The 485,973-nt window shown below is 35.7% G+C and overlaps 15 protein-coding genes, 5 long non-coding RNA genes and 1 other non-coding gene across 43 annotated transcripts in view; 9 read left to right on the forward strand and 12 right to left on the reverse strand.

Moving 5' to 3' along the window:
- Window positions 1-11,400, reverse strand: part of LOC127832464 (leucine-rich repeat and guanylate kinase domain-containing protein-like) — a 30,248-nt gene extending 18,848 nt beyond the window's left edge. Inside the window, exons 1-7 of the mRNA XM_052357949.1 lie at window positions 11,149-11,400; window positions 8,523-8,630; window positions 7,915-7,996; window positions 6,391-6,573; window positions 5,184-5,308; window positions 1,679-1,732; window positions 782-871 (exon numbers count right to left, since the gene is read on the reverse strand). Coding sequence (XP_052213909.1) covers window positions 782-871; window positions 1,679-1,732; window positions 5,184-5,308; window positions 6,391-6,573; window positions 7,915-7,996; window positions 8,523-8,630; window positions 11,149-11,364 — 858 coding nt within the window. The 5' untranslated portion in view covers window positions 11,365-11,400. The remainder of the gene's footprint in view (window positions 1-781; window positions 872-1,678; window positions 1,733-5,183; window positions 5,309-6,390; window positions 6,574-7,914; window positions 7,997-8,522; window positions 8,631-11,148) is intronic.
- LOC127832469 (uncharacterized) lies at window positions 11,280-27,276 on the forward strand. 2 transcript variants are annotated; one of them, XM_052357967.1, is made up of 9 exons: window positions 11,280-11,509; window positions 17,329-17,448; window positions 17,655-17,804; window positions 18,894-19,037; window positions 19,522-19,685; window positions 22,246-22,399; window positions 24,085-24,243; window positions 25,578-25,708; window positions 26,490-27,276. In XM_052357967.1, exons 1-9 carry the CDS (start codon window positions 11,432-11,434, stop codon window positions 26,539-26,541), a joined length of 1,152 nt encoding a protein of 383 aa, XP_052213927.1. In that variant the 5' UTR covers window positions 11,280-11,431; the 3' UTR covers window positions 26,542-27,276. The 2 variants fall into 2 exon arrangements, with proteins under 2 accessions (XP_052213927.1, XP_052213929.1); XM_052357969.1 differs by having other exon boundaries at window positions 11,282-11,509; window positions 19,522-19,676.
- Window positions 19,832-19,913, forward strand: Trnas-uga (transfer RNA serine (anticodon UGA)). Its single transcript has one exon. It is a non-coding gene; the product is annotated as a tRNA-Ser (tRNA).
- Window positions 27,277-34,081: 6,805 nt separating the features above from the next.
- On the reverse strand, window positions 34,082-36,986 carry LOC127832470 (mitochondrial potassium channel-like). 2 transcript variants are annotated; one of them, XM_052357970.1, is made up of 2 exons: window positions 36,622-36,986; window positions 34,082-34,978 (listed from the first exon to the last, which is right to left on the reverse strand). In XM_052357970.1, the coding sequence occupies exons 1-2, from the start codon at window positions 36,892-36,894 to the stop codon at window positions 34,136-34,138; spliced, it is 1,116 nt and encodes a 371-aa protein (XP_052213930.1). In that variant the 5' UTR covers window positions 36,895-36,986; the 3' UTR covers window positions 34,082-34,135. The 2 variants fall into 2 exon arrangements, with proteins under 2 accessions (XP_052213930.1, XP_052213931.1); XM_052357971.1 differs by having other exon boundaries at window positions 36,682-36,985.
- A 32,768-nt stretch (window positions 36,987-69,754) lies between these two features.
- Window positions 69,755-77,541, forward strand: LOC127832482 (uncharacterized). Of its 2 annotated transcripts, none has more exons than XR_008026912.1 (4): window positions 69,755-70,718; window positions 71,095-71,165; window positions 73,180-73,313; window positions 76,419-77,541. It is a non-coding gene; the product is annotated as an uncharacterized LOC127832482 (long non-coding RNA). The 2 variants fall into 2 exon arrangements; XR_008026913.1 differs by having other exon boundaries at window positions 69,755-70,634; window positions 70,933-71,165.
- Window positions 77,542-99,541: 22,000 nt separating this feature from the next.
- LOC127832477 (uncharacterized) lies at window positions 99,542-110,746 on the reverse strand. Its single transcript, XM_052357982.1, has 2 exons — window positions 110,632-110,746; window positions 99,542-100,740 (listed from the first exon to the last, which is right to left on the reverse strand). The coding sequence occupies exons 1-2, from the start codon at window positions 110,652-110,654 to the stop codon at window positions 100,260-100,262; spliced, it is 504 nt and encodes a 167-aa protein (XP_052213942.1). The 5' UTR covers window positions 110,655-110,746; the 3' UTR covers window positions 99,542-100,259.
- Window positions 110,747-110,919: 173 nt separating this feature from the next.
- LOC127832472 (uncharacterized) lies at window positions 110,920-141,125 on the forward strand. The gene is made up of 2 exons (XM_052357973.1): window positions 110,920-111,442; window positions 139,851-141,125. The coding sequence occupies exons 1-2, from the start codon at window positions 111,210-111,212 to the stop codon at window positions 140,530-140,532; spliced, it is 915 nt and encodes a 304-aa protein (XP_052213933.1). The 5' UTR covers window positions 110,920-111,209; the 3' UTR covers window positions 140,533-141,125.
- On the reverse strand, window positions 124,752-213,786 carry LOC127832467 (thioredoxin reductase 1, cytoplasmic-like). 7 transcript variants are annotated; one of them, XM_052357960.1, is made up of 19 exons: window positions 213,425-213,561; window positions 195,662-195,816; window positions 188,280-188,340; window positions 181,230-181,316; window positions 172,596-172,726; window positions 171,473-171,545; window positions 170,285-170,353; window positions 169,143-169,193; window positions 168,738-168,775; window positions 166,845-166,949; window positions 165,673-165,788; window positions 164,896-165,121; window positions 163,151-163,249; window positions 161,446-161,519; window positions 160,338-160,494; window positions 159,535-159,642; window positions 155,894-155,989; window positions 126,085-126,198; window positions 124,752-125,579 (listed from the first exon to the last, which is right to left on the reverse strand). In XM_052357960.1, exons 1-19 carry the CDS (start codon window positions 213,504-213,506, stop codon window positions 125,529-125,531), a joined length of 1,893 nt encoding a protein of 630 aa, XP_052213920.1. In that variant the 5' UTR covers window positions 213,507-213,561; the 3' UTR covers window positions 124,752-125,528. The 7 variants fall into 7 exon arrangements, with proteins under 7 accessions (XP_052213920.1, XP_052213924.1, XP_052213922.1 ...); XM_052357962.1 differs by lacking the exons at window positions 124,752-125,579; window positions 126,085-126,198; window positions 213,425-213,561 and adding exons at window positions 152,395-153,393; window positions 154,218-154,352; window positions 213,642-213,786; XM_052357959.1 differs by lacking the exons at window positions 124,752-125,579; window positions 126,085-126,198 and adding exons at window positions 152,395-153,393; window positions 154,218-154,352.
- LOC127832465 (DCC-interacting protein 13-alpha-like) lies at window positions 213,758-282,962 on the forward strand. Of its 3 annotated transcripts, none has more exons than XM_052357950.1 (23): window positions 213,758-213,906; window positions 215,216-215,374; window positions 215,545-215,616; window positions 216,424-216,511; window positions 219,350-219,391; window positions 222,166-222,272; window positions 226,266-226,444; window positions 233,338-233,502; window positions 236,329-236,410; window positions 243,085-243,194; window positions 243,627-243,669; window positions 244,484-244,564; window positions 248,106-248,176; window positions 253,684-253,845; window positions 256,807-256,937; window positions 257,343-257,451; window positions 259,226-259,312; window positions 259,647-259,728; window positions 261,529-261,579; window positions 262,333-262,380; window positions 263,678-263,695; window positions 273,250-273,435; window positions 277,528-282,962. In XM_052357950.1, exons 1-23 carry the CDS (start codon window positions 213,853-213,855, stop codon window positions 277,600-277,602), a joined length of 2,202 nt encoding a protein of 733 aa, XP_052213910.1. In that variant the 5' UTR covers window positions 213,758-213,852; the 3' UTR covers window positions 277,603-282,962. The 3 variants fall into 3 exon arrangements, with proteins under 3 accessions (XP_052213910.1, XP_052213911.1, XP_052213912.1); XM_052357952.1 differs by lacking the exon at window positions 213,758-213,906 and adding an exon at window positions 213,969-214,017; XM_052357951.1 differs by lacking the exon at window positions 263,678-263,695.
- A 2,112-nt stretch (window positions 282,963-285,074) lies between these two features.
- On the forward strand, window positions 285,075-301,332 carry LOC127832468 (transmembrane protein 43-like). Its single transcript, XM_052357966.1, has 11 exons — window positions 285,075-285,445; window positions 286,296-286,430; window positions 287,065-287,159; window positions 288,034-288,086; window positions 290,044-290,113; window positions 290,583-290,650; window positions 291,205-291,329; window positions 292,332-292,406; window positions 293,566-293,667; window positions 293,931-294,048; window positions 298,798-301,332. The coding sequence occupies exons 1-11, from the start codon at window positions 285,311-285,313 to the stop codon at window positions 299,004-299,006; spliced, it is 1,185 nt and encodes a 394-aa protein (XP_052213926.1). The 5' UTR covers window positions 285,075-285,310; the 3' UTR covers window positions 299,007-301,332.
- A 3,116-nt stretch (window positions 301,333-304,448) lies between these two features.
- Window positions 304,449-339,223, reverse strand: LOC127832474 (F-actin-capping protein subunit alpha-like). The gene is made up of 10 exons (XM_052357975.1): window positions 339,146-339,223; window positions 331,825-331,888; window positions 330,988-331,036; window positions 330,398-330,461; window positions 329,823-329,893; window positions 327,291-327,506; window positions 311,179-311,263; window positions 309,915-309,986; window positions 308,675-308,737; window positions 304,449-306,362 (listed from the first exon to the last, which is right to left on the reverse strand). The coding sequence occupies exons 1-10, from the start codon at window positions 339,176-339,178 to the stop codon at window positions 306,213-306,215; spliced, it is 867 nt and encodes a 288-aa protein (XP_052213935.1). The 5' UTR covers window positions 339,179-339,223; the 3' UTR covers window positions 304,449-306,212.
- Window positions 339,224-344,201: 4,978 nt separating this feature from the next.
- On the reverse strand, window positions 344,202-348,650 carry LOC127832483 (uncharacterized). The gene is made up of 7 exons (XR_008026914.1): window positions 348,348-348,650; window positions 347,708-347,770; window positions 346,752-346,931; window positions 345,858-345,938; window positions 345,176-345,385; window positions 344,778-344,883; window positions 344,202-344,549 (listed from the first exon to the last, which is right to left on the reverse strand). It is a non-coding gene; the product is annotated as an uncharacterized LOC127832483 (long non-coding RNA).
- Window positions 348,651-351,506: 2,856 nt separating this feature from the next.
- On the reverse strand, window positions 351,507-366,455 carry LOC127882423 (uncharacterized). 2 transcript variants are annotated; one of them, XM_052431054.1, is made up of 12 exons: window positions 366,391-366,455; window positions 363,920-364,208; window positions 362,989-363,090; window positions 360,881-360,919; window positions 359,802-360,040; window positions 358,882-359,546; window positions 357,704-357,905; window positions 355,219-355,426; window positions 354,617-354,782; window positions 353,951-354,231; window positions 353,247-353,435; window positions 351,507-352,042 (listed from the first exon to the last, which is right to left on the reverse strand). In XM_052431054.1, the coding sequence occupies exons 2-12, from the start codon at window positions 364,193-364,195 to the stop codon at window positions 351,875-351,877; spliced, it is 2,535 nt and encodes an 844-aa protein (XP_052287014.1). In that variant the 5' UTR covers window positions 364,196-364,208; window positions 366,391-366,455; the 3' UTR covers window positions 351,507-351,874. The 2 variants fall into 2 exon arrangements, with proteins under 2 accessions (XP_052287014.1, XP_052287015.1); XM_052431055.1 differs by lacking the exon at window positions 360,881-360,919.
- Window positions 366,456-368,983: 2,528 nt separating this feature from the next.
- Window positions 368,984-402,942, reverse strand: LOC127881927 (glutamine--tRNA ligase-like). Of its 7 annotated transcripts, XM_052430147.1 has the most exons (18): window positions 402,796-402,942; window positions 399,179-399,329; window positions 398,338-398,523; window positions 396,445-396,569; window positions 395,481-395,556; window positions 389,979-390,136; window positions 388,450-388,536; window positions 388,048-388,147; window positions 385,902-386,089; window positions 384,954-385,084; window positions 383,123-383,353; window positions 379,765-379,938; window positions 378,715-378,877; window positions 375,059-375,151; window positions 373,341-373,468; window positions 372,275-372,341; window positions 370,513-370,638; window positions 368,984-369,397 (listed from the first exon to the last, which is right to left on the reverse strand). In XM_052430147.1, exons 1-18 carry the CDS (start codon window positions 402,907-402,909, stop codon window positions 369,347-369,349), a joined length of 2,349 nt encoding a protein of 782 aa, XP_052286107.1. In that variant the 5' UTR covers window positions 402,910-402,942; the 3' UTR covers window positions 368,984-369,346. The 7 variants fall into 7 exon arrangements, with proteins under 7 accessions (XP_052286107.1, XP_052286113.1, XP_052286112.1 ...); XM_052430153.1 differs by lacking the exons at window positions 396,445-396,569; window positions 398,338-398,523; window positions 399,179-399,329; window positions 402,796-402,942 and adding an exon at window positions 396,365-396,378; XM_052430152.1 differs by lacking the exons at window positions 396,445-396,569; window positions 398,338-398,523; window positions 399,179-399,329; window positions 402,796-402,942 and adding an exon at window positions 396,325-396,338.
- LOC127881928 (uncharacterized) lies at window positions 380,964-382,767 on the reverse strand. The gene is made up of 2 exons (XR_008050336.1): window positions 381,491-382,767; window positions 380,964-381,197 (listed from the first exon to the last, which is right to left on the reverse strand). It is a non-coding gene; the product is annotated as an uncharacterized LOC127881928 (long non-coding RNA).
- Window positions 402,943-406,215: 3,273 nt separating the features above from the next.
- Window positions 406,216-408,460, forward strand: LOC127831910 (uncharacterized). 2 transcript variants are annotated; one of them, XM_052356998.1, is made up of 5 exons: window positions 406,216-406,381; window positions 406,612-406,816; window positions 407,041-407,177; window positions 407,867-408,026; window positions 408,196-408,460. In XM_052356998.1, the coding sequence occupies exons 1-5, from the start codon at window positions 406,343-406,345 to the stop codon at window positions 408,327-408,329; spliced, it is 675 nt and encodes a 224-aa protein (XP_052212958.1). In that variant the 5' UTR covers window positions 406,216-406,342; the 3' UTR covers window positions 408,330-408,460. The 2 variants fall into 2 exon arrangements, with proteins under 2 accessions (XP_052212958.1, XP_052212959.1); XM_052356999.1 differs by having other exon boundaries at window positions 406,304-406,405.
- A 3,926-nt stretch (window positions 408,461-412,386) lies between these two features.
- LOC127831912 (uncharacterized) lies at window positions 412,387-418,762 on the reverse strand. Of its 4 annotated transcripts, none has more exons than XR_008026543.1 (5): window positions 418,688-418,762; window positions 417,117-417,206; window positions 416,453-416,489; window positions 416,123-416,166; window positions 412,387-414,490 (listed from the first exon to the last, which is right to left on the reverse strand). It is a non-coding gene; the product is annotated as an uncharacterized LOC127831912 (long non-coding RNA). The 4 variants fall into 4 exon arrangements; XR_008026544.1 differs by having other exon boundaries at window positions 418,707-418,751; XR_008026546.1 differs by lacking the exon at window positions 418,688-418,762 and adding an exon at window positions 418,290-418,629.
- Window positions 418,763-427,659: 8,897 nt separating this feature from the next.
- LOC127831905 (uncharacterized) lies at window positions 427,660-461,544 on the forward strand. Its single transcript, XM_052356993.1, has 6 exons — window positions 427,660-427,693; window positions 456,698-456,823; window positions 458,086-458,183; window positions 459,089-459,251; window positions 460,035-460,197; window positions 460,640-461,544. Exons 2-6 carry the CDS (start codon window positions 456,709-456,711, stop codon window positions 460,908-460,910), a joined length of 810 nt encoding a protein of 269 aa, XP_052212953.1. The 5' UTR covers window positions 427,660-427,693; window positions 456,698-456,708; the 3' UTR covers window positions 460,911-461,544.
- On the reverse strand, window positions 429,596-431,879 carry LOC127831908 (uncharacterized). The gene is made up of 5 exons (XM_052356996.1): window positions 431,715-431,879; window positions 431,266-431,470; window positions 430,914-431,050; window positions 430,052-430,223; window positions 429,596-429,881 (listed from the first exon to the last, which is right to left on the reverse strand). Exons 1-5 carry the CDS (start codon window positions 431,751-431,753, stop codon window positions 429,748-429,750), a joined length of 687 nt encoding a protein of 228 aa, XP_052212956.1. The 5' UTR covers window positions 431,754-431,879; the 3' UTR covers window positions 429,596-429,747.
- LOC127831917 (uncharacterized) lies at window positions 444,560-455,352 on the forward strand. The gene is made up of 3 exons (XR_008026553.1): window positions 444,560-444,592; window positions 454,542-454,602; window positions 455,126-455,352. It is a non-coding gene; the product is annotated as an uncharacterized LOC127831917 (long non-coding RNA).
- Window positions 461,545-462,868: 1,324 nt separating the features above from the next.
- Window positions 462,869-481,241, reverse strand: LOC127831900 (receptor-type tyrosine-protein phosphatase alpha-like). Its single transcript, XM_052356977.1, has 22 exons — window positions 481,141-481,241; window positions 476,507-476,579; window positions 474,957-476,354; window positions 474,565-474,685; window positions 474,338-474,429; window positions 473,937-474,089; window positions 473,467-473,630; window positions 472,310-472,397; window positions 471,860-471,924; window positions 471,621-471,657; window positions 471,382-471,485; window positions 471,029-471,154; window positions 470,664-470,812; window positions 470,145-470,280; window positions 469,713-469,841; window positions 469,505-469,607; window positions 468,709-468,785; window positions 467,879-468,013; window positions 467,477-467,608; window positions 467,049-467,206; window positions 466,576-466,711; window positions 462,869-465,679 (listed from the first exon to the last, which is right to left on the reverse strand). The coding sequence occupies exons 2-22, from the start codon at window positions 476,553-476,555 to the stop codon at window positions 465,587-465,589; spliced, it is 3,645 nt and encodes a 1,214-aa protein (XP_052212937.1). The 5' UTR covers window positions 476,556-476,579; window positions 481,141-481,241; the 3' UTR covers window positions 462,869-465,586.
- Window positions 481,242-485,973: the final 4,732 nt, after the last annotated feature.

Genomic DNA, 485,973 nt, shown 5'->3' on the forward strand with positions numbered 1-485,973 from the left:
GCAGAAGCAATAGGATGTATGGTTTTGTTTTGATTGTACACCTTGTACTGTATCTCAATGTTGTCTATAAACTTATGCATTAGATGGAATATGTTAGTTTTGATTGTACACCATGCTAAATGGTATTCCTAGGCATAAGATGTATGTGCTTGCGTTGATTTTACACTGTGTTTAATGGTATTTTCAGTCATATATTAGTGCTCAGTAAACTTGCTCACACTTTCCCTGTGCAAGCTTAGCTGGTTCAAAAACAAAAACAAACATATTTTATGCTTCTTGATGATAACTCTAAGTACTTTTTTACAATTCAACAGTTCTAATGCTAAAATAACTTAATTCCTTTAGTCTGGTCTCTTTAGATCAGTGTGTGGTTGATCACCTCAGAGTGAAACATGCGGTGGGAGTTTGTTTTGATTTTACACCACGTTCATAGATGGTATTTTCTGTCATATTTTAGTGGTCAGTTTACCCAATCTCACTTTTCACTTTTCCTGTGAAGCTAACATGCAGCTCTTTTAAGAACAAAATTATTATGTGGGTGTGTTGATAGGCTTAAAGACATAATTGATGCAAGTATCAAAGCTTTGTAGGAAGCATTATTGATGTAAGGCAAAACATGTCACTTTTGGTTAAACAAGCAAGACAGACCATTTACAAACACCTCCCAGCATACGAGATACAAGTGACATAAAACATAAAACAGCAGACATAACTATGATCAAACTTATCATATGACAATCAGCCAAGGCAATGCATATTCTGGCATGTTTGAACCACTCACTTCATTGTCCTCCAAATCCAGGCTCTCCAACAGATCATGATTCTGCAAACCTTTCAAACTTCGGATCTTGTTTCCAGAAAAGTTGATGCGCTGTAAGTATAGGCTCCAAAATAACAGGCAACAAAAAGTATCATTTAACCCTCTTCCACTAAGATACACATTTGTAGTCCTTTACAAAGTTACATTTAATTAACCCTTTCCTACTTAGATACGTATTTTGACACATTTGTAGTCCCTTAGAAAGTTACATTTAATTAAATACCTTTCTCACTAAATTCAAGTTTTAAAGGCTTCGTTTCCAACCCTTAGATACTGATGAGGAGCAAACAGCATAAAACCTGAACAGGCTGCTAGTTACGCGCAGGCTGCTCTGGTTTAATGCTGGTCGAAAAAGCCATTTTCACTCTGCTTACTATGGAGGAAAGGGTAAAGAAGCATGAGAGATAATACGTATTACAAGCAGGCTTTGAAAAGCTATACAATTATACTAACCAGTATGAGACATATGAGCCTCCTTTTGGGGAAACAGGGCTTAATGCTTGTTCATTAAGTATTGTCCAACATTAGCCTGCACAGTCTGCACAGGCTAATCAGGACGACACTTTCTGGATTAACGGAATTGTTTGTGTCACGAAAGTCACTTCTAAAAAAAATCCAGTCTAAGAAAAATGTTACATCCTTGATTAGTCTGTGCAGACACGATACTTTAAGTTCATGTATTAAGCCCTGTTTTACCAAAACAAGACTCATTTATTGATCTGTTTGCATATTTCCTCCTATTCATTATAATAACATAAAGGTCATATCCAATAAATACACCATGCTTCACTTATATTTCATTAAGAACAATAATATAACTGAAGAAATATTCAACAACAAATTACCAATACAAATTACCTGAATGTTCTTTAGGGTTTCAAGGCTTTCTACTTTTGTAAGCTTGTTGTGGCACTGGAAAAAACAATTTATTCCATAAAAGATTACTGACCGGTAAAGCATAATGAGATACTGAAATAATGATAATTAAAAAAAAATCTCATAATCATACAATATTTTTAAAGACAACTGTCCAATAACTGTCCAATAAATATTGAATTATACCAGTAATTTATATTTCAGAATTCCCATTTACACATTTAAAAACATCTTAACAGCAACAGTTAACTATAAATTGACCTTTGCTAATTAAACATTAAAAAAATCTTGTTCATAACACTGAAGCATTCACCAGATGTTTTATAGCACGTATAATTCGAAAACAAGTTTATATACCTGTCCAGCTAACTGCAGATTAGTATATGGCTACCTGAGCACTTTCAAATAATTATGGTAAAAGGGCATATTGACGGTATTTCCCCAAAATATGGATATGATAAAGAAAAATATATAAATGTATACCATATAAACAATGCCAAAAATGTCTGACAAATGGCTCTAGTAAGATACGAATATTATGCACTCCAATAAGAAATATTTAACATTATAGTATGCTTATCAATGGAGTGCATGAGTTTAGATGTACTTTATAAAGATTTTATTCATAAGTTTTTGGGCACATGTGGCCCATTTAGTGCTTTATAGTTAATGCAGTATAAGTCATTTACAAGCCCATTCTATCCAATAATAGTAATAAATAATTTCAGCGCCCCAGCTAGGCCTAAACAGAAGGGCGCAGCACAATACCTACCCAAGGTCCAACCTAGTGCACTTAAACCACCTCAATGCCGCTCTTTCTATCTGATCCCATTATTGTAGAGGAAATGTTATTTGAAGCTTCAATAAATTATGCTGCGTTTACACTATGTTCCCGGCGACCACGGCAATCATGTTTTGGGCCACCATGGAGGAAACGGGATGAACGTGCGGCAACGTATGGGAACGGGATAGCCAAACGTGACACAACGGGGTTGCAGTGGTTGCCGTGCCACAATTTTAAACTGTCAAAAAATTTGCCACGGCAGCAACAGCGGAAATGAGAAACGTGATAGAACTTATTAAACTCAACAAAACTTGACAGTACGTAGCAGGACGTAACAGAACCCGAAAAGGATCCGTACTCTGACGGGAATCCTATTCATTCCCCGACATGTTAAGTTTCGATCAAGTTTGGTTACATTTTGTCAAGATTACCACGGCAAGATAGGATAATTGACAGCCGTTTTGCTACGTGTTACGGTGTGTTGCGTTTTGCAGGCAGATGCGTTACGGCCAGTTGAGTTGTTGTACGGTCTGACACGATTCGCGCGGTCTGAAGATGAGTTTATAAAAGCCGTGCTATTCAGGAAACTTTCTTCAGTCTGGAAACTCCATCAGTATAATGCTACCAAGAAAGAGCCGAACAAAGGCTTCCCGTGCTGCAAAGGACGCTCAAGTTGAGGAGCAAGCTGAAAGTCCATGCCTACCGTCGCACGATCAAGATGAACCCACTGCTCCTGTTGATCCGCCCCATATAAATGAGGAAGAAGAAGCAGAAGGGGGTGCATGTGCTAGGAAAAGAACAACCCCTAGGGTCATAACAAATTTTACTGAAGAAGAAAAAGAGCTCATAATTGACTCATAGGCGCTCGATGTCAATGACAATGTTGATTTTATTTATTTATTAATTTTTTAGTTACCTGTTGTTTATTATAATGCATACACATACTAAATGTACATAGTCGAACTATCTTTTTTTTTAAGAAGACGTTTTGTCGGAAGATTTTTATTAATTTAGTATGTGTATGCATAATAATAAACAACGGGTAACTAAAAAATAAATAATTAAAAAAAACAACATTGCCATTGACTTTGAGCGCCTATGAATTAACTTCCTCCAGCAAAAACCAATTATCTACTCAAAGAGGCTGACAGGTTACAAAGACGCCGCGGCAAAAGACAGGCTCTAAGTTGAGCAGGCCACAAAGATGAAACGCAGCCTAAGTTAATTGAAGACGTGGTATCCGAGCATGCGCACTAAACTTGGTAAACTGAAGAAATCATCCACCAAGTCAGGGCAAGCTATGGACCAACCCATAGGGACCTTGGCCTCCTTCTTCGTCTTTTCCCAGACTTTTGTGCTTCTTTCAGCTCTTTACAGTGCAAAGATTTTATTAATGCTGCAAATAAGCAGGCAAACACAAAATGATCATCGTCGTTCACATCCATGTCACTGGAATTTTTTTTTTATAATAAATACTGTTGCTTGAGAGTTTTTATACCAAGAGCACAATCGTGCCCGAAACCTCTCGGATGTCCACGTTTGATCCGAACGGTACCTTGACAAAACGTGAAAAATGAATGACAAACGTGTACAATGTATCAGACCTGCATGCCAAACGCAAACAGCGTGCGGAAACTTAACAGAATGCATCGTACCTTGAAGCAACATTTATACATCCGTGGCAGACAGTGGATGAAAACTTAGCGCACGGTTGCAGGGCCGCATTTTCGCTTCGACGGTACGTCACGGATACCTTGATAAACCGTGAGGAAACTTAGCACAACCTAACAAACCTTTGATTAAAGGTAAAAACTTGCAACAGTCACACGGCGCGATACATTTCGGACAAACGGAACTGCCCTGGCTGCCGGGAACATAATGTAAACGCAGCATTACTCCAATTCAGTGAAATTAGTTTTATAAATGTAGAATCAATGTAACAAATGTTTAATGAAATACATACTACTATAGCATATGCTTTATTGAAAATATGCCAATTTTATCAAGTAACTGCACGCGCTTAAGAGCCCTTTTGACCAATTAGCACCCAACCCTTTTCAAATCCTAACTGCAGCACTGAAGGTATAAATGCTAACTTGCACGCGCTAAAGAGCCCTTTTGACCAATTAGCATCCATCCTTTTTCAAATCCTAGCTGAAGAACTGAAGGTATAAGTGCTAACTTGCACGCGCTAAAGAGCCCTTTAGACCAATTAGCACCCTGCATTTTTCAAATCCTAGATGGAGCACTGAAGGTGTAAGTGCAAACTTGCACGCTCTTAAGAGCCCTTTTAACCAATAAGCATCCATCCTTTTTCAAATCCTAGATGGAGCACTGAAGGTATAAGTGCTAACTTGCACGCGCTAAAGAGCCCTTTTGACCAATTAGCAACCGTCCTTTTTCAAATCCTAGCTGAAGAACTGAAGGTATAAGTGCTAACTTGCACGCTCTTAAGGGCCCTTTTGACCAATAGGCATCCATCTTTTTTCAAATCCTAGATGGAGCACTGAAGGTTTAAGTGCTAACTTGCACGCGCTAAAGAGCCCTTGTGACCAATTAGCACCCGACCCTTTTCAAATCCTAGCTGAAGCACTGAAGGTATAAGTGCTAACTTGCACGCGCTTATGAGCCCTTAAGACAAACTAGCACTGTCCCTTTTCAAATCCTAGCCGGAGCACTGAAGGTATCAATGCAAACTCTTACCAAGTTGAGGTACTGCAGAGGTAGATGATCCAGGCCCCGGATACTTGCTATCTTGTTATGGGCAATGCTCAGGTGCTTGAGGCGGGAACATTTGTCCAGACCTGTAATCTGCTGTATTTGATTGTCTGATTTCATTGTTATGGGTGTACAAAAGAATTCAGTTTTGCAACGAAAAAGATAAGTTTCTGGCATTACTTTAAACTACTTTTCTACCTGGCATTCATTTATATTTAGGACTACATGTACTGACTCATCAGAACAAATAAAATTAAGGGGTTTGTAACTAGGTTGAAGCATGGTATATGTATAAAAACATGGCACAAAGAATTAACGTATCAATTGAACAGCAATTCTGGAAAGCGTAACAGGATTGACCTGGCACTCCATTAGCATACATTGGATGCATGGTCAGTTCCCTATATTTGCATTCGTTTTTTATTGTACATGTTTTGCACAATGTAAATGAGATGATACCCATATATTGGGGTACACTATAAGTCATCAAAATCGTTTCCAGTATGGAAATGAATGTATTTTTTATAACTTTACTTTAAAGGGGCCTTTTCACATTTTGGTAAATTGACAAAATTCTAAAAAGTTGTTTCAGATTCCCACATTTTTGTTTTAGTTATGATATTTGTGAGGAAACAGTAATACTGAACATTTACCATGCTCTAAAATATCCAATATATGCATCTTTTGACGACTTAAAATCCTGAAAATTATAAAGCGTTGCAACGCCAAACGATTGAATAATTTGGAGAGTTCTGTTGTTGTCGTTATATTTTGTGACACTACAAGGATTGATTATATAAAGTATAAAATACACTTTTTATGGTATGAGCACAGATGGCCGAGTGGTCTAAGCGGTAGACTTTTATCCCAGGACTCCAGGGGTCAGTAGTTCAAGCCCAGTCGAGGGTTACTTTTTGTTCTTTTTTTTAAATTTTATTCTTGTTTATTTTTACATGGAGCTTTTTAGATCAAACGTTTCCATTTATCAATATAAAGCATTTAATGACAAACTTCAATACATTACAAAATCTGTGAAAAGGCCCCTTTAATGTATTTATGCATAAAGGTCAGTGCCAGGTTTAGATTGGGGAGCTAAAGAGCAGAATAAATGTTCACATAATATTGATAACAATATTTTTATAATTACTGGATACATTTAGGTAAATGGCATAGCTTTCGTTGTCAAGGATACAGTCCAGGTTGAGCTTGGCGAGAGAGTGGTGGGCGGAGAGGTCAGCCATGACCGCTATGGAGTTGTAGGAGAGGTCCACCTCCTTCAGGTTGCGGGGCGGCGTGAAGTCCAGCACGGTGGTCAGCTTGTTGTGCGACGCGTTGAGGATCAGCAGGTAGGGGAGACTACTCAGGGGCTGCAAATCTGGACATGGAAAGGGTTTTATAGTAAATTTGTTGTTGTTCTTTAACCCTTTCCCACTCAGATATACTTTATGAGGTGTTTGTCGTCGGTTAGAAAAAGAAAAGGAAATTAAAGGCCTTTTTACTTGATTAAATTTTTAAAGGCTTCACTTTCAACTTTAAGATACTGGTGAGCAGAAAACAGCATAAAACCTGAACAGACTGCAAGTTATTTGCAGACTGTTCTGGTTTTATTCTGGTTGCAAATAGCCATTTTCACTTAACTTCTGAGTGGGACAGGGTAATTGGGTGCAGAAATGTAGTATGAAAACAGTGATACATGATTCATATTGAATGATTTATCAATGAATGTATCCAGAATTCCAAATATTGTATCATTCATGAATACGATATATTAATATCATTTTAATGGTTAAATAAATTTAAATGGGTAAACATCTTTTCCAAATTTTGAAAATGCACACAATAATCCAGTGATTTTTTTTTGCTAAAAATAACCGCCGATTTCAGCTGCTTCCCAATCGCAAAAATCAAAGTTTTTTCCCAAAAAGCTGACCAAAATTTCCCCCAAAAAGCCCAATTTCCAAAATAATAAATAAATAATAGAAAAACCCCTGAACATGCACTTACAAACAATTTAAATTCTGTTACTTATATTCATATTTATAATGCTTAATTTTTCCCAATTTCATGGTTTATCGCACTATTTTTCCCAATTTCATGGTTTATCGCGCTAATTTTCCCAATTCAAATGCCACAGGCTGTAACAAATAAAAGCAAAAAAATCACTGTATTAATCCATCTTAATTCATACTTTCAACTGAAATAAATCGTGCTATTTTTATAATTTGTTATTGTCTGATCAGATTCTTTTGATGTAATTTTGAAGATTGACCAAAATATATAGTTCCAACAGAGACTTTCCAAAAAGGAAAATATTGCAACTGTCTGTTCACAGCTCACAATTACAATACTTATGCAGTTTAACCTTAAACTACAACAGTAAATTATCTCATATGTTTAATGCAAAACAAAGAAACAATCACAGTCGGTTTTACAAACCTAACCTGTAGTCCTGTGTTGAAATTTCATTTAATTTATGTTCAAAATATTTCAGATTATTTAGCAGCATGCTAAACACTTTAAACTTAGTCATGGAAAACAGTGATTATTACAACACACAAATAATTATACATATTTATGAAAGGTGAAAATATTTTGATATTTATTCTTATATGCTGTCTTCATCAAAAGCTACAAATAAATTCTCTCTCAACAGAATTCTGCTATTCTTCATTAACTACATTAAAATGATACAACAAAAAAAGACTAGCTAACAAACCTGTCAATTGATTGTATGGAATTTCAACTTTCTGCAATTCAGTGTAGGTGGCCAAAGCCTTTATATCAATCAGGTTGTAACCCTGTAAATGAAAAAGGGTACATGATAATCAAAATATAAATGTTAATTATTGTAAACATCGAAAATACAAGTGGAGCATGATGGCTGGTAGAGTGCTCTCCCTGGTTAAAGTTACACAAACTGTCAAAGACTTGACCCGGTGACCAATTCATTGAACCCACTTGACCTAGATTTTATTGATATTGTCATATTGTCAAAATAAATATCCTCAACAAGTATCATCAAGATTGAGTTATAAATGTGGCTTCTTGAGTGGAAATAATGATTTTGTTTAGAATGGAAATGTTGACCTAGTTTTTTGGAAACATGTGACACATCAAAATTAAACATACTCATCTAATTCACCGAAATAATTTGTGTCAAACTAAAATCTAATGTTAACTGTGACAATAAATATTGCAAGAAATAGATAAGTTGCATAAAATATATTGTAAGTGCATAATCTTAAAAATTGGTTTAATTTTTTTTTATGTTAGTTAATTTGAAACATTCAATCAGTTTGTTCACAAAACATCAGTAGTACTTACCGGTATTGTGCAGTGCAAGTACACTTGTTTCTTGCCGTCTGCAGATCTTCCAAGATTTGAAAGTGCGATTCCGATGGTGTTCTCATCCAAAATGCCTCCCGGAGAAAGCTGATTTGTGATAAATTCATAAGATTTTATCATAATTTATCAATTTAGATACATTTGCATAAATATTCATGTACTTGCAAAGCATAATGTTATTTTGAATTTTACAGTTAATAGCCGAAATCATGTAGTTAATTATAATAATTAATTAAAGGGAAATATAAAGTTTCAGGCAGGCCATTACAATCTCACATCACTACATCAATCAAACAGATGAATTTGGCCATACCTCAGTCTAATGAACCAGGTGAAAATAACCAGTGTGCAGGATCACGTGAATTTGCTGCATGGGTTCCCAATTAACCGCTAATGGATATAAACACACAGGTAAGGGCTGCTTTTTTCCTAATTACTTTTTAAAACAATTTTTCTTAAGAATTTCAACTAGTGCATAAAAGACAGATTTTTATGCTGCTTATGGCAATGTGAAATACATCAGAATTACTTTATTTAATAAGCCTGTGTTCTTGTTAAAAAAATTGCATGTTTACTGAACGATTATGCTTCATGCTTGAACGTGAAATTTTGTCACTGATTTGAGATGTATTCAAGGATTTATTTTTATAACTTAAGATATCAGAACAAACTGCAAGAAAAACTTGTTCATGCGCTAAAAAATCTTGCAAATGTATTACGGTTTCCAGTCAACTCGTACCTAAGTCAACATGTACCTAAGTCAACTCGTACCCGATTGGGTTAACTCGTACTTTAGTCATTTTTCCGGTTGGTCAACTCGTACCTTTTTAATTTTGTGTTCTTAATGAAAAAAAATTGCGATGGGTGTTTTTATGTTTGTTGCTGGTACAAGTTTACCAAATAAAGTTATATTTTGGCATAGACTAACATAACAGGTTGTCTTTAGGATTAAGTAAGATAACATTAACTAAAATGTAAAAAAAACAAGAGTAACGATATGATTTTTTTAATGAAATTAAAGAAAAGCCTAAAACACAACATACATACAAAATACTTAAATATTAACAAATTTTGCATCGAATTATGATTCGTCAGAAACTCGAGTAGTAGATGAATAAATCAATTAATTGGTTATGGCTTCATGCGGTGCTTTCAATCAAACATATCATCAAAGAAAATGCCGACAACTGCCGCGCGTGTCATTTTAGATGCACGACAAATAATTTGTTTAATAAATCGCCGATGGTCATGTTATCATAAAGGTGTTATTAGTTAACATTTTATCAAACAAAACGCCGACAGTTACATCACGTATCCATTGTAGGCAAGATCATGTCGTTTATAATTATACACGTGTGAAAAATAATGAACTTGCCTACTTTGGAAAAAAAATCACCAAAAAAACAAGAAACAATTATAACCTATATTCATATAAAAACATAAAAAACCCACATATTTCACGTCTTTGATATATATAAATAATTTTGAGGAGGGTACGTGTTGACCAAATCGGGTACGAGTTGACTAGTGGGGGTACGTGTTGACCAAAAATCGGGTATGAGTTAACCAAATCGGGTACGAGTTGACCGAAGGTTAGTGTTGACTTAGGTACGAGTTGACTAGCTTTGTGTATTACAATAACTTATTTGCAAAAATAAAGTTCTTAACGGTGTGTTTACATTCTGTCCACCCTGTATGTAAATCCCAGCAAACCCTGTTGATTTTGCACCCTGATAAAAGCACAGCTGCTATTTACAGATGAGTTTATACCTGATATTGAATTCAATGGTACAACAGAAAAAGTACTTAACATTTAAACATGCCTTTTGTATATTATGATATATTAAACAAAGGTGCTGTGCACACAGGTCTTCAAACTGGGTACTTAAAGACTCAGGGTCTCTTGTTTTGATTCTTGCATCTCCAATAGCCCAAGTGTGTTCTTGGAGTGAATGATGGTATAAACAAAATTTAAATGCTCTACACATGCCAAAATAGACCGCAGAAAACATGTCCAGTATAATGCGATGACCTATTATCTAGTGGGACTAAATATTGACGATTTTTTTTTAATTAAGAACGAGACTCGTTATGACTTCACTACCATTAATACAATTGAAAATAAAGACAAGTACAACAACAATTTGGAAAAAAACAGGTATAATTGACCAAAAAAATTGAATTGAATAGGGATAAATTTTCATTATGTTAGCTAAAATAAGATTTTGAAATGAAATTATACTTTTTTTCTCTATCTAGTTGTGTCTGTATTAATTAATTATTTTTAAGCGTAGTGATGTACGTGAACAAAATACTCCAAGCGCATACGTATGACGTCATCACGAGAGCTGCGTTCTTAATTTAAACATAGTGATCGAAATTAGGCTACGCTGGATATAAGGGAATCGTACGATATATAATGTACACTATTGACTTGAGTATGAGTGTCCGTCTACTATTCAGGTACCTTGCTTAAATTGTTGATGGTGCTCACAATCAGTCTATTATAACTAATAATATTTAGATATTCAATTAGCACGATTTTTTTAACAGTAAACATAAAATAAATAATTAATTTTATTATTAAAAAGTAAATCCTTTCTACCTCAACATCCTCTTCAGTTTCTGAATCCGAGTCGGTGCCCGTAGTGACCGGAACATCATTTTCAGCGTCAACATCCACACCTGGCGATACATCTCTGTTTTCCTCCAAGTTTAATATGTTGGTATCGTAGTTTAACACATGGGTCTCTCCACTTAAACGCACCAAACCATCATCAATAATAGAAGGATCCATAATCAACTGACCCTTGGCCGCCATATTGTTTACTTGGATACAATGTTGTCTAAAAAGCGGCGTATTTGTTGGGGCTCCGTTCTTTAGACGTATGACAATGGCGTACAGCGGGAAAGTCAAAAATAATACGCTTCATAATTCAAGAAAACATCCATACAGGGTTTCTCGTGTATGTATATTGTGTATGATCGGTGTTAATGTTTTATCAATTTGCTTATTCATTTACATTTTGTCATACTTTTTTGTGGGCCACGACCCACGTTAGTATAATTAGATGTTCAAAGTTTTATTTGTCTGACAATTTTGACATTTAAATGAGGTTACATTTCACTAATATGATTATAGGTGCTATCTAATTTGCGGGCAAAAGCTTAAAAGATGTCTATTTTAGTTCGCATATTGATTAGAAATAAAAGCCTGCACATTTTAATGGAAAAACCCAGCTCCCAAAAGGTAATTCGTATTAAGAGAAATGAACCAAAACATTTTTTAAGATTTATACAATGGATATAGCAACCACTAGTCTTGTTTACAAACATTTTAATATCAAGTTTAATGGTTGTTCACTTTTTAAATAAACAATATTTAAATTTTCTATCTTAAAAACTCTTGAATAGATGAAAGAAACAGCGTTTAAAGTAAAATTAATGTTTACATATCAGGATAAATTTTATTATAAATTGTTGGGCATCTTTAAATCACTTGCATAACAACATATATTTTTTATCTATCTTTACATGTGTCTATTTACAGCCGTCTGACATCCATGATTTAATATATATACCCTGCTTGAAACGAATAACTGAATGACATATTTTGACAAACATGCATATGCGGAGTTGTTGTCCACCGAAAAACAAAATTATTTCTAAACAGTCAAAATATAAATAATGTATTTTATTATTAAAATTGTGCTTTATGTTTCTTGAACATATGCAGGGATTTCAATAAGTTGAAGACGGAAGATAAAGTAGAAGGGGGAAATGATCATTTTTTTACTTAAAGCGAGTATATTATATGATGTCAACATTGTATTATTTCTTCCTAACCCAACAAGGGATGGAAACTAACGTTTTACAATTGGTTGCCCACACGGGCAACCATCTTTAGTATTTTGGTTGCCCAGCTAAAAACTAACAAGCCCACAGTGATCTTTTTTTGCTTTTATTAGTACCAGCCTGTGCCATTTGTATTGGGAAATTAGCGTGATAAACCATGAAATTGGGAAAAAAATGCGCGATAAACCATCAAATTGGGAAAAAATAAGCATTATAAATATGATTAAAAGAAACACACTTGTTTTTAAGTGCATGTTCAGGGGGTTTTCTAGCCTTTTTGGGAAAAGGAGTCTGGTCAAATACGTATTTTTTAATCGATAAGTGGCAAATTTGGGAATTATTTATCAACAAAAAGGACTCAATTAAAGTTATATATTTTGTAAGATGTTATAAGAGACTTCTGTCTTTAAAAAAATAATAAAAAAATGGTTGAAATTGGGCTTTTTTGGAGGGAAATTTTGGTCAGATTTTTGGAAGAAAATGTTGATTTTTGTGATTGCCAAATTTCGGCTTTAATTTTGAGCAAAAAAAGTCACTGGCCCAGTACGATGTACATGTAGGGTTGTGTGTATATAAGAATTTCTATAAATAAAATAAAAGATAAGTAAACAACAACATTGCTGACAAACTGTCTGTGTATTATGTCATAATATTAGTCTGAGTTAAATCATTTCATTGGCTTTGATAAATGAATTTTATTAAACTAATTATTAACTCACAGTCGCCAATTTCATTAAATGTTTAAATGCACTTAGTCCAAATAATTAGACGTAATCTGTCGACGTAAATCAACCTCATATTTATAGGAGTTAAATGCACTGAATTGTTTCAAGCTTAAAAAGCAAGTTGCCCAGCCAGACTACTAACTTTTGAATTTGAGTTGCCCAGGCCAAAATGTACTGGCCCCGGGCTCACGGGCAACCACTAATTTCCATCCCTGCCAACATATTAATATGACTGTAGAATGTTTAATTAAATTAATTCTCAATCTTCATATGGTACCATAAATCAAATAGTGTTTACTACAGTGAAACAAACAAGTAAACACGCATACGGAAGGAGTTTTTTCTGTACAGCAGAAATTTATTTAGTACTATTGAATACACCTTTTTTTTCAATTATTTTTTGGTGCTACTTCTTCTGAACTTTTTTTGGGGTATTCACTTAAGGACAGAAAAGTATACACAACAATGATTCCTGGGTTGTTTGCATTGAGCTTGAAAGTGGTCTTTTTCTTTACCCTAAGGTGTATCGATGCTCCATGCACTTTATGGGAAGAAGTAGAAGAAGGAATTTAAAGCGATTGCTCATGGCATCGCAAATTTTCGTTTTCGTTATGATATTTGTGAGGAAACAGTAATACTGAACATTTAAAATGCTCTGAAATAGCCATTATATGCATCTTTTGACAATTTTAAACCCCAAAATTTTTAAGCATTGCAACGCGAAACGAATTAATAATTTGGAGAGTTCTGTTGTTGTCGTTATATTTTGGGAAAGTACGATGATTGCTTATATGAAGTATAAAATACGCTTGGTAATCTATCTGGAAGGATGGTCGAGTGGTCCAAATCACAGACTTTTTACTCCAGGGGCAGGGGTTTTTTTTACTAAGAAAGTGACGCCGATATTCGGCGTCTTCCCCTACCAGAATTTTTCCCCTCAAAATACAATTTCCCCACCAAAAATATCATTTTTGCACCAAAATATAATATTTTCTCTCAAAGAATTAGATATGTTTATTTTTCCTTTGGGCATTCGGCAATTATCCAATTTGCACCATGTACAACGATCTCGCTCTCTCTCTCCAGACGAACACAAAAAATCTGGGAATCCCAGTTATTCTAAATATAGCTCTTAAATAACGTCATGTAAACTGGGTAACTAATCGTAATAATCATGTGACTATCTTACTGGATACCGCTCTTGCGCGAGAAGGGTGTTTCGTCAATTAATTACCGGAAACCAGTCGAATTTTCATCCGGGCAATGTGCAAGCCCAGATATAAACGTGAAAACAGAAAAAAATGTCTCACAATTGGCGTTCTTACACAAACAAAATAAAACATTCGGACTCGGAAGATACTGAACGCTTCGAGGTATTTTTTAAGAAAGAATCATCGAAAACCGTTATGACCCGGATTCTGAGGTAATCAACATCAAACATTGTGAAAGTGAAAGTAGAAAATGGGCAGCTGCCGCTCCTTTCCCTTCCAATACTGTAGCAGATCAAGATCGTCAACCTATTCATCATGAAATTGAAATCACAAAATTGACATCGTCCCCCGGACCCAGTACAGAAATATAGTTGAAAACATTTCCCATAATTAGATCTACACCTGCAACTTTATTAAGGACTTTGACTTTAATACATGTTAAATGTGTTTAAGAACAAAAAGGACAGAGACATGCCTCTTTTGATGAGTTATAGACATTGAAATGAACAGTTTTTATTTTTTTCCCCTAATATGTTTCTTTCGCACTCTTTTTTCCCCCTTTCACCCAGCGTCCAGCGTCTTCCCCTTTCTCTAAAAAAAAACCCTGAGGGGTCAGTGGTTCGAGTCCTGCTGAGGGTTACCTTTTTTTCTTTTTTAAATTTTATTCTTGATTTTTTACTGGAGCTTTTTATATCCAATGTTTATATTTATCAATATAAAGCATTTAATGACAAACTTCAAAATATGTGAAAAGGCCCCTTTAACTGATGAAACATAAAAAACATAAACTTAAAAAAACAGCATGAAATGTATAATTATTATTTATGCAAGAATAAAAAAGATATATATCTAAGATCAACAGGCATTTTTGCAATTAAAATATTCACAATTTTGCCACTATATCATGTCCCTCATGGGACAGAAAAATTAACATTCAATAACACAATATATATCAAATTCAGTAGTAAAACATGCTAGTTAATATTTTTTACATGTTAAATGTCTTGCTAGAAGTCTTTAAAACACAATGATCCCAAAACTGAGTGCGCTTCTTTGCTTGTGGCTTGCTTTTTATTAACTACTAGACTATCATACAAAATTACATAAATGCATGGACACTATAAGTATAAACATAAATTTAACATTTTTGCTATGTCAGTTTTTTTTTTGGCCCGATTTTACAGCCGAAATTCAGCTATGTTCCCAATCCCAAAAAGTATACTTTTTTCCCAAGTTATATCAAATTAAGTACATGTATTTCCATAATCAGTGGACTTTTTGTTTGGAATAAAAAGGCTAGTGAATTTATTTTCCCAATTTCATGAAAATGCCGATAAAATTCCCAATTCCAAAGCCATGGACTATCTTCCCAAAAAGTGGGGAAAAAAACCTGTATCTGCTAGTTGTTTATTTAACTTCTCTTTTACTATTGTTTGTACATCTTATATTTGTTATGCTGATACTGCTTTTTGATGACATACAGACACTCTTTATAATAACTGCAGTTTCTTTACAGTCTACTTATGTTACATAACAATAACCCAACAGAACTTGTGAATATTTCAAGGCCACAATTGCATAATTTCCATCACTGGCAAGTTTGATAGATCCAGAATGGCATCGTTGTTGAGTATTTAGCATCCAGTCAGTTTTGCTGCGCAGAATAATGTATGGAGTGTGTGACGCCCAGTGCTTGACAGACCATCTTCTTAAATATTAAACAACAAAAAATCAATAAAATACACATATTTTATACATTGATATTTTATGTAACCAAATACAATAATTACAAAAATGTACCAACCGATTTTTAATCAATAAAGTGGTTGAGGCCTAATCTTTATATAGTGATGTGTGACCTTTTGTATGAAAATAAATGAGAATTGAGAAAGTGAGTGCAGACGAAGTTAAAACCAGTTAAAATAAGCTAAAATGCTGAAAAGTTTCATCAAAATCACGTTAAATTTGGTAAATAAACCTGTTCCTCGTGGATAACAACCGCAACTTACACGTACCCAACTATTGCTCATGATCACGGGTAAAACTGCTTTCTGAGAGCGAATGGTAAATGCGTCACGAATTCTGACAAGTAAACAGTAGGGTGTCGTTATTTACCGGACGCTGTGTGCGCAGGGGTTAGCTCCCCATTTAACATTTGAGAGCTCGAAATCAACACCAATGTTCATGAATTCAGCGAATCAATTTTTTAACAGTTTTATTTATTGATTTGTGAGGATAATAATAACATAAAGATATTGAATGAATTGGATCAAATAAATTCGCAACTAAACAAACTGAGGCAGAACATGGACAAGATTAGTATTCAAGGGAGATAATTGCATCGCAAAAATAAATGTCGCGTGACGAAAAATTTTGAGATGCATCCCTTGTCTTTTTATGTCTAAATTTCCATATGTATGGACGGTAAGTGCCCGCTACGGGGGCTTTTGCCCGTATTACCTGTTTTGATTTTCACTGTTGTCGGCGCATACATGTATATGAATATTTCTCCATCTCCGAAGTAAAATTACAGTGAAGGGTGTATAAACAATATCTTGTTACCTTGATAAATATTTGTTTAAAATTACTTAAATTTTATAAATGTCCGGAAAATACCCCTGTACAGTGGAAAATTACCTACCTTTATTAATGACCCCATAATACATAGGCAATGGCATGCACAAATCACATCTCCTTATAGATAATGAACCCAGAATATTACAGAAAATTTGTCATTCAATATTTCTTATTATTAAGGAAGTAATTCAAGAAAAACCCAGTATTTCGTGCGAGAAATAATCGGTAACCAATCATAGAATATGCAGTTTCAAAGTTGCAGCATTCAACTCCTCTAAATGTTTGACGGATTTTGCTAAAACTTTCGCATCTGATTCTTATTGCCTGGATGCTCGTTATAGGAGTGTCAACCCTGTTTTAAGTTTATGATATTTGTTCTGATTTTTTTTTTTTAACCCAGTCAACTTTTTTTAACAGTTGATGAGGCGTGAGGTTCACAGGACATATGATAAAATATATGCAACACTTTATGGACAATGTGTGGGGGATGCACTTGGACTGCTCACAGAAGGTTTGACAAAAGACGAAATCAAGAAGGTATCTTAAATAGTAGTTTACCACTCACTGTCGAATAGCTTATTAATTAAGTTTCATTTGTAAATTATACATGAATTATTAAATAGCTATTGATTTTACTGCTGTATGCAATGTTTTGGTAAAAACTGTAATATATTAAATGTTGGCACATTGGTTAAGCTGACATCAATAGAAATATAACTGTTGAATGTACCATAAATGCTTAGCATTACAAGGAGGTGATGGGGAAGTTGGAGCTGGTCCACAAGAAGATGTTGCGGGATGCTCACCGACAGAAGTGGAGGGAGTGTGACTGGACAGACGAGACTGATCAGCTGCTACTGGTCTTGCAGTCACTCATACACTGTAGATCTGAGGTACACCACCCAGAGTTTTTTTCATTCAAAATTGGCCCCATTCCCAATAGAAAAAGGTATATCGCGCCATTGGTTCAAAAAGGTACCACGTGTCATTGAAAAAAGAAGGCACATGGTACTTTTTTGCACCAATTGGGTGATATCTTTTTCCCAAATGGGAGCTAAAAAATAATTTTTTTTGGATCTCAATATTAGTTCAACCTTAGTAGATATAATACTGAAAACACCCATATTCTCAATATTGAAGCATTTTTTAGCAAAACAATAACAACACTAATTTCCCAATATTAGTCAAAACGTCGCAACTTTTCCCAATCCAAAGGGGCACGGCCCCATTCCCAAAATGGTGAAAAAATACTGCCGCGTTTTCTGTAAACAAATTGTACATATTTCTTGTTCCGATGTTTTTGCGCTATCAGAAGCCAAAAGCGCTAGTGTTTATTTACCTATTTCGTTATGAAAATGAGTTATATATTCTATAGTCAAGTGTTAGGAAATGTAACTTAGCTGATATTTAGCATGTTTCGGAGTCATTAATGGAGTAATGTCTTTTTTTATGCTTCATCAATCCAAACATGTTCAACATAAAATTTTGGAGGGTTATAAGTTGCATCTCTATGCTACAGTAGTTCAATATTGATAGGTAAAAGGTAATTGGTAAAGTATTTGGCACATACATTTAAGCCCATGAAGAAAAACAAAGAGGAAAAACCCTTCCAGTCTTCCATGCCACAACTTGTGTCTCATGTTCCTTAAGGAAAGTAATGATGTTGTTTTGAACAAGACTACACAAAATTGTGGTATACATGTACAAGCCTTTCAAGAAATTTCAATAACATAATTATGACATTGCAGTTTACATTGCGATAGGTTTCTTTGGTCAAATTTGGCGCCAAAGTCAGCCTCATTTCCAATCTCAAAAGTTTATATTTTTCGGAATGACTGCCTTAAATTCCGAATAGAAGGTTTCACTTTTTTTATATTAAATCTAAACATTTTGTTCAACTCTAATGCAGCTTTGTAAGTTTAACCTTAGTATATTAACCGGTAATATTGAAAACACATCTTTAACCATTCTATGAACGGTAGGTTGAGCCTGTGGACTTCGCGAAGCGGCTGATGGGGTGGTCTGAGCAGGGCTTCCCGGAGCTGGGCGACGATGCAAGCCCTGGGCTGTGCTCACATGTGAGAAATGTCATCACACACCCACAGTTCTCCGAGGAACCACTGAAGGTACTGAGCATGGCTGAGTTTGAGCTCACGTTAGCACAAAATTATTCTGGTGAACTTTTGTTCTTGCCTTTTGCCACTTCTTTTCGAGTGTCTCAACATTTACCTTGTTAACATTGTAGAGGAAGTTTCATGTAAAGTTACGGATGTAGCAAAATGATAGTTCTAGGGGTCTGTTTGATTTTGGGGTAAACGCTATGAATTAAAAGAAATTTTCTGATGGATGAAGTCACAGCTAAATTAAAAAAAAAACAGAATTTTTTATGTATCATACTGCTGTACAGGTAGACACAGTAATTTAACCTGATTACATCTTGTTAGACTTTAATTTCAAAGGAATTTATTAAAAGTTTCATTCAGGATGGGTATGAAAGTTTATTTTCCTAAAGCTTCAAAAAGAAGCTTAACATTTTGTCAAAATAGATGGGTTATTCCTGCTTCAGATATCTAAATGAACCCCCATTTATACTGTGATGTTAACTTGTAGGCCTCGGAGATAGTATGGCGTGACTCCGCGAGGTTTGTGGCCAGTAACAGTGCGGTCGCCAGGACTGCAATCATGGGTGTCCATCAACACGAGGTCCTGGGTCAAGTGATCAAGAACACCCTGGAGGTGTGTCACGTCACGCACTTTGACCCCAGGTATCATGGGTGGTTAATATGTTTGAGCCCCGATTAGCGGAATTTGGGCTTAAGGTAGCGCACCTGTAATGATTTCCCGCGATTTCTTCGAAGATCAAGGAGCCTTTTTACCTGTTTACTTATGTATATCTAATTTAAGCAGGTACTAATGTGAAGTTGTCGTGGCTGAGTGGTTAAGGCGATAGGCTTGAAATCTTTTGGGATCTTTCCGCGCAGGTTCGAATCCTGCCGACAACGCATACTTTTTGCGACGCTTTTAATTTATTTTCTAACGTAATTTGATTAAATATAGCATATAAGCTATGTTAATTGTTAAATATGTTGCAATTTTTATGCACATTCTTCAATTTTTAAAATTAAAACGTTATGGCTAAATTGGGTGATTTACTGCTGAAAATATGAATCATGCATGTTGCATTTTTATTTTTTTTATTTAAAAAAGTAAACGTTAAATCTGTCTATTTCTTGGTATTTTTGCTGTATATAGTGTATCTATAAAAACTAAGTTAAAAATATTACTAAAATGATTTTTATGACACTTTGTTTTTAACCATCCCAATTTCTACTTGGCTGCAATCACTTACATTTCATGGCGCTCTTCCATAGAAAACAAGTTATAAAAAATAAATGTCTGTAAAAGAATACTTATTTCATCATGTTTAAACTTTAAACACCTTTACTGCATCTGTACACACCAACCGCATGCCGATATTTGGAAATCTGGATGAATTATGGATCTTTCATATACCCCAGGGGCGCAAATAAACTGTACAAAAGCCGAGGGTGGGATGGTTTTGAAAAAATCAGTATATTTTTTTTTAAAGCATGGAAAGCCTACCTAAAAATTTGCATGTAGTTCAGTGAAATGATGCTGATTAAGAAAATAATACGTTAGATTATATTTGGAAAGTTGCCCATTACAGTTGCGCTACCTAAATGCATGTGCGTAAAGTGCCATCCTGGTAGGTCTGCACAGGCTAATCAGGGGCGCCACTTTTTGCCTAAACTTGATTTTCACAAAGAAGAGACTTCCTTAAAACAAAAATCCCTTAAAAATGGGAAAGTGTTGTACCTGAGTGAGTTACCTGTGGAACTTTTCACACATGCATTAAGCCCTGTTTTCTCAGATCATGGCTTGTTTTGTTTTGTTTTAAGTTGGTTTACCTAGTTTGTAAGAGAAGTTTAACTTGAAGTAGTTTTTTTACTAGGACACCTATTAATCATAAACATATATTTGCATTGTGTTGTTTTATGAAAATATTCTGTTAAACAAGTGTTTACACAGGGATAGTGATTTAGTTGCCGTTTTGTAATCACATATTTTTGTCAGATAAGACATTGACCTCCTAGATTGTATTTAAAAAGAGGGTATAGTAGTTTCCCATCTTTCCTGAACATAGATTCATTCATTGTGACACTAAATTAATAAAGAAGTTAATGTTTGCTCTTTTCACTTAAAAACAATCCTAAAATTTATGAAAATTTAAAAACAAATTTATTGGTACCATACTTTACCATGTATTACGTGCAATTATGTATAACGTGCACATGATGTTATTATCACCTGCCATAGGCGGAGGGATATTGTTTTGGCGTTGTGCGCCTTTCGTCCGTCCTTCCGTCTTTTCGTCCGTCTTTCCGTCCGTCCGGAGCCATATCTTGGAAGTGCTTTGGCGGATTTCATTGAAACTTAGTATGAGTATATATATAGATAGGGGGAAGATGCACGCCAAATGGCATTGTACACCGTCTGTTAATAACCGAGTTATGGCCCTTTTTATCTTGAAAAATACTTTTTTGTGTGTCCGGAGCCATATCTTGGAAGTGCTTTGGCCGATTTCATTGAAACATGGTATGAGTATATATATGAATAAGAGGATGATGCACGCCAAATGGCATTGTACACCATCTGTTAATAACGGAGTTATGGCCCTTTTTATCTTGAAAAAATACTTTTTTTGTGTGTCCGGAGCTATATCTTGGAAGTGCTTTGGCCGATTTCATTGAAACATGGTATGAGTATATATATGAATAAGAGGATGATGCACGCCAAATGGCATTGTACACCATCTGTTAATAACGGAGTTATAGCCCTTTTTATCTTGAAAAAATACCTTTTTCTGTGTGTCCGGAGCTTTATCTTGGAAGTGCTTTGGCCGATTTCATTGAAACTTGGTATGAGTATATATATGAATAAGAGGATGATGCACGCCAAATGGCATTGTACACCATCTGTTAATAACGGAGTTATGGCCCTTTGTATCTTGAAAAAATGCTTTTTTGAGTCTCAAATATAACACTTATGTGTCCAGAAGCATATTGGCGGGGGATATCAATTCAACGAATTTGCTTGTTATGCTAAACATGGGGTCTATTATGGATATTAAATATAGCTCAATGATTTTTTGTTCACATTGCAAATTAGCACTCAGAATAGTATTGTTTCAATGTATGCTGTGCACCAACTTGTTAATTTGGAATTGGGTGGGTGGGGGGATGGTGGATAAACTTTGCGTTCTACATGGTGAAGTATGGTATGCACAAATGTACATGTGTCTGTTCTTTGCAGGTGTGAGGCCTCGTGCGTGGCAGTCTCTGTGGCTATAGCTCTGATGATCCAGCAAAATGAACGACACTTGAAGAAAAATGGCAAATACGATATTGATGCGATTATAAATGAGGCATTCGTCTATGCCTCCAGGCTGTTGAAAAGTGATAAAGAGGTACATGTAATGTGCTTAAACTTTGTAACCTTCTTCATGCAACATTCAAATTTGTTCATCATGTGTTTATATCTAACGTTTCAAGACCTATAACTATGGCTAGCATTGTAGCAGAATTATTCCCCTTGATTTATTAAAAGATTTTGTGTGTCTGTTTAAAATGGCCAATCTTCAAAAATTGTGATTTATTCTTCATTTAGCAAAAAGGAGTTAAAATTGTAAAGTGATGATACCACAAAGTGGTGTTTTGAGTTGGCTTAAAACTTATGGAAACTTCTCCACTTATAATGATAAGGTATTAGATTAGCTCAGTAACGCAACAGGTTTTCAATCCAGGGTTCATGAGTTGGAATCCCAACCAGGTCCCGTTTTCACAAACCCATTCTTAAACTAAAGAATAAAGAACAAATAAAAAAGTGTCAAGCATATACAGGCTTCCACTGGTGATAATGTCCTTAACAGAATGATCTACATGAAGAATGACATAGTTAGAGGCAGTTTGACTCATAATTTAGGCAATTCTTGAATATTCCAATTTAATGAATATTCTTTATTCTTAGACTTAAGTCTAAAAAAAACTGGGCTTAAAGCTAGTATTCCATCTATCCGTATCCGCAAAATCATAATACGGACGCTATATTCCATTTATCCGCATACGTCGAAGGTATCTTTTTTTGGGGGAAAAAAATAAATATATAAATCTGAAAATTATAATTTAGATACTTTTATGAAGGACAAGCGTGAATTTAAGTAGATATAAGGTACAAATCATCATTCTGCCTGTAAAAGAATACAAATGGTAAATACCTGAAACATCTTCTAGTGCCTTGGGTATGCTTTTCCTAACATTTGAAGTGAAATCAGAGTCCCGATATGCAGAACTGCGTTGGTTGTATAATTCCAGGGTAATTTTCCACGAATTCGATTAGTTTTTCAGTTGATTTTTGCAATGACAGCTTCCCTCATCGTGCTAAATGCCGTCCGTATCTTGTCCGCATCCACATTAGAATGCTCACTTGAGCGTTCTTTTGCGGACGCCTATTGCGGATGTGGTTGAATGGAATAAGCGCAGTGCATTTCAACTGGTTCTATTTTTTTGCGGATATGCAAATGCGGATACGGACAGATGGAATAGTAGCCTAATGCATGCACGTAAAGTGTCTTCCCAGATTACTCGTTCAATCAGCGCAGGCTAATCAGGGACAACACTTTCTGTCTTCACTGCATTTTCATTTAGAATTTACATCCTTTAAATGCAAAATTCCCTTAAATGGAAAGTGTTGTCTCAGATAAGCCTGTGTGGACTGCACAGGCTTATCTGGGATGACACTTAACCCTTACCCACATAGTTACGTTTTTTTGAAGCATTTGTAGTCCCTCAGAAAGTTAATTTAATTAAAGACCATTCTTAATTTATTCAAATTTTACAGGGTTCATTTCCAACCCTTAGAAACTGACGAGCAGCACACAGCATAAAACCTGAACAGACTGCAAGTTACTGGCAGGCTGTTCTGGTTTTATGCTGGTTGCAAAAGCCATTTTCACTTTGCTTCTTATGAGGGAAAGGGTTAATGCACATGCATTAAGCTCAGTTTTCCAAGAATGCAGCGGTAATCATCATAGCTTATCTATGATTTTGTTAAAAACTGCCCAAAAGTACACACTCATTGTTTTACATTTCACAGGTGAAGGAGCTTAAAGCCTACATGTTCTGCACCTCCCTAAAGGACCTAAGACTGGATGACCCGGGGCGGCCCAGCTACACGTACAAGGCCCTTGGCTCGGGCTTCTGGGCTCTCAAACAGAAGGACTTCAGGCAGGCCATACAGGATATAGTGCTGGAGGTACCGGGCAATCTGGCCCTTAACATGTCACATGCAGTGTGGCCTTTATTATTCTGATTTGTAGTCTAAAATTCTGTCAATTTCCAGACTTTCTTACTTTGATTTATTAAATTGCTATTTCTTTGATCAGCTTGAGAATGTTCTTTTATTGTTTTGTGATAACAAAAATATTTTCTTTGGTCACAATACATATGACGCCTTGACCCTTTTCCTCTCAGAAGCCCATTTTCCCCTGTTTGCATTCCCTTGGAAATTCAAATCAAATTTCAAACTTTTCTGACATGTTTCTCACACCCTTTATTTGTTGTTGTCTGTAGACAAGTAGAAAGGAATAGTTTCTTGTCAGATAGTTAACATTGCTGGCATCTGACAAGTCTAGCATAGGATATATACAACCCCACCAGTATTGTTTTTTTGTTTAAATTCGAGGCCGGTATTCGGCCCCATTCCCAATGGGAAAAAGTATATAATTTTCCAAAATGGGACCTAAAAATTCCCAATTGAATGTTTAAAAAAAGAACGATTTTTTATACCCCCACAAACGAAGTTAAGGGGGGTATATAGGAGTGAGCTTGTTTGTCTGTCGGTCGGACCGTATTAAGTGTCCGCTCTCTATTTCAAGTTGTTTTCATCCGATCTTCACCAAACTTGGTCAGATGTTGTATCTAAATGATGTCTAGGTCAAGTTCGAATATAGGTCATTTCGGGTCAAAAACTAGGTCACAGGGTCATTTAGTGCGTTTTAAACATGTCTGCTGTTTTTTGTGAAGACAACATGCAATATATTTTGTGTTTTATTCTTTAAGATCTCAGCATATAGTTCCCATCCAACTCTATAAGTTGAACCTAAGTAAATAAAATATCAAAAACACTTTTATACTCAATTTTGAATAATTTGTTAGCAAACAATCAACAACACTTATTTCCCAATTTTAGTCAAAGCACCGTGAATTTTCCCAATGCAAAGGGACCTGGATCCATTCCCAAAATGGTGAAAATGACATGGGGCATTATACTGTTATGCAAATACTTATCAGCATTGTCCTTGATCATTATGAATCTGTTATAACAGGGTTTGATTCATATGCGTAAAGTGCAGGTCTGCGAAGGCTAACCTGGGTGTACACTTTCCCTCTAGACTGGATTTTGGTTTAGAAGAGACTTTATTTAAAGGACAAATTCCATTAAAGCAGGAAGTGTTGTCCCTGATAAGTCTGTGAACACTGGGACTAAACTAGGCACGTGCATTAAAGCCCGTTTTACCATGGGCGAGGTTTATATGGAAGAAAACAAACCACTTGTAATGTATACAGTGAATGAATGGTTGAATCCAGGGAGGAGACGCTGATGCCAACGCAGCAGTGGGTGGGGCGTTGCTGGGGTGTAAACTGGGGCTGGATGCCATACCCAAGTCCTGGACAGAACCCCTCCTACATCGGGCCTGGCTGGACGACCTTGTAGATAGGTGAGCTAATTATTTTGAGTTTATTTCATAGGGTTATTTTGCAGCACAAGGGATTTTGTTGTTTTAATTAAGGTGCCCACCCGAGACCAGAAGGAACAAAACTATTCTGCGAAGGTGGCGTTAAGAATTATAAAAGTACTTAATGAAAAATAAGAATCTAATTTCTGGGCACATTTCTATCTTTGAAACAGCTGAGCCATTTAGAACTTTATTATCATATCATGAGAACAAATGATCTGACCAAGTTTCATGAAGATTGAACAATAAATGTCTTCTAGAGTGTTCACAAGCTTTTTCTTTAATTTGACCTATTGACCTTATTTTTGACCTCATGTGACCCAGTTTGGATCTCGCTCTAGATATCATTTGGACATAAGCTCTCACCAAGTAATTGAAGATTGGACAATAAGTGTGGTCTCTTGAGTGTTTACGTAAAACAAGGGCAAGAGAGAAACTCAAAAGCTTACCATGAGCACTTTACGCTCAGGTGAGCTAAAAATATAGATTGTCAATTTTTGATAATAAGAAAAAATTAGTAATCAGGCATTTTTTCAAATGGCTTCTTGATCACTGATAGCTGTTGTCGGATATCCTCAATTTTTTTTTATCTTGGCCTGGTTTAGTGTGATGATGAGTTTTTTGCCCAAACGAAAATTATTTGCAATTAATTTGTGTGTTTTTTTAGTGATTATTTTTTTGTTAAAATAATTATATTCCCCTATGTTACCAACCTATAGAGTATAGAGAACTCTTATGTAAAGAACAGTATTATTTACTCTAGGTACTTTGACATGGTTGAGAGTAAGAAGAAGCAGAAGGAGACAGTAGTATGAGTCAATGGTACCAAGATGTGGTCATTATGAAACATCATCAATTTCCCTCCACCGGATTGGCTGTAGTGGGGGGGGATGAGGGAAGAAGACACCTTTTCTTCTGATGGCCTCGATGGCGAGATCCCTCATTAAACATAATTGATTTTAAAGGCACTCCTTGAAATGTGCTTTTGAAGGCCTAGAAGTCCTTACAAATTGCTTATACCAACCCAAAAAATGCATCAAATGCTTGAAACATGCTCAACAATTCTTATGTCTGATGAAAGAAATGAAGATGTCTGAGTGATAAAATTATATTCTATTGCCTTCCTAATAACAAAAGAACATCCAATAGTAAAGCCTATTATAGTCAACAACAAACAAATGTTTTTGAGTCCATCTCTTCACTCTTAAAGTGAGTGATTTTTTATGCTCCGGTAGGACGGCATATAACAGTTCAACTGTCAGTCCGTCTGTTTGTCTGTCAGTTTGTGCGTCTGTTCGAAACTTTTAACATCGGCCATAACTTTTGCAATATTGGAGATAGCAACTTGATATTTGCCATGCATGTGTCTCATGGAGCTGCACATTTTGAGTGGTGAAAGGTCAAGGTCATCCTTCAAGATCAAAAGTCAAAAAACAAAATCCAAGGGAAGTAACAAGCCTTAAAGGGAGATAATATCTATTTTATATCATTTGGCAGGTACAGATCATTTTCACAAGGGAAGTAATATTTCTTAAAGGGATATAATAAAATTTTTTTTTTTTAATTCAAAGCAGTGCAGTTGGGGGCATTGTGTTTCTGACAAACCCATCTCTTGGTTTTTAAGTATCGACAAGTGTTTTAAAACTGTTAGAGAATAAGATACCTGTGTACGCGTACACAATGTTGGAGGTACATGTGATCAAAGCTGCAATATTGGATTTTGGAGATTTGTGCTTAGCACAGGCAATATTGTTAATGTTTTGTTGTAGCATAGCACAGGCAATATTGTTAATGTTTTGTTGTAGCATTTTATTTTGTATTTTGCATTTTATGCTTATACATATCAGAAAGATTGTTGACACATTCAAATTGTTAGTTTTGGGCAATTATAGTATATGCTGCACATCAACTTAAATCTGCATGGACTGATATTATTTTCAATTTTTGCATTTGATATGTTTAAATCAAGGTGTTTAGCCAAACATGAAACAGAAAAAAAACTACCCTTTCATTTTCACCTTTGAAAATCCCATTCAAATTGTGATTTCCTAAATATTTTAATGTGCAAAGGAAATTTGTTACAGTGTACGTTTGCTATATATGATTAATACTGAACCAAGAAGTTCAAGCAGTTTAATGGGGTTTTTTGCTGCTATTTTGCAAGTTTTATACATATGATGCAATTTCACAGTGCCAGACAGATCTAATTTTATCACATGCCATATCCTGTTTCCCATGTAATATAACGATTACGAATATTTTTATCTTACACGTGTGTAATATACTTTTTAAGCATTTTCATTGGCTTAGTTTTCTGTCGATTGACCAATCCCATTTTGTTATTTTGCTGAAATGACTTTGCAACGTCAAATGACTTCACAAAATGTAAACAACATTCGGTATTTATCATAATGTTTGCGTAAATATTTATTTAATTTGCTCATTTAAAAGCATGTGATAAAAAAGATCTGACACTCGTCATTTCATACCATATTTTATTAAACTCGTCCAGTAAATTCGTTAGTAAGCTCACCAAAGGCTTGCTTACTAACAAAATTCCTGAACTCGTTTAATAAAATATGGTATGATATGATAACTCGTGCCAGATCCTATATATGTTGTCCAGATATGATAAATCGTGCCAGATCCTATATATGTTGTCCAAATAGTTTATCTTTCCCTGGTATTTTGATTCAAGACATTGAGCAATTGTCCTGGGGTCGTATTCCAGAAACATCTTAAGTAATTTCTTAAATATTTTCACTTAAGTTCAAAATTACAATGTTTTGTATTTCTTTATTAAATAAAGACATGCATGTTGTTTTGGTATTCTTCAAATCACACTGACATAATGATGTTATTTTGATGTAATTTTCAATGCCTCACTATTGCAGTATGAAATGAAACACTTAAGAAAAATTCCCAATTTAAGGATAAAAATAAAATTTAACTTAAGATGCTTCTGGAATACGACCCCTGCCCATCTTACCGTCCTTGACATCTTGAGCAAATTTGAGCCACATTCTGGGAACATGGGCACAAGCTAATTAGGTACGACATTTTCAGATTTTACGTTATTTCGAGTTTACATGAAGTAGTTCTTCTTGTCAAAAATCCAGTTTAGACCGAAAGTGTTTTCCCAGGTTAGCCTGTGCGGTCTGCACTGGTTATTCTGGGACTACACTTTACACACATGCATTAAGCCCTGTTTTTCAAGAGTGAGGCACATTTCATTGAGCACTTACACAACTTGCTACTACACTTAGATACTTTCAAACATGTGGGTTTTGATCATTCCCTATCCACCTTATAACCTTTATATATTATATCAGATTTTTTTTGTCAAAGTGATGAAAATTTGTTTTATGACATATTAATAGTGTTTCAGTAAATTTGGCCAATCGTCCAACACCTGTGATAACCCCACTTCACTTTGACCTTGAATTAATTTGGTATTAAGAAAACTAAATGTTGCTGTTTCGTCTAGTAGCAGAAACACTGCTTGCTACAATACTTGATTACTCACACAGTTGTTGTGTTTAACCATTCACAATCTTCCCATGGCATCACGTCTCACTTTGACCATCATCACATTCTGACTTATACACTTTCAAAACGACTGTCCTGACCTGCCTGTCTTAATACATTATTATACGAGTCTCGTTTTGGGAGACATGAATGTGCATTGTCAACCCTGATAAGCCTGTGCAGTCTGCACAGGCTTATCAGGGACGACACATTCTTTTAGTATGGCAATCTTCATGTAAAGAAATTCTCTTCTATAATAAAATCCAGTTTAGGCCGAAAGTGTCATCCAGGATTAGCCTGAGCGGACTGCATATGCTAGTCTGGGACGACACTTATTGCACATGCATTTAGCCCAGTTTTTCCAGGCTCATTATTATTATTATGACCTGGCACCAACTAGTGTATGTGTGTTTTATCAATCTCAGATTCTATCTTGCTTTTATCACTGTTACTGTATGTTGTTGTGGGTATTTGGTTTCATTCAATTGTTTTTGCACATTAAAATGTTTGTTATTTAATTTTGTGTTTTGTTTTATGGGTAACATATCTAGTTTTAATTTTTTCGGGGACCCCAAATCTACATAATTATACTCCATAACTACTACTGATCTTCAACATCAAATATTATCGATAAAAATCGGTACTAAAACTATTTTCCTTGATTTTGAATGATGATTATGAATAAATTAACATAAATGTTACATTTTATTTTATCTGACAGGAAACTACATTTTCTGTATAATATTGGCATCTGTTTACATTACATAATGAAGGTAAAATGAAAGTTCAAAGATAAATGTTTTGTGCACAGTAATTTCGCATTATCGCAATAACACTGAAGTTCAGCAACTGCTATTGAATGAATATCTATTATAAATAACTTGTAAGCAATTATTGGCCTAATATTTCATGTTAGTTTATGACATGTTTTGGAAACAATTCCAAATATGTATTTTCGTGTATTTTTGTTACACGTTTGTTGTTATTTGGACGTAAATATTGTTATATCAGGTTGTAGATACTGGCCACCAGTATACGATTTTGTAATTCTTTTTATAATTTGCTAGTATTTAATTGGTGCTATTTTAGTCAGGGATAGAAATTAATAGTTGCACGTGGTGAGTAGATTTAGGCCATGGCTAGTAAATTTCAATAGTTTGTCGCCAAAATTCGCTTCTAGCTTTTTAAGAAAGCTTGAATCATTTCCCCACAGTTTCTCACTTATTTTTAAAAAGAATGAAAAGTCTGGCTCATAAATGGCATTTTGCATCAAGTCATATTAGCACTTTTGGATTTTTTGATCTTGTTGTTTAAAAGTAAGTACATTAATGAAATAATAATGAATTGTACTTGCATGGTTCTATACTCGTTTTTCTCTGCGTGGGCAACAAAAGCATTACATATATTTTCCTGTCTGGGCAACCTGCCGTAAAAAGTTAGTTTATTGAGGAATGCAACCATTTCTTTTCCATCCCTGTTAATACTAATTAAAGTAACATTACTACTCAAAATCAACGAAAATTTCGTACAATATTTCTTAAAATAAAGCTAAACAATTAAAAATCATTGTTCCTTATGGCAATTTCCGAAATTTCAACGCCAGATGTGGTCTGGTAAAATAGATAATTGTGTATACAAAATGCTCGTTTTTATTACGGTTTTAACATGGTAACATTTTAGTGTTCGTGTGTGGTATGAATAGATAGTGTGTGGTATGAATGCAGGAAATTAGCATGGAATTTATTGTGTCACAAATAAATAAAAACGAGCATTTTGTATCTACAAAAAACTATGTAATCATACCACATCTGGCATTGAATTTGTGGCTATTGCTATAAGGAACACTGATTGTTTAGGTGTTAACTTTATTTTACAAAATACTTTACGAAATTTTCGTTGATTTTGAGCATTATAGAGACTTTAAGGAATGCAACCAAGTCATGAAGCCAACTTTTTTATTTCCCACACAACAAAAATCCTATGTTTTAGCAATGTACAGCTGATTTTTACAGCATTTAACATACTATGATTTTTGTATTTTGGTGTTTGCATAGGATGTCATTATGGTTAACCGTAAATATAAAACGCTGTTTTTTATCAAATAGTTTTTAGGTACATGTATTTTGTAACATTGTTTGTAACATATATGCTTTGTTTTAAAAAAACAATTTTTAGTTTAGTGTGACATTTTTTATATGTGTATTTTGACTTTAAAAAATATGTTGAAACGGTTTTGACCCATTTTGTTTGGATGTGATGTTCTCAATGTTTCATATGTTGTGTTTTCTTGCTGTAACTCATTACAGATAAATGCTTGTGATACTATACATATATCTAGAGTATTCGATACAATTATGTACATGCTTATCTACATAGTCTATTAAAGCATTGAAATATATTGATTTTGTAGTTCTTTAACAAAATAAATATTCACAATGCTTTCATAATTTTATTATTCATTACATATTAAGTGTAAAAAAAAAGGTGTTAATAAAAAAAAATTATGTTGATATAAGTGCTGTGTAAATGCTTATGTGGACCAGTACAAAACTTTATAAGCTGGCCAATCATTTGTCGAAAAAAATGTTGATTGTTAGAACCTTACATTAGTGTCTCATCACCATAATCAAATGAAAGCAAACAGAAATACAGAGACCAGTTGGTTTCAATAAGGAAGTATTTGAATAGATTTTTTATACAATCACACGTCAGACATACAAGACTTTATTGAGCAATAAATTGCAGCCATTTTTTTCCTTCTTTATAAAGTTCTAATAAACGACAAAAAAAATCCCAATCTTCCCGGAAAAATAACTTTAAAAAAATATATTTGTTTCCAAAATATTGGCTGCCTTATGAGCAAGTCAACAAGTAAATCTGATAAGTTGTGCAGAACCACAATACCTTACAACACATGTGCTTACAGAGTGTCTCGCCTTATGTTTGAACAACAACAGGCTTATTATATTGGATCGCAAATGTAGTTGGAAATATACTTTTTTACGTTGCTTTGCACACGTTGCATTTTGCCATTCAATTGAAATTGTGAAAATGACAAATAACACTTGATTTAACAAGGGACATTATATTATTAATATGAAATAATGAAATGTGTGCGTCCATCGAATATAGAAAATATGTTTAAGACACATACAACAAATATTTATTTGAAATTTACACAGGGAATGTAAGTCACAGAAACGAGTGTTAGTTAATTGGAGTTAAGTCTTCTTGCAAAGACAAAACATTTTACAAGATTATCGTTTGAATATGGAAAAAGACAAACTTGGTTTAATTTATATGAAAATTTATAGTGGATCTGTGTATAATCAAATTCATATTCTTCTTGATTATATTTGTCACTCTCCACAATTTACTGTAATAGCATAAAAGTATAATGGGATATATTGACAGTTTATCACATTAAATATATTATTATATCAAAAACTAGAAATGGCGCGGCAGAGGCCGACGCGTATCCCCACGCCGAATGTTTGACCTAGGTGTGCCCCAGGGTTGGTAATGGGGCCATGCATAGCTGAGATTGACCGTATTGTCATAAGAGAAGTTCATCATCAATTAGAAGTGAATTGGTGTAGAAATGAAGAAGTTATAGTAAAAGGCAATTTTGGGTGGGTGTGACATATGTGGGCAGGGCGCCCCAGGGTTGGTAATGGGGCCATGCATAGTTGAGATTGACCGTATTGTCATAAGAGAGGTTCAGTATCAATTTGAAGTGAATCGGTGTAGAAATGAAGAAATTATAGTAAAAGGCAATTTTGGGTGGGTGTGGTCTATGTGGGCGGGGCGCCCCAGGGTTGGTAATGGGGCCATGCATAGTTGAGATTGACTGTATTGTCATAAGAGAAGTTCAATATCAATTTGAAGTGTATCGGTGTAGAAATGAAGAAATTATAGTAAAGGCAATTTTGGGTGGGTGTGGTCTATGTGGGCGGGGCCCCAGGGTTGGTTATGGGAACATGCATAGTTGAGATTGACCCTAATGTCATAAGAGAAGTTCAGTATCAATTTGAAGTGAATCCGTGTAGAAATGAAAAAATTATAGTAAATGGAATTTTTTGGTGGGTGTGGCCTATGTGGGCGGGCGCCCCAGGGTTGGGATTGGGGCCATGCATAGTTGAGATTGACCCTAATGTCATAACAAAAGTTCAGTATCAATTTGAAGTGAATCCGTGTAGAAATGAAAAAATTATAGTAAATGGAAATTTTTGGTGGGTGTGGCCTATGTGGGCGGGGCGCCCCAGGGTTGGGAATGGGGCCATGCATGGTTGAGATTGACCGTATTGTCATAGGTGAGGTCCAGTATCAATTTGAAGTGAATCGGTGTAGAAATAAAGAAGTAAATGTAAAATAACCTAAAAAAATGAGTGATAATTTCTGACGCGGCCCCACCCCAACCCCTATAACTTTTGACCCAGGGGTCAGATCAAAATTCCAAATAGTGCAGGGTCGCACATATGCTCATAGCTACCATGTGTGTAAATTTCAAGGTTCTAGTGCTTTTAGTGTAGGAGGAGATAGTGGCCAGGACGGACGGACAGACGGACGGACAGACGGATGGACGAACGGCGGAGATCACCACAATATCCCCACCTTTTTTTCAAAAAGCGTGGGGATAAAGACATGTTCCAAGCCTGAAAAAAAAAACATAATTGATTAATTCCCAATTTGAAAATTTTAAGACCCAAACTTTCACCATGTCATGTTTTTCCCGCTAATTGGGCTGGTAAATGAACTTTTCCAAATTGGGCAAAAAGAACATGCGCTGAGTTGGCATGCTGAGAATCAAATAATGTACAAATGACATTGACAAATCTTTGGTTTATTTGATTACCTTAACATTTAAAATATCCAAAATCATCAACTGCCAGAAAATATCTTCAACAATATTGGCACAGACACTGCAGCTAAGACATAAACACAAGTCTGGACAACCAGCTTTTTCTCAATGCTTTTCTCAGTTGTGTGAAGCAAGGACTGCATTTCTGGCCCTACATAAACAACTGTTTCTTTCCCTTCACTGTCTCCTCTGCCTTGCTTCACTAACAGGATTTCACCAAGTTTGTTTATTTCTTCTCGAAACATCACTTCATTCTGTTTCAGGGTAGAAATAAGCTCCTCCAAATTTGATTCAGAGGCTGTTGTATCATTATTACTTATTTTCGCAGGTGTTTGTTTAGCAGGAGGCGTTATTCCGGTAGCAGAACGTATATCTGCCAGAAACTGATAAATTTTCCCATATTGTTCATTAACACTCATAATGAGCTCCATCATTTTTTCACGGTGGATTTGACCAGATTCTGCAGCTGTAGTTACAAGATTTCTTAGTTCTTTCATACGCATGTAGCTGTTCACTGTTGACCCAAATATTCCTATCACAGCTCCGATTATCGACCCCATGATGCCCCAATATTTCATTCGTTCAGCCCTGGCTCTTTCCTTTTCATGACTTTCTCTGAGGGCTGATGACAGCAGTGTGAAAGACTGTTTTTCACTTTCCTCTAGAACTGTTACTTGTTCAAGCACTTCTTTTTCCTCTTTGATTATTTCATTTTCCTTCGTAACAAGTCCTAGATAGGCATCAGTACCACGCTTAGTCTTTTCTATCTCTGTTGCAATGGCTTTTATTTTGGCTTGGATTTTTGTAAGTTGCTGTTGTGTTGATCGACGCTGCTCTTGAATGGATCTGTAGCTACTTTCCGCCTGGAAAACATTAATTGATATATTAAGATGACTTGGTTATTCAATATTGTAGTACCAGTTATAAGACAATAATTATGGATTCTGAAACATTATTGGACGAAAAAGAATCGACAAAACAATTAATGGGTTGGTTATTTAATATTGTAGTCTGAGTAATAAGACAATATTGTTGGGTTCTGAAACATTATTTGTACAGAAAAGAATTGAGAAAATACTAAATAGTAAATGCCGATATTTCTGTAGCAAAGTAATTTTAGATGAAAATATAATTATTCTGGTCATACATTATAACATCAATAACAGCACTTCAGGCATATACATTTGTAACTTTATTGTAGAGGAAACAAAGCAGAAAATGTTTGATAAAATATTGAAAGGATTATATTACTGGTATAGAAATGGATGACAGATAAAATTAGATATCTTTTTTTGTATTTGCCTATATGTCAGGCCTCAGTACACTGGAACTTCCCGACATTCCCAAAAGTATTTAAAGTCCATGGCATCCATGGTATTTAAAGTCCAGAGGACATCCATTCCAGAAATATTATACAGGTATGCTAATTGCTATTAAAACAAATGTTTCCAGGAACTAATAGTTAAGTGTGAAGAATGACATTAATATTTACACAAAACACACATTAATACTGGTTAGAAAGTACCTCGAAAAAACAGAACACAGTCATGTAAGATATCAATTATTTAATGCAACAGACTCGGGGTTTTAAAAGCATAAAGAAATTATCAGAATTTAGAAACATTTAATGAAAAATAATTGTGGCTCGCAGAATTATATGACAAATTAAAATATAAAGACAAATGTAAACGAACTGGCCAAAATTATAAACAAATAAATTAACGGGCACTTTCAAACATAAATTTGAATGGAAACTAACAGTTCATGCCCTGATGACAACGATCTGAGATTAATGTTTTTGTCAAACTGATAAAAACACTATTGACCAAGACTGGCATTGAAGCAAATGTTCAGGTGCGCATGCGCATAACGATCATGAATCTTAACAAAAATATGTAATCATGAATTTAATTTTTAGCTAGCTTTTTATTTTCAGGTTTAAATACTTTACAGTGTGTTTTTTCACCATTTTGGGAATGTGGCTGGGTCCCTTTCGATTGGGAAAATAAGGGGCGTTTTGACTAAATTTGGGAAATTAGTGTTGTCATTATGCTATAAAATGCTTCAAAATTGAGAAAACGAGTGTTTCCAGTATTATATTTACTATTAAAAGGTTGAACTTATATGGATGGGAGTTGAACAAAATATTGAGATCGAAAAAAACGTTTTTTTTGTTTTTTTTAAACATTCCATTGAGATTTTTAGCTCCCTTTTGCAGTGTTTTGGGAAAAATGTATACTTTTTTCCATTGGGAATGGGGCTGATTACGGGACCTGATTTTTAATGAAAAGAAACACTGCTTTAAAATAAATAAACTTTTCCTCTTGAATTATTTCACAAACATTCAGACCCGCAACATGGCTTTTCAATGGGACCTGTCTTTAAAACGTCAGTCAGGTCCGACACTTTTGGGAATGACTGAACTTCTGAAAATCCGTCCGTTTGGTGTTCACTATGAAGTTAGATCACTGCATTTCAAATTAGTAACGCTTTGAAAAAAACTTACGCAGCGGGCCTGTACATTTGTATTGCCATAGAAGCGTATGTGAAATCCTTCCATAGATACCTGGGTCACTTGATCCTGAGCCTGTCGAACTTCTGTCAGCCCAACAAGATCTTCATAAGCGTCTAGCCACCGGTTGATGCGACCTCCTGTGACCGCTTGGAGCGCATTGTCAGCGGACTCGTAGCCTGTTATTGGCTTTGCATATCTTCTGACCACGAAACGACAATGTTTTGCGTGTATTGAGAGTCTTAAAATCCTTCTGCACAATGCCATTTAGAAAAGTATATGGACTTTAGTTATATGTCATCATGCCGGTCAATGCGCTTCAGTGATACAGATGTATAGAGTAAAACTGGTCGAACATAGTTTGTGCATAAGTCAAACCGGTGTCAAATATGTTTTGTCATCGTTCGTCTTACAGTAATTAATACACAAGGCTCATTCCGGCACTATTTGTCGTTTTTGGCTCAGGTATAACCTAAAAGTAACACGGATTCACTTTATTATACTACAAAGTGCCCCGGGTACGGAAAATATACTAAAAATTATCATCGAAGTAATGTCCGCGGCATTTTAGCATATTTTCAGTACCAGGGCTTGATTGTATAATTCTTAAAGGGATCTTTTCACGTTTTGGTAAATTGACAAAATTGAAAAAAGTTGTTTCAGATTCGCAAATTTTCGTTTTAGTTATGATATTTGTGACGAAACAGTAATACTGAACATTTACAATGGTCTAATATAGCCATTATATGCATCTTTTGACGATTTAAAAAACTGAAAATTATAAAGCGTTGCAACGCGAAACGATTGAATTTTTTGGAGAGTTCTGTTATTGTCGTTTAAATTTCGTGAAACTACGAAGATTGCTTATATTAAGTATAAAATACGTTCAATTTGTAAACTTGGCAGGATGGCCGAGTGGTCTAGTTGGTTTTTACTCCAGGACTCCGGGGGTCACTGGTTCGAGTCCTGCTGCGGGCTATTTTTTTTCCTTTTTTAATTTTATTTTTTACTGGAGCTTTTTAGATCCAATGTTTACATTTAACAATATAAAGCATTTAATAACAAACTTCAAAACATGCCAAAATCTGTGAAAAGGCTCCTTTAAGATTACCCGTAGTAATTTTCAGTATAACCTGAGCCGACAATAACCAATGGAGCCAGCACGTTTGGTCAATATCGGCTCTGATCAGTACCCCGGGTACTAACATACTCACATCAGCAAAAAACAGAGCCCATACCAGCGAGTATTCACACCGAACACCTCACCGCTACACGCAGCTCTGATTGCGGAGGAAGTCCTATACTATCATTGGCTGATTTATTATATGGACTGAAAACGGCATTTATATGTTTATAATATAATAATGGGTATACATTTACACATCCAGCATCGACTCTTCATTGCGCAATCAGTTAACATCGAGCAACCGTTTATGAAGCATTCTGCTAAGTAACGCGTAATGTTTATTCTTGTACCAGCACATGACTACATTTATGCCTATCAGCTGCCAGAGGCTTTGGAGTAATTGGCAATTGTCTAATTGTACGAAAAGATTGTGCCTCGCCTAAGGAAGTGATTTTAAAAATGTAAATAACTTCATTTAATGAAAAATAACTTTACTCTATGAACAAGAGGCATTCCAATTTTAATACTGAAACACAAAACAGCCAATAAACGTAACCCGCATTAAAAAATCAACTGGATTTCTATTAACATCGAACGAGATTAGTAGCCAATGTTTTGTTGGGATTCACTAAAATAAGCCAGTGCAATTTTCGGAATCATTCATTCGGACGGGAAATTTCTCCAACATTGTTCTGGCTGTTAATAAAGGTCAAAACCTGTTTTCGACAGCTAAAGTGATTCTTGTGAAAAATCCACGAGTTATGGAAAATTGAAGTGAAAGTTAAATGGCGCACTTCTCACGATTGTCTCCGCACTTGCACAGGTTCGCTCGTTTTTTACGACCCCCCCCCACCCCACGAATTCTTGAAGGTGATTAAAATGGGTGGGAGTCAAAAAGTTAACAAAATATCATTTCCCGCTCCTCGCGCGCTGCGCTGCTTTAATGGCCTCTCTAGACGCAACAAGCTGTAAACCTTAACCCCAGAACGGTTTCCCCAGCACGCTGAGCGTACTTAGTGCCGCCGTCCTGGGACACTTCCATTATCTTCATAGGGCCACCACCTCAAAATACTGGGCTGTATCTCTGCTCATGGTCCATCCTCTACGCTGCAACCTCTGCTGCTCCCGTCGCTCTTCAGGCGATGAAGTGAAACAACTATCAACCTATGAACATTTACCATTCCGCTTGGCGATCTTTCCAAGTTCTGGAAGTCAGCGAAATCAGCGGGAGAGGACGTCTGGGTCGAGGGATGACGGTACTCGCTTGATTAACAGAGCCGCTCGCAGAAGTTCGCATATCCGACCCTCCTCCGAAGATGCAGTGTACGGATAAGTACCATTCCGCTTGGCGATTCTTCGGAGTCTTCAAGAAAATCTGCTGGTGACTCTCGGCCCGGTCGCGACTTGCACGCTCCAGCTGCTGACCGAGGACATTTAAACTAGGGAATACTATTACATTTATAGAGTAACCTTGTTATCCCCCGCCATAGGCGGAGGGATATTGTTTTGGCGTTGTCCGTCCATCCGTCTGTCTTTCCGTCCGTCCGTCCGGCACTTTTGTGTCCGGAGCCATATCTTGAAAGTGCTTAGGCGGATTTCATTGAAACTTGGTATGAGTATATATATGGATAAGAGGATGATGCACGCCAAATGGCATTGTACACCACCTGTTAATAACGTAGTTATGGCCCTTTGTATATTGAAAAAATGCTTGTTTAAGTATCAAATATAACACTTTTGTGTCCAGAAGCATATTGGCGGGGGATATTAATTCAACGAATTTGCTTTTTTTTGGCACTAGCCCTTTTCTTTTTAATTTTCAACTTTAATCGCCAGCTGACAGACTCAATCGCCATTGGCGATTTTGTCGATCAGGCACGCTGTAATATAAAATCCGGACTTTAAAATAAAGTTAGAAAAGTACGACGTTTAAAATAATTGAATTAAACAAAAAGGTTTAAATTGTTGTTGCATTTTTTTGTCAATTGTTCGTCGAATATTCACCAAATGAAATGTGTGCTAATAATTGCAATTGTATTTAAACCACACGTATATGTTCGTAAATAAAAACTATACTACGGGAGATCACATCATTTGTGTCCTCACATTGCTTATTATGAGTTTTTTTTTCAACATTGAAATAAATGTTATTCTAATATTTGATTGACACGCAGGTTTCTTTCGACACATTAAAATCATACTTTAAGAGCCGCGTCATGCGAAAACGGGTCTTATGGCGCATTTGCTAGCGTAGCTAAAGCCGTGTCTGCGTAGTTGCGCAGTCTGTTCAGGAGCTGCACTGTCCGCTATAAATCACGCAATGTTTCGTGGTCTCATAAGGCATCTCCTGATCATAGAGATGCGCAGGCTGGACGATATCTACTCTAGCCGCATTTGGCATAAGGCCCATTTTCGCATGAAGCGGTCTAAAAATATATCTGTGTTTCTTATAAATGGAACATCTAAGCACATTACTTTTCAATAGAAAATTGAAGTCAAGCTGTGTTATTGATAGAAAACTGGCAAAGTTCGGTAGACTTTAAGTCTTTCAAGAAGGATTTCTATACCGATTGAATAGTACGGCAAACATTTGTGATAAGATAATGAAACGATGTCCGTCTTATCACGATACTTGATTATTTCGGTAGTTTCTGTTTCCTCATCTTGATAGCAATAATGTGTTATCAACTTTTATCGATTGTCAAGTTCCGTCTTCCCCGGACGATTGAGTATCAAGTCAAAATGCGAAGTATTATTTAAACATATATCACAAACAATACTATCGAAAATGATTAAACCAAACAGTTTTGTTGTTTTCTGTTGAGTTTTAGAGAAAATGGATACATTATTTGCAATGTCACGAATTTTCCCAATAAACTGCATTTTACTTTTCATTATAAAACAATAATGAAATTGAATTTATATGAATATTCAAATAAAACATATTTCTTTCAATATTATTTTGTTTTCCACAATGAAATAAGGATTTTATTGATCATTTAACAGAGTGGTATTGGATTTTTACGTTTTTTCCCGTTGATCTGATAAAGAATCGACTGTTATTAAGGCTCGATTGGTCATTGTCGACTCGGGTACATGTACGCATACTTAAGAGTACCCGGGGTACATGTAGTACCCGAGCCGACAATGACAAATCGAGCGTTATTAAGGTTGATAACTAATAGCCTCATCTGCGCACGTGTATGTTTGTTTTTCAACGTTCATTTAGAAGTCCTGCTTGAGATTTCCCAGCCATATAAGTCATGATAGTGTATTACACCCATTGTTGATCAGCAGTCGTTTGATTTTTCCTGATCTATTAATAGCCTCAGATTTGGAATGACAAGTGCTTCGCAAAAATACCACTACTGGCGTATCCATAGTGGACTATTTTAATAATTCGTAAACCTACTCCTCCGCGACACGTTTAGTCAGTGACGTAGATATCGTTATCTACGTCTCTGGTATAGTTAAAAAAAATATCTTTTGACTTTTTCTATAAATGATCCGTTCAAAGTTATTCTATTTTACACGATATTCATATTATGTGTCAATTTGTAAATTATGGTAGTTCAAGAACTGAAATCGGATGCGGCAGTTATCAGGTTTTGGGTCTCTAACAAATATGGCTATCAAAACTTGCCATTAACCTTAGTTTTTCGCTAGCGAAAAAGAAAACAACGAAAGAAAAGTTGTGTAAAAGTTCCAAATGAAAAACCGCAAATAAACTATCAATAAACTTGGATACCGGCTGATAATTAAAGGAAGGAAAAGAAAACTTAAGGGAAGAATAATGCAATTAAAGTTCCTTAACAAATGCATGTATCTGTTATTGAAAACATTCGGGATCTTGATTTAAAAAAAAGAAAGATAAAACACACAACACCATGAGAAATAAAAAATAAATGAACACACACTCTTATCAGAATTATTCAATGAATCATAGAATAACGGTGAAATCAAATACATGTAATGAAAATACATATATTCTTGCCGGTCAATATTTCTAGCAAATCATACCCGGATTGAAACACTATAAATGCACGCGTAACACATGAATGCAATATAGGTCTGTATAATTGGGCAACAAACCCCTACTCTTTACTCTTTCTCATGTACGTATCCGATCATCTTTTATCTTCTGTTTTGCGTTTAAATATTGACATGTGTGCGGTAAGCAACACGAATACATTTGTATCACGTGATACGTGCATACTGAGCAAATACCTGTTCTGATAACGATGAAATTGGGTCACCTAGAAATGCGGGATCCCATGCCTGGCAATAAACCAAAGCCTCACAAAATGATAAAGTTGCATGTTTTGTACTTCATATATTATAAAATTTTAAACACACTATCCGATATAACAATTTTTTTCCGATTAAAACAAACTGCTGTCTTTGCATAAGTGTCTGTTCACTCTCCTTGGTAGGTCATTAATAATTCCATATTGTTTTATGACTTGTTTGTATATTGTTAGATGGCAAAGTCGCTTAACAGTATTGATATGACATTGTGTGCGTATGCTGCAACTACTTGTATCTAAATATAACGATGAAATAATGGTTATTCCCCCAAACGATGCATACACGCCCGTTATAATAAAATATCGATGTAGTTATTCAAAAGGGTGATGCGATTGAATATACATGTGTACTTGGATTGTTACTTCGATCATGGACGCCATAACACAATATTCTGCGACAATCGCGGAAGAGAAAATATATGGTTACGGAGAAATCAGCGCATTGTTAGTACTGGGTGATTTTGTTTTGATAATCAATAGGGAAAGACACCGTCTTGTGATACTAAACAAGGAAATGGAAGAGAAAGCGGCAGTCACTTTCTCGCTGACGCAAAGAGGACTGTTTGGTTCACTGGATGATATGGCAAAAGTATCGCCATCAAGGTTTGCAGTGCTGTGTACTTGAAGTTTTAGCGCCAGCAAGTGCTGGATATACGACCTGACGGATGACCAAGGATCACGACAATGTCAATGGTCGACAAAATATTGCTGGAGAAGAGATGCACGAGTATTTCTTTTCAGCGGGAATCGTTTTTCGCTTCGTTTTCACCAATCGTTGGCAGTCATGGTTTTATCAGGCAAAAAAATCTTCATGGATCGAACGTCAGAAAATTTATGAATGATGTAGACAATGAAAGTCTCTTCGTCAAAAATGTGCTGATTCTCCATGTGGACTCTGAGTTCATCATGTATGTCTGCGACGTGGAACGGAAAGAATTACAAGTGTTAAAAAAGGACAATGAATGTGAACTTCTTACAAAAGAAACAAGTCATAGATACAGAGTACTCGATATCGCTGTCAGTAATAGAGGGCCCTTTTATCTCTTAACAGACTCAAGAGACGGAATTGTTCTTCTCCATCGTGATCGGAAATAGACATTTAATAATTTCCTTCCAAAATCAGAACTCAGGGGTACCCCGACCGCAGTGGCCTATGTCAAGTCCCCAAAGCCACGACTAATGGTTGCAGTTTCTTACGGCTCCATATGCAAGAAAACGAAGCTGCTATTTTTCGATTTAATCGAAACTACTTCCGGCGCAGACGCGAGTGACTTCAAGCCATGAATTAACAGAAACTTTTTCACAATGTATAATCATTGTTTACTGCATAATAATATCAAAATATTCAAACATCATTGTCTCAATATTAAATCGTGTTAATTCAATGCTAATGCTATTGATATTAAAACCGTTTTACATAGTTAAATATATGTTTAATTTACACATGACCTGCTATTATATAATGTGTTCTTACTTCACTGTGGCTATGAATTTCTTTACAATGGCGTTGATATAGGTATATACGCTATGCAATGCATACAATATACATTCACACCATTAATTAACAATGTAAGGTCCAACAGTCCTAAACATGTGTTCATTTAAGTTGCATATGTGTTTGTTATATGATATGGTTGAATCAAAATTACTTTAGCAATATTTTTGTCTACCACTCAGCAAACCAACTGTTTGGTCTTCGGTTAGATGGCCATTAACACACGCGAGTTAACGCCATAGTAGTTGAATCTGATTTTATATAGAATCATGTTTTTATGATTGTATTGTAATGCGTATGTTAGCATACGGTCATGCTCCAGGTAAAATGCAATTATGCATGGTACTTTCCATGTTAAATAGTAGTGTTCTATAAAACTTATAATGTTTACGCAATAAATACATGATTTGGTTTCGTTAGTCAATTATCAATGACAAATCGAAATCGAGAAAGGATGAATAAATGTGAAACAGCAGTTCAGTGACAGAGGAGTAAGTGACAGGGAAAGGATAGTGAAAGAACGCATTTAGATGAGTAAGAAAACGGTTAACATAGAGAGAGAGAGAGAGAGAGAGAGAGAGAGAGAGAGAGAGAGAGAGAGAGAGAGAGAGAGAGAGAGAGAGAGAGAGAGAGAGAGAGAGAGATAGAGAGAGAGAGAGAGAGAGAGAGAGAGAGAGAGATCTCTAGAGAGAGAGAGAGATCTCAGAGAGAGAGAGAGAGATCTACTCTCTCTCTCTCGCTCTCTCTCTCTCTCGAGCTCGCTTCTCGAGAGCTCTCTCTCCTCTTCTCTCTCTCCTCTCTTCTCTAGAGAGAGCTCTCTCTCTCTCTCTCTCTCTCTCTCTCTCGCTCTCTCTCTCTTTCTGTTTTCTGTTTTTTTTTTGGGTTTTTTTTCTTTTCTTTTTTTTTTTGCTGGGTTTTTTTTCAGGAGAGAGCTTGTTTTCTTTTTTTTTTTGTGAGTTTTTTTTTTTTTTTTGGGGGGGGGGGGGTAAATGAGAGAGAGGAGAAATATGGGAGATGGGAGATCGAAAGGAAGAGATTGTTGAATCAAGAGTTGAGAGAAGGGGGAGTGAATGAGAGTCAATATATAGAAAGGAAAAGGGACAGAAGGAACAGGAAGAAGTGTGTAATGGAAATGGAAATAATGTAAAGGATAAAGAAACACAGGACACAGTGAAGAAGCAGTGTTAGAGATGATGACTGGTTGAAATGGTAATATTAGATAAGGTTATTGTCCAAGAAAACAGCGATGATTTACTGAAAATCAAATATAGGTGATTAGAATGAAAACGGGATAAAGACAGAGTTAAGAGATTGCTTCAGAGAGAAACATCTGTAGAGGATATAGAGGATATACATCGGGCTACCACGTCCAGAGCCTGAAGACCGGTTAATCCCGTCCGAAGGAAAAGGATTGGAAATAACCGATATTGCTGATGCTACTTTAGTGGAGCTACTTCTATGTTATGTTTTTTTACAGTCCATATTTATACTGATACAGTATATTTTAACGGGTTAAAGTCAACAAACCGGAAAAGAAACGAAGATAAAAGTGTATGAGATATCCGTAATTATTAATAAGGACCGTTCGGACCTGTACGTTCACTCTGTACAGAGTGCGTTTCACTAAGCTGCGTACGCAAATAATTTCCGTTAATATTTGCGTACGCAAATCTTGTTCTCAAAAACGCGTTTCACTAAAAAGCGTAAATTTACGCAGTGCGTAAATTCTGTCGTAAATTTACGCCAGATATGTACTTCGCGTAAATCAGAAAAATTGGCGTAACGCCGATCTGTCTTGGATGACAGTTTGTTTAACCCGACATCGGGCCCGGGAAGGAATCGAGTTGAGATCGAAAAGAGATCGGACGATCAACGAACGGTTATCGGATTCATTGTACGTGTATCATAACGAGCATCGTCCGGCGTCCGTCGGACATCGTGCGGAGGCCCTCCGGCAATCAGACGGTCGCCGGCCGATGTATATGCCTCTGGGAAATACCTTTACTGTTGCCGATACACGTTAATCCGATGTCGGGCGATCGCCGGGCAATAACCGTGCGTTGATCGTCCGATCTTGTTTCGATCTCAACTCGATTCCTTCCCGGGCCCGATGTCGGGTAAAATTTTAAGTGAGACTTAAAAGTAATCCGGACGCCGCCCGATGCTACAAATTGGCCCGGTTTCCGTGCGATCATCGGCCGGTCGCCAGCCCGATGAGCGGAAAAATACGTCGGCCGCTGATCGGACGGTGATCGGTGTCTATTTGTGACTGAGGTATAAGCGAAAAGGAAATCGTTGAAAGGTATCGTCTTTTTTTTTTTTAAATCAGAGTTTATTTACAGGTCCTACCGGCCTTTTCACGAGGTCTTTGAGGTCCGACCTGTGAAAGGTATCGTCTGTCGCCGGAGGGTATTATATAGGTGGTTTTGGCGTGACGTCACAAGAGGGGTTTTCCGTTACTAAAAATAGACTGGCCGTCACACCTCTCGATCGCGGCCATTTACATATTATCAGAGTAAAGGTCGTCGGTAGACTAAATAGGGTCTCACTTAAACGTATGCAGTTTTCAACGTTATCTATATTGTATGCATAATCCGTAAGCGTTTTAGTGACGGCCGACTAAATACTGATAATTTCACAAAACAAAACTAAAAATACCCGTTTTCTTTCTTAAAGTAAAACTTTATAAATGATATTTCAAAAATTATAAAACATTTTGATTATAATTATAAGTGGTGTGGATGCGATAGTGTTATTTTTTATCAGCGATCGAAATTTAGTGTAAAAGGTGCATTGAATCAGTTATAAAACAAAGCCCTAAAAAACGCAATACATTACAATCTTCAAATATATTTTTTATTTTATTTTACATTGAATGAATTTTCGTTTCGTTTACATTGAATGAAAATATTAATACATTTCAACATTCAAATAAAAAAAACGTGCATCCGGGACCTGCATATTTTTTCCAAATTGAACTGTATTTGCATGTACATGAATATTGAAAACTCTTTACTAGTGATACTGATCGATACAAATCAAGCATTTTAGGATACCATAAATCTATACATTTATTTTTTTTACGCAAGTATTTTGATATCCCTATTATGATCAAACGTGATTGCTTGTTTTCATGATGATGTTTCAAAACTGCAGTATACAGAATCGTATTGATACGCAGATTTTTGAGTTGCAAATATATGTTCACTAAAAAATGCAATTTCAGTCTAGCAAAAATTCATCACATGTTATACTTTTACCACCAGCACCAGTTATAAGCTCCAAAAATGAAAAAATACAAACGATAAAGAATAAATACATGTTTTCAGATTTAACACTGTAACTTAAATTTAGCAATGACACTACAAAAAGGGGCTTCAGAAAAATGATCGACCATCTGTTATTAAAAAGTTTATATCTAAATTATTGTCTGAATTTTCTTGTGTTTTTTTATTTTTTTGTTGATATGATTAATCTGGGACTTTGCATGTTCAACCACTAACGTGTCCATTCCATAACGCTTTCCCAGGCTTTTTGTTTGTCCGAACCAGTGAGGGAAACGGACAGATCACCCTCGAGCACGTCAAACTTGTTTTCATACTCGGAAACGAGCGTTTAAAACTCGTTTTTTGACCAATTCGTTTTCTTTTTCTCCGTTTTCACGTCCATTGTAACGATTGTTTACAGCAAGTATATACGATCTTGTCAAATACTTATTAATTAATATAATAAAAATGTGTAAAAAACTTATTAAACATATATTTTTATATAAATTAAAATAAAAGTTGAGAAGAACAAATGTCGAAAAATGCTAAAAAAAAACAGATATTTAATTCTGAAATCGAAAAAGGCTGTGCAGTCGAATTCGAAAAATTTAGTTTAACGGTTTATTTTAAATTCCTGCAACGATATCTATTCATACGACACACGAACACTAACTAAAAAGACGAATGCTTCGGTTATTGAAGGAAAATATGTACGAAATACATTCGTCACAATCGGCTCGTGGCGCTAATTTGTCTTTGCTGCATGTTATGAAATTCGTCTTCAATGTATAATATATTTTTCTATTTTGTGTTATTGTAACATATTTTATCAATATATTACAATTTAACACATGTAAAAATCGTATAATCTCGCTTTACAGTAGATACTGTTGCAGACAATTACTTTCTTACGCGTCCGCGCGCACCTGACAGGCTAAACAACAATTACACGCAGCGTAAATTCTGCGCACATTTTAGTGAAACGGCGTACGTATTAATATACGTTCGGCGTTAATTCTGTGCGTAAACCTAAAGTTGCGTAAATATACGCTATGTTAGTGAAACGCACTCACAGACACTGGCCTTATTGCTAGGCGCCAAGAAGGTGAGAAATGTGAGCGATGTATATGTATTGAGAGTGGATTGTAAAACGACAAATACACCGCGTCGTCTGTGTTTTACAATAACTTTGCTGAATTAACGACCGTTACCAGCATACTATGCATCTAATTTCAAACAACGATTGTTAACTGATTGTTAACTGATTAAATCTACTTGGATTGTGATAGGCATTGCACCACAGGTACTTAAAAACGTTTTTTTTGGTCTTATATATATAATAAGAGTAAAGGTATCCAACGATGATTTCACATGTGTATTGAATAACACAATGCAACAGCATGTAAGATCAATTAATACATACATATGTCGTTGTGGTTGCCAGCAGGAAACGTTCTTCTATGATAAAACGCCTTTTATTTGATGAAAATCCACCAAGTATGTTCAAAACAGCTAAACGTTTCACAAATATGACCCCAAAATCGAAGTGTGTAATTCCGGACGTCCAAGTGTCAGTAATAAATTAAGACGATTTCGGTCGATTTTTCACAATAAAACAAGAACTTTGCTAAAAATTCCACGTATGTTTTTTATTTACTTAGTTTGCCTTCGAGATAAATATTCCTCATCTACATCAGGAAAGGATGAGCGTATTAGACGCCCTACAATCACATCAACAGGGACCTGTCGGAGGTGACATATTTTGAGAGCAGGTGGACTGACTACAAAGAAGCCACCAAGATAAAAGACAAGGAACTCATTATTCAGCTCCTTGAATGTTGCGACGAGAAATTGCACAAGGACATCACGCGAACTCAAGGAGGCTCCCTAACTGAAAAGCCGGAAAAGGACGCCTTAGTGGCAATTAGACAATTAGCAGTCAGGCAAGAAAACACAATGGTCGCTCGATTAACCTTGAACAAAATGTCACAAGATCGTGAAGAAACTGTTCGGACATATGGTGCAAGACTTCGTGGAAAGGCTGGGTATGCAAAATTACTTTGGAGTGTGCTCATTGTAACCACATTGTTAATTGACCAGTCGCCAAATTATCGATCGCTCATCCCACACAGTCATGTGGTATAGTGATTGAAAAACTCTGACAAGCAGATCGCAATTATGGCGTATTAGGCGGTTGAAATCGTATATTTTGCAACGATGTATCAGGCTATTTTCTACAATATTAACTGTTCAAGCCGCAAAATAAAATAAACTGCTTTGTAAAACTTTAATACAATTATATATTCTGTAGAGATAAATTGCGTAATCAAAATAAATGAGTAAACGAAAGACTGACTATCAGACACGTTTCAAAAAATAAAGATCCCTTGTAAAAATGAACATTTATTTTATTATAGTCTTGGATATGTATTAACCGACCGTAAAGTTATTTATATATAATTATTTTGATGAATATATTAAGTATCCAATCCAAATGACGCATCTTTATCATTATAAATGAGTTTTTTTTCCGTTTATTAATTTTTTTAGATCTCTGGTTTATTGTGTAATTTTTAAAAAGACACACCGATCCTCTTTATTTAGATATTAATAAAAGAATGCCTAATTTCGTGGTTTCATTTACAGAAAGTCTGATATGCATTTTTATATTATATATTTTATGCGAACCAGTTACAGTTCACTCTCGAAAAATGAAATGTTGGTTTTCAAGTGCTTTTCACGAATATTCGAATGTAATTTATTAAGTATATAATGCATTTGTTTATAACTAGATCACCTTTATATGTTCATTGCACATTTACATTTCTTCCCGTATAAATATAATGTATTATACACTTTACACATAAAGTCATTATAGCTAGCTAAGCCGCGTTGAAAACACATTTTGCTGTTGTTGTTTTTTTACTTAAGTTAAAAACAATATTTAAGTTAATAATTTATGAATGTTTCCGTTGTTTATAATCCAGAGAAAATAAATATGTTATTGGAAGTAATTAAACAGTTTTCTTTTTCTAATGTACAGTACCTAACAATACCTCAATGTTCCTCAATATTGCGGCGAGGGTGGCGATGGTGTACGAGCCCTTACTTCTGATCACTTAAAGGTATGCTCAGCCTATGGAAAAACATGCATAAAATGCAAACGCTCACACCACCTTGCATCAATGTTCAGATCCTCCTAAAAGAGACAATCTACTGAATATGAAGATGCCGTCTTTGATTCATTGTGCTCAACCACTAATTATGATTCGTGCTACAATGGCAACGTTCTCGTTTTAGACCACCACGTATACGATGACCTCTTCTATAAATGGAAAAGACGTGCATCAAAACCTCAACCCCAAATAAAGCTCTTTGCAGAAAGTGTGCTCGATGACTACACATCGCTTGGATACGAATCAAGAGATTCCCATCTAAACCAAAGAAAGCATTAGTGAATGCCATGGCAGTTACTGGTTGTCAAAGCTACCTTGCTGGAATCAAAGCTGTGAACCGATTGGGCGTGAATAAACACAATCTTATACCTGTAACCATGAAAATTCATGCTGCAAACAATAGGGGTATAAAGATACTCGGCGCTACAATCAAACGTTTTTCGGGTGAATCCATGAATGGCAACGTTCTCCAGACTCGCCAAATTGTGTACATAACTGACAATTCTGACAAGATATTTCTGAGCAGAGAAGCATGTACCGCATTTGGCATAATACCATAGTCGTTCCCAAAGATTGGTGAGACGATAAACAACGCCAGTTTGTCTATAAACTTAGAAGTGGACAGTGAGACAGCTGCCTATAAAAACTAAGAACCAGACTATGCTAACTCCAGCTGCAACACTTGTGGCTGTCCTAAGCGCGAACCCCCACCTCCTATACCAGAGCAGTTACCTTTCCCCGCAACAGAGGAACATAAAATGGATAAACGTCAATACATTCTAAATAGGTACAAATCAAGTACATTTAACACATGTGAACACCAGGCTTTAACACTTAGTACAGGACCACCAATGCAACTGATGGTGGACCCTCAAGCTAAACCCGTAGCTTACCATACCTCTGCTCCTGTCCATCTTCACTGGCAGGAAGAAGTTAGAGCCGTGCTGGATCAAGACGTGAGACTTGGGGTGATCGAGCCAGTACACATTGGGGAACCGGTCACAGGATGGTCATGTGTGCAAAGAAAAATGGCACACCCAGACGCACGGTAGATTTCCAGGCTTTAAATACTCATGCTGTCCGAGAAACCCGCCACACACAGGCTCCATTTCATCAAGCGCGATCAGTCCCACATGGTTTAAAAAAACGATGTTCGATGCCTGGAATGGCTACCACAGTGTACCCCTTCGCCCGGAAGACAAAAATCTCACCCATTCATAACACCGTGGGAAAGGTACCGATATCTCACTGCCCACAGGGTTATATAGCCTCTGATGATGGCTACAAACGGCGATTCGATCAGATTATTAGCGACCTCCATAAGAAAACAAAATGTACTGATGACACCTTACTCTGGTCTGACAGCATCCAAGAAAGCTTCTTTCATGCATGTAGCTGGCTTAACATTTGTGGACAGAACGGTATAACACTTAATCCGGATAAGTTTGTCTTTGCTCAGGATAGCGTGGAATTTACTGGTTTTGAAATCACTTTGGACCGTGTTCGACCATGTTTGAGATAAAATAAAAGCCATTCTCGACTTCCCAACACCCAAGAATGTCACAGATGTACACTCATGGTTCGGTCTTATCAACATGGTTTCCTATGCGTTTAGTATGACAGACCGGATGCTCCCATTCCGTCAACTGTTAAAACCAAGTACACCGTTTACATGGGACTCACATTTAGAGGATATATATTCCAAGAATCAAAGGCAGTGATCATTAACGAGATCGAAAATGGTGTGCGCATATTTGATCCAAGATAACCAACTTGCTTAGCCACTGATTGGACTAAAACTGGTATAGGGTTCTGGCTCTTTCAGAAACATTGTGAATGTGCTAATACTGAACCATTTATCTGTGCTACTGGCTGAAAAACCACTTTAGTGGGGAGAAGATTTACTAGTGCGACCGAATCGCGGTATGCAACGGTTGAGGGAGAATCATAGGCTGCGGCTGATGCTCTTGAAAAAGCTCGCTATTTTGTGCTCGGATACAATAATCTTATTATTGCTGTGGATCATAAGCCCCTTTTAAAACTATTAGGATACCGATTCCTTGAAAGTATCCAAAATGCTCGACTCAGAAACTTAAAAGAGAAGACTCTTCGTTACAAATTTAAAATGCTGTAGATACCAGGTGCGAAACATCGAGCACCAGACGCCATATCACGCGACCTAACTGGAGAAGCGAAGACTATGGTACTTATTGATGACGTGTCTGCAGTCTGTTTGGGCAATGAATCTTACCTCTAATCTTCAGCCGTCACCTCGGTTGAAAACTTAAAATATGTTACATGGGACAAAGTATGCATGGCTACATCAATGACGGGAACACGCATCAGTTAGTAGAGATCATCGAGGCAGGTGTCCCAGATACTCGTTCTGATCTCCCACCTTCCCAACAGAGCTTCTATGGGATTAGAGACTGGTAATTCCCCCTTCTCTGAGACAGACTATATTAGCATCGCTTCATTCTGCACACCAAGGTGTCAAATCGATGATATCCAGGGCGGTTCAATCCGTATTCTGGCCAGGAATCACAGCAGAGATAATTGATATGAGGAACAATTGTATACACTGAAATAGAATGGCACCATCTCAACCGAAAACATTCTCCACCGACACCATTGGTGTACACTGAATACCCGTTTCAATGCATATGTTCTGACTTCTTTCGTCATAAGGGTGTAAACTATCTTGTGATTATCGACAGATATTCGAACTGGCCGATCGTAGAAAAATCCACAAATGGATCAACAGGTATCATTGGCAGTTTGAGAAAAACGTTTGTCACTTACGGAATACCAGATGAACTGGCGTCAGATGGCGGCCCGGAATTCATCTCTCTGTCAACTCGGAATTTCTTAAAATCTTGGGGAGTACACCATAGACTGTCATCTGTAGCATACCCTCGCAGTAATTGTAGAGCGGAGGTTGGTGTTAAAACAGTCAAACGGATGCTCACTGAAAACACTGGACCAAATGGTGAGTTCAACACTGATGCTTTTCAACGCGCTATCCTACAGTACAGGAACACCCACGACCGTGATACAAAACTTTTACCAGCTATGTGAGTTTTCGGGCGTACCGTCAAGGACTTTATGCCCATTTTCACTGGCCGCTACTTACCTCATGAAACATGGCAAGACACATAAAACCTGCGAGAAGCTGCTCTTAGAAATAGACATATGAAGGTCCGGGAACGCCTATCTGAACATTCCCGCGCTTGCCACCCCTTAAAATTGGCGACTTTATTAGGATTCAAAATCAGACTGGCCGTTACCCATTAAAATGGGACAAAACAGGACAGGTAATCTAAGTGTGTCAATGCGACCAATATTCAAAACAAGTAGACGGCTCAGGACGAGTTTCACTTCGCAACTGGAAGTTCCTGCGCAGTAATACACCTGTGTATCCACCACAGCTCGACATATGATTCCCACTGTTATACAGGGCGTATCCACACCTGCCCATCAGTCCAATACTTCTCTGTTGCCTCTTCAGCCAATTCCTGCCCTTAACACGTATCTATGGACATTGGCGATACTGGACCCCTGGATGTAAATGCCACGCTTCCATATGACATGGCTATTGATCCTCAGGACATCCCGTGTGAAATCAATATCTCCCATCGACCGCTCCTACTCCAGTGGCTCCAAAATCACTCACAGTAGGCCCGCCTCAACCAGTACCTCAACACGTGTATCATCAACAGCGGAACCACCTACAGTTGCGATGCCAACTCCCACACCACCCCGACCTAATAAAGATCGCGTGAACCAATGTGGTTAAAGTATTATGTGCAGTTAATAACGGGGCATAATAATCCCGAGAGTTTTGGTTAGTTTGACTCACCATGAGTTTTCATTTGTCTTGTTGTTCAATATGTATAAACCTGTGTATATAACATATACATTTTAAGTGTACAAGTATACCACAGTTTGCAGGTAGCAAAACACTTTGTCATGTGTTCAATTGACATCAGTGATTTTGATTCTATTAACTTTGAACTCACAACTTAACCAGCAATCGATAAACCATCGATGACCCACCATGAGTGTTCACTTGTCTTGTTTTTCAATATGTATAAACCTGTGTATTTAACATATACATTTTAAGTGTACAAGTATATCACAGTTTGCAGGTAGCAAAACACTTTGTCATGTGTTCAAGTGACATCAGTTATTTTGATTATATAAACTTTGAACTCACAACTTAACCAGCCCTCGATAAAGGACTATACCATGACTCATCAGGGGATAGAGGAATATGACTATATGACTATCTCATTATCTGTATGTTGTATTGCGCATTAAAATATCATTCTGCTTTCATTTAATTCATACCAAGGTTTCAGTCATCTCCATCATTCTGGATGAAAGATAAAGATTATAGAAACAGTAGTCAATACTCATTAAAGTGTGACAGTGACTGAAGAATATCAATCAATATTTACACAAAACACACACATTAACAAGGGCTGTTTGTAAAACATGCATGCCCCCCATATGGGCTGTCCGTTGTACTGGCAGCCATTGTGTGAATACGACTTTTGTCACTGTGACCTTGACCTTTGACCTAGTGACCTGAAAATCAATAGGGTCATCTGCAAGTCACGATCAATGTACCTATGAAATGTCATGATCCTAGGCGTATGCGTTCTTGAGTTATCATCCGAAAATCATTTTACTATTTCGGGTCACCGTGACCTTGACCTTTGACCTTGTGACCTCAAAATTAATAGGGGTCATCTGCGAGTCATGATCAATCTACCTATGAAGTTTCATGATCCTAGGCATATGCGTTCTTGAGTTATCATCCGAAAACCATTTTACTATTTCGGGTCACCGTGACCTTGACCTTTGACCTAGTGACCTAAAAATCAATAGGGGTCATCTGCGAGTCATGATCAATCTACCTATAAAGTTTCATGATCCTAGGCATATGCGTTCTTGAATTATCATCCGAAAATCATTTTACTATTTCGGGTCACCGTGACCTTAACCTTTGACCTAGTGACCTAAAAATCAATAGGGGTCATCTGCGAGTCATGATCAATCTACCCATGAAGTTTCATGATCCTAGGCGTATGCGTTCTTGAGTTATCATCTGGAAACCATTTTACTATTTTGGGTCACCGTGACCTTGACCTTTGACCTAGTGACCTCAAAATCAATAGGAGTCATCAGCGAGTCATGATCAATCTACCCATGAAGTTTCATGATCCTAGGCGTATGCGTTCTTGAGTTATCATCCGGAAACCATTTTTCTATTTCGGATCACCGTGACCTTGACCTTTGACCTAGTGACCTCAAAATCAATAGGGGTCATCTGCGAGTCATGATCAATCTACCCATGAAGTTTCATGATCCTAGGCGTATGCGTTCTTGAGTTATCATCCGGAAACCATTTTACTATTTCGGGTCACCGTGACCTTGACCTTTGACCTATTGACCTCAAAATCAATAGGGGTCATCTGCAAGTCATGATCAATGTACCTATGAAGTTTCATGATCTTAGGCCCAAGCATTATTGAGTTATCGTCTGACAACCACCTGGTGGACGGACGTACCGACCGACCTACCGACATGAGCAAAGCAATATACCCCCTATTCTTCGAAGGGGGGCATAATAATTGTTAGAAATCAATGAAGAACCTTGAAAAACAGAACACATGTAAGAATCAATTAATAAATGCAACACACCCATGAGTTTTAAATGTATAAAGCAATTATCAAACTGTAGAAACATTCAATTAAAAATATTTCTGGGTAGCGAAATTATATTACAAATCAGAATGTAAAAGCAAATGTCAACACACTGGCCAAAATGGTACACAAACAATGAACGGGCACTTTTAAACATAAATTCGAATGGAAACTAATAACAACGATCTGAGATTAATGTTTTAGTAAAACACTATTGATAAAGACTTGCTCGCATTGAAGGATGTGTTCAGGTGCACATGGGCATAATGTATCATGAATGTAAACAAAAATATGTAATCGTGTATTTAATTTTTAGCTCGCTTTTCTTTTCAAGTTTAAATAATATAAAATAAATCATCTTTTCATCTTGAATTATTTCCTTAACATTCGGACCTACATAATGGCTTTTTCAATGGGACCTGTTTTTAAAACGTCGGTCAGGTCCGACGGTCCGGTACTTTTGGGAATGTCTGAAATTCCTGAAAATCTATCCGTTTGGTGTTCGCTATGGAGTTAGTCCATATAAACGTTATCCCAGAGCCTTTGATAATTTTTGCTATGGCGGTTCTGGGAGTATATATGCACCCCTTCATAAACACAATCGCAGTTTTACGCACAGATTTGTGAGCATCACTTAACAGACGTCGTTCTTTACCAATTAAGGAAAACGATGAATAAACTTCAAAAACACATTCAATCTACCTTAATGGCAGCCTACTGACGTTATCTTTTGCATGCAACCTAAAAACACGACAATATTTCAACACACCATTCTTGCTGACAGTTTCATTATGAAATTGGGAACAGTGTAAATGTTCGACATCTGTTCGACATCGCTATCGACTTAGGCTACATCAAATATCACGATGAGCAAAAGATTGGTGTACTGCGCCCTAACCGACAGCGACCCTTTTTATTGGCAATATTACAACAGTTTCCAAATATGGTGGATAGAGCAAACGAAAGAATTAATGAAAAACAATTATTTCTCGCTTTAATGGTACCATTTGCAGGAGTTTGTGCTTAAGAAAGGTAAACGTTTATAAGTTTTTGCAGTATCAGTGTTCCTTAGTATTTTCAGTGGGGATCAAATTTTGCCCCTTTGGACAAAAGACGGCGCATTGCAACTCTCAGCAACGCTTTGCGTTATAAAGATGAGAGTTGAATTATTGCATTTAACAATGGACTAATATAGCAACTAACACTGCTGTTGTGGCTGACCTGAGTGCTGAAGCTGGCCTGCCAGAGGAGTTACGGCGCATGCGGAGTAACGAGACGCAGAGAGCTAGACGAACAGTGAACGAACTATAATTGCAATTAGTTTTGTTATGATTATTAATAAATTGTGGTTAAATACAAGCAAGAGTTGAGTTATACGGGGAAAGAAGATAGTACACGACATTGGCGACGAGGTAAATTTGGAAATCAGCAGGATTTAGAGTAAATAGCAGTTCGTTCGTCGGTGCAGATCGACCAGCACAGAGTAGTTTACAACAAAGTCGAGCCAGTTTGGCATTATTAATTTGTTTAAGAAGTGTTTCTCTTGACAAGAAAATTGTTGCTGTAACGTCACGAGTTTATGAGCACACAGATTCACATGGACTAGTCGCTTTCGCAGTTTGCGGAGGTGCACAGGGGTACGTCGCAGTTTGCGCACAGGAACTTCTCGCAATCGCAGTTTTCGGGGGCGCACAGAGGGGTGTTGCAGTTTGCAAACAGGGACTCTGCTGCAGTTGCAGTTGCTGCAGTTGTTAAGACCGAGGGAGGTGAACTTGGCTGTTCGTATACTTCTGACCAGTTTGGTTGGTAAGTATAGTATTGTCGGCTACGTTTATAGCCAGGGGGTGGAGCGACAAAGCGGTTTACGGTACAAAATACAAGAAAACTTGACTAAGATGATAATCACCGGTGCAAGTGGAAACTCGGCGAAAGGGTTATCATTCCAAGACTTCTGGACATTTAAGGCGTCGTCGGTCATATGATTGGGTTTTACAAGACGACTATGATAGTAACTCAGGAAAGGAAAGCAATGGCAGACGGTCAGTCTGCAAACAATTGGGAAAGCGGTGCAAGGGTGACCAATCCAGGACCTCTGGTCATTTAAGGCGTCGTCGGTCATATGATAGGGTATCACAGGAAGACGACGACAGTAGCTCAGGAAATGAACGTCATAACAGACGGTCAGTCCGCCAACATTCGCGCTACAGCCATGCTCCACCTAATGGGAGGTAATCACATAAGGAAAAGCACAGGAATCACTCCAGCGACTCCAGTTCAAGATCTGGGTCAATACAAGTGGTGAATCAAGGAGGAGGAATCATCATTGACACGGTCGTCGTGGGTCAGGGTTATCACAATCAAGGTTCTATTACCGTTCCAGTTCAGAATCTGGGATCAGAATCTTTATTAGAGAATGAATATCACTCTAGAGTCCACGGTGATACAAGGAGGCAGCCAGAGAACCTACCGTATGATAGACTTACTGGTTGGTTTTCATTTTAACAAAGGTTCAACAGCTATAGGAAAGTCTACAAATGGTCTGATCATGAATGCCGCGATTACCTTAACTGGAAGAGAAAAGAGCTTCTTAGCATTATACGGTTCTCTAGGCAGTTCAGATATTACCTGTTAGGTAAAGTCTTTACTGTCCGAAGTGATCATTCAAGTCTTGCATGGCTACTGCGCTTCAAAGAGCCACACGGACAATTGGCCCGTTGGCTGGAAGAATTGGCACAATACCACATGATTGTGCAACACCGACCTGGATGAAATCATGGGAATTCCGACACATTGCCACGTCTCCCAGACACATTGAGTCCATGTCCCTCGTATGCGACAGGAATAAAACCCGCAGACTTGCCTTTTGGTGGTTGTCACTACTGTTCCCATGCACATGATCAGTGGACTGCATTCTCAGAAGAAGTCGACGACGCCATTGACTTAGTAGACCAGGGCAGTTTCCAAACGAGGGGAGACCAAAGAACGTCAGAGCATCGAAGTTGCAGTTTGCTCCAGTACACAGAAGTGGAAAACGGTCAGTTAGTTCATGGTGTTTCCAATCGACTGGAATCGGCTGGTAAGTTGGAATCACATCCCTGAGATCCTGGGTGGGGGGGGGGGGGTAGGGCGAGATGTTCACTAAATGGTGACAGATGGTGTTAGCAAGAATTCAGCACAAGACCGTAACCAGGGCGATGTGGTTCCAAACCATTACTCTCCCAAATGTCAGTTTGACATCGATTATTCTAGAATTATGGAGATAGGGCAAAGTAATGCGGCTTTCCAGATTTGTGCAAACACACCTGAAGTGACTTTCTGTGCTAGTGTAAGATAATCTGAAGAGTCACAGGGCGATAATTCATGTTGTTGGGGATTCACATTCAAGGAATTGGAGGAAAAACAAGCGGAAGATAACAATTGGCAATGTCATTCGCCTTTCTGAGGGACAAAACCGAACCAGACGAGGGTAAACTGTTTCTTTCCAGTTCGGATGCAAAATATTACTGTATTAACAGAGATATGTTAAAAATGGTGGAGGGTGTTATTTCTCGCATACAACATAACTCGAAAGACTTGGAATGGTGGTACCTACTGAGTTACAAGCCTAAGCTGTTGAATGGCACCATGACAAATCATCTGCTGGGCACCAGGGCGTGGCAAGGACCAAGGCGAAGATCAAGGAAAAATTGTTCTGGCGGCATATTTCCAAAGATGAAGAGCGATACGTATTGACCTGCGATGTGTGTAATCGCAATAAGAAAAGTAAATGCTATGGTAACGCTCCATTGACAGAATACCAGGCTGGGGCTCCGATGGAGATGGTTCACATAGATTTCTTAGGACCGTTGCCACGTACATCTAATGGGAATGAGCATTGTTTAATGATGGTGGACCAATTTACCAAATGGGTCGAGTGTGTGCCATTGCCATCCCAAAAAGCAGAGGTTGCAGCAAAAGCAGCTATATACACATTCTTTACTCGGTTCGGGTGTCCTTTCCAGTTGTTTTCTGACGAAGGACGGAATTTTTAAAGTAAGGTCTTTGAAGCAGTTTGCAAGGCCTTACAAATTCACAAAGCGAGGGCCACACCTTATAGACCATCTTCCAATGGACAAGTTGAGAGGTTTAATCGGACATTATTGGATGAGGTTCGGTGTTTCATTGGTTAAACACATAATAAAAGGGATGAGAAAGTGCAGCAAATAGCGGGGGCTATAAGGGCATCTGTAAACCGCAGCACCGGATATACGCCCAAAAGATTGATGTTAGGACATGAATTTAACACTCCAGCTCAACTGATGTTCCCACTGGCAACAGATAAACATGAAGATGCGGACTAATTTGTCAGTGACCTTCTGGGGACCATAAGCCTAGCTCATGAAACAGCGAGGGCCAATCTCGGGAAAGCATCGAAACGCATGAAACGAGATTACGAAGTAAGGGTGTTGCTTCGTCCCTACCAGGAGGGTGATGTGGTTATTTCATGGACACCGCAGTTCTGAAGAGGAAGTGCAGGAAACTCTGCTCACCATGGAAGGGTCCAGGTGTTATATCGAAGAAACTCTCCGCATACTGGTACAAGGTGCAACTGCGGAACTCTGTTTTTGTGGTGAATCACAACAGAATGCTGGGATAGGAAGTTGCCTGCTTGGATTGTGCAAAATCGCAGTCTAGATCAGGTTGATCCGTCCAATATTGAAGATGAGGAACTGCACTGTGTCTGCAAAAAACCGTGGCAGGGACGTTTCAGGATCCATGTGACTTTTGTTACAAATGGTACCATGGGTATTGTGTTAACATTTCTCACTCTGATGCGCTAGATATAGACAAGTACGGGTGGGGGATATGTCGCAAAAACATTTCTAAGTTTTGTTTGCCTGTTTCAAAACCTATGGAGCAGTTTGCGCTATTGTTTTGTTTGTCTGTTTCAGATCCAATGGCATCTTTCGTTAAGGAAGCTGAGGCGTTGCTAAGCCAGGGGGTGCTCTACAAAAGCCCTGACATGTTCGCTCTGGGAGTTTGACTGGCTATAGCTCAGGATAGGGATGGTGCCCTTCACCTTCTAGAGAGGATGGTCAGTTTGGTCAAAACCAAAAAAACGATGACAAAGGGAAAGGAGGACTGGCTGAAGAATTTGGCAAGATCGTTGAATGCGTACCAGATAGTGGAAAGGGAATAGATCCACGTACATGTCTTCCCACTTCCGCAGCGGCCAAAGAAAGCGGAGCAAGTGTGTAATACGGGGCGGGGCAGAGGGATATTCACTTGGGGCAGGCTGGATCTTGTTTAGGTCAGGCTTGTTTCCTGGGAGACGAATTGCTGGACGAAGAAAAGCTTCTTCAGTCACAAAGTCTAAGCAACACTGTCACTCACTCATAGCCGCAGCGATGACAGGTCAGGATCCGGATATCCTGTTGGGAACGCCGAGTCCGAGAAAGGGTCATACAAAGCCATCGAAGGCAGTTTGCCCGATGGATCTAAGTTCCTTAAAGGATGTCAGGGAAGAAGCTACTGTTGGGATCCAAATCTGTCACTCTTCGGATAAGAAGGCAGGAAGTCACACCGCGTCGGAGGCTGTTGGAGGTCTACCATTGGTAGAGGTAATGGCGATCGGTCTGAGGATATGAGTCCTGTTCCGGAGGGTGGGTCGGATAAAAATCTCACGACCACAAGAGGAGGAGACGGGTTGTTCGTCCACGTGAAAAACAAGGCAGTAGCTCCAGGAGTTATCAGGAAGAAAGTGCAAGGGTTCAGGGGAGCGGGCAGGAGACTGGGAATGGAGTCAGGCGACGAAAAGAGGTGTCGGGTCGGAACCTTACCGGAAAGTGCGCCAGATTCCAGGTGCAAGTTCTGGGGGCAATCTCCAAGTGTCTGTCAAGGTACCTTAGACGATGAGGCTGACAAGGGACAGTTTTTCACAGGTCCAGAAGAGATTGAAGAGCCAGCGCCATGTGGAGAAGCGTATCAGAAACCGAACCTACTGTGTCCCTGGTTTTGACAGCGTGGGCGGAATTTAGAAGTGTCCATGCGATGACTAGGCATGTGCCAACAGTTTTAGATGGACGGTTGGAGGACCCTAGCGCACAGTCCAGGGTATGCGGTTTCGAGCAATGTTGCAGGTTGCAACATGGTTACTCGGTACACCGGGGACGCATCATGACTTTCTGGACCTGGTGAACTCCCAACATTGACTGGAGTCCTACAAGACGGTTCGCCCGAGGTCATCCTCTTTGCTTTTCTTGGAAGGTTTTTGCAAATACCTGCAGGAACCAGTTCCAGCGGAGTTTACACTAGCGCCCGTAAACAGTGTCGCAGGACTATATCATTCGAGAGTCCTGTACATGTTGACGACCTTGCTGAAGCCCAGAGATCGTATCTATTGGATTAAACAGTTTGCTTATCCCCCGACCGTGGTTGAGTTGCTCCCAGAAGCAGTGGATAGTCACTTCCACCCTGATCGGCTAAGACGTGTCGCTAATATTCATGGTACCATAGAGGACGTTCTGGCTTTGGGAGTAGAACAGCAGGTGGTGAGACTCATGCTCAAACACGCGGTGGCTAGTTTCTGCGACCCAGAGACTTACCCATTTTCAAGCAATGTTGACAGCTTCCCACCTTAGGTCATCGTTGCGATTGGAATTCAGCCTAAGCATGCAGCAAGCTTGAGGAGGTTCCTCACGGACGCTTTGGAGAGGTTGAGCAGTTTGCTTGCCAATCCGAGGGTGGTTGCTGTTGGTGAAGTGGGGTTGGACCACTCGCTGGACCCGGCGGACTGGTAGTACCGGATGAGACTGCTGCAGAAAATCCTGCCCCTCATCCCAAAAAGTAAAGTGCTGGGGCTTCATTGTCGAGGAATGAAAGGCGACAGTGGTATGGAGACACATCTGTTGCTATTTCATCTTTTAAAGCCCCTTCCGAGGCAACAGAGGATCCAGCTCCACGCTTTCAAAGGAAACCATCTGGTGGTCGGGTGGTGGCTGAAGTTTTTCCCAACACCCACTTTAGTTTTAACAGGAGTGTGGAACACTTTAACCAGGAGCAAGTGGCCGTTAAAGTGGGCATAAGGGAGGAACAACTCCTCATTTAGACAGACGCCCCGTACTTCAGTAGACCCCATCAGAGATTTTTGGTGCGCCAGCGGCAGCGGAAGTTGGGGATGTGGCTGCGATGTTGGCGGAACTTCGGGGGTTGACAACGCTGCACATCTTTGAGGTCACCACGAGGAACGCCATGACCTGTTCGGTGTGGTTCCCATGGGGCAGGTTGCCCCGTAGATCAACCTTGGCGATGGATGGCCCCAAACGTATGCCAGTTTGGCAACCCAGGATAGGCATTATTATTCTTTCGGGCGGTGATGCATGGTTCCGGGAAATGGTGATCAACAAAAAAGACGGGGGGACTGTTGTGGCTGACCTGAGTGGTGTGGCAGACATGCCGAAAGCGTTGCGGCGCATGCGGAGTGACGAGACGCGGAGAGCGACCTCCAGTGACCGCTTGGAGCGGATTGTCAGCCGACTCATAGCCTGCTATTGGCTTTGCATGTCTTCAAACTACGAAATGACAATGTTTTGCGTGTATTGTGAGTCTTAAAACCCGTCTGCACAATTTCATTTAGAAAAGTATATGGACTTAAGTCATATGTCATCATGCCGGCCAATGCGCTTCAGTGATACAGATGTAAGGAGTCAAACTGGTTCAAATTAGATTGGGCACAAGTCAAACCGGTGACAAACACGTTTTGAAATCGTTCGGCTTACAGTCATTAATATACAAGGCTTATTTCGGCACTATTCTTTTTCCGGCTCAGGTACAATTTAAAAGTACACCTGGTTCTCTATATTATACTACAAAGGACCCGGAATACGAAAACAGTACTAAAAAGTACCCCGGAGTATTGCCGGTGCATTTAAGAATATTTTCCGTACACGGGGCTCTTAATGGAATTCTTAAGGGTATCTGTAGTACTTTTAAGAAGTACCTGAGCCGACAACAACTTATGGAGCCTGCATGATTGGTCAATATCGGCTGTGATCTGTACTACTGGAAGTGACCTTTTCACAGAATTTGGCATGTATTGAAGTTTGTCATTAACTGCTTTATATTGATAAATGTAAACATTGGATCTAAAGAGCTCCAGTAAAAAACAAGAATTTTTAAAAAATTAAAAAGTAACCCTCAACTGGGCTCGAATCACTGATTCCTGGAGTAAAAGTCTATCGCTTAGACCAATCGGCCATCCGTGCTCATACAATAAGTGGTGTATTTTATACTTTATATAAGCAATCCTCGTAGTATCACAAAATATAACGACAAAAACAGGACTCTCCTAATTATTCAATCGTTTCGCGTTGCAACGCTTTATAATTTTAGGGTTTTAAAATCGTCAAAAGATGCATATAATTGATATTTTAGAGCATGGTAAATGTTCAGTATTACTGTTTGCTAACAAATATCATAACTACAACGAAAATTTGCGTTTTTTTTAAATTTTGTCAATTTACCAAAACGTGAAAAGGCCCCTTTAAAAGTACCCCGGACACTCGTTACAGGACACGCAAACATACTAACCTAAGCAAAAAACAGAGGAACACCTCACCGGTTCACGCTGCTCTGATTGTGGAACAAGTGACAAGAGAATGTAAGGACAGCGGTGAGCATTTTAACATGATCTTCTTTGATCTCAAAGCGGCATTTGATGTTGTTGCACATAGCCAACCACTTCGAATGGTATACCATGCTGGAATAACTGACAGGCATTGGTCAATCATACAGAGTATCCATACAGATGCAAGAAGCGTGGTCCGATGGAACAGTAAGAACCTTTCAACAAAAATTAAGGAATGCGTAAGGAGGGCTGCTCAGTACGGAGCTATATAAAGTCTTAATGAACCCACTTTTACAACGTTTGGAATCCTCAGATCTCGGGTGCTCGATAGCAACAATTAAGGGCAATTCAAGTGCTTGTGCAAATGATATTACTATTCATGCTAAGTGCCTAGCAGACGCCGCAATTTTTATAAGTATGGCTGATGATTTTTCAAACTGCTAAAGATATATACTAAGCCAAAGAAAACTAAAGCTCTTTAAGTACTGCCATCTGGAAAAAAAATAAGATAATGAGTTCTTTATTTATAACAATAAAGTCACAAAGTCTTTCTCTCTGATAGGCGTTTCTTTTTTAATTTAATTATTATTAATTTAATTTTTAGCAGTCACATAAACAACCAAGCAATGTAATATGGAATTTTTACACCCATTATTGCTGCTTCTTCCTGTATTTGCGCGATGATTATCTGAAATATTAACTTAATGACGCTATATTCTTAAATCTTTTTCTATAAAGAAGGAATGTAGTTGACACTTGTTTGTAGTTTCATTTTATCGTTCGTCAACAAGTTGTAACTCTGTTGCTCTGGTATCTTCAATACCATTGAGTAATTAAATTGTAATTGAATTGAATGCGTTTTAATTCCCTTTTATTATTGTTTGATTTGAGTTACAATGCTATGACGTTAAATTTTATTTACACTTAAATGTATTATGAATATTGCTGGGCCAAGTGTGAGGTTGAGCGCTTTATTACCGGTTTAAACCCCCAATGCTTTGCATTGACCGTTCCAAGGCGGTGACCCCAGCTTTATTAATATTTTGTGTTTATGTTGGTTTGTATTGTGCTGTATTGTGCTGTTTTGTACTGTCTGGGCAATCGGTCACTTGCCTTAAATAAAGGACCAACTTATTGTTTTTAATGAGAATACAATACTGCTCCAGCAGCTGGAGTCTCACTTCTTTATATTTCTGTAGCACACATCTTGTACTTTTGTGAGTAACTACATTGAAAGGAACTGCTGAGCATAATGTCAATAACAACATTCAAAAGGCAAACAAGAGATGTGTACAGTTTCGTTTCAAGTGGACTCCTTGGTGTGGGAGGGGAGGACTAGATGCACGATCAGCTCTACATACTATCAAAATGTTTGTCAGTCCCATCTTGCTGTATGGGCTGGAAGCTGTGCTGCCAAGGCGTAGTCTCATAGACAAGTTAGAGCTTGCGCAGAAACGATTACTTAAACAATTGTATATGCTTCACATAAGTACCCATCATGCAGCCATCTATTTGTTGAGTGGATTTCTGAAAGTTGAATCTATGATCCATAAAAGCGCCATTGTTACATTCAACTCAGTATGTCCGCAGAAAGTCGATGCGGTTAAAAGGCGTCTAGCCCCACTCAAAGGTAGTGTAAAGACTGAAAAAATGCAAGCTTATTTTTTGACGTACACAAACTGTTTAAAAATATGATCCTGGGGACCCATATGGCAAGATGTGCTACTCGCAAAAGCATTTGACACGAGTAAATTACGAGATCTAAATCTACAACACATAGCCATTGGAAGACCTCACCCTTGGCTACAGATACCTGCAAGATCATACGAGACGCCAATAGAGTTATGGTAAAGCTAAAATTGATGACAGGAACTAAACATTCTTTAGAGTTCAAGAGCACGTTCAACAACAGTGAGGTCGATCCAACTTGTCGTATATGCAGCTATGGAGAGGAGACGATGTCACACTTTCTTCTCGAATTCACTGTCCTGGGGTTTGTTTGAAAACCAATCATGAGTGATATTAAACATGATTTTAATTTCTTAATATCATGTCAAGCTATAAAGCTATTGGATGAACATGTCAAGCTATAAAGCTATGGGATGAACACTCCTTAGAAGAACAGGTTAACATAATCATTGATTGTACTTATATAGTGATAGAATTCAGGCAAAGAGGATAGAAAGTATTGAGTTTCCATGTAAACGACTGATATTCTCCATACATATAATAAACGTTATAAACATCTAAAGCTGTCTAATAAATTTTTTAAAACAATCTCCCATATCAAATCAACTGACGAGAAACTGCATTCAAGACCCTCCGTAACAAAATAAGCGTGTGAAAAAAGTGTAAAGATATACCGGTATGAGTAAATTTGTAGATTAGCTATCCTTAACATTTGGTTTTGGAAAAGCTACAAAAGAGATAACAGATTACGACTAACAAGTATACCTGAGTATGACCGGGTGCCTTTCAGCGTATTTTGCGTACCCGTGATATATTGTAGAATTCTTGAGAGTGCCCAGGGCATATACATTAGTAAATCAGCCGACAACGACCATGAGAAAAAACGAACACAAACACACGAACACTCTTATCAGAATTATTAAACGGATCCTAGTAAAACGGGGAAATTAAATTACAAACAAATACCGGTCAATATATCTAGAATATCACACTCTGAAACATTCATACGTTTAACTTTTCTATGAAGATAAATGCATGCATAATACATGAATGCGATATAGGTCTGTATAGCTGAATACCATACTCTTTCGATTTATTCTCTCCAATGTACGTATCCGATCATCTTTTCTTTCCTGCTTTTATGTGCGTTTAAATAATGGTATGTGTGTGGTAAGAAACACGAGTACATATGTATCATAGGTTAAAAAGTTGTTATGATAACGATAAAATTGGGTCACCTAGAAATGCGGGATCCCATGCCTGGCAATAAACCAAAACCTGACAAAATAATAAAGCTGCATATGTTTTGGTTTTCTTTTATAAAAAAAGGTATAAACATTTTCGAATATGAAAACGAATCGTCCGCTGAAAAATGCACAATTTGGTGTCGTTGCATAATTGTCTGTTTCCTCTTCCTGGTGCAATTTATTTTTCATATTCTTTTATGAGAGTGGTATGAATATTTTTGTATGACCATGTCGCTAAAATATTGATATGACATTGCGTGCGTATGTTGCAACTTCTGGTTTCTAAAAATAACGTTGACAAAATGGTTACCGGTATTCCCATAAAAGCTCGTTATATTAACAGATCTACGCAGTTATTGAAAAAGGTGATGTGATTGAATATACTTGCATTGTTACTTCGATCATGGACACCAAAACACAGTTAAGTGCCAAATTCGCGGAAGAGAAAGGATTTGTTAAGGGAGAAATCAGTGCTTTGTTAGTACTTGGTGACTTTGTTCTGATAACCAATAGGAAGACACATCGTCTTTTGATACTAAGCAAGGAAATGGACGCGAAGAAGAATATATATTTTTCGCGAAAGCAAAGGGGACTTTTAGGTACACTGGATGATATGGCAAAAGTCTCGCCATCGAGGTTTGCAGTGCTGTGTACTGGACGCTTTAGTGCCAGTAAGTGCTGGATATACGATCTGACAGATGACCAAGGATCTACCGCATTGTCAATGGTTGAAGAAATATCGCTGGAACAAGGATGCACGAGTATTTGTTTCCAGCGGGAATCGTTTTTCGCTTCGTTTTCACCACTCGTTGGCAGTCATGGTTATATCAGGCAAAAGAATCTTCATGGATCGAACATCAGAAAATTTGTGAATGATGAAGCCAATGAAAGTCTCTTCGGCAAAAATGTGCTGATTCTTCATGTGGACTCTGAGTTCATCATGCACGTCTCCGACGTAGAACGGAAAGAATTGCAAGTGTTAAAAAAGGACAATGAATGTGAATTTCTTACAAAAGAAACATGTCATAGATACAGAGTAATCGATATCGCTGTAAGTAACAGGGGGCCGTTTTATCTCTTAACAGACTCAAGCGACGGAATCGTTCTTCTCAATCGTGACCGAAAATGGACATTTAATAGTTTCCTGCCAAAATCAAAACTTGGGGGAACCCCGACCGCAGTGGTCTGTGTTAAGTACCCAAAGCCACGACTAGTAGTTGCAGTTTCTAACGGCTCCATATTCAAGAAATCGAAGCTTCTATTTTTCGATTTAATCGAAACTACTTCGGGCGCAGACGCGAGCGACTTCGAGCCATGAATTATCAGAATATAACATTATTGTTTACTGCATAACAATAACAAAATATTAAAATATTATTGTCTTAATATGAAATCGTATTAATTCAATGCTAATGCTATTGACTGTGCTGTTACAAAGTTAAATATATGTTAAATGTACACATGAACTGTTATTACATAATGTGCTCAAATGTCACTGTGACTATGAATGTCTTTACAGTGGAGCTGATATAGGCATATACAGTATGCAATGCGAACAATTGACATTGACACCATTAATTAACCATGTACGGTACCAATAGTCATAATCATGTGTTCATTTAAGTTGCATATGTGTTTGTTATATGATATGGTTGAATCAAAATTACTTTAGCAATATTGTTTTTAACACTCAACAAACCAACTGTTTGGTCTTCGGTGGTTAGAAGCTTATTAACACACGCGAGTTAACGCCTTAGTGGTTGAATCTGATTTTATATAGATACATGTTTTTATGATTGTATTGTAATGCGTACGTTAGCATACGCTCATGCTCCTGGTAAAATGCAATATGTGTATGGTACTTTCCATGTTAAATAGTTGTGTTCTATAACACTTACAATATTTAAGCAATAAATACATTATTTGGTTTCATTAGTCGATTATAAATGGCGAATCGAAATTGAGAAAGGACGAATACATGTGAAAGAACAGTTCAGTGACAGAGGAGTAAGCGAGAAGGAAAGGATAGTAAAAGATAAGGAAAGAAAACGGTTAACATAGAGACCGGAAGAAAAGAGGAGAAGAGAGAGAGAGAGAGAGAGAGAGAAGAGAGAGAGAGAGAGAGAGAGAGAGAGAGTATAGTAGAGGATAGAGAGATAGAGAGATAGAGAGAGATAGAGAGTAGCAGAGAGACATAGAACAGAGAGACAGAGAGAGACAAGAGAGGAGAGAGAGAGAGATAGGAGATAGAGAGAGAGAGAGAGAAGAGAAGAGAGCTAGAAGATATACGAATACAAGAGAAAGAGACAGGCTATACAGATAGAGAGAGAGAGTCTATTCGAGATAGATATCAAGAGCGAGATCAGGCAGATAGAGATTATAGATAAGAAGCTCTCTATCTCTCTCTCTCCTCTCTCTCTCTCTTCTCTGCTCTCTTCTGGTATCTCTCTCTGTCTCTTCTCTCTCTCTCTCTCTCTCTCTCTCTCTCTCTCGAGAGAGAGAGAGAGAGAGTTTAACAATACATTTGCTGAATAAAGGACCATTACCAGCATACTATGCATCTAATCAGCGAAAACGCATGGTCTTTAATAACTAATATTGTATTAAGTTGTGTAATCATAATCAATTAAAAATATAGTTTTGTTCCATGCAATTGTATGTGTGCCCATCAATTCTGTTTTGAGATCACACACTTTCAGCTCACTTGGACACGTACTGGAAGCTCTGTGTGCGCCTACATCTTATATATCATATTCATGTGCACTAGATTGACCAAAAGCACATGTGCAAACATTTCTTCACGACAAAAAACAATACCGTCATAAAAATAAAACTGCCTTGCGAAGCTTTCTCCAGTAACACAAATTTTGAAGGACGTCCGTGAGCAAACTTCAGTCCTAAAAACACTTTCTGCATCTGTAAGGTTTTTCTTTTAAAAAAATCACCCTTTGAACAATATTTTATCATTCATATATGTTGTGTTTAAAATGGTTTTCAACCAGATGTAATGTATATTAAGCATTATATCGGTATATTTTAAACAACGATTATTAACTGAATACATCTACTTGAATTGTGATAGACATTGCACAAGTACACCCACTCTCACGTCAAACATGGCCTTTGTATTCAATGTTACAGTATGAATTGATGTGTGATTATACTGATGTAAATACTGATGCATTATCTATAAACATGAGCATGTAAATAGTAATCATCTCGCTATTAGATGATAAATAGCACTCTGTCCAGGTCCAGTGTTTTTTATCTCGTGGCCCCGACTTATTAACTTGTGGCCACGAGTAAGCTATGTCGTGGCCTCGAGTTACTGATCGAGGCCACGACATAGAAAAAAGAGGAGTGCAAAACTTAATTAAATAGAATGTGCAATTAAAAAAGGGCGGTGCAGTAAATAAAGAAAGGGTGCATTGAACAAAAGAGGAGATAATTTAATAGCACTCTGTCCAGGTCTGTTTATTACTTACACTTATCGAGTCTGTAAAGTACGGTGGCACAGAAGTGACATTCACTCCTCTTTTTTTTAATAGCACTCCTCTGTTTTTATCTCGTGGCCCCGACTTACTAACTTTTTGCCACGAGTAAGCTATGTCGTGGCCTCGAGTAACTAAGTCGAGGCCACGATATAGAAAAAAGAGGAGTGCAAAACTTAATAAAATAGAAGTGCAATTAAAAAAGGGCGGTGCAGTAAATAAAGAAAGGGTGCATTGAACAAAAGAGGAGATAATTTAATAGCTACGGAAACCCTGGAGGGACATTTTTGTTACTTTTTATGAGTTATTTGTTATTAGTTATTACTTATTAGTTATTACTTATTACTTAATAGCTACGAGTTTATACGCGCGAAAAAACAGAAGCATGGAGATGGAGGACAGCTCTAGTGACGGCGATTCTACGGTATATTATGTACTTATTTATTTGATTTATTCATAAATTGATGAACTGATACACAAGAGCTGTCACACTTGAAACATGTGAAACGTTCTGTAAATAAACATGTTAATAGATATCTGTATATAAAATGTTGGCTTGATGTACTATTCATTCTGCAGCCATTTATTGTGTTTAAGAGAGCTTCAAAATTATTATGTCAGGAGTGACTCAATCTGAATGTAGGAAGATATCTCAAGTGAGGAAGAAAGAATTTCAGTGTTCGTTAACCGGTAGTGTTGTCGGTTGTTTATTTCACGCCCTTTGGACTAGTACACATCGTAAACTTGGATAGAATTCTTTTATTTTTCATGTTGTATTTTTTTCCTTAACATTGTTGTTATTATTATTATTATTATTATTGCTATAATAATCTTATGTCCTGGAAGTACTGTACATCTATTGCCCTTGAGAGTCTGAGTACTTTTCAAAAACACATATCGCAATTTTAACAAGCTAAACACTGCTAGACTTTGTAAAATTAAAAAAAACACCGAAAAAAGCTTACCTATGTAGCTTGTTTTCAGTTGTATTTATAAGGAGTTGTGATGTACTGTATGGAATACGAACAGGACCTACTTTAGAGGTTCTCAGAGCAACGAATATATTTCATTTGAAAGTGACCTTTAGGTTTTGGAATTTGAGGTAACATATTTCTTTTGAAATTGTACCGTGCAGGGGATCTAGTGCACGCCAAGTATTAACATGAGCCAATAATACTACATATAAATTGTCCTTGGGGCTACCTGCCTGATGATTAGACAAATGATTGAACAATAATAACAAAACGAAACTTGATCAACCTAATATCCGAGATGGGATCTACAAATAAGATTGGATGGGCAACTCAAATCAGGGAATGGTTATCACTGAGATCTAGAAGACGGGCGCAAGGAACACTGGCCTGAGGATGTAATACACTAGCTCTTTGTGTAATAAGCCTGGTCAGCATATCACAATATCCTTGTCGCTTTATATATCGCAGCAAACGCAATTCTTGTGCAATAATAATCCAAGGACAAGGAATAGCGAGTCTTTCTAATGTCTCGCTTCTGCTGGTTTCCCATAGCCCAAACAAGACTGGTACGAGGTATTCGCAAGGAGTTAATGCAGAATTAGCTATCACCAGCTTAATTTCCTTTACTATTACCGGACCGATGTTTCTTGACCGACGGCGCGAGCAGTTCTGCCTAATTCCCCATAAGCTGCTGATTATATAGTCACAGGTCACGTGACTTTATGAATTAGCCCGGTTTATACCATTTTAATAAGCAGATGTTTAATTGGGTGGAGATCAACTTGAATAACTGCTAAATTTAATTACTTAATACATTTATTTTCCGATGCATTCATGTGAAACATAATTCCTAACAATTATTAAATCATTGCCATCCGATTTACCAATTATAAACTTAACTGTCATATTTTGTAATTTTATATTTCTAACTAACTATGCCATCAGGCATACATGTTGTACAAAGGAAACCCGAGAGACTGGGCAATTGTCGTTACAAAATAAATAATAAAAAGTACTGTAGGCAGATAATCAATAATCAAGTAAGCCGAGAACACTGCATTCAAAGACTTTGAATGTTTTGACTGTTTTCAATTAAATATCCTAATTGATTTTCCCCTACAAGAATAAAAAATATCTTTTTCCAGGTCGTCCAACTTTGACAATTATTTATTTGTTGGGGGATGGTCCGAATCAAAATTATTAGATCTTTCCTTGCTATGTATACAAATTCAGGTATTTTTATCCCTTCTGGTCATTTTCTGAGTGGGTCAAACAAATTCCATGAGGTGGGGATCCGGCCCTAATTGAAAGCATGAGAGAGGCATCTGAAGTATAGAAGGTGGATCAGACCCCGCCCTGATGCTGGATAACCCAATTCATTGTGTTTTGGTTAGGGATCAAGGGTCATCATGGCCCTCTTGCTTGTTTAAAATATTTTAACAATTCACTGTACTTTATTTTCAGGCTGACGAATCTGCAATAATAACACAAAGAATTGAAGAACTTGTTCACAAAATATAGTCAGGAAGGATGAATATAAGCAAGGAAACCAATAAGAAAAAGTCTACACCAGTTCCTAAGGTTTCATAACCAGCCAGGTTTGAAAATAATTTCACAAAATTGATCCTTGGAATGTCTTCGACTGTTATTTCTCAAATAATTGAAATCATATCGAAGTCTGCATGCCATAGCTGTACCAATTAAAATATTATGATAAAAAAACATGACAAATCAAACACTAGCCTATTTGGAAACTAATTTCACAGAAATGATATTTGAGTAGTCCTCTGCCAAATTGCTCAAGGAATATAAGTCTGCACGGAGCTCTCATCGGCATAGCAACCAATCGGAAAATATTAATATATATCTTTTTGACTCAACTGTGTTAAGCACTCAGCCAAACTACCACCTGAGTTGTAAATAATTTCACAATAAAAGTCCTTTTGTACGAAGATTACTCAAGGAATTGAAATCCATATGGACCTCTAGTTATGCCCCACTTCGCAGCAGTTTGGATCTATTGCTTTGCAAATGTCGGTCGGTTGGTCCGAGACCAAACAGTTTTAGGATGATAACTCAAGAATGTTTTGACCTAGGACATGAAACTTGATAGGTAGGTTGGCCTTGACCAGCAGATGGATGACCCCTATTTATTGTTAGTGCAGTATGTTTAAGGTCAATGTCACAGTGAACCAGAATAGTGAAACGGTTTCCGGATAATATCTCAAGAACAGTTCGGCCTAGGATCATGAAATTTTAGAGGGAGGTTGACCATGACCAGCAAAATACCCCTTTTGATTTTTTGCAAGTATAGCCAGAGGTCAAGGAAACAGTGACCTGGATCGGGTAAAGCGGTATCCAGATTTTAACTCTATAATGCTTGTAATTGTAGGTTGTAATCAGGAAATTATAGCCCCCTGCGTGAAAAGAGTTCGCACAGTCTTAAAAGTTCTTAATTCGGGTCTCATTCTTGAAAATAGCTTAAAATTAACAGCCCAACGTTACTGAATGCATCAAGGGGTGGTGGGGCATTTTGTGTTCGACAAGCTCTTGATACCATAGCAACTAATAGGAGGTTTCATTAAAAATTATGAGCCACTGGTTTGATTAAAAATCATTTTATAACGCTTATCCTTTAAGTGTATATGGAAACAAAAATCCAAATGGAACTATGGTTGTCTGGTTAAAAATTAAAAGCTGACAAAGGTACTTTTGTAGCTCTTTGACTCCGGTTAGCGATACAGAGCCGTCTTTGCCTTCTTGTTTTCCTTATTACAGTACATCATATTTACTATAAGCTCTTATAGTTTGTTGGTGGGTTTATTTCAGATTTTACAGTATGTTCAAAATTCACATGGTTATTTTTCATTCAGTTGGGTATCATAACATGGTTTAGCAATGTAAGACATCAGTATTACCTGATACTAGGACACTTAATCCTGGGGCAAGAAATTATGTTTATAGGTAAATGCTGAACCTTATTTGTAATTTTTAATGCTATAGAGAACTGAAGTTTGGTCCAACCTTGATGATTTATGGTCAAAATGCTTGTCGTCTTGGTCAATTTCAAACTGGGTCTCATTTGTAAAATAATTATGGTAAAAAACTGCATGTCAATTTGTCAGTTGAGATGTTAATGGCAATCATGTCCCTCTTGTCGTATTTACTGAACCATCAATATTTGTAAATATTGAAATATTGACCCGGTATATTTTTAATTAATAAGAAATACCTAATAAGCAATAAGAAATAACGTATAAGTAATAAGAAATAAGTAATAACTAATAAAAAATAAGTTACAATTAATAACTAGTAAGAAATAACTAGTTTTAATAAGAAATAACAAATAAGAAATAAGTTATAAGAAATAACAAAAAATAAAGATTAAGAAATAACAAAAAAGTAACAATTAACTTGTCAATACAAGACAAGCTTGATTTTTGGTAACATTTACAAAATGTTCCGTGTTGACATGATTTATTATGCCCTCCATCAGAGATGCCAGGTTATATTAGTTCGCAAATGTCGGCCTGGCTGTCTATCTGTACACCAGAGTCTTGTGCCCTTTATAACTTAACACGTTTTAATCCGAACTTCATTAAACTTATCTAGGTGAAGAAGTCCTTTGACATATTACTTTTAATACATTACCAACATACCACCAACCTGTAGACAGGAGCAACAACTTCACAAACATTTCTCAAAATAACTGCTTTTTTATACATACTTAATAGTAAAGCATTAACTTTCCTTGTTCATATATGACTAAAACATATCTGTCTGTCTCTGTTTATCTTTGTTCATCAGCCTCTGTCGCTATCTGTCGGTCGGTCTGTCTGTCTGTTCTGTCTGTCTGTCTGTCTGTCTGTCTGTCTGTCTGTCTGTCTGTCTGTCTGTCTCTCTCCCCTCTGATAGCACCTGTTTACCTTGTTTGTTTTCTTAGGAACCTTAAATGGAGACATTCCTATCTCAAATTGGACTCTCTAAGGTAGGCATACTTGTTTTACAAACGAGGTCATTCATTGAAACTGTCCCAATTTTAATGCCCACGCCCCCCCCCCCCTTACGAAAAAGAGAGGGTATATTGTTTTGCTGGATGTCGGCGACGGTCGGTCGGTCTGTCTGTCTGTCTGTCGTCTGTCGGTCGACCAGTTCGTTTTCCGATCAATAACTCGTCAACCAATTGACGAATTGGCTTGATATTTCCCATGTGCATCGGTCTTGGAAAGTAGATGACCCCTATTGAAATTGGGGTCACTAGGTCAAAGAAAAAGGTCAATATCACACTTAATGTAAAAATGGTTTCCAATCAATAACTTGTCAATAAATGTTGTCAATAATGCACCGATTGTCTTGATACTTCCCATGTGTATTGGCTTTGTACAGTAGATGACCCCTATTGAAATTGGGTCACTAGGTCAAAGGTGTCTGTCACATAAAATGTGAAAATTGATTCCTGTCAATAACTTGTCTACGAACTTGTCTGCGAATCGACTGATTGGCCTTATCATTTCCATGTGCATTGCCTTGGACAATAGATGACCCCTATTTCAGTAGCTAAGTCACATCATTATGATAAGATTAACTCTTGTGGTTAGTTTTGTTGCATAAAATACTGCCCTGTTTGCGGGGCATCAGCCTCCGACCGTGCAGCTCTTGTCATTTTCTTATATTTTGGCTCATGTTGTCTTTTTGTTTTTCAGAAGAAACAAGATATTAGTCAAGGCAAAATGGGAAGTGGAAAACACACTATATACAAATTATACATTGGATGGCAGGCACTTTTCAAATGAAAAATAAAGAGTCGTTACTAAGGCAAAAGGAGTAGGTGTACAAAGAATGGATTACAATGCAGATGAAGATCTAACTGTGGAAACAATTATTGAAAGACGTGTAAAGAAATATTTCCTAGAGGAAAGAGTCAGTTAGGTTAAATATTTGCTTAAAGATATCCCAAGCTGATGCATATCTGCATGCACAAAACCCCATGATCATACATAGGGACATCAAGCCTGAAAATGTACTTGTTGCAAACGAGTTTCATATGTTGAAATAATGTGATATGGGTCTCAGGAAAATAAAGACAACAAACACTATTATGACAACTGTGGCTGGGATTTGTTTACAGCCTAGAACCTCTGCATATCAGGCACCAGAGATCCTTCTTGAAAGACAAAGTTCAAATGAAATGACAGACATTTGGAGCCTTGCATGAACTGTAGTGGAAGTATTTACTGAAATGCCCGTCTGGAACAGCTCTGATGATCCAGTGCAGTACATAATGAGTAGAACTAAACTGAAGGCCACACCAGTTGCTTTAGAGTTACTTGCCTAATTCGCAGATACTGACTCTGAAAACGTTGAGAGTAAAATCCACAGGATCTTAGATGAGGGACTGAGCAACAGTAATGGTGGTAGACCTCATGCTCTCCAAATAGTTAGCTATTTTCATGACCTGTTAGACGACAAGGTCATTGGGCAATAAACTGAACTCTGACGTGCCCTTCAGCTAAACGTTGAGAGTAAAATCTAAAGGATCTTATATAAGGGAGTGAGCTACAGTAATGGTTGTAGACCTAAAGCTCTCCAAACTGAACTCTGACGTGCCCTTCAGCTGAAATATGCCTTTTTTTTCAAATAACCATTACTTGGTCGGTTGATAATTGCACACATTTTACTGAGCTGAACATGCTATCAGTATGACAAATCTGTTGTTTGTAAATCTATTTTTTTCATTTATTTTACCATGTTATACATTTACATAGACTTCATTTACATGTTAATGCATAACACATTGGTAATATAATATAACATATATGAATCACTCGTTCAGAATTGTATTTATATTTTTCAAAAGAGTAAAAAAATACAGTTTATTCTTTCTCAATAGTTCACACACATACAACATATATTGTCAGTATAAATCATTTAATAGAAGAGTCAAATAAAAAAGCATGCACTCAGGCGGATTCACACTCGCTGTCACAAACCAAAACACACACACACACGCACTATACACAGACGCACACACACGCGCGCACCCACGCACACACACAAGTGCACACACGAACGCACAAACACCTGCTTGTATAGATACCTTTCCGGGGACCAGGACTTTAACATAGCTTTTGAGGACATCATTAAAACGTTGTCCTTTCGCTGTTGCAAAATAAATGAAAACGCAGATATAGGTAGGAATGAAAACTTTCTAAAAAAAAAAATACACGCAGTAGTTACCACAGAAAACACTTCAAGGACCTCTCTTGCTAAGCTACACTTACGAGGACATTAAAGCGAGGACGTTCATTTGCATATTTCACACACACTGGACATCTACATACAACACGAGGACCTTCATTTGCATATACCACACACTGCAAAAGTTCGTACAAATTAAGGACTTCCAACGCGAGGACCTTTATACATTCAACGTGCAGATTTTAAATGACAACAATTACACAAATTCACCGACACCTGGATCAAAGTTTCCAATTAATTAATCGATATTATTTAACAGTGTGCTTAGTCTGTTACATCGTCAGTGATGCTTGACATCAGTCCCATAATCAAGCTTTAAAATAATATTGCTCAAATCAGTCTTTTACCTCAAGGTTTCTATGGGTTCAACCATTCTTATCCCGAAAGAAATTAAAATTGTTGCTGTAAGCGAATCACAATATCATCAATAGTGTGTCAATACGTGCGTAAAACTGCATGTCATGTGACTAAGGCAATAACGAGCAGAAGTGGTTTGAACCATAAATAGATATTCAAAACGCACTTTTATAGGTGGTTAGAAATAGTCAGGTTCGCTTACAACTGTGGACACATCGGAAATCATAATCTACTCCTTTAACCAACAAAATAACTTACAAAGTCACAAAAAGTTTCTGATTTTTATTTTCTCTACTATTCTTAAGTACAAATAAAGTAAAATAGTGAACATGTTTGTCATAAAGTAACTAACAGAGGTTTAAATTAAAGATAGCTTAGTTTTTGTTTAAAGAATTTGATATAAATATAAACACAGCCAAGTTAATCAATTTGATAAGAAAAACTCGCAGTTGTTCTTAAATTCTTTTATAGCCAAATAATTAAATATTGAAAAATCTTGCTCGAATGACAATATTTTATAAACATATTGTAAATGATGCATCAACAATATCGACACCAGACTTACGTCGTTATTCAATTACATTGTAGAAGGAACAGGTATCTAACGCAAACACAACTTGCTATTCCGCGTCCATAATTTCAAATAACAAAAAGGATCTTAACAAACCGCTAAATACGGGAGGGGGAGGAGGGGAGGTCAAATAAGCCTTAGGCTTTCGATGCAATGGAACTAAAATAGATAGGTATAAACTAACAGATGAGGCAACTTTACGAGCTTTTTTTACGATATATAACAAGAGTGTTCGGTTATTTAGTATCGCAGCAATCATAACGTTGACCGTTTCCGGAAAAAGTTGTAAAGTTGTATTATTTCAGAAAATGTACCAGGAATTTGTTTGTAAAATAAAAAACAGGGTAACCGACTTATGTACGTTAAGTGTTGAGATTTTCTAAATATTGCGTATTTTTTTCAATATGTATGTCTTAAGGGTTGATTATACTAATGTGTATTTTTCCAGATGCAACCTTTATTAAAAAAAAGAAATACATCAGGTAATATTAGATCTTTAAGTTTGTTTACAGATTTAAATGTATACTTTATAATTGTAGCATTTAGTATTAAACACATTTCATTAATGTAAAACCGGGGTATTACTCATTGTATTATGAGTTAAGGCATGAAATATTAACTAATCACAATAATTATTTTTAAGAAGTTCATCATTTGCAATGTATGACGGCACGTGCTTTGAGACATCATCATAAATGAACACTTGAATACGTATTCCATTACATTACTTGATGACTCAAGTCATGATTTGAAGATTACTGTTATTCATTTCCTTGTTCTTGATCAAGAGCGCTGTATTTGTTCAGTTAAAATCAGTATGTATATAATGCACAATTTTTACTTGCTCAAGTATTCAAATATTGCATTACTTAAAAGCCTTGGTCTGATTTGTCCAAGCCTCTTACGTATGTTAGTGGACAATAAGACTGCTCACAAATATATCAGACTGAAGGAATGTCTATTTAATTCTTTACTTCCTGATGATTCACGTACAAGTATGTAAAAACTTCGTATGGGTGAAGGCTTAAACATGTCTAGTTTTGTATGGCATGCTTGTTCAGACCGATTGAATGTTTGAGATAAGGTGTTAAGATCTCTATCGCGCGAAGCTTTGCAATAGACACATCAGAATCATATTGTGTTTTTTGTGTTTGTTTTTTTGGTTTTTAATAATAACTTCCCTGTGGTGGTTTTTTGTTACATTATTTTGAAGTAAAATTAACTTTCTCTTCACAACATGCTATCAGAGTAGCGTGTGTCATAAAACAATACTTTACCGAATTCATTGCAATTGTTAACGTCCGATTTAAATAAAAGATACAATAATAATTGTTAGTTTAGTTTACGTAATTTTTCAGGTGATAACACACACACACTCACGCGCACACGCGCGCACGCACATGCTCGCACGCACGCATGCACGTACGTACTCACATACATACAAACAATACACATTTTGTTTAAATGGTTCAAGAAAAATATCTAGCAATTTAAGAGCATATACAAAACATAGTAAAATATGTCTTGATTCTGTAATTGTTAGAACTTTGCGGTTGGCACTTTAAACATAAACGAGTTCTTATGGTTGAGAGCATGGGCACTTATATAAAATTTTATACGTACTTGAAGAGAAGTTCTGTTGGTTTAAAAATATTGTATGAAGTGGATCAATTTTTTATTATTTGTTTCATATTTGTTTTAAATAAGGGCAATTTCTGCTTCTATCTGTACTTTTATCTTGAGATAATTTAGAAAAGTATTGAAATTTGGGATGCATTTCTTTATTTTCATGTTAAATATAAAAGTTTTCAATATAATAGAATTCAGAAAATTAGTGTATACTTTTTGTCTATAATATGAAGGAAGGCCAATTCTTTGCTTAATTTTATTTCAATGTTTACGTCTTTAAGAATGTGTTGCAGAAGTGGATCCGTTTTTGATTATTTGTTTCATATTAGTTTTGAATAAGGGCAATTTCTGCTGCTGTCTGTACTTTTATCTTGAGATAATTTAGAAAAATATTGAAGTATGAGATGCATTTCTTTATTTTCATGTTAAATAAAAAAGTTTTCATTATAGTATAGAATTTAGAACATGATTGTATACTTTTATGTCAATAATACCAAGGAAGGCTATTTCTTTGCTTAATTTTATTTCAATGTCCACGTATTTTAGAAAGTGTTGCAGATTTGTCCACAATTCTTGAATAAGGTGCATTCCCAAAATAAATTGTCAATTCTTTCAATATTTGATTGGCAAAACTCACACAAGCTATATGTTTTCAGTCCACATTTACAGTCTTACCATCAAAGTACAATTTCTTTTGCAATTCAATATTATTTTGGGGTTTTATTCAGTTAAATCAACTGTTATATTTAAGAACGCACATTTGTTTGTCTTGTTTCTTTTTTTAAAGACATGTATGCATATACGTGTATATAATAATACATAATCCATGATGTAACAATAGTTTCACAAATGTTTAAAAAATATCTCAACTGGATCGGACGTGCATACATTGCAAAGTTCGAGAAAAAGTATGCATACCATTGGACAAGCCTCCTTTTCAAAACTTATAATTAAACACAATTTAATCATATTTAAATGGTTGCTTTACATCTGAAATGATAACACTTATTTAGTAACCATATTTTTAATTTTCAAACTAATGATTTAACCGTAGTATTAAAAGTTTTATCAATATTTAATTTCTGCACTTTGATGTCACAATAGATAAAAAAGGCTTTTCCAATGATGCGTCATTTTGAAATATTTTAATATTCAATAGTAATGCTTCAATTCACATTTGTTCACAGTTGAGTTCCACTAAACAAGGTCTGTACTATAAAGTCTCATAATTCTTTGACTGCTTTTTTTTATTGGCTTCCTTATTTACAACAAATATTCTAGTATTTCATATCTTATCATGATTAAGAAATTTAATATCATATGCATTATGTAAAATCTAAGAATTTTGCCTAAATGCCTTATGAATAAGCAATTTTTCTTGAACGCCTTACTTACTCAATATGTTGAAAATGTGTTCTAATTCTTTAAAATATAGGAAACCTTAGACCGCTGTCATAATGACAACCGATTTCGAAAGGTATTGGTAAGTTATTACCCCCTATTAGTTGAACTTCAACATTTGAAGGTTTAATTGGTACTAGATATCATTTTATGACCTATTTAGTGCTGTTGATCATAATCTGAAAGCAGGTGCTAGATGCGGATGCAAGCAATATCCATCCAATAATAGGCAACATATCTTGAAATTTTTAATGCACAAAGTCAACTTCACTTCAATATGTGATATTTTCAGAGAGTTTGCCTATTTTTCTTAAGATTTTTGTGTCGCTTTGGAAATGGGACATATTTTTATTACTTTTGTCGGTGGCGTCAGTGTGGGTGTCCCCTGGAGCTTGTACAGAGCATAACTCAGTTAATATTTTATAACTAGGATTGGCTCCAAATCTGGTATACATCTTTATGTCAATGTCCCTGACTGCAATGCGCAATAATTGTAACTCTGCACTTCTTATTAGCTTGACTGTTCGAAGAATAGTGGGGCTATCCTACGTGTCATTGCGTGGGTGTCTGCGTAGCACTTTCAAAGTTAAAGTTTTGCATGTAACATGTATATAACATAATATCTCAGAAACTACTGAATATTTTTGTTTGTAACTTCATACATGTCTTTACTATTCTCATAGGACTACTATCCAAGGCCCATAATTCTAGCATGGTTTTTGACATAAGTATAACCTTTTTGGTAAAAGTTGTGCGTGCAACATCAATCTTCAAAACTTCTAAAGGTACCCATTTGAAACGTATTAAACATCTATGGGATCATAATCGATGACCACTTTCCAAGGCATATAACTCTTGTATGGATTTTGACTGAATTATAGCCCTTTTTGTACTTCAAAATTTCCAAGTTAAAGTTTTGTGTGAAACATCAGTCTTGAAACATACTGAAAGTATTCATTTGAAACTTAATACACATTTACAGGATCATAATTGATGACAACCTATCCAAGGCCCATAGCTCTAGTATGGAGTTTGACTGAATGATGGCCCTTTTTGTACTTAAATAAATCCAGGTTTAAGTATTTCGTGCATCATCAATCTTCAAAATTATTGAAGGTATCCATTTGAAACTTAATACATGTCTAGGGAATAATAATAAATGATCTCTATCCAAGGCTCATAACTTAAGTATGGATTTAGACTGAATCATGACCCTTTCTGTACTTGGGCAAATTGTGCAATTGCTTCCTAAAGTTTTAGGTGCAATTGACATCAATCTTTAAAACTCTGTTAGTAGGTATTTAATTGAAAGCTAATACATGTCTGCAAAATCATTGGAGGTTTCTGTCAAATGCCCATAATACTGATATCTGAAATGAATTTTAATTTAATGATGGCCTTTTTTTATTCTCAAGTACTGAGAAAAGTCATACTGACAGCTCTTGTTTAAGTTATTGCCTTTTGTAATTTTCATACTTTATTTTTGTCCGGGCTATTTCTCCTATGCTATAGAAGCTAGAGACTTGAAAAAACTTCATATATGACGAAGCAATTTAGATGAAGTGCAGTGTGCATAAAATGTTACTCTGCATCTGTTATTATTTTAGTTATTGCCCTTTTTAATATAATCGTCCGGGCTCATTCTCATAAAATTTAGGTTATTGCCCTTAATTTACTTTCATACTTTACTATTGTTAAGGCCATATTTCTTTTACTTTGCATGCTATGTACTTGGAAGTTATTATATGGTAGATTTTATTGGGAAGATGTGCACTGTCAAGAACTGTAAATCTGCACATAATCTTCATTTAATTTTGATAAGTTTAACTTCTAAAACACCGTTAGCTTCAGTTCAAATGCATCCTCACCTGAAAGATCATAACTGTTGACAAATAGTATAACAATCTTACGCTGGCTTCCGGTACATACCAGACAAATCTAGCTCGAGGGATACTGTGTAAGGCGGTAACGAGGCTCTCCCGAGAGCTAGATTGTCCTGGTTTGTATCGCAAAGTAGTGTTGGCTTGCTTTTCTTGCATATCGTTAAAAAACGCATTCATTCATAAGTGTTAATTTGACGTCATTCACGTGACGTCATTAGAATATTTATGAATAAATGAATAACGTCATTTAACACACAATAGTATTCTTACAACAGCGGGTTGTAAGATGGGGTTTTCTAGCACTGGTGAAAACGGCAGATAACCCGGTCTGGCATGCACGAAATGTTTATTAGTTGGTTTCAGGTCACCCGGTCACATGCATCATCCATCGGTAATCCAGGGTTAATAAAAAGAGAATAATACTTAATAGGTTGGTGAATTGATGGATAATGGTTATCTGACAAGTCGGATAAATTTATCGGGTGAGCCTCCGACGAGCAAGATAACCATTTTCTATTTACGTCACCAACCTATTATTCTTTTTATCATGTCATTCCACCGAATCCAACAAATGTTTCTTTTTATTTTATGCCTTTTTTCCATCTTTCCTAACAAAACAAATGATGTGATACAACGTTTACTGTAGATTAATATTAGGTGAAGAGATTTCATCCGGGTAGATTTTGACACTAATTTTTATTTTAAAACATAACTAAGATGAAATACACTAGAATCGTATCAAACTAAAATACGGACTGAACAATTGTCCATCGATGTAGCAAGTGCCCGTAATTCGAAACATTGTTTTACATATAAACAATGCATCAGACGTATTATTTAGCCATAAACGGTCTCATCGTAAAGAATATAATTGTATTTATTTGTTTTATACCAAGATGGTCACGTATTTGCGAAATGTTCATTAAGTTTCCCTTATTTTTGAATGGGTACGATGAGGGTTTGAACGCTTTTTGTGCCATAGAGTGGTTCGTACCATAATTGAACAAGTAATCAAATCGTGGTTTTTAATATGTTTAACATATTTTTAGGTAAGAATCGATGTGATTACAATAAAAATGGACCATCCGGACCTAAAATGTCAGGAATTTGATGTAACAAGAGAAAATATCTGAAGAAAATTCTTTTAAAAAAATGGAACAAATAACAAATGAATTTCTTTCGACATCAATTTCTGGCGCGCGGCCGACTCGGGTACGTTGAAGTATATCGGGGTACTCAAAAGTATTATTTGAGAATTGGGGTACGGTGAAGTATACTTCAAAGTACCCGGGTTACGGGGAAGAAGTACCCGGGGGGAACTTGACCCATTCAGCAAAAATAACAGTATATAAATATGGGTATTTTTCCGAAAGTTGACAAATTTACTGTCAGACATGCAATTTTTATTTTATTATACCAAAAAAACTATTCAAACATGAACAATGTGCGCTGCGTGTAACTCACTGGATCTTGATAAGCCATTTTTTTGACAATTTAGGTCAGATTGGCAGATTTGGTCGTCTGTTTACAACGGAAATGCAAAACAGCGTACTGCGCATGCGCGAATGGGACAGTATATATATATGTTTTACCATTCGTACGGACCCGGCTAGAATCTATGTCGGCCAAAAGTTTATATTCGTTGTATATTTAAATAGAATTTGTATTGTGTTGCAGTCTAGCCGTACGGGATTGCCGTAGTCCTAGACTATTCAATGGCGACTGTCTGGCCGTACGGGAGTGCCGTAGTCCTAAACTATTGAATGGGGACTGTCTGGCCGTACGGGATTCATATATAAACCAGTTATTAAGATCAATTATTTTTTGTATTCACGCCGGAGCTGACAAATAATTTCATTTATTTACGAGTTTCAATCGATTATCAAACAAAATAGCTTCTTTTGATTGACTTTCAATCATACCGCGCGTAGAGCTAATATATAATCTTGTTTGTAAAAGGATTTGTTCAAAAAATAAAAAAGCAACAAATGGATAAAAATTAAGGCGCTGCTGTCTTCAGAATTTAGGTGAACACAAGCTTTATCCTTTAAGTTATTTTATTATTAAATGCTTATTGACAACGTCCTTAAAATATTTCAATAAAGATTTATAACGCTATTCTGTTCATAATAATTCCTAGAACTTATGAATAAATAATGCCAAATCATGTAAAATACAACATTCCTTCGTCAGGCATTCGTACATTAGGCCCGCAAGTAGTGGGATGAATGTTATTTTCAACTTGGCAAGTAAACGTAGTCATATGCTTTTAAAGTTTGTACGTACTTGATGAAAAACTAATTTTTAGACAAATACAATATTTCTTGAAGCTTCCCTTTGCTTTAATTAGTGATTTTATATTATCAGGGCTAAATAATACGGCAGTCGTAAAATTTATAGTTAAGCACGGGCGCTTTCACAAAAGGTTGGCATTTTGAATATTTCATCTGCAGTGTTGTCAATTAAGAAGATAAACTAATTACGCAATTTTACTGTACAGCAACGGATTCCTATTTTTTACTGAATAGAAATAAAATTCCTTGAAAAAGCATTCATAACATTTGCATACTGGTTGCGTTCTTTTCGTAGGATTGTTAAACGCTACCCATGGACGATGCTCCAAGTTTGTGAAATGGTTGGGTATACATGTAGAAACATTTACCCGACTTTATTTAGATGAAATTCAACGTTTTATATGACGGTGCTACTAAGTTATATCAACACAACAACATACTAGTAGCATCGTGAACAAAGCAAAAACATATATGAAATCCAAACGTAACGGTACTAACAAATTAACAAATGCTAATAAAGTTTCTAAAATGCATAGCCTTCAAGAATATCGTTTAGCTGAATGAATAATCACAATGCTTCCTAGGGATGGACAGGAATTGGAACACCAGGTTTTATAATGTTGACTATCTCATTACATTCTTTTCTGCAAGCTTCTTTTTCTTTTCCATATAAATGAATGCACAGGTTTACATCTTCAGGATTCACACATGTCTTAGCCATTTGTCAGTTCAGGAACAAAATACATGACATCTGGTCTTCCCGAAGGCAGTTCAGCGTACCGTTTCTGGAACCGGATATTGTGAGAATTCCAATTATGAGCAATTCTATCCAAATCCGTTGGTAAAGCATCCATGAAACAAAATCTCAAACAGTCTTGTATCACTGGGTTCTGGATATGAAACAGTCCTGAATCTCTTTGACAAAATTGATTCACCAATGAATTCCAAGCTTCTGAAGTGTCCCCACCATGCTTTCATTCTATGGTTTGCCGAGCTCTTTCCAGAAATGAAACTCTTAATGCCGGCCATATTGTACATCGAATTATATCTAAAGAGTGGTTGTAGAAAACTCAGCCTGCTGTTCTCTGTTCCGTTATCTGCCCTTTAAATTCGCGGAGCAAGTTTAAAATGTTTTAAACAGTCTAGGTAGTATTTTGCGACAATTGCTGGATTGTTATTGCTATATGCTACTTCAAGCCACATTATCCTGCGACTGTAACCGTCGATGCATCCATGGATACAGAAGCCAAACCGCTTTAGCTTATCATACCCGTCAACATGCCACAACTAATAAGGCCCCTTGACCGTATATACTAACTTACAACCACCTTCACAATATAAATGAAAACTCACGTCCTACGTCGATGATCAAATTGGCCGATTGCCGCGTAAGACAGTAGCTCATAACAAATAAGTAATAACTAATAAGTAATAACAAAAAACTCGTAACTAGTAACAAAAAATGTCCTTCCAGGGCTTTCGTAAATAGCACTGTCCAGGTCTGTTTATGACGTACACTTATCGAGTCTGTAAAGTACGGTGGCATAGAAGTGACATTCACCCCTCTTTTTTTAAATTGCACTCCTCTGTTTTTATCTCGTGACCTCGACTTACTAACTTGTGGCCACGAGTAAGCTATGTCGTGGCCTCGAGTTACTAAGTCGAGGCCACGATATAGAATAAAGAGGAGTGCAAAACTTAAAAAAATAGAAGTGTAATTAAAAAAGGGCAGTGCAGTAAATAAAGGAAGGGTGCATTGAACAAAAGAGAAGATAATTTTAGCTATCTCGAAAGAACGACTAAGATAACTCGGGGCCACGAGCAAGTCAGCCGATAGCCAATTAAATTGTTTGTTATTTCAATTTAGCTTTTTCGCCGAAGTATTTCCAGTTCCATATGGTCGTTCACGGTGATCTTTATACAAAGGGAAGTGATAATCACAGTAAAAGCCTTCTTTGGCCAGCTATATATATGCGTACAGAATATTTGCAAATGTTACTCAAAATTTTACTAACTCGTTCCCTCGAGATAGCCAAAATTCTGTCCTCTTTTTTTTAATGCACCCCTCCTTTATTTACCGCACCGCGCTTGTTTTTTAAACTGCACACCTCTTTTACTTAGTTTTATACACTCATTTTTTTCTACCTTGTGGCCTCGACTGAGAAACTCGAGGCCACCACATAGCTAAATCGTGGCCACGAGTTAGTAAGTCGTGACCTCGAGTTACTAAGTCGAGGCCACGAGATAGAAAAAAGAGGAGTGCAATTTAAAGTTACATTAGACCGTCTAACAGTATATGCTATGTTTATAGGTGTCTATCGCAACCGTTGTTTATTTTTGGTGTTTTCACTTCATATACACTTATATTTGTTAATACAGCATCAACATGCTAAAACAATATCCCGGAAAGAGAACAATAATGCCTTTGAATATCAAGAGTCGAATTCGCCAGCATGTATATCATGCATGTACGATGTGAATATAAATTTAGTTTAAGTGCAGATTCGTTTATACGACACAAAGACACGATTTTGTTTTACGGATCATTTTAATTTCCTGCAACGATATCTATTCATACGACACACGAACACTAACTTCGATCCTAATAAAAAGACAGTTCCGCTCGGCTTAGAGGACTGGGACAGTTATGTAAAATATCGAAAATAATATATATTTTTATAAACAAATGGTAGCAAGAGGAGTTGCAGATAATTGGTCAGTTACCACATTACAACTATTTCTTTTGACCTGTTAATTCTTTTCAGCTCAATTCAACAGTGAAAAATGCCCATAATTTCACTTTAAAAATAGAGGAGTGAATGTCACCTCTATGCCACCGCAGTAAAGCGTGAGGTAAGCATTTTAATCCTAATAATAAACTAAAACCCTATCCCTAACCCAAGCACATGCAACTTTTGCCTGTAAAAGAGTTATCATTTTGTTGGAATGATTGAAACAAAATCATTATATCGTTTAAATGTATAGGTTTATGTCAGCTCATCATCGCGTCAAATGCTTATGGTTTTGTGGTGAAAATTTGCACTTTCAGGATTGAAATTGATATCTTTACGTCGACTTATATATCGAACATTTTATAAGAATATGCGCACAATAGTATACATGTAATATCGTAATAATTTTGGTTATATAAAGACAATCATTAATGTATTAACACATTTGAATGCCAACTGTTTAAATCAATAAACAATGCCTGTAATAATTAATGTTTATATGTATTACCCACTAAAGTAGAAAATTATTTGTCATACATTTACTATTTTCTTCTTAAAAGTGCAACAATCTTTAAAAGAACGGAAATAATATACAAAAATACTAAAAGTACTATAATTTTTATGTTACAATTTAACACTAAAGAAGTCATATCACTAAGAATTCCCACACTGAGGCGTTATCTTAATCTCAAGTAACATTACGTTGTCAACGACTTCTCAAGTTTGCGCTGCACTAAATCGAACACTACAATCTTTGTTTTCTTCCATTTACACCAACCGGATGTAACTGCAACCACTAATCGCGGACTTGGAGCTTCAATTAATGCAACTGCGGTCGGGGTCCCACCGATTTTTGACTTCGGTAAAAAATTGTTGAAGGTCCATTGGCGATTCTTGTGGAGCACAACGACTCCATTACTCGAGTCTGTCGCCATGTACGTCGTTCCTTCAGCGCTTCTTGCGATGTCCATTACTCTGTATCTGTGAGTTGTTTCGTCGGAAATCATCAGAGAATCAGAGAAAGTGTCCTTACCAAATATATACAAAAGCTTGCGTTCTTGTCACAAACATATATTACAAAATCCGGATCAACAGCTAATATCCGGATGCTTTTGCACAGCAGACTGTCTTTGTACTTGCGTTTTGCAGTCTTCTGAGACGTTGGTCCGTTTTCCTCCCCTTCTACTAGCGTCTGTCGAATATAGCTCGTTCTTGCAAAACGCGTCACTGCGGCGAAAATGAAATTACGCTGGTAACATATACAAGATGAATTCTGTGCAAGGGGAAGTTTATCGACCAGTCGAAACCCAAGTGGATCCTCATTAAATTCCATAATCCACAAAATGCCATTCGACATCAGAACTGCGAACCTAGACGTTGATGTTTTCGCCATATCCTAAACGGTACCAAAGATACCAATCTCGTACTCTGTTGTGAAAACGCGTCTCAAAATTTCCTCCGACATATTGCACAGTACAAGCGTTTTTGTGGTTCTGTTAGAAGTCAGTAGATATTCACCAAGCTCGATTACGTCGTTCATTGTACCTGTGTCCGCTATTTGCTGGCCTGCTCCTACGGCAAAGTATTTCTCGTTTTCCATCTTGAGCAGCACAATAAAATAGTGTTATATGTATTTTAAATAGTTTTTAATGAAACGATGTTCATTTGTAACAATTAACTATTATACATGTATATTTCATCTGTAACTACGAATTGTGTTAACGGTAACTCGTTGTATAAACAACTTAATTAGGTTTTCCACCTTTTCACACATTTATATATAACGACTGTAATTGTGAATGTCTATTTTCAATCTAATTATTAGCTCATCTATTTTTTGAAAAAAAATTATGAGCTATTGTCATCACCTTGGCGTCGGCGTTGGCGTTGGCGTCCGGTTAAGTTTTGCGTTTAGGTCCACTTTTCTCAGAAAGTATCAATGCTATTGCATTCAAACTTGGTACAATTACTAACTATCATTAGGGGACTGGGCAGGCAAAGTTAAAAACTCTGGCGTCAATTTGACAGAATTATGTGCCCTTTTTATACTTAGAAAGTTGAAAATTTGGGTTAAGTTTTGCGTTTAGGTCCACTTTTCTCAGAAAGTATCAATGCTATGGCATTCAAACTTGGTACACTTACTTACTATCATTAGGGGACTGGGCAGGCAAAGTTAGATAACTCTGGCGTGCATTTTGACAGAATTATGTGCCCTTTTTATACTTAAAAAATTGAAAATTTGGTTAAGTTTTGTGTTTAGGTCCACTTTATTCCTACAGTATCAAAGCTATTGCTTTCATACTTGTAACACTTATGAACTATCATAAGGGGATTGTGCAGGCAAAGTAATGTAACTCTGACCGGCATTTTGACAGAATTATGTGCCCTTTTTATACTTAGAAAATTGAAAATTTGGTTAAGTTTTGTGTTTTGGTCCACTTTACCCCTAAAGTATCATAGATATTGCTTTCATACTTGGAACACTCGCAAACTATCATAAGGGTACAGTAAAAGGACAAGTTGCATAACTCTGGTTGTCATTTTTACGGGATTATGGCCCTGTTTTGACTTAGTAACTTTGAATAAATGGTTAAATTTTATGTTTCGATCCACTTTACTTCTTAAGTATCAAGGCTATTGCTTTCAAACTTCAAATACTTTTATGCTATCATGAGGTTACTGTACCTGGCAAGTTGAATTTTACCTTGACCTTTGAATGACCTTGACTCTCAAGGTCAAATGATTAAATTTTGCTAAAATTGTCATAACTTCTTTATTTATGATTAGATTTGATTGATACTTTGACAAAACTACTCTTACCTGACATACCACAATAGACTCCACCCAAACCATCCCCTGTGCCCTCCCCCCCTCCCCCCCTTCCCCCCCCCTATTTTTTTTAAATCATCTCACAAATGACCACCACACCCTCACACTATACCCCCCCAGCACCTCCCAATTTTTTTTGAAACGGTTAAAAAACACGAATATTTATATTTATTATTTTATGTTTGAAATACCGTCCAACCATCGCACTCAAGAATCCCCCCCACCTCCCCCTCCCCCACCCGAATCCCCCCCCTTTTTTTTTAAGATCATCTCACAAATTTCCACCACACCCTCACACTTTACCCCGCCCCCACCCCATCCCCTCAATTTTTTTTTTTGAAACGATTAAAAAACACAAATATTTATTTTTATTATTTTATGTTTGAAATACCGTCCAACCATCGCACCCAACCCCCCCCCACTCCCCCCCATCCCCCCCCCCCCAGATTTTTTTAATTTTTTTTGCGTTTATTTTCGCACTTTTGGAAGATAATGTAATAAATTCCACACCCCCACACTATACACCCCTCTTCACTACGCCCCTCCCTCCTTTGTGATTCAAAATGAGAGTCCCTTCACCTTTAAAAAGAAAATAGATGAGCGGTCTGCACCCGCAAGGCGGTGCTCTTGTTTTGGAAAATATTGTAGTCATTATCAGTTTGTAAATTGCATAGGTCTGGTCCTTTCAAGTGGACTTTAAAATTGTAGTGATAGGATCCCGGTTCACGCGTTATCCTTATTGTATAGGATACTTTATATGTAATGAAACAATGATTGCATATTTTTGCATGATGAAAAGTTTGACATTGATATAACAATGTCTAAAATCAAAGGGAATTATCGAGGAAAGATTATAATGTTTAATCAAATCATTGGCCGCTTGTCAAAACAACAAATTTCGACATTCTTTTTGAAACATGTGTTGCGCTGTACACTTGGTATCTCGGTCTTATAACTATGTGTTTTCTGTTTTAGCGGTGTTTCGTTACGCACAAACTTGACACACCGGTACCGTGATATTTATTTCATATCTGGATATGTACTTCTCTTTGAAAATAACAAGATCCGTACCTGTTTCAAATGATATGGCACCTATTCATCTATGTTGAAAACCATATTTTTATCGATCTTGGTCATTTGAAAAAATATTGGATCAATATCACACATGGTAGTCAGATATATCATATTACGTCTCTTGATTTATCTTTATTATACATGTTTATGTGATAGATATATAAAATTTCTTACATGCAAAGCAAAAATGATAATGTAAAGATTATATATACATTCACGAAAATGTATGTGCTCGCTCCAAAATTGAAACAAAAATCTTGCTCGTTTGCTCCAATTTTTGTTGATGACTAAGTCATCAATATGGCATGGCGTCCGATAAACATGGTTTTCAACAAAGTTGAATGAAGGCCATATCCATTCGATAACGTACGGAACTTATCATTTTGATAATATCAAAGATAATTACTTCTCTAACTGCCTAATAATTACATTTCGTGGTATCGGTGTGTCAAATTTGTGCGTAACGAAATAGCCTTAAAACAGAAAACTTGTAGTTATAAGAACGACTCAAGAAGTGTTAATCGTGACACATGTTTCAACCAGAAAGTTTTTGCTTTGACAAGTGACCAATGATTTGATTAAAAATAAAGACGTTTTGTGATAATTCCATATAATAATACATGTGTACAGCGTTTTCTCAATGTCATACTTTTCCTCATGCAAAAAAATGAAACATTGTTTAAATTAAAGATAAAGTATATAAAATTAGGACAACACGTGCATCGGGATCCTATCACTGACATCAGAGCTCCAGATAAGAGGCGTATCTGCGTATTTACGTATTGAAAAAATAAATAAAACGCATTAAAAATCGGCCCAGTACGTAACAAAACGCAATACAAATCTTGGTACGTATTTTAAATTGATCAAAGTGCGTAACCGGTTTAACCAATAACCCAGTTGAGTTTTAGTGTAAGTTGAACTTTGAATCAAAAGTAAGTCTAGTCTGGTTCCCAGCTTCTATTGTAAACAAATAGAAAGGGGCAGGTAATCCAGACTAAAGTAAGTCAATCAAAATAAGCTTGTAATAAAAATGGCGGCCCATCATGTTTGTGGATCAAAAAAGGAACGTTTTTACAGGACCAGCGGCTCCTGCGGGAATATTTTTTAAAGAAAGTCTGTTCACATCGTCATTTTAAATTCATTCTGTTTGCATTTAATAATATAAATAACAAATAGTAATATTTCTAGATTAAACACGCCATTTACTTTGTCAGTTTTCTATGGAAATGGTAAATACTCCTTAATATTCCTAAATACCATTTATGGCTGAAACAAAGGAGTAAAATACGCTTTAACAATAATATCAGGGAGTGAAATACCCTTTAATCTAAAGCCTTATCTGGAGCTCTGCTACACTACCATTTAAAACTCCACATGATAGGACCATACCTATGTAATTTACAATCGATACTGATAAGAGTATTTTCTGAAAATCTTTAGATTGTAAATAGACATGCACAATTACAGTTGTGATTAAAAAGTGTGTGAAAAGTGGGAAAGCCAAATGGTGTTGTATACTCAACGAGTTACAAATGAAAAGAATTTTTTTTAATTCAACATACTTGCAGTGAACACAGATTACAACATTATTAAAACTTTTTTATGGTTATGTCCACGATGGAAAACGAGAAATGCGTTGCCATAAAAGCACGACAGCAAATAGCGGTCACAGGTGAAATTAACGCCATGATCGAGCTTGGTGAATATCTACTGACTTCTAACAGAACCACAAACACGCTGGTACTGTACAATATGTCGTTGGAGGAAATCTCGAGACGCGTTTTCACACCAGGTGAGTTTGGAACTGTGAAGGATATGACGAAAATATCTTCTTCTAGGTTTGCAGTTCTATGGTCGATGTCTTTGTGGTGCGCATTGAGGAATATAGGGAATACAGGATGGTGCGAATTGTATCTTATGGAATTGAAGGACGATCTTTGTGGGTTTATAGTGGTCAATAAACTTCGCTTGGCAAGAACACTCCCCTCAAGTATATGTTACCAGCGTAATTTTGTATTCGCCGCAGTCACACCTTTTCTAGGGGAGAGCTATATTCAAATGACGTCAATAGAAGAGGTGGAACACGGACCATATATTGTGAAGCCTGCAAAACGAGAGTACACACATATTCTACTTAGCAAAAGCATTCGGATATTAGACGTTTATCCGGATTTTGTGATGTATGTTTGTGACATGAAACACAAGCATTTGTATATATTTGGTAAGGATACTTTCTCTGATTCTCTGATGATTTCCGAAGGAACAATTCACAGATACAGAGTGTTGGATATCGCAAGAAGCGCTGAATGAACGACGTACATGGCGACAGACTCGAGTGATGGAGTGGTTCTTCTCAGCAAAAACCGCGAATGGACGTTCAACAACTTTTTACCAAAGTCTAAACTCGGCGGGACCCCGACCGCAGTAGCGCTTATTGAGGCTCCGCGTCCGCGATTAGTAGTTGCAGTTACATCCGGTTGGTGGAAATGGAAGAAAACAAAGATTGTAGTGTTCAATTTAGTTGAGCGACTACTCTTTAGTTGAAAACGCAATGTAACTATACGTGAGCAGAAATCACGTCTCGGTGAGGCATTCTTAGTGCCATATGGCTGTTAACATAAACAATAAAGTACTTTAAGTATATTGCGTCTCTTGTTTTTAGGGATGGGACCGAATATTCGAATATTCGAATTATCAAACATAGGCCGAATATTCGAATCAAAAATCATATTCGAATATTCTATTTTTAAGCAAGGATACTTCTAAAAAAATGTATAAGAACATGTACTCGCAGTTTGGGTTTAGTGCAGACAACATTCCTGTATAAGTCATTGTTAAACATAACAGCTGCCATCAATGAACGAGATGCTAATTCGCAAACGGAAGGATATTAGGAGAGGGACCAGTCGCCAATTTACTTAAGGTGTGTTGCGGCAGTTTATTTAACCGATGATATATTTATAGCGACACCGATGATGCTATTATCACAACTCAATACTTTTGTTATCAGTATATTAGAAATGACCGAGTTGGCTCATAATACAATTGTCAGTGGTTCGATCCCAGGTGGGGTTAACTTTTTTTTTACTTGTTTTTTCTTTCTTTAATTTCATTCTTGTTTTATACTGGAGCTCTTTAGTCCTGTTGTTTACAATTATCAATTTGAAGCATTTAATCGCAAACATCAAAACATGCCGAAATCTGTGAACAAGTACATGTAAGTTATTAATGATTAAGGTCGAGTTTGATACTGTATGGTCTTATGTTTGTGATTAAAATTGTTTTTATTAATGCCTTTTGTAAGCTGTTGTGATCCCAGTTAAGATTGTAAACATTTTCTAATGTTTATGCATATTTCTGACAATCTATGTACCGGTACTTGGGTTTTGCCTAATTGTCTGTATTTTATGAAATTTTACGTAGACGGTAGGGATTGTTAAAACAAAAAATCTCTGTTAAAAATGCGGTGACCATGGTTTTTTTTTATTTGTGTTTTATGATTACAATACGTAGATGAACATATTTGAGCAGATTTCTATTAGACAGAAAAAAAATCAATTTATGTGGTTACAAGAGTAAAAAAATTACGTTTTTTTTTGGGGTGACATAACAAAATTTAAATATAAATTTCTTAAAATTTAACCTGTGTACTCCATTTTATTGGTAGTGTGTGGTTTAATTACATGCAATATGATGTATCTTAGCTTATATAATATCTACATGTTGCCAATTTCATAGTTTATTAATTATTTTTACGCAATTAGAGATTTTTCAGTTTTATCGAGAAAGTACATGTTATATAATGATGAATAAAATCAAAACAAGGTCGGTTACCTTATGTTTTTATTTCATTTTTCATATAGTATTTGTATATATATTTTAAATATAAATTTTGGACAAAATCTATTAGATGGAAAAAAACAGCAAAACTGCAGCAACACCCCTTAAAATTTATATTGATGCAAACTATTTTCTGATAATCAGTCGAAAATGAAAATTAATTTATGTGAAACATCAATGTGTATCGACAAGCATTCGATTTGTTTGATAAAAAAAACAATCTGTGTTTTGACAGGTCTTTTAACCTCAGGTGGTATAATACGCAGTATCTTTGGACTTGATTGGGCCGCAGTTGGCTTTTATTTCAGTGCGACATATCTATCAATAGCAATAAGCGACCCATATCATAAAACACCATGGTGTGAATGCCTGATAAAATCAATAATTTGCAGATAATTGCTGATAAGGTAGTCAAAAACTACACTGGTGCATTAAAGAAGTAGACGAAGATGGTAATAAGGGGCAATAAAGGGATTAGTGATTGCAAGTTTTACCAAGACAGACATTTAATAGCGAATTTTATTGTTAATTTATAGCACGCACGTCGTGTTTTACGAATGTCGGGCGAAATTGTCTTTTATCAGGACATCGGGCCAAATACCCCAAAAGCGGGACTGTCCCACCAAGATCGGGGCGTATTGCATGTTTTTTTTGAATGCCTTATCCATATATTAAATCAATGTTTATTTAATTAGAATTTAGGTACTCAAATATAAACTAATTAAAGGGACTGTCCACCACGATGACGAAGAAAAGAAAAGTTGTAAAATACCGTATTTTTACAATTATTAGTTTATATTGATTAAAATATCACGACTGGTATATTACATTACTTGAAAAAAAGTTATTAAGTTTTCATATTTTCAGTATATTTAGTAATTAATTTTACTGGGTATGTCTACCACTTAACTATAAATAATGCCAGTAGATTGATCATCATCGCCACGTGGTAAACCCAGGAATGCAAATTGTGCATACGTAGTGAATTGTATATATCTAATATATAAAATGATCAATCTACTTGCGTTACTTAAAGTGTGTATATCGTTATGTCACCTATATTCGCGATGTACTTTCGATTTCACATCACGAAATGTTATTACCGAATATACTGAAAATATGAAATTTTTTCAAGTAATGTAATATACCAGTCGTGATATTTTAATCAATATAAACTAATAATTGTATTTAAAAAAAATACGGTATTTTAGAATTTTCATTTTTTTCGTCATTCGTGGTTGACAGTCTCTTTAAATCGTCGTGGTTCTTAATTCCAGAAAAAAAGTAACGAAAAATATATTATCGGTGGGAAGTTATCCGAATCAATTTGAAGTATTGAAATACATTAGAATTACGGTAATGTGTTTTCCGGAAATATCTTATATGTTATGAAAATAAACAGAGTTAATTTAAAAAGAACATAATAATCTATATTATTTTTTCTAAAATTATTACTCTATCAAGTTTTTCAAAGCCGCACTTATGATACGATTTATCGTGGTATTAGTGGCAATATGAAATAGTACGTTGCTCCGGACGGTCATAAGTTCTGACATGTTTATATATTGTTTAAAAATCGAATATTCGAATATATTCGAAAAATGACAAACGCATATTCGAATATTATTTTCAGCATTCGTTCCCATCCCTACTTGTTTTAGAGATTGTTGTATTTTTATCAGTTACAATTCAGTAGGAGGGGGGGGGGGGCATGCTTTTGTGGAAGCTGACTGCGTTAAAGTGAGGCAAGTTGGAACTGACTTACAAAATGGCGTCGTTTTCATAATTTTTGCTAGCGTGTATTTTCACCCGGTAAGCCTGTTAATATGAATATTTCTTTTACATAGAAACGCCCTTTCGGCTGTACAGTGTTTGTGCTTCCCTCTTTTTTTCGTGTCCGGATCGAATACGTCGGAATATAAAAGTTATTGAGGGAAACCCGTCCAAAAATGTTTTGTTCACTTACTGGACCTTCGAGATTTTGGATGTGCGAAGATCATTTTCTCTTATAATAAACATATTTTGCGCATGCTGGCGGCAAAAAAATAACATGAATCACGATTATAGTATTTTCCCGAATATACATAATGAATTTATTGACTTTCTTTTCAGCACATTTTCGGGCCCTGACTTTCAAACGACAAACACAGTTCACACCTTTGTTATATTGTTTTACACGAAATAACTGTCGTGAATGAATTCCGCATTGATACGAATTATTTGAAGAACGTTTTCTTATTAGAAGTCAAGCGTTAACATTTTTATTATTTTGCAGTTGATCAAGTATTTAATAGATGATGAATTGTGTAGTTTTAAGTCATTAGCTCGAATGTGACATATATCGCTACATGTATATTGATTTCAATGTTTTTTCGTATACTTAACGCTAACATCTGGCCTACGTAATTTAAGCCATGTGACGGTATTATTTACATATAATACATACCTTACTATATATAGTTACAAATTTGTACAGTTGTTCATGCCATTATCTCCATTGCGGGGTCATTAGATCTATAAATATTCGGCCCTAGAGCCGATTATTTAGATATTCGGCCCTCAGAATGTGTGCGCGTGACGTACCACTGGAAAAAAAATGGCGTCCACATCCAGTCTTAGCCATAAAAAAGTAAAACATCTAGGTTATTGTTCTACTCACCGAAGTTGTGTAATAACCATGTTTATTTTCGTAAAGTTTAATTTGCTTCCATGACGAGTTAAATTTTGGACACATTTCTTCATCGCCATCCACCTTTTCTATTTTAAAGCACTGGATGTAAGCAGGCAGTTCTTTGTGGATAGACATTCTTTGATCGACTGACAAAGGAACGACTTATTTATCATAGAAATTACCCTTTTAATTCAACATTCGAACAGTTAAAGAACAATTCACTTACACTTTTCTTAAATTGAATCCATAAATTATTCAACAAAACATCGCTTTATTCGACATTTAAACGAAATCGAAAATGCAGTCTCACCAGTTTCATTCGAGATTTAGCTCTATATCCCAACACTGTTATTCACATTCATTATATTATAATAATCCATCGTAAATACACACACTAATCGTTAAATGCTTAAAAAATATTTAATTGTTAAATAAAAACACTCCAAGTCCGATTTGTTGTTGTCCTTAAATCCAAAGCGTCTAGCTAGTTTCGTCATTTAAATTACGTCACATGAGATACGTCATAAATTGCGTAATCAATTCAATGAAAATATGAGTACGGAAAGCTGGTTATTCATAAATGTGTCACAGTTTGACATTTTCTTTATGTCCGTTTTCACCTATATTGAATTTGCATGCGTCGTTTCATAGTTAAAGTGCACGCGAACGTATAATTGTAATCGCGCATGCGCCGACTTTTCCGTTTGTCCTCGTTTGTCATTGTCAAGGTGATTTGTCATTGTGTCGTCTGCTGTTGTTGGGTGAATCGGAATACTTCGGATTTATACATTTAACAATGTATATCTACGAAGTCGGCCGAGGCTATCCAACTGCTGCACGTGCTTTCGTGTGAACACTGTTTACCGTAACCGTCCAATTGTTCTTTATGTTTTATGTTTGAATGAAAGATTGATTGAGAGAAAGGTTCCTATTGGGTTGTTCGTTCACCCTTTTCTTCCTTCCCCGCCAAATTCCTTCGTCCCACACAACTCTTCAGAACTTTCACAAGTTAAGAGGTTTAGAACACTCTCTTACACTGCGGTTCATTGCATTCACTGTCCTGTCAATCACATATTCATTCTGTCCTGAGCAGATTGCACTGTTCAAAGCAGTATCAATGCTTGTGGGTTGAAAAATACTATTTAAGTACATAAGAACTTGGCTCATATAGTACACTTGGAGAAATAACATTGTGACCGGAAACTTTTCCCTTTCCTGAAACAGCCTGTCACATATTCCATGGGTAACTGCTTCATATTCACCTTCCACATCACACGAACTTCCCTTGTCAAACTTCTCTAAGAAAAGATTTGGCTTATCCGGACTGCTTTCGATGACGGTGTAGTTACTTAAACATAGTTGCTTTGGTAAGTTTTTCTTCTGTTCAGATGTAAGTGTTCCACTTAGTGCAACAAATGGTACAGAAGGAAAGCATGCCTTTAATGTTTTTAGTTCCTTGAAAGCAGTTCGAAACTCGTCTCCCCTGAAAATACAGATGTGTATTTGTATCATTTGAATAGTTATTAACAATATTGATAAATATATTTTATTATTCTTGTAAGGAAATAAATGTTTGTTAAAACAATAAACAGTTGACATGATAAGCAATTTTTAAAAGCTATTCATTTGATAAAAGGAATCACTGGTATAACATTTTTGGTACAAGTTGTAGATGTATTGGCTGATTTTTTGGAACATTTACTCTTGGTGAAATAAGCTGAAAACATAACTTAACAAACAATTCCTTAAAAGTATTTTAAATTAATGGTAGTGAAGTTATTTTTTTGACAAAACCTACATTAACCTTCTAAGGAAATAAAAAGGGAAACGTCATCTAAGATTATAGTATTTTTATCTGGTAACTTTTATCAGCATACCAGTTGCATTGTAGCTTCACAAATTATTATAGTCAGTATTTCATTGTTATGTTTTATTTTATGGCTGCAAAAAAATATTACCAGTCACCATATTTTGTTGTGTATAATAATAATGCGTGTGTTAATGTTGGTTTGTATTGTGCTGTATTGTGCTGTTTTGTACTGTTTGGGCAATCGGTCACTTGCCTTAAATAAAGGACCAACTAATTGTTTTTAATGAAAATTCAATACTGCTCCAGCAGCTGGAGTTTCACTTCTTTATATTGAATAAATAGTATAAATAGTAAACGCATGACTTTATTTCCTGCATTGTTTTATTTATTCAAGGGATATAAATTAGCACGAGCCCAGTAGCCATAGCCTCTGAAATGTGTACTCCAGGGCTCATGGAATTTCGTAGAAAACTCTTACATGTACATAAAAAAAATATTGAAAGGAAAGTATGCCATTGGACTAATGGGTTCAAAATATTAGTTTATATAACCCCGTATTTAAGTGTTATGTGTCCTGTATTTATGTCTAATGTGTATCAACAGTTGGCCCAAATCAATAATTCAAGACAAATCACAATTTGCTTCATCTTCTAAGCCTCTGCTTGGATATGAACCCAGACCTCTTTCCAGTTAAATGGAAAGTATTCTCCATTCAAATACAAAGGCAGATCTTAAGATTTCAGCAATTAAAATTGCACATGCCATTTAATTATGTAGTACACTTTAACAATTAAAAAATTATAAAACAAGAGCAACGCATAACAGGCTCCTCGCTCGGCTTCGAAAGCTGGTCAGAATTATTTTTTTAAAGGTCACAGTGACCTTGACCTTTGGCCTAGTGACCCAAAATGGGTGTGGCATGAAATGATTATACATGAAATGGAAGACATAAAATGAGGTTACGTCTGTATGTTTAAAATATATTTTAATTCAGTTATGTGCAAGTAAATAACCGAAATGAATGTAATATGGAGATATAACAGTTATTAAATCTTTGATTTAATGTACATGTAATGTCAACTACATTTTAAAAGATAAATTATTTTAGTTTTTTATATAAGCAAAAATCATATACTAAATGATAAAACACTGCAATTAACGTGTTCAACTGATGTTCATTATCTGGACAATATCCATGTAAACAGATTCACTGATCTGTTACCCTTTGGGTTATAAAGCTGAGAGTTGAATTACTGCAACTACTCTATTATAGTAATTCAGCAAGAAATATACAGTTAGGTCACTGGTATAGGGACTTAAAAACTTAAATGAGCTTCAAATAGGTTTAACTAGAAAATAATTTAAATTACAGTCTTGCATAGAGTGCTGTAACAGTTTTGTCTATTGAATTAAAGAAGCACATAAGCCATGTTGTATTACCACGTGAAACACACCATTTATCCAGAATATGACATTCATCAATGACAACTGCTACAACATGCTGTTGAAGCTGACTTTTCAGTATTTCTCGACCTTTGTGTGTGTTTAGTAGAGCTTCAGGATGGAACAATATAACTTAAAAATCACCCTGTATCAGATGGTCGATGTTTGCATCTGTCTTGCATTTGTACAAATGCCGGTTAATGTCCCCATCTTGTTCAAACTCACGACGATCATCTACATTAGCACTAATGTCAAGTCTACATGATGAAATGTTATGTTTTTATAATGACACACACTGGTTTTTCTGAATAACATTCAATGGAGAAACAACCAAAACAACAGGTTTGTTGACATTTTCACCAAGAACTTTGGGTAGTAAATGATAGATTATACTCTTTCCATAGCCAACTGGAAGATTGACGATAATGTCTCCTTTTCTGTTTGCTAAATGCATTAAAGCTTCACGCTGTTTGTCTTTCAAAATCAGTTTCTCGTCGTAACAACGCACGACAGCATCCAATTTCTCCATTTTGTTTACATATGGCGGAATAATTTTAGCTGCGTAAAAAGGCAGGGAAATAGTTCCCATATTTTTAATGAAACGAATTGATATAATTTCAATATAAAGGATTTTAAAGTTAGATATGCATATAAGTTTATGCAGGAATACTATAAATAAACTTAAAAATAAGAAAAAATATTTCTTAAAGTTTCGCCAAGTTTCCTGGCGTTGTGGCCCATGCAGAGATGTATGGTGAGGAACGAACGACACCTTTGCTAGGAGTATGACGTTTTGTAATGGTTCGTCTTACAGTAATTAATATACAGGGCTCATTCAGGCACTATTCTTTGTTTTCGGCTCAGGTACAACCTAAAAGTAATCCGGGTTCTCTTTATCATACTACAAAGTGCCCGGGGTACGGAAAATGAACTAAAAGTACCCCCGGAGTATTGTCGGCGGCATTTAAGCATATTTTCAGTACCAGGGTTTGATTGTAGAATTCTGAAGAGTACCCGTAGTAAATTTCAGTAGAACCTGAGCCGATAATAACCAATGGAGACAGCACGTTTGGTCAATATCGGCCCTGATCTGTACCCCGGATACTAACATACTCCATTGCGAGAATACTCTAGTTAGAGGGATGCAATTACTGAAGATGATGATGAGGATGATTCTCACCTCAGCAAAAAACAGAGCCCATACCAGCTAGTATCTAGTATTTACACCGAACAACTCACCGCTACACGCAGCTCTGATTGTGGAGGAAGTGCTGTATTATCTTTGGCTGATTTATTAAATAGACTGAAAACGGTGTTTATATGTTTATAACATAACAATTGGTATAAAGTTACACATCCAGCATCGAGCATCCGTTTATCATGTTTATAGAGCATTCTGCTAAGTAATGCGTACTGTTTATACTTGAACCAGCATATGACCGAATTGAGGCCTATCTGCCAGAGACATTGGAGTAATTGGTAATTGGCGGAGAGTATGTTAAGTGCAATATTTACATTGTACATAATTAAGCACTGAAATTGTGTAGGATTTTCGCACAGATTTCATCAAAATACGAGCTACAATTTAATACTGTTAATTCGTATTTAACATTGACAAATGCATTGCTTAATTTCGTGTTCATATTTCTGTGGAAATAACATTTGTTACATAGTGTTACTAGATACAGACTATAGATAGCTGCATGCTTGAATAACCTTACTATTACATTGTACAGTGAGCTGATAAGCCAGTCTCACTTGAGCCACCATTGTAGTAACATCATTAAATAGTATAGCGCACATTTGTGTTTGTTATTACTAAGACTATTAACATGAGTAAAAGAACAAATACGCATAACATCAACATATGAAACATGGTGTCAGAAGTATTTGAGTGATTTATCCACATCACATAAGTTTAAAAAATGGATTTAAGTGGCATCCAAGCTCCGCGAATGAACTGGAACTCGTCCAATTTACCCGAAGCATTTGATAAATTTGAACGTTACGTGAAACTCATGTTTAGTGGACCTTTGAAGAACAAATCAGAGGAAGAACATGTTTCATATTTCTTATTGTGGATTGGTGACAGAGGACGTGACATTCATAGCACGTGGAAAGACATTTCACCAGAAAATGCAAAGAAGATAAAAACATATTATGAACGTTTCAGAAATTACGTGCAGCCAAAGTTAATTCCGATCTTTGCCCGGTACAAGTTTTACAAACAGATGCAGGACAACGACTCCATTGATGCATATATTACGCGCCTTGCAACGTTGTGCACAAGACTGCAACTTTGCCGAAAAGACGGACAAAATGATTCGAGATAGGATCGTGTTTGGCACAAATTCGCCAAAGTGACGCGAGAAGCTTATCAATATCGGTGCAAGGTTGACACTCGATGTAGCCGTACTGACAGCGCAAAGTCTGGAGTACTCAAGGGAGCAGCTGCGCTCCATGAACAACGAAGTAGACGCGTGCCGATCCAGGCCAGTGCACCAGAGACCGATGCAACCGCATCGCCAACGACAACAACGTCGGACAACAGCTACTGATGCAGGTCCAAGTCTACCTACTAAACACAAGCCGTGTTTCAACTGTTATACATTTCACAACTTTGGACAATGTCCGGCAAAAGGAAAGCAGTGCCGCAAGTGCAACAAACTTAACCATTTCGCAAAGTGTTGCCGTTCTAAAAACTATAATATACACACTGTGGACTTTGACACAACAAGGTCATGATGTAATAGCGGATGTAGGTGGATTCAATATTGACACGGTAAGCACATTTTTTTCTACCGATCGTGCAATGGTCCGTCTCCCCATTGGCCCTAATCAATTTCCCATTAGTTTTAAAATTGATACTGGAAGTTCAGTAAACATTCTGCCGAAGAAAGAGTTTAATGGTTCCCCATTGGAACCCCCTACTGACATTTTGACTGCCTATACGGGTAACAGACTTCCAGTTGTAGGGAAAATCAAATTGCGATGTTCACACAAAGACAAAACTGTGAACACGTGGTTTCGTGTTTAAGATTCCCCGTCGGTACCTCCCTTAAGCCTGAGAACATCAACCGATCTAGGATTAATTCAGCTGACGTGTACTGTTGATAGCCCATCCCAAGAGTTAAATAAAGAAAGTGTGTTATCAGATTACAAAGACCTCTTTGAAGCTATCGGGGTCATCCCTGGCACTTGAAAGGTTCATTTGAAAGCCAGATGCTATACCAGTCGTTAATCCTCCTAGGAGAGTTCCGGAAGCATTACGCAATAGACTACAAGAAGAGCTTGACAGAATGGAAAACAATGACATAATTGCTAAGGTCAATAGACCCACAGACTGGGTAAATTCACTTGTAGTGGTTGAAAAGCTGAGCACTGGACAGTTAAGAATATGTCTTGACCCAAAAGCACTGAATGACGCTATTCGAAGACCACATTATCCTATGCCAACACTTGACGACGTGACAACACAGTTAGCTAAATGCAAATATTTCAGTCTATTAGACATTACACATGCTTACTGGAGTGTAAGGCTTGACGAAGAGTCATCCAACCTGACAACATTCAGTACTCCATTGGGTAGATATCGTTATCTCCGACTTCCTTTTGGGATAAAATCATCTCATGACATTTTTGTACAGAAAATTGATGAGATATTCAGGGTACTGACAGGTGTACGCACAATAGTTGAGGACATATTAATAAGTGGATGTACAAGAATTGAGCATGCCAGAAATCTCACTGCTACGCTTCAACGTGCACGTAAAAATGGCATAAAATATAATCCCGACAAACGTCGTATTGGATTGTCCGAAGCACCATTCTTTGGTCACGTGATCACGTCATCTGGACTGAAACCAGACAGTACTAAGATTGAGACATGTGTCAATGTAGAAGCGCCAAAGACACGCGGCGAACTTGAAACATGTTTGGGTATGGTAACTTACCTGCAGAAATTTGCCCCAAATTTGGCTGAAATAACAAGCCCATTGAGAATGCTTCTGAAAAAAGACGTTGAATTTGTATGGGATCAGCCACAATCAGATGCCTTTTCTAAAGTTAAGCAGGTCATAACACAAAGCCCAGTGCTAGCTTACTTTGACCCCAAGAAGCCGGTTTACATTGAATGTGACGCTTCAATGAACGGTGTAGGTGCAGCGATCATGCAAGATGGTCAGCCAGTTGCATATGCATCTAAGACATTGAACATTATGCAAACATTGAACGTGAAATGCTAGCTATAGTGTTCGCATGCCAGCGTTTTCACCAGGACATATATGGCAGACATGTAATTGTTCATTCTGACCATAAGCCCTTATCTGCGATCATGAAGAAGCCATTACATGCATCACCACCTCGTTTGCAAAGGATGATGCTTAGTTTGCAAAAATATGACCTTGATGTTAGACATGTGAGCGGGAAAAAAGTTTCCATCGGGGATTTTCTGTCACGACAGCCAATGTCAGACTGTTCTGAAATCGAAGGTCTTGACCTTCACGTTCACACGGTGCTCTCGAGCATGACCTATACTGACCGAAGTCTTGAAAACGTGAGAAACGAGACAAGAACTGACCTACAGATGATAGCCCTGAAACAGACTATAGACGCGAGTATTTCAATCACAGGGACGATCTTTCGACAGCCGATGACTTAATTTTTAGAAGGCAGACACTGGTCATTCCCAAGCGACTCCGACCACACATGTTAGAACAAGTTCATTTAGGTCACATGGGCATTGAAAAAAGCACATAAAGAGCCAAAGACGTTATGTTCTGGCCAGGAATGTGCAAGCAAATTACTGAGTACATAATGAGCTGTACAATTTGCTTATCGCATAGAAACTCAAACCAAAAAGAACCGTTAACACCCCATGAAATTCCACAGTGTCCATGGCAGGAGGTTGCTACAGACATATTCCATTTTGATGGAAATGACTATTTGCTCGTAGTTGACTACTACAGCAGATACTTTGAAATAGACAAACTTCCGGACATGCTGTCCACAACAGTTGTCATAAAACTGAAGTCACGATTCAGTACCCATGGCATTCCGATGCGTATTTTCAGTGACAACGGACCTCAGTATACATCGGACGTATTTCGGAATTTTGTCAAATCATGGCATATTGAGCATGTCACATCTAGTCCACATCATCCAAAGTCAAACGGACTTGCTGAACGGACAGTACAGACTGTAAAAAGACTGTTACAGAAAGCAAAAGACAGTGGCCATGAACCATACTTAGCCTTGCTAGAGTATAAGAACACTCCACTCCCAGATTTCAATCAGTCACCCGTGCAGTTCTGATGAGTAGGAGAACTAGGTCAATTATGCCTACAACGATTACCCAGCTTCTGCCCAAAGTCGTTAACCCAGACTTTGTCCGATCTGCAATTCAAACTTCCAAAAATAAACAGAAAAACAATTATGACAAAACCGCAAAACCGCTCCCAAAATTACATTTGAATGAATCTGTGAGGTTCCAGATAGGAAAACTCTGGAAACCAGCTAAGGTTATCGAAATACACAATGCTAACTCCTACATAATACAAACACCTTCTGGTCAGGTTTACAGGAGAAATCGCCGCTATCTCATCAGAACCAATGAGGATTTCCCAGAGATATCAGATTTTACACCTGATGTTTTGGCAAGAAATCATTCAAGCACTGATAAACAGGTCAAACAACCGACAAACAATAGTGCATTGAATATTCAACATCCCTCTGTACCTGCAGATAAGCCCATTTCCCCTTATCAGACACGATCAGTTAGTCGAGGTAGAATAGTGCAGCCGAGTCAGCGATACGCAGAAAATGAATGGAATAAATAAATGTTCAGAATGCTGTTGATGTTTATGTTTATGTTACATTGATCAAAACATCAAATTATTAGTATTAACAAGTTCAATATATGTGTTTTATTGCTGGTCGATTTATGTGCTTATTAATATTAACATAAATATAATTAATTGTAAATATGTTATAACAAACGTTTATTGAAGACAAATTTCCATCTTAACAAAACAAAGAGGATGTTGCATAGTGTAACTACAGTAGACTCTCTGTAAACCGGATGGTCTCGGGACCGGTCTGATCGTCCGGTTCTCAGAGAGTTCCGGTTTACCAAGAGTTTTCATATTGCCGAAATATACATGGTATGCATTGTGTACAGAATCACCTAAAAATAAAACAAACCATATACATTTACATGTACCATGTGATAACCGTACGCAGGTACTGATGATGTTAATTGCATTCTTAAAAAATGTGTTTTTAATTCGATTAAAAGCAAAAAAAATCCATACCGACTTGTTTTTATTAGCCAAAGGTGAGCGTGGTGCTTTATACATGTACGTAGGTGGCATTTGTCATATAGGGGAGTGACGACACAAATAAGATTGTTGTAGATACACGATTTATTATTCAATACATACATGTACCACATTTCATTAAACATACACACAAGCAAAAAACAGCGTCATAATTATTTTTTAAGATATTCATAATCTCAAAACCTACTAATTCTTGAAGTTTACGATTTCACGAAAAAGTCAAAGATCACTCTCTGCTTGAAAGCACATTTCTCCTTTACGATCTAATTTTCTGCTCCTGGTAGACGTTCTTTTTCTTCAAGATGTCGCCGACCGTTGACTTCCCGATCTTGAAGCGCTCGCCGATTGCCTTCAGAGATGGTTTTGGTTGAGCAGTTGATTCCATGATGAGCTTTATCTTATCCTCTAACGTAAGCTCTACGCGTCTGCGTTTAGCTGAAGGCTGCGACATTTTAGATGCGTTCGAAATTAGTTAACGGCAATGTATGAATTTGCATACAGATGGATGGATATTTAACAGTCATATTTCTAACAGTTATCTGACAAACAAACAAACAACCATTTCAGCGTTAAAAACATGGCTATAAGATCTTTTAAAATACCCGAGAAGATCACAAGAAAGTGATCGTCGCAACGGCATGCATTAATTTTTTAATTAAATTGTTTATCATAGGCGATAATAAATAATTAATAAACCGATCGAGTCAATCACTTTTTTGTGTTACCGCACGTCTATTATAGACATTCACAGTTTGTTTTACAATACTAAATCGGACTCCCATAGCGCGGTAACGACTTGACACCTTTATGGTATGTTTAATCCGATTATCGATAATTGCGCGAGCAAAATGTGTGACACCGCACTCGCTGTGCTGACTAGGTATAGTTATTTTCACGCCTCGGGCATCTTGAGAATTTAGACCGTCCGGTATACTCAATGTATTTTACGTTGAAAATGACCAAATTTACGGAGATACCCGTCCGGTTTCCGGTTTTCAGAGAGTTCGGTTTATTCAACATTTTTTAACAAAGAAATAGAAGGAGAAAATACGGGACTGGACCGACAGTCCGGAATCGGGAGAGTTCCGGTATTCAGAGAGTCCGGTATTGGCAGAGTCTACTGTATATACAGACTATAGATAGCTGCATGCTTGAATAACCTTACTATTACATTGTACAGTGAGCTGCTAAGCCAGTCTCACTTGAGCCACAAACGTAGTAACATCATTAAATAATATAGCGCACATTTGTGTTTGTTATTACTAAACCTATTCACATGAGTGAAAGAACAACTACGCATAACATCAACATATGAAACAACATTTATATGCCTTCTAACGAAATTCAAAAAAGGAAATAACGAAAGAAAAGTTTTTCTAAAATTTCCAAATGAAAAACCTCAAACAGCTATAAATAAACTTCGATACCATCTGATAATTAAAGGAAGGAAAAACAACTTAAGGGAAGAATATTGCAATTTAAGTTAATTCACCAATACACACGAACTATCTTATCAGAACTATTCAACGTCTTCGATAATGACGGGGAAATAAAATTACAATAAATACATATTCATGCCGGTCAATATTTGTAGCAAATCACACTCGAATTGAAACATGCATACGTAAATATTTTCCATAAAGACAAATGCACGCGTAACAATATTTGTAGCAAATATCACTCGGATTGAAACATTCATACGTAAATATTTTATATGAAGATAAATGCACGCGTATCACATTAATGCAATATAGGTCTGTATAATTGGACAACAAAACCTTACTCCACATATTTACTCAATCCCATGTACGTAACCGATCCTGTTTTTTCTTCAGTTTTATTTGCGTTTAAATATTGGTATGTGTGTGGTTAGAAACAAGTATACATTTGTATCACCTAATACGTTCCTACTGCATGAGCTGTTCTGATAACGATGAAATTAGGTCAGCCAAATATGCGGGATCCCATGCCTGCCCATAAACCAAAGCCTTACAAAATAATAAAGCCGCATGTTTTATTCTCCATTCATTACAAAATGATATACACATACTCCGATTTACCAAAGCATCTTCTTATTAAAAACTGCTGTCTTTCCGTAAGTGTCTGTTTACTCTTCTTGGTAAGGACATTAATTATTCCATATTGTTTTATATCAGTGGTATTTATAATTTTGGATGATCAAGTCGCTAAACATTATTGATATGATATTGTGTGCGTATGCTGCAACTACTTGTATCTAAAAATAACGATGAAATAATGGTTATTCCCCAAACGATGCATAAAAGCCCGTTATAATTAAAGATCGACGTAGTTATTCAAAAGGGTGATGAGATTGAACATACTTGGATTGTTACTTCGATCATGGACACCAAAACACAATATTCTGCGAAATTCGCGGAAGAGAAAAGATTTGGTAATGGAGAAATCAGCGCCTTGTTATTACTGTGTGATTTTGTTTTGATAATCAATAGGAAAAGACACCGTCTTGTGATACTAAGCAAGGAAATGGAAGAGAAAGCGGAATTCACTTTCTCGCTGACGCAAAGAGGACTGTTTGGTTCACTGGATGATATGGCAAAAGTGTCGCAATCAAGGTTTGCAGTGCTGTGTACTGGACGTTTTAGTGCCAGCAAGTGCTGGATATACGAACTGAAGGATGACCAAGGATCAACGACAATATCAATGGTCGAAGAAATATTGCTGGAGAAGAGATGCACGAGTATTTGTTTTCAGCGAGAATCGTTTTTCGCTTCGTTTTCACCACTCGTTGGCAGTCATGGTTTTATCAGGCAGAAAAATCTCCATGGATCGAACGTCAGAAAATTTGTGAATGATGTAGACAATGAAAGTCTCTTCGGCAAAAATGTGCTGATTCTTCATGTGGACTCTGAGTTCATCATGTTTGTCGGCGACGTGAAACGGAAAGAATTACAAGTGTTAAAAAAGGATAATGAATGTGAACTTCTTACAAAAGAAACAAGTCATAGATACAGAGTACTCGATATCGCTGTCAGTAATAGAGGGCCGTCTTATCTCTTAACAGACTCAAGCGACGGAATTGTTCTTCTCCATCGTGATCGGAAATGGACATTTAATAATTTCCTTCCAAAATCAGAAATCAGGGGTACCCCGACCGCAGTGGCCTATGTCAAGTCCCCAAAGCCACGACTAGTGGTTGCAGTTTCTTCCGGCTCCATATGCAAGAAAACAAAACTGCTATTTTTCGATTTAATCGAAACTACTTCGGGCGCAGACGCGAGTGACTTCGAGCCATGAATTTACAGAAATTTGTTCATAATGTATAATCATTGTAAACTGTATAACAATATCAAAATAGTTCAATATATGTTTAATGTACACATGACCTGCTATTATATAATGTGTTTTTACTTCACTGTGGCTATGAATTTCTTTACACTATGCAATGCGAACAATATACATTCACACCATTAATTAACAATGTAAGGTACCAATAGTCCTAAACATGTGTTCATTTAAGTTGCATATGTGTTTGTTATATCATATGGTTAAAACAAAATTAATTTAGCAATATTGTTGTCTACCACTAAGCAAATCAACTGTTTGGTCTTCGGTTAGATGGCCATTAACACACGCGAGTTAACGCCATAGTGGTTGAATCTGATTTTATATATATACATGTTTTTATGATTGTATTGTAATGCGTATGTTAGCATACGCTCGTGCTCCAGGTAAAATGCAATATGTGCATGGTACTTTCCATGTTAAATAGTTGTGTTCTATAAAACTTATAATGTTTACGCAATAAATACATGGTTTGGTAACATAAGTCGATTATCAATGACAAATCGAAATCGAGAAAGGATAGATAAATGTTAAAGAACAGTTCAGTGAAGGAGGAGTAAGTGAGAGGAAAGGATAGTGAAGAAACGACTATAGATGAGGAAAGAAATATGCATAGAACCGGAAGAGAGAGCGAGAGAGAGAGGGGGGGGAGAGAGAGAGAGAGAGAGATAGAAGAATGAGAGAGAGTAGTGAGAGAGAATATAGATCGAGATAGAGACAAAGAGCAGAGCATATAACAAGAAAATAGACCTAGAATAGAGCGAGAGATAGAGAGATATGCAATATAAGATATATACAGACTCCAGACATGACATATATCAGATTCCACAGCTATAACATACTCATATATAGAGAATAGATAGAGATAGATAGAAGACATAATATATATACTCGAGAATAGAGTATAATATATATATAATCTAGATATCTATCTGCTAAGAGAGAGAGGAGAAATATGGAAGATGGGAGATTGAAAGGAAATATATTGTTGAATCAAGAGTTGAGGGAAGGGGGAGGGAAGGGGGAGATAATAAGCGTCAATATAGAGAAAGGAAATGGGACAGAAGGAACAGGAAGAAGTGTGTAATGGAAATAATGTAAAATAAAAAAAAGACAGGAGACAGTGAAAAAGCAGAGTTAGAGGTGATGGATGATTGAAATGGTAATATTAGATTAGGTTATTTTCCAAGAAAACTGAAAATCAAATATAGGTTAGAATGAAAACGGGAACAGAGTTTAGAGAGTGGTAAAGAGAGAAACATCTGTAGAGGATACAGCGATGCATCGGGCTATCGCGTTCAGAGCCTGAAAACTGAGGCCGGTTCATCCCGTCCGAAGGAAAAGGATTCGAAATAACCGATATTGCTGATGCTACGTTAGTGGAGCTACTTCTATATTATGTATTTTTTACAGTCCATATTTATACTGAAACGAAAATAAGTGTAAGAGGTATCCCTTATTATTAATAAGGACGTTCGGGTCTGTACGTTCACAGACACTTGCTTTATTGCTAGGCACCAAGAAGGTGAGAAATGTGAGTGATGTACTGAGAGTGTATTGTAAAACGACAAATACACCACGTCTACTGTGTTTTACAACAAATTTGCTGAATAAACGACCATAACCAGCATACTATGCAGCTAATCAGCGAAAACGCATGGTCTATTCATAACTAATATGGTATTAAGTTGTGTAATCATACTTTAAAATACATAGTTTTGTTCCATGCCATTTGATATGTACCCATCAATTCTGTTTTGAGAACACACACGTTCAGCTCACTTGTACACCTACTGGACGATCTGTGTTCCTAACCATTACATATCAGATTCACGTGCACTAGATTTAACAAAAGCACAGACATTTCTTCACGACAAAAAATAATACCGCCATAAAATAAAACCGCCTTGCGAAGCTTTCGCCAGGAATACAACTTTTGAAGGACGTCCGAGAGCAAACGTCATACCTAAAAACATTTTTCTGCGTGTGTCAAGATTTTCTTTTAAAAAAAGACACCATTTGACCAATATTTTATCATTCGGATATGTTGTGTTAAAAATGGTTTTCAACAAGATGTTATGTATATTAAGCATTATATTTTAAACAACAATTGCTGAATGAATACATCTACTTGAATTGTGTTCGGCATTGCACAAGTCCATCCACTCTCACGTCAATCATGTACTTTGTATTCAATGTTTCAGTAGGATATGTGTGATTAAACTGATGTAAATACTGATGTATTTCACACGCATAAAAACGTACATATACATGTGCATATCTATAATCATGAGCATGTAAATGGTTATCATCTATCTGTTATATGTTTAATAGCACTCATCTGTTTAGTTCTGTTTATTACGTACACTTATCGAGTCTGTAAAGCGTGAGGTAAGGATTGTAAACCTAATAATAAACTAATAACATATTCCAAAAGGGACATTTTCACAGATTTTGGCATGTTTGTCATAAAATTCTTTGTATTGATAAATGTAAACATTGGATCTGAAAAGCTCCAGTAAAAAAAGACAATAATAAAATTAAAAAAAGAAAAAACTAACCATCAACTGGGCTCGAACCACTGACCCCTGGGGTAAAAGTCTATCGCTGAGACCACTCAGCCACCCGTGCTCATACATTGAGTGATGTGTTTTATACTTTATTTAAGCAATCCTCGTAGTGTAACAAAATACAACGACAACAACAGAACTCTCCAAATTATTCAGTCGTTTCGCGTTGCAATGCTTTATAATTCTCAGGTTTATAACTCGTTAAAAGATGCATATAATGGATATTTTAGAGCATGGTAAATGTTCAGTATTGCTGTTTCCTCACAAATATCATAAATACAACGAAAACTTGATAATCCGGAACATTTTTTTTATAATTTTGTCAATTTACCAAAACGTGAAAAGGCCCCTTCAACCCGAGCACATAAAACTTTTGGCCGTGAAAGAGTTATTATTCGGTTTGATTGAATGAACAAATAATCATATTGTTTAAATGTATACGTTAATGTCATCATCATCATCATCATCATCATCATCATCATCATCATCATCATCATCATCATCATCATCATCATCATCATCATCATCATCATCATCATCATTCCCTTGACCGGTTTGGCCGTTTGGGGGAAATGAGGGACAACGATCCAAAAATCCTCCATTCTGGTCTGTTGTGAGCTGCGGAGAGTAATTCATCCATGGGAAGGACCGTCCACTCTTTGTCATTATCCATCCAGCTTTTCGTCTGACGGCCTCGACGTCAACCTCCCCATAGCGTGCCATGAAGTCTTGCACAGAAAGTCGTGCCTGCAGACGTGCCCAAACAAAGCCAGTTTTTGTCGTTTGACGGTCGCCAGTAGGGGCTCTTGTGGACCAACAAGTGTTGCAGTCATGTTTCTGGCGCACTCGTTGATCTTGTGTTTCTAGAAGGAGATGCGGAGCAGTCTTCGAAGACATTTGTTTTAAAATGCCAGTATCATGCGTTTTTTGTCCCCGTGAAGCGTCCAGGTCTCGCAGCCGTAGAGTAAAATGGAGACCACGAGGGACTTGTAGAGCCTGTTCGTGGTTGTTAAGCTAATGGAACTGCTTGTTCAACACCTGCTCAGTCTTGCCATCGCTGCGGTCGCCATGACAATTCTTATTCGGATCTCAGCGGAACTGGTACCATAATTGGACACGGTTGCGCCCAAGTACTTGAAGCTGGTCACTTCTATACTAGCTTCTCGCCGCCCATGGTTATGCCTGCACCGGTGTTGGTCATGCTGTTCACCATGATCTTCGACTTCTTCGTGCTGACCTCCATCCCGTATGCTCTTGTTGTTTCATAGAGTGAATTAGTGAGATCTTGAAGTTCACTGCCGGTGCCACCCATGAGGTCAATGTCATCAGCATTCTCAAGTTGGAGATGGGTCTTCCACCGATGGCTGTAGAGGTTTGGTGGTCACGAAGAGTCTCTTAATTTTTTTTGCATTATCTTCCCAATGAAAAGGTTTAACAGGACCGGAGACAGCAGACATCCCTGGCGGACGCCCACTGATGTCCTGAAGAAGTTCCTCTGCTCTGCTGTCTGTTGAGAAGAACTGCGCTTCTGGCGTTTCCGTAAAGTTCTTGAATGTCTTGCACCAGCCCTTCGTAAATGTTGAATACTCTCATAATATGTCATATGCCATCATGCCACACGCGGTCGAAAGCTTTCTTCAAGTCACTGAAGCTGTGGAAGAGCTCACGTTGGTATTGCAGGTATTTCCAAATGATGATTCTGCAGTTGAAGATCTGTTCCACTGTGCTCCGCCCAGCTCTGAATCTACCCTGCACTTCGACCAGCAGTTCACCGGCTATACTTTTCAATAGATTAAGGATGATGAGAAGCATTACTTTGCTTGGATGACTGATGAGGCCTATTGTGCGGTAATTCTCGCATAACTTGGGGATGCCTGTTTCGGATTGGGTATGACCAGTGACAGGGTCCAATCTTTGGGCCACTTCTTCTCCTCCTAGATCATTTGACATAAAGACGTAGTTGCTGCAGTCTTTCCTTTTTCTTCGTTCTTTATTAGCACGGAAGGGACGTTGTCCATTCCCGAAGATTGTCCTGCCTTAAGATTACGCTCTGCCTCCTCATCTGCCTTAAATATGGACGGACTGTCGTCGTCCATTTCTTGTCAGGGATCGTTCTGAAGGAGACTGGAGTCTGGTTAAAGCGGGTAGTTGTAGAGGTCATTACAGTATTCAGTCCACCTGTTTAGGGCTGCGGCACTCTCGGTAAGGAGATTCCGGTCAGCGTCTGACATAACACTGGCCTTGGGCTGACTGGTCTTCTTGAGGGTCCTGAGAGTGCTGTAGGCTTTCTTACTGTTGTCTGCGGTTATCTCTTTGTCGATGATGATACATATCCTCAATCCATTCCTCGTTGGCCTCTTTCACCTTCTTCCTTATCTCCCTGTTCGCTTTCTGGTAATATGTCCATGAGTATATGCTGTTGAACGTTTCATGCCTCAGCTACCTTCTGTTGTCGCATAGGTCCATGATTTCGGTCGTCACCCATGGCTTGTTCTTCCTTCTCTCTCTCCCAAGCACTTCTTCGGCCGGTGAAAATAGGATTACAACAGGACATCCTTGATGTTGTTGGATATGATGTCGATGTCATTGTTAACGATGTTCATGGCTGCGAACTTGCCACATATCTGTGCTTGAAATACCTCTGCTATCACTGGATCTTTCAATTTCTCCAAGTCAATTCTAACGCGACGATTCTTCGTGATGCGCTTGCTTGAACTTGAACTTGATGGTGGTGAGTACCAAGTCATGGTCACTGCCAATGTCTGCGCCAGGCAACGTTCTTGTGTTCGCCTTGTTGATGCTGGACTTGAACCGTTGCGGCGCCAGTATGAAAACGATCTGGTTGTGTACTTGCCCGTTTGGAACATGCCAGGTCGCTGTTCTGGACGGTTTGTGTGGGTGCAGCGTGTTGGCAAGGGTGAGTTGGTGGCTTCTGGCGAACTTAAGCAGTCTCAAACCTATGTCGTTGGTCTCTTCTAAGCCAAATTGACCTACTGTCCCTGACCAGTCTTGGTATGCGGCTGGTCAAACCTTGACGTTCTAATCGCCTATGACAATGAGTTTTTTTTTGGAACCTTTACTATGATGTGTTCTAATTCTTCATAGAACTGTTCAAACTCCTTCTCTTTGTAGTGAGCTGTTGGTGCGTAGACCTGGATGATTGTGACGTTGTGAGGTTTCGCTGATATAAAGATGGAAATTAGCCTGCTGGTGCCTGAGGTGCAATTGATGACGATGTTTACTACCTCCTTCCTAACGATGAAAGCAACCCCATGGCGATGTATAGAATCCTCACCACTGAACCATATCTTATGCTCTTCATCTGCTAATGGCAGCTCGCATATCTTTTTTGGTCGACGTTCATCTTTCACATCCGAACAATCCGCGTCAATGGGCTCAAATGCCGTCCTTGAACGTAACGTAACGTGTGCGTCATATTTTACCATTACAAGTATTTGTGATTTTAATAAATATGTATTTGTTCTGAACTTAAATCAATCTTAATATCAATATTTATGAATTTTAAATAACGCCTGACTACGTACCTTAAAATAGAAGGTATTCATCGTGCTTAAAAGAAACTTACCACTAAAGAACACAATGGGAAATTGGGTCGTCACGGCTACCATCTCTCTCCCTAAATAAAAGGTCAAGGTCACTATTAGCGATCAATAATCAATTTTTGTTATAGAAAGCTTGTTCAACTTCAGCATTTTCGATAGCATATGTCATCTGATAGTGACAGTTCATGTTTGTCTCTGTTTGTATCTTGGAGTGTTCCAGATAAAGCTTAAATGTATACCGCGTTTAAGGCTGTTCTATTCAGAACGTGTAAATTTGCTTTTTCAGGATTGGTATTAATATATTTACGTCAAATAATATATCGTATATTGTATAAGAATATGTGCAAAATACTATAATAATTATATTTGTGTCTATATTTAGACTATAATGAACGATAAAGTATGAACACATTTCAATGCTTAATGTTTAAATCAATACATTATGCCTGTAATAATTAATGTTTATAATCAACTAAAATATACAAATATTTATTAATACATTAACTATTTTCTGCTTAAACAATACAGAAATCTTTAAAAGAACGGACATAATATACAAACAATATTGAAAGTACTATAGTTTCAAGTTTAAAATTATACGCCAAAGCAGTCATATTGCACTAAGAATGCCCGTATTGAGGCGTAATCTCAACTCTCGTAAAGTAACATTACGTTTTCAACGACTTCTCCCGTTTGCGCTGCACTAAATCGAACACTACAATCTTTGTTTTCTTCCATATCCAACAACAAGATGTAACTGCAACCACTAATCGTGGACTTGGAGCCTCAATTAACGCAACTGCGGTCGGGGTCCCGCCGAGTTTTTACTTTGGTAAAAAATTGTTGAACGTCCATTCGCGATTCTTGTGGAGTACAACCACTCCATCACTCGAGTCTGTCGCCATGTACGTCTCTCCTTCAGCGCTTCTTGCGATGTCCATTACTCTGTATCTGTGAGTTGTTTCTTCGGAAGTCATCAGAGAATCAGAGAAAGTGTCCTTACCAAATATATACAAAAGCTTGCGTTTCTTGTCACAAACATACATTACAAAATCCGGATCAACGGTTAATACCCGGATGCTTTTGCACAGCAGACTATGTTTGTACTTGCGTTTTGAAGACTTCTCAGACGTTGGTCCGTGTTCTTCCCCTTCTATTAGCGTCTGTTGAATATAGCTCGTTCTTGCAAAACGCGTCACTGCGGCGAAAATGTAATTTTGCTGGTAACATATACTAGATGAATTCTCTGCCAGGGGAAGTTTAACGACCAGTCGAAACTCAAGAGGATCCTTATTCAATTCCATAATCCACAAATTGCCATTCGACATCAGAACTGCGAACCTAGACGGTGATGTTTTCGCCATATCCTTAACTGTACCAAAGATGCCATTCTCATCCTTTGTGAAAACGCGCCTCAAGATTTCCTCCAACGACATACTGTACAGTACTAGCGTTTTTGTGGTTCTGTTAGAAGTCAGTAGATATTCCCCAAGCTCGATCATGGCGTTAATTTCACCTGTGACCGCTATTTACTGGCCTGCTCCTACGGCGGCGTATTTCTCGTTTTCCATCTTGGGCAGAACAATAAAATAGTGTTATTTGTAGTGTAAATAGTTTTTAATGAAACAATGTTCAATTGTAACACTTAACTATTATACATGTATATTTCATCTGTAACTCCGAACTGTGTTAACTCGCTGTATAAACAACTTAATCAGGCTTTTCCACCTTTTCACACACTTATATATAACAACTGTAATTGTGCATGTCTATTTTCAATCTAATGATTTTGGAAAATACTGTTATCATTATCAGTTTGTTAATTGCATAGGTCTGGTCCTATCAAGTGGACTTCAAAATTGTAGTGATAGGATCCCGGTGCACGCGGTGTTCTTATTTTATAGGATACTTTATATGTAATGAAACAATGATTGCATATTTTCGCATGATGAAAAGTTTGGCATTGAGATAACGATATATTATTAAAGGGAGTTATCAAAGATTTTTTTAAATCTGTAATCAAATCATTGGCCACTTGTCAAAACAACAACCTTCAACATTCTGGTTGAAATAGGTGTCGCGCTGTACACTTGGTATCTCGGTCTTATAACTACGTGTTTCTGTTTTAACGGTGTTTCGTTACGCACAAACTTGACACACCGGTACCGCAATATTTATTTCATATTTGGACATGTAATTCTCTTTGAAATTAACAAGATCCGTACCTGTTTCAATGGATATGCCTCTATGCATCTATGTTGAAAACCATATTTTTTATCAATCTCGGTCATCAGAAAATATTGAATCAATATCACGCATGGTAGTCAGATATATCATATTACGTCTCATGATTTATCTTATTATTTATTATACATGTTTATGTGATAAATATATCAAACATTCTTACATGCAAAGCAAAAATGCGAACGTTAAGATTATCTACACATTCACGAAAATGTATGTGCTCGCTCCAAATTTAAAAAAAAATCTTGCTCGTTTGCTTCAATATTTATTGATGACTAAGTCATCAATATGGCATGGCATCCGATAAACATGGTTTTCAACAAAGTTGAATGAAGGCCATATCCATTGATAACGTACGGAACTTATTATTTTGATAATATCAACGATAAGTACATGTCTAACTGCCAAATAATTACATTTCGCAGTATCGGTATGTCAATTTTTTGCGTTTCAAGAAGCGTTAAAACAGAAAACATGTAGTTATAAGAACGAAGTGTTGATCGCGACACATGTTTTAACCAGACCTTCGAAGTTCTTTGCTATGACAAGTGACCAATGATTTGATTAAAAATAACGACGTTTTATGATTATTCCTTATAATAATACAATGTACAGCGTTTTCTCAACTTGTCCTCATGCAAAAAAATGAAACATTGTTTTCATTAAAGATAAAGTAGTCTACAAAATTAGTACAACACGTGCAACGGGATTCTATCACTACCATTTTAAACACCACATGATATGACCAGACCTATGTAATTTACAAACTGATACTGATAAGAGTATTTTCTGAAAATCTTTAGATTGTAAATAGACATGCACAATTACAGTTGTGATTAATAAGTGTGTGAAAAGTGGAAAAGCCAAATGGTACTGTATATTCAACGAGTTACAAATGAAAAAAAGTAACAATTGAACACACATGCAGTAAACACAATTACAATATTATTAAAACGATTTTATGGTAATGTCCACGATGGAAAAAAGAAATACGTTGCCATAGAAGAACGACTGCAAATAGCGGTCACAGGTGAAATTAACGCCATGATCGAGCTTGGTGAATATCTACTGACTTCTAATAGAACCACAAACACGCTGGTACTGTACGATATGTCGTTTGTGGAAATCACGAGACGCGTTTTCACAACAGATGAGTTTGGAACTGTGAAGGATATGGCGAAAATAGCTTCTTCTAGGTTTGCAGTTCTATGGTCAATGTCTTTGTGGTGCGAATTTTGGAATATAGGATGGTGCGAATTGTATCTTATGAAATTGAAGGACGATCTTTGTGGGTTTCTAGTGGTCAATCAACTTCGCTTGTCAATTCCACACCCCTCAAGTATATGTTACAAGCGAAATTTCATATTCGTCGCAGTAACACATTTTCTATGGGAGAGCTTTATTCAACAGACGCCAATAGAAGGGGTGGAACACGAACCTAAGTATGAAAAGTCTGCAAAACGCAAGTACACACACAGTCTGCTTAGCAAAAGCATCCGGATATTAGACGTTGATCCGGATTTTGTAATGTATGTTTGTGACAAGAAACGCAAGCATTTTTATATTTTTGGTAAGGACACTTTCTCTGATTCTCTGATGATTTCCGAAGAAACAACTCACTGATACAGAGTAATGGACATCGCAAGAAGCGCTGAAGGAGCGACGTACATGGCGACAGACTCGAGTGATGGAGTGGTTCTGCTCAGGGAAAAACCGCGAATGAACGTTCAACAATTTTTTACCAAAGTCAAAACTCGGCGGGACCCCGACCGCAGTAGCGCCTATTTAGGCTCTGCGTCCGCAATTAGTGGTTGCAGTTACATCCGGTTGGTGGAAATGGAAGAAAACAAAGATTGAAGTGTTCAATTTAGTTGAGCGCCAACGTGACTACTCTTAAGTTGAAAATGTAATGTTTCTATACGTGAGCAGAAATCACGCCTCGGTGGAGGCATTCTTAGTGCCATATGGCTGTTATCATAAACAATAAAGTACTTAATTTGTGCGTCCATTGTTTTAGAGATTGTTTTATTTTTTTCAGTTACAATACAGGAGGAGGGGGAGGGGGCATGCTTATATGGAAGCTGACTGCGTTCAAGTGAGGCAAGTTGGAACTGACTTACAAAATGGCATCGTTTTCGTGATTCTACATTTAAACTCATATGGTCCACGAATGGGAAATGGTATATCAGTCCTCCTCTATTTTAAAAATCCCAATAACGTATACTGCCATAATTATTGTCCCTGAGACCTGCATCATCTGAAAAGACGGTAAAAAGAATGGTTAAACAAATGGTCATATCAAAATAAGGTCGAAACGAAATAAAATATCTGTAATTTCTTAAAAATTGACTGACAAGGGATGATACACATTCTATTATCTCGTATATATCAGCCACCCTACAACCAACAACCCATCCACTTGAAAAAAGATGAATGATTAAGTTGGTCGGCAGGTTTTTTTTGTAATGGATTATTATAATTAAACAGTAAGTAACGTGATTAATATTGCACCGCGTAACATGCTATAAATCTATAATATTGATGTACCCACATAAACTTTATTAAAGATGCGTAGGTATTTCGTGTCAAGCCCTTTAACATAACAATCAGCTGTTTGTCATTTTAAAGTCAGATCCCAAAATGTGCGTGAAAGAAAGTCGGTTCCAAAAAGGCCAATGCATTAATTTTTAGAGATAAAAAAACATCGGGAAAATAAAAGAAGAGTTCTTTGTGTTATAATTTACTACACATATGCGCAAATATTGTGTATAATAACACTTTATGATATAAGTATATCTCATTTCTTGGAGTAAGTAAACACAATCTTTGTGGACGGATTTCTTGCAACAACTTTGTTATTCCGACGTCTGCGATCTGGAAACATAAACCCGAAGGAAGAACAAACGCCGTAAAGCGGAAAGGGCGTATTCATTTTGAAGAAATATAAAGTGGCTTACCGAGTCAATACACGATATTCTCCTTTACGAAAAGCATCAAAACGAAACCATTTTGTAAATCAGTTCCAACTCACCTCATTTAAACGCACTCAGCTCCCGTAAACGCATACCCCCCCCCCCCTTGCAATTTAATGCATGAAAACTTATTTTTGTATTTCAATTTGTCATGAACATTATTTATTACAGGCCTTTAGAGTACATTTCAAATGTTAAGTAGTTCAGCAATACTTTTTTTTAAATATTTTGTACAAGTAGCTGTAGGCATTCAAATTTAATTTGTTCATATGGTATTAATTATAATTACCTTATTATCCAAACATTGTGATAAACAGTGTGGTATAGTGTTTGATGAAACATATACTAATACTTATCATGAAAATATAAATTAATTCTTACACCTTGTGATGTGAACAAAGAATATTTACAAGCTACGCCCTGGGAAATCATTGCTTAATGCATGTGCGTAAAGTGTTGTCCAAGATTAGCCTGTGCAGTCGAGCTGTTTTATGACCTTGACTATTGAGGTAGGGAGAAAGGTGTTGCTTGCGACGCATTGTTAATGGTTCACAGTTGGGTTGCCAAGTTATATCGAACTTCATCATCATAGACAGAATTATTGCTGAAACAGTAAGGTTTAATCCGTTTTAAATTGAGACTTTGACCTCAGTCACATTGATCTTTTGGCGCAGGGAGACGTGTATTAAAAAAATCAAGACGTCTTAGGACGGTTCATATTTTCTGCCAAGTTATGGCCAGATTTGACCATTAACTTCTATGTGTGAACTTGATCTTTGAGGAAGGGAGCTGTGTGTTACATGCTACATGTCATCTTTTGATGGCAAGGTTTTGGCGTAGACAGGAATGTTATAGCTGTCATATGGCCAACATTTGACTTCTTATCATGACCTTCACCTTGGACTTAGATTAATGGTTGTTTAACTAATAGATGATAAAAGTTATAACTAAAACATATATATTCTAACAAATGCACACACTGACTTATTGTTATATGCTACCTTGTTCAAGTGGGAAGGAGATGCAAACTTTGTTTGGTCAAAAAGTAATACACACAAAACAAATAGCCCAATAGAAACAGTTAAATCAATTAACATTTAAGTCCCAAATATATTTAAATACATTAGGCAAGTTCACGGTCTCAGATCATGCATTTAAACAATTTTAAAAAGTTTAATAGCACAGAAAAGCGTTATTATAAATACAGTGAATTACAGTAAACAAAATTAATGTTGGTCATCAATCTTTATTAAAGAACATATTATAGGAAAACTCATTCTACTTGTAGTAGATATTCTATTTTTTCATACTTGTCATTAGGTCTACCAAAATGAATTAAAAATATTTATATATAACTTTTACAGGGAAATTTAATTACATAATAAACATACGAATAGCACAATAATAATACAATGTGTATCACAATTGTTCTTGTTAGGTTGTAAATCAGTCTAGGTTACATCAGAACCAGTCTGGCTCCATTTGGAGTTTGCAGACCAGTCCATCATAATAACAGCACACAGGCTGTAAAACCTAGGCTGATTCACAAATTGTAGGTGCAAAGCCCTGCTGCTGAAACCACTGAATTTTGAAATATTCACATAACTGCAAATTCCGAACAAACCTGTAGACATTTCTTAGTGTCTCTTATTACACATATTATACTAGATACTGTCCGACACAGGTGGTCACTCATTTTATTGTCCATAATTAAAATAAGAAAGTCAGATTAAAACTGAACTTTTATTTCTTAAAATCACTTCACGTCACTTCATTATATTAAAATCTTCATTTTTTCCCATAACTGATTGAACTATTACTGTGTATTTCCATGTTATATCTTGAGGGGTTTCCCACTTCTTGTTGTTTTGGGGCATAAGGGGGATATACAATGTAACACTGCGAGAAACTCCACAGTTGCTAGGGAACTGTTGCCAGGTTACAGTCGACTGGTTACAGATTTACAGTGCTAGGGGTCAGCAGCAGGGATTGACCACAGCAACCAGACTAGCTGATGTCGCCACCACTACGCTTGGTCACGTTCAACACTATGAACACCTGCAAGAAAGGTTGACCATTTAAATTACAACTGATTTCTGCAAACATGATTTTCTGTGAACATTGCTAAATGTCATTCAGAATATATTGTGAGTTTATGATTTGGTGAGTTTATGTTTTGAAAATAATAGTCTGCTTTAGAAATTTATAAAATAGTGTTTATATCTAAAGTAATTAAATGTGTTATTTTATATTGGTACTTCATTTTATTTTGGGCAGGACAATATTAAATAATTCTTTTTTTTTTCAAATGTGTCTGAACTGTTTTCCCAGATTAGCATGTGCAGTCAGTAAAGGCTGATCAGCCACGACACTTTTTACCTAGTCTGGCTTTTTGTTTAGAACAGTATTCCTTTAAAAAACCCAGAAAAGCTCAATGTTTCGTCTCTGCATAGCCTGTGTAACTGCACAGGTTAATATGGGACAACACTGAATGCGCATGCATTAAGCCTGGTTTTCACAGAACAAGGCTCATATAAACAAGCTTTCAGTGACACAGTCTTACCTCCGAGCATGTAGGGTGTATACCGATAGTACCGTCGAGCCTCATGGCCACTGCATATCCCTGAGTTATCACTCCTGCATTCGGTCCCAGAACGTGCAGACCAATCACCCTCATCTGATGGGAAAGTAACATAATGTAAGAACATTCAAACCAATTACCCTCATCTGATGGGAAAGTAACATTATGTAAGAACATGCAAACCAATCACCCTAATCTGATGGGAAATAACATAATGTAAGAACGTGTAGACCAATCACCCTCATCTGATGGGAAAGTAATAGAATGTTAGAACGTGTAGACCAATCATCCTCATCTGGTGGGAAAGTAACATAACGTAAGAGCATGCAGACCAATCACCCTCATCTGATGGGAAAGCAACATAATGTAAGAACATGTAGACCAATCACCCTCATCTGATGGGAAAGTAATAGAATGTTAGAACGTGTAGACCAATCATCCTCATCTGTTGGGAAAGTAACATAATGTAAGAGCATGCAGACCAATTACCCTCATCTGATGGGAAAGTTATATAATGTAAGAACATGAAAACCAACAAACCTCATCTTATGGGAAAGTAACATATTAATGTAAGAACATGAAAACAAATCACCATCATCTAATGGGAAAGTAACATAATGTAAGAACATGAAAACAAATCACCCTCATCTGATGGGAAAGTAACATAATGTAAAAACATGCAAACTAATCATCCTCATCTGATGGGAAAGTAACATAATGTGAGAACACGCAAACCAATCAACCTCATCTGATAGGAAAGTAACATAATGTAAGACCATGAAAACAAATCACCTCATCTGATGGGAAAGTAACATAATGTAAGAACATTATTGAGCATTGATTAATTGCATTTTTTTCAATATAATTATAATTTTCGGATACCTTAATTGTTTTGTCTAAATTTTCGGACAACTGTAATTTTTGAATATTTTTCTGACCTAAATTTTCTGACACGAATTTTTATTTTTAAGTGTCCAAAAACTTAGAGCAATTACGGTAATCTGGGGTGACACTTTACGCACCTGGATTAAGCCCGGTTTTCTCAGAATGCGGCTGATTGTATTTACCTTTCAATATTTTAGAGATTTGATGAAAATGTGCTTTACCATCAACCCACAGAGACCCGTCAATCAATGTCTGTATTTAACCAATCATTTCTTTAAATTTTTAAAGGTTAACAAAAGCATCAGGCTGCATGAAAAAGTTGATTAACTACAAACCTTTCTGTAAGCAACCCAAAGGAATGGCCTTAAATATCAAGTGTTTTTTTTCACCATTTTGGGAAAGGGCCTGGTCGCTCTGGATTGGGAAAAATCGTGGCATTATGAACAAAATTGGGAAATTTGTGTTGTTGTTTCTTTGCAAACAAATGCTTCAAAAAATAGAAATAAAGTGTTTTAAATATTTTATTTAATAAAGTGTAACTTAAAGAGCCGGATGGGAGATTACAAAAATGTTCACCTAAAAAAAAAATTATTTTTTTAAACCTTCATTTTTTGGGAATTTTTAGGTCCCAATTGGGAAAAATATATACAGTTTTCCATTGGGAATGGGGCCAGATACCGACACAAAAAAAAACACTTGTTTGGCAGACATTCCTCAGGAATAGTTGAGCTGACAACTAACCTAAAGAAGACCTGTGTTTGTGAAACACAATGCCCTCCAACTGGGCTTTGAAACTGTACCACAGCTATTTTAGAGAATATTTTTAAGACCAAGGCCCATAACTTCGATAAAAATCAATGGACTGGAAAAAACCCACATGGCTTACTTGAGAGTACCCGTAGTACTTTTAAGTAGTTCCTGAGCCGACAACAACTAATGGAGCCTGTACGATTGGTCAATATCGGCTCTTTTCTGTACTAATTAAAAGAACCCTGGTTACTCGTACCGGGGTACGGAAAAATACTAACCTCAGCAAAAACAGAGCCCTTACCAGCGATGATTTTGAACACCTCGCCGCTACGCCTGCTCTGATCGAGGAGAAAATGACACGAGATTGTAAGTATAGCAGTGAGCATTTGAACCCGATATTCCGTGATGCAAAAACGGCATTTGTCGTTGTTGATCATAGCCACCCTCTGCACAGGCTATAAAATGCTTTGATAACTGGCAGGCACTGGTCAATCATACATGGTATCCATACAGATGCAAGAAGCGTGGTCAAATGGGACGGCGAGTTGTCAGAAACTTTCTATATAAATCAAAAGTGCGTAAGGGAGGTGCGATCAGTACAGAACTAAACAAGGGACAAAATTGTCACAAAACCAGGTTTTCATTGTGAAAAAAAAATCTGATAAAGGGAGAAAACTCAAACTGAACTTTTGAAATGACCAAAAAAAATTAACCCCCTTTGTAAGTTTTTTTTTTTTTTTTAAATCTATTTTTAGTCGTGGCGACCTTGACATTGGAGATATTGACGTGATTCTTTCGTGGGACACACCGTCCCATGATGGTGAACAAATGTGCCAAATGATTTTAAAATCTCACAATGAATGACATAGTTATGGCCAGGACAAGCTCATTTATGGCCATTTTTGACCTTTGAACTCAAAGTGTGACCTTGACCTTGGAGATATCGACGTAATTATTTCGCGCGACACACCGTCCAATGATGGTGAACAAATGTGCCAAATGATTTTAAAATCTGACGATGAACGACATAGTTATGGCTCGGACAAGCTCAGTTATGGCCATTTTTGACCTTTGAACTCAAAGTGTGACCTTGACCTTGGAGATATCGACGTAATTATTTCGCGCGACACACCGTCCAATGATGGTGAACAAATGTGCCAAATGATTTTAAAATCTGACAATGAACGACATAGTTATGGCCCGGACAAGCTTATTCCGCCAGCCCGCCAGCCCGCCAGCCAGCCCGCCAGCCAGCCAGCCAGCCAGCCCGCCCGCATTCGCCAATCTAATAACCAGTTTTTTCCTTCGGAAAACCTGGTTAATAATGTCTACATATACCCAAATTTACAACGTTTAGAATCCGCAGATCTCGGGTGCGCGATAGGAACTATTAAGGGAAATGCAAGCGTTTGTGCAGCTGATATTACTATTCATTATATGTCCCCAGCAGACGCCGAAGTTCGTATAAGCACGGCTGAGGATTTTTAAACTGCGAACAATATATACTACAGCCAAAGAAAACTGAAGCTCTTTTAGTACTGCCATCTGGAAAAAAACACATAAAGATAATTAGTTCTTAATTTATGACAATAACGTAAAAAGGTCTTCCTGTAGCACACATTGTGTACTTTTGCGAGCAACTAAATTGAATAGAAAATAATGCCAATAACCTCACTCAAAAGGCAAAAAAAGAGCTGTGTACAGTTTTGTGTCAAGTTGATTCCTTGGTGTGGGAGACTTAGATGCGCGATAAGCTCTACACGCCATCTACATTTTGGTCAGTCCCATTTTGCTGTACGGCTTGGAAGTTGTGCTGCCAAGTCGAAGTCTCCTAGACAAGTAATAGCTGGCACAGAAACGATTAATTTAACAATTCTTTATGCTTAACATAAAAATGCTTAACATAAATACCCATGATGCAGCAATCTATTTGTTGGGTGGACTTCTTCCAATTGAATTCATGATCCATAAAACCGCCATTGTTACATTCAACTCAGTATGTCTACGAAATATATATAGAAAGACTATGTGGATAAAAAGCGTCTAGCCCTACGCCAAGTCAGTGTTAAGACTGAAATATGCAAACTTGTTTATCGAGTACAAAAACTGTTTAAAAATAAGATCTGGAGGACCCATAAGAAATATTATAAACCTCTGTTAAAAAACCGATCTAGACAAAAAAGTTAAAACCGCCATCTATAGTAACTGGCTAGATGTGCTATTCGCAAAACCATTGAACACGAGTAAATTACGAGATATAAATCTACAACACATAGCCATAGGAAAACCTCACCCTTATAGATACCTACAAGATCATCATGGGACGCCAACAGAGGTCTGGTTAAGCTTAAATTGATGACAGGAGCCTACATTCTTCAGAGTTCAAGAGCACGTTACAACAAAAGTGAGGTCGATCAAACTTGTCGCATATGCAACTATGCACAGGAGACGATGGCGCACTTTCTGCTTGAGTGCACTGTCCTGGATATAGTGCGAAAACAAATCCTGAGTGATATTAAACATGATGTTAACTTCTTAATATCACGTCAAGCTATAAAGCTTTGGCATGAACAATCTTAAGATGAACAGGTCAACCTAAGTATTGATTGTACTTCTATACTTCCAAGACAACAAAATAAGCGTGTGAAAAAAAGTGTAAAGAAATATACCTATATGTGTAAATGTGTAAATTAGTTATTATAAACAATGTTGTTGGAAAAGCTACAAAAGATACAACAGATGACGACTAAAAAGTACCCGGAGTATGGCCGGGTGCCTTTCAGCGTACAGTATTTTTCAGACACTTAAAAATATTTTTTTTTAATCGTGTCCGAAATTTAAATACAAACAAAAAAAAAATCAAAAAGTGCGAGTGTCCGTAAATTAAGAGACATATATGTAATGTTTTTGTGTCAATTATTATATTGAAATAAGACCAATTAATAAATTTTCACTAATTTTATTGTGTTTTACCCTTTATTCCCTGCTTTAAATAAAATACACTAGGAGACTTTTCTAACGCAACACGTATTCAAATCAATATAGCTCCCTTATTTTTGAACGGATTTTGTTGAAATTTGGACTCAGTCTTATTCAACACATATCTAATAATCCAAGTACATTCGCAAATCGTACATTTAAAAATAATAATGTGAAATGTAAAACGCATTACCTTACACGTCTTAATGACCGACCGGCTAGTAACATTGTGCTCATACAAGCCATATTGTTTTTCTAATGAATGTTATGTTTTCCTAGTGTAAAAAACCCACCTTGAATGATGAAATTGATATTAAATTGGAATTATATAGCGCGCTGTCCTACATTTGATGACTTATGAGAAAAATATTTTGATTTGTACATGTGATCATTTGACTAAAATGTGTACTAGCAAACGATGAAATCATTCATCCGTGACGATCGGATGCTCTAGCAAGAGGGGAAGGTAGCCTGCAAAATGCCGATTGCGTTGTTGCACTCCTGAAATTTAATACGAGACATATTGATTTTTAAATTACTTTTATATCTTCCTGGTGTATCAACCCACCTAAAATGAAGAAATTGAAATAACATTAGAATCATATCGCGTTTCACCATTTTCAGTAAATAAATAAAACCACACCTACTCCACGTGCAAAAGCGCCTGATTGTCACGGATAAACGATTTATCGTAATCTTGCACAGAACATAGTCAAATGATCCCATGTGAAATTTTAAATAAAAATCTTAACTCATTACTGAGATATGCAAGTTTGAAAAGTGTTGCGTTAGAAAAGTCTCCAAGTGTACAACTTCACTTATGATTTGAACTTTAAACACGGCTTTAATGTAAATACATTCTCTCAAAATATCGGAAAGCTTAAGCTTAGGTAGAATATTTTAAATAAATATTTGACATAGCTTTGTCTGTTTACAGTTCGTTCGAAAACCACTTATGCATTTATTGCTATCAAATTTCACGCCGGGTGTTGTCAATGAAATCGCCATAATTTCACATAACAAGAGTGAGTCTTCGTTTACTAACAGTGCTTTTGGATAACAATTTTGGATTACATATTTTGTAACAGTGAATTGGTAGTGTATTTTCATTATATATACATCTTCTATTTAGTAATAATATTTGCATGTTGTAATATCTGCAACTTTTAGTGTTGTTGTTTTTTCACGTTGCACACTCAATACCACGTACCCGTGCCGATCGTTCCCTAAAGACTTCATTTAACAAATGAAAACATATCTAAAATTATCGTGAAGAAAATAGATTTACTCATAGTTATGAGTAAATTTAGTATTCTCTATTCACAAAATACTATTAAATACTCCTAACCTTATTCAACCATATCATCATCAGCCTATGAACATCATTATCATTATCATACAAATAATAACCCAAAGACAAAATAGGAGTGAGTGCTTGTATTTGACAGGACTTTCGAATAAAACAAAGAGAGAATACAAATAATTTAAAGAATAAAATGAATACCTAAATATTCTCCACCACGTTATATACCTCTCGAACTGTCATTTAACTGAAAAGATACAATTACAAACATTTGTAAAAGCAATAAAATAAATGATTCAATAGAAAATGTCACACTATGGCCTTCAAAACGGTCAACTGACCACACAAGCCAACTGGCTAATCAACATCTAGAACACACTGGCCTTCACAAACGGTCAAATGACCACACAAGCCAACTGGCTAATCAACATCACGCACAATATGGCCTTCACAAACGGTCAAATGATCACACAAGCCTACCGGCTTATACTCATCGGACAAATTATGGCCTTAAACAAACTGTCAACTGACCACTCAGATAATATACAAGAGAATAACTCAGATATAATGAATCAATATTTACAAAAATAATGAAAATCATTTAAACAAAAACATCATAATCATAGTAATAATAATAATAACATACTGAAGATAAAATTTCAAACATTTTTAAAAACAATAAAGATGTGCGTTTCGACAAAAATTCGGTCAACTGACCACGCAATCTAACTGGCTTATCCACATCAGGCACACTGGCCTTCATCAAAACGATCAACTGACCACACAAGCCAACTGGCTAATCAACATCAGGCACAACTGGCCTTCACAAACGGTCAACTGACCACACACGCCAACTGTTGGGCTATTCCAAATCGGGACACTGACCTTCATCAAAAATGTCAACTGACCACAAGCCAACACAAGCTCATCACAATACTAATAGAAGTAATCCTAACAAAACTTAAAAAAAAACATGATTTTAATATTCTTTATTATACCTTTCGAACTATACAGTTACAGACAAATTAAACTTGCAAACATTGTTAATTCAATCTCGACGTGCTTTTAACAAAAATATCAGTCAACTGACCAAATAATTAATCTAAATTTCATACATCAGGCAAATTGGCTTTAAGAAACAGTCAACTGACCACACAACCCGACTGCTTTAACACATCAGTTCAAACTGCCTTCAAAAGAACGGGTCAACTGACCACCCAAGCAAATTGGCTTTCCACATAAAGCAAACTGACCACAAAACCCAAAAAAACAAACAGCTTAAAACAAATCAAACAAATTTCCTATTCATTTAATAATAATAAACAATGTCTTTTCAACAGTCTACAAACCGCACATGATTCAAATCAATGTAATACTACATAATTACTTTCCGGACATTTATAAATTCAGTGAAACCGATAATATGTGCTTCAAAAAATCTTAGACGTCTTCAGTGGAAATACTTTCTATCTACCATGTCTTTGCCACAGTCTATACACAGTATTGATTACATTATTACTTTCCTCACAATTATAAATTCAGTGAAACCGATAATATGTGCTTCAAAAACTCTTAGACGTCTTAAGTGAAAATACGTTCCATCTACCATGTCTTTTCCACAGTCTATACACAGTCTTGTTATTAGCACGTAATTAAGCAACACCAGCATTACAGGAATAAAGTCCATGTTTAGAAGAAACATAATCCAGAATACATAACTTCCTTAAAACTATCATTAATATTAGATTAACTTATATGCTTACCATTAGTAATCAATTTGAAAACATGTTTTTCTTCACAAACCAATCAACTGGTCTAAAAATATAGTAGATTAAAAAGCACTATCTGCAACAAACACATTACTTTAAAACTAATTATCAGTACAAGTCTCTTTATTTGTATTCACTATGGATACGTATTTTCTGCTCTTAAGATAAATACTAGCGACTTGACAATTCTTTCTTTATTTTTTGTTGTTGTTGTTGATGTTGTTCAATTCACTCATAAAAACATACTTTAAGCTACTGATCGAAACATGGATTAAATTTCCTTGGAAATAGCATGAGCGCGATTTATATAATAGATCACCCATTAATTTGATCAACTAATTTGAAAATAACAAAATGCTTAATACTGTCAAATAGAAAGCTGTAGGCACTTGGTCGGCTGGAAAACTCGTTAAATTATGCAATTTTAACCAATCAAACAAATCTCAAAGAAAACGTGTATTGATGCAAAGTTTAATTTATGTGACTCCAAAAGGAATGCCTTTGCCTTCTGTGAATAATCCCTGTTGGTGAATCGTTTTTTATGTTCATTTAAACGCAAAAACAAGAGACCCGTGCCAAACCATTACCGTACTCTCACTAAATAATATGTATAAGACCAACACCTTTCCCGTATTAACAAACCTAAAATAATTTCATTCACTCATAGTTCGTAAATGCGGTATTGTCCATTCTCAATACACGGTCATATACTCCTCCTCATCATCAATAACATAATCATCATCATCATCATAAATAAGATCATCAATAAAATCATCGTTATTAATCTTAACAAGTTATTTTCTAAAACACAATTACACACACACAAACAAAAACAAATCATACCTTTCGAGCTGCCCTATCACTTTAATGATATACTATACGTTATTTATCCTTCCAACTGTCCAGCTACTTTGATCGGAGTTTCAGCTCCCCATTCCGCTTCTAACAGAGAATCTGCCCTATCATATAGAATCTTTTCATTCCACATACCATTTATTTCGCCAATCAACGCCTAAACTACGTTATAACCCTTTCGTATTCCTGTTCCATTATGTTTGCCTGTCAAATACACCCTTGAATGGCGACTCAATAGATTTGCACACTATATACCCAAAAACGAAAAACTCGTGCGCTTTCGCGCTAAAACTTGCACACAAGACCCGTGCATTATTCGCGCTAAACCATTACCATAATCTCTCTTCTAAATAGCATGTATAAAACCATACTATACCGCATTTATCAAACTGAGAATAATTTCATGTAAAACGAGAATGGGCTGAATACTAGTCATACGCATAAGCAAGCCTATCTATGCCTTGCCTACGTACCCCGAACCATATACCTCTCAATAATCTCAACAATTCTCTGACTATAATCAGCACTAAACAAGACAGTGATGACGGGCTTAAAGGGAATATCCATAAGCCCAGTTATCTATGTCTGTTAAACACTAAATACCTCTAAGGATTACAACTAAGCAGGGCACCGATGACGGTCTGAAGGGGATTACCCATATGCCCTTATGTCGTTGCACTGCTAACAAACCAATCGCAATGGCCGGGGGCAGGCTGATATAACGCATAGCAAAACCCACACACTTAAACGACGGAAGGGTACCCACAATACACATATCATTAGGCCGAATGACCACTATGGTCAAACTCACTTTCCCTCTCCTAAGCTGTAACCAGCTACCGACTACGCGAAAGGAGACAAGCGCGCGTATAACACAATTCCACCCTTGGGTGTAAGATGCAATACGAGCGAAAATGGTCCACCTCATCTACCCACAGTGCTCCCCTTAAAAATAGTACGCACTCATAAAGTGTAAATAGTGTTTTATCTGAATATGACTGCTATATGTTAGATTCCAAATGTAGATTGGTAGAGCATGTCAGCGGCGCTAGCGGCGCGCACCTGGCGAATTTCCATCACGCCCGAGCGCTTTGGTCCTGATTACATGAACCACTTAATATTACTTAAAAATGGTGGCGGTTTACTCTTGTCTATCGCATGCTCTCTCGCATTTTTCTCTTTAGTATTTGGTTTACAGTGCATGATATTTGTTTAATGAGCGACGAATAAGCAGAAAAATTTAGGAAAGAAACGGTATAACCGCCCTGCAATTTAATTTTCTCTCAAAAGACATAAAGCGAGACTAGTGTAATATCATATCATGTCTGCATATTACAGGTACAATTTCCCTCTTGAATTATTTAATTGCATATTTGTATCCGTGTTCGAGTATTGATGTATATTGAGGGGCAACAGTAATACTCAATTAAATCCCATCCGCTAACTACTCAGAAACTATTAATAACTACTAACTAATAATTCCTTAGTCTCATCATGCAAGTATTTATTACTAGGTTTTCATTGACTGCTCATATATATGGATTTTATTTTGTGTGTGCATTGGTTTCACTTATACTGTAAATACTAGTACTATATTAACCTATATTAACTGACTAATCATGCGAAGGACATTAAACGGGGGTGCAGTGTATCGTTGCTCTACACCGGGCACTTAAAAGAACCAGTCACGCCTTTGGAATCGATGGCTCTCAGACAATAACCTACTGTTGGTTTATTCTGTTAAAAGGATTAGGAGATAGGAAATAGATAGCGAGAGAGAGAGAGAGAGAGGATAGTGGTAGGTCTATAAAGATAGAAGATAGAGTAGAGAGTAGAGCGCAGACATCTCTATGCTAGCTCGCGCTCTCTAAGGCGAGCTCTCGTGCTCTCTCAGCTCTCTCTCTCTCTCATATCTATCCTCGATCGAGCTCGAGACTAGATAGAGAGAGACATGTCGTACAGGTAGTTTTTCTCTCGATGGCAAACTTTGTCAACACGCACAAATATGCCATGTTTGTTTAATTAAAGATACAATAACATACACAATTCGGACGACATGCTCAACGGGACTAAATTACTACCATTTTCAAGTCTACTTGATAAGGCCAGACCTACGTTATTTACAAAATGATACTGAAAACATTATTTTCCATAAATCAACACATTGTAGACTGACTAACATGCAAAATTATACTGCATTTATACTATAAATAAGTATGTGACAAGTGAAAAGCTAAATTAAGTTGCATTTATAACGCGTGAACACTGGTCGGAGTTACATATGAAATGCATTATACTTTTGTTTGTTACAATAAAGTTAAGTTGAAGAAAACGCAATTCAACAAAAAATATAATTTGAACAATTTCAGTGTTATGCCCACGATGGAAAACAAGAAATACGTTGCCATAGGACCAGGGCAACTAATAGAGGTCCCAGGTGAAATCAACGCCGTGATCGAGCTTGGAGAATATCTACTGACCTCTAACAAAACTACAAACACCCTGGTACTGTACAATATGTCGTTGAAGGAAATAACAAGGCACGTATTCGAACGAGCTGAGACGGGTCGCTCGAGAACTGTGAAGGATATTGCGAAAATATCTTCTTCAAGCTTTGCAGTTCTGGTGTCTGATTGGTGCGATATGTGGATTTTTGATAGCTGCCAATTGTGGATCTTGGAATTGGATGACGATCTTCGAAGGTTTCGACTGGTCAAGCAAATAGCCGTGGCAATGAGCTCATCGAGTATATGTTATCAGCGTGATTTCATTTTCACCGCAGTGACGCCTTTTATAGGAGAGAGCTATATTCAACAGATACCCATTGATTGGGTGAAACACAGAGAAAAGCGCGATTACAAACACATTCTGTTCCGCAAAAGCATCCAGATATTAGACGTTTATCCGGATTTTGTGATGTATGTTTGTGACAAGAAACAAAAGCTTTTGTATATATTTGGTAAGGATACTTTCTCTGATTCTCTGATGATTTCCGACAAAACTACTCACAGATACAGAGTAATGGACATCGCAAAAAGCGACGGAGGAGCGACGTACATGGCGACGGACTCGAGCGATGGAGTGGTTCTGCTCAGTGAAAACCGCGAATGGACGTTCAACAATTTCTTACCAAAGTCAAAACTCGGCGGGACCCCCGACTGCAGTTACGTGTATTGAAGCTGAAAGTCCGCGATTAGTGGTTGCAGCTACATACGGTTGGTGGAAATGGAACACAAGGATTGTAGTGTTCAATTTAGTTGAGCGCCAACGTGAATATTCTTAAATTGAAAACGTAATGTTACAATACGTGAGCAGAAATCACGTCTCGTTGGGGGCATTCTTAGTGACATATGACTGCTTTGGTGTTGGATGTTAACATAAACACTAAAGTACTATAAGTATTTGGCGTCCCTTCTTTTAGAGGTTGTTGTATTTAAATCAGTTACAATTAAGGATGAAGTGTGGAGGGGGGGGGGGCATGCGTATGTGAAAGCTGACTGCATTTAAGTGAGGTTATTTGGAACTGACTTACAAAATGGCTTTTCACCCGGTAAGCCTGTTAATATATATATTTATTTTAAATAATACTACTCCGTTTCGGCTGTACATTGTTTGTGTTTCCCTCGTTTGTTTCGTGTCCAGATCGGAATAAAAAAGTTATTGAGGGAAATCCGTCCAAATTTTGTTTGTTCAATTACTGGGCCTTCAAGATTTTGGATGTGCGAAGATCATTTTCTCTTATAATAAACAGAATGTGCGCGTGTGGGCAGTAAAATATAACACGAATCACGATTATAGTATTTTCACGACGCATTTCTGTCTCTAATAATGACTTGATTTATTTACTTTCTTTTCAGCACATGTTCGGGGACCTGACTTTCAAACGAAAAACACAGTTCATACTTTTGTTTCAATGTTTTACACGAAAAAACTGTCGTGAATGAATTCCGCATTAATACGAATGATTTGAAGAACGTTTTCTCATTAGAGGTCAAGAGTTAACATTTGTATTCTTTTGCAGTTGTATGTAATACATGATGAATGGTTTAGTTTTAGGTCATTAGCACAAAAGTGACATATACATGTATGGGCCTATTGATTTCAATATTTTCTCATACACTTAACGCTAACATCTGATGTGCGTAATTTAAGGCATTTGACGGTTTTATTTACACAGTGTTATTTTGCATGTTCATTATAACACATTTGACCATACTAAAATTTGCCAAAACATGTCTGCTATTAAAACGTGGAAATCAAACTTCAAACAAATACCGGTCAATATATCTAGCAAATTACACCCTGATTAAAACATTTATACGTTAAACTTTTCTATGAAGATAAACGCAAGCGTAATACATGAATGCTATATAGGTCTGTATAACTGGACAAAGAATACCGTACTCTTTAGACTTGCTCTTTTCAATTTACTTATCTGATCATCTTTTCTCATCTGTTTTTGGTATGTGGGTGGTAAGCATCACGAATACTTTGTATCACATGCTTCGTTCCCACCGAGCAAATAGCTGTTCTGATAACGATGAAATTGTGTCACCTAGAAATGCGGGATCCAATGTTTGGAAATAAACCAAAACCTGACAAAATATTAAAGCTGTATGTTTTTGTTCTCTTTTATTAAAAACGGTCTACACATTTTCGATTTTAACAACGAATCGTCCGCTGAAAAAAGCACAATTTTGTGTCGTTGCATAATTGTTTATTTCCTCTTCCTGGTGCAATTTATTTTTCATATTCTTTTATAAGAGCGGTATGAATATTTTATGGATAACCATGTCGCTAAAATATTGATATGACATTGCGTGCGTATGTTGCAACTATTGGTTTCTAAAAATAACGTTGAAACTATGGTTACCGGTTTTTCCATACTGACGCATTATAGCTCGTTAAAATAAAGATCGACGCAGTTATTGAAAGGTTGATCTCATTGAACAAACTCGGATTTTTACTTCGATCATGGACACCAAAACACAATATTCTGCGAAATTCGCGGAAGAGAAAATATTTGGTAAGGGAGAAATCAGCGCTGTGTTAGTACTGGGTGACTTTGTCCTAATAACCAACAGGAAAACCAACCGTCTTTTGATACTAAGCAAGGAAATGGACGAGAAGAAGAATGTTCATTTCTCGAAGACGCAAAGGGGACGTTCTGGTACACTTGCGGATATGGCAAAAGTGTCGCCATCAAGGTTTGCAGTGCTGTGTACTGGACGTTTTAGTGCCAGTAAGTGCTGGATATACGATCTGACAGATGACCAAGGATCTATCGAATTGCCAATGGTCAAAGAAATATCGCTGGAGAGAGGATGCACGAGTATTTGTTTTCAACGGGAATCGTTTTTCGCTTCGTTTTCACCACTCTTTGGCAGTCATGGTTATATCAGGCAAATGAATCATCATGGATCGAACATCAGAAAATTTAAGAATGATGAAGTCAATGAAAGTCTCTTCGGCAAAAATGTTCTGATTCTACATGTGGACTCGGAGTTAATTATGTATGTTTGCGACGTGGAACGAAAAGAATTACAAGTGTTAAAAAAGGACAATGAATGTGAACTTCTTACAAAAGAAACAAGTCATAGATATCGAGTAATCGATATCGCTGTAAGTAATAGGGGACCGTTTTATCTCTTAACAGACTCTAGCGACGGAATTGTTCTTCTCCATCGTGATCGGAAATGGACATTTAATAGTTTTCTGCCAAAATCAAAACTTGGGGGAACCCCGACCGCAGTGGTCTGTATTAAGTCCCCAAAGCTGCGACTTATGTTTGCAGTTTCTTACGGCTCCATATGCAAGAAAACGAAGCTGCTATTTTTCGATTTAATCGAAAATGCTTCGGGAGCAGACGCGAGCGACTTCGAGCCGTGAATTAACATAAACTTGTTCAGAATGTATAATTATTGTTCATTGCTTAACAACAACAAAATAGTTAAAACATTATTGTCTTTATAATAGATCGTGTTAATTCAAATGCTATTGATATCGAAACCTTTTTACAAAGTTAAATATATGTTTAATGTACACATGACCTGCTATTATATAATGTGTTCTTACTTCACTGTGGCTATGATATAGGTATATACACTATGCAATGCGAACAGTATACATTGACACCATTAATTAACAATGTAAAAGTACCTATAGCCCATTCATTTGAATTGCATGTGTGTGTGTGTTATATCATATGGTTGAATCAAAATTACTTTTGCAGTATTGTTGTCTACCACTCAGTAAACCAACTGTCTGGTCTTCGGTTAGATGGCTATTAACACACGTGAGTTAACACCATAGTGGTTGAATGTGTTTTATATTGATATATGTTTGCATGTTTATATTGTCATGCGTATGATGGCATACGCTCATGCTCCAGGTAAAATGCTATATGTCTATGGTCCTTTCCATGTTAAATAGTTATGTTCTATAAAATGTATAATGTTTACGCAATAAATACATGGTTTGGTTTCATTTGTCGATTATCAACGATTAATCGAAATCGAGAAAGGAGGACTAAATCGTAACGAACAGTTCAGTGATTGAGGAGTAAGAGCGAATGAAAGGATTGTGAACGAACGACTGGGGATGAAAAAGAAAAGTGGATAAACATAATAACCGCGAAGAGAGGTAGAGAGAGAGGGGGAGGGGAGGGAGAAGAGGGTGGAGAGGAGGAGAGAGAGAGAGGAAAAGAGAGAGAGCTTGAGAGAGAGATAGAAGAGAGAGAGAGAGAGAGAGAGAGAGAGAAGTAGAGAGAGGAGGAGAGAGGAGAGGGGGGGGACTCTCGGGGAGAGAGTAGAGAGAGAGACGACAGAGGAGAGAGATCGAAGAGGGTGGAGAGAGAGAGGAGAGAGAGAGAGAGAGAGGAGTAGAGGTTAATGAGGAGAGATGAGAAATAGGGGAGATTGGAGAGAGATAAGTAGTTATGGAATCAAGATTTGAGAGAAGGGGGGATGAGAGAAAATATAGAGAAAAGAAAGGGGACAGAAAGAACTGGAAGAAGTGGTTTAATGGAAATAATGTAAAAGAAAAAGAAAGACAGGACATACACAGTGAAGAAGCAGATTTAGAGATGATGAAGGGTTTAACTGGAAATATTATATTAGGTTATGGTCCAAGAAAACAGCGATGATTTAACTGAAAATCAAATATAGGTGATAGAATGAAAACGGGATAAAGACTGAGTTTAGAGAGTGGTACAGAGAGAATTATCTGTAGAGAATATAGCGATACATCGGGCTACCACGCCAAGAGCATGAAGACTGAGTCCGGTTAATCCCGTCCGAAGGAAAAGGATTGGAAATAACCGATATTGCTGATGATACGTTAGTGGAGCTACTTCTCTATTATTTATTTTAACAGTCTATATTTATATTGATCAAGTATTTTTTAACGGGTTTACGTCAAAAAAAACGGAAAAGAAACGAAAATAAAAGTGTATGAGGTATCCGTTATTATTAATAAGGGCCGTTCGGACCTGTACGTTCACATACACTGGCCTCATTGCTAGGCGCCAAGTAGGTAAGAAATGTGAGCAATGTACGGAGAATGCATTGTAAAACGACAAATACACCGCGTCGTCTGTGTTTTACTATAACTTTGCTGAATTAACGACCGTTACCAGCATACTATGCAGCTTATTTCAAACAACGATTGTTAACTGAATAAATCTACTTGAAGTGTGATAGGCATTGCACAAGTCCATCCACTCTCAAGTCAAACACGGACTTTGTATTCAATGTTGCCCTATAATATGTGTGATTAAACTGATGTAAATACTGATGTATTTCACACGCATGCATACATGCATATACATGTGCATATCTATAAACATGAGCATGTAAATGGTAATCATCTAGCTATTAGATGTTTAATAGCACTTATCTGTTCACGTCTGTTTATTACGTACACTTAGTCTGTAAAGCGTGAGGAAAGCATTTTAAACCTAATCATAAACTAATTACATATCCTTAACCAGAACACATGCAACGTTTGGCTGCGAAAGAGTTATCATTCGGATGGAATCATCACTATAATTCCCTTGACCGGTTTGGCCGTTTGGGGAAAATGAGGGACGACGATACAGAAACCCTCCTCCAGTCAGGTCTTCTGTGTGCTGCTGAGAGTAATATATCCATGAGAATGGATGTCCACTCCTTTACAATATCCATCAAGCTTTTTTTCTGACGGACTCAACGTAAACCTCCCCATAGCGTGCCCTGGAGAACAGTCTTGCACAGAAAGTCGTACTTGCAGACGTGCCCAAACCAAGCCATCTTTCGTCGTTTGACGGTCGCCAGTAGGGGCTCTTGTGGACCAACAAGTGTTGCAGTCATGTTTCGGACGTACTCGTTGATCTTGTGATCCTAGTAGGAGATGCGGAGCAGTCTTCGGATACATTTATGTTAAAAACTTAAAATGCATGTATCATGCGTTTTGTGTCCGAGTGAAGCGTCCAGGTCTCGCAGCCGTATAGTAGGATCGATACTACGAGGGACTTCCAGAGCCTGTACGTGGTAGTTAAGCTGATGGAACTGCTTGTTCACAACCTGCTCAGTCGGGCCATCGCTGCGGTCGCCATGACAAATTGTATTCAGACCTCAGCGGAACTGGTACCATCCTTGGACAGGGTTGCGTCCAACTACTTAAAGCTTGTCATTTCTTCTAGCTTCTCGCCGTTCATGGTTATGTCTCCACTGGTGTTGGTCATGTTGTTCACCATGATCTTCGACTTCTCAGTGCTGGCCTACATCCCGTATATTCCTGATCTTTCATAGAGTCTGTTGGTGAGATCTTGAAGTGCACTGCTGATGCCACCCATGAGGCCAATATTATCAGCGAATCTCAAGTTGGAGATGGGTTTTCATCGATGGAGATAGAGGTCTTGTAACCATGAGAAGTCTCCTGCATTATCTTCTCAAGGAAAATGTTTAACAGGACGGGAGAGAGCAGACATCCCTGACAGACGCCCACTGATGTCCTAAAGAAGTTCTTCTGCTATGATGTCCGTTGAGAAGTACTGCGCGACTGGCGTTTCCGCAGAGTTCTTGAATGACTTGCACCAGCCCTTTGTCAATGTTGAGTCCTCTCATAATATGTCATAGGCCATCATGCCACACGCGGTTAAAAGCTTTCTTCAAGTCAATGCAGTTGTGGAAGAGCTAGCGTTGGTGTTGCAGTTGTTTTTCAATGATGATTCTGCAGTTGAAGATCTGTGCCAATGTGCTCCGCCAAGCTCTGAATCCAGCCTGCTCTTCGGCAAGCAGTTCCTCGGCCTTAATTTTCAATCGATTAAGGCTGATGGGTAGCATGACATTGCTTGGATGACTGATGAGGCTGATGGTGCGGTAATTCTCGCAGAACTTGGGGTTTCCCTTTTTTGGTAGGGGTGTGACCAGTAACTGGGTCCACTCTTTGGGTCACTTTGTTCCCTTCCCAGATCTTTTAGCATAGTGCCGTCATTGCTGCAGTCGTGGCTTCTCCTTATTTAATCAGCTCGGAAGGGACGTTGTCCACTCCCGGAGATTTTCCTGCCTTAAGACTACGTTCTGCCTCCTCGTCCTCCTCTGCCTTAAAAATGAACGGACTTTCGTCGTCCATTTCGTGTAAGGGATCGTTCTGAAGGAGACTGGATTCTGGTTGAAGCGGGTAGTTGTAGAGGTCATTGCAGTATTCAGTCCCCCTGTTTAGGGATGCGGCACTCTCGGTAAGGAGATTCCCGTCAGCGTCTGATATAACACTGGCATTGGGCTGACTGATCTTCGTGAGGGTCCTGCGGGTGTTGTAGGCCTTCTTACTGCTGTCTGTGGTCATCTCTTCGTCGTTCCTCAATCCATTCCTCCTTGGCCTCTTTCATATTCTTCCTTACCTTCCTGTTCGCCTTCTGGTAATTTGCCATAGAGTCTGTGCTGGTGTACTTTTCATGCCTCAGCTCTCTTCTTTTGTCGTATAGGTCCATGATTTCGGTCGTCACCCATGGCTTGTTCTTTCTTCTCTGTCTCTGTCTCTGTCTGTCTGTCTGTTTGTCTATCTGTCTGTCTGTCTGTCTCTCTCCCTCTCTCTCTCTCTCTCTCTCTCTCTCTCTCTCTCTCTCTCTCTCTCTCTCTCTCTCTCTCTCTCTCTCTCTCTCTCTCTCTCTCTCTCTCTCTCAAGCACTTCTTCGGCCGATGACAGTAGGATGACAGTAGGACATCCTTCATGCTGTTGGTTATGATGTCGATGTAATTATTAAAGATGTTCATGGATGCGAACTTGCCACATAAATGTACTTTCAAATACCTCTGCTATCACTGGATCTTTCAATTTCTGCAAGTCAAATCTAATGCGAGGGTTCTTCTTGATGTGCTTGCTCTTTAACTTGAACCTGATGGTGGTGAGCACTAAGACATGGTCACTGCCGATGTCTGCGTCAGGAAACGTTCTTGTTTTCGCCTTGTTGATGCTGGACATGAACCGTTGCGGCGCCAGTATGAAATCGATCTGGTGTTGCACTTGCCCGTTTGGAAGATCGCTGTTATTGACGGTTTGTGTGGGTACAGCATGTTGGCTAGGGTGAGTTGGTGGCTCCTGGCGAAATCAAGAAGTCTCAAACCTCTGTCGTTGGTCTCTCCTAAGCCAAATTTACCTACTGCCCCTGACCAGTCTTGCTATGCATCTGGTCCAACCCTGACGTTCTAATCGCTTTGGACAATGAGGATGTGTTTCTTGGGGACCTTTACTATGATGCGTTCTAATTGTTCATAGAACTGTTCAAACTCCTCGTCTTTGTATTGAGCTGTTGATGCGTAGACCTGGATGATTGTGACGTTGTGAGGTTTCGCTGTTATACGGATGGAAATGAGTCTGCTGGAGACTGGCTAACGATGAAAGCAACCCCATGGCGATGTATAGAATCCTCATCGCTGAACCATATCATATGCGCTTCATCTGTTTATGTCAGCTCGCGTCAAACGCTTATCGTTTTGTGGCGACATTCATTTTGCTCATCCGAACAAACCGCGTCAAGTGCTCAAAAGTCGTCATTGAACGTAACGTATTGTGTGCGTCATCTGTGACCACTACCAGTATTTGCGATTTTAATAAATATGAATTTGTTTTGAACTTTAATCAATCTTAATATCAATATTAATGCATTTTAAATAACGCCTGGCTACGTACCTTAAAGTTGAAGGTACTCATCGTGCTTAAAAGAAACTTACCACAAAAGAACACAATGAGAAATTGGGGAGTCACGGTTACCATCTGTATTCCTAAATAAAAGGTCAAGGTCACGCTTAGAGAGCAATAATCAATGTTCGCCATAAAAAGCTTGTTCAACTTGAGCATTTTATATAGCATATGTCATCTAATAGTGACAAATCATGTTTTTCTTTGTTTGTATCATAGAGTGTTCCAGACAAAATCTTAAATGTGTACCGCACCTTTAAGTCCGTTCAATACAGGACGTGTTGGAGCAAATTCGCACTTTCAGGATTTGTATTAATATATTTACCGTAAATATATTAATACATCAAATAATATATATACTATTACATTATATAAGAATACATGTATGTGAAACATACTAGAATAATATAATAATTATATTTTTGTCTATACGCAGACAATATTGAACGAATTTTTGTTATGTGTGAACATACTTGAATGCCTACTGTTTAAATCAATAAATTATGCCTGCAATAATTAATGTTTATAACGAACAATATTTTTTCCTACATTAAATATTTTCTACTAAACAATACAACAATCTTTAAAACACGACATACTATACAAAAATACTGAAAGTAGTATAGTTTCAATGTTACAATTTAACACTAAAGAAGTCATATCACTAAGAATGCCCGCTCTGAGACGTTATTTCAACTCTCGAAAAGTAACGTTACGTTATCAACGACTTCTAAAGCTTGCGCTGCACTAAATCGAACGCTACAATCTTTGTTGTCTTCCATTTCAACCAACCGGATGTAACTGCAACCACTAATCGCGGACTTGGAGCCTCAATTAACGAAACTGCGGTCGGGGTCCCGCCGAGTTTTGACATTGGTAAAAAATTGTTGAAGGTTCATTGGCGATTCTTGTGGAGCACAACCACTCCATCACTCGAGTCTGTCGCCATGTACGTCGCTCCTTCAGCGCTTCTTGCGATGTCCAGTACTCTGTATCTGTGAGTTGTTTTTTCGGAAATCATCAGAGAATCAGAGAAAGTGTCCTTACCAAATATATACAAAAGCTTGCGTTTCTTGTCACAAACATACATCACAAAATCCGGATCAACAGCTAATATACGGATGCTTTTGCTCAGCAGACTGTGTTTGTACTTGCGTTTTGCAGACTCCTTAGTCGTTGGTTCTTGTACCTCCCCTTTTATTAGCGTCTGTTGAATATAGCTCGTTCTTGCAAAACGCGTTACTGCGGCGAAAATGAAATTACGCTGGTAACATATACTAGATGAATTCTGTGCCAGGGAAAGTTTTTCGACCAGTCGAAACCCAAGAAGATCTTCATTCAATTCCATAATCCACAAATCGCCATTCGACATCAGAACTGCAAACCTAGACGGTGATATTTTCGCCATATCCTTAACAGCACCAAAGCGACCAATCTCGTCTGTTGTGAAAACGCGTCTCAAAATTTCCTCCAACGACATATTGTACAGTGCCAGCGTGTTTGTGGTTCTGCAAAGTCTTTGGGTTCTGTTAGAAGTCAGCAGATATTCACCAAGCTCGATTACGGCGTTAATTTTACCTGTGTCCGCTATTTGCTGGCCTGCTCCTACGGCAACGTATTTCTCGTTTTCCATCTTTGGTATCACAATAAAATAGTGTTATTTGTATTGTAATTAGATTTTAATGAAACTGTGTTCAATTGTAACAATTAACTATTGTAACTAATTATACATGTATAGTTCATCTGTAAATCCGAACTGTGTTAACTCGTTATATACAAATGTATACAACTCAACTTGACTTTTTAACTTTTCACACACTTAAACATAACATCTGTAATTGTGCATGTCTTTGTTCAATCTAATGATTTTGGAAAATACTGTTATCATTATCATTTTGTAAATTGCATAGGTCTTGTCCTGTCAAGTGGACTTTAAAATTAAAGTCATAAGATCCAGTTGCACGTGTTGTCTTAATTTTATATGATACTTTATATGTAATTAAACTTTGATTGCAAATTTGTGCATGATGAAAAGTTTGACATTGAAATAACGATGTATTATTAAAGGTATTTATCAAGGAAAAAAATCTTATTTTTAATCAAATAATTGGCCACTTGTCAAAAAAACAACCTTCGACATTCTGGTTGAAACACGTGTCGCGCTGCATACTTGGTAAGTCGGTTTTAACGCTGTTTCGTTACGCACAAACTTTACGCATCGGTACCGCGATATTTATTTCGTATGATATGTAGTTCTCTTTGATATTTAAAAAATAACAATTTTCGTACCTGTATCAATTGATGTGGCCTGTATTCATCTTCTGTTAAAACCATATTTTAATCGATAACTTGGTTGCAGTTACATCCGGTAGGTTGAAATGGAAGAAAAGGGGTTATAAAGGTTTCGGTAAATGACAAGTTCGGTAAATTGATTTATATAGTAAAAGCCGTGGAGGTTTCGGTAAATTGATTTTATAGAGGAGGTATACCCATTGTGTCATACCCATTGTATACACATTGACGTCACCATCTATGTATAGAATGGAGGTATACCTACAACGAGGTGTTAATGACACCTATTATCGGCTTACAATAACATTAGGGGCATTTATTTGCAAACTGTGGATTAATTTTGATGTACATTAATTGAGTTGTTTGGCACTAATTAATTTATCTGTTTAAATGTACGGACTTGATTTTATCAAATTAGAGATGTTTGCAAAGTGTTATTATTAATTATCCAGGCTTGCAACCTATTGATATTCTAATCGATGGAGGTAAATTATATATTAAAAGTTTATCTTTAGGTCATGATCGTTTTGTATTTTATATATGTTTTTAAACAATTAGTTGATAAAAACCTTAATTAAAGCGTATCAGTTAAAAAAAATATAATAATGTGGCTCTTACAAGAGGTGGCCTCCACGTGGCAAGAGCTGGGCAACATATTCATTATGTTAGCAAACTACCTCATGTTTATATAATGGTTAAGTTTCGGTGGTTTAAAATACTAAGATCAAATATGTTTGTTTCTTATATAAATAAATTTCTTGCTTCTTTTTCCTACAATCAGGTCAGCACATAAGGTATTATTCTTAAAATAATCTAGATATGTATGTTAAGATCGTGAACATGCTTTAACACTGGTGGCCGAGTTTTTACATACACGACCAGTAACTTTCAAACTGTGAAATAAACAAACGTTTTCCTTCTTTAATCATGTTTACCAAAAATACTGGTGGTGACATCAAAGGATGTTTATTTGTGGTAAAAATAACATTATTATGTAATTGGGTAATTATAAAATTATAATGGCCATTGTCAAATAAGAAATGATCATCAGCCACATCAATGCCCTGGGACCATCCACAGCGGTCCACCACATGCTCGACGACGACGAGTCTTGAACGATGAACGACTGATATGGTTGAAATGTAACATTAAATTGAATTGTGTCGTACATGTATCTCATTTGTATTAGAAATGTAATTAAATTAAATCAGCATGCGGAAAATCTGAATGATAATAATGTGTCGTATTAATATTGTAGTGTGTCAAAAATGTATCTTATTAATATGTGATTACTCCCTCATTATTGTTTTAAATGACATGAAATATTCAAATATATATATTGCATCCATGTTTTACTTGTTGCTAAATAAAACGGATTACAAAGAAATCAGTTATTATTTTTTATTGAACCGATTTGTTTAGGCAAAAAATGATATCAGTTATTTTGGCCGTAAAACCCATTGTTCCAGTACAGTAGCCAGGTGCCTGTGTATTAAGTTGATAAGATAATGATCATCACAGCAGCTTGCTATTACACAGTGTATTCATTCTGCTGGCGTTGTGTTAGATGTCATTTTTATCAGTTTTCAATTATGTGTACCTCTTCGCTTAACTCAACGTTCAATGGCACGCGCACTTAACATAATTATAAAACATAACGCGTATCATTATATCACTTTTTATTAATTACGTACACGTATTAAATTTTATATATTGTTTTTTTTTCTTGTGTTTTTCTCAACCAGAAAGAAATAATAAAACATATAAATAAATATAAAATTCAACATAAAATCATTTTTATTAAATCATATTTTACAAGAAACTTTTTAAAATAGCATTAAACTTAATTGAAGAGCTTACATTGATTCCGCCATAAATCATTACTTCTTATTACTATTATGTTATTTAAATAAAAGCACCAATTAAAAAAACAACAGTATTGCGTTATTTAAATCGTAAAATTAACCAAAAATTTCCTAACAGAATTCGTTTTTCAGAGGTAGCTCATTCATTTCCCTTAATTCTTTACCTTAGGCATAGCATTAATTACTCAACTCAAAATTAATCCACAGTTTGCAAATAAATGCCTCTAATGTTATTGTAAGCCGATAATAGGTGTCATTAACACCTCGTTGTAGGTATACCTCCTCTATAAAATCAATTTACCGAAACCTCCACGGCTTTTACTATATAAATCAATTTACCGAACTTGTCATTTACCGAAACCTCCAGCACCCGAAATGGAAGAAAACACAGATTGTAGTGTTCGATTTAGTGGAGCACAAATGAGTACTCGTTAGTTGAAAACGTAACGTTACTTAACGATGGTTGAAATCACGTCTCAGTGAGAACACCCTTCCTGCCATGTGACTGCTTTTGCATTGGATTGTATCACTAAAGTAGAAAGGTATTGTTTTTAGCGCAAGTTGCTATTTTATAAATGAATTCATCCTTAGACGATTGAAAACATCAAAAAAGGTTTGTTTAAACAATCCCCCGATGATTTTTCCCGAAAACGCGCCTGACACAGAGATTCGTCAATTGTTATTCGACACTGGGGCTTGAAAATTTTGCGCTTAACGTCAACGTATTTTGTTTAAGTTTATCATTAAATTTTATTGAAAGCGTGTGTAACAACCGTTTTTTTCTGCAGGAACATCGTTAATCGGCATGACGCAGTGTGTTACATTCGGGTGCATGGAACGTCCTGATGAGGGAAAAAATGGATTTTTTTTTACTTTTCCCGCCAAGGACGATGTTTCTCGTAAGAAATAGATTCAGGCTGTCTTGAAGGAGGGAAATTTATGGGAAAGTGGGTAATTTCAATTCGAGTAAGAATTCTAAAATGTGATTGAAACATTTCGATGACAGTTGTTTTGTTCACCCTCCAAGTGTTATGGCTAGTGGAGTTAAAGCTCATACTCAATGCCGAGGCTGTTAATTACAATAAAGTATAATATGTTTATGGTTTTGTGCGTAATTAGTACTGATATCATTAATAACAAGACTATTGCCAAGCAATAAAAGTCCCCTACCTCACATGAAGCAGTAATATTATTGTCTCCCTTTGTTTTCAAGGGACGTAATTCTTTTAAGTTTTCGTGGTAGATGTTAATAAAAATCGAATCCCCATTTTCAGCAATATTTCTAGTCTATTTGTTGTCATAGCAACTAGAAATCTTGACGTAGAAACAAAATGAAATGCCGTGCATAATCTCCATATTGCCATCTGTCCATGTTTCAAGTTTCATGAAAAAAATGTTAAGAACTTTTAGAGTTATCGCAGGATCCAGAAAAGTGTGACAGACTGACTGACAGACACACAGACTCACGGATACACAGAGCGCAAACCTCCGGTTTCATGAATGAGAATTATTTGGATTGAATTTTTAAGGTCACACAGAGGATTGCTGTCTTACTTTATTAAGTTTCACAAATATATATGGTAACCAGCCATGGTCAGCGTGGTGTAATTGATATGGTGTCCAACTAGCGACCTGGAGGTCACGGGTTGGATCCCCATTGTTGTAGGGTTCTTTTAATTTCCCCGAAAGACACCATGTACTGGTTCTAGGCCCAGGAAACGGACTCAAGAGCGTTTCAAATAAGTAGTTAGTACTTTAAATGCAATGGAGCTAAAATAAATAGGTTAAAACTAATCCGCAAAGGAAGATCTCAAATTGATACCAGTTACCAATGATATGTATGATTCCATACAGATCTGCCAATTGTGTCAAGTGGTTCATGGCTTTTTGGGTGCTGAAATGTTTCTTATCAGTGGATATATCTCAAGTAGATTATGGCAGTCACAGTATGTTATCAGAAAAGAGATAAGCCCTCCCCAAATTAAATGAACTTGGAAGTATTTTCAGTATTTTTTGTATTTTGCGTCCTTTCTTTAAAAGATTGTTGTAGCAATTTAATGTACAAAAAGTTATGTTTGTATTTTATTTGTTATGAACATAGCATGTTGGGAGACTGGTTTTACTTCTGAAACATTTTCTTATGATGATTTACATTTTTTTTAAAGTAATTTCAAAATCCATCAATATACGTCAAAGTTATGGCTTAGACAGGAACGTTAAAGCCGTTGTATGGCAAAATTGACATTGACTTCTTATTGTGACCTTCACTGTGGACGTAGATTAATGGTTGTTTTACCATACCAGATTTGCATACCATGCATGGTTCACATGTCTCCCTAGCTATTTTTTCTTGTTCGGGGGTGGGGGGGGGGGGTATGCAAACTTTTTTGATAAAAACGTAATACAAACATTTCAGTTCAATAAAGACAGTTTAATTAACAAATAGCACAATACAAACAGTTTAATCAATAAACATTTAAGTCCAAGTTCACTGTCTCAGATCATACATTTAAACACTTTTAAACAGTTTAACAAGTCAAGTTTAATAGCACAGAAAAGCGTTATTATAAATACAGTGAATAACAGTTAACACAATTAATGTAGGTAATCAGTCTTTATAAAAGAACATATTCATAGGAAAACTCATGCAAATTGTATATTTTCTTTTTTTTCATGCTGGTCATTAGGTCTACCAAAATGAATTGAAAATATTTATATATAACTTTTACAGGTAAAAATGAATTACATAATAAACCTTATAATAGCACAATAATAATACAATGTGTATCACAATTGTTCTTGCTTGGTTGTGAATCCGTCTAGGTTATATCAGAACCAGTCTGGCTCCATTTGGAGTTTGCAGACCAGTCCATCATTAAAACAGCACACAGGCTGTTAAACCTAGGCTGATTCACAAATTGTAGGTGCAAAGCCCTGCTGCTGAAACCACTGAATTTTGAACCAGTCACATAACTGCAAATTCCGAACAAACCTGTAGACATTTCTAGGTGTTTCTTATTACACATATTTAACTAAATACTTCCCGACACAGGTGGTCACTCATTTTATTGTCCATCATAATGTCAGATAAAAACTGAACTTTTATTTCTCAAAATCACTTCCGATCACTACAGAATATTTAAATCTTTTTTCCCCATTACTAATTGAAATATAACTGTGTATTTCCATGTAAAATCTTGAGAGGTTTCACACTTTCTGTTGTTATTTTTAGGGGTGGGGAATATACAATGTCATATGGCGAGAAACTCCACAGTTGCTAGGGAACCGTTGCTAAGTTACAGTCGACTGGTTACAGATTTACAGTGGTTGGGGTCAGCAGCAGGGATTAACCTCAGCAACCAGACTGGCTGATGTCGCCACCACTACGCTTGGTCACGTTCAACACTGTGAACACCTGCAAGAAAGGTTGACCATTTAAATTACAACTGATTTCTGCAAACATGATTTTCAATGTTCATTGCTAAATGTAATTTAAAATATATTGTGACCTTTATGATTTGGTGAGTTTATGTTTTGAAAATAATAGTCTACTTAAAAATTTAATGAAGAAGTTATATCTAAAATAATAAAATTTGTTTTTTTAAACAGCAGTTGATTTAATTTTAGGCAGGACAATATTAAAAATTGCTTTTTTTTCAAATGTGTCTAAATTGTATTCCTAGGCAAATAAGGGACGACACTTTTCACCTAGTCTAGATTTTTGTTTAGAAGGGTATTCCTTTAAACAAAAATTTCCAGAAAAGCTGAATGTGTCCTCTCTGACGAGCCTGTGCAGACTGCAAACGCTTATCTGGGACAACACTTTATGCACATGCACTAAGCCTAGTGTTCACAGAACATTAGGCTCATAACAAGAGAGGTGTTTGTCAGAAACACAATGCCCCCTATTGCGCCGCTTTGAAATAAAATTTTCAATATATCATTTGGCAGGTTTAGAAATTATCTCCCTTTAAAGTTTATTACTTCCCTTGGATTGTATTTTATGACTTTTGACCTTGAAGGATGACCTTGACCTTTCACCAGTCAAAATGTGCAGCTTCATGAGATACACATGCATGCCAAATATAAAGTTGCTATCTTCAATATTGCAAAAGTTAAGGCCAATGTTAAAGTTTTCAGACAGACGCACAGACTGACAGACAGACTGACGGACAGTTCAACTGCTGTATGCCACCCTACCAGGGGCATAAAAATTAGCTTTCAATAACGCAGTATTACCTCCGAGCATGTAGGGTGTATACCGATGGTAGCGTCGAAGTCAGCCTTGGTAGCGTTGAGCCTCATGGCCACTGCGTATCCCTGAGTTATCTCTCCTGCATTCGGTCCCAGAACGTGCAGACCAATCACCCTCATCTGATGGGAAAGTAACATTATGTAAAAACATGCAAACAAATCACCCTCATCTGATGGGAAAGTGACATGATGTAAAATCATGCAAACAAATCTGCCTCATCTGATGGGAAAGTAATATAATGTAAGAACATGCAGACCAATCACCCTGATCTCATGGAAAAGTAACATAATGTAAGAACATGCAAACAAATCACCCTCATCTGATGGGAAAGTGACATGATGTAAAAATATGCAAACAATTTGCCTTATCTGATGGGAAAGTGACATGATGTAAGAACATGCAAACCAATCCCCCTTATCTGATGGGAAAGTAACATAATGTAAAAATATGCAAACAATTTGCCTTATCTGATGGGAAAGTAACATAATGTAAGAACATGCAAACAAATCTGCCTCATCTAATGGGAAAGTTACATGATGTAAGACCATGCAAACCAATCACCCTCATCTGATGGGAAAGTTACATCATGTAAGAACATGCAAACCAATCAACCACATCTGATTGGAAAGTAACATAACGTAAAAACATGCCAATAAACAAATCTGCCTCATCTGATGGGAAAGTAGTATAATTAAAGAACATGCAGACCAATCACCCTCATCTGATGGGAAAGTAACATTATGTAACAACATGCAAACCAATCACCCTCAACTGATGGGAAAGTAACATTATGTAAGAACATGAATACCAATCACCCACATTTGATGAACAGAAAAGTAACATTATGTAAGTACATGAAAACCAATCAACCTCATCTGATGGACAGAAAAGTAACATTATGTAAGAACATGAAAACCAATCACCTACATTTGATGAACAGAAATGTAACATTATGTAAGAACATGAATACCAATCACCCACATTTGATGAACAGAAAAGTAACATTATGTAAGAACATGAAAACCAATCAACCTCATCTGATGGACAAAAAAAGTAACATTATGTAAGAACATGAAAACCAATCACCCTCATCTGATGGACAAAAAAAGTAACATTATGTAAGAACATGAAAACCAATCAACCTCATCTGATGGACAAAAAAAGTAACATTATGTAAGAACATGAAAACCAATCACCCTCATCTGATGGACGGATAAGTAACATTATGTAAGCCCCATTTTGGTTTAACATATTTCAGCCTCACTCTGGGAAATATGCACAGGCTAATCAGCGGCAAAACTTTCCTCCTATATTGGATTTTTGTTTAGAAAACACTTCCTTTAAACACAAAAATTCCATAAAAGCAGAAATAAATGTCTCAGATTAGTCTGTGCAGACCAGTTTAAGTGTAAGCCACCCCTCTTAGCTATTGAATCTCGACTTTAGGATGGACTGACCTTATTGATAAAGATTTAATGTAATTAATTTACAAATTGTTTAACTTTATGGTCAATGAGTACAAGGTCAGAAAGGAATTAGTTTGCTTTAATATATATTGTACATAAACTGATTTCTGGAAAAAACGAATGAAAACATGCTTCCCAAAATAAAAATGAGCTAAGAAATGATTGATTCTACGTATCTGACGTTGCAATCTTACATCATCGGGTATAAGGCAGACCAGTTTAACGTAGCAGGCGTTGTTCTCTCTGTGGGCCACGGTCCACTCCAAGGGGTGGAAGTTGGTGTGGTACACCTGAAAAATCGGAGGCAGACAAACTATTAACCCTTTCCCACTCAGAAGCAAAGTGAAAATGGCTATGTGCAAACAGCATAAAACCTGTTAAGGTTGTATGCTGTTTGTTGCTCATCAGTATTGAAAATGAAGCCTTTAAAACTTGAATCTAGTAGGAAAGGTCTTTAATAAAATTAAACTTTCTAAGGGACTACAAATTCGTCAAAATACATAGAACTGCACTCTGAGAAAAAGGGGCTTAATGCATGTGCAAAGTGTCATCCCAGATTAGCCTGTGCAGTCTGTGCATGCATTTAGCCCAGTTTTCCCAGAACGCACATAATTTTCACATAGGCACACCCCTCGTATATAGGATTTAGAGCGGCTATAAAAATTTAACAACCAGCCAAAAAATGCATGTGTTAAATTTTGAAAATCGATGATAAATGCAAATAAATAATTAGCTTCTTTGCAACAAAATATGATACAAGGGGGCCATGGGCCTAAGGCGCTCACCTGAGACCCAAAGGAACTAAACTATTCTGGAAAGGTGGAGTTCAAAATAATAAAAGAACTTCATGAAGCATAAATATTATCATAAGGTTCACAAGAAGAAATTCGCTCGCCCCTGGAAACCATGCTCTTCAAAGCACCGGATCCATTTTCAAAGTAAATCAATATATTATAGGAACATATGTTCTCAGCATGTTTCATTAAGATTGAACTTAAATGTGACTTATAGAGAGTTCACAATGTTTCACTATACATGTAGCAATAAAAAGAAATCTGCCACCCACCTCAGGGCCTTGCTTTTAAACAAATTGGAACTATTTTCAGACTCACCCTGCAATGATATTTCCAATTAAAACAACAATCAACCCTATTTTAAACACAAATCTTTGATAATCACACCAAAACTACCGACCTCATCCATAAACTGTGTGCCATAACAATTTTTTTTCCACTCTTATGAGTCTGAAGGTCTTTGATGTGAGTTCCCAGCTGGGGCCTATTTCTAGGGACTAAGGGCATTTAAGCTGCAAGCCTGTTACATCACATTACCATTTTTTCAAAAGGCATCAATAATTACTACTGTACCAGAACAATTCAGGCACAGTCAATAGAGAATTAATTAGTTGCTGATAAGCAGGTGGATGAATGGGATCAATGGAGAAATAAGAGTGCATTCCTGACAAGCCATGCATTCATGATTGGAGGTCAAAAAGAATTCAAGTTATTTACAGTTGTTTCTCCCCTAAGTTATTTTCTGTGAAATCAACATTACTTCTAAAAAATTTGAGAATATTAAATAAAGGGTTTTCAGATGGCATAAATATGTTTGTTGCACTTAATCCCCAACCAATCATCATCATGATAATCCTCTTCAGAAAGGAATAAAAATAAATAAATAAAAAATTGGCAATTTAACTGTATATCTTATCAGCAAAATTAATATTCAGATCACTGCATGGAGATCATGAATAGAATAATATGCATAAATTTCATTCAACATGTACATTTGTAATTTCTTAGTAGAGTGTAAACAAGGTTACACTATAAAGCCATTTATAGCCATGTTTTTCAACAGACCGTAACCATAAAGGAACTCGGCCTAGATATCATAACAAGATATCCATAAAACCAAATTGGCTGAACGGAAAACTGCAGTATCTCCTTTATTTAATATGAGTTACAACAGTCTTCCGTTCAACCCTTGAATGTTTGACCAAGTTTCATGATGATTGGACAACAAATGTGACTTCTAGAGGGTTCACAAGCTTTTTTTACTATATAAATATAAGGAAAAAGACCCCCCCCCCCCCTGGTGGCCATGTTTTTTACCGATCCGAACCATTTTCGAACTCAACCGTCATATCCAAGAAACAAATGTTCTGACCAAATTTTATGATGATCAGACAATAAATGTGGCCTCTAGAGTGTTAACAAGGTTTTACTAAAGCCATATAAGGAAAACTGCCCCGCCCCCGTCGGCCATGTTTTTTCACTGATCTGGACCATTTTTGAACTCATCCGAGATAGCAATGAAACCAATGTTTTGACCAATTTTTATGATGATTGGGCAAAAATTGTGACTTCTAGAGTGTTCACAAGGTTTCTCTATAGCCATATAAGGAATAATGCCCCGCCCCCTGGTGGCCATGTTTTTCAACGGACCGGAACAATTTTTGAATTCAACCAACATATCATTTAAACAAACATTTTGGCAAAGTTACATGAAGATTGGGCATCAAATGTGACTTCTACAGTGTTCACAAGGTTTTTCTTTTTTTTGACCTAGCCACCTAGTTTTTGACCCAGGTATCAATGGGACAAATGTTCTGACCAAATTTCATGAAGATCAGACAATAAATGTGGCCTCTAGAGTGTTCACAAGGCAAAATGTTGATGACGCACGACGGACAAAAAGCGATCACAAAAGCTCACCATGAGCACGTTGTGCTCAGGTGAGCTAAAAATGTATCTTCTAGACTCTTCACATGTTTTCACTATATACATATAGAGAAAACTGCCCCACCCCCTGGCGGCCATGTTTTTCCATCGATCATGACCATTTTGGAACTCGTTCAAGATATCTCTAAAATCAATGTTTAGACAAAATTTCAAGATGATTAGCCAAAAAATGTGCCTTCTAGAGGGTTCACAAGCTCTTTTACTTATAAATATAAGGAAAATGACCCCCTACGCCCCTGGCGGCCATGTTTTTTTTACCGATCCAAACCATTTTCGAACTTAACCATTGTATCCAGGAAACAAATGTTCTGACCAAATTTCATGAAGATTGGACCAAAAATGTGACTTCTAGAGTGTTCACATGTTTTCACTATATACATACAGAGAAAACTGCCCCACCCCCTGGCAGCCATGTTTTTTCACCGATCTAGACCATTTTCGAACTCGTCCAAGATATCAATGAAACCAATGTTTTGACCAAGTTTCATGATGATTGGGCAAAAGTTGTGACTTCTAGAGTGTTCACAAGGTTTCTCTAAAGCCATATAAGGAAAACTGCGCCGCCCCCAGGCGGCCATGTTTTTCACCGGACCGGAACTCTTTTTGCACTCAACCAACATATCATTGAAACAAACATTTTGACAAAGTAACATGAAGATTGGGCATCAAATGTGACTTCTAGAGTGTTCACAAGGTTTTTCCTTTTTTTGACCTAGTGACCTAGTTTTTGACCCAGCATGACCCAGTTTCGAACTCATTCCAGGAATCATTGGGTCAAATGTCCTGACCAAGTTTCGAAGATCGGACGAGAAATGTGGCCTCTAGAGTGTTCACAAGGCAAAATGTTGATGACGAACGACGGACGCACAACACACGACAGACAAAAGGCGATCCCAAAAGCACGTTGTGCTCAGGTGAGCTAAAAAAAGCTTTAAAAGATAATCATGTTGAAATATTTGCAGAGTTTGAAAAGTAAAATTTTAGGCAATGGTGGACAATATTTGCTCTCTCTTATGTACGCTATAGAATTTAAATAATTTAATTATAATTTTTATGATATAAGTTTTAAAAGCATATTTATGAAATTGACACACCTCAATGCTGTCTTCCCCGAACTCCTTGATAGCATCTTCCTCTGCATAGCCAATGCAGCCGTACTCTATGGGTGTGAACACTGTTGTAGCAACTTTCTTGTAATCGGTCTGCAAAAGACAGTCACATTTGTCAAGGAATAGGTGACAATTAGATGTAGACATAAGGGCATCAAAATGCAAAGTGTAAAGTAGTGCTATCTAAAAATATTGTGTAACCTTGAGAAAATTTTAATTGGTATCAGTGTGTTTTTTTCACAAGTTTGTGATTTGGGCACTGTGCCTTTGTTTTGGGAAAAAGTGCATTTGTTTGACATGGATTTGAAAATTAGTGTTTCAGTTTATTTGATAACAAAGACTTTAAATGTTATATTTATAGAGGTTTAGATTATACGGGTGGATGGGAGATGATCTATTTGGGAAAAGTACATACTTTTTTTCCATTGGTAATAGGTCTCTATAATGGCCCCAAATTTGAACAAAAACTACAACAGGTGACATTTAACCCTTTCCTACTAAGAGGCAAAGTGAAAATTGCTATGTGCAAACAGCATAAAAAAAAACAGAACAGCCTGCTAGTAACTCTCAGTCTGTTCAGGTTTTATGCTGTTTGCTGCTCATCAGTATCTAAGGGTTGGAAATGAAGCCTTAAAAACTTGAATTTCGTAAGAAAGGTCTTCAATTAAATATAACTTTCTACGAGACTACAAACTCGTCAAAATACGTCTCTAAGTGGGAAAGGGTTTATAGTTTTCCACCCTGACCTGCTGTTCTAATAAACATCATCCATGCCTGCTCACACTCACCAGTACATTGGAGTTGCCATACAGTCGTTTAGCCAGGAGCATTCCCGCTTCTATAGCAACGGGGGTCAACTCCGGTTTGTCCTCCAGAATGTCTCCGACAGCGTAGATGTTAGGCACGTTGGTTTGCTCACAGTCATTCACTGGGATGAACCCTGTCCTGCAAGAGGGGAAATGGTGTTCCTATAGATAACTGTATACGAGCCTAATTCTGTGAAAACTGGTCTTAATGCATCTGCCTAAAAAGTCGTCAAAGAGTAGCCTGTGCGGACTGGACAGGGACAATACTTTCTGCCTAAACTGGATTTTTACTAAGTAAAGTCGTCCTTTAAGCAAAATAGATCAAACACCATAAAAGCGGAAAGTGTTGTACCTGATTAGACTTTGACACCTACAAAAGTTACAAGGGATGACACTTTCAGCACATGCATAAAGCGAGGTTTTCTCAGAATGCAGCTGATTTGATTTACCTTTCAATATTTGAGAGATTTGATGAAAATGTGCTTAACCATCAATACACAGAGACCTGTCAATCAATGTCTGTGTTCAAACAATTATGGCTTAATATTTGTAAAGGCTTACACAAGCATTGGGCTGCATGAACAAATTGATTGACTAAAAACCTTTCTGAGTTTCTCTAAGCAGCCCAAAGGAAAGCCCATAAATATCTGTTTATTGCTAAATTTAGACATCACACACTTGTTTGACAGACATTACTTGGGAATAGTTGAGCTGAAAACTAACCTAAAGAAGACCTGCGTTTGTGAAACACAATACCCACTACTGTGCTTTGAAACTGTACCACAGCTATTTTAGAGAATGTTTTAAGTCCAAGACCCATAGCTTTGCCAAAAATCAAAGGACAGGAACAAAACTCACACTTCACCTGCAGGTCATGTAGGTAGACTCACATACCAAAAATCAGCTCAATATCTGAAAGCGTTGCGTAAAAACCTCCGAAAAACAAAATCCCGGATGGACAGATGGACGGAGATTGCAACTGCTATATGCCACCCTGCCAGGGACATAACATATTGAGACATTTATTGAGAACTTTGAAACAACAAGTCACCCAACATGATTCTACTGAATCTACCCCATATTGACTCACTTGTTGGTCTTCACTCCGACCTTGTCCAGCCCAATACGACCAGTGCAGGGGTCCCTGCCAATAGCAAAACACACCTGAAAAAAATACACACACACATTGTGATCATCATTAGTGCCTTGCTCTGGGAATGCAGGGCTTAATGCATGTGCGTAGTGTCCTTCCAGATTAGCCTGTGCAGTCTGCATAGGCTAGTCAGAGACTACACTTTCGGCATTAACAGGATTTTCACTAAGAAGAGACTTCTGTGCAAACCTGAGCCCATATGAATAAGTCTTTGCCAAAATTCAGGTCAATGTCAATGTGGTCAATGAAATAAGGTGATGTGAGATTGCTGAGTTTTGGATGGAAGTAACAAATATTTTTTGAAAGAAGCATTGATGTTGCCAAAATTCAGGTCAATGTCAATGTTAAAATGAAATAAGGTGATGTGAGATTGCGGAGTTTTGGATGGAAGTAACAAACCTTTTTTGTAAGTAGTATTGATGTTCATCGTTTAGTAAAATTGTGTTAACCAAGAATGTTGACCTTCTGAAATAGTCTCCGTCAGTCCGAAGCCATAGGAACCAGAATTCTTTACGTAGGAACAAAATGAAATGATGTGCATAATCTCCATATTGCCATCGATCCATGTTTCAAGTTTCATGAAAAATATATGAAGAACTTTCAAAGTTATCGCAGGATCCAGAAAAGTGTGACGAACAGACAGACAGACGGAGCGCAAACCATAAGTCCCCTCCGGTTTCACCGGTAGGGGACAAAAAGGTCAAGTATGAGAGTGAGTTAAGAGTGTTCATAGATAACATCCATTCAAGTATCAATGCCTCATAGGAAGCAATATTGATGTCAGACGAAATGTGTCATTTCAAGTGAACTAAGAATGTTGACCTGCTGATTAATTTTAAATGTAGACCAGTGTCCATGTCAAGTGTCATGGTCAAAATAATGTCAGATGATGTGGGTTTATTGATAGTGCTTGTTCAAAGTCATTTAGTATACATTAGTGATGTGAGCCGAAACACATCGATTTACATTAACCAAGAATAAGGATCTTCTGAATCAGTGCAATTCAAAGGTAGATAAGAGGCAATGTGATGTTGGTGTGTGTTGATAATTTTTATAGATAACATCCATGAAAGTATCAGCTTTGCAACATACAGAATTAATGTTATACCAAACCAGTCATTTTCGTTAACCAACAATTTGAAACAACTCAATTAGTACAAATGTAGAAAAATGTCTGAGTCAATTGAGGTCAATTCATGTGGTTGTGTTAAGAGGGTTCGTAGATAAAATCCATGCAAGTATTTAAGTTTTGTAGCAAGTAGTAATGATCTTATAAAAAACCTTGTGATCTATGGTTAAGCTCATAGACAGAGATTAAAAAAACATCCAAGTCAAATTGCTATCTGGCTATTAAAATCAGTGAAGATTCCGTTTTTTTTAAGCCCTCTTGAAAATGTAAACAAATGTGGAGGTTTCTTTCCTTAAAATATATTTTTTCTATGATCACCTGTGAACAAAATTTATTATGTACTAAACCATTAAATATCTTCTTTCACATACAATCTAAAGTACATATACTATCAAATATAATTAACTTCAAAACTGCTTTTTTCATTACACCTGATGCTTTTTTTTTATATTAAATCCCTTTTACATGTCTCTCATATTCATTCTACAGAACAGATAGAGACCATTAACATACTGTGTTGAACTCGTCTTCAAACGGAGTACCATCGTCATATTTTCCTGTGACCTTCAGACGACCTGGCTTGTCAGCTGTGCGGGGCTCTAGCTCCTCAACCTAAACATACCAGTCAAACCTCAGATAAAACAAATGTCATTAGACACCTCAGATCATACACATGCAACTAAACACATCAGTTACACCTCAGATCACAAAACTGTACATTTCAAACGTTAGATCACAAAATGTACACTTCAAACCTCAGATCACAAAAATGTTCACTTCAAACATCTGATTAAAAAAATGTATGCTACGGACATATTGAGTTTACTGGATATTTTTCGGATATACATTATTCTGATACACAATAAACTTTTCATTAAATATTATTCTATTAAATATCTTTTTAATTTTGTGTAGAAAAAAACAACATAATAAGCATACTTAATGAACTTTATTGATGACTGAAGTGTTAAATGCCAAAGGTTACCATTAAAATACACATTTTTTTATACCATTTCAGATAAAAACAGGCAATCAGGACCTCAGTCTTTTCAAAAATACATGCTCCTTGCAAAAAAGTAATACATAAAATTTAAATATAGGGATAATACACATTTTCGAGGGCATGATCATCTGCGGGCGCTCGAAAAATCCGTTCCTGGCCGAGTGCGCATGATCATGTCCGAGAAAATGTGTATTTTCGCTATTATTGCATAAACAAATCACACATACCAAAATAATTTTTAATAACATTGAAAACAATATATTTTGTTCATTCGACATTGACACAATAATTTGATTATTTCAATACAGTTCAAGGTTGTGTTTTACATATGCCTCACTCGGTCATCATCCGAAATGACGAGGCTTTACCTTAGGATAGGCAGTTTTCGATTTAAAATGTGTTTAAACAGTGGATTAATGCAAAGTTGAAATGCAGCCTCGCAAAGTAAGAAATGAGGAATTATTTTGGAATTCACAGCAGGAACGTTGAAGGTACATAAACACTTACATTTACAGCATAGTCTTTTGAAAGTGTTGAGTAAATAACCTTAACTTTATTGACGTTGCAAAGAAAATAAAGCTGTTATCAAGAGATCGCAGATTGTATAACTTGAAAAGTGGATTAAAAATAGTTATTATCCCTGCATGCATGAGGAAACTGGTGCTTATTCAGTTTCCACTTTATGCTTGGAAAGTCGTCGAAGGCTGGAGAAGGGAAGTCACTGTGTGTGGACCAGATTATAGATATGAAAAACACATAACAGGGACTTGAACGGCACATGAATCGCATTGTTAATACAAAATATTTTTTCTTATCTCCACCATTTTTTTTAACATAAGATTTCACTTAAGTTAAATTCTGGTAGCTTCATAAACTTAATAAAAAATTTTACTCAGTGTATTTTTTCTCATATATTTAAAATTAAGTTAACTTCCTTTAACTCTTTAAGGAATTTCTTAAAGAGAAATACTTAGCGTCTCATGTTTTGTTTTTGACATTTCAAATTTAATTTAAGAAATTTATTTAAGAAATTTCCTTCAGCCCCTGTACATTCAACAATACCCAAATTTGTGGTCCCCTTGGCATAGTAGATATGGTGATGGCACTTTGGGAGCGTTCTTCAGATCTCTCTCAAAGAAACGGAGTACTAGTTCTACCCCAGGAATCAGACTCAAAAGTGTTTCAATTAGCCGATGGCTTCTCATACAATCAAACTTTAAAAAATAGATTTAAATAAAAGTATAGAAATCCTGACCTTAGTTGGTTGACAGGGCCTCACAAAGTTGATGCCATGGTTGCCCATGTACTCCCCGATCTTCTCCGCAATTTCCTGGTCAAAGCCCCTCAGCAGGATCGAGCGCACCATGATGGACACGTTGAGGCCCATCGCCTGCAGGAAGCCCCCGCACTCAAGGGACACGTACGAGGCACCCACCATCAGCGTCTTGCCCGGGCAGTAGGGCAGTGAGAACAGGTCGTCACTGAAATGTGAGGCTGTTAATTTTGGTGACAAATGGGGGGGGGGGGGGAAAGAGGTCAGTTAGTAACAGTAGCCTGGGGGGGGGTTCAGAGAAACAAATAGAGAACAAGCCCTAAATGTAATGTAGGGGCGTAAGGAATAACAACAGTTATTAAAGCAGCAAAATCCACTTGTCTTTGCATAGCCATGTACAAAATGAAATAAATACATGATAATAAGTAAATGGCAACAGTAGCCTGGGGGATAACACATATGAGAGAGAAATAAAAACCATTGAAATTCAAAGATAAGGCATACCCATATGGTAGATTTAAAAAAGGAGACAACTTGTGAACTTAATTATTGTATTTTACATCTAAGACATTTGAAAAGTAAAATTACAAAACTAAAAGAGAGCCTTTCATTTTCTTATTTTTAAAACTTTATTTCACCCATATTTTTTTCAGAAATGTAGTAAAGATTATTATTATATATCTTGGTATTTTCCTGTTAATTATTATTGAATGAGTTTGCTTATACAAAAGCAGCCAAATGCTTAACAAGTTCTCCCACCTGGTTATTCCATATTCTTTGGCCCCGGGGATGTCAGGGTAGCGAGGCCTCTCCCCAGTGGCAATAATGAACTTGTCCGCTGTGTAATTTGTGACCTGGCCCTTCTTGTCCTTAGCCTAAATGGCAAGTTAAAATTAGCCCTATTCATCAGTATCTAAGGTTTGGAGATGAAGCCTTAAAAACTTGAATCTAGTAAGAAAGGTCTTAAATTCAATTGAACTTTCCTAAAGACTACAAATGCGTGAAAATACTTATCTAAGTGGTAAAGGGTTAACCTACTAACTTCTCAGGGTAAGCTGGTTAGTCAGTACTTATTGCATAGAACTATGCCAGTAACTGACAACTGTACTACTTAAATCACATGTATGAGCTGTAAGTTTTAAAAGGCCAAAAAAACGCATTATCCAGTTTAGCACATTAAAGCGATGCTGCTAAAATCTTTACAAGGCCAAACTTTTTTATCCAGTTTAGCAACTTGAAGCCATGCAGCTGAAATCTTTTCAAGGCAAATATCATTGGGTTATTTAACTGTGTTGTGCACAAAAATGAGATACATATTCAGAAAAGTACACAACTTACATTCCAAAACAAAATGGATATCGTGAAATGTAATTTTGTCAAAACTATATTCATGTCTTGTCACAATAGGTATGCTGTGAATGTAACAAACCACAAACTATATTCATGTCTTGTCACAATAGGTATGCCGTGAATGTAACAAACCACAAACTATATTCATGTCTTGTCACAATAGGTATGCCGTGAATGTAACAAACCACAAACTATATTCATGTCTTGTCACAATAGGTATGCCGTGAATGTAACAAACCACAAACTATATTCATGTCTTGTCACAATAGGTATGCCGTGAATGTAACAAACCACAAACTATATTCATGTCTTGTCACAATAGGTATGCTGTGAATGTAACAAACCACAAACTATATTCATGTCTTGTCACAATAGGTATGCTGTGAATGTAACAAACCACAAACTATATTCATGTCTTGTCACAATAGGTATGCTGTGAATGTAACAAACCACAAACTATATTCATGTCTTGTCACAATAGGTATGCTGTGAATGTAACAAACCACAAACTAAATCCATGTCTTGTCACAATAGGTATGCTGTGAATGTAACAAACCACAAACTAATATTTGTGTACTTACTGCCACTTTGTTTTTATCCACAAACTCTGCATAGGCGTTTTTGTATTCCACCTTTTTGTCCCGGAGTTGTACTCTATATCCCCAATTCAGTGAGCCAATGTGGTCCTGAAATAAGTGAGGTCAGATTAGAAAGGATAAACAAGTAGAATTATTAAAGAAATTTAAATTCAAAATGAAATAGGTTAACTGGTTACATTTTTCTAGTAAAGGTCTAGTTAACCTGAAACTTTGTTTAAATAACTTTAATGCATTTTCATGAAATAATCCCTAATTATAATGAAACACACTTTATGAAAAAAGTGGGGGAAAAAAAAGTAATTATTTTGTAAAAATGCTCTGCCGCCCATTCTGTATTTTATAATGTCCTTGGTTGATGCTGGACAGCCTACTAGGGGAGACATAAGTCTAGGGTGGGGTTGGATCAGATGGGAGGATACTCAACAACCATGTTCAGCAAATACTTTAAGTATCCAAGTTCGAAACATGAAATGGCAGAGGGCCAGATAGGGTAATTATTGGCGCCTTGTTCTGGGAAAACTTGGCTTAATGTATGCTGGTAAAAAGTCATACCAGATTAGCCTGTGTAGATCGCACAGGCTAATCAGGGACAACACTTTCAGCTTTCACGGAAGTTTTTGATATAAGGAAGTCTCTTCTTAAGGGAAATCTAGTCTAGGTTTAAAGTGTTGTCACTGATTAGCCTATGCAAACTGGGACGACACTTAATGCACATGAATTAAGCCCTGTTGTCCCAGAATGAGGCTCAGTGTATGTCTGCCTATGTGTATGCCTGCCTCAGTGTATGCCTGCCTCAGTGTATGCCTGCCTCAGTGTATGCCTGCCTCAACAACATGCCAGGATCATAAAAACATTGATGGGTAACAACCAGGGATCATATTTTTTTCGGTTTTGTTGGTCCTAGACCGAATGGGGTCATGAAAGACCGATTGAAAATCCCAAACAGTCGGTCCGATTCTGTTTGATAAAATTCCCATGTCATGAAATCGATTACACAGTGTACATGCTAACACACCCTAATGACACTCTTATCTCGATTAGGTGTGATAAATCATTCGCTGCAGTCTCTAAACCGGTCAGGACTGGTTTATTGCACGTCAGACTAAGAATCAAAAACTTGTGAACAGCGGATTAAAGACGCATCCGAAAAGACGCGTCTGAAAGCACGCGCTGTAACTATACAAAACATGCCGATACATTTTCCACCAGCGTAATAATCCGGTTATATAATTATGAATGAAAGTCACAGATCTGATCGACAGAACAGCCGAAAACTATTTTTATGGGCGGAACATCACATAAAATAGTACACAAGAAAATAATAAACATTGTATAAATCTTTAGTAAAACCATGCTAGAATCGAAATGTTTCGCTCTCGTGATTAATTCCCTACGCATCTTAACTATCGGTCGTGGGTTATTTGACAACAAACTATAATGTACACGAATTATTTCTTAATTATTTGGTGTGTTATTGTCAGTAGCCAACCTACGCGCAGACATTTGTTTGGTTCAGTGCATGTTTGTAAGCTATTATCGAGTCGACAACAATTGAAAACATCGGTATAGACTTATGAAAAAGTCTGATAAAACAGCACACGAAACAACAATAAAATAGCAAATGATAAAACCAGTTGAGAAAACTCGTTCCGTTAAAAAAAATAATGCCCAAGGGAATTTTACTTGTACATTTATTATACCACCTTCATGAATGGCAAATCAATGGTATATATTTTAATGTAATTTGTCATGATTTCGGACATAAATTTTCGGATACTTTTTTCCCATTTATATCCGGACCGATTGATTTTGCGGGAAAATATGATCCCTGGTAACAACCCTACTTCACTGTGGATCAAAGTCACTTAACATTACCTGTATTGCATTTTTCATGGTTGTCCAATTATGTTCCACTGAAAATGTAGAACAAAACAGCATATTAAGTGTATATGCAAAAGTGATAGTACAAACAATTAAATTTCAATAACAAACAGGTGTAATAAAAAAGCGATAACTTGGGTGTTTGCTCTAAACTGAGTCACTGATGATAATGAAACATTGTCCCTATTGAATAATAATAAACGGGTTCGATCCCCATTGTGGGAGCATTCTTTAGATCTCCCCCATAGACACCAAGTATTGGTTCTAGGCCCAGGAAATGGACTCGAGAGCGTTTTAAATAAGAAGTAAGTACTTTAATAGTGCTAAAATAAATAGGTTTACAAAAAACAACAACAATAAAACAGCTTTCAAACAAAAGTATAGAAATCAGTCACTTACCCTTTTCTGGTACCTGCCAACCATAATGTTTGGCATCTTCTATACTGTGGCCTAAAATAAGAACCGAATGGGTACCTTACATATTTGTCTCAAAGAAAATCAGTGCTACATAACAATAATCTGAGCTGTTCAAAGCTTACCGCACTAAACGATTCCCTTTGAGTTAACTTAAATATTGACTTCGAAATAAAAGATGGAAAGCTGATTTCAATATCTGTAGTAGTTTTTGTATCAGTAAATGTACATTTTTACCTGCATTATTTTTAAGTACCGCAAGAAACGTGGCAATGTCACAAAACCAGGTTTTGATCATTTGTGTTATTACTTAAAAGTAATTAAGCAAGGCTAAATCTAGGTCTGCAGGAAAGAAAATTTATATCAGATGGCTCTAGTGCAGAATAGTCCACATAATATTGTGAACAAAATCCCATATGTTCAAAATAAAAATTGTTGCAAATAATTTATGTAGATTTTGTAACATTGAAGTCAAAAATATAAAGCCCTTGTTCTGGTACTGTCCTTTTACCCAAGAAATAAATAAATTTGTGTCAGAGATTATTCATATAATACAGATTTCAAACAGGAAATGCCATCCCCTCATGGTGGCCATTAGTAGTTTTAAAATAGAATGATGGATGATTAAGTGACAGTTCAGACAAGCTGTTACCTTTAAAGGTAAAAACACAAGTGTTACATGCAATATTGTCATAACATGAATTGAATTTGAGACACATTACTTTCAAACCCATCAATATACAGCCAAGTTGTGACCTTGAAAGAAATATTCAAGCTGTTTTATTTCTTTATTTGACCTTTGATCCCTGAGTTTGACCTTCACCTTTGAGGTAGCTAGTGGAGTGCTACAAACAACATGTTGTCTTATCACAGTGGACATTTGTGGCATTCTTTTTTAGAATCCATCAATATATGGCAAAGTTATGGGAACAGGACAGGAAATTTTGCACAGACATACAGACAGACGGACTAAGAATGCGACTGCTGTATTCCACATTCTCCAAAGTGCGGCACAAAAACAAGGGAAGTATTTCTATGTAAACAATATGAATACATTTTAATTATTTTGACAACAAACAATGCAAAATGTGAAGGGCCTTGCCACTCAGGTTGTCATGATAACCTACCAAGTATAGCAGCTTGGTGCATGAGTTTCTTTGGAATGCAGCCTACATTTACACACGTCCCTCCTAGACCTGTAACAAAGTTCCCAAGATCAATAACATGGCCATGACAACCATAAATGCTATGAAATCAGTGTGCAGTCTTTGTACATAATTAAAATAATTGCATGACAGAATAATTTACATGTTTAGTCATTGTTATGTTTTACGAAGGTAAAAATAGTTAGTTTGATTAATGAATCATGTTGAGAAGACGTTATTTATACTGACATTTAAATGATACTGAGTTTCTTGATATACACATTTAAATCTGGAATTGTGTACATTTAGCTAAGTTTAAATCTCAAATATTAAATTTGCATGATTTGTGTTTCAGTATGCTACAGGTAAATAACAACATTTATAGGTTATGAAATTCTCTAACTTGTTCAGAAATTTCAATGTATTTGTTGGGACAGCGATTTTTTTCCTTCTTTATAAAGTACCGGAAGACGGCACTTTTCCAATGGGGAAAAAACTATAAATTTCCCAATTGCTGTCCAAAAAAATCCCAATTGAAGTTCCCCCCATACAAATTTTATTTTTATTTTTTTATAAAACCAACATTTAGTTAATTTCCTGAAGCAGCTCTATGACATAAACATAAGTCAATATAATATTGACAAGTTAACAACACTTAGATATCAACTTTGAAGTATTCATTAGCAACAAATAATATATACCAATTTCCCAATCTGAAGATTCCACAATGCAAATTTTTACAATTTCATTTTTTTCCCGACACTCTTTTTCCCCAATAGGGCTCGTACCGGTATTTTTACCAATAGAAAAAAATCGATGTTGGAAGATGTTTTTGTTTTCTGAGATCTGGATTCTTTTTTTATTTCAAATTTGACATTATAACTGAGCCTCTCACAGGAAAACAGAGCTTAATGCATGTAAGTGAATTGTCCTCCAAGATAAGCCAGTGCAGTCTGCACAGGCTTATCAATGATGACACTTTTTTCTTTTTTTTTCTTTGTCATTTAAAGGAAGTCTCTTCTTAGCAAAAATCCAGCTTGAGCATAAAGTGTCGTCCCTCATGAGCCTGTGCAGTCTGCACAAGCAAACCTTGGACAACACTTCATGAACATGCATTAAACCCTATTTTTCCACAGTGAGGGTTAATAACATTCCTGCAGGTCTACCCACCCCAAGTTGTTCCAATAGGTGTTGGCTCCACATAATCAAACACTGCCACCTTCTTCCCAAGATCAGCTGCAGTCTGCAATCAGAGATACTTGAGTTCTAATGTTTCAACACAATCAGTAGAATGATAACTTAATGTGTAATTAAAAACAGTTCAAATTGGTCCATGAGAACAACACACTTGCTTATATAAGTTGCAATAATGGTAAAATGCTTGATAAAGTTTTCAGACAGACAGAGAGACATAACCCACACCCACTACATTATGGGAATAGAGATATGTAAGTAAATGCATGCAACATATCAATAAGGTCAGAAAATGGTCTACATTTCAAAGACTTAAGTGAGAGGCTACACCTACATTGGACAAAGAGCAAGAAAGTTCATCAGTTTGAACCAGATTATGGCAAAACTTGGCATAATGTATGTGTTTTTCCAGACTTGCCTGTGCAGTCCACACAGGCTTATCAGTGATGTCATGTGCAGTCCACACAGGCTTATCAGTGATGTCATGTGCAGTCCACACAGGCTTATCAGTGATGTCATGTGCAGTCCACACAGGCTTATCAGTGATGTCATGTGCATTCCACACAGGCTTATCAGTGATGTCATATGCAGTCCACACAGGCTTATCAGTGATGTCATGTGCAGTCCACACAGGCTTATCAGTGATGTCATATGCAGTCCACACAGGCTTATCAGTGATGTCATGTGCAGTCCACACAGGCTTATCAGTGATGTCATGTGCAGTCCACACAGGCTTATCAGTTATGTCATATGCAGTCCACACAGGCTTATCAGTGATGTCATGTGCAGTCCACACAGGCTTATCAGTGATGTCATGTGCAGTCCACACAGGCTTATCAGTGATGTCATATGCAGTCCACACAGGCTTATCAGTGATGTCATGTGCAGTCCACACAGGCTTATCAGTGATGACACTTTTCCTTTCCGCTTTCATAGATTTATTTGTTTGAAGAAAGTTTCATCTAAACGAAAACCCAATTTAGGCATTACTTTTTGTTTTTCCAGAAAGCTTGTTTTAACTCTCAAAATGAGCCCCAAGGGGAAATGGAAACACTTTGACCTCAACACCTGCCCCAACAGAAAATGGTTGCCCTCTCACCTTGGAGGCTGCCAGACCACCTGACCCGCCGCCAATCACAATGAGGTCAAAGTCAAAGCTGTGATTGGACGCATTGATCATTGGCAGAAGCTTGTTCTCCGCATGTGCTTTAAACGTGTCGTCACAACCACCTGAAACACAAAACAAACTTTTTATGATCTACAATGGGCATGAACGATAAAGTAACTGTCAGTCCTCGCGTTTGACAAAAATTCAATATGTTAAACTGTCATTTTTTTTTTTTTAACAAATCTAAGAATATGACAAATGTACTGACTGGTTAATGTTTATTTCACTTAAAACTCACATAAAATGTAATTTACCAACCAGTCCAACTTGCTATCTTTGCTGGTGATGTAACAAACTCCAAGTGCGATTCTAATTAAGAATCAGTCAATAATTGCACCTTGTTTCGTGACCTAGGCAACACAACAAGCTTTGGCTTGGTTGAATTGAATTTTACTGATTTTAATCCTTATAATGATCGTAAATTATATATAACAGGGAACCACACAACAGTGGCCTGTTCCCTGTCAAGATTTCATTAAAAAGTTAGCAGTATTAGTGGCTGCTTCAAGAATCGAAAATGTATTAAAACAAAAGCACCGCATAACGGGTGCCAACGCTTGGCTGTGGGTGCATTTTTTAATAAATAAAGCTTGTCAGAATTTTTTTATTTATTTTTTAGAGGTCACAGTGACCTTGACCTTTGACCTAGAGACCCAAAAATGGGTGTGGCATCTTGAACTCATCAAGGTGCCTCTACATATGAAGTTTCAAAGTTGTAGATGGAAGCAGTTTGATTTTAGAGCAAAATGTCAAACTTTAAGCACAAAGCCGACAAACGGCAGACGACACGACGAGCTGGCTATGACAATACCTCGGGTTTTCCCTGAAAACAGCCGAGCTAAAAATCACAAAGCTTTCTTCACTCTAATTTGAGGCTTTACCATATGTTTCAATAGATCATGTTTTTATTGTTTTTAGAATCACTTACAATTGTGAACGTCAAAATAATTAACAAGAGGGCCTGATAGGCCCAAAGTCGCTCACCTGAGATAACAAGATATTGTTGGGACAAATCTTCTGACCAAGTTTCATGAAAATCGGAAAATAAATGTGGCTTCTAGAGTGATAACAAGGTTTAACTACAGCCATATAAGGAAAAATGCCATGCCCCTCTTGCAGCCATGTTTTTCAACCAACCGGCATCTTTTATAAACTCTTCCAAGATATTATCGGGATGAATCTTCTGACCAAGTTTCATGAAGATACGACAGTAAATGTGGCCTCTAGAGTATTAACAAGATTTACTATAGCCATATAAGGGAAAATGCCCCTCCCCTTGGAAGCCGTTTTTTTCAAGCAAACATATTTATTTTCGAACTCATCCAAGATATCATTGAGACCAATCTTCTGACGAAATAGCATTAAGATTGGACAATAAATGTGGCCTCTAGAGTGTTAACAAGGTTTTTCGAACTCATCCAAGTCATATATAGCCGTATACGGAAAAATGCCCCGCCCCTGGAGGACATGTTTTTAAAGCAACCAAAACCATTTTCGAACTCATCTGAGATATCATTGGGACAAATCTTCTGACCAAGTTTCATGATGATCAGAAACAAGAGGGCCATCAGGCCCTAAGGCGCTCACCTGAAAGCCAAAGGAACTAGACTATTCTGAAAAAAATGCAAGCTGATTTATGAAGATTATTTTGGACCAAAAAAGTGACTTTTTACATGTTTTTTTTATATTTAACCTTGTGACTTAGTTTTTGAGCTCATATGACCCAGCTTCAATCTCTGGAAAAAATTTCATTGGGACAAATGTTCTGACCAAGTTTCATGAAGATAGGCCAATAAATGTGGCTAATATAGTGTCAACAAGTTTTCACAAAAACCATATAAGGACAACTGCCCCCCCCCCCCTGGCGGCCATGTTTTTCAACGAACCATAAACATTTTCAAACTCACTCGAGCTATTGTTAGAACAAATGTTCTGATGGTTCTGATGAAGTTTCATAAAGATTGGATAATAAATGTGACTTCTAGAGTGTTAATAAGGTTTTGTAGTAAATAGCCATTTAAGGAAAAATGCCACGCCCCCTTGCGGCCATGTTTTATAACTGATCTCAACCATTTTTGAAGTTAGCCCAGATATAATTAGTTCAAATATTCTGACCAAGTTTCATGAGCATTGGACCACAAATGTGACTTCTAGAGTGTTAATAAGGTTTTAACATACAGTAAAGCCATATAAGGAAAACTGCCCCGCCCCATGGCGGCCATGTTTTTCATTCAACTTAACCATTTTCGAACTCGTCCAAGATATTATTGGGACACATGTTTTGACCAAGTTTCATGAAGATTGGACTTAAAATGTGACTTCTAGAGTGTTAACAAGGTTTTACTATAGCCATATAAGGAAAACTGCCACGCCCCATGGTGGCCATGTTTTTCAACCAACCGGAACTATTTTCGAAATTGTCCAAGATAATATTGGCTCACATGTTCTGACAAAGTTTCATGAAGATGTGACTAAAAATGTGACTTCTAGAGTGTTAACAAGGTTTTACTCTAGCCATATAAGGAAAACTGCCACGCCCCCTGGCAGCCATGTTTTTCAACCAACCGGAACCATTTTCGAACTCGTCCAAGATATTATATGGACACATGTTCTGACAAAGTTTCATGAAGATCGGACTAAAAATGTGACTTCTAGAGTGTTAACAAGGTTTTACTATAGCCATATAAGGAAAACTGCCACGCCCCCTGGCGGCCATGTTTTTCAATCAACCGGAACCATTTTCGAACTTGTCCAAGATTTTATTAGGACACATGTTTCCACCAAGTTTCATGCAGATTGGACTAAAAATGTGACTTCTAGAGTGTTAACAAGGTTTTACTATAGCCATAATAGGAAAACTGCCACGCCCCCTGGCAGCCATGTTTTTCAACCAACCGGAACCATTTTCGAACTCGTCCAAGATATTATTGAGACACGTGTTCTAACCAAGTTTCATGAAGATTGGACAATAAATGTTACCTTTAGAGTGTTAACAAGGTAAATGTTGACGAAGCACGACAGACAAAAGGCGATCACAATAGCTCACCATGAGCACTTTGTGCTCAGGTGAGCTAAAAAAAAATGTGACCTCTAGAGTGTTAACAAGGTTTTACTATAGCCATATAAGGATGCCCCGCCCCTTGGCAGCCATGTTTTTCAAGCAAACGTAACCATTTTCGAACTCATCCAAGATATCAATAAGACAAATCTTCTGACCATATTTCATGAAGATTGGACAATAAATTTGGCCTCTAGAGTGTTAACAAGGTTTTACAAAAGCCATATATAGCCTTTTAAGGAAAAATGCCCCGTCCCCTGGTGGCCATTTTTTAAAGAAACCAAAACCATTTTCTAACTCATCCAAGTTATCACTGGGACAAATCTTCAAACCAAGTTTCATAAAGATTGGAAAATTAATGTGGCCTCTAGAGTGTTAACAAGGTTTTACTATACCCATATAAGGAAAAATGCCCCGTCCCCTGGCAGCCTTTTTTTTTTCAACCAAAGGGCATCATTTTTTAAGTTGTCCAAGATATAATTGGGATGAATCTTCTGACCAAGTTTCATGAAGATTGGACAATAAATGTGGCCTCTAGAGTGTTAACAAGATTTTACTATAGCCATATATAGCCATATAAGGAACAAGAGCACCGCATAACGGGTGCCACGCTCGGCTGCGGGTGCAGTTATGAATAAATAAAAGCTTGCCAGAAATTATTATTTTTTTATATTTTTTTATAAGTCACAGTGACCTTGACCTAGTGACCCAAAATGGGTGTGGCATGTACAACTCATCAAGGTGCAGCTACATATGAAGTTTCAAGGTTTAAGCACTTTGATTTTAGAGCCAATGTTCAAAACCTTGACAAAATGTTAAGGTTTTAGCACGACACGGACGACACGACGATGGACACAACACGACACGACGAGCTGGCTATGACAATACCTCCGGTTTTCTCCGAAAACAGCCAGGCTAAAAATGCCCCGCCCCTCGGCAGCCATGTTTTTCAAGCAAACGTAACGGCTTTTTATAATTCATCTAAGATATCATTGAGACCAATCTTCTGACCAAATTTCATGAAGATTGGACAATATATGTGGCCTCTAGAGAGTTAACAAGGCAAAAGTTGACAGCGCACGACGCACAACGGACAAAAGGCGATCACAAAAGCTCACCATGAACACGTTGTGGTGAGCTAAAAAAAAACAACACCTATACAAGGTATTTCTTATTGTTTGGTAAAAGAAGAAAAGGTCAGGTAAAATCTGGTGAGGTCCAGAAAATTTTTAAAGTGAACGGACCTCATGTCTTGAAAGCTTTTTTTTTCCCTCCCATGGGTTGCTTAAAATTGACTTGTAGAGTGTTAACAAGGTTTCCCTCCCGCCATAGTATAGAAAAACTGCCATGCCCCCTGGTAGCAATGTTTCCCGCAACCCGACACCATTTTTGCTAAGTTGTTTACCTCATTTTACCCATGCCAAGATACCATTGAGACGAATGTTATCACCAAATTTCATGAAGATTAGACAAGAAATGTGGCCTCTAGAGAGTTAACAAGGTCAATGTTGACGATGGACAGAGCACAACAAATGAAGGACAAAGCTCACCATGAACACACTGGTGAAGTAAAAAGTGTTTTTTAATGCGCTGCAAATCATGTGATGAAGCAACTTAAATATTTGAACCACTGTCAAGTGTTAAACCTGTATGATGTTCATTCAATAAGACATATATATATATTATCGACTCATGAAAGCATACCGTCACATACTTACATAAAATAATTTTAAGCATATGTTATATTTCCAATCATCATGTTAAACAGACAAAATATCTTTATTGTTATCTTAATTTTTATAAGCTAAGTTTAAAACCGACTAATACATTCAGTATTTCCAAAGTCAATTTCCAAACAAACAAATCCATTTAGAAAGCCAGCTTTAATTTATTGCTAGAATTGGCAGCCATAAGAACAAATCAATATCATATTTCCCCATTCACAATATAATATTCATCCATTCAGACCTACTGAACTTTTCATGCGCTAAATAAAGCTTCATAGTTCTTCTGCTATCCAATAAATCCATGTCAATTGTCATATGTGTGAATTCCTAGTGTTGCTTTAATGCTAAATCTGTAAATGTAGCTCTGTATGCCTTATTAGGTAAAAATGTCTGTTTTAATTGGTTGTAAAATTGTTTATTTGCAGTTAGTTTTCCAACATTTTTTAAACAAATATTCAGCATATGGACATTGATTTTGCTAATCTTCTCCTGATCAAAACTTGTGCCCAAACTAACATACCGTAATTACTCTATGTTTTCGGACACTTAAAAATAATTATTTATTTTCGTGTCCGAAAACTTAGATACCAAAAATATTCACAAAATACAGGTGTCCGAAAACTTAGAGTAAAAAATTTAAAAAGTGTACGAAAATAGCGTCAATTGTATCAATGACTACCGGTAATAGCACGCTCTTGTAAAATACCATGCTGTATAGTATAAATTACAGATATATATGTTTGCACTGCATTTTAAATAATTTTAAATGCTTAATTTATTTGACAGAAAGTTACTACAAGGTTGTACTTTCACCAACGAGTTCAAAGATGAGCATGTGATGTACCGATACTCGCTAGTATGAACCTGTAATTAACGCAACAAAAAAGCAATGAATTCTTTGTTTGTTCATTTCCGATAGTTGTTGTCTAACACCTTCCATTGTTCGTAAAACTTGCAATAGGGTGTATCACACTTTGAAGCGTTTATTATTTGTCACAGTTATCTTACTGAGAAGGGGTAGTACCATTGCGGTAGATAATTGAACTGTTAATTGGCACTACCCCTGGTCATAACGCTTATGCTATCGGGTGCAACCATTGTTTAATACCGGTTTACAAGGTTATTTACCCAATAACGCAAATGTAATGGTCCGTTGCCCTCAGGCATGCACCTGCCATGTTTTATGATGTTAATCTGGTTGTAAAACCCCATGATCGAAGTGTCATTAGATATCGAAAACAGGACCGATATTTGGTAAAATAGCGCTATAAAATATACTGTCCGAAAACTTAGAGACATTAATTATGGACAAAAACTCGTGTGTCCGAAAATTAAGAGTCATAAAAAATAATTATTTTTGCTAAAAAAAAGGGTGTCCGAAAACTTAGAATGTCCTAAAACATAGAATAATTACAGTACATATCAAGTCATTTGTATTTTTGTTATAAGGATATTGTTTTGTTTATTCAATGTAATTATTTTTTAGAGTTCTACATAAAAATTGTTAGATGCTTTCAGGTTTTTCTTGTTTTTTTGTTGCTTATTTTTATATATAATTATTAAGTGAAACATAAATAGACAATCTTTCTAATAATGTTTGTTTTTATAATAAACAAGAGATGTGTTTGTCAGAAACACAATGCCCCCTATTGCGCCGCTTTGAAGCCATAAATTTGACCTTTGACCTTGAAGAATGACCTTGACCTTCACCTTTAGCCACTCAAAATGTGCAGCTCCATGAGATACACATGCATGCCAAATTTCAAGTTGCTATCTTCAATATTCAAAAAGTTATGGCCCATGTTAAAGTTTTCGGACTGACGAACAGACGCCATATATTTGACATTTGACCTTGAAGGATGACCTTGACCTTCACCTTTCACCACTCAAAATGTTCAGCTCCATGAGATACACATGCATGCCAAATATCAAGTTGCTTTGTTGAATATTGAAAAAGTTATGGCCAATGTTAAAGTTTTCCAAAGGACGGACAGACGCCATATATTTGACATTTGACCTTGAAGGATGACCTTCACCTTTCACTACTCAAAATGTGCAGCTTCATGAGATGCACATGTATGCCAAATATCAAGTTGCTATGTTCAATATTGAAAAAGTTATGGCCATTAAAGTTTTCGAACGGACGGACAGACTGACACACTGACTTACTGACGGACAGTTAAACTGCTATATGCCACCCTACCGGGGGCATAAAAACATCTTAAAATTGTTTTTACTTCTTAAAATATCAAATAATGTTTTCTTTAAAACAATATCATAAACTTGTTAATATTTGTTAAAAAAAGTTTATATTAGTAGAATGTGAATATTTAAAATAAAACGTTATTGGGTTGAAATAAGTTTTTGTTATTCTTTGACTTAGATATTACCGATCATGACATTTTCATATGTGTTAATGTTCATTTACTTAATGGTAATTACATAGCAATACAATTCCAAACATGTGCCATATTAAGTCAACAAATTAACATTTATCATCATCATCATCATCATCATAAATCCCTTTACCGGTTTGGTAGTTGGGGGTAAATGAGGGACGCTGAAATCCTCCTCCAGTCAGGTCTGTTGTGTGCTGCTGAGAGTACTTTATCCATGGGAGGGATGTCTACTCATTTACATTATCCATCCAGCTTTTCTTGACGGCCTCGACGTCATCCTCACTCTAGTGTGCCCTGGAGAACAGTCTTGCACAGAGAGTCGTGCCTAGTGATGTGTCCAAACCAAGCTAATTTTTGTGTTTTGACAGTCGCCAATTGGTGGATCTTGTTGGTCTTGTGCTCCGTATAGGAGATGCGGAGCAGTCTTTGGAACCTTTATGTTCAAATGTCTGTATCCTGCGTTCTGTGTCCGCGTGAAGCATCCAGGTCTCACAGCCATAGAGTAGGATGGTGACTACAAGGGACTTGTAGAACCTGTACTTGGTGGTTAAGCTGATGGAACTGCTTGTATAAAACCAACTCAGTCTGGCAATCGCTGCGATCACTGTGACAATTCTTATTCAGACCTCAGCAGTACTGGTACCATCCTTTGACAGGTTTTTGCCCAAGTACTTTAAGCTGGTCACTTCTAGCTTCTCGCTGTTCATGGTGATGTCTGCACTGGTGTTGGTTGTGCTGTTCACCATATTTGACTTCTACGTACTGACCAACATCTTGTATGCTCTTGCTGGCCTTCATCCTGTATGCTCTTGCTCTTTCATAGAGTCTGTTGGTGAGATCGTAAAGTTCACTGCTGGTGCCACCCATGAGGTCAATGTCATCAATGAATCTCAAGTGGAGATCGGTCTTCCACTGACGAAGATAGAAGTGTGGTGGTCATGGAAAGTCTCCTGTATTATCTTCTCAAGGAAAAGGTTGAACAGGACGGGAGAGAGCAGACCTCTCTGATTGACACCCACTGATGTCCTGTAGAAGTCCACCCTGCTGTCTGTTGAGAAGTACTGCTCTGCTGGTGTTTCCGTAGAGTCCTTGAATGACTTGCACCAGCCCTTCGTCAATGTGGAATCCTCTCATACCATGCCATAGGCCATTATGCCACATGCTGTCAAAAGCTTTCTTAAAGTCAATGAAGTTGCGGAAAAGGTCACGTTAGTGTTGCAGGTGTTTCTCCATGATGATTCTGCAGTTGAAGATCTGTTCCACTGTGAGTAAATTAACATTACAAAGCCTAAAAACAACCCATCATACTTCACACACCTGACAATAAACAAATCATCTAGCCATTTTTTTTCTTTCTAAAAAAAAACATCTGCATACTGACCTAGGTGTTTGCTGTTGATGAAGACATTTGGTACCGTTTTCTGACCTGTCAGCTCAGCCAGACCAGCTTGGATGGCAGAACCATCCGCTGAAATGCACCAATCAAAATGATAAGTCTAATAATATAAAATTGATTAAGGCAATAAAACTTTATTCCCTTTGTTATATTTTACTTGCTAAGTCAATTAACTTACTTATGCCTTAACAAGTTGCAACTACGAGTTGTCTCTTTTTTTTTTATCTTTTTTTTTTTACAAGAACATAATTATATACATGTTAGTTTCTATTTAAGTCTGAATTATACAGAGAGTTAGGATTTCATTTTCAATTATTTTTTGGTGTTTTGGGAGATAAAAGATGAAACTATATGTTAAAATTATTCAAAGCCATTAATCTTGTTCTAAACATAATGGTGTATTTTTTTCTAAAACATTTTGGATTAAAGTCAAGAAAAACTAGAGCTTTGTCACAAACATGACAAATACCCAAACCCAACCACATTTTCACATCATAAAAATGCTTATTTACAATATCAAATAGGTCTAAGTCAAAGGTCTGCCTAGGCAGGTGACTTGGGCAAAAATATTGCGACCAGTTGGGAAGAGGGTAACTTGGGCCGAAATATCGCCCCCAGCCCCACCCCCACCCCCAATTTTCAAGACAATTAAATGCATATAATACCTGTTAAGCAACCTCCCATTTAAATTTCAGCACATGAAATTTATGATATTTATTTCTTCACACACATTTAAAACCAAATGCATACACAACTATACATTTCTGATAGTTTTCACACATCCTATCTTCTATTAAGTTATTTCATTAGATCTCTATCAGTAATTGTATTCTTCCTACAGTACATGCATTCTTCCCATACAGAAGTATTGATTGATGCCTTTTGAATTGGCATGTGGCATTTCCTTTTACATGCTTACAACTAGCTGCAACTCCCTGGATAGTGGTCAAAGACCTTTGATGAAAGACCTACATCATTGATAAGTGTACTTAAAAGCTTGCATCTTTTTGAGGCATAGATTAACTAATGGAAATACTTTTTAACAGGTTTTATTGTTGTTAAAATTGGAAATATTATTGCAAGGTAATGCTATTGTTTTGTTTAAGCAAAAAAAATCACAACAACTTCATATTAAATATGAAATTTACAATTCAAAACAAATAAGGGTCATTGGGCTATTGATGTAAAATATAATGCACTTTCATGTACACTTGAAAGGTTATAGTAAATTGTATGTTAAGTTTGTCGTTTTCTTTTTACTTAACAGGGTTTTTTTTCCACTTTTTGGGAAGATAGCCCATGGCTTTGGAATTGGGAATTTTATCGGCATTTTCATGAAATTGGGAAAATAAATTCATTAGCCTTTTTTTCCACACGAAAAGTCCACTAATTAGGGAAATTTGATTTAACTCTTTACAATCATTCAAATTAAAAGAAAAAAATCATATAAAACTTTGTTAGATGTAATTGAATTAAATTGAGATAAAATACACATAAGACTTCTTTCTAAAAAAAAAAAAAAAAAAAAAAATTTTTTTTTTTTTTTTTTTTGAAATTGGGAATTTTTTGCCACATTTTGGGAAAAAAGTATACTTTTTGGGATTGGGAACATAGCCGAATTTCGGCTATAAAATTGGGCAAAAAAAAACCCTGCTTAATGTTTAATTCAATTAACAAATACGATAAAAATGAATGCACATAATTCCTGATTTTCATTTTGTATGCAATATTTTCAAAATATTAAAAATGAAACTTATTTTAAGATCTATATTAAACAACCCAACAACATGACTTCTCCTTGATTTCTCCTGACTTCTTCTCCCAGCCAAGGGAGAAGTGACATCGGTGTGCAGTATAAATGCCAGAGGGAAATGCCATGTGCATGAATGAGTGAGCAAAAATGCCATGTGTATGAATGAGTGAGCAAAAATGCCATGTGTATGAATGAGTGAGCAAAAATGCCATGTGTATGAATGAGTGAGCAAAAATGCCATGTGTACAATTGAGTGAGCAAAAATGCCATGTGTATGAAAGAATGAGCAAAAATGCCATGTGTATGAAAGAATGAGCAAAAATGCCATGTGTACGAAAGAATGAGCAAAAATGCCATGTGTATGAAAGAATGAGCAAAAATGCCATGAGTATGAACGAGTGAGCAAAAAATGCCAGAGCAAAAAATGCCAGATGTTATATAGTGCAACAGTCTTTTTGTGCAATTATCAATTGGATATTTAGTATTGGATATATTGGATACTTAGAGTAAATAGCATTGACTTATTTGCATACTCTGACTTGATCAGCTTCCAGCAATTTAGGTCCACATTAACATTAGAACCCACAATAGAATGTAATACCTCCAATACTCAATTTAAAACAAAATGTTAAAAACTTTTACATGTAAATTGTTAATGTCATTTTTTTTTAAATGCATTTTTACCTGGGGAATTTTTCATCTGGCATTTTTACCACCATTTGTGACTTCTCCCTTTAATTTGACCCAAAACTGACCACTGTCATTTTTCTTCATAAATAACCATGCTGCATACGACAGTAACTGCTTAAATGACTCAGGATAGAAACCTGCACCGGTTCAAATTTAAAACAAGGGACAAAATTGTCACAAAACCAGGTTTTCATTGTGAAAAAAAATCTGATAAAGGGAGACAACTCAAACTGAACTTTTGAAATGAACAAAGAAAATTAACCCCCTTTGTAAGTTTGTTTTAAAATAAATCTATTTTTAGTCGTGGCGACCTTGACATTGGAGATATGCACATGATTTTTTTTTTTTGACCTTTGACCATGAAGGATGACCTTGACCTTTCACCACTAAAAATGTGCAGCTTCATAAGATACACATGCATGGCAAATATCAAGTTGCTATCTTCAATATTGCAAAAGTTATGAGCAACGTTAAAGTTTGCGGACGGACACACGGACGGACCGACGGACGGTCAAAATTTGTGTGCGTATGGAAAGGCGTTGTCCATATACACATGCATACCAAATATGAAGGTTATATCTCAAGGGACATAGAAGTTAAGAGCATTTTTCGAAACCTAAACGCAGATTTTGAAACCTAAACGCAGACCCCTACTTCAAGGTCAAGGTCACAGGGGTCAAAATTGTTGTGCGTATGGAAAGGCCTTGTCCATATACACATGCATACCAAATATGAAGGTTATATCTCAAGGGACATTTATGGCCATTTTTGACCTTTGAACTCAAAGTGTGACCTTGACCTTGGAGATATCGACGTAATTATTTCGCGCGACACACCGTCCAATGATGGTGAACAAATGTGCCAAATGATTTTAAAATCTGACAATGAACGACATAGTTATGGCTCGGACAAGCTCATTTATGGCCATTTTTGACCTTTGAACTCAAAGTGTGACCTTGACCTTGGAGATATCGACAGTAATTATTTCGCGCGACACACCGTCCAATGATGGTGAACAAATGTGACAAATGATTTTAAAATCTGACAATGAACGACATAGTTATGGCCCGGACAAGCTTGTTCCGCCCGCCCGCCAGCCCGCCAGCCAGCCCGCCAGCCAGCCAGCCAGCCCGCCCGCATTCGCCAATCTAATAACCAGTTTTTTCCTTCGGAAAACCTGGTTAATAAGAAATCTTATAATTAGGAATTTGTGTCTTGAAATCTTTAAACTGGGAATTTTTGAGCATTATTAATTGCTTGGCATTGCTTGCACATCCCTATACAATAATCTTTCTCCCTGTCTTTTTTTCTACCTTAAGAGTGGAAATGGGGCCAAAAGTTTCAAAAAACGGCCAAAGTAAACTGTGAAAAACATCCTTTTGAGCTAAAAACTGTCAAAAAACACCATTTCACAATTCATAAATACTCTTTGTTTCACGGTTCTTCGTTCTAATTTGAAAATGTGTTCGCTAGTAATGTAACTTGCTATGCTTGGTCCAATTGTAAATAATCTTTAAAATTAACAATATGAGTACCACTGATTCAATCATTTAATATTGTAGACCGTTAAAGACCTGCAGACACATCATAATCATAATGAACTGACAAACCAAACATTACTGTAGCAAACAAGATCACCGCATAACGGGTGCCACGCTCGGCTGCGAAAGCTTGTTAGAATTTTTTCTTTTTTATGAGGTCACAGTGACCTTGACCTTTGACCTAGTGACCCAAAATGGGTGTGGCGTGTAGAAGTCATCAAGGTGCATGTACATATGAAGTTTCAAAGTTGTAGGTCGAAGCACTGTGATGTTAGAGGCAAAGTTAAAGTTTTATACTAGAGGTCACAGTGACCTTGACCTTTGACCTAGTGACCCAAAAATGGGTAAGGCGTGTAGAACTCATCAAGGTGCATGTACATATGAAGTTTCAAAGTTGTAGGTGGAAGCACTATGATGTTATAGGCAAATTTAAAGTTTTAAATTAGAGGTCACAGTGACCTTGACCTTTGACCTAGTGACCCAAAAATGGGTGTGGCGTGTAGAACTTATCAAGGTGCATGTATATATGAAGTTTCAAAGTGGTAGGTAGAAGCACTGTGATGTTAGAGGCAAAGTTAAAGTTTTATATTAGAGGTCACAGTGAACTTGACCTTTGACCTAGTGACCCAAAAATGGGTGTGGCATGTAAAACTCATCAAAGTGCATGTACATATGAAGTTTCAAAGTTGTAGGTGGAAGCACTTTAATTTTAGAGCCAATGTAAAGGTTTTAGTACGACGCCGGAAGGCAGACCACGAGGAGGCTATGACAATACCTCGGGTTTTCTCCAAAAACAGCCGAGCTAAACAAGTTAGCACTTTATAATAATTTTCAATAAACTTGATAATACAATTCACAGGTGAACAACATCAAGTCCCTTTGTGACTGTTTAATATCAGGTTTAACCCATTTTTGCCTAGCGTCTAGAAAAAAGGCCTTGGCAAACAGCTTAGACTCAGTTGAGACGCCGCATGATGCAGCATTTCATCAGGGTCTGCACTGTTTGCTTAAAGGAATTTCTGTAAGAAATATTCTAAATATAGATATAAATATACCTGACATCCCTAATTTTGGAAATAAATTGATCCAATTTAGAAGGATGGGAGAGTCCACTAGGAATAAATGGGTTTAATATCAGGTTTTATATCAGTGGCATCACTGCAGACATTAGACAAAGAACAGAAAATCAATGCAACATCATGCACCAACACATGAAGTAAACTCTTTCAGTGCTTGAACCAAATTTTGAAGGCCTTTGCAAACAGTTTGGATCCAGAAGAGGATTCATCAGGATTCAAACTGTTTGCTATTCTGATAGTATTCTTTGAAAAAACTCGAAGAAAATGCTAATTTTAGAAAATCAGCAGACGACATTTAAGCAGACAACAAATTTCCCAGCATGCAAAGGGTTAATTGCTAATTCCAGTTTGCTTTCTGCTGCTATTTTATGGATGTAGGCTTATGTTGTTTATATGTTGCAAATTGAAATATTGCTAGGCCATACCAAATGGATTATTTGTTCCAACGATTTTTCCACAAACAATTGGAGTGAGTGGGTGCAATTAAACACAAGAAGACCAAAATGACCTACCATGGCTTGCAAGTGTTATAGGCTGTGGCAAGTTTGGAAAGAATGGTACGATTTTAACAATCATTGAAAGGGATCTCATCCAATGCAACTTACAAAATTTTAAAACTTTGTAAAACATTTCATCCCCACACCCACAGACAGGGCCTATTTTGGGCCCAGGGGCATAACTTGAATAAACTTATTAGAGAAGCACTTATGATGTAACATGCCAAATATTACGCCCTTTGGCCTTTTTGTTTCTGAAGTTTTTAAAATGTCACTCAAGTCTTCTAAGTAAATTATGTGACCTTGAGGCCAGTTTTGACCCAAGGGACATAATTTGAACAGTATTTGTAGTGGACCCCTGAACCTTGGGGCTTCAAAAATTTATTTCCTATACAGGTGTATATAAATCTTGTGACCACTGGGACGTGGTCAGTCGTGATCCCAGAGCCACAATTTAAACAAACTTTGTACAAGACCTCTGTCTGATGTGTGACACTAAATATTTGGGATGCAACAGGTTACAAAAAACATTAACCGGTTAACCTTTACTAAATACATCAAAGCTCTGGTTTTGGGAAGACTATTTTTTAAGCTGTTTCTATATATGTTAATATAAATCACGTGACCCCTCAACTTTGACCACAAGACCATGATTTAAACAAACTAAGAAGAGGACTTCTAAACAATGTTACATACAAAATATTAATCACCTAATTAGCAATTTGTTTTTAGCGAATAAGACTTTTTAAAGTCATTTACTATATTAGTCTTTACAAATCATGTGACCCCTGGGTTGTGGGCAGTTTTGACCCCAATGGCACGATTCAAACAATCCTAGTAGAGGACCACTAGATGAAGTCACACACCAAATAACCAACCTCTAAGCCAGTCAGACTTATGGAGCTTTAACATACTTTAACATAGATTTATCAATAATATGCATATTCTAAGTATAAAAGGGGCCATAATTCTGTCAAAATGCTTGATACAGTTGTCTGCCCTTGTTGATAGGTTGGGGTCATGATGGTAAACAAGTATGCAAAATATGAAAGCAATATGTCAAGGGACACAGGAAATATTTGGGGTAGTACGCAAACTTTAACATAGATTTATCAATAATATGCATATTCTAAGTATAAAAGGGGCCATAATTCTGTCAAAATGCTTGATACAGTTGTCTGCTCTTGTTAATAGGTTGGGGTCATGATGGTAAACAAGTATGCAAAATATGAAAGCAATATGTCAAGGGACAATGAAAATAATTGGGGTAGTAGGAAAACTTTAACATTTGCACGCTATAACGCTAACGGAAATGGAAACGCCGGGGTGAGTAGGATAGCTCCACTACATATTTCATATATAATAGTCGAGCTAAAAATGTCTATATTATGGGGTGACTTAGTGAATAGTCCCGCTAAAAATGTCTATATATAGGGTGAGTATTGAATAGTCCCGCTAAAAAAGTCTATATTTACCTTCCTTATCCAGCTCAAAGGAATTGAAAGCAACATTAAGTGATGAAAATAAGTTTTTCACCTGAAATAAGAAATAATTATCAGTACAAGTTGGACTTGTCATAACAAAAGCATGTAAGATTCGCACATACATAACATAACATTAAACCCATGAGCAAGTTCAAAGTAATATTAATCATAAAGAGATTTTTAGCCTAAGCAAAGTGGCAGGGGGGAGATCGAGGCCTCATTCTTTTTAATGTCCCATTCTTTATGCCCCACCATTCAATACAGATATACCCAACATGTTTTTATTGGCTATTTAGCAATTTATAGAGCAACATACAGTATTACTTGGTATTAGCATCAATATTATTTGTATAACAAATAACAATTAAATATGACAAATGGATGCTAGACTAAAAGTACTGAAATGCATAAAGCTAACCATACACCTTTTTTTAAAGAAAGAGGTTGTCCTGCATATTTTTGCTACTCTGGCTAAATCTTTGTCATATAATTTATTAATTATCAATGGTAAAACAAATACACTATATGTTCATTGCATTGTTATAATATAACAATGTTAACAGTTGGAAAAAGCCAGACTCACAGGTGGAGAAGGGGATGAAAATGGTTCAACATTTTTAAATTAAACTACCATAATTACTCTAACTTTTCGGACACTAAGTTTTTGGACACCCACTTTTTAAGCCAAAATAATTATTTTTCGTGACTCTATATTTTTGGACATACGGGTTTTCGTCCATAATTAATGCCCAATTTTTCAGACAGTATATTTTACAGCGCTTTTTGACAAGATTTCTGCCCTGTTTTTGCTTATCTGGGACCTTTCGATCATGGAGTTTTACAACTAGATTGAGGTCATAAAACCTGGCCTAGAATGGACCATTACAATTGCGTTATTGGGTAGATTACCATGTACACCAAAAATAAACAATGGTTTCACCCAACAGCATTTGAAAATTGTATCGTATTCAGGAAGAAGTATATTGTTTTTTTTTTAAACTTTTTTATATACCATTTCAGGTATGACATTGCAAATAAGTAAAGTTGTATTTTACATAAAGCAGAGAAAGGAGATTACAACACAATACAATAATTGCACATTTATTAATTGGTTTTATTTCAATATAATAATTGACAAACAAACATAACATACATATCTCTAAATTTTCGGACACTCGTTATTTTTGAATATATTTTCGTATCTAAATTTTCAAAGACACGATAAACAATAAAGAGAACTTATTTTAATGGAAACTCTGTGACAAGTTCAATTTTTGTGAAGGCTATTTGCTTTAATTGCTGAAATGTGGCTGTTAAATGGTACAAATGTACTTTACAGTTTCCATAAAGATACCATGAAGGATTCCATATATAATGAATCACAGGTGGTTAGCATGTGGCTATGATATTAATTAGTGAAAACATCATTTAGAACGATAAATAATCAAATTATAACGAAAAATCAACTTTTCTGAAAAATAAATTTTTCACTATCAAATATATATATATAACAAGGTATCCAACTCATAATCACCAGAAAACAGGGTGCATCACTTTGAACAGCCATTACTTCATCAATTTCGCAGCGATGTTCACGATCTCGGTCTTATTCAACGCAGAAATGAATTTCTTTTCTGGAAATGTACATGTCTTGCAATATTTTTACAAATGCTGGGTCAACTTTTAAGAAATAACACAATACACAACGCCTGTGACCTACTTGACATCGATCAGACCTGATCTAAGACTGAAATCTTCACGGAGTAAAGGGCATTTTCCTTGCAAAGTTCACGTACCTCGATAAAATAATTCAAATAAAACATGAACAAATCCTAATCGGCAGTTATAATGCTTTTTGTGCTAGATTGCCTATGTATGTATTGGAATAAAGCTGTTCAATATAATCAAATAAAAAAAAAAAATATAATGTTTTTCCTTCCTACCTACCCTAATTTTTTTGGCCAGTAACCTGAACCACAACATTATTGTCTTAGCCTTACCACAAGAATTCAAATATGGCGTCTAATATGCATCAGTCAACAGTATGGTGTATTAACTGCTTGACACTTAATATAAACATTATATACTGTGAAACCATTTATTTTCGTCGGCACAAAATTTCGCCCTTTTCATAAAAATGACTATTTCGTCCGCTCTTAAATTCGCCCATTTCTGGTTTTGAAAAAAAAAAACAACGTCCGATTTGTTTGTAATACATGTAAAACGCGGTTGCGAAAAAATCGTGTTGGGGAAAGAGAGGTGACACTTGGTAGTCACTTGCAGGAGGTCGGCCTTGTTTGGCATATGCCAATTAACAAGTCTGTTATTTTAGGTGATAGTAACTGTCCCTTATTATTTTATGTCATTGACACGTTCTTTGTTATGATTAGCGGATAAGTGGGACTGAATAATCGTTAACGAGGGTTTAAACAACGAAGCCAATTGCCAATTAGTCTTTTTCCATTACTATCACGGTCAAACTGATAACAATCTTACCCTTTAAACAATCCCGGTGCACTCGATAAAAAATAATGAAGAAGAAGAACCTTTATCGGCGCCAATTAGAGAAGGTGCGAACATTATGGGTTATATTTAGCGTAAGCAAATTATTTTGGTCATATTTCATTAAAGTTTCAAGCGTTTTGCATCGTAAATATTTGATCATTTTAAGTACAGTAATTTGTCTGCAGTTAAAACCAAACAACCAAACACAAATCAAAATGTTCTTAATTAATGTGTAACAAAGCGCAGAATATATTTCAGTCAGGTGTTGATCACACATCGTCATATTTTAATTGCGTTTTATAGTATTGTCTTTAATCCGGATTCGCCGCGTGTAGGCTGTATAATCTGCAACACCCCTGAAAAACACAATACACTCAATGGGTAATAAAGTTGTATACAATTAGCGCTAATCAAAACTATTATACCTAAACGAAGTCGACGCATTCGATACAGCCTTATTGCATTCGCGTTTTACAGGAAATGTCAGTTGTCAGTACACTGTATAATGAACACCCCTTTGTGTCAAAACCGGATTTAACTTGAGTGTGAATAGTCGACTGTTTCATGTTCTTTGTATCAATACCATCTGTGTATCTGTATTATAAGTATACCAGTCAACAAACAAGGTGCGCGCTTCCGCATATGGGTATTCGGTCGTTCAAAAAATTGACCAACGGTTTAGCGTTCACGCCGTCGAACGCATTAAGCAATATAACTCGTTTTTTTTTTCACTATTTCTTTATTTGCAAAAAATACTAGTGGCTTATAACTTACCTTGCAATCTTTATTTCTCGCATTTTGCGAGTGTGCGAGTGTTAGTTTCGAGCCCTGTGTATATGCGTGGATTACGCTGGATTTAAATGCCTCATGCCTACGGTAATTCAGTCTTATTTGTTTCAAATATGGGACATGATTGTTCGTTAGGATCTTGAATTCGTCCATCGGTCGAAGGACGAAAAAGGCGAAAATTAATGTCGGACGAATAATAATGGTTTCACAGTATATATGAATACAATTAAGATGGATATCAGCGGAAAAGTTGTTTACCTTCACAAAGGAGTACATAAAAAAAATTCAATTAAGTGTTTGTTTAAACTTTAAATTTTATCCCCACGCTTTTTGAAAAGCGTTGGGATATTGTGGTTATCTCCGCTGTCCGTCCGTCCGTCCTGGCCACTATTATCTCCTACACTATTAGTACTAGAACCTTGAAACTTACACACATGGTAGCTATGAGCATATGTGTGACGGTGCACTATTCGGAATTTTGATCTGACCCCTGGGTCAAAAGTTATGGGGATTGGGGTGGGGCCGGGTCAGAGATTTTCACTTATTTTTATGCCCCCGGTATGGTGCATTGGCCATAACTTTTGCAAGATTGAAGATAGCAACTTGATATTTGGCATGCATGTGTATCTCATGGAGCTGCACATTTTGAGTGGTGAAAGGTTAAGGTCAAGGTCATCCTTCAAAGTCAAAGGTCAAAAAAACAAATCCAATGGAAGTAATAAGCTTTAAAGGGAGGTAAGTAAATAACCTGCCAAATGATAAAAAAAAATAATCAAAGCAGCGCAGGAGGGGGCATTGTGTTTGTTAAGGTCAAAGGTATAAAAACAAATCCAAGGGAAGTAACAAGCTTTAAAGGGAGGTAAGTAATGAACCTGCCAAATGATTTTTTTTTTAATAAATCAAAGCGGCGCAGAAGGGGGCATTGTGTTTCTGACAAACACATCTCTTGTTTTATGTTATTTTACATTAACTTCTTCATTTCTACACCGATTCATTTCCAATTGATACTGAACATCTCTTATGATAATATGGTCAATCTTAACTATGCATGGCCCCATTACCAACCGTGGGGTGCCCCCTGGGTCAAACATGCGGCGTAGGGATACGCGTTGGTCTCTGCCGCGCCATTTCAGAATACGAATGACCAGTATAATGACAATCTTGTCTTATTTACAGAGACAAAATCTTATTTTATTTTTAGTGATGTTATTGTAACCAGTAACTAATAACTTTCCAACTACTACTTAAGTTACTTTTCTCTAAATTTAATATATATAAATATATTTTGTGTTTACATACATATATGTTTAAAAATATTATTGTATGCTTCCTTAAGTTTAATGTCAACCATAAAGCCTTAAAGAGAATTTGCACTGCACTTACTTCAAGACAATCATTTGTGTTTTAATCTCATTCTCAAATATAAAACAAAGGTATATGTAAATGATTGCAATACAGATCATTTATTTAATTAATGATGCATACCAAAATAGTCACTCTGTATCTAAACATCCATAAACAGATGTGTACAAACTGTTATAACACTTGACTTTGAATAGTTCTGGCTACCATAACTTTAAATGTCGCTTGTTATGATTTTTGACTGGCGCGACTTTATAGTTATGGACCAACCGCATTAGGAAAGTCAACCAGAAATTCCCGAAAAGTTGACAGTTAACAAAGACCGGTCCAAAACAGCTTTTATATGCAGTTATTGGCCCAAATCAACCACTTCATCGGAAAGATTAACATTTTTCACATTTAACTGATATATTCTTTCATAAAATACTATCTTAAACATATAAAATTTATCTATTCTGCTCTTACATATCGAGAAAAACAGCGATGTGACAGACTTTCTTGAAATGCAAATCTCCCGAGATTTCACGGTCATATGACGTTATTTCTATTTTTAGTAACATACCATGTGCTCATGTGTTTTCAAATTCAGAATGACATTTCCCGGTATTTAAGATTATTCTGGCTTGTTTTGTAAACAAATTGTAGTTTTAATACGAACTCAAAGTAACTATTATTTAAAACTACCTGATTCACACTGAAATCAGTCTTATAGTCCACCATACGTAAGTTGTTAATCACAAATAATAGATTTCAGAAAACGAAAGTAATGTTTACAATTTCAGCAAAAAATGTCAAGGTCGATCCGAAAGTATCCAAATGAAAACTCGTCACGTGACAAAGCGACAATGGCGTCAAAATTGTGAATTTCAGACTGATGAGAGTTATTTTCATCTATTGTAAGATGCATTTGAAATATTTGAACCTTAAAATATTCCCAGATGCAGTAATTTATATTCATTCACTAATATATGTAGAAATGTATGCAAGAAAATGAGCTTTCTTTGATTTATAGCGTGACATAAATATGTTACGACTCTGGTTGACTTTCGATACGGAGTTCGCTTCAGCGTACAGGTCTGTCAATACTATATAAACTGTACGCTGAAGTTTCTTTAGCTAGACTTTGAACAGAAATGTCATGCATATTTATACAAAAGGGGAGTAACTGTTATAGGTTAGACAACAGCTTTTAAGCTATTAAAATGATAAAATTATGTTATTCAAATAATTCAAGATGATTGAGAAAGTTGAATTTGGTTTGCGTATGAAAATATTGATACTATAATGATAAAAAAAACTATAAGAAACTTTCCACAGCAAAAATAATACATTGCATATTAGCTCAACTCATTAAGATATAGATTGAATTACATCTTTACCATGTACTGTCACCATCTTTTCCAAAGAAATGAGTGAACAAATATCTTAAACTATAATTTATTGTACTTTTTGAAAAAAAAGATTAATATATCATTTATATTGCAAAAAAGAAAAGAAAATACAATCATTTGATGTTTGCTCTTATACAAAGCAATTATCAGTGGCCCCACTTATGTACTTTGGAACCACACAATGTTTCATTTTGCAATCTACGAAGCCTAACGTACATTTTCATATGGCAAACCCTCTTTTTATTACTAGAGAATGGTCAGGTGGTACAAAATCTCTTAATTTGAACTACTTTATTATTTATCTACATGTAATGGCTTTCAGCTTTCACCTAGTGGTGTCTAAACAACACACCGTGTCATAGGTAGTGTACTTATCCCTTAACCACTTAGAAACGTATTTTGACGCATTTGTAGTACCTTAGAAAGTTAAATTTAATTTACGACCTTTCTTACTAGTTTCAAGTTTTAAAGGTTTCATTTCCAACCCTTAGATACTGATGAGCAGCAAATTTAACATCTTAAAACCTGAACAGACTGTGAGTTACTCACAGGCTGTTCTGGTTTTATGCTGCTTGCACATTGCCATTGTCACTTTGCCTCTGAGTGGGAAAAGGTTATACAAGGAGGGTCAATGTGTATCACAAGCGATACTCATTCATGTATGTAAGCATTTTTTTGTAATCTCAAGATGTCCTTCATTGTAAAGTGATTTTTGGAAATTCTGCCCCATTCCCTGCTCAAAAAGGTATATTATTTTATTGACCTTAAAATTCTCTCTTAATGTGAACTTTATTTTTAAGGACTAAACTTGGTCCAAAAAAAATCAGAAGTTGGAAGAATTGTTGTCAATAGACCAACCCAACAATTTTAATAAAACCATGTTCAATCACAATCTAATTATGCATTAGTAGCAGAGCTATCTACCAGTGTAATATGCAGAGAGGTTTCGTGGGCTGGGGATTTGGGCTATTTATGAAATACACCCGGGGAATCAGTCGTACCCTCTCCCCCTTTTTTTTAAAGGAATTTCCGCGAATCTCTGAAACAACCACCCAACAACCTTATCCCCGGATATCGCGGAAAAATCACACCCTGTCACGACCAGGGTGATGCTGGTCTTAAAAAAAAAGTAAAAGACTTTTGTCATAAAATAATCGATCCAAAGGCCCCCCACTACATTCAACCTAGACACGAAAAAAAATGTCTACTAAGCCAGGCCCCAGGCATCCAAAGTCAGAGCAAAAGCCTCATCATGTTACTGGGCAGAAACAGTTTTTCTATTTTTAGGTGACCTTGACGTTGACAGGGCCCCAGGCAGGCACTCACCTTGTCACAGAATGGACATGTGGTCTTGCTGAAGACCATGACCTTGTGAGTCTTGGTCAGGTCGGCAATGAGATCCTTGATGTCTTTTGTAGGCGGCATGTTGGTACTTGTGTACTCGATAGGGGAGCCAGCACGCTTAATTTTGTCAAACAGACCTGAAAAATACAAGACAATACATGTATTAATTTACAAATAAGCTTTAAGGCAACATGGAACGCTTTATTTTGGTCACTGTGACCTTGACCTTTGACCTAGTGACCTGAAAATCAATAGGGGTCATCTGCGAGTCACGATCAATGTTACCTATGAAGTGTCATGATCCTAGGCAAAAGCGTTCTTGAGTTATCATCCGAAAATCATTTTACTATTTCTGGTCACCGTGACCTTGACCTTTGACCTTGTGACCTCAAAATCAACAGGGGTCATCTGCGAGTCATGATCAATCTACCTATGAAGTTTCATGATCCTAGGCAAAAGCGTTTTTGAGTTATCATCCGAAAACCATTTTGCTATTTCAGGTCACCGTGACCTAAACCTTTGACCTAGTGACCTCAAAAACAATAGGGGTCATCTGCAAGTCATGATCAATCTACCTATGAAGTTTCATGATCCTAGGCGTATGCGTTCTTGAGTTATCATCCGGTAACCATTTTACTATTTCAGGTCACCGTGACCTTGACCTTTGACCTAGTGACCTCAAAATTGATAGGGGTCATCTGCGAGTCATGATCAATCTACCCATTAAGTTTCATGATCTTAGGCGTATGCGTTCTTGAGTTATCATCCGGAAACCATTTTACTATTTCGGGTCACCGTGACCTTGACCTTTGACCTAGTGACCTCAAAATTGATAGGGGTCATCTGCGAGTCATGATCAATCTACCCATTAAGTTTCATGATCCTAGGCGTATGCGTTCTTGAGTTATCATCCGGAAACCATTTTACTATTTCGGGTCACCGTGACCTTGACCTTTGACCTAGTGACCTCAAAATTGATAGGGGTCATCTGCGAGTCATGATCAATCTACCCATGAAGTTTCATGATCCTATGCGTATGCGTTCTTGAGTTATCATCCGGAAACCATTTTACTATTTCGGGTCACCGTGACCTTGACCTTTGACCTAGTGACCTCAAAATCAATAGGGGTCATCTGCGAGTCATGATCAATCTACCCATAAAGTTTCATGATCCTAAGCGTATGCGTTCTTGAGTTATCATCCGAAAACCATTTTACTATTTTGGGTCACCGTGACCTTGACCTTTGACCTAGTGACCTCAAAATCAATAGGGGTCATCTGCGAGTCATGATCAATCTACCTATGAAGTTTCATGATCCTAGGCGTATGCGTTCTCGAGTTATCATACGACAACCACCTGGTGGACGGACCGACCGACCTACCGACCGACATGAGCAAAGCAATATACCCCCTCTTCTTCGAAGGGGGGCATAAAAATTCTAATAAGTACATTTATGTTAAGAGCAAATTTGTTGACATTTTCTTTCTGTCAAACAATAATGTACATGTAAGGTAACCCACATATCTTTAGAATGTCTATTTCTGTGTAATATCCACACTAATTGGCAGAACCAAACTAAGGCGAAAATGCACGGTAAAGGACCAAACATCATTCTATTAATTTAACATGCGAGGAAAATACAAAATGAGCCAAAGTCAATTACTCAAATGATATTGTAAACCGATGAAAAATAAGGCAATCACAGATTTATCAAATATCTGCCATAAGAGTGTAACTGTTTATGCCGTTAATACATACAAGACGGCCAAGGCTATAAATTTCCATTAAATTAAACTTCCCTGTATGTCCTTAAGTAAAATGGAGCTTAAAAGTAATGAAATATATTGTGTTTTAAAAAACAAATTGGCTTAGCCGAGTAAACAAAAGTTACCTTATCTCACTCAGATTCATTAAAAAATTTCATCAGTTTATATTGTTGCTTAAAGAAAGGTAGCCTGTTTTGTAGCGTGTGCTCAGATATAGCAATGATTTATTTTGTCCAATAGGGAAAAGTACCGGTACCATACCAAAAAATGGGGAAAATGAGCACAACAAAACTGAAATTAAGAGAATACGCGTTGTGAAATATTCAGATTGGGTATAATGGGTCTTTTTAATTACTTAGTATAAATTGCACAAACCAAATTAAATATTCATTTTCATGCATTTTGGCTTGAAATGTTCAGTTTCAGTGCTCATTTTATTTGTTCACTTGCAGATAATGCACTTTGGGAATGAATTGACAAAATGTTTGTTCCTTTTGGGAATTTTTCTAACGGCCATTTGGAATTTTGTAGTTTTTCCTGAATGGGGAAAGTACCTTTATAAAGCAGGGCCTGATAGTAGGCATGGAACAAACCTAAAAAATGTTGGAACACACATGCTTTATTTGCAGTTTATCAATAAAAAAAAACAGGCTGTCATCAAAACATCACAAAGCCTTATTAAAGTAAATATAAAATGAAGCTTATTTTTAACCAGTTCACACTTAAATTCACAAGATCGCAATTGAAGAGTATTCCACTCTAAATTCCTTGGAATTTCCGATAGATTCATGTTTTAAGATTTTTAATTAGTATTTTAATATCGTTTTGCCACACAGTGACAGACACTGTTTATTGAACAATTTATATCAATTTAAAGGCTCTATAAAGGTGACTAATCCAATTATTATGCATATATTCTGGTATAATTTTTACGGGATTTCAGTTACTCTTGCATAATAAATGCTAATAACACAGCTTGACTAAGGTGCAACGTTGTCAAGAATTATGGAAGATATACTTGTTTCATAATTGGAAGAAATGTTTACAACTTTGCAACTAACTTGGTATGTAGCCTCAAAGCGGTGACGTATGCTAAAAATAGCCGAAAGAAATTTCAATTTTAATTCTATTTTAAACAACTTTTTCCCATCAGAAAGTAACTTATTAGATCACTACAAACGTTTTAACCATTTAGAAGAGACCTACTAGTATGTAAGTGATACCGGAAAACGTTGAAAATCAACGATATATTTTTGGTGACCTGAGTCACTTTCACTTTCCCGAGTAAACAGCGATGTAAATAAATTGATTGTTTGTAAACACAATTGACTTGGAGGACACTGTATTTTGAGCTCAAAACAAGTTGTATTGCTCATTTTTTTTATGGAAATGCCCAATAGCGTATATATATTGTTTTTGATAACCTTTATAAATAAAATATGAAAAAAATACTTAAAAATCGGTAAATAATTACGGATCGTAACTTTTATAGAGCCTTTAAGTATTAAACAAATACGGCTAATGTTATGCTAATGTTTCATTCAGTCTGATACTTATATGAATGTATTTTTAAAGCATATCTCTTTCAAATGACAGTTTTAAATCAGAATTTGATAAGAAGTGTTAGCATACAAAAGGCCTTCATAAGAAGAATGAGAAACAAAAAACAAGAACTTCTGAAGAGATAACAAGCCATGAATACATTCAATGTGATCCCCCTCCCAAGTGAATTCCTTCCAGCTAAATGGTCACGCAAGCTTAATCATAGATATATTATACCTTTGAAGTATCAAATAAACGTGCTCCGTACAACGTTTATGAATTATAATTTGAAAAGTAGTGTGCCCTCCAATAGTAGGAGACCATGGTATTCTCATTATTACCAAAATGCATTCACATGATTCTATATTGACAACAGACAACATACATGTACGACTGACAGAGAACAAAAGGCAATCACAAAAGCTCATCAAGATGTTGTGCTCAGGTGAGCTAAAAACCAGTAGACCACGCAATCTTCATGAAAAATCAACTAACTCTATCATTCATAGTTTTGAGAATAAAAAATTGAGTAAAAACTTCTTCCTTTGTATTAAAGGGATCTTTTCACGCTTTGGTAAATTGACAAAATTGAAAAAAGTTGTTTCAGATTCGTAAGTTTTCGTTTTAGTTATGATATTTGTGAGGAAACAGTAATACTGAACATTAACCATGCTCTAATATAGCCATTATATGCATCTTTTGACGATTTTAAAACCTAAAAATTATAAAGCGTTGCAACGCGAAACGATTGAATAATTTGGAGAGTTCTGTTTTTGTCGTTAAATTTTGTAAAACTACGAAGATTGCTTATATAAGGTATAAAATACGTCATGTCTGTATACTCGGCGGAATAGCTCAGTAGGGTAGAGCATTTTTACTTCAGGACTCTGGCAGGACTCCAGGGGTCACTGGTTCGAAACCTGCTCCGGGCAATGTTCTTTTCCTTTTTTTATTTTTTTCTTGATTTTTTACTGGAGCTTTTACGATCCAATGTTTACATTTATCAATATAAAGCATTTAATGAATAAGTTAAAAAAATGCCAAGATCTGTGAAAAGGCCCCTTTAAATGCTGTTCAAGTTTGGTGACTGAAAATTGCGATCATTTTATAACAAAAATAACATACTTTCAGTATACCTCTTGTACATAATGTTCCATAAAATTCAATGAATAAATCCCGCCAAATAATATGTTTTTTTGTGGGCACAACTAAGCAATAAGAGTTAACCTACGTACAGTACACAATAAGGTAACTTAAGCTAGCTTTCTACATTTGTTTATCCTTTAGCCAAATGAGGCATGTGAATTGCATATGAATAGTTCTGAAGAAACCTAAATCCTGTTTAACACTTTCAACATGTAATCTTTTTAATCGGAGCATAAACATGCATTGAGTGTACAATGACAGCATGTTAACAGCAAAATACAAGTATTCCTTCTTTTCAAGCCATTTGAAGTAAAACCCGACAGTTACATGGGAAACAGGATTACACACATGTATAGGCAATGTTGCGAAACACAAGTAAAAAATCCTTCTGACTTTAAAGTATTTAATTTAAACACAATTTTAGACAGTACACCCAACTGTTAAAACTTTCAATAATTATACATGTAGGTTCATGTATTATTGATCAATTTTAGCCAATTGATGTTTATGTAGCCGTGTAAAATATTTACATTTATGACAAATATGTAATTCAGGAGTTGTGCATAGTAGTCAATTTTTGTTTCTTTATACATGACTGTTTTAATTTGAAAACTGAATTCAAAGAAGTATTTCGCCACAAAGGATATTTGTTTTAACTGACTGTTTTATTTAACTTCAGGTACAGCAGTGTACAATTCCCATTTATTCCACTTGCTCTATACACTAGGTCAAAGTCTAGTACTTTTAAATATGAAGGAATAATTGATTAAAATTTCACACTGTGATAGGGAAATCACTTACCTTTCCCAATCATGTACATTTCATGACAAATTACTGACTACAACTGTAATTTTTTTTTTTTAATTTAAAGTGTGTAAGCACACGATGGGCATGTCGATTTACATGTTTTTACTATATACAATCAGGAAAATTCTTAATTAATTATAAATAAAGTTTTCCAAGAAATTCATTCACGGGGACTGAAACCAATGGACTATTCTGGAACTGTTAGTAATCAGCATATTTAAAGCACTATCTAAGTATTATGCGTATTTTTCTGTTTCAGTTTTGGTCAGTGATTGTTCCTTAAGATCTTGAAGACATATGCTACATTTGTAAGTTAAATATTTCAGTATCTGTAGAATTTGTCACCCACATGCAACCCTGACATTGTAAAGTACAAAAGGGCGCATATTTCTGATATATTGCAGATAAGTTTAACTAACACAATACCATTAGTAGAAACATTGATATAGATTTCCAGCGCTTCCACTAGCTTTCAAAAGTTGAACCAGTCATAAACTAAAACTTGGTAGTCCCACTTTTATTTCAGTATTTAAGTAAACCCTACCATATGTGTTGATCACTGGCTACATACATGTGCCAACACTATCCAGTTCCATTTAATCAAGTATAAGTACGATTATTATTTTTAAAACCCAAATATGACCAATATTGAAGAAATCTAAATCCTGTTTAACATTTTTAACATGCAATGTTCTCAATGTAGCATAAACATGTATTGAGTGTACCATGAAAGCATGTAAAAATCAATCTACAAGTATTCCTTCTTTTAAAGCCATTTGTTTTCATAAACAATATTATCTGCCATTTAACACAAGTGCATATACAAAGCGAATTGGGATGGGGTAATTCAGATTCAATATGTATGGTGATTTTTACATTTACACCGTTTTACTTCTGTTTATTTCACTTTAGGTATATTGTTAATTTTAGTTTGTATAGTCATTAAGATTTCCGGTAGTTTGGCCGAGGTATTAAAACTTATGACATAATTATGGAAATGTCCGAGTACCCATCGTGAGTAGATAGTGTAATAGCATGCATTTTCTCTCTGAACAGTCAGTTCTGCTCCCGACCTCGTTGAGTACACATTGCTAAACAAGGGCTGTTTGTAAAACATGCATGCCCCCCATATGGGCTGTCCGTTGTAGTGGCAGCCATTGTGTGAATACGATTTTTGTCACTGTGACCTTGACCTTTGACCTAGTGACCTGAAAATCAATAGGGGTCATCTGCGGGTCACGATCAATGTACCTATGAAGTGTCATGATCCTAGGCAAAAGCGTTCTTTAGTTCTCATCCGAAAATCATTTTACTATTTCGGGTCACCGTGACCTTGACCTTTGACCTTGTGACCTCAAAATCAGTAGGGGTCATCTGCAAGTCATGATCAATCTACCTATGAAGTTTCATTATCCAAGGCGTATGCGTTCTTGAGTCATCATCCGAAAACCATTTTACTATTTCAGGTCACCGTGACCTTGACCTTTGACCTAGTGACCTCAAAATCAATAGGGGTCATCTGCCAGTCATGATTAATCTACCCATGAAGTTTCATGATCCTAGGCGTATGCGTTCTTGAGTTATCATCCGGAAACCATTTTACTATTTTGGGTCACCGTGACCTTGACCTTTGACCTAGTGACCTCAAAATCCATAGGGGTCATCTGCGAGTCATGATTAATGTACCTATGAAGTTTCATGATCCTAGACCCAACCATTCTTGAGTTATCGTCTGACAACCACCTGGTGGACGGACCGACAGACCGACCAACCGACCGACAGACCGACATGAGCAAAGCAATATACCCCCTCTTCTTCGAAGGGGGGCATAATAAGCATTTAAAGGTAATTAAATTATATTATTAACATACATGAAACATTAGGGACTTTAAGCAATAAGAGGCTGGCTATCCTCTTCAAATGCTCTTAAAGCCTTGAAGAAGAATTCTTACCCCTCAGCAGCTCAAGTCGCTAATAGTTGACGATATATAAGTCCTGTACATTTGTAAATAACATTATGAAGCACTTATAGACTCCATAGCTAGGGTGCGAAGTAACACTACAGACATGGAGTCATTTCGACTTGACCTGAGGTCTTGACACAAGGTCTTGTATCGAGGTCTTATTTAACCAATGCAGAGTCGTGTTATTCAATGTACCAGTAATAGTTTGAGGTCCACATACAAATAGGAGAAGACCCGAGGTATTAGTTTTTAGCATATAATGCTTAAGGTCAGGGATTATAGCATTTTAATTATTATTAATTTACTGTTTCAAACCAATTAATTTATTAATAGCTAATCATAAACCCAGGTTAAGGAAAATTATATTTAATTGTGTTTTCAATTTATTGTCTGAGTCATACTAAACATGGAAGCTGGGTCAACCGACATGTTTCACATGCCTGAATCAAGTGACGTGATATGGGATCATCAAGCACTGTCTATATTTAGTAATAACATCCAATCAAGTGAATTTCAATTTAGATTGAATGTAACAAAAAATTGCATCTTTCTATAAATCTTACCAAGTACCAATTAAAAACTTGTCTTTCTATGTATTGAATATTTCCATGTTTAATTTAAGGCTTTTAACGTATTCATATGATTTGCAACAAGATGTGTTTGTGAAACACTATGTCCCCGTATATGACGTTTGACCTTGAAGGATGACCTTGACCTTGACCCTTCACCACTCAAAATGGGCAGCTCCATGAGATACACATGCATGTCAAATATAAAATTGCTAGCTTCAATATTGCAGAAGTGACATTACATGAGCAATTTTGACCCATATATTTGACCTTGAAGGATGACCTTCACCTTGACCTTTCACCCATACATGCCATACGTCCCGGATTGTCCGGGACAGTCCCGGAAATGAAGAACTTGTCCCGCTGTCCCGCAAATCTGTCAAATGTCCCGGAATTTACAAAATCCATATATACATGTACCTTTTCTTAGGCTTAACTGCACCTCGAATCTGTGTATATCTGCAGCGTCTCCATGACAATGCCTACCCGAATAGGCAGACTACGCTACGTGTCAAAATCGATCAATTAACAGGGGTCCTGTTATCATTTCGATTGTCTCACGTTCGCGGTCAAACCGAAAAGGCGGCATTGTTTAATGTGGTTGTTAATTGACTTTAATCTACTACGTCATTATTTCCCGCTGCGCAAGGGCAAAGGATAGTTGTTCACACATATGAAGTCCAACATCGCTGAGTGAATAAAGGCGTATCAACAACTACGCGTTACACACCAGTCTTAATAACAATAACGCAGTGACGTCACCATCTATGTTTAGAACGCTTACACTGAAAACACGTGGCTTGTATCTAGTAACGGAAGTAGTAATGTTTAATTTGACGTTAATAGATCAAGTGTATTTCGGATAGGCTTTCGAACTATTGCAATTAACGATGCGAAACAAAAAAAAACGTATCAAAATGCATACGTCTATAAATATTGCTACATTTTATACATGTCCCGGAAAATCGGCAAAAGTCCCGGACAATTTAACTCAATGTCCCGGAATTGGTCTGAAAAATTATGGCATGTATGAAATTCACCACTCAAAATGTGCAGCTCCATGAGATACACATGCATGCCAAATATCAAGTTGCTATCTTCAATATTGCAAAAGTACTGATAAAATGAGCGATTTCGTCCACATATATTTGACCTTGAAGGATGACCTTGACCTTTCACCACTCAAAATGTGCAGCTCCATGAGATACACATGCATGCAAAATATCAAGTTGCTATCTTGAATATTGAAATATTGCAAAAGTGCACATTAAATGAGCGATTTTGACCCATATATTTGACCTTTGACCTTGAAGTTGCTATCTTCAATATTGCAAAAGTACTGATAAAATGAGCGATTTAGGCCACATATATTTGACCTCTGACCTTGAAGGATGACCTTGACCTTTCACCACTCAAAATGTGCAGCTCCATGAGATACATATGCATGCCAAATATCAAGTTGCTATCTTCAATATTGCAAGTTATTGCAAATGTTAAAGTTGGCGCAAACCAACCAACCAACCAACAGACCAACAGACAGGGCAAAAACAATATGTCCCCCACTACTATAGTGGGGGACATTAAAATAACTACGAAACTTCTTATAAAAATAAAAAGATCTCAATGTTCTATGGGTTTCAAAAGTTGTTATACAAAAATCAATGCACCCACACTTTACATGCTGATAACGTGACGCGTTCATGTTTTGCAATTTTTGCAGGCTTTTAAAGGGCCAAAGGATCAACAAGAAATACATAAGCATTGTTTATTTGAAGCTATACTTTGTACAAATTGTTTTTTTTTTTTAATTTGTGTTTGGGATTACAGGGCTCAGCCTAGATTCAAAATTGAGGAAGAAGTGACTTCTCCCTCTGCTGAAATTATGGATTAGTGAGTCCAATTTAGGGCGAAGTAAGGCCACTTGAAGGAGAAGTGGTTTTTGTTAGGCGTTTAATCAAATCTTCATTTGTTTTATACCCGTAATACCATGGTAGTCGTACAATTTCTGACTGTTTGCTTTTTTAACTTCCAAGACAGATCACCCTTCAACAACGCTGCAAGCAACGTTAATATAGGATGGATATTGGTCGACATGAACAGTGCGAAATCTAGCAACTTAATGATGGGGCATTTGACTTGTGCACCTGTACAATTACAGTACAGCCAAAGCGGAACAAACGTATTTCGCGATCCGCGGAATCAAGGCGAAACGAGTCGATGCCGCCTCAGTTGTTGAAGCCGCGTCAGTATGCGGCGGCAAGTCGCATTTCGCCGCGAGACTTCTCATCTGTCCGCCGAGGCATGCCGCGATCCGCGACGCCGAGTAAATGCGCATCATGAAATAAAAAACCTTTTAAAAATTATTAGTTACATTTAGTTAACAAATTTTGAAAGAACAATTATAATAATAATTAAAATCATAATAAATGTATTGTGCGCGGATTGTATTAGCATATACATATAAGCATAGTTAATGTGTCTGGCCAATTAAGTTTGTTTCTCGCCCGTAGTCAAGGCTAGAAATTAACACTCGCACACTCGCAAAATGCGAGTGAAAAATACTGATTGCGAGTTAAGTTTTAAGCCACTAGTATTGTTTTGCGAGTAAAGAAATAGTGAAAAAAAACTAGTAATATAAATGCACCCGACGTCATGAACGCTAGACCGTTAAGTCAATTTATAGAACGTCTGAATACCTGTATGCAGAAGTGCACACCTTGTATGTAGACTGGTATACTTATAGTACAGATACGCGGATAGTATTGGTACAAAGACTGTGAAACAGTCGACTATTCAAATTTGTTCATTGAACTTGAACAGACATGGCGTCCAAGCCAAACATAAGTAGTTTCTTTTTGCCTACAGACGGAAATAAAAATACGAAAGATAAAGCAAAGTTAACCGTTGATTTGTATTTTGGTGACGTCGCACTCAACACACAATATCATAGCTGATTTTTTTCAATATTTGAAAACCCATTAAAAATATCCCAAACTGACACTTAAACTTTGTTTTCCAAGTGAACACGACACACTTATATTTGAAAACAATACCCTTTTGGTCCAACAAACTGATATCTTTGTATGATTGCAGAAATAAAATGTGTATGTTAAGTACTTTTTATTTTGTTTTAATAGTACTAAATTAATGTCCAAACTTTTTTTATGTTTCCTGTAAAATTTGGGAGACTGTTTTTGATTTTGCGAGTTGGTATTAAAGCTGCTCGCAATGTTTTGCAAGTAGAAAAAAAAGTTAATTTCGAGCCCTGCCGTAGTGTATGTATTTCACACATACAAGTGGTCAAGGCTCCAGCATATGGTGGATTTATAAATTAATTGCATGTTGATTTTTCTATTATGTTTAAGCTGAGAAAATTAGCAGTTTGAAGCCACATCAATAATCAAGACGGTGACGACGTATTTGTTGTTTTGTTAATTATCAGCTTATTATAACTATTGTTTGAATATGCCTATATAAACACGTTTTATTTTGTTCATATTATACAGTTAATATCGCTACTAATTACCCGATAATCCCGTATATTCCAGTTTTAAAGCAAATGCTAGTAAATATTTACGATACACAAACATTCTCGATATTTCCTTAAGTATCAACTACATTTTGGCATTTGTTACTATTTATAGAGATGATGAAATAACATCTAATCGGGGCGTTTTTTCTTTCCAGCGAAACATGCCTGACGTGATGTTCATGTATTTATACAACACAAAATACACCCAAACTTTCCAAACGACGTTCTACATGTCTGCATAATTTTCGCGCGCTTTTTATGAAACAAAGGATATTTTAGCACTGTTTATTTGACGCTAGAATTTGCCAAAGGTCGCGTTAGCATTAAAATTCTGAAGTGTGTTTCGGATTAAAAATTTAATAATGATAATGGAACGAAACATTAACAGTTGCGCATAATTAATTCTACGCTACACATACATGTATGTACATGTAGGTGGATATCTTTTCACTCGATCCGCCGCTTACATATGCGGCGGATTTACTCCGCAAAAATACGCGAGGATAATACAGACTCGGCGTCGTTGCGCGGATCGATGCAGAATGCCACGGCAATGCGCCGCGTGAAAACACTATTCGGCAGCCGCGTACTAATAATCTTGCCGTGGCGTAGCCGCAGATTATGTTTGTGCCGCGTTGGCTGTACTGTAGCAAGTTTAATTATTTAATTCGAAACTTGACACATAGCGTATGTTTTTTACATTTGACAAACAACAACATGTAACAACATGACATTGACAAACTGGCAAATAGCAGCCAATTAGCATCACACATACATGTACCTGCTCAGACTATACCGGTGTAAACGATTTATCCTCGTTGCAAGCTACTTTGCCCTAATTTTTTGGACCAAAATTGGCAAAAATCAAACTGGAAAGGTTGGTAAGAAGTTTGTTATTGTGACGCGTTCTGAGGAAACTGGGCATAATGCATGTTTGTAAAATGTCATCCCAGATTAGCCTGTGAAGTCCGCACAGGCTAATCAGGAACGACACTTTCCGCCTAAACTGGATTTTCGTGTAGAAGAGACTTCCTTTAAACGAAAAATACCATAAAAGCAGGAAAGTGTCGTCCCTGATTAGCCTGTGCGGACTGCCAGGGGTTTTTTAGACAAAGGGAAAGACGCTGGACGCTGGGTGAAAGGGGAAAATAGAGGGCGAAAGAGAAATATTTGGGGAAAAAATAAAAACTGTTTTAATCAATGTCTATAACTCATCTACTCTGATTTCATAGGTTTTTCACCACTGTCTGTGTCTCCGGAAAATGGAGGCATTCCCAAAGCAAAAAAAACGGCCCCATTTCCAATCAAATCTAGATGAAATTTTTCCAAATTACAATAAAGAAGTTTCCTGTCAAAATCATTAAAAAAAACGTTAACAAACACAAATGACATTTAGAGTGACTTCCCTTTATCCATTACGTTATATAGCATGCCTTTAACGACTCAGATGTAAGCACAGTTTAGTTTGATGATTCTTCTACCAACATTGACAGCGATATAGTGCAAAATGTTCCGCATGACTTTGCAAAAATTAACAGCAACCGCAAACTACACATTCTAATCCAACTCCGTAGACGCTTATTTCTATTTAAACGTGTTTTAGCGACCACCGCAAATGAGCTAGTATTAGCGATGGATAATTAAGCAATCAAAATTATCAATAATAGGTTTAAAACTGAAATAAATGCTAAACAACGATATGTTTCAGTGAAAATGATATTATTGGAGGGGAAATTGTATTTTGTGGGGAAAAAATTCTGGTAGGGGAAGACGCCGACTATCGGCGTCACTTTCTTAGTAAAAAAAAACCCTGACTGCACAGGCTAATCTGTGATGACATTTTACGCACATGCATTAAGCCCCATTTTCTCAGAATGTGTCTCAATTTATGGAGCAAACTAAAATACGAAGATGGTTTATACAGGAGACTTAGACATGTTTATTGTTGCCTACACTTCTTAATTTACAGATTATAACAAAATCATGGGGTTTCCTCCAAGGAATTGATTTTACTGACATGTTAAATTTGATTATGTTCTATGAATCACTGAAATATGATAAAACAGATTGTCCAAATAAGGAAAGCAATATAAATGCCCTCTGATGAGAAGGTAGTATTATTATTAACAAGTGATACATTAAATAATTACCATTCATGTTGATTTCTTGATTAACTAAATATTGTTATTGTGATAAAATATGTGCATGAGTCTCTGCTGTTTGATTTTGCTGTCTGTATTATTGCCATAAAATTTCGGATGTTGATTTTGTGTTTCGTTTATTAGGTACTTCTGTTTAGAATATGTATGGATCCAAGACAACTTCTTGAGCCTTTTCTATGATCCAAAATCATCTCGAATGCACTGGAGTGCATTGAGTTGCCAACATAATATTAAGTTTCTAATAAATGCCTTGTTTAACTCCTTGTGCAAATGCACGATAAAATTCTTTTTGCAACTCAACAGACATTAAAGGATTAATTTCCACCATTGCTTTGATTCTTAGGCTGAAGCAAACATGATACATAATAACAAGTATATAAAAAGTACCTTAATATTGTCTATTGTCGACCGTATCCCTTCAAGTAGTAAACATATTGAGGACTCTTTGGAAGTGTTTAAATAGTTATTTTTTTACTATTTTTTTACATATAGGATTTCATTGTAAGATGAATCTTCAACACATTTAGTTGAGAAATAGGGGTACTATAAAGACTAGATTTAGCCAGGCTAATATAATGAAAAAGGGACCTTAAAAGGTGCGGTAAAGGATCTTTCACTCATATTTAATAATCTATTCAGCATAAATTCCATGAGAATTTCCTTATGAAAAATATGATGCTAATACCAAGTATTACTGTATGTTATTAGAGTTATATAAAATTATCAACACTGAACAGCCAATAAAAACATTATAGTTGTGTCAGACTCTCTTAACATACATGTAAGACAACACCAGTATTTTTTTTTGCTTTTTTTTGTTACAGCCTGTGTCATTTGGATTGGGAAAATTAGCGCGATAAGCCATGAAATTGGGAAAAATAGCGCGATAAACCATAAAATTGGGAAACATTAAGCATTATAAATATAATTATAAGAACATAATTAAAATTTTAAAGTGCATGTTTGACTGCATTTTAATATTATAAAGTGCTGCTTTAATGTCTTCTTACAATGAAGACAATGTTTAGTTAATTTCCTTCCACATGCATATTAAACTTGCAATAATCTATAGATTCTTAAATACACCATTTAATCATAACCTCTTTAAGAGTATTAATTCAATTCAGCATTTTTTAAATTATATATCATATGGTGAAAACATTAACAAATATTAACAAACACGCTTTAACGTTTTTGCTGTGTTAATGATGTATTAAATGGAGTTAAAATAATATATTTAATTTGTTTACCTTTCAATATCTTGCACTTGACATCCTCAGTTCAATGCTATTTCAATAAACTGTACAGCGTGACAAACATAATAAAGCAGAATATGCATATGAATCTGATTATACACAGATCCACTTACATATAAATTGAATCATGTTTGTCTCTTTCCATTTTCGAACAATACTCATCTTAAATGCTTTAACTTTGTGAGTAGACTGAACTCCAATTTTCCAACACTGATTTCCGTGACGCACATTCAGTGTGCAGATTTCTAATAAGTATTTGTTGTTTTTTATTTCAAACGAAGTATTTTGCGTGAATTTACACAGGCATTAAATTATTCCCTAATAACCATATGATATCAGTTGTTAATGTGAATGTTATTTATCATTTTTGTCGCTCATTGCAAATTTCTCGTCTGCTTGCCGCCATCTTGGACGTGTGTAAAAACAGGTGTACTCAATCGGGATACATCGACTATCGTCGGTATCCTCCGCAATATACAGAGAGATCTGTGGATAGCAACGTAAAATCGTATTTGGCTACATTCGCGAACAATACGTAAGTCAGTTGTCCTTCGGCGACGACTCGACAAGCTTGATCGGCACTCGTTCTACGAAATTATCACTAAATGACATTGTAATCTTATTGGCTTTATTGGGAAAATATTGTCATTTTTTGGGAAATTTTGGTCAGATTTAGGGGAAAAAACGTCGATTTTTGCAATTGGGAAGCAGCCGAATATTGGCGTTAATTTTTGGTAAAAAAATCACTGAACACTGACAAAAGTTAATGGAAAAAAGGGTAGGACATAATTTCAATGGAGGAGACATTGAATTTGAAGGATGGGCCAAACATTTTAAAATGATGGGTTATACAAATGGAGGGAGGGAGGGGGCACTGCTGCAAATGTGTTTAAGCTAAAACTGCCTGTAATGTTAATGAAATGAAGAAAATAATTCACTAAACTTTAAAGAAAATATTATAACTTAATGGCTGAATATTTTGAATATATATGCTGGTTTTATTTCATTTGCTGAGAACACACAGAACCTGTCTGATAAAATTAGAATGTTCCAGTGCTTAAGGAGTTAGGTTTCCAGTGCTCCAGCCAGCTTTTCAAAATAGAGGGGAGCTTCCCCAAAAAGGGCACATTTCACGCGTAATTTTGGAAAATAGGGCATTTGGTTATAAATAAACTTAAGTATATACTTTGGTTATACTATATACTTATTAATTGTAAACACTAGTGCATTGGATGACTTCACCAATTGTATGCTGTTCCTCATTTTGTATTATGAAATTACAATCAGTGCATGCATACTTTTGGAAAAAAGGGCATTTGGTTATAAATATACTTAAGTATATACTTTGGTTATACTATATACTTATTAATTGTAAACACTAGTGCATTGGATGTATGTGGGGGAGGGGGATTTTGATGTTTTTTGTATCACCTATCATCATTGAACTGCATGTTAATCTTTCAGGTTCCAGTTTCAGCATCAGTGGCCTTTTAGAAGAAAATGAAATGAAGAAAACATGAAATAAATTCAGGGGTTTCACTGGGTCAAAAAAACGTTGTGACTGTCACTACTTAAATTCGTTGCTTTAAATAACTTTGAGCCAATGTTTGGCCACAATAATAATATTAATTAAAACAAAAATCTATATTGACACATTTAGAGTCTAAACAATGAATGATCAATGTCACCATGAAGTAGCATCCAGTCTAGAGATTAAAATGAAACATGAAACATTGTTATTGTTAATAATAGGATATGTTTATTTCACAACACGTTATTTCAACTAATGTCAACAACGTTGACAGTTTTGTTAGGTCGCGAAAATATATGACAATATCAACATTACATTTTACTTGCAGAGTGATAAATCCTCCTTCCAGACAAGTTCTTTATTTGTTGAAATAACAACTGTCTGCCCCTATTCATGTTAAAATTCATCATGATTGAGGACAGACAGTGTTTACAAGTTCAGAAATAAAATCCAAACACAAATATGTTTTCCATGCCGTTATTTCAAACTAAAAATTAACCGCATATTCGCATTAAAAAAAGATGATTAATTTTCAAATGTTAATAGGTATTTTGAATTAAAATCACTATTTTTGCAAACAAAAAATTATAGCCAAAGAATTCAGAAGTTTAAAAAAATCAATAGTGCTGAGTTTGATTTCATTCGAGTGTGATTGTGCCTAACCAAGCGTGACCACAGAGATAATCTTTCACAGCATGTTACTATCGTCTGCAACAAAAGGCATATTAGTGATCTGATAACAAACCATGCCCTTGGGGCTTGTTTGTTCACAATGTGTTGACTTAATACACCCCAGGCAGTCATGTTATCTGTGTATTCATGTCGATGTTTCTGGCGATTTATACGGCCTGAAAGCAGGAATTTAGAGATCAAAAGGGCATTTGACAGAAAAATAGAGGGGCGCTTTTTGAGTGGGCAAATTTTAGAGGGGCGCAGCGCCCCTCTATTTATTGCTAGCTGGAGCACTGGGTTTCTGACACACAAGTCCTATTTTTCTAATAAGTTTTTTTTTATATTATGAGTTTACAGGACCTACTGTCCTGTAAAAACATGACTAGTTTGGTTGAGACTGCAGACATAGTTATTATAGTTAAACTAAAGTTCCGTGTTTGAATTGTTTCTGATTAATAAGACATTCAAATGTTTAATTCATTCAACTGTAATTTTAAGCAAACCAGATGTGAGTCCCATATTAGACTACAGTGTTCTAGAAAATAACCTTAACAAATTATTTCATTAGATGTCAATTAAATATTTTTGACATTTATCATGATTTTTTTAAATCATATGTTTCCTTTAAAAATATTTTATTTTTAATGGTTGGCTTATACATGTTTTTTCGTTGGCTTTCACGTGTAATTTTTACTTTGATACCGTTGTCCGAATAGGATTACCCGAATATATTACCTGTTATCATGATAAGAGAGAAGTGATCAACACAAAGCCGAATTGCATGTCAAAGTATTTACCTGATATAAAACTATAATTTTTTCGTGTTGATACCGAGACACGAATTAATGCCGGTGTCAGGCGCGAAATTAGTCCTACCATAAACTTTCAGATGCGGTAATGTCCTTTCCAAGTGCCGACAAAAATATATTTCGCTGAAATTATCGCAAAAATACAATTTTCATGTTTTTTGTTAAAATTTTATGCAATAAAATACTGACAACAGTACATACTTACCCAAATCAATGCTGCCTAGAGCTGTAAACAGTCTTTTAATGCTTCTGGACGCAAATATTTATTGTTGATATGTCTACTTAATCAATTAATTAAGTCCGACGACCTATTAGGCCCACTTCCTGTTTTGACATATCAGTCCTTTCAGTCTATTTCTTAGTAATACATACTGGTATTTCTGTGATAACTGTTGATCATTTGGGTTTATTTCGAAATGCCTGAGATGCCTAAGTTGCATCTTGAAGATGCACTGGAGGATAGTCCACAGGCAAGTATACTTATTCAGCTACTTTCATATTTGTTTCTTAAAGGGAGGTAACCAAATTATTCTGTACAAAATGCAATGTTTATTAAATTTACTTTAGGGTGATGGGGCACGGTATGGATAGATTATTTAAGATACATGCGTTATTAAATCAACTTTGTAAAATAGTGATTGTAAACATGTGCTTTTCATAGTTTTCTTACCCGCATAGCAAGTCGTAGAGGAACGTTGTTAAAAGATTCAGGCTTTTTCCGCTCCATTTTGGGAAAACGCCACACTGGAATTTTGGGAATTTCGCGTCGTGAAAACCCTAATTTTGGGAAAAAAATTAATCGCAAAATTGGCTCAATTGGGAAAAATTATCGCATGTAAATAGTGTTTCTTATATTTCAAAGAAGCCGTTAACTGGTAAATAACGACTATTTGAATAACTTATCATTAAAAATTTACAAAATATTATGAATATGTGTGATAAGTGCAGGTTTTTTAATCTGAATTTGGGGAAAAGGCTTGGCCTTTTTTGAGGTGGAAAAAATTGCGGGAAGCGCCGGATTTTGAGAAAAATAAGGAAAGTTTTAAATAATTATTAACATATTTTACAGTTTTTAAAACAAATTCAAGGCAACAGATAATTTAATTATGCAATACTTTCTTTTTTCTACACCGGATCAGGTCAATTTATATATTTTTAGGGTAAAAAAAAAAAAAATTTTTTTTTTTTGAATTGGGAATTTTTTTTTTCAATTGGGAAAAAAACAATCAGATTTGCATTGGGAATGGGGCCGAATTTCGGACCCATGGCATAGGGCGGAAAAAGCCTGAGATTGTCGATATATCTTGATCTGGATAGATACATTTAAGATACCTATTTGTCTCTCGGGAGATCACAGTGAATATGGAACCAATTACCTCCAAGTCGCTATGTTGACACCATAATCTACTATGCCAATGCGTAACTTCTTAATTTTATTACTTTTCATTCAAACAGTGAAAGAACACTATTAATCGGGTAGCAAAAAACACATATGTCATTCACCAATACTGAGAATACAATCTCGTTTTTATATAGTCATCATTTGAAAATAATACAATTATAATGCACAATGTGCTCATGGTGAGCTTTTGTGATCACCTTTTGTCTGTTTTGCGTCGTGCGGCGTCAACATTTGTCTTGTTAACACTCTAGTTTATTTTGCAGTATTGAAAAGCTACCTCGTCAGATGGGCTTTTTGTATTTATTTACCTTAATAAGTATTCTTATTCTTATATAATAACATATATTCGAAATTCAGAGTTTTTCTCCTGTTTCTAGACCCGGAGCTTGCTAGGGGTGTTTGAGAAGGATGCCATGGTTCTTAAGAAGTACAGCGTGGGTCTGCACAACTGTTGCCAGCGAGTGATGTCCGCACAGAATGAACTGTGTGCCGCTACACAGAGTCTGTCTCAGCATCTTCGGAACTTTGAACTGCAGGTAGCTGTATCTTAAGATTTTTACTGAAAAACTATCATTCAAAACTGAGTTGCAGTAACATAAGTCATCAAATGTGTGTGTGTCAAATCTTTGTATTGTTTTCTCAGTTTCTGTAATTCATCAAATAGTGTAACAATTAAATCAATAACCAACATAACATTTATTTTCAGAAATTTCCACTCGAACAAGAAGGCAGCATTTTAACTTCCACTTTAGAACAGTTTGCAGCTTATCTTGATAATGTAAGTTGTCCCCTTTTATACCTTTGAAATATATCTATGATATTCATGGATTGATCTTAATTGAAATAAATATATTTGTAAAAAAAATGCATTACAATTCAATGATATGTTTTTCACTTTAACTTTTTCTGTTTTTGTTATTTTGATGAATGTGTATTTATGTTGGCATTATTGCTTTATTGTTCTGTAGGATTAGCTGTAAATTCTTAAGTCTCAAATAAACTTTCTGTTCCTTCCTTATAAAAGACATATTGTGACACACTTACATAAGGAAATAATATAGGCGAACAAGTCTTGTTGAACAGTTGTTATGTGATATCATTAAGACTTTTTCACAGTATAAGAATGCTTAGATTTTATATTGTATGAGTATGTTAAAAAAACTATATTAAAGTGTTGATTTTTCTAGATTAGAAACAAATGCTTTCACCTTGCTCGGGGAAAACGGGGCTTAATGCATCTGCGAAGTGTCATCCCAGCCAGCTTAGACTAATCAGGGATGACAATTTCCATCTAAACTTTTTTTTTTGCTAAATAGAGACTTCCTTCATACAACAATACCATAAAAGCAACACTATAAGCACATGCATTAGGCCCCATTTTCCCAGAATGTGACTCATATTTGTTGATTTGCAGCGTTTTCTCTCAAGTCCTGTCCGCCCATGTATGAACATGGTTTTCTTTCTACAGATAAGTTCACTACAGCTAGTCCTGTCAGCCCATGTATGTCAATGTTTTTTGTTCTACAGATAAGTTCACTACCGCTAGTCCTGTCCGCCCATGTATGTAAATGGTTTCGTTTTACAGATAAGTTCACTACAGCAAGTCCTGTCCGCCCAGTTTTCAGAGTCTATGATGTTTCCAATGAGCAAGGCTTTACAGGCGGACCTTGATGGTATGTTATGAGCGTAAATCTATGTGTTGACCTTCTGTGTTTCCATTCTGTATTCATGTGACCTTGTTGTTTATATGTCACAGGGCTTTTTTCTTGATTTATCGACAAAACTGAGAAAGGGGAATACATTTCCCAAAGTGAGCTTAAAATTTGGGGAAAATTGCTTCATTTTAAAGAAATTCTCTTTGTTGAAGGGGCCTTTCTCTTGGGGGAATGTGTCTTTATAAGGCCCTTTCTGAAGAAGGAAAAAAAGCCCTGTGTCAATCCCTTTTTTCAGCTTGGGTCAAGATGACTGAAACCAATACAACCCTAGTCATAGCAGCCCCAACAAATTGCATTTTAAATCCACAGCAAATATTCATGAAATACAGGAATGTTCATTTTTAGCTCATCTATTTTTTGAAAAAAAATTATGAGCTATTGTCATCACCTTGGCGTTGGCGTCGGCGTTGGCGTTGGCGTCGGCGTCCGGTTAAGTTTTGCGTTTAGGTCCACTTTTCTCAGAAAGTATCAATGCTATTGCATTCAAACTTGGTACACTTACTTACTATCATGAGGGGACTGGGCAGGCAAAGTTAGATAACTCTGGCGTGCATTTTGACAGAATTATGTGCCCTTTTTATACTTAAAAAATTGAAAATTTTGGTTAAGTTTTGCGTTTAGTTCCACTTTTCTCAGTAAGTATCAATGCTATTGCATTCAAACTTGGTACACTTACTTACTATCATGAGGGGACTGGGCAGGCAAAGTTAGATAACTCTGGAATGCATTTTGACAGAATTATGTGCCCTTTTTATACTTAGAAAATTGACAATTCTGGTTAAGTTTTGTGTTTAGGTCCATTTTATTCCTTAAGCATCAAAGCTATTGCTTTCATACTTGCAACACTTACTAACTATCATAAGAGGACTGTGCAGGCAAAGTAATGTAACTCTGACTGGCATCTTGACAGAATTATGTGCCCTTTTTATACTTAGAAAATTGAAAATTTGATTAAGTTTTGTGTTTAGGTCCACTTTATTCCTACAGTATCAAAGCTATTGCTTTCATACTTGCAAGATTTATGAACTATCATAAGGGGACCGTGCAGGCAAAGTTATGTAACTCTGACTGGCATTTGGACGGAATTATGGGCCCTTTATACTTAGAAAATTGAAAATTTGGTTAAGATTTATGTTTTGGTCCACTTTACCCCTAAAGTATCATAGATATTGCTTTCATACTTGGAACACTCACAAACTATCATAAGGGTACAGTAAAAGGACAAGTTGCATAACTCTGGTTGTCATTGTTACGGAATTATGGCCCTTTTTTGACTTAGTAACTTTTAATATATGGTTAAATTTTGTGTTTCGATCCACTTTACTTCTTAAGTATCAAGGCTGTTGCTTTCAAACTTCAAATACTTACATTCTATCATGAGGTTACTGTACCTGGCAACTTGAATTTTACTTTGACCTTTGAATGACCTTGACTCTCAAGGTCAAATTATTAAATTTTGCTAAAATTGCCATAACTTCTTTATTTATGATTAGATTTGATTGATACTTTGATGAAACTACTCTTACCTGACATACCACAATAGACTCCACCCAAACCATCCCCCGTGCCCTCCCCCCCTCCCCCCCCTCCCCCCTCCCCCCCTCCCCCCCCTAATTTTTTTTTTTTTTTTTTTTTTTTTTTTAAAGGGGCCTTTTCACAGATTTTGGCATTTTTTAACTTATTCATTAAATGCTTTATATCGATAAATTTAAACATTGGATCGTAAAAGCTCCAGTAAAAAATCAAGAATAAAATTAAAAAAAGGAAAAGAACATTGCCCGGACCAGGTTTCGAACCAGTGACCCCTGGAGTCCTGCCAGAGTCCTGAAGTAAAAACGCTTTAGCCTACTGAGCTATTCCGCCGAGTACACATGCTGAACGTATTTTATACCTTATATAAGCAATCTTCGTAGTTTCACAAAATTTAACGACAAAAACAGAACTCTCCAAATTATTCAATCGTTTCGCGTTGCAACGCTTTATAATTTTTAGGTTTTAAAATCGTCAAAAGATGCATATAATGGCTCTATTAGACGATGGTAAATGTTTAGTATTACTGTTTCCTCACAAATATCATAACTAAAACGAAAATTTGCGAATCTGAAACAACTTTTTTCAATTTTGTCAATTTACCAAAGCGTGAAAAGATCCCTTTAAGATCATCTCACAAATGACCACCACACCCTCACACTATACACCCCCCCCCCCACCCCCCCCCCATTTTTTTTTTTTTTTTTTTTAAGATCATCTCACAAATTACCACCACACCCTCACCTTCACCTTTAAAAAGAAAATAGATGAGCGGTCTGCACCCGCAAGGCGGTGCTCTTGTTTAACCCAGTTACCACTGTACATATCAATAAGAAAATAGTACACCAATAAAACATCTAAAAAGTTACTAATACAAAAAGAATAAACGAAAGCATCCTATAAAAAGGAACATTTTTACTTTCTCAAATTCTGGGTTATAAATTGAAATTGTGTGTCATTTATGTTATTAAATGTACACATTTTCATTTGTAATTTTTTTTCCCCCATTTTACTGAAGAAAATATTTCATGGTATGACCCCAAAAGCAAAGAAATATACTCTTTATATTTGTATAGGTAAACTGTTGATATTTGTAATACTTGTTTTTAATATCAGCTCGTCCATTTTGGTACGGCAGCTGCGTACTGGTCCTTAATATATCGCCATATTGAGCACAACGCTGTAGCAAAACATACCATAATAATGTAAGACAAGGTTCATAAGATTGTGTTGGATAAGTTACATATGCAACTTTATCTGTTTTAGAAATCTCCACGATGTATGAGATGTTCCAAATAGCAGCACATGGTAGGGTTTGATTTGATTAATCCACTTTTTCACTCTTCAAACTTGTACTTAGAAAAATATGCCTTTTTCCCTATATATATGTACTTTATTTATACCTTTACAAAATATATGCTTTACTTGACTCAATTACTATGTATTTTTTAGCTCATCTATTTTTTGAAAAAAAATTATGAGCTATTGTCATCACCTTGGCGTCGGCGTCGGCATTGGCGTCCGGTTAAGTTTTGCGTTTAGGTCCACTTTTCTCAGAAAGTATCAATGCTATTGCATTCAAACTTGGTACACTTACTTACTATCATGAGGGGACTGGGCAGGCAAAGTAAGATAACTCTGGCATGCATTTTGACTGAATTATGTGCCCTTTTTATACTTAGAAAATTGAAAATTTTGGTTAAGTTTTGCGTTTAGGTCCACTTTTTTCAGAAAGTATCAATGCTATTGCATTCAAACTTGGTACACTTACTGACTATCATGAGGGGATTGGGCAGGCAAAGTTAGATAACTCTGGCTTGCATTTTGACAGAATTATGTGCCCTTTTTATACTTAGAAAATTGAAAATTTTGGTTAAGTTTTGTGTTTAGGTCCATTTTATTCCTCAAGTATCAAAGCTATTGCTTTCATACTTGCAACACTTACTAACTATCATAAGGGGACTGTGCAAGCAAAGTAATGTAACTCTGACTGGCATTTTGACAGAATTATGTGCCCTTTTTATACTTAGAAAATTGAAAATTTGGTTATGTTTTGTGTTTAGGTCCACTTTATTCCTACAGTATCAAAGCTATTGCTTTTATACTTGCAACACTTATTAACTATCGTAAGGGGACTGTGCAGGCAAAGTTATGTAACTCTGACTGGCATTTGGACGGAATTATGGGCCCTTTATACTTAGAAAATTGAAAGTTTGCTTAAGTTTTGTGTTTTGGTCCACTTTACCCCTAAAGTATCATAGATATTGCTTTCATACTTGGAACACTCGCAAACTATCATAAGGGTACAGTAAAAGGACAAGTTGCATAACTCTGGATGTCATTTTTACGGAATTATGGCCCTTTTTGACTTAGTTACTTTGAATATATGGTTAAATTTTGTGTTTCGATCCTCTTTACCTCTTAAGTATCAAGGCTATTGCTTTCAAACTTCAAATACTTTCATGCTATGACATGAGGTTACTGTACCTGGCAAGTTGAATTTTACCTTGACCTTTGAATGACCTTGACTCTCAAGGTCAAATTATTAAATTTTCCTAAAATTGCCATAACTTCTTTATTAATGATTAGATTTGATTGATACTTTGACAAAACTACTCTTACCTGACATACCACAGTAGACTCCACCCAAACCATCGCCCGTGCCCCCCCCCTTCCCCCCCCCTCCCCCCCCCCTGTTTTTTTTTTTTAAAGATCATTTCACAAATGACCACCACACCCTCACACTATACTCCCCCCGCCCCACCCCACCCAATTTTTTTTTTTTAAACGGTTAAAAAACAAATGTTTGAAATACCGTCCAACCATCGCACCCAAGAATCCCCCCCACCCCCCCCTCCCCCCATCTGAATCCCCCCCCCCTATTTTTTATTTTTTTTATTTTATTATTTTTTTATTTTTTTTTAAGATCATCTCACAAATTACCACCACACTCTCACACTATACCCCCCCACCTCACCCCCCCCCCAATTATTTTTTTTTAAACGGCTTAATTCATGTGCGTAAAGTGTTGTCCCAGATTAGCCTGTGCAGTACTCACAGGCTAATCAGGGACGACACTTTCCGCTTTAATGGTATTTTTAGTTTCAAGGAAGTCGCTCCTTACTGAAAATCAAGTTAAGGCGGAAAGTGTCGTCCCTGATTAGCCTGTGAGGACTGCACAGGCTAATCTGGGACGACACTTTACGCACATGAATTAAGCCCAGTTTTATCAGAACAAGACTCAATCGGTAAAGGGTTAAGAGCCATTATAGGATTGTACTGTGTAGAAATTAAGCCGCCCACTGAGAAAACATGGCTTAATACATGTGAATAAAGTGTCGTCCCAGATTAGCCTAGGCAGATTGCGACACTTTACGCACATGAATTAAGCCCAGTTTTCTCAGAACAAGACACAATTAGATAGAGGATATTTGTTGGATTCGGTGGGTTATCGATTTTAATTCACGAGTGATCATAGAAAATAATATTTTCACGATTGGCGCAGCCATGAGTGAAAATATATATTTTATATGATCACGGGTGAATTAAAATCGATAATCCACCGAACCAAACAAGTTTTCTTTTTATTTTATGCTTTTTTTCACAGTTTATATACATTGTTAAAGAGTTTAACTAAAGAATTTCGTTGGGAAAATGACGTCATTTCGTCAAAAAATGACGTCATTTAACATAAGCAGTGAAAATTATCAATAATTTTCAATGATAATTTTCATTGTTTAAAACAGTGAAATTATCAGTTTTAATTCACTGATATTTCTCTAGAAACCACCGGTAAGCATAAAATAAATACATATTTTAATGCATTTGTTTTCCCTTAGAAATTTAAATTTAATTAAAGACCTTTCTTACTAGATTCAAGTTTTAAAGGCTTCATTTCCAACCCTTAGATACTGATGAGCAGCAAACAGCATAAAGCCTGAACAGACTGCGAGTTACTCGCAAGCAGTTCTGGTTTGATGCTGTTTGCACATAGCCATTTTCACTTTGCTTCTGAGTGGGAAAGTTTTAATTGAACAGTGAAAAATATTCCAAGGGTATAACCATGAATTTGTGTTTTGTAGAACATGAACAGGCCATGACCCGGTTCATGAAAGTCTCAAAGAAGAAGGAGAAAGAGGTCCTTGACCTGAATGATGAACTTTACGCCATGAGGAAGAAATACCACCAGGTATGGGCATAGTCATCTGTAAATTAACCTCCCTCTGGAAAACCAGGACTTTTAATGCATGTACCTGAAGTGTTTTCCCAGGTTAGCCTATGTAGTACGCACAGGCTTATAAGGATCAACACTTTTGGCTTTTATTGCGTTTTTCGTTTAAAGGAAGTATATTCTAAATGAAAATCTAAGGTAAGAAGAAAGTGTTGTCCCTGATGAGCCTGTGCGCAACACACAGGCTAGCACCACACAGGCTAGCACCACACAGGCTAGCACCACACAGGCTAAACTGGAATAACACTTAATGCCACGGTATTAAGCCCCATTTTCTCAGAACAAAGCTGAAAAGTTGTTTGTCATTGTTTGAAGCAGGTTTGTCAGAATAATGGTTAATCCATGTAATCACTGAATTTGTTTCTTTAAGTCATTGAGCATTGTGTGTCAGTATTTGTTATAATTATCGTTAATGTTAGCAAAACCAATTTTGGTAATAGGAAGGTAATCTGTTTTGTGTAAATGTTACAGGGCTATAGATAACTTTTGGAGTATATGGGTTAATATTATAAATCCCCCTGTTTTGACAACAATAGGGTTTTTGTAAATTCGATAGAGTTTTAGCAAACAATTTCACCCCCTAATTTTGAGCTTAAGTGGGTTTTTCACCCCCGGTTTTTTAACTCAAATGGGTAATTTAGGGAATGACATATAATATAATAAAAAACTACTAAGGTTACTATATTATTTATACAAATGGAATTCAAAAACGTACCTGTTCATAACAACAAAGAATAATTGAATTTTTGATTAAAGTTTATTCATTTTTGCGTTGAATAAGACCAAGTTTGTGAACTTCGCTGCACAATTGATGAAGTTATGGCTGTTCAAAGCGATGCATCCCATTTTCGGGTCATTTCGAGTTGAATACATTGAAAATCAAAGTAGAAATCGGACAGGTAGACTATTAATTACAATAATACCCCAAAGATTTATAACCGCTAGAAAGACTGCCTTCTTTTCTTCATAGGACAGCATATAAACTATCCGGTACATTTTTGTACGGAAAATAACCAGTCTAAAAAAATAAGCCAAGTGTTCGTAAGAATTGCGTTTCGTGACGCGTGGTTTATTTTTGGGAATTACGTTATTAAATTTGTATTTGGGTTTTTGTATGCTTCATTTTGAATTACATTACGTTTTTGGTTATTTTAATTGCGTAATAACGCAAATATGCTTTTTATCTATAGCCCTGTGTTATCAACTAAGAATAAAATATCTATATCACAATTCTTCTGTATGGATTCAAATATTTGTGCATACCTTGTTAAATAAGTAGCAGTGGGCAAGAAACACATAATAATTTATATTTTTGTTTGAAATCTTCAAAGAATCTATCAAAACATTTTTCTGTTTGTGTATAGAAACTGGTAAGCCTCATTTCTAGTTAAACAAGTTTAAAAGAAATGTTTTTTTGACAAATTTAATTGCAAAATCATTATGTGTTTGCAATTTCAACACAGTTGAATAGATTCAAAAATTTGTTATTTTTAGCAGTCATTTATTAAATCTACATAAATGCAAAATAGATGGTATTTTGTGCTAAATGTACTTAAATTTAAAATTGATAATTATACTGCCAGAGATATAGAGAATACATGGTTGGTACCGAGATGGAGAAAGTTTATCCCTTGAGGCTTAGAAAAAGAAAATAGGGCGAGCTTTAGCCAACCCATTTTTTTCTTTTTCGGGTCGAACCAGATAAACTTTCTCCATCTCGGCACCAACCATGTATTCGATATATCCTGCCTCATGCCATTGACACATTTTTATGCCCCCCTTCGAAGAAGAGGGGGTATATTGTTTTGCACATGTCCGTCGGTCGGTCGGTCCATCCGTCGGTCGGTCCGTCCACCAGATGGTTTCCAGATGATAACTCAAGAACGCTTAGGCCTAGGATAATGAAACTTCATAGGTAAATTGATAGGACGAACAGATGATCCCTATTGATTTTCAGGTCACTAGGTCAAAGGTGAAGGTCACAGTGACTCGAAATAGTAAAATGGTTTCCGGATGATAACTCAAGAATGTTTACGCCTAGGATCATGAAACTTCATAGGTACATTGATCATGACGGGCAGATGACCCCTTTTGATTTTCAGGTTACTAGGTCAAAGGTCAAGGTCACAGTGACTCGAAATAGTAAAATGGTTTACGGATGTAGTTAAATGGTTTCCAGATGATAACTCAAGAATGCTTACGCCTAGGATCATGAAACTTCATGGGTACATTGATCATGACTTGCAAATGACCCTATTGATTTTCAGGTCACTAGGTCAAAGGTCAAGGTCACAGTGACTCGAAACAGTAAAATGGTTTCCGGATGATAACTCAAGAACGCTTACACCTAGGATCATGAAACTTCATAGGTACATTGATTATGACTGGCAGATTACCCCTATTGATTTTAAGGTCACTAGGTCAAAGGTCAAGGTCACAGTGACTCGAAACAGTAAAATGGTTTGATGATAACTCAAGAATGCTTACGCATAGGATCATGAAACTTCATAGGTACATTGATCATGACTGGCAAATGACCCCTATTGATTTTCAGGTCACTAGGTCAAAGGTAAAGGTCACAGTGACTCGAAATAGTAAATTGGTTTCCGGATGATAACTCAAGAATGCTTACGCCTAGGATCATGAAACTTCATAGGTACATTGATCATGACTGGCAGATGACCCCTATTTATTTTCAGGTCACTAGGTCACAGGTCAAGGTCACAGTGACTTGAAACAGTAAAATGGTTTCCTGATGATAACTCAAGAATAATTTGGCCTAGGATCATGAAACTTCATAGGTACATTGATCATGACTGGCAGATGACCCCTTTTGATTTTAAGGTCACTAGGTCAAAGGTCAAGGTCACAGTGACAAAAAACGTATTCACACAATGGCTGCCACTACAACTGACAGCCCATATGGGTGGCATGCATGTTTTACAAACAGCCCTTGTATCAAAGACAAATGATAAATTGACATAACAATATAATTATTCTTGTCGAGCCTCCTAAATGTACACAACATTCCAGACAACCAAATAACTACCGATTGTGTCACGTAAAAAAATAGTTCCACTTTAAACTGTTCCTTTTAATACTTTCCTATTGAAAATATGAGAAGAAATAAAACATAAATCAAGAATGTGATATTTTTCTCTTGGTCTACAATTACGATAGCAGCCGACATTTGTAAAATACTACACCCTTATGTAATGTATTGGAAAGGTTACACTCAATTATAGATAGGAAAATGTATTAGAGAGGTTTATTGCTAGGCATCACCTAATCCCAAACACATTCAAAAGTACCTTAATTGTTCGGTAATAGGTGCTGTCACCAGATCTACATAATAATCTACAGCGCTATGGGAAAATGGGGCTTAATGCAAAGTGTTGTGCCAGTTTAGCCTATGCAGTCCACAGACGACACTTTCTGTTTTTATATGGGGTGGTGCGGTGGTCGAGTGGTAACACTCTGGTCTACCATTACAGAGGTCCCCGGTTCACTGGAAATTTCAGAAATGCTTAAAGTGTTTCCCACCCAACTAGAGATGTACTGGTATGAAACCCAGGTAATTCTCGCGTGTATCGGTGCTATACACTGAGCACGTAAAAGAACCAAGGTATCTATTCCCAAAGAGCTAGGGTATCGCACCCAGATTCCTTGTATCCCAATACTGTCTCTTCTGCTTGCTGTCTCTTCAGCATAAAAAAAAAAAAAGGACCCCATTGGAAATAAGTGCTTGCACTTTCATGGGTTATCCTTGACCGCAAGGTCAAAATAAATACACACATACACATAATGTTTCATTAGATGAAAATCCAGGCAGAAAGTGTCGCCCCATATTGCACAGGCTATTCTCCAAGGACACTAGACACACATGCATTAAGCCCCATTGTCCCCAGAGCGCTGGTCATGTCTATACCCCAGTTTTCTGTCCATCTCCAGACTGCCTTACACTACTACTCGTCCCTGAACGCCATCCAGTACAAGAGGAAGTGTTTCCTGCTGGAGCCCATCATAGGCTATGTGCACGCTCAGAGAGCTTACTTCAGCATGGGCCAGGAGACCCTGTGTAAACCAGACATGGAGACCTTCCTGCAGAACATCAGTGTTAGCATACAGCAGTAAGTATATAAAGAGAATAACAGGTTACAGCCTGATCTTTTTGTAATATATCAGGCAAGGCTTAGAATAATATAACGGCGAGGCTTGCCGAGCAGTTATTTTATTCGTGCCGAACCTGATACATTACAAAAAGATCAGGCATTAACCTGTTTTTCTGTTTATCATGCCTCTACATCCCCGATTTTAAAGAAATAATGACAAAACTTGCTAAAAAGCTGCAGTTTTAGCAGGAAAGAATATGACTTGTGTTCTTTGATGTGTTAATAATGACGTCATGAGGAAGCACGCTTAATATTTGTAAAAAATGTTTTTTGCTGTTTGTGTTGCATTTTGTGTTTAAAATATATTAGATCCTGGTATCAAATTGTTTGTTTTGTTGAATCTGATTCGATTTTACTTACAATGAGTACTTTATAGTTGATTCCGAGTTTATCACCATCCTCCCCACATTACTGATATAAGAACTTCCTGTTGACCATGATATAACAAAATATTATCAGGAAACATTATATCAGGCAGATGTCAATGCGGTGGCATATTGTATGACAGAACATCAGTGTTAGCATACAGCAGTAGGTACATACTGGCATATTGTATGACAGAACATAAGTGTAAGCATACAGCAGTTAGTATATCCTGGCATATTGTACGACAGAACATAAGTGTTAGCATACATCAGTAAGTGCATACTGGCATATTGTATGACAGAACATTAGTATTAGCATACAATGGCAAGTATATACCTGCATAGTGTATGACAGAACATCAGTGTAAGCATATGGCAGTAAGTATATACTGCAATATTGTATGACAGAACATCAGTGTTAGAATACAGAGGTAAGTATATACTAGCATATTGTATGACAGAACATGAGTATTAGCATACAGCAGTTAGTACATACAAGCATATTGTATGACAGAACATCAGTGTAAGCATACAGCAGTAAAAACATACTGGCATATTGTGTATCAGAACATCAGTGTTAGCATACAGCAGCAAGTATATATTAGCATATTGTATGACTCAACATTAGTATTAGCATAAAGCAGTAGGTACTTTATAGCATATTGTATGAAAGAACATCAGTGTGAGCATACATCAGTAAGTATATAGTAGCATATTTTATGACAGAACATCAGTGTTAGCATACAGCAGTTAGTACATACTGACATATTGTATGACAGAACATCAGTGTTCGCATACAGCAGTAAGTATATACTAGCATATTTTATGACAGAACATCTGTGTTAGCATACAGCAGTAAGTACATATTGGCATATTGTATGACAGAACATCAGTGTTCGCATACATCAGTAAGTACATATTGGCATATTGTATGACAGAACATCAGTGTTAGCATACAGCAGTAAGTATATACTAGCATATTTTATGACATAACATCAGTGCTAACATACAGCAGTTAGTATATACTGGCATATTGTATGACAGAACAGCAGTGTTCGCATACAGCAGTAAGTACATACTGGAATATTGTATGACAGAACATCAGTGTTAGCATACAGCAGTAAGTACATATTGGCATATTGTATGAAAGAACATCAGTGTTAGCATACAGCAGTAAGTATATACTGGCATATTGTATGACAGAATATCAGTGTTAGCATACAGCAGTAAGTACATATTGGCATATTGTATGACAGAACATCAGTGTTAGCATACAGCAGTAAGTACATATTGGCATATTGTATGAAAGAACATCAGTGTTAGCATACAGCAGTAAGTATATACTGGCATATTGTATGACAGAATATCAGTGTTAGCATACAGCAGTAAGTACATATTGGCATATTGTATGACAGAACATCAGTGTTAGCATACAGCACGTAACAGCAGTGAGTATATACTAGCATTTTACAGAACATCAGTGTAAGCATACATCCGTAAGTACATACAGGCATATTGTATTTGTGTAAACCACACATTTCCTACAGAACATTAATGTAATCATTCAGCTTACTAGCATCGTCTCATCTTTGACCGGTGGTCCGGTCTAGAACATAGGCTGCCGACCAGTTTCCTATAGGAATCTTGGTTCTGGGCAATTTTCTCCAGGTTCTGGGCAATTCTCTCCAGGTTCTGGACAATTATTTCCAGGTTCTGGGCAATTTTTTCCAGGTTCTTGGCAATTCTCTATATGTTCTGGGTAATTCTCTTCAGGTTCTGGGCAATTCTCTCCAGGTTCTGGGCAATGCTGTCCAGGTTCTGGGTGATTTTCTCAAGGTTCTGGGCAATTCTCTCCAGGTTCTAGGCAATTCTGTCCAGGTTCTGGGTAATTCTCTTTACGTTATAGGTAATTCTCTGCAGGATATGGGCAATCTCTGCAGGTTCTGGGCAATTCTCTGCAGGTTCTGGGCAATTCTCTCCATGTTCTGGGCTATTCTCTCCAGGTTCTGGGCAATTTTGTCCAGGTTCTAGGCAATTTGTCCAGGTTCTAGGCAATTCTCTGCAGGATCTGGACAATTCTCTGCAGGTTCTGGGCAATTCTCTCCAGGTTCTGGGCAATTCTCTGTAGGTTCTTTGCAATTCTCTCCAGGTTCTGGGCGATTTTGTCCAGGTTCTGGGCAATTCTCTGCAGGTTCTGGGCAGTTTTCTACATGTTCTGGGCAATTCTCACCTGGTTCTGGGTAATTCTCTCCAGGTTCTGGGTAATTTTCTCCAGGTTCTGGGCAATTCTCTTTTAGGTTGTGGGCAATTCTCTTCAGGTTCTGGGCAATATCTACAGGTTCTGGGCAATTCTCTCTAGGTTCTGGCTGATTTTCTCAAGGTTCTGGGCAATTCTCTCCCGGTTCTGGGCAACAATCTCCAGGTTCTGTGCAATTCTCTGCATGTTCTGGTTAATTCCTTCCAGGTTCTGGGCAATTCTCTCCAGGTTCTGGGCAATTTTCTGCAGGTTCTGGGCAATTATCACCAGGTTCTTGGAAATTCTCTCAAGGTTCTGGGCAATTCTCTCAAGGTTCTGGGCAATCCTTTCCAGGTTATGGGCCAATCTCTCCAGCTGCCCTCACGTCATGCCCATCTGCATATTGCCTGACAGTGATCGGCAGGGCCAATTTGCCTAAATCTTAAGTGGTTAATTACTCAAATGGCCATTAACTTTTTCTTATTCATGTAAGTTATTTGTAAAGTCTTTAATCTGCATGGAATTGTACATTCATGGAATTCTAAATTAGGTACAAAAGTGAGAAATTTAAGTTTTTTCGTTTTCGAATTTGTTTGTGTTAAATTCGTACATCGGTCAACTATCAAATTCAGCAAAAATAAATATCCCACGATTAGTAATGATGTTGCAATGCTTTGTATAGCCCTTGGATGGAGGGTAGAGGTCCAGTGTCTGACAATGTCTATCTTTATTCGGGACTGTTTTTAGAGTGCAGTCTGAGCTCAATGCCTATCTTTATTTGGGGTATGACTAGATACTGAAAACAGTACTGTTTTCGCGAAAACAGTAACATGTACCGAAAACAGAGAGATTTCCCGCCTCTACATCGTGATAGTGGCGTTAAACTATGATTTTAATGACTGTTGAGTCCAGTATGCGTTTAAATGATGCTTTATATTCATTTTTTCTTTTTTACAAAAAAGCATTTTATTCCTGTTTTAAGATGGAAGCATTATATAATACGAGGACATGATACCGAAAACAGTAAATTTACCGCAAACAGTTTGATTTCCCACCTTTACATCATGATAAATCAGTTAAAATCATGACTTTAATACATGATAACTTCAGTAAGCATTTAAGCGAAGATTAAAATATGTTTAAGACGGTGCTTGTAATTAAGTCAATGGTAATATAAAAGAATACATTGAGTGCTGTTTTCGCGAAAACAGTAACATGTACCGAAAACAGTGAGATTTCCCACCTCTACATCGTTAAACTATGATTTTAATGACTGTTGACTCCAGTACGCGTTTAAATGATGCTTTATATTCATTTTTTCTTTTTTACAAAAAAGCATTTTATTCCTGTTTTAAGATGGAAGCATTATATAATACGAGGACATGATACCGAAAACAGTAAATTTACCGCAAACAGTTTGATTTCCCACCTTTACATCATGATAAATCAGTTAAAATCATGACTTTAATACATGATAACTTCAGTAAGCATTTAAGCGAAGATTAAAATATGTTTAAGACGGTGCTTGTAATTAAGTCAATGGTAATATAAAAGAATACATTGAGTGCTGTTTTCGCGAAAACAGTAACATGTACCGAAAACAGTGAGATTTCCCACCTCTACATCGTTAAACTATGATTTTAATGACTGTTGACTCCAGTACGCGTTTAAATGATGCTTTATATTCATTTTTTTCTTTTTTACAAAAAAGCATTTTATTCCTGTTTTAAGATGGAAGCATTATATAATACAAGGACATGATACCGAAAACAGTAAATTTACCGCAAACAGTTTGATTTCCCACCTTTACATCATGATATTTCAGTTAAATCATGACTTTAATACATGATAACTTCAGTAAGCATTTAAGCGAAGATTAAAATATGTTTAAGACGGTACTTGTAATTAAATCAATGGTAATATAAAAGAATACATCAACAAAATATATATTTTATTCTTTCACACATTTTAGATATTGGTATTTCTGGTAGACAAAATTAAATTAAACGAGCATAAATGTTTTACATAAAGACAATCTGGAAATAAATAACATTTCATAATAAGATGCATAATATGCCGTTCGGTATTGGACCGTGTTTAAAATTGTATACTTTCTTTAAGCAATCCTGTTGTATCACAAAATAAAACGACAACAGAACTCTCCAATAATTGTTCAATCTTTTTTGTTGCATAAAATCCTTTTAACATAGAAATCTATATATGAGTCGCGTTCTGAGAAAACTGAGCATAATGCATGTGCGGCAAGAGTTGTCGCATATTAGTCTGTGCAGTCTTCACGTGCTTATCAGGGATGACACTTTCCGCCTAAATTGGATTTTTGCAAAGAAGAGACTTCATTTTAACGAAACATGCCATAAAAGTGGAAAGTGTTGTCCCTGATTAGCCTGTGCGGACTGAACAGGCTAATCTGGGACGACACGTTACGCACATACATTATGCCCTGTTTTCTCAGAATGCGACTCATATTATCGGCTCTAAGTTGAAATGCTTCAATACAGAAATTGCTTGTTTGTCACATTGCTTAAATAATTTAATGTCCTTTAAAATCAAAATTTTCCATTACAACAATAAAAATACAATAGCTTTTAAAAGGAATGTAACAAGTGTTCTTTAATGAACGATTTATCAAAGAATCTATAAACAGGATGCATAAAGCTTAAAACAACAAAATTACATTCTACAATTATTAGTGCGACAAAGAGAATAAATATAACATTTTTATTTTAAAATAGTATACATATAGTATACAATTATAATATTTCTATTGCAAAAAATATAGGTACATGATAACGTAATATTTATTGCAATTATAAAGCTATGTTGGACATTATGTGGTTATTATGTATAAACAACCATGTGACACTCTCGCCAAAAAAGTTTCATTTCATGTATATTTAAATTGATCTTTGTTTGAAATGATGTATTTTATATTAACTTAAAACGCATGCTTTTATTGTTATATGTTTGTTTATGACGATGAGCTTTATATGCTTAAGTCTAATAATATATTCTGTATATTCTGTGTTATTGCATTTTAAAGCGCTATTTTATATGATTTCTACCCTATTTTCACTTATCTGGTGTCACTTCGATCAATCATTTTTATGGCCGGATTAAGGTAATAAAACCTTGCAGATAAATCCCTTAGGGCAGGCAATGGCCCATAACATTTGCGTAATTGAATGAAAAATCTGTACACATGTAAATCGGTATTAAACAATGGCTTCACACCTGACAGATAACTGCGACAAATACTTAACAGTCCAAAAAGGGTAATGCGCCCCCATAAATTTATGCAAACAATTGAAGGTGTTTGACAACGACTGACGAACAAACAAAAAATTAATAGGTTGCATATTTTGTTTATTTTAAAGTAACTTTCTGTACAAGAATAAATGATGTGAAGTTATTTCTACTAAAATGCAAAAACACTTGTCAATTGCCATTGTAAGCCACTCACACGTTATCACAAGGAATTTAAACAGTATTAAGAAGGATTCAAGACTGAACTTCCAACTTTTTATACCCAGTTAAGTCGGTCTGATTTGAGTAATTCTTTTATGATTGGTTTAATCAATCTACACGGAAAACAACAATGTTTATTGAAACAATTAGAATATGATTATTAAATTGTGAAAACAACGAACAAATTATACCAATCAAGTTCTTTAGTTTATCTCTAATTACAACCCCTTAATGATCACAGTTTGATATTGATAGAAAATGTAACACAAAAGAACACACGAACCGGTACTTGAATAAAAAATTGCCGACGTTAAAAACTAATATATTAAAGCGATCAATTATGACACCCGTTTGCTATGCTGTTTTTGGTTTCTTGGAAAAATAAACTTCATTACAAATGAATAAAATAGTATTGGTTATGTATTATCGATATCTATTTCTTACTTACATATTGAATACATACTGTTTTCGTATATTTGTTCACTGTTTTCGGGCGTACATTTTACTGTTTTCGTATTCGAAAAAAAAACTGAATGTGGATTATTGTTATTAAAATAAATTTTATTTAAAAGTTTTAACATATATGTTGAAATATTTTCAAACTACTTTTCTTTTTTAAACCAGGCATAGGAAAAAGCGATGTTTTCGTCTTAATATTCACTGTTTAATAATGAAACACTGTTTTCGGTACATGTTACTGTTTTCGCGTAAACAGTACTGTTTTCGGTATCTAGTCATACCGCTTTATTTGGGACTGTTTTCAGAGTGCAGTCTGAGCTGCAAGTGGAGACACGTAAGACGGTGGAGCTGATAGACACGCTAGAGGAGCAGAGTCAGCACCTCTACCACGCCGAGCCCCCCATCAACATGCCCTACATACCACCCAACATAGCCCTCGCCCAGAAATCGGGATACCTCTTCCTACGCAGGTTTGATTACTGTTTGTTTAGTTTAGTTAGTTTAGTTTGAACCTATTTATTTTAGCTTGATTGCATTATTGAGACGCTCTCGAGTTCGTTTCCTGGGCCTAGAACCAGTACTTGGTGTCTTTGGGGGAGATCTAAAGAATTCTCCCACAATGGGGATCGAACTCATGACCTCCCGGTCGTAAGGCTGACACAATATCCATTAAACCACGGCGACCTCCTGATAACTGTTACATGTACATCCTAAAGTTGTATAAGTGCCTTCCTGTAGGAAAATGGGCTTTAATGCATTTGCTTAAAAGCATGCTTTAAAAAGACTTCCTTTCAATGAAAAATTCCATAGATGCGGAAATTGTCATCCCTGATTAGCCTGTGCAAACTGCACAGGCTAATCTGTGATGACAATTTATGTGTATGGATTAAGCTCGGTTTTCCCAGAGAGAGGTCCTTATATATTATGCTACAATATGTCAGTGATATACCACTTACTATGCTACAATATGTCAGTGATATACCACTTATTATGCTACAATATGTCAGTGATATACCACTTAATATCACCAAGAAACTGAAATCTGGATTTCTCTTTATACGAAACTATGCAGATAGTATATACCAACTATATTTATAATAAGTCAGTTATTGTGTAAACCATGCAATATGTGCCTGGCACAGGTATCTGGCTATCTTCTATTATGACTTGTGGTCTGATGGATTTACTATAATATATACAGTTTACACTTTGAAATCAGCTTTCAAAATAAATACTGGTTCAGTATTTCTTTAAGATTTTTCTCATTAAGACTTTCATTGAAAACATGCCATTCAGAATTTAGGAAACTTGATTGAGACATTTTTTTGTTGATAATGGCTTCTGTCCACTATGTAAGCCTATGATGGAACTACTCTCAAAGCATCTCAAGAACATAAAATTCCATGAAAACAGTGCAGAAATAACTGTACGTTTAAAATGATGTTGTAATATTCATTGCTAATGAAAGTTTACAATGACATTGGTTGTAATATTCATTGCTAATGAAAGTTTACAATGACATTGGTTGTAATATTCATTGCTAATGAAAGTTTACAATGACATTGGTTGTAATATTCATTGCTAATGAAAGTTTAAAATGACATTGGTTGTAATATTCATTGCTAATGAAAGTTTACAATGACATTGGTTGTAATATTCATTGCTAATGAAAGTTTAAAATGGTAATGCAGTAGGTAAGTAAATAGTATTTTCCAAATAAAAAAAAAAAGATTAAAACTAAAAATACTTATTGGCTTTCATAGGCAAAGGATTGTATCAACCTCTAACGCATACCGGTGAAAATGTTAAGGATATATGAGATTACAGTCTACTCTCGTTATCTCGAAGTGGGCGGGAACAAGAAAAAATATCGAGATAATGAGAGCTCGAGATATGGGATTAGGCGTTTTCAAAGAAAAAGTAAGACAAAAATTTACCTTGTTATTAACATCTTAATACCTGCTAAGTGGAATTTCGCCTTAATCTCGTCCTTTTTCTTGATCCACATCGAGAGTGTATTTTGCGGGTTGCCAAACTCTTCTGCTATCTTCTTCTTGGTCTTAGGCCTTTCTCGACTTCTATGATGGCCGCGTACTTTTCCTTGAACGACTTAACTTCAAGCTTCCGCTTAGTCCCCCTCTTGGCCGATCCAGATATCCCCCCCGGGTTTGATACCGGGTCCTTCTCTGGATTGCTTGACCTACAACTCATAATTGTCTTTCAAGTTAGCAACAATAATGACTGTTCAAGGATAGAACAACATTCTGCAAATTTGCGATGGTTTATATACGCAAAAATATAACTCAATGCATTTAGGAATGTTGTTTGTAAAAACAATTAGTCTTTCGGCCTTTTGTTAGGCTGTGGATTAATTGCATTTAATGGCAGTTAAAGGGACAAGCCTTACTCAATTGTTAATGGCTAATGACATTAGACATGTGTGGTCATGAATGCAATTAACGGATCAATTATCTACCGCACAGAATCGGGAGCAGCCGTACGAAGCGGGACGGTGAAGTATCAAAGAAAAAAATTCTCACCTTTGCCGACACTGGGACAGTTATTCGCACTTCGAGATAAACCACAGTAAATACATGTAAAATTGGGACTCGGGGACAAACTTTTATATCGAGATATCGAATTATGCGAGATAACGAAAATCGAGATATGCGATGTTTATTAATATAGATGAAGAAGGTAAAAAGTTGGAACATTGAGCTTACCTCGACATATCGATAAAATCGAGGTATGCGATGTCGAGATAACGAGAGTAGACTGTATATGATTTTATACAGAGACATGCTTGAGTTCACAGGAAGCATTTGGGCATATTTGGAAGGACCTAAACATGGAAATAGCTTCAGATTTAAGGAACATGTACTTTTCAAATCCCCCCCCCCCTCATATGGTCTGTTGTCATATGATTGTGTTAACAATGAGCAAGTTTTAAATTGCACCTAGAAATAGCTTCATAATTAGCCCTTTCCCACACAGAGGCAAAGTGAAAATGCTTATGTGCAAACAGCATAAAACCAGAACAGCCTGCGAGTAACTCGCAGTCTGTTAAGGTTTTATGCGGTTTGCTGCCCATCAGTATTATAAGGTTTGGAAATTAAGTCTTTAAAAGTTGATTCTAGTAAAGAAGATTTTAAATGTAATCAGATTTTCTAAGAGACTACAAACAATTCATAGTGCGTTTATAAGGAGTAAAGGGTTAAGGAACATTTACTTGCCAAATACTGCCCCTCTAGGATCTTATGACTTATATATCTATAGACATATGTTTGTGTTGACAGTAAGCAGTTGATCGGCAACAAGTGGGAGAGGGTTTTCTTCTTCACGCAGGCTGGCAACCTAATGAGCCAGTGCAGGGATGAGGTAAAATCTGGTGCACACCATCAAAGGCTTAACCCTTTCAGTGCTGGAACTGAATTTTAAAGGCCTTTGCAAACAGTTTGGATCCAGATGAGACGCCACAGAACATGGCGTCTCATCAGGATCCAAACTGTTTGCTATTCTGATAGTATTCTTTGAAAAAGATCGAAGTTAATGCTAATTTTAAAAATTCTGCAGATGACATTTTAGCAGACGACAAATTTCCCAGCATGCAAAGGCTTAAGAATATTGACCTTCAAATTGTGCAGCTCTTTGGGTAAACAGGGGTTAGTGCGTATGCCTAAAGTGTTGTCCTAGATTGGACTGAGCAGTCCTCACAGGCTAATTAGGGATGACACTTTCTGCGTAACCCTTTGCATGCTGGGAAATTTGTCTTCTGATTAAATGTCGCCTACTGAATTTCTAAAATAAGCATTTTCTTCGATTTTTATGTCCCCCACTATAGTAGTGGGGGACATATTGTTTTTGCCCTGTCTGTTGGTCTGTCTGTTGGTCTGTCTGTTGGTCTGTCTGTTGGTCTGTCTGTTTGCGCCAACTTTAACATTTTGCAATAACTTTTGCTATATTGAAGATAGCAACTTTATATTTGGCATGCATGTGTATCTCATGAAGCTGCACATTTTGAGTGGTGAAAGGTCAAGGTCATCCTTCAAGGTCAGAGGTCAAATATATGTGGCCAAAATCTCTCATTTTCTGAATACTTTTGCAATATTGAAGATAGCAACTTGATATTTGGCATGCACGTGTATCTCATGGAGCTGCACATTTTGAGTGGTGAAAGGTCAAGGTCAAGGTCATCCTTCAAGGTCAGAGGTCAAATATATGTGGCCCAAATCGCTTATTTTATAAATACTTTTGCAATATTGAAGATAGCAACTTGATATTTGGCATGCATGTGCATCTCATGGAGCTGCACATTTTCAGTGGTGAAAGGTCAAGGTCATCCTTCAAGGTCAGAAGTCAAATATATGTGTCCCAAATCGCTTATTTTATGAATACTTTTGCAATATTGAAGATAGCAACTTGATATTTGGCATGCATGTGTATCTCATGGAGCTGCACATTTTGAGTGGTGAAAGGTCAAGGTCATCCTTCACAAGGTCAAGGTCATCTTACAAGGTCAAATATCATATAGGGGGACATTGTGTTTCACAAACACATCTTGTTTTTCAAAGAATACTATCAGAATAGCAACAGTTTTGATCCTGATGAGACGCTACGTTCTGTGGCGTCTCATCTGGATCCAAACTGTTTGCAAAGGCCTTCAAAATCCGGTTCCAGCACTCAAAGGGTTAAGATAGAATTTTTTGCTTCAAGGAAGTCTCTTCTTAATGAGGATCCAGTGTAGGCAGAAAGTATCGTCCGAGACAACTCTTTACAAACATCCATTAATCTCAGTTTTCCTGGGCCGCTTCAATTACAATTACGTTATTTTTCTGGCATTTAACAGAGATTCTGCATTTTAATACTAATAACTTTCATCTTTACACTAATATCTCTCTTGAATCACTTAGGTCTATCTTGTAAGCAAAAATCTCTTTTGTTTTAAGCACTGATTTAAGTCTGTAATGTTAGTCAACATTGTTTGAAAAAACTTGATATTACTGTCATTATGATTGAGTACAAGTGCGTGCTTTTGTTATTACGTAAGTCACTCCAAGCTTTTTACTTCGTTATTCATCATGCAATTGTAAAATAACTTACTACAAAAGTTCACCATGAGGATACAGTGTGTTGCGTGTATTACCCTCCTCATACATCTAAGGCCAAGTTATACTTTTAAGTTAAAGGTAAATTTCTAATGGTAACTTCTTCACCCATCATGCAATTGCACATAATGTAGACATGTTCAAATGAAATACATCAGATCAGTTACGTCAGATAATCTTTTCCATTGATGCTTCTGAAAACAAAAGGCGAACTTTGTGCCAATGTAATTCTTTTTCCACGGTTATTGGGCAAACTTTGCCTTTAAATAGTTAATTTGTTTGTGTTTACCTTGCACTACATTTTATGTTTGTACCTCCTCTAATAGGATAGAAGTGGATAGAGGTAAAATTGTTCATCTGGTCATTAAAAGACCTTAATCATGAAAATGACTTTGTTGCTTTAAACACTCGTAAATTCTCAGTCCCGCAAATCTGTTTACTAGCGCTAAACAAGCAGTGTAGGAACAGTATTCCTATTGTATATAAGTGCATGTTTACCTGCATTTAAGAATTTACATTACTAAGGAATTATATTGCTATATAATAAACTCAATTAACCAATTATTTAGTTTATTGGAAAATTTGGGCATTTTTTGGGGGAAATTTTGGTCAGATTTTTAGGGGAAAATGTTACTTTTTTTTCAATTTGGAAACAGCCTGTAAAAGGCTGTTATTTTGGGCCAAAAAAAGACCCCTGCATGAAAAGGGACTGTTTCTTAATTTGCATGTAATAATGAGAATCCACATCCTTTACTTTTAAGGAAAACACCCCCAATGTATTTAATGGGGACAAATATAAACTGTTAGGTAATTAGTTTAAACTAAAATAAACACGGGCAAGATGCAGATTGTTCAATAGTTACAAGTGTTTGTTTCTGAGATCCGGGCCCATATTCAGCAAACGATTTTTAGGTTAAAGTTTAAGAATAAAGAATATTCTTTAGATTATAATTTTCAAGAATTGCTTTTAGTTTGAGTCAAACTTGACATGAACCTGTTTTGTTTCAACTGCTGGACGTATTTTACTCGGTTAACGCTGGACATTTTTTTCTTGGTTTTATGTGTTTTCTTTATTCTTAAGTCTAAGAATGGGTTGGTGAATACGGGCCCTTTTATTTGTCACTCAAGTGATGGTGAAAGCACATATACTGTGGAAGGTATGGGAAAGCTAAAGTCAAATGCTATTAAGAATAAAAAGCTAAACACCTTTCTTAATAATCCTGGTAAACATCTTGTTAATTAGTTTTTCACCTCACCTTTGACTTCTTTGAAAAAGAAGAAAAACAATGGAATATGGAAGAACTCAATCAGCGTTCCCAATAGGCACCGCCAGCCGGCGATTTCACCGGTTACAAACAATCTTGGCCCCAGCTACTTTTCCCCAAATTTTCAATTCAAAACAAGGCCAAAAATGACTGTTTTAGTTTGTAGCCTCTGGCTTCTTTGAAAATATAACTTGCTACTCAAATTTTTACGAAGAACACTGTCTATATTGGATTTGAACACCCACCATTGTTCACATAAATAATGTCAATTTCACATATGTGTATCTGATTTCTGTATGTTCATTCATAGAAAGGAAAGGTATGCCGTTTCCAATATCCATCTATTGCACATGTCATATACGTTACATGCACACATTCTATTTTTAGCTCACCTGAGCAAAACGTGCTCATGATGAGCTTTTGTGATCGCCTTTTGTCCGTCGTCCGTCGTGCGTTGTGCTGCTTCAACATTTGACTTTTTAACTCTCTAGAGGCCACATTTATTGTCCAATCTTCATGAAATTTGGTCAGAAGATTGGTCTCAATGATATCTTGGATGAGTTCGAAAATGGTTACGTTTGCTTGTAAAACATGGCTGCCAAGGGGCGGGGCATTTTTCCTTATATGGCTATAGTAAAATCTTGTTAACATTCTAGAGACCACATTTATTGTCTGATCTTCATGAAACTTGGTCAGAAGATTTATCCCAATAAAATCTTGGACGAGTTCGAAAATGATGCCGGTTGGTTGAAAAACATGGCCGCCAGGGGGCTGGGCATTTTTCCTAATATGGCTATAGTAAAACCTTGTTAACACTCTAGAGGCCACATTTATTTTCCAATCTTCATGAAACTTGCTCAGAAGATTTGTCCCACTGATATCTTGGATGAGTTCAAAAATTGTAACCTTTGCTTGAAAAACTTTGCTGCCAAGGGGCGGGGCAGTTTTCCTTATATGGCTACACTGTAACTCCAATATAGTGCGGTCCGTTATAACGCTGTGTCCAATATAACGCCGGGGGGTGCTTGGATCCCATTTTTTCTCCAACCTTCCATTTCTGATTCAAATCCATGTTATGCAACTACTTGTATTTATGTTTAACTGATTATAATCGATTAGAGGTTAAACGACACTCGACAGCTTATTGGTGTTAATCTGTTGTGTAATGTCAATAAAGGTGTGAAAATTCGCGAGTCCGTGTTTATTACATGTATTCCCTATCAGAGCGGTTCGGTGCGCTAATTTCAATAAGGTAAGTGCAAGCGTAATAATTATCAAATTAAAGTTATTTAAAACGATTACCTGTTTATGTTTTATATTTATCGTGTATTGTATTTCATTGTATAAACTATGGCTGTGTGTGTTATCATTTATTATATGCTATACAAGCTTGATACATAAAAAGATCTTTGTGTATGTTTAATGTTTCAGTACGTATATGAAAAGTAAATTAAAAAATCCTGACGATTTATTTACATGCTAACGCAGTGTAATTGTTAACAGAGATTCACTTAAATTTTTGCCCGTTATCAGAAAGTCCACGGAAAGCACGTTTTTTACATGCTGCGTACGACGCAATAAAACATTACTTTGTGCATGTATCGTATTGCATTCAATCTAAATTTAAATTCGCTCGTCCAATGAAAGCTGTGTCCCATAATGCACTGTACTATTTTTCGGAAAAATGGCGTAGGCAAATGAATTTGTTTACGAAATTCGGAAACATATTTCTTGTAATAAATGTTTAACATTATTTTTTCGTAAGTGATGTTGTAATTATATTGGATTATCGGACAAATGTGCGCATTAGAAAAACGGTATATATACTGTTATCGTTCGATTCGATTTATATGCATGTATTTGCGGATGACAACACAGCATGACAATATAAATAAATAAGCTCAAAACTTATAACGCTGTCCGTTTATAACGCTGTTGCGTGGCTTGGACCCCGTCATTCGCGTTATATTGGAGTTACAGTGTATATAAGGCTATAGTAAAATCTTGTTAACACTCTAGAGGCCACATTTATAGTCCGATCTTCATGAAACTCGGTCAGAAGATACATCCTGATAATATCTTGGACGAGTTCAAAAATGATGCCGGTTGGTTGAAAAACATGGCTGCCAGGGGGTGGGGCATTTTTCCTTATATGGCTATAGTAAAACCTTGTTAACACTCTAGAGGCCACATTTATTTTCCGATCTTCGTGAAACTTGGTCAGAAGATTTGTCCCAATAATATCTTGTTATCTCAGGTGAGCGACTATGGGCCTTTCAGGCCCTCTTGTTCCTTTTTGTACCTTTGATGCCTATGCATATTTTTTCTACTTATTAAACCCCATGCTAATCAAAATGTTCTGTTGAAGGAATTGTTCACTTATTTTTTTATTTTTTTTTAAATATGTAATGAAATCAATTTACTTAAAAAACAATTTATAATTTTGGAATAGTTTTAAATAATTATAATCACAAGAAAAAATAATTGATTAAAAATGTGCCTGTGCTTATAATCAAACCCTGGTTCTTTAGAAGTCAAGCTCACTTGGGACCACTACAATATAGATTCTTAAGGGCTTCGTGTAATGCTTTATAATGCTTACGATTAATAATGATGATTATCAATTAGGGAACATATATTTATTCATACTTCTCTGCTTGAATCTATGACAATTTTATTTTAATTTTCATATTGCCAAACTGCGAACATTTGAAAGATGTAGTTAAAAATTGTGATTTAAACTGTTAAAAATCATTTTTTAAATTATTCTCATTTTGAATGATATTGAGTTTACTTTTCCTGACTTATTTTAGTTGTTAAGAGAAATACCACAACCATTCGTTTGTTATATTATTTTCAATTGTTTGTATTATACAATAACTTAGATGTAGTAATATTAAATTGATAAATTGTAAGGTACTTAGTTCCATGTCTTGCCATGTAACAGCCACTCTTGTGCCAATTGTTTTTGATTCCTTTGCAATCCTAGACAATAATTATTGTCACCTGGCTTCGTTTCTCAATGAATAATCACAATTAAAAACGTAGATTACAAACTTTAGAATTGGCATCATTTCACAAACATTTTAATAATTTAAGCTTCCATAATGCATTTAAAATATTTAAACCTGTTTATTTTAGCTGGATTGCATAGAAAGCCTTAGGCTTATTGAAACGCTCTTGAGTCCCTTTCCTGGGTAGAACCAGTACTTGGTGTCTTTCAAGCAGATTAAAGGAATGCTCCCTGTGGTGCTTGAACACGTGACCTCCAGATTGTTAGGCGGACACCTTATCGTCTACACCACGGGGAATTAATTTGAAATACTTGGTATTAGGGTGCTCAGATTCTAAGATCAAGAAAGAGGGGCTTGCTAGAATTTTTTCAGTTAAATTTAACAAATGCAAAAAACAAATTTTTAATCAGCTTCAGTCACAAGTAAGGCCAAATAAGCCTTGTTCTGGGAGAACTTGACTTAATGTATTTGGGTCAATTGTCTTCCTAGGGATGACACTTTCCTCCGTAACTGGATTTTCTTTTAAAGAGATTATCTTTAAACAAAAAATCCCATAAAGCAGATCGAGAGTGTCATCCCATCCCTGGTTAGCCTTTGTGGACTGCGAGGCGGGAGCATAAAGTCTCGTTTTCCCAGAACGGGGCTCAAATACTGTCTCAATGTGTCAGGTGGCTGGCAGCCTCGTTCTGGATCTCAATGAGGACGGCGTGTTTGCAGAACCGTCCGAAGCAGACGACAGAAGAAACATCTTTCAGATATCTACTGCAAAACATAGGCGGTATAGCATGATTTCCTTTTTTTAAACATATTTATTTTACCTCGAGTTAATCAAAATCCTAAGGCTTATTGAAAATGCTCTTGAGCCCATTTCCTGGGTAGAATTAGTACTTTGTGTTTGTGGGGAAGATGTAGATAGCGCTCTCATGGCTGGTATGGAATTAGCGGTATCCTGGTCGCTAGGCTGACACCAAATTATCATGCTGCATATAAGCTACCATACTTTTGCCATTGGTGACATTTAAAAAATTTCTTTTCAATGTGACATTGAAATTACTAGATGAATGTCTGATTAAAATTTGTCGTAAATTATTCATAAAACATAATGGTTATAAAAGGCAGCAAATATGCAACTGTAAATCCAAAGAAAGTATCATATTATTGCTGTTTTATTTGTATTGTTTCTTACTGTTTCATGTGATTTTCATTGTAGATTGATAGTTCTTCAGGCAGAAAATGAGCGTGAAAGGGATGAGGTATATGACTTAGCCTTGCCCTGGGAAAACAGGGTTTAATGCATGTGCGTAAGGTGTCACCCAAGATTAGCCTGTGATGTCTGCACTGGCGGATTAGGGATTAAACTTTCAGCTTTCGTAGTAGTTTTTGTTTAAAGTTAGTCTCTTCTTACCCAAATTCTGTTAAGGCGGAAAATGTTGTGCACAATAAGTCTGTGCAGGCTCAACAAGCTTATCTTGGGCAACACTTTACGCCCATGCATAAATTTATATGTGTTGTGTTCTGAGAAAACTGGGCTTAATTCATGTAAGTAAAGTGTCGTCCCAGATTAGCCTGAGCAGTTCGCACAGGCTAATCAGGGACGACACTTTCCGCTTTAATGGTATTTTTAGTTTCAAGGAATTCCCTCCTTGCCGAAAATCAAGTTTAGGCGGAAAGTGTTGTCCCTGATTAGCCTGTGCGGACTGCACAGGCTAATCTGGGACGACACTTTAAGCACATGAATTAAGCCCAGTTTTATCAGAACAAGACACATTTTAAAAAAAAATCAGGTTTCAAGGTACCTAAAGTGTGGTGTATATAATGTTTATTTATTTTCAAAGAATGTCATTAATTAAAGAATACGCTATGCAATTTTTTTCAAAGGGCATCGTATTCATGTTGTAACAAAATTTTACGTTTACTCCAGTAACAGATTTTGATTAGGGATAAAGGAAAGGGAAAGGAGCAAAAAATGCTTGCACGAAAATACTTAGTTCTAATTGCTTAACAAAAATGCGTTTATGAATATTTTCTTACTAGTTTTATTATTAGTGATTTGTATGTATTTTCCAGTGGATATCAACAATAAACAACGTGGTCCGAGACAGTGGATTTGTCAGAGGCATAGTCAGTAAACCTAGTCCTCAGCAACAAGTAAGAACACAGCATGTCAAGTATCGTTTACACTTGAATATTGATCTCCAGAAATGGGGTTAATGCATCTTTCCAAACTGTCGTCCCAGAATAGCGTGTGAACTTTGCATGGGGACTAAGCAGAGACGACACATTTCTCACAGACTCAATTTTTCGTTTAAGGGAGACTTTGTTGAAACAAAAAAATCCACAACTTACTACCGTCCCTAATTAGCCGGTACAGACTGCACATGCTAATGTGGGACAACACTTTACACACATGCATTAACCCTTTGCATGCTGGGAAATTGTAGTCTGCTAAAATGTCGTCTTCTGAATTTCTAAAATAAGCATTTTTGTCTGCTGAATTTCTAAAATAAGCATTTGTTTAGATTTTTTTCAAAGAATACTATCAGAATAGCAAACAGTTTGGATCCTGATGAGACGCCACTTTCTGTGGCGTCTCATCTGGATCCAAACTGTTTGCAAAGGCCTTTAAAATTTGGTTCCAGCGCTGAAAGGGTTAAGACCCATTTTCCCAGAGCAAGGTTTGTGTATCTGTGTATCCTTTGGTTCATTAGTTGACATAACAAGTCCTTCATACTACTTTTTTTTTCAATTTTGTTACATTTAAATTACATATTCCCATGCTTCATTGTCCAAAAGTGAATTAGTTTGGTTCATTTTAAGCTCGACTATTATATATGATATATATATTGTGGAGCTATCCTACTCACCCCGGCGTCTGCGTTAGCGTTAGCGTGCAAATGTTAAAGTTTTCGTACTACCCCAAATATTTTCTTTGTCCCTTGACATATTGCTTTCATATTTTGCATACTTGTTTACCAACATGACCCCAACCTATAAACAAGAGCAGACAACTCTATCAAGCATTTTGTCATAATTATGGCCCCTTTTCCACTTAGAATATGCAGCAAATGTTAAAGTTTGCGTACTACCCCAACTATTTTCAATGTCCCTTGACATATTGCTTTCATAATTGCATACTTGTTAACCATTATGACCCCAACCTATAAACAAGAGCAGACAACTCTATCAAGCATTTTGTCATAATTATGGCCCCTTTTATACTTAGAATATGCATATTATTGAAAAATCTATGTTAAAGTTTGCGTACTACCCCAAATATTTCCTATATCCTTTCACATATTGCTTTTATATGTTGCATACTTGTTTACCAACATGACCCCAACCTATAAACAAGAGCAGACCACTGTATCAAGCATTTTGGCAAAATTATGGCCCTTTTTACACTTAGATAATTGAACATTTTGCTTAAATTGCCATAACTTCTTTATTTATGATCACACTTTATTATTACTTTGACAAAACAACACTTACCTGAATACCACAATGGATTCCACCCAAACAATACCCCACTCCCCTACCCAGAATCCCTCCCCCCCCCCCCCCCCAACCCCAACCTCCCCCCCCAACCCCAACCTCCCCCCCCAACCCCAACCTCCCCCCCCTATTTTTTTTTTTAAACATCATCTAATAAATTACCCCACCCCACGTTATACCCCCCTCTCACCCCCCCCCTACCCCCCCCCCACCCCCTTCGAAGAAGAGGGGGTATATTGCTTTGCACATGTCGGTCGGTCGGTCCGTCCACCAGGTGGTTTCCGGATGATAACTCAAGAACGCTTGGGGCTAGGATCATGAAACTTCATAGGTACATTGATCATGACTTGCAGATGACCCCTATTGATTTTGAGGTCACTAGGTCAAAGGTCAAGGTCATAGTGACAAAAATCGTATTCACACAATGGCTGCCACTACAACGGACAGCCCATATGGGGGGCATGCATGTTTTACAAACAGCCCTTGTTTAAACTTACTTACTTACTTAGTCCTCTTCGCCCACTTCTGGGCATAGGGCCTTGACTACTGTCCGCCATTGGGTACGGTCCTGAGCCATGCGCTTTGCTTCACCCCATGATAGGTGGAGAGGCTTTAGCTCTGTCTCAAGAGTTCTCCTCCAGGTGGTTGTTGGTCTTCCTCTAAACATCATCTTATAAATTACCCCACCCCACATTATACCCCCCTCTCACCTCCCCCCCCCCCTACCCCACCCACCCCCCACTCCCCCCCCCCCATTTTTTTTTTAAACATCATCTAATAAATTACCACACCCCACATTATACCCCCCTCCTACCCCCCTCCCCCCCCCAAAAAAAAAAGATTTTTTTTTTCCCTTTTTTTATTTATGAAAGATTGTCTAATAAATTATTGAATATGAACAATTTCCCAATGATGGCTTACGTTATACTGTCAAGCACTCGAATAGTCGAGCACGCTGTCCTCTGACAGCTCTTGTTTCTAATAACACCTTAAATGGCAGCCATCTTGGAGTAAAGTTTGTCCTTGAAACTTTTTCTTTTCAATTTTTGTCCAATTGACAATTAACATCTTATGCTTCATGTTGTAAAAGAGTAGAAGTGACTGACACAATATTTGCGTTTATCATATTCAAAGTCCACAATTCTCAACTGATGGCAATCTTACAATTTATTATCATAATGCGTTTAAGTCTTTAACATACATTTGTCATCAACAAAATTCAAAGTGGGTCACTTGTGACCTTCTTGAATTTTTATCAGCTTAAACTTCCTGTGCATTGCTTGACAGATTGTATTTAGCACCTAAGCGCACAGTGATCAACATGAGCTGTTGCGATCACCCTATATCCAGCCTTTTTTTAAAGTGTTTTTCTTTGTCAAATTAAAAGATTGTTGACACTTTAGAGACCACAGTTTGAAACAAGCTGAAATTTGTCCGAAAATTAGTTCAAATCTTAGAAAAACCACATTACCACCCTAGAAGCCACTTGTATGACGCAATCTTGATGAAACATGGTCAGAATCAGGATTTATCTTGCCAATGTCAAGGTCATTGTTATGCCCTCAAGGACTGGGAGGCATTACGCAATGCACTTGACTTGTCAGTATTTAAGTAAATACATCCCAAAGCTTGTGTTTTCAACTGCTTGTTAACTTTTGAATGGAATATGCTCAATCTGTCAATCTTTCTTTTTTACAGAATTATGGCCCTTTGTGTTTTGTTCTTCTTTATAATTTTTAGTCACCTGAAGCTTTTGCTTATATTGTTAAGAAAAGGAATGTGTGCTGCAACAAATTTTGGCGGAATAATGACCCTATGTCTGTTTATGTACTATCAAATGTATAGTCACTGAATTCTGTTTGAACATACCATTTTAGGAACATCTTAGAGTAATGTGATTGAGCCAGTATTGACCAACCAAGTTGAAGACACTTAACTACATTTGTTTTCATTTATGCTGGTTACATTTGAAGCGTATGCCATGAACTAATATTTATAAATAAAAAGACCATACTTGGTGTTTGTGAATGATATGAATTGAGCATCATGCTATGTAACTAATGCAAGTAAAGACTTATTGTTATTGGGTCTGTATTCTAAAATATATTATAGATTATGCTCCTTTGTTGCAATAAATGCTCCTTTATGATGCAAAGCTACGAGTTACTATGGGTAACTGTTCATTTGTTCTTTCCAGCCAAGGGGAAGTAGTGTGTCAAGTCAACAATCTGTGTCAACAACATCAACTGTGTCTCCAGAGCGTGAGAGGTGGGTCGGAGTGTCATTACATTACATCCCTTGTCAGAGTGTGATCACATTACCTCCCTTGTCAGATTGTCATCATATTACCTCCCTTGTCAGAGTGTCATTATATTACCTCCCTTGTCAAAGTGTCATCACATTACCTCCCTTGTCAGAGTGTCAGCACATTACCTCCCTTGTCAGAGTTTCATCATATTACCTCCCTTTAATAGAATGTCATCACATTACCTCCCTTTACTTAGTGTTATCACATTACCTCCCTTGTCAGAGTGTCATCACATTACCTCCCTTGTCAGTGTGTCATCACATAACCTCTCTTGTCAGAGTGTCATTACATTACCCCCCTTTACTTAGTGTCATCACATTACCTCCCTTGTCAGTGTGTCATCACATTACCTCCCTTGTCAGAGTGTCATCACATTACCTGCCTTGTCAGTGTGTCATCACATTACCTCTCTTTTGTCAGAGTATCATTACATTACCCCCTTTACTTAGTGTCATCACATTACCTCCCTTGTCAGAGTGGCATCACATTACCTCTCTTGTCATAGTGTCATCACATTCCCTCCCTTGTCAGATTGTCATCACATTACCTCCCTTGTCAGAGTGTCATCACATTACCTATCTTGTCAGAGTTTCATCACATTACCTCCCTTGTCAGATTGTCATCACATTACCTCCCTTGCTGTGTGTCATCACATTACGTCCCTTCTCAAAGTGTCATCACATTACCTCCCTTGTCAGAGTGTCATCACATAACCTCCCTGGTCAGAGTGTAATCATATTAACTCCCTTGTTAGAGTTTCATCACATTACCTCCCTTGTCAGAGTGTCATCACATTACCTCCGTTGTCAGAGTGTAATCATATTAATTCCCTTGTCAGAGTGTCATCACATAACATCCCTTTTCAGAGTGTCATCACATTACCTCCCTTGTCAGACAGTCATCACATTATCTCCCTTGTCAGAGTGTCATCACAATACCTCCCTTGTCAGGGTGTCATCACATTACCCCTCTTGTCAGAGTGTAATCACATTACTTCCCTTGTCAGAGTGTCATCACATTACCTCCCTTGTCAGAGTGTCATCACAATACCTCCCTTGTCAGAATGTCATCACATTATGTTCCTTAATTGAGTGATATAAAATTACCCCTCTTAACTGAGTGTTGTCACATTACCTCCCTTTACTGAGTGTTGTCAAATCACCTCTCTTATCTGAATATTGTCACATAACCTCCCTTTACTTTGTCAGAGTGTCATCACATTAACACTCTTTTCTTTTTCAGAGTGTTATCACATTACCTTCCTTTACTTTGTCAGAGTGTCATCACATTACCTCCCTTTATTTTGTCAGAGTGTCATCACATTACCTCCTTTTACTTTGTGAGAGTGTCATTACCTTTCCTCCTTTTACTTTGTCACAGTGTCATCACATTACCTCCCTTTACTTTGTCAGTGTGTCATCACATTACCTCCCTTTACTTTATCAGAAGATCAGAAATATTCTGTGTTAGAAATAGAAATGGTTGTCTATTGAGTTGCATTCATGTAAAACAGGGTTTAACACATGTGCATGCAGTTTTGTCCCAGATTAGCACGTGCAGTTTGCTTTTATTGAATTTTTCATTTAAAAGAAGTATTGTCAAAAAAATCTAGAGCGCTGTCAACTGGGACACTTTTGGCACATCTTTAAGACTGGTTTTTCCAGAGGGGTGGCTCATAGTTAGTTGGAAGAATAAATAATATTGTTACTTGTATTGTTATGTGTGATTAGTTAACAGGTTCTAATTAACTTTTAGATGATTGCATGTGTATTTAATCTAAAATATTGCCATATTTATCTTGATACAGTTTATACAAGTTTGATTACACATAGATATTTGTGTAAGCACATCATAGGGCTTTTGATTTGTTAGGAGGTTGTGGGTGTGGGGGTAGGGGTATTTTCAGATTACCATCAGAATTTATATAATAATGACAAAGAGCTATGATGCAATTTGTTATCCAGGTGTCATCATTTTTGTCTTTGTCTGCTGTGCGGTCTGTGTTGATCGTATTCAATAGTAATGGTTTTTTTGGTTACTTTACACTATTAGTCAATATAAATGTGAACAGTTAACTTTAGCATGAACAATGCATGTCTAGTGTCAATCCTTTTGTTGCTGAAATTGTCTTATTACTTAGTCCCCAAAAAGTAAAATTCCAAATAACATATTTATTTTTTTGTTTTGTTTGAATTTACTTGCCAAATTATTTTACATCCTATAAAACAGTTACTGTAACAGTTATTTTCGAGAGCATTAAATTGGAATTTTCTTTTAAAAAATTATTGAATAAAACTAAATGTTTCTTACCTGAAACCTTTAGTATTTTAAGTCATGGGAATGTCACTGTAAGTTTACAATTATTGATAAGTAGTAATATACCATGCATGCTTGTTACATTGTTTGCAGTACAACAAAACAGATGTTCCAAACGTTTGATAACTATTATTCTCAATACATAGTGTAAGGCTTAGTTATCATTGAAAATCCATAGTTTTGGGCATCCTGTTGTTAAAACTAATTGGTTAGACCTAAACTGGGAAAACGGGTCTTAATGCATTGTGTTGTGTTGTCCCAGATTAGCCTGTGCAGTTCACTTAGGCTAATCGGGAACGTCACACTGGCTGCTTTTATTGTATTTTTTGTTTAAAGGGAGTCTCTTTTTAGCAAAATTTCCACTTTTAGCAGAAAGGTGTTGTCCCTGATTGGTCGGTGCAGACTGCACAGGTGTTGTCCCTGATTGGTCGGTGCAGACTGCACAGGTGTTGTCCCTGATTGGTCGGTGCAGACTGCACAGGTGTTGTCCCTGATTGGTCGGTGCAGACTGCACAGGTGTTGTCCCTGATTGGTCGGTGCAGACTGCACAGGTGTTGTCCCTGATTGGTCGGTGCAGACTGCACAGGCTAATCTTGGACCACACTTAATGCACATGCAATAAGCCCCATTTTACTAGAACCAGGCTCATATATATGTGACTGACTTTGAACCTCCTAGGTATTTGTATTGTCAATTAAGAAAAATGACAGTTGAATGTTCTTTGTATTTATTTATAAAAAAAATAAAAGCTGCACATTGACAGTTTGTGTCCTTCAAAATTGTTATATAGGAGTCACTTTGTCGGTCTGTCTGTCTGTCCCGAAAATTTCATCTGATCTTCATCAAACTTGGTCAGAAGTTGTATCTAGATAATGTCTAGGTCACATTTGAATATGGGTCATGCCGGGTCAAAAACTAGGTCACGGGGTCACTTAGTGCGTTTTTAATCGAAAGTTTGTCCGCACCATAACTATGTCATTTATCGTTAGATTTTTAAAAAATGACTTGGTACATTTGTTCACCATCATTAGACGGCGTGTCGCGCGAAAGAGTTATGTCGATATCTCCAAGGTCAAGGGCACACTTTAAGTTCGAAGGTCTAATGCTTGTTTGGGCCATAACTTTGTTGATTATTGTGAGACTTTAAAATCATTTGGCACATTTGTTCACCATCATTGGACGGTGTGTTGCCCTAAAGAATTACGTCGATATCATTAAGGTCAAAGTCACACTTTGAGTTCAAAGGTAAAAAATGGCCATAAATGAGCTTGTCCGGGCCATAACTATGTCTTTCATTATGAGATTTTAAAATCATTTGGCAAATTTGTTTCCTATTATTTGAAGGTAAGTCGCGCGAAAAAATTATGTCGATATCTCCAAGGTCAAGGTCACACTTTGAGTTCAAAGGTCATAAATGGCCATAAATGAGCTTGTCTGGGCCATAACTATGTCGTTCATTGTGAGATTTTAAAATCATTTGGCACATTTGTTTACCATCAGTTGACGGTGTGTCACGCAAAAGAATTACATCAATATCTCCAAGGTCAATGTCACACTTTGAGTTCAAAGATAAAAAATGGCCATAAATGAGCTTGTCTGGGCCATAACAGTGTCGTTCATCGTGAGATTTAAAATCATCTGTCACATTTGTTCACCATCATTGGACGGTGTGACGCACGAAAGAATTACATAGATATCACCAAGGTATAGGTCACACTTTGAGTTCAAAGGTCAAAAATGGCCATTAATAAGCTTGTCTGGGCCATAACTATGTTGTTCATTGTAAGATTTTAAAATCATTTGGCACATTTGTTCACCATCATTGGAAGGTGTATTGCGCGAAAGAATTACGTCAATATCTCCAAGGTCAAGGTCACACTTTGAGTTCAAAGGCCATAAATGAGCTTGTCCAGGCCATAACTATGTCGTTCATTGTGAGATTTTAAAATAATTTGGCACATTTGTTCACCATTATTGGAAGGTGTGTCATGCTAAAAAATAACGTAGATATCTGCAATGTCAAGGTCACACTGTGAGTTCAAAGGTCAAAAATAATCATAAATGATCTTGTCCGGGCCATAACTATGTCATTCATTGTGAGATTTTAAAATTACTCGGTACATTGTTCACAATCATTGGACGATGTGTCATGCAAAAGAATTAAGTCGATATCTCCAAGGTCAAGGTCACACTTGGAGTTCAAAAGTCTAAAATGGCTAAAAGGAGCTTGTCCGGGCCATAAATATGTCATTCATTGTGAGATTTTAAAATGACTCTGTACATTAATTTTGTTCACAATCATTGGAGGGCGTGTCATGCGAAAGAATTCAAGAGTTTAAAGGTCAAAATGACCATAAATGATAATGGCATAATAATTCTTAAAAATCGCCATAAATTAGATTCTCTTGTTTTGTGCAGACAGCATGCAAAATAGTCTGCGTTAATGCGGCACTTGGGGGTATACGTCACGTCTGTAACAAAACTCTTGTTTGATTTGCAAATAATCTTAATTGAATTTATATAACATTATGAACAGGATAAAAAAAATGTTTTTGTCATATTAATTCAATACTAAGTTTTATTTTGCAATGTAACAAATTCATACGAAGTGAAAGTGTAGCTGATTTGTAGTTGGTGTTCTTAGCATCAACCCTTTCCCGCTCAAAAGCAAAGTGAAAATGGCTATATGCATCCAGCTTTAACTCTTTCAGTGCGGGAACCGAATTTTGAAGGACTTTGCAAACAGTTTGGATCCAGATGAGACGCCACAGAACATGGCGTCTCATCAGGACCCAAACTGTTTGCTATTTTGATAGTATTCTTTGAAAAAAAATCGAAGAAAATGCTAATTTTAGAAATTCAGCAGACAACTTTTTAGCAGACGACTAATTTCCCAGCATGGAAAGGGTTAAACTAGAACTGCCTGCTAGTAATTAGCAGGTTGTTCAGGTTTTTATGCTGCTTGCTGCTCATCAGTATCATGTGATAGAAAATTAAGCCTTTAAAACTTATATCTACAAAAAAATGTATAAAATAAAATTTGATTTTCTAAGGTACTACAAACGCTTCGAAAAAAATATCTGAGTGGTAAAGGGTTAAGTCTGTGATAGAAAGTGTGCAGTGTATGACTTTCATGTTTGTTCCTCTGTAGTCCCATGGCTGTGAGCCCCGTCCAGTCCCAGTCATCAGCAGCCGTTACCCCGGCAACGGGCCCAAACAGCCCTTTCTTGCCGGAAACACCCATTCAGTTTGACCTTTGCGCACCGGACGACACCCAGAATGTCACTAACAAATCATTAACTGGACCACCAAAGTTAGTTGTTATGTTTTACGCTTCTTTCTTCATGGCCATTATGCATGGTCTGTTTATTTTTGAGTGCATTGAGATGACACTTTATTATTTGGAACCTCTTTTGTGCGTTTTTTAATCGCTGGCAAAGGAATAATGGAAAACATTTTGGTGTGCAAATTTTCAGACATCGATATTTTTATCCATAATTTTTGAGTTTATTAATGGACATTATGTATGGCACTTGTTTTTTTTCTTCACAAATTTAACCTGTTTGGGTTACTCAGGTGACACCCCACTATGAATGTTTACAGAGAGTTGATGGCCTTAAAGAACATTTTCAATTATTGGTTAATTGTTTGAAAACAGAGTAATGACGGTAGCTGTTGTTGTTGTGTTTTACTGATCAATACAGTGCCTTCCACAGGAATTTTTTCAGGCGCCATGGGGCTTATAGGGATGGCTTCGGGCCTCCCGACGTTGATTTTTTTTTAATTTAACGTGTCAATTGACGTTCTGTGGTGCGTTATAACTCTTAGAAAAACAGTGTCAAAAGACTTAATTAGGTGCACTATGACATTTCAAGAAAAAAACCTAGCTATAAAGTCATTTATAAAGACATTTTTTAATAATTGTTTTAAAACTTTCCCGCAAAGATAGTAAAATCCCGACTCGAACGATTCCCTAATACATTCGTATCAATCCGACTCTGTTACAGCATACTTGCTACTTTTCAAGTTTCTATTCATTACTCGATAATCCCATTTTTAAAAGCACTTTCTGGTAAATATTGACGATAAAAATGCTCAATAATTTCTTTTACAACAAACGTTGCTTTTTTTCTAAAGTATCAAATAAATTTCGGCACATGTGACTATTTATAGATTTTATGAAATATTGCCACTGAACATGCGTAAATCGCTTGACGTGGTGTGTGCTTGTTAATACAACGCTCAATACACCCACCCTTTCTATGCAAATGATGCGACGTTGTACATGCTGCATAATTTTCGCGCCCTTTTTATTGAAACAAAGGGTCAAAACGAAATAAATGATCACTGTTTATTTGAAGCAAGAATCTGTTAACATAGAGTTAACATTTACATTTGGAAGTGGGTTTCGGATTACAAATTTAATTATGCTCATTTGAGACTTCAAGAAAACATTAACAGTTGCGTAATGAATTCAACGATAATTTGTTAATACGCTTTACGAGTCGAGTAAATGTTTTGACAGTATTATTCATGAAATGCACAACTTCCACGAGGATTACAACCATCATCAGTCTTCTAAGTAATTTGCCAAGATTTCTGTGGCAATAACATGTACGTCATGAGTCGTCTGCACGATTTAACTGCAGGTAGTGCCTGCCTACGAGTGCTGTCGCTTATACAAAGCGTAAGCTTTCATTGGCCAATATTGTTTTTTCAATACAGCGACGCTCCACCCATAAGCGGGCCTTAGTTGGCTAAAGTGTTAGATGTATTTGACAGAGGGTCGTAGATCGGCTTTCGAAATTTTCGGCAAAGTCGATAGCGCTTTGATCTTAAAATGGCTTATTGCAGTAACAGCAAAAATTCACTGATCGGAAAATTTCAGGCGCCCCGCAGACTCTGATTTCGAAATTCAAGCGCTCCGGTGAGGGACTGTTAAATGGCCTGTGGAAAGCACTGGATCAATACACTGTATATGCAAAATTCTATTAAATACGCTAAAACACCTCCTTGGAGAAATAAATATTAAAATGTGTTGTGAATATATGTTGCATGTGAAATATTGTAAAACCTAAGAGCCTGGTATGTAGTTTTCTGTATCGTACTGGCATGAGTAACATTAGTTTGAAGTACATGCATGATTTATTTTGTCTTGGGTTTTGGTTGGTAGGCATGATTTGGATTTCTGTTAAAAAATCAATCCATTTTTAGCTCGGCTGTTTTCGGAGAAAACCCGAGGTATTGTCATAGCCAGCTTGTCGTGTCGTCCGCCGTCCGCGGCATGCTAAAACCTTAACATTTTGTTAAGGTTTTCAACATTGGCTCTCAAATCAAAGTGCTTCAACCTACAACTTTGAAACTTCATATGTACCTGCACCTTGATGAGTTCTACATGCCACACCCATTATTGGGTCACTTGGTCATAGGTCAAGGTCACTGTGACCTCTAAAAAAAAAAAATCTGACAAGCTTTCATTTATTCAAAACTGCTCCCGCAGCCAAGTGTGGCACCCGTTATGCGGTGCTCTTGTTGGTTTCTTCATTTAGTATGACGAAAAATCACTTAAATAAATAATATGTATCTATCTATATATGGTTTCGTCAATATTTTGTTATTTGAATATGTTTGGCATTTGGGTTAATGTAAATGTATTGGAGTTTGATAGCATCAAAAGACCAAGGCTTATTGAGACTCAAGTCTGATTTTTGGGTAGAACCAGTACTTATTGACTTAAGAGAAGTTATGAAAATGCCCCCAGAGCAAGGATCAAACTTGAAACCTCCTGCTCACTCGGTTAAGGATCAAACTTGAAACCTCCTGCTCACTCGGTTAAGGATCAAACTTGAAACCTCCTGCTCACTCGGTGGATACCATATTCACTACAACCTGGCAATTTTTTACCTTTGGGTAAAATGCATTTGAAGCATTATTACTACAAGTTCATTTCATTCAACTTTTTACCTTTAAAAAAAAACAACAATTCTCTAAGAAATCAAAATCGAAATGTTAATTTCAGTCCAATTTAGTCAAACACCCATATTTGGTCCAAAAAATATATAAAAAATCGATGACAAAATAATCAGGAACTATATTTTTAACTGTTTAACTTTAGCCCATTTGGATTGCAAAAAATCAAGAAGGAATTGATTTTGCTTATAAAATATTTATTAAAAAGTTCTTCCTACTGTCACAAGTGTATAAACAATTACAGTTTTATTATCAAAGGTAAGTTAAGTGGAATATTTTATAACTGTTGATGTGTATTTTGAAGGCGTATCAATCCATTTGACCAATCAGCCACAGATGTCATAGACGCTCTCGACCAGGCGATTGATAACGCAGCCTTCGTTGAAAGCTTCCTCGTAAGATTCCTTGGATCAATGGAGGTCAAACAGGACAGAGGTGAGAACCATGGTCACATTAGCGGAAATATATTATATGCGTCATGCAAAAATGGGTCTTATGCCACAATCGCACGGGCTGGTCAGGTGCTAAGCTGTCTGCTATAAAGTCACGTAAGGATTTGGAAGTCTCATAAGCAGACAGGGTAGCTACTGACTAGACTGCCAATAGCATAATACCCATAATTGCATGACATGGGTCATATGTGGAAAACAGTTTTTGTTCTTCATATCTGCACAATTTCGTCCTGGATGATACTGTGGATTTACCATAGAAGATTTTTCATATAATTATGAGATGTAATTGGTTCTGGGCACCTTATTCTATGCCTGGGCTTCAAAAGTAGTTGCTTATCATGGCTTATCATGGTAACTGTTCAGAAAAAGTAAGTTTCTATCCCTGTAGGAGAAAAACTGGTTCATGAGACGATTCGTCAGATCATGGCAGCCAGGGCTATCCACAATGTTTTCAAGATGACGGAGTCAAGAATGATCGTATCGAGTGATTCAATGAGGTATGTCTTTATCTGAGCCGTGCTTTGAGAAAACAGGGCTTAATGCATGTGCGCAGTGTCATCCCAGATTAGCCTGAGCTGTCCGCACAGGCTAATCAGGGAAGACACTTTTAATTTTGAAATAATGTTTTGCTTAAATGATGTCACTTTTTACAGAAAATCCAGTGTAGGCGGAAAGTGTTGTCCCTGGTTAGCCTGTACAGAATTCACTGGCTAATATGGGATTACACTTTATGCACATAGGTAAGTTAAGCCCAGTTTTCTCAGAACAAGGTTGAAATGATCGCCGTGGTGTAGTAGGTATGGTGTCTGCCTAGCGATCAGGAGGTCATGGGTTCGATCCCCACTGTGGGAGCGTTCTTCAGATCTTCCCCATAGACACCAAGGAAAACCGACTCGAGAGCGTTTCATATAAGCTTAGGCTTGTTATGCAATCGAGCTTAAACAAATAGGTTTAAAAAAAAAAAGGTTGAAATGATTAAGCTGTGGATCATTATGTCATTATGCGTGTTGTCTGTCAACAAAAGAAAACTGATAATAATGTTATGTTTGTGTAATGTTGTCATTTTGATGTGTCGGTCAATGGTGTAAGTGTGGCTTCCAGAGAATGGAAGTTCATTCTCTATTTGGGTTGTGTTTGAAGAATTTTTCAAACTCTGTAAAATCATTATTATTTAATGGACATACATTTTCATTGATTTTGAGGGTTTACCAATCCACAATTTAACACAAACACATTGGAAAATGACTGAAGAGATTTTCTGTTTTGTTTTTACAAAATCAAAAATCCACATATTTATGTGTCCATTAGAAAAAAAATTAACACAAATATAAATGATTTAAAACTTTACTAAATTACTAAATCCTAGTTTTTCCTTGAAACATGCTTTAACTAAAAGACTAGCAAACTGTAACAAGAATTTCTCCCTGTATAATGTTTCAGTAGTTTCATTATTCCTATATTGAAAGTCTTTGGATAAGCAAATGGCTCTTCAGACAATAGTAGTAAAATTGCTTCTTATTCAAACAAAACAAAAAGAACTGGGCCCATATCAACCTAAAAATTCTTAGACTTTAGTTTAAGAATAAAGAATATTCCTAAAATTATAATACCGGTATGTAAGAATTGCTTTACTTTTGAGTCAATTTTTGGCATTAACAATCTCTATCTGCATCAATCTACCATATTTTTCGAGGTAAAGGACGCGACTTTTGATTTTTGGCATTAACAATTCCTATCAACATCAATCTACCTTAGGTACATGTATTGTAGAACATTTTTGTAAATAACATAATCACCTTTGGTAGCCTGTATATATTCAAACACTGGACTTATTTTTTATGGATTTATGCTTTTTATGCTTTTATTCTGGTGAATACGCGTCGCCCTGATTGTATCTGTCTTTGCATATTACACAATTTTGATAATTCACAACTCCACATTGGACTGTGCTCTGTGAAAAAGGGGTTTAAAGCATGTGCGTAAAGTGTTGTCCCAGATTAGCCTGTGCATTCAGCACAGGCTAATCTGAGACGACACTTTTTGCTTTAATGATATTTTCCGTTTAAAGAAAGTCTCTTCTTAGCAAAAATCCAGTTTAGACGGAGAGTGATGTCACTGATTAGCCTGTGCGGACTGCACAGGCTAATCTGGGACAACACTTTACATACATGCATTGAACCCCTTTTTTACAGAGCACGTCCCATATTTTTGTATGTTACCGTATGTAAGTCATTTTATTAGACTGAAAATGTGAGTTGTTTTTTTCTACAGATTAATAGAGCCTTCGAACAACACAGTGCGGGTGAAGTTTGCGTTGGAAGATATCTCATACTGGGCCGCCCATACTGAAAACACCAGGTTAGCTCTGAAAAAATAAGAACTTAACAGCTCTTTGAAAGCAGGCGTATATGAGCATATATGTTAAGTGTCGTACAGTCGCTAAGTGTCGTACAGTTGCTAAGTGTCGTACAGTCGCTAAGTGTCGTACAGTCGCTATATGCTAAGTGTCGTACAGTCACTAATCAGGGCAGACACTTTATGCCTGTACTGGATTTTTGTTAAGTATTGACATCCCTTAAAACAAAAAAATCCATAAAAGTGGAAAATGTTCTGTTAAATTAAAGTATTTATATATTTATATATATTTCACATTCATATTGAAATATCCAAATTGAGTATACCCTGATTTCAGGTTGTTTGGTTTCATCACGAGGAACAAAGGGGAGGGCTCATATGCCTGCCATGTGTTTGAGTGCAATATTTCAGCTATAGAGGTGAGAAGTCACTTACATTTTTACATTTCTCATGGTGAGCTTTTGTGATCACCTTTTGTCTGTTGTTGTCTTCATCGTCAGTCATTCATCATCAGTCATCAATCTTTACCTTGGAAACAGTCTAGAGGCAGCCACATTTATTTCTTATCATCATGAATTTTAGTTGAGTTTGATACTGGCTCCCATGAGGTCAAAAACTTTTTTGTCAAATTAAACAAAAAGCGTGTTTACACTCTAGAGGTCACATTTTTATTTGGATCTTCTTGAAACCTCTTCAAAAGATGTGTACTTATGTTATATCAACCTAGTTCTAAAATGGTTCCGGTCCGTACATAAAATGGCCCCAGGGGGTAGTTTTGTTTTCCTTATCGCCATGATAGTGAAACCTTGTGAACTCTCAAGAAGTGATGTTTGGTCCTATCATTATAAAACTTACTCAGAACATTCGTTGTTATTATATCTCGGCCGAGTTCAAAAATGGTTCGGGTATGGTTAAATACTAAAGGGGTGTGGCAGTTTTCCTATACATGGCTATATTGAAACCCTGTAAAAACTGTAGAAGTCACATTTTGAACAAAATCTTAATGCAACTTGCTCAGAACATTAATTTTGTTGAAATTTTGTTTTGGCCAAGGGAACTTGCTCAGAATATTTGTTGTAATGGTATCTGGGCAAATTGTTTTAAATAAGTCCCCCAAGGGGCAGGACAGTTGTACTTGTATAGCTATATTGAAACCTTGTTGAAACACTTAAATTCACATGTTTAGATCTTGTTAGAAACTTGTGCAAAATATTGGTTCAAATTTTATCTTAAGTTACCAGAGTTGAATTGTTGAAAAACTTGGGACTCGAGAGGCCGAGCAGGGGGCCGTTTCATAAACGATCGTACGACAATTTTAACTTATGAGAGAATTTTGTAATCTTAATAAGTAGATGAAATAGCTCGCCATGCTTGTCAAATTTAAACGGCGCTTGAGATGCCAGTGCAATTAATAAAGTACTGAAAAATTATAATCATATGATATGGACTTTCGCAATTATGGATCTTCGAAAAATATATCGTATCGTAAATGTGTACTTTGATGTTTATTGAAACGGTCCCCAGTTCCCCTGGTATTGTAATAGTGAAACTTTATCATTCTCTAGGTCACATATTTGGCCCAATAATCATGAAACTTGCCCTGGAAATAAGTTAAAATAATATCATGGTCTAGTATTAACCCTTTTCCCAATAAGAAGCAAAAAAGTGAAAATGGCTTTTGCAACTAGCATAAAACCAGAACAGCCTGCGAGTAACTCGCAGTTTGTTCAGGTTTTATGCTGTTTGCTGCTCATCATTATCTTAGGGTTAAATGGAGCCTTTCAAACTTTAATATATTAAGAAAGGACTTAAATTTAATTTGATTTTCTAAAGGACTATAAGTTTGTCAAGATGCATTTATAAGAGGTAAAGGGTTAACATGGTTCTGAAAATATTAAAAAGCTGCGCCGAGCAGTTAAGTTCCTTCAGGTCTCAGGTGAGTGACTGAAAAAAAAAACTTGTTTTAGTTTTAACAAACACCAGTCTTAAAAAAAACAAATAAAAAGAAGAATGATAATGTTGTTGTGTTAAATTAATACAAGTGTGCATTTACAATTAACTTTTTGTAAATTCCACAACGCAATGATGTTCATACTTGTAAAACTGAAATGAATTTTATTTGAAAAATTTTTTAAAAAGTTTTTTTAGATTTTATACAGCTTTTGGTTTTCATTATATTTTTTTGTAGTATTTGTAAATATTTTCTTGTGTATTTTTAGATTTGTAATGCCATAGCAACTGCGACCAAAATGGCCTTCCATGCTCTGATGGTAAGTCTTTACTTGGTTGTAAGCAGAATTTAATATCAAAGAGCCTTCAAGGACAGATTTGTCTTTGTACTATTATATGACTTGGAAAAAGATGTTAAAATATTTTAGATCTCTGCTGCACTCGGGGAAAAATGGGGCTTAATGCATGTGCAAAAAGTGTTGTACAAGTCTATTGCACAGGATTTTCTGGGGATTGCACAGGCTTATCTAGGAAGACACTTTCCGCTTTTATGGAATTTTTGTTTTAAGAATGTCTTTGCTTAAAGGAAATCCAGTCCAGGCAGAAATTGTTTATCTGCACAGGCTAATCTGGGACGACACTTAATGCACCTGCAGTAAGCCCCATGTTCCCAGAGTCATAGAGATATTTTTAGTTTTAGTACCTCAAGCAAATGTATCTCCATCTTAAGAAGAGTACCGTAATGACTTAAGTTTCCGACATTTTAGATACGAAAATTAATCCAAAATTACATCTGTCCAAAAATTTAGAGACAAAAAATAAGGTGTTTGAAAATTGTAATTATATTGAAATAAAGGAATAAATCAATGTACAATAATTTTATTGTGATTAACTGTTTGGTGAATCCATTGTTTTCTACTGGTATACATGGTTATTTACCCAATTACACATAAACATAGAGTAATTATGGTACTCAGTATCTAAACTTTGAAGCATATACAATACCTTGTGAATATAGCTGATGATGCACTGTCAAATAAATTGCATTAAATTTAAAAAAAATGCATTTTCAGGAAAAGAAAGCTGCAGAGAGAATCAAGTCATTAAAGGACAAAGAAAAGGTAATGATTGGACTTATTACCCATTATATGTAAAAGTTTTGTTTTGTTAAACAATAAGATAGCTTAGTCATTTTTGCTTTGATTTTAACATTGTCTTTTACATTTGTGTGAGTTCTTTTACTCTAACTGTAGATTATTTTGGTGCGCTCTTAAATGTTTTGTGGTGACTATGTATTTATGTAGATTGACAATAAAAGACAGTATTTGCCTTAGCAAGGGTTCGGTTGAAAAACTTTCAACATTTTTAAGCTATTTAGTTCTTTAGTTCATGTCTTTTAAAACCATGTTTTGTTTGTTAAACTGATTTTAATTAAGAATCTTTCATTTCTAACATATATGCATTTCAATACAAATGTATCATCTTCTAAAATGAGAATACAGATATCAGAGATTGTGTGTATTGAACTATCTGTATGTTCTGCATGAGGCCTGCTCGAATAATATGAGCTATATCATGCCAAAATGGGGCTTATGTGGCCAGTGTAGCTCCAGACCAGCCTGCGCAGTAACCCAGTTTGGTCCAGAGCTACCGTGTCTTGTTTAATGTCACCCAAGATTTTTCGGTAACATTAGCAGACAGTGTATGCTGGCTACATTTAGCAGAAGACCCTTTTTTACATGACCATGCTCATACATATTTCTTGTTAAAAGCCCATAAACACTCAAAATCAACGAATATTTCGCACAGTATTTCGAAAAATGAAATATATTGTTGCACAAAAAATTTAAAACAAGCATTTTGTATCTCGATAAAGCTATGTTACCTGACCACATCTAGCGTTGATATTTTGGCTTTTGCTATAAGGTACACTGTTTTTTTATGTGTTGATTTTACTTTTCTAAATGTTGTGTGAAATAATCGTTGATTTTAAGTAGTTATGTGATTTTAATTGCAAATGGCACCGTTGATACCCTATATCTATATTTTGGAAGTTTGGAAAAAACTGATTCATATACTGCATAATGCATCCCTGGAAACATTTCATAAACATTAAGTTAAAGTTACATCATTTAACCCTTTCCCTCTCAGAAGCAAAATAAAAATGGATATGTGCAAACAGCATAAAACCAGAACAGCCTGCGAGTAACTCGCAGTCTGTTCAGGTTTTATGCGGTTTGCTGCTCATCAGTATCTAAGGTTTGGAGTTAAAGCCTTAAAAACTAGTAAGAAAGGTCTTAAATTCAATTGAACTTTCTAAGGGACTACAAATGCGTAAAAATACATATCCAAGTGGTAAAGGGTTCAGTGGTTGCTGTGTTTAATAGTTGTACATATATGTTGTACTTTTTGCTGTAGGTTGATGAGTCAGATCAGGTAGATTGCACCATAAAAGTAACTTGTCTTCTTGGAATGTTACAAATCCAAATAATATCACTATGTTCAAATCTTTGACAAAATTTCACATTTTGATCATCAAATTTCACATTTTGATCATCAAATTTCACATTTTGATCATCAAATTTCACATTTTGATCATCAAATTTCACATTTTGAACATCTTGTATTTCCTTTAGAATTAAATTTCAAGATTGTTGGAAACTAAAGTATTAAAAAGGTTCCAACCAGATTGGAAAAGTTGGATACCTTTGAATCTTTTCTGTATCTTCTCTGTGTACGGTATATTCATTGTATGAACTTGTACATGGTAGTTGCCTGCGGTAAAGGTTAACAAACACTATGTTTCTTACTTACACCATGTTCCCAAATGCTTTGTGTCTGTAATTTGTTTGTTGATGTCATTACTAATGTGTTTAAATTTATTTATGTGTGTTGTATACTGCCTAAATTATATTGCAAGTTTACTGTTTTTATATCTCATCTGAAATATTGGATCACCGCTAATAATATTATTTTATTAAACAAATTAAGGTATAATTTCAGTTATATGCTATTGTATGGGAGATATAGTGGAGAAATAAAATTAAATTGTCATAAATAGAACTACACAAGATAAAAATATTTTGTACAAAAATCGCAAAGTTTATTGTTCTTTGCTGTTGTTAATTTATTGCATAGAACCAGAGACGTAGATAACAGAGATAAGCAGGTCGCCAAATATCGGTAAACTCTCGCCCGTCGAGGGTTTCAGCGAGATAAGCGCGCAACTGTTTGTCGGTTGCCACGGTAGTTAACACGCTTTTCAACATTTCTGAAACACGCTTTCGTGTTTTAGTTTTTGCGATTTGAAACAAATAAACTGTTATGTATTATTAATATGAGAATGTATGCGGTACTATCACACAATTGTAATGTGTCAATTAAAATAAATCACATGCCGCATTGTTGTATTTAGCGATTTTATTCGCCTCCAGTTTGAAAAAACACACACCATGATAACCGGTATTTAATGATGGCCTTTGAAATACGATAAATTCAAATAAAGAAGCGATCATAATCTTACGACAAACAACTAATAATTGGTTGTTTAAATTAGATTTTTGTTTTTCATTTTAATTGCAGTGTTTAAATTTGATAAATCCGACTGCCATTTACGTGTAGTATAATTTGAATAAAGCTCTGAACAAATTCGTCTTCTTATGGAGAGAATCTATTCTTGATCTGCTCTAATCGACTGTTTGTGTTCATTGTTCTCTTTAATGACCGCTAAATTCAATGCACGATTTTACCAATTATAACATTACCACCTAGAGTACATGTATAGAAATCTTCAGACCCGTATACTGTGCCATTCTCCGTAATTAAGCATATCGATCCAGTTATGAAGTTACTTTTCTGTGTCTTTTCACAATGTCTGAAACGGATATTGTGTCATGGGATGACGAGGATTTAAATCTGGATTTACTTCTAGTTATACCGATTATGATGAATATTGTGATAGTGAATTATGATCAATATTATCATAGTTAATTTGTTCAGGACTTTACTCAGTCAGTTGTGTATGAGTGCCCAGAATGCAAAGTTAATGAAAAGAACATATGGATTCCGTATGTTGTAAAAAAGCATCATCTAAACTTGAAAAGTATGTCCTCTTATGTACATTATGATAAAGTAAAAGGCATGTGTCCCGGCTTCTACAGAGGAGCCTATGCAACCATTTATGTGATAAAGTCTCTTCATAAACCTCTGTAGTAACAATTTTAGTCGGTGCAATAAAATAATGCATGAACATAGTTTTTACAGTTTAATATTTCATCAAAACTTCATTTTTCATGAACAAATATCAATACACCTTGCATAACAAAAATTAAGCAATTTATCAAACATAACACATATTAAGCAAGTTGTTGATATAACAAATAACATATTGGAAGAAAACAGCTAATATTCTGCAGTTATGCAGGCAACAAACATGTAAGCTAATGCATAAGAGCCATAATCGTTTGAGGCAGGGTATTAATATTGCTGAAGAAAAACCATTATCACATAATAATTTTTCATCATGGCGATTGGCAGGGATCATATTTTCCCGCAACATCAATCGGTCTGGATTTATATTGGGAAAAAGTGTCCGAAAATTTTCATCCGAAATCATGACAAATTACGTTAAAATGTATAATATTGATTTTGCCATTCATGAAGGTGGTATAATAAATGTACAAGTTTAATTGCCTTAGGCACTTTTTTTAAACGGAACATACAAATTTTCTCAATTGGTTTTACCATTTGCTATTTCATTGTTGTTTTGTCTGCTATTTTTTCTGAATTTTTTTCATCGTTGTCAATATTATAAATCTGTGTAAGTCTATACTGATGTTTTACATCGTTTTCGACTCGATAATAGCTTACAAACATGCACTGAACAGAATAAATGTCTGTGCGTAGGTTGGTGTACGTTATAGTTTATTGTTGATTAACCCACGGCCGATAGTTAAGATGCGTAGGAATTAAATTACGAGTGCGAAGCACGAGTGATTTGAAACCACGCATCTTAACTTCCGGTCGTGGGTTATTCAACAACAAACAATAAAGTGCACAAATTATTTCGATTCTAACACGATTTTTACTAAAAATGTATACAATGTATTTTATTTTTCTTGTGTACTATTTTATGTGACGTTTCGCCCATAAAAATAACTTTAGGCTGTTCTGTCGATCAGATCCGCAACTTTCATTCATTTATTGCCGGATTATTACGCTGGTGGAAAATGTATCGGCATGTTTTGTTTAGTTACAGCGCGTGCTTTCAGTATATAAGGTCCGCCCACAATTATTGCAGAATATCCGATTTTCTTCTTTGTTTATATGAAAGTTTACTGTATCATGCATGAAATGCACAATTCCCACGAGGATAACATCGAGGTTTTCATCTCCGAAGTAACTGTCAACGATTTTGTCGTGGACGAGTACACATTACGGCCGATTAATGTGAAAGGTATAAGCTAGTGAAATTATCGATTGATATTGACACGGGGTTATTCACGCATGACTAATACACAACCGCGCGAATCTTCGCTGCTTGGGCATACTCTGATACTAGTCGGCTGACGTGCAATAAACTGGTCCAGACCGGTATAGAGACTGCAGCGAATGGTTTATCACACCTAATCGAGATAAGAATGTAATTGGGGTGTGTTAGCATGTTCACAGTGTAATCATTTTCATGACATGGGAATTTTAGCAAACAGAATCGGACCGACTGTTTGGGATTTTCAATCGGTCTTTCATGACCCCAATCGGTCTAGGACCGACAAAACCGAAAAAAATATGATCCCTGCCGATTGGACTATAAATGTGACTAAGAGTGTTGACATGTTTTTACCATAGCCATATAAGGAAAAATGCCTCGCCCCCTGGCCATGTTTTTAAAACAACCGGAACCATTTTCGAACTTGTCCGAGAAATCATTGGGACACATTGTTTGACAAAGTTTCATGAAGACCGGACAATAAATGTGGCCTCTAGAGTGTTAAAAATGTTTTTTTATAGCTATATATAGACATATAAGGAAAAATGCCCCACCCCCTGGTGCCAATGTTTTTCAACCAACCAGAACCATTTTTGAACTTGCCCAAGATATCATAGGGACACATCTTCTGACCAAGTTTCATGATGACGGACCATAAACCAGAACCATTTTTTAACTTGTCCAAGATATCATTTGGACAAATGTTCTGACCAAATTTCATGAAGATTGGACAATTTATGTGGCCTCTAAAGTGTTAACAAGACAAATGTTGACGCCCCACAACACACTGCGCATGACAGACAAAAGGTGATCACAATAGCTCACCAATGGCACACTGTGCTTAGGTGAGCTAATTGGCAAAAAGATAATCACTAGAAATGTGTTCCCACAAAAAATGGTCCTGAGCAACTTCCTAACAATGAACATACATACACAATAGTGTGTCCTGCTTCATTTTCACATACTTTTATACTTAATATGTGTTGCCATTGCTTTGATCTGAATGTAAACAGAGCATTTCCAGGTCTCTTGCGTGCATATGGACAATATATGGCTTTGGATCACTTCCTTAAGTACGTAACACTCAACCTTAATAGGTACAGTGATCTCAACTTACAATTAGCACTCTTTAAAAATATAAGTTATGATATATTGCAATGGACCCTTTTTTTAGCTTTGGTCACTCAAAATATGCAGGTTTTTTTGCAGAAAATCAAAACGAATGAATGCAAATACCTGAAAAACAGGACAAATTAAAGCTTGGATAATTTCATTATTAAAAAGAATATCAAAATGAAAATTAGGGCAGCCTTAAAACTCAGTTTGCACTTTAAAATGATACCATTGATGATATTATCCATAGAACAAGCTGTCAGTTTTAGTCGTTAAAACTATGAAGAGTTTGGATTAAAACAATTTTTGGCTTATAGCATGCACCGACAAAATAGGGAAAATTTAATTTGATGTCAATTTCTTATTCAAAGGCATATAACATTGAAAATATGTGACTTAATAAATTACAATTAGCACTTTAAAAAAATATATAAAATGATATGATGCAATGCACCCTTTTTTAGCTTTGGTCACGCAAAATATGCAAGGTTTTTGCGGAAAATTAAAACGACTGAATGCAAATACCTGAAAAACAGGACAAATTAAAACTTGGATAATTTCATTACTGAAAGGAATATCAAAATGAAAATAAGGGCAGCCTTAAAACTCAGTCTGCACTTTAAAATGATACCATTGATGATATGATCCATAGAACACGTTGTCAGTTTTAGTCGTTAAAACTATGAAGAGTTTGGATTAAAACAATTTTTGGCTTATAGCATGCACCGACAAAATGGGGAAAATTTAATTTGGTGTCAATTTCTTATTCAAAGGCATATCACAATAAAAATATGTGACTTAATAAATTACAATTAGCACTTTAAAAAAATATAAGTTATGATATGATGCAATGCACCCTTTTGTAGCTTTGGTCACGCAAAATATGCAAGGTTTTTGCGGAAAATCAAAACGACTGAATGCAAATACCTGAAAAACAGGACAAATTAAAACTTGGATTATTTCATTATCGAAAGGAATATCAAAATGAAAATAAGGGCAGCCTTAAAACTCAGTTTGCACTTTAAAATGATACCATTGATGATATGATCCAAAGAACATGTTGTCAGTTTTAGTCGCTAGAACTATGAAGAGTTTGGATTGAAACATTTTTTGGCTTAAAGCATTCACCCACAAAATGGGGAAAATAAAATCTGGTGTAATTTTCTTATGTAAAGGGACACCAATATGAAAATATATGCAAAAAATACAATAAAATTAGCCCTTAAAAAAAATATCAGTTATGATATGATGCAACACACCCTTTATAGCTTATGTCACTGGAAATATGCATGTTTTTTATGGAAAACCAAAATGGCTGAAAGCAAGTATGTGAAAAATAGGGTAAAATTAAAACTTGCACAACTTCATTATTTAATGGAATATCACGCTGAAAATATGGGCAGACATAAAACCCAATCAGCACTTTAAAAAGAAACCATATATGATGTGATCCGTAGTTTATATTCGAAGTTTTATTCGCTAAAACTATGAGGAGTTTAAATAGAAAATCAAATACATCGGCAAAATGGGGTAAATAAAATTTGGTGTAATTTTATTATCTAACAGAATATCACTATAAAAAGGTGTGAATTCATTAAACAGAATCAGTACTTTAATTCAAAAATCAAATTTAATAATATCCAGGTCATATTTTCTTAGTTAAATGTGTCACAAGTTTACTGCAATTGGAGCAAAACGTGTGTTTACCGAGAATAGCGTAAAAATGCAGTAATGTTTGTAACGATTCTTACCGTAACCTCCAATGATGTCCCTTGTTTACTGAACTGGTCTGGTGAAAACATTATCCAGCAATTTAAAAATAACATACCGGTATTCAGTCAATGTCAACAAAGAACTCGCTCTAAATTCGCTCTTTAGTTTGTAGCTTTTACCCGCTTCGCAAACAAAATGGCGTCGTCTATATTTTTCTTCAAGTCTCGCGAAATCCCGTAACGGGTGAGAACTCGGCAAGCTTTATTATATAAAATGGGCGACTTTCCAGTCTCTGTTATCTACGTCTCTGATAGAACTTATGATTCTGAAATTCAGAAATAATTATGAGCTCAAAATACTTTTAGTTAGAACAGTTTTTTAATGAGCCTATTAAATTGAATACAATAATTGTTCGATGAGAAATATTGCATTTGATCCACATTTGGTTCCTGTGACTTAATTACTTAATTTTCATGTGGCATGCTCCAAAAGTTAGAAAAATTTTCATCGAAATATGTTGGGAAAGCTTGAAGATAATCACTTCAAATTGATCTTTCATGTTTCACAACAAGTTCAAGCATGTTCACCATGTTGCTACTTATCCCTTTCCCACTCAGAGGCAAAGTGAAAATGGCTGTATGCAACCAGCATAAAACCAGAACGGCCTGAGAGTAACTCGCAGGCTGTTAAGATTTTATGCCATTTGCTGCTCATCAGTATCTTAGGGTTGGAAACAAAGCCTTTAAAACTTTAATATATTGAAAGGAATTTAATTTTATTTGATTTTATAAGGTACTACAGATAGTTTAAATATGCGTATTTGAGTGGTAAAGGGTCCACTAGAAGGCGCCAATACTGTTGTTATGTGCATGACTTTCATCTTGTGTACATGTGTGTTTGCGATTGTTGGTCATGTGCAACCAGGTTATGGTTGGTTATGGAAATCACATGGTTGAAATCACTGATGTACAAAACGTGGCGTCTCATCAGGATCCAAACTGTTTGCTATTCTGATAGTATTCTTTGCAAAAAAATGTAAAAAAATGCTAATTTTACAAACTCAGCAGACGACATTTTAGCAGACGACAAATTTCCCAGCATGCAAAGGTTAAAATCACTGATGTGCATTCTGGTAGATTGTATGGATTAAATTGATTGCTAGACTTGCTTAAACAAGTATGTTTCATGTTGAGCATTATTTGAATCATCTTTATCTAAAGGATATTAACAATATTGTCAAGGAAGTTTTTTTTAAAGCTTTTTTTCACAAATTTACATATAAAAAGATCGTAATTCAATGGGATTATTTTTCTGTTTCAAATATATATGATCTCAAATCTTTTGTCATTTTAAAAATATTCATTGTACACAAGTTACCGGTTATATAACTGTAAAGATTTTTTTCTGATTTCGGATAAGCTGTTGATTGGTGTAGTAAACTGAATTATGATCATGTGGTTTTCCAAATAAATGTCGCTAGTGTACATTTTTTGTGCTGTATATGTATTTGTATCGCTGAAGAGGGTAGAATTGTATACTAAATATACTCTTTTATTAAACAGAATATCTGTGCTAAAATCTGTATGGGCTAAAATGTGTACTAATTGTTGGTATTATATTCTTTTATTTTGCTTTTTATGCCTCCGGTAGGGTGGCATATAGCATTTGAAATGTCTGTCAGTCTGTCTGTCCTTCCGTCCGTCCGAAAACTTTAACATTGCCCATAATGTTTGCAATATTGAAGATAGCAACTTGATATTTGGCATGCATGTGTATCTCATGGAGCTGCAAATTTTGAGTGGTGAAAGGTCGAGGTAAAAGGTAATTTTTTTTATAAATAAATAAATTTCAAAGCGGCGCAGTAGGGGGCATTTTGTTTCTGACAAACACATCTTTTGTTTAAGAAAATTTGGTTTCAGTATCTTATGAAATTGCTGCGCAACAAGTTATTAAATTATATAACTGCATGAATTTAACATAATTACTTTGTCATATATAGGCATTCATTTTGTTATTAAAAACTCTGCTAAATAAACACGATGCATACTCGATCAATGCTGTTTAAAACTTGTTTTAATGGATGTCATTGAACAGTCTTATATAATTGTATATGACTTAAGTTGTATTAAAAAATTCCTAAAAGCTCAACAGACAAATTAGTAATATTATGTAGCACATTCTGCTTGTGAACATTGATCGGCTCACTCAGGGAAAGTGAGAGTAGCTTTACTCAGAGGGGATAATCACGTGATAGTCAAGATGGCGACGTCCATGCCGAGACAATTATTTCCGCCATGTAATACCCTTTATTACTTGTGTTTAATTTTAAAATGATGATCACTTTCCAGCCATATCAGTTAAAAGGTGATCAGCGTTTATTTCGTTTTTAAATTCGCTTTATATTTTGACATTACCCCCTGCACATTTTCTTAGTGGAGCTGTAATTAAGTCATCCTGCTAAGAAATTTTGCAGTGAGTAAAGTTGAGATATAGAGCGAATATTAATTAGAAATAAACGCTACTAATTTACTTGATGATATGGCTGGAAAGTAAGCTGCATAAAAAAATTATTACAAGTAATAAAGGGTATACAACAGCGAAAAATACCTGCCTCGGCATGGACATCGCCATCTTGACTATCACATTATTATCCCCTCTGTACCTGACCACCATGATAAAACTATTTACTGTTTAAAAGGGCAAAAAATCCAAAGAATCAAACGAACATGTAGTAAATTGTTTAGCATCGGCTGGATAACCTCTCAGATCAGATAAGCCCAGGAACAGTGCAAGGATGTTAACCAACTGCAATGATATTATAAAAAATGGTGAAAAATCCAAACAAAAAAGCCAACACTATGTTTTGTATTGTTCAGAACTTGCTGTTTGCAAACATCAGTTAGCAGGTTAACCAGTGTGAGTAGGTGGAACTTCTGCAATTTTAAGACTGTTCAAAAATGGTCCAAAAAACCTATTAAATGAGCCTTCTTCTGGAAAAACAGGGCTTAATGCAGGGGCCTCAAAGCTTATAATGGACAACACTTTCCGCTTTTATGAAATTTTTCATTTTATGATGTCTTTTCTGAACAAAAATCCAGTGTAGGCGGAAATTGCCATGCCATACTAGCCTGTGCAGACTGCAAAGGCTAATCAGGGACAACACTTTACACACATGCATTATGCCCAGTTTTTCCAGAACGGGACTCGTGTAGTGTTTGGTTTTCCTAAAACGGACATTCCGGAACTGTTAAGTAAAACACGCTACCTTACAATGTCTTTTCAACAATAAGGAAGGCTCAATTCTCTGTTCCGTGTATTGTGTAGAACCTGCTGTTGGCAAACATAAGCCAGCTGGAGGAAAAATTTAGGCGGAAAGTATTGGCCCTGATTAGCCTGTGCAGACTGCACAGGCTAATCTGGGATGACACTTAAGCTTGCACATTCATTTACTCTTTCATTGCTGGAACCGAAATTTGAAGGCCTTTGCAAACAGTTTGGATCCAGATGAGACGCCACAGAACATGGCGTCTCATCAGCATCCAAACTGTTTGCTATTCTGATAGTATTCTTTGAAAAAAAATCAAAGAAAATGCTAATTTTAGAAATTCAGCATTTTAGCAGACGACAAATTTCCCAGCATGCAAAGGGTTAAGCCTCATTTCTGTGTATTGTGTAGAATCTGCTGCTGGCCAACATCAGCGCGCTGGAGGACAAGGAAGAGGAGGAGAGCCTGATGTCGTCCAATCTGCCGCTGACCAGCACCGGTCAGTACCTGAAACTGACCGCTGAGGACGAGCAGGACATGATGGACGAGATGGACCAGGAGATGAGGCAGCTGGACGTCACCCAGCAGTCACCACGGGTAGGGGCACCACATTTATTTTCAATCTTCATGAAACTTGGTCAGAAGATTTGCAAGGGTGTTTTGATTGATCTTTTCGTGAATAAAGCATTTTAACCGTTTACCACTTAGATACACTTAGATACATATTTTTATGCATTTTTAGTCTCTTAGAAAGTAAAATTTAATTTAAGATGTTTCTTACCAGATTCAAGTTTTAAAGGCTTCAATTCCAAACCTTAGTAACTGATGAGCAGAAAACAGCATAAAACCTGAACAGACTGCGAGTTACTCGCAGGCTGTTCTGGTTTTATGCAGTTTGCACATAGCCATTTTCACTTTGCTTCTGAGTGGGAAAGGGTTAATTTGAATAACAACAAAATAGTATAATGGTATTGGTGTTATTTATACTGAAAAAATGCACTGGATTTAATATTTGTTTGCATTTATAACAAATTGTGCATTAGGAAAAGGTCACTGGCATATTTTTAGGTCACCTGTTCACAGCGTGCTCATGGTGAGCTTTTTATGCCCCCGGTAGGGTGGCATATAGCAGTTGAACGGTCCGTCAGTCAGTATGTCAGTATGTGTGTATGTCAGTATGTGTGTATGTCAGTATGTGTGTATGTCAGTCTGTCCGTCCGTCCGAAAAAAAACACTTTAACGTTGGCCATAACTTTTGCATTATTGAAGATAGAAACTTGATATTTGGCATGCATGTGCAACTCACGGAGCTGCACATTTTGAGTGGTGAAAGGTGAAGGTCAAGGTCATCCTTCAAGGTCAAATGTCTAATATATAGCGTCAGTCCGTCCGTCCTAAAACTGTAACATTGGCCATAACTTTTTCACTATTGAAGATAGCAACTTGATATTTGGCATGCATGTGTATCTCATGGAGTTTAACATTTTGAGTGGTGAAAGGTGAAGATCAAGGTCATCCTTCAAGTCAAATGTCAAATATATGGCGTCTGTCCGTCCGAAAACTTTAACATTGGCCATAACTTTTTCAATATTGAAGATAGCAACTTGATATTTGGCATGCATGTGTATCTCATGGAGCTGAACATTTTGAGTGTTGGAAGGTGAAGGTCAAGTCCTTCAAGGTCAAATGTCAAATATATGGCGTCTGTCTGTCCGAAAACTTTAACATTGGCCATAACTTTTTCAATATTGAAGATAGCAACTTGATATTTGGCATGCATGCATTAAGCTGCACATTTTGAGTGGTGGAAGTTCAAGGTCAAGGTCATCCTTCAAGGTCAAAGGTCAACAGAAACAAAAATTCAAAGCGGCGTTCTCATGAAGCTGCACATTTTGAGTGGTGGAAGTTCAAGGTCAAGGTCATCCTTCAAGGTCAAAGGTCCAAAAAAAAAATCAAAGCGGCGCAATAGGGGGCATTGTGTTTCTGACGAACACATCTCTTGTTGTGATTGCTTTTTGTCCATTGATAACACTCTATAGACCACATTTATTTTTCAATCTTCATGAAACTTGGTCAGAAGATTTGTCCCAATCAGATCTTGGCTCAGTTTTAAAAAGGGTCACGAGAGGGAAAAAAATAGGTCAAATAAATGAAAAGCTTGTGAGCACTCTAGAAGTTACATCTATAATCTGATCTTGACATTTAAGGTCCAATCTTCATGAAACTTGTTGAGAACATTTGTTCTAGTGATATCTGAGTTGAGTACAAAAATGGTTTTGGTTTGTTGAAAAACATGGCTGCCAGGGTGAGGGCATTTTTATGTCCCCACTATAGTAGTGGGGGACATATTGTTTTTGCCCTGTCTGTTGGTTGGTTGGTCTGTCTGTTTGCGCCAACTTTAACATTTTGCAATAACTTTTGCTATATTGAAGATAGCAACTTCATATTTGGCATGCATGTGTATCTCATGAAGCTGCACATTTTGAGTGGTCAAAGGTCAAGGTCATCCTTCAAGGTCAGAGGTCAAATATAGGTGGCCAAAATTGCTCATTTTATGAATACTTTTGCAATATTGAAGATAGCAACTTGATATTTGGCATGCATGTGTATCTCATGGAGCTGCACATTTTGAGTGGTGAAAGGTCAAGGTCATCCTTCAAGGTCAGAGGTCAAATATATGTGGCCCAAATCGCTTATTTTATGAATACTTTTGCAATATTGAAGATAGCAACTTGATATTTGGCATGCATGTGTATCTCATGGAGCTGCACATTTTGAGTGGTGAAAGGTCAAGGTCATCCTTCAAGGTCAAGTATATGGGTCAAAATTGCGCATGTAATGTCACTTCTGCAATATTGAAGCTAGCAATTTTATATTTGAAATGCATGTGTATCTCAAGAAGCTGCACATTTTGAGTGGTGAAGGGTCAAGGTCAAGGTCATCCTACAAGGTCAAACATCATATAGGGGGACATTGTGTTTCTCAAACACATCTTGTTTTTATGGCTGTAGTAAAACCTTGTTAACACTCTAGTTGATAATAGAGTATATAATGGTTTATAATGCCCAAAACAAAACAGAGTTTGTCTGCTGATTCACTGTTGAACATTGCCTGATGTGACACAGAAGTCACCTTGGGTATGCAGTCTCACAGCTTTAGTTTGCAGGAATTATTATAGGGTCTTTACTCTCCCCATATATTGTAGATTTATGGTTCAGTTGTAGAGGGTCTATATATATATGATTTTTATGCCCCTGGTAGGGTGGCATATAGCAGTTGAACTGTCCGTCAGTCAGTATGTCAGTCTGTCCGTCTGTCCGAAAACTTTAATGGTCATAACTTTTTCAATATTTAACATAGCAACTTGATATTTGGCATGCATTTGCATCTCATGAAGCTGCACATTTTGAATGGTGAAAGGTGAAGGTCATCCTTCAAGGTCAAATGTCTAATATATGGCGTCTGTCTGTCCATCTGAAAACTTTAACATTGGCCATAACTTTTTCACTATTGAAGATAGCAACTTGATATTTGGCATGCATGTGTATCTCCTGGAGCTGAAAGGTGAAGATCAAGGTCATCCTTCAAGGTCAAATGTCAAATATTCCGTCCGTCCGTAAACTTTAACATTGGCCATGACTTGTTTAATATTGAACATAGCAACTTCATATTTGGCATGGATGTGTATCTCGTGGAGCTGCACATTTTGAGTGGTGAAAGGTCAAGGTCATCCTTCAAGGTAATAGGTAAAAAAAAATCATTTCTCCATTCAATCTCTTACTTACTTCTCGTGGAGCTGCACATTTTGAGTGGTGAAAAGTCAAGGTCATCCTTCAAGGTCAAAAGTAAAAAAATACAATCCAAGGGAAGTAATAAGCTTCAAAAGGGAGATAATTTCTAAACCTGCCAAATGATATATTGAAATTTTATTTCAAAGCGGCGCAATAGGGGGCATTGTGTTTCTGACAAACACATCTCTTGTTAATCTACACATTTATTGTAGTCTGATTGCTCTGTTGTAGAGGGTATTATTATATTGTTTAAACCCACCCACAAAGAATAAGATAAAAAATGATGGGGTTTGCTGAATTCAAAATGGGCAACTGCTTCTTTCACACAGCAGTCAACATGGGAAGGTGGTCTTATATTTATTATATTGATTGTATTTGTTAGAGGGTTTTATACAGTCTATACCCCTTCCAAAACTATCTTAGAGAGTGTTATTTATAATGTTTGCAGGTGTGGATGTTAGACACCTGACTTTTCTTGGCATGGCTTCAAATCTACTGGCATACACAAGTTAATATGCACTAAGTTCAATACTGCCCAAAATAGATAAAACGGCTATACAGAGCGAATAATCATGTGATAGTTAAGACGTCCATGCCAAAAATACCTGTCTCAACATGGACGTCGCCATCTTGACTATCACGTGATTACCCCCTCTGTATAGTGGCAAAAGAAAGTTACAGTCCCGTTTTTTTAAATGATGGCTACTACATTTTCAATTATTAATAATCCATAAACTTGATGTAGATTGTAAAACTACAGGGAAAAGTTTTAACAAAAATTACACATCCTACAATACAACCATCGCTTGAAATGACGCTTTCTTTAAAAAAGGGCACCGATTTGCTTTCAAAGATGCATTTTATTTAAAACTGTTTATCTTTATATCTATATTTATAGGAACCTGCTAAAGCAACAAATGGTGTAGGGGCTGACCAACAGAAACAAGAAAAAGGTGAAGAGTCGTTAGCTTGAAGTACAGCAGACGTCAAATTGTTCTTTGTGTACATCGAACAACTTTTGTATTGTAATAATTGCATTTTGTTTCTTCAAATGTTAGTATGGCCTTGGAGGAGGGTTTGCCACAATATTGAATGTAACGATTGCTTTAAAGTATATATAAGGTTCAAGTTGTACTAAAAAAAGTATATCTACGCTGGTCTCCCTTTGGAGTGTGTAACTACAACAGGGTTTTCAAACAATTTATTTGTGGCTGAGTTCTTTCTTTAAGTTAAAAGATATTTGTGTTAGTGAATGCTTTAAGTGAAGAATGTTTACAATTTTATACAAAATATGGTACAAAAGTGTTTGTTGAATGTTTTTAGCAATACATTTTGTGTAATTACAGTGTATAATTAATACTAAGCATGGTTAACATGTATTAAATTGTAAAACTGTAAAGCATGGGCATTTTTAGTGATCTTTTCGTTAATAAAACATTTTTATATGAATTACAACAAAATTGTATACCAGGTAATGGTATTGGTGTTATTTTAACTGAAAAAAATGCATTGGATTTAATATTTGTTTGCATTTATAACAAATTGTGCATAAATAAAAAAAAACGTATTTTGGCTTCTCAAGTTTGGCTTAAATTAAGCTTATGTTTTACTTAATTTAATGTTTTAATATGCTTATTATTTTCTGTATTAGATTTTATATTGTAATTTTTCTTAAAGTTTAATTTTAAAAGTCATGTTGAAAGAAATTTTCTGATTTACGCAGTATTATATTATTTCCTTTTATGAAGTAATAAATACCAACATTTGGGTTGAAAGCATTTATTTGTGTACAGTCCACTCTCATTATCTTGAAGTCGGCGGGAACAAGAAAAAATAACGAGATAACGAGAGTTCGAGATATCCGATTAGGTGTTTTCAAAGAAAAATAAGACGAAAATTTACCTTGTTTTTAACATCTAAATACCTGCTAAGTGGTCTAACTAAAGCCGTCACCATGTGGAAAATACTCTACCTGATATACATGTATACACGTTTTAACGAGGAACGATTCATTTTGCTTTTTAAATGCTTAAAATGACGTTTTAAGTATTACAGAATTGCATGAACACATGCGGTTATAATTTTTCTAAACTATCGAGTAAACATCTGGATATGTTGCTATTTAAAGTAATGATGCAATTGACGTCCAATCAGTACGAGGGTTTTCCATCTGAACATGGGTAAATCACGTTCCAGAATACTGAACTGTACATGTACATTTTGTAGTTTGAAATGCAAAGTTTAATCGATTATTAGTACAGGATCAAATACAAATGAAATGCCATTTTTAGTCCTGTCTTGATAGAACAACATTAAATTTGCAACGGTTTATATACGCAAAAATATAACTCAATGCATTAAGGAATGTTGTTTGTAAAAACAATTAGTCTTTCGGCAGGCTGTGTATTAATTGCAGTTAATTGATGTTAACGTGACAGTTAAAGTGACAGACCTTACTCAAGTGTTAATGGCTAAAGACATTACATAAGTGTGATCATTGATGCAATCAACGGATCAATTCCCTACCACTCAGTATCGAGAGCAGCCAGGCGAAGCGGGTCGGTGAAGTATCAAAGAAAAAAATTCTCACCTTTTGCCGACACTGGGACAGTTATTCGCACTTCGAGATAAACATCAGTAAATACATGTAAAATCGGGACTCGGGACAAAAATTTTTATCGACGTATCGAATTATTCGACATAATGAAAATGGAGATATGCGATGTTTATTTATATGGATAAAGAAGGAAAAAAGTTGGGACATTGAGCTTACTTCGACATATCAAGAATATCGAGATGTCGAGATAACGAGAGTGGACTGTATTAAGTTTGATTTTTTATACGCCCGTATAAAATACGGGACGTATTATGTGAAACCCCTTGGCGGGCGGGCGGGCGGCGGGCGGAAGGCATCACTTTGTCCGGACTCTAATTCAAATTGTATTCATCCGATCTTCACCAAACTTGGTCAGCAGTTGCATCTAGTTGATATCTAGGCCAAGTTCGAATATGGGTCATGCCGGGTCAAAAACTAGGTCATAGGGTCAATAAGTGCATTTTCAAAGGGGCCACTTTGTCCGGACTCTATTTCAAATTGTATTCATCCGATCTTCACCAAACTTGGTCAGCAGTTGCATCTAGTTGATATATAGGCCAAGTTCGAATATGGGTCATGCCGGGTCAAAAACTAGGTCATAGGGTCAATTAGTGCATTTTCAACGGCGCCACTTTGTCCGGACTCTAATTCAAATTGTATTCATCCGATCTTCACCAAACTTGGTCAGTAGTTGCATCTAGTTGATATCTAGGTCAAGTCCGAATATGGGTCATGCTGGGTCAAAAACTAGGTCAAAGGGTCAATTAGTGCATTTTACTTTGTCCGGACTCTAATTCAAATTGTATAAATCTTATCTTCACCAAACTTGGTCAGTAGTTGCATCTAGTTGATATCTAGGCCAAGTTCGAATATGGGTCATGCCAGGTAAAAAACTAGGTCATAGGGTCAATTAGTCCATTTTCAACAGCGCCACTTTGTCCGGACTCTTATTCAAATTGTATTCATCCGATCTTTACCAAACTTGGTCAGTAGTTTCAAGATAAGTAATATCAGTACAGGAAATACTGCCATTCTATACCTATGTAGGTCTAAACAATTATGATTTAAATATTGTGTTTTAGAGAACAAATGAGACTAAGTGTACACTTATTGATATCAATGCATATATATGAATATATCAGTTATATAAGTTGTTGTTGTTTTTTTTGCTTATTTCCAAAACAAATACATCAATCATCAGTGTATCATCTCCAATGGCACACGAATCGGGCGTATATTGCTCCGTCATGCGGCGCTCTTGTTCATTTATAAGCAACAAAATTTTATACTTTTCTGTTTAGTTAAAGCACAAAGTTATAACTTGTATGATACCACCAGAATTTTCCCTAAAATGTAAATATATGAGGCCAGATTTGAATAAAATACTTAACCTGTGATATATTGCAATTGTTCTGATTGGTTATATTTTTGTCTTTGTTGTCGGTTTTTGTTGTCATCTTTTTACGTTGAAATATTTGTTTATTGGCAGTTTCTGTTTGTGTATGTTTTTATTGTAATAACTGTTATTGTATATAAGACTAATTTATTACAGTACACATTATGCATAAGTAGTAAATAAATCTGATTTGAGTCATGCATGTGATGGAAATTACCAAATGTTAAAGCCCCATAAACACTCAAAAAAGCATTTTGTATCTTGTTAAATCTATGTTACCATACCACATCTATTGTGGAAATTTTGACTATTGCTATACAGAACACTTTATTATGCCCCCCTTTGAAGAAGAGGGGGTATATTTCTTTGCACATGTCGGTCGGTCGGTCCGTCCACCAGGTGGTTTCCGGATGATAACTCAAGAACGCTTGGGCCTAGGATCATGAAACATTGATCATGATTCATGATGACCCCTATAGATTTTGAGGTCACTAGATCAAAGGTCAAGGTCACGGTGACTTGAAATGGTAAAATGGTTTTTGGATGATAACTCAAGAACGCGGAGGCGGCCAACAGGGCGAACTCTGAACAATATAACTTAAGCAACTGGTCTGTAATCCTAAATCTATAATTATCAGTCCAATGAAACATCATCATTTGAGTAAAATAAAGTGGATCAGTAATTTTTTTTATCAGAATATGAGATTTTTTTGTATATTTTTTTAAGAAACATTTTATGAAATATTCGTTGGTTTTAAGTGTTTATGTGGCTTTAACAGAAGAGATTTCCCTTGAAATTGGACTTGCTAGTTAGCTTTTTTGTTGTTGCAAACAAAGTAATTTACAGAAAGCATTTGTTCCATTGAAATAGTAATTGTATCTGTCAGTGACTGATTTGTAACGGTTTTCATCATTGTTTCAATGTAATGAATGAAAAGTCGACATTACTTCATAGAAAATTGTATGTGTGGGTGCTGGTTTAATTGCTTATATTTATATTGTTCACACCACAAAGATGTGTAATCTCTGGAGACTTCCAATCGAGTGTTAAGCGTGTAATGTATATATATATGCAAACAAATTCAAACACAAACGACACAATAATTTCATGTTTGCCCTTTATGTTCAAACGCAAGACAAAAACTTAATGTTCAATTAAACTGAGATCAGACTAAATCGTTTTACAGCATCGATTATAAAGTGTCAGTTTAAAATGATAAATATCCTCCTGTATTTTCAGTATTATAATTAAATACATATTTTCATATCGTTCTGTGGAAATGGGGTTTAATGCATGTGCAGAAAGTGTTGTCTCAGATTAGCCTGTTCAGTGTGCAAAGACTAATTGGGGATGACAATTGCTACCTAAACTATATTTTCACTCAAAAGGGATTTCCTTTGAAAGAATGGATTTGCTTTGAACGAAAAGTAGCCTTAAAAGCGGTAAGTGTCATCCCTGATTAGCCTGTATGGATTGCACAGGCTAATATGTGACGACACTTTATGCACATTCATTAAGCCCAGTTTTCCCAGACCTCTGCTGATATATATACATTTTTAGCTCGGCGTTTCCGGAGAAAACCCGAGGTATTGTCATAGCCAGCTCGTCGTGTCGTCCGCCGTCCGACTAAAACCTTAACATTGGCTCTAAATTCAAAGTGCTTCCACCTACAACTTTGAAACTTCATATGTAGATGCACCTTGATGAGTTCTACACCCCACACTCATTTTGGGGTCACTATGTCAAAGGTCAAGGTCACTGTGACCTCTAAAAAAAAATCTGACAAGCTTTCATTTATTCAAACCTGCACCCGTTGCCGAGCGTGGCACCCGTTATGCGGTGCTCTTGTTACTTATAAAGTATATCAAGTTACATTATAAGGTCCTGGTGTTACGTTTTGGTCAGGACAAGTGAAATGTTAGGACACTAGTCTGACTAGACAAGTGGATGTTAATGTTAATGTTGAGCTCTGTTGCTACATATAACAACATGCGGTGTGGGTGGGAATTGATTACTTGTTTGCTTTTATAACAATTGACAAAAGTAACTTATTTTTAAGGTGTTGTGTTGTTAAGAGTGTTTGACTTTGTTTACTTGATTTTTGCTTTGTCCTCGTGCTTATTTGTATTGCCCGTCGCAATAATTTTGTTTACAATTTTCATTAAATAGAAATGTGTTTAGATTATTTATGGGTTTATTTATTTTGTTGTGTATGAATAACGTTAGTATATTAATGAATGCTAATGTTATTGCTGTTAAACACATAACATAAAAGATTTTGGAATCAATTTATTTCTTGTGTATGGAAATGATGTTAATAGAGTTGCATTCAAATAAAAAGTGTTTGTTATGTTTCAACCCACAGGAAACTTTTTCTGCTTATTTATTTTATCGCAAAGTTATAAATAAGCGGGATTATAAAACTTATGTGTACCCTGTTTATTATATATTTTATAATCCCCCGACATAGGCGGATGGATATTGTTTTGGCGTTGTCCGTCTGTCTTTCCATCCGGCAGGCCGGCACTTTTGTGTCCGGAGCCATATCTTGGAAGTGCTTTGGCAGATTTCATTGAAACTTGGTATGAGTATATATATGGATAAGATGATGATGCACGCCAAATGGCATTGTACACCATCTGTTAATAACGGAGTTATGGCCCTTTGTATCTTGAAAAAAAAATGCTTTTTGTGTCCGGAGCCATATATTGGAAGTGCTTTGGCGGATTTCATTGAAACTTGGTATGAGTATACATGTGTATATATGGATAAGAGGATGATGCACGCCAAATGGCATTGTACGCCTTCGGATAATAACGGGAGTTATGGCCCTTTGTATCTTGAAAAAAATGCTTTTTTGTGTCCGAAGCCATATATTAGAAGTGCTTTGGCGGATTTCATTGAAACTTGGTATGAGTATATATATGGATAAGAGGATGATGCACGCCAAATGGCATTTTACGCCTTCGGATAATAACGGAGTTATGGCCCTTTTTATCTTGAAAAAATGCTTTTTTTGTGTGTCTGGAGCCATATCTTGGAAGTGCTTTGACGGATTTCATTGAAACTTGGTAGGAGCATATATATATGGATAAGAGGATCCATATGTCCAGACAACTTTGTGTGTCCAGAAGTATATTGGCGGGGGATATCAATTCAACGAATTTGCTTGTTTTGTTGTTTTTGGTGTATTATTTCAAACTGATTTACAAAAATTGCTCAGGAAAAAATGTGAATACCAACCTTAAGCTTTGGGATTTATTTATAGTTTTTATGTGTCAGAAAAGTCTAAAGACAAATTTACATAGAGCAAACAAAATGATAAAGAACCAACTTATGGTTTAAAAGGACATAAATTTATGGAAAGAAAATCATATCTGCATTGAATTATTTGTAAAAAGCATGGCACAAATTATGTTATTTATGAGGCAGTGTGTATCCTGAATGCTCTATACGGCGATCTTCATAACCAAAATAATACTTTGTGAACAAAGTTGGAAATACAGCACTTTAGCATCAAAATGGGAATAGCAAGATAAATGTTCAGACTGAATGTTGCACACAAGAAAGATCAATGTCAAACATTGAACTCAATAGTCAAATTAAAGGACTTTATTGTCAAAAAAAGGTCTTGCTGCTCAATAAATTACTTGGGCACTACAGAAATTGACTGCGGAAAGACTTTTGCTTGCCATACATTAAGTTTAAACGTTTAAAGTCACTGCATAAAACAATTACTTTCTAAGGATAACGTATTCTTCATGAATAATGTTTCTAATTCCTCTGATTGATGACAGTTTTTAACAACAGGAGAGGGCAATGTATAAATACCATCGCATAAGTGATACATGTTTTTAATGTGCAGTTGCCATAGCCTCAAAATTACTTAGCACAAATTTTTACTTAAATAGGGTTTGAAATTTCTATAATTTTATCTTTCTTTGAAGGATTTTTAAATAACTTGATTCACCGTTATGCCTACATTAACATGAAAATGTAGTCCCAGTATGGGGCCAATAATATGTATAATGTTGTCTTTCAGCGCACCATAATGGGCCAAGATGGAATGCTGTTGCAAATCCCATGTTTGGCAATAAGTTTAAAAATGAGACATTTCAAGCAAAATGAGATAATTACCATTATATGATGTATCATAATATTTAGTTGGGGTTTTGCTCGTTGTGCTGTTTGGGTTGTGCATAAAGTTTGTTCCCATATTGGTCTTATAAAACGTGTTTGTCTGGAAAAAATTGTCATTCAATTCAAAAAGGAATTGAATGCATTTAAACTAGCATTTTTATGCATATAGTGAGATTCATATTCTAATGAGTGCAAAATGTTCAACAGGACATTGATGTGAAAAAAATCTCTGCATTTTGAAATGCTTTAATAGTTGATTCAAACTTTAGTGTAAGTTAACCTTTTTGCGAATATTCTAAGTGGTATATTTCTGCCATTTATGTGACGACAACATCCGAAACAAAAAGAAAGTAAACTTCCCTTAAAAAAATGCTATTTTGGACAATGACTTAATTTGATAACGTGTTACAGCAGATATTTTGTTAAATGCGACATAACATTCAGTGTTTTTCGTGATCGCATATGCTGACATATTTGCATTATATGTTCATACAGTGAAAAAGTACGTAATATTTTATTTCGGATAAACGATTCGGATAGAAATTAGAATGGAAAGTGGACGTACACGAGTCACTTATCAACGTAATCCAAATTTCTGTGAAAGGATCGGTCAGAGTCTTATCGGAATTTTGATTGGCGCTGCCTTACTTCTTCTGGCCTCTGGTGTCATATTTTGGAATGAGGTAAGCTTAGTAGCTGTAAAATGAACCTTTATCAAAGGAATAACTTAGAAGTTTTTATAAGTTTCAGTTCGTATTTGCATTACTATTTTCTGTTGAAAGACTCTTCAAATGCATAAAACTGTGTTACTTGTTTGTTTAATTTCTAAGGGTCATTAGTGTTTTAGAACAAAAGATGTATACTGCAACACGGTAGACTCGAGGTACTTAAGGAATATTCATTTGCGCCTAGAAACCTCCTTCATATATATTAAATAAATGATTTAAAAGACAAACAATTGTTACTTTACTTTATTGGATAATTGCCTTTTTATGAGGAAAATCATTCAATTTTAACTGTGGTAGCAACACAAACAACACCACTTTCCACCATTAATAAGGTTATGTAAAATTCTTAACGTTACTACCATATTTTCAAAAAGAATTCTTAACTCTGAAATTTTATTCTTAATGTTACTACTAAGTTTTGGAAAATAATTCTTAAATTTTCTTAATGACCTAAAAATAAATAATAATGGGTGTCATCGTATAAGATCTTTTCTATAATGTCTTTCTTAGCATTCAACTTCGGTTCACTATGAGTACAATATGTTAAAGTGTTTTTTTGCACGCTTTGCAGTTTGTTAGGACGTCCTCTGGGCGCAGCCATTTTTTTGTGAAAATTCAAATACTATACCATAACAGCATTTAAGACAAGTATAGAATGAATAAACGGTAGAGGTTTTGAACTATGTTGGAAACATGTTATTTGTTGGGCTCAGTATGCGTTTTGACATTACAAATATCAAGACAAGTTTATGTTCCTGGTTTTCAAAATAGGATATTTGTAACAACATGACCATTTTATTGTCAGGGCAGAGCAGTGCAGACAGCCAAATCCCTGGATGAAGGGCTGAGTATTGTTGTTCCACTGGCCAATGCACACCTGATCTCTAGTGAGAATACAGGAAAGCTGGTTCACCTTACAGGGGAGCTTCACACTCAGCAGGTTAATAGCAACTTATTTTGTTACATTCTTAGTCCCCGAAAAGATCTGTTCGCCTTTGAACAAAGACAGTTAAACTGCGTAAAGTCAAATAAACACATCTAGAATTATGAATTTGAATGCTGGGCAGTATTACTGATAGTTATGCTCGATTGGTCATTGTGGGCTCAAAATAATATGTAAAAGTGATCTGGGTACTTTTAAGTTAAATACAAAGTACCTTGAGTATGGAAAATACACAACAAGGACAATGGAGTATGGCTGGGTGCCTTTAAGCGTATTGTAAGAGCCCAGTGTACATTGAAGTATTTTTAACGTACGTTTTAGTAATACATGAGCGGACAACAACCAATTGAGAGATATGTATGTCTTTACCAGACCATGTGATCATAAATGGTGATGAGACTTTGGTAGAGACTTGAAATTCTGAAGCGTCCTGCAGAGTAACATCATTTATTGTTGGAAAATGATTTCTCTTAAATATTTAATACAGATCCAAATTATGCAACCAAGATTAACTTTGGATGGTATTTTTTACATTCTCAAAACAAAATTGAAACATGTGAACTTGTTTCATTGCTGTACAAATGCAGTATCAGCATTATCAGTAGTAAACCAATGTCTTTTTACAACTCAGGATCTGGTAGATGGCACATACAACATTCGAGTTAGAGCAGTGAAACTAAAGCGCATTGTTGAGATGTACCAGTGGGAGGAACAAGAGACAGAAAAGTTGGTATCAGAAGTATTCCATTCAGATGTTATTTTTTTTACCAGTAAATGGAATTGTTTCTAAGAGCTGTACTGTAGCCCTCCTACACCATACAAAATACTTTTCAGATGACATTGTTTATAGTATATACCTCTGAAGAAAACCTGAATCTTTTTAACTATAGGGAAAGATTTAGAGTGAAATAGAAGGGTGCTGCACCCTGCTCCTTTTTGGTTCCCCCTCATTCTCTTTAGGTTGTTCAAAAACAAAAATGTGATAATGTGTAGAAATGTAATATGGATTTTGCAAAAATCCAATGGCAGATAAAAAGTCTTATAAACCTTATTAAAAAATTCCCTAGAATGATTAAAATTAAAAAATGTCAAAAGACTGGTCCAGCTTTCCATACCACCCCTTTCAGGCAGCACCCTGTACTCTTTGTGGTCATGGCTCTTTTCCCACACTGGTAAGTATTTTATTGTCCCCTACCGGTTTTACCGGAGAGGACTTATTGTTTGCGCTCTGTGTGTCTGTCAGTCTGTGAGTCTGTCACACTTTTCTGGATCCTGCGATAACTTTGAAAGTTCTTAATATTTTTTATGAAACTTGAAACATGAATAGATGGCTATAAGGAGATTATGCACGTCATTTCATTTTGTTCCAACGTCAAAAATTCTGGTTGCTATGGCAACAAATATTAAAAAAAAAAATATATATATATTTATATATATATCTGACAATGGTGGAGCAGGTAGGGGAAATATATTGCTTGGCAATAGTCTTGTTGCACCTTGCACTTGGGTGGCCCTTGAACTTTTGATATTGCAAGTTCCACTCAATTCAAATTGTTCTGTTAATACTGTCACTTTCAAGATCCATGGTATATTTTCAAAGGAAGTATGACGAAGGGAACGGACAGACAAGAGTGGAGAAGAGTTACTCCTACAGTGAGTATATGTTTGCTTTTCTGCTATATACCGTAATTACTTAATGTGTCCGAAAACTTAGATACGAAAAATATTCACAAAATACAGGTGTCCGAAAACTTAGAGTCGAAAATTGAAGTGTCCGAAAATAGCGTCAATTGTATCAACGACTACCTGTAATAGCACACGCTTGTAAAATACCATGCCGTAAAGTGTAAATTACAGTTTTATATGTTTGCACTGCATTTTAAATAATTTTAAATGCTTAATTTATTTGTCAGAAAGTTACTACAAGGTTGTACTTTGACCAACGAGTTCAAAGATGAGCATGTGATGTACCGATACTCGCTAGTATGAACCTGTAATTAATGCACACAAAAAAGCAAACTGTGAATTCTTTGTTTGTTCATTTCCAATAGTTGTTGTCTAACACCTTCCATTGTTCGTAAAACTTGCAATAGGGTTGCATCACACTTTGAAGCGTTTAGTATTTGTCACAGTTATTTTACTGAGAAGGGGTAGTACCATTGCGGTAGATAATTGAACTGTTAATTGGCACTACCCCTGATGCTTGTCATAACGCTTATGCTATCGGGCGAAACCATTGTTTAATACCGGTTTACAAGGTTATTTACCCAATAACGCAAATGTAATGGTCCGTTGCCCTTAGGCATGCACGTGCCATGTTTTATGATGTTAATCTGGTTGTAAAACCCCATGATCGAAGTGTCATTAGATATCGAAAACAGGACCGAAATTTGGTAAAATAGTGCTGTAAAATATACTGTCCGAAAACTAAGAGACATTAATTATGGACGAAAACCCGTGTGTCCGAAAATTAAGTGTCACGAAAAATAATTATTTTTGCTAAAAAAAGGGGTGTCCGAAAACTTAGATTGTCTGAAAACATAGAGTAATTACGGCAGCAGTGGGTTTTTTTGGTGCAATTTGAGCTTGTTAGTCTGCCACTTACCTGGTGTTAAAAAGAGTGTATATTTATATGCTCCCCCAAAATTTTTGGGGGGAGCATATAGTCGCCGCTTCGTCTGTCTGTGCGTGTGTCCGTCCGTCCGTGCACAATTTTTGTCCGGGCTATTTCTCAGCAATTAATGACCGGAATTCAATTAAACTTTATGGGAAGCTTCACTACCAAGAGGAGATGTGCATATTATTAGCCGGTTCTGGTCGGATGATTTTTCACAGAGTTATGGCCCTTTGAAATTTTCCATTAACTGTACATATAGTGCAATTCTTGTCCGGGCTATTTCTCAGCAACTAATGACCGGAATTCAATGAAACTTTATGGGAAGCTTCACTACCTTAAGGAGATGCGCATGTTATTTGTGGGTTCTGGTTAGAGGATTTATTTAGAGAGTTATGGCCCTTTGAAAATTTTAAGTTGCTAAACCATCCATCGTATTATTTTGTCCATAGTTATGCCCCTCAAGACGTTTCCTTTTATCTGAATAGATAGTGCAATATTGTGACAAAAAAAACACTTTGGGGAGCATCACCCGTCTCCGACGGTTTCTTGTTATCAAATGGCTGCGTAATATTCCAAATTGAAGGTTTCCAAAAACATTTTTTTTTAATTAAAATGCAGCATTTACTTAATTTCCCTATTCAGCTCTATGAGTCCAACTTGAGTTAATATAAGATTGTAAACACTTATGCTTAATTTAAAAAAAAAAATTGGCAAAATGTTAAATATACAAATTTTAAAATGTAAATCAAAATTATGTGATTTTCTCAATCCAAACGGTCCTGACCCTATACACAAATTAGCAAAAAAAAAACACTAACTAGTAATCATTGTTGATTAGTGATAGATCTGTACTAAAAATCCATCTTTAAATTTAATTAAAATTGAAGGTCCAAATCATCATAAATATAGCACAATAAATGAAAACATGCAAGTCATTCCAGTAATTTGAAATCTAAGTTATTGTTCTAATGTGATATGTTACTTATGTTTCAGGCAAAGTTTGGAAGTCTAATGTGATACACAGCAATGGCTTCGATGACTCCTTTAACCATAGAAATCCAAGGTAAGAAAAATGTTTTAATAGTTACAATGTTATTTCTGCCCTATTTTGTATAATATTATGCCTTTTTTATCTGAAAAATATTAGATCAGCTAGCTCTTTGTTTATTTAATGTGTTTATTGAAATATCTTTATTTGCAGGTGTGTTAACACTTAAGTATTAATAATGAAATGCATAATTACATTTTCACCCTTTACCACTTTGATACGTATTTTGATACATTTGTAGTCCCTTAGAAAGTTAAATTTAATTAAAGACCTCTCCTACTTTATTCTAATTTTAAAGGCTTCATTTCCAACCCTCAGATACTGATGAGCAGCAAACAGCATAAAACCTGAACAGACTGCGAGTTACTTGCAGGCTGTTCTGGTTTTATGCTGTTTGCACATAGCCATTTTCACTTAGCTTCTGAGTGGGAAAGGCTTAAATCTGTATACTTGTAATAATGAAGATGCTTTCTTCACTTTGCAGTGAAATGCCTGTGCGTGAGGCCTCTTTCAATACAGATGTCAATGTTGGAGAATTCCTTCTCTCAGACGGTTAAACTGTTGTTGCACTTAAACACATTTTATAATTATTTAGAAAAAAATCCATACAAAATGACAACTGCATATATATAGTCTGCACAGGCTATATAGTCTGCACAGGCTGATCAGGGTCCACACTTTCCGCCTTAACTTGAATTTTGCTAAAAAGAGACTTTCTTGTAACAAAAAATATCATAAAAGCGGAAAGTGTCGTCCCTGATTAGCCTGTGTGGACTGCACAGGCTCATCTGGGACGACAATTTACGCATATGCATCAAACCCCCTTTTCACAGAGCACAGCCCATATATATACAGACATATAAAGGTTTCATTGAATTAAGTTCACAAGTTATGACTGTGGCAGTTTGAAGGACATAAAATACCACTCTTGTCAATACTGCTCTGTGGCCAACATAAATGCATTATTAAAAGCAAAGCTCATGTACTTTTTGTATTAATCATGCATTAACAGAACCAGTAAATATTCAGTAAATTCAATCCTGCTGGAATATGTAAAAACAACTCACAAACTAACTTGGCAAGTCTTGATCAAAACACAATTTTAGGTCTGACAGGGCAGATCAACAACTTTCGGCCAGTTACTCTGTCACCTAGCAACACCCATGTTGATTCCAGGGTTAAAATAAAGGACAACTACTTCTATCACGGCCAAGATGTCTTATACCCAGAGGTAAGCCCATTGTGCATAGGTACTTTTTAGTTTAGTTTAAACCAACTTATTTAGCTCCTTTGCATCAAAAGGCTCAGGATTATTTTAACACTCTCGAGTCCGTTTCCTGGGCCTAGAACAAGTATGTGGTTTCTTTTGTGGAAGATCTCAAGAAAGTTCCCACAGTAGGGATTGAACCTGTCACTACCCGGTTGCTAGGGGAACACCATATCTATTACCCCACGGCGTTCTTAAATGTACTTTTTCTTTCATATTTAAAAAGTTGACCTGAGATAAAAAGATTAGCGATAACCTCACTTTTAAGCGTAACAAAATATTGTTTAGAAAATTGTTATATTTAAGGAAACTTGCGTGTGAGCACAATAATTACATTTGTGTGATGTTACATAAGTTTTAAAATCAAACAACAAGAAACTTCCATTAAAAAAAATGTCCAGAAATCAAGGCTAGGTCTTACCAATATGTGTTGATACTGGGCCTTAATGTAATCCAAATTTACCCATTATTTATTTGTGGCATTGTAATGTATTGCAAAATCTTTGTTTAAAAAAATCAACACTTTTGCGGAAACGTAAATTTCTGGATTTCTGATCTTTTGGATAAACAAATAATTTGCGTCGGTCATTTTCGGGTTTGTTTGTGTTAAGTTAGCATTGGATCAGTAAACCCATGAAATGAACAAAAATGGGCCGTGCTCTGTGAAAAAAGGGTTTATTGCATGTGCTTTAAGTGTTGTCCTAGAATAGTTTGTGCAATCTGCACAGGCTTATCAGGGGCAACACTTGCCGCTTTTATGATATTTTCTGCTTAAAGAAAGTCTCTTCTTAGCAAAAATCTAGTTTGGGCGGAAAGTGTCGTCCCTGATTAGCTTGTTCGGACAGCACAGGCTTATCTGGGACGAAACTTTACTGACATGCATTTAAACCCCTTTTCACAGAGCTTGGCTCAAATAAATGTCCCACGAATTATAATGAGTATACAGTATGGGAGTTTTGTTTACAGATCGGAGATGTCCGTGTGAAGTTTGAATATGCAGGCCGTAGTGGACCCTCCCTCTTGTTAGGCTCGCCTGATGAGGTGAGTTCTACTGTATATTTAGCATCTCATGAAAGTGTGCTGGACATTTGTTAATTTTGCATATGAGTTGCTGGCATGTGCGTAAAGTGTTGTCCCAGATAAGCATAGGCTGACCAGAGTCAACACTTTCTGCTTTAATAGAATTGTTTATTTAAAGGCTCTTTTAAATAGAAGTCCATTGTAAGAGGAAAGTGTCGTCCCTGATTAGCCTGTGCGGACTGCACTTTGCACACATGGATTAAGCCCCGTTTTCCCAGGGTGCCACTCATAAACATGGAGGTCTATTGCACAGAGTAGTTATCGTTATTTATAAAGCAACGTGATGCAAATCGAAGGTTTTTGGGTTTGATTTTCATTTCTTCCACATAACTTGTGTGGGGTCATAAATTATTTATACAGCCTTTCTCCACCGACCTCTTATTCATCTTTGACAATTTTCAGATACTAGAATGAAAATTGTGCATTTAGTACTGTTGAAAACCAACTTACCCAGACAAAGTATCAGTCTGTTATTAAATGAATATAAAAACAGCAGAATGGTTTATTTTGTCATTTAAGATTATTCTTTTCCCTCCCCTTCCTTCTCAAGAAAGTAAAGGGGTTATACTGAAATGGAGGTCAATTTGTCTCTCTGTATGTCTTCCTTATCCTGAACTTTTCAAGGTGATACATTCAGACAAGCAAAATTGCCTCACAGATGCAAAAATTTGACAAGCAGGCAAGCCAAATTGACACACAGACAAAAGTCTGTACGAGTCAAAATTGTTATACCAACTGGAGTTGAATTTAAAAATGACTAAAGATAATAACATTATATCTTATTCTGTTTTGGTAAGTAAAAAATTGAGTTTTTTTATGTGCCTGAGTCACCCAAGCAAACACATATCTTGCTATGCGAAAACCGGTCTTAATGCAGGTGCGTACAGTTTCTTCTCGTATTAGCCTGTGCAGTCTGCACAGGCTAATCAGGGATGACAGTTTCAGCCTGTATGGTGTTTTTCGTTTAAAGAAATTCTCTTCTTAGCAAAAATCCAATTTAGGCAGATTTTTCCTTGATTAGCCTGTGCATACTGCTCAGGCTTATCATGGACAACACTTTAAACCCCATTTTCCCAGAGCGAGGCTCATAACTGTAAACCCTTCAATCTTTATTATTTAGGTAAGCATTGTAGCACGGCAGGTGGGATCAAAATTGCTTCCTTACCAGACAGTATCTGGGGATACATTAGAGATGCTCTACTTTGGAAGTCTCTCTGCCAAGGTAAAAAAACGATTTTATTTTCCTTGGGACAGAAAAGCAATCAAACACAACCCATACTTAAAGTTAAAACTTTAGAATTAACAGTATTTTTTAACCATAATACATTAAGTCAAAAAGTAAGGAATTATTGTAGACGTTTGCATATCCAAAACTTTGACTCAGCCATTACAAAATTAACCTGAAATGGTTAATTGCTTAGATAAATGATTCACCTTTTTACTTGACACTAGAAATATAAATGCCATTTTTCCTATGCTCTGCAGGAAATGTTTGGCCGTGAGAAGATGCAGAACACGATGATGACGTGGGCGCTGCGCAGCATCGGCTGGCTGATGATGTTCATCGGGTTCTCTTGCCTCACCAGCATCGTCACCACGCTGGGTAGGTGCTAGGGCGTGCGAGAATTATAGGGCTGAGATAAGGTGCTAGGGCGTGCGAGAGTTACAGGGCTGGGATGAGGTGCTAGGGCATGTAAGAATTACAGGGCTGAGATAAGGTGCTAGGGCATGTAAGAAAGAATTACAGGGCTGGGATGAGGTGCTAGGGCATGTAAGAATTACAGGGCTGGGATGAGGTGCTAGGGCATGGGAGAATTACAGGGCTGGGATGAGGTGCTAGGGTGTGGGAGAATTACAGGGCTGGGATGAGGTGCTAGGGCATGTAAGAATTACAGGGCTGGGATGAGGTGCTAGGGCATGGGAGAATTACAGGGCTGGGATAAGGTGCTAGGGCTTGGGAGAATTACAGGGCTGGGATGAGGTGCTAGAATTGGGAGAATTACAGGGCTGGGATAAGGTGCTAGAGCGTGGGAGAATTACAGGGCTGGGATGAGGTGCTAGGGCGTGGGAGAATTACAGGGCTGGGATGAGGTGCTAGGGCTTGTGAGAATTACAGGGCTGGGATGAGGTGCTAGGGCTTGCGAGAATTACAGGGCTGGGATGAGGTGCTAGGGTGTGGGAGAATAACAGGGCTGGGATGAGGTGCTAGGGCTTGTGAGAATTACAGGGCTGGGATGAGGTGCTAGGGCATGTAAGAATTACAGGGCTGAGATAAGGTGCTAGGGCATGTAAGAAAGAATTACAGGGCTGGGATGAGGTGCTAGGGCATGTAAGAATTACAGGGCTGGGATGAGGTGCTAGGGCATGGGAGAATTACAGGGCTGGGATGAGGTGCTAGGGTGTGGGAGAATTACAGGGCTGGGATGAGGTGCTAGGGCATGTAAGAATTACAGGGCTGGGATGAGGTGCTAGGGCATGGGAGAATTACAGGGCTGGGATAAGGTGCTAGGGCTTGGGAGAATTACAGGGCTGGGATGAGGTGCTAGAATTGGGAGAATTACAGGGCTGGGATAAGGTGCTAGAGCGTGGGAGAATTACAGGGCTGGGATGAGGTGCTAGGGCGTGGGAGAATTACAGGGCTGGGATGAGGTGCTAGGGCTTGTGAGAATTACAGGGCTGGGATGAGGTGCTAGGGCTTGCGAGAATTACAGGGCTGGGATGAGGTGCTAGGGTGTGGGAGAATAACAGGGCTGGGATGAGGTGCTAGGGCTTGTGAGAATTACAGGGCTGGGATGAGGTGCTAGGGTGTGGGAGAATTACAGGGCTGGGATGCGGTGCTAGGGCATGTGAGAATTACAGGGCTGGGATTAGGGCGTGGGATAATTACTGGGCTGCGAGCATTACAGGGCTGGGATAAGGGCGTGGGAGATTTACAGGGCTGGGATTAGGGCGTGGGAGAATTACAGGGCTGGGATGATGTGCTAGGACGTGCGAGCATTACAGGGCTGGGATTAGGGCGTGGGAGAATTACAGGGCTGGGATTAAGTGCTAGGGCGTGCGAGCATTACAGGGCTGGGATTAGGGCGTGGGAGAATTACAAAGCTGGGATGAAACATGCTCAGACCATTACACAAAATTGTATATGGGCCTTGCTCTGTGGACAAGGTGTTTAATGCATGTGCGTAAAGTGTCGTCCCAGATTAGCCTGTGCAGTCCGCAGAATTACAGGGCTGGGATGAGGTGCTAGGGCATGTAAGAGTTACAGAGCTGGGATTAGGTGCTAGGGCATGGGAGAATTACAGGGCTGGGATGAGGTGCTAGGGTGTGGGAGAATTACAGGGCTGGGATGAGGTGCTAGGGCATGTAAGAATTACAGGGCTGGGATGAGGTGCTAGGGCATGGGAAAATTACAGGGCTGGGATAAGGTGCTAGGGCGTGGGAGAATTACAGGGCTGGGATGAGGTGCTAGGGCATGGGAGAATTACAGGGCTGGGATAAGGTGCTAGGGCGTGGGAGAATTACAGGGCTGGGATGAGGTGCTAGGGCGTGTAAGAATTACAGGGCTGGGATGAGGTGCTAGGGCATGGAAGAATTACAGGGCTGGGATGAGGTGCTAGGGTGTGGGAGAATAACAGGGCTGGGATGAGGTGCTAGGGTGTGGGAGAATAACAGGGCTGGGATGAGGTGCTAGGGCTTGTGAGAATTACAGGGCTGGGATAAGGTGCTAGGGCTTGCGAGAATTACAGGGCTTGGATGAGGTGATAGGGGTTGCGAGAATTACAGGGCTGGGATGAGGTGCTAGGGCTTGCGAGAATTACAGGGCTGGGATGAGGTGCTAGGGTGTGGGAGAATAACAGGGCTGGGATGATGTGCTAGGGCTTGTGAGAATTACAGGGCTGGGATGAGGTGCTAGGGCGTGGGAGAATTACAGGGCTGGGATGAGGTGCTAGGGTGTGCGAGAATTACAGGGCTGGGATGATGTGCTAGGGTGTGCGAGAATTACAGGGCTGGGATTAGGGCGTGGGATAATTACTGGGCTGGGATTAGGTGCTAGGGCGTGCGAGCATTACAGGGCTGGGATAAGGGCGTGGGAGAATTACAGGGCTGGGATTAGGGCGTGGGAGAATTACAGGGCTGGGATTAGGTGCTAGGGCGTGCGAGCATTACAGGGCTGGGATTAGGGCGTGGGAGAATTACAAAGCTGGGATGAAACATGCTCAGACCATTACACAAAATTGTATATAGGCCTTGCTCTGTGGACAAGGGCTTTAATGCATGTGCGTAAAGTGTCGTCTCAGATTAGCCTGTGCAGTCCGCACAGGCTAATCAGGGATGACACTTTCCCCCTAAACTTGATTTGTGGTAATAAGAGACATTCTTTTGAAAAAGAAAATATAATAAAAGCGAAGGTATCGGACTGCACAGGCTAATCTGGGACGACACTTTAAGCACATGCATTAAACTCTCTTTTCACAGAGCACGACCCATATATTTATGTCCTTATTCACCAAACAATTCTCATACTTCAATATCAAATTTTGAATTAAATGCCTCTATCCACATCCTTCTTCATTTTGTTGAGAACATTATCACCAGTGGTAGCAAGTTTATATTTAAACATATTTGCATCTGAACATATTTTTCTCAATCTCAGTCTATTCTTTGATCTTAAGTCTATGAATTGGTTGTTAACAATGGGTCTAATGTATATTTATCAAATGATTGTGGTTTGTTTAAAAAATGCTTGCAGGTGTTGGCACAATTTTTTTATTTATATCAAACTTTGTGTAAAATACCTGTTCAGACCAGTTCAGTTCCTTTCTCTAGGCATATAGGGCCTGCTGCCCTCTTGTGTCCAATAACTGGTTACTTAACACCATGTTGGTAATATTTATACCCCCCTTCCAAGAGGGGGTATATTGTTTTGCACATGTCATTCAGTCTGTCCGTCGGTCGGTCCGTCCACCAGATGGTTTCGAGATGATAACTCATGAACGCTTAGGCCTAGGATCATGAAACTTCATAGGTACATTGATCATGACTATTGATTTTCAGGTCACTAGGTCAAAGGTCAAGGTCACAGTGACTGGAAATAGTAAAATGGTTTCCGGATGATAACTCAAGAATGCTTACACCTAGGATCATGAAACTTCATAGGTTCATTGATCATGACTGGCAAATGACCCCTATTGATTTTCAGGTCACTAGGTCAAAGGTCACAGTGACTGGAAATAGTAAAATGGTTTCCGGATGATAACTCAAGAATGCTTACGGCTAGGATCATGAAACTTCATAGGTACATTGATCATGACCGGCAGATGACCCCTATCAATTTTCAGGTCACTAGGTCAAAGGTCAAGGTCACAGTGACTGGAAATAGTAAAATGGTTTCCGGATGATAACTCAAGAATGCTTACACCTAGGATCATGAAACTTCACAGGTTCATTGATCATGACTGGCAAATGACCCCTATTGATTTTCAGGTCACTAGGTCAAAGGTCACAGTGACTCGAAACAGTAAAATGGGTTCCAGATGATAACTCAAGAATGCTTACTCCTAGGATCATGAAACTTCATAGGCACATTGATAATGACTGGCAGATGACCCCTATTGATTTTCAGGTCACTAGGTCAAAGGTCAAGGTCACAGTGACTCAAATTAGTAAAACTGTTTCCGAATGATAACTCAAGAATGCTTACGGCTAGGATCATGAAACTTCATAGGTAGATTGATCATGACTGGCAGATGACCCCTATTGATTTTCAGGTCACTAGGTCAAAGGTCAAGTTCACAGTGGCTCGAAACAGTGAAATGGTTTCCTGATGATAACTCAAGAATAATAAGGTCTAGGATCATAAAACTTCATAGGTACATTGATCATGACTGGCAGATGACCCCTATTGATTTTCAGGTCACTAGGTCAAAGGTCAAGGTCACAGTGACACAAAACGTATTCACGCAATGGCTGCCACTACAACTGACAGCCCATATGGGGGGCATGCATGTTTTACAAACAGCCCTTGTTTATTAGTTGACCAGTTTCTAACACAATATATGTGTTATTGTGCAAGTCACTGGTTTTCTAAACACAATTTATGTAATGTTTGATCAGTTGAATGGTTTATTAATACAATTTATGTGTTATTTTATAAGTATTCTGGTTTCTAAACACAATTCATGTGTTATTTCATCACCTGAATGGGTTCTTGACACAATTTTACTTGTTATTTCATCAATTGAATAATTTATTAACACAATGTATGTGTAATTGTATGCTGTTTCTAAACACAATTTATGTGTTACTTTATCAGTTTGCTGATTCCTTAAAACACTTTCTGTTATTTCATCAGTTGACTGGTTGCCGATTGTGCGTGACATCATTGCGCTGGGCGTGTGTCTGATGAACATGAGCCTGTCCGTCTCCCTATCTCTCACCATCATCGCTATCGGCTGGATATTCTACCGCCCTGTCCTGGGCATAGCCATCCTTGCAATGGCTGCCACACCCTTCGTCTTGTCACGGTTCAGGGGAGCTGCACCTCGCTCAAGAGTCGACTAAATGTTCGGAAATAAATTGCAATGTGCGGAGAAATTACATGACATTATGTAGCTTTACACTTGTTAAGTTTCCTTGTAGAGTATTATTTTTTTCAATACTATTGAAGTGTGTAAAAAATAGAGATAAATTCATGAGCAGGTTTTTTTTCTCAAGGATGAGTCTTGCGTTATTGTTTGAGTGTTAAATTTGTTGCTGTATTTAATCTATGCAATCTATTTTTGTATTCTTAGCATAATGATCTATATACATGTAGTATTTGTTGTGTTATTTCTCACATTTATTCTATACATGTACAATAAAAAAAAATTATTTGTATTCAGATGTGAAACAGGCGTGCCTGATTGTTAAATTTGATGCCATATTTTAGACATGAAAAAATGTGTGGTATCTATCATAATTATAAGCAAATTAATAATTAATCTACATAGTATGTGTAAGATAATTCACTTTACAATTTGGTTTATTTTTGATAAATATTAACAACATAATAACCGATTACCACCATGTCACAATCATACATGCCATACATCCCGGATTGTCCGTGACAGTCCCGGAAATGAAGAACTTGTCCCGCTGTCCCGGAAATCTGTCAAATGTCCCGGAATTTACGAAATCCATATATACATGTACCTTATCTTAGGCTTAACTGCACCTCGAATCTGTGTATATCTGCAGCGTCTCCATGACAATGCCTACCCAAATAGGCAGACTACGCTACGTGTCAAAATCGATCAATAAGCAGGGGTCCCATTACCATATCGATTGTCTCACGTTCGCGGTCAAACCGAAAAGGCGGCATTGTTTAATGTGGTTGTTAATTGACTTTAATCTACTACGTCATTATTTCCCGCTGCGTAAGGGCAAAGGATAGTTGTTCACACATCTGAAGTCCAACATCGCTGAGTAAAAAATTAAAAGCAGTTTATGTTCGCACGTTTAACCGACAAAGAAGTTGAGTAAAAAAGGTCTTACACACAGGTCTTAATAACAATAACGCAGTGACGTCACAATCTATGTTTAGAACGCTTACACTGAAAACTCGTGGCTTGTATCTAGTAACGGAAGTAGTAATGTTTTATTTGACGTTAATAGATCAAGTGTATTTCGGATAGGCTTCCGAACTTTTGCAATTAACGATGCGAAACAAAAAAAAACGTACCAAAAATGCATATGTCTATAAATATCGCTACATTTTATACATGCCCCGGAAAATCGGAAAAAGTCCCGGACAATTTAACTCAATGTCCCGGAATTGGTCTGAAAAATTATGGCATGTATGCACAATAATGTTTTGTTTTAATACCATGGTTTTCCATCACTGTCATGTATAACATTACATATTACTGTGTAATCATTTCCTTTTTACATGACCTTTTGGTATGTATACCGTTATATAACTTGGTTAAGACTGACGATGTACTATGTACAACTCATATATTTCTCTTTTGTTCTGTTCTATAATTTAATTTAGATTTTAAACAAAAATCCTGGTAGATATATTTGTATATTTGTGATAGTGAAAAGTTATAGTCTTGTTACTTAACTATTTTATTGCTTGAATGTAAAGCTTTGTACTTGTGTTTATAAATGCACATGCTTGCATGTAATGTATTGATTTACAAATACTCGAACTTAGCTATTGTGAAAACAATCATTACCAATTTAGTGATAGAAATATGTATTTCTACAAATAACTAACTGGGAGTTGATTTCAAAGGCACCTGAATGAACCTATTCCCACTCAGAAGCAAAGTGAAAATGGCTATGTGCAAACAGCATAAAACCAGAAGAGCCTGTGAGTAACTCGCAGTCTGTTCAGGTTTTATGCTGTTTACTTCTTATCAGTATCTAAGGATTGGAATTGAAGCCTTTAAAACTTGAATACAGTAAGAAAGGTCTTAAATTAAATTTAACTTTCGGGGGGAGGGTTAAATGTGAACTGATCTGTGCCATATTTTATGAAATTGAATTATGTACTGTATTATAATGATAATCTAGTCATTTAACTGGTATGCAAGAAAATGTGTGATGGCAATCTGCTATTTGCAGTTGTCAGAGCTCATATCCAATTTCAGAACAAATATGTGAACATTTCAAACAATACCATAGAAATTGTTTTACCTAGGAAGTTATTTATTAGTGCTATAACTGATTCAAAGTATAAACCACTTAAATTGTGATGTTTATCTTCAATCACATGTCAAATTAATCATTAAATAAATTGTATTAACTGTTAGACTGCTCCTACTATAAGTAGTTCTCTTTTGTACAATAAATTAATATTGTGTTTATAAAAATTTGTATATAAAATTAATTGAATCTAAAATTTTTGCCTCCGCCTTTTATGCCCCCATTGAAAAAGGCTGCATGTAGCAGTTGTTTTGTCCCTCTGTCTGTGGGTCTGTGCGAAATTTTCTGTCTTTGCTTTACCTTTGCCATTCAACAATGGAATTTGAAACAACACCATAGTAAGACGACGTGTCATGTTTAACATCCATATGCCTTAAAGGTCAAAAGTCATACTTGACCATAAAATGGCTAGCTTTAGACATATGGTTTTAAGGAAAGTGTAATTATGACACGCCTTGTTTCAAAGTTTTTTCCCCAGATAATTGTTTTGACATTATTTTTTTTATCAATTGAAATTATAATACACATAGTTATTTATACATCAAACAAATCCTGAATGGCTCCCTAGGTAGAGCACTACATGAAATCAAATAAGATCCTGAGTTCTATTCCTGCCTTGTCAGGTAACTTGTTGGTGGATTAGACCAGTCACATAACTTGTGGGTGGATTTGACCAGTCATGTAACTTGCAGATGGATTAGACCAGTCACATAACTTGTGGGTGGATTAGACCAGTCACGTAACTTGTGGGTGGATAAGACCAGTCGCCTAACTTGTGGGTGGATTAGACCAGTCACGTAACTTAATGGTGGATTAGACCAGTCATGTTACTTGTTTGTGAATTAGACCAGTCAAGTAACTTGTGGGTTGATTAGACCAGTCATGTAACTTGTTTGTGAATTAGACCAGTCACGTAACTTGTGGGTGGATAAGACCAGTAACCCAACTTGTGGGTGGATTGGACCAGTCATGTAACTTGCAGATGGATTAGACCAGTCACATAACTTGTGGGTGTATTAGACCAAACACATAACTTATGGGGTGGATTAGACCAGTCATGTAAATTGTTTGTGAATAAGACCAGTCACGTAACTTGTGGGTGGATTAGACCAGTCACGTAACTTGTTGTGGATTAGACCAGTCATGTAACTTGTTTGTGAATTAGACCAGTCACGTAACTTGTGGGTGGAATGGACCAGTCACATAAAATTTGGGTGGATTAGACCAATAACCCAACTTGTGGGTGGAATGGACCAGTCACATAACTTGTGTCACGTAACTGGTGGGTGGAGTAGATCAGTCATGTAACTTGTGGGTGGATTAGACCAGTCACATAACTTGGGGTGGATTAGACCAGTCATGTAACTGGGTGGATTGGACCAGTCATGTAACTAGTGTTTGGATTAGACCAGTCACATAACTTGTGGGTGGATTAAACTAGTCACATAACTTGTGGGTGGATTTGACAAGTCATGTAACTTGCAGATGGATTAGACCAGTCACATAACTTGTGGGTGGATTACACCAGTCATGTAACTTGTGGGTGGATTGGACCAGTCGAAAACTTGTGGGTGGATTAGACCAGTCACGTAACTTGTGGATGGATGAGACCAGTCATGTTACTTGTGGGTGGATTTGACCAGTCACGTAACTTGTGGTTGGATAAGACCAGTCAGGTAACTTGTGGTTGGATTAGACAAGTCAGGTAGCTTGTGGGTGGATTAGACCAGTCATATAACTTTTGGGTGGATTTGACCAGTCGAAAACTTGTGGGTGGATTAGACCAGTCAGGTAACTTATGAGTGGATTAGACCAGTCATGTAACTTGTGGGTGGATTTGACCAGTCAGGTAACTTGTGGGTGGATTAGACCAGTCAGGTAACTTGTGAGTGGATTAGACCAGTCATGTTACTTGTGGGTGGATTTGACCAGTCATGTAACTTGTGGTTGGATTAGACCAGTCAGGTAACTTGTGGTTGGATTAGACAAGTCAGGTAGCTTGTGGGTGGATTAGACCAGTCATGTAACTGTTGGGTGGATTTGACCAGTCGAAAACTTGTTGGTGGATTAGGCCAGTCAGGTAACTTGTGGTTGGATTAGACCAGTCATGTAACTTGTGGGTGGATTTGACCAGTCATGTAACTTGGGTGGATAAGACCAGTAACCCAACTTGTGGGTGGATTAGACCAGTCATGTTACTTGTGGGTGGATTTGACCAGTCATGTAACTTTTGGGTGGATTTGACCAGTCGAAAACTTGTGGGTGGATTAGACCAGTCAGGTAACGTGTGGTTGGATTAGACCAGTCATATAACTTGTGGTTGGATTTGACCAGTCATGTTACTTTTGGGTGGATTTGACCAGTCGAAAACTTGTGGGTGGATTAGGCTAGTCAGGTAACTTGTGGTTTGATTAGACCAGTCATGTAACTTGTGGGTGGATTTGACCAGTCATGTAACTTTTGGGTGGATAAGACCAGTAACCCAACTTGTGGGTGGATTAGACCAGTCATGTTACTTGTGGTTGGATTAGACCAGTCACATAACTTGTGGACGGATTAGACCAGTCGCGTAACTTGTGGGTGGATTAGATCAGTCACGTAACTTGTGGGTGGATTAGACCAGTCACGTAACTTGTTGGTTGGTGGATTGGACCAGTCACGTAACTTGTGGGCAGATAAGACATGAAGTTATTTCTAAAACCATAACATACCTTTAGATTCAACGTGAACAGTAGTTGTTTACTGGCATACGTGCAGTTAGTACTGGTAAATCAGCTTTTCCTGGAAGACTTATAGGGTAATCTATTGTATGACTGACATACTGTTCATTACAAAAAAAAAACAAAAAAATACAACAAGAGTTCCGCAGTCGCAGACATATGGCTCCCTCAAACAGGGCTTTGAACTAGTAACCCTAAATTTCAATAGGGGTCATCTACTGTTCAAGGCCAATGCACATGTGAACTATCAAGCCAATTGGTCTATTCCTTGATGAGTTATTGATCGGAAATGATTTTCACTTATTGTGACAGTGAACTTGACCTTTGACCTAGTGACCCCAATTCCAACAGGGGTCATCAACTGTCCAAGGCCAATGCACATATGAAGTATCAAGCCAATCAGTCAATTCTTTGACGAGTTATTGATTGGAACGAACTGATCTACTGACAGACAGACCAACAGATATCCAGCAAAACAATATACCCCCTCTTCTTTGAATGGGGGCATAAAAGTGAAAAACATCTAAAGGCTCATATTCTACCTCATTTTTTGCATTGTTGAGCATCAGAATTGTGAACAACAACAGAAAAACAAGGTTGTACCAATATACATAGGTATTTTATTTTTGCATATATCAAGTACATAATAGATTTAAAATGTATTCATTCACCCTTGAAAAGAATCTTTCAATCAACCATGCCTATACAGCAGTTTGACTTGTACTTGAATATTCTTCAAATTGTCAATGATTCAAAAGACAACATTCTATGAATAACAGTTAAAAAGATGAACAAATTGATACCCAATAAGACCTCGTTCTGGGAAAACAGGGCTTAATGCACATGCATAATGTCATCCCAGATTAGCCTATTCAGTACCAGGCTAATCAGGGACAACACTATGCTCAGAAGAGACTTCCTTAACAGACAAATACCATAAAGGCAGAAAGTGTTGTGCCCGATTCTTCTCTGCCGACTGCACATGCTAATCTGGGACGACACCTTATTCCCGTGCATCAGCCTGGTTTTCTAAGAGCTCGGGTCAATAAATAAAGAACAGGGTATTAGAGAAGGCGCTATTGGACATCTATGCAAGACCACACCACGTGTATCTTATTGTTTCAGTTCAGTTCTTCATATTTGTTTTTATGAATTTTCCAAAAACAATTAACAATAAATTATATTATTACAGTTCAATCAATCGTTAAACAGTATTTCTGCTATCAGGCAAAATGGTCGCTATGAAGTAGTTTAACAAACACTCTAACATACTTCTTCACATCATCCCCATTTGTACAACTATAGTCACTTCATCGTAACTAAGTGTAGTGTCGACATACCACTTTATATGAAAAGACTCACTCAAATTGAAGAAAACTTAGAAATAAACAACTCAAAAATTGTAATAGCACTTTATGACTGGATGGTTTTACTGGAAATCAAGATGCGTATGGTACCGGTAATTGAACCCATAACTGAGACGATAAATCAGAGGTACAACACATAAACAAATACAGAAACACGTATTACAACTACATATAGTAATAATTGGTAAAGAGAAGAAAATAAATTACACAGTTGTTATAAAATGTCTTATTGTTTTCAACACATCATCACACCATGAAAATATTGAAATCACCGCAACATTGCAAAACATAGACATTCATTATTGAACATTGGCTTCAAGCCACTATCTCGTTTAACCTATGTGCTTCAAATAATATTGTGCCATATGAACAATATGCAAATATATATTTCAATTGCAATAATTGCACTTAAGGATTTTAGGAAGGGTGGTTTAAAACTGTTTGTATTAAAGTCAAATCCTCATTTCAGTAGAAACACAAGCTGACAAAGATAACCAATCCACAAAAAACTATTAAATGCTTAATAAATATTTATCAGGAACAATACAATTGGTGTTGTTTAATTCATTAAAGAATTATAGATTTGGAAATTTTCTCTAATTCATACAAACTGCAGAAACATACAGACGGCAAGAACATTTATTACTGGTTATTTATCTATGAGAATAATCTATGAGAATGTCTTGAGAAAAAAAAGTTATTATACACAAGCTATTAATTATTACCGAAAAATAAAAACTTGCTCATTAATCTGAAAGTATGTGTACAAGTGTTAAGACAGCACTACTTATACTCTTCTACATAAAAAAAATTTGAACCAAATAAATTCATTTTCATAACTAGAAAACACCTTCCAGTGGACACCATCCAAATGCAACATATGACCAAGATTGACAGAAAGACATGACAAACATCATTTCATATCTAAAAGGAACAGCAATCAAAGTCTATGAGTTATCATATCATAGCTAAGCACAGCAGACATGGGGTCAGTTCTTGTTCTGGGCCGACAGTGCGGTTCCCACTTTGTAGCCTAATATTTTGTTCCAGTCAATTTTAGAGCGGGTAACCGGCAGTTGACGACGCAAGGCCTTGAATGTGGTTTCACTCATGGTCGAGTAGTTCTCAGTAATTGCTGTCTGTAATGGGCAAAAATATACACGTGGACGTTCTCACATAATGATGTGCAATCGTTTAACCAATTACATCAGGGGTGTCAATTGTCCCGCATTTGAAATCCGGAAAATTAGACTGGGATTCTAAGGCCGCAGGTTCCCAAGGGGATAGAAGGTAGAGCCCCCTTCCCTGAGCCCTTACTTATTGTTCTTCTTTTAGTCTATCTCGTTGCAATTCATTTTACTACAACCCTGGGGTCCGTCTTATCAAAGATCGTATGAACATGTTAACTTACGATTGAATTTTGTAATTTTAAAATATAAGTGATAATGATCTGTATGTTTCAAATATATAGGATACTTAAAGGAATCTTTTCACGCTTTGGTAAATTGACAAAATTGAAAAAAAAATTGTTTCAGAATCGCACATTTTCGTTTTAGTTATGATATTTGTGAGGAAACAGTAATACTGAACATTTACCATGGTCTAATATAGCCATTATATGCATCTTTTGACGATTTTAAAACCTAAAAATTATAAAGCGTTGCAACGCAAAACGATTGAATAATTTGGAGAGTTCTGTTTTTGTCGTTAAATTTTGTGAAACTACGAAGATTGCTTATATAAGGTATAAAATACGACACGTATGTGTACTCGGCGGAATAGCTCAGTTGGCTAAAGCGTTTTTACTTCAGGACTCTGGCAGGACTCCAGGGGTCACTGGTTCGAAACCCAGTCCGGGCAATGTTCTATTCCTTTTTTAAATTTTATTCTTGATTTTTTACTGGAGCTTTTACAATCCAATGTTTACATTTATCGATATAAAGCATTTAATGAATAAGTTAAAAAATGACGAAATCTGTGAAAAGGCCCCTTTAACAGCTACTTTGGAAATGAATTGAAATGTTCAACAAAAGTAATTATAAATGTGACGGTTACGTATATATGGTGCTTCGAAAAATGCATCTTAAGGTGAGAAGGTCGTACGATGTTTGATAAGACGGGCCCCTGGACAGCTCAAATCCGGATTTTCGGAATAATCCGGACAATTGACACCCCTGTTTGATATACTTGAAAAACTTATGACATGAAACAGTTGGGGTTTTTTACCAGTCACACACGTTTGTTTAACCCTTTTCCACTCAGAGTACTCTTTTTGACACATCTGTAGTTCCTTATAAAATCAAATTAAATTTAAGACCATTCAAAGTAGATTCAAGCTTAAAAGGATTCATTGCCAACCATCAAGTACTAATTAGCAACAAACAGCCAAGAACTTGAACAGACTGTTACTCGCAGACTTGTCTGGTTATATGCTAGTTGGATAAAGCCATTTTCACCTTGCTTCTGAGTGGGGAAGGATTAATCATACAAACTACAACTTCGAATTATTGATGTAACATGAGTAGGTGGTTTAGCACTGTTAAAACAATAATGCATACAGTTGATTTTTTTTTTTATACATTTGCTCAAAATTAACTTCCGAATACAAATGAGCCATGTTCTGAGAAAAGGGGGCTTAAAGCATGCGAAAAATGTGTCACCCAGAATAGTCTGGTCAGACCACACTGGCTAATATGGGACGACACTTCCCACTCTGATGGAATTATGAGTTTAAATGAAGTATTTTGTAAATGATAATTCTGTCTAAACAGAAAGTGTCATCCCTGATTAGCCTGCTGACTGCACAGGCTTAACAGCTACGACACTTTACTCGCATGCATTCAGCCTTGTTTCCCAAGAGTGCAGCTCCAAAAAAAAATATGAAGAACTTTTAAAGTTATCGCAGGATCCAAACAAGAGCACCGCATAACGGGTGCTACACTCGGCAGCGAAAGCTTGTCAGAATTTTTTTTTTTTTTTTTTTTTAGAGGTCACAGTGACCTTAACGTTTGGCCTAGTGACCAAAAAATGGGTGTGGCGTGTAGAACTCATCAAGGTGCATCTACATATGAAGTTTCAAAGTTGTAGGTGGAAGCACTTTGATTTTAGAGCCTATGTTTAAGTTTTATATTAGAGGTCACAGTGACCTTGACCTTTGACCTAGTGACCTAAAAATGGGTGTGGCGTGTAGAACTCATCAAGGTGCATCTACATATGAAGTTTCAAAGTTGTAGGTGAAAGCACTTTGATTTTAGAGCCAATGTTAAGGTTTTAGAATGACGCCTACGGCGGACGACGAGCTGGCTATGACAATACCTCGGGCTTTCTCTGCAACCAAGCTAAAAAGTGTGACGGACAGAGTGACAGACAGACTGACACACTGACAGAGCGCAAACCATAAGTCCCCTCCCGTTTCACCGGTAGGGGACAACAACAAGGATATGGTTTCTACCTGATACTCGCGCTCGGCCTTCTCCACAAGTTTGACAAACTCCTTTGCCATTTGTTGTTCATTCTGAAAGAAAATCACTTACTATTCATCACAATTGGACAGCAGATGCTGAAAATGTGTATGGATATAATTAATACCACAATCTGATTGCTTTAATAGTTCAATAGAGATAAACAACTTGTCAATGTGCCATGACTGTGTACAGTGTACTTGGTAAACATTCAAACACGCATTCTAATAATACTTGATTATAATGTTTCCAACGCAAACACGCATGGTAAAACTATCCTCTATAGATCTCAACAATCACTGCATTTCCTTAATAAGTTAAGAGTTGCATAAAAAACATCATGAATCTGAAGAGTAAAAGGTAAAACATTCTGACAAAGTTTTACCAAGATTGGATCATTTAATGTGGCTCTGGATCATTTAATGTGGCTCTGGATCATTTAATGTGGCTCTGGATCATTTAATGTGGCTCTGGATCATTTAATGTGGCTTTCGAGTGGCAAAAAGATTTTTTCAGATTTGAGGTTGTAACCTAGCTTTTGAACTCACTGACCCAACTTAGCGTAGATATTGTCAAGATAAACATTCCTACCAAGTTTCAGGGAGATTGGGGCGTAAATGTGACATCTAGAGTGGTAACAAGGTTTTTCTAAGATTAGACCTTCAGATCTTGATTTTGGACATTTGGCTTTATTAATGTTGATCTGATTGGTAGGTATTAAATTATAAATGTTTTTCAAAGATTTGACACGGAGACCTAGTTTTTGGACGCACATGAATCAGATTAAAAAATGGTTTCATGAAGTTTGAATCTTACAAATTTAGATTCTAAAATGATAATGAGTTAGTCTCAGATTTGGCATGGTGACCTACTTTTAGGATGACCTATACCCATATTTATACTACCCTAGATATTAAATGTGAAAAAGAACATTCTGAACATGTTTCATCAAGATTGTGGCTTTAAGGGGGTAACAAGGTTGTATAAGATTTGCATGGTGACCTACTTGTTCGACACACACAACCCAGATTCAAAGTTTGTCTAGATATTGTCAACATAAATATTTTAACAAGTCTCACCAAGATTGGGCCTCTATAGTGTTACGAAGCCAAAAAGTTCAAGACCCACAGCACATAAACACAGATGTGAAACACAGAGTGATCAAAAAAGCATAACATTAAAACCATAAAGTTCAAATGAACGGCTAATAGTGCCCTTACATCTACTTACTGATATATTAATGGTCTCTTTAACGTCTTTAGAACTAACCAACTGAACATTGCCATCTTCATAGTAGTGCACCTGCAACAAGATAATTTGTTGAATTGATATCCCCCGCCAATATGCTTCTGGACACAAAAGTGTTATATTTGACACTCAAAAAAGCATTTTTTCAAGATACATAGGGCCATAACTCTGTTATTAACAGATGGTTTACATCTGGCGTGCATCATCAACTTATCCATATATACTCATACCAAGTTTCAATGAAATCCGCCAAAGCACTTCCAAGATATGGCTCCGGACGGACAGAAAGACGGACGGACAACGCCGAAACAATATCCCTCCGCCTTTTTTTACACAATCATTTATCCCACCCCCAGCAAACCCAGCAAAGACTGCAGGCTAACACTTCAGCAATAGAACATCTTCGTTAAAAGACAATTTTCATTTGATTACAATTGAATGTTTGTAGAGAACTTTCATTTGATTACATTTGAAATCGTGTCGACATATTGGCCAAGTCTAATATAACTAACATACTTAAGTTTTTGATTCTGACTCAATTTTGAGGTGTTTTTTTTTCATTTTTTGAGCTAAGTTTGATTCAACCCTGAGTTTGAGAAGAGATATGTGCATATTCTTATAGCTGAGATTTTAGATTGTTAAGGAGCTGATTGATTGAACAATCAGCTCCTTAACAATCAGCTCCAGAACAATCAGCTCCAGAACAATCAGCTCCAGAACAATCAGCTCCAGAACAATCAGCTCCAGAACAATCAGCTCCAGAACAATCAGCTCCAGAACAATCAGCTCCAGAACAATGTTGGTAATTGCTAAATCAGCAAAAATGTATGTTTACCACCACTTTTAATGTATCTACAGAAGCAATACATCAGTTGCATACTGTGTAACAATACAGTTTTTTAAACACTGACTGGTTATATTTTTTTAACGATCTTACACCTATCACATTCATTTAACAATTCTATACTACCCATTACAAACCTTTACCCTTCCAAACTCAGAAGCAAAAGTGACTATGTAAAACCAGAAGATGTAGGTAACAACTTGCAGACTGTTCAGGTTTTATGTTGTTTGCTGCTCAGCACAATGTAAGGGTTAGAAATGAAGCCTTTAAAACTTGAATCTATTAAGAAGGTCTTGATTTTAATTTGATTTTCTCAGGGGAATGAACAGGTTAAAATGCGTATCGGAGTGGTAAAGGATTAACAATTCTATACAACCCATTTACCAAGCGTAAAGTCCCTACCTGTACTTTGAGGACCCCGACGAGTTCTGCCTTGCCACCCGACGCTGGAAATGTGCAGGACCACTGTGAGCGCCATCTGCCATTCCTGTCATGGGAAAAGAGTTACTTATGTCATTTGTGAATAAGTGATAAATTTTGCCTCGCTCCGGGATAACTGGGCTTAATGCATGCACATAGTGTTGTCCCAGATTAGCCTGTGCAGTCCGCACATGCTAATCTGGAACAACACTTTTCGCTTTTTTGAAAAATTTTCATTTAAAGAAAGTCTCTGCAAACCAAAAGAGTCAGAAAGTGTAGTGCCTGATTAGCCTGTGCAGGCTGCACAGGTACGACACTTTACACACACGTATTAAGCCCATTTCCTAAAATGAGGATCAATTTATACTGCACTGTAAAAACATTATTCAAGGACATTTTCACAGCACACACAGACAAATGTTGGGACTTCCATTTACAAAAATGTAGACATTCCTCAAATTGAGTAGTCCGAGTTTGGTGATAAATTTCAACAAAAGTACCCAGTTTCATGAAGATTTTTTTTTATCTCAACTCACAAGATGAGATTTGACTTTCCACTTCTCTGAATATTGAGAATGTCAGTCAGCTCTTGAACAAGAGTATTCACTTATTCTTCCTCATACTCTGAGTTAAGTCAGACTCAAAACTAACAAGGGCTGTTTGTAAAACATGCATGCCCCCCATATGGGCTGTCAGTTGTAGTGGCAGCCATTGTGTAAATACGTTTTTTGTCACTGTGACTTTGACCTTTGACCTAGTGTCCTGAAAATCAATAGGGGTCATCTGCCAGTCATGATCAATGTACCTATGAAGTTTCATGATCCTAGGCCTAAGCATTCTTGAGTTATCATCCGGAAACCATTTTACTATTTTGAGTCACTGTGACCTTGACCTTTGACCTAGTGACCTGAAAATCAATAGGGGTCATCTGCCAGTCATGATCAATGTACCTGTGAAGTTACATGATGCTAGGCCTTAGCGTTCTTGAGTAATCATCCGGAAACCATCTTGTGGACGGACCAACCGACGGACGGACCGACCGACAGACGGACCGACCGACATGTGCAAAACAATATACCCCCTCTTCTTCGAAGTGGGGCATAACAAAATATTAAAGTAACATATCAAGCAAGAGACTATACATGATGAAAAACAAGAGTACACCATAACAGGTGCCATGCTTGGCTACGGGTGCAGTTTTGAATAAATGAAAGCTTGTCCGAATTTTTTTTTTTTAGAGGTCACAGTGACCTTGACTTCTGACCTAGTGACCCCAAAATGGGTGTGGCGTGTAGAACTCGTTAAGGTGCATCTACATATGAAGTTTCAATATTGTAGGTGGAAGCACTTTGATTTTAGAGCCAATGTTAAGGTTTTAGCACGACGACGTCGGACAACAAGCTGGCTATGACCATACCTCGGGTTTTCTCCGAAAACAGCCAAGCTAATAAGGATGTTTTGGAATATTGAGCTAAATGTGGAGCGCTAACACAATCAGTAACCTAGGAAACTTTCTATTTAGGCCAAGGAAATCGGCACAAAACTTTTTTTCTAGTCTAAGCACTACCTTGCGCAATTGATATTGATTACACAGATTTCATGAAACACTTGTGCTACTATAATATTGTCAGAGTCAGTAATTTCTTGGTATGTAATTATATTTGTTTATTGTGTGTCTCTCATGGGAACATTACAATTTTGATTAATAGAATGAAGATTGACAGAAATGTTCTTTGGGGACAGTTTCCACCTTAGTCTTATTATTGATATTGGTTTTCCATATAATTTTAACGATATAGAGAAATCAGAAATTAGGGTCTTAATGAAAATCAAACAATGTCAGCTAATTGGTCTATTTAAAACAGTTATCGTAATGCAAATATTTTAGTTCAGTAAAACCAATTAGAACAACTTATTATTGAAATAGTATAATAGGGAATTGATTTTACATCCCGTGGGTATCACTTGTTGAATACTAATAACACATATATTTACACATAGCACACTTGATCATGATAGATTGAATTCTAAATTTAATGTTTAGTGAATATTTTCAATAATGTAAATATACACAAGCTAACGACATATCAGTTGAAATATGACGCCCTTTATATCTTGTACAATTAAAAAAGAGTGTTAACGACAAAATTGGACCATGATTGCCAATATTACTCACTGGAGGACAAGAAAATAATGACCTAAATAATACACAGATCCTGGTTTGCCAAGAAAAGTTCAAACTTCTCCCTGGAAATGTGTTATATCCATTCAGCCAATATCACAATCATCGTCACCTACTTGTTTTGAAATGATTAATAAAACTTTGCTTTTAGCATAATATATTATAACAACCATACAGATGATTTCCACACGAGATGAATGCATTGAGTTGTAAAATAATTTCCTTACAGAAGTGAAAGTGCGAATTGAGAAACATCTGAAATTTAATGTATCTGAAAAATACAAATCTGTTTACGTTTTTGCACCATCTAGAGCTATGTGTTATGTGCAGTTGATGGTGCATTTGCAGTATTTGGTTCTCAATGATTTGTCTGCATATTGTTATCTGATTTCTTTGCATGAAGTCAGTGACTTTTTTTAATGAATAAGAAAACTGTATTAAATCTACTATTGAATAGCAATAAACAAATAATAGTAACAAGCATATCAAGTTTCATTTAAATAAGATCTTTAGTCCCTGAGATTTCAAACAGCAAGGAAAGGTGTGGCAGACATACAGACAGACAGACATCGAATGAGATCGAAAAGGCTTGTCAAGGAAATTTGTTTCGGACTCTCTGGAAAGCCTGACAACACCTTTGACATTATATGATATCATAAATGAAGGGAATGTCTTCGTTGAATACTTGTCAATTAAGTTTAAGCAGTATCTAGGCATTTGCCATTCAATATTTGCAAAAAATGTTTTTAAGTCAAACACATTTTCAAATGTTTGTGTTGTGAAACCTATAAGAGCTGAATGGGGAATCAAGAGGCCCTTTGATTTCACTCTAGACCATGTGCTAAAGGCTCTTTGATTTCACTCTAGACCATGTGCTATAGGCTCTTTGATTTCACTCTAGACCATGTGCTATAGGCTCTTTGATTTCACTCTAGACCTTGTGCTATAGGCCCTTTGATTTCACTGAAGACCATCTGCTATAGGCCCTTAAATTGAACTCTAGACCATGTGATATAATATGGCCCTTTGATTTCACTATAGACCATCAGCTATAGGCCCTTTGATTTCAATCTAGACCATGTGCTATAGGCCCTTTGATTTCACTCTAAACCATCTGCTATAAGACCCTTTGATTTCACTCTAGACCATGTGCTATAGGCCCTTTGATTTCACTCTAAACCATCTGCTATATCACCCTTTGATTTCAATGTAGACCATGAACTATAGGCCCTTTCATTTCACTCTAACTGTGCTATAAGGCCCTTTGATTTCACTCTAGACCATGTGCTATAGGCCCTTTGATTTCACTCTAGACCATGTGCTATAGGCCCGTCGATTTCACTCTAGACCATGTGCTATAGGCCCTTTGATTTCACTCTAAACCATGTGCTATAAGGCCCTTTGATTTCACTCTAGACCATGTGCTATAAGGCCCTTTGATTTCACTCTTGACTGCAGTGATTTTTTTTTGCCAGAAATTACAGCCGATATTCGGCTGCTTCCCAATTGCAAAAAATGACGTTTTTTCCCAAAAATTTGATTAAAATTTCCCAAAAAAAGACAAAATTTTCCCAATAAAGTCAATAAGATTACAATGTAATTAAGCAATAATTTCGAACAATTGCCGATCGAGTTGCCGAGTCGTCGCCGAACAACAACTGACTTACGTATTTTTCGCGAATTTAGCCGAATACGATTTTACGTTGCTATCCACATCTCTCTCTATATTGCGGAGGATACCGACGATAGTCGATGTATCCCGATTGTAAACGCCTGTTTTTACACACGCCCAAGATGGCATTGTGTCACACCGGTCTTACTGACCTGTGTGAATGCGCGCTAAGCATTGTGGGAAACGGACTTTTTTCCATCATGGCGTTGGTAAACATAATAAACACGGAAGTGAAAAATGGTAATTAATTATTATCAAAAACAGGCCCCATCAAACCGGGCCAGCTGTAATATATAGTTGGATGCAGTTTGTGCTTCAAAAGGAGCCACTTTTCATGTCAGTCTATTGTTTGTAAGAATCACTAAACACGTAACTTCGACTAACTAAACACGTTTTTAGACTGTACCTTCGAAATAGTAAATAAATCAAAATCTTAAATAAATATTTATAATTAAATACCTGCTGAAATTTGAGAACGTAAACGATTTAAAATAAACGCTGTGAACATTACAAGGAATCTTACATGTAGGCCTCATGTGTGAGAGGATTAATCAGGGATAAAATAAATGGAGTTCAAAGGATCTAACATTTTGAGGAGGACGTCATGGTATCTTGGACATTTGGCACTTTCATATATTTATTTAGTAGATACTGAAAATGCTGAATGTGCTTATTGCAACATCAAAGACGAGCAGGTGAGATTTTTACAGCTTTATTTTTCTTGACATAATGTTGTATGTTTTCCATTTAATTTATATGGTGCTCTAGTCTTATTTATAAGACGTGCAAAGAATTTAGAGATACTTTTTATATGGGCTAAATTCTTTGCTTTAAATATTACCCATATAAAAAGTAGCTTAATATTTAAGAGCGTCAAAAATTTGGACTAATGGCGCTCAATTTTAGCTCGGCTGTTTTTGGGGAAAACCCTAGGTATTGTCATAGACAGCTCGTCGTCAGACGTCCGCGTCATGCTAAAACCTTTACATCGGCTCTAAAATCAAAGTGCTTCCACCTATAACATTGAAACCTCACATGTATATGCACCTTGATGATTTCTACACACCACACCCATTTTGGGGTCACTCGGTCAAAGGTCAAGGTCACTAACCTCTAAAAATTCTTTTAATAAATTTCATTTATTCAAAACTGCACCGCAGCCTAGCTTGGCACCCATAATGTGATGCTCTTGTTTATATATAATTTGAAAAATGTATTAATAACCAGAATAGTTGATGCATGTATAAATAAAAAGATACAGCCATGAACAGTGTGTTTTAATTTTTAATAAATATGCTTTGATTGCGTATATGCAAAACAATGAAGTCCATATATTGTTAACTGATTTTTAAAATGTTGAATGTCACACATTACGTACCAGTCCGTTTATGTAATGACACTTTATGTACCACTATCTGACACTTTATGAACCATATTTATAATATAAAGAGATAACTAATTTAATATGAATGTGTGTTATTGATGAAATGTATTTTGTGTGATAGTATTTATGAATTTAGACTTATAGATCTATATTGGCCATAGATTTTATATTTTGTCAGATTGTCTGAGTGTCACTGAGTGTCTTAGTTTAATTTATTAGCCCAAGTACATGTAGTACTTAATAAATGATTTATTAGTCTTACCTGAAATTGAAGTAAATTATAAAAATTCATTTGTCTCTTATCTTATCCTTACTAAGGATTATAAAGTCTAAAATGTTTGTATTATATTGTATAATTGAAATGTGATACTTTGAAGAGAAGAGAGAATGACATTAATGTTCAAACTGTAAAAAAATCAAATAATTTCCTTCTTTAGACTTTAATCATGTTTAGAGAATGACCTTAATTCATTAGGACTGCTATGAATGTATGGACAATAACACCTATATTTTATGTAGGTGGTACGTAAAGTTTCAAAGTACCGGTAGTACATAAAAGGTCTGGTACATGTACATAAGGTGTTACACCCTATAATGTTCATGGTATCAGTGTTTCAATATAGAAGTGTTTCTTATTATGTATTGCTTAGGTTGTTTTGTTTCAAATTTAAAATTTGCATTTATTTTAAAGCATTTTCAGTCATTTTGTGAATTTCATGTTTTTTGTAATAAGGTGAATTATGTTGTACATGGCGTCAAATATTAATTCATGGTTGCTATGGTGTAGAGAATGTTGTCCGCTGGACGTGGGTTCGATCAATACTCTGGGAGTTCTCATTATCGTCTCCATGGGCAACAAGTTCTGGTGTACCAAGTAGTAGTAGTAGTAGTAGTAGTAGTAGTGGTGGTGGTTGTGGTGGTGGTGGTGGTAGTAGTAGTAGTTGTAGTAGTAGAAGTAGTAGTAGTAGTAGTAGTAGTAGTAGTAGTAGTAGTAGTAGAAGAAGACTAGTAGTATTAGAAGTAAGATCAGTAGTAGTACCGGTAGTCGTAGTTGTTGTTCTTGTTGTAGTAGTAGATAATTAATTAATTAGTCGTAGTAGTAGTAGTAAGAGTTGTAATGGTTGTGTTTGTATTTGTATTGAATTCTGATAATACAACACAATGATGCTGCTGCTAACGATGATGATGATGAATATGATAATGCTGCTGCTGATTGTGATGATGATTATATGATGGGACTTTGGTATTATAAAATTTGTGAGGTTCAAACACAAAACCTGTTGGATATTAAAACTTCTCATTTTATGACAAAGGAGCTAGATTGTAGAGTAAAAAATAAGTATAAAATTCCCTAATAGGAAAGCTACCATTAAAGGACCATGACTTGTGGGCTTCATCAAAAGCAATGCATGAAACATTTATATCTCTTTCAAATGCACTCAATATTGAGTTTAGTGCTTACATTACCCCCCCCCCCCCACCCCACAATAAATTTATAATGGTTTGGTTGAAGTATAATCTTGATTTATTATCAAAATGATTATTTTGCTTATGTAATCTTATGTAATTAACTTTTTATATGAAGCAGCTTGTTTGTTGTTTTCTTTAGATTAATCATTCATTTTTTTTGTTAAACTGTTTAAGGAGTGCATGTAAATCATTAGTAAGACGTGCATGTTGGTGTACTACAGGAATACTAGAGGAATACATGGGATATTATCAAAATCTTACACATGTTGTTTTTAATATAATTAAATAGGATCAATAGATGAATTAATTCAGTTTGAGTCAACTTGGGCTGGGTTGTAGAACTATAGTTATTTGTTGTTTTTAATCCAATTAAATAGGGTACTATGTAACTGTCAAAGAAAATATGCATTCATACGCATATAAGCCATGTTTTTGATGTCACTGATATTTTCAATTTTACTAGAACCAAATTAAGACTAATTAAAACAGAATTGGACTTTCCTTGCAAAGTATTTATTATTAATAATATAATAAGCTAATGTAATCAAAACATATTGATATTTTAATAATTTAAGTCAATGATATTAAAAATATTTAAATTTGCCCCAAAAAACTAGGGCAGGTAGATAGGAAGGATTTTTTTTGGAAAACCAGCAGTGTTGTCAGTGACAGTGTAAAATATTTGTAAAGCTTCTTCTGAGTTTGAACTTCAGTTTTACATTTTATGACCTGCAACATATTCTATGCTACTTTATTTTACTATGGTAAGTCATTAAAGTGTTATTTATTGTTCAACTATATAATGTGCTAATCTCATATAATGAATTACTACCCCATTTAAAGACGACACCTAATCTAAATTCATTAATACAATAGTTATAATTGTTTTATTGTAACATACTATTCCACTAAAAAATGACCATCATAGAACATCAATGCTGTGCGATTACTAAAATTTTCATTGATCTCAATTATTTAAAGAAAAAAATCTATCAGGCACTTATAAAAAAATATATAATTAGGGTGTCAAAATTTAACAAACTGAACAAGTCAATTTGAACTTCTCTTGCAATGCAAATGGAGCCACTTGAAATACCAAATTGTTCCCATACTAGTCGGCAATATAGCTATGACATTGTGTCTATTCATAACATGCATCAGATACACCTTCTGAAACTTTTTAAGCGGTTTTGAAAACGCTATTTCATTGCAAACTTTCGTCAATAAAGGATACATGTTGTTATACAACCGAAAGTGAAAGTACAGTTTAAAAAAAATGAATAAAGAGCGAAATTGTTGAAAACTTACGAAAATTTTAATTGATACTAACATAAGACCGTAAGACTGAACAAAATTATACTTAACTTTTAAATCATAACATGAAAGTTTACTTATAAAGCAAATTCTTCATTCATCCGCGGACTTCTTTGTGTTGTAGTCATAAATGCCTCCAAATGGAGGTGCGTGATGCGTCTAAGTATAGAGGTGATAATAACGTAGTGACGTCACCATCTATGTATAGAATGCCCAAGATGGCGGCAAGCAGACGAGAAATTTGCGATGAGCGGCGAAAATTATAAATAAACATTCAAATTAACAATGGATATCATATGGTTATTACGGAATAATTTAATGCGTTTGTCAATTAACGCAAAATATAACGTTTGAGATAAAAACAACAAATATTTATTACAAATCTTCACAGTGAATGTGCATCAAGGAAATCAGTGTTGGGAAATTGGAATTAGTCTACCGTTACTCACAAAGTTAATGCATTTAACATGAGTATCGTTCGAAAATGGAAAGAGACAAACATGATATGATTTATATGTTAGTGGATCTGTGTAAAATCAGATTCATATGCATAATCTGCTTTATTATGTTTGTCACGCGTTTCAGTTTACTGAAATAGCATTGAAGTGCAAGATGTTGAAAGGTAAAGAAATGAAATAAATTATTTTAACTCCATATAATACATCATTAACATAGCAAGACCACAAAAGCGTTTTTTTTATAAATATTTGTTAATGTTTTCACCATATGATATTTAATTTAAAAGAATACTGAATTAAATTCTTACTGCTAAAGAGGTTATGATTAAATGGTATATTTAAGAATCTTTATAGATTAGATTCTATTGCAAGTTCAATATGAATGTGGAAGGATATTAACTTAAAATTGTCTTCATTGTAAGAACACATTAAATTTGTACTTTATAATATAAAAATGCTGTCAAACATAGGTCAATGGAATTTGTATGAGTCTTAAGGGCCTGTAATTACCAACCAATTTTTAGACCCAAGTCTTAGCAAAAAAAAAGGAATTCTTCAAACGGTTTTGTTCTAATAGCATAATATGGTTGGATATGACGCACATTTTAATACCTGCATTTACACACTTCGTTACTAGGAACAATGAGTCTATGACAAAAGCACAATTTGTAGGTCGATGAACAAGTCAGTGAATACCGTCCCAGATTAACATAATCGCATACAACTAAGTGTTAATAATGATTAAGTAACAAGACAGGCAGACTTCTGGCATTGCCTTCATCTATAATCTGTAGAGTTCAGATATACCAGTTGTTAAGGTATTGACCAGGTGACCTTTTTAACACCACACATAATGGATGATCACGATAGTTCACCTGGAGGGGTGCCTGATCAGGTGATCTAAAATGCTTAAGTAGGTTTTGACAACTCATTAAATTTCAACAACAATGTTCTAGAAAAAATCTGGAACACATGGGCAGCACTATTTACTTAAGCATTGTAACCCGACAGTTTCTGGGACATTGTTAGGATGGTCACCTATTTATGGTCCTGTTATTGATTTGTATTGTATTTATTTGTTCACAGTCTTAAATCATAATAAATGGCTCACCTATTCTAAATGACAGTTCAATGATTTAATATCAATGAATCCATGATTTATTGAATTAAATTGAACATTTAACCTTTTATCATACAAAAATTAAACAACAGAATTTTAAATATTTAATATAGTATAATGTAAATCGCGTTTGACAATAAACAACAAAAAACTTGCCATATTGTTGGTTGCAGTTTGTGCATGAACGAAATAAAACTTTCAATGTTATTGGAAATTTGGAAAGCAATAATATCCATATATTGTTGTTGTGTCTTGATTTCACAATATATCAGAAATAATTTTTAAAATGACAAAAGTATCTCTTGGATGTGTAGGAAGTTTAGATGATTATGTTATAAAAATATATAACTATATTATATTGAAAAGGGGCATAACTTTTGAAAAGCAATAATATCCATATATTGTTGTTGTGTCTTGATTTCACAATATATCAGAAATAATTTTTAAAATGACAAAAGTATCTCTTGGATGTGTAGGAAGTTTAGATGATTATGTTATAAAAATATATAACTATATTATATTGAAAAGGGGCATAACTTTTTTTAATATTTGCATAGGATAATACGATAAATATGTTAAAATTGCACAGGCTAAACATTAAATCATAACAAAGAATACATGCAAGTTTTAATTTTAAAGTTGAAAAGTTTATAAGAGGCTGCTCAGGCATACCCGGTACTAAGCTAGAAAAGTGTGTGTCTATGAGCAGACAGAACAGATTAACCCATTTGTGCCTAGCGTCTAGAAAAAAGGCCTTGGCAAACAGCGTAGACTCAGATTAGACGCCACATGATGTGGCGTCTCATCAGTGTCTACGCTGTTTGCTTAAAGGAATTTATGTAAGAAATATTCTGAATATAGAAATAAATATACTAGATATCCCTAATTTTTGAAATAAATTGATCCAATTTAGAAGGATGGGAGAGTCCACTAGGCATAAATGGGTTAATGAGAAAACTAGACCCCCTAAATTAAATACTCCATAGTTGGTCATTATTACCAGTAATTTGATATAACCTTAATAATAGAAAACTGATGATTAAGGTCTTATATTCAAGGTTTCCTTTCCAGATAAGTAAAATAACCATTTGAAATTCAGTTCTATACTGTCACTTGAAGTCGTTATATGACATTATTTTAATCAATTTAGTGATTATAAATCATCGAACCAAGGCAGCTAATTGTTATTATTGGTAATTGAAACACCCATAACATTGGAAAGGAAACAAGAGGGCCATGATGGCCCTGTATCGCTCCACTGTTTTTTCTTTGCGAAAAAAACGTGTAATGGGCATGGGTTGAAATGTACTCAAGCATGTGACTTTCTCTTTCTATCCCTCGTCCCACTGGGCGGTTGGAAGGGTGAGCATTTTTATATATGGAAAAAGTTACTACCGTGTTAACTAAACAGACAAAAAAGCCCGGGAATTGTTGCACAGGTCCTTTGCTTATAACGTAAGTACATTTATCTCTCCAAAAGATATTGTCATTCTTTCTATTTCACATATTTTTAGATGCTGAAGATCAAATCTACGCATTTGATTTGAAACAGATTCACAAGACCCATAGGAATCATAATGCCTTAACTCTTTACCAAACAACACATTTTGGACTTTCCCAATTTGAAAGAGGTTGCAGACGTCAATTGAATTAAAATGGAATATGAAGGAAATGATCAGGTAGGGTAGAAATAATTGTGATAAAAGGAGAAATTGCTCATCAACCCACACATCCCTTAGACCAACAGGCCTGAGAATATTATGATAATCTAAAGATTATTTCTTTATATTTATAAATGTATTTAAGGTTCATGGGGGGTATAAAATCCATTAAAAATTCGCTTTGGTTTTTCTTCATTCAATGTGGTACAATATGGTCAAACTATATATCATTTTAAAGCTAAAGACGGATAGAATAACATAAACACATTTTTGACATTCAATATGTGTGTGCTTTATTCATATTTTGGTTTAAAACCAATACATTTTTACACTAATTTACAAAATCTCAATCTAAAGTTAGGAAGGATATGCACTACCTTAAGTTGAATAAATACAAAGCTATATACATATACAAGGTCAAGTTAGCAACATTTCACAGAAAATTATTGTCATAAAACAACAAATGAGTTTTTATTCAACTGCCTATTTTGGATAAATTTCCTAAACAAAGTTCTAAAAATAACTAAAACGTAACTACTTTTTAAAAATCCAGGTATGGTGGATAATAAGAGTCACAATTCTTTTTCAAAGGCTTAACAATATTGTTATTTACCTCTCAACCAAATTGCAAATTTAAACCATCTCAAATTGAAATAGATTGCAGACGACATATAAAATTGTAAAGGAATATAAAGAAATTGGCTAACCGATTGATTTTATATTTCGATTCCTTCTACCCATTTTGAAAGCGTGGCCTTCGCTGTGCTCCGTAGAAACACGTGCAAAACAAATCGGTCGAAACCACGTGCAGTGGTGAGAAAACCGGGTATGTGTATACACATACCTGAGAAAACACAAACTTATTTTGACAGTTGGTTCGCAACTAGTAAAACAACTATTAACATTAATCAGCAAGAGATCGCACTCAATAACGGAAATGACCACGTAGAGATATCATCACTTACCCTATTTCAAATATTTTCCAGCTGAAAATTGTCCCCCACACGTCTTTTTTAGTTTATTTGTATTGTTTTTCTGGAGCCGAAGTGCATCTCACAGAATATCCATCTAACTTCCGTTGTTTTCACTTTCGTTATTAAAAACTTTGTTTAAAAGAATTATTTCTCCTTTTAGATTGTCAAAGCGATGTGTTATTATATATTATCCATAGAATAGTATACCGTGATGAATTTAACAGAGTTACGTATCGATCTTTCTGTCAGTCTGTAAGCGTACTATTTTATGCGCAATAATAAAAGTATGGTGATTCGACAACAATTGTAAACATTGGTGAAATGCTTCTTACATAGTTATTCTTTTGAGTGTTTATGAGGTCTGATCGAGCAGTTTGCAAACATCAACGGAAAGATTACAATCCAATGCATTTGTAATCGTCAACCGTTTGGAATGTCAATTAGGCGAAAGGGTGAGTTTTTAGCATGTTTCTTTCTATTTTATGAATTTACAAATGGCTGCCCCCATGGTGATGAAATGACATGTGTTCGAGTTTTGATATTTCTAGATATGTAAACTTTTTTTACTATTTAAGCGTAACTTGCCCTCGTCAATGTCGATATTATTCACTAGTTATATAATTTTCCGCAGAAATACGTGGAATAAACATGATTCAGATTTTTGAAAATAATGTATATTTTAGTGTTTAAATCGCTTTGTATTTTGATTGATTTTGTGGATGGTATGATACGTTGATGTACAAAATTGGTAGCAGTTTGAAGGAAAAACATCCTTTAAAGCATATATGTATACATTTTCAATGAAGCACTCTTCCTTTAGTCAAATTTGAGTTCAATGCTTGGGGTCCCACATTTTGCAAAATGAAGCCTCTACATGAACCTTAATTAAGTAATACATTTGACTTCTAAGATCAATTCATAACTTATATTAAGAAAATTATAAAATGGTCAGAAATATATATGGATTGTTGAGCAATTGACAATCATTTCAACAATTCATGATCAGTCACGATTCACAAATGGAACAATGAATCATTAGTTATTAACAAGGGCTGTTTGTAAAACATGCATTCCCCCCACATGGGCTGTCAGTTGTAGTGGCAGCCATTGTGTGAATACGTTTTTTGTCACTGTGACCTTGACCTTTGACTTAGTGACCTGAAAATCAATAGGGGTCATCTGCGAGTCATGATCAATGTACCTATGAACAGGGGTTCTGAAATATTTTATGAGTCTACTTGTCCACGGACAAGTTGGACCCACAAATTCACTTGTCCGTACCAAAGAAGTACTTGTCCGTACTTTTAAGATAAATAAAGGAAAACATCATTACTAATTAAGCAAATAATACAAACATACTCTTTTGTTAAGTTCTATTTTTGATTATATACATAGTTAACTAGAAAATACAAGCAACATGTGCAAACAATAAGAACTTGTTTAAGTCACACATGATACCATCTCGGATATTTCATAATCTCAACATGACAAGAAAATTCACTTGAAATAAAATAATATCCGCTAAATATAAGTATATAATTATCCGCTTATAAAGGAAACACCTTACAAAGTTTACATTTACACACACCGGTAACGTTTTCAATCCAAGGAAATTCAATTAGCCAAGACTCAACAAATTCTCGTTTCCGCTTGGCGTCGTATGCTTTATCATATTCATACTTGGCTTTTCTCTTCTTTTCCGAAGCCGAACTGATTTTATCATTGGTCTGATTAGCGTCATGGCTTGACGTTAAAGTGGTTTTATTTTTTAAAATCGAATGCAGGTCGGTAAAACATGTTTGCGGCCATTTGCAATTTACGAAAAATGTTATCTAATGCTATACACGTGCGCTGGTTTCTCTACTATAAATGTTACCTTATGCGTGATTGGCTTTTGCTATATACGCGTGGACTTGTTAACTACATTAAATAATTATTATCGGAAAAAAACTACCTCCAGTTAAAAAAGTGTGCTAGTCCGCAGATTAATCATAAGCTATTTATATAAACTTTCTTTTTTTATTTTCGGAAAATATTGAAAATATTCTCGAAACAAAATTTACCACGGAAATTTTACTTGTCCCCGGACAAGCCAGCTTTCAAAAACTGCTTGCCCGGAAGGGGATATTGACGACTCGGACAACTCCGACAGCATATTTCAGAACCACTGATTAAGTGTCATGATCCTAGGCAAAAGCGTTCTTGAGTTATCATCGGAAATTTTTTTTACTGTTTCGGGTCACCGTGACCTTGACCTTTGACCTAGTGACCTGAAAATCAATAGGGGTCATCTGCGAGTCATGATCAATGTACCTATGAAGTTTCATGATCCTAGGCGTAAGCAGTCTTGAGTTATCATCCGGAAACCATTTAACTATTTTGGGTCACTGTGACCTTGACCTTTGACCCAGTGAGCTCAAAATCAATAGGGGTCATCTGCAAGTCATGATCAATCTACCTATGAAGTTTCATGATCCTAGGCGTATGCGTTCTTGAGTTATCATCCGAAAACCATTTTACAATTTCGGGTCACCGTGACCTTGACCTTTGACCTAGTGACCTCAAAATCAATAGGGGTCATCTGTGAGTCATGATCAATCTACCCATGAAGTTTCATGATCCTAGGAGTATGCGTTCTTGAGTTATCATCCGGAAACCATTTTACTATTTCGGGTCACCGTGACCTTGACCTTTGACCTAGTGACCTCAAAATCAATAGGGGTCATCTGCGAGTCATGATCAATCTACCCATGAAGTTTCATGATCCTAGGCGTATGCGTTCTTGAGTTATCATCCAGAAACCATTTAACTTTTTCGGGTCACCGTGACCTTGACCTTTGACCTTGTGACCTCAAAATCAATAGGGGTCATCTGCAAGTCATGATCATGATGTACCTATGAAGTTTCATGATCCTAGGCCCAAGCGTTCTTGAGTTATCGTCTGACAACCACCTGGTGGACGGACGGACGGACCGACCTACCGACATGAGCAAAGCAATATACCCCCTCTTCTTCGAAGGGGGGCATAAAAATCATATTCTGATAATATTTTTACTGATCCACTTTATTTTACTCAAAGGATGATGTTTCATTGGACTGATAATTATAGATTTAAGATTACAGACCATTTGCTTCAGTTATATTGTTCAGAGTTCGCCCTGTTGGCCGCGTATGCATTCTTGAGTTATCATCCAAAAACCATTTTACTATTTTGGGTCACCGTGACCTTGACCTTTGACCTAGTGACCTCAAAATCAATAGGGGTCATCTGCGAGTCATGATCAATGTACCTATGAAGTTTCATGATCCTAGGCCCAAGCGTTCTCAGGGGTGTGATTGAGGCAAAGTCAGAGGGGAGGAAAATTCTGTTGACTAATTATGACTACGCGAATGGCGCGCATAACGCAATGACAAACATAAAAACAGACATTAAAATAAACTACTTTTTGAACTTCATAACAACATTTCTTTATAAAAACCTGTTAAACTTCACATTTAACATACTGAGGATGCAAAGTAAACAGTTAAGTAAATATTTATTGTGATCAATAGCAGCTGTTTTTCAATGTATTGAATTACAGTTAATAGACTAAATATAAACAAACACACTTGAGTGTTCTTCTGGTGTTAATGATGTATTAACTGAGTTAAATTAATATATTTAATGTGTTAATATTTAATGCGGCGTCTCATCTGGGTATGCGCTGTTTGCGTAAAGGAATTTCTGTAAGAAATATTCTAAATATATAAATAAATGTACTATTTATCCCTATTTTTTTTTAAATAAATTGATCCAATTTAGAAGGAAGGGAGAGTCCACTAGGCATAAATGGGTTAATCATAGGGCATAGTCACTGACCAGAAATTTTTAGGCTGGAACTGGTGACTCTCAATACAAGCCGTGATGGTGATTTTCCCGGCCGCACTGGACCCGTACGTGGAGGAGACACCGTACTTGTAGTACGTTTTGTGGTAGTTTGTCAGGTCGTTCTCCACCGCTGCCCGCCACGACTCGGCCGTCTGGTCAATGCTGGCTGGTTGGAAATCGGAGGCTTCTTTCTTTAAATGGTCATACCTGAGAATGGTGAATGGCTCTGGTGTATACCATTTAAGCTATAAAAAATATCTTACCACAGTGATTATTTTACTTCTGTATAAAGTACCGGAAAATTGAGTTTTCACACAATTTTGTTTATTTTATTTTTTTTATAAAATGCAACATTTAATTACTGTGAAACCATTATTAATCGTCAGGCATTAATTTTCATAAATTTCGTCAGTCGACCGATCGGCGAATTTAAGATCCTAACGAACAATCATGCTCTATGTTTGAACAAAAACAAACACTAAGTTGAACAATATTTTAAAACTTTACCGTAGACATGAGGCATTAAATTCCAACATAATCCATGCACACATTCACTGCTGTTTCGTAATCAAGATTAATCCGGTTTTGACACAAAGGGATGTAGATTACACAAGGTACTTAACTGACACGTTACACTTCTTTAAAACGCGTGTGCAGTACAGCTGTATCAAATGCGTTGACTTCGTTTATGTAGAATGGTAATGCATTAGCGCTAATTGTTTATAACTTTATTACCCATTAGGTGCATTGTATTTTTCGGGGGTGTTGCATATTAGCCATCACGCAACGAATGCCGATGAAAGACAATAAACCAAATGAAAAGATGACGATGTGTGATCAACATGCGTATTTATCACAAATTAATAAAGAATATTTTAATTTCTGTTTGTTGTTTGATTGTTTGCGTTTAACCACACTTATTACTATTTTATATGTATCAATTTATTTATTTTTAAATTATCGACATTATTGATTTATATACCGGTAGTTTACTTTTTAAGAACAAACACACACATTCAGTTTATAATTTTAATGTTGATATCAGAATAAAAAAGCTTTTTATTAAAAAAAAACACTTAACAAACTGGAACCTCTTTCGTATAACACAAACAGTTTTAAAACGGTATTGACAGCATTTTAATAAAAATCATACCAACTAGCACACATACCCATACGATTGTTATCAGTATGGCAAGTATAATAATAGAATAAGACTAATTGGTATTTGGCTTCGTTGTTACAAACACTCGTTAACGGTTATTCGATCCCACTTGTCCGCTAATCATAACAATGAACGTGTGAATGGCATACATTAAGAGGGTCCATTACTGTTCCTTGATAACAAAAGACTAGTTAATTGGCATTTGACAAACAGGCCCCACCTGCTGCAGTGATTCTCAAGTGTGTTCCCGCATTTGTACCACGAATTTTCGCAACTGCGATTGATCGCGAATATGTATTACACACAAATCGGATATTGACTGACGCATTTTTTTTTAAAATTCAAAATCAGAAATCGGCGAATTTAAGTGCTGACGAAATCAGGCATTTTATAAAAATGACGAAATTTTGTGCTGTCGAAAATAAATGGATTCACAGTACTTTCCCTATGCAGTTCTATGGCTTGAACCAAAGTAAATATAATATTGATAACTTGCCAACACTCAGTTATCAATTTTTAAGTATTTGTGAGCAAAATATCAAATACACCAATTTCCCAATGTGAAGAATTCACAACATGAATTTTCCCAATTTCAGGGTTTTTCACGCAAATTTTTCCCAAATGGGCTGGTACCGGTACTTTTCCCAACTGAGCAAAAAAAAATTGCTGAACCAGTAGCCAAAATAGTCCATTACTACTGAAATCTCTAATTGGCTACAATAATTCTCAAATTGACAAAAACAAAAATATGCTAAATTATTTAACATCAAGCATATTGTCACACTTTCCGAGCTTACATTAAAAACAAACATCATTTTGGCTACTTATTAAGATATCTCAGCACCAACCTCTCCTCAGATTTCACCAGGTGACCTTGGTTTATACTCATCTGACCAAGATTAAAACTTGACCTTGATATTGTCAAGATAACAATCCATCAAAGTATTATCAAGCTTCAGTCATGAATGTTACTCTGGAGTGGTAAAAAGGTTTTTCTCAGATTTGAAATGGAAACTTAGTTTTTTATCCACGTGACCCAGATTCAAATACAGCTAGGGAAATGCTAAAATCAACATGCCGACCAAGTTTCATCAAGATTGAATGATAAACGAGGTCTCTTGAGTAGGAACAAAGTTTTTCTAACACTTGACCAAGTAACTTAGTTTTTGGAGTCAATTTGGACGCATTTGACCTAGATTAAGCTTAGAAAATATGCAGATAAACAGTCTCGAGTCTGACATCAGTTTATAAAGATTGAGTCATACATTTGGCACCAACATTTCATATTACCTCATCACATAATAGATATTAACGTAAAACAATATTATAATGAAGTGCATCAATTAATTACATGTGCATACCTAAATGACTGTTTGGTTCTTGGGTCTAGAAATCTCGGGTCACCTAAATCACCATGTTCTGTTATCAAACACTGAAACAAGAATTTCATACATTTCATTTGCCTAAGTAACACAATGCAGATATGTCAAAGATTTATATTCAAACAAATAACATTGTAAATATTTTGCAAGTTGAGCATGCAACCATTGTATCTCGTGTAGAAATGTTAAGCAGTTACAACCTCCTTGATATTCAAATTTACATTTTCTGTCCATGACCTCAATAAATAAAAGCATGTTTGAAGATTTCACCTTATTATTTACAAAAACTGTATAATTATGTGAGCTTATACATACATCGTCTATGTACATTTATGGATATAAGTAGGTCAATTATACTAAATAGTAGGTCAATAATGGGATATACCAGTGCCTAGCAATTGCACTTTGGACCCATTTAATTAAGACCCACAAGATGTCACTGAGGATGATATGTAAACCTTAACACTCAGGGATATAATTTTGCTAAATAGAAGGTCAGATATTGAACTTTCGACCCATTTCATTAATACCTCCTGAGGATGGTCAATACATACCTGTTCATCTGAGCCGTCTACTTTGCAGGGTGTAAACTGGTCCCGATTGTACTGTGCAAATGATCTGACAAATAAGAATATTCATTAGATAATGCATCATAGAATGAAAATCATGGATCATGGAGCTGTAAAATGAGTACAATAAAATGTAAAAACATGATGATAAAATCAGAATTTGTTAAAATTGGTTACATATTTAACACAGTAACTATGTCATTAGTACATGTAATATTTTCCCTTACGATGTTATCAGGCAATTACAAAGCTCAGTGAAATGCTTAATGTAAATATAAGATAAGATACATGTAAATGTGCTGGTAGATATAACTTCCTGTGAGAATCCTACATACCACGTATACTTCATTAAAGATTACATTATGTATCAAGGAAGTAATAACGTAATGAAATAATACAAATTAACGGCTAGCCATCAAATTTCCTGATAATGTGTCTTTATTTGAGTAGTGGTCAAACATGGTTAAGTGCTATTCCAAGATTTACTAAAATTAACAAAATTGTAAAGAATTTTTTCTTACGATTCATTTATGGTTGTTTTCTTAATATTTAAATTTACCAAATTTAAACCATACCCTGATATACCCTTCAGCAATTGGTCATCATTTAACAGTATTCGTACATCTGAAACAATAGAAACCACCAGGTAAAACATATATAAGTACAGCTATTTTATAACTGACAAAGGTTAAAAGTTTACATAACTTTTAAACAATTATTCAAACCATAAATAAAGAAGCCATATGATATAATATAAAAGAAATAAGCACTGACATATAATAAGTGTAAAGTTAGATGCAAACTGGTTCCGAAATCACATTTTAAATGGCTTTAGCAGTAAATAAACGGCTGTTACTTATCATTATGGAGACAATACGGCATAATCTTTGACAAGTGATTTGTCAAAAACTGGCTAATCAATAAGAGCTGCTTTTTCAGTTAAGGTAAAAGTACAAAGAAAAAGCACTGTAATTTGAAAGATTGCCCATTTGGAAAAACTGTCGCAAAAGTAAATTTGTCAAATTTGGCATTAAAAGTGATCAACATCGGGAACCCTGCCATGAGCATAATGTGCTCAGGTGAGCTAGAAAAGGGCTATACTACTTTCCTACTGAGTGGAAGCCTGATACAGACAATATTCAAGGTATCATTGCTTTTAATAAAATAGTTCAGCCATACTCAAGTTTGTGAAACGCAAAGCCCCCTTGTTAAAAAGGCTAAGCTTGATTTTCAAATAAAAATTGTTTTAATTAAGAGTATTCCTAAAATGAAGAATACACTTCAAAAAATATTCTGCTCCTTTATTATAGACTGGAAGATGTCTCTTGCTAGAAAGAAAGTTTCACTTATGTTTGATACTGTTTCCACAACCTCATCATTTATAGAAGCATTTAGAATTTTTGATGATTTACCTGTGAAGACTTCATTAAATTCTCCAGGTGGTGCATGAAGGATAAAACCACTTGCTACCTTGGCCTGGAAAGAATGTACAAGTTTCTAATTCTAGAAGTCTAATCAAGTCACATGTATGAATGGAACTACAAATATTTAAGGAGATACATGTACATGTATAGAGAGAGCATGACTGACCCAGTTCTAGTTGTTTATATTTAATTACGATAGAAATGCAGTGTACAGTGCTCCAGCCAAAACTTAATGGAAGGGCGCAGCACCCTGCCTCCAAAAGGTCCCACCCTGCCCCTACATACCCCCGCAATTATCTTTTTTTTATCTGACTACATTAATACACAGCAAATTTTATTTGTAGTTACAATTACCTACTAAATTTTCAAAGTCAAAGTAAAAAAGTATTAAAAACATACTTGTTTTTTTTATAATAAAACATTGTTTTTCAAGAAAATACATGTCATTAAATAAATATGCTACAGGGATAATATGACTGCATGAGCAGATGAGCTTATTTTAAAAAGCTCTTTTTGACAAAAGAGCACACTGCAGATGAAGGCACATCTTTCATTTCCGATAGTTACTTTTAATCAGCTTGTTCTGATCTAAAACAGTTGTTTCTAGCCAATCCCATTCACTGCTTTGACAATCACATAATTTTGGTGAGATGCGTTCCTTCTTTCAATGACCATCATTTACTTCAAAACGATGCCATTTGCAAATGATAAAGCAAATTTTCTAAGACCAATTTTGATTAGAAATAACATCCAGTGGACCCTTGGACCCACCCCCCCTCTTTAGAAAATTTACATGAATCTCAAAAATGATCCTGGGGCAATGGGATCCAAATAGATATCACATGTTCACTATGACCTTAGCCTTTAAGCCAGCAGGCGACACATCTAAATATGATGGTCATTTGTACCAATGTACATGTATTTTGAAATTCTTTAATGTACATGACAAAGTTATGAACCTGACACACACATATTCTTTCACTAAATGCTATATTTCCCTTTTATAAAAACGGTAAAGCGCAAATATTTTATAACTATATGACTGCAAATCATGGTAAACATAACAACCTATGGTCTTTGAATTTGTTCTTTTTTTTTAAATGTTTATTGTCTTTAAAAATCACATTTATCGATTATGTTGAGTCATGGATTCTGATTGTCTAATCCAATTTCAAAATTTGAATGCTATAAATAGCCTTAACTGTTACCACTGACATTGCTGGGGAGGTTAATGTAGTGAGTGTGTGTAGTATACAACAGAAAACATAATGTAAAAAAAAAATCACAAAACTTGAAATTGGCAAAAATAACGTGTATATACTTGAATACAAATTCATTACCAAATTCATGTGAAAAAATGTCAACAGACAATAGAGCATGGATAATACTTACTCCAATAAATATGAGGTCGATTTACATTTGCAATAGCATTGTTCCGACATGAATTCATGTCGGAAGCTTTAACGGCATCAAATTCATATAACAGCACAGAATAATCATGCAATAAATTATTAAACATAAAATATAAACATTATTTTACCAATTGCATTAGAAAAATGTTTATACAAACTTACAAGTAATGATAGTCCAGACCTTAAAACACTACCACTGTTCAAATTCCATATTGTTGCCATATAGCACTGTGTAAATGGAAAGTTGCAAAATGTTACCTCATTGGTCGGTTATAAATACATTGTTTCTCTATATATAGTATTCGATTTAGACGAAAATAATAATTTACGTGGAATGTCATATTAGTTTTCCATTAAAACTTTGATCTTGCCGTGTGTGTTTATGGACGTTATTAATTATGTTATACTTATTTTTGTATTTCATTAAGAATTAGAACGTGTAGCCCTTTTTGTTAACTGTTTTAGCAAACGATTCGCGGCTTAATAAGACACGGAAAATAGTTAAAGCGACACTTTCATTTAAAGGTTTAATGTGAACAATATTAAATGAAACCTTTTTTGGTATTAATATATTTTATTGACATGTTAAATTCGATACTTGAAAAGGTGTTTAGTTTTTAAAAAGATGTCGCTAATATTGTTAATTTCAATAACTGTTAATATGCTTAATGTTGTATAAGAAGTTGAATAGTTTCACTGAGTTGTATTCCCGCCTAAAATCCGATATTGTAAAACGCGCAACGGTTAAGAATAAGGTCTGAATAAGTTTAGGTATTCAGATCCGAATATCAGCAGCTGTGCCAGCTGGGAAGCCCCGTTTTGGCTTTAACAACCGCAAGCGAAACAACATACTTTATTTAGTCTTGCACTAAGACTCCTTGATCACAAGTATAGGTCCCTGCTGTGGCGTATGACACCATAGTGTTATTTAGTATTGGTCGGCACAGTATCTGATCATAAAGAGATAATTGGTTTGTGCTGAACACAGGGGCAATAAAACCACAGATCTATCAATAAACAAGATTATTGAGATATCTTTTATTGAACACCGCGATAAAAATGCTCAAACCACGGACTCTAGATTACACGGATAAGAAACATGGCAACATTCTCGGAATCATCATTGCTTTATGTGTAATCACCTAACAATTCGTCTAAAAATAATTTATATATTTGAGTTGAAGACGATGTACTGTTGTATAAGTCTGAATAAACTATCTCTCTGCCTGTCTAAATCTAAGCCGTCATCGTCCCAGTGAAAAAAAATCTGATTTTGAATAGTTGGACATGATGCCCTGATGTCAAAATACGAAATGACCCGCGTTACACCGACCGTGATTTTCAAGAATCTTTAATAAATTGATAATTTAAGGTAAATAACATTTCATATAATTATACATTATTCCCTCGTTGATAATTAACAGCAAACGATGAATGTTTTTGACACCCATTTTATTTCAAGTATGCATGCAAAGCCGAATAAAATCGAGAGGGTCCGCTATATACGCTGTTTCATCATAAATTTATCAGCCTTTCTGTGTTATAAACAAGAGCTGAAATCGTTAATTTATTAAGATTTATTTATAATAAGCTTTATTGATATGTTTCGTGAACAAAATACCACAATATATTCCATAAAAAATATAATAATCATGGCAAAGGAAATTCAATGGCCGGTTTCTAAACAAAAGCATAATCGCCAAGACCGTAGCATCAGTTCAGTGCGTTAGGAACGCGCGCTACTTTCTTCCTCCTTCATTCCTTAATTACTTTCGTTTTTAAACAATTTTTTTTTCTATCGTATACAGAATTCTATTCTCCTAAGCAAGATGTAATTTTTAAAACTGAACTCCAAATATAAACGCTACAAATTGGTATTAAGTACGAACATGTCAACCGTAAATCTAGATTCTAAAACTCCAAAACGGTATAATATTTGCAAAAGTTATAACTCGCCGGGCTGTCGAAATCAGAAGAAAAACTTAATATATGTTTATATATCTGTTTACTACGTAACGTAAGCTTTTTAATAATATATAATTTGTCAAAATCGGCCGAGAAATGAAACTATAATTCAACAAAAGTCGTGAGTGGATACATCAAAATGTATAACCTCGGCGCTTCGCTGTACGCCAATTGTACAAGATCGATAGCCACAACACGGTAAAACGCGCGGTGGTAAAACATAAAATGTGTATTTCTTGTGTTTATCTCGCTGTAAATCCATTAATAACAACGGGAGTATACTAAAACGTATATTTTTTGAAAGAGGAATTAATAAGCAACAAGATAACGTATAAACCAATAAAATCGGATGAATAGTTTTTGCATAAGATTGAATTTACTACAGTAAGGGTCAAATACTCGATTCATCTCCTATCAATATACACTCCGTGATACAACTGGTAGTTTTAGCACACACATATAGGTTTCATTTAATTAAAAAGTACAGAAAGCTAAAAAGTGATGTGGTTTATTGTACAACAACAATTGGTTATGTGTAACCTATTCAAAAAATAATTTCGTTCAAGATAATTCAATGTAATTCTATAAACGACAAACACACTTTGTGTGTTGTGTATGTTTATTTTTAAAAATGTACATAAGTGGTTTAAAAGCACAATTTCTACACATTTAACCCTTTCCCTGATAGACTTCTTATCTGATCTGCCACTCCAGGCCAATACCAGTCCTGCTGTTCTGATAACAGTGACTCCATATACAGCTGATAAGCCTGACTACACCATCTCAATAGGGTTATTGGGAAAATAATGGAAAAATTCTCAACTGTTACACCTGTCTTGTTTAGGCTTAATTTTCACTTAGTTGCTTGCATTTTCCATCATTTGTGTCAATGTAAATATTGTAGAGAAATAAATTCTCCTTCCAACCATATACATTTTAAGTCTGTATTCTAATAAATAATACGACGATATAACAAGTAATACAAGCGTATGCGAATGCAACAGGAAATGCAGTGAGAACCCCACCATTTAAATTGTATACTGAAACATTCGGCGATTAATCTTTTGAATTGTCGGCATTTTGTTTGATTTCAGACTCCATGCAGTTTAACGATCATAATCTCTGTGCTTTATTACCCAAACTCGTTAGTTTCTGGACACATGTGCTACTGAAAATAGCCATCGCGATTGCGTTTTATGGCCCAGTGTCTAGTATCCCGTGTGTTTTATCCCTAAATGTTAGATAATTAATGCATGATTAATTATTATGTTGGTCAGTACAAAAGGCCTACTGAAAACCGCCGACGGCGTCTTCGTTTTATTGCTCAATCAAGCAGCGATAATCCAATATCCTGTGTATTACAAAAACACCAACTTTAGATAAACACGTGTCATCTGTCAAAACCATGATTTTATATGTCAGTAAATATATCGAAGTAATTCTCGTAAATGATCTCGGAAACGGGACTTGCTTTAAACATTTATCATTAAGATATTAATTTTCATAAGATAAATGAGAACCAAACAAACATACACAGACAACATAAAATATAAATAATTATGACAAATTAAATGGGAAAAAAAACGTTGGTTTATTTTCGAAAAATCACTTTTACTTTCTCCCAAATTTCCAGAAAATGACTTGTACATATTGCATAAAATCTAAATATAGATGACGCTGTTAATTGGTCGTTGTAAAAGAATATTCATGAACTGCACACGGCACTTTGTGTGCAATCATACAGTACAATAATTGTTGCAATATTTAACGAACTAAAAAATGATAATGATACAGCGTTTATTTCTTTTATTTTATTCAAGGAAATGTATAAGATTATTAAATGGAAATTCAATACGAAGCTTTTACGTTGTTGTCTGCGCTACGCAGTTTTTGTGTATAAATAAATACACTCACGCCCATTTTCGCGCGCTTTTTGTCCAAACAAAGACTTGACACGAAAATATCATGGGCATATACATGTATTTATTTCTGGCTACAATTTGTAACAGAACATTAATTGTACACGATGCGCGCACACCACATTAAGTTATTTACGCGTGTTGGACTACCCTTGTACCGATTGGACACCTATTTCATCAGATCTTAAAATATAAACATATGCCGAAATTCATGTGATACTTGAGAAAAATGTCCGATGTTTGTGTTAATGAGTTTTTTGAGCACTTTTGTCGTCAATATCAATCAGAATTTGCATTTGAAAATGGACATTGGGAATATACGGGATTACCGGGTAATGGATAGACACGGACAAATTCGCATGTATGCGGTAATCGATAGAGACGGTAATAAACGCATGTATCGGGGAATCGATAGACTCGGGATTATACGCATCTATCGGGGAAAGGGTTAAGAGGTAATCGCTCACATTTATGTCTAATTAATGATAATTTTATGCATTAGCAAAGATTTAACGAGAAAAACTGAAGTTTAAGTTGAACTCAATTTGCTATAGGAAAACAACGGTAGCCGTTTAGACGTAAGCGGGGTAGCTTAGGTCTAATTATTTGGACTAGGATAATACTCCAAAACGAAATGTGTAACTTGTACCTTGCAGCAAGCCATTACGTTTTTGCACAAAACACTTTAGTTTTGACATGATTTGAAATAAATGAAAATTAAATAACATTTGACCATCATCAAGTAGAACAAGTGTTTAACTTTACACTGGAAAATCTGTGATAACCGAAAGTACCCATGGCGTTATTCATTAATACACTATTTGATTTAGACTATAACCCCAGCCATAGCAATTCTGAAATGGTGCTTCGTTTGTTTTCAGGTGTTAGCATTATTGATATGCTCACGCCAGCTCGAACCCAGGCCATCCAGTCCGAGACCAAAGCCCGAGAAACAATTCAGTGCCTCCAAAACGTCAATGAAAACAAATAGGGCTGCAACAATATACCGGTATAACGGTATATATCGCAATACGCAATCTGCTTATTGTATTGCGATATGATTTTCATCATACCGGTACGAAAATTTTACAAAAATTCATTCACATTTCGTCCAGAAAAGCCATCCAAAATAATGATAAAAAGGTAAACAAAACAAAGCAGTGTAAATTATTTTTTATGTAAAAAAAGCATTCTAAAAAGTGTATTATACGGAGTAGCGTTGTTACATGGGAGCATTCATTCGATGCTTTTAAACAGATTATCGTTGAATTAATTGCGCACAGCTGTAAATGTTTCGTTCGATTCTGATTTGAGCATTATTTGTAATCCGAATTTTGGAAACACGCTTCCAAATTTGAATGCTAACGCGACAACAAAAAATTATAGCGTCAAATAAAAAGTGCTTTATCCTTTGTCTCAATAAAAAGCGAGCGAAAATTATACAGACATGTAGAACGTCGCATGGAAAGTATGGGTGTATTTTTTGTAGTATAAAAACGGGAACATCACGTCAGCTGAATTACGCATGTTCAGTGGGAAAAACGCCCCGGTTGGACGTTATTTCATCACATCTTTAAATAGTAACAATTGCAAAAATGTATTTGATACTTAAGAAAATTTGCAAATGTTTGTGTTTCTTATTATTCTTGAGCACATTTATAGTAAATATTTTCCAGAATTTGCTTTAAAATTGGAATTTATGGGATTATTGGGTAATTGGCAAGTTATAATTTTGGTACAAGTTAGCAATATATTGCGATATATTGCAATACGGGTTTTTGAACTTACAATATATTGCAATACGGTTTTTGGCGTATTGTTGCAGCACTAAAAACAAAACTGATCAAAAGCCGGAAGTGAGTAATTCACTGTCGGTTTTCGTTTTTCCTAAATATGCAAGGTAGCATCACAAATTTACCCGGTCCACAATCTCAAGATTATTTGTATGCATTTATTTTGCATATTGTCAGTTGGAATTGACGGCCAAATACAACGTTAATTTAAGGATTTTACCCTTTCTTCGTCTGAAATAACTTCGTCCGACATCTTGGATTTTCGTCACGCCTTTGGTCAGACTGGTGTACGAGTTGTCTGTAGTTTAAAAACAGAACGAGCGAAAGAAAATAAACTGCTATCAAGAATAAAAGAAATGTTTAACCGTCCCACTTTTTGTCACTGATTTTAATTAATATCATTACTGATATTATTTTACTCACACAAAATTCACACGATTCGATTGCCTTGAAGTTCTTCAACTGTATCACTAATTTACAGTATACCCTTTACAAGGAAGATTAATGTTTCTTTCTTCTTTTCAAAAATATAAAAAACGACAAGTTACCTAAGTACTTCAGGAACAATTATATAATTATATGTATGCATATGCCCGCTAGTAGTTAAATAAGATAATTAAAAAAAAGATTAGTACTATCGTTATCAAGTCATTATGAACTAAAGTGAATGCGCAATTTGTGTAATGTTCACATTTGAACTGCTATACCATCGCTCGTCGGCATTAGACGATATCAAATGATGACCCACGCGTAACTTAAGAGTGGAGCAACATAACATTTTAAGAAGCTTAGTGAGCTGGAATTTATAATACATCCAACGATATACAATCATGCTAAATGTAACTGAACTTTTCATACATTTCAATCTATAACATTATAGCAAATTAATACAACTGTCCATAGTAAGCAATAATCGCGAAGTATCGATAAAGCCTAACACCATAAGTAACAAATAAGAGTCCATTGTCATTCAAATTGACTATGGCGGACTAGGCCACCAATGTGCTATAAGAAGTTTATTGCAGTCGTTGCTTTGCGAAACACGAACGTACTAAGTACTTTTGACACAATCACGCCTCAAACATGACAAATAGGACGCAACATTACGTGATGAAGCGTTGCAATTTATTTGGTAAATTTATTAAATGTTATATTATAATAAAAAATATAATATGACTCATATAACATATCAAATGCAAAAAACATATTTGCTACTAGCGTATTCTTCTTTTGTAAAAAAAATCTAGAAATCGGAATGCTTTTTATGTAAAACTACCGATTGCCTGGTTGTAGACTGTTGCATTTGTCTCTGCAAAGTGTCCAAATGATAAGATTATATGTTTCTTTGCATCGACTTTGTGTTTGACCATTCAACTTGCACAAGGGAATCCGTATTTTATCAGCTAATACGGTGCCGTTTTGCCTATTAGCCTAACAGTTAGCAGAACAGTTATGTAAATAGTGTCTATAGTGTCAATAGTGTCAATATTGTATATAGTTTTAATAGTTTCAATAGTGTCCAGCTTGGCTTCCAGCACTTAACAAAGGGCTTAAACTAGTCAAGAGTGATTGAAGTAAGTACACTTATTACTAACAATATAACATGCCTTTCCTGGCATTATATATACTTTCCTGTTTTGTTGTCGTGTATTACAAAAACTGATCGATATGTAATTGAATATTGAGGTGTTCTGAGGTTTATTTAATTTGAATAAAATGTTGTTTAAGCGTAAATTGAACCGGTTTTCTCTTTCTTCTCAAGTATCCAATTCCACAATTAGTAAAACAAACCGTACCAACAAGATTCCCTAACATTTGGATTGTCTGACCTCATAATGTTTCTGCTTTGCGTAGAGTACAAGCAAAGGTTCTTAAATAAGGTTAATATACAATTCAATTCAATTCAATGTTTTATTAAAGTCTCATTCGCAATACATATACAATTAAAATACATATAAAATCACAGTTACATGTATGTGACCAATCATAATATGATTTATAAGAGACTATATAATTATATACTTATATACATTAACAATTATTGACTAACAGATTAGTTCCACATGGTTAAAACTTACTCCTATTAAAATAAGTTATTGTATCTAAGACTATGTGGTATTATTTACACTTGTCAATATTGTTTATATATTAAAATACCATTTGCTTTTAAAACCCAGACTAGTCTATAAACTATTTTACAAATGTACAGCATAAAACTTAAGTATATACAATTCATTTTGAATATAAAATATTCCTTCTTTCTTTGAGAATACTAAAGCAGGATTTGGCTGATATATAAAGCAACCTCTCATCTGTAAATATGTATTTAAGTTTCTCAGTATCTGACATGTTGTGACAATTTGAAGTTTCAATTAAAATGTCCATTAGACTTTTCCTGATATTTACATATAAAGGACAATAAAAAAGTACATGTATCTCATCCTCCACTATGTTTTTACAATGGAAACATGTTCGATTACCCAAATCAATATTTTCATATCCGCACCGCATCGAAACTTAGCTAATGCACTTCTATACAAAAATGGTATATTGTCTTTAACATATGCTTCTGTTCTAAAGTCGTTTTTAAATAATCTATACAGTCTCAATTTATTATGACCAACACCTCTAGTTCCAGTATTACTATTGACTGCACTTCTCCATTTGACAATTTCTTTTTCAAAAATCCTAGATTCTACGTCATTTACAATATATTTAATATTATTAATTGGTATATCAACTAAATCAGACATGTTTGCATCTCTCAGACATGACTTTATTCTAAAATAACTATTTTTAACATTTCTTGATTTAGACCACAAGTACATTTTCTTATTTATTCTGGAATCATTCATATTTACATTTCTAAAATGTTGTCTAATAACAGCTCCCCATTGCTTTACAATTGGTGGTTTCCAACCCATTTCTCCAAGAACTGCCGCATTAGGGGTGTATTTACCGACACCTAAATGATACCGCATTGCCCGATTCTGGACAGCATTAATACACGAGTAAGGTTTATCGCCTCATATTGGTGCACTATAGCTGATAATAGGCCAAACCATAGAATCAAATAACTTGGTGAACGTGGAATATTGGAAACCTCCAAATGCTTTACTTTTCGAAATAATTAAACCTAATGCTCTAGAAGCAGACATAGCCACATTTTTTGCTATTTCATGGTAATCTAAAAATTCATTTATACTGGGAATATTTTTCGGGTCAATCAAATAGCAAAGTGCCCGCTGACTTACGACATTAAATAGATGTTTTTTTCATGCACGCTCAGCTCTAGTTTTGTGTAACGTTCGTAGCATATTTTATAAAGCAAATATTTCCGGACTTGCGATCGTGTTGTTTGTCTTGCAGAAGAATTATGTTTCTTACTTTAAACATGGTTTATTATTGTCTGTGATATATTATCGCTGTAGCATAAAATACATCTGTGCAGAAGAATATAAGAGGTATAACAGACCACTGACGACCACCTCGCGTCATCGAAACACGAGAATTCGGCTTACGTTAAATCAACGTGTTTGCGCTGACTGGTCGGTCACTATATTGCGAGGAGGCCTTTGTTCATTTGCACTCTTTCATTAAAAGAACGCAAGTATATAAATAATTGTAACATCTATTGGAAAGTGCTAACGAGTGCAATGTTCATATTAAAGCTGTTTAATGCTATTTTCAGCAAAAGCGTGACCTGCACTGTTGGTACAATAATATACTAGTAGATTTGCCTTTGTGTATATGTTGACCTTAACAATGCAATTAGCTCAATCCAGTAACGATTTTTTTATATAGGGAATAACTGATGCTTTTGTAGAGTGATTTAGCTTTATTTCAGGTGTTGTAAAATTGTAATATAACAATTAATGTTTTGAACTGCGTATCACACAGTGTTTTAATGCCTATAAAATAATAACTATTTTGGTTTTTATGCTGTAGGAAAATAAATAAATTCAATAACACGCGATAAAGCTACATTGTTTTTTTATAATGTTAAGAATGCTTCATGATGACGTTTATTTTTAGCTTAATTTTGGGGACAAGCATCATAATATATTTGTCATTCAAGCTTGAGAATAGTGCGAGTCTTTGTTTGGTATTTTGTTGGGGTATGTTTGTGTTTTTAATTAACGGGTCTCAATGGTGCTTATTCAGATTTACAAAGAATTGTTTGATAATAATCTTAAAAAAGAAAATGACCCGAATATGGTATATATTTTAGAAGAAATTATAAACATGCTATTAACACAGTACAATACTTTTTGTACAGTTTAAAGTACGATAAATATCATCAAACTCAAGTTGATTTTGCAAACAAAACCATACTAAGAGGACATTATTATTTATAGTTGAGAAAATTAACATCTTTTAATGCAACACTGTATAACACAATTCGAAGAAGATACACACATATGATACAGATATTAATTAAGAAATTAATGGAGTAACCATTTTAAAACACGCCATGTAAAACAAGTGATTCTTTAAGCGGATTATTATACCTAAACCATCAATCTTGGCGCAGATGTTTCGATCAAACAGGCTATAATGAGAATAAACTTATCTTATTGCTTTTAATCAAAATATATACAACGCCGATGACTAAAGAACTAGAATAAAAGTTCAGATCAAGAATTAACAGAAAATAAACGAAAATAGTGTTTTATTCAATTGCAAATATTTCCTTTGGCTGTACGACATAACCGATTTCATGTATATAAACCATGTTCACCCCATTAGGAAAGCCCATTCATATGTTTAGATGCGTTCATACGACACATATACACACTTTTGACTGTGCAATAAGTACGAGTAAACGTGTTGGTATCGGAGTTTGCTTATTTGTTATAAATTTATTTGAAGTAAACACTATTTTGTTCATATTGCCACAGTTGATGTAAGATTAAAAGAATAAAGTTATGACATTAAAATCGTATAAACTCGCTTTAATATACATGTTCACAATGGTAATCAGACCGAGGAAGGGCCTCCTTACATTAAATTGACATAAGTGTAAGTCCAAAAGTGTAAAACGAACCGCAGGCGAGGATAAAAATAATGGATATAATGGGGACCCGTACGCCTCTTTACAAATATTATCTCGTGAAATCATATTTTTATTTAAACACTGTCAGTCTTTCTTTGCTGTGTCAGTATTATTTTACTCTAAAATAAAACTCCCTTATCTATCCATAAACATAGAACCAAATTACCGCCGTAAAATTTCTCAAAGCAGTTAACAAAAATTGCAGAGCACCAATGGTAATAGCATCGAACTTAGCATTATTAATATTTATTGGCAAATGATCAACTAGTTTTCGTTCGTTAAACCCTACGTGTCACAAATTCAAACCGTTGTGTATTTAGATATAAGCTATTAAAATCGAAAAAAGTCAAGCACAGAACCCAATCCGGAGAAAAGAAAGAACCGTAATAAGTTGTTCCTGTCCTAATATGCCTGTGGAGATATAACGACAAATTGCTCCTCCGTGTTATAGTAGATACCCGAGGAATGTCCACAATGTTCATACATATCAGATTTTCTGTCTTCGACAATCTCTGGTGTGTTCCAGTAATTGCCCGACATCTCCGCTTTTCTGTTGGGTTTCGACATACTACAATATAAGATATTGCATCAGTTCCACCCGTTACAAACAGTTCGTAATAACAAAAAAACATCAGTATAAACACATTTTTTTTAAATTGCATTTCCCTATTTTTGGTTTTCTTATGTTATTTCGATGTTTTAAGACTAAGATTTTGTTGATATGCATTTATTATATAATTGAAAATGAATTGTGTACGAGAGCGTGTTAATATCATAATAATACTTGACCAATGACCTTTTAAGCCTGCAGTAAATGGTAATGGTTAAGACGGAAGCTACGCCTGTAACCACACCCACAGAAATGAGCGTAAAGATGATAATTATTTCCGTCTTCGGGTGTCCTAAAACACATCAACTAACTAGCGAATTCGGATAAAATTTGATTCAAATAAAAGTAATGCATGGCTTTAAAGATATTGTCTTAAAAAAGATTTATCTTTCGCTGTTATACTTTTATTGACAATTGTCAATGAATTAAAAAATACACTCGATACCACATACAGGCATCATTTTAATTTACTGTGTAAATATTTGCTGGCAATATACGATACCGGAAAAAAATACCCCACACTTCACATAACCTTTATTACAGCTGTGGTAAAAACATTTCCCTAGCCTTACACTTATACTGACCGTCACTCCCCGAAGAAAGTATTGTGTTGTTTTCTGTAGAAAGTATTGTGTCGTTTGAAACTCTAGGTGCAACACTGACGTCACCATTCGTTTCCTGATTGCGTAGTGTGCTTTATTCTGACGTAGAGGAAAGCGTAAAGGTCAACGACGCTTTATACAATTCAGTGCGTGACTCTTGTCCAACGTACGTCATAACGTCATGAACTGATTCTGCAACATTAAACCATGGACGCAGCTTCGCAAAATTGTCTTAAGAAAGCTGATATAAACAATCATGCAATTATGTTGTTAAATGTTGCTGCGAAATAAATTGTGCATCAATTTGAAAATGACTCTTCTTTTGCTAATACAAAAAATGAATATAATATGAAAATAATAGGACGACTAAAATTACAATTTTGTATTGCGGCTGCTTAAATAAAATTTATGGCATCACAATATGTGTTATGTTAGGTTTTTGTTTAAATACTCAATACTTATCGGCCTATTCATTTTAATTATCCGTTTCAACTTTACAATACACATAATCATCATTTCGATACAAAATAAGCACCACCATAATCACTTTTACCTTGTCAAATTTATAAACCCACCATATGTCAACCATATAATAGATTGACAAGCACTTAAATACGTGATAATTTGTTCTTGTCCGTCATATTCCTAAAAACGAAATTCTTACCATTTACGCAGACTGAAGGATATTTTTCAGAACAGTTGCTTTTCCTTACTTTCAAATCTTGGTCGAGCAAATAGCAGTGGGCTTTAAAAATTAAATATAAAGTTTATAGTAATTGCAGTTTTACACACACAAAAACCAACGTTATAGTTTTATACCGGTCCCGAAACCGTGGTGTTCTGTAATTACGACATGAAAACAGAAAGGTTTAAAGGGGCCTTTTCACAGATTTTGGCATTTTTTAACTTATTCATTAAATGCTTTATATCGATAAATGTAAACATTGGATCGGAAAAGCTCCAGTAAAAAATCAAGAATAAAATTAAAAAAAGGAAAAGAACATTGCCCGGACCAGGTTTCGAACCAGTGACCCCTGGAGTCCTGCCAGAGACCTGAAGTAAAAACGCTTTACCCTACTGAGCTATTCCGCCGTGTACACATATTGAACGTATTTTATACCTTATATAAGCAATCTTCGTAGTTTCACAAAATTTAACGACAAAAACAGAACTCTCCAAATTATTCAATCGTTTCGCGGTGCAACGCTTTATAATTTTTAGGTTTTAAAATCGTCAAAAGATGCATATAATGGCTATATTAGACCATGGTAAATGTTCAGTATTACTGTTTCCTCACAAATATCATAACTAAAACGAAAATTTGCGAATCTGAAACAACTTTTTTCAATTTTGTCAATTTACCAAAGCGTGAAAAGATCCCTTTAATAGTTGTAACTAAATACGAAGTATATGCAATGCATGTGTAATTATAATTGTTACATTTCATTAGAACAGTATATTATAATTGTTCGACTATTTGTATAAATGCTCGTTAGATCGACATTAAATTTTTGTTTTAAACACGCAATGTCCCATAAGTCTAGCACATGATAATTACCTTCGGTGAATTTTCTAACACTCAGTGGTTGTATCCAAAATGGAACGTCAATGATGTCTTGAGCAACGCCAAACTGTTCTATGTTAATTGGACTCACGGTAGGCAATATTGCTTTATTTGCAATGCACTCATTTTTAGCTGCTTCAATTGTAGAGTATCCGTTTTCAAAAAAAGTTTTTCCTAAAATAAACGAAATGCATTCACGTAAACGAACTTTAAAACTAAATTAATGTAATCAAAGTAAAATGTACAGTATTAATTCCATGGTTATGTACATGAAAACATTAATTTAAATTAATGTACATAGGATGTTCGTTGAAACCAAATCTCTTCACATAAAACCATAAACGAAAAGAAAACGCCCGGACTGGTTTACACATGTTAAAAAAAATAGTGTTTAGCATGCAAATTGTATTGTATCATACCTTTAAATAATGTGCGTGCAATACACTTTCTAATCCTAACCGTTCAACATACATGTTCAGCCAAACCCTGCAAGATACATGTTCAGACAACCCGTGTAAGACACAAGTTCAGCCAAACCCTGCAAGATACATGTTCAGACAACCCGTGTAAGACACAAGTTCAGCCAAACTGTGCAAGATACCTGTTAAGACAAAGCCATGTATGACATATGTCAGACAAACCGTGCAAGATACTATCTCAGCCAAACCGTGCAAGACACATGTTCAGCAAAATTGTGCAATACACATGCTAAGCCAAACCGTGTAGGATACATGTTAAGTCAAGCCGTACAAGACACTTGTGCATGACATACCGTGAATTTGAACAAGTAAATTTAACAAGCAATACAACCTACAAGTTATGACAGCCCTTGAAATATAGATCGTAAAAGGTACAATCAGATAAGAAATAAGTTTTATATGTGCTCAATATTTTTTTAACGCTGTATTCCAATTTCATCTATAGAAGCATGTTTAGTGGCATACATTTACCTTTTATGCATCTCGTTCTTGCTTTATTGTGGAGCTCAAGTTGGGAGACGTTAAAAGTTCGCCCTGTAACGTACACTGAGATATGGGTAAAGCGCATCAAGTATTACATACGCACTATCAATTAATCTGCCTATATGCGGCTATACCGATAAGTGGAAACCGTTTAACTCTGGTTCCTTTTGGAAGAATAGGCCTGTGTTTGAACACAATCATATAACAGGCTCTATACATCCATACACGGTCAGGTCCATACATGGTATTTAAGGTTATTTATATAAAAATCGTATTGTCATATACCAACGAACGCGAACGGACTTAAATTATACCATGTGCGGTTAGTAACAGTATGTCTTTGTTCGCAATGCTCAATATAAACGAACTTCAAATGAAAAAAGCACTGTCAAATTTCAATAACAAATTTAACTGTGCCATGTTTGAGCACTAAATTCTTGCTATTATCTTTTTTACTTAAGTAGAGACGCATGCTCACAGATTTGATAAAAAACATTGGTGACCATATTTATCTTTAATATATATCAATGACAAAAGGTCAACAATGTGTATTAGTGCGTTTGAAATAAAGGAAGCGCAACTAGTTCCTTTTGGTACAATGCTGAGTAAATTTTATTGTATCTCGTACTTGTATTTTCTCCGACGTGTATTTGTACTTCAAAGCCATAGAGCCACACGGGATATGAGGTATTCAGGTCAGGACGACCTCGATCCATCCACATCGGCCAGCTGAGCATGGTCTGGTTGGAACGATGACATTTCATGTGCCAGCTATACCAGTCTCTCCTTTTGACAGCGTGTGTTTTCCCACATTTGCTTGATGCTATATTTAGAGGAATAAATGATAATATAGTATTATGATACATGATATCTATAAAATTACACAATAATAATAAAATATAATATGATATATCACCTGGTGATTTAAGAGAAGTACTGTGCAAAATAGTCAAAACAAGCAATAATACTATTATTAACAAATCAAGTTAAATCCTTTGTTTAGAATTGTCTTTTATTGAGAAATTAAAGACAAATTATTGCCAACAATCTAATAAGTAACGCTTATATAACATACTGACGAATCGGATAGAATGTTGACGACTGCATAGCTCATTCATTTTAATAAAACTTACCAACAAACAAATAAAACCGTTGCTGTCTGATGATTAGGTCTTTATCGTCAGATTAAATATATTATTAAAAAAATATGTCAACAAATACTCTTCCAGTTTTAATAAAAATTATCTTTCCACTTGTTACTAGATCTGCAACATGAAAGGAAATATGAAATAACAATCTGTCATTTGCTTCAGAAGCTTAAGCTATGCGATTGAAATGAATGATGTACCGATAATTAATTGGTTTCAAAAGCCAAGTATATGTGATTTTTTAGACCAATTGTCACTCTTAAATTACCAAGAACGAATGTAATAATTAAAAAAACAATATATTTTTCCTTTGACTTTAGAAAAAATATGTCAATGCATATAATTATGTTCTTATTTATATTATTTAAGAACTTATTGTGTGATAATAGTTGTTTATAGGTGCAAATGCAGTGATACGTTTTGTAACATAAAACAGAAACATAAAGCAGGACTATCGGTTTGAAAACTGTTGTTATTTGTCAGTCACTATTAACCGAATGTCATTTTGAACTTGCCCAACAATCCAGCATACAAGACAAAGATCCGTAACATTCTTGAAGAATTAAAAGTCTTAAGTAAATACTTTGTCACACACTGTAAATCATAATTGCACTGTTACGATATATGCTTGTAGCAGTTGTAGATAGTTCTTATTCCGGTATTCTTATTAGACTTTTCTTCTGATAACTCGTGTACATTATTTTTCGCTTTTCTGTTCCAGTCATTCTTTCTGATAACGAAAAACAAAGTTGTTCAATATATATTTTCCCTAACGCCTACTCATGCGCTGAGGAACAATTAAGATGCAAATTGCCTACGCAAAGAATAAAAACTTATCTAAGATTCATGCTCGGTGATTTTTCCCTTCAAGCCCATGTTAGCATTGATTCATATTATACGTAATTTCCATTTTACAAACGTAAGCATGCACTCCAATGCGTCGAGTTTTATCTCGACTAAACTTAGAAAATATCACTTTGCTTTATAATACGATTGCACTAACAATAACATAACACTCATGAAACTGAACTTGAATCTCTCTCTAGATCATTGCTTCAATACTCAGTCATTACGGTCCTATGCTGAACTTGAATCTCTCTCTAGATCATTGCTTCAATACTCAGTCATTATTGTCCTATGAACTTTTTTTAATAAACGTTCAGTTTATGTTTTAATTACTCGAAATGCAATGGCCATTTACAAATATATAATCTGTTTTTCTTTCTTATATTTAATCATTTATTTTTTATGAGAATACAAGCTTACTGAAAAAGCTCTTAAAAAGCTTTGATAAAAGCAAACTTATTTGCAAACACTGAATGCATTTATGAATTAATAAATTGATGCATTCATTAATAAATTTAAATAATTAATTTAAAACATTAATTCAAATAATTCGTTAATTCATGAAATAATTTATTTATTTAAATTCATTTATTTCATATGTTTTTTATTCCTACCTTAATTTATTTATTTATCTATTTATTTATTTATTTTATGTATTTTTTTTTGTTGTTTTTTATGTATTGATTTATTTATCGATTTATTTATTTATTCATTACAATTTTATTTTATCTTTATTTATTTATATGTTCCCATTTTTGAAAATATTGTATGTTCATTTTTGCAGATTAAATCAAATATCAATAAAACGGAACGAGTTCATAAATGTAATTATCATGCGACTCAACAAAATCGACGTTTTGAGCCTTATGTAAAGAAATGAAATGTGACGATTGTGCCGTCGGATCGTGCCAGTTGACAAGTGGACATTGTCCTACAAATGAGGAAGTTAAATGCAAGTTGTAGTTTCAAGTAATTAAATCTCTTATAGCGTAACAATTATGTTTGTTTCAGATAAACTGTTAAGACTTTAAGTGGAAACTACATTTAGGAAATTTAAACTTAGTTTGTTATATGCATACACTTTAATATAAGAAATGTATAAATATAAGAGTTAAACTTTAACATTGCTTAAAATAAATTATATCACAACAAAACATAATTACAATTATAAAACATAATTAAATTTGATAATAAGATAAAATGTATGACCAACTCAATATAAGGAATACAATGTACCTACGTAAACCAACCCATCCGATCCTAATGTTTTGTGCTGACCGTCAAGACTTTTTTTGGTATTCCGGGTCGAGTGTTCAAATTTGGTGTAAATTTCCTCATATTTACAAACATTACAGAAAGGAATATATTTAATAAAAAAAATTACGGAATACTCGCGTCATTGAATTAAGATAGAAGATTTAGGAATAACGTGTGTACAGTAAATAGGTAACGAAACCAAACGTTTGTCCCACCTAACGTAATATATATTTGAGCTATGCTAGATTACACAAAAAATATAACCGTATTCACTTGAAACAATAAGGACATGTAACATAGATAACATTATAAGTGAAATATTCAACTAGCTTCATTTGACGCTTTTATAATGGTTACGGTTAATGTATTTTGTACACATTGTTAACAGAAATTCAATCCAAAAATGTAAGTTAATATTTTATATACACATTTTATGATTAGACAAATTAATCAAACACAAGTTGAATTAGCAAACCAAACCATGAAGATAGCCAAGTTGCATTATTATTTGAGATAAGCAACATTTAAAAACACAATTGGTTAAATTTCATTTATAGCATTTACGCCTATATATACATTTTGTTCTCTACTATACAAAAACAAGGTTGAAATTTTAAATTATCATTTTTAAATATATGACACAGACTTAATAGGCATGAACGTTTTTTTTAAATCACAAATATGGCACTTCATGGTACAATTTAAGGATATATGTGTGAACATTTGTATACATGTGTATGTACATTTTGTATTTTGAGAATGATAATGAATCGCCACAACGTCCACAGATATTATCAATACACACACGAACATAGTTAACAAGGATCAGATATACAAATGCAAGAAAGGCAAACTTAAACAGTCCTTTTTCTTGGGACTATTAATCTCAACGAATCTCAACGAATCATGCATCCAAGAAAGCTTTGTCTCTGGGGCTGTTTCCTGGATTTTCATCATCCTTATTACCAAGGTAAACACTTTCTGAAAGGTCAAGGTCTTGACTTTCAACGGAGTCGTCACCATCCGTTGCATTCAGGGAACAATTATTTAAATGCGAGAGCACTTCGCTGACCTGAAATTTAAAAAAGAGTAAAACCCAATGCATATATTTTACAAGGATTGCGTAAAAAAAAAGAATGAAACTTGATTAAGTATTTTAAAGTATATTATAGGCTGACAGAGCTTATTGCATGAATATATCAAAAGTACTAGAATCATGTTAGTCGCTCACAGAAAATCGCAATAAATGTGTTGTTTGTTATTTAACTGGGAGCACGAACAAACCCGAATACAAATTTAAAAAAATACGAAAGCGTGTAATGTATGAGTTATTCAAGGTTTTTAGCTTCTAGAAACCGGTTTAAACCCCCAGTGCTTTTGCGCAGACTATTCCAAGGCTTTAACACCGGTTTAAAGCATGTTTGTGTATTATGTTTGTGTGTATTGTCCAGTGCATTTTGTTTTATGTCTCACTAATTGGCAATTGGTTCATTGTCATGTATAAGGTACCGAATTTTAATATAAGGTTTCTCTTCTGCTTGTGCAGCTATAGTTTTACTTAATGTGTATTTTGTACAAGTTAAAGAGAGTATGCACGATTTTGTCAAATATTTATGAATTTATATAAAATGTGTAAAAAACTTATTTTACATATCTTTCAATATAAATTAAAATAAAAGTTAAGAAGAACATGTGTCGAAAAATGCGAAATAAGCCAGATATTTGATTCTGAAATCGAAAATGTATGAACAGTCGAATTCGCCAGCATGTAAATCATGCATGTACGATGTGAATCTTAATTTAGTTTTACGGATCATTTTAATTTCCTGCAACGATATCTATTCATACGACACACGAACATTAACTCCGATCCTAATAAAAGGACGAATGCTTCGGTTATTGTAGAAAATATGTACGAAATATCTTCGTCACAATCGAATCGGGCGCTAATTTGTCTTTGCTGCATTTTATGAAATTCGTCGCCAATGTATAATATGTCTTGCCTATTTTGTGTTATTGTAACATATTTTTATCAATATATTATATTTTAACACATATACAAATCGTGCATACTATGTATATGTTAGCTCCTATAATTTGATTAATAAATGAGAAAAATGAGACTTTGCAATTTCGTGCACCACAGAACTGCTTTTTTTAAATTTCTGTTCTGGGCTTCACCTCGTATCTAACAACGGCTCACTTTCCATCCACCACCGAAATGAGGAAAGCCCGTGTTTTAAGTAATGTTCTGGTAATGCAATCGCCCAACATACCCAGTTGTAGAATGCGGCGGCTGCCAGACTGGCGGATACGATGTAGGGTTTGGGCACGGCATCATGAAACTTCTGCGCCCTCTTTACCGTGCTCTTGTCCGGGGCGGGAGTCTCAGCAAAGTTATTGATGCGGTACTTGATACTCTCCTTGCCCTGTCGTCGCAACAGCGTCTGGATGTTGCCCCATTTCTGACATTGAGATGCAATGCATGTTTTAAGGTGCGTTTCATATTAAACAACGGAGAGTTATGACAATATTCCTATTCTTGATAAGGCGCCTATCCTAATTTTAACAGCACTGACCAAACTTCTTAAACGAACTTTTCCGTTTTGCTAAAAAAGTCAACACGTGTAACTGTGAAACCATTATTATTCGCCAGGCATTAATTTTCGTCTATTTTGACAGTGGACTGAATGACGAATTTAAGATCCTAACGAATAATTATGTCCGATGTTGAAAAAAAATTACAATTGAATTACCGCTGACAAAATTTAAAACAAAAATTCAAAATCAGTAATTGGCAAATTTAAGTGCTAACGATCAGACAACATTTATTACTTGATAATGTAATTCGCAAAATAAATTAAAACAAGTTTATCAGGCATTGCCAAATCTTTTGGTTGAAACCTACAGCAACGAAAATGGGGCCTTTATTGTCCCCAAATATTAACGAAATTGTTATAGGTATTGATATGTAAGTCACCTTCAAGTGTTGCTTTTTCTCCCCCAGCAATAGATACGTTGCTATCATCGTAAAGTGGACGTCCTTAGGTGGGCTCGCAAAGTTCGCTATCTCAGAGATAGTCTTTTGCTCGAGATTAAGGACGCTATGGCACGTGATCTCGATGTCCTGAAGTGTGGCCAGTAAGGCCTTCGCTTTATCAATGTTGTGACGTAACGCGACCCGGAACGTTGACATCTCCGCCTCATCCACCGCTTTAGCTAACGTATCCTCATGACGTCGAATACGTCCATCGCGTAAACCTGACCAGGAGTAATAATGAATTTACATAGAATTGTTAGAAAAACAATTGCTATTTATAATGCAGTGATTGTATGCTTATATTACTTTTACTTAAGTACCGGTACGTAAAACATTTAGCAAGTCTCAGTTACCTTGTTGTTTTAAGACATTGATTGAAAGAAAGATTGGCATATCGAATTAATTATTATTTTATTTTCTATACATTTTTATTGAATGGTTATGAATTTTTAAGCACTACATTTTCATTACTCAGAATAAATGTCTACGTTCTTCATTTTGATAAATGTATAAGCCTTCTTGACACTACCGGGGTACATTGGGAAAAGCTTTCATTAGTAGATCTCTAAGAATACAAGTACATCACAGTTTCAGCGATCAGTGCACCTTTCTTGAGTTTCAAGTATCTCAGTCTGCGAGAGCCCCTCAGGTGGTCGTCATCCGGCTCCAGCTTGACGCTGGTGAACTTTGCGAGGGCGCCCTCGAGCGCTATCACGTTCCTTCCCGCGGAAGCCTCCCGGAGGTTCCAGCGCGCCTTCCGCTGAAACACGTTCTGGAACAAGAAATGGCGTAGCGGAAATATTGGTGTGATTGTTAATGGATATTTACAAAAACACTCTTTGTTTTAGGGTCAATCAATTTTTTTCGAGACGGGTCAACATTAAAAAATGAGTAATTTCGGGACCTGTCGGGTCGACTATTGCATATGAAGTTTATAATTTAAAAAAAAACGTATTAGTTTCATTCACATTTCCTTTATAGTATATTAACATAAATAACATTGCTTCCTGCAGCAAAGGTAAAAACCCGCATGCACTTGCAAAAAAATCGTATACAAACATTCTGCCATGACACATATCTATACTGTATCTAACTAATAATGTCCAATAATTTAAACAATTTAAAAAAACACACATGTATTTTGAATAATTAAGCAGCCAGATGCAATATTCTGATCTTCTACGCAAAACGACACCCATTATTATTACCTCTCTGCTTCTCCCGTCGTCCTCGCTCGTGAATAGGTAGTTGATGACGTTCTCGAAATCCCCGTGCGCGTTGCCCTTGAGAACGCGCAGCGCGAACTGCCCGGGAAGTGGAAGCGTGACGGCCAGGTCCACCTCGCCCTTGTGTTTTGTCAATCGGCAGTGGTGCGCCAGCGACGCCGTACTGTACTCCGAGTGCTCCAAGGCGTATCTGGTTAGCAGTCGGCGTGAGAAGTACAAAGTTAAAAATCATAAAGGGGGCCTTTTCACAGATTTTGGCATGTTTTGAAGTTTGTCATAAATAACTTCATTTTGATAAATATAAACATTGGACCTAAACATCTCCAATAAAAAAACAAGAATACATTTTTAAAAAGGTAACCTCCAACTGTGCTCGAACCACTGACCCCTGGAGTCCTGGAATAAAAGTCTTCCGCTTTGACCACTCGGCCATGCGTGCTCATGCTATGAGAGGATGTATTTTTTTACTTTATATAAGCAATCCTCGTAGTATCGCCAAATATAACGACAACAACAGAACTTTCCAAGTTATTAAATCGTTTCGCGTTGCAACACTTTATAATTTTCAGGTTTTCAAATCGTCATCAAGATGCATATAATAAATATTTTAGAGCATGGTTAATGTTCAGTAATATTATTTCCCCACAAATATCATAACTAAAACGAAAATTTGCGAATATGAAACCACTTTTTTAAAATTGTGTCAATTTACCAAAACGTGAAAATGCCCCTTTAATCGTTCCATGATACGTGTAGAATACTATGGTGTTTTTTTAATTCGTACTTGTTATTTCCTGTGACATATGCAAAACATATTGCCGATATACATTATAGAAAGTACCATTACTAGCGTAAAATATACGGAATACTGACGACCTCGGGTAATGTTGTTGTGAATTAAATAAATTGTTTAATATTTACAAAATACTTAAATGCGTTACATTAAAATTTCACTTGATCTTAAGGACCTTATCGTTCAAGATCCGTAAATGCTTAAACTCAAAGAATACTTCGTAAAATATAGTTGACCCGTAAAAAAATCAGCGTTCCTTATAGCAATATCCAAAATTTCAACGCTAGTTTGGTCTGGTAACATTGATTTAACGAGATACAACATGCTCGATTTGTTTGTGTCACAATATATTCAATTTGAATTTCCCGCGACGATATCCGAACATTTACGAGCGAACGCGAGATTGGCTTCTGGCAGCGTCGGACGCATGACGTAATTCTCATGAATAATGGTACACTGTGAATGAACAAAAACTGTCACGTGTCCACAAAAGTCAACGTCAGTAGTCATTTTATGACAACAAACAGCCGCGCAAGGTAGGTTTTATTCCAATAGTGCACATAATATCACTTACACATTAGTTCATTTTTATTGTTGCAGAAATTATATATGTCGTGTATTAATTTATGACATCAATCTTAACTTGTTATATCTAATTTAAATCTAAATTAGCATAAATTATATTGTTTCACATGTTTTTCATTAAATTAAACTCTTGTGTTTATTCGGCTACTGCCGTTTGCATATTTTTGCTACTGACCTTTGCCATTCCTAAACGTATTACTGACGTTTGCCATATGTGTTTTCACTCTTTAAACGTGTATTTAATATCTGGTATATATTTGTGTTTGTTTATGCATAGACATATGTAATATATGTTCGTCCGGTAAAGCATAGACAGTTCTGTGATCGTTAATTTTCGAGAACACTGACTCTTTGTAATTTTACTACTTACGCTTGTTTCTTAAATGGAAATTTGCGCCGAAGTGTTCCCGAAAACCAGAGCAACACACAAAACGCGTGATATACCGATCGAAAGCTATATGCATGCCATATTGCATGCACTAGGTCGTATGAAAGTCAGAGGATGATCAGCAAAGATATTGGAAAAAACCTACCTTGCGCGGCTATTTGTTGTCATAAAATGACTACTGACGTTGACTTTTGTGGTCACGTGACAGTTTTTGTTCATTCACAGTGTGGTAGTGTGGTTCATACAAAAGTCAAAATATTAAATAATTATACAAGTATGAACATATCAAAGGCCAAACTTTTTTACTTACTGAAGGCATTTGGTCCACAAGCGATTTATAAACACAGTTGAATTTCGGAATTTGATGATGGGATAGCTTGCATAAATTATGCAAATTAACACAAACCGAATGAAACTGATCCTGATTCGATATCATCCGTAAAACGAAACAAGATGACACTTTTATACGATTTTTAGATGCTAAAAGTTGCAGAATGTTTGGATTCTAACGTGTTTACAACAATGTTACTTGTTTTAGGGTCTTCCTATTGTAATTAACCTTCGTATGGCACGTTTTGTTGTTGGCAGTTTTTATAAAGCTTTATAGTTTTGGGCAGTGTTTACGGATCTTAAAGAAGTTTAATAATTCATATCATTTCATAGTTGACTCCACTAACAGAAGGCGCGTTACTTATACTTACCTTAAAACAATTTTTTCTACAACTAGGAACTTGATCACGTGGGTTTCCTTTGGTTTGTAGAAGACTATCCCGCCCTCATGGGAAGGGCAAAGTAGCCCCGCCCTTTCGCTCAGTGTGCTCGGTCCGTACCCCACATCATCGGGTACGAACGGTGCGGGTACGAAGTTGTGATAGGGATCCTCGCAAACGATCTTGAAGTCTCCTACAAGACAATATTTGAATAAAAGAACTTAATAAAAAAAAGCATATTGTTTGGTTATGGTAAACTATTCATATCAATCCCCGGGTAATTTTTTCTATTAAAATGCATGATTAAAAATAACATACTCAAACAAGACACGCACTTTTGAATTTATCGTTTGCCATAATAATTTGTTTAATATGATTTTAAAAGGACTAAACAATGAACTCTCTGGGGAAGCATTACGTCATAACACCCAAATAATGACATCATTAAAAAAAAATCAATCCCGACATCGTTCACGTTCCTTTTAATTACCTGTATTAAATGAAGAGCAAAGTACAAGGCCAGTCGCAGAACCAATTTTAAATTTATAACTGGAATGAACAACACAGTGAAACGCACATTTTGTGTCCCCAAGATTTGTCCACAAATACTAGCCTTTGTTTCGCTTTTACATTCTCTGAGAAGGGTCACCGATACGATTGCAAACTACGTTCGTACTCATTTAAATGTATGCTGATTAAACGCGTGTAAGATTTTATTTTAGAAAAAAAAATAAAACATCCGCGACATTCCTCTTAAAATCTTTGATTTTTTGTACAATCATTTTCAAAAGCAAAAAATAATTAATATCAACGCCGTATATCTTTACATCTTTAAAAAATACATTGCTTGTTTAATATAAACAATGCGCACATAACTTCATTCTATTACTCCAATAATATAAATCAATCAAGCAAACAAAATAAAACAAAACATTTTGCCCATATCGCACATCCATTATATCAGTAAATGCTTTTCCTTACGCTAAGCATTACATTCGCAGAGCCTGTATGCCGTGTATGGCCATACAAAGCATCGGTACACCAAAAGCAATTTAATCTGTGTAAATTCACATATCCGACGTAACTATCCACGTATACAATCACTAGAAATATTAAATAAAGAATTGAAGAGGCGAACGCGTTAAAATAAAAATTAATACGGTACGAACCTATCCAAAAGAACCACCTGTCGTCGATGAGTGCAAACAGTGACAATTTGTAGGTTCCCTCAACTGGAATCTTCACTTGCACGTTCCACGTGTCCTCGTTACGTCCACACAGCACCACGCGACCTTCATCCGGGCCCCACTTCAGTTCAAGGTCAAGGCTAAAGAGATCGTACATGAGTACAGTTTTGTTGTTATTTTCTTGGGTACATTGAATTTTGATCGTGCATTTTCCCCCTTCGGATTTAAGAATACTCGATGCGGTTGTTTTCAGTTGCATTCCTGATTCATAAAATGCCGAGCGTAAGAATGGCGACTTGATAAACTTTTGGTAAGGAATTGCGTCCTCGAGGAGTTGCCACTTTTTCTCGTCCGGAAAGCAGAAAAGAATGAAATCCGAAGGCTTAGGTACGAAGAAAAAATTGTTTAAGATGGTGCCCTTCGTCGGCGGCACTTCGGATTTGGTCGACTCGATTAACTTCCAGTCGTCTGAGGGCGATTTTGTTGACAGCGGCGTGCACATCAAGTACGGATGAACCAGCTGCCACGCGCCGTCCATGTACACGGCACACCACGTGCAGCGAGATTCTGTGACGCCATCTTCTCCTACGCGATGGTTCGAGGACCGGTATATCCCTTTGACAATGACGCACGGGATATTGACGGACCTGAAAATAGTTTTGATTATGATGCCGCAGATATCGTTTTCATGGCATGTTAAACGTGTGTCAATTTAGATATGACCGGCAAATGGTCCACATACAAACACAAGTGCAGTAATATGAAGGTGAACGCATATATCATTATTTATACATTACCAATACAGACGATGTGATAATCATGTTAAAAGTATTATTCTAAAATCAAAATATAACATATTATTACAGTGAACTAGGACAGAAAACAATTGCAGAATATAGTACCTGCATAAAAGCGTTAAAAGCCCAGCAAACGTCCCCTGCAGATCTTTTATCTGTTTCATGTGTCCAAGCACTGTGCCTTTCTTTGTGTCTGAACCGTACTGGCGCGACCGGATCTTCTGGCACCCTAGCCAGGTGACCAAGGCTCGAACCCGCGCGATATCTAGGTCGTGGGGCGCCGTCAGTGCCATGGCAACTTCCATAAATGTTCCCTTTGGGCTGATTGGATTTGTGTGGCTCAACTACGATGTAAACACATTTTTAACATGCAGTATGGTGAAGGGATACATCGCTCTTTTGTTAGATTAAGATTTGTTAGGATTTGTTTAATATAGCTAACAATTTTTTTATATCTAATGCAATTGACTATGGCAAGCGGTTCGACGCAAAATCCCACGAAACTAGTTTTCTAATGAGAACCTAGGTTCTCAAAACCTAGGTTCTCGGTTGAAGATTGCACATGGCTTCCAGAACCCAAGTTTTTATTCTATATCCTAGGTTTTCATTAGAACCAAGGTTCTCATGAGAAACTAGGTTTTTTATGAGAACCTAGGTTCTCATTTGAAATCCAAGGTTCTGGTAAGAACCTCGGTTTTCAGAATGAGAACCTAGGTTCTCATGAAAAACATAGTTTCTTGGGATTATGCGTCGAACTGCTTGCCATAATCCGTGGTTTTCATTTGGGAACCATAGGTTCTCATGAGAACCTAGGTTCTTATGAGAACCTAGGTTTCCAGAATTACGCGTCGGACGGCGTAGACTTGCTCGTTTGGAATACGGGACACATATTATTCAGGGCTCAGGATCAATGAGGTTCACATATGATTACACACGGGCTGGACAGAATGAAAACACGCCGTTAAGAATTTTATTTTTGCAGATATCTCAAGTTATTGAAAAATGTTTGCAAAGTCTTTAGTGCATACGTTTTTCTTGCAGTGTGGTCCGATATCTTAAGATTGAATAATACATTATTACACATTATCAATAGAGATTTAACTTGTATTTATACCATAATGACTGCTTAAATATATCACAGACATACTTAAAATAGAAAACTAAAAAATAACCCAATACTGTACCGTACAGTAGTTTGAAGCCCGAACAAGGGACATGAATATCTGAAACTCATTTAATGCGGTAACAATGAATTATGTAACGATTGATCTGAATTTGTTTCAATTTTTAGTCTCAAAATAATATTTACAATTAAAGATGTATTTCATAAACAGTTTAATTTTTTATTCATGTGTTCAGACCAATGTAGACCGATTTCTTTACTAATTTCATTCCTCAAGAACACCGATGCACGGAAAACGTCGTACATATGAACAAGAGGCGGTCACCGACGGCTTATCTCTGTTGTATAATCCCAAGAAACCAGGTTTTCATGAGAAACTAGGTTTTTCATGAGAACCTAGGTTCTCATGAGAAACTAGGTTTATGAAATCCCAAGAAACCAGGTTTTTCATGAGAACCTAGGTTCTCATGAGAAACTAGGTTTATGAAATCCCAAGAAACCAGGTTTTTCATGAGAACTAAGGTTCTCGTGAGAAACTATGTTTTTCATGAGATTCAAGGTTTTCATGAGAACCTAGGTTCTCATTTGAAAACCTTAGTTTACGCTAGACAACCTAGGTTCTCATGAGAAACTTGGTTTTTCATGAGAACCTAGGTTCTCATTCTGAGAACTTAAGTTCTCGTTTGATATGGTTTTCACAAGAACCTAGGTTCTCGACAGCTTTTCACGACGTTCTCTCGGATATCCTAAGTTTTCATGAGAACCCAAGATTTCATTTGGGAACCATAGTTCTCATGAGAACCTAGGTTCTCACGAGAAACCTAGTTTATTGGGATTATGCGTCGAACCGCTTGCCATAATTGACGCCACACACAACATAATGCGACAGTAAGACGACGATAACTCGACAACACGAAAAACACGTTTATGATAATGCAATATGATTTCTTGCTATCACCATCACGTCGGCATCGCCATTTTATTGACGTGTTGTCACGTTATCGTCATCTTTGTTGTCGGACCCCATTACACAAATGAACGTGCCGTGTTTGCAAAACAGCCGTCCATTGCCTAATTGACAGGTTGATAATAAAGTACAATTATACTTGACCGTAGCGTGTGACAAACGATGTACTGGGATACGCAACACTTTTATATGGGCCGTGCTCTGTTAAAAAGGGGTTCAACGCATGTGCGTAAAGTGTCGTCCCAGATTAGCCTGTGCAGTACGTACAGGCTATTCATGGACGACACTTTCCGCCTAAACTTGATTTTTGCTAACAAGAGACTTTCTTGAAACGGAAAATATCATAAAAGCGGAAAGTGTCGTCACTGATTAGCCTGTGCGGACTGCACAGGCTAATCTGGGACGACACTTTACGCACATGCATTAAAGCCCCTTTTCACAGAGCACGGCTCATATATTTTTTTCACATTGGAAATCCACAATTTTAGTGCCCACATATTGTTTTTTTCACATGAAATTTCGTACTGACGAATATTACATGTTTTACAGTTTTATGCGTTAATTACCCTCTGTTCTCAAATATGTGCGTACATACGGGCAACTGTACTTTCATATACCGGAAATGTGATATGAACTATGCAATCATATATAAACCGTATAGACAAGAATTGAAATGCTTATGCATAAATATGCAACACACTGCATAACAAACATTTCATGTGGTTGATAATCAACGAACAACTAGTGTCAAACATGAAATGTGACACTAACCAGATTCCTCATTCAACACACAGGTAATAATGAGATAGTAACTCACGCTCATGCCGAAAGAGAATCCAGTAATAGAATTCTACCTTTCATTCAAATAATCACGCATTTGCTTTTTTGTGTTGAAAATCAACACACAAAAGCATCACCATTACAGAACTTATTTACCGGCAACAACTACGCTTCGCACATTTTTTTTTAACTCTTTCAGTGCTGGAACCGAATTTTGAAGGCCTTTGCAAACAGTTTGGATCCAGATGAGAAGCAACATAACATGGCGTCTCATCAGGATCCAAACTGTTTGCTATTCTTATAGTATTCTTTGGAAAAAAAAATGAAGAAAATGCTCATTTTAGAAATTCAGCAGACGACATTTTAGCAGACAACAAATTTCCCAGCATGCAAAGGGTTAATCATACAGCAACAGTTATTACCTTGATGACCTCAAAGTCGACTTTCTGCAGTTCGTTTCTGTCCGCCGCGGGGTTTCCGGGTCGCGGGGCCGGGTACGCGATGTCCTCGAGCGGCGTTTCATTCTGATAGACATCGAAATGAACATAAACACATGCGTGCATTTGGAATCCAGACTTGTGAAAATTATTTGGAAAAATAGAAATTTTGTAAGCTGAGTTACCTTCGGAAAATAAAGAGATTATTATACCCATTATTCAAAGTCTAATGTCTGCCCCATTTATATTAATCGTCATTTCATAGACAGACAATAACACAGTTCACGATTAGATAGTACCTTAATGGTTTAATGACAGTGCATGTCGTGTAAAAGTTTAGTTTAACCATGACATGTAGTAGTTACATGTCTTAATGACCGACCGACTTGTAACACTGCACATCATTTTTAAACTTAAATATCTCAATTATGAGTTAATATTTTTATGTAAAATTGTACATGTGATCATTTGACAACAATATGTCCAAGCAAACGATGAAATCATTCATCCGTGACGATCGTATGCTTCAGCAAGTGGGGAAGGTAGCCTGCAACATGCTATTTGCGCTGTTGCGCTCCTGAAATTGTATACGAGACATATTGATTTTTAAATTAATTTTATGTTTTCCTGGTATATCAAACCACCTAAAATGAAGAAATTTAAATACAATTAGAATCATATCGCGTTTCACCATTTTCACGTGCAAAAAGATGAAACCACGACTACCCCACGTGAAAAAGCGCGTGATTGTCACGGATGAATGATTTTATCGTAATCTTGCGCACAGAATATAGTCAAAAGATCGCATGTGAAATTTTAAATAAAAATCTTAACTCATGACAGAGATATTCAAGTTTGAAAAGTGTTGCGTTAAAAAAGTCTCCAAGTATGTAAGTGCCAAATTTATATCACCCACATCTATGCCTTTCTCCAGTTCCCAGTCGCCAGTAAGACTCAGGTCCTCTGCCTCGTAGGGCACGAAGTTTTCCGCGGGCGGCGCCGACCCGGAGCCTCGATGGTGTCTATGAGGAGATGGTCGCCGGATGCCTTTTGGTGGCTTGCGGTGTTCCGGCGTACGAGGCAGCTCTGATTCTCTGTTGCTTAAATTGGATTTCCGGCGTTTGTCTGACTTGGTTGTGTCCTCTATTTCTTTAATCTTAACCGTCTTGGCTTTCGATCCACCACTTCCCATTTCTTACTTTTGTCTTTAATGACAAGCGTGCGTTTGGAAGTGTTTAGTTATTGAAATAAACAATTGTATTGGATAATCAATAATAAAAAATGACGAAAGCGGTCAATTGAGTTTTAAAAAATCGCGTCTCTGCATGGTAATTGGTCTACAGTGTGACGCCACGAATGCGCCCTTCGTACACCAGACCAATGCGTGTTTGCGCTGCATATACGGATCGGACACGAGTATGGTCGCAGAGCAAATATAGCGATTCAAGCTTTGTACTACAAAGATGCTTTTATAACGCATATCGAAAATTTACTTGAATTATATATATATATAACATTTAACGAGGCAAAATTTAGTAATATGCGATGCAACAATCAAATACAAAAGACGTCAATAACAAATTAATTTGAATAGCTAATGACAGGCACAACACGACTGAATAACTCCATCTTAATATTAAGAAATAGCAATGTTGGTCAATTTTGCTAAAGAATAACTTGTATTTATTATAGGTATAATTGTGTAGGTCATAAGGGGAGTTTTTTTTCATGAATCGCGTTAAATTATTATAATATTCAATCTAAATACGCATGCGTACATTCTCTCCATACGAAGCGCACGCGTTCATTTTCTAAATACGACGCACATGCGTACGTTCTCTAAATACGAAGCGCGTGCGTACATTTTCTAAATATGAAGCGCATGCGTACATTCTCTTAATACGAAGCGCACGCGTTCAATCTCTGAATACGAAGCGCATGCGTGCATTCTCTAAATACGAAGCGCATGCGTATATTCTCTAAATACGAAGCGCATGCGTACATTCTCTAAATACGAAGCGCATGCGTACATTCTCTAGCTACGAAGCGCATGCGTATATTCTCTAAATACGAAGCGCATGCGTATATTCTCTACATACGAAGTGCATGCGTACATTGCTAACGCAGATTTCAGTGCATAAGCATTAAACACTAACGGATAAAAATTTCAGATTTTTAAATAAGGAACAAAGACATCCGGATAAAGATACTTCCATACATCGTCAGAGTGTCATGCCATTGTTCGGCTTGTTGGGTTTATATTTATTTCAAATTACACATATCAGTATCTAAACGTCAAAACAAATAAACACGACAGTTCGAGTAAAACATATAAGAATGTAAAGGCTTTCAGTTTTTTTAAATTCCCTTTACGCTCATAGTGCACGGTTTCAATTTCGTCAATGCAATTAAAAACCCACACCATTACAGTTGTGAATTTCGTTTAAAAAAATATATCAAAATATCGTTTTACTTTATTTTATTGAGTTTTACTTATGATATGTTTTAAACATAAGATAATTAAAGCGGTGTGCACATGGTGAATACTTCTTGGTAATATAATCATTTAAGTTAGTGTTTTTCTTACCTTTATGTAAAATCAGTACATGAACACTGCCAGTTAGTCCACAAAAAATAATAAAGCAATTAACGCGTGAACGTTTCTACAATCTACAATCGTTAACAATTTTAATGACACTTCGAGATATGTGGTATCTGTAATATCGTCATGCGAAACACCTGTTTTGTTCCGGGATCAATAGACATCGTCAATAATTGATTCAAAGACAACCGAAGCGGATGATGGCTTTGTTGTTCTGTTACCTGCGGTTTTGTTTTTGCCAACACCAGACAGTACCGATGAACTATCGATTAATAAGTAAACACATTTAAACCGTTCACACAACTTAATTGAGTAACCCAATGAAACGTCGACAGGATGCGACGAAATAGTGAGAAACTTTATGTCGGAAAAGCTTGAAATTACTAAGGTAGCGGTGGCTGCTATGACATTCGAAAGAGTGCACAGGGTTTGCCACACAAATACAAATGCAACTACCGGAAACGGCGACGATGGAAGCGACCGAATCGTGTGCAAGTTCTAGCTCGTTTACGGTTTTAAATATCACAGTCATGTACATCATGTTTTGTCATAATACAGTGCGTGTATCTTTCGCCTAAATGTCAACCCCGATGCCAACGATCATTTCTGACATTCACACGTTCGTAAAATGGCTGAACAAATGCGTGCAATTTAAAAAAAAAACGTTGAAGATCTACTATTTACAAGTTTAAAAAATGTTTGATTTAAAACTGTATCAACTTTAAATACCGCATTTCTCACTACAAAAAAGTTATATGCCCGAACATGATGAATGGATTGCTTACATGTCAAACTGCAGCGTTGTAATATTTGACAGCCATATTGAATGTAATGTCGTCATTTATGTACGCGAATGACGTCATAATTAATAATCATGTATGCAATGACATGTACTATTAATAGAGATATTTTTTGTTATGTAAATGAAACAGTGCCTATATTCTGTTGATACATTTGCACATCGATAACTTGTTATTTTAATAAATCTTCATATATAACCCATCTATATACATATACTTCTAATTTAAAGGGAATTTCTCACAGATTGGCAGCGTTTTTGAAGTGTCAGTAAATGCCATATTTGTTTGAGCGGGGCTCGAACCACTGTCCATTTGAATTAAAAGGTTATCGCAACCACAGGTGGTTAGCGTGTGGCTGTGATATTCACTAGAAGAAAACATCATCTTGAATGAAAAATAATCAAATTATAACGGGAAATCAACTTCTCGAAAAAGTTCACTATCAAATATGAATTCAATAGATCTACAACAGTGACTTGATGGTTATATATTATTCGTACTCCTATTACCGGTGTATTCGAATTACCGATGATGTTTGTAAATACGCTACTACGTCACAGCACGCGCATTTTCATTTACAACTTCCGTCGGAGACTCTTTACTATTTTTGCCGGTAGCTGTCAAAACGAGAAATACTCTAAATAATGTCTCCTTCGGGTAAGTAGGTATTAAAACACGAATTCCCATGTATTTTTTTCGTTATTTACACATACAATCTGGTTGATCATTCAGTTTTCTCATAAAAACTATCATTTGAAAAGTCCGTCTGCAAATGTTTACATGTTTACATATAAGCGTAGACAACAGGCGAGCGTTTCCATTACCCGGATGTACACACCTCCACTTTTCATTACTGAGCGAAACTTCTCAATTGTCATGAAGATCCTAATTATTGAAATTATTATTCTACCAAAGATTTGAAGGTAAGTTAAAACATCTTTTGTCCTGTTTAGTTCAGTTCCCACCTGTGAAGTAGAAACAGAGTCAGTATGAATCAAACCAGCTGTTTATAAACAAGTTAAAGAAAATCACACTTCAGTTAGGAAAGCTTCTTAAATGTATGGTGCACCTTAAAGTACTCTACGAGACAGAACTTTAGGTCTGCAACCTGTACCAGAAACAGATAAATTTCTTTTCAACTCTGGTCCATCCCCTGTATTGACATTAGGTGAAGAGGTTGAACTTGTTAAGCATGTTTCATACATGGCTAATATTGGATACGGGTATAGCCGGGCTGAATTTATCAATATTGCAACTGATTTTGATTATGGTTTGTGACGGGTTTTCAGCCTTTCTTGGTTTCATATATGCAGAATTGCTAGTAAACACTCATTAATACAAATGAGCCTCGGTCTGCGAAAATAGGATTTAATGCATGTGCTTAAAGTGTCGTCCCAGATTAACCTTAGCAGTCCACACAGACTTATTAGGGACGGCACTTATTGCCTACAGCGGATTTTCTCTAAGAGGAGACTTTCTTTATACGAAAATAACATCAAAGTTGAAAGTGGCACCACACTGAGCCACAACAAATGTGTGCAATTTTAAAAATTACATTTAAATCACCCCACCCTACCCCACATCAGCATGTGCAGACTGCACAGGCTAATCTGAGACGACGCTTCAAGCACGTGCATTAAACCCCATTTTCCCAGAGCGAGTCTCAAATATTGAAGTGCTTGTATGGTGAGGTAGTTTTGCCTTTTCTGTGATTAGCAAGGCTTATCAGCTGTGTGATGACGGTGTTCATGTTCCACATCTCAGCATGTTTACATAGGGAATCAAGGACCGTACACTCGGAGACAATGCAATACGGACATGGAGACGTTTCTAAAACACCACTCTTTAAACTTTAATACCTCAGTTATGAGTTAAGATTTTGATAAATTTTACATATGATTATTTGACTACATTCTGTGCAAGCACAAGATGAAATCATTCATACATGACAATCGGATGCTTAAGTACGTTGGGTACATGGTCTGCAACAAATTGTTTGGTTGCGCTCCTGAATATACGTACGAGCTATATTGTTTCTTGGATTAATTGTGTTTTCCTGGTGTAAGAAACTACCTAGAATGATTAAATTGAAACAAGAGCACCGCATAGCATGTGTCAACGCTCAGCTGCGGGTGCAGTTTTGAAAAAATGAAAGCTTGTCAGAAGTTTTATATTAGAGGTCACAGTGACCTTGACCTTTGACCTAGTGACCCAAAAATGGGTGTGGTGTGTAGAACTCATCAAGGTGCAGCTACATATGAAGTTTCAAAGTTGTAGGTGGAAGCACTTAGATTTTAGAGCCAATGTTAAGGTTTTAGCACAGCGGACGGCGAGCTGGCTATGACAATACCTTGGGTTTTCTCTGAAAACAGCCAAGCTAATAAAATAAGAATTTTATCCCATTTCACCATTTGACGTGCAAAAAAGATTAAACCATACCTGTCTAAGGGTCTGACAGATGAATAATTTTACAGTAAGCTTGCACTTGCATTCAAGTTAGAAAAGTGTTGCGTAAAAAAAGTCTATAAGTGTATTATACCTTTACTGCATTTGGTTGATTTGAGAAACAAAATGAAAGTTGCATCATAAATAATTTATTTAATAGCACTTCCATAGTTTAATTTCATATATCTCAGTCACACAGATTAATTAGACAAAAAATATATAGATATGCGTATTCATAGGACAGTAATAGTAAGTCGGTACATAATTAACACAATGGTGATGATTTCTGTCCACTGATTTTAAGAAGATTAAAGTTAATTTATCGAAGAATGTTCTTGTACTTTTCTGCAAAAACCTGAACCAAGCAAAATCAACACAGAATTATAAACAAACATAAAGCGACCACAGCACACAATCTTTTACACGTGATAGAGTTCTATAATAAAGTCTGTTTCACCATGTTCAGTGCTAGAGATAGGAATACTGAGATTGTCATTCAATTTTTATCTCTGTCCTCTTTGAGCGTTACGGTTCTGTTGAAGACAATCTGAAAGCAGATCAGAACAGACATTAATCATTGCATGGCTACATGTAAATTTTGGCAGTAAAGATTGACGTTACTGATACCTCAAAGCCTTGTCAGTTGAACACAAAATTTGACTAATCACACCCTGATAGGGAATTTTTTATCAAGAATATAAATCAATATTAGGTACACTGAATTATTTTTCCAATTGGTCACTAGATAGAGTGAAAAATATAAATGCATACAAAAAACAAAGCAAATAACAAGAGCTGTCACCATAGGATGACTTATGCCACAATAAATGCTTGATAGAAGTTATGAGCTTTTTTTCAAAACCTAAACGCAGATTTTGAAACCTAAACACGGACCCTAAGTTCTAGGTCAAGGTCACAGGGGTCAAAATTTGTGTGCGTATGGAAAGGCCTTATCCATATACACATGCATGCCAAATATGAAATTGCTATCTGAAGCGACATAGAAGTTATGAGCATTTTTCGAAACCTAAACGCAAAGTGTGACAGACAGACGGACGGACAGACAGTCAGATCACTATATGCCCTTCTTGGGGGGCATAAAAATACAAAAACAAAATCAATTGCCAATTGATTGAGGTAATTTAGAAAAATACCATAACAAATTTTTCCACTGCTTTTAGACAAAACCCTGACTTCAAGTCACAAAATACAATCAATTCTAAGATATCTGAATGATTAACTAATGACCTGCAATTGCAGTCTTGCATTCAAGTCTTATACAAAATGACAAGGATATGCTATTCTACCCACCCCCAGACAGATATGTGACTAGTTTCAAGCATATTCTAATTATGATTTGTGCAAAGTGGGGTCAAATACTTGGTCAACTAAAAACAAGATATAGTGAAAGTAAATATTTAACCACAAAGAAATATATGTCTCATTTTTCAATACATTTACTAAACCCATATTTAAAACAAATAATTTTCTTAACCGGTTTTCTTTGATTAACATGTATACTTTTTACGCTTGGTGGGTGATATTTTAATTTAAATACTTTAATTTGTTTAAAAAGCAATTGACCAGTCCACAAATGTATCTTTCGTTTTGAAGAGCTAAGTGTTCAATGGGATCCACTGGGATTCAATGGGATCCACTTACTTTGCCTGGCGTAGTGTCCTGATCTGCACTGAAGAACCCTATGCGTTCAAACTGATATTTATCTAGAAACTTGGCGTTCTTCACCGACTGGTCGACATATGCGTTTGGTATCACCTGAAGGGAGTCCTGCAAACAGAGTGAAGAAGTATTTGTGTCATGTTCTGAGAAAACTGGGCATAATGCATGTGCGTAAAGTGTCGTCCCAGATTAGCCTGTGCAGTCCGCACAGGCTAATCAGGTACAACACTTTCCGCCTAAATTGGTTTTTTGCTAAGAAGAGACTTCATTTAAACAAAAAATGTCATAAAAGTGGAAAGTGGCGCTTTACGCACATGCATTATGTCCAGTTTTCTCAGAACACGACACATTTTATCTGGGCCCGTATTCACTATTCACCAACCCATTCTAAGACTTAAGGATAAATAAAAGACTTCATTTCAACAAAACTTACTCCAGTGTTTGAATATGTAGAGGCTTTAATTGATGCTTATCATATTGCTCTAAAATAATGTAACTTCAGGTGTGCATTGCCTTCATTGTAACAATTTTCCAGTAGCTTAAGAACATGGCAGCTGTAAGAATATTCCTTATTTTAAGACTGAAGTCTAGGATTGGTTGGTAAATACGCACTCGGGACATCTCTAACACAATATTCTAATGTTGCTAGTCAGTTCTGCCTATTTATTTTCAAATTTCAGCCATGCAGATATGCCCGAGACAAGCTTTTTTATTTCAACCACTGTCAAAGCGCCCATACTATAATACTGGAAATGTTATAAAAACAAGGGGCAAGAGCAACGTTCAATTTAATTTGCCCCGAAATAATGGGTATAAATAAGACAACAAATGAAAGCAATGGTGTACTCAACACAATTTCATCAAATATCAATACACAGCAAGCTGTTCATTTATATCAGCCTTTTTGTGGAAAAAAATGCATCTGCGTAAAGGGTCATCTGTTTGGTCAGCATAGGTTAATATGGGACTACACCTTCCGCCTAAACTGCATTGTTGCAAACAAGAGACTTCCTTTACACAAACAATTTGAAACAAAAACCGTCGGAGACGGGTGATGCTCCCCAAAGGTTTTTTTTTGTCACAATATTGCACTATATATTCAGATAAAAGGAAACGTCTAGTAGTTGGGGGGACAAGAATTGCACTATATGTACACGTAATGGAAAATTTCAAAGGGCCATAACTCTGTGAAAAATCATCCGACAAGAACCGGCCGATAATATGCACATCTCCTCTTGGCAGTGAAGCTTCCCATAAAGTTTAATTGAATTCCGGTCATTAATTGCTGAGAAATAGCCCGAACAAAAATTGTGCACGGACGGCGGACACACGCACGGACAGAAGAAGCAGCGACTATATGCCCCCCCCGCAAAAAAATTTTGGGGGAGCATAAAAAAAATGAAAAAGTGTCATCCTGATTAGCCTGTGCACAGGCTAATCGGGGATGACACTTAAACACAAATGCATTAACTCTTTCAGTGCTGGAACCGAATTTTGAAGGCCTTTGCAAACAGTTTGGATCCAGATGAGACACCACAGAATGTGGCGTCTCATCAGGATCCAAACGGTTTGCTATTCTGATAGTATTCTTTGAAAAAAATCGAAGAAAATGCTAATTTCAGAAATTCAGCAGACGACATTTTAGCAGATGACAAATTTCCCAGCATGCAAAGGGTTAAGCCCCATTTTCCCAGAGTGAGACTCAGATATATAGCTAAAAATAACCATACTTATTTGATCTTACCCGTTTAATATCATTGAGGAAACCACCAGGCACTTCATTGGGGTCTTCTGGACTCTTATGATGAAACCTTGATAACAAATATAGCACAAAAATGAAAACATGACAACATATATAGCACAGAATTGAAAACGGGACAACAAATATAGCACAGAATTGAAAACTTGACAGCAATTATAGCACATAATTGAAACCTTGACAACAAAGATAGCACATAATTGAATACTTGACAACAAATATAGCACAGAATTGAAAACTGGACAACAAATATAGCACAGAATTGAAACTACAAGTATTGCACAAAACACATTAGATTTTACATGAAATAGATGTTCTACATATTTTTACAAAAAAAAATACATTTCAAAATATTAATACAAACATGCAGTTTATCTAAAGGCAGATAAAATGCATGTTTAAAGCATTCCAGAATATGAAAAGAGGTTATTTGCTAATTTCAGTGCAAGATCAATTACCGGTAATTAGTTCAGGAGTGTTCTTAAATAACATATTTTCACAAGTGGGAGAGCCATGGTGAATATATCTGATTTATATGACCACCACTTCATACAATCTGAAATCAACTTTTCCTTTTATGTCATGCCTTTAGACAAAAAAGAAAATGCAAGCTTTTCTTGTGTGTCATAAAATGATGTGTATTGTGATGTAAGAAATGTGACATCATATGATTGCACAATAACTGCTTGCTTCTGAAAGACGGAAAAAAATGCTTTAGTTTCAGCATCGTTTTCGCCTAATTAAATAATTTTATTGAATAATATCATATGTTTTATAATGTGGAACATTGTGAATTTTATGCGGACAACTAAATAATTTACTTTTTGCAATAAAAAAAAAGTAAAATTAAGTCTCCTAAAACTTGACACTAAGCCAGACTGAAATGATCATGTAGTAATTCTTTGGTATTCACAGCTACAGTACTGCTTAGCACAACCTTTTTATTTTGTTTTGGATCCAAAAAATGTTAACTTATGCATTGAACATCCCAACAGTCTAATATATGAGATAATTGAGAGCCTGAACACCAGCTAGTGTATATACAACTTACAGCCGGTCGTAGAGTCTCACTTCGCACACTAGAGGATTGCACACCCACTGTATTACACCTTTAGGCTTATCAGCCTCCGAAGACTTCTTACACGTGGCCAGAATCTCAGTTACATTGCCACTGCTATCCTATAATGCAAAAATGTTATCATACCTTTATGAGATCCCTTCAGATTGATTCTTATTTGTTTATTGAGAAGTATTTTTTATTTCTTTATTGAGAAGTATATTTTATTTGTTTATTGAGAAGTATTTTGTTTAAACCTTTTTATCTATTAAGAAGGTCTTAGGCTTATTGAAATGCCCTTGAGTACATTTCCTGGGTTGAACCGCGGGGGGTACTTGGTGTTTTGGGGGGGGGGGGATTCTAAAGAACACTCCCACCTTAGGGATCAAACCTGTAACCTCCAGGACCCAGTTAATGGTACACTAGGTTATTTTAACCCCTTGGTTAGCGCTAACCGCTGGTTAAAGTTATCCAAGCTGGGTAACTTACCAGGTTGGATAAATGCGTTGCTGGAAATATTTACCCAGGCTGGATAACTATCCATGTTGGGTAAATTTATCCACTGATTAACTTTTACACATATCCCATAATCCATTGTAAAAGCAAAATGGCCGACATGTCGTCAAGCTATAAATAGGACAGCATATTCTGGGAAAAAGATTTAATAATATTATAAAATTTTAAATCAGTTATATTCAATCCATTAAATGTTTATAGATCATTGAAACAAGTATGTATTTTATGTATTGTATTTGACATTTTTCGTGATTCTGTAAATAAATTGCGAATGGAAACGTGTATAATTAACCTTTAACGCGATCATGAGTGTAAAGAAAACGAATTATTTTGAACCTGCCATTTGTAAACGTTATAGCAAGCATGGTATATAAGCAAAGAATGCTTTGTAAAAGTTTAAATATTTCCGCCATTTAAATTACAAAATCTATGAACATTCTCATTTGAACCGATATCGATTCCGCATATTGTCATATAACACAACATTCAAAGAATTTTGGCGATTCTTACTAGGATTATGATACAATAAAATTCGGCTATTTTGTTTGTTTACATGGATAAATTTTAACCAACCTTTAGACCAGGGTTAAATTTATCCAGACAAAACGCTCGATAAATTTAACCAACATGATGCAACAACACTTGACCAAAAAATTAACCCTGGGTTAAATTTATCCGACATTTATCCCACGGCTAAAATTTACCCAGGTTTCAAACAACTGGGTCCAGGTCGCTAAGCGGATATCTTATCAATATGCGACAACACCCTAGTAAGACTGGTATTAGGCAAGGATGTGGTTACCCGTAAATTCAAAACTTGCATTGAGAAATGAACCACTTTTGAGGTGTTATTTTTCTTTCAATGAATTCTACAAAAGATTACTTTAACTCTGACCGGCTTATAAAACTGCCAAATATTTATGCTAAATAAATGAAAAATCCTTACAATGATTTTAAATAAGTATTAATTAACATTTAGCATTTACCCACTCCGACACGCGTTTGACGTCCTTAAAAAATCCAATTAAATTAAAGACCTTTCTTATAGATAAAAGTTTGTTTAAGGCTACATTTCCAAGCCTTAGATAATGAAAAGCAGAAAACGGCATAAAATCTGAACAGACTGCGAGTTATTCTGCTGGTGGTATATAGCCATATTCACTTTGCTTTTGAGCGAGAAAAGGTTTGGGACATACCTTTTGCAGTGACTCGACCGTGATGACGTAGCAAGCATGTCGCAGCCCTACAGGCTGGTCACAGGAAAATCTCTTGTAGTTCTTATCTGCTGTCTGAAATAACAGTTAAAACCAAGTAAAACTAAAAGACGTTATACAATTCAAAAATGTATTTAATGTTTAGGACAAGTTTAATCTACAGGTATCTAAGTTTCAAAGTGTAGAATGCATGTCAGTAATTGACAACTGCCCATCTAGACTCATGAGATAGTGGAAACAAGAGATGTGTTTGTAAGAAACACAATGCCCCCTACTGCGCCGCTTTGAAATATTCTTTTATTATTATATCCCTTTAAAAAATATTACTTCCCTTGTGAAAATGATCTGTGCATGCCAAATAATATAAAATAGAAATTATCTCCCTTTAAAGCTTGTTACTTCCCTTGGATTTTGTTTTTTGACAATTGAAGGATTACCTTGACCTTGACTTTTCACCACTCAAAACGTGCAGCTCCATGAGATACACATGCATACCAAATATCAAGTTGATGTCTTCAATATTGCACAAGTTATTACCAAGGTTAAAGTAAAGTGACAGACGCACACAATGACAGACATGCCAGAAACAATATGCCCCCGATCATTCAATTCGGGGCATAAAAAGCCAAAGAAATTATTTTTTTAGGTGTTAGCTATTCCAACTGATCTATTGTATAACTGCAATAAATACGGAAATGCAAAATGCTTACTGCTCGGTGCTCGGTGGGGGGGGGGGGGGGGGAATAACAAATATGCTAGTTAACTGCCCCCCTACTGTGCTTTGAAGCATCATGGCAACTATTTTAGAGAAAGTCCAAGACCCATAACTTGGTCATAAATCAATGGACCAGAATAAAACGCACACTTCATCTGTAACTCATGTCGGCAGACTTACAAACAAAAAAATAAGCTAAATATCTAAAAGGGTTTTAAAAAAAACACTCCGGAAAAACGTTTTTTAAAGAGAAAGTCTAAAGGCTCATACCTTCACCAAAAAGAAAAAGGACCGGAACAAAACTCACACTTCATCTGTAAGTCATGTAAGTAGACTTAAGTACCAACAAGAGCAACGCATAACGGGTGCCACGCTCGGCTGCGAAAGCTTGTCCGAATTTTTTTTACCTAGTGACCCAACAAGAGATGTGTTTGTCAGAAACACAATGCCCCCTACTGCGTCGCATTGAAATAAAATTTCTATTTATCATTTGGCAGGTATAGAAATCATCTCCCTTTAAAGGTTATTACTTCCCTTGAATTTTGTCCAATCCAACCGGGGGAAGGGGGTGGGTCTCACAGTCAATTATGACCATGTCAGAAATCATTGACAACCAAGGCCTGTGGTTTAAAAGAGATCATAGCCAGAGTTGATCATGTATCTATGGACATAAGTCCACAGGTATGTAATGAACATCAAAGAAATTATAATTATATCATTTAAATTTTTTTTTTGACAAATCAATCATTTGGGTTATAAATAATCAAAATAATAAATCTGTACAGTAACTGTGAAAAGAACTTCAATTCTTGGTAAGGAAATATATAATATGAGATTTATAATTATATAAATTACTTCCCATGAACAAAATTGTCTGTAACAAATCTCTATTTTTATTATAAATAATTAAAAGCCACTACCATGACTGTAGATTCACCACTCAAAATGTGCAGCTCCATGGGATACAAATGCATGCCAAATATATAAAGTGGCTATGTTCAATATTGAATAATTTTCTCCCTTTTTAAAGCTTATTACTTCCCCTAAATCTGTATTTTTTACCGTAGACCGTAAAGGATGACCTTGACCTTTAACCACAATGTGTTTGTCAAAAACACATTGCTGCCTACTGCGCGGCTTTGATTTATTTAACAAAAATATATACGTGGGCAGGTCAGATAACTATGTCCTTTAAAGCTTATTACTTCCCTTGACTTTGTTTTTTCGACCCTAGACCTTGAAGGATGATGTTCACCTTGAAAATTTACCACTCAAAATGTGCAGCTCCATGAGATACACATGCATGCCAAATATCAAGGAGCTATCTTAAATATTTATAAAGTTATGGCCAATGTTAAGGTTTTAGCACAACGCCTATGGCGGACGGCGGATGACGAGCTGGCTATGACAATAGCTCGGGTTTTCTCTGAAAACAGCCTCGCTAAAAATCAGCTGAATAGCTGAAAGCGTTGTTTTTTAACTTCCAGAAAAAGGATAATTTTGAAGTCCTAAGCCCAAAACTTTGCCTAAAATCAATGGACCTAAACAAAACTCACATTTCAGCTGAAAGTTATGTCGGTAGACTGACATACCAAAAATCAGTTTTAGAAGAACGTCCCGAAAACAGTTATTTTAGATTTAAAGTCCCAGGCCAAAAAATCAATGAACTCTAATGAAAATCACACTTCATCTGTAAGCGATACAGGTAGTCACACACCAAATATGGGGTCAATATCTGAAAGCCTAAAAAAGTCCAGAAAATGGAATGCCCCACAGACTGAGGGACGGACAGTCCGACTGCTATATTCCATCCTACAGGGGGCATACAAAACTTGAATGATATGCCATACATTTACATATTTCCAAAAACTATTTTTTATCACATTTATACCGTGAAAACTCTCTTTACGACCACCTCGGTATTCCGACCATCGCTAAGTCGACCACCATTTTTCAGTCCCGGTTTTTTCCTTCTATATTTCAATGGTCGTTACACTCACTAATCCGACCAACCTGCTAATCCGATATTACGACCACTTAAATCAGTACCAATGATCGATATTGCTCTTAATTGACACCCGCCAAAGGACCAGTAATTTTCACACCTTACTTGATCTGGTGTTGTGGTACTATCGGGCTTGTGTACGAAGCCATTCTGACCCAATTAAAATCAATTAACGACAACGGTTTTTGGCATCGATTTGCGACACAGGTGTTAGATTTTCGGCACTTGTTATAATTTTTAACCCTTGATTGACAATTAGCTATTATTATTATTGAGTCTTTGATGGGTGAATTGGTAGTTGTTTGGTACACACTTTAAAGATTAAATACTGCGAATAATTTGACAGTTAGGATATTTGAGTAACACGGTTTTGTTCGTGATGGATATAAAAACCGACCTTTATACCATATCGTTTTTCAAAATGGATCAGCGAAAACAGAAAGAGTTGTGTTTCAAAGAAAAGATTGATTTGATCGACGCAAGTGATCGGAAATCTCAACAACAGCTGGCCGATTTATTTGGAAAGACTCGTGTTCAAGCTATTCTAAAAAGAAAAGCTCAATTTTTATTCGACGAAATGCTAAGCAGACGACAATTGACTCATTCGTTGAGTTAACATCAAGGATCTTGATGAAAAGTACATGTACATGTATTTACACTTCTTTAATGAACAACTTGAAATACTATCTTTGTACAATGTATAAATGTATAAATACAATGTATAAACGGATGACTGTTATATTGTATGCAAAAAGATTAAAGTTCATTGAATATTTACGTTGTTGTAATTATATGTCCATCAAATTCATGAAAACTCAGAATTAAGACCACCTCGCTATTATGACCACTTATGAAAAGTCCCACAAGTGGTCTTAATAGCGAGTTTTTACTGTAAATCACATAAACACAGCTTCTTACCTCCCTGAAATCCGATCGCTCGATGTACACAGTTTTTGTGAATGGTATTTTATGTGATCCTCTGCTCTCATCAGCAGGAAAGTCTGGCACAGTGAGCTCCCCTGAGTGGTCACCAGGGAAATTGGTAATAGTGACCTTCAATGGGTCTAAAACTGCCATGACTCTGAAAGGTGTAAGGGAAATTTGTGATTGTAACCTTGAAAAGGTCTTACACTGCCATGGCTATGAAATATATAACAATCGTATGTGCAATACATGAATAGTTTAAATCTATTTATTTTCGCTCCATTGGCATTGAAAGACTAAGGCTTATTGAATGGCTCTCGAGTCTGTTTTCTTGGAAGAACCAGTACTTAAGAATGTATTGTTCTTATTTTGCTGTTTTAGTATAAAATGCGATACTTAAAGAGGTTTTCTTTCAGCATGGACATTCCCTTTGCAATGCTGGAGTTAATAATAATCAAATGTAAGTAATTTATAAGAAGGACAAATACTTAAAATGTTTTGTTGACCCTGTTGCTGTTGACAACTGTCAAGGTAAATACTGTTAAATGATCTTTAAGCCCGAGAGTAAAGATTGCTTAATCTTTAAATAGGTAAACACGTATACGGAATCATGAATTATAGAAATAGTTTTTCATATAAGAACAAGCCAGGTTCAGCAAACAAATTCAATGAACTTCTTAATGTCTGAAATTACACACTCACAAACAAGTCTCATTGTAAGGTAAATTATTAATTAAATCAATAATATCAAGTATTGTCAGGTTAGTATGAATATGAGCCTTATGCATGTGCGTAAAATGTCGTATCAGATAAGCCTGTGAAGTCTGCACAGGCTTATCAGGAATGACACACTTTTCCACGGCAACGGATTTTCCCTATGAAGAGACTTCCTTTGAACAAAAATTACTATCAAAACATAAAGTATTGTTCCTGATTAGTCTGTGCAGACTGCACAGGCTAGTCAGGGGCGGCCCTTTACACACGTAAATTTAACCCCGTTTTCCACGAGAAAAACTCATTTCTATTCATCGGAGTCAAACTGACCTTGGGGCCTTGATATTGAGCACGTCTCTAACGCAAGCCTCCAGGAGACTGGGATCTATGACGGTCTGCGCCATGGTAACGCCCACCTTGGCACAGAACAGATTGATGGCCTCAGGGGGGAAGCCTCTCCTACGCAGGGCCGTCAGGGTGAACAGGCGCGGGTCGTCCCAGTCCCTGAGCGGGGAAACAGGTGAGTAGAAATTAAAGTGACAGCTTTTTTCAACCCTTTACCCCATAAGTAGCAAAGTGAAAATGGCTTTTACAAACAGCATAAAACCAGAACAGCCTGCGAGTTACTCTCTAAGGGACTTTAGAATACTTTCTAAGGGACTACAAATGCGTCAAAATACGTATCTAAGTGGTAAAGGGTTAAAGTGACAATAACTTTTTTAACCCTTTGCATGCTGGGAAATTTGTAGTCTGCTAAAATGTAGTCTGCTGAATTTCTAAAATTAGCATTTTCTTTGATTTTTTTCAAAGAATACTTTCAGAATAGCAAACAGTTTCGATCCTGATGAGACGCCACGTTCTGTGGCGTCTCATCTGGATCCAAACTGTTTGCAAAAGCCTTCAAAATTCGGTTCCAGCACTGAAAGGGTTAAGAGTGTAAGCTTTATTACAAGAGCTGTCCTGAGACAGTCTGCTCGACTGTTCTGTAAACTTGAAACTGAAAATGTATATACTCAACTAAGTGAGCATTGATGTACCAACCACTGATCTAACCGGAGAGCTATTTCTGCCAATTTTTTTTCAATCCATCAATTTATGGCAAAGATATGGCCAATTTTTTAGCTGTTTTATGGCCCAATATAAAACTGGTTGAATTAAAATGTGGAATTCCAAAACAGCAGACATTCTAATGGACTACCAACAGTCTGAAAAATATATGCCTATAAGGCATAAAACTTCCATTAACTTCATATTACTAAATATTAAATTAAATTTTAGTACAAGAGTTCCGCGGTCGGAGATGACCGCATTGAAGCCGGATTTTAGATTTAAATGACAGGAAAGTACCTTTCGTGTTTTTGTCAATGCAATACTTAAATTACTGAAATATTGTTCAAAGGTCAAAATGAAATGTAAGTACTTTTCAAGGCATGAGCAAACCTTGTGTTATGTTTTGAATGCATGCATATACATGAACAACAATAACATTTAAGGTCACAAATATGAACTTGAATTGACAATTAGGAAAGTTTGATCTCAATTTTTTTATTAGCAAATTAGTAAGATATTGTTTGAAGTTTCCATCAATTTCATTATCAAATGTAAGAAAATAAACTTAGATGAAATAATACTATTTATTGTTTTGCTTTCACATACCTACACAGAAATCCAGACAGCCTTATGATCACTCCAAAAGGTTTCTATCACACCAGTTCTAGCAGATAGATTGGACACATAAATATGATCCAAGCTTGAATGATAGTCTGTGGTCACAGTGACCTCGACCTTCAAATGAATGACCTTGAAATGACCAGTGGTCATCTAAGTGTGCTTGCAAACCTTTACGTCAAGTTTGAGATTCTAGGTCCAAGCATACCAAAGTTACAACAATTTTAACATTTTAACATTTAAGTTCACAGTGACCTTGACCTTCAAATGAATGACATTGAAATGAATGACCTTGAAATGACCAGTGGTCATCTAAGTGTGCTTGCAAACCTTTACGTCAAGTTTGAGATTCTAGGTCCAAGCATACCAAAGTTATAACAATTTTAACATTTTAACATTGAAGGTCACAGTGACCTTGACCTTCAAATGAATGACATTGAAATGAGCAGTGGTGATCTTCTAGTACTGGCCAATCTTTATGTCAAGTTTGAAGACTCTAGGTACAAGCATACCAAAGTTATAACATGGAATAAGAACTTTAACATTTTTACCTACCAAAGTTATAAGAACTTTAACATTTTTACATTCAAGGTCACAGTGACCTTGACCTTGACCTTAGAATGAATGACCTTGAAATGACCAGTGGTCATCTAAGTGTGCTTGCAAACCTTCATGTCAAGTTTGAAGACTCTATGTCCAAGCATACCAAAGTTATAACAATTTTAACATTTTAACATTTAAGGTCACAGTGACCTTGAACTTCAAATGAATGACATTGAAATGACCAGTGGTCATCTTCTAGTACTGGCCAATCTTTATTTCAAGTTTGAAGACTCTAGGTACAAGCATACCAAAGTTATAACATGAAATAAGAACTTTAACATTTTTACATTCAAGGTCACAGTGACCTTGACCTTCAAATGAATGACCTTGAAATGTCCAGTGGTTACTTACTAGTTCTGGCCAACCTTCATGTCAAGTTTCAAGACTCTAGGTCCAAGCAAACCAAAGTTATAACAACTTTAACATTTTTACATTCAAGGTCACAGTGACCTTGACCTTCAAATGAATGACCTTGAAATGTCCAGTGGTTACTTACTAATTCTGGCCAACCTTCATGTCAAGTTTCAAGACTCTAGGTCCAAGCATACCAAAGTTATAACAACTTTAACATTTTTATATTGAAGGTCACAGTGACCTTCACCTTCAAATGAATGACCTTGAAATGACCAGTGGTCATCTGTTAATCCTGGCCAACCTTCATGTCAAGTTTGAAGACTCTAGGTCCAAGCATACCAAAGTTATACCATGAAATAAGAACTTTAACATTTTTACATTCAAGGTCACAGTGACCTTGACCTTCAAATGAATGACCTTGAAATGACCAGTGGTTACTAACTAGTTATGGCCAACCTTCATGTCAAGTTTCAAGACTCTAGGTCCAAGCATACCAAAGTTATAAGAACTTTAACATTTTTTATATTGAAGGTCACAGTGACCTTGACCTTCAAATGAATGACCTTGAAATGACCAGTGGTCATCTGTTAATCCTGGCCAACCTTCATGTCAAGTTTGAAGACTCTAGGTCCAAGCATACCAAAGTTATACCATGAAATAAGAACTTTAACATTTTCGAGCACGCCGCCACCCCGCCCGCCCCCCCGCCCGCCCGACAACATCAATCTATAAGCCGAGATTTTTTCGAAAAAAATCCGGCTAAAAATTAAATATTTGCAATGTCTTTATTTAACTTTTTAACGGTATTCACAAGTTATAAAGTTCATATATATATATATATATATATATATATATATATATATATATATATATATATATATATATATATATAATATATATATGAAAAGATTTATTCATTCTCTAGTGATAGTGCGTAAACTAGAAGTTGACTTCCTTACAATGTAACAACATTATAACCGACTTTAAAAACATTGAAATAAAAAAACCTTCAACTATTTTATACCTTAAAAAGTTCACCACAGCACTACCCATCTAGCAATACCTTACATATCCTTCTGTAATGAGCTTCGCAATCTTGCGTTTCGAGACGACGGTGTAGCTGAGATTGAGGCGGCCATATTCCCACTGGACGGGACAGTAAAGGTCAAGGGCGTTACAGAGCCAGTAGTAGGAGGAGCGCCGAGACTGGAACTCCTTCGTGCACAGAGAGTGACTGATGTTCTCTATGGAGTCACACAGGCAGTGGGTGAAGTCGTACGTCGGGTAGATGCACCTATGAAAGGAAATATGAAAACAAATCAAGAATAAAACAAAACAAGCGATGTGTTTGTGAAACATTATGTCCCCATATATATGACCTTTGACCTTGAAGGATGACCTTGACCTTTCACCACTCAAAATGTGCAGCTCCATGAGATACACATGCATGTCAAATATCAAGTTGCTAGCTTCAATATTGCAAAAGTGACATTAAATGAGTGGTTTTGACCCATATATTTGACATTTGACCTTGAAGGATGACCTTGACCTTTCACTACTCAAAATGTGAAGCTCCATGAGATACACATGCATGCCAAATATCAAGTTGCTATCTTCAATATTGCAAAAGTTATGGCAAATGTTAAAGTTGGGGCAAACAAACAAACCAACAAACAAACCAACAGACAGGGCGAAAACAATATGTCCCCCACTATAGTGGTGGGGGACATAAAAATAGTTTACTACAAGGGTTATTGAAGAACCTTGTCATTGTAAAACTGCACATACTAAAACTCCATTAATATTGACATGTTATACAAAATGCATTTTTTTAAAGCAAGTTGAATATAAGGGTTGCTTGTTGTTGTTTTGTTGTGTGTGTTTGTTTGTTGTTTTTTTTTTGGGGGGGGGTGGGGGTGGGGTAGAGATAAGCACGGTCCACACAAAACTAACCTAATTTTAAATCTGAACTTTTTATATAATGTATTGTTCAATCTTGTAAGAAAGGCTATTTGCATTTTGGGAAACCCAAACTTAAGACTTAAATCTTTGAACAATGATGCAAAGTTAATAATAAATGGGACATGACAACAAGCATTTGCAAACTTCATCATAATTTGAAAATTTTACAGTGGAAGAGTCTAGTATTATTTTACTCTGAACCACTCAGATATGCACTTTGATGTGTTTGCAGTCCCTAAGAAAATCAAATAAAACAAGAGTTCCGCGGTAGGAGACATATGCCCCCCAAACAGGGCTTTGAACTAGTGACCCAGATATTAATAGGGGTCATCTACTGTCCAAGGCCAATGCACATGTGAAGTATCACGCTAATCGGTCAATTTGTTGACAAGTTATTGATCAGAAACGATTTTTCCACCTATTGTGACAGTGACCATGACCTTTCACCTGTTGACCCCAATGCACATGGGAAGTATCAAGCCAATCGGTCAATTTGTTGACAAGTTATTGATCGGAAACGATTTTCACACACTTGTGAGAGTGACCTTGACCTTTGACCTAGTGAACCCAATTTAATAGGGGTCATCTACTGTCCAAGGCCAATGCACATGTGAAGTATCAAGCCCATCAGTCAATTCCTTGACAAGTTATTGATCGAAAACAAACTGGTCTACCGACAGACAGACTTAAATCAGACAGACAGACCGACCAACATCCAGCAAAACAATATACCCCCTCTTCTTCGAAGGGGGGCTTAATAATGACCTTTCTTACTGGATTTCAGTTTAAAGGCTTCATTCCCTCCCTGAGATAGAAACCAGAATAAAACCTGAACATGCGGCCAGTCACTCAAAGGCTGTTCTGGTTTTATGCTGGTTTTATATAGCCATTTTCACTTTGCTTCTGAACAGGAAAGGGTTAAGAATGCGTACCAAGCGTCTCCAGTCCTGTGATGGGGAGAGAACTTGATTCTGTAGGCCACGGGGTCCTTCTTGCCTTCCTCTAGAGTTGTCTTCATGCGTAGAGTAGCCTCCCCTTCTTGGATCTTACCATTCTTCATGTCCTGTGAAAACAGAATCAGCGTTTATTACACAATTTTATGAATCAATCCGGAGCCCTTTGCATTGAGAAATATGGCATTGTTGTGAATAAAATTGGGCAATCAGTGTTGTTTTTTCTCATAAATACTTTAACATTGAGAAAGAGTTTTAAATATTTTATAATAACTTAGGTTCCATTTATAGAGCTGGAAAGGAAAAAAAAAAAATTGAAATTAATTATTTTTTTCTGTGGGAACTTCAATTGGGGAATTTTGAGAAAAAAAATGAGAAAAAATATCTACTTTTTGTGATCAGGATTAAAAAAAATAAAATAATCATGGTATCTATTGTGGGAGTTTCTTTAGGTAGAGAAAGTCCCTGCTTCATTGTAAAACATGTCTTGAGCAAAATTTTCTATTGCTGATTACTTCAGAACTTATTTCACTTAAACCTTCATTTTTTAGTTTGATTGTGCACATAAATGATACTGGTTACATTTATGAAGTCAGACATTAGTGTTTGTCTTGTACTTACCTTTTTGAACCCTATTTTCATATTCAAGTAAATCCATGTATAATCAAATTGAAAAAGTGTATTGTAAGAACAAGGCATACGCTATAAATATGTTTAATCCTATTTATTTTAGCTTGATTGCAACAAAAGTCTTAAGCTTATTGAAACACTCAAGTTCATTTTCTGGGTAGAATCAGTACTTGGAAGTCTTTGGGGGAGATCTACAGAATGCTTTAATTGTGGTAATCAAATTTGCTAGAACCCAAATCCACTGCACCATGGCGACGCTATAAACACCAGTCTTAGTCCATTCCGTTCCATTCCTACCTCAAACAGTTGCAGGGACTCCTCAATGGGGCGGTCCCTCCACGGGGAGTCCGGGGGGTTGAATCCCTTGATGTCCTCGGGCCTCATGTGGCACACGTAGGCGTGGCCCCTACGTATCAGCTCCTCGGCCATCTCGTACAGCTTGTCAAAGTTGTCAGAGGCATGGGTCGTCTTCCAGGGCTTGTAGCCTGCATAGGAAAGATTCACCATATGAGCCTCGTTCTGGGAAAAACATGGCTTAATGCATGTGGGTAAAAATTCATCCAAGATTAACCTGTGCAGTGAGCACTGGCTAATGAGAGACGACACTTGTCAGCCTAAATTGGATCTTTGCTAAGAGAGGACTGTCTTTAAAGAAAAAAAAAATTCCGTAAAAGTGGAATGTCTTGCTCCTGATAAGCCTATGCACATTCAAATCTGAGACGACACTTAATCAGCTAAAAATCACAAAGAAGAAACAAGAGGGCCATGATGGCCCTGAATCGCTCACCTGAATAACCTTGCTACATCAACTTAAATTCTATCAGGCCCATATACAATCCCAAGCCAGATTTCATTAATTTATACATTCTGACAAAATTTCATTAAGACGTGATGAAAACTGTGACCTCTTTCATCTACACAAGGTTTTACTAGAATCGGCCTGGTGACCTTAATTTTTGACCCCAGATGACCCATATACTATCCAAAATCAGATATTATCAAGATAAACATTCTGACCATATTTCATTAAGATCAGATGAAAACTATGACCTCTATTGTCTTCACACGTTTTTTTCTATTATTTGACCTAGTGACCTAGTTTTTGACCCTAGATGACCCAAATACAATCCCAACCCAGATTTCATGAAGATAAACATTCTGACCAAATTTTATAAAGATTGGATGAAAACTGTGACCTCTATTGTCTACAAAAGGTTTTTCTATGATTTGACCTAGTGACCTAGTTTTTGACCCCAGATGATCCAAATTCAGTCCAAACCCAGATTTCATCAAGATAAACATTCTGACCAAATTTCGTAAAGATTGGATGAAAACTGTGACCTATATTGTCTACACAAGGTTTTTCTATTATTTGACCTAGTGACCTAGTTTTTGACCCCAGATGACCCAAATACAATCCAAACCCAGATTTCATCAAGATAAACATTCTGACCACATTTCATAAAGATTGGATGAAAACTGTGACCTCTAATGTTTACACAAGGTTTTTCTATTATTTGACCTAGTGATCTAGTTTTTGACCCTAGATGACCCAAATACAATCCCAACCCAGATTTCATCAAGATTAACATTCTGACCAAATTTCATAAAGATTGGATGAAAACTGTGACCTCTATTGTCTACACAAGGTTTTTCTATTATTTGACCTAGTGACCTAGTTTTTGACCCCAGATGACCCAAATACAATCCCAACCCAGATTTCATCAAGATAAACATTCTGACCAAATTTCATAAAGATTGGATGAAAACTGTGACCTCTACTGCCTACACAAACAAATTGTTGACGGACACACGCACGCACAATGGACGCCGGACATCACACCGTCACATAAGCTCACCAAGTAACTAGGTGATAGGTGAGTTTAAAATTACGAATGAATGTTAAAATATGTTCTTATTTATCATAAAGAACTTAGCAAAGAGTCAAATGTAATGAAGTCAATTTGACTCCAAAAACAATTTTTTACCAAGGGAAGAAAGCTCAGATACCAACAAGTCAAATATAGCACTTCATATTTGCCTACAGATCTGTATCAATCCTGGAAAGCTTCTTACAACACCATTTGAGCCTCATTCAAGATTTTCTGAATGAGCGTAAAGTGTCGTCCCAAATTAGACTACGCAGACTGGGACAACCCTTTATGCCTTAACTGAATTTTCACAAGAAGGATTCCTTTGAACAAAAACTTACTTATTAGCAAACAGTGTCATCCCTGATTAGCCTGTGCAGACTGCACTGGCTAATCTGTGATGCCAATTTACGCATATGCATTAAGCCCCGTTTCCCAGAGCATGGGAATATGTGACTAAAGAACCATTTCTGCCAGGGGAAGCATGTCACAACACCATTTAGACTGTTTCGTGTTACCTAGCCACTCAACCAGGGGGAGCATGTTACAAGACTAAGACCGTTTCGTGTTACCTAGCCACTCGACCATGTCCCTGATTCCAGTGAAGAACTTCTCTTCCTCCTTCTCCGGGTTTGTGTCGTCATAACGCAGGTAACAGTTGCCACCGTTTGCCTAACAGAATACAAACTCTTTTATTGTTTGCACGCTACCACATATCATTGAACAGTTAACAATCAATTCGCAATCGCATCCTAAGATTAGATTTTGGTATCTATTGTTTAGAGGTTGAATTCTTTCCAACAAAAGAACACATGCAGTGAATGAATGATTGTGATAATTCAATTGAGCATGATCATATGTTACATACCTTTTGTTGTTTCAGTTAATGCAGAGAAACTGACATAAGCATTAACAGTGGAGACATGGATTGGTATTATTAATACAAATTGGCATGAAAAAGAACATTGCAGTACCTTGGCATACCCGAAGTTGAAATTGATGGCCTTCGCATGTCCAATGTGTAAAATTCCGTTTGGCTCTGGAGGGAATCTGGAGTAAACCTGTAGGTATAAAAGTCTTTGAAAATAGAACATTTATTTTATAAACCTACCAACATTTACAGGCATGTATTATGCTTACAGGTTTCTGCTCTATAATAGTGACAAACAACAGCTGCCAAAATGTCTGGCTTACAGCTGCCAAAATGTCTGGCTTAACGGTCCAAAAGCTGGTCACTACTTTTCTGTTTCTGTCGAAACTACAATCATATCTAGCATAACCCTACTTACCATGCATGACACGCAATCATTCATACCGGTCACCTGATTTTATAATGCCAAAATTGAGGAAACAATTTTGCTGATTTGTTGATTTGATATACTCCGCCAAATAAATGTTGTTTATGGATGGGTAAAATTCCCTTGATACATTGGTGTAATCCTAAAAAACAGTTAAGTTTAGGGTAATCGTTTTTATTCATTTCAATTCACTTCATTGACATCTATACACTCATGAAGTTTCATGTTGAAATATTGCAGCGTATCTGAGATATAATAGCCCTGAAAAGTTATATCATACAAAAAAAAGTGCAATAACTCTTACTTTAGAAAGTGAAGTGGTTGTTAAGCATGTCACATATTGATATCAATACACCCATCAAGTTTCATTTTAAAATCTTGTATCACATTGTGATTCTCCGAATTAATATAAATACACCCATGAAGTGTCATGTTGAAATCTTGCAGTGTATCTGAGATAAAGCCCTTAAAAGTTACAACATACAAAATGAACAAAATGAAATAACTCTTCTTTAAGAAAGTATAGGGTTATGGTTTTTGTGCGAGGCACTTCTCCTCATTGATATCTATACATCCATAAAGTTTCATGTTGAAAGTTAAAGTCTGGTATGGCATCTGAGATATAGCGCTGAAAAGTTACATCATGCAAACAAACAAAGGGCAATAACTTTGATATATTCACACCCATAAAGTTTCATGTTAATATCTTGTATAGTTTCTGAGATATAGCCCTAAAAAGTTTTGTGACAGACGGATGGAATGATGGACAACACCAATTCTATATCCCTCCGCCTTTTGCGAGGGATACAAAAGTTGTCTAATAAAGAAAATGGCAAATCTGAGTTCAAATTGGCTTCCATTTTACTATGATGCAATCAGATGGTCACTTTTTAAATTAAAAATGTGCGCATCAACAACAACGAGCGAGGCATGGTCTTGTAATGCGCAAGGGGGGGTTAGAGGGTTAGGGTAAGGGGTCGGGTTTGGGTTAGCCTTAACCCTAACCCAACCCATAACCCTAACCTAACCATAACCCAGGGTGATCTCCCCTATACCAGGCCTTGCTCGTTGTCGTTGTCCGCTTCCCTGGTAAAGTAGGGTATCCAAAAGAACATTTACCAATATCGACAGCAATTTCTCAAACAAATGATATTCAATACTGAAGGAAATATCTCTCAAGCTTGACACTCAAACGTGCTGAGTACCTTTCCGCCGGTCTCCTTGAGATGTTGCTTCATGAGGTCCATGGTTTTCTCCGTGACCACGTACCCTGCAGTCTTGTAGTTCTCCCCGGGCTTGTGGAACTTCACTGCCTCACCCATAAGTTCCATGAAACTCATCACTTCTCCATCCTGGCCTAGAACTGGGTGCATAAAATGTGTGTCTACATGTAAGTAACATCACTCTTTTTTATTAGTGATGGGCTGAACATTTATTGGAATCACATAAATACCATATGATCACAGTGAAAATAAGCAACTTTGTATTTCTAGAAATTCATTTATCATTCGTCAAGAACAATGATTACTTTATTCGCTTAAGTATATTTGATGAATGACAAACTTTTATTCATTAATCACTTATCAAGAACAGGCTATGATTATCATAATCAGTATAGTTTATTTGATGTTACCTTTGCTTATCTATTTTAACTACAGCTAATAAGGCAATCACATGGAAGAGTCATTGTGTTTTAACACATTTCATGTAAAACTTTGCTATATTTAATCATTTCTTTTCAGCAAAAATAAAACATTGATTTCAAACAAAACAACATCAGTGTTTTTTTACACCATTTTGGAATGGGGCCGGTTCCCTTTCGATTGAGAAACATGGCATCGTTTTGACAAAAATTGGAAAATTGGTTAAGTGTTTTTTTTCTTAAAAATCCATCAAAACTTGAGAATAAAAGTGTCTAGGAAGGAAACATTCAATTGCGAATTTAGGCAGTCATTTGGGAAAAAATATATATACTTTGTTAGATCAGTAATGGGGCCAAATGATATATACTTTGTTAGATCAGTAATGGGGCCAAATTATATATACTTTGTTAGATCAGTAATGGGGCCAAATTATATATACTTTGTTAGATCAGTAATGGGGCCAAATTATATATACTTTGTTAGATCAGTAATGGGGCCAAATATATATACTTTGTTAGATCAGAAATGGGGCCAAATTATATATACTTTGTTAGATCAGTAATGGGGCCAAATTATATATACTTTGTTAGATCAGTAATGGGGCCAAATTATATATACTTTGTTAGATCAGTAATGGGGCCAAATTATATATACTTTGTTAGATCAGTAATGAGGCCAAATTATATATACTTTGTTAGATCAGTAATGGGGCCAAATTATATATACTTTGTTAGATCAGTAATGGGGCCAAATATATATACTTTGTTAGATCAGTAATGGGGCCAAATTATATATACTTTGTTAGATCAGTAATGAGGCCAAATTATATATACTTTGTTAGATCAGTAATGGGGCCAAATTATATATACTTTGTTAGATCAGTAATGGGGCCAAATTATATATACTTTGTTAGATCAGTAATGGAGCCAAATTATATATACTTTGTTAGATCAGAAATGGAGCCAAATTATATATACTTTGTTAGATCAGAAATGGGGCCAAATTATATATACTTTGTTAGATCAGTAATGGGGCCAAATTATATATACTTTGTTAGATCAGTAATGGGGCCAAATTATATATACTTTGTTAGATCAGTAATGGGGCCAAATTATATATACTTTGTTAGATCAGTAATGGGGCCAAATAATATATACTTTGTTAGATCAGTAATGGGGCCAAATTATATATACTTTGTTAGATCAGTAATGGGGCCAAATTATATATACTTTGTTAGATCAGAAATGGGGCCAAATTATATACACTTTGTTAGATCAGAAATGGGACCAAATTATATATACTTTGTTAGATCAGAAATGGGGCCAAATTATATATACTTTGTTAGATCAGAAATGGGGCCAAATTATATATACTTTGTTAGATCAGAAATGGGGCCAAATTATATATACTTTGTTAGATCAGAAATGGGGCCAAATTATATATACTTTGTTAGATCAGAAATGGGGCCAAATTATATATACTTTGTTAGATCAGAAATGGGGCCAAATTATATATACTTTGTTAGATCAGTAATGGGGCCAAATATATATACTTTGTTAGATCAGAAATGGGGCCAAATTATATATACTTTGTTAGATCAGTAATGGGGCCAAATATATATACTTTGTTAGATCAGTAATGGGGCCAAATTATATATACTTTGTTAGATCAGTAATGGGGCCAAATTATATATACTTTGTTAGATCAGTAATGGGGCCAAATTATATATACTTTGTTAGATCAGTAATGGGGCCAAATTATATATACTTTGTTAGATCAGTAATGGGGCCAAATTATATATACTTTGTTAGATCAGTAATGGGGCCAAATATATATACTTTGTTAGATCAGAAATGGGGCCAAATTATATATACTTTGTTAGATCAGTAATGGGGCCAAATTATATATACTTTGTTAGATCAGTAATGGGGCCAAATTATATATACTTTGTTAGATCAGTAATGGGGCCAAATTATATATACTTTGTTAGATCAGTAATGAGGCCAAATTATATATACTTTGTTAGATCAGTAATGGGGCCAAATTATATATACTTTGTTAGATCAGTAATGGGGCCAAATATATATACTTTGTTAGATCAGTAATGGGGCCAAATTATATATACTTTGTTAGATCAGTAATGAGGCCAAATTATATATACTTTGTTAGATCAGTAATGGGGCCAAATTATATATACTTTGTTAGATCAGTAATGGGGCCAAATTATATATACTTTGTTAGATCAGTAATGGAGCCAAATTATATATACTTTGTTAGATCAGAAATGGAGCCAAATTATATATACTTTGTTAGATCAGAAATGGGGCCAAATTATATATACTTTGTTAGATCAGTAATGGGGCCAAATTATATATACTTTGTTAGATCAGTAATGGGGCCAAATTATATATACTTTGTTAGATCAGTAATGGGGCCAAATTATATATACTTTGTTAGATCAGTAATGGGGCCAAATTATATATACTTTGTTAGATCAGTAATGGGGCCAAATTATATATACTTTGTTAGATCAGAAATGGGGCCAAATTATATACACTTTGTTAGATCAGAAATGGGGCCAAATTATATATACTTTGTTAGATCAGTAATGGGGCCAAATTATATATACTTTGTTAGATCAGAAATGGGGCCAAATTATATATACTTTGTTAGATCAGAAATGGGGCCAAATTATATATACTTTGTTAGATCAGAAATGGGGCCAAATTATATATACTTTGTTAGATCAGAAATGGGGCCAAATTATATATACTTTGTTAGATCAGAAATGGGGCCAAATTATATATACTTTGTTAGATCAGTAATGGGGCCAAATTATATATACTTTGTTAGATCAGTAATGGGGCCAAATATATATACTTTGTTAGATCAGAAATGGGGCCAAATTATATATACTTTGTTAGATCAGTAATGGGGCCAAATATATATACTTTGTTAGATCAGTAATGGGGCCAAATTATATATACTTTGTTAGATCAGTAATGGGGCCAAATTATATATACTTTGTTAGATCAGTAATGGGGCCAAATTATATATACTTTGTTAGATCAGTAATGGGGCCAAATTATATATACTTTGCTAGATCAGTAATGGGGCCAAATTATATATACTTTGTTAGATCAGTAATGGGGCCAAATTATATATACTTTGTTAGATCAGTAATGGGGCCAAATTATATATACTTTGTTAGATCAGTAATGGGGCCAAATTATATATACTTTGTTAGATCAGTAATGGGGCCAAATTATATATACTTTGTTAGATCAGTAATGGGGCCAAATTATATATACTTTGTTAGATCAGTAATGGGGCCAAATTATATATACTTTGTTAGATCAGTAATGGGGCCAAATTATATATACTTTGTTAGATCAGTAATGGGGCCAAATTATATATACTTTGTTAGATCAGTAATGGGGCCAAATTATATATACTTTGTTAGATCAGTAATGGGGCCAAATTATATAGACTTTGTTAGATCAGTAATGGGGCCAAATTATATAGACTTTGTTAGATCAGTAATGGGGCCAAATTATATATACTTTGTTAGATCAGTAATGGGGCCAAATTATATATACTTTGTTAGATCAGTAATGGGGCCAAAATATATATACTTTGTTAGATCAGTAATGGGGCCAAAATATATATACTTTGTTAGATCAGTAATGGGGCCAAAATATATATACTTTGTTAGATCAGTAATGGGGCCAAAATATATATACTTTGTTAGATCAGTAATGGGGCCAAAATATATATACTTTGTTAGATCAGTAATGGGGCCAAAATATATATACTTTGTTAGATCAGTAATGGGGCCAAAATATATATACTTTGTTAGATCAGTAATGGGGCCAAAATATATATATACTTTGTTAGATCAGTAATGGGGCCAAAATATATATTCTTTGTTAGATCAGTAATGGGGCCAAAATATATATACTTTGTTAGATCAGTAATGGGGCCAAAATATATATACTTTGTTAGATCAGTAATGGGGCCAAAATATATATACTTTGTAAGATCAGTAATGGGGCCAAATTATATATACTTTGTTAGATCAGTAATGGGGCCAAATTATATATACTTTGTTAGATCAGTAATGGGGCCAAATTATATATACTTTGTTAGATCAGTAACGGGGCCAAATTATATATACTTTGTTAGATCAGTAATGGGGCCAAATTATATATACTTTGTTAGATCAGTAATGGGGCCAAATTATATATACTTTGTTAGATCAGTAATGGGGCCAAATTATATATACTTTGTTAGATCAGTAATGAGGCCAAATATATATACTTTGTTAGATCAGTAATGGGGCCAAATTATATATACTTTGTTAGATCAGTAATGGGGCCAAATTATATATACTTTGTTAGATCAGTAATGGGGCCAAATTATATATACTTTGTTAGATCAGTAATGGGGCCAAATACTATATACTTTGTTAGATCAGTAATGGGGCCAAATTATATATACTTTGTTAGATCAGTAATGGGGCCAAATTATATATACTTTGTTAGATCAGTAATGGGGCCAAATTATATATTCTTTGTTAGATCAGTAATGGGGCCAAATTATATATACTTTGTTAGATCAGTAATGGGGCCAAATTATATATACTTTGTTAGATCAGTAATGGGGCCAAATTATATATACTTTGTTAGATCAGTAATGGGGCCAAATTATATATACTTTGTTAGATCAGTAATGGGGCCAAATTATATATACTTTGTAAGATCAGTAATGGGGCCAAATTATATATACTTTGTTAGATCAGTAATGGGGCCAAATTATATATACTTTGTTAGATCAGTAATGGGGCCAAATTATATATACTTTGTTAGATCAGTAATGGGGCCAAAATATATATACTTTGTTAGATCAGTAATGGGGCCAAAATTTGGCCCCAACGTTAACAAACAAAAAACATACACTGTACGTGTACACTGTGTATAACAAAATATCAAATAAAATATGCCAGCAACCTTAATCTTTGTTTAGCCCTTTTGTTTGCTCTTTCCTGATACCCTTCATACTTACAGTTTTCTGCTGAAGGAGACTCTTTCACGGCTTCCTTGCTTTTATTGTTCTCTGCATCTTTGGGAGCTTTCCCACCCTGGAAATGAAAATACATGGAATTGAAGTCACAAATTACAAACTGCAATTCATAAAGAAATTAATAATGTGGCAAGAAATACAATGGTGAATGCAAAATTCAAATAAAATAATGCTTTTATCAGGATTTGAGGATGAAAAAAGATTTTGATATTTTAAGTTGCACACTTTTAACAAACAAAGTCAACACAAATTTTGTAAAACGTTTAAGGACTAACCTCAGTGTACTGTATATTTTTGTAACAATATTGATTGATATACTGTACTGTGGGATATTTTCCCCGTGTTGAAAAGTTAGCAATTTCAAAATGCAACACATAGAACATGCGGAAATATTAGCAAATCACACATATCAAGCGGCTAAAAAGTGTTCAAGTTTTGGAAAATGCAATACTTGTTTCTAAATGTATTGCATGTCTCTGCGGGCTATACATGGTTTCCTATGGTACTTTCTGCTTGACTGGTTTCTATAACATGTTTCTACGGTACCCTCTGCTTGACTGGTTTCTATAGCATGTTTCTACAGTACCTTCTGCTTGACTGGTTTCTATAGCATGTTTCTACAGTACCGTCTGCTTGACTGGTTTCTATAGCATGTTTCTATGGTACCTTCTGCTTGACTGGTTTCTATAGCATGTTTCTACGGTACCTTCTGCTTGACTGGTTTCTATAGCATGTTTCTACGGTACCTCCTGCTTGACTGGTTTCTATAGCATGTTTCTACAGTACCTTCTGCTTGACTGGTTTCTATAGCATGTTTCTACAGTACCTTCTGCTTGACTGGTTTCTATAGCATGTTTCTACAGTACCTTCTGCTTGACTGGTTTCTATAGCATGTTTCTACGGTACCTCCTGCTTGACTGGTTTCTATAGCATGTTTCTACTGTACCTTCTGCTTGACTGGTTTCTCCAGGTCTGCATCTGTTTTGGGCCCCAGGAGATCCAGAACCTGCATGTCTACCTCATTCTTCACTGCCTTCCCATCAGCCCACCTCAGTTTAGCACGCGCCTCAGCTACAAGAGATCAACTAGGAATATTGAACCCTTTGCATGCTGGGATATTTGTCGTCTGCTAAAATGTCGTCTGCTGAATTTCTAAAATTAGAATTTTCTTCGATTTTTTTCAAAGAATACTATCAGAATAGCAAACAGTTTTGATCCTGATGAGAAGCCACTTTTTGTGGCGTCTCATCTGGATCCAAACTGTTTGCAAAGGCCTTCAAACTTTGGTTCCAGCACTGAAAGAGTTAAACCTCGTTCTGGCAAAACCCGACGGAATGCATGCTCGTAAAGTGTCGTCCATGATAAGGCTGCGCTGAGCTGATATTTTCAAATCAGACACGCCATCTCTTTTTCGTAAGAGTCTTTTAGATAAGTCATTAATAAAACAGTACTTGCACTATTATGATGATTAAACAGACAATCCAGACAAAATGGCACTTAACAGAAAAACAAGCATTTTCTCAAAAGGATTATTTAAATCACAAACATTTTAGAAATTTTTGCGGAAGCCCTGTCAAAGCACTTATAGATTGAATGCAAAAGAAGTCAAAACAAACATATCATTTCATTTGAAAAATAATGTAAAAATTATACTGTTATTTTGACCAATTTTGTTTATTTTAAATAGCCTCATCCTAGGAAAACTGGGCTTAATGCATGCGCATAGAGTGTTGTCCCAGATTAGACTGTGCAGTCTGCACAGGTTAATCAGGGACCTAACTTTCTGACCTAATTGGATTTTAGCTATGAAGAGACTTCCTTTAAACGAAAAATTCTTAATAAGTGGAAAGTGTTGTCCCTGATTAGCCTGTGCGGACTGCACTTATTGTACACGCATTAAGCCCCTTTTTCCCAGAACGAGGCTCAAATTGTCAAAAACACTAGTGCTGCAACAATATACCGGTATATCGGTATATATCGCAATACGCAATCCGCATATTGTATTGCGATACGATTTTCATCATACCGGTACGAAAATTTTACAAAAAATCATTCACAATTTGTCCAGAAAAGCCATCCAAAATAGTGATAACAAGGTAAACAAAACAAAGCAGTGTAAATATTTTTTTTCGTAAAAATAGCATTCTGAAAAGTATATTATATGGAGTAACGTTGTTACATCGGAGCATTTGTTCGATGCTTTTGAACAGATTTTCGTTGAATTAATTGCGCACAGCTGTAAATGTTTCGTTCGATTTTGAATTGAGCATTATTAAATTTGTAATCCAAATTTTTGAAATACGCTTCAAAATTTTAATGCTAATGCAACAATAAAAAATTACAGCGTCAAATAAAAAATTGCTTTATCCTTTGTCTCAATAAAAAGCGCGCAAGAATTATACAGACATGTAGAATGTCGCATGGAAAGTATGGGTGTATTTTGTGTTGTATAAAAATGGGAACATCACGTCAGGTGAATTACGTGTGTTCAGTGGAAAAAAAACGCCCGGGTCGGACGTTATTTCATCACATCTTCAAATAGTAACAAATGCCAAAATGTATTTGATACTTAATAAAATTTGCGAATGTTTCTTGTTATTCTTGAGCACATTTACCGGTATATAGTAAATATTTACCAAAATTTGCTTTAAAACTGGAATATACGGGATTATCGGGTAATTGGCAAGTTATAATTTTGGTTCAAGTTAGCAATATATTGCGATATATTGCAATACGGGTTTTTGAACTGACAATATATTGCAATACGGTTTTTGGCGTATTGTTGCAGCACTAAAAAACACTAAGCAATCCCACACAAACCCCAAGGATATAAACCCACCTAATATGGCCCCAATGTTGTATCTGTATCGCTGTTCGAGCAGGCCGGTCTTGTGCAGTGCTATCACCCCCTCAACGGCTTCCTCCACCTGGTCAGGGGTGACTACTACGCCCACCCCACACTCACTCTCAAACAGATGGTAGTCCACAGGCTCCAGAGGGTTGTGCTTGAAGTAGTCCATAGCAGCTGAAATATGGTCAGGTGGGTGGGTTGGATAGTTTGCATAGTTAAAAGTATTTGATATTGTTTTCAAATTAATTTTTCAAATGTGACACATTTCTTTTTGCTGAAAGAAAAACCACATTGAAAGTTATCAAAGTGTATACTGAATGATAAGACTGGTCATTTCCATACTTAACATTAAGCGAACTTTTATTACACAGAGTTTTAGACTTTAGAACTAGGGGAAAATTATAAATGTTTGTGTATAAATGCAAAACAGACAGTGGCACATACAATTAAGGAAAAATACTAATACATCAATTATGGTCATCTCCACCTGACAATGAATTCTAGTGTTTTTTTTATCACTTTTGGAATTGGGCAAGAGCCCTCCGGATTGGAAAAAATAGCGTAATTTTTACAGCAGGAAATGGGTGATTTAGTTGGTTTTTTTTCTGCTAACAAAAACTTCAAAATTGAGAATAAAAAAGTTTTCAATAATATATATAATATGCTATAACTTATAAGCTGAATAAAGAAATAAACTAACTGTTGCAATTAATTAATTAATTATTTTTTTGGATGGGGGGCCTTCAATTGGGAAAAATATATACCGGTACTTTTTGAGATTTGGAGAAGGACCAATTTTAAGCCCTCACAACAACACCGTAAAACCAACCATTAACTTGAGCTTCTGACAACAGTTTTCTCTTGGCGATGTACTCAACAATGATACTCTGGTACTTTCTCGCTTTGAGCTTTGTGGCAACATGGTACAGCAGCTTCCCAATGTCTTTGTCGGATTTCAATTTGGCAGATATCTTTGAAACCTGTCAATGAAAAAGTTTCATATATGAGTTGCCTTCTGAGAAAACTGGGCTTACTGGCATTGCGTAAAGTGTCATCCCAGATAAGCCTGTGCAGTCCACACAGGCTAATCAGGGACTACACTTTCCGCCTAAATTGGATTTTTGCTTAGAAGAGACTTCATTAAAACAAAAAATGTTATAAAAGCGGAAAGTGTCGTCTCTGATTAGCCTGTGCGAACTGCACAGGCTAATTGGGGACGACACTTTAAGCACATGCATTAAACCCAGTTTTCTCAGAACACGACTCCTATAGCTATACACTTTTTTGTCATTTTGTCATCGGAAGCAATTTATTGTAAAATAGGAGAAATAAACAAAATTGAGAGTTTAGCATGTATGGAAAGTTGGTTTGCAAAATTTTTTTTCTTTCAAATATCATTTAATAGGGCACTAAATCTGTGATTTTTACAGCTGAAATCAGACGGCTTCTCTCTAAGTAAAAAACTTGTTCCCAGGCATATCCACAACAGATGGAGGACCGCTTTATAAATACAAACTATAATATGGTCTCAATCCATGGTCTCAGTCATGATGCAAACAATATGTTAATATTGATATGTTCCATAGCAGTTAAGGAAAAAGCTATTTGTTAGACATTTTCGTGAGACATTTCCGGTTACCTTATATCGAGCGGTTAAGGAAACAAGTAAAATATCTTCTGAATTAATGCAAACAATGCAGCAACAAATGATTTACTTCAAAGATTTATTTATTTCCCATTAAATTCATGTCAAAATTGTTTATTTACAGCATGTTTAACCACGCAAAGCTGTCAGTTTAATACACACCCGCAGTAACATCAGCTTCGAGCATGTTAACCTTGTATCAAGAAGTCACACCGGAAAGGGAGAGTGCTCGATTGCAAAAGGCATTAGGCCAACTAAACTTAAATATTTTATTCATTGAACTATTAAAAAATTTGATGTAATTAAGTCCCATACGAACAGGGGTATTCCCACTGAACACATGTATATCGCCTGAAGCCATGTGACTGCAATGCTCTTATGCTTGAATTAACGATGATTTAATGCAACATTTTCTGAAAATTCAGATAAAACAAAAGTAATTGTTTTGAAGTGTTGTGTTGCCACTACAGTGAGTTGGGTAGTATTCAGTATATCTTTGCAATTTGTGTGGAAATTTAATGAAAGTGACCAGTAAGTTACTAACATGGATAAATTTTTATTATTTTAATTGAAGTAAGATTTTGAAATACAATTATACCTGTTTTTTCTCCTTTGGGTTGTTCGTATTTATTTTAATAAAAGTAATGTTAGTGGAATTAAACATTTAGAGCGTATGTGTGTGACGTCATCACTAGAGCCTTGTTCTTTATGTAAACAAAATGATCAATACCAAGAATCCCTCGATATGAAGGAATCGTAAGATACATGTAGTATGGTGTCACTGTGACCCACATCAAGCGAAAATGGATGTTATGCCACATGTACAGAGCTCCAAATAAGGGCCGAACAGCCATAAATTTGGCTTTTTCATGAAGGTTTACGCATTTATTTTTTTAAACTAGATTACAATTAAGACTTTAATATCCCTTTTACGCATTTACGAAAATATCTGGCCGTACCGATATGTCCGTGTCAGCGCGGCGTGATTTGTTGGCCTTTAAGCTAACGGTGCTTTTCATTAATTTAAATTACCGAAAAGTTGTAGACTGGGTTCCGGTATTATTGTCTATTCTGTTGCGTGATTTTCGGTTACTCGTAAACCCGTCAAAAACAATATGTCTGCGCTGCCAAGGGAAGGCTAAACCGAAAGCTGTTCAAAACAACACTGTTGTCATATAATGGCTACATACGGTCGTCTAAGTTCTAACCATCCTGACATTCAATCTGTAAACCCAGAAAAAGACATTTTCGCATCAATATTAAACGATTCGTTTGCATCAGTGGCTATGCCAACTTTGACAGTTAACTGCTAAAGCAATGATTATTTTGATATGAGACAATCACATTAGTGTTTCTTTACTTAGCTTACTAGTTGGCTTGGTTTTTCTTGTCAAGAAAAATAAAAAAATAGTAATTTGTCATGAGTTTTAATGTGTAGTTGTATTTGCATAATAATTCAGAATGGAATGGATGTTGTGACGATACTAAAGAACAACGTAGACATACTTGGTGGATTTTCATCAAAGAAAAGGTGTGTTATCACAGATGGACCCTTCCTGCTGGCAACCACAACGACATATGTGTGCATTGTTTGATCGTTTATGCTGTTGCATTGTGTTATTCAATACACCTGTGAAATCATCGTTGGATACCTTTACTCTTATTATATCCCAGTGTGACCCAAATTCGACGATGTAACGGTTACATGAAGCAATATTTAGCAAATAATGAAAGAAATAATGAAATGTTTAATAGCGCAAAATAATAATTTTAAACTCAGCTGTATTACTTTAAAATGATTCCAAGACAATAATCATCCATTTAATCAATACAAATAGAACATCGTCGAATTTAAGTGTCGTCAAATTTGGGTTGCGGTAGGATATATATAAGGACCAACATTTTTTTTCAAGTACCAGTGTGTGGGTGCAATGTAGTCCATATAAACGGACTCCCAGAGCCTTTGATAATTTTTGCTATGGCAGCTCTGGGAGTCCATATGCACCCCTTCATGGGTGCAGTTCAGCCCAGCCGTTGGAGACAAATTGAGGAAAATAATGAATAAACTTCATAAACATGTTAAATTTAACTGAATGGCAACCATTGATAACGGATGTTATCCTTTGCATGCACCCTATAAAAACACGACGATGTTTCAACACACTTTTCTCGCTGATATGTTTATGTTTAAATTTGAAACAGTGTATTCTGTATCGAATACCACATTGTTATCAACTTTATAGGCTGGAGCACATAACCCGACGTGCAAAATATTGGTGTACTGCGACCTAACCAATATTTGGTCAATTTTCCAATATGGCGGATGCAGCGTACAAAACAAAACCTAAGTCAATAAAATCAATTATTTCTTGCTTTAATGGTACCATTTGGATGAGTTTGTGGTTTAGATAGGTTAACTTTAATAAGTTCTTGCCGTTTCAGTGTTCCTTAACCCTTGCATTGTTGATAACATTTTGCACCCATGGACAAGAGAGAGCCTATGCAACTATAAGCAGACCATTGGGCTATAAAGCTTAGAGTTGAATTATTGCAACTAGGTGCAATGCTGTCCACTTATAAGACCTTGAACTTTCCTCGAATTTACGGCGGACAGTTGTAAGTTCTATGTAGTTAAGACCTGCGAATTATACCAATGAAAAGTAGCTTCAAATTCGCTTATGGCCAAAATTGTGTTGCTTTTATTTCTAATGATTGACAGTTATTGCATCATGTGTCAACATGAAAACGAAAGCAATTAAAGTTTAATCAGTAAAAACCAAATTATACAATCAATGAGGAACCTGATCGATTGCTGACTTCAAGTTCTGCGACACGGTTTCATTTTTAAGCGTTTCCTTCGCCTTTTGCTCACTGAGACCGGTGCCAACAAACAACAACACGAGTTCGTCCGCCATGTTTATAAAGCACGTCTGATTTACCTCCTTGTTCAGAATTCTAATCGGTTCTAAGGTTACAAACCACTTTTATTCTGGCTGCACTGTTATGGACGCATACAAACTCCACTGAGTGGTTACCTCCAAAATTTATACGAAACCAGTTATCATCTTAGATATTTTCTAAGAGTTTGCATCATCAACTGAAACGAGTTCAAAGGGGCATATTGACGATATTTCACCAAAATATTGACGCGAACACCTAAAAAAGACACGAATTATAACAATTGGGGAGACAGCGGGCTCAATTCTTACCGTGGGATTGTTTTTAAGATCTCAAAGTACTGATTCAACCCATGAAACGGACTCCAAAGCGTTTCAATAAGCCTCATGCTTTGATGCAAACGATCGAAAATATGTTACAATTAATTAAAACCTCTTTCCACGCATGTATATTTACCTATTAATACTGATAATGTTGATGTAATGGTTAAGAAAACAATTACACATGTTTTTCGATCGACGTCCCCAGTGGAATCCGAAAACGCGTCTACAAAAATATGGCACTTTAATGAGAATTTTTCCATACTATGCGTATGCGGTACGTCATGTACATTTCATTAATGATTACTATGGCAAGCGGTTCGACGCATAATCCCAAGAAACTAGGTTTCTCATTAGAACCTTGGTTCTCATGAGAACCTAGGTTTTCAAATGAGGTTCTCATTTGGAAACTTGGGTTCTTGAAGCCATGTGCAATCTTCAAGCGAGTACCTAGGTTCTCATTCTGAGAACCTAGGTTCTCATGAGAAACCAAGTTTCTTGGAATTATGCGTCGAACCGCAAGAAACTAGGTTTCTCATGAGAACATAGGTTCTCATTCTGAGATACATTCTGAGAACTTAGGTTCTCATGAAAACCTAGGTTTTCAAATGAGAACCTAGGTTCTCATGAACACCTAGGTTCTCATTTGAAAACTTGGGTTCTTGAAGCCATGTGCAATCTTCAAGCGAGAACCTAGGTTCTCATGAGAACCTATGTTTTCAATGAGAACATAGGTTCTCATGAAAACCTAGGTTCTCATTTGAAAACTTGGGTTCTTGAAGCAATGTGCAATCTTCAAGCGAGAACCTAGGTTCTCATTCTGAGAACCTAGGTTCTCATGAGAAACCTAGTTTATTGGGATTATGCGTCGAACCGCAAGAAACTATGTTTCTCATGAGAACCTAGGTTTTCAAATAAGAACCTAGGTTTTCATGAGAACCTAGGTTCTCATTTGAAAACCTAGATTCTCATGAGAAACATAGTTTCTTGGGATTATGCGTCGAACTGAAAGCCATAGATTACTTTCCTTGTACTGCGTATTTAACCGCGCTCGCAAAGTGTTCCCGTAAACCTTTTTTATGCATTACAAGATTATACTGAATGTGCTCTTTTAAAGGGACCTTTTCACGTTTTAGTCAATTGACAAAATTAAAATAAAATGTTTTAGCTTCGCAAATTTTCGTTAAATTTATTATATTTGTGAAGAAACAGTACTACTGAACATTTACAATGCTCTAAAATATCCATTATATGCATCTTTCGACAGATACAGTTATTTAGATGTCCAGTTATCGCAGTGGCCAAGGCGACACGGGTTTAATACCTGCACTCGGCGCAAGTGAGAAGGTTGATTGTCACATTCCGGACTGGTTGTGGTAACCTCCGGGGTTCTCCGGCTTCCCCGCTGCACAAGAAAACACAAAATTGAATTCAAAATTTGTCGCAATTTTCGTGAATCTCCTATGTCAATGGACCCTTTTCACAATAGGCAAAAAAATTTCTTGTGCAGCCGGAGTACCTCGGAGGTTACCACAACAAGTACGGAATGTGACCACCGCCAGCCTTCTCACTTGCGCCGAGTGCAGGTATTGAACCCGGGTCGCCTTGGCCACTGCGATAACCGGACATCTAAATAACTGTAAGCTAAATAAACTTGGCGAACAAAAACACTTAAATATATGTACCGGTAAGCGACATTTTAAGTTATGGAACTGTGTTTGCGCATGTTTAGAATTTATTGATAGATCTATATTTCATGATTTTTGGTATATCAGGGGCCCATACCAATATTGATGTTTACGTCAATATTATTTGTATGGTTTCCACTCTATCTTACAAGATACAGACCCGAGCATTGTCGGATAGGATTATTTAACAATGAGCATGCACGTCCAGTTGCCCATAGGTTACACCCAAGATACATGTATGAATTATTGAAAATATAATAGCAGGCTTTTTCCGCTCCATTTTGGGTAAACGCCACACTGGAATTTTGGGAATTTCGCGTCGTGAAAACTCCCATTTTGGGGAAAAAAATAATCGCAAAATTGGCTCAATTGGGAAAAATTATCGCATGTAAAAAGTGTTTCTTATATTTCAAAGAAGCCGTTAACTGGTAAATAACGACTATTTTGATAACTTATTTTTAAAATTTTACAAAATATTATGAACATGTGTAATAAGTGCAGGTTTTTTAATCTGAATTTGGGGAAAAGGCCTGACCTTTTTTGAGGTGAAAAAAATCGCGCGAAGCGCCGGATTTTGAGGAAAATAAGGAAAGTCTTAAACAATCATTAACATATTTACAGTTTTTAAAACAAATTCAAGGCAACACATAATTAAATTATGCAATACTTTCTGTTTTCTACACTGGATCAGGTTAACTCATATATTTTAAGGTTAAAAAAAAAAAATATATATTTTTTTTTTTGGAATTGGGATTTTTTTTTTCAATTGGAAAAAAACAACAACCAGATTTGCATTGGGAATGGGGTCGAATTTCGGACCCATGGCATAGGGCGGAAAAAGCCTGAATAGTTCGCTCATACATTGTATGAAATGTGTTAAAAGTTATCACCCAAAATACAGTAATGTGTAAATAACAATAACATATTTCGCTAAATAAATTTTCTGATAAATTTGTTGAAAGTTATTACGCAAACATTCTTTAATGTGTTAATGAAAATAAAGTAGTTCGCTAAATGAATATGAAATATGTTATGAAAATAAAATATTTCGCAAAAAAGACCCATGCAATCTCGATAGCTGGCCCTAAAGTTATACTAATTCTGTTTATAAAAAACAAGAATTTTTTTCATTGGCAAAATATGTTTCACACAAAGATATCGCGACATGCTTTAAAGTTCTACGGTTTGTAAAACATTTAGAAAATGAAACTCCGATTGCATTCATAACTTATTTGATTGAACCTGTATGCGCATATCGCGCCAACGTGCCTATGTTGTGACTCTGCGTAATTTTGCATATAATGTATTCGTGTACATGGCTTGTTAACTTGAACGAAATAATGATAAGATAATGCATCACGAAGCTTTTGTTATGGAATAGTGTCACTTAGATAAAACTGTAATCACAACATCATTTAAATGACATAACAGTAGTGACAAGAATGACGCAAGTTTTGGCGATTTTGTGTGGCATAACACTAGTGAGAAAGTTCAACTCTTCAATGGTTTTATATTAAGAATACAACGGAAATAATATATTTCTTATATACATTTTGGATGTTCGGACTGTCAATGTGTTAATTATTTTTTTATCTTAATTGTTCACGGTTTAAATCAAGACATGTTGTTATTTAAAGCAAGTGTTGGAAAGTCGAGCTGAACGGACACAAACACGATTTGTGTGACATATTTGTAAAATTCTGTATTGTAGGTATATGCACTCCCAGCGACGACTATTCCACCAGAGGGCGCCCCGTGCAAGACGCAGAGTGATTGCCCATATGGAGAATGCTGCGTCCACAATCCGCTTAGTCCTCCCGGGTCGCGCAAACGCTTTTTGTTCGAACAGTACTCTCAACATGACCACGGTTTCTGCAGACGCGCCAGGAAAGAGACAGAAACTTGTTGGCCACTCGGTAATTGCGTGTTGCTGTTTTTTGTACGTTTTCTTTCTTACAAAACTCGAAACAAGATATCCCGTACATTCGAGCAAATTTGTATGATATCGTCATCGTTGCAATGTGATATATCGCACTCAATATTAAACTTAAATATGACCGCGAAAATAAACCACATTGAACATTTAAATAAAGCCTCCACATTTGAGATGCGATTTTAAATTCACTTTTCTATCTGGAAGGCCACGATCCTTCTAACTCGGAGCTCTTCGAGTTCTTCTGTCCGTGCGAGGGCGGCCTGGAATGTCGGGGCCTCGTGGTACACGAGAGCGCCACGCAGATCGTACACGAGCGACCGCAGTGTCAGAACCCGGAAAATGTAAATGGACGCGGTCTGTGAAAAAGGGGGTCCGCACAGGCTAATCAAGGACGAAACTTGCCGCTTTATGGTGTTTTTCGTATCAAGGAAGTCATTTCTTAGCGAAAATCCAGTTTTTTGCGGAAAGCGTCGTCCCTGATTAGCCTGTGCAAACTGCACAGGCTATTCCGGGACAGCACTTTACGCAAATGCATTTTACCTCCTTTTCATAGAGCGAGGCTCACTAATGCTTAAGTGCATCAAGAACATTTAAAGATAATGACCAACTCGCATATGTTTACATTATATTGCACATGCAATTTTAGATTTTACCGTATATAATCGATGTACTATACAGCATACCAGAATATATGCTCTGTTCCAACACGTTTACTATTTGAACAAGTAACAACGATATGTGTTGATATCAATATAAAATCCGTACATATTATGTTCTCAAATGAAAATCTATACATCATAACATGTGACATGCTATCACTTGCAAACCCGAATTTCCTGTTTTGGTCCGAGATATTTATTTCGATTTCATTTTAAAATTGTGTGTGGATACGGTTATCGGTCCAAATGTCGCAACTCCTATTTGTTGAATCAACTTATGCAATCTTGTTCAGCCTTGTATCGATAACAATCTCGGCGTCTTAATGGATCCTTACAAGTGCAAGGTTAAACTGGAGATGAACATGTTCTAGAGCCTGACGGACACAGTGACGTACAGCGGTCAGACCTGCATGTCCGATGCGGACTGCTCCGAGGACATGTGTTGTGTGTTCCACCCGGACACGCGTAGACAAGAGGACCAGGGATATTGTCGGTCGTGGAGACAGCGTAACGAAACCTGCACTCCTTTTCGTACGCTCCTCCTTGAATTACCTTAACCAGTAGAAAAACATACCCATTTAACGATTTCTGTTTTGCATTTTAACTTTTGGTGTAAATCAATATGTTTTATTTTATTCCAAATGCAATGATGACATTAACGCGATCCATTTAAAGGACAGTAAATGGTTCTTCTTTTCAGTGGGCACTGCGCGTCACACGTTTGAATGCCCTTGTAAGCAGGGTCTCCAATGTCGTGGTACACAGGTGCAAAATATTGGAGGACAAATCAATGCGCACGTGAACCCCGTGTGTCAAACGCCCACCAGTGGATAGGACGCCTTCACCTGGGAGCTATGACATCTGTATTGGAAATCCTGGTATTAAGCTGTTGCTTTAAATATAATTGAACTTCAACATAATTAAAATTGTAAAAATGAGTCTTCAAATATAAATATATTATTGAATATGCATAGTTTACTATATATATTTTGTCTCATGTTCAAAAGACACAAACGGGTGTGATTGAGGGACAGCTAATCTAAACTTTACGAGGTACTTACTAGGATGTAAAGTAGATGACGTTATAAAATGACATCTAGCTATCTTCAATTAGGCCAAACTCATGCCAGTACTTTCCATCAACGGTCAACTATTAGTTTGGCTCAATTGGTCAATGTCGGCTTAAGTACTACTTACATGTACCTCGGGTACTCTTACGTATATTTACATGTACCCCGGCTACGCTCAATATACTTAAACGTACCCGGTCGACATTAAACTGAACCCGAGTTGTATTCCCGCCCAAAATACCGATTACCGTAAAACGATATTTTTTATCTTCTCTTTAAACAAAACTGCATCAACATGTTTTTTGAGTATGAGTTCCAATAATATAGAGGCCATTTTACAGAAAATGGACATACATGTGAACACATTTAAATTAAAAAATAGCCGACAACGACCGATTTAGCGTTAAAATTCCCGGGTACGTTTAAGTATATTTACCGTACCCGGGGTACATGCAAGTATACTTAACAGTACCCGGGGTACATGTAAGTAGTACCTGAGTCGACACTGACCAATCGAGTATTAGTTTGCTACACCAAATTACAAATGTCATTGTTTAAAATTCTCATCAGTCTAGATTCTCATCAGTCAAGGGTAAAACATAGCCAGGGTGTCCACAATAAGAACTAGTTTTGGTATTAAACTGTAACCAAGTTGTGTAACAAAATTTTAATCAAACCCATTATACCAACAAAAGGTTGTCTTGTACGCAGTACTCTAGTTTTGTAGATATCTATGGACATATATGCATTTAGATAAATTTTCTATGTATTCAAGACAGAAAGTTTACAACATCGATGTCGGATTAGCAAAATATCAGAATTTCATTTGATTTGCTCTTGTCTATTGTTTTTTATATTAAACGGGATAAAGTTGATAGAGAGTTAAACGAACGTTGGAAGCAGACAAGAGGCTCATATATGTTATGAACACTGAAACTCGAAAGTCATATATTGTCTGTCTTAATTCCTAATATGATAGATGGTTATCAGAACCATACGGCGACTTGCTTTGAGAAATCATTGTTGATTCCGGTTGATGTGTAAGAATTACAGCCATACCGTAATAATATTAAACAATTGGAAAACTGACACAAACACGGACGCCCTTAGTATAATATAGAGTAAGGGACAACATGTATAATAAGCGAGTATCCTTAACAGGTTCATTTAATCCTATCACTCCTTTCTTAACATTAACGTGTCTTAATTGCTAACAATATTCCTGTGCTGATACAAATTGAAGAGTGCTGCATATGTTAAACATAAAACCGTATGTTTAATGTTTATTTAATGTTATGGCGTGTGAATTCTCAAGACGTTTTATCATTCTTTGAGGCTTTGCCGAACTATGCGAATCAATTATTTGAGATTGATATGGTTTTGTTGCTATCAACAAATGATTTAATGACATAAGAAACACCTGTTTCTGATATTTGATTTTCAATTTCAGTTCTTAGCTTTCTATAGTTATTAAGTCACAGATGATCTTAAACGGGTTATGTTAACATGTATGTTGATAAGAATAGAATAGAAAATTCTTAACCTGCACTAGCCTCGCTGAAATAAGGAAATAAATAACAAACATTTAAATTTCTTGCGAAGGTTGATGTGAAGATTTGGTATGTCTCTAAATAGTGAACAGTAAAAATAACAGAACAAAGGTGTATTTTCTACGAATTTATTGAGCTAAACATAGTAAAATGTATCGCGAAAGTGAAAGATAATATGTTACACATTATTTCTTGCATCTCCAATATTTTATTCAGGCAGGAATTGTTGTGCAGATACAAATCAATATTATGTATTATACATAACTTAACAAAATACAGAAAATATTCACATAATGCATCTTTTATCATATCAAAATAGACATATACAATATAAAACGCATTTTATGGCTACCATAATAGTACACTGTTTATTGAAATTAAATGTTTTCCATCTTGACATTTTCCATGTATTGTAGATTTCTGGAAATATATAGCATATACGTTAACTCAACGTTATATAAACTGTCCATTTACGAATTCGATCATAATACCTTTTCAAATCATTTTTATGCTTTGTACCTTGTACTATCGTATGCTATTATAATTTGAATATTTAAGCTTGGGTTTTCTTTGAGGCATGTTAGGTCAAGGTAAAGTTTACTATCAATAAATAGAATAAATGTCTCGGCTGAAAAACTTGAGTTTAATGGAGGTATTTGACTCTTGTATGTGTGTATGAGTGTAGCTTACACCAAAATAGTCCAGCATCGACGTCAATGTCAATATAGATAATCATACAAAATGTATATCTGGTCAATTACGTGAGTTGGGATGTTGGTTGTTGACTTACACTCCGTGTATACGTATTTTACATGCAGACCTAGGTGTGAATTGCATTGGCAATCCGGTCGTTAAATATCAAGGTAATTATTATAAGAAGTAATAAAACGGTTTAAGTTCAAGAACTTGAATAAACAAAATGCTGATACTCCGTACGCAAGCCCTAACGTCGGGATGCATTTTAGGCCCGTCGGGTCAGGGTCAAGATCACCGTTACTGATAATAGAAAAAGTACGTTGAATAACATGCGTTTTACTAGGATATTTAGCTGAATCGTGTGCGTTTGTATCTTAAACGCGGAGCAAGCTTGTTATTGAATTTGGGTCATGTCGTATCACTGTCAAATCATGTAGTAAAATACCAAAACTGTGTTTCTGCTGAATTACTTGTGTTTGTATGAAGATAATGTGTTGTAATTATCCGTATGTGTACGTAGCTTTCAAGCAGTACCTTTTAGGTATTTCACAGTTATATAAATTACACTAAACAAATAAGTAAATCAGTTTTTGTTGCATTCTCATAAACAAATAGTATTTACATAAATCAGTGAGTCCATCAGTGGCATTTGTTGCGGCTAGGGTGGTAGTCTTTAAATATTTAGTCTTAGGTTGAAACACTGGTTGGTGCACATCTGCTTACTGACTTAACAGTTTGTTATACGTACATACATATGCGCATAGATGTTACATAAGTAGTATAAGTATTATATTTGCCTTCCGTGTAGTGAATCACACGCTCAAAACCGTGTTCATTTTGTTCAAGCTATTCTAAATTACAAACTTTTGTGAAAATCATTTGGCACTTGCATTCGAAGTGTGACCTTGACTTTAAACAACTGTTCCGCACGAATCGCTGAATTAACATTGTGCAATTGTGGTGAATTACTTAAAAACCATTCGATAAATAATTAATAGTCTGGACAAACTGTATTAAGACTGCATTTCACCATCAGTTATATGTATAATAGCGAACTTCAGAACATTCGGACCTTGTACATCTTGAATAAGTATTGCTTCCTTAAAATATACTGGACATATTTTTTAAGAGAACACATTCCATTTTAAAAACAAATATGTCATTAAAATTGGCATATCAACGGAATGAATAATATAAAATAGCATGTATCTTTAAATAAGTATTAATTAAACGAGTGCTTAGCACATATATTTCGTTTTTTGTACACGCTCAATAAAATATATATTCTGATAATATTTAAAAGTTCATCCTGACAAAGTTCGTTAGTGCGAAGAAATAAGTTATTAGTTATTAGTAAAAGTAAAATAAATAAAAATAAACGTTATACAAGAAATCTACATGAAGTAAACCAACAGTCAAGCGCTATAATTGATTATAAACAATACCCGTGAATTTCATATGCAATTTGATTTAGTAGTATTCACCCTTAACATTAACACTGCGTTATAGGCATAGAAAACGCGTTAAGAATAAAGACGCACGTTCAAAGTGTGAAAAGAAGACACAATGGAACAATTGCAATATGCTCCTTTTAATGTAAAAAGATGTCAGATGGCAGAGTCTTCTAAATAAGATTAATTATAGGTATTTATTGTTGTCTTCGATTTTTATTCGGTGGCCTGAAAAACATGATATCGGCATCGGATAAGCATCGATTTGAAATTTAACACATTTATGCCTAGTGGACTCTCCCATCCTTCTAAATTGGATCGATTTATTTCCAAAATTAGGGATGCCTAGTATATTTATTTCTATATTTAGAATATTTCTTACAGAAATTCCTGTAAGCAAACAGCGCAGACACAGATGAGACGCCGCATAATGCGGCGTCTCATCTGGGTCTACGCTGTTTGTCAAGGCCTTTTTTCTAGACGCTAGGCATAAATGGGTTAACCAAACTCTGTATTTTAAAATAACGTTTGCATCAAGACGACCAGTTCCAATATAATGATGAAACGTTTCCAAATATACTCTTCTTCTTTTAATTAGTATTTGTTTGAATCGACGGTACTTTTTAAATCTATAGTTATTTGTCATCACTTCTTTTTGATAATTAACAAGAATACATTCGACAATACATTCAAATTCAAAGCAAATTAAAAATTTAAAAAGTAGTTGCTCGTCAGGCTAGTGCGAAGTGGAGTTAGGTATAGTTTCTCCAATAATTATCAGTATTTTTTTCAATTCAAATTTGAAATAAAAATTGTTTCTCTGAATACGAACTGCGCATACCTCTTCGTAAATTCAGTATTGCTAGTATATGCCGCTTGAAAATTGTAATTAATATATTTATAATTAAATTTATACATAATGTTAAACAAAAAGCAAAACTGTAAAGGTGTTACAAAAGCAGCACAATTGTACGCTTTAAGTTTTATTGAAATACATTTCAAAACATTAATTTTGTTCTGTGTAGTTTTAGTGTATATAATTAAAACATATTTATTTATTTTTAAAACAGTTTTACACACTAACATTTCATTCAAACATTTATAATATGCCCATGTAAAAATGAAATTTAAACAGAATGTGTGACCACATATACAATTGATATTAAATATATCTACAATACATTATATTCACTAACAGGACTTTATTATAATCAAGCTTATGATTAAGGATGATTTCTATTAAAAAATATATATTGACGAGCTATATTGTAAAAAGCGTAAAGTTCGCCATATGTACATATTTCATACTACAATGTAATTGTCTCCCTTTTCCTTTCTAAAATCACAAAACACACACACTAAACATCTATCGAAACATATTATGCGTTGTTAAAATGTATAAATTTAACCAGATAAATGCAATTTATGTAAAAAAGAAAACATGAACACAAATATTTTGCAATCGAGACATTAGAACAGGACTAATTGTTCCAATGCCAAGACCCCAGCTTTAGTAAATGTTTGCTAAATGTAATGATCTGTATTGCGAAGGCAATCGGTCACTTGCCATAAATAAAAGACAAGCGGTTGTTAAGATACATAAACATTTTTTTCATGACTTATTTGTCTTAAATTTGACTAGTCCTAATACATATTCAAATTATCCTTGAACATCCTAGTTTGTATACGAAAACAGAAACCCGGTTTTGTTTTCATATTTCCAGTTAAAATATAGTTCTAGTTCTAAGACATGTTAAAATACTTTTATGACAAGAAATACTTGAGCACATCATTCACAACCTCAAAACAACTAACCAGAGCACACTATTTTTTATAAAATAAATTAAATATTTCTTTGTTCTTTAACAAACATAGATAATCAACCTTATTTCCCATAAAATGTGCATTATGCATCGGTAACTATAATGACAAACAATATCATGATACTTAACACCAGTTTGAAAACATGATAGCTATTCTAACGTATTGGGATCACATGTTTGTAAATACATAATAAATACAAAATAAATAAATTAATAAAATATCAAATTTACAAAAATAACATCTTTTGTGCAATAATGAATGTTTGTGTTAATAAATGTAATGAGGTCATGCTGTAATGACCATATGGTACTGTAGGTTTGGATGGCTAAAAAGATTGTGCGCCTGTCCGTTAGTACACCATGTTCAGTACGGCAGGTTTGGCAGAGGTAGTTCTCTGACATAATCTGCAATAATAAAACCTGAATACATTCAGTGCTTTCACTACAATACCCATGATAAGGTCTTTTAAGCAATTATGTTTTAAACTAATTGATCGGACTATTAGTAGTAATAGTAGTAGTAGTAAATGCAAATTCTTAAATATGTCTTGCTTCGATAAAGTGTTTCCAGTCTGGTATTTCTTTTAACGAGTATTTAAACAGGCTTTTACATATCTAGTCACCAATCCGTGATTAAATTGTTGTTGTAAACGTGTATGTTGTATTTGTAGTAAAATTAGTACAAACTAGCTAGCACAAAAACTACTCCTAAAGTTTGTTTTTAATTTTATTTTATGTCATTCATGTTTGGAAAGTATATTGATATATTTGCAAAATACTAAATAAAATAAACATCATACAAATAAGACGAACATTTTAAAAATCCATGATGAGTTCCCTGTTTTACATTAATGTATAGCCCTACAAAGCCTAAGAGAAAACATACAGCAATATCGATTGAACATACAAAACAGTTCTCTATAAAATTATCCACTTGTACATACTTATAATAACTTGAGACTCGAATGGTACATATTATATTATGAATATTCTCTCTTTAAAAAACAATTCACACTGTAACCGATAAATACTTTACTCCGGAAAGTGGTCATGTCTATTCCACAAGAGTATTAGTGTTTACATATTGTAGACAGTTTTAGTCGATGAACATGCCATTTTGTTAGTAAAACACGGATTCAGATAAGAACCGATAATTAATTGTATTTTGCCTTGCAAGTCTATACACAGATAAACCAGGTTCCCCTTTGGGCAATTTAACACGCGGTCATACCTTTATCACTATTTAAGACTCATAAAATTGATTTTTAAGCCCACGATATATGAAATTAAGGCTGTGGCTTAATTTTACCCAGTTACATAGGTTTAACAATCATTAATATGAACGTAAACAATATGAACTACAAAATAATTTCTCTTTGGGTATTTTGTGAAGAGAATACATTTTCTCAAGTCTTTGTGATATTAAAGTATATGATTATTATTATCTTGATAATTTACCATGCACGTTCCCAAAATTATTGTGCTAACAAACACACCGTTTAGAAGACTACTGCATGAAGCACACACACATATCAAGTGTTTATAAAATCAAGTGCGGAAGCTCACTTGAAATGAAAGATATTTTCTGAGGAGGACCTTTTTACAATTGTAAGATTGTATGAACCTATGGGCACCTTGCTACATCTGTATGTAATCTATATCAACCATTTGAACCTTGATTGCCATTTCAGTATCTTACATTTTATTTGAAAACTATAAAATCCCTGCATAAATAAAAACAGACAGTTGAACCTTCGGATATAACTTTTGACCCTTTCCAGAGATCTAAGTTTGATAATGTCGAATATCATATAAACAAGTTATAAGCATTTTGTTTTAGAATAATAAGCAGCGAAGTTATATAATTTTAAACATTGAAGAGGATACCAAATAATTTGTAAGAGTATGTTTTTAAACTAATTACATTGTTTTGAATGTCAGTTTTAGATTAATCAAATTATAACATGAAGACATCAATATATGCACTTCAGCAGTAGTAATAATTACACATTTCTTAATTATTATTTTTTATTTCACCTTGCTCAACGGACGAACCTCCATTCATATTCACATCATTTAACCTGAAATAAATGCAACATAATTGTATTATAGCGTCTGTAAATTAAAGTGATATAATTTAAATATATATCGTTTCTTTACCAATGTATACATTATACATGTTTTAGTGACAGTATTGGCCTAAAAACACATATTAATAACATATTGAAATACTAAAATACTGCAATAACGGTTATAAGGCTCTTTTTAAGCAATTTTGTTTGTGGTTATACATGCATTTAACATTAACAAAAGTCTCTGGCAAAATTGGCACGCCAAACTTATTGTGTAATAAAAACATATACCTACAGAGAATACACCAGATTTGGAGTAGGTAGGTCAACCGCTGAAACAGTAAACAGAAATATGTTGATGTTAAAATTTTATTAATCTGTATATATCTATATGTCAATTGAAGCAACGATTGCCATTGTGTGTGTTTTTGTTTGTGAAAAACACGATTTATACAATTAAAGGAATTGTGCAGTTTTGACAAAACATTCTGCAAGAACAATGCATGTAAGCAAGTTATCATTTTAAAATATTATATAAGCAGCAATGGAGGCATATATCATGTCTCATGAAAGCTATTTAGCATAATGTTAAGTGCTTTTCTCTCATTTGTGTTTCATTTTGGAACACCGCAAATGGTTATACATATTTATTATTATGGATGTACATCTAATATGCATTCAATTCCTTGAATAATAACCGTCCGTGATACTAGGTCAAACACAAAATATAGGCTCACATCATAAGGATTGGCAATGTGTTTAGAATAAGAATTATAAAGATAAAGCTTTCACATCATTGTACTTAAACGAATGCCCGTCTGTTGTAAATTTAATTTTTAATTAATCTTTGTGAGCTAAAAGGGCTGTTCAAAGTAAAAAATATACACAGGTATATCTTAAGGCTTATTTGCAATATCAACACTACAAAAATGCAATACAATGGATCAAATTACGTATACCATATTCTAATTCGGAGGAATTGTTTTCAGTCCTGCAATGTCCTTCATCAACACGTCTACCTCCATTCTTGGAGTCTGAAGATGACGACTCTGTAGTTGAAATTGAACAAAAGTATTTTACCCTTGAGTTTTATTTGATTGTGTTTGTGTTCATGACGTTTCTATTACTAGCATCAAACATTGTTTCTTTATGAGTTCAGTATGTACATGTAATAACGTTTAACTCCTTTATTCTTCGTACCAATATAACCACATAGTCTTGCATGTATTTTACTAGTACACGTATTATTTGTGCTACATGTTGCCTTTATAATTATTTGTGAATTGATCTTTATATTTTCAATATTGATATGATTAAACCAAACGTTCCTATTGCTAAATATTATTCCCGAACCAAATGTCCACTTGAAATAGGTTGTATTTATATAAATAATGTTTTGTGCAGGTATGTGTTAATATAACGAAAACATATAAAATATAAAAAACAATCAATAAAACTGTATTTTTTTGTTTTCTTAGCATATATCGCCCCATTGATGCAAAAAGGTTCCATGTGACATTGAAATAAGGAGGCACATGGTACCATTTTGCACCAATGGGGCGAGTTGGAAATAGCCCCAAGTTCGTGCTTGGGCATTGCCATCCCCATTTACAGCACCTACGTATCTTGCATTATAATAATAGTACTTAATTATGTTATATATCATGTGACAAATTTGAGAATATCATTTCAATTTGAATAGAATGAATTTTGTACGGATGTGATTTTAATACAAAGAAAATCCACGAATAATTGTTTGGGAGAAGGTCAAATACTGAAAACAACACAAAACACAAATAAAATGTTTTTGAAACAAAAAGTTAACGGTTTGGCAATACAAGATGAACACAATTTAAAATACGCAATCAACATAGATCTGAAATAAATATATAATCAAAAAGCAATCGATTTTCATAACAAGCGGTGGAAGTAATGAAAGTCACCCTCCATCTTGATTCAAAACGAAAGTTACAGTGTTCTTTTTATAAGTGTTTGTTTCAAAATGATATTTCGGATTATTACTTATTTCTAGAAGTTCAGTGTTAAACAAAAGAAACTCAATTAATAAAAGTAAATTAAAACAAAAAAGATTAATTATTAATCAGATATTAACTTCTAAGTGTGACTCTTACGTCATACTTCGTTTTCTATCAGATGTAGTGCTTGTTTAAAGCCGTTTGTCCGCTTTAAATGTTTGTTTTCGTTTTAATAAAAGTTTGTTTAATAACAACATATTCTTTTCATCCTTAATATTTCCCTGATATCGTTAAAATCATTTAATCCGTTGGGCACATCCAAATTGAAAACTTCATAAATATATAATATTTGTTAAGTTTCGTTTGCAGCTTCAATAAAATATCAAAGATCTTTTTATATTTTAATTTAAAGTCGGTCGTGCTGTAATGTCCTGTTTAACAGGTTTATATACGTTATCAAATTTTATTATTCCTTGTGTTTGCTACATATAGAATCAACTAATATGTTTGAATAATTAATCATTAAAAAAAACAACAAAAAATAGATGTCACACCAAATGAAACGATTCTAACTTCTCTATACAACGATTAAATCCATGTATTGATCAATGTCCAAATTTTTAACATTATATACAAGTAAGAGGCCAATGTTCGGTAGATAAACATTCAACCAATACTTTGATAGCTCGACATTATCACATTATAAGTAGTCATTAAGTACAAGTTCAAGCATGCAGTGTTACAGGGGCCTATCTAAATTAGAAAATACCGCTCATATTTAAATGTAAGTTTAATTTTCAAAACCTTTGAGTGTCGCATTTCGTTAACATCAGTACTGTAAGTACAACCATTAAAATGGACTTGAAGTATGGTAATGCGCACATGAATGGTTGATATAGTGCGATTATATATATATTATTTCAGTAGATGTTATTTTTTTATATTGTTTCATTATGCATGTGTCCCATTGTTTTTCGTTTGAAACACTGTATTACTTTATCAAGTCTGAACTATAAACCACTGTTGAACGAAATACATACTGTCTACCTTAATAGCTGATAGCTGTTAACGAGTTTAAGTGTTATTTTATTAATTGAATTTTTGACACATATATTTAAAATATAACCATGCTTGTCAATTTGTAGATACAACCCCTTTTAAGCTAGTGACAATTTAAGCTAGTGACAATTTAAGCTAGTGACAATTTAAGCTAGAGACAATTTAAGCTAGTGACAATTTTCAAACTGTATTCCTTTCCTGAAACCAATCGGCGGTATCATACATTGTGTAATGTACTGGTATCGCTATTGTAATGGGAAAATATTAAACGCAAATGTTTCTTACGGGAAATGCAATAGAATCAATACGAGTATGAACCAATTATGAAGTATTGTGCATGCAACCGTTTCTTGATTGTCATATTTGTTAATCTTTAAATCATTACATTATATGATTCTCTCTATCGGCAATATTAATTCTGTATAGATGTTCTTGTCCAAAAGAAGATGTCCAGATGCTAGTTAACTTCGAAACTTTAATAATATGAAGATATATGACTTCTTTTTTTTCTCTTATTTTTAATGCATGCATACTTTCAATGCACAATAATTAATGAAGCGAAGCTAACTCGTATATTTATAAACATTAACGTTATCAGATACTTGATCGACTGTCAAATGAGTATTCGCCGTGGTGTAATGGATATGGTGTCCACCTAGCGACCGGGAGGTCAAGGGTTCGATCCCCACCGTGGGAGCGTTCTTTAGATCTCCCCCAAAGACACCAAGTACTGGTTCTAGGCCCAGGAAACGGACTCGAGAGCATTTATATGAGCTTTCGATGCAATCGAGCTAAAATAAATAGGTTTAAACAAAACTAAATGAGTATTATACCGGTTGGATTTTTTAAACAGGGATGCCACTTTACAGTGATTGTATTTCAATATTGAACACCATAAACCTAAAACAGTGTAAACAAATCTATAATTTACGCCTATCAATAATCGATGTAGGCAAATATACGTCATTAGTACACTTCATGAATTAATATGATATACTTTAAATAGGCTTATTACATTAGAAATAACGTGTGGTCAAATTATTAAATGAAATGGACATGCACTTTGCTTATGTTATGTCGATTAAATCAAGAAGATTACAACTATAACTTGAAATTCAAAGCACGATTACACACATATGATTTCTATTAGCACAATTTATTTACGATATTCTGTTAATGATATTGCACAAGTTATCTCTCGCTCAAGTAGCAATCTGTGCAATGATATTGCACAAGTTATCTCTCGCTCAAGTAGCAATCTGTGCAATGATATTGCACAAGTTATCTCTCGCTCAAGTAGCAATCTGTGCAATGCATTATCTCAATATGATTTGAACATAAATATGCGTATATTTTAAATAATTATTTAGCTATTAAGTTCCTATAAGACAAAGGGTCCCATGGTATAAAAATATGTTGTGTTGGGTCCTATATAAAATGCACGTAAATATTAACCGATACCTATGATTGCCATTTATAGTATGAACACTTTTCATATGAAACGCAACTAATTCATTTGTGTATCTACAAAGCGCAAGTAGTCACTGTCTGTATATATATATATATATATATATATATATATATATATATATATATATATATATATATATATAAGCAAAATGTCGAACGTTTTAATTTATTCACCATTAGAACTTACGTTCACCTTATAAATACCCCACAAATAGACTGTGTAACACTGATTTCTTTATCTTGGTAAATGTAAATGCATTTGTTTTTTAATGCATTTGTTTTATCACGGTACAGTGTCTTGAAATAAACCTAAAAGTGTGAAGAAAACACCCTGCACTTCATATATGCTCTATGCGATAGGGAAACATAAGGTATGATGATTCTTAATTGAGACGTAAATGCATAGTAATATACAATGGTATATGCAACCAATATCTACATTTAAATGTTATACATTTTGAACATTTCGAATCCCGACCTTAAAATATATTTTGGGTTGTATAAATATAAACCATATCGGACAGTGCATTTAAGATTTCAATATTTTCTTCAAGCGTTATTTAAAGTGAGTATTGTTGTGGTTACTCTCTGTGTATTATCTTTCTTAAGTATTGTACTTTTGCCCTTAGGTACCTGTAAGTCTTGGGACTGATAGCTACAATTATCTGTTCCGGGATATAAGTTATTGATATTATACATCCCTTCATCTTAATCATGCACTACACAAATGTGTTTTGTTGTATTTAAGTAGGATCCATTTTCTAATGACACTTTAAAATAGTTTAAGAGCTGATAGTAAATCGTGTATCGATACCGATTTTAAAGTAGACACTGGCGGGATAAACCTAGTGTTCAAGTGTCATGTTAAAGGGGCCTTTTCACGTTTTGGTAAATTGACAAAATAAAAAAAAAGTTTCAGATTCGCAACTAGTCGTTGTAGTTATGATATTTGTGAGGAAACAATAGTACTGAAAAATTACCATGCTCTATAATATCCACTGTATGCATCTTTTGACGATTTAAAAACCTGAAAATTTTAAAGCGTTGCAACGCGAGACGATTGAATAAATTGGAAAGTTATGTTGTTTTCGTGATATTTTGTGACACTACGAGGATTGCTTATATAACATATAAAATACATAACTCATTAAATGAGCACGGATGGTCGATTGGTCTAAGTGTTAGACTTTTACTAAAGGGGTCAGTGGTTCGAGCCCAGATGAGGGTTACTTTTTTTCTTATTTTAATTGTATTATTGTTTTTTACTTAAGCTTTTACGAACCAATGTTAACATTTATTGATATAAAGCATTTAATGACAAACTTAAATACATGCCAAAATCTGTGAAAAGGTCCCTTAAAATGAGGTCCTGCTAAACAATACTTCCCAATATTAGAGATCGATGTATTGATCGTCGCTATTCGTCAATCGCAGTTAAAACTATAATTATTATACAAGATATATAATTTAATTTCTAATTTATGAAACCTCCAATAAGTAAATGCATTCATTCGTAGAGGAATCAAGTAACCGCGATAACATAATTCAACTAAATAGGTTTTCTATACAACTTGTAAAATTAATTCAAAACTGCGTATTACTATAGGAAACAAATGAGCGGATAATTTATTATAATAGACTCACACATATCAGAGTTATTCATTCAAGCTTTTTATTGACTACACCAATTCATTTGAAATGATTTAAATATGGAATTGAAACAAACATAAGCTATCAACGCAACAATGTTTTTAATAAACAGCAAACACATCCAAAAGAAAAACAGTATGTGGTTAACAAATCGTCCTCACAACATTAGCACACACATAATTACAAGCCTGAAACATATGACAATAATATAACTTTCTTAATAGTGATTCAACATAAACATGTAAACATATAGTGTATATTACTTATTTAAAGACAACTATACGTGATAAACTATTGCTAATTCAACAAGTTGTAAACTGTTTATGAGTATATTTATTTTTCAACACAGTAATTCTATTTACATACTTAGTAACAAGTATTTGGAGAATTTTATGCAAAATTGTAGAAGTTAGCTCCCATTAAAATTACAAAATATTCCAAATTATCTTGTATAAATTGGATTCGCATGACTTCTCAAAGGTGGGTCGTTTTGCTGAATTCATGTATGTTACAGTTTTTGAAGCAGATTTTTATCTTAAACAAATACGTGTATAATAAAAACAAGTTAGGAGAGAAATTCACCTCCACTTATTTCAGCAAGAAACATTTAGGGCTTAGAGGTTTCAGAAGTTGTGTTCTACATAGAACTGTTGTGTTTTATACATTTTTTAGTTCCTTACGTTGATACAGTCACTGGACTTCTAATGATACACATTGAGTTATTAAGCAAATACAAGCAAACATATATTTTGTCCAAAAATAACATTGATTGTGTACGAAGTATAACTGCTTCAAAAATCAAAGCGCTGAAGGCACTGAAGTTCTTCGCTATTGCATAATCTTAGACGCAACTCAGTTTTCAAAATTATGTTATAGCTTTTTATTTCGCAAGTTTGAAATGAACACAACCCATTCAAATTTATAAATAGTGTGTCTTAAAGCACAGGTCGAGATGTGTGTGCACTGTTTATCCTCATATTTATGTTAAAGAGATAACTTTGACAAAATAGCAACAATTGTCTTTTTTTTTTCGCAGTTGGTTGCGGCACTGGCAACCATCTTTAGAATTTTGGTTGCCTTGCTAAAGAATAACAAGCCTAGAATTATGTTCATGGTGTGTTATGTGTATCTAATACTTTATGTATTTTCTTTAAATTATTGAGCAACAAATTTGCCGATATGACAGACTTTTAATGCATCATGTCTTGTTGTGAGCTGGAATTGAATCATTTCCTAGGTCTTATTGATCCACAGTCGCCAATTTGTATTCTATGTTTAATTGGATTGAGTTGTTCAAGCTTTGAAAAGTTGCCCAGCTTTTTAGTTTTTTAGCTCAACTGAAACCAACTTTTGAAATTTAGTTTTCTGGTCTTAAATCTATTATTCATGTTATTCGTGATGTAAATTCTGACAGTTTATTGAACTCATTCAATTCAATTTGCATGTTTGAAGACATTAAAGGGACCTTTTCACGTTTTGATAATTGACAAAATTTGACGATTTAATAATTTGGAGAGTTCTGTTGTTGTCGTTATATTTGTTCATACTACGAGGATTGCATATATAAAGTATAAATTACAATGATGAGCACGGATGGCCGAGTGGTATAAACGATAGACTTTTATTCCAGGGGTCAGTGGTTTAAGCGCCCAGTAAAGGGTAACTTTTTTTGTTTCTTTAATTTTATTCTTTTTTTTTTTAATGGAGCTTTTTAGATCCAATGTTTACATTTATCAATATTAAGCATTTATTGACAAACTGTGAAAATGTCCCTTTTAGATGTTTACTTAAAATGACACAAGATAAAAATTTAGAACTCATTGGTTGTTTATTTGATTTTAAAGTGATTTGCCTTGTCAGCCAGGCTACTTTGAAGTTATTATCACTTTTATCCTTTTTTTTTCAAATCATAAATAGAAAAGATGATTTAAGCTTCATTTTGGAAAAAACAGGGCTTAATGCATATGCATTAATTGTCATCCCAGTACCAGAGACTCTCTTTAAACGAAAAACACCATACAATGAGAAAGTGTCCTCCTTGATTAGCTTGTGTGCATTGCACAGGCTAATCAGTGTGCACAGGCTAATCTTGGACACCACTTATATGACATGCATTAAGCCCCGTTTTCCCTAAAAGCAGCCACTATATACATGTACAAATTTCAATGACAAACTGGCCAATGTCGTCCCACAGGCTGTTTAACACATATTAATTACATACACCCACTGCTGTCTGCAGTGTATCAGTGGTAAAGTATAAACAGGCAGATTATCATTCCTAGCGTAGCTAAAGTGGTTATCGTTCCTAACGTAGCTAAAAGCAGACTGACTTGAAATGCACACTCCTTACCTTAGTCGTTACGTGAACGAAAACATGTATAAATGCCAATCTAATGTACATTTCAAATTTAAAACCCTGTCCATCTATTTTTGTGATGAAATGGAATTTAAAGGATTAAAGAAATTATTGAGTCTTGTTTTTCTTTTTTTTTAAAGCAAACAATAAACACGAATAACACTCCAATTAGTGTAATAGTGTAGTAGATACCTGAAAACCATGTATTTATTGGGAAACGTTATCAAGATGTGAGTATACACAAATATGGCCCATCTGTAAAAATATGTTAACTATTAAGTTTGCCATGTATCTCTAAAAAAAAATTTGCAAGTAAACAAGAATTTTTTTAATATGTTTCATAAACGTAACAAATATATCTTTACTGCCACAGTTATTAGAAAACAAACAATGCAATTTTAGTTGTTATTAGTTCTAATAAACCGCAATTTACTGAAACGAAGGTAGCAAACGTACGGAAATACTAAACTCAAATTCAATTACCAAAACGTTGTATTTAACATGTACATAATTGCTGTGATATTGTTGCATATTGTGTATCGTAAGTAATACAAAGCATACATCATTTCGAAGAAAGATCGATTTAAAAGGAATGAAATACAACATGTTTTAGTGAGAATGTAATATATGATATGAATTGCATTTGTCTATAATGCGGTCCATTGCAAGTTTTATCATGTTACTTCGTCAGTTGAGCGATGTAAATGCGACTCTATTGATCATGATAACTATTTACTGGACAGTTGAAGATAATTTCAAAATTGCATGAACGTATAGTATAGTGCGCTTCCACATTACATACGAACATTGTAAACCATCTGCAGTTGCGTTGCTGTTGTAATTACTATTTTAGATTCAATGCAATTGATTATTGTGTTGTTTTGCGTTGAAAATCAGCTTCAATGTCGTCACCTCCCTTTCCGTCAACGGGTACCTGGTGGAAAACAATGTAAGTTTCTTCATACTTTCATAAGTCTATTTTAACTCTTAAACGTGTAGGTTACAGTATACTAAATACTTTTGGTGTTAAATGCTATACCCTCTAAAAAATTAAAAGAGCGTCATTTATTTGAAGACACAATTCTCTGTATGGGCACTTGCCATGACTTTATTTTTGAATATTTCTGTGTGCATGTGGTAGGAAAAGCAATGTTGTATACTACACATTCAGTGTTTTGCTTTTAGGTTGGAGACTATATGAGACTTTGACAGATGGCGGCAAACCCTCATCAACTGGAGAGAAGCCGGTGCAAAGATGGCCTTAAACAATGACCGTTGATTCGCGTCGAGTTCTTTCTTACATACTACATGACCTATCTGTTTTATTGCTCAAATCAAATCGGCTTGGAATGCTTTTTAAGAATAGGTATAGAACTAATGAAGAAAAGGCCAATTTACTCAACAATTTTTTCAGCAGTGTATTTGTGAAAGCAGAGATTGAAACAGGAGAACACATAGAGGTCATGGATGACATTGAAACTTTAAATCACATAAGTTTTAGTGAAATTGAGGTTTTAAAGGTGTTAAAGTTAATAAACCCAGAAAAGTCACCAGGACCGGACTGTATTCATCCGAAAGTGCTTAGTGAAGCTACAAATGAGTTGGTTAAACCATAAACATTGCTTTTCAACAAATCATTGAATGAAGGAGTTAGTTGTATGCAAGCTTTGTGAGAAATTGATTAGAGAAAGATTAACAGTTCATATGGTTTCCAATAGACTTTTTGCAGATGCTCAATATGGTTTCATGTCAGGACGTTCATGTGTTATTCAGCTTCTAGAAATTTTTGATGAATGGGCAAATATGCAAGACTCTGGAGTACCAATAGATATTATTTGTCTTGATTTTGCCAAAGCGTTTGACCGTGTATCTCATGATTTACTGCTGTTTAAGCTGACAAAAATGGGAATTGTAGGTCAACTTTTCAACTGGGTGAAAGACATTTTACTTAACAGGACACAGTGGTTACGGGTTGGTTTATCTGTTTCTTCATGGGCTGATGTAGTAAGTGGAGTACCCCAAGGAAGTGTACTAGGTCCAATTCTATTTCTCTGCTTTATCAATGACTTGCCTGATGTTGTCTCTGGAATCGTGAAAATCTTTGCTGATGATACTAAATTATATTCACAAGTTCCCAACATTGAAGAGTGTGAAAAGCTTCAGGCTGATCTTGACAAACTTTGTGACTGGAGTGAAAAGTGGAAATTGTCTTTTAATGCCGATTAATGTAACGTCATGCACATAGGAAGTAATGAAGAAGTCTTCAGATACTCTTATAAGAGAGAAGGGTGAAAATTTTGTTTATGTTGACAAATAAGAAAGATTTGGGAATAACTTTTGATAATAAGCTCAATTTTGATCAACACATTTCTAACATCACATGTAGAGCACAAAGAATCCTAGGATTGATAAACCGAACATTCGGATATCTTGACAAGGACATGTTTAATCATTTATACAAATCGCTTGTTCAACCCACATTGGAATATGAATCTAGTGTATGGTCTCCACATTTGAAAAACATATTAAGAAAATTGAAGATATTCAACGAAGAGCTACCAAAATAGTGCCAAATTTGTTTCAACTTCCTTACACTAAGAGGTTGAAGGAACCTGGTCTTGTCACCTAGACGTGATAGAGCTGATAATATACAAATGTTCAAATCCATGCACAATATTGACAGTCTGAAATGGGACAAACTGTTCTCTCTTTCACAAAATGATTTGCATTCCTTGAAACTCCAAACACCAAAGTGCAAGAAGAACATCAAATTAAATTCATTCTCAATCAGAGCTATTTCATTTTGGAACAGTCTGAGTGAAGAAACTATTTCTTCAAATAAAATGAACCTTTTCAAAACCCGACTGAACAAGGAAAATTGGAATGTAAATTTTTGTGCACCATCATGTTATGCGCACAATGAAATTAATTGGTTTAATATATATATATATATCAATTGTGAGAAACCATAGTTGTCATTTGTTTCGTTTTCGATCGAAGCGACAACACTCGAGAATTATCGCAGGTATAAAATTGGCTTGTTTCTCTGTTAAAGCGAGACTTTCAATTGGAGATGGATCTCAAAAAGCACCTAAAGCAACCGTGTACATGATTGTTATGAAATTATAATATTTGCTTATGTGCTTTGTTTATTTTACTAATTTGTTAAGAGTGTATTGGGTAGGGTTTGCTCTGTTGACAAACACATTTTTCATAATTCTTGTATTATTTTAGTTAATACTGGTAGGACGTATTGACACTTGATTTTAATTAAAAAGCTATATATTTTTGAAAAAAAAATTCATTTTTGGAGTGTATTTAGCTTTACAGTTTCGTATCCAGCTGGAATATAAACAAAGACTAGCAGTAACAGGGTGAGAATTGCTTTTGTTTGTTTGTCTATGCCTTAATAGTTTATAAACCATGTTTTCAGATAATGAATTCAAACAGCGTTCTAGTTAAAATGAAGGTTGTTAAGCCGCTGGGTACCAACCCCAGCAGGGCTCCAACAGGCAAGTTCCTGTCCATCGTAGGACCAATCCTGCAACTGGGCCTAGATGACCCAGCTAATGCTCCAAGAGCCCATTATGTGGGGGCTCATACCTGGGAAAAACAAGTCTGGAAGAAACGAACCAAATCATTAATATAAGAACATGTATTACATGTGTCTGACAACTTATCATATATTTATTTCACAATTAAACAAAGGAAGAAATAACACTTTTTTGATAATGATAATAATAATAGTAATAATAATAATAATAATAATAATATTATTATTATTATTATTATTTTAAAAGGCACTATCAAAAGTAATAGCATTACACAAACCTTTAAAGCGAGTATATACGATTTTTTATATGTGTTAAATGGTAATAAATTGATAAAATATGTTACAATAACACAAAATAGGCAAGAAAAAATATACATTAAATACGAATTTCATAAAATGCAGCAAAGACAAATTAGCGCCCTGAGTCGATTGTGACGATGATATTTTCCTACAATAACCAAAGCATTCGTATTTTTATTAGGACCAGAGTTAGTGTTCGTGTGTCGTATGAATAAATATCGTTGCAGAAATTTAAAATGAACCGTTAAACAAAGTTTAGATTCACATCGTACATGCATGATATACATGCTGGCGAATTCGACTGTACAGCCCTTTTCGATTTCAGAATTAAATATCTGGCATATTTCGCATTTTTTGACACATGTTCTTCTAAACTTTTATTTTATTTTATATTGAAAGATATATATATATATAATCAGTTTTTTACACATCTTATATAAATTCATTTATATTTGACAAAATCGTATATACTCGCTTTAATACTGATATAAATTCTATATTTACAATCCTCCTCCTCCTCTTCCTTTCGTTTTAACTGAAAGATTGTCTGTTTTTTGGTATAGTATTGCGAGGGAAGCCGGAATCCATACCTATCCGGTATGGTGACCACAAACCAAACACACATGCTTCCGGGAACGGGGATTAAACCCGGGTCGCTTTGGTAAGAAGCGCATTCACTAATCACTGTTCTAACCGGAGTGCATGCGTATATGCAATATAACAGCTGTAACTCCTTAAATAGTATGGCGCCGTATAGGTTACTTGTTTGGTAATACGTGCGACACATATTCGAGATGCTTATAATACCGAAACTATTTCATATTGTGGACACACTGGTTATGTTTTACCCTTAGTGATAATCTAGACTGATGTGAATTATAAACAATAATTAACATTCGGAATATGGTCTAACAAACTATTTTTGACTGTCTATTGAAAGTACTGACAGGAGTTTGGCTTAATTGAAGATAGCTAAATGTCTTTTTATAACATCGTCTACTTTATATCCTAGTTTAGAGTATCTGTCCCTCAATCACACCGTTTGTGTCTTTTAAACATACGACAACATATATCTAGTGGAGTATGTCTATTTAATAATATATGTATATTTGCAGACTCATTTTTACAATTTCAATTTTGTTATTGCGAAGTTCAATTATATTTAGAGTAACAGATTAATGCCAGGATTTCCAATACAGGTGTCATAGCTCCCAGGTGAAGACGTCCTATCCACTGGTGGGCGTTTGACACACGGGGTTCACGTGCAAATTGATTTGTCCTCCAATATTTTGCACTTGTGTACCACGACATTGGAGACCCTGCTTACAAGGACATTCAAACGTGTGACGCGCAGTGCCCACTGAAAAGAAGAATCATTTACTGTCCTTTAGATGGATCGCGTTTATGCCATCATTGCATTTGGAATAAAATAAAACATATTGATTAACACCAAATGTTAATCAGCAAAACAGAAATCGTTTAAATGTGTATGTTTTTCTGCTGGTAAAAGAAATTCAAGGAGGAGCGTACGAGAAGCAGTGCGAGAAGCAGTGCATGTTTCGTTACGCTGTCTCCAAGCCCGACAATAGCCCTGGTCCTCTTGTCTAAGCGTGTCCGGGTGGAACACACAACACATGTCCTCGGAGCAGTCCGCATCGGACATGCAGGTCTGACCGCTGTACGTCACTGTGTCCGTCAGGCTCTAGAACATATACATCTCCAGTTTAACCTGGCATTTGTAAGAATCCATTAAGACGCCGAGATTGTTATAGACACAAGGCTGGACAAGATTGCATTAGTTGATTTAACAAATTTGATTTGCGACATTTGGAAAGATGACCGTATTCAGACACAATTTTAAAATGAAATCGGACTAAATATCTCAGCCCAAAAAAGGAAATTCGTGTTTGTTAGTGATAGCATGTCACATGTATATACTAATTTTAGATTGATATCAACACATATCGTTGTTACTTGTTCAAATAGTAATTGTGTTGGCACAGAGCATATATTACGGTATGCTGTATAATACATTGATTATACACAGTAAAATCTACATTTTCTTATGCCATATAATGTAAACATATGCGAGGTGACCATTATCTTAAATTGTCCTTAATGGTCTTAAGCATAAATGAGCCACGCTCTATGAAAAGGAGGTTAAATGCATGTGCGTAAAGTTTTGTCTCAGAATAGCCTGTGCAGTGTGCACAGGCTAATCATGGAAGACACTTTCCGCAAAAAATGGATTTTCGCCAAAAATGACTTACTTTAAACGAAAAACACCATACAAGCGGACAGTGTCGTCATTGAATAGCCTGTGCGGACTGCACTGGCTAATCTGAAACGACACCTTACGCACATGCACTTTTCACAGACCGCGTCCGTTTACATTTTCCGGGTTCTGACATTGCGGCCGCTCGTGTATGATCTGCGTTGCGCTCTCATGAACCACGAGGCCTCGACACTCCAAGCCGCTCTCGCACGGACAGTAGAACTCGAAGAGCTCCGAGTTAGAAGGATCGTGGCCTGCCAGATAGAATAGTGAATTGAAAATTGCATATCCAATGTGGGTAGGTTTTTTAATGTTCAATGTGGTTCTTTGTCGCGATGGAGGGCAATATTAAAAATTGCAACAACGACGATTTCATACGAATTTGCTCGAATGTACGGGACATCTTGTTTCGAGTTTTGTAAAAAAAAAAAAAAAAAAAACGCACAAAAAAATAACAACATGCAATTACCGAGTGGCCAACAAGATTCTGTCTCTTTCCTGGCGCGTCTGCAGAAACCGTGGTCATGTTGGGAGTACTGTTCGAACAAAAAGCGTTTGCGCGACCCGGGATGACTGAGCGGATTGTGGACACAGCATTCTCCATATGGGCAATCGCTCTGCGTCTTGCACGGGGCGCCCTCTGGTGGAATAGTCGTCGCTGGGAGTGCATAGACCTACAATACAGAATATTACAAATATGTCACACAAATCTTGTTTGTGTCCGTTCAGCTCGACTTTCCAACACTTGCTTTAAATAACACAATGTCTTGATTTAAACCGTGAACAACTTAGATAAATAAATAATTAAATAATTTACACATTGAGAGTCCAAACATCAAAACTGCGTGAAAGAAATATATTATTTCCGTTGTATTTTGAATATACATGTTAAACCATTAAAGAGTTGAACTTTCTCACAAGTGTTATGCCACACAAAATCACCAAAACTTGCATCATTTTTGTCACAACTTTTATGTCATTAAAATGATGTTGTGATTACAGTTTTATCTAAGTGACACTATTCCATAGCAAAAGCTTCGTAATGCATTATCTTATCATTATTTCGTTCAAGTTAACAAGCCATGTACACGAATACATTATATGCAAAATGACGCAGTCACAACATAGGCAAATGGGCGCTATATGCACATAAAGGGTCAGTCAAATAAGTTATGAATGCAATCGGAGTTTCATTTTTTAAATGTTTTGCTAACTCGTAGAACTTTAAAGCATGTCGCAATATCTTGGAGTGTAACATATTTTGCCGATGAAAAAATGTTCTTGTTTCATTTTTTATACAGAAATAGTATAACTTTAGGGCCAGCTATCGATATTGCATGGGTCTTTTTAGCGAAATACTTTATTTTTATAACACAGTTCATATTTATTTAGCGAACTACTATATTTTCATTAACACATGAAAGCATATTTGCGTTATAACTTTTAACAAAGTTATCCGAAAAATTATTAAGCCAAATATTGTATTGTTATTTACACATTACTGTATTTTGGGTGATAACTTTCAACACATTTCATATAATGTATGAGCGAACTATTATATTTTCAATGACTCATACATGTATCTTGGGTGTAACCTATGGGCAACTGGACGTGCATGCTCATTGTTGCTTTTGAACTGTTAGTGACTTTAAATAATCCTATCCGAAAACGCTCGGGTCTGTATGTTGTACGATAGAGTGGAAACCATACTGAAAATATTGACGTAAACATAAATATTGGTATGTTCCCCTGATATACCAAAATCATGAAATATCTATCAATAAATTCTAAACATGCGCAAACTCAGTTCTTTAGTTTTGACTTCCATAGCTTAAAATGTCGCTTACCGGTACCTATATATAAGTGTTTTTGTTCGCCAAGTTTATTTAGCTACAGTTATTTAGATGTCCGGTTAACGCAGTGGCCAAGGCGACCCGGGTTCAATATAATGCACTCGGCGCAAGTGAGAAGGCTGGTGGTCACATTTCGGACTGGTTGTGGTAACCTCCGGGGTTCTCCAGCTTCCCCGCTGCACAAGATAACACAAAAATGAATTCAAAATTCGTCACAATTGTCGTTAATCTCGTATGTCAATGGACCCTTTTCACAATAGGCAAAAATTGATAAGAGGTTACAGTATACTAAATACTTTTGGTGTTGAATGCTATACCCTCTAAAAAAATAAAAGAGCGCCATTTATTCTCACAAGACACAATTCTCTGTATGGGCACTTTTCATGACTATATTTTTTAATATGTCTGTGTGCATGTGGTAGGGAAAACATTGTTGTATACTACAAATTCAGTGTTTTGCATTTAGGTTTGAGACTACATGAGACTTTGACAGATGGCGTCAAACCCTCATGAAAATTATTAAGCGTTGCAACGCGAAACGATTGAATAATTTGGAGAGTTCCCTTGTTGTCGTTATATTTTGTGACACTACGAGGATTGCTAATATAAAGTATAAACTACAACACTCATTGTATGAGCGCGGATGGTCTAGTGGTATTAGCGTTAGACTTTTAGTCAAGGGGACCATTTTTAAATAGATACAATGTTTACATTTATCAATCTAAAGCATTTAATGCCAAACTTCAATATCTGCCAAAATCTGTGAAAAGGTCCGCGTTCATACCCAAACACATTACAACGCCCAAATGAAAACATGACAAGGTTAAAAAGTCAGGACTGTTTTTAATATCTAATGTTGAAACAGAAGAAATATAACTCTCATATTTTTTAACGAAGTAATAACCTCTCTTGAAGATATGATCTCTCTGGTGGGATACTTAACTTCATTTGATGTCATCAAACGTTTTACCATGCACACCTTCGCGGGTCTCCTCAGTGCGACTTTACTTGATCTAACACTAGTAAATTAATTTATTTGAAACGTATGTGTGTATTTCGAAAGCCTATGAGGTTCTTCCGCAGCTCAACGAAAGTTTGGACGAATTTTGAATTTCCCGATATTTCGTTTTAACTGAAAGACTTTATGTTTTGGTTTGGTGTTGCGAGGGAAGCCGGAATCCATATCTATCCGGTATGGTGACCACAAACCAAACAAACATGCTTCCGGGAATGGGGATTAAACCCGGGTCGCCTTGGTAAGAAGCGCATTCACTAAAAACTGTTCTAACCGGAGTGCATGCGTATAGGCAAGATAACGGCTTTAACTCCTTAAATAGTATGGCGCCGTATAGGTTACAAGATTGGTAACACGTGTGACAAATATTCGAGATGCTTTTAATACCGAAACTATTTCATATGGTGGACACCCTGGGTATGTTGTACCCTAGACTGATGAAAATCTAGACTGATGAGAATTTTAAACAATAGCATTCGTAATTTGGTGTAGCAAACGAATGCTCGATTGGTCATTGTCGGCTCGGGTACTACTTACATGTACCCCGGGTACTGTTAAGTATACTTACATGTACTCCGGGTACGGTAAATCTACTAAAACGTACCCGGAAATTTTAACGCTAAATCGGTCGTTGTCGGCTATTTTTTGTTAACTTAATTGTGTTCACATTAATGTCCATTTTCTGTAAAATGGCCTCTATATTATTGGAACTCATGCTCAAAAATTATGTTGATGTAGTTTTTTTTTTAAAGAGAAGAATATCGTTTTACGGTAATAGGTATCACGTTTTACGACTGCGGATTTTGGGCGGGAATACAACTCGGGTACAGTCTAATGTCGACCGGGTACGTTTAAGTATATTTACCGTACCCGGGGTACATGTAAGCATACGTAAGAGTATCCGGGGTACATGTAAGTAGTACCCAAGCCGACAATGACCAATTGAGCCAAACTAATTGTTGACCGTCGATGGAAAGTACTGGCATGAGTTTGGCCTAATTGAAGATAGCTAGATGTCATTTTATAACATCATCTACTTTACATCCTAGTAAGTTTCTCTTAAAGTTTAGATTAGCTGTCCCTCAATCACACCCGTTTGTGTCTTTTGAACATAAGACAAAATATATCTAGTAGACTATTTATATTCAATAATATATTTATATTTTCAGACTCATTTTTACATTTTCAATTTATATGTTATTGCGAAGTTCACATATTAAGAGCAACAGATTAATGCCAGGATTTCCAATACAGATTGTTGTATATTGCGTATTTATTATGTGAGCGTCAACACTAATGTGAAGGCAATATCACAAGATACACGAGCTTCTATTCTACGATTTTATTGCTATTAGATAGCTAATGCGCAGGGCTTATCACCGGAGCGGGATAAAGCGGGAATCCTTAACACGTGGTTGATCACGTGGTTATTGTAATGTTCTAATAATACAACATTTCACTCTTCATAAATAAAAGAAAATTGAACTGCATGTTTAAATCAAAATATAACAAGATTAAAGTTTATGCATAATTATAGAACATGAAGTTGTCTGCGTATTGAATGATTATAAAATCAACGGTTGTCATACTCCGCTCCGTAGAAGCGCGCATTCTTCTTAACTACTCTCCCAGACCGTGTTGCGTAAGAATTGTCTAAAGGTATGACCTGGGCAGTCTTGGCTGAAGCAGCTGATTGGGGTTCCTTAGGGGTATTTGCAAGGATGTTGTAGTCGGGTACAGATATGTCTGAAACATTTTCGTTAGTTTTGTGTAAAGCAATGCGATTTCTGCGATACACTACTCCTTCTCGCGTCTGTACGGTGTATTTTGAACACTGTTTGACCTTGCGGGCATTGATAACCTAGGGGCACAGCGCTTTGTTTGTAATCGGCAATACTGACTTAGTTCTGCGATTGAGTAACAGCTGTGCAGGGCTGTAGCCACTGTTGAGTGGTGTGTTTCGGTACTCTAATAGTACGACATAGATGTTCTGATTGCTATCCCTAGCCTTTTTCATAAGTTTTTTGGCGATGCCTACACTTCGCTCGGCTAAACAATTTCCTTGCGAGTGTAACGGCGATGATGTGGCGTGTTTGAAATGCCACGATTTTGCAAAGTCAGCAAACTCAGTGCTAGAGGACTGAGGTCAATTGTCACTATGCAGCACGTCGCAAATTCCGTTGCGAGCAAAATGTGTCTGCAATTTTCGAATTACTGTGTACGATTTTGTGTCCGGTAGAAAGTCAATCTCGAAGAAATTCGAATAATGGTCCACTGTCAGTAGGTAATTCCTATTGTCAAAATGAAACAGGTCTGTTGACAAAACTTGATAAGGCCTGTCTGGGAATTCTGACGTAATCATTGGCTCTTTAGCATTCAAGTCTCTGTGAGTGAGACAAATTGGGCATTGTAAAATGTGGTCTGAGATTTGCTTTTGCATGCCAGGCCAAAACATACAGTCTTTGGCCCGCTGCAGGGTCTTTGTCACGCCTAAATGACCTATGTGTACCTGTCTGATCATGTCGGGCTGCAGAGATCTCGGAATAAGGAGTGTTTGACCTCTGAAAATTAGGTCATCCTCATAAGACAGCTCATCCCTATGATTGAAGAATTCCGTAATCACGGGGTTACAATTTGACCGAGATTCTGGCCAGCCATCGAGTATCGTCTGCTTTAGAAGTTGCATCTGATTGTTGTCACGAATTGCCTGTCTGATTATTTCTTAACGTCTGTCAGTCACCAGCAGTTGCTTTCTGACCGAATGAACGTGTGTGTCCAATCCGTCAATTAGAGTTGGGTACGTGTCATTTACTGAGTGTCTTGACAGATAGTCTGAGACGGGTATGTCTTTACCACGCACATGCTCCACAGTGATGTCGTATTTCTGTAATGACAGAAGTAGTCTCTGCAGCCTCGGAGGCGCTGCCGATAGAGGTTTTTTTTTTTGATTGACGAAATCGGTTTGTGATCACTGTGAACAGTCACGTGTCGACCGTACGTCAGTGGGTGGAATCGCTTGCAACCAACCACAATTGCAAGTAGTTCGCGTTCAATGTTTGCATACAGCTTCTCACTTGCGGTCAAGCTTTTTGAAGCATACACAATTGGTCTACCTTTCTGCCACAGGGAACAACCTAACCCGTTTTGAGAGGCGTCGTATTCAAGCACAAGGGGCTCCTTGGGGTCAAAGTAACATAGAACTGGTGCATTCGTAATCACGGCCTTGACTTTTTCGAAAGCGCGTGATTGAGGGTCATCCCAGAGGAATTCTACCTCCTTTTGCAACAGGCTCCTAAGGGGGCTGTAATCTCTGCGAGATTTGGCGCGAATTTTGCCAGGTAGTTGACCATGCCTAGAAAAGTCTCTAACTCGGCTCGAGTTTGGGGGGCTTTAAGATCCGTAATTGCGTTTTGTTTGCTACTGTCGGGTTTCAGACCTTGACTGGAAACAACATGGCCATGTCATGTCTCTTATACAGTGTCACTTTGACTATGCCTGCTCTTTTTGGTACCCTGGTCTTATTCAATCACTTAAAAAAAGGCTTCAAACTACACAAAACAAGATGATTAGGTTTGTTCTGAATATGGATAACAGATCACATGTTGGTCAAGAACAGTTTTCACATTTAGGTTGGCTGCCTGTTTCAAAACGAGTAGAACAGATCATACTTTGTCATGTACATAAGATTAAAAATGGCCTTGCACCAGAGTATATGGGTGAGAATTTTAAGCCAGTGTCTGGCGTACATAATCGTTGTACTAGGTCTAATATGGTAGCTCAGCCAGAATCTGATCATTTTGCTGAAAATTTTACATTTGAAGACTCTGGTCGTTTTTCCAAACCAAGAGTAGGAAGTTTTGGTTCTAAAACATTTACATATAATGGTATCTGTTTATGGAACAATCTTCCTCAAAACATCAGGGATGTACCTAAACCTAACAATTTCAAGGGTGCCATCAAGAAACAGTTTTTAGAGTCTTTATTCGCTTTATTAGTCCATTTTTTATTATGAATTTTATGTTCTGTTAAAATACTGTGATACATTTTTAAGTCTTATGATCAATAAGATGCAAAGATCTCATAATTATTCTTAAACTTATAGTATGCTACAAAGTGTGTTTATTAACTACATATGCAGTGTGTAACTTTCTTATGCAACTTCTGTGATAATAATGAACATGTGATTATATTTGTTCATTCTTAATCAGTAATATACTTTATTAAACAGTACATATTGTGATACATATACATTATTAAATATCTAATACATGACTGTTTCATGGTTACTGCCACCAATATCAAGGACCACAATGGAAATAAGTGAAAATCATTTTTCTCTTTTTTGTGTTATCCTTGGTATTGTGTGTGCATTCCATGGTTTGCTATGTATATTGCTGTGATAATATATTTATATTGTCTGCATTATGTAGTAACTATGTAATGTTAATATGTTTATCAAATAAAAATCAATCAATCAATCAAAGAATGGCACTTCAGTCGCACCTATAATACATTTGTCCGGGTTAAAACGGACACCCTTTTTTGAGCTAGTTTGAGCGCGTTGCGCAAGTTTTGATCATGATCCGCCCTTGACCTGTCACTTATAAGAATGTCGTCGACAATACAATGGACTCCTGGTGAATTTTCAAAAATTTCATTGCATTTCTGCATGAAAATGTCACCCGAGGAACCTTCCGAACGGTGTCGAAAAACACGTCAGTAGGGACGACTCGTGGTCAAGTTTCACACTCCAATAGGCATGTGTAATATCAAGGATGCTAAAGTGCGTAGCTCCTGATAAGTCATTCGTAACTCTAACGTCGGCATTGGGTAATGGGGCCTGCATATAGCGTCATTCAAAGCTTTTGGGTCTATGCATTCCCTGAGTTTGCCTGTCTTAGGTTTCTCTATAAGAACTGTACTGTTAACCCACGCGGTTGGTTCGGTGACCTTTGTGATGATTCCATCGGAAACCATTCGATAAGCTCAGCCTTAAACCTAGATTTTAGGGCTTCTGGGACTTTGCGCGGGGGGTTCACGATGGGGACTGCATTTTCTTTCAAATGCAATTTGGCATAACCTGGGATTTCCCCTACACCGCTGAATAGCGTTTTGAATTCGGACATCACAGTGTCCTTGGTAAGAGGCGTCTGCTCTTTTGGGGAGTTTTCAACTGAATATGTCAATTTGATCAATTTTAGATCAAGTGATGATTTGAGGCCAAGTAGTGGAGGGGCTTTGTTTCCGACTACATAGAATAATGCGTCTATTTTGTCTGATAAGTGGGAGCAAGGGAGACGTACTTTACCTATAACCTTAATTAGGTCACCTGAGTAAGAGGTGAGTTTACTGTCGGGGGGTTCCAATGGGCTGCTCAGCTTAAGATTGCGAAATGTATCGTGAGGGATTATATTGCACTCACTTCCTGTATCAATTTTTGAAATTGACCGGAGTCATATTTGGCCCAATTTAAATTTGTACAAATGCACGGTCTGGAGATTGTGAAGAATGTGCACTTACCACGTCAACGAAGTACGCTAAGGTGTCGCCGGAACCACTGTCACTGTGTCCACAGGCACCTTCCATAGAACTATTGTCAATGTCATGCACTGACTTGTGCGCACTCCGTTGTTGTCTACACTTAAAGGCAAAATGGTTGAGTTTGTGGCACTTTCTGCACTGCTTTCCGAAGGCAGGACAGGATTGTTTGTTTGACCCATGGTTGTTGCCGCAGTTGTCACAGGGTTGCTGTCCACGGGGTTGCTGTTGTTGTTGTTTTCGGTACTGCTTATGCGTTGCCTTGCGTCGTTTCGGTCCTGATTTCCGCTTGGAGGCGATAGCGTCCACTGGTGTTGCCGTTATTGACGTTGCGCCGGTTTGATTGGAAACAATGTTCATTGATGCCATTTGATGTTGGCAGTATTCAAAACTTTGAGCAATCTGAATTGCCTTATCGAGAGTCAATGTGTCACCCACGATGATCAGTTTTTCACGAATTCGTGTGTTGTTGGTACCGATCACTAGTCTGTCCCGGATCATCTCGTCTTGGATGCCATTGCCTTTAAATTTACAATCTTGCGCTCTAAGGCGGAGTCGGGTGATGAACTTGTCGATTGAGTCTGCCCCTTGGACTTCATTGTAAAAACGAAATCTGGCGAAGACAGAGTTGAGTTTCGGCTGCACGTACGTTTGAAATCTCTTGTAGTGTGCCTCTAGACCTTTGTTTTCCTCGTCGGAGAGCTGCCAATTTTGATATACGTCTCGCCCTTTGTGTCCAATCCATAGAAGAACGTAGGCGATTCTTTCTTCTTCTTTTTTGTCCTTTAATGGCCCTTTGAACACAAGTTCGGTGTGACGCTTGAACTTCTCCCATGCTTCAGGTAGATTTGAACTCTCGCAGTTCATGCTGGGTGGTGTAATTCCTGACATATTCATTGTCACTGTTTAGTATTCCGCGCGTCGTGAACGAAATCCAGTTGATATCAGTTTATGTGAACGTACAGTCCGTTATTCTGACACCATGTTGTATATTGTGTATTTATTATGAGAGCGTCAACACTAATGTGTTCACAAGATACACGAGCTTCTATTCTACGATTTTATTGTAACATATTTACGGTAGCATATGAGCGTCTATACAGTTGCGCTACTAGATAGCTAATGCGCAGGGCTTATCACCGGAGCGGGATAAAGCGGGAATCCTTAACACGTGGTTGATCACGTGGTTATTGTAATGTTCTAATAATACAACACAGGTCTCATATAGCTCCCAGGTGAAGGCGTCCTATGCACTGGTGGGCGTTTGACACACGGGGTTCACGTGCGAATTGATTTGTCCTCCAATATTTTGCACTTGTGTACCACGACATTTAATACCCTGCTTACAAGGGCATTCAAACGTGTGACGCGCAGTGCCCACTGAAAAGAAGAACCATTTACTGTCCTTTAGATGGATCGCGTTTATGTCATCATTGCATTTGGAATAAAATAAAACATATTGATTAGCACCAAAAGTTAATCGGCAAAACAGAAATCGTTTAAAATTTAAATGTGTATGTTTTTTCTGCGGGTAAAAGTAATTCAAGGAGGAGCGTAGAAAAGGAGTGCAGGTTTCGTTACGCTGTCTCCACGACCGACAATAGCCCTGGTCCTCTTGTCGACGCGTGTCCGGGTGGAACACACAACACATGTCCTCGGAGCAGTCCGCATCGGACATGCAGGTCTGACCGCTGTACGTCACTGTGTCCGTCAGGCTCTAGAACATGTTCATCTCCAGTTTAACCTTGCTACTATATTTTCAATAATTCATACATGTATCTTGGGTGTAACTTATGGGCAACTAAACGTGCATTCATATGTACGAGGGAGTAAGTAATTGATGTTATTTTATGTTATCGTGTTTTTTTAAACGTTAATAACTGAGGATATGGGGATTGTTTTTGATACACATGCGTTTATGGTAGCCCCTACTGGTGACATATCTACTAAGTTTTTGATGCGAAACCTCAAAATAAAAAGTTGTAATTGTATGTTTTTTGTGCAATTCAAAATAGTTCATGTCTTTATATTTACTTTTGATATATTTGTATTGTTCACAGCGAGTGGTTTTATATTATTTGTGTTTACTTATTTTTACGTTTTACATGATCACAACGAGGCCGTTATAGTACTTACTTGAATTATTTAGAATATTGCCTACTTGTATTTTATGTAGCCTTTAATACAATTTCGTATATGTTTTTTTTTGTATAAAAAGGTTATGAAAATAATGTGTGTTCAGGCCCGTAGCCAGGGTTTTGAAAAGGGGGGTGCGAATTTTTGCCATCGACGATTGTTATTGAGCAACGAAGTGGCGAAGAGGGTATGTGCAGGAGAGGATGTCCGCCTCCTGCAATCAGGGGCTTTGGAGGTCCTCTCCCTAGAAAATTTTGAAAATGAAACGGAAACTACTGCATTCTGGTCAATTTCTAACTGTATTTAGAGACTGAAGTTATAGAGCATTTTTAAAATTAAATTACACTTTCAGTGACCATACTCAGTCACTGATCGACATGTATATGATATAACATACATGTATTCCCCACCACGTTTTTCAATAACCACCTTTTTTATCAGTCACGGATATACATAATTTGATACGGTATTTAACCCGACACTAGTATGCGCACACACACTTTGTTTACATAATTATGCAACAACAAATTTAAAGAATGTTAAATAAAACAATAAGAACGGTATAAAATATCATTATTTATTGGAACCTTGGAATCTTGATAAAATTTGTGTGTTTCACCATTCCAACATTCTACCATTCATAAATCGAGCAAATTAAATGGAAATATTTGATTTTTTTTCAAAACAATTGTTTTTCTGCTACTATGGATAGTACCAGAGGGTAAGCATTGCTCTAAACGTGCTAATAGTGTATTGTACAACAAACACTGATTAGCAAAACTGGGTCTTCTCTAATCTGCATCAATACCAAAAAGAAATCAAAATGGTATGACTGGTTACTTTATTTTTTTAACTATTTTTTAACAAATAAGTTATCTTTTTTTCTAAACGAATTTCAGAAAAATATAACACTTACGGCTTCATTAAGACCCTTTAATCCAAAACTACTGGCCATATGGTCTCAAAGTCCTTAACAATCTATACCAGGACTTCGAAGAAAAAAGATGTACTTATTTTCCCATTATATGCTCAAGATTCGTCACAGTTGATGAGCATTAAACGTTAACGTCCACCTGATCATATGTTATAACGTTTTAAATTCAAAGTCGTGGCTTCACCATTTTGTTATGATATCTATTAAAGTTATTGCTTTAACATACATTAATAACGATGACAAAAGTTATAAAACAATCATTTAGTACCAAATATCTATAAATAAGTATCGATTTTATACGGATTAGAGTGCCAGGTTAATAATTATGCATTATACAGAAAACAAATATCCTTTCATAACAAAGATTCCAATTCCATTTTGCGGGGACCGGCTTCCTAGATCTTCTCAAATGTTGCTGTCAAAACTTCTGTTGATTTCAACAATTCTACGGTTAAAAATTGTAAATAAAAATCACGCGCTATCTTGGGAATGACTTAATCGAGAAATAAATTATATGGTGACCTGTCGGTTGCATATTGAATACAACATTATTTTAACGCTTAAATACGAAGACTCACTGGGTTCCTGGAAAAAAAAACAACCGCTTTTGCGTCAAATAATGTTGGTTGCAACTTATAGTACAATTTTTTTACTCGTCAAAAAAGATTGGGTGCGAACGCACCCAACGCACCCCCCCCCGGCTACGGGTATGGTGTTATTTTACCCACGAACACGGTTTTCGAAACAGATATTAAACACTTTGAAAGCGTTGAGCAGGTCCTAAATATGGTTCTGGTTAGCTAATGTTTGTAACAGCTTCTCTCTAACAAGCTTCAAGTAATGCAGGGTTGGAGAACACTATCCTGAAACTTTCTTTTTTGGAAGCACCCTAATATAATGCGGGCAACAAAGAGTCGGGTGGCGCCGATGATACCCCTGACATCGAGCAGATAATACAGTTTCGCACCAGTGCAGCTGGTGGACCCGTAGATTACACGTAGTTGACTCGAGTGCATATTCATATCAGTGGTAATGTTTAATGTAATTATTACGAGTATAGTAACCATATTTACATTTCATGCTGTACATCAACATTTGAAAGTAGTTCCTATTTGAAAAGAGTTCCTTTTTTCGTCTTGCATACAAGCCATTTAATTACTAGTAACTGAGTTATGTCTTATGTGGTAATTTCAACCTTTGGTTGGAGGCTTACTTAAAAGATGAACTTTTAGGCGTGTGTTTCTCTTGTATGTGGCTTTTGTGGGAATAAGGCAACCGCCACAGTGTTTCCTATCGGTATAGCATCACGCTTACTGGTTAATGCTGTATTGCATTTATTGGAATCGGAGAAATCTCTCTTTAAAAATGATATCAGGCTTGCACAACCCGAATAAAAGAAGAAGCACTGAAATGAATGATAGAAACAGTAGATCTATTATTTGTATTAAAACATGCACCTATGCTTCACACAGTAATGTAAGTATTGCATAACCTTATTTTGAAACATGACGTATGTAAACATGTCGAAATAATTGTATGCGTTCCAAAACATATGTTTTTATCGAAGATAAATTTTCTTGTCACTGTTTGAGAGTTACTTTACACATGAGTCAATGCATCTGATTATTGTGTTGTTTTTCGTTGAAAATCAGCTTCAATGTCGTCACCTCCCATTTCGTCGTCGGGTACCTGCTTGAAAACAATGTAAGTTTCTACACACTTTCATCAGTCTATTTGACCTCTAAAAAGTATAGGTTACAGCATACTTAATACTTTTGGTGTGCAATGCTATACCCTCTAAAGAAATTAAAAGAGCGTCATTTATTTGAAGACACAATTCTTTGTATGGGCACTTACCATGACTTTATTTTTGAATATTTCTGTGTACATGTGGAAGGGAAAACATAGTTGTATAATACAAATTCAGTGTTTTGCTTTAAAGTTGGAGACTACATGAGACTTTGACAGATGGCGGCAAACGCTCATGAACTGAAGAGAAGCCGGTCAAAAGATGGCCTTAAAACAGTGACCGTTGATTCGCGTCGAGTTCTTTCTTACATACTATATGACTTATCTGTTTTATTGTGCAAATCAAATCGGCTTGGAATGCTCTTTAAGAAAAGGTTTGGTTATTAGGGTGTCTACGCGCAAACTTTGACTTTTTGAACTTTTTGTTAAAGTTATTGCGTTCTCGCTGAATTTGTTAAGGAAATCTTTTAGTATATTGTGACCTGTTTGATTATGACGTACTAATTATGACGTCATAGTTGTCAGTAGTTTCGTTTTCGATCGAAGCGACAACACACGAGAATTATCGCAGGTATAAAATTGGCTTGTTTCTCTGTTAAAGCGAGACTTTCTTTTGGAGATTGATCTCAGCCAGCACCTAAAGCAAGCGTGTACATGATTGTTATGAAATTATAATATTTGCAATTTAAATTGCTTATGTGCTTTTTTTGTTTATTTACAAGTGTGTTAAGAGTGTAGTGGGTGGGGTATGCTCTGTTGACAAACATATTTTTCATAATTCTAGTATTATTTAAGTTTATACTGACAGGACGTATTTACAATTGATTTTAATTAAATAGCTATATGTTTTTGAAACAAAATATTTCATTTTTGGAATGTATTTAGCTTAAAAGTTTCGTATCCAGCTGGAATATAAACAAAGACTAGCAGGGTGAGAATTGCTTTTGTTTGTTTGTCTATGCGTAAATAGTTTATGAACCATGTTTTCAGATAATGAATTCAAACAGCGTTCTAGTTAAAATGAAGGTTGTTAAGCCGCTGGGTACCAACCCCAGCAGGGCTCCAACAGACAAGTTTGTTTCCATCGTAGGCCCAATCCTGCAACTGGGCCTAGATGACCAGGCCAATACATTCAAGAGCCCAGTACAGTCAAGTTATCATTACCGGATCATTACCCATAGCGGATCACCTTGATGTTGAAGACTGCGTATCGCGATAAATATTTGACATTTTTATATGATATTTTGCACACAGCATCTCCAAGGCCTGTTCTTTAAAACGCATTGATTGAGTCGTAATCAGAGATACTCTTTTTCAAACATTTTGGTATGTTTTGCTGACATAAATATATGACTTTGTTAACTTCCGTCTCGTTTACAAATCGAGGTTTAACATTTTTCTCGGCCACATGCTATAACTCTGTTTGAAAGTAAGAAGTTTACGCATTAATTGAAAGGCCATTTAGTAGTCTTTCTGTCTGCAAAAGTCCATTTCAGTTTTGATTCGTGTTTAAGATTTTGCAACACCTTAAATGAAATGAAGAATTAGGGCAATAACGGATCAAGCATGGTAATATGCGTATTGATAATCAGTGATTTTTTTTGTCCAAAATGAGCGCCGATATTCGGCTTCTTCCCAATTGCAAAAATCGACGATTTTCCCCAAAAATTTGACCAAAATTTCCAAAACAATGACCAAATTTTCCCAATAAAGCCAATAAGACTACAATGTCATTTAGCGATAATTTTGTAGAACGAGTGCAGATCCAGATTGTCGAGTCGTCGCCGAACGACAAATGACTTACGTATTGTAGCCGAATACAATTTTACGTTGCTATCCACACATCTCTCTCTATGTTGCGGAGAATACCGACCGTCGATATATCCCGATTGAGCAGGCCTGTTTTTTACACGCGTCCAAGATACTACGTTTGAAAATAAAAAATTACAAATATTTATTAGAAATCTGCACCGTGAATGTGCGTCACGGAAACCTGTGTTGGAAAATTGGAGTTCATTCAACTCACAAAGTTAAAGCATTTAAGATGAGTTTCGTTCAAAAATGGAAAGAGACAAACATGATTTGATTTATATGTTAGTGGATCTGTGTATAATCAGATTCATGTGCATATTCTGCTTTATTATGTTTGCCACGTTGTACAGTTTACTGAAATAGCATTAAACTGAGGATGTCAAGTGCAAGATATTGAAAGGTAAACAAATAAAATATATTATTTTAACTCCATTTAATACATAATTAACACAGCAAGAACACTAAAGCGTGTTTGTAAATATTTGTTAGTATTTTCACAATATGATATTTAATTTAAAAAAATGCTGAATTAAATTAATACTCTTAAAGAGGTTTTGAATAAATGGTGTATTTAAGAATCTATAGATTATTGCAAGTTTAATATGCATGTGGAAGGATATTAACTAAACGTTGTCGTTATTGTAAGAAGAGATTAAAGCAGTGCTTTATAATATAAAAATGCTGTTAAACATGCACTTAACTGTTTTAATTCTGTTCTTATAATCATATTTATAATGTTTTATGTTTCCCAATTTCATGGTTTATCGCGCTATTTTTCCACATGTCATGGTTTATCGCGCTAATTTTCCCAATCCAAATGGAACAGGCTGTAACAAAAAAAATCACTGATAGTATATTATATAAAAATATATGCAATATATTATATTAAAATATATGCAAATCTTGTTGATTCTTACAATAAATAATCTCAATCTTAATGTTTTATTTCTGTTCCATGTTCAATATCGATGATTAGATATGATTCAAACAATTTACATGGTTTATAAGATGCCCATATCTTTTCGATATTTTTAGGATTTTCAACAGATAATTCACACAAGAACACCATGCGTAAAGTCAGGATACAAGATCACATATAGAAAACAATTAATAAAATGAATATAATTTATAACTGGCAATTTAACTTGATCATTGTAAACAACACACTTCATGTTTCGACAGTTCAAATAGCGTGTTAGATGCCCCCCTGAGTGGTTTAAGTCACGTGATCCGTTATGGCTACAACTGATCCGTTCATGCATGAATTCTGCGGCGAAAAAAAGGTATCACAAATACATTTTGCCTGCGTTTAAAAATAAGACTATGTGCTGAATCAGTAAGCAAAGGAAATATTTAATAAAACTGGTGCAAAAGAAGTCTCAAAACATTTATTGCTTTTCATCAGAACAACTAAATTACGCTACTGATCCGGTAATGGTAACTTGACTGTATGTGGGGCTCAGACCAGGAAGAAACAAGTCTGGTAAAAAACGAACCAAATCATTAATATAAGAACATGTATTAAATGTGTCTGACAGTTTATCATATGTTTATTTCACCATTGAACAAAACACTGCCACCCAACTATTTATTTATATTTATCTATTTATTTTGGATTGAGGAAGAAATAACAATTTTTTAATAATAATAATAATAATGTAATTATTATTATTTTAAACGGCAATATCAAAAGTACAAGCATTACAAAAACCTTTAATACTGATATTAATACTAACAATCCTTCTACCTCCTCCTCCTCCCCCTCCTCCTCCGCCCCTTCCTCCCGCTCTCACTTCTTCTCCTCCTCATCCTCACGCTCCTTCTCCTCCTCCCCTCCTCCTCTGCGTCTCCCTCCCTCTCCCCCTTCTCCTCTTGCTCCTCCTCCTCCTCCTCATCATCATCATCATCAAATAATAATAATAATTATTATTATAATAGTTAAATAAATAAACTAAATAGCAATACAATTACTGATAATAATAATAATGTAAATCCTTCTCCTCCTCCTGCTCCTCTTTCTCCTCCTCCTCCTCATCATCAGCATCACCATAACCATCATCATCATCATCATCATCAAAAAATGTTTACAATAATTATAATTATAATAGAACAATAAATAAAAATAAATAAAGAAATAGCAATACAATTACTGATAATAATAATAGTAATAATAATAATGTTAATCCTCCTCCTCCTTCTCCTACCCCTGCTCCTCTCCTCCTTCTCATCATTATCATCATCACCACCACCACCATAATCATCATCATCATAACCATCATCATAAAAAAATGTTTACAATAGTGAATAAGTCGCGTATTTGTTTGTCAAAGCAAGTCTATATGCCTATAACTACTGTTGAGAAAAGGAAGATATTGTTAACAGTAACGATACTTTAATAAAGTTAATGTTGTACATATACTTGTTACATGCAAATTACCACTTGATCAAATACCTGTGATGATTAAAAAGGCCGAAAAAGACAATAAGAGTTATCATAAGTGAACGCTATAGTACATTCCATGTATTAAAGTTTAACTAATAGAATACCTTACATTTTAATAACTGCTTAAAGCTTACCTCCTGTGTCACATCTAATACAATTCCCAACCTTCTTCAGATATCTTGAGAGTTGATTAATAATAATAATAATAATAATGATACTAACTTAATTTCACGTAGATAACACATTAAGAAATAAGATTTCTTTTTTACAATGTGGTCTTCAAAAACACTGTATATGTAAATATCACTCAACTACGTCTACCTTACTGCAGTCAGCCTTAAAATAATTATAAAAGCAACATAACTATAATAATAATAATAAAATAATAATAATAATAATAATGATGGTTATTTCATTCTTTCATAAAAACACACAATCACAAAGCATAAAGATGAAAAAATACCCCAAAACGGTATTTTAATCGATACAATCAACATACACATCAAAACAAGTTTTGCGTTTGTAGCAAATGATTTTAAAAATGCCGTTTAAAGGAAATAATGTAGGTGCTTGTCTTATTTTATTTGGAATAAAGTTCATATATTTCTCGCACCATAGGCAAAGTACGCTTTCCGTTATTGGTTTTAAATGCAACAGATGATAAATCGTTGTGGGTGGTGGACCTAAGAACGAATGTATTGTTATTGGATACAAAAATAACGTCATCAAAATAATGAGGCATTGAGCCATCTAAAACTTTGTACACTATAGTCCCAACAAAAAATGTACACCAATTTTCAAATGACAACCAGCCCAGTTTATTGAAAATTGGAATTGAAGGAGAGGAAAACGGTTTATTCATAATTATTTGTGCAGCTCGTTTCTGTATCGAAATTACCTTCTTTAAATTTGATATTGTGGCTGAGCATCGTATTGTGCAAAATAGTCCATATGTGGTAAGATGTATGAATTGTAAAACAACTTTATTGTTTCATAATTTAGATAGGGTTTAATACGTTTTAATAAGGCTAGCTTTCAGTTGAGCTTTCGACAGACGGTATTTATATGCAGTTGCCAGAGATATTTGTCAACAGTTATTCCAAGTAAATTATGATGTTCAACTTGTTCAATAACAATGTTGTTGATTTTAAGTAATAAGGCGCATGTAGATTTATTAGCACTGGATAATACCATGCATTTAGTTTTGTTTAGATGTATTAACATATTGTTAAAAGAGCACCAATTTGATATTATATCTAAGTCATTTTGCAAAGTACGTTGAATGTTTTAATGTCAACATCCGCTACATGTAAGGTAGAGTCATCTGCATAAAGATCTAACGCTCCCTTTTGAAGGAAAAACGGCATGTCATTAATGTATATAAGGAAGAGAAGAGGGCCGTGAATAGATCCTTGTGGTACCCCGGCTTTTATAGTTTGAAAAGATGATTTTTGCTCCGACTTTGACGCATTGTTATCTGTTAGATAGGTAAGACTGCATCAATGTCAGTACACTCTCAGAGAAATAGTACATAGAATATCATGATCTACTAAGTCAAAGGCTTTTCTGAGGTCAAGGTATACTGACCCTACAATTTGTCTAGATTCTATGTTTTGTAGCAAAATGTAATAAAACGTACATTCCAATCACTAAATGTAAAGAAGTCATCGGGTGATTTTCACATTATTAACCAAGCATTGAAATCAATAGTTTTAGTCTAATAAGCACTATTTTTACTTGTCTTATTTAATCCAAGGGACACCAATACACAATTTCATGAACTGTAACTTTATTGCCCAATGATTTGTAATGATTCGTAAAACGCGCAGGCATTCATGTTAAATTGAAAGGGTTGTAAAAAAACGGTGTTAGATTTCAACGAAATGAATACAAGCTGCTTTGTAGCACGAAACTTAAGAATTTTGCTTTGGTAGATTATTGACTTTGGAAGATATCGGAGGACGAGGTAATATATTCAGTTTGAAAAATGATCACTGAGTAATGGTTAAGACAAAGAACAATAAGCATTGCAAAAACGTTAATGGTTGTTATAAATAATTTCTGACAGTGGATACTTATAGACCGCTTTAAATTACTTAGTTAAGCAATTCCCGATCCGTCATTCAAATGCTGTTCATATTAATTTCAAGCTAAGTATTTAATTGTTCATTGAATGATCTGTAAAATGTGTTAACATAATTGTGTACATCAGATGTAATGATCTAACAAAAAAAATGATGGTTTGATGATTTAAAAAAAAACAAATAACAAACACATGCGTTTATAAATATGACAATATATATAAAACGTGATATATCGTGGATGACATTAAGACAACATCCTTATAGCTAAGAATGTTATTATAGTTAACTTCCGATTATAAACTGAATTATATCTAGAAATATACCAATTGCAAATTAGTGTAATGATAAGTTAGACGCCAAAAAATGCAAATAATGCTTATTGTTTTAATGCATATTAGTACTTATAATATATGTTCCCAAATTAACGTTTTTTTTCTGTAAAATATTTTTAAACTCCCCGCTTTTAAAGCTGCAACGTACATATGTATGAGGCCATTATTCAAGTAATTATTTCCACTTACATCTAAAACAATATTGCAGGTATATATGTTGTATGTGTCAACGAGGTATGTTCGATATTAATCACCTTCAGTGACCTTCACAAAAAGTCTGAATACTAATAGGTGTCTTATAGCAGTTACAAGTACACATAGTTTGATTCACGTTGAATTTTTAGTAGATATGTCTCATCGTCCGCAGACTTTGAACAACGAAGTCGTTTCATATGCAGGATGGCCGCATTTTGTTCAGGGTTCCATTGTAAAGAGCTTTTATAAGTCTGCAACGCCTTAACCGATTGCCCTTCCATTTCCCAGCAATGTCCAAGCATATTTAAAGATGTATCAAAATGCTTCTGAAATCGCACGTTGTTTGGTTTGCCTTTTGCCAGTTCAATGTAGCATTTGATCGCATTGAACGCTTTCTTAACCTTTGGAGCGAATATGTTTGTGTTGGTGTATTGGTTGAGTTTCCTGTATGTAAAGTATTGAAGATAATAGAGGAATGGCTCAATGTGCACAGAAGCACAGTCAAAGTGTGTGTAAAAGGGCTTTGGAAGGCCTGATGGAGTGGTTGTTCCGATAAACCTTCGGTTAAATTCATATCGCAGGAAGATAGGCACACACATTGCCTCTGCTTCTCTAAAAGCCATGAATATGGGGTGCATTTGTTTGAAAGACTCTGCGTACGATTGATGAGCTGCCCTTTCTAATATGAAGGGATCCATTGGTGAATCGAAATATTCGGAAATATTGTTTGTCTGCTTTTGTTCTTCTATTTTATTTTCCACCTGTTCTAATAGTTCACAGGCTGCATCAAGCTCATTATTGCAGTAAAGGAATAAAGCGTATCGCATATAGCAGGACACTATTCCGGATTGTATTGACTTGCCAAACAAGTGTCTCGCACCATCGATGCCCGCTTTGCCAGGCCAATAATCTATCCATTCTTCAAGTGAACCTAATTTTCTATTCAGAATACATTTTCCTGCGCCCCGATCTAAATACGCTGAGGCGCCTAAGCTCGCCATAACTGAGATAACAATGTGCAAAGCGTAGCTCAAATTCTCTTTACTTTTACGAGCTTTAGCCAGTGTGCGTGATAAGTGTAAATTCAGTGCCATACATTGTTTTTCAAAAATAATGTGCTTCAAAGTGGCATCGCTGTCATTAAATTCAAATCCATCAAAAGGAGGAAGAAATGCACAAAACTGTGTTTTAATATAGTTGGACAACTCAGACATATAAGATATACTTTTATGTATTGAAATCATCCTATTTCGTTTAAGCATCGTCCCGACACCATCCATTTCTATTGTCTCGAGTGTTCCAGGAATTGACTTCAACATTTCTGACATTTTATTAAGAATTTGCAAGAACTCATGTCTGTCCATTTTCCCATCAAAAATGTTAACCATTTTAGTTGTAAAATGTGGAAAGTACCGGCGATTTAAGAAACGCCTCAAATTAGAAAGTACATATTTAACACAATTGACAAGATTGTTTTTCCTCCACACATCGCTCGGGATGTTTTCGACCGCAAAAAATAAGGCTGTCTTCACATGAAATGTGCTTATCGTGTCGACGCCATTCTGAACAAAATTCTCTTTTGTGATCATTTTGGCAAGAACATATGCTTTTAGGTGGACCATTCCCAAACTGAACATAAGTCGCCGTTCTGTTAAATTTGTGGAAATTCGCCAATAATAAGAAGAAGTATCGTACTTAGAGATGTTCGTACTTGTGGGGAGTACCTGTCGAACTATAACAACGCCACATTTCTTAACGTTATCGTACGTAAACATGTTTGTTTTGTTGGGAGGTCCTTGGGGAACAATAAAAACACCATATTTCTTGGCTTTTTCAACGCCTTCTCCGAAGGCCAGTGACCGGGGCGAGGCCTTAAAAAAATACATTCTGGCGGTAAACATTTACAGTAAAATGCGTAAACATGATCCTTATTTCCACAAAGTTGCGCCGGTCCATGCCATTTACTTTGTTTGATTACATCCTCCCTCTGTCGTGGAGCATTGTATAAAAAGTTATTGTTAATATTTCCAGTAAGTGTTCCATGTTCGTACTTGAGATAATAAAAAAAATCTGATATTAGAGCATTCCGTTGAAAATGTTCACTTAGCCAAGTTTGCCAATCGACAATTCGAAAATGATGCTCTTGTTTGTCTGGTTCAATCAAAGATAATTTACAGTACTGGGGAGCACAATACTGGGTGCTCACAACGATTACAACACTGTCACTCCTAAGCGATACTGTCGGCGCTTCGGAATCCAGTACTAAATGAAACATTTTAAAACACCATAATTCGTCAGTGTCGGAATTCATTCCTTTAGTGGTTGTTCCCTCGATTTGACTACCAAAATAATAAATGCGTCTATTGTGTCCAAACATTTGGTGTATATATGATTGTTCAAGTTCAGAATATTTATATTTCTTTCTTCTAAAGTTTTTTAAATCTTCACTGAAGGCGTGGCCATCAAGAATACGTGAAAGCATGAGTGAAAAGTCTTTATCATCTTTTAACGTTTTCCTCTGTTTCCTTGATGTATGTTTCGGTTTATTTCGCGCGGTTCGAGCCATTTTAAATGAGAAAAAGTAACGGAATTTCTCCGACCGGTAACAATATATCAACTCCAACAGGTTTTATTAAGAAGTTCATTTATAGGTCATCGTCCAATTAATAAGTGTAATCCGCATTCATTTCGCCTTACAAATATTAATATGAAACACACTGTAAAGGTGCTGTCGTTGATAAAAAATAAACGTCAAAGCAATTTACAACCCGTATTATAAAGGAATGGAATATCGATAAATTGTAATTCAACGCATCAGTGCCTTTTAATGATAGAATTTGCTAACAATTAGTGTGCACGGGCGTCGGCAAAGCAGCGGAAGGGGGGTATGAACATCACATAAACTTTCACTGTGATAATAATTTACGGAGCCTATTAGCGCGTGTGGGTTTGAAATAAAGTAGATTTAACTCATTGAGTAATACGATGTGTTAAAGGGTGTTATTTGTGTTACATGTACAAACAATATCAAGAATGTGCCTTGTATTACAAGTTTAAATAGTAAATTTTAACCTAAATCTTATCTTACTTCTCATTAAAAAAAAACAAGCAAACTGTCCATGTGCAAATATGTTATTGTCGTTTACAATGCATTTTTCCAATCATAAGATTATCTTCTTTCAATATTCCTTTCGGAAAGAGATTTCCAGAACAACATTCATACAAACCTTAGTCCGATTGCACCTTTTAGATTCTAATTGCATGACATTGGCTGGTGCCGCGATCTAGTCGAGCTTATCGATTCTTATTTTATTTGGATGTGTTTTTAGTGTCGGATGTGTGCGCTATGTTCCGTCGTTTCGAATGTTTTCCGTTGAGAGTGATTTTGCATAGACCATTATTATCATTTTGTAAATAATTCATTTGTGTGTATAGAATATGTTATGTGCTTTGACATAACTCAATATTGTTTATATATGATGAATACATAGTATTATGCCAAGTATTGTGTCAATTTACAGAATTCACAAAATTACATATTTATTTTTAGTTTTATAAATAAATTGAATAACACAATAACATCAGCACGAAGTTGTTGTATTCGTATTTAAATAACGTTTAACGACATCTGCCAAAAATGCTGTATTTCATAAGAATGCAAAGAAGTATCGTCACCTCGAAGTTAAAATTCTACACGACTCCCGCCTCCCTAAAGGTAAGCAGTTTGTGTCGCCTCTGCTTTAACAAGTCTGTTATATTTGATTTTTACCTGATAATAAGTTTCGATCAATAAACCGTGGTACGAGTCGCCATAAATTAAAGAAGCGAATGTTTTCACACATCTTTAATGAGAGTTGAATCGGCTTTGGATAACTACGTGCAGTAAAATTTCACGTCATTCGAATTAAATTACAATCATTCATAAAGAGTGGGTGTTAAAATTTTACCTGTTTATGAAATGATATACAAATACGATGTCGTATTATCTTTTTGGAATTAAAAAAAATAAAGACTTAATCATAGTACATGGACATATGTTTTCTATAATTATTTTTAAACCGAACTCTCTCTGTTAAAACTTATGACATAATATATCATTTCCTCTGTGTTGATGTTTGACAAAGGATTTGAATTTGTAAAACTTAGCTAAATATCTATTCATTATGTTATTTTCACAATTGCATCCCTATACAGTTGAATAATAGTGTTATAATAGGAATTTGACCTTTGTTTTAAAGGTGACCGTCATGAATCTTTTAGTGCGTGTTTTCCACACCACTGGCGTCTTTTCCCTGGACAAACAAGACGGACGACGGCTACGTGATTACATGACACGTCCATACACCTTTTGTATGAAAAAGGAAGAAATAGAACGTGATAAAGTAGATTTTTATTGACTAAACCAGAAACCATGATGTGTCCTTCACAATAAAGCTTACAATGTATTTGTAGTTTACTTGTTTTGATTTGACCATTGTTACTTATTTTAATTACAATTATAAAAAAGTTTGCATTTTGTATTAAAAACGAATAATTACACTTATGCAAAACGTTGATTTTTAGGCATCCCGTCTAACAGCTACATACAATAAATTAAAGTGCAGAAAATAAGTCCTTAAATTAACATGCAGCCTTATATTTGAGCGTTATGTACATGACATTTTAGTCAGTTGCAAACACCACTTCTGTCTGTGGCAGATTTTCCTGATAGGGGGTTCTCAGCTTAAAGCTCACTCAATAACAGGGTGCAGAATCAACTGGGTTTTCAGGGGGCTTACACACGGGCTGGACAGAATGTAATCACACCATTAAGAACTTTATTTTTGCAAACATCTCAAGTTATTTAAATGCATTTGCAAAAATCTATAGTGCATACAAGACAGTTTCTTTTGCAGCTTGTGCCGATATATTAAGGTATAAGAATAAATTATTGAATACGTCTGAAATTGGTGACAAAATGAAACGTTGCGTGAAACATAACCGTGTACAATGAATTCAGTAAATATAGATTTTTTGTTTTAACAAGAACACATGCTTATTAGAATAAAGTCAATAAGCAGCATACAAATCTGTCTTATTCAGTAGTTGAAATTCTTAAGAAAACTTGTTTAAAAAAGTTATTTGAAATAAAGCAGCACTTACCGTCGTGTTTAAATCCATTAAAGTTAAAAGGTGGAACCCCAAATTGTCACGTGATCCTGCACCCTAAATAAGAATATCAATAGTAAAATGTTGAAACAAACATGCTCAATAAACTCGCCAAACAATTAGCGGTTTTCGTCAGCTCAACGCATCGATTGGTAACACCCCGTGCGAATCCTTATGAAGATTGAATTGTATTATCACGTGAATAATTATAGAGTTTGCTTCAAATCTAACTGTGGTACAAGAACCAAATTTTATAATTATTAAATCATCATACTTTTAAGAAATCCACTTTTTCGTATTTTGCGATATGCGTTAATGTTCAAATAGAACAACGACGCAGATCTTCTTTCTAATAAAATATTTATTGAGCTAGCTATCGTTGTTTCTTCTGATTACTTAATTGCAAATAAACTTGTATTCATAAATTCATAAATAAAGAGTATTTTACCCGTTTTTACCGTATTCCCCGCACAAAAATATGATATCGTACTCCTGAATATGTTCATCTTGATTGTGTGTCTACTAACAGTTATGTAAGACTTGGTGTCTATTATGAAGTAAATATACAGTTACAATACAAATGTGTGCAAAGCTTAAGTTGCGAGGTTTGTCTTTATCAGATCCAAAGATGACCCCCATAGTGAACCTTATTTATTTGACAGAGAACCTGTCGATGGCCCCTGTCACAGGTCTTAAGAACCGTCCTAAGGTGGACTTTGACGCGTATATGGGAAAACTGCACCATGAGGCGGCAGGAATCGTATATAACAGAAAAATGGGAAATCCAGGTATGGTTCTCAGCGGGTATAGTGTTTGACAGGAAAATGGGAAACCCAGTTATGGTTATGAGCGGGAATCGTGTATGACAGACAAATGGGAATCCCAGGTATGGTTCTCAAATATTCTAAATATTCGGCTAATGAGTTCGAGTTTACACTACACTTTAAAAGTTGTGTGATTGTTGAGTGTGTTTGTTTTTGTTTTGTTTTTCGGAGGGGGGGGGGGGGATAATTTTGATGATCTAAAGAATGGAAGCTAATATCGGTGATATGTGACCGAAACTTAACCCTGATTTGTTCATTTGTTAACTCTTATAAAACGTCTAACGTAAAAGTAGATCAAAGCGGTCAAAGGCAATATTAAAGGGGCCTTTTCACAAATTTTGGCATGTTTTGAAGTTTGTCATTAAATGCTTGATATTGATAAATGTAAACATTAAATTTTAAAAGCTCCAGAAAAAAATCAAAAATAAAATTTTAAAAAGGAAAAAAAAGTAGCCCGCAGCAGGGCTCGAACCAGTGACCCCCGGAATCCTGAAGTAAAAACACATTAGCAAACTGAGCTATCCTTCCAAGCATACAAAATGCGTATTTTATACGTTATATAGGCAATCTTCGTAGTTTCACAAATTTAAACGACAACAACAGAACTCTCCAAATTATTCAATCATTTCGCGTTGCAACGGTTTATAATGTTAAGGTTTTTAAATCGTCAAAAGATGCATATAATGGCTATATTAGACCATGGCAAATGTTCAGTAATACTTTTTCCTCCCAAATATCATAACTAAACCGAAAATTTGCGAATCTAAAACAACTTTTTTCAATTTTGTCAATTTACCAAACCGTGAAAAGATCCCTTTAATGACCAATGTCATTTGTAACTAGCGGAACACAAGGTGGTTTATTCAAAGGAATGCCTAAATAGTCGATATGAATGTGAAAACTGAAATGAATATGACTTTGTTCAAGTTTCAAAATTTCTTTATATATTTATTATTAGATAGGTGAAACATGTTTATTCATTATTCGATAGGCGAAACATGTATAATCCGTAAAATGGTGTTTATTTCCACTGACCCAACCGAACCTATTTTGTCGCGCCGACGCTGGACATTTTGGAAGTTTAGAATTTTTAAATGAAAAGGTAAATAAAACCGATTCGCCGTATTCTGATGGAGTTGTTATGTGCAAACAAACATCGTATTTAGGCTGCTTAACGTATTTATTAACATTTTCCGTAAAGTTCACTTATTTCTTTCGATTTTCAGATTTCGCTGAGTACGATACTGGCAAGATTGACCCTATGACGGGCGACGGAGGTATACCTACTATTGACCCTCCGGCAATTCCCGGTCAGATTTTTAAGGTATGAACAAGTAGATACTTTTGACCGTTTGTAAGCAATCATATATGATACATGGCGTAAGGTTCGATACCTTCAATTGCCCACTGGCAATACTAGTATGCGGATCTGACGTAATGACGTGATGTAGGAAATGCCGTTGATACATTGTTCACATGAAGTATGCATAATGAACAAGTTGACATGTGCTACAATATGTACGCATAGCCATGCATCTAATGTAATCAGGAAGTAATTCCATCAACGTTTTAAGTTATGAAGATGAAATAAATATTCCGACTATGTCGTGGAAAATTGGTGATAATTTTTGAGCCAATGGTCTTTTGAAATGAAGTGCGAGGTCAAGTTTTATGTTGCTGCTGTATTGACGTATCTACTTCTCCTGTTGTCGTTTAATCGTTGTATCTGTAAACCCAGAGGATGGTGACTATAATTAGATTCCCCCCGAGCTGCCGACCAGATCAAAGCCCCTGTCAGAACCACAATCGTTGGCAACACAAGATCCGGCACATAAAGACCCGAAACATAAAGATCCGACACAGAAAGATCCGACAAATAGAGATCCGACAAATAAAGATCCCAAACATAAAGATCCAAAACATAAAGATATGAAACATAAAGATCCGAAACATAAAAATCCGAAAAATAAAGAACCGAAACAAAAAGATAAACGGGGTTTGCACTATAAGTGTTATTGTTATATTATGATTGTTATTAAAATATATCGCTAGAAAGTTGTTATACGACACGGTGAAATACGTTACTTATGTGAAAAAGTTCAAATACTTATTTTAATTATGCTTTAAACGATTCACTTACAATAGAACGGATTTGCATTCTGATCTATCTATCAAAAAAGCCTCTCATCAATTTATCAAATTTAGTGCATATTGATATTTTCAGCAAAGGCGGAGAAGAAACCCGCGCCTGTGTGCTCTAAGAAACCAATGCCTCCTCCGGCAGTACAGTCACCTATTGCCGTGGCGGTGGATGTAAGCGAAGAAAAGAACCCGGACTTTCCGGCTCGCAGACCTCTACCGCCGTCGACCAACACTTCCCTAAGTAAACAAGGTGTGCTATCCAACATGGTTACCATTAAGCGATGGTTAAGCGTGAGTCAGCGTGTGTTTAGGTAACAAACGCGCTCGGTGGTCGACGAAACGGTTGTACAGTGCAATTAAGTTAAACGACCCTAACGCCCTGGTTTTATTTATCCCTAAAACCTAGAGCCGTGTTACTCATAAACGCCATGAAACGAAAAGCTTTCGTCGAAGTAAAAAGTTAATGATTTTGCAACTAGTATAATTTAAAAATGAATGCGCTATGGACACTGGATTCTACGAAAATTCTAATTTCAAAATTCGTATCAATGTCAATGCTGTAGCTAAATAGTGTTTAACTAAAGTTATTGCCGATGGCCTGAGCTGAATTCTGCCAATATTGTAATAAAATATACAAAAGAACATTTTAAACGTGTAAACCCAATTCTAGTATATAAAGTTGTTATCCTCCACATTAACATTATGTATTCAAGACGTAACTTACACTTATAGAACGATGCATGGGAGAGCACTACGACAAGTTTGAAGATTATTATCAACAATAACACAAGTTTCATCCTATATAGCTATTGCTATTGTTATTTATTAATAACAACCCCTCATGAATGTCGCATTGATGGTTGTACATTTTGAAGGTTATTAGCAAAATTGTTTTCAAAGGAATAGGAGCGAATTTCAAAACGTAATGTAAATTCATTATCGCACGCCTCAGGTTATTGCATGTAAATATTTTCCTTCCTGCTGTTTTGGACTTTAGTGTATGCTCTTATATGCACTATAATTATGTCTTTAGGGGCGGTACTGTATGTCAACACGTCCGTTGGCCGCGCAACAGTTCGTCCCTTCCCGAAAAATAGAATGGAACCGGCAGAACATGACGTCACTGATGACGCTGGTTCTTACGAACTAGTGGGAACGGCAGATGCAGTGTACTCAGAGGCTTATGGTGACGTCATGTACGTTGAATTTCCATTAATTATTAAAGTTTTCATTAAAATGATGGTTTAACAAGATGAGTACGCTGATATGCTGATAATATTGATGGTGAGAAGAAGGAGAGTAGGATGATGATGACGACGATGATGATGACGATGATTATGATGCTGAAGATGATGATAATGAAAAAGAAGAAGAAGATGATTAAGTTGATTATAATGATGTTGATGATGATAATGATGATGATGATGATAATGATGATGTTAATGATAATGATGATGTTGATGATGATGATGTTGTTGCTGTTGTTCATTATGCTGCTGATGATGATGCTGACGATGCTGCTGCTGATGATGATGTTGATGATGATGATAATGATGATGATGATGATGATGATGAGAACAATGCTGATGATATCAATGAGGATAACAATTATTAAGGTATTGTTGTTTTTATTTTAAGACCTGTTTCGAAGGAAAGTGAAAACACAAGTCATATTTCGTATGGGAATTATGTGAAACTCGGTATGTCAGCGTTGACGCCTTCGTCTTACCTGATGGCACAGATATTTAAAACAGATCAAGGAACTAAGTCAACCAACATGGACAAAATTAAAACTTTGACAATGAATGAAATAGACGACATTTTAAGGCTTTTGAAACTCGCCGAATACATAGAAACATTTCAAGATAACCAAGAGGGACGGTGCTATTTTGACGAGTCTCGAACGTGATGATTTGGTGAACGAGTTGGGGATGAAGAAACTGCAGGCGACGAGACTATTTATGTACATGTCTGAGGGCCACATCCCCAAGTGATTTCATTCCTGCATATGCGTTTCGTGTGTGATTCTCATTACGCGGAATGCAAATATATGCAACTTACTCAATACCCTGTTTATAATTAAAATCTTTTGGCCTACAGCCATTATTAAAATGGAAGTGAAGATTATGTACGCAGAACATAGAAAACATTAATTTGTGTATTGCATAATTTGTTACACAATTTGGCATATGCATATGTTTTCATGGCGTACAATATGCAAGGCACGATAAAACTTCGTGTTCTTAATTTGAATCTTTCATGTCCATTATACGAGAGTTAAAATTTAATACAGTTGAATGCATCGGAGGTTTTATCGTGCATCATCGGTGCGACAACGAACTAAGATTGCGCTGATACATGGATTGAGTTGTTAACAAACTTTGATTGGACTGATGTTGGCGGCTTTGTTATTGTTTCATGCAGTGTTTGAAATATGTTGTAATATGTTGTAATATGTCGTCCGTGCTATTTGATCCACCACTTATCCTAAGTATTTGAAAATGTTTGCGCCTCAAACATTATAATAAACCAGTTTTATTGTATGTGCTTGTACACGTTTATCGTTAACATAGTGTTTTAATTTTGTGCTGACTGTAACAAACTACTGTTATCACACGTGTTCCAGAATGTTCGCAAACCATCTACTTCATATATTGTTATTACGCCATGCAACTAGTAACTTTCGTTATCGCTTCACAATTCGCTTTTTATGTGTTAAAATTAAACAATTTGCATGTGCCATACATGTAAACATAAACCATTATTGCTATCGGTTTCAGATTAACATCGGCAGCATAGACTCAGCCGACCTCGGCTTACATAAAGAACCTATTGCTAAGCATCATGCTCATGGTATTAGGGGTACTTTAATTTTGTGTATTTTTTGCTTGTTTCGGCGCGTTGGTTGATTGCGTTATAATATGCACGGTTAGCTTTTTGGAATTTATTAATGACGTACATCGAGTGCCAGATATAATATACAGATTTTTAGTTCTTAAAGAGTATTGGCAGGCAAATAGTGTTTTCATCATCGTTTAATTAAGTTAGAGATCATCGGTTCGGGTCTTATCGCTTGAGCATGATTTTTTGGAGATCGGGCAGATATTTACAAATCATTCACTTTGTTTTTAAAGTTATAAATCATTTGTTGAAAATAACTGAATAGTAAATAGTTTACTAGGGCTTTGTTTAATCATGTTTGCACCATGGTATGAATTTGTGTGACATGTTGTTTTGATTTATTTTATATTTTAAATTTTGGTCAAAGTTCTGTGTTTATACTATTATTGTAAAACACTATGAGAATATTATAACGGGATGATGTACATAGAACTTTACGTTTAAAACTGGATTAAAATAAAATTAATGGAAAAGATTAACATCAACTCTCAAAAAAATTCGGGCGATGGGGGGGCGGGGGCATGTATAAACGTCTGCTGACTGTATAAAATGAGGTTTGTCGAATATAACTTACTAAATGGCGTCGGTTTAGTTATTACCGCCAAGGATCTAGCCTCTGAGAATATCACGACATATTGGTTACAGTACATGCATGTATGCAAATGCCTTTAGTTTGTTTAACTACATTTCGTTACAAGATTACATGGTAAATTGGTGATGGTCTACGTATTAGTTGACAAAATGCGCGTCCATCATTGCTGTAAAATTAGTTTGACCTTATCAACATGACTATAATGAACCTCGCTTTATGTAAACATTATGCTGGCCAACATGTATTTAAGCAGACTACGTTGACTAATAAACAGAAGAAGGATCTGACCCAATGGGCATACACTTAATGATTATCTTCAGGAGCCCATGTGGAGTCGGTCTGGGCGATTTCGTCCGAAGGAAGTTAAAACATCATGGCGCAAAAGGGAGAATTCATTTTTATCAAATATAAAAATACAGTTGCATATCGAGTGAATATACAAGTAACTCCTTCGGGGAAATCAATTGTGTAAGCAATTCTTTAAGAGGTTCTTTAATTGCATGTTAATGAATGACATCACTAAAGGGTCATTACGCGCTAAAAGAAAAAGTACAAATGGGTTTGGCCAAGTACTCGTGAAAGGAAACGATACTATGATGTAGCTTGTAGATATTGGTTGATCTTAGGCGGAAAGCACAAGCTCATTCTAAGTTGTCAAAATTTATACCCAGGACAAAGAAAATAACATTTCATTTACCAATGAATGTAACTGGTGTAATCACATTCACAGTTATATCTTTGTTTTAAGAAGGAGACTCATTAAGAAAACATTTTAACCAAATATAAAGCCATTTAAGATATATCAAATGCTCAAGTTATAATGTAACATGCTACTATTTTATCTAAATTAACAGAGATATACTTAAAAGGTAACAATTTAACAATAACATTATTTTAGTAAAGATGACACATAAGGATAAAAAGTAATGATTACATTGATACACTTATTGTTTTTCCACATTCATTCGTGTATATAATAAAGTAAATAAAAAAGCAAATCTTATGCTCACATGCGCACGATAGCATTGCATATCTATAGGAAATAAGAATCGACACAATAACACAAAATTGAATAAATTTATACAATTATAAAGAACAACTATTATTGTTTAAACATAATAAGGGATACAATAACTTTGGTATTTACGCTTAAATAATGAACATATTTCCAGACCGTTAAAATGTATTCTACATTTCAACTGAAAAGTAAAAATATTTATTTGAACATGATAAATATTTTAATTGGTGGTGGACCTCGATTAATAAAAAGTAGTATTTCTAATTGCAAGATGACGTGTTTCCAGGCCGACATTCGTATTTGAAGTCTCGGTCAAAGCAAAGCAGTAAATTGCATTGAACTTAAATTCCATTAAATAAATATCAGGATGAGAACCTGTTACTGGAAGCATTGGTCATATAACTCTTAGTCTTAAGTATGCTGCCCTCGTCTACTTTCTTTTTACTGTTCTATTCAGAACTATATTAGAGGCAGCGTCAAACGGCATTATCGTAATTGAAACATTCATCATCGAGTAATACAATATAATTAACGTTGTATGTTTCGTTTAATAAAGGAATTATGACAACGAATCAACACAAAACATACACGACTTTGATTATCTGTAGCCATATTCATCTGCATGATGCTGATCGGAAAACACTCAATCCGCTGCATTCCATTACATTTACCTTATCAAATGACTGCAAAATGTATATGCCTAACTTGATCACAGTATTTAGACATTTTAATAATGAACAAGCATTTCCCACACGTATTTCATCATACAGCATACTCATTACACTTTTTAAAAACTATATAAAACTATAGAACTGTACATATACAGTAACATTTGATACAGGTAATAAGTCTTTAGACATCACTCAGTTCCAAGGCAAGACAATCATCCGTAATAATAAAAGCGATAACCACACATTGCAATAGTTTGTATTTAGACAAAAACGTCATTATTAATGTCCTATATGTAAAACAAAAACAAGGTGATAAAATATACACTAAACAATTATTTTAAGAACGATAAAAAACAAAACGAAAATGTAAATAATGTTAGTACACTTTTTGCTTATAAGGTATTTGCACATGCAATTATATTTTCGACGCGAGTCGTATAATTTCTACACAATAATTTTTTATTTACAATGAAACAACATAGCGATCTTGGGAAGTAGTCATCAATCCAAATTAGTCCAACAGTTTCGACGGTTTTTAAGGGAAACATGTATCATGTGTACGCCAGTATTAAATACACACTATGTTAAACATATCGAGATATAAACACTTGTGTTAAAGTCAAATGTACTTCACAATAACCAGAAAGCTGTTCAATGCGTTATGTATCCATTGAATTGTGTCGCGTATCGTAACGCCATTGTTTGTGTTGCGATAAGTATGCATCATTGCATGCAATAGTTTTCGCTTGTTGGTGGTAGATTTATGATAGACCAAAACGCAAACGTTTTTACCACTACAAGCAATGAAACATTGCATAAATTTAAACAAGGACTTTATGAATTAATACATATTAACATTACCTAGAAAAAGAGGCCCTATTTGATTGAAAAAATAATGTTAACATTAAACAAATCTCATTATAGATGTGTACACGGATTGCTCCAACTTTCCTTTCAGATAATATGGAAATCAAATTTTTGTGTGTGTGCAAATGTATCAACAAATTAAGACATAAGCAAAGACAACTGATTTGCACTTGTTAAATCAGGTAAGCAATCTTAAGAGGTTTGCTGCGAAGTTTGAGATGTTAAAGCTCTGGTTGTAGGTAACAATGTCATTACCGTGACTCTGTAGTCAACGATCTGATGGATCTGCACCGAAGTTGTAGAAGTTATAAAATCTGTTAATGTAATTCAGAAACAGTAATTTTAGACATTAGATAGTCAACATTCGAAGATATAAGCTGAAACATCGAAGTAGATATCGATGTTGTTCATATAATCCAGGAGAAATCTTGACAGACAGTATGTAGCCAGTAATCAGAGACATCAACAGTCATGATGGTGTACACTGTAAAGCTATGAATGCTGTCCGGGATATGGTCGTAGCTGCGATTCTGTTGTCAGCAATCGGAGAGATCAGCAGCAACATTGGCGTAGATGTTGACATTTTGCACATAGTCCAGCACACAGTCATGGCAGAACTGAAACTGCTCCTAAAAATTTGATAAGATTAGTCAATGCATGTTGACAATGGTATACACATAATGATTTTTTGTTTCAATTCAATAAATATGCGAAATATTTAAATATGTTTTTTGCCATGAATTATTATTATCGTATTTTTGCCATTCTGGACAATATAATTCCCCTTTGGACGCCCCGAAATGTTATTACATGTATGTTAAATGGAAGCTTTTCGTATGTTGTTATAAACATTGAATGCAGAGTTATCACCTTTGGTAACATCGGAGGGTCATAATGTGGAAACCAAAGACATCTAAAAAAAATAGTTCCGTCCAAACGATGAAAATTTTCGATAATTTTCACTTTTATTTTTCACTGTTTGAAACCGTCAAATATCAGTATTTATTCACTCATATTTCTTTATAAACTATCGGAAAGCATATAATGAAAAGATTTTGTTAATGTTTTATTAGCATGAAACAAAACAAAATTAGAATGCAGTCTATTTAGAGACATGCTTAGCTCAATTGTATTGCAATTTGATTTATATGGCACATCAAGAGGAATTGTGTAATGGAAGGTATATTGTATTACAGCCAGGAATAACTTTTTATTTTGAAACTTGAAATGTAATGGAAGGTATATTGTATTACAGCCAGGAATAACTTTTTATTTTGAAACTTGAAATGTAATGGAAGGTATATTGTATTACAGCCAGGAATAACTTTTTATTTTGAAACTTGAAACGAACCATTTTTTGATACATACTTTTAAAGCAAACTTGGTTTAATCAATACATATATTAAAGTTGATACATACATGATACGATAATTATAACTGCTGTAGCAAGCATTTATATTTAGCCTTTTTTTACTTTCTTTTTATTAAAGATAACTTAAAAACAACAAAAGTCGCTCAAACTGACAAGGTTTGGAATCGCGCCCTTTCTTCTGGTCTTCACCGTCCTAACAGCGTTAACTACGCTGACCTCATGCTCTAACGCCATCTTCTGGAGGAGATTTGCAACAACACAAAATAGGCCGCATTTACTTGCACCATCCCTGTAACATTCGTTTATTTTGTATAAAATTAATTTAAAAACGTTGTAACTACATGTAGGATAAGCCAGTGTCAAATAGAAACACCTAAATAACGATCATTAACAGACTTAAGGAATGTTTTCCCCTGTTCAAGTTTATTTGTTTTGTACTGTATTTTTGTCTTGCACTTGGCAAATATTTTTAAATATACAACCTTGAGTTATTTATCAAATGTCCTGCTGTTGTTGCCGCTATTGGTTTAATTTATGTTTCAACATAAGCGCTGTACAGGGAATATAAACCGCAATGGTACCAAGCGGTATCTTTAAAAGTGTCCACAACAAAATTATATAATTACCAACAATGTAAAACGACTGGTTTATCTGAATTCGTGCTGGCTGTTACTGCGTCAACTTCGGCAATAAATCGCCTATAGTCAAACGGAGATTTAGGTACAGGTTCTTCCATGTCCCAGTTTGTAAACTCCAGATGCGTTAAAGACAGTTCCGCGTTTGTCTGTATGACGAACAAATAACGTCTTTATTGGTCAGGTGTTAAACGTAGAACATGTCCAGAGTATGTGAGCAAAACATACATATAAAAGCACAACCGATTTTTTATATATGGCATGTTGGGTTGAGATAATGGTAATAAAAGAAAAACTAATTGGCTAAAAAATATAATATTATAATAATATAACATCATTTAACAAAGGTATATAAACTTGTTTCGGCATTAAAGCGACATAAATGAAAACATAAAATAAAAAAAGATCAAATTTACAACCTGATTCGCTCGATGTTCAATAGTCATTGTCCGTTTAATGCGGTAAGCATTTGCTTCGGGCCTCGAACAACGGACGTTGAAGACACCTATCTTTAAAACCTGATTGTCCGCGGGTAAATACTCGCCGATGTTCTAAAAGTGGCATGTATAAGGTGCGTACGAAGTACCAATCCACAATTATATAATAAATACGTGCTGAATTTTTAAATAAAAACATGTTTATTTTAAGCAATAAATGTGTCTCTTTGTTGCGTGATTTGCATCATTTAATATTACACGAATAATGTAATTGTGAAGCTAACATAATAAAAAGTTCGAATGTGATAACACAAAACCAATATATATATTAACACATTTCACAATATGATGTAATATAGCTCTGGTAACAGAAGCAAAACTAACCCCATTACGCATCGTTGATGGTTCAAAATCGACAATGCACGAACACTCCGTCTGGACAAGCATCTTGATGAAATCAATGACCGTATTTGGGAGAGGGGTTTGTGCAATGACGTACTTATTCTTCGTTTTAAAACTCTATACAGATAGCAAAAAAAAAACACGATTCGACAGCGTTTCGGATAATAGCTTATAAAACATTAAATATTTACTAGCATCGGCTCGAGTTTCAACATGCAAATAAGATTATTGTAATATCCGTTTCAATATACTTAAAAGGTTGAAACATTTCAATAAACAGTTAAGCTGAAGAAATGATAATAAAATAAAATATAATGCGTTCCAACAAAACATGCAAATAATAACATACGAATAAGTAAACATTAACAGTCTATATATCTATATATTACAAAGCTCACTCTGCGTCCTCATGAGTAAATATGATGTACTTTGATCAAAGAACAGTTGCTTCAACAACTCGTACTCGCATGGCCTAATGTGTGTCACAATAACATTTGGTGAATAAGTATATAACTAAATGTCACAATGTCATTAGATTTCTGACTTTTGATGCATGAACACAATGATATCGGTTTTTGATATTATTTAAAATCCACTTATTTAAATTCGCTAAATTTATGTGTTCATCGTTGAATTAATTAGTATGTTTCCATTTGTCATATTTCTCGAACATAATAGTTTACTTTGATTTTATAACACCCTGTATATTTTATCGTAACAGGAATTCAAATTTTTCTAATTTTTCTAAGGCAAAATCGATTGCGGTAGTTTTTAAATTAAAATGTAGATGTATGAATGCATCGTTCACTTACACTCACGAAAACTGCATTAATATAGTCTGAGGACCCTGGTCTGCGGTTAAGGTGAAGCCGGAGGCGATATTCATCTCCTGTTTATATTATAAATACTTGGAATCATCAAACTATACAATAAAATCCGATAAGGAAGTAAATGTATACGGTAATCAGATATTATTATCTGATAAAACATATAAGTCAAGAAACATGATAGGGTTGAACATTCTTTATAACATCCGCTGATCTTTTATTTAAGGCTGGTGACTCAATTCCTATACATAAAGGTATATCGTATTCAAAACAAATTGAACATACAACTGGGTTCAAAGCGTAAAATGAAAAAATGAAGATTTACAGAAAAAAAATCAAAACGTAAGAATAAAACCAACGCATTTAACAAATATTATAGGATATAACTTGAATGTTATTGTTTTTAAAATTAAAATAATTTCACGGTGCCTTTTTGCATAAAGCCAATGCGAATGTAACTATATTTACAAATAGTAAAGGAACTGACTACGATTAGAAGTGCGATGAACTTTTTTACATGACACCAATCTTCAAGTTTACAAAACTACATAGTTAAGACCAAGGTATAATTAAACTAACCGTTTCGAAAATGTCAAAAGATGTACACATTAGCAAAGCAAGGCACGTAGAATTCAAAGACCTTAATTGATTACCAAATATTGCATGTTGCCGATTTAATCTTATATACTTCGCGAGTTAAGAGTTAAATGTAATTTTCGTATCGTAACAAAAAGTCCTATCGCATTTCACCTATAAACGTGTACATTTTAAAGGGAATTACCTGGAATATCAGCCCCATCTCCGTTTTTGTCAGCGCATTTGGTGTTCTTTTCCACGGCTTCAGATTCATCCAATGATCCGTATGTTTTTATATCTTGCACATGCTAAAAACAATATTTGTGCCTTTGAAATTTTTATTGATAAATGAAGTAAACGATTATCATAATAGTTTACGGGTAGTCAAATCAAATATTTAAATAATATATTACTTGAAACATGTTGAAAATTTTATCCTTTGACGTTGTATCCATATGCGCTTGGAATTTCGTACCGGCCACGGGATGGACGTCATTTGTCAGAGCATAAACAACTGCGTGGTGAAGATACTTATACTGGCCCTGTAATAGCAGATGTTGACGTTTATATGTAAATGTGTGCATGCACTGCTATAGAAATATGAATTAAAAGTATTAACATACATATGTATTTTAGTTATGTTATACAATTAGTTTTATGCGTCAAATAATAATAGGTAAAACTAATCAATCTTTGGTATGCCGACTTACAAGCAACCATGTTCGTCCAAAGAAAACCACTTTCACAGTCCAGTCTTACACATATATGCATTTGGAAGTGTTAAATGAATAAATGCATGCTGCGTAAATAGCGTTGTCACCTTACGTCATGCACAATATACTTACAGCAGTCTGAACCATATTCGGCCTGTTTTGTCGCATGTTTTGTACACAGCCGGGTATATCTATTGCCCCTTCTGCTTCGCCTTCCTTCGTGAGAATGTCTATAGCAATGTAGGTTCCTGTTCTTCCCACGCCTGCACTGTTCTCGTCATAGAAGAAAACATAGTTATCAATATGAACAACGTCATTGGTTTATATGTGTCTCGAACATGAAACATGTGCAACTGAAAAAAATATGAAACAATGATAATGTAATATAACAATGTTATGCTTATCGGTATTAAATGATCAATTTAACACACAAACACACACACACACACGCACACATATAAGTTTCTATGACTGACAGAGTGCTTTTGTGATTTATTGATTATTTGTTTTACTTCGTCGTTTTTCAGCGTGATACTTACTGGTCTACTTACACTTAAGTTAACAGAATGCCACAATCAGCAACACTCCTTCGTACACCCGCTTTCCCGTCTCGCTTACATCCATTACACTCATTTTCATCTGCTTAAATACCTGCAGTGCATGATGATTGGACCCCCAAGTGTTGCTTGGGCACGCATGACGTATTGCCTGAACTCAATGATCGACGTAACGTCTTCCGGAACATCCTTGTCTGGCCACGCTGTGAAATGCAACTGCGTCAAAGTCCGCGTTCGTCGGTCCTGAATATCATGGTCATGTAAACAAACACGTAATTATTATTGATAAACAAATATATTGATTGCAAATCTCAAATTAATTGACTGTTTCAATGCCGAAAATGCATTATTTTTCATTAAATTTAAGTTATATACACAGCTTAAATGAAAACTGTAGATGAAATGTTTTCGTTCTCCGTTATGCTGTTTGTTTACATTGTTATTAAAACAAACTTGTACCTTTACAAGAGTGAACGACCGTCGTGTGAATTCGGCATACTCGTCTTCACTTTGACATGAGACCCGGATACCACCGTACATTTGACTGTTACCAAAATCGGGCCAGTACTGCTCACATTTGTCTTTCTAACGTTTTTAATTTTCACAAACAAATAAAATATATATATACTTGTATGTGTTATTATACATATAAATACAAATTAACACTCTAAGGAATAAACTTGCAAAAAGAACCTTAAAACGTGGATATTAATCGCAATAAATGCTGGTGTTATATTTTATCAGAACACACATCAAAGAAACTGCATTTTTAAATGTTCTTATTATGCATGATATACTACAACTTTACTCACCCCTTCCTCTACCAGATTTGTAAGCATGACAATTTTCTCCACGTCCTGCTGCCATACCATTTTCCAGAATGCTCCAAAATCGCCAAGTTGTTTAGACATTGGCCCTTAAACAGTATCGTCAACGTATGAAGTCGTGTACAGGAATGCTTTAATTCGATACACGCCATCGTGCTTAATACCGATTTATTGTTATGTATTCTCTTAAATCTTAATTTCGGAATCAACGACAAATACTTTACCCAATGTTGCGATGTATTCGTTTCGCCTTTTGTAACCCTGAACCATAAATGAAAAAAGCATTATGAACAATGACCATTTCATTGAAGTAACTCTTGTTATGCATAAGTGATTTATGAATACAAGCTGCTAATTTGCAAGCTGATAGCATTTTGTAATAATAAAAAATGAAGTCAAGATATTTAAAAACACAATTTTAACGAAATAAAACTTTCATCTTGAAAGATAAAAAAAAACTTACGTCAATGAAACTTGCGTTTATGTAGTCCGTATGATCACCAAGAACCTTCACCCTGTGGTCGTCATCTTTATTTATAAAAAATCTCATTTCAAAAATATGATTCAAAATTCAAATGTAAATGTAGAGTTTTATTGACGATCTTGAATGTACATGTGTATGCGTTCAAAAGTGAATACCTTAACACAATTTCATCACACATACACAATTGCCTGTTTCATGATCATGCCTCTTAGCAGAAATGCAAAAAGAATGATTGACATAAATTCGATTGCATCAGCATGTGTAAAGTCTTATTAGTTGCAAGTATAATTGAAATCATGCGGTCACGAAGTACATTTGTACATGGCCATACACATGCAAGACCGACAGACTCATGCATTCAATGGTTAATGTAAAGCATTGAGGCGAGCCCTTAAGACTTTTAAATATATCATATATTGTTCTACGTACATGGATATATTCCTTTATATCTATTTTTGGTGATGTTCACCGTCATCTGCGACACCTTGTAGTCTTTCAGAAGACCGTATGGAAGTTTCTGGAACGTTTCACGAAATATGGCAATTATTACAAAGAACTCAAACATGTACTCCAAAAAACGTCATACAGTGACAACTCTACCGTCATCTTCCGAAAACAACTGTGTTTACGTAATTAATATTGCTTACACGTCCCATGAACAATTAAGTCTCAATAAACTTTACGATTCTCATACTTTTACATTGACTTTAAATAACGACTTTCAAATATAAGTGAGAGATACAGATCGAATATCCTGACACACTCAGGACTAGTGTGTGACGACTGCCAAAAACCTTTATAAATTACAAAGACCATTCATGGATAGGCGCTTGCATGCCCCTTTTGACCTATGATATATGCGTGTGACTGTTAAACACGAAAACCAGTTAAACAGGCAATCAATAGCTTTCGCATGACAAATATGTGTAGAATTTTATTTTGGAAATACTTTATAAATCATATAGTTGCAGTCTGGAGTTTGGGAATGCTTTATTGTGCTTTATTTTTCCCTTGACCCCTGGGTAGGATCTTGTTCTTTCATCAACGAACATAGGTTTTACACATGTAATTATCGTCACTACGTGGTTAATGCACAATGATGAACTTACGGTTCAAACAATCACGCACGGTCGGGAGGATTCAAGGACGCCCGCCCTTACACTGAACAGTAAGTGTGGCAAAAATATCTTGATGCCATACTAAAAGTCTGCTTAGTTTTTAAGCGGGCACTTTCCAAAAACGCAACATTATATAAATACTAAGAAACAACAAGACACCGCTTAGAATTAGAAACAATGCTTTAACAATGGTGTACGGTGGATATATTTATAACAGAGGAAGCATAATCAAAACTGACTTCTATTGTCAAAGGTTATTTCATATACGCTTTTATGCCTTTCAGTTTGACAAGTTACATATTGATTGCACACTCATAGTAAAAACAATATGCAAAAAAAGCAAACACACGCTGACGTCAATTTAAAATGCCTTCACTTCACGGATTGTTTAAATCTAAGAATAAAACATTTTTAACACGGGACTGAATACCAATACTGCTAGCATATTCACGCGCATTTTCTCAGTACCTTGAACTCGGCTTCGTAATAGTCCATAGTCTTGGACGACACCAATTTGATCAACTCTGTAATTGGCATTTTCAGATTTTTCATTTTATCGTCATTGTTGTAGTACACCCCTCCGTTCTCTTCAAATCTGATCGCATTTTGGCGGGCAATATTGTCCCATTCATCTAGGAATACAATATAATTACAAGTGGTTAACATTTGTTGTGTGTTGCACTTATTATTTTAGGTCAGTTAATTAAATGTTGTTAAATAGTTAAACACTAAAAACACTTATTCATAATTTATGGAGTTGAGCTCATGATGATTCACGGAAACCAAAAACTAAAAGAACACTTCACTAAGGAATGTATAGGCCAGAACAAATATTACAACGCATGTGAGTTGATTGTATGTATGAACTGTTTTATTAAAAAACACGAACAATGTCATAACGTTTACACAAACAAAACAAGTTCGCATATTGCACATACCAATCTCCAAAGTTTCTTCATCGGCTTTGGAACTCCAATCTATTGGCATATGTGGTTGCATATTGCTGTTACAATAGGCAGGATTGCGCACCGTAATGGGTGCGGTATGAATTTTTATGGATGATGTGTTTTCATAAACCGAACCTGTATGTCCTTTCAGACAAGAATAAGCATAACTATATAATTAAAATATAGTGAATGAATACGTGTGTTAATGAGCAATATGCTCAATAGTTAATTGTAAAAACACAATTTCAATATTAATTTGTAAAACCACAATTGCTAAATCTTCTGAAATACACTTCATTTCTTATACAGTGGACTGTTCTTAATTTGCGATGAAAACCGTTTTCACGTTCTGACATTTAAAATGATCTGTCACATTCCTAAAAACTGCTTACCACTTCGAACAACAGAGGCATATACCGGTGCAGATGGACTTTCTACATAGGTTGGTGTTTCTTGAACGCCGTCATGTTTTTGTTGTCGACGCCTTTTAACAATAACCAGTTTTTGTCACATGTTGGGACGTTGCATGGTAACATTGCGTATAGAGAACATGAAATTAAAACAAACATTCTATTCAGAGAGAAAGTACTCATAATATCTCGACTTTAAGCATACAAACCTTCTTCGAAGATAAATAAATACAGCTACGGCTGTCACAACAACGACTATTACAGCAGCAGCCACGCCTCCTCCAATTGCAGCTGTTGGAACGGTACCTTCACTACTTTCTTGCTTCAGAGCTATAATAAAAAATATTTTAATGACGTTTTAACAAAAAAATCAATAATAAATTTGCTAAGGTGTTTAAGTTAAGGTTTTATTAAAATAATACAGTTTGAGCCACATACGCATCAAATCACGACGCATATTTAAGTCTTGCGGTACATGATGTTGGGTTCGAAATAACAAGTATGTTGTAATTAAACTCATGAGACGACATAAATATATAAGCGCATAATTAAGCAACAAATACAATTACACTAAACAAAGAAACAATGTCGCATTCTTTACCTTCCATGCAATCGACTCCTGTAAATTCACCACTGCAGCCATACAGACAGTTTCCTGTTTCGTTGGAGCATCGGGTGTCAAAATCTTTCCGAGCACAATTTGTAGGACATGCCTTTTCACAAAACGGTCCAAAAAAGTCAGAGATGCATCCATGTGTACATGTTCCATTCATATGGCATGATGCATTAACGCACTTATCACTACACGTCAGGGAGCATTCGTTTCCGAAGAGGCCTGTAGAAGAGCAAACCAAGCACTTTCCGCTTATCCGCTCACAAATTGAGCAATTGTGTGTGCACTTTGACTCGCATATTAAATTCCAAAACCCGTTTTGACATCCCTGTGTGCAATGCCCAGTAGAAGCATTACATTTACCCAAAATGCACGATTTGGAACACGGACTACAAGGTCCATCTAACTGTGGATTATTCCAAAATCCGTCAAGACACCCATATTCGCATTCCCCAGTTGAATTAATACATTTAGTGTTTATACAATTGTTAGAACATGTCTTACAAAGCCCGCCTAAATTAGGATAATATCCATCGATGCAATGCACGCATTTAAAGTCAGTGCTATTTAATCCGTTGCATTCTCCACACTTCGGATCGTTGTCGGTACATCTGAACTGGCAACCCGTACCATAGTACCCTATTTTACAGCCGTGTGTACAATGTGCAGGCGATGAGCATAATGAATATTTACAGGTGTTGCTACAGGGGCAACACGATTTGTCCTCTGGATAGTAAGACGCATTTGTGCAAGTGTTGCATACAGAAGATTGGCATATGCTATTTACACACGTGCATGCCATATTTGGTCTCGAAAACCCCTCACTACATGTTGAGCAAGTTTCTGTGTTTTTACAAGTTTTACAGTTGTCTGGACAACGGATTTGACATGTTTGTCCACTAAAACCGGTTTCACAAGATCCACACGAATGAGACGAATCGCATGTTGTACAATGTTCTGGGCATTGGTATTCACATTTTTTTCCATAAAAACGTTCTTTGCAAATTTGACAATCATCAAACCATGTGCATTTTTTGCAATTCGGTGAGCATGCATTCTCACATTTTCGCCCGTAAAATTCGTCTTTGCATCTTTGACATGTGATGACACCATTTACATCAGAAGTGCATTCCAGGCAGTTATTAGGACATTGTATCTCGCACGACCATCCATATCGGTCCGGTAGACAGCAGTTGTCACCATAATACCCGAATTTACATCCAAATGTACATTTGGCATTATCTCGGTCGCATTGTCTGTTGTTACATCCTTCTGAACAGGTGTCGTTGCAGAACTTCCAGCGGTAACCGTCTATGCACGGGGAGCACGTACCGTTTGAATAACATGCTTCTGCACATCCTATGCTACACGTCGTTTGATATGAATCTGAAAATATTCAAATAAAGAAGGAACGCAAGATAGTCAGTTAACCTTAAATTGTATTGTTTGTAACTATTATATACTAATGCATGTTTTTTTAAATGCACGCAAAAACCAGTCTATATGCATATCGTATATCAACTAACATAAAGCATTACCTTGTATGAAGATTGTTATCCAAACGTACATAAACAATGTGTTCTTCATATTCTATGTATTGAATGTACTATGCTGAAAAAAACAAAAATTACCTATTTTAATTTTAATAATAATGACAATTTATAACTTGCATCGAAGTTAATGTAACCGAAGATTTTATGGAAATGCTGTAGTCTTTTAATATGGGAAATACATGGATAATTAATTATCAAAATGATTGTACTCGTCTGTAATTGTTTTTTTATACAGTTGCGTTAATAAATTGTTAAATATTCGACATAAAATTCATTTTTATTTATATTCAATTTAATGTCTACTCTCTTAACTGGATCATACGTCTATAAACGTGTATAGCGTATTTAAAATACCCCAGAGAACAACAATTGTGAATAGAATATGTTTCAAACACCAAGCCATACAAAGAGTATAGGTACGGTCTAATCAAATGGTCATAACGATCGAGAACTAAAATCTATAAAAAAAAACACGTTGTATTGGCAGAGATATTAATTTAAAATCCTAGTGCATTGTTAATGCATGTTATTGCACTTTAACATGGCTTGCCGTACGTATTGTCATTTGATACGATTAGTAAATATCATTCAACGATATGGTAAAGCACATCACTCTTTAATTTACTGACACACGGTTTACTAATTGCGTTCAAAATTTATGGAAACGCACGCACAACAATAATTATAATTATTGTGTTATTGAAATAATGGAGCTATTGTTTTATGCAGATTAGGTTTTGGTTGTTGACCATTACACTTGCACTAGTGCAATTATTCAGCTACAAGTCGTATACACCAGCTACTCTGTAAAGGCGCTACAACAATTGTTCTATTATAACGTGGTAAACAAGATCAGATGTGTTCTACCATGTATTCGAAATGCACTACTCCAAATATGTTAAGTTAGCGAAAACTTAATATTTACACTTACATAAATCATACCGCAGTTTTATTGAATGCTGATTTTAACAGCAATTTACTGTGTATATAACATGCATTCTTGCATCTCTTCATATACACAAACTTGCTAAAAATGAAATAACTTTTACGTTATTAAGTATTCACCTGTCTTAAATTCAAATAATGGCTGCTTGATGAATATGTGTGTCCAGTTATTGAAATAACTGCCGGCATTGTGACAAAGCATAATTCCCTCCATTAAAAAATGAAATACGGTATTATTCATTCCCGACTTTACAATATTGTTAGGTTGTTTTAGTTAAATATTTCAAAATGTTATCAACGGGAGCATAACTCAAAGTATCTGGTCGTAACAAGATTTTTTTTATAGTATTTTACCATAAACAAATCGGTATTTATACGCAGTTACTTCGTGTTAAAGTTCCGCAAAATCAAAGGAAATCAAAGTTATAGTAGCTTGAATTAAATATTGTGTAAATGTAAATTCTACTGCTATCAGAAGGAAAGCCGTCCTTAAAAGCGTACCTCTTTTAAGTCTCTAAAGCCCCAATCTTTGTAAGTGAACAATACCATTCATGTTTTGAAAGTGTAGTGAGTCCCCATGTATTTCCTTATCACAACAAATATCAAGGTGCCTGCTATTAGTTCAGTAAATTGAAAGTATATTTATGTTTGGTGTCAACGATGGTAGCATGCTCCTAGTGCGAACTGCACCGGTATTGATCCGGCACTTGTGCTAGACCAGGTACCAATCGACTCTGTTTGAGCTTGTATTGTTTATAACTGACTATTTAATAACAATCCATTGGTTTCGCTGATAAAGTGATACCTCGGTGCTAAATCTATGAACGCAAAAGAGAGAACCTCTGTTATTGTTATTTGAAATCATACACTTAAGTTTATAGAATGCATACAGGCAAGTAACCTTGGATCTAGGTATTATCTTATTATACAGTGTTTAAACAAGCATTTGACTATTTTAATGATGGAAATTACAATTTGAAGTCAGTGAAATTTTACATGATTGTACACAAAAATGTTTTGGTAACACATTCGTTCAAACAATATCGTCGTGTACATTATTGAACTGTTCTGTCAAAGATAGGTAAAATACTTAAATTATTTCCATGCTAACCATTTGTAAATTCCTACGGTGTTTTTCTTCAGTTAAAAGTATCCGCTTAAAGAGCTTGAGTTTTAAATTGCATGCTTATTTAATTCGAAAATATTCCTTGGGAAAATACAGTGTATAGACCACGCCGACTGGCATATACAATGCGAACATAAGTTATATTAGAATTTTGATAGCATATTTAAATACGCGTCCGACATTTGGTATATATATATATACATATATATATATATATATATATATATATATATATATATATATATATATATATATATATATATATATATATATATATATATATATATATATATATATATACATGTGTCTTTCAATTGCATCAACTTATAGATATAACGAACGGGACATACAAGCAAAATATATTATAACCATAACATAATTAACAAAACTGCACACGCACATCAACTTGACACATGATAACACGCAATTCGAACTGGGTTAGTTTTGTCTAAAAGCTATCGCTTAAACATGTCGTTAACACGACTGTAATTTTCGGGTGCATTTGTAGGTCGTTTGCCTTTTGAAAGTGTAAAATCAAAAACATGTATCGGAGAAAATACTTGTTTAAAGAGCAGACAAATAATAACTTTGTGAATGTCCAGTAAAGTTGTTAATCAATTTTCCTATTGTCTGATTGCTTCGAGATCTAATTAACAAACAAGGTTTCTTTCAAGAAAAGTAAGTCGTCTTTTTCATTCAACGATTTAATATGCTCGAACATTGTTTAAGCATAGGGTATCTTTTGTCGAATAGTAGCGAATTATTGAAAACTAAATGACGGATGCAGACATAGTTTCTAAACGTGTTATTTCTACCCTCCCAACAAAAACTATGTTTTGACTGTATATTGCTTATCTAATACCTGTGTTTATGTTTTTAAATGTTTAATTGATACATTTAAACAATGTATTCAATTTATAATAAGTACTTGATACATGCACGCATGGAAAACGGAATACTTAATGTATGTTGTCCAATTATCGTTTATATTTTGAGAAGAAAAATGTAAATAAGCCTATGTAACATTGTATAATTTGTATTTAACAATCGTTAACATGTTTTCTCAAACGTCTCAGAGCAGTTAATCCTCCTTTTAGTATATAACCTTAAGACAATGTTTTTGTTTTTATAATTCTTATTTATTTGTAGAATTCATTCAGAAAATACGTCTTTATGACCTAGCTTTTTAAATAGAAAGTCAAACAGGAGATCAATAGACATTTTTATCTTAAAAAGAATGCAACTAGGAGAATTAGAGACTAGAATAGAACAGTAACTAGTGTTAATGCAATATCATTGAGCATATGTTTTTTCTGTTAGTTCACTACAGAGATTTCATTTAATATTTATGTTAAAATTGTAAGTAATTACAAACAGCACAGAGGTCGTTACTTCATATAAATGCGTTGTATATTCACTTAACATTTAATATACTAAGAAAAATTTACATTCGCTCTGCGTTTAATTGTGCCTACATGCAATTAATGTAGACCGTTATATCAATAAACTGTCGATACATTTAAATTGCTGGAAATCTTAAAATCCATATGGACTCAAATGTCCATTTTATTCGCTAGTTGTAACACATCCTTAAGATACTAACAAGATTTGGTTCTGTACTTTACTTGAGCTACGTCTTGTAGGGTGAAGCAAGCATCAGGCAATTCGAAAGTTGGTATACATCAAATTCGTTGCATGACACAATTGTTGTGCTCTAATCACTTGAAAATTCTAATTCTTCGTGTAATTTTAATTGCATAAGCAATTGATAATTTTCTGAAGTAAAACCAAATATGTCTAATGTTGACAAATTTATATTCTAACTGATTTTGTTTGTTTTTGAAGTATTTTTGATTGGAGCGTTTTTGTATAAGCATTCAGACGATTTGAATTTGCATAATATATTCCTGCTGATTGTTCATGAAATAATTAGGAGAAGTTATTAAGAATGTATCGTGTAATAATTTATAAAGACTATATAAACTGCAGTTATTGTGAAAATAATATGCTTTTAAACGTCAAGACACGATATACAAAATTAACGACCGCATCACAGGTTTATATTATTGTTCACTGATTATGTTAATACATTTACATGTCTTAATATGTCAATAATGCACATTATATTTAACCCACAAACAAGTTCCAGGGCTGATGTTGACGTCACACAAATATGGATTCATTGTGTAATATAATAGAATATGTTTCTGATGTGTAAATTATTATACCTTGTGTTATATACTTTCTTATTTATTCATTATAATTGCATGATTGATACAAAGAGGTATTTAAATACGATGGTATCTTAAATATAATCATGGATTCGGTCCTCCTTAGGATGTATTTTACTTCATTATGTATACTTAATATGAAATAACGGGATTAATTTAATGTGTTTTTAAATCGATTTCAGTATCTACGTTTATTGAGATAATGATTACTCCAAGGGTTATGTAATAAGCGGTGGTGAATATAAGTGAACCAATTATTCACACGTGAATTCAATACATACATATTTTTATAAAAATATAGTGCAATATATACTTACGTCAAACAAATAATTTCTAATCCGTTTGTTGTACGTACTGCGCGGTTATCGGCAAACTAAAACGTTGAACTACCACTAGAAGATCTGCATGGTGTGTGTATCTATTAACATGTAAACACAAGTTGAAGTTAAGGAAATTTTAACTTATCAATGCGCTTTACAGTAATCGTTTGAAAGCTGAGAAAAAGGTCTTTGTTAATTAAATTTAGTTTAAGTAGAACATGTTAAATTATGAAATTGACCATAATAGCGCTGAAAAAGCTACGCTTACATGTTTTGAAAATTACAACAGTGACACATATATTTTACAATGCAAAACTACCAGATGCTTTTTAAACACAAGCTTATGAAAAGTAGTATATAAATATGATATTATTGGTATTATGGTTATATTATTAAACGATGCTTAATTTACTACTGTAACAATTTATTAATACGATTACTGGGGTCGCAAACCATAGCCATACGTTGCATTTGTCTCACCATCTGCGACATGGCAACGTCAACGTTAAAGCCTTTTTAAAGTAATTATCTTATAAAAAGTAAAATAGTACAATGAATTATACCAAAACCTGTCCATAGAGACATAGTTGTTTTTTCCAAAACTTTTCCATATTATTTCACTGGATATCAAACATCCGCAAGTTCAACATATTGGACAATAAATAAAAAGTTGTAAATATCACAATTAGATAACACTAATGATAATTAAAACAGTATGTCATCATGTTCTTTGAAGCATGTGAAGTGTCTTTAACATTTAGGAAATATTTTGCTTTTCTAAATGGCAAACATTGACAAAAACACATACAAACGTGTCTTGTACAACATATTAAAGCTGAACATGTCGTATTTATCATTTGATAATGGAAAATCAAAGTACTGTAATACGAATTTTCTTAAAAGTATATACATTGTTTTGTTCATATTATATTGATTAACAAATTTATATCTTATTCTTACGATCATATTACTCTTATTATATTAAAGTGGGTGTATTAAAAATCATAATAAATCTACAAGTATATATATTAGTTGATTTAAATGCGTTAATTTCATAAGAATGAATAGTGGTTCATTCCAGGAAACGCAAGAAGCTTCATTTGCATTATACTCACGTGTCAGTTATCATATAATTAATTCCCGAACAACGTTCAGGGAATAAATGTGGGAGAACTGTACTTTCGATCGCATGCTCTTGTCAGCTTTAAGTGTGAGTATAGCAACCGAATTTATCCAGTGAACTTAAAGTTGGTATGCACGATTTTGTCAAATATTTATGAATGCATATAAAATGTGTAAAAAACTTATTATACATATATTTCAATATAAATTTAAATAAAAATTAAGAAGAACATGTGTCGAAAAATGCGAAATAAACCTTATATTTAATTCTGAAATCGAAAATGTCAGTACAGTCGAATTCGTCAGCCTGTATATCATGCATGTACGATGTGAATCTAAATTCAGCTTTACGGATCATTTTAATTTCCTGAAACGATATCTATTCATACGATACACGAACACTTACTCCGATCCTAATAAAAAGACGAATAATTCGGTTATTGTAGGAAAATATGTACGAAATCTCTTCGTCACAATCGGCTCGGGGCGCTTATTTGTCTTTGCTGCATTTTATGAAATTCGTCTTCAATGTATAATTTTTCTTGCCTTAGTTGTGTTATTGTTACATATTTTTTAATCAATATATTACAATTTAACACATATAAAAATCGTGCATACCCAATTTAAGTCGCTTATAATTATGATAAGACTATGATACATTCTTGTAGGTGATACCGACAAACACTTCAGTCGCTTCACACTCAAAACAATATTAGCGATTTGTGATGTCAAGCCTCTCAAATGTTTTTCTTCGACCAAATATTTAAAATAAAAGTATAACATTTTTTTAACCCAATTCCAAAACTGTGTTGTGTTTGTTTTTTTGCAAGTTTACAATGTTTTAAATGAATCAATCTTAAATATACACGCATTTTTAATAAAGTTAACGTTTAAATAAAAAACATATTTAACCTCTTACAAACAGGTACCATATACCCCGTGTACATGTCCGAACGGAAAACTTTTGTTCACTGGAGCATTAATCGAAAGAAAACTTTGATGTTTAATGATTTGGCATAATTCATGACGGCATGATATTGCAGGCATACGTTTTTTTGGTAATTTGATTTATTACATTAAATCACATTATTAAGACTATATTGCGGATGACCACGTTTTAGAGTTACTTGTTCACGTTTATTAATAAAGTTTGTCTATAAATGCCTTACATTGATTTTAAAAAAACGGAACTGCATAGCAATTTTTATTAACATAACTAAAAAATAAACAATAAGCATATAAACACAATTAACCAATCATATATCGTTTATTGCCGCAATATTTTCCGAAATTTTAAAGTGTCGGAATAACGGGATAAGCAAATCAATCGAATCGTATTGCGAATTTATAAATGTTAAGTTGTATATATGAGTTCAAATATGATGGAATGAAGTAGTGGTCGATTAAACTTTACAATACAGTCGTTTATAAATTCGTTTTAATACTGATTTAATAATATATGCTATAAGAGGTTTATAAGCAGAACATTATATATTGTTTGATAATAATTAGTCACGTTTTACAAGCAGGGTCTTTATCAAAATTATAATGTTTGATTTCAATTATATTAAATTGTATGGACATCGATCGTAGCGATAATTAATATCTTCTTTTATTAACGAAGGCAATCTTCAGCTGAACAAGCAGGAGCAAAATTGTATTACAGCAACATAATACAGTTAAAAACACAAAGCAACTCACCACTCTCTGTAACTAAATAGTTATAAGTATACACTATTATATACGAACAGTTAAATCATAATATGATTTAATTTACTTTAAACATCTTTGTCTATATTAGAGTTTGATTAATAAACAATGTTCTTAACTTGTATTGATAAACATCTCTACGACTGACGTTAAGTCGGTGATATACTGTTCTTTGCGTATATTACTTAATTTTCAAGAATTACAATGAAATGTTTAAAAAGATAACCCGTGTACATCGTGATTATAAAAATTATTTTCATATTTATTTATTTTCTAATAATATAATTGTGTGTTGCTTACTTATGTATACAATTAATACAGTATGAATTTGATATTACATTCCCTATGCACTGTTTTTTGCACGATGAAAGGCATAGAGGAATTATCAATAAATACATGTACATGTATGATCAAACGCCAAACGTTAATGCTTAGATATGCATGGTACCAACATCACGATATCACTATATGGTGTGTGATTATACAATTTAGACACAGTTTTCATACCAAAAATTTAAACTATTACTATCTAACTTTGATACTCTTAATAGAGATACTTTTAATAAAATGCATGCGTGTTTTCCTGTTTTTTTTTTTTAAATAAACGAACGTTTATAACAAATGCTATCGATTTACGGTAGCATTTGAAAAAATGGTAATTGCTTTGGTTCAACTAAGGTTATGGTCCCCTTCATTATTTATATTGACTATGAAATAACGCGTTCAGGGATGTATGTTAAACCAGATCAAATTCAGTAGCTACTAAGCTAAGGTCACGCAAATGTACATGGGAATTGAAAACACACGTGTAATACTCGATTAAACTATATTGAAATATATACTGTCCTAAAACAATTAAATATACTAAGTCTGGTTTACGTTCTATGCGTTTATCGGCGACCAACGTTAGGATAAAACAAGTTTTACTACAGGAAGAATATCTTTATCATGTGTTTATCTATTTAAACGTGAAAACAATTTGTAGTAAATAATATTTCAACTATGAAATACGCTTTACATCTTTTGTTTTACGCCTTTTTATAGCATCATCAAAAAGCTATGATTTCAGTACTATATGTTAAACTAAATTAACAAATTGACCAAAGTAATTTTAAAGCTGCTACGTCTAAATGTTGTGAAAATTGATAAAGCAAAAACTATATTTTAAATTTCATAACGACCAGATGCTATGGAGCATTTAAGAAAGCCTACGTAAAAATATTTAAATTTGATATAATTTGCATTGCAATTATATAAGTTTAAAATGATAAATTGACTACTACTGATGAATGTAAAATAGATGGGTTTGATTAGCGTTTCGACCATAATCATATTTGCATGTGCCACACCGTATGTGAAGAACCAGCTTTATTGTGAATACCACATTTGAATAGAAAGATTGTAATGTATTATAGTTCGTTTTTATACCCACGCCTGCCAGTATTGACCTCGTTTTATTTCCCTGGATATCAAATTTCCAAAAAGTTAGATAATAAGTTAGATAATAAAGTGTAGTATAACAAAATTTAATCACTTTTAATAATCGTAAAATAATTTAATCGTTTTATTTGAAATATGCGCATTGTCTTCAACATTTTGAAAATCAAGCATAGTTTCTTTCGGTAATCGCTAACAATAACAAAACACATTAAACTTGTGTAGAACAACATATAAAACCTACAAATAACGTATTTGTATTAAGCTAAAGAATAGTCAAAGTTCAAAAACGGATTTTATGGAAAGAATATTACAAATAGTTTTTGTCATATAATATTGATGAAACATTTATATTTAAGTACTCTTTTCCAAGCATATAATCTTATTATTTTTTAATTTGTATATTAAGCTAACGTATTCATAAAGGTTTAAGTCATCACATTTGTTGATTAAATTCGATAATTACATAATTATAGTTAGTGTTTAATAACAAAAACCGCAAGAAGCTTCATTTGCAATATAATTTTGTTTATGTTATTAGATAATTTATTCAGAGTTGCC

This window comes from Dreissena polymorpha, chromosome 5 (genome assembly GCF_020536995.1).
Source record: "Dreissena polymorpha isolate Duluth1 chromosome 5, UMN_Dpol_1.0, whole genome shotgun sequence".
Taxonomy (NCBI): Eukaryota; Metazoa; Mollusca; class Bivalvia; order Myida; family Dreissenidae; genus Dreissena; species Dreissena polymorpha.

What these genes read in the sequence shown, in the direction of transcription:
- LOC127832467 (XM_052357959.1), bottom strand. Translation starts at nt 213,506, where the DNA reads ATGGTAGGACTAATTTCGCGCCTGACACCGGCATTAATTCGTGTCTCG. An exon ending in TTGGCAGGTACCAGAAAAGG is followed by an intron (nt 168,776 to 169,142) that starts GTAAGTGACTGA and finishes CTACATTTTCAG; the next exon opens with TGGAACATAATTGGACAACC. An exon ending in TCTGCCTTATACCCGATGAT is followed by an intron (nt 154,353 to 155,893) that starts GTAAGATTGCAA and finishes CTTTCCCATCAG; the next exon opens with ATGAGGGTGATTGGTCTGCA.
- LOC127831908 (XM_052356996.1), bottom strand. Translation starts at nt 431,753, where the DNA reads ATGATGCAAGTTTTGGTGATTTTGTGTGGCATAACACTT. An exon ending in AATGTCAGAACCCGGAAAAT is followed by an intron (nt 430,224 to 430,913) that starts GTAAACGGACGC and finishes TATATGTTCTAG; the next exon opens with AGCCTGACGGACACAGTGAC. An exon ending in TGCTTCTCGCACTGCTTCTC is followed by an intron (nt 429,882 to 430,051) that starts GTACGCTCCTCC and finishes TCTTCTTTTCAG; the next exon opens with TGGGCACTGCGCGTCACACG.
- LOC127882423 (XM_052431054.1), bottom strand. Translation starts at nt 364,195, where the DNA reads ATGGGAAGTGGTGGATCGAAAGCCAAGACGGTTAAGATTAAAGAAATA. An exon ending in GGGCTTCAAACTACTGTACG is followed by an intron (nt 360,041 to 360,880) that starts GTACAGTATTGG and finishes TTTACATCGTAG; the next exon opens with TTGAGCCACACAAATCCAAT. An exon ending in CAGGTGGTTCTTTTGGATAG is followed by an intron (nt 357,906 to 358,881) that starts GTTCGTACCGTA and finishes ATTGTCTTGTAG; the next exon opens with GAGACTTCAAGATCGTTTGC.
- LOC127832468 (XM_052357966.1), top strand. Translation starts at nt 285,311, where the DNA reads ATGGAAAGTGGACGTACACGAGTCACTTATCAACGTAATCCAAATTTC. An exon ending in GGAGAAGAGTTACTCCTACA is followed by an intron (nt 288,087 to 290,043) that starts GTGAGTATATGT and finishes CTTATGTTTCAG; the next exon opens with GCAAAGTTTGGAAGTCTAAT. An exon ending in AAGATGTCTTATACCCAGAG is followed by an intron (nt 291,330 to 292,331) that starts GTAAGCCCATTG and finishes TTTTGTTTACAG; the next exon opens with ATCGGAGATGTCCGTGTGAA.
- LOC127881927 (XM_052430147.1), bottom strand. Translation starts at nt 402,909, where the DNA reads ATGGCGGACGAACTCGTGTTGTTGTTTGTTGGCACCGGTCTCAGTGAG. An exon ending in AGAAACCAGTCAAGCAGAAG is followed by an intron (nt 395,557 to 396,444) that starts GTACAGTAGAAA and finishes TTTCATTTCCAG; the next exon opens with GGTGGGAAAGCTCCCAAAGA. An exon ending in AGGACACTACGCCAGGCAAA is followed by an intron (nt 369,398 to 370,512) that starts GTAAGTGGATCC and finishes ATCTGCTTTCAG; the next exon opens with ATTGTCTTCAACAGAACCGT.
- LOC127831900 (XM_052356977.1), bottom strand. Translation starts at nt 476,555, where the DNA reads ATGAAGAACACATTGTTTATGTACGTTTGGATAACAATCTTCATACAA. An exon ending in ATTACGAAGCCGAGTTCAAG is followed by an intron (nt 472,398 to 473,466) that starts GTACTGAGAAAA and finishes GAAACGTTCCAG; the next exon opens with AAACTTCCATACGGTCTTCT. An exon ending in ATATAAAGGAATATATCCAT is followed by an intron (nt 471,925 to 472,309) that starts GTACGTAGAACA and finishes TTATAAATAAAG; the next exon opens with ATGACGACCACAGGGTGAAG.
- LOC127832465 (XM_052357950.1), top strand. Translation starts at nt 213,853, where the DNA reads ATGCCTGAGATGCCTAAGTTGCATCTTGAAGATGCACTGGAGGATAGT. An exon ending in TGAGGAAGAAATACCACCAG is followed by an intron (nt 222,273 to 226,265) that starts GTATGGGCATAG and finishes GTCCATCTCCAG; the next exon opens with ACTGCCTTACACTACTACTC. An exon ending in TCACCCAGCAGTCACCACGG is followed by an intron (nt 273,436 to 277,527) that starts GTAGGGGCACCA and finishes CTATATTTATAG; the next exon opens with GAACCTGCTAAAGCAACAAA.
- LOC127832472 (XM_052357973.1), top strand. Translation starts at nt 111,210, where the DNA reads ATGGACACCAAAACACAATATTCTGCGAAATTCGCGGAAGAGAAAAGA. An exon ending in GCAAAAGTGTCGCAATCAAG is followed by an intron (nt 111,443 to 139,850) that starts GTTTGCAGTGCT and finishes GTCGCCATCAAG; the next exon opens with GTTTGCAGTGCTGTGTACTG.
- LOC127831905 (XM_052356993.1), top strand. Translation starts at nt 456,709, where the DNA reads ATGGCCCCTGTCACAGGTCTTAAGAACCGTCCTAAGGTGGACTTTGAC. An exon ending in CAGAAAAATGGGAAATCCAG is followed by an intron (nt 456,824 to 458,085) that starts GTATGGTTCTCA and finishes TTCGATTTTCAG; the next exon opens with ATTTCGCTGAGTACGATACT. An exon ending in TTCCCGGTCAGATTTTTAAG is followed by an intron (nt 458,184 to 459,088) that starts GTATGAACAAGT and finishes TTTTCAGCAAAG; the next exon opens with GCGGAGAAGAAACCCGCGCC.
- LOC127832474 (XM_052357975.1), bottom strand. Translation starts at nt 339,178, where the DNA reads ATGTCGGACGAAGTTATTTCAGACGAAGAAAGG. An exon ending in ATTTAATGAAGTCTTCACAG is followed by an intron (nt 331,037 to 331,824) that starts GTAAATCATCAA and finishes CTATTGTTTCAG; the next exon opens with ATGTACGAATACTGTTAAAT. An exon ending in AAGAGACCATTAATATATCA is followed by an intron (nt 308,738 to 309,914) that starts GTAAGTAGATGT and finishes ATTTTCTTTCAG; the next exon opens with AATGAACAACAAATGGCAAA.
- LOC127832469 (XM_052357967.1), top strand. Translation starts at nt 11,432, where the DNA reads ATGACAATGGCGTACAGCGGGAAAGTCAAAAATAATACGCTTCATAAT. An exon ending in TTTGACCCCAGGTATCATGG is followed by an intron (nt 19,686 to 22,245) that starts GTGGTTAATATG and finishes TGTTCTTTGCAG; the next exon opens with GTGTGAGGCCTCGTGCGTGG. An exon ending in CTGGACGACCTTGTAGATAG is followed by an intron (nt 25,709 to 26,489) that starts GTGAGCTAATTA and finishes TATTTACTCTAG; the next exon opens with GTACTTTGACATGGTTGAGA.
- LOC127832477 (XM_052357982.1), bottom strand. Translation starts at nt 110,654, where the DNA reads ATGGGATTGAGTAAATATGTGGA. An exon ending in GGATTGAGTAAATATGTGGA is followed by an intron (nt 100,741 to 110,631) that starts GTAAGGTTTTGT and finishes CTGTATTTTCAG; the next exon opens with GGGAGACGAGTTTCGAACTG.
- LOC127831910 (XM_052356999.1), top strand. Translation starts at nt 406,343, where the DNA reads ATGACGCAAGTTTTGGCGATTTTGTGTGGCATAACACTAGTGAGAAAG. An exon ending in AGTGTCAGAACCCGGAAAAT is followed by an intron (nt 407,178 to 407,866) that starts GTAAATGGACGC and finishes AACATGTTCTAG; the next exon opens with AGCCTGACGGACACAGTGAC. An exon ending in CGAAACCTGCACTCCTTTTC is followed by an intron (nt 408,027 to 408,195) that starts GTACGCTCCTCC and finishes TCTTCTTTTCAG; the next exon opens with TGGGCACTGCGCGTCACACG.
- LOC127832470 (XM_052357970.1), bottom strand. Translation starts at nt 36,894, where the DNA reads ATGGCATTGTGCAGAAGGATTTTAAGACTCTCAATACACGCAAAACAT. An exon ending in CAAATGTACAGGCCCGCTGC is followed by an intron (nt 34,979 to 36,621) that starts GTAAGTTTTTTT and finishes AATGTTTTCCAG; the next exon opens with GCGGAAAGTAGCTACAGATC.